We start from the raw sequence: 477,046 nt of genomic DNA, 5'->3' as shown, positions 1-477,046 counted from the left end.
TATTGAGAATTTTTGATATTAACAAAATCACAGTCCTGGTCCAAAAACCAAGACATACTATAACTGGTAGGTAGCTATTCTGATGCATAATGATGTTTTTGTGGGAAAATGTCTTCAGATATCAAAATGGAGACATCAGGAATACATCTGTTGTTACAGAAGGTTTAGGAAATTCTACTTGACTTAAAACTACCACCTGTTGGCCAATAACTGTAAGTAAAGAATGAAGGCAGAGGTTCCTGCCAGTCCTTAGACTGAAGGTAAAGTTATCACCCCATTCTTTTCTTTTTTTGGTCCTCCCTTTCTATTGTCATCAACAGTTCCATTTGACCATGATTTTGTAGCTTCCTGAACCCATTTCTTCAACAGACCTAGTCATTTCAGAAGTCTCTTCTCTGATTTTTTTCTTTTTAAAGTAGATATTTGCTTATTTATTTACCTCATACTTCTCAAAAGAAAAGAAAAAGCAGTTAAGACTCAAAAAGTTTCTTGAAATTAATTTTTCTTTCTTTTTTTCTTCTCCTTTCTTCTTGCCACTTAGACCCTATAGGAGAACTAACATAATACTAAATTTCATCAAATATCAGGCTTTTACCCTGCATCACAGACTCTAGGAATCTGTCTAAAATCTTTTTTAGGAAGGTTTCGAAGTCTGATGAAACCTATGTACCTCTTCTGCTAATTAATATTTTAGAATAATATTTTTAAAAATTTTAATTGAAAATTATGTTCAATTTCAGCTAGAAGTTAATGAAAATAAAAATTAGGTTAAATATGTTAAGTATAAAATGATTACACTTAACTATCCCTTGGTATAAGCATTTTAAAACTTTCTTCTTAGTGAAGAATGCATGAAAAATAAGAGCTAATAATAATTTCTCTGCCACTCCAGGATCTCTAAGGTAGGAGACTGTAGAATATTTCTCACTCCTCTTTTAGTTTCCTTAAAAAGAAGATCTCCTTCCTATATACATTCTGAAAGGTAGGCTTTAGGTGAAACTCTAAAAATAAAATCTCTTTGATGTCTTCTTCACCTCTATTTTAAATAATTTTATTTCTTTATTTCTCTCTCTAATTAAAGAACTGTAGAAGAAAGCATCAACTACTTCAGTATCTTTGCCGAGAAAACCCCAATTGGAGTTATAAGGAGTCAGACACAATTACAAAGACTGAAGAGCTGAAAAGGCTTATTGTGTATAGGTCCACTTAAGTCTAAATAGCCCTCTTCTGAGGAACAAGAACTTCATTAAGTTTGGAAACACTTATCACCAGATTAAGCTATAGGCTTTGATGGTTTTTTCCCCCTACATCAACTACCAAAGACCACCTAGTAATGCAGTGGAATACTCATATCAATAAAATACTAGTCCCTCAAGTATTGAAGTATCCATGTTTAAAGAGATTAAATATACTAAAAGATTGAACCGAGGTCACTATTCTAATTTTTAAAATTCAATTTAAATCATTCTACTTGCATGATGTTTTTAGCTGTGTAAGATTTGTCTTATATATAAAAAAGTGATAAATCTGGCAAAGTGCAAAATACAAAAGGGGTAGAAGGAATGAGAGAATAAGAATATAGACAGGAATAGTGAGACTAGAAATTATTATAATCACTAATACAAATGGTAATTAGGATTTATACTGCAGTTGTTGTAGTGATGATGAAGACAGGGATGTATGCAAAAGAAATGGAAGAAGAATTTTACATTACTTGGTAATTGACAATGTGGAGAGAAGGAAAAATTTTAAAATGCTAAAATTTTGAACATCAGCGAATGTCCAAATGCTGGGCCCACTGACAAAAATAGTGAAGGCTTGGTGACAAAAATGATGAGTAAGATGTTGAGAAAAAAAAAAAAAAATCAACTGAACTGTTGCATTTAAAATGCTACTAAAAAAGTCTAGGTAGAGGCAGGTGTAGTAAAGATCCCTGGGTATGTAGTTCTTAAGCATGGATGGAAGCATATGCAAAAATGGTGCATATTTGGGAGGAGTCAATGGAGAGAGAAGCTAGTATCATGGAATTAGGGAGAGGTAGAGCTAAAATGGCAGAGTAAAGTCAGGGACTTGCCCCAGCTCTCCCCAAATTCTCTTCAAATACCTTTAAATAATGACTCTAAAGACATTTTAAAGCATTAGAACCCACAAAAAGATGGAGTCAAACAATTTTCCAGCCAAAGACCCAACTTGGAAAGCCGGCAGGAAAGGTCTTGTATCTGGATGGGAGAGCAAGACAGTCTTGGTGCAGGCTGTATCGGCACAGCGCAGGCAAACCCAGAATAGGGTAGCTCTTGGGGGCTCTAAATCAGAGGTGGCAGTCTAACCCAGACTTCTCAGGTAAAAGATAACTTGGAAGTTCATTAGGAAAATATCGTCATACTAGGGTATGAGGGAAGGCCCAGAAAACCAGATGTAGGCCTGGAGAACCACTGAAACAACAGCAGTGGCAGCAACAACAGCAGGTTCTGGATGTAAGGGAGTCAAATGGCTGATTGGAAAGTGAGCTCTTTACTAGTGCTGAGGCAGGACAGTTGCTTTCCATATTCAGATATGGAACATAGTCCAGGAGGAAGAAGAAGAGCACTAATACCCTAGAACTTACAGCCAGAGTGGAATGGGGACCTTCTTCACAGTACCAATAATTCTAAATAATTCTAAAATTAGTCATGATCCAGTGAATGGATAAAGCACCAGCCTTGAATTCAGGAGGACCCAAATTCAAATCTGGTCTCAGACACTTAACACTTCCTAGCTGTGAGACCCTGGGCAAGTCACTTAACCCCAGCCTCAAAAAAAAATAATAATAAAAAAAAATTAGTCATGATCATAAAGGGATCTTTTTGTTGTTATTTTTTTTCCTTTTTTATTAAAGCTTTTTATTTTCAAAACATATACATTGATAATTTAACATTCACCCTAACAAAACCTTATATTCCAAAATTATTTTTCTTCCTTCCTCCTCCCTGCTCCCTCCCCTAGATAGCAAGTAATCCAATATATATTAAACATGTATAATTCTTCCCAATTACCATGCTGCACAAAAAAAAAAAAAAAAAAAAAAAAAAAAAATCAGATCAAAAAGGGGGGAAAAAGCAAGCAATTTTTTAAAAAGTGAAAATACTATGTTGTGATTATCTTTTCCTGTCATCTTAGCCAATCTGAGAGGTATGTAGTGGTACCTCAGGGTTCTTTTAATTTGCACTTCTTTGATCAATAATGATTTAGAGCATTTTTTCATGACTATAAATGATTTTAATTTCTTTATTTGAAAAACTGTTCATTTCTTTTGACCATTTATCAATGGGAAAATGGCTTTAATTCTAGTAAATTTGAGTTAATTTTCTAAGTATTTTAGAAATGAGGACTTTATTAGAATCTTTTGATATAATTTTTTTCCCCAAAATTTATTGCTTCATGGACCCACACTTAACACCAAGATACGATCAAAATGGGTCCATGATTTAGGCATGAAGAATGAGATTATAAATAAATTAGAGGAAAATAGGATAGTTTACCTCTCAGACTTGTGGAGGAGGAAGGAATTTGTGACCAAAGAACTAGAGATCACTATTGATTACAAAATAGAAAATTTTGATATTAACTTTAAAAGCCTTGGTACAAACAAAACTAATGCAAACAAGATTAGAAGGGAAGCAACAAACTGGGAAAACATTTTTTTACAGTTAAAGGTTCTAATAAGGCCTCATTTCCAAAATATAAAGAGAACTGACTCTAATTTGTAAGAAATCAAGCCATTCTCCAATTGATAAAGGGTCAAAGCATATGAACAATTTTCAGATGATGAAATTGAAACTATTTCTACTCATATGAAAGGGTGTTCCAAATCACTATTTGTTAGGATTCTTACAAGGTATTAAGACAGTGGAATTGATACAGACAATAATTATCTAATTTAGCATGGTTCAGTATGATTGATTGATCCTACAAGGAGCTATTATGGGCCAAAACTTGAAACAAGGTACTAAGTGGAATTAAGGAGACCTTGGTTAAATCTAGTTTAGCATTGATTTAATCCTACAACAAATAATGGTTTCCTAGTGATATAATGATTGGTGTATACTCAGTGTGGAACATATAAGGAGGAGGTCTCAGAGCCAGGAATGAAAAGCCCACTAGAAGCTCATTCGGAGGCAACTAAAAACAGAAGCTGGCAGAGGCAAAGGACGAGCGGCAGGAGCTCTCGGAACCAAGGAGAGAGATAGGCCTCTAAGAAAGCTAACCAGGCCCCAGGAAAAGAGACAAGACTTTGAAGGAAACAATAAAGGATTTGGACTTTAATACCTGGCTGCATAATACCTGTGATTATACTGAACTGAAACTAAGGCTGCCTCCAGAGCCCCCAAGAAACCTGCTCCCAGAAAATATTATATCTTAGAGAAGAGTATTACAACTATTGCTCAGAGAAATGCAAATTAAGACAACTCTTGAGATACCACTACACACCTGTCAGATTAGCTAACATGACAGGAAAAAATAATGATGAATGTTGGAGGGGATGCAGGAAAACTGGGAACACTGATGCATTGTTGGTGGAGTTGTGAAAGAATCTAACCATTCTGGAAAGCAATCTGAAATTATGCCCCCAAAGTTATCAAACTGTGCATATCCTTTGATCCAGCAGTGCTACTACTGGGCTTATATCCCAAAGAGATAATAAAGAAGAGAAAAGGACCTGTATGTGCCAAAATGTTTGTGGCAGCCCTTTTTGTGGTGGCTAGAAACTGGAAAATGAATGGATGCCCATCAATTGGAAAATGGTTGGATAAATTGTGGTATATGAATGTTATGGAATATTATTGTTCTGTAAGAAACGATCAGCAGGATGAATACAGAAAGGCTTGCAAAGTTTATTGCTTCCCCAGATATTATCTTTCAAGAAATTATCAAGGAAAACTGTTCTGTTATTCTAGAACCAGAGGATAAAACACAAATGGAAAGAATCACCAATTATCTCCTGAAAGAGATCCCAAAACAAAAACTCCCAGAAATATTAGCCAAATTTCAGAACTCCCAGATCAAGGGAAAAAAATATCGCAAGCATCCAGAAAGAAACAATTTAAGTATGATTAAACCACAAGATAACACAAGATTAAGCAGCTCCTAAATTAAAGGATCAGAGGGCTTAGAATATGATATTCAAGAGAGTAATAGAGCTAGGATTACAACCAAGAATCACCTACCTATCAAAACTGAGTTTATCCTTCAGATGAAAAGGTAGACATTCAATGAAATAGAAAACTTTCAAGCATTCATCATGAGAAGACCAAAGCTGATTAGAAAGTTTGATGAAATTTCAAATACAGGTATCAGGACAAGCTTAAGGGAGCAATCAGGAAAAGGAAACCATAAAGTCAATCTGATTATATTCTGACATGAGAGGATGATACTTGTAATTCCTATGAATTTTTTCATTATTATGGCAGTTAGGAGGAGTGTGTGTGTGTGTGTGTATGTGTGTGTGTGTGTATGCAGAGCTATGAGTTGAATATGAAGAGATAATATAAAAAAAATTAAGGGGTGAGAGAGGAATATACTAGGAGAAGGGAAAATGGAAAGACAGAATGGAGTAAATTATCTGCCATAAAAAAGGCAGGAAAAAGCTTTTACAGTAGAGGGCAAGAGGGGAATTGACTGAAAAAAGATTGGGGGGAAAAAAGGGAAAAGAATCTACATGTAAAAAAATATTATTGTCTTATAAGAAATGATGAGGATTCTCTAAAAAAAACAAACAAACAAACAAAAAAAAACAACCTGGAAAATCCTCCATGAGCTCATGCAAAATGAAATGTACTATGTACAGAGTAATAGCAATGCTGTGGGATGATGAGCTGTGAATGACTTTGCTATATTCTCAAGAATACAATGATCCAAGTCTACTCTGAAGGACTTGTGAAAAATGCTATTAGTACCCAGAAAAAGAATGGATTGTATTTGAATATAGCATAGGTTGTTTTTTTTTTTTAACTTTATTTTTCTTGAGTTTTTTTTTTTTGGGGGGGTGATAGAATCTATGTTTTCTTTTGCAACAGGACTTTCATGGAAATGTTCTGCATAATTTTACATGCACCTTTTCACATGTACTAATGAGGGGAAGGGAGAAAATTTAGAACTCAAAGTTTTAAAAACAAATGAAAAAATTGTTTTGCATTTAACTGGGGAAAAATAAAATGTTAAATTAAAAAAATAATAATAGTATATCATAGAAGTAAATGAGAAAACCAAGGAGAGAATACAGTACCAGAGAAGAGGGCTCCTAAAAGAATTTGGGGGAACAACAAAATTAAGGCCACCAGTGTTCATCAAAAGTCAGTCGTTACTCTTATTTAACCAAATTATATAAACTATATTTGACCACACTATATAAAACCAACATTTCATAAATTAGTTTTCCTATAGATTAGGTAACATCAATAATTTAATTGTAACAAAAATGAATTGTTTAATTTGTTAAGCATTTGTGTATTGTTTTAAAATCCTGAAAATATCCTTTTTCTTTTTTCTTTTTTTTTTAAATCTAGATCTGATTTAAAGGGCTCATGTCTTTCTTTTGAGATCAAAACACATAACCACCCATCATACTTGCAGATATGCATCATTATCATCAGCATTTTGTAGAAGTACAAAAAAAAAAAATAATAATGGGTGAGAGCTCCTTATTCATGGTCTCATTCTATACCACTTTCTATCCTAAGACTAGAATAATATTTGTATCTTTTTTGCCATATTTCATTTATTAACACTAACAAAAATGCTACTTTCCAAAGCTTTAAAATATACTCTTTTCTTTTTCAACTAATTAAGAGACATTTCATTATAGTTGCCAGGGAGAAAAGTTGTATATATAATATATTTGGAAGTGTTAAGTCCTAACAGGTTTATCTTAAATACACAAAAAATTATGAAGCCTATTTATAATTTTAGCAAGACTTAACAGCTGCAGGAAAGCTATAATGGGTAAGCTAAAATAATTTTAATAAACACCACAACTAAGAGAACAAGAATATCTTTATATTCTTGAACCCTTAGCCTCAAAAAGATCTTTCTTAAAAATAGCAAGGAAAATAGACTTCATGGGTGATACTAATTGCATATGAAGAACAAGTTATGATTTACTAGACTTCAAATATTTTAACACATGATTTACTTCTAATATTACATTTTATTGTTACACTACTTTAGATCTTTTAACTTGGAATGATCCTTTGAAGCCAAATAATCATTAAGTTGAAAGTCTTGAGTTAGACTATTAAAAATAGAGAACAAAAAATTTTTCAAAGTCAATGGAAAAAAGTTTTGTCTTTAGACAGAAATAATGGCTTTTTTGATTAAAAAACAAAAATAACAACAACAACCCCAACACAATGATATAACTGATCAGTCATTATACTAATGATTTGAAAAGAGATAACTGTGTGGAACTGAATAATAATTTCAGCCATGATGGAAGAGAAATATATATATATATATATATATATATATATTAGTGGTTGATCAGCAGTTAAGAGATGCATGCCATTATGTTGCATGATACATAGGCTTGACAATAGATATCATTATTGGTTATATTTCTGAAATTTTTTATTTCTATCAAGTGAATCAATAAGTATTTATTAAGTACCTGTTATGTGTCAGGAAATATGTTCTATCCACACCAACTTGGTAAAACTCTGGAGTTTATCGCTGAGTTTAGTTATCAGGTTATAATAACCCCCTGAAATACAACTTTTATATATTGACATGCATATCATAAACTCTATTTGGTATTTAAAGGACTTATACCCAACTCCATTCTACCGTTCTAAGTTTATTATAAATTATTCCCTTTCATACACTTTATGGTTTAGCCAAATTATCCTCCTTGCCAATTCTTTCATACAACGTTAAATCTCCCATTTCTGTGCTTCTGCACAGCCTCTCCTCTGTGCATCCTCATCTCCACCTCTTAAGACTCCTGGCTTCCTTCAAAGCTCATCTCAAGTGCTACCTGCTACACAAGACTACTGAAAGTGCATTGTCCTCTGAATAAATCTACTATAGGGTTTAGAGGTGGAAAGTTGAGACTATGTGAATCCAAATCTCTCAATCTTCAGATGAGGAAAAACAAGTACAGAAATGTACAGGGACCTGCCCACACATTCATGAAGTGTCAGAGGTAGAATCAGAACCCAGGTATATCTGACTCCTAGTCCAAAACCTTACTATGCCATGCCGCCAATCACTATAGACATATATTTGTTTCTCCTGAAAAAAATGGAAGCTCCTGGAAAGTAAATACTGTTTATTTTTGCCTTTATTTCTTTTTTGAACCTAGGTCTGTACTTACAACTTGACTGATCAACATATATTTTATTTAATAAAGAAATAATTAAAAAAAAATTTTGGGAGGGAAAATCAGCAAACCTAATTCCGTTTTCTTCTCTTTTTTATTATTCTGTTCCTATTTTTTTTTTTTTGGACAGGAAAAGCTTTTGCTTTGTTGACAATAGGATCTTATCTCACCAGAACTCCCTTGCCCGGGGTTTAAAAACTGGCTATTGGTGTCTAAGTTGCTATTAGAGGGATAAACCTACATTTTTCATTAGAAGGGCCTTTGTCAGAGTTTTTCAATCACTCCTAAAGCAGAGCCATAACCTGGAAGGAAGAGGATTTTTTTGGGGGGGTGGGGTGTGGGGTGGGGCTAGTTCCAAATTTTAGTTAAGAATTTAGAGAATGTGATGGCAGGCTGATTCTAAGATTTAATTCATGAAGCTTGGTGATAGTAATCTAACTGCATTAAAAAAAAAAATAATATGAGAAAAAAATGAAGCCTATGGTTCCATACCTAAGGACAAGTTTGTATTTCTTATTCTACTGATGAAAGGGAAAAAAAAAAAAAAAAAAAAAAAAAAAAAGCTTTCAAGTCCCTATTACATGATCTTGCTAAAAAATAGAAAAATATCAATCTACCTACTGATTCCAGGGGGAATTTTTGTTTTATAATTACTGAGGTCTAGCTAGGGTATTTTATCTCCAGATTTCTTTCATTGCTCCTTCTCTGGACCCCAGAGCCTCTGAATAATTACCCAAGAGTTGGTACATTCTTCTGCCACAAGAGTGAAAGTGAGGTATGAGGAGTTACCTGAAATAGAGTATTTAGGGGAAAGATAAATTAGACGGAAGGGGGTAAATAAGAAACATTTCCTCTACCCCTACAGAAGAATATACCCAAGGCACAAATGAGAAGATTAAATGCTTCCCCTATATGCTATAAAAGTCTTAGAAGAAAAAACACCTAAGTACCTATAGCTAGGATTGTCTCAAGAAAAAAGTCCTTTTCAATTCTCAATTTCTCTTAGATCTTGAGTCATTATGTCACTTTACTTAAAAATATTTGTTAAAAGGCTTACATGAGATAAATTATGTGAAAAGCATATTGTATCTAAAAAGCATAATATGTATTTCTGTCTGTGATAACAAAATTTATGTTGGGATTCCCACCAGCTAAACTCATTAGAACTGTACTACCCGAATCTTAAAATTCTATATCCTCAATATATTTTTAAATAAGATTCACCATTCTCACTTATGCCAATCTAAAACACAAGAATGGGCTGATGAAAACAAACAGCTGATCTTTTTCTGTATCTTCTTCTCTACAGCAAATATAAAATAGCCAAACTGCTTAAGTGGATATCACAGGAAGAATCGTTTGAAGAATAAAGGATCTGCACGAAAGAGAAGGTTCTATTTTTAGCATTCTAGAGGATTTAATAAAGGAAAGTAGTACTTATATAACAGGTGAAATTGTTGGCAAGCCTGGGAATTTTTTTTTTTTTTTTTTTTTTTTTAAACAAAGAGCTCCTTCTAGGAGACCATTGCCACTTTGGAGCTTTTAATGATCTATCGTATAAAGTCTATTTTTAAGAAATATCCTAACATACATCTGCAGAAATCTATCGGACTGGCTGAAATAAGTACTCTGTAGAAATCTAGGGTAGGTATTCTATTTCAAAACATGATTACTTTCAAATGAAAAAATAAAACGATTTCATAACTGGACAGGTTAACTTGTCTATGCTTTTATGTCTTTATTTAAAAATCAATCATGAAAATTCCAATTTTATGAACTTATAAAAAGTAACTAAAATAATTGAAGCATTCAAAAAATTGATATTAAATAAGCAATAGATTGCACACAAAGTAGAATATTTCTTACAGAAGTCTAAATTTCACTAATATGTAAATTGTGTAAATGTAAGCAACAAATTCAGCACCATCTCCCTTTTCTCCTTTCTCACTATCAGTTCCATTCTTCTGAATTAAAAAACAAAAAAACAAATCTAAAAGCCCAAACTAAACTACACACAAAATCAGACTTATGAAGAAACCTGGGTTTTAGAGTCATAGTCTTTTAATAATTGTCAAGTCCCTTCACCTGTCTGAGCCTCAGCTTCCTTATCAGTAGAGGCCACTTAGTTTAATTTCTTCATTTTGAAGTCTCCTTCAAATTGAAAAATAAATTATTCTAATTTTAAAATATGAAAATTCAGATTTTTTTGGAGCAGGATGTTAAAATCATGTGAGATTTAAGAATAACCACAATGTAATTCAGCATTCTAAGACTTCTTTTCTGGAAACAAACAGTAGATGGAGTTAAAATATCATAGGGCAATAAATCTAAAGCCCAAAAGGAGCTAAGGGGGCAGATAGTCCAACTACTTCATTTAAGTATGAATGTTAAACCCAAAACAATGATTTAATTTAATTTCAGTTATATTTTTAAACATCATTTCTGATGTAAAATTTCAGACCTTATGTGGTGTTTTATGCATAATTAGCAAAGACAGATCTTTAAAATGTATCTCTTTAGATTATTTTTAAGTGACTGCCATACAGAATTCCACTTTACTTTTTGCTGATATGAACTGATATCACAAGAACTAGCAAAATTGGTATTAATATTCTCTACTCAGTAGTTAAACTGAGTCAGAAGGCTTGATTTCTTCCCAAGTCAGTCTCAAAACAGAATCTTAAAGTGCCAGAACACCTGGCATTTGCATTCTAAAGATATTACACTCTATAAAGATGCAAGTTAAGAATAAATTACATTTAATGTCTTACAAGAAATGCTTTCTCCAAAGATGTAGAAATTATTCCTCAATTTAAACATTTCCCAAAGACAAACTTTTATGTTTTAGGGAAAACCCATGAAATCCTAATTAAGAGTATCTAATAATTAATGTTTCCAATCTATTAGAAATCTATGCAATCCTCAATATTTAGAAATTTGCCCAGTACATAAAACCCACATTTTAAATATATAATACATGATATAATTATTTATAGTTTCTTTTAGGAACAGTTTTATATAATTTGTGCCAATCTGTAACCACTTTCATGAGGCTATCAAATTTTTGCATAGTAAGTAGGTTTCTAGAATGAACCACATGTACTAATTCTGAAGAAACAAAAAATGAAGGTTTGGCAAAAACACGAAAATGAATAATATGAATGCATACTCAGGGAAAGTAAGAGAAAAAAGAAAAGAAAAGGCAAAGAAAGACAAGAGAAAGACAAAGACAGAGGAAGAGAAAGAATATTATTTTTGCGAAGAAAGCATTTTTTTTTCTCTTAGGTTAAATATTAAATCAAGGTAGACGAAAAATAAGCAATAGCACTGAAATTATAACCTTACAATTCTTTAGGTATCTGAGGGCTGGGTTTTTTTTGTTTTTTTTTTGTTTGTTTGTTTTTGGGGGGGCAATAGGTAATGGCTTTAGTTGGGAATGAAAAAAGTCACAAAAGGCAAAAGATATTTAGTTTTGATAAAGGATCTTTACTAAAATTCCTCTAACTTGTATTTTGTGCCCACTTCAAATCTACCCCTGAAAGCAATTTAACTGTTTATATTAAAATAAGAGCGTCAGAAAAATAAACTTTTTATTTAAAATACTATACTTATGTTTATGTAGCTAGGAATACAAACTTATCAAAAGCAAAGGATTTTGGAGCAAATGTTCAAGAGTCTTACAAAACAGCATTCAGTTACATCAATATCATTCACTGTCTTTAGCTAATTGTTATCTTTACTTTTCATTTTTGAAGTATATAAAAAGATCAATAATTATCAAGACAATTGTCAAAAGAGTTTTTGGGCTACATAATTCGAACAAGATGCCTTTAAATTACTGCTGTACTTAGATTAGAATTCTTTCTCTTTGAAAAATGACATTTGGCTATGCTAATTAAAGCAATAATACATCTAGATTTTGTTCTATTATAAGAACTTTTAAAATTACCTTTCTCCCGTAAGAAAATGACATTATAAATTCTGAGGCTAATTGTAGTGGTTTTCTAATTTCAAAAGGAAAATATATCACCCCTCCCTAACCTCTCCCCCCCACCGCAAGCTGGACTCCTATTCTGCAATGAAAGAAAAGGTAAAGTACCTCCTATATAGGTTTAAGTATATCTAGCATGCCCTATCTCCTTTTTAAAATATGCATTTGAAAAAGTCCCTTTCCAAGGAATATATTTGTTCTACTGATATAAAACAAGATCCTTCCAACACAGATATATACAGACACATATAGATCCCCACTTTCCCAAACCAATAAAACAAAAGAAAAATTCCAAGCAAGTACTATAAATATCCTTTAAATTGATGGTATGTAAACAGCAAATTATATATTTTTAAGAAACACGAATCATTTACCAAACTAGAAGGAAGATGATCTCTTTTTTATAATTCTCAATATAAGGAAATATATCTTTGCAAAAAGACTTGTCACAATAATGTTGAGATTTTTGGCATGATGATTTAATAAAACATATTCATGTTCTCGGCAAAAAATGAAGGTGTTAAGCAGATGGAATCAATTCTTCACATTTTTTGTTTTCCAATTTTTCTATAGAGAATATATCAGAGGATACATACCTTCATCATATTAGTATATACTTCACTTCATCAATGCAGAGATATTGAAGAAACCATATACCTTTACGTTAATATTTTGCATTGCTCTTCTAAAGAGCTTGCCGAACAGATCCTCAGCTGATCAGTCAGGCATGGGTAGGTACCTGCTAGAGCAGTCTGTTAAGGCACTCGGTGAAGCCTCAGAGACAATAGAAAATCAACAGCTGTATGTTGTGATGTCAGTAACACTCTAGCCAGTCACTACCCAGAAAAACTGAAATGCATCAGAAGCTATATTGAGCTCTTCATTAGCAATTCAGTAGCAAGTGATGCAAAATCCTGTGAAACTGTGAATTTGAAATGGCTGTAGGGATTTTTGATCATTATCTCCATTAAAATTCCGTTTAACACAGTTAGACACCCCCCAGTTCTCCACCACAGAATAAAAGTTGAGAAAATGCTATTTTTTGCTTAATTCCTCACAGAACAAAATGTAGGGAATTAGTTTCAAAATGTAATTCTCATTCCTATTTTTATTATTATTTAAAGTCTAAACTAAAGGTGACAGTAATTGCCATAGCTTGTAATAGGTTAAAAGAAAAAATATATATGATAGTTTAATTCCTTGGTTTTTAACTCGGTTTCACTAAAAATCAATTTTTCTTGCTCACATGGGCAAAAACATTACTTCTTTAAAACCAACAGATGGAGATAGGAGAGGGGCATACTTCTGATGACATTTCTGCCTAATGTTACAGACTTGCTGCCTGTATTAGCTCAGTGGGATATAATCAACCACACAATGAATTAAAATAATGATATTGAAGACCTATGAGCAGGGCAACTAAAGAAAACATAGCAAAATATAAGTATTTTTAAACTGAATTTTAAGAAAAATTCCCTTCCTGATTCCAGAACCTGAATTCTACCACTTACTTTGCTATTAAAGACATTATTATTATAAATAAGAACTCATATTTGCATAGTGCTTTAACTCTGTAACGCAAGCACATACTGCTATGTGGCTTTATTTCCCTTAAAGACAAAAGTATCTTTTTTTCCATCTGCTTCACAGAAATGCTGTAGGAATTCAATTAGATAACGCTTATAAGCACCTTTGAGGTGCTTTACTTGAAAGATATATATGATACTAGCCAAAATACTATCATCTCTAGAAGAATTCTTTAACTAAAAGATCAAGCCCTTTAGGGTTTGAATTCATTTGAAACGTGATTATAGCTTAGAAAAATTTAATAGTAGTATATATTAGCTTGTAGCCATCTAGCTAGCATGGCTGCACCAAGACCAAGAAATATATACACATATATGAATGTATTTATATATATGTGTGTGTACACACACTTTTTTTTTTTTTTTTTTTTTTTACTATTAAATGAAAAAAAGATTTTGGCATTATAGCTCAAAAACTTTTTAAAATCATAATTTCAAAAACAGGTGCTGGAGTGTCTTTAGTAGGCTTGTATCCCAAAGAGCTCCTAAAAAAGGGAAAAGGATCCACATGTGTAAAAATGTTTGGGCAGTCCTTTTTGTAATGGCAAGAAACTGGAAAATGAATGGATCAGTTGGAGAATGACTGAATAAATTGTGGATTACCAATGTTATGGAATATTATTGTTCTGTAAGAAATGATCAGCAGAATGATTTTAGGCCTGGAGAGACTTGCATAAACTGATGATAAGTGAAGTGAGTAGGACCAGGAGATCATTGTATACAGCAACAACTAGATTATGTGATGACCAACTCAGATGGACTTGGTTCTTTTCAACAATGAGGTGATTCAGGTCAATTCCAATAGATCTGTGAGGGAGAGAACCATCTGTGTCGAGAGAGAAAGGTCTATGGGGATTGAATATGAATCCCAATATAGTATTTTCACCTTTTTATATTGTTTGCTTGCTTTTATTCTCTCATCTCCACCCTCCCCCTTTGATCTGATTTTTCTTGTGCAGCATGATAAATGTAGAAATATGTTTAAAAGAACTGCACGTGTTTAACCTACATTGGATTGCTTGCTGTCTAGGGAAGGAGAAAGTGGAGAGGCAGGGAGAAAAATTTGGAACACAAGGTTCTACAAGGGTAAATGCTGAAAACTATGTTTACATATATTTTGCAGATAGTTGCAAAGAAAACCTAGACCATCCGTAAAAAATTTTAGATACTAGCCATTTTCATATCAAGTAAAGGATAACACATTTTGTCAATTAGCTTTTTGATGTTCGGGTCAAATAATAAGAGTAATTTAAGCTTTCATTATAACTCTCAATTTTCCAAACATGATTTCTTATTATGTCCTGAACTTATTAGGACCGACTTGAAAGGGAAAAAATTTATGACAATGAACTCTTTTACCCCAAAGGGAATTCTGTAGCTTTGAGCTATGTCCCTTACTTGTCACAGCATAAGTTCTAGATGGTCCTAAACTAGACAGGATAAAGGAAGCAGAAATATTTTTTCTTATTTGGCATCTTTTAAAAAATTATAAGCAGGCCATTTTCATGACAAACAGTAATTAAAATTTATATTACGATAGAGGTAAACAGAGGTCTTAAAAGACCAGCATTGTGAATATAGAGAGCCAACAACTAAGTCTCAATCTTTTAGTGGCACCGGCAATTCTCTTAAGACTATAAAATGACTCACCAATCTACAACTGTGGAAGTTACTTAACTAAATGAAATTACAGAATGGCAAGATAACTTGTTTATATATTTTATGCAAAGACACAATTCTTAGTTTCATTAGTTTGGGAAATTCAGAACCATAGGCATCTAAGCCATGTAATTACATTTTTTCTTAGGCTCTAGAGGAAAAGAAATAAATAAGATCAAACCTCATTAATTCAGACTAATTTTGAGAAAATAGGCACAAATACAAAGTTTGAATTATAGAAATATTTTAAAGGAAAAAGCAGTTCTGCCCATTTGAGGAGGAGTTAGCTCTAGAGAATCTTGGGAATTGCAGAAATATGAACATTGCAATTTTGGTAAGAAAAAAAAAAGACCTTAATTAGATAATAAACTGAAGTCTTTAAAAAAAAAAAATCTATCTTCAGTATTTCTAAAAAATTGTTTGCAACATTGACTGCATCAGATGGACTCCAGTAACCAAAACAAGATTTTTAAAAGTTTAAAATCAGAAAGAATGGGGCAGTGGTGCAGTGGATAGAGGACCAGCCCTGAAGTCAGAAGGACCTGAGTTCAAATCTGCTCTCAGACACTTAATACTTTCTAGCTGTGTGACCCTGGGCAAGTCACTTAACCCCAATTGCGGAGGGGGGGAGGGGATCAGAACAATAAGTTAAAAACAAGTAGTTGATCTATATCAGAAGGAATTCATTCCACCAATGAATTCAAAGATCCAGAGACCCTTTCTCTATCTTCCCCATGTGCCAAATACAAGGACAATATCTACTAGTATGACTTTAATAAATACATAATAGAAGAAATGAAATCATTCTTTTTGTACATAAATGATTGCTTCTAGAAATGTTAGAAATAAGGCTAAGTTTATTTTAGGATAAGCAAGAAAAACAAAAAACAAAACTCAATTTACTGTAAATCCTGAATTAGTGGAAGATAAATTTAATAAGGTTTTATTTTGTATGTTTTTAAAAGTTGCACATACACCTTCTAGCTAAGGCAATGTCATTTCCATGACATGCTTCTGAGTAGTGAGTCAAACTAACTAGAAGTGATATGTTAGATATTTACAACGAAACAACCTGTGATTAGCTTCACCCCCAATCAAGAGACCAGTTCTAGTTCAGCAATACTTATTTCCTCCTCTTCTTCTGTCCTTTTGGGGAGTTGTACTCTAACATGTGTGTGCTTGGTCCAAAGTAATATAAATGTTTATTGCTTATACATTGCAAGGTATCTTTGGGGTTAAATTTTTTTTCTTCTCTACTTATTTTATCTTTTTTTTTTAAAAAGGATAATTAACTCTTATGTCTTATGAAGTTTTCATTTATATCTTCTTGAAATATAGTTCTGATAAGTCACACTTTGATAAATTCCATTAGGATTCAAAAGGAATTACCAGACAATATCTTTAAAACCAAAATCACTCTGGTTATCACCAATTAGCTCTAGACCAAACCTTACTAGCTCACAGTTTGGATCTCATTGGCTCAGAGTGAATGTAAAATAGCAACTTTCTATACAGGCCAGAAATTCTGAAGTTCTTACTCTCTTAGAAGCTTTTGTGAAGGCCAACTAGGTCATTTTTTATCCCAATTCTTATCTAGTCTTTAATCACTGAACGGATATTGGCTCAGACAAATTGAGACTAGGGAAAGACCTTTTACTACAATCTGGGCCATCACCAGTTGTCCTGAATCCCTATGTATTTCGAGTAGGGCTAATGACTTTGCACAGCTGCCTCACTTAAATCCAACTCACTTGTAAGTGAAGCAGAAAGAAGAAAAATGCAAGTGGCTGGATTTGGAAATAACAAATTGGGGCCAGTCTTCACTAACTTTCATTAATAGTAACATTTATCCTAAATTAAAAGGGAGAAACTTTCATCAGTCTGGTGACTAGAATAGAAAGGTGGGAATAATGAGATCTGAATCTAATTTCTAGCTCTTGCCATTCTTGCAACCTATGGGATTGTATAGGGATGAAAATGCCTGGCTGAGTTTTGAGATGATTAGGGGGCAATATGACATAAAGGAAAGAGCACAGCCACTAGAATCAGGAAATCTGGGTTATAATTTTCAAAACTCTGATGCTAACCAGAAATAACAGCATAGACAAAGTGGAATTAGTTTCTCTTTCTGCAAATGAGTGCTTGGATTAAGACTTTTTTGAGATCATCTCTCTGTAAAATTCATTATTTTAAATATTTAAAAAATAATTTATTTTAAAAATTCAACCATCCATACATCCATCCATTTATGTCAGTTTAAATCTCAGCTAAAATTCCATCCTTTTCAAGAAGGCTTTATGGGTCCTCCTTAATCTTAGTGCTTTCCCTTTATTATTCCTAATTTATCCTTTATTATGTCTTGGTTGTACATCTTACATTGTCTCTCTAATTAGAATATAGAGTTCCTTGACAGCAGGGACTGTTTTTTCCTTTCATCGTATACTCAGTGCTTAGCACAGTACCAATAACACATAATAAGCACTTAATAAATGTTTGTTGCCGCATTTGTTAACTTGACCCACTGTTAAGAACTCTTGGTATAAAGGCACTTGGTGAGAGACTTTCCCTACTAATGTAGATCAATACACTCTCTCCAACTAATTGTCTATTTGACAAAATTTTCCTATAATAAAACTGTCTAGGTATGAGGAATGGAAATGGTTAAAAGGGCTTCTCTAGCCATGGAGTTATGCTTGGTGATTTTCAGTTTGGAAGGACAACCACTCTGAACAAATCTTCAACACCAATCAATTCATTGAGGGACTCTAGAGCCAAATTACAAGTTATAATTAAATGCTAAAGAAAATGCACATAGGACTGGGTTGTCTTTTTAGCTGAATGGTAGATCATATCTTTGAGATTCTAACTGATTTACAAGAGGACCTTCCTGGAATAAAGCCAGATTTCTTTTCTTTTCTTTCTTTCTTTTCTTTTTTCTTTTTTTTCTTTTTTGTGGGAAGGTGGGAGGAGGGAGGAAATCAATGGAATTTTCCATAGAATCTTTCAAATTTATCTTTACAATACTGTTGTTACTGTATAGATTGTTTTCCTGATTCTGCTTTCTTTTGCTGCATGAATTGATACGAGTTTACCCAGATTTCTTTGAAACTACCTCCTTTACAATTTTTTTTACAGCATAATAGCATTCCAACATATTTATCTCATAATTTGTTCAATTATTCCCTAATTGACAGGTATCCCTTCCATTTTCAATGTTTTAACATAATTAAAAGAGTTATAAATATTTTTGTATGTAACAGTCCTTTGCCAATTAGATCTTTTATGATTTGGCATAAAGAGTCATATTACCTAAAATTTTAGAAACTTCAATTGTTCTTTAACTGGACTATCTTGATTTTTGTGAGTTGTAAACATTTTCATAAGTTTTTGTGACTTAGCTTTTTCTACAACCTCACCAATGTAACATAGTCAAGGCAATATTTCAACATTATCACTTGGTATACTACTGAAAAAGAAAGACATTTTCTTCCTCATCTTATTGTTTAGTTGTATCTAACTGTAAAATGGAAATGAAGAGTGCAGTATATTTCTATTAAACCAACTGGAGTAGCATATCTTGTTACTGATTAAATACAACCCAAAGAACAAGAAAAGAGTATGTAAAATGAGAGTCTAGAATTAAAAAACACTGAGATTTGTGCTCAGTACAAAAAAAAAAAAAGTGCATGTATGTGAGAGACAGAGAGAGAGACAGGCAGAAAGAAGTAGAACTACATTCTTCTAAGGCTTTAGTTATGTTGTAAATTTTTTTCCCTCGAGGCTGGGGTTAAGTGACTTGCACAGGGTCACACAGCTAGGTAGTGTTAAGTGTCTGAGACCACATTTGAACTCGGGTCCTCCTGAATTCAGGGCTGGTGCTGCTCTCTCTACTGCGCCACCTAGCTGCCCCTATGTTGTAAAAATTAAGAAATAATATGACAGTGTCCTTAGGTCTCAGGTCTTATATAAATCAAAAACCTAAGGAAGTTCATAGAAGTTTTCTTTTATACTACGTTAATTGACCATACCATTCCCAAACCATATCATCTCTCAGAGGCCCTTAAACAAACAAACAAAAAAACCAAAACCCAAAGACTTTTGAGCTAAGTTATACTGACTACATCTAAAATTACATGCAATCATCTTCAGTTTCCCAATCCTCTATAATGACCATATGTCATTGTAGCTAATATGAATGCTGATTACCTCCTTATGTTGCTTATGTTTATATGATTGTACTCATTTTGTTCTTTTAACTCTGACTTCTTTAAAGGTAAATATAAGTTTCTATCTTTATTTGAATTATTCATTTGTTATTTCTTATTATATAATAATACTGCATGATACTTATATGCCAAAATTTATTTATCCATTCTCTAACCGGTGGGAATACACTTTGTAAGTTTTTTGGAACCACAAAAAGTGCTACAAATATTCTGTTATATATGGGATTTGTCTTTAATCTCCTTAGTGCATGAGAACAGTGAATCAAAGTAAATGAGTAATTTAATAGGGTTTTTGTTTTTGTTTTTTTTTTTGCATAATTCTAAATAGTTTCCAAAACAGCTGGATCAATTCAAAGTTTATCTAATTTTCTGAAGCTTCTTCAGAAATTGACTATTTTTGTCATCTTCGTCAATTTTAGAAGTGGTAAAACTTCAAACTTGTTTTAATTTGCATTTCCCTTAAATAATAGTGTTTTTTCTAACAGTTATCAATACTCTGCAATACTTATTTTTTGAAAGTTGTACATTCATAATCCTTGACTAGATTTATGAATGAATGAGGTCTGAATTTTTTTACATTTTTGTTTTAGAGAACAGATTTTTATCAGAGGGAATCTAATTCACTAAAGCAGATGGGTGCATTCCTGGTGAGGTGGAATGATAACCCATGCTATCAGTAGTCAATAAATATTTATTAAATGCCTACTCTGTGCTACACACATGTATTGGAAATTTAAAAAAAAAAAAAAAAAAAAGCCAAGAAATGTTCCCAAGAAGCTCATAATCTATTGTGAAAGACAGAACAAAAAAGCTATATAACCAGATTTTGTCCAAAATCAACAGAGGACCCACGTAGCTTTATGTACTCAAGCAATGTAAAAAATAATCAGAGAAAGACCTCTAGTGCGTTGGCTGAGTTGTCTATGGAGAAATCTACGGACTACGAGAAGATATAAATAGTGTATAATCAATGCTAAATGAAGAAACTATATCAGTGAGATGTCAGAGACAACTAAAGTCTATGTGTGTGTGTCTGTGTGTGCACGCAAGCACCACTAGGATACAGTCTCTTTGTTGCATCTAAGTGGCCCAGTGGGTAAGATAAAGCACTGGGTCTAGAGTCAGGAAGAACTAAATTCAAATTCATCCTTAGATATTTATTAGCAGTGTAAACTTAGGCAAGCCACAATCTTTCTCTGGCTCAATTTCCTCATCTGTAAAATGTAACATCTATCTTGTAGGATCATTGTTAGGATCAATTGAGATGATATTTGCAAAACACACTGTGCAAACCTTTAAGTGCTATATAATTTGCTAGCTATCATTATCTCCCTCTTCTGTCATAGTATGACACTATGCAAGTATGCTTAGTCCCCAATCCCTTGGACAAAAGTATTCTTGAAGTAGACCAAATTATATCATTATGGTAGAGCCAAAGTACAGTGTATCTGGCTATGGTTAATCAGACCAATTAAAGCCCAGAATGCTTTACCATAGTTTGGGCACAAAGAGTCCATCAGCAGGGGATTCTTTAAATTTGCACGTCTTACATTTCTTTTGAGCTACCTGATTGCTGCTTTGCTCATGGAGCACTGCACCTGCTTTGATGAGGGCACACTATGAGGAGCAGTCCTGTGCTGGTATTTCCCATGTCACACAGTCAATTCCAATTGCCTACCTCTCCAACAAAAGAATGCATAAAATGTTTTACATATTACCAAACACAATTGATGCACTGGTTTTACCTACTTCCCTCCCTTTGTTACAAGGGAAAGCTCACTAGTTGGGGAGAAAACAGGAGGAATATATTTATATATTTGAAAATGGATGATGTTAAAAAAAACAAAAACAAAAACCACAACAAACATCAACAAAAATTTTTAAAGGGTACCTGCTTTTTATTTCTGTTGATTTCTCCTAACTTGTGGAAGTAACTTTGTAATTTTATTTTGCTTACAAATCTTCATAGTTCAAGCTTTTGGCTTGTCTTATCAAAATCTAATGACTCCCAATATTTCTGGGAGCTAGAATAATTCTTGTTCCTCATTGCCACTGCCAGATTCTCTCCCTGTCTCCATCACTCAGTCAACACTACTCCTTTGAGGTCTATGCTATTCATATCTACCACGAAATCAAAATTCTGGTAGCTGTTGTCTACAAACTCCCAGGAGACTCTCTTTCCTTCTTCCAAGATTTTAGTATATGGTTTACAAGTTTTCCTTCTTCCTAACTCTTGCCTCCATACTAGAAGAATTAAACATACATACTGAATCTTCCTCAATCTAACACCACTCAGTTTATCAACCTAGTCACAGTCCATGACCTACTTTTCTACCCTACCTCAGCCACATAACAAAAATATACTACTCTCTATGTTCAAGGATTCCAAAATCATCTTATTCAATTATCACTTATGGGCTTTTGACCTCTCCTTCTGCCTTCCCTTAATAAATCCTACTCTTTGTCCTCATATGGTATCCAATGCCTTGATCCCAACCTTCTTCTCATAAAGTTCTCTTTTGCTGAATTCTCATCCAGATTACTCTCTGGGCACAGATGTCCCACATGGTTCTATTCTAGGCCCTGTTCTCCTTCTCTATTACTTGATATGATGATCTCTTCAGCTCCTATAGATTTAATTATAATCACTATGCTGATGATTCTCAAAATTTATCTATTTTGCCCCAGACACTTTGTTGATCTCTAATCTCACATCTCTAACCACCTTTCAGACACTTAGAACTGGATATTCAGTAAGACATCTTTAACTCAACATGTCTAAAACTGAACTCATTATCTTTGCCCCTAAATATCTCATTGTCTCCTTCATACCTTTTACACATATACTCATTCCCAATTGCTGTAAAGTGCAATGTCATTCTTCCTGTCACTCAGGCTTAAAACTCATGAGTCATGCTCATCTCCTCACTGTCTCTCACCTCACTCTCTCCAATCTGTTGCCAAGGCCTATAAAATTCACCTTTACCACATCTCAAATATTTCTCCTTATCTCTTCTGACACTGCCTAATGCAGGTCCTCACCACCTCATGCCAGACTACTGAGAGAGCCTGCTAGTGGCTCTGCCTGACTCGTCTCTCTCCACTCCAATCTTTCCTCCATTTAAGCACCAAACTGATTTTCCTAAAACAAAGGTCTGATCATGCTGTGTACTCCCCTCTTCCTCTCTTAAAAATCCAGTGATTCCTTGTCATTTCCAGGGACAAATACACAACTGTCTATTTGTCTTTCAAAGCCCTTCCTAACCTATTTCTCTTTTATAATTCTAGTTTTCTCACAACTTACTCTCCTCCACATACTCTTCAATCCAGTGACATCAGTTTCTTTTGCTATTCCAAGAATAAGACACTAGGAGGTAGAGCCAAGATGGGGGAAAAAAAGCCAGGAAATCGCCTGAGCTCTCCAGTTTTCCTCAGAAATGGTACTATATTGGACAAGACAATCCATCTCTTGGTTTTGACTTTTTATTTGGCTGTTTCCAAATATATGAAATACTCTCTTTTCAATTCTGCCTAGTGACTTCCCTAGGTTTTTCTTCAAGTCCCAACTAAGTCTATTTTTTATAGGAAGTCTTTCTCAATCTTCTTACTTTTAGTGCTTTTTCTCTCAATTATTTACTTTTTATTTTACAAATAGAATATATAATTTGTTTACATGTTGTCTCCCTCAAATTGTAAGTTCTTTGAGGGCAGGGACTGTTTTTTTCCTGTTTTTCTACTCCTAGCACTTAGCAGTGTCTGACACATCTGATTACTAATTAAGTCTGAAAGATGGTGATTTTCACATAGAACTGTTCTGGTTGCAAAATTAAGAGTCAGCATGATACCTACATAACACAAGCCAAATCAAGAGATGAAAGAGTATGGCATGAGATTTACAGATATGGATTACTTCATAGAACATGTTCAGAAGATAACTGAACAGAATATATATAACTTAAAGAAAATTTAATTGGTATCATTCCAAAGGAAAAATGGAGAACATGAGTACAGACAAAAAAAAAAAAGATTATTAAAAACAATGAGGGACATTAAGAAGGAAGCTTCACATAAAAGAAATGAAGAGTTACCAGCAATATTTCTGGTGCTAGTTTTATTAATATACTCTGGAAAAATACAACATGAGTTAATAAATTTCCTTGAAAACATAAAAAAAATTTTGTAAGGTTAAGTACTTCGAATAACAAATTTCCTTATCCAACAGGAAATATGATCTATATACATATGTATATAAAGTTATAAATATAGATATGTAAAAAAAAATTTCAACAGGTGTACCTAATTAAATTTTACATTGCTTCATTGTTTCAACACACAGTAAGTATTCACTAGATGCAGAATGTTCTGTAAGAGATATGAGGAGTGGTAGAAAGTTAGATATGTGAAGGAGTACTTGGAAAACTAATGGTCAAATAGGAATGATAAGACAGAGATAATAATAGAGCATATGAAGAAGAGAAAAATGTGATTTCATAAATTGAACTCCCTCCATCAATTTAGTCTATGGGGAATTGGGAAGGAAAAAGAAGGGAGAGCTTCAAGGGAAAATTCATGTATCAGTAGAGTATAGAGAATAGGCATAATTTCAACAAGGAGAAGGAAGACATGGGGAATAATATGAACTTAATTTATGAAGATATCCACAGAAAAAGGTAGTCCACAGTTTTGATGAAGTATGGAGGGTCAATATCAGTTGGTAGGTCAATAAAAATCTAATTCATAGTTCTCTTGTTTTAGTTTGATGCTTTCAGGTTAACTATTTTGATTAAGATCATTTCTGAAATAAAATAAAATGAAGATCTGAAGATCAAACATTCCTTTTGATATGTTTTCCAGCTTTAAGCAGACTTACCACCCACTCACATGATGAAGTTAAATTGATAAAGAGAAACATCCTATTAATGAAAGAAAATATGAAGAAAAAGTTAATTTGTAGTATTCAAAAACAATTAGTAAAGATTTTACAATGTCTTTATGAGCTACATTAACTTCTCAAGTCCCTCCCTACTCTGGATTTAAAATTCCATGATCTTTCAAACACCAGAACTATGATTTAGCTCATCAAATCACCATATTTGAGGCCCAAATTGCATTAAGAAATAAAGGTATATAAAAGTAATATAAGATAGAATTGGAAATTGACCAACTTTATTTCTATTACTGATGAAGAATGGAAATTTGAAGGTATTCCTAATACCAATATCTGATAATTACTGGCATTGATATCAAAGTATTATTTTCCATAACTGATATTGAAAAATGCAACAATTTTTATAGATGCTGCAGAAGGCTCTTCACAGTTACAATAGTATGCTTTATTCTTTTCTTATCTCTAAATGAAAGGCATTAGTGACTTTCCCACAAGGCAACCCATGTAGAACTGAGGCCTTTTGACTAATTATGACTTAGAATGGATGACACATAGTTGCCTGCTGATGTAATAATGTTCTCTTTTAACATTTCTATTGTTAAGATAGAAAGATAAAACCTACAACAATTCTTGCCCTATTGTAACTTACATTTTTCTGGGGAGATACAGTATGCAAACAAATAAGTAATCAATTAAAACAATAATTTAAAGAAGAACAGAGGAAGTAACTGGGACCCTCAAGAAAGGCTTAATGTAAAAGACTACAGATGATTTGAGTTTTGAATAAATCATGGAATTCTAAGAGATGGCAATAAAGAAGCAATACTTTTGAGGCATAGTAATACTACTATACAGTTAAAGTTTGATCAGCTTCAAGCAATCAAGTTTGCTTGAAACAGAACTACATGAAGAGAAATGATGTGACATGAGACTTAGAAAGTAGGCCAAAGAAAGATTGTGAAGGGATTAAAATACCAAAATGAGTTATATAAATTTTGGTGCTGACAGAACAGAAGTGAAGAATTCTGCTTTATAAAATTATACTGGTACATATGTCAAAGAAAAACTGGAAAAGATAGATCTTGAAGACAAAGTCCAATTTGGACAACTGTCCAGAAGAAAGATTATCAAGGCCTCAAATATGGTGATTTGATGAGCTAGATCATAGATCTGGTGTTTAAAGGATCCTGGAATTTTAAATCCAGAGCAGGAAGAAACCTGAGAAGTTAATCTGGCTCAATTTTCTCATTTTGCAGATGTGGACTTTACAATTAAGGAAGAGTAAAAAATTTACCTAAGATCATATGGGTTTGAAGAGAAGGAAGTGGTCAACAGTGTCAAACACTGGAGAGACATGGAGAAGGAGCAAGACTGAAATTATGATGGAGCTAGAATGATGCGCCAAGTCAAATAAAATCAAATTTAATAGGGATAAAGTCTCTACATAAGTTAAAAACATGACATTTACAAGTAGATGGAAAAACATAAGGTTTTGACAGATCCTTTAAAGAAATCATCTAGAGTTTTTAGAGATCCTGTAAGATTGATCAGTGTTAATAGTGTAGCATGGCAGCCATAAAAGTTAACATAACCTTAACTGCATCAAACATCAAAAGAGGCCTAATATGCAGAGCACAGGTGGTGACAGTGTCCTATAGAAACTTGGCCTAGTGAAACTACATTTTTAAATGTTCATAAAAAAGCTGGGAAGCATTCCTAGGAAGAGGATGTTCATGGTCTTTGAGATTGTGGCATAAGATAAACAACTAAAAGAAGGCTTTAACAATTTTCTTCAGGCTTAATCAACAACTTCACCAACAAACTTCACTTAGTGCATATTTCCCCACCTCATGCACATGGCTATTGGGAGAATTCAAAGCATCACACAATTCAACTGAAGGTACATTAGATTTGACATAAAAGAACTGAAGTTCAAATATTATTTTTTTTAATGCTCATGTTAATCTGGAAAAGTCAATTAGACTTCATGGAGCTTGAGCTCCTCATTTGTAAAAAGGCAACTTTGGACTAGTTAACTTTGAAATCTCTTTCAATTTTATAACTATGATCCTAAGACCTGGGGATAGTTTTCTTTGAAAAGGAATATGGCAACAGAAGCACACTACTCTCTTCAACTTTCCTTATATTTTTCTGCAGAGAACAAAACCTAAGAGTACCTGGTAGATGCTACAAAGAGAAAGATTTTATTTTGATGCAAGAAAGATATGTTTATGAATAGAGTTAACCTGATGTTGAATAGGAGCTGTCCAGGGATAGTGAATTTCTCTTAGCTAAATGTTTTCAAAGTGCAGGCTCAGAACAGAGGTTTGGGCTATATCCTTAGTGAAAATAAGAAATACGGAAGGTGAACTAGAAAAGCAGTTTTTATAACAATAGTAAGACAGCAAAGAGAAGAATCAAGTCGGTCTAGGTAAGAAAGGCCATTTCACCAGACTAGAATAGAGGAGGAAATAGTTGGAGATGATGTTAAGGGGTTGAGATGAAGAATAGCGAAGACTTCCATTTTCTTGGTAAATTATGATTATGTTATAGGGTGGGGAAGGATTTACTGTGGGAGGTTTGAGAAAAGAAGAAAAAGTTTGGAACAATCATTGGGAAGAACAGGATAGAGAATCAATAAGAAGCAAAAACATTGCTTTGCTGCAATGAAGGCCTACCTGAAATTAGATAAAAGAAACTGTAGTAGATGTACACAGCAAGGCTTTATGGCTTTCTCCAGTTCAGGTCAATAGCATATAAATAGGAACAAAGGTGACAGATGGTAGGAGTAAATCAGGGATCAGGACTGGCAAGATGTCAATAGTGATAGGACAAGAGAGCAAGGAATTTTGGAGGAGCAGATGGATGTAAGTTTGAACTGGTTCACTAAAAGGTCAAGATTAGGAAAGAAGAAAAATATAAATCAGAATAGGTATGATGATCTACTAAATTACTGAAGGGGAAAAGGGAATATTTATAAAATATATATTTAATATACTAAAAGTGTCCACCATGAAAACTTCAATTTAAAAATTGAATTGGGAATAGGAAGAAGATTCTATAAAAATCCATATAAAAGCACAGCCTGCAAAGAAAAACAACCCAAATTTATGCCATCCATGGCTGGATGATTTGGTCAGCGAAAAATTCCAACACTTCATACTGAATTTATTAATATGAGATGTAAGCCAGCTGCATGCTAAATGATATCCAAAAGCAGTAAAATATTTTACAGACTCTGCCTATCACATCTAATGGGCACATCATGATTTAATCCTATGTGTTTCCCTTTTTCTTTAATTTAGCAAATTAGAAACTTGCCTACTTATTCTTCATTATTCATTAGATATTCATTTGCACAAATTATGATGGTCTTTAAAGAATTAGGCTACATTAACTTTGAGAGGTGTCAAAAATGCTTAACCATCTATCTTATTACATTGTCTTTTAACCATAACACTACACCATACATAAGGAAATTACAAACAGATAAAATGACCATATACCTAATCAAGTGACATTGATTGTAACTCTTTTCATATCAGTAATACTGGGTGGAATATAATACTTGAATTTCATTTCCATCAATAATTTGAACCTGAAATTTCACTAAATCTGGTAAGTTGAAATACTTTATTGACTAGAGTTTCTATTTCCTTTTATTTTATCTAGACAAGGGAAATATAGGAATATGAGCAAGAGATGGCTAAAATATGTTGGCAAGTTAGTCGCATTAGAAATGGACATTTGGCCTTGGACATACCTGTTACATACATACAAACATCAGACACCATCTCTCTCTTTCTCTTTTTCAAATGTATTACCAACAACTTTTATTAAAGTCAAAATGTAGATATTTTAAAAAGCAATAATAGATTTGCAATCTCAGGACCTGAGTTTAAATCCTCTATTTAGTGCCTTGAGAGAACTCTTTCCAAGGTAAGAAATGCTGCTTGAATAAGTAGTTGCTACAGGCTCTTATTTCTACATTCTATTACCCTATTGTAATGATAATATTAATAAGCAAAACTTATATATAGCTTTTTAAAATTTGCACAGGGCTTTTCATACTTTTTCTCACTGGGATCTCAAGGGGTCTATGGCTCATATCCAAGTGTCCCTTCCCTCCCTCCCAACCAGGAGAATACTGATCCAGTGACATTGGCCATTCTGCTATTCTTTGAACAAATTGTTCCATCTCCCCCCCCTCCAGGTGTTTTCTCTGGCTGTCCCCCATCTCTTCAATGCTCTCCCTCCTCTTCTCCCATTCCTGGCATCTCTGACTTCCTTCTGATCTCAGCTAAAATGCTACCTTTGACTTCATAGGAAGCCATTAATTCTAATGCCTTTCATCTGCTAATTATTTCCAATTTATTGTGTATGTGTACACATTATACATTATATATACACAGTTTTTTTTTAAACATAATTGTTTGCATAGATGACTCATTAGAATACAAGCTCTTTGAGAATAGAGACTATTTCCTCTCTCTCTTTTTTTTTTTCATCCCTAGCACTTAGGACAGTGCCTGGCACATGGCAGGCACTTTTATATATTATTATCATTCTTTTACAAAAGAAAAAATTGATACTCATGGAATTTAAAGTTCTCATTACTAATGTCCAAGGCAAGATTCAAACCAAGATTTTGATGCTTCCAAATCCAGTATTCTTTCTATTAACAAGTGACTTTTTTCATAGTCCAGGTCTAGAATTTGATTGCTGGAGGGAACTTTCTATAAGAAAACTTGCTCCACCAATGCAGATTGGCATCTATACATCAATTTATAGTTTAGAGAGCTGCCTGGGGCAGGGAAAGAATAAATGAGTCGCTTAAGGTTAACATAAAACATTGTCAGAGGTCATACTTGAACACATGACATCCTGACTTCCATGCCAGATTTTTATCCAGATCTCTTGTCTACTAAGCCATGATGCTTCTCAGGCTGGTCCTTTGAATTATGAAACATGAAGACACTTTAAATCCCCTCTGGCAGAGAATGAACTATGTGACATACTAAATTAAAAAAAAAAAAGAAAAAAAAAGAACAAAAAAACCCAAACCTCTAGACTTCTCTTGATGCTACCTAAGATCATGTAAGCTTCTTGACTATTGCTGCAAATTACTATATTGACAATTTGTGTCATCCTCATTTTTGAAATGAGGAAATGAGGTCTAGAGAAGTCATAAGCATCAAGAGTTGTTTTTATTATTGTTCAGTTGTTATTAGTTGAGCAGATACAATCTCTACTCAAATACCTCGGTCCTGTGTCCTATTGCTACTTATACTTTAAACACAGTCAAAACTCCAATAACAGAAAAATTACTTTTTTAAACTTCTGCTCAAATCATTAAATTTCCTATTACTGAAGGAAATGTATAGATAATTGTGAGGTGAGGAAATTGGATAGGTCTGGAAGAGATATAATATTGGGAGAATGCAGTAATATAAAAGTAGTTCTGGGATCACTCAGTATACTCTAAGTGTATGTTCCACACTGAGGTGTATAATACAATTTTAGTTACTGGTGGAGGGAAATAATCCAAAATTCAATGAATGCACAGAAATTCAAGTTATGCAAAACCAATGATTTTGTAAACAAAAGCAATACCAAAGCAAGTGGTGGCTAAGGGCAAAGATAAAAGATATATAAAGCAATTTCAGAAAACACCCATGATTTAGGAACTTTAGTTGCAAAATTTGGACACATTTCCCCCTATAGAAATTTTAACATTATTTTTCTTTGCATGTAATACATTTTAAAAATTGTTTAAAATATTTCATCCCATCTATTCATATTGAATTTGGGTCTTTCCTGATATTTTTAGTACCCTACTCCCCCCACCACTCTCATATCACTGAGGGTACTGTAAATGTGTGTATACATATATAAAAATGTGTGTCTATATATATATGTTCATATATATTATACATATATTACTATATATATGCATATAGATGTGTGTATATACACAAAAGTATGTTCATAACATGGAAAAGAGAAGGGAAGTGAATAAATATTAAGAGCCTTTTATCTTGACTTGACTAGTATTTCATTTGATCCACAGAACCACCTTGGGAGAAAGAAATTACTTTTTATCTCCATTTTATACTTGAGGAAACTAAGGGAGATAAGTGACTTGTCTAGGGTCACACAGCTAGGAAATGAATGAAGCTATATTTGCACTCAGGTCTTCTTGGCTGCAGACCTGATACTTTATTCATGTGCCACTCTATTGGCTCACTGGCATGGGTAATCTTTTGTTTGTTTGTTTGTTTTAACTTATATGATTGAATTGTGAATGTTGTCCTGAACAATCAACAAGATCTATGTAACGTTTGCCCCATCCCACAAAAAAACCAACAACTTTATATAGACCTTTTCAATATCAAGCTTTCAAGATACAAGTTTTAAAAAACATGTAAAGCTAAAGGTGGCATTATACCTTGATTCTGAGATTGGGGACTTCTGGACTAGTGAAGCAAAAATAAAGTGTTCAAAAAATAGTTGTTGGTCTGATGTGCTTTCAAGTTGATCCCAGTCTGAAGGACTCTCCTCATGTTTGGTCACTAGTCCATGATGAAATAAACTAGCATTTCTAATGCAGAGGGAAAGGAGTGGAGAAAGAACATGATGGCCTACATTGTCCACATCCACATTAATATTAATATCCTCAATTCTTGTAATCTGTTGATATTAAAGTCACCATTAAATTACTATACTTCTTGTGATCAGGCCATTCTGGAGAATGAGGGGAAAAAATTGCAACAGAATTAAGAGATGAATAGGAAGATAATGCCAAAACCAGGAGGCTTTAAATCTCTTAGCAAAATATGGCAAAATTTTCTGCCAGACATAAAGATACTATTATATTCATTGGGCTTTTTTTGGTAGTCTAAAAATGAAAATGACAGGCTACCCAGCCATTGGGAACTGTTGTAGAACGTCAGGATGATAACAACAAATTAAATTTTAAAATCATTTCTCTAGATGCTCTCAGATTCCTCATCTTTGCATCCCTTTAATTCTAAGAATCTTGACAATTTAATTTAGAACTGTTCTAAAAGCATGGAAATTAAATACCCAAACTGGCAACCTAAGTTTTCAAGTATATAATAAATGTATCCTTAAAAAAAACCATAATCTTTACACAGAATGCTACAGAATGAAGGGTATGTCATTTATTTTCCCCAATTCGACCAGTTACAACTATCCAACAACAATCATTTTAATAAGATCCTTGTCTAGGAGAGTTAACTGCTTCCCAGTGACTGAAGCACTTGCAAAACATTTATTTTCATCTGAACTATTCTATTTATAGACATAAAAATGGGTTATAACACTTCTTTAAATAAAACAGTACTGAGCTAGAGAACCTGTTAAAAGTGAGTTAAGCCCACTATCTCTGTATTAGTTGAAATATGAATAATAGAATTTAAGTAATCTAGAATTTAAATGAGAAACTTTACTTAATGTTTTAAGACTACCTTATTTTTAGAAATAAAGATATCGGTTAAATATAAGATAGTTGAAGAAATATTTCATGCTGTATATACACTAAATAATCAATATAAATTATCTTACAAATCTTAGTACAACATAAAGTTTGTATTAACTATTTGATTCTTTAGAAGGATTACACTGGATGAAAGAAGTCACATACATCTTACTCATCTTCAGCCTTACTAAAGATTCTTACCCTGCATCCCATGAACCCCTTTGGAATGGATCTTAAGGAGACAGGTCTTTTAACTCAGATGGGAAAAAAAAAATTACATCTTTATTTCAATAAAATTGCTTTCCTTTGTAAATATATGTTTGGTTTTTTATGTTTAAAAACATTATTCTGAGAGTGGTTCAAAGGTATCCCCAGACTGCCAAAGGAGTCCATGACACAAGAAAAGATAAAAAAATACTTGGTCTAAAGAAAAGTTATTTGGGTGGGAGGGGGGGGGGGGAGAAGAAGGGAGGGCATTCATGAGAAAATGCTCATTTTTGAACAATTGGAAGAAAAAAGAGGAACACTATAACTTTGTAAGCTTATGGGATCAGCTTTGCGTAAATCTTTTTTTTGAAGTTTTCAAATCAAACTAAAAGCACAGCTTCAGAAATAGAAGATTAACTATAGAACTAGATGTCCAATATAAAGTGAGAAAAAGTATGTAGAGGAACTCAAGTTATCTAATTACATACCTCAACAACACGCTAACTACAAATAACAAATGTAGCTTAAATCAAAGGGCAGCCTCTCCTACTTTAAAATCACAGCCACACAGAGAAATCTACACATTTACAACATGCAATAACCATTTGCAGAGTCACCTTAGAATAACAAGACAAGGACCCATACAAGTCTCATTTCCTCTCCAGCTTAAAGCAAAATAAGTGTGTGTGGGGGAAAGTGGTAGTTAGTTTTTCCTAGAAAAAAATAGTAATAAGCCCAAGAAGATCAAATATAAGACAGACATCATGTATACCAAGATATTCATATCAACACTTCTTGTGATTGCAAAGAAATTTTTTCTCTAGATACTATAATAAATGTGATATTTATAAAAATGCTTAGAGCAGTGCCTGGTGCATATTGGCATTAAAATGCTAGCTACTGTTATCATTATATATGATTATTATAATAAAATGCTAAATTGTAGAATCTTATTAGAAAATACAATAGTCCACATTAAAGAAATATTTGGGTGAGAAGCTGGGGTGGAAGATAATTGTCATATGATCACACAGAAAGTAACAGGAGAGAATTTCTAAAAATAAAATGATAGCTTTTTTACATGTTATTTAGAGCTGCAAAATACCATCGATATTAATTGTGATATCTGAAACCAAAAACTCAGACCAGACATGGATGGATGGAAAAATATTGCTCTTTAAAAGGTCCTGCCACTGAGATGCTATCTTGAGAAAGAGAGATGATATCAGGAGCACAAAGGGCAGGTTGCTGTCCTTGGCCTAATCAATCTCAATTGCTGCTGAACCTGTCATTTATATTACCAATTAGCAATAATTGGGATTTGGATTTCAATTCATTAGGAACTGAGCCATCAGCTCACTTAACAAAGGTCTTCTAAGCTATCAGATAATTATTTCTGATCCTGACCACATTAAACTGTAGCCATTTTAAGGAACAATAATAATTCTAAGGTCAAAAGTCTGACAAGTTCTTGTCTCAATGGTTGGTTGAATATATAACTGAAATAACTGAAAGAGGAAAAAAAAAAAGGATAAAAAAGAGAGCAGGCATCAGAATAAAAAAGAAATCAAAAAAGAAAACAGGTTTTCTTTGTGGAGGTGTAAGACTGATTCCTGCATACACAGACTTGTTTGAAATGAAGTCTTGCTGAATTGCTCTCCTCTTCTTTATTTCGTATTTGTCACAAGGTTGGATAGAAGGGAAAAACACATTTATAAAATAAAATAATGTAAAAACAAGAGATATCAATTAGTTTTAAAAGCAGGAAAATAAGAAACTTATTATTACATTTACAGATAGCATGTTATAGTAAAGCAAAGGCTAGTCCTGGAGTAAGGCTGAAATTCTACACCTGGACTATAGGCAAGTTATATAACTTTTTAGTGTCTCAGGTAATTTTCTAAGATTATAAAATGGCTTTTGCATGAAAGAAGGAAAAATCACAAGTCTTGAAATAAATAAAATATTATTTATTATCATGATTTAAAAGATGGATACACAATGGAATGTTATAAATTATCCTTTTGGATTTAAAAGTGCCAGATGAAAGAATTATTTGTTTCATTCTTAAATAAAATTACTTGCAGTTATTTTATGTACTATCTATTATAAATAACCCCAAGTTTTGTGCTTACAAGTTCAAGAGAAGAGAACAAAAGCATAAAAGAAAAGTGAGGGGAAAATTGGTTCTTTGGAACCAGTCCCTTCTTTGTCTAAAAAGCCATTCTTCCTCAGAATCTAACCTTGATTTTGGAATAATAGGATTCAATATTCTTTGTAACAAAAACAATCTCCATATTCCAAATAATAAAGTCATAGAATTTTGGTAAAAGTGAGGCTCACTCAGAGAAGACCATTGACTCAATTGGTTCAATGTGCCAGAGATAATAATAGAAATGGGATTAAAACCCTCGGCTATCACCTTTTTGTTAACACAGCTTCCTTTCTTTTTCTTTTTAAAATACTCAATATTAAATAAATTCCTTCCCCATTCTTATTCCCAAAAAGTTTCCCTGAATCTATGATCTTATTGATTTAGGCAAGTAAGTATAGCTTGTAATCTAAAACATGAAGAAAAGTACATTGCTTTGGGACCTTCATTATGAAGACCAGTGTTTTTTTTAACTTTTCAAGGATAGAAAATATTTTGTAAAAATGCATATTACTTTCACAATTCCAAGTTTTTACAAATAAAATAAGTGCAGTTCTGAAAATACTCTGTTGTTTTTTCTTCTCTTGCAAGTAACTAGAAAGACAGACACAACAGGAAGAAGCTAGTTAAAATGTCATTCAGTAATTCATTTTCTAATCACAAACAAAACTATAGTTTAAGTGGAAGAAGTCCACGTTAAAATAATTGGTCAAAATGGAATATTAAAAGTGAATCAAAAAGAAAAATTTAGGATTGGAAAAGCCAAATTGAATAAACTAATTCTTAATATTTGTGTCCTTAGATTTATCACTCCTCTACTTCAAGACATCACGGTTCACGCAATTATTCCCTCAACTATATGCAACTTGAATCTCTCCTCTAATGGTTCCTTTTCAACTACCTATCAATCAATCAAGAAATACTTTTTAAACAACTACCTTGTGACAGGTACTGTGCTAGGCCCTACAAAAAAAAAATGAAATAACTTCTCTTCTCAAGGAGCAATATAATTCATCAGGGTATATTTCAAATACATTATATACATGTCAAATACATATGACAAACGCATTTATGATGGGAGGGCAGGAATAGCTAGAGATGAAGAGAAAAGGTATGAATCTTGAAGAAAATTAAGGAATCTATGAAGCCAAAGGAAGGGAATATATTCTAGATATGAACCACCAAGATAGGAAATAGAATCCATCTTAAGCATGGAATAGAAGGAAGGTTAATCTAATGTGGGAGGGGAAACCAACGTATAACGCAACTCCAAGGAGAAGTTTGAGCCAGGCTAAGAAAGGCTTTAAATGCTATTTATTGTTTATTCTATAGATAATAGTTATTATGGTTTGAATAGGGAAGGGTAACCAGACAGTCAATAAACATTTATTAAGGGTTTTCAATATGCTGTGTATGGTACTAAGGAAAACAAAAACAGAAAACAAGACAGTCCCTTGTCCTCGGGTGATTACGATCTAATGAGAGAAAGAACATGCAAACAAATATAAATAAACAAGCTATTATACAAAATAAATGGGAAATAGAAAGAAGGCACTAGACCCATTGGGAAAGGCTTCTTGTAAATAATGGGATTTTAATTGAGACTTGAAAGAAACCAGGCAAGAACAAAGGAGTTGAGGAGGGAAAGCATTCCAGTCAGGAAGGATAGCCAGAGAAAATGCCCTAAATCCAAAGGCATAGGGTTCATGTAACCAGGAGGCCAGAGCTAGTAGATTGAAAAGTATGTGGTTAGATAGGTAGGTTAAGTGAGAAGACTTGGAAAGTGTGGGTTAATGAGTATGAAGGGATTTGAACTCCAAACCTAGGATTTTATACTTGACTATGGGAGTAATAGAGAATCATTGTTATTTACTGAGGATGGGGGATAAATTTTTACTTTATGAAAATCACTTAGGTGGCTCAATAGAGGATGAACTGGCATGGGAGGAGAGTTGAAGTAGGCAGCTGTACCAGTAGGCTACTGAAATAATCCAAGTGTGAGGTGATAAAGACCCTATACCAGGATGGTATAAGTAACAGAAGGGAATAGGGGGAGTATTTGAGAGATGGGGCAAAGATGAAACTCACAGGCCTCAGTAATAGATTGGATTTGGGAGGTGAGAAATGGAGAGATGAGATAAGAATTACACATAGATTGAAAGCCTAGGGAATTAGAAAGATGCTAGTGGCAATGATAATAGAGAAGTTTGGAAGAGAGAGATGGGGAGGGGGGGAGTAATGTTCTCTGTTTTAGACATATTGGGTTTAATATCTATTAGATATCCAATTTGAGATATCTGAAAGGTAACTGGAGATATGGGACTACAAGTTAGCAGAGAAGTGAGGGTAAAAAAAATGTAAGATTTGAAAATCATCAACAGATGACAGTTAAATTCCTAGGAGCTGATGAGATCACCAAGTGAGGTGGTCTAGAAGGATAAGAGAAGGCCCAGAACAGAATCCTAAGGGATATCTATGGCCTAGATGAAGAACCTGCAAAAGAGATATTTATGAGTAGGGAGAAAACTAGCAGAGAGTGGAATCTCAAGAACCTAGAGAGTATTAAGGAGGAGAGGGAGATGAAGAATGTAAAAGGCAGAAGAGAAGCCAAGGAGAATGACTACTGAAAAAGGGCTGCTGGATTTGGAAATTAAGGTATCACTAATAATTATGAAGAACAGATTTTGTGAATTAATGAAGTTGGAAGCCAGATTGTAAGGAGTAAGACTATGAGGGAAAAGAAAGTGAAGATACCTGTTCCAGACAGCCTTCTTAAAAAGTTTAGCCACAGAAGGCAGAAGAAATATTTATCAGCAGGGTTGGAGGAAACAAGTGAGTATTCTTTGAGGAAGAAGAGATATGGACAGGTTTTTAAACTGTATGAAAGGACCTACACAGGAAAAGTGTGAAGATAAATGATAAGAGCAAAGATTTTGGAGGGAGGCAGTGTATTAGAAGAGACGGACAGAATAAGACTGCTTATGCAGGTACAGTGAAACCTGGTGTTTCTGAAGTAAAGAAGATCTAAGATAGAGAGCCTGTGGAGGTGACCTTAATGGCACTGATGATCAACTAGCAAGAGACTGAGGAGTAGCCAAATTGGTAAGAAGCAAAGCAAGAAAGAGCAGTAACATAAAAACTCAAAAAGAAGAAAATATTCAGGAGAGTCAGCAGTGTCAAATGGTTCAGAGAGGTCAAACAGGTTGAAGTCTGAGAATAGGTAAGAATTGGTAAATAAAAGTTTACTGGTATCTTTAGAAAAAAGCATCATTTTGAGTGATCAGATCAGAAATCAGAGAAAAGTGAGAGAAGAAATGAAGGCAAGGAATTTAACTAAAAAAGGGAAGAGATAATAGGATATATTAGATTGAGAGGATAAGGTCTAGTGAGGTTTTTTGTTTTTATCTGGGAGAGGCAGACATGTTTGAAGGCACCAGGGAAGTAACCAGTAGATCAGGGAAAACGGAAAATGATGAATTTTCATGGTCTTGCCAAATCTTAAAACAATTTTTAAAAGTTTTCCCTCGACTCTTCTAGCTATTTCAGCTACCATCCCATCTTGTCCATTCCAAAACAAAATTTTTTGGAAAAAACTGCTCCACACCTTTCTCAACAATACTGTAATTTAAGGCAATTCCAATAGATTTGGGATGGAAAATGTCAATCGCATTCAGATAGAGAGGACCATAGAGACTGACTATAAATCAAAGCATAGTACTTTCACATTTTTGTTTGCTCTACCGCCTTGGTCTGATTTTTTTTTTTTTGGCACAACATGACAAATATGAAAATATTTTTAAAAGGATTGCACATATTTAACCTATATCAGATTGCTTGCTATTTTAGGGAGGAGGGAAGGAGAAAAATTCACAACACAAAAGTTTTTCAAAAATGAATGTTGAAAACTATTATTACATGTATTTTGAAAAATAAAATACTAATTAAAATTGAAAAAAAAAATAGTTCACACCAGTCAGGACACATACTGTCATACTGCGAAAATACTCTTTTATGCTAAAATCTTTGCTGTACCCATAAATTTTAAGTGGCATCTTGATAGTTACCAAATAAAATTTCAACTTTATCTGCATACGAGGCCATCTATAATCACAGAATTAATAATACTTAGAGCTGAAGGGAACTTAGAGATCAACCAGTCTAATTCTCTCCTTTAAAAGATATATAAACTAAAGCCCTGAGAGGTTAGTTACTTGTTCTAGGTCACATAGCTATTTAGTAGCAAGGACAAAATTAAACTAAGGTATTCTAACTGCCAACCCAGGGCTTTGTCGGTTACATTTATTAAATTAGAAACACATCATACATATTACCTTCCAGTTTTATTTCTCATAATTTCATTTCATGTATTTGGAATTTCTAGCAAAGTGGACTGTTTGGGATATTCTGGACATGACCCACATTTTTTCTCTTCCATGACATTGTTCACAAAGTGTTCTCTCTTCTACCCTAAACCATATTCATTTCAATAGTCACTGATTTGCATTATCAAAAACAAAAAAATGGAAATAACTTTTTGTTATGGGCCAGAACTCTGAACTTGAAACAAAGGATTCTTACAAAGTACTAAGTCAGTGGAATTGATAAAGACAATAGTTATCTAATTTAGCATGGTTCAGTATGATTGATTTAATCCTACAAGCAGATGTTATGGGCCAGAACTTGAAACAAGGTACTAAATTGAAGGGTGGAGACAATGGTTAAACCTAGTTTAGCATAGATTTAATCCTACAACAAATAATGGTTTTCTAGTGATATAATGATTGGTGTATACTCAGTGTGGAGCATATAAGGAAGAAGCTCTCAGGGCCAGAAAGAGACAAGCACACTAGAAGCTCTTGGAGGCTGAGACAGATTCATTCCTCTTCCACCTTTGTTGTGGCTGGAGGTAAAGCACAAACCCTTGGAATTCGGAGAGATTCAGAGGCCAGAGAAGGAGGCAGGAGCTCAAGCTCTTGGAACCAAGATTACAGAAGGCCTCCAAGAAAGCCAGCAGAAGCCACAGGAAAAGAGACAATAAAGGATTTGGACTTTAATCCCTGGCTACTCATGTGGTGATTAATGAACTGACAAGAACACTGCCTCCAGGGATCCCAAAAAAACTTCAACAGAGAGCATTACATTTTAGAGAGATTATAAACTTTCATATCACACCATGGGGAAATGGGTGAATACATTTTATGCAATTGCAACGGAAAACGTCATACCTTTTAAAATAACTACCAATATGATAGATACAAAGAAATACTAATCTACAATAAGAGACAATAGACTGAGGGAGACACCATACTTAGGGCAATATTAATTCAATTTAAAAGGCATTTCTTAAGCACTTACTAAACAAGAAGTTCACAAAGACAAAAACAAAACACTGCCTATCCTCAAAATTCTTGCATTCTTTTGAGAGAATTAAGAAATCTTTGTTCTTTGCTTCTTCCTAAATTTTGGTTATAACAATTTTTAGGTACATCGAATTAAAAAATATAAGAAAGCTTATAACAAATAAATTTTTTCCCTTTGGGAAGAAAAAAGATATCTTAACTCACAATGTAAATGAGCTTCTGAACAAGATAACTGAGAAATGAATGACTCTAAACTCAGCTCCTCCACATTCCCTCAAAAGTGTAAGAAATGAGCAAAATAAAAGAACAATCTAATATGAGAAATTCCAGAAAATAAAAACTCACAAATAAAGGAGTAGAGTTGATCTAAAAGAAGTCCTAAATGTAAAAACATTTTGAGTTAAAGTGAGGAGCAACTATCAGAAAGAAATAATGATCTTATAGCAACTAGTGCCTGACAAATGAGAATGAAACCAAAAACATAAAAGTTCTGAGTTCAGTTTAAAAAAAAAAGAAAAAAAAAACTGAAGGAAGTTTATAAAAAGGGAAATTCCTCAAAAATCAAAAAAGACAAATGAAAAACTATGTTTTTATAACTAAAGATAAAACACTACAAGGTCAAGATTTAACAAATATCAAAGGCCAGTCAAAAGACAGCAAAACTGAAGGCATGTATGAGGTATCTACATACCAAAAAAAAAAAGTGCAGTAAGAGAATCTTACAATCAGTGGGTTCTCAGAAAAACAAAAAATAAATAAACAAACAAAATCCTGAGTACCAAATGGGGAAGGGAGGGAGGAGATGGAGGGGATAATAATATAAGAAAATTTACCTGGAAACATCAAAACTAAAGAATTTAATTCAGATTGTCAGAATTAAGAAGCCTCTTGAGAGATAAGTCCCAAATTTAGCTTATCCAAGATAGAAAGATCAAGTGAAAATTAAATAGAAAGGTCTAAAAACTGACAGGAAGAAGTTATTCAACTATCAAGAAATACCAGTTTAAATTATACAGAACTACTCAATGAAAACAAGAAATGAAATGAAGAAACTGTAATTTGGGAAAAAGCAAAGGCTGCCAGGCTACAAACAAGAATGTTATCCTCCAACACTTCCCAAATTTTTACACGCCAAAAAATGACTTTTAGTTAAATCAAGGACTTCCAATTATTCCTTCTAAGAAAACCTGAGATAAATGTTCAATGAAATAACTCCAAAAACCAGAAACATCATAAAGGCAAATAAATACGTAAAACTTGAAAAAGCCAGGTAAAGATTCAGTGTTTATATGCTTCAGGAAGATAAGTACCATATTGTCTAAGATACACCAAGAAACAAAAGAAAAACTAATATGTGATAATATCATGAACAGACAGAAGTGACCCAAAAGAAAAAAGAAGGAAAAATGAAATGATTTGGTATTTCTTAACATCAGCACCACAAGTAAAGGTCACATTTAAATTTGTAGGACGGTACATCCATACTCTTATCTGGTTCAAGCAAATATAAAAAAAAGACAAAAGTAAAGTAGAGTCAAGGAATTTAGGACTACATAAAGTGAAGTGGCAACAGTATCTGAAAACAGAGAGTTGGGTTTCAGATCCTTGCAAAAAACAAATAAAAAAATAAATAGATAAATGGCAAGATCCAGAGATCTGGGAAGATAATGTGAAAGCAAGTAAGTGATTCAAGCAAAACTTGCTTCACATGATAAGTGCTGATTTTTTTAAGAGCCGATTTTAAAATGGGATTTGATAAAGAGAAAAACAAGCTTAACAATTATAAGCTTGACTATTAAGGGGCTCTGAAAGACAGAATCTACAGGGAATTAACAATTCTAAGATTAAGAGTCATTCCCCTATAGACAAGAGGCCAAGGGATGTGAAGAAGCAGTTTTGAGGAGGAGATAAAAATCAACAACTACGTGAAAAATTCTTTAAAGTAATTATAAATCAGATAAATGCAAAATAAAATGGCTCTGAGGTAGCATCTCACAATCATCAAGCTGGTACAAATAGTAAAAGAAAAAAATCCACTAATATAGAGAGGATATGGAAAAATAGGCACACCAGTTCCTTTGTGGTAAAGCTGTGAAATGGTCCAACTGTTTCAGAAAACAAATTATGCTAAGAATGAGACTCCAAGTATTTGAATCAAAGATTTCATTACTAGGATCGTCAAAGAAACAAAATTTCACAGCAACATTTTATGACATTAATAAGCTGGAAACAAATCATGTGCCAAAAATTTTGAGAATAGTTGAAAAAATTGTGGCATATGATCATATAATGGAAATGATGGTGAAATATGAATTCAGAAAATCATAGGAAGGTTCGTATGAAGAGAGTAGAGGGACCAAAATTATCAAAATCAAAACACAGATCTCCTTGCTATTTTATCAATAATAATTTAACAATTCAATTATTTTACTTTATGGCTTTCAGAGAATGATCTTTATAGATGGGCAGGAGTTTGCAACATATTTATTGGCAAACATAAATATTATGTTAAAATGTGATAAAAAAGAAATGAGGAAAAGACCATACATAATCCAGTGCTCAGTACAATACCTAGCACATAGAAAGCCTTTAACAGATGGTTAATGACTGGATTTTATTTTTTTTTATTTTGTGTTCAATTTCATATTCTGGTTACACATATCTATTATATTATTAGCTTTCAAATAGAAAAGTAATTCCTTCTGGCAATTACCTTCTTTAGTTCACACATTTTGTTTGTACTTTTCCAATGCACTTGTGGATTATATTTTTCTATTTTTCATCTCTCCCTACTTGATTATAGGTTACATGAAGGCAAGAACTGTGCACAATGGCATACATAGTACAAGGAGCACAGAACCTGAGAGTCAGGAAGTCCTAATCTTGCCTTAGATATCTGCCAGCTCTGAAACTCTGGGCAAGTCACCGGTTTCTCATCTATAAATGTGCTCCTTCCAAAAGTATGTTGTTCCAAGAAAGAAATGAGGTAATATTTTTCAAATCTATTATTACTAAACATTCGTATATTATTCAAAACCTAGAATTGGATTTTGCTTATATTATTGCTGATTAATAAAAGGTTATTTCATGTACATAACGGACAAGTTTACATTGATCATAAATTGAAAAAAAAAAACATAAATAGGAACTTTAAGGAAGCAAGTTTCTTTCTTTTATAGGTAACATTTTGTTGTGTCATAGTATCTGTATAATAAATTTATGTAGCTCCTGCAAAGTGCATTTCCTGGAAAAGAGTGAAGCACATCTCTCATTCTGCTTTGATAGTTTATGGTCTTGTAGTTTTAACTTTAATATACTGGTACAGGCATTGGTCATTGTACTTGACCAGAATTTTGCTATCTTTCTATGTTGTTTTCACTTACGTTTGTAGTCATTAAATAAGTTGTTAGAATCTGTTTTCTTTATTTTGCATAATTTTATACAAATATTCCCACATTTTTCTAAATGAATGAAAAGAAATTCATTTAAAGGCTTACACCATGAAGCACACGATACAAATATGAAAACAAAGACTATTCCTACTTCAATATTTCCTCCATTTTAGTGGGTAAACAATACCTGTATTAAGAGTAGTGATCAGGAAGTTATTTTGGTTTAGAAAGTCACAAGCATGATGTGAGTGAAGAAACAAGAAAAAAGATTGATATGTTTTTGCTATAATTATAACACTACTAATTCAAGTATAACTACAAAGTTGGACAAAAGAGGGTATGTGGGATTAAGGCAGTTGGTGAAAATCTGATCAGAGAATATAGAATGAAGTATGAGGACTAAGAGAGGCACTCAACAATGAGACAGCCCTAGTCCCAGGAAGGTACTGCTAAATAGGTTAAGTCCCCTTTACAGTCATATACCACAATCTGAGAGCAAAGTTTTAAGGGATCATTTCAACAATGTTTTAAATAGATTGAGTAGCAGGGGCCATAACAGCCATGACTATAAATCTGAGAAGTCATAAGGTCCCTCTTGGTTGAGGCTTCTTTGATATAACCAGAAGGTCTGAAAAGTCAATTTGTAAAAAAAGGAAGAGAAGGATTGAAGAAAAATTTGGGTTAATGTATCTCCAAATGAAGAAGGAATCTGGTGTCCTTCCTTTTGGCTCTATTGATTGGATGAGATAATATGAAATGCATTACAAATATTAAAGCACTATATGTGAGTTATTAGAATTGTTTTGACAAATGCATTCCTAAAAGGCAACTTCTACATACTGATTTTTACACATTCATCAAGCAACTTTATGAACTGAATTTATAGCAATAGAAGCCATAAAATACTTTGGAACCTATCTTCCAAGATTCATCCAGGGATTATATGAATCCACCTATAAAACATTCTTTTCAGAAAGAAAAACAGGTCTAAATAATTGGACAAATATTGTTTATAGGTAAGTAAAACAAATATAATAAAAATGAAAATAGTACCCAAATTAACTGGCTTATTCAACACCGAATTCCCCCAAACTCCCCTCAAAAATGTTTAGGATAGCACATATTTAACCTATATCAGATTACTTACTGTCTTGGGGAGAGGGGAAATTCAAGGAGAGAGACAAATAAAAATTTAGAACACAAAGTTTTACAAAAAGGAATGTCAAAAACTATCTTTACATGAATTTGGGGAAAAAATACTATTGAGAAAAAAGAAAACAATGGAGAAAATGTTAATAACGCACATTAAACTTCTAAATGTGTTGTGGGGGCAAAATATTTTTATAGAGCTAGAAAAAATTCATATAGAGGAACAAAAGGTCAAGCATTTCAAGGATAATGAAAAAAAGGGGTAAAGACAAAGATCTATCAGTATCAGATCGCACATTGGACTACGAAGCATGAATCATTCAAATAATTCAAGATTGATTAAAAAAAGAGAAGTTGGAACAGATTAAGCATACAACATACAAAGGTGTTTGATAAACCCCAAAACTCCAGGTACTGAGAAAGGATTCGTTATTTGACAAAACTTAACAGGAAAATCTGGACAGCAATACAGTAAGAAATTAGATTTAGACTAATACCTTATAAAAAATACGAGGAGAAACCTCAAATGGATAGCATCACCATAAACAAATCAGAGGAACACCCACAGATTAAATAAGTGATAGAATTATACAAAATAAAATGGACAATTTTTATTATATAAAATTAAAATGTTTCACACTATAAATTTAATGTATTAAAAGTTAAAAAAAATTTTCTCTTATTAAAGGTTTAGTTTCCAAGATATACACAGAACTGAGTTAGATTTCCAAGAGAGGAGCCATTACCGAATATTCAAAAGACTTTTACAGGCAGTTTTCAATTGAAAAAAATCCAACTTATCAATAATGATATGAAAAAATGCTCCATATCAATAACTGTAATGTTCTGTTCTATCTCACTCATCAACATAAAGAAAACAAAAAAGAAAAATGGCAACTATAGAAGGTATTGTGAGAGGACAGGCATACTGATACACTGGCAGAAGAGCTGTGAAATTGTTTAGGGTCTCTTGAAAGTGATTTGGAAATATATCACCAAATTTACTAAACTCTGCATAACCTTTGAATCAGTAAGGCCACTCACTGCTAAGACATAATATATTCCAAAGAAATCAAAGATAGGGAAATGACCTGTACTTATAGGACTTACTGTCCTTGATAGCACTTTTAAATACAGTCTAAGCAAGGGGACATTATCTGCTGATGTGATATATATGTCCACACCCACTAAGTTACCAACTTTTTGCTGAATATCCATTTCTATTAAAGAGATTTGGAGGGGTAGCGAGGTGGCGCAGTGGATAGAGCACCAGCCTTGAATTCAGGAGGACCTGAGTGCAAATTTGGTCTCAAACACTTAATACTTCCTAGTTGTGTGACCCTGGGCAAGTCACTTAACCCCAGCCTCAGGGGGGGGGAGGAAGAGAGAGATTTGGAGATTAAGGTGATGTGGAAGAAATAGGAGAATGAGATCTGGTATTTCATTATGAAGTAAAGATCCATTCTCATATATACCACTTACTTATTATGTGCTCTGGTCACCAGAAATACCCATATTTCTGGATAACTTATTTCCCCAATGAATAGCATTGATTACAAGTAGGTATCAACCCTTCTGTCCCTCAAAAACTTAGTGCCTCCTCAACAGATTAAAATGTAATTGGGAAATGTTAAAACAAAAATACAATATGTGATAGATAATGCTAATTTGTGGTTTTCTAAGGCAGAATGCACCCTGCATGTAACCATTTTTATTTGAGTTTACACCAATGGTAATAAAAGTAATAAATGTATAGCTAGCAGATCAGCACAAATGGATTACCATTTATGGAAGTATAAGTGATATTTCCCCATGGACCCTAATTACTCTTGGGTAACTGCCCAGTGGTTCAAAGCTGTTACTCTACTCCCTAAGGAAAGAGAAGTCGTCATATTTTAGGTCCAACTGAGTTAGACTATTACTGTAAACTCCAATGAAGAGAAGCCAATAAAATGTTCCTATTCAGACTTCATCACCAGATTTCCACTCATGCACTGCAAACGACCTCTTCAAAACTAGATCAGGTTTTATTGAGAATAGCAACAGGAGAAGAAGCATATGTTCCTGGCATGTAAGAAGAATAGGATATCAGTTTCTTATATAATTGGGGAAGAAGAGGCATATGGTGCTGGCACATGGGGGGGGGAGGTGGTAGGAGGGAGAGGAAGAAGCATGATTTTTTTGGGCATATTTATCTGTAACATGTTCCCCCCCAAAAAAAAAGGTTTTTAAAAAATGATTTGAGTTCTCTGGTACTATTATTACTACTATTCAGTTATATTATGGATTAGACTTTGAGCACTGGCTAGGGAACCTAACCACTTAATACTTTCCATAGGAAACTAACACTAACATTTGCAGAATGCAACAAATTCATATTTAGGAACTCACTATATTCAATTTAGTAACTAACCCTTCACAGGAGTGTCTCAAGTCTATTGATATCTATTTCTGATAATTTTTTGGCAGGTGAGGGGGAGACAACTTTGCTTCCCAGGACCTGGGCAAATAATAGCCACCTCCAAGGCAAAAAACACTACTATTCTGTGCAACTTAGTCTCACTCACTTATTAGCTACATAACCCAGGGCAGGTCACTTGTCTGCACTTCATCTGTAAAATGATGGGATTAAACTCAAAGGCCTCTAAACTCTAAATCTGTGATTTTATGTTTATTAATAGGGTAAATACAGAACATATGAGAGAACCCACTTAAGATAACATGAAAAAATTTAACAAGTAGCACTTTTCAAGTTATTACAACTTTCTATTTCCCAAATATACTGTTTGTGTCTATATGTGTATAAAATTATCATGTGTAGCAAGTATAACCAACTGTAACATAAATGGAACCCCACTTAATGTTCACTATTAATTTTTTTTTTAATATGCTTACAAAGATAGTTTATCTAAATACAATTGGGAGCAAACCTGACCAAAATCGGAAAATTCTGTTGTATTTTTTAAGTGGTTAACTAGAAGCTGCATTTGTTTTACAGAAGAACATCTAAAAGTCTCTCAGTTCTCTATACATGGATAGAAATTTAATTGTATTCAATTAGAGCTAGCCTAAAACCATTGTCTTCTAGATAATAAGTAAAACATCTTAAAAAAAAAAGTTGTGATTACACCATTTCCTGATCCCATGTTTCCCCTATTTAGTATTGGCAAAAATATTAAGACACAGTTGTTTCTTAGAAGAATGTTGAAAATATTAGTATATTATAGGGAACTTGTCTTAGCAATAATATGCTCACAGAATATCAGGACTAGATCACACTATAGAGGTTACCTGTTATGACTCCCAGGTCACAGATAAGGAAGCTAAGGTCTAAAAAAAAGTGATTTGCCAAAGGTCATACAACAAATAGCAGAGTCAGGGCTTTAACCCAATTCTTGGTAGATTCCAAATATGGTATATTTACTAGCAATCACAAAAACAAATTATTGTTTACTTTATCTTTACAAAGCACACCTGCATTTTCTCTAACCTTGTTGAACTATAAATATTTAAAATGCTAAATTTTTGCAACAAATAAAGCATACAAGGAAGCAATTCACAGATTTGAAAACATGAATTAAAAAACTCTAAATGGTCAACTTTATGAAAACATCATTTGCTTTTAAAATCACAGACTTCAGTTGAACAAAGCGAGAAATTGTACTTCAAAATCAACAGATCCACTGATAGTGCAACTCCAATATTTTAAAGTACATTTAGTCATGATCAATAAAGTTGTACTGACAAGATGTAAATATAAGCAGAGTATCTTTCTATCTTCATCTTCAACAATTTCACACGTTTGCTTTCTAGTCTTTGTCAATATGAAAAAAATTGAAAGACCATAGAATTTGAAGTTAGAGGATGTGGATTCAAATTACAGTTTTGATATTTACTATCTCCATAACTGTGGAAATCATTTAACTCTTCTAGGCCTCAGTTACCTAACCTGTATAATGGAAAGATTGGCATACATGACCTAAGCACCTTCCATCTCCAAATTCTACCCTCTTAGCATGTTTGCTGTAAGTAAACTAAAAGGTACTTTAGTACCCTGAAAAGTCAATTGGGAGTCATAAATACTAGACAAATGATTGATCATACATAAAGTAAACATTTGAATTTCTCACCCTTAAATATAATTGAACAAAGATAAAAATGTAAGCCTTTTAAAAAAAAATCTAAATATTGCCAGAATGTAAAAAAAAAAGCACCAATACCTGTAAAGCAGAATTAATTCAAAGTAAACTACTCAATACTACTATATATTCGCACATACAGCAAAACCTAAATAATTCAAATTATAGAACAAGTTACTTTACATTTGTTAACTATCCAGAAGAAAGTTACCTCTAAATGACAAAAATTGCTTTATATTGTCATTCAACATGTATTATATACATATTATATACCCTTGTAATATGTAATATATATTATATACCCTTAGAATTCTATTTGAAGCCAAACTTTTTTTTATTCAATTATTAATATGAACAATTACTATATAACAATATCTTATGACCTAATGCTACAAAGTCTATTGGGTTATTTATTGCTATACCTTGGAGTCCTGGGTTATGTTTTACTTGCAGTTTTTTGAACCTGACACTCCATCTCTGCCTTTGCACTGACCAACCCTCATACATGGAATGTTCTTGCCTACCCTTCTTAATTCCTATCTTCTTTCAGGATTTAGCCGATTGTCCCTCTTCTGAAGAATGAAAATGTCAGCCTGCTGCTAGTGTCTTTTCCTTTTATTTCCTTTTATCTACTCTTTATCTTGTATATATTAATTTACATCTTTTCTCCATTAAATGTAAGCTCCTTGAGGAAACAGGTCAGTTTTGCTTGTCTTTGCATTCTCAATAAGCAAGCAGCAGGGCATCTGGTACTTAATAAATACTTGATGACTGACTGATAAAGCTGTAAAGTACCATTTCTTGCTAATGCCAATGTACCTATCTCTAGGCTCACTCTTTTCTAATGTTTTACTGATAGGTGCTTTGGAAGGTCTTGATTATTTTCCTGTGCATTTTCAAGCATTCCCTTTTCTCTTCAAAATCCCAGCACTTAATTCTTCATCCCTCTTTCTAAAACTATCTTACCTTCTATTTTTCTGAGACCATAAAAGTCTTTTGATATAAAGATTTCAATTCTCCCTGTTTGTGTGCTCATCTACAAGCTTTGTTCTTCAGTCAGGAAAAAAAAAAAAAAAAAAAAAAGGTGATCCTCCCCTTTTTGGTTAGTCAATAAACATTTATTAAATGCCTATTATATGTCAGATACTGTGTATTAAGAAGTAAAAGGCAGTCCCTGACATCAAGGTCACAAAGGGGGAAAATAATAAGCAAACAACATACATACAAAGAAGCCATATACAGGATAAAGGTAATTAATAGAAGGAAGGTCCTAGAACTAAGAAAGATTGGGAAAGGCTTCCTGTAAAGGATGGGATTTCAATTAGGACTTGAAGTTAGAATAAAGCAGCTATGAGGCAGATCATTTCAAGAATGGGAGAGATCCAAACAAAATATATGAAACTGAGATGCAGTGTCTTGTTTGAGAAAAAAGCAAGCAGCCAGTGTCACCGGACTGAAGAATATATAGCAAGGAATATAGCGTTAAGACTGAAAGCCTGGGGAAGCAGATAAGTTATGAAGGGCTTTGATTACTATCCAGAGAATTTTATATTTGATCCACGAGGATCAAATTGTTATTTACTAAGTAAATGGCATTGTTATTTACTAAGTAAAGGGGTGATATGATGAAACCTGCACTTCAGCAGCTGAACAGAGGATTGAGACCAGAAAGAATTGAGGCAGGCAGAGATATCAGGAGTCCATTTGTAAACTCTGCTATCCCCTCAAGATATCATTCTACCTTTTTTACCCTTCACTAACATTTGGAGAGAGATTAATCCATAGTCCCTGCCTTCAACATTTTCTCATGTATGCACTTCTCCATTCTTTGCAATTTGGCTTCTATCCCAATCACTGCATTGAAAGTAATCCTATCATCAAACCTCAGTTTCAGACTACCTCTTCTCTGACTTCACTGTAGCAATTGAGGTTCTCAATCTTTTTTGTGCCATGGACCTCTTGAGTAGTCCGGGGAAGCTTATGGATTGGTCAGAATAATGTCTTAAACAAATAGGATTATACAACAAAAGGAAGGTTAACAAAAACAAAAACAAAAACAAAAACAAAAACAAAAAACAAAACAAAACAAAAAAAAAAAAATCAATTTCCCCTTCCATCCTCATTTACCTATTTTCTGAAATCTATTCATGAACCTTAAAGAAATCTGCAGACCTCAAATTAAAAACTCCTATTAAGTATTATAATTCCATTAATTTTTGAAATCATACCTCAATAAATTTGTCTACTAAATTGGTTAGATAAGGTTGAAATTAACAGAGTAGATGCTTGCATTAATAAATTCTGGGATTCTTGTCACTCAAGACAAAAAAAGAATTGCTACTTAGAGTGAAATAGTTCTGCTCTTGATATGAATAAAACTTTTATTTCTGGGCCATATCACATTAGAAAACTATGGCGAAGTTAAATCAACAGAAAAAAAGTTATATATATTAAAGGATATATTAAAATCATGATGAGAAGTTCTGGAGAACTTTTGCATCACAAATATGAAGGAAAAATACTTCCCTTTAAAATACTGCCCCAGTACATTAATATTTGGCAGTTAGAATTAGTCATTTTATGACCATCATATCTAAGCGCTTTCCCATATCCTTTCCATCACATATCACATGAATCCCAAAGATGACATTCTCAAAATATAACATATCTAATATAAAATAATATGTGGGAATTTTTAATAGAAATAAAAATGCTTTCATAATGTTTTTTTACAAACAAGTATTTCCTGCATTTTATATTAAAGAATGTTTGAAATAAGTAATTTGAAACTATTTCAACATAAGATAAAGGCATTTACAATTCATTAAACAAATTTACCATTAAAAGAGCAGAGCAAAAAAGGATTCCCCCCCCCCCCCGGAAAAATTATAATGACAAAAGAATTCTTAATAAAACAAGGAAGAAATCTCATGAATTATACACAATCCCTCTACCAAGTGAAATAATACTTAGAAAGCACTTAGCACAATGTGGCTAACAAATAGTAGGTGTTTAACAAATGTTTGTATTTTTTCCCCTAGCCTCTATCTCCAAGGTGTATCAAACTAATAAAAACTGGCAAATGAGTAAACATTGGTTGAATTAATGAGGTTGCACAATTAAAAGAGCAATTAAATTGTAGTGCTGTTATTTAGCAATCATATATTGGGTTGGCTTATTATAGTTATAGACAATTGCTTTTACAAAGTCTTAGTTCTATATTGGAGCTATCCTTAGTACTATGCAATTTAAAAAAAAAAAGATTTTATAGAAGGAAAAGCTGAAAAAAATGTGTTCCATATATTTCTAAAAATTAAACATTTAAAACATAAGGCTAATACCTTTAGCCATTCATTGTTCTCAAGTTCTTACTTCACTATCTTACATTTTTTCTTTCAAATGAAATGAATAATGTATCCAAGATATACAGTAGATTTAAAATTGCCTGAGTTTAGCACGGTGAAACATATAAAACCCAAACCTCAACTTTACTTATGACTCAAAGACATTTGAATCTTGATGTCCTGTTACCTTTTTCTCAAGATGTTTATTTGCAATATAAATGAACTTTTGATCACAAGGCTGATGATTTAGATCTGGAAGAGACCTAGGGAATCATATAGTCCAAACTCTTAATTTTACAGATGAGGAAGCTGAAGCCTAAAGAAATTAAAACAATTTGGTCAAGGTTACAACATATTAAATGCAGAATTGATGTTAGAATCTGGATTCTCTTACTCCACATCTTAAGCAATTGATTCTAAAAATTCACACATGAAAATACTCTTAATTATACATTAACATTTTATAAATGGACACATGCAAAATATAGCTTATCCTGTGTTATAGGAGTATGATACATTAGAAAAAACTCTGGCTATGAAATTAAGAGGATGAATTGAAATCCATTCTCACATCTTTTCTATGGATGTGACATTAGGCAAGCCTATTAGAAAATAAGTAAATTGGAGGTCTAGAACTAATTTCAGGTTCTTTCTAGCTACAGATTTATAATTTTAGCTTGGGTGTTATTCTTGACTTCTTTCTCTTACATCCCATATTTGATGATTTTATTTTTGTGACATCTCTTGTCCCCTTCTCTCCTCTGATACTGCCACAATATGGTACAGGCCCTCATCACCTAAAGTCTAAATCAGTTTTAAATGGAAAAAACTGCATACTGGCTTAGAAAGGCACAGAATAACATTACTGTCATACTGTATTCTTATTTTGTTTTTCAGTTTTAGTGTCCTATTCCTGACCCCACTTGGGGTTTTCTTGGTAAAGGTACTGGTTTTTCAATTCCTTCTCCAACCCACTTTACAGATGAAGAAACTGAGGCAAACAGGGTTAAGTGACTTGCTTGATTTCACACAGTCAATAAGTATATGAGATCTGATTTGAATTCAGGAAAAATCTTCACTTATCTCTGGCACTCTATCTACTGCATCACTTAGCTGCCTCTTTAATCACAGACTAAAGTTTTAAATTAAAATTTTCTATTCACAAATTACCTGTTTTTATCTATCCTGACCATCCAAATTCCCCCCCACTGGTTCTTGAATTTCTTTATGTAAATTAACATAATATAAAATATTACTCTGTTTTTATCTCTCTTGTTCCTTTTCAATAAGGTTCTTAATCACTTTACTTCTTGAAAATTTCCTATGAGGGTTAACCTATCCTCTTTCATAAGGATCTCTAACCTTGCTTATTGATCCATCCTTGATTTATTCTGGACACAGATATCTCATGTCATAGGTTTGATAGGTGATGAATTTGAGGGCATCTCTATGGATATTCTTTATGTCTTAACTCAGCTACTCTATGATAATCCAATACTTTTGCTTTTCAGTTTAAAGTCCTTTAGCAAAACTAATTGATAAACACATTTTTGCCAAACCTTGTTAGGTTTATTTCATGATACCTAGATGTTATAGAAATGATCCCTTCCAGCTTACATCTTGTAATTTTACAAGATTTTACATCTTGTAATTAACTATTACTACTTCCTATGTTTATGGATTCAAGCAGAGATGTTGATGCTTCCAAGTTGGAATGGGATCAATAGCTGAAAAACTACTAATGTCAAGGGCATTAACTAAAAAAAAAAAAAAAAAAAAAAAAAAAAAAAAAAAAAAAGTGAGGGGAGCTTTGGTTCTGAGTTTTTAACTAGAACAGTTAGAACCAGAAGAAAGTAAATTTAATTTAAATGTACAACAGATGCAACAGATAAGAAGCACATAATTTCATAACAAACTTAATTTTCTATCTGGCTAATATCAGTTAAAGAAATTTCTTAAAACAATACAATCTCTACCAAAATGAAACTTATTAAAAAGTAGGAGAAAGGAAAGAGAACAAATTATGAGAGGGAAGGAAACCGATTATTAACTATGGATATATACTTTTTTAAATTTATAGAAAGTATCCCTTATTGACAAAACTCGTTAAGAGTTGTTAGAAATGACATAACCAGTTGTTACTGATATATTAAAACTCTCTGAATTATAACATCTACCCTCTCTCCCAGTTTTCTTATTTAATAACCTTTGAAAACATGCAAATAAGTGACACACTGATAGATTGCAATGAGTTGGAGAAGGAAATGGCAAACCACTCTAGTATCTGTCATGAAAATCCCAATAGGATCACAAAGAGTTGGACAAGACTGAAAAATGACTCAATAACCATGAACACTTAAGCTTTTTAAAGGGCTACTTCTTTCTTCTCCATTAGACTATTAATACTACATTATCATATGGTCTCTCCCAAGTGGTCATGTAAATTTCTTTTAAAGTTTCTTTTGGGTATTGTGTTTGTATTTCAAAATTTCTGCTTAGCATCAATGTTTTCACTAGAATTGCTTGAAAATCTCCTACAACTTTAAAGAGCCAGTCCTTCCTATGCCCCATATTAAACATTGAAGGGCAAGTTATTCTTAGTTGTAACTTTTGCTTTTTGAAATATTTTAAGATCTCAAATTTGTAGTAGAAGCTGCCACAGCTTGTATGATCCTGACCGTGGTTCCTTTGTACTTGAACATCTTTCTAGATACTTGCAACATATTGTCTTTGAAGTGGAAGCTCTGGTTTTTGGTTGTGACGTTCCTCAGATTTTTCCTTCAGGAGGTGATTAGTATATCTTTTCTGTCTTTACTTTGCCCTTAAGTTCTAAAAGATAAGGCTAATTTTCATTTAGGATTTCATGAAATAGTGTTCAGGTTTTTTGTTTTAAAGAAAAAGTATGGTTTTCAATGAATTAAATGATTTTTAAGTTATTTCTCTTTGACTTTATTTTCCAGACGCTCTTGACAATAGATTGTAAATTTTCTTTCAACCTTTCATTTTGTTTTAATGTCTCTATTACTGGTTTCTGTTCAGTCTATATTCTAGTTTTAAGGGATTTAATTAGTTGAGGTTTAGAACTTTCTCTTCAAAGATATTTCTTTTCTTTCCCTCTCCTTTAAAGAACTTTTTATTTCATTAAAAAAAAAGTTTGATTTTCTCTAGATATTCTTTTTCTCTTTAAGTCTTTACTTACAATTTTTATGGTATGGTAAACTCTCATTCTAATTTGGATTATGGGCATTACTACATCAAGGATAATTTTTTCTTTTGGATGGGTTAATCTGTCCTAGTTGGTCTTGAGATAAGTTATCTAGGTTCTTATATTCAAATCCATCTTTATACCTTAGCACCCCCATCTTTGAGATTCTAAACTCTGGATCTTCAATGCTCTTATGATATCTCAAGACAGAATGCTAGGGATATCAGAAACTCTAGTTACCTGGTCTGTCCATCTTCTTCTCAGATCTGAAAGTTTTAGTGGCTTCCAATGTCCCTAGTGTGAGTTTCTGACAACTCTTTCAGGAGGTTTTTGGGGAAAGTCCTTAATTTCTTCTGCCTTTATGCAGAGCCTCACAGGCTATATTTGTCTGGCTTGTTCCAAAACAGTGCTGAGAGATTAGTTATTTGTTGGCTTGACCCAGCCATCAAGTTACTGGAATTCACTCCTTTATTAACTTACCTTGTAACATATTTAGTTATACAATATTTTATTCCCCATCTCTCTAACTTCTCTAATGGAATATAAGTTTCTTTAGAAGGCATAGTAATGCAAGGATATTGGTTTAAAATTCTAGTTCCATACTGGGCTTATAACCCAAAGAGATATTAAAGAAGGGAAAGGGACCTGTATGTGTAAAAATGTTTGTGGCAGCCCTTTTCATAATGGCTAGAAATGGATGCCTATCAATTGGAGAATGGCTGGGTAAATTGTTGTATAGGAATGTTATGGAATATTATAGTTATGTAAGAAATGACCAGCAGGATGAATACTGAGAAGCTTGGAGAGACTTATATGAACTGATACTAAGTAAAATGAGCAGAACCAGGAGATCATTATACACTTCAACAACAATATTATATGACATTGTATTCTGATGGAAGTGGATATCTTCCATAGAGAAGAGCTAATTCAGTTCCAATTGATCAATGATGGACAGAATCAGCTACACTCAGAGAAAGAACACTGGGAAATGAATGTGGATTGCTTGCATTTTTGTTTTTCTTCCCAGCTTATTTTTATCTTTCTAAATCCAATTTTTCTTATACAACAAGAGAACTGTATAAATATGTACACATATACTGTATTTAAGATATACTTTAACATAATATTTAACATATATGAGATTACCTGCCATCTAGGGGAGGGGGTGGAGGGAAGGAAGGGAAATGTTGGAAGAGAAGTGATTGGAAGGGACAATGCTGAAAAATTACCCATGCATATGTCCTGTCAATAAAAAGCTATAAAAAAAAATAAAATAAAATTCTAGTTCCACTATTTACTACCTATGTGACCCAGTTTAAGTTATTTCAACTTTTTGGGTTTCAGCTTATTCATTTGTAAAAAGGTCTTTCTAGCTCCCTACCTTTGATCCTGTGAGAAAAGGGTCTCAGGTCTATCTTTGTATCTATGTTATTCAGGATACCATCAGACAATACATACAATAAAAGTTTCTATAATTCAGTTAAATTAAAAGAAGCAGTCCTGTTATTATGATGTATCCTCTTTTTAATGAACAAATTCAAAATGTTTTTCTATTTAAAAAAATATAATAAAAATCTATAAGTTAAAACAAAAGATAATCTATTTTTCTTTGTGCACAAGAGAATCCTTTGGTAACATGCTTATTCTTCCTTATTATTTTTTGTATGTGGATACATTTTGTTTCAACATAAGATACTTCCTAGAAAATACCCAAATAAATTCTACTTCCTTGAAGTTTTGAACTAAGCACCTAAATAGTCTCAATTGAAATAGATGTACTGGGGCAGCTAGGTGGTGAAGTGGACAGAGCACCAGCCCTGAATTCGGGAGGACTCGAGTTCAAATCTAGTCTCAGACACTTAACACTTCCTAGCTGTGTGACCCTGGGCAAGTCACTTAACCCCAGCCTCAAAAAAAAAAAAAAAAGAAAAAAGAAAAAAAAAGAAAACGAAAGAAATAGATGTACTACTTTAATTTTTACAGTCACTAATTGTTAAGAAATGTTTTAACATATCTCTTGTATTTGACTAGGTCTTAGCAGCTTCGTGTGGTCTTGTTTACTTTGTAATAGTCATTACATACATTTTTTAGGATACTTTTTTGAGTGCATCAATTTCATATGTCTGTCCTTCAGAAAATCATCCCCAGGATAATACACTATGACCAAGTGGGATTTATACCAGGAATGCAGGGCTGGTTTAATATTAGGAAAACTATTAGTATAATTGACCATATTAATAATCAAATTAATAAAAACTATATGATCATCTCAATAGATGCAGAAAAAGCTTTTGATAAAATCCAACATCCATTCCTATTAAAAACGCTTGAGAGTATAGGAATAAATGGACTATTCCTTAAAATAATAAGGAGCATATATTTAAAACCTTCAGTAAACATCATATGTAATGGTGATAAACTAGAACCTTTCCCTGTAAGATCAGGAGTGAAACAAGGTTGCCCACTATCACCATTACTATTCAATATAGTACTAGAAACTCTAGCCTCGGCAATAAGAGCTGAGAAAGAGATTCAAGAAATTAGAGTAGGAAATGAAGAAATCAAATTGTCACTTTTCGCAGATGACATGATGGTATACTTAGAGAACCCCAAAGACTCTGCTAAAAAGCTATTAGAAATAATTCAGAATTTTAGCAAAGTCGCAGGATACAAAATAAATCCACATAAATCCTCAGGATTTTTATACATTACCAACACAATCCAACAGCAAGAGATACAAAGAGAAATTTCATTCAAAATAACTGTCGATAGTATAAAATATTTGGGAATATATCTACCAAAGGAGAGTCAGGAATTATATGAGCAAAATTACAAAACACTTGCCACAAAAATAAAGTCAGATTTAAATAATTGGAAAGACATTCAATGTTCTTGGATAGGCCGAGCGAATATAATAAAGATGACAATACTCCCCAAACTAACCTATTTATTTAGTGCTATACCAATCAGACTCCCAAGAAACTATTTTAATGACCTAGAAAAAATAACAACAAAATTCATATGGAAGAATAAAAGGTCGAGAATTGCAAGGGAACTAATGAAAAAAAAGTCAGAGGAAGGTGGTCTAAGTGTACCTGATTTAAAGCTATATTATAAAGCAACAGTCACCAAAACCATTTGGTATTGGCTAAGAAATAGACTAGTTGATCAGTGGCATAGGTTAGGTTTCACAGGGCAAGATAGTGAATAAAAATAGCAATCTAATCTTTGACAAACCCAAAGATCCCAAATTTTGGGATAAGAATTCATTATTTGACAAAAACTGCTGGGAAAACTGGAAATTAGTATGGCAGAAACTAGGCATGGACCCACATTTAACACCACATACTAAGATTAGATCAAAATGGGTCCAAGATTTAGGCATAAAGAACGAAATCATAAATAAATTGGAGGAACATGGGATGGTTTACCTCTCAGACTTGTGGAGGAGGAAGGAGTTTGTGTCCAAGGGAGAACTAGAGACCATTATTGATCACAAAATAGAACATTTTGATTACACCAAATTAAAAAGTTTCTGCACAAACAAAACTAATGCAAACAAGATTAGAAGGGAAGTAACAAATTGGGAAAAATTTTTTACAGTTAAAGGTTCTGATAAAGGCCTCATCTCCAAAATATACAGAGAATTGACTTTAATTTATAAGAAATCAAGCCATTCTCCACTTGATAAATGGTCAAAGGATATGAACAGACAATTTTCAGATGATGAAATTAAAACTATTTCCACTCATATGAAAGAGTGTTCCAAATCACTATTGATCAGAGAAATGCAAATTAAGACAACTCTGAGGTATCATTACACACCTGTCAGATTGGCTAAGATGACAGGAACAAATAACGATGAATGTTGGAGGGGCTGTGGGAAAACTGGGACACTGATGCATTGTTGGTGGAGTTGTGAAAGAATCCAACCATTCTGGAGAGCAATCTGGAATTATGCCCAAAAAGTTATCAAAATGTGCATACCCTTTGACCCAGCCATACTACTACTGGGCTTATATCCCAAGGAACTACTAAAGAAGGGAAAGGGACCTGTATGTGCCAAAATGTTTGTGGCAGCCCTTTTCATAGTGGCTAGAAGCTGGAAGATGAATGGATGTCCATCAATTGGAGAATGGTTGGGTAAACTATAGTATATGAATGTTATGGAATATTATTGTTCTATAAGAAATGACCAACAGGAGAAATACAGAGAGGCTTGGAGAGACTTACATCAACTGATGCTGAGTGAAACGAGCAGAACCAGAAGATCATTATACACTTCAACAATGATACTGTACGAGGATGTATGCTGATGGAAGTGGATTTCTTCAACATAGAGAAGAGCTAATCCAATTCCAATTGATTAATGATGGACAGAACCAGTTACATCCAGAAAAGGAACACTGGGGAATGAATGTAAACTGTTATTTTTACCTTCTGAATCCAATTCTTCCTGTGCAACAAAAAATTCAGTTTTACACACATATATTGTATCTAGAATATACTGTAATATATTTAACATATATAAGACTGCTTGCCATCTGGGGGAGGGGGTTGGGGGAGGAAGGGAAAAAATCTGAATAGAAGTAAGTGCAAGGGATAATGTTGTAAAAAATTACCCATGCATATGTACTGTCAAAAAAAAATGTTATAATTATAAAATAAAATAAAAATTAAAAAAAATAAAAATAAAAAAAAAATTTCAAAAAAAAAAATTTCATATGTCTGTCCCCGTTTCATTTCCTCATAATCTTCACTTCTTGTGGTATAATAATAATGTAGTCCATAATATGGAATAGGTTATTTCTGAATGTCATCAATAATCTTGTCTTGGATAATAGTCCAATAATGGGATCTTGTGATCAAAGAATATGAACAATTTAATAATATTTCTTGCAAAATTACAAGTTGTTTTCCAGAATAGTTGAATAAATTCACAGCTTCAACATCACTCAATTAGAGCACTTGTCTTATCATAGCTTCTCCAACTCTGGATTTTTACCATCTGTTACTGTCTTTGCCAATTTGATGAATGTAAAATGACACCTTGAAGTTGTTTTAATTTTCATTTCTCAGATTAGTAATTTTCAGATGGTTGTTGATAGTTTGCATTTCCTCTTTTGAAAACTTCATGTCCTTTGAATACTCGGAGAAGAGTTCTAATAATACATTGTGTCAATTTCTTAATGATTAGACAAACTTTTTGAGGAGTTTTAATGTCAATAATTTTCCCCAATCAAAACCCTTTTTTTCTAATTGCATTGTTCAAATGTAATAACATTTTGATAATCAAGACTGTTACTCATGTCTTTAAAAAATCCCCTAGGTTTTCTTATATAAATCTGGTCATGTAAGTAAATATAATCATGATGAAATAAGGATCTTCATATATTTTAGAAAATCATCTAATTTAATTAAAAACTGATTTGGTAAATATAAAAGTATTTTCCAGATATTTAGGAAGCTTGTTCTTGCTGATCACAGCAATGTGGCTGAGTGGTTACAAAGTCAGCTTTGACCCTAGAATGATTGCTGGTTCAAATCTCATTTCTGACACATATTGGATATGTGACCCTCATAAAGTATTAGCTCTCAATCCTCTAAGCAACTCTTTAAGCCTTTAAGTTGGGGAGGGGGGGAAGGGAGAGATACAAGCTACAGATCCAAACTTAATCCTATTAATTTAAATTAATTTTAAAATATCATTTTTGAAGTTTATTTTAGCTTATACAGATTTCTAGTCAATTAATAATAAATATAATTTTATCTACATTTTTATTTTCCCAATTACCTTAGCTAAAAGATAAACTTGAAATTAAAGCAAAAACAAAAACAAAACAACACAGTGGTGTCACTTATAGTAAAGAATAAATGGTTATCACTCAATTCTAGGAAGACTGGAAGAGAAATTCAGAACTTAGTTCTAAGACTCCAAAAGCCAACCATAACAATTTTAATGAGCCTGGTATTAGCAACCTCTTATTTGCTGCAATTCATACTAAGAGCCAGCAGTAGACTTGAGGTATACCTATAGCTATAAAACTATTTAAAAAAACCAAACAACATAATGGCAGTGTTAAGGTGGAATGAAACAATATTCTGATTTTAATATACTTAATTACCTCTTTGGTCCTTTTCTACTCATTGGGATTCAATGGGGAGAAGTGGAGAAGTTTTAATTGTTCCCATTACTTTTTGTTCCCAACTTACACTCTGGCTTATAGATTACTATTAAATCCTTTTATTGCTATTCTTTATAACACAGATTTTGATATAAGGATTATCCCCTTTACATTTATATTTGAGATTTATCAACTGAGGAACCCAAAATACCATGTTACAAAACAATTTCCTTTATAACAAAATCAATGAATCCATGTTGGTGGTGTTCTTCAAAGTGTCTATGTAACAGCAGACACTTATTAGGTTCTTACTAAGTGCTAATGAGATAAGATATTAGGTTCTTACTAAGTGCTAAGTTGCTACTTGACAATTCTCTAGTTCTGCCTTTAGGGGAGTTTTACTCCAGTGAACTCCTGGGGAGGAGCTTACATGTTTAGGAGGAGCAAGTTCATTGGTTGAAGTATTTCTTCCCAGAAGCCCTTGCTTTTCCCACGCCCATTCTCTGGGAGGATAAAAGAGGGCGGCACTTGAGAGATTGAAAGTCTTGTCTGGGCCAGACCTGGGGCCACTCTCTGGAGGGAGAGAAAAGAGTCTCTACAAGAAGTCAGAATTGGCGGCAGTTAATGACAGCATATCTCCTCCCAGAGAGGAGATCAGCAGTTTCTGGAGACAACAGCACATTACAGACACTCAATAAACAGCATGACAAATATTATAGGGAGACTTTTTAATAAGTTACTTTACCATGGCAAGCTTATCTTATTCTCTACACTTCATAGAAAATCTATTTAGTAGGTTGGTATAGTAGTCCCATTGCACAAAAACAGGGAGGGGGATATTAAGTTACAGTCTAACATGTCAATTTAAACTTTGATGAATCCATAATCTCATTAATATGAGTACTTGCACCACTTGTACAGATTTCAATTTAACTATAACTCACCATTTGATGTTATTCTTGTCTATGACCTCCCAAATATCCCCAATAGAGAAATCACCTCAAATGTTAAAAGGATTTTCTTTCAGCTTTGTAATATTTTATAAACATTAACACAGTCCTTAAAACAGCTATCCTTGAACCTATAGGACTATCTTATCTATAATTATTTCTTAGATAATTTATTCTACTGAATTTGTTGTGCACATTATTTTTGTTAATATACTGCAGTGCACTTTGACCCACTCTCTACCTCCACTGTCCTTTAGATTATCCCTAATTCTGATTTTTGAAAATCACAGTGCCTTCTAGTACAAGAAGAATATTGGTATGAAAAAGCTCAGTTTGTGTGTCAGGAAATTTCTTTCCATTGTTACACTTCATAGAAAATCTATTTAGTAGGTTGGTATAGTAGTCCCATTGCACAAAAACAGGGAGGGGGATATTAAGTTACAGTCTAACATGTCAATTTAAACTTTGATGAATCCATAATCTCATTAATATGAGTACTTGCACCACTTGTACAGATTTCAATTTAACTATAACTCACCATTTGATGTTATTCTTGTCTATGACCTCCCAAATATCCCCAATAGAGAAATCACCTCAAATGTTAAAAGGATTTTCTTTCAGCTTTGTAATATTTTATAAACATTAACACAGTCCTTAAAACAGCTATCCTTGAACCTATAGGACTATCTTATCTATAATTTATTTCTTAGATGATTTATTCTACTGAATTTGTTGTGCACATTATTTTTGTTAATATACTGCAGTGCACTTTGACCCACTCTCTACCTCCACTGTCCTTTAGATTATCCCTAATTCTGATTTTTGAAAATCACAGTGCCTTCTAGTACAAGAAGAATATTGGTATGAAAAAGCTCAGTTTGTGTGTCAGGAAATTTCTTTCCATTGTTACACTTCATAGAAAATCTATTTAGTAGGTTGGTATAGTAGTCCCATTGCACAAAAACAGGGAGGGGGATATTAAGTTACAGTCTAACATGTCAATTTAAACTTTGATGAATCCATAATCTCATTAATATGAGTACTTGCACCACTTGTACAGATTTCAATTTAACTATAACTCACCATTTGATGTTATTCTTGTCTATGACCTCCCAAATATCCCCAATAGAGAAATCACCTCAAATGTTAAAAGGATTTTCTTTCAGCTTTGTAATATTTTATAAACATTAACACAGTCCTTAAAACAGCTATCCTTGAACCTATAGGACTATCTTATCTATAATTTATTTCTTAGATGATTTATTCTACTGAATTTGTTGTGCACATTATTTTTGTTAATATACTGCAGTGCACTTTGACCCACTCTCTACCTCCACTGTCCTTTAGATTATCCCTAATTCTGATTTTTGAAAATCACAGTGCCTTCTAGTACAAGAAGAATATTGGTATGAAAAAGCTCAGTTTGTGTGTCAGGAAATTTCTTTCCATTGTTACACTTCATAGAAAATCTATTTAGTAGGTTGGTATAGTAGTCCCATTGCACAAAAACAGGGAGGGGGATATTAAGTTACAGTCTAACATGTCAATTTAAACTTTGATGAATCCATAATCTCATTAATATGAGTACTTGCACCACTTGTACAGATTTCAATTTAACTATAACTCACCATTTGATGTTATTCTTGTCTATGACCTCCCAAATATCCCCAATAGAGAAATCACCTCAAATGTTAAAAGGATTTTCTTTCAGCTTTGTAATATTTTATAAACATTAACACAGTCCTTAAAACAGCTATCCTTGAACCTATAGGACTATCTTATCTATAATTTATTTCTTAGATGATTTATTCTACTGAATTTGTTGTGCACATTATTTTTGTTAATATACTGCAGTGCACTTTGACCCACTCTCTACCTCCACTGTCCTTTAGATTATCCCTAATTCTGATTTTTGAAAATCACAGTGCCTTCTAGTACAAGAAGAATATTGGTATGAAAAAGCTCAGTTTGTGTGTCAGGAAATTTCTTTCCATTGTTCAAAGTACTAGAATTTCCCAAATGCAAACTGGTTGTTCCTACCACAATTTTGGATTCACTTCACTGTTTTGTTGCCATGTCAATCCAAGATATGTATGCTGATGAACTTGAGGGGCTGCTCATAAAAATGTACCTCAAAACCAAGTATAGATTGTTAGGATCCAATTTTTTTTTTTTTTTTTTTTTGGAGTGGCAGTGCATTTCATCTGAGAGTGACTTGGTATTTATGGCAATCAGTACAATGCCATTTGATAAGAAAAATATTCAGAAGACTTTACCAACTATGATGCACTAGCTTTCTTCTGGATTCTGTCTATCCTTCCCCATAATCTAATTTCCACCTCCTGTGCTGGACCTGGGCACATCATCTTCTCCTTGATTTCAGTTTTGTTAATTAAGAATGTATAAAGAAATTGAAAACACACTGATATAGGGTATATACAAATATAAGTAACAGAAATACAATCTGCTTTAGATTGTAAATATAAGGCCTGATAGAATATAATTGACACCCAGGATCTCAATTAAAATTTTCAATTAAACAGTCCATATATCTTTTTAGGATTTTGGTCTATCATGGCCTAATATATTTAATTTTCTATTCGTAAAAATAATCCATATACTGTAATAAGTCTATTAAGGAGAATGTATTCCACTAACACATTTTTGTTGACAGAAATTTCATTATCTGAGAAATAAAATGAGGTCTGGGAAAAAATAAAAAGAAAGCTTGTCTATAATATAACTAAATGCTAATTAAAATATAAGGTATGCAAGAAAATGCTATTTTAGAATCTTAGAGAAGAGTGAAGTTTATCTAAGGAAGATAAGAATCACCTCTTCTTCAAAGGAAAATCAGCTTTTCCACTCCAGAAGTGTGAAGCCTAACAGGACTTCTTTTTCAGTTTTGTTAATTAAGAATGTATAAAGAAATTGAAAATACACTGATATAGGGTATATACAAATATAAGTAACAGAAATACAATCTGCTTTAGATTGTAAATATAAGGCCTGATAGAATATAATTGACACCCAGGATCTCAATTAAAATTTTCAAATAAACAGTCCATATATCTTTTTAGGATTTTGGTCTATCATGGCCTAATATATTTAATTTTCTATTCGTAAAAATAATCCATATACTGTAATAAGTCTATTAAGGAGAATGTATTCCACTAACACATTTTTGTTGACAGAAATTTCATTATCTGAGAAATAAAATGAGGTCTGGGAAAAAATAAAAAGAAAGCTTGTCTATAATATAACTAAATGCTAATTAAAATATAAGGTATGCAAGAAAATGCTATTTTAGAATCTTAGAGAAGAGTGAAGTTTATCTAAGGAAGATAAGAATCACCTCTTCTTCAAAGGAAAATCAGCTTTTCCACTCCAGAAGTGTGAAGCCTAACAGGACTTCTTTCTGCCTTCTACTTTTTCTTCATGGATCTCAATTAACAATTATTTTATTTTAGGGGCAACCTTATAGATGGTTATAATGATTTCAAAGGCTCTTCTATTCAACTACATAAGTTACTGATCCCTAAAATTACTTTAATACAGTCTGTAATATTATTTTGTGCTAAGTCTTTAGTTAAAAAGACAAAACATACAAATGTCTGATTAAGGTAATATACTAACTCAAATGCTGTTATACAAGAAGTCAGTTCTCAATCAACAAAGAAATGAAAATGAATGATTGTATATTCTTTGCATTCTTGAAGAGAAAAAGGGCTAGAACACTTGAGGGCACTAAAATGTCCTGTAACATCCTGTTCAACCAAAGTGAAAAAGGGAGGAAGAGTTGTAACTTAGCATGGATGAAAAAGTGTTAGGGGAGTGGAGGCGGTGGGGAGAGGGAAACAGTTGGGAAAAGGGGGTAGAAAAAGAAAAGCTTAGAGAGGACCTCACAGTTTTACTAAAAGTTGGCTCTGTCCCTTTGACATTGTAAATATAGCAAAACAGAATTGCATTAGCTCAAAAGAAAAAGGAAATGTGCATAGAGACATCTTCACTCCAAATATTCATATGACTTATTTGTGCCCAACTTGTAGTAGGGCCTTTTGAACTCATATTGGTCTGATCCCAAAATAGTGATATCATTTTGGTCCTCTTCAAGCATGAAGGATAACAACCAATTGCAACAATTCATCCCAGAAGTATTTTTGTTTACTCCAGCTACAAACATTCATTATTATAACCATTGTTAAGCTGTATGCTATGTACTATATAACATTGCATCCAATGATTCTGGAAGATTTTGAAAAACCAGATTTTGATTTAAGATATTATAATGTCTTTGCGAATGTGTCCAGAAATTTGTTGGTGCAGAGACACTTTTTCCCCCTCCTTGGGGGGAAGAAAGGGGATTTGGGTAGAAGGAGACATCTCAGCTCAGGTACCAAAATAAAACAAATGTGAATTTATCTAACAGTGAACTGGGATTCAGTAGTACAGTAAAATGGCAGAATACAATTGCTCATTTTACACACACACACACACACACACACACACACACACACACACACACACACACCCCCAAGCATAGCAGTAAGGGTAATATTACAACCATAACTGCCCTACAAATTGAAATACTTTATCTTTCATACTGGCTAAATTTAATGTACCATCACATAATTATATTTACATCTTTAAATGTTGTAGTTTCAAATTACAAATGTTCAAGGAGAATTAAGGATAAAGAAGAATAGTTTTTTTGGTAATGGATATTTATGTATAGAAGCAATGTTTAGTCAAAGCTACAGCAACAAACCATTGCAACTTGTCTAACTCAATCCTTATGAAAATGGAAAAAACCCAAGTTACAAGACATTACAGGTATTATTAAAAAAAATTTAAAAGCTCAAGTAAAAGACAAAAGTTATAAATTTAAATGTTACAGAAGGCACAGAGAGGAAACCAAATGAGAGATTTAAAAAAAAAATCAGTGTTAGAAGCTGGCAAGAAAAAAGATGGAAAATTAGTGGATGGTAAAAAATACTACTGACTTGCAAAGGGAAAGAAAGAGCCAGAACATTAAGGGATAAAATGTGAGAAGGAGGAAAGATGCTTTTGGAATGGGAGAGGAAGAAATTACTTTGCACAGAATTAAATAACTAATCACTTTGCTCAATTCTCTGAGCCAATTTTCTATTTAAATTAAAAAAAAAAAAAATTTACCAGCTATAGGTAAAATTTACCCCACAAGGAATAATCTTACAATAATCTCCTGACTTAATTACATAGGTTATTTGCAAGTATTAAAAAAATGTTAGAATTCACTGGCAATTGTTTATTTTAAAAGAGTTACCAAAGAACTTTTTTCCTTATAAAACAACTTATTTGAATTTTTAATGTCACGCTAACATAATTATTTAAATGTACCGGTGTCATTCTAAAGATGTGACATGTTGTTGTCTGCAGTTTATAATTCCTTGCACTTCTCATAGCTATTTGCAACACAGATATAAGATCTGCCTAGAAACTTCCCTTGAAAGAGTTGACTAATAGAAATTGACCTCTTTGATCCTAAAGAAGGGATCTGTATGTGCAAGAATGTTTGTGGCAGCCCTCTTTGAAGTGACCAGAAACTGGAAATTAAGTGGATGCCCATCAATTGGAGAATGGCTGATATAAATTTGTAGTATCTGAATATTATCGTTCTGTAAGAAAAGACCAGCAGGATGATTTCAGAAAGGCCTGGAGAGACTTACATGAACTGATGCTGAGTGAAATGAGCAGGACCAGGAGATCGTTGTATACTTCAACAACAATACTATATGATGATCAATTCTGATGGACGTGGCCATCTTCAACAATGAGATGAACCAAATCAGTTCCAATAGAGCAGTAATAAACTGAACCATCTACACCCAGCAAAAGAATTCTGGGAGATGACTATTAACCACTACATAGAATTCCCAATCCCTCTATTTTTGTCTGCCTGCATTTTGAATTTCCTTCACAAGCTAATTGTACACTATTTCAAAGTCCGATTCTTTTTGTACAGCAAAACAACTGTTTGGACATGTATACATATATTGTATTTAATTTCTACTTTAACATATTTAACATGTATTGGTCAACCTGCCATGGGGGGGTAGGGGAAAACTTGGAACAAAAGGTTTGGCAATTGTCAATGTTGTAAAATTATCCATGCATATATCTAGTAAATAAAAACAAGAAGGAAGGAAGGAAGGAGGGAAGGAAGGAAGGAAGGGAGGGAGAGAAGAAGGGAGGGAGGGAGGGAGGGAGGGAGGGAGGAAGGAAGGAAGGAAGGAAGGAAGGAAGGAAGGAAGGAAGGAAGGAAGGAAGGGAGGGAGGAAGGGAAAAAGGAAGGAAGGAAGGAAGGAAGGGAGGAAGGAAGGAGGGAGGGAAGGAAGGAAGGAAGGAAGGAAGGAAGGAAGGAAGGAAGGAAGGAAGGAAGGAAGGAAGGGAAGAAGGGAGGAAGGAAGGAGGGAAGGAGGGAAGGAGTGAGGGAGGAAGGAAGGAAGAAATTGACCTTTTTAAAAAGTTAACATTTCGAAAGCCTTTTAATATGTAAGTGTTCATAATATTATTATTTGGGAAAGACTATTACAACTACACTACTAAAAGACCTGAGCTCAGTATTTACCAAAAAGTAAAATTTACCAAAAAGCTTCACAAGTGCTACTAAAGGAAACACTTCCTCCTTTCCCCTCCAAAAATTATGAAAGTTTATTTCAGCACTAAGTAATCCTAAACTTTACAATCATATTAAAAAAACCTGTCTAATAAAACATTCAGCTATTTTGGGGGAGGCCATAAAAGAAACTACCACCTGCTACAGAACAGATAATGTCCAAATGAATTACTTTTGAGTACCAAAAAGGACCTCTTTAGGAGAGTTTTGTAGCCACCAAGATCCAATTGGAAGTTATCCTAATGGTACCTTTATAATAAGGCTTCAATAAAGGTTTAAAATTGATTGTTCATAATGTCTAAAAAAAAAAAAAAAAAAAAAAAAAAACATAACTTTGGTCAACTTTCTATATTTTCTTACATATTTGATGCTGAGTTGAAAAAAAAAATTACAAATGGCCTATAGGTATATTAGAACTATACCTAAAAAAATGCAGTACTCAATTTCTGCAAAGTTATTGATACTTTATGCTTTTGAAATATATTTAAATATATATTTAGATTCGCCTAAGTTACTGATTCACCTTCCAATTTTGTGTCTAACAAGAAGACTGGACTTGGATATAAAATTATTATGTAGGATGATTGCTGAAATCAACAGATACAAACTTTAACCTAAAAAAGAATTAAGAGAATATCACTGTAGTCAAGTTATCCACAACCCAATGTTTTCTATCATTGCTATTTCATCTATAGATGGCTCTTCAATCTTGATAAAATATTGCATATGCAAACAAAAAGGTTTGTACCCGTATGACCTTGACCAAGTTACCTCTTAAAATTTTATCTTTTATTGGATTGGAGAGATTATTGAATTTGAAATTAGCAAAACTTGGATCTGAGTAGTCTTAGAAACTTAACTTTGTGACATTGGGCCTCTCAAAGTCCCAGTTTTCTTAACTAAAAAATGGTGATGATAGCACCTACAATATAAGGTTGTTGTGAGGCAGTTCGACTAAATGATCTTGTCTATTGCTATATGGTGATATTATGAATATTTGGTTATCATTTTATTCTTTATTGAAATTACTTATTTCTTATGAGAATTTTAGACTGAATTAAATTTAATGAATGACTTGGTTTTAATACTATTATTATTCAGTAGTCAAAAAGAAGCAAACATCATTACACAAAGGTATTTTCTAAGATCAAATTCTAAGATCAATTTCTAAGATAAATAAATGATATCTGACGATTTCCCATGTAACTTTTCTTTTTAAAACATGACAAAATTGTGAGTCAAACTTTAACATAGTCACACTATAAGTAAAACTACTAGTCACAGTCCTGATAGTATAAACATTACATGAATGTGACTAAGTAAATCTATCTAGTGTAGGCTGATTCCAGCATATAGTTAAATTTTTTTCACAATTAAGGCAATTGGTAGCTAAAAGTATCAATAGTTTAACAATCCAAAAACCATCTACTGATATATTCCGAGTATCCCATTAGCTTTTTCTAATCTAAGCTGTTCCTACAGATAGAATTGGATGTTAAGAGCTTAGTGGTAAGTAATAGCAAAATGCTATAAATGGTTAGCACAATAGATGCTTAATAGATAATTTATTGATTGTTATTGAAAATAAACTAAAAATATAATCAAATAAAATTTTATCACATTAAAAGAAAGTAAAATTCAATTATACTACTCTCCCCTATATATGGATAACAGTATAGTTTTTAATATTAAACTTTCACTCCATCCAATATAACTTTGTGAGGTTTTAGTTTGACAATATTTCCTAATTTTATGCTTCATTTTTCAAGAAATTTTTTAAAAATGGCTATTGACCAAAAGCTCTGAACTTAGAATAAGAAGTACCTTTTCAGTATTTTAATTAGAAATTTGAAAACAAACCAATCACAAAAAGGACAAGTTGATGTATTTGTAACTCGAGTGGTTTCAGACAGAAAACCATCTTTAGGTCAAAGGTCCAGAGAGAACTTTAGAGGTAAAAAACCAACCCCAAACATCTCACTGCTAATTTTCTCAACCACTTCCTTCAAATACACCATCACCAGAAGGAGAAAAGTCTTCGCCAGCAGTATGTCACTGACAGCATCGATCAACTTGCTAGCTCTAACATAAAACCAAACAATCCTAGTGCTTTCTTAGGATACAAAGATGAACAGAAAAAATTTCATTACTAGTCCCGGTGCCATCCATAAAAAAAAGAGGTGAGTGTGCGTGTGTTTGTATGTATGGGGTAACATTCAACATTTTTTTCCCTTCAAAGTAGTGTGACAAGGGCTCATTCACCATTAGCTCTAAACGCAAAAAAAAAAAAAAAAAAAAAAAATTTTCAAAAGAAACACAAAGCGTTCCCCCGCCCCGTGAGGCCGCTACTGTTGCCGCTGCCCAGGCCCCGAGAGTCGGGGTGCACAGGCACGGGCCCCCCACTGAGAGATCGGCGTCTCTCGGGCCTGCAGTTTCTGTTCTCCTGAGTCCTAGGGGACGCAGCAGCAACAGCTACAGCAGCTGCAGCAGCCGCCGCCGCCATGGCAGGGACACGGGCACTACAAACGGAGCTCCCCCCATGCTTCCTCCACTAGGCCTATGGGGACTCGGTCTTCACATGGCCCCGGGCCGGAGGGGGAGGGGTGAAGAGGGGAGGGCTCTTTAGCCCAAGGTTCGGCGGCCGGGGGGAGGGGGGCGCGTCTTTCGAACCCCGTCGGTCGGGGGCTAGGGGCGCAGGCGGGTCCCTGAGACCTCCACCGGCTCAGCTGGGAAGGCTACCCTTTCCCCGACACACCCCCTCCCCCCCAATCGCTTGCCAGACCAAGCACCTTCTCCGTTAGAGGACCGGTTGGCGGGCGGGGGAGGGAGGCGCGGTATACCGGGGAGCTGAAGCGGGGGATGGAGGTGGCTGGGGGTGGCGGGGGTGGTGGTGGTGGAAACGTCTCTTACCCGAGTTACTGAGGAGGAGGAGGAGGAGGAGGCGGTCGGAGCGCGGCGCAGCAGGGAGACAGAGGGGTTGGGTGGGCGCGACTGGGAGTCACACGGGAGAGAATTAACCCCATCACCAGCCCCGGACACCGGCTCCAGCGGCTACCGCTGCTAAAGAAGACCCGCCCCCCCCCCCCCACGCACTAGCCCTCGTCCACCTCCTCCAAGGGAAGCTGGCCAATTGGTGGTCTGAGAGCTGAGGAAAGATATCAATCTCCACCAATCAATTCTCGGAATACGCCCCTTTCTACTCCCTCCCCCCATCCTGCTGTGCCCCTCCCGGGCCGCGGTCGAGCTAAGTGCCAACCCTACTTCAGCCTCGGAGAAAAAAAAAGGACCAATCGGCTTCAGGGATCTCCGCTTGAGAGACAAGGCCACTGGCCAATCCCTGGGTCGTTCTGGGTGATAAGGCTTTTCCTTCTCTTGTAACGAGGCCACCTTTTCCCACGAATGGGACTCTGAGGCAGGGACGGTGGTAGGGTGAGGAATCATTCCTGAGTCTGAAAAGACGACCTTGCGCTTATGTGATTATTACTGTTAGAAATCAGGAGACGCTCTTGAGTTCTAAGAGGAGTCTTATTAGGAGCACTGATCCTCCGAGCTTTCAACTTCAGGCTTCAGTAGCTAAGGGAGACGGTTCCCCCACTTCCTAAGTGGAAACTACAACTTCCAACATGATGTGCAACATTCTAAAGAACTATTCTCTCTTTATCTTCCACTGAGCATCACGGGAATTGCAGTTTCCAAGAGAGGCTTGCAACTTTGGCCAATGGGAAGGGAGAAGGCTTGGGGGCGGGAAGCCAGTAACCCTCCCCCAGCCCGCTTTTTCTCAGGAGTGGTTAGGGGCTATCGCGGTCTTTTCCTTTTTAGTCTTTCCCGTACCCTAGATCCGAGCATCTAGGAAGGAAAGCTATCTCAGGAGATATTCTTAGAAACGAGACTAGGGTTGTCCCTGCCTTTCCTTTCGCCGCGCCTCTTGACGTCACTTCCGGTAAGGGGCGTGCCCATGCTCCCAAACCCTTGGCGGGATCCTGAGCTTCAGAATTCCTCTCCGACCAGGTGAGGGTCTGATTTCAGCTTGATGGGCAGTTATCCTCAGCTGTCTCCAGGTTTGGAAGGGGATATCGGAGGCTTAGTAGGGGAAATGGGGGAGAAGTGTCTTAATGTTTTGGGGGAGAATGAAGGAAATGGGGGTGGGGGAAAAAAGCGGAATTTCTATTGCCTGTTGCGTAATGGAGAGTATGCTGGACGTGTAGTCCGGAGCATCCAAATTCAAAACAAGCCAGACACTAGTTCTGTAATTCTGGGCAAGTCACTTAATTTCTGCCTTCCTAAGTTTCCTCAGCTGTAAAATGGAGATAATAGCACCTATTTCCTCCTGCCGAAATAAAATAAGATCATATTTGTAAAGCGCTTTGCATATCCTAGACTGGTAAAGGATAATAGAATTTTTCCCCGTACTCTTCTGGCCAGTCAGACAAGCATTTATTAAATGCCACTGTAGAAAAATAATGTACTAAATGCTGGAGATTTAGAAACAAAACAACCTTCCACGCTCCACCACAAAAGCATGTTCCATTCGGTTGAGGAGCTTATGGGAGACATTCTAGTGTTTGCTAAAAGCTATAGACAAACAAGATAGATACATAATTGAAAGGTAATTTCAGAAAGAAAAACACCATTAAGGCTAGTTCATAGTCAATTTTAGGAAGGAAACAAGCATTTGTTAAGGTACTTAACATCTCATTTGATCCAACAACCTTGGAAGGTAGGCACTGTTATTCTCATTTTACAGTTGAAAAAGGTCAGTAAGGTCAGATAAGGTCAAAACAGTGATCTTGGATATTGTATAGTTAACAGTGGAAAGAAATATGTTCCTGAAGTTGGAGTACCAGAGTTTACATGCTATTTCTGTCACTTAATCCCCTGACCAAACTTGACAAGCCAGTTGCCTTTTGTGGAAAATGGAGGTGTTTGGCTTAATGAATGTTAATATTTCTTAGTTATAAATCCTTGATTCTGTAAATTCTTCCCTAAATTTTTATGTGTATAAAATTAGGTTTATATGAACTTTAGAGACATAGTTGAAGAAAAGTCACAAAAATATTGCAGTTGGAGGGTAGGATGGAAGTCATTGCCTTGGGAAGAAAAGGCCTAGTGGCGATTGGACTCATCTGTGTGACATTAGCTAAAGAAGTAGTGAGATAGCCTAGAAGAGGACTGGACTTACTGTATCTTAACTGTCTTTCAGTATTAGACATCTTTTCTGTCCTTCATCTTATGTTGTGACTAGGGAGGTAACAATGGACTCTTCTGAGACTTTGATCATGTATTTTGTCCTCGCTATTTTCTTTATTAATTTCACCTCTCTCTCTTCCCCCCCCCCCCCCACTTTGTGCTTCTTCAACCCAACCATCTCTGCCATATAACTTCTGCTGTCATACCCTGACCTATGCCTGCATTAATTTTATTTCCTTTATCAGCTGTTTCCTGGTGCTTCACATTTCAAATTTGCCCTAAGATGGTAGACTTCTAAATTGAAAGTAACTTTTTATTTCTCTAGCATTGGTTCTTCCATGTGGACTATTACACTGAGTGGTATTTTTGTAGAAACTCATGATGGTCTTTATATCAATTCATATCTATCTAATGTGATGTAAATCTGTTTAAATTTTTTCTTATTAGAAAGGGACCTGTATGTGCCAAAATGTTTGTGGCAGCCCTTTTTGTAGTGACTAGAAACTGAAAAATGAACGAATGCCCATCAATTGGAGAATGGTTGGGTAAATTATGGTATATGAATGTTATGGAATATTATTGTTCTGTAAGAAATGACCAGCAGGATGAATACAGAGAAGCTTGGAGGGACTCAACTGATGCTGAGTGAAACGAGCAGAACTAAGAGATCATTATACACTTCAACAATGATACTGTATGAGGATGTATTCTGATGGAAGTGGATATCTTCAACATAGAAAAGAGGTAATCCAATTCCAATTGATCTATGATGGACAGAATCAGCTACACCCAGAAAAGGAACACTGGGAAATGTGTGAACTGTTAAGCATTTTTTGTTTTTCTCCCGAGGGTATTTATATCTTCCGAACCCAATTCTTCCTTTGCAACAACAACAACAACAAAATTCGGTTCTGCACATATATATTGTACCTAGGATATACTATAACATATTTAATATGTATGGGAATGCCTGCCATCTAGGGAAGGGGGTGGAAGGAAGGAGAGGAAAAATTAGGAACAGAAGGGTGTACAAGGGATAATGTTGTAAAAAATTACCTATGCACATGTACTGTCAAAAAATGTTATAATTATAAAATTAATAAAAAAAATAATTTTCCTAATTAGCTCAACAAGGCAGGGACTATTGAATACTCACTGTACTAAGACACTTTGTATTAAATAAACTAGAATGAGAATTTTGGAATTGGAATTGACCTAAGATATCTAATACCTTGAGTTTATAGGTGCAATCTTACTTCTTGCTTTAAGGATCTGTCAACAAGGAAAGGAGAATATGCATATTTCTTTACTAATCCAGTGTACTTGAAATAATGACAGGCATAGGATTATGGTTTCTACATCTCAAATTAGTGTCCATAAAGCTGCATCAATTTAATAATTCTTTGAGTAACAGCTTTACAACATCCTTTTGATGGAAGTATAAATAAGATGTATTCTTTACTTATTGTTGGTGTAACTGAGATAATCGTTTGCCCACAAGTTAATAGAGATCAGCCTTGAGAGAGTACCTATTCTTAGTATTCTTTCTACCCTTATTTCCATCTTTAATTTTATAAAATATGGAATGCTATACACATGCAATATGTTCTAGAGTGTTTATCTGGAGAACAAGAGTGGAATTGCATGATTTCTACAATCCTTAAATTCTCATTTCAGTCTGGTAAGCATTAATAGTGTGTTAGGCATAGTGATACAAAAGGAAACAGTTCCTGCCTTTAAAGATCTTACATTTCTTTTAGGTATATACTTATACATTTACATGTATAAATATATAAAAATATAAGATGAAGGGGGGATATAGGTATTGACAACTAAGAAAACTAGGAAAGGCTTAAAGTAGAAAATGCCATTTCAGCTGAGATTTAAAGGAAACTAGGGATTCCAATTGGTAGATAAAGGAGTGTGTTTCAAGCATATTGGGCATGGAAATGGAAGATCTAGGATTGGGGGAGGAACAGCAAGTAAGTCAGTTTGGCTAGCCATAGAGTACATGAAGGAAAGTAAATAAGGCTGGAAAGGGAATTTGAAATCAGTTTATGGAGGACATTAAAGACCAAAGTAAAGACTTTGCATTTGATTCTAGAGATATTAAAGAATAATGAGAGTTTTTTGAAAAGAGTGGTGTGGTCAGATTTTCACTTTGAAAAAATAACTATTTAGAGGGTAGATTAAAGAAGAAAGAATTGTGATGCTGGGAGTCTAGTTTGATGGTATTTCCAGGAGGAACTCTACAGTGGGAAAAGAGAGTGGGCCTTACAGAGGGATAATCTGTATTGAGAATATTGAATTTTTAAAGGTCATGAGATTCTAGGCGCTGAGGGCAGTTCCAGGAAGAGACAACAAATATACAGCAGAATTTTCGTTCTAAATTCTAGAAGCCAGAATACAACATTGAAATGAAAATGAAATCAAGTTTGAGGTACCTATGAGATATTAAGCTGAATGTATACAAAAAGGGGGTTGGTAATGCAAGACAAGCTTGGGAGAGTAACTAGGACTGAATTTCTAGAATATGAACTAAAGTGTTTTACAGGAAATAAAGAATCATTTTAGGTACTTATTTTTCTATATTGTAGGGTGTAGGTATCCCTAGTTGACTGTTAGAAATCAACAAGTATGGCAAATATTTTCTGGATGTCCTGTGCCTGTGTGCACAAATGAGAAAATGAGACAATATATATCAAACCTAGTTCCTGTCCTCCAATATAGTCTTATTTTCAGTCAACATAGAATAAAACTCAATGAAAATTTATCAATGCAGAATAGTCAGTGACTAATACCTGCCTTAGCATTATTGTGAAGCTCAAATGAGGTAACATAAAACCTTTCAACTCTTAAAGCATTATATAAATGCTAAATAAAATTAGAACTGTTATTATACTATAGTGCAGATTATAAATCCTATAGGAATTGAGAAAAAAAAAAGTTATAGGATATAGTATGTTGGAAGTTATCTTAAAAGAGAGGAGGAAGAGGAATCCAAGGATTTGGAGAAATATGTTCAAGTGCTTGGAGAAAGGAATAATTATGGTCTATATAGGAAAAATAAAATATTAATAAGATGGGATTTTTATTAGGGAATAGTGATTAATATGGTGCGGTAGATCCATTTGAACAAAAATGGTTAACCAAAGGGACTGTAAAGTGAGTAGTATAAAAACCCATTTTTCAGTTGTCCTCATTGAGTTCAAGTCACTAGGTTTGGACAAATTTTCTTTGTACAATGAAATAATCATGGATTTGATTGCTAAACTTTTAGAAGTAATCTTTGTAACACTAAAATTCAACAAGAACCCCTGAACTTTTGTCAGGAACAGAGCTTGCCATATTTAATAAGGTGTCCTTTTTGAATAAGGTTACAAGGCTGGTAGATTGGGAGAATGCTTACCTTTCCTTCCTTTCTAACCTCCTTCTTTCCCTTTTTCCCTCCCTACCTTCTTCCTTTTCACCTTTTTTCCTTCTGTCCTTCCCTCTCTCCTTTTCCTCCCTCACTTTTTGTCTCCTTTTCTTCCTTCCCTCCTCCTAGGGCTCTCTTTGCCTCCCTTCCCTCCCTCCCTCTTTCTTTCCCTTCCTCTCTTTCTTCCTTTCTCCTTCCCTCCCTTCCTCTTTCTGTCACTTTTGTCTCTCTCGCTTTTTCTTTTTCTCTATATCTATATGCAGAGAGAGAGAGAGAGAGAGAGAAATACAGTACACCTGTATTTAGAAAATAATTTGACAGTATCATACTATGTTTTTGGAGAAATATGTATTGGGTAATAAATAATATCTAGCACATACATGAATTTGAAACTAGATGACTAGACCCAAAGAATACAGATGGTCCAAATTTAGGAGGATTAACTAACAGTTTAGGTAACAATTGTCATACCAAAAGGTCTTGAAAAGTTAGAATAAGACAAAGTAATAAGATAGTATTTAATAGGGCTAAATTTGAAGTCTTGTATTTGGATTTTATAAAGATTTCACAATTACAAATGAGGGGGTGCATAGGGTACATGCTGTCAACAGTAAGCATGAAAAAGATAGGCCATTTTTATTGAATTACAAGCTCCATACAAATCAGTTGTGCAGGGTAACAAGAAAAAACGATGAGATCTTAGACTGCTATGAAATGCAATGTCTCTATATGAATGATAATCCTGCAATATTCTGCCAAAGTTTGGCTACAATTGTATTGTTTATTTCTGAATGCCACATTTTATTTTATTTTTTTTTTATTTTTTTTTAATTTTTTATTTTATTTTATAATTATAACATTTTTTGACAGTACATATGCATGGGTAATTTTTTACAACATTATCCCTTGCACTTACTTCTATTCAGATTTTTTCCCTTCCTCCCCCAACCCCCTCCCCCAGATGGCAAGCAGTCTTATATATGTTAAATATATTACAGTATAATTTAGATACAATATATGTGTGTAGAACCGAATTTTTTGTTGCACAGGAAGAATTGGATTCAGAAGGTAAAAATAACAGTTTACATTCATTTCCCAGTGTTCCTTTTCTGGATGTAGCTGGTTCTGTCCATCATTAATCAATTGGAATTGGATTAGCTCTTCTCTATGTTGAAGAAATCCACTTCCATCAGCATACATCCTCGTACAGTATCATTGTTGAAGTGTATAATGATCTTCTGGTTCTGCTCGTTTCACTCAGCATCAGTTGATGTAAGTCTCTCCAAGCCTCTCTGTATTTCTCCTGTTGGTCATTTCTTATATAACAATAATATTCCATAACATTCATATACTATAGTTTACCCAATCATTCTCCAATTGATGGACATCCATTCATCTTCCAGCTTCTAGCCACTATGAAAAGGGCTGCCACAAACATTTTGGCACATACAGGTCCCTTTCCCTTCTTTAGTAGTTCCTTGGGATATAAGCCCAGTAGTAGTATGGCTGGGTCAAAGGGTATGCACATTTTGATAACTTTTTGGGCATAATTCCAGATTGCTCTCCAGAATGGTTGGATTCTTTCACAACTCCACCAACAATGCATCAGTGTCCCAGTTTTCCCACAGCCCCTCCAACATTCATCGTTATTTGTTCCTGTCATCTTAGCCAATCTGACAGGTGTGTAATGATACCTCAGAGTTGTCTTAATTTGCATTTCTCTGATCAATAGTGATTTGGAACACTCTTTCATATGAGTGGAAATAGTTTTAATTTCATCATCTGAAAATTGTCTGTTCATATCCTTTGACCATTTATCAAGTGGAGAATGGCTTGATTTCTTATAAATTAAAGTCAATTCTCTGTATATTTTGGAGATGAGGCCTTTATCAGAACCTTTAACTGTAAAAAATTTTTCCCAATTTGTTACTTCCCTTCTAATCTTGTTTGCATTAGTTTTGTTTGTGCAGAAACTTTTTAATTTGGTGTAATCAAAATGTTCTATTTTGTGATCAATAATGGTCTCTAGTTCTCCCTTGGACACAAACTCCTTCCTCCTCCACAAGTCTGAGAGGTAAACCATCCCATGTTCCTCCAATTTATTTATGATTTCGTTCTTTATGCCTAAATCTTGGACCCATTTTGATCTAATCTTAGTATGTGGTGTTAAATGTGGGTCCATGCCTAGTTTCTGCCATACTAATTTCCAGTTTTCCCAGCAGTTTTTGTCAAATAATGAATTCTTATCCCAAAATTTGGGATCTTTGGGTTTGTCAAAGATTAGATTGCTATTTTTATTCACTATCTTGTCCTGTGAACCTAACCTATGCCACTGATCAACTAGTCTATTTCTTAGCCAATACCAAATGGTTTTGGTGACTGTTGCTTTATAATATAGCTTTAAATCAGGTACACTTAGACCACCTTCCTCTGACTTTTTTTTCATTAGTTCCCTTGCAATTCTCGACCTTTTATTCTTCCATATGAATTTTGTTGTTATTTTTTCTAGGTCATTAAAATAGTTTCTTGGGAGTCTGATTGGTATAGCACTAAATAAATAGGTTAGTTTGGGGAGTATTGTCATCTTTATTATATTCGCTCGGCCTATCCAAGAACATTGAATGTCTTTCCAATTATTTAAATCTGACTTTATTTTTGTGGCAAGTGTTTTGTAATTTTGCTCATATAATTCCTGACTCTCCTTTGGTAGATATATTCCCAAATATTTGATACTATCAACTGTTATTTTGAATGGAATTTCTCTTTGTATCTCTTGCTGTTGGATTGTGTTGGTAATGTATAAAAATCCTGAGGATTTATGTGGATTTATTTTGTATCCTGCGACTTTGCTAAAATTCTGAATTATTTCTAATAGCTTTTTAGCAGAGTCTTTGGGATTCTCTAAGTATACCATCATGTCATCTGCGAAAAGTGACAATTTGATTTCTTCATTTCCTACTCTAATTCCTTGGATCTCTTTCTCGGCTCTTATTGCCAAGGCTAGAGTTTCTAGTACTATATTGAATAGTAATGGTGATAGTGGGCAACCTTGTTTCACTCCTGATCTTACAGGGAAAGGTTCTAGTTTATCACCATTACATATGATGTTTACTGAAGGTTTTAAATATATGCTCCTTATTATTTTAAGGAATAGTCCATTTATTCCTATACTCTCAAGCGTTTTTAGTAGGAATGGATGTTGGATTTTATCAAATGCCTTTTCTGCATCTATTGAGATGATCATATGGTTTTTATTAATTTGATTATTAATATAGTCAATTATACTAATAGTTTTCCTAATATTAAACCAGCCCTGCATTCCTGGTATAAATCCCACTTGGTCATAGTGTATTATCCTGGGGATGATTTTCTGAAGTCTATTTGCTAATATCTTATTTAAGATTTTAGCATCAATATTCATTAAGGAAATTGGTCTATAGTTTTCTTTCTCAGTTTTCGATCTACCTGGTTTAGGTATCAGTACCATGTCTGTGTCATAGAAGGAATTTGGTAGGACTCCTTCAATCCCTATTTTTTCAAATAGTTTACATAGCATTGGAGTTAGTTGTTCTTTAAATGTTTGGTAGAATTCACCTGTAAATCCATCTGGTCCTGGGGACTTTTTCTTAGGAAGTTGGTTAATAGCTTGGTCTATTTCTTTTTCTGAGATGGGACTATTTAGACTACTTACTTCTTCCTCTGTTAATCTGGGCAAGCTATATTTTTGAAGGTATTCTTCCATTTCATTTAAGTTATCGAATTTATCGGCATAAAGTTGAGCAAAGTAGCTCCTAACTATTGTTCTAATTTCCTCTTCATTAGTGGTGAGTTCACCCTTTTCATTTTCAAGACTATCAATTTGCTTTTTCTCTTTCCTTTTTTTAATCAGGTTTACTAAGGGTTTGTCTATTTTGTTGGTTTTTTCATAAAACCAACTCTTAGTTTTATTAATTAATTCAATAGTTTTTTTACTTTCAATTTTATTAATCTCACCTTTTATTTTTTGAATTTCAAGTTTTGTGTTTGTCTGGGGGTTTTTAATTTGTTCCTTTTCTAGCAATTTTAGTTGTAAACCCAATTCGTTGGCCCTCTCTTTCTCTATTTTATGGAAGTAGGCCTGTAGAGATATAAAACTTCCCCTAATTACTGCTTTGGCTGTATCCCACACATTTTGGTATGATGTCTCATTATTGTCATTTTCTTGGGTGAAGTTATTAATTATGTCTATGATTTGCTGTTTTACCCAATCATTCTTTAGTATAAGATTATTTAGTTTCCAATTATTTTTTGGTCTATTTTCCCCTGGCTTTTTATTAAATGTTATTTTGATTGCATTATGGTCTGAAAAGGATGCATTTACTATTTCTGCCTTACTGCATTTGATTTTGAGGTTTTTATGCCCTAGTATATGATCAATTTTTGTATAGGTTCCATGAACTGCTGAGAAGAAAGTATATTCCTTTCTGTCTCCTTCGCCAAAGATCTATCATATCAAACTTTTCTAGTATTCTATTTACCTCTTTGACTTCTTTCTTATTTATTTTGTGGTTTGATTTATCTAATTCTGAGAGTGCAAGGTTGAGATCTCCCGCTATTATTGTTTTGCTATCTATTTCCTCTTGCAGCTCTCTTAATTTCTCTTTTAAGAATTTAGATGCTGCACCACTTGGTGCATACATGTTTAATATTGATACTGCTTCACTATTGATGCTTCCCTTTAGCAGGATATAATGCCCTTCCTTATCTCTTTTAATTAGATCAATTTTTGTTTTTGCTTGATCTGAGATGAGGAAGGCTACTCCTGCTTTTTTGGTTTTGCCTGAAGCATAATAGATTCTGCTCCACCCTTTTACTTTTAGTTTGAATGTCTCATCCTGTTTCAGGTGTGTTTCCTGTAAACAACATATAGTAGGATTCTGACTTTTAATCCAGTCTGCTAACTGCTTCCTCTTTATGAGGCAGTTTGCCCCATTCACATTTATGGTTAGAAGGACTAATTCTATATTGCTTGCCATCCTATTAACCCCTGCTTATGCTTTTCCCTTCCCCTTAGCTTACTCCTTCCCTTTCACTTTTCAATGAAGTAGAAGAAGTTTCACCATAAATCGAATATGTCTATTGATACACGCTATGTTCATCTCCCTCCTTTCTTTCTCTCAGATATAATAGGTTACCTTTGCCTCTTCATGAGATGTAGTACCACCACTTTATACTTTTTTATGATATAATCTCCTTTCCACCTCTAGTTTCTAAGACAAATTGTACATATGTTCTTTACATATTTTTTTGACAGAAGTATAGTTCTCAAGATTTCTTTTTACCTTTTTTAGAAGTCTCTTGAGTTCTGTATTTGAAGATCAAACCTTTTATGTAGGTCTGGTTTTTTCATCAAAAATAGATGGAATTCATTTATTTCGTTAAATGTCCATCTTCTTCCCTGGAAAACGATGCTCATTCTTGCTGGGTAAGTTATTCTTGGCTGCATACCAAGTTCCTTAGCCTTTCGGAATATCATGTTCCAGCCCCTGCGTTCTTTTAATGTGGACGCTGCTAGATCCTGTGTTATCCTTATTGTGGATCCTCCATATCTGAATTGTTTTTTTCTAGCAGCTTCCAATATCTTTTCCTTTGTCTGATGGTTCTTGAACTTGGCCACTATATTTCTTGGCGTTTTGATTTTAGGGTCCCTTTCAGTAGGTGATCGATGAATTTTCTCAATGTCTATTTTACCCTCTGTTTCCAAAACGTCTGGGCAGTTGTCTTTGATAATTTCCTCGAAAATGGTGTCCAAGCTCTTTTTTTCCTCCCATTTTTCAGGGAGTCCGATTATTCTCAAATTGTCTCTCCTGGATCTGTTTTCCAGGTCTGTTGTCTTTCTGGTAAGGTACTTGACAGTCTTTTCAATTGTTTCATTTCTCTGGTTTTGCTTGACTCCCTCTTGGTTTCTCCTTGAGTCATTCATTTCTACTTGTTCCAGTCTAATTTTCAATGATGTATTTTCTTCACTCACTTTTTTTATATCTCTTTGTAATTGTCCAATTGAGTTTTTATCTTCTATGGAATTTTTTTCCATTTTATCCATTTTATTTTTTAGAGAGCTGATTTCTTTTTCCAGCTTACTAATCCTGTTTTCCTTGGAGTTGTTTACCTTTTCCAGCTCACTAATCCTGTTTTCCTTGGAGTTGTTTACCTTTTCCAGCTCACTAATCTTGTTTCTCAATGATTTGATTTCTTTATCCATTCTGTCTTTGAATGCATGGGATGACTTCTCCAGGCTCTCTTGCCAAGCTTCCCTTTCCTTTTCCCATTTCTCTTCCAGCTCTCTTGTGAGAGCCTTTTTGATTTCCTCTATGAGGTTCTTTTGTATTGAGGAGCAGCTTATATCCCTCCCAGGGGATACATCTGGGGACATTCTGTTCCTAGTCTCCTCAGCATTTGAAGTCTGCTCCCTCTCCACACAGAAGCTGTCAATGGTTAGAGCCCTTTTGAATTTTTTGTTCATTTTGTCAGAGTAGGAATCAAAGAAAACAAACTGACAAGAGAAACAATTGGTCTGTTTTGCGGGGGATAGGGCTGGATGTTATTAATGGGCTTCCTCTACAGACTGGGGGTAGGGTAGCAGAGAGCCACTAACAGAACAGCAATGACTATACTGAGTCTGCGCTCTGAGGCTCTGAGAACGCACCGAGTCAGTCCAGGTGGGGGTTGGGGGTGGCCGGGCTCTGAGAGACGCTGGCTTTCTGGGGTTTTAATCTTCACCTCCGTTGTTTACACCCTCTCCACCGCTCCTGGCTTGCTGCCAAGACGGAGCATCCACACTGGGGCAAAAAGCCCTTTCACAGAAACGCCAGAGATCACACCCCTCCCCCTCCGGTCTGAGCTGTGTGAGCTGCCTGTTTTGCTCTGGCTGTCTGCCCTCAGTCTGCGCCCAGTCTGATTGACCCTCCCCCGAACAAACACAGACCTTTTCTGGCGACTTTCAAGGATGTCTTCTCTTGGTGATAATTTGTGGATTTCTTTCTGGGTCAAGCATTAAGTCAGAGGCTTGTCATGAAGTAAGTTCTGAGAGAAAACGAGGAGCTGAAGCAGCTGTCTGCCTCCACGCCGCCATCTTGTGAATGCCACATTTTAGATAAAGTGGTATAACAAGCCCATATATATATATATATATCTAGAGTAAGAGTCCTTAAACTTTTAAAATCCCTTTGGCATCTCAGAGAGCCTTAGACCCCTTCTCAGAATAATATTTTTGTGACATGAATAATTGAATGAAATGCTGAATTTCATTCAGAAGTTACTGAAAATAAAGATGTAATTTTTTTTTCCCATGTGAGTTCATTGAAACCCTGAAATCTAATCTATTCTGATCTAGAATAAGTAGAGTTGGTAGAGAACTATATACTCTACCATACAAGAACCATTTAAAGAACATAAATATTTAGCCTAGAGAAGAGAAGACTTTGGGAAGTTGTGGTTGCAGCTCTGAAGGGTTGTCATATGGAGGAGGTGTTAAGAGTTATTCACATTTGGCCCTAAAAGTAAAATTAATTTTTATATGAGGAATAACTTCCTATTTATTACTGTCCCAAAGTGGAATTTGCCTTAGGAAGAATCAAATTTCATCATTACGAGCAGTAATCTTTAAGTTGAAGAGGGATGATCATTTATTAGGCATTTTATAGAGATTCTTCTTGATATCCATTATTCCGGTAGTGTTTTGAAGCTGGATTTTAGAGTCCATTCAATGGGCAGTGATTCTCAGAGTTCTTGGAGTGTCATTGAGTTTCTCTTTTAACAAGAAGTTTTTATTTAACAGTAATATAGAAGCTGGAGTTTAAGGGAAATACTAATTAGAGGATGATCTCAAATTATTCTATGTAAGAATTCATAATAGTTTAGATTAGGGTGGGTAGTACTTGAAATTTGACAGGGAAGAAACTGAAAGGGAAGAGTTGAATGGAGAGTTAAAATGTTTGAAACGTAGTGGTATAAGTTAATAGCCCTATAATCTTGAGCAAATTTCCCATTCTGGGCCTCAGTTTCCTAATTGGCAGAATAGTTGTATAATGATAGTTCAGCTGTTTGACTCCTAGAATTAATTTGAGGGAAACGATTTTTAAACTAATTTACTATAGAAATATGAGTAATTTTTATTCTAGCTATTTAGAAACAATACGGATATGCAAAATTGAACTGGCTACTTTATGAGACATTTTAATGAAGGTAATGAGTTGGATCATTCATACCATATGTATAAATTTATTTTTGTTATTTTCAGTCTTGTCTGATTCCTCATGATCTCATTTGGGATTTTCTTGGCAGACATACTAGAGTGGTTTGCTATATTCTCCAACTCATTTTATGAATGAGGAAACTGAGACAAACAGGGTTAAGTGAATTGCCAACAACTAGTGTCTGAGACAGTATGTGAACTCTGTTCTTCCTGACTCTAGGGTCAGCACTCCACCTTTTGTGGCATCTAACTGTCCCTCAATTTCTTTAGTATAATTTTGTTAAATGAAGTTAACCAAAAAACTTTCTCTGCATTTAGTAATTGATAAGTGACTTTGTATTTTTAAAAAGTGTGTGTGTGTGTGTGTGTGTGTTCTTTTTTCTTTAATTACCTTGAGGGCAAGGACCTTGCCTCATTTTAACTAGTACAGCTTATTGAATATAGCAGATGCTCAATAAATGTTAATTGATTATTGATATTTCTTGCAGGCAACAGTCCAATCCCTTCTTATGTAATTTTTATATCATACTGAATTTATTGTTATTATCAGAAAACTTGCAACACTGTGTTTTGTTCTTTAATAAGAAATTTAAAAAACCACTTGATTAACCAACTTTCTTCCAGAAAAAGAATTTAAGAAATATAAATGTGTCAATAATTAAGGCATTTGAAACAAAGCAAAGAATATCTTGCTTTTTAGTACTTTCCTAAATATTGGTTAAATATTTTCCTAAATACCTATAAATTGTAGATATATCAATTTTAGTGTGTATCATGTAGAATCAATTTTGTTCCGCACCATGTAAATATCAAGAGCTTACAAATAAATCATGAGTGATGCCAACTCTATTAGGAATGATAGATTTTTAGAGCTATGTCTTGTGATAAAAATTACTCTGAGGAAGCTGGGGATACCAGAAGTCAACAAAAAAGGAGCTATATCAGTTGCCACTGGAATGCTTTCAGTGTCAAGTTTCAGTTGGGTCTGTCAGGTTCCCCACCTGCAACAATCTCAGCAGTGAAAACAGTGGCTATTAAGTATCAAATAGTTTGGCTAGAATAAAAGATTGAATTACTGTAAGCTAATGGGAAGTTTGTTTTTGGTGATTATGAATTTCTCTATATGTAATCCAGATTTTTTATTTTCTGTGCCAGGTCTGCATCTTGACTCTGTATAGCTTTTAGTAGTAACTCAACTCCTTGAGGAATTTTCTCCATTGATATGTCTGTATAAATCCTGAAAATTCTCTGAATTGGTGCTTCTGGGACCATGCCACTTTAGTGTTTTTAAAATGTTTTTTAAGCTGAAAGTAAATATTTAATATAACTTAACCTTAAAGTATATGTTAGATATCATATTGATGAATGAGTGTCATATCTTTAGCCCTGCAATTTGAACCATTACATGCCTTGTTTTTTCAGATGGATAAAAGTATTTGGAAAATAAATAGCTATAGCTCAAAACTGTGATTATGAATTAGTATGTTCAAGAACTGATCTCTGACCTTTTTTTGGTTATTCCTTGTCATGCCATTTTAGAATATTGAACTGGGTATTGAAAGACTTGGACTCTAATTTTGTTTTTGTTAACAACCTAACAGTCTGCCTTATTCAGATCACTCAGGTTGTTTGAGTTTCACCCTCTTTATCTGTGAATCACCTAGTTTGGGCTATCTTCTCTAGAACTTCTACTTCTGTGAAATTCTATAAGTTGCTTATATCCTTTATTAATGTTGATAATTAATCATTTGCAAGATGGTAGAATGCATGCTAACAAAATGAAAATTTAAAGGATTTTCTGATCATTATTCTTACTGAGAAAAGTATTTGAATGATTGTTGATTTTAAGTATCTTTCATTTTTCTTTGCTCAAAATTTAAACATTCAAAAATTTAGAAACTATACAGTTTATTTAATAAGTAAAAAAAAACAAAACCAAGCCACAGCTCATTCTAGAACATTTTAATGATCCAGATGGATATAAAAGAAATAAATATTCCAGAAGTGAGTACTTGGCAAATTTTTAATAATTGTTCCATTTTACCTGGTTAGAATGCTGTCAATAGAGTGTGATTTACACTAAAAGTTTATGCTCTAATATTAGAAATGCAGGTTTGCTTTCCCCCTCTATTCCCAAATTATTTATGCCTACTCCTTGACACTGTTTTTTTTATTCTGAAAGCAAAATGACTTTTTATTCTTTTCTTAATAGCAAATACTCATTGACATCGGAGATGAGGTTTTATACTTCACTTATTATTTACTTTCCAGTTAATATCCAACTAGTTGCTAAGGAAAAAAATGTGAATTTTAGAAATAAATATAACACAAAAAGGCATTTTTATATAGTGGAAGAACACTTGGAAATCAAAACTAACACTAGTTGTGTGACTTTGTAAAAGTTACTTGCTCTGTCATTTTCCTTAGCTATAAAATTCAGATAATAAAAGGTTATTCTCATAAGGTTCTTGTAGACATAATCTATTAAATATTGTGAAAAGTGATGTTTTCTGCTCAACTGATCTGTCTATAAGATATGACAAGATAATGAATCTTAAGTACTGATTTTTATAAATCAGAAGGTGGTACCAAGCAGAAGGTTCAAAATGAATATATAAATCCAAATATTTTATGCTCATTTCACCTTTCTGCATTTTAGGAATCCTTTGCTAGAAAATGCTATCTGTGCCTCCACCTCTTTGCTTCCTTTATGGTAGAAGAAAGTGGAGCGTTTGTTTAATAAAATTAACTTTAATTTAGTTTTATACTGTACCTTATATCATAATCTTCCCTGTGAAATAGCCATATGTGATCTCTAAAGTACACCAAAATCATTTAACAAGAAAAGAGGAGGGCAAGTAGGTGGTATAGAGGGCCACAGATAGTGGGGAAACTCTGGGTAAGATATAAAACCCTTCAGCCCAGAGGGAATCTGATGACAATGTCTGGTTTGGGTCCCCATCTCCCTTTGGTGCTCTCGCCCTTCCTGAGAAGTCAAGGAGGGCATCACCACCTGTGTTCTACTTGCAGCAAGGGATACTTACTGTAAAGAGAGGCATTTACATATCAATAGCAGGGTGCTTATAGTTATCACTTGCTCTGTGTGATGTGATGATGTAATGCTACTATAGTTAGCACTTGTCTGTGTTGGCACATACTTAGGGTGCTGTAATGATGTAATCATACCAAGGTATTTAAGGACTGAGAGGACTTGAAATAAGGACACTCCATCTTTGACTATCCTTGTGAGTTTCCAGCTTCCTTCATTACTCCACTAAGACCAAGGCTAGTCCTGGGATCCTCCAGAGAGCTAGTCTGGACGGTATATTGTTAGGATTCTTACAAGGTACTTATACACTTAGTTCACAGCTCTAAAGGAGTTCAAACCTTTAAAAGAGTTTACACCTTTAAAGGAGTTCGCTCATTGGTTCACACATTAGATTCACACCTTTAAGAGAGCACACTTTTAAGGAGCTCCCACAAGCCCAGGGAGTTACAAGCCCATTCTCTGGGAGGATATAAGGAGCCAGGATTCAGTGGGAAGAGGGAGAGAGTCTGGATTGAGTCAAGGAGAAGACTTCCCTGGAAAACTTCAGGAGACTTTGGAAGAGAGGACTTTGGAAGATTCACAACTAGAACTGACTTCTGGGAAACTCACAATTCCACACTCTTGGAGGTGGAGTCTGATTCATTCCCATTTCAACCTTCTCTCTGGCTGGAGGCTTTAGATTCAAAGGGAGCTAGAGGCTGGAGCTGGAAGAGACAAAGGACTAGCAGCAAGAGCTCTCAGGAACTGAAGAGAGAGAGAGGCCTCTAAGAAAGGTAGCCGAGCCCCAAGTGAAGGAGACAAGGATTGAAGGAGAAAATAAAGGATCTGGAGATAAGATTTAGAAAGAGACAGTAAAGGACTTTAACTCCTGGCTGTATTTTGGGATTACTGAACTGAAAGGAAGGCTGCCTCTAGAAGCTCCCCAAGAATCCTGCTCCCAGAGAACGATCATAACTTAGAGAAACAGAACATCACTGTATATTTTGGCACCCCAGTTTGGGGCCTCTAGAAAGTACACTATATTATAGGGCCCAAATGTGGGACAGGTCTGAAGTAGGCCTTCAGCAGCCACTGGCAGGTGACTTCCATATCCCAACATGTAGCACAGTGGCTAGAGCACCAGCCCTGAAGTCAGGGATGACTTCAGTTCAAATCTGGTCTCAAATATTTAACATGTCCTAATTGTGTGACCCTGGACAAGTCATTTAACCCCAATAGCATTAGCAAAAAAAAAAAAAGAAAAGAAAAGGGAAGGAAATTCAGAATGGAAGCCAGCAGATACAAATCAGTGCTCTAGCTAAGTTTTATTTGGTGCTACCCAAGAGCAAGAGAAAAGCGTCAAATTTATATTTTGAGGGTAAAATACTTAATGAAATCCTCACAGTCTTCTCAGTTTATCAGAAAATAAAATGTGTACCTAGTTTTTAAAGTTCAGTCCATACCAAAAAAAGAGGAAAAAAACCAAACCAATTAGAATTAATCTGTATTCTTTTCAATATCAATTCAAATTGGTAAGAATTATAATTTTTTTCATAATTATACATACTAGCTTTTAGCATTATGATTAAACACCCTGAAAGTAAAATTCTGTTCTTGAACCTGAAAAGCAATAGTAGGAATCAACTGCTGAACTCTTTGAAAAATAGTACTAGTAGAAGAAGCAGACCTCTTATAATTAATTTTATTCTTATTCTGAACTAAAACACCCCCCCAAAAGGGGCATATAGATATAGATATAGATATAGATATAGATATCTTATATGTAGTCAGACAGAAAAAAGAATTCCACGTGAAATTGCAGATCTTTAGCATGTACAGAATTTTTTAAAAGTTTATAAAAGTTCAACCTGTACCATTAAAAGCTATTCTAACTGTGCGTTCTGTTCTCCCCATTTAAAAAAAAAAATTGCCTCAATGATAATTTTTTTTCTTACTTTTCATTATCTATACCTGCCCTCTTGGCCTCCTTTCTTTCCAACCCTGACATTGGAAAGAAGAAAGAAAAACATAGCTCTTAGGAAAAATAAATTGCAGTCAAGCAAAACCAATTCCCACATGTTCGAAAATGTGTTTTGTCCTGCATTTTGAGTGCGTTATCAGAAGATAGGTAGAATGCTTCACTAGTTAGTAATCATTTATTAAATGCCTTCTATGTTTCAGATATGCAGTGCTTAAGTCTTTCAAAGTTTGCCTTTACTATGTTTTCATTATCAGATTGTTCTCTTGGGTTCTTTTCACTTCACATACATTGTTCATACAAGGTCACAGCTATTTGATAGAGTTCTAGAAATGCTATCTATATCAATTATACAGTGTAGATTAAAATTAGTTTCTGAACTAACTGATCATTAAGGTTTTCAGGCATGTTGACTTTTTTCTTATCACTGCCATTGGATCCATCTGAAGCTGCATTTCATAGGATTTGCTCAACATCATTTTGAGTCTTTCACTAGCTGCCTGTATCCACAGCTCTCTTATCAAGTGAAACTTTTTTTTTTAAATTTTTATAATTATAACATTTTCTTTGACAGTACATATGCATAGGTAATTTTTTTTTTTTTTTTTTTTACAACATTATCCCTTGTACTCCCTTCTGTTCCGAGTTTTTCCCTTCCTTCCCTCCACCCCCTCCCCTAGATGGCAGGCATTTCCATACATAATAAATATCTTATAGTATATCCTAGGTACAATATATATGTGCAGAACCGAATTTTGTTGTTGTTGTTGCAAAGGAAGGATTGTATTCGCAAGGTAAAAATAATCTGGGAAGAGAAACAAAACAAAACAAACAAACAAACAAAAAAAACCAAACCAATGCTCTCAGTTTACACTCATTTCCCAGTGTTCTTTTTCTGGGTGTAGCTGATTCTGTCTATCATTGATCAATTGGAATTGGATTAGCTCTTCTCAATGTTGAAGATATCCACTTCCATCAGAGTACATCCTCATACAGTATCATTGTTGAAGTGTATAATGATCCCCTAGTTCTACTTGTTATCAAGTGAAACTTTTGACAGCAATTTCTTAAGCATCTTTACATAGTATTGATAATTCTTTTGATGTCAGACATAGTTTTTGAAAGTTTTTTTTTCTTATAAGCCTGAAATTTTCTTTGGATAAATTCTGTTGTCTTGCTAATATTCTTGTAAACTTTCAAGAATTTCAGTTCACTATATTCATTTCTATGTCATCTAAGCATCAATACAAAGCACAATTCTTTTTCCTTTCTATCAATAGTAAAAAATTATTAAATGTATTTTCAAGAGAGGTCACTATTGTTTTGCTTAATTATTTTATTTGTTACAAGAGACCACCTCATGAATAGGGGTAATCTGTATAAATTTGTAACTCTGTAGATATATATTGTATATTATATCTATTTTTCTATATATTGCCTAGTAATACATTTTTAGATTGCTCAGAAGTTTTATCATTATGTAAAGAAGAAAATTGATTTTAATGACACTTTGTTTTGAAACTAAGATTTTTAGATTAATTTATATGTCAGAGTACATAAAGTAATACATGTTTTATCCTATTAACTCTATGATAGAAATATTCAGACATAATGTTAATGGTCATAGTACAAAGCACAACAGAATCAAATTAACAAATACTTTAACATATTTCATATGATGCATTGAACATTTTAATATAGTTATAGGGAATATATATAGTTTATTGCAGATAATTTGGGGCTAGATGATCTAAAAGTGATTTTGTTGCCTTTTTCTTCTCTCATTTAGTAACTAAAATTTATCAGGAAATCAAATGAGGAATGCTATGCTAATTAGAGCTGATGTTAATTTATTTGATTAAAAATTAATTTCATTATTTTAAAATAAATCTCTGTAATTCTGAAGTAATTTAATGAATATAATCAGACATTAGTGTCTTCTACAGCATAATTCTTTAAATACATATTTGTCCCAATTTAAGAAAATCAGATTCAAGAGCATTTAACCTTACAAAACACATAAATTAAGGTGTTAGAGAATTACATTTTGCTTTTTACAAGGATTTCACCTTGTAAACCAGCTCATATGATACATATATATACATATATTGAATAATTCAATTTACATAGTTTACATGTACCTTTTCTGGAATAAGTAATGTGATGAAGATTTTTACAATTTGGCTTGTTGTTGCACAGCAGCATATCTTTTCTTCTCAAACTATTCAAACAATCTCCTCATGCATCCTTCTCTGTTTAAGACTTTGTTTTGTACTTTCTTGAGAAGATAGAGCACAAATTCTCTTTTCAGTCCCATACCTTTAAAAACTCCCAGCATACCCACTCTCTTCTTTGTTTCTCTCTCTGAAGAAGAGGCAAACCTTTTCCCTCCTGAAACCTTTCATCCCAGAATTTAGAGATCTAGGAAAAGGTCCCACATACATACATATATATATAAAACCTTGGTCATAACCTTGATTTTACCACACACATACCACAAATATATCACCTGTCCGTTCAAGAATTTTGTAGTCTTCTTATCTAATCCTTATCTAACCATAATCTGGTGACTTTTTACCACTCCCTCTGCCTTCCCCTATCAAACTCTGTTTGAATATACTGTAACTTCCAATGTTCAGTTCTATACCAAATTCTCTTCCCTGCACTAGCCACTCTTCTCTTTTCCCCATCTTAGACCTCTTGGTAAGCCAATTTAACTTTATACTATCTTCCTCTTTTGAATTCCTAGTTTCCTTATCATTTCATTGATTAGGCCCTTCCAAACCCCAGCTTTTCTAACTGGATCCACTATAAATTGATGTTGCACAACTTCGACTGAGTCTTTACTGTGGCTAAGCATTTCTTGTGCCTTATCAATTGGCTGTCATATTTTACACAGTAGTTTTGTTAGAACTTCTCATCCCTCTTTAAACTTTCTATAGCTTTCCTCCTCACCTCTCTCTCAGCTGAGATCTGTACACATTAAGGCCATTCACCAAGAGCTTCCTCTTCGCCCCTGGTTCTCGTCTTCTATTACTCAGATGCCTTCTGCCCCTTTCTCTTCCATCATCCCTGACTCACATGATGTGATGACCTTACTCCTTATTAATGCTAACCCTCCTCTACTTGTTTAAGTGACTTCTCTATCTCATCTCCTCCTATAGATTGTCTCCTTTCTCATTCCCACTTTCTCATTTTTCAGTCTTAGCCTATCTACTGGCTTCTTCTTTACTGTCTACAGATATGCTTATATTATCCTTTCTCCTCAAAAAAAAAACCACCTCATTTAATCCTTTATCCTTGCTAACTTTCATCTTGTGTCTCTTCTTTCCCTTGTACCTGCACTTCTCAAAAGATCTTCTGTTTTCTCTCCTTTCCCTTAATTATTTATAATCTGATTTCTACTTTATCTTTCCAAAACTGCACGTTCCAAAGTTGCCAAATCCTTTGACCTTTTCTTAGTCCTCTTTCGCTTTGACTTCTCTGTGACCTTGAACCTGTTGATCACCCTCTCTCCTGGTTTTTCTCCTACCTGCCTGACCTCATTCATCTTTGCTGGATCTTCATCCAGATCATGCCCTCTACCTGCAAATATCACTTTGGGTTCTTTCCTAAGTCCTCTTTTCTCTTATCAATTTTTCTTATCAATTCCCTTGGAATTAATTGCTATCTCTTTTCTAATTATTTTAAATCTATCTTTCCTGCACCATCCTTTCTGCTGACCTCATCTCCTGCTGCTTTTCTGACATCTTAAACAGGATGTATAATAGACATTACTTAAAGTCATCATGTCTAAAATGGAACTAAAATTTCCCCTTAAACCCTGCCCCACTTTCCATTCTCTGTTACTATAGAGGGCACCCCCTAGTTCTCGGTTCCCTTGGCTCAAAGCCATGGGGTTGTCCTTAACCCCTCACTCCCATATGCCTTCTGTTGCCAACATTTGTTTATGTGTTACCTACCCCATTGGATTGTGGCTTCTTCAGAACAGGGATTGTCCTTTGACTCATTTTATATTCCTTTCACTTAGCAGAATGCCAGGTACATAATTGATGCTGAAACCATTCTCTCCAGTTACCAGTAATCTCTTAATTGCTAAATTCAGTGTCCTGGTCTCAGATCTTATAGACCAAGTTTTTTATCTTTTGACAGTTTATCATCCTCCTTAATATTTTCCATCCTAAATTTTTGTGATATTGCTCTCTTCTGGTTATTTTCTTTCCTGTCCACCTGCTTAAAATTATCTGTGTATTATCACCTATGTTGTGCTTTTTAGGGCCTCTTTTTACTTTCTATATTATCTCACTTGGTGGCCTCACTGACACTTACTGGTTTAATTATCCCTAAGCAGAGTATACCCATATTTGTCTTTCTTCTTATCTCCTGTTCCCTTTGGACGTCTCAAACTGAATGCATCCAAAACTGAACTTTGCCTACACCTTTTTCTTTTCTGAATTTATTATTTTGTATCAAGGATACTACTGTCTTTCTAGTCAGCCAGATATAAAACCTTGGAATCATCTTGTACTTCATACTCTTCCTTCTCTATTCCCCTGTTGAATTATTATGCCAATTCATGCTAGTTCTACCTCACACTTTCTCACAAGTTCCATGGTTTTCTTATGTCTTACCTGGACAATAATAGCCCCTGATTTTTCTCCCTGATTCTAATCTTCTGCCTTTGTAATTCATCCTCTATCTAGTTGCTAAATTAATGTACCTGAAATACTCGATGCCTCCCTGTTTCATTAGAATAAAATAAAAATTCCTATTCTGGTTTGCTTAAGCCTTTCACAATCTAGATATAGCTTAATTTTAAAAATTGTTTTAACTGTGAGGTTTTAATGTGGATCACAGTATGGTATTTTCACTCTTTTTGTTGTTTGCTTGCATTTTCTTTTCCTTTTTGATCTGATTTTTCTTGTGCAGCATGATAATTATGGAAACATATATAGAAGAATTTTATATATTGGATTACTTGCCATGTAGGGGAGGGGGGCAGATGAAAGGGAGGGAGAAAAAAATTGGAACACAAGAATTTTACAAGAGTAAATGTTGAAAATTATGCATCTGTTTTGAAATAAAAAGATTTAATAATAAAAAAAGAAAAAATGTTTTATTAATGTTCTTTTAAAAAAATGTCACCATCACTTCCCAGTGGCTTATCGTCTCCAATAAAATCCTTCCTTGAAACAAATATAATTATCAGAACATTGACCATATCTAAATTTATACATTTTATTCTATATTGTTAGTCCATTATCTGTTTCCTTTTAGGTATGAGACATGCATGGGACTCATTAATACCTCTGAAGTCATTGGTCACTGCATTAACAGAATTCTGAAGTCTTTCAGTATAGTTTTCCTGAAGTAATTGCATTATTCTTGTTGTATTTATTTTGCTCTTCATTAGTTCATATTATTCTTCCTATATTTCTCTGAATTCTTCAAATTTGTCATTTCTAATACCGTAATACCAGTACAAATTAATTCATTTAGTTCAATTGTCTCCCATTTGATGAACTTCCTCCTTTCTTTCAGTGATTTTCTATTTGAAAAAAAAATTGTTGCTAGAAATCTTTTTATATATATAATTTTTCCATCTTTCTTTGACCTCTGAGTATATGCCTTGTACAATAGCTGCTCAAAGGATATTGTTACTTACAGTTCTGTCCTTTTTTCATAATTATGTAATCTGTTCATTTGAAGAATATCTTTTTTATAGGAGATAATCCACTGCATGCTGTAATAAGGCATTTTGTAACAGGTTTTAGTGATTTTAAAAAAAATTAGACATTTATATTTTTGAAGATTTTAAGGAGATAAACCCTAGAAGTGATTTTTCATGACAGTATTTTATGCTGTAATATGCTTAATTCTTATTGCAATTTAAAATTTTATTTTTAGGCAACATGGACAACATATCTAGTACTCAAGGATCTCTTATACCTAGAAATTCTTTGAAGAGTGAATGTGAAGATGAACTGCTGTTTTTACCTGAAAAATTAAGAGCAAGACTACTTCCTTTCCAGAAGGATGGCATCACCTTTGCATTGAAAAGAGATGGCAGGTAAAAAATGTTCAGCCTTATTAGCTTTAAAATGTAAATTTACATTGCTCTGAGTTATTCAGGTGAATTATTTTACAAATAATTTCTGGGAATTTATACCAATGGCCATTTAGACTAATAAAAAAATCCTTTCTGCAAATTTCTAAAAAATGTTCCTTCAGCTTGTGCATAAAGACTTCCTGTTAGGGAAAATATATTTCCCCCCTTTGGCAATCCAGTCTACTTTTAAGTTGTTCCACTTTCTTTCTTAAATCAAATCTAGATCTATTTTTCTGCCACCTCCACCAATTTGTCCTTATTTTGCTCTCTAGGGCTAATCAAGTCAAACCTAATTATTGGTCTTTCTAATTTCCTTCAAAGTAAACATCCTTAGTCCCTTTAAATAGTCTTTGGCACATCCCACCATTCTTGTCATCCACAGCTTCACAGAAACATAAAATTTGAGATTTGGACAAAATGCCAGTGGTCATCTAGTTTGATTGCTCTTAAAAAGAATCTGTTATACCAAATCCAAAAAGTGGCCTATTCAGGGAGAGGGAAGCATTCCATCTTCAAGTAAGTCTGTTTCACTTTTGGCTACTTGCAATTATTGATAGATTTTTTTCCTGATACCAAGTTAAAACTTATTAATTTGAAACTTCTACTCATTGTTCCTTCCTGGTTCTCCCCTTTGGGGCCAAAAAGAAGAAGAATCCTTCCATTAGATCATCCTTGAGGATAATTAGTGGTTCTCCCTGTGCCCAGTTTTTTTATTCTTTTGCAAAGGAAGCATGCTCAATTCCTAAAATGATCCTCATGACATAGAATAAGGCCTTTCAACATTCTGGTTGCTTTCCTCTCTCTATTGCTCAGTATTTTTAAACCTAGTAGCCCACAAATGAACACAGTTAAATGAGACTTGATTAGGACAGGGTACAATGTTCCAGTTCTTAGAAGCTGTGATTCTCTTAACATAGTCCAAGATCACATTAGCTTTTTTGGCTGTCACATAAGTTGACTCATTGAGCATGTAATCCATCAAAATTCCCAGATCTTTTTCAGAACAACTACTATCTAACAGTGCCTTCCCCATTTGTACTTGTATTTGTACTCACTTTTAAGAAGTTATATTTATACTTATTGAATTTCATTTTATTAAATTCAGCGTAATGTTCCAATCTATTAGGATCTTTTTGGATCCTGATTCTATCTTTTATTGTGTTAGGCATTCTCCTTGATTATCTATACACAAGTGTCTTCCACACACTTGTTTGTCATGCCATCCATGCTTTTAGTCAAGTCATTGATAAAAATGTAAAGCAGCACAGGGCTAAGAACAGATCTCTGGATATTTCATGGATACCTTCTATCACATTAACATAGAACCATTAAGCTTTTTGAGTTTAGTTATCTACATAGTTTTGAATCCGTTTAATTGTATTACTACCTAATCCATATCACTTCATCTTCACAAAAATAGTATAAGGTAATTTATCAAAGAACAATTTGAAATCTAGATAACTCCAATATTTTCATCTACTGTTATCATCCTATCAAAAAGTGGGGGGGGTTAGTCTGGCAGGACCAGGTTTTTTACTGTAGCCATGCTGGCTCTTTATCACCCCCTTGTGGTGGCACTCTGCCTCATTTGTGTTCATTCTAAAACACTGCTGCAAAAACCACTTTCCCAGCTGTGTTCTGACCCAAGGAAACTAACATCTGTTTTATTCTAGATTCTTATCCTTTCATTACCATATAGGATGGTATTTGGCTATTATGGCACAATGTTGCTCCACATACAACTTAAGAGTGAGCTAAAATTTCCTTTTTGTTTTTATTCCCTGTCCTTGATGTAATCATGAAGTTGATATATATATATATATATATATATATATTTTTTTTTAACAAAAGGGCAAATTTTTATTTTTATCCCTAATAAAACGAATCGTTTTTATACTCAACAGACTGCTTTCAGATTTTTTTTTCACATCCTGTTATCCAAGGTGTTGGCTATTTCTTCAATATTTTATCCTGCAAAACTGACAAACGTGGCTTATTTTATTAATAACTTCATCCCAGCCACTGGAAAAAAGGTTGGACATTATTGAACTTAGGATAGATTCTTGTGGGACCCACTGTGGATAACCTTCAGATTGTCAGTAACCTTTTATTGACTCATCTTGGGCTTTGGTGGTTCATTCCTGATCAAAACCTTAACTCTCCATTTTGTCTATAGGATAGCACGAGTCATTCTGTTAAATGTTTATTGAAATCCTGTCATAGTTTATCTGAAATACCCTATGTTTCTTCCAATCTAGTATTATGTCAAAAAATACAATCTAGCATGAAGATGTTGAAGAAGCCATACTGATTCTTTTTGTGATCACTTCACTGATTTCAAATATTCCTTTAATAGAATTTACTATTATGCCGGGAGTAGAAGGATAACTTGTCAAACGTTGGATTGTAGACTTGAACACTTTTTTTGAAAGTCAAGACAGCAGGGGCACCCCTCGGAATTATGAACCATCCCATATGGTCTCTTCTTTCCCTGTCTTTTACTTTATGACTCCTTACTTCATAATATTTGTAGCTTTACACTATCATTTCTTTTAGTATAAGAAACAGATTGCTTCTGAGATGGTCTACCTTCCCCTATTATACCTAGAATACTAGCGATTTTGTAATCCTACATGCCCACTGGTACTTCTTCCTATTTTCTTCTGTGCTGCATTCTCTACTGTAGCCTTATGTCACTGGTTAAAATTCCTCCTGTCTCTCTTTACTTCCACTTCCTTCTCCTTGATAAATGGGAGATAGATAAAAATATATGTCTCCATCATTCCTACAAAGTCTTTTACTTTGTACTATATGGTTATTAGTCACCAGAAGAAACACAAACATAGCCCTCTCTTTGAAGATCACTACAAAATTATTCTTAGAGTACTTCCTTCAAGGAAGATAGGTCTTTCTTCTTTTTCATAACTCACAATGGTTATTTAGGCTTCGGAGTAGAACTGATTTATCTAGAGTTTTTATGGTGATGAGAATGTATGATTTCCTTAGGTGCTATAACTAATACTTGTCGTTCTCCTGTGATTTTGTGATGCCAACAGAAGTAAATCTTCAAGCAGAAATTAAATTATCCAATTAATTTTATCCACCTTACCACTCAATTCTAGGTATCTCTTGTATATCTCTGGCTTCTGGGCTCTCTGTTCCCACTGGGAGGCTAGAGGAAGAATTTCCGTGAGGCTTAATTAATTTAGGAAACACCAGGATACAAGGTGTAATCCAGTTATCTGATTAGTTTTATCCCTATCATATCACATTGTTGTTGTTTTTAGATATTTCCTTCTAGTTATCTGGCATTTATGAGGTTTATTGGTTCCCCTTTAAAAGTTGCCCTTTATTATATAATTTTATAATTTCTTAGAAGATATAAGAAAGCCAGGGAAGGAACCTAAGAAGTAGAAGTGAAGAGGGGGAGCATTATTAGTGATATTCATTTTCAAATATATCCAGGTTTACAATTTTCTCTACTATTTAGGTATATGTATTATGATAAAAATCACTTAAGAGGTCATTTATATGACTGCTGTGTTTTGATGGATCTTGAACTTTTGGAAAGAAATGCGTGTGTGTGTGTGTGTGTGTGTGTGTGTGTGTGTGTGTGTGTGTGTACATATATTTATTTATATACATATATTCCATGAAAAAACTGATAACATTTGTCTTAATTGGCCTAAATGCTTAATGCTTCTATTCAAGAATTTGTTAAACTGAAAAGAATGAAGTACTTGTTGAAGTTAGGTTACAGTAGCCTTTTCAGTTCTTAGGTTTTGTGAAATTCTTGAGATTCCATATATGTATTCCATCAGGAATGGGTTCAATAGACAACAGTACAAATATACTATGAAGGGTATAGCATCCTTCAAAATCTATAAAGAAATAAGAGGAAAGGGATAGGTGGAAGGAGAAGAAAAAGTGAGGGAAGAAGACAAGGAAGGGACCCCTGGGTGGGGAGATGTTAAATAATAGCAAGCCAAGTTATGGAGCAGAAAGAGTGAGCAAGGATAGGAAAGGCGCGCGCACGCGCGGGCGTGCATGTGTGTGTGTGTGTTTACATATGTGTATGATATAAATATTTCTTAACTGGAGCATTTTGGGAGTGATGGGGGGGATGAAAGGGAGATGTGTGTGTAGGCTATACATATGAATATATAAATATATCCTTTTAACTGTAGCTTACTTGGGGGGCTGTGGAGGAATAGAAGGGGAAAAAGAATAAAGTACATAAATTGTACAGTACAGACAAAAGAAAAGTTTACAAGAAAGTAAAGAAAAGGACACTTGTGAATGTAATTTCCTTTACTGATATTATATACTTTTTAAATTTGGTATTTGTTGTTATATATTTTGAATACTCTCTGATGTTCTACTGGACACATAATGTTCCCTTTTTGTTTCATTTTGTTTTGTATTGCTTTTCTGTTTTTCTTTTTTCTTATTCTATTTCTTCAAATAAAATAAATTTGGGAAAAAAATAAATATATGACAATTCACTTCAGGAAAAATCCTGTCTTCACTGTAGAATTCCTTGACTGAAGGAAACTAAATGAATTTCTCAAAACAATGATTCACTTTGGTAGAATGTTGTGAAAGTTCACACTATAATAAACTTTATGGAAATGGTCTGTCATAGTACTTTTTGTTGTGCAAGAATACATGTGTTTTATGATTATTATTTTTTAATAATTGAAAAATGAAATATATTTTTAAAAAAGAGGTAGCAATAAAAAAAACTATAGATGAGATTGTCTTTTATGTTTGGTATGTGGGATACGTACCTTTTTTTTTTTTTAATTAAAGCTTTTTTATTTACAAAATATATGCATGGGTAATTTTTCAACATTGACCCTTGCAAAACTTTCTGTTCCAAATTTTTCCCTCCTTTTTCTTACCCCCTCTCCTAGATGTCAGGTAGTCTAATACATGTTAAATATGTTAAAATAACATGTTGAATACAGTTAAATTGTTGCACAAGAAAAATCATATCTAGAAAGAAAAAAAAAAACCTGAGAAAGAAAACAAAATGAAAGCAAACACATGATTATTTTTTGAAGCCACATTTTTAGATTCTTAAACTTATCACAATGAGCTCCCCTAAGTTAGAGCACTAGGTGATAGTGAATAAAACATTGGCTTTTGGAGTCTTGGATTCAATCAGGGCCCCGGCACTATCTATAAATCACTTAGCCTCTATTTCCTTATCTGTAAAATGGGGATAATAATAGCACCTTTTAAGTATTTTTGAAAATCAAATGATATAATAATTGTAAGGAGTGTAGCATAACAACTAACATATAGTAATAACTATATAAATGCTATAATAATTATTGTTATTCCCTCACATAACCAAATGTAGACATAAATATTGTCCTGTAAAGATATAAAGAGTCTCTTGTCTACCTCTGCATAGAAGAGAGAGAAGTCATTTTCTTACCCCTACTCCTTGGACTAGTTTATTAATTGTAATTATATGGCATTTAGTTTTGATTTATTTTTATTCTTTCTATTTATGTTGGTGTTATTGTTTTCCTAGTTCTTTTAATTTCATTCTGCATACTGGTCTTGTTCCTTTTGTCAAAAGCCAATCACAATGTCATAAGACTTATGTGAAAACCAGATGTATTATAAGAGAAATGAACATGCATGTGGAACACAAAGTGTTCACAGCCCTTACAGAAGTTTGTATATTTAAAGCAATGCAACAGAAGGAGGTAGAGAAAACAGGAAGGGACATAATGTGAGAGAGGAAAAGTGCAATAATTGCATGTGAAGGGGAGGAACAAGGTCCTGGCAAACGCTGCTTCTTTTTTCTTGGAGAAGTGCTAGACTTTGAATATGGAAGAGTATTTGCTTATCTGCAGAGGTCCCCAGCTGCCCAACACAGACTGGCTCCTGTTTTGCCTCCCAGAGACACACAGGGAGTCCAGCCTGGGGTACAACAACAAATCAACTCAGGGGGAACTCAGGGAGAAGTTTCATCTTTGACACATTCATGTCTTCCTACATGCTCTGAGTCCAATGTTTCTGAAAAATATAGCAACTCAAAATGATAATTTCAAGGGACTCCTTAACGGACCATAACACTTTGATTTCTTTATTTTTATAGCATAGTAATATTTCTTTATCTTATTTCATATGTCCCAGTTTGTTTGGCTGTTCACTATTTAATAGGGACATGCTTTATTTCTAGTTCTTTGCTACAATACAAAATGCTGCTGTCAGCATGTTGGTATATATGTAGTCTTCTATCTTTTCCTTCTTTGGGGAATTTGTCTAGCATTTGTCTAGAATTTGTCTGGTTCAAAGGGGCAGGACATTTATTCAGTTAGCAAGAATTTATTAAACTTCTATTATGTGCCAGGCATTATGCTAAGTGGTAGGGATACAAAAAGAGGCAAAAGTCAGTTTTTGCCCTCAAGAACTTATAATCTTATAACAGGCAAACACATAATTTACCAATAAGATATAAGTAGGAAATAATCAAAAGGGAGAAAGGCATAAGAATTAAGAGGAATTAAGAAGGACTTGTAGATGGGATTTTATTTGGGACTTGAAGGAAATCAGAGAAGACTATGTAAGAGATGAGAAGGGAGAGCATTCCTGGTATGGAGTACAGCCAGACAAAATACATGGAGCCATCAGAACATACAATGGTCCAATGTTACTGATCAAAGAGTTTGTGGCAAGGGGTTGCAGGGGTAAAGTGTAAGAAGGCTTGAAAGCAAGTTAGGATTGAAAGCTATGAAAGGTCTTGTACATTTGAGTTATTTTCTTAGCAAAATTCCATATTGCTTTCCATAGTCTTGGACCATTTCACAATTCAACTGAAAATATATGAATATCAGAGGTAGAACTCAGAAAGACCTGAGTTCATATCTTATCAGGTACTAGCCGTATTACTCTGGGCAAGTCACTTAAATTTTGCTTCTGTAAAGTAGTGATAATAATAACTCAAGTGGCTCAGAGAGAGTGTAAATAGCAGATTGTTTTTGTTTTGGCCAGAAACTTTGAGAGTCTTCCCCTTTCAGATTGATTTTTTTTTGACTAGGTAAAAGAGTTCATTCTTTGCCTTATGTCTTCATACCTAGTCTTATTCAGTGAATGGGTACATCCTCAGACAAACTAAGAGAAGGCCTTAGGTTAAAAAGGCCAATATCTCCCACTGCATCTGGCCAAGTCTAGTCATCCTGATCTTATATCTGGCCATTGGATCCAGATGGTTGTGGAGGGTAGGGGAAGACTAGTGAATTTGCATAGCCCTCTCTCATTTAAAATTCATTGTACTTGGAAATCATCACATCACCTTCCCAAAGTTATGGTCCTCTTGGAGAAGGAAAGGCAGACAACAAGAAAAGTGAAAATAATAGCACCTACCTTGCAGAGTAAGATCAAATGAGAAAGTAATTGCTAAACACTTAGCACAGTACCTGGCACATAGTGGTTGCTATATAAATTTAAATGTGTTAATTTTCTTGCCTTTTTTCAACTTTGACTATGTTTTTGCCCTATCTTAATTAATCCATATGGAAATATGTAAAAATGAATTTACATGTATAACCTGTAAGGGCCCTTTAAATGGGTGGGCACAGTGCAAATGGAGATTTGAGTGGCCCAGAAGTATTCTCTGTGGATATAGCACTGTGCTGTGGGTGGGATCCTGGCCATATTGAGATAGCTTAATAATGGGTGACGGCTCTCTCGCTGGTTGGCTGTGTGTGTGACCTCGCAGGCCCTTTATAAGCCCACTGCAGACAGCAGTCGCTCTCTTTAACTTGGCTCCCTAGCCTGGGATAGCCGAGCCAAGCTGATGGATAGCCGAGAGGTAGGATGTTAACACTGAGGTGGGAAGTCAACAAGGTAAAAGATCACAATTCTAGTTAACAATTAAATATCAGTGAGGTAGGTTGTCACAATTCTAGTTACATTCTAGACCAATTCTAGTTTCTCACAATTCTCTATTGTACTTTTCACAATTTTAGAGTAATTCTAGCTTATCACAATTCTCTATTGTACTTTTCACAATTCTAGAGCAATTCTAGTTTCACAGATAAAGGTGCACATAAGCAAATTCATGTCCAGAAACATTGTCTCAGTAACAATGGCAGGTGGGTGTATTGGATTTTCACCCACTAATTTAAAAGCATAGTCCTTAAATAGAAAGCATAGGGCAAAGCCTCTCCCCAGGCCACCATATGGCAAGTAGCCATGGGAGAAGCAAGCAGGCCCATTGTCTATTTACAGTCTTTATATTGCATATCACCCAAGACAATCCATTTCAGCTGCAACTCTGGAGCTATGTCTGCTGTCTCTGATGTCATAGTGAGGGGGGACATTGCTTTCATCAGCGTCTGGAGAGCTGCTCACATCTGGCTGCTCCCTCTGGGCTGTTGTCTGGTCCTTTTCTTGGATCTCCAGTTCACAAATGTCTCTGGTGGGGAACAACTCTTCTGCTGTTGGATCTGCATCTAGAATGAAAGGAATATACCCGGGGCTCCAAACCCTGGCCCAACTTGGGCCTTTCCAAATGCCATCCAGGCCTTTCCACATCCCAGTGGAAGGAAAGTTCTTGTCAAAAAGATGAACAAAAGTCAGACAAAAGTCAGTCTGTCAATTAGCTGCACTTTCTGTGTATGCCTAAAGTGCATTGCTAAGGTAAAATGAAAAGAATTTAAAAATATAAAACCAAAAATAAAAATATAAAATCAAAATACTTTAAAGATGTAAAATAAAATCAAAAGTGTTTAAAAATGTAAAATCAAAACTTAAAAATTGTAAGCAGTCACATATATGTATTGCCACATCTTGTGCATATCCCAAAATTCCCTTTTCTTGTTTAGAAGAGAAGATCTTGGGGGATATAGTCTGTGCAGTAATGATTTTACTAGTAGGATTATAAGAAATGCCAATGGAATGGGCAAAGTCAAATTCAATGTAAAAACACTTAAAGGCAAAATATTTATAAGCCAATCCATAGGCTGTCTTAAATGCATGTGAAATTTCTATAATGGAAAAATGGTTGATCACATATCTAGCTGCTTCTCCAGATTGGAATGAAGCCATAATGTCCATTGGTCTTAAAACATAAATTTCAAACCATAAGGGTTTTGTCCTATAAGGAGGATAGGAGAATGAAAGAAAGATAAGCTGTGTAGCCTTCTGCCATGCTCTTAGCTTCCTCTTTAGTTATCACAATTTGCAAATATAAGACTCTAACAGCCTGATTATAAATGATTTGAAGGTCCACTCTGAAAATGGACATGTAGGGTATAATATTTATCTGAGCACTTTCTCACTGGCTCTCAAAGTTCTTAAAAGAGCTGATACCTTTTCAGTGGTCTGCCACTCATACAGTTAATGAAAAAAAGAACACTCGGCTATATTCCTGAATTCTTTTGCCTAAAATCAAAGTTTGAGTTTCTGATACCGAATTGTACTTCAGGAGTGTGAATCAATAAATCTGATATTACTTTTCCTCCTGGGTCAAAGATCACATACTATCTATTTATTCTAGTGATTAAAACAGCAATTTTCCAAACCATTCTAAACATAAACACTGTTTTATAAGTACTTGTAGGGGGTTGGGAAATCAAGCCCACCTATGGAAGTAGAAAATCCACGAGGTAAGAAAAGAGGAGTTCCAACTCTCCAAAGACGATCGTAAAGGTTTTATAAGTATAAAATTCCACTCTAACTACAAGGTCTTATCCTTGTAAGGTTTCTTAGAAATTAACTAAACTGTATTTAAAAAATTTTTCTGAATATTATAGTCAATACACCACAATTCCTTTTTGCCTTGGGCCATAAAGCCTACTCCTGTCTTTTGAAATGAAAACACAGGAGTTTTGAATGGATTAATGAGCAGTGCTGGTGATATTATCATCCTTCCTTTTCCTCCTTCTCCTTCTTCCTTGGCCCACAAAGGTGGGGCTGAGAGAAGTGGGTCAGGAATTGGAAAATTCCCCAAAGGCTGATTTGAAATCTAACCCAAGCTTTGCACATAAAAAGAACTAAACCTCTTCTCAATGGAAGAGTAATCAATAAATTCCTTAGGACAATAATGTACAAAGTAAACCAAAACGCTAATAAGAATTTCTCCAACTGAAGTCCATGTGGTTCTTTTATTTCCCCCCTTAGCTTCAGCCACTGGTTTGAACTCTTCCTGTTCTAACTGTAGTAACCTAGCTTTTTCTTCTTTCTCTATCTCAACCTGTAATTTAACCTGCAATTCCAGTAACTCTTTTTTAATTCTTTGTCATTCTATTTTTAACTCAACTTCTAGTTGTCACATTTTATACTCTATACTGTCATACAAATACATTAGCTCTAGGTTGCTCCCTGTCCGAGCTGTATTTAATGGGATAGCCTTCTAGGAGCTTGATTATAAGCTTCTTGCTGTTCTTCAGTGGTGATCTTTGTTATGAGATCTTCCATCTAGCTCTTTAACCTATTTATATAAGCATTATATTCAGCTGTATCATTGAGCCTGATCCCGGAGTTACCTGGATTTATATTGCCTTTCAGCCTTCCCTCCTAGGCAGCGTTTCTACCGGATCTTTCAAAATCTTAATTCTGAATATTAAATATTTTCAAAACCTGATAATTTCTGATGCGTCCACATTCAGGCGCCATTTGTAACATGCCCTCCTGGCAGTTAATATTACCAGTCTGTCCAAGGCCCAACAGAGTACTTTTGACCACTGACCTTTGCAGTGTCAACTCTACCCGGCTTGCCTCCTCTGAGGTCTTCAAAGGTCTCTGGTCAGGATTTCTTGAATCTATAGTTTAATAACCAGTAGCACACTCAAGAACAGCCACGTGTAAACTTAAAAGCCTTTATTATACCTACTCACATAATACCCTGACTTAATGCCTAACTTGTTAGCTCCCTAGTGAACACCTGGTCTGAAGACCCACATGTTCACTACCAAACTCCTTACCTCTTGGCTATCCATCAGCTTGGGTCAGCTACCCCAGGCTAGGGAGCCAGGTTAAAGAGAGCGACTGCTGTTTTCAGTGGGCTTATAAAGGGCCTGTGAGGTCACACACACAGCCAACCAGCGAGAGAGCCGTCACCCATTACAAAGCTACCTCAATATGGCCAGGATCCCACCCACAGGACAGTCCTATATCCACAGAGAATACTTCTGGGCCACTCAAATCTCCATTTGCACTGTGCCTGCCCATTTAAAGGGCCCTTACAATAACCAAAAGATGTTTTTATATGTAATTAGGAAAAATAAAAATACCAATAATAATTTACAAAAAACTACCAAAAACAACAAAAATAGCATGGTCTTATTCCTAGCCAGACATCTAGAAGGATTCAAAATATATAATAATAAATTTCCATTTCAAGAAAGCATATATATTAATAGATCACATTATATTCATGACTGTCCTTTGCTTTCTTATAGATTATTCTTTTTTCTCTTCTGTGTACTTTTTATCTCATTCTTTCCCTTCCTTTCATATCATGCCTACCCCATTCCCTCAAAATTTATTTATTTATTGTTGTTATTATATTTTATATTACAATTTACTTTTAAAAGTCTTTACTTTTCATATATTTGTTCTGAATCTCTAGTTGGTCCTTGAAGGACTATTTAATTTTTGTATTTCTGTTCTCAGACTATTATGCATAGTTTGTGTGTGTGTGTGTGTGTGTGTGTGTGTGTGTGTGTGTATTATTATTTATAAACTTGGCGATAATAGGAATATTATCGTGTTTTCCTCTTTGAGGTGACAATTGTTAGATTTTTTTTTTTTTCTATTTCTGCTTTCCCTTCATGTTCTGTCAGTCCAGGACAGTTTTTTTGGATGATTTCTTGCATTATTGTGTCAACATTTTTTTTTTTTTTTGGTCATAGTTTCAGGTAGTCCAATTATTTTATATTTTCCTTTCTTTGTTGTTTTTCTTATAAGATATTTCATATTCTGTTCTGTTTTTTTCATTCTTTATATTTATTGTTTCTTGATCTCTTATAGGTTCATTGTTTTCTTTTTTATTTAATTTTTTAAAATAGCTTTTTATTTTTCTAAATACATGCTAAGATAGTTTTCAACATTCACTTTTGTAAAACCTTGTATTCCAAATTTTTTTTCTCCCTCCCCACCCCTTTTCCTTCTCCTAGACAGTAAGCAATCCATTATAGACTAAAATGTGCAATTCTTCTAACATTTCCATGTTCATCTTCTTTGTGCAAGAAAAAAATCAGATCAGAAGGAGGGAAAAAAACACCTGAGAAAAAGAAAAACAAACACACCACCACCAAAAAAAAAAAGGTGAAAATAGTATGCTTTGATCAACATTTAGTCTCTATAGTCTTCTCTCTAGATGTGGATGGATCTTTCCATTATAAGTCTTAGACCAATTCTAGTTTTCAAAGAATTATTTTCTTTAAGCCTCTGTATCTCCTTTTTTGGTTAGTTAACTCTTTTTCATAATCTGTTTTTTTCTCTTTTTAAAAGATTTTTCTCAGTCTTTTTAATTTGAAGTCTTTTTTTGAGATGTATAAATTCTTTCTGGGCAGGTAGCCATTTAATATTACAAGTTGGGGTAGAATAAGCTTTTTTTTTTTTTTTTTTAACTTCACTATCCTTTGAAGGTGAACTCTAATCTTCCCTATTCCCATAGTAAGTTTCTATAGGTTCAGTTCTTTGGGTAGGTAGGTGGTGCCTTTGGCTTTACTTCAGTTCTTCCTTGTGATCTAGAACCCCACACCAAAAACTCCACCTACCTGCCATATCTCCCAGCTAGCAGCCCCTCCGGCTTCTGAATTTCAAACCCCTTATTTCCACCATGCAGGAGGTGAAAGTTTTTGTAGTTTGGACTGAATTCCCCCCACCCCCCAACTCCACAAGCCCCAGGGCTCCCCACTTGCTCTTTCTGTAGTGCTGGTATATACTTCACAGGGTTTGGGTGTTTTGTTTTGGTTTTTTTTAGGTCTTTACCAGTTTTCACAAGAACAGGAAGAACAGCTGTTCTGCCCCAGTTTTATTTGTTTTTCACCAGTCTATATTCATCTTAAGATTCAGTTTTTTCTGTTTATGGGGGAAATCTGGAGAACTTGAAATTTTCTGACCTACTCCACACTATCTTCCCAGATTGCTCCCCACATTTATGTCATTTATATATCTTCTATAATTAATTTCCTGAAATCATGTTTAAATGCCCTTTGTTTCCAAATTTTCTTTTCAGATTGATTTCACTTTATTGTCCCTCCTATACTATGTTCCAGCTAGACTAGCTTTCTTCCTGCTCATCTTTCTTTCTCTCTCTGGAGGTCTTTTCAGACTGTCCTCAGTATAAGAGGATACCACCCCTGCCTTCTGTGTTTCTTAGGATTTCTTGCTTCTTTCAAGATGTAACTTAAGGTCCAACTCTGTGAAGCTTTTCTTACACATCGTAGTAATGATAAGAATAATAATATTAGTTATCTATATAACCTTGCTATATGCCAGATACTGTGCTAATTGTTTTTGAATTATTATCATATTTGATCTTTATCCTAACCTTAGGAAATAGGTGTTATTCCCATGTTACAGATAAAGAAACTGAGGCATTCAGGTTAAGAGACCTGTCCAGGGACACACAGCTAATAAATGTCTGAAGCAGGATTCCTTCTCTGGGCCAGACACTCTACTTTGATGCCTAGTAAGTTCTTAATAAGTGCTAGTTGAATGAGTGAATCAGCTGACTCATTCAAAAATGTTTTAAAGATATCACTTTTAAAATAGAATGATGTGCGTGGGTTTTTTGCTCTTAAATAAGTATAGAGGAAAGTGCATGGCTCTAATAATTCTGTATGACTAAATATTTAGTTTGGAATTTAAGTTGTACATGTCAAGAAAAAAATTTTAAATGATAATATGTATTCACGAAAAACCAGCCTCGTGCCATTTTATAATGTATAAGATTTTCATCTGGATGTTTTAAGATTACATTGTGTGTTTTTTCCCATAAGTAGTGGGTTTGACAAATTTTAGGCTATGGATTTCTATCCTTCTCAATATTTCTTTAGTTTACCTAATATAGTTAGGACACAGTAGTCAAATATCATTTCTAAACTGTAATTTAACTCAGAAAAGCAGGGCTACAGACCACTCAAAGGAGCAAAATACCACACAGGGTAAGATCTCCCATTTTTAGTTCTTGTAGTATTATGACAACATTTCAGCTTGAAATAATTTCAAAAAATCTTTTGATCTTACAGAATGGTCACAGAAAAAGATAGTACTTTTCCTCATATCAGAAGAATTTAATGTTAAATTCTAAAAAACAAGAATTATTTTTTAATAAATGTTCTTGGAAAATGATTGTATGAACTAGATTTTTTTTCATAGACTACTTGAATACTTATATTTTTCTTTTGATTCTATTATGTACTTAATTTTAATTTTCTTAACGTATTCAGCCATTCTCCAACTGATGAGCATCCACTCAGTTTCCAGTTTCTTGCCACTACACAAAGGATTGTTACCAACATTTTTGCACATGTGGGTCCCTTTCCTTCCGTTAGGATCTCGTTGGGATATAGGCCCAATAGAAACAATGCTGGGTCAAAGGGTATGCACAATTTGATAACTTTTTGAACATAATTCCAAATTGCTCTCCAGAATAGCTGAATGCATTCACAGTTCCACCAACCATGTATTAGTGTCCCAGTTTTTCCTCATCCCCTTCATCTTTTCTCCTTGTCTTTTCCTGTCATCTTAGCCAATCTGAGAGGTGTAGGCACTTCTTTCTGCTTCAGTTTTATGTTGTCTTCCTTTGAGGGCAGGGGCTATACCAAGTTTTTAGTTTAGTACCTGACTCATAGAAGGTGCTTAATAGAGGTTTATTGATCTTTCATAATGGTCTTCTAATTTATACTTAATTTTAATGTAATTCTTAAACACATAAATCTAAAATGATTGAAATTTAGATTTCAGTCATATTTAGATATATAAATGGTTTCCTTTAAGCAAGGAGAATATTGCTTTTTATAGGGAACTAACCTGTGACTCAGACTAAACCTATAATCCCTCATGGGTAGGAATTTTAAATCTTTGCAGTGCCTTATAAAATATAATTCACTTACGGTTCAAATTGTTATTCAGTGATGGAACATCATATACTGATAGATTCATGGATATATATATATATATATATATATATATATATATATATATATATATATATATATAAAGGTCATTTTTGTTAGCTTATATTTGTTGATATCTTTTGTTTTTATATTATCTTCATTTCCAGATTTCTTCATCTCCTCCCTTTTTCAATAACCCATATCTTATAACAAAGATTAAAGAAAAAAGAAACAAAAGTAGTTTAGCAAAATCAGCTAACACATTGATGATATCTTACAATATGTCTAATATTTCACACTTATTACCTACTTAGATGAAAAATGGAGGTACATTTTCCCAACTTTTTCTGGGGTCAAGTTGAGTAAATATAATTATACACCTTTAGGGAGCCAAGATGGCAGAAAGTAGATATGTCTTTTGTCTGAGCTTCTCCTGACTTCCCTCAGATCAACACCAGGTCAAGCCTCTGAATATTTAGAGTGTATTAAATTTCCAGCAGAAAATATTTTGGAAGAATGCTAGGAAAGGTCTGTCTCACTTGGGCAGGGAGGGGTTGCAGTCCAGTACAGGGGGACCTAGGGTGCTGGAGGAATCTAGTGGGAGGCTCTTAGGCAAAATACGGCATTATCCAAGAAACCATTGGATCAGCAGACTAGCTGTGAGACCTCCAGCACATCTATAGAAGGCAAATAAACCTTTATAACAAACTGAGACTTGACTTCGCCCACTCAGCACAAGAAGGAATTCAGTAGCACCGGTCCCAGGGCAGCATGAAGCCACTGCTATCTGTAGAGAAAGCTTGGTACAATTTCCCTTTTTCCTTAAGAGCAGACCTCAACCTTTTAAAATGAGCAAAAAAGCAAAAAGAACTGTTAGTATAGGCAGCTTTTTTTGAAGACAGAGAAGAACTGATCTCAAACCCTGAGGACACTAAAGGCACATCTCCAGATTAAGCCTCAAAGAGTGATAAAAGTTTTTCTCCATCTCTTTTGGAAGAATTCAAAAAGGACCATAAAAGAGAGATAGACCCAAGGAAATACTAAAGAAGGGAAAGGGACCCGTATGTGCCAAAATGTTTGTGGCAGCCCTTTTTGTAGTGACTAGAAACTGGAAAATGAATGGATGTCCATCAGTTGGCGAATGGTTGGGTAATATTATGGTATATAAATGTTATGGAATATTATTGTTCTGTAAGAAATGACCAACAGGAGGAATACCGAGAGGCTTGGAGAGACTTAAATCAACTGATGCTGAGTGAAACGAGCAGAACTAGGGGATAATTATACACTTCAACAATGATACTGTATGAGGATATATTCTGATGGAAGTGGATGTCTTCAACATAGAGAAGAGCTAATCCAATTCCAATTGATCAATGATGGACAGAATCAGCTACATCCAGAAAAGGAACACTGGGAAATAAGTGTAAACTGGGAGCATTTTTTTTTTCTTCCCAGATTATTTTTACCTTCCGAATACAATTCTTCCTTTGCAACAACAACAACAACAACAAAATTCGGTTCTGCACATATATATTGTACCTAGGATATACTATAAGATATTTAATATGTATGGGAATGCCTGCTATCTAGGGGAGGGGGTGGAGGGAAGTAGGGGAAAAATTCGGGACAGAAGGGAGTACAAGGGATAATGTTGTAAGAAAAAAAAAATTACCTATGCATATGTACTGTCAAAAAAAATGTTAGAATTATAAAATTAATAATAAAAAAAGAGAGAGATAGAAGAAAAATGGGGAAAGGAAATGAGAGCTCTGAAAAAGGAAACAGAAATTGAAGAAAAATAGCTACTAAAAAATAATTTTGATGAACTAGAAAAAAGAAAATAACTCCTTGAAAAACAGAAATTGTAAAATGGGGGGGAAATTCAATAATCAAAGCAACTTATTTAAAAGTTCAGTTGGTCAAATGCAAAAGGAAATGAAAAAGTTAAAGAAAATAATTCAATAAAAATTAGAATTGAACAAATGATTAAGAAACATGAAGAACCAGTCAAACAAAACTCCAAGGAATATTATAACTAAATTCCAGAATTATCAGATCAAGAGGAAAATACTGAAAGCAGTCAGAAACAATTCAAATGTCAAGGAGCTACAGTCAAGATTACCCCAGGATCTAACAGCTTCCATTTTGAAGGATTGAAGAGCCTAGAATATGATATTCTGGAGGGCTCTAGGAACTTGGATTGTATCCAAGAGTCAACTATCCATCAAAATTACACATTATCCTTTTTATTATTATTATTATAGCTTAAACATATGCATGGGTAGATTTTCAACACTGACTATGAAAACCCTTTTAATGTTAAGATAAAGGTCTTATATCTTAGACCTTAGGCTATACTTATTTCCCCTTAATATTTGATGAGATAAAGGTCTTTATCCATTTTAAACATCATTAGAATATCTGGAGCCTCTCAAGTACCTCCCATTATGTCATCTAGGTGCCTCCCCCCATTAGGTCAGCCTCATGCAGGGTACCTCCCCCATTATGTCATTGTTCTTGTTACCCTATAAAGATTCTTGTGTATCTGACATTGAGGCTGGATTCTTTGAGATAGGCTGGATAGCCCTGGGACCAAGCATGGATCCATTGGTCCCAGTAAATCTCTCCATTCAATAAATTCTGTATTGAATACTCTCTAATCTCTATCTTGCTCAGTTTCTCTGGCATTACACCCCCATCACCTCCCCTAGACGGCAGGTAGTCCAATACATATTAAATATGATTAAGCATTATCTTTCAGGAAAAAAAGATGGTCATTCTGTAAAATAGGAGATTTTCATCTTTTTTTTGGTGAAAAGACCAGAGCTGAACAGAAAAGTTGATCTTCAAATACAGAACTTAAGAGAAGCATAAAAAGGTAAAAAGGGAAGGAAAAACAAACAAACAAACCATTTTTAAAATATTAAAATGTTTATATCTCTATATGGGAAGTTGTTGGTGTCCAGCTCTAGTAAATACCAAGAGCCTAGGTATCCAAGACCCGGTGGAAGATTTGCTTTGTAGTCTTCATTTATTAATTTGAGTGTCAGGCTTAATATGTCTTTTAGGCTAGTATAAAACTTTACTAGTTAGCTTCAGTTGACATCATTATCTCTTCTGGGATAATGCACCTTCTATACTTTGACATTTCAGTATCTACCCTAACTAATCATTTATACCAAGATATTTATCAAGGCAGAGTTGTAGATAGCCCAATTGTGATGGTCATCAATATCAACAGAATTGTAAATAGTTGTGATATTTTATCAATCCTGAGATACTTGTTGAAACAGAGTAGTAAACTGCAGAAATTATCATACTAATGTATTTACTTTAGGTATGTCCTTAATTCATTGTTAAGAAGTAAATAATATACTTAAAACTTCTTGTTTCTATTGCATGCATTCTCCACCAAAATTATTCTGATTTTTACCCAATATGTCTTTACAATTATTAGGAAAATAATAAGCCACATGGGCATGGACCTACTGACCCTTTATATCTGTTAGAGATGGTTAGCTGGTATGGTCATGGACCCTTCTGACCTTCTACAGGAAGATGATAGGTTTAACTCCTGAGAACTGTATTTTTGTTAGGGTATGCTTAGAGGTATAGATATAATTTGACTTTACTCTAATGATATGAAAAAGAAACGAGATAGAAAAAGAATTGTAGTGGAAGAAGAGGGAAGGAAAGATAAAAAAGGGAGTAAATTACATCATGTGAAGAGATTAAAAAGACCTATTACAGTTGAGGGAAAGAAGGGAGGGGGATGAGCATTATGTGAACCTTAATCTCATCGGATTTGGCTCAGTGAGAGAATATCAGATATATTTGGTTTAATATAGAAACTTGTTTCATCCTGTAGGGATGTAGGAGAAAGGGGAAAGGAAAGGGGAAGGTTATGGAAGGGAGAATAGAAGTAGAAGGGGATAAGAAAAGGGTGGGAGGGCAGATTGAGGGAGGGAGTGGTCAGAAGCAAAATTCTGGGGTGGGAGGAAGTTTAAAAAAAGAGAGAAGTGTAATTTGGAGAAAATAAGATGGTGGGAAGAGAATTAGCAATTTAACTGTGAGCATGAATGGATTGAATTCTCCCGTAAAACAGAAGTGGATAGCAGACTGGAAACATATTTAAAGCAGGTTGATACATACAGAGTAAAGATAAAAAGGTTGGAGCAGAATCTATTATGCTTTAGCTGAAATAAAAATAAGCAGGAGTAGCCAACCTGATTTCAGATCAAGCAAAACCAAAAATAGATCTAATTAAAAGAGATAAGGAAAGAAACTACATCTTGCTAATGGGTACCATAGATAACAAGTAATATCGAGACTAAACATACATGCACCAGGTGGAGTAGCATCTTAGTTCCCTAGAGGAGAAGTTAAAAGAGCTGCAAGAAGAAATAGACAATAAAACTATACTAGAGGGGGATCTCAATCTTCCTCTATCAGAACAAGATATATCGAACCATAAAATAAACAAGAAAGAAGTTAGGGAGGTAAATAGAATTTTAGAAAAGTTAGGTATGATAGATCTTTAAAGGAAACTGAATGGGGATAGAATGAAATATATTTTTTTTCTCAGCAATACATAGAACCTACACAAAAATTGACTATGTATTAAGGCACTAAAAAAACCTCAAACCAAATGCAAAAAGGCAGAAATAATAAATGCAACTTTTTCAGATCATGATGCAATAAAAATTACATCTAATATAAGACCAGGGAAAAATAGACCAAAAATTAATTGGAAACTAAATAACTTGATCCTAAGGAACAAATGGGTGAAGAAACAAATCATAGAATCGATAATTTCATCCAAGAGAATGACAATAATGAGACATCATATCAAAATTTATAAGATGTAGCCAAAGCAGTTCTTAGGGGAAATTTTACATCTCTAGATGTTTATTTGAATAAAATAGAGAAAGAACAGATAAATGTATTGGACATGCAACTAAAAAAGCTAAAAAAAGAACAAATTAAAAACCCCCAATTAAAAACTAAATTTGAAATTCTGAAAATAAAAGAGGCAATTAATAAAATTGAAAGTTAGAAAACTATTGAACTAATTGACAAAACTAAGAGTTGGTTTTATGAAAAAACCAGCAAGTAAATCTTTAGTTAATTTGATTAGAAAAAGTAAAGGAAATCAAATTGCTTGTATCAAAAATGGAAAGGGTGAACTTTTCACCAGTGAAGAGGAACTTAGAGTAATACTTAGGAGTTATTTTGCTCAACTCTGTGCCAATAAATTTGATAGTCTAAGTGAAATGAATGCTTGCAACTTTACATTTTATGTTATTCTTTTCATTTATATTGCTTTAATTGTGTGTGTGTGTGTGTGTGTGTGTGTGTGTGTGTGTGTGTGTCTATCACAGTTGTCCAGAGTGCTAGACCTGGAGTCAGGAAGATCTGAGTTCAAATCTGGTTTAGACACTTACTATCTGTCTGACCCTGGGCAGGCCAGTGAACCCTATTTACCTCAGTTTCCTCATCTGTAAAATGAGCTAGAGAAATGGCAAATCATTCCCCAAATGGGATGACAGACAAAACTGAAATGACTAAGACAACAATGCATCTTTTTGTTGGGTGGGCTATTACCTTGAACATTTTACCATCAGCCTACAGACTACATTTTTCCTATTCCTATTTTCTTTTTCCTTGGCAAAGTAACTTTGTGAAAGTAGAGAGCTTTTTGAGATCTTTCTCATTCTGTAACTTTATGATAGAGAGCTGTGAACTTAAAGCTACTTTATAATGATTTTTTAAAAAATGTGTTTCTCTTAATGTATCTCAGTTCTTCTCTGATGCTTATAGTAATAATAGTAATATATATATATGTGTTATACATATATTCCATATGTATATTCCATATGTATTGTATATGTGTATTATATATATGTAATACATATAGTATATGTAGTATAGCATATAGTAATATTACTAGTTTAAAAAAAACTGGCATTTGTTTAGTGCTTTAAAGTTTTCAGAACACTATAATTATGTTCTCTTCTGCTCATAAAAACTTTGTAAATTAGGTGATTTTTTTTTTTCCCTTATCCACATTTTATACATGCGAACTGAGGATCAGAGAGGTTAATTGACTATATCCTATGTTTACATATCTTTGACACAGTTTCAGATATGGGATCTGAGCCCTGATCCCTTCTCACTCAGACAGCTGTGCTGTTTTTTCATTACACTGCTGTGATTCTTGTAGTTGAGTAGAGGCATTTGGAGGTTCTTTCAAGTTAAGACAATAGAACACAAGTTATATCGTGTCCAAGTAAAATGCTTCCAGTGTGTATGTTTAAATAAGTTTTCTGTATATTTAGTACTTAGTACAGTTTGAAGAAGCTTATCACAATGATAAATCTTACAGTTATAGTTAGTTAGCATTTTAAGATGCCTACTATGTGCCAGACACTCCTAAGTTTCGGGAATGTAAAGAAAAGTAAAAAACCATTTACTATTGTCAAGGAACTTACAGAGTAATGATGAGAAAACATCCAAATTATGTATCCATCCATCCATACATATGTGTTTTGTATATGTATATGACTAAATAAGAGATAACCAACTGAAGGAAGATACTAACACTAAGGTAGAGCAGGAAATGCTTCTTGTACTAAATGAAATTTTAGAGGAAACTTGAGGAATTCAGGAAGATGAAGAGGCTGTAATGTTGGAGGTCAGTTAGGGAAAATGCCTGGAGCCAGGAGCAAGAAGACTGAATTGTCTTTGGGAAATTGCAAAACTTCTTCAAAATTCTCCTAAATCCATTTTTTAAAAATACCAATATTCTAGCAGTATTCATGACAGCAAGACATGGAACACTAGTTTCCAAAAAAAATGAAAATCATTATCTTGAAATGGACAATGTTCATTTTTACATGATGGGGGTGAACTGACTGCAAAGTATAACAAAATAAGAAACTATCATAATTAAAGAATCTATCAACTACTTATTGACCAAGTCACACTGAATGTCTTATTAACATTTCTGTCATCATGTTCAAAAGAGAGCTCTTTATCTTTTCCCCAAAACCTTTTATTAACTTTACTGAGTTTTTTGGTTTTTTGAGGGTCTCATTATATAGATTCCCAGTCTTAGAATTGTCTTTGATTTCTCATTTTCCTTGTTATCATGTCATAATTTCTATCTGTACAATATCTCTCAAAATCCAACCCTTTATCTATAATCACATGACCATCCCTTCTTCATTAGGTCTTTCATGGTCTACTTTGAGAGTCTCCTAGGGGCAGCTAGGTGACACAGTGGATAGAGCATCAGCCCTGAATTTAGGAGGACCCGAATTCAAATCTGGTCTCAGACACTTAACACTTCCTAACTGTGTGACCCTGGGCAAGTCACTTAACCCCAGCCTCAGGGGAAAAAAAAAGAGAGTCTCCTAATTGGTCATACCATTGCACATCTTTCCCCATTCTAATTTGTTCTCTAAATGGTTGCCTTCTTGGAATTTATGGCAGAGCCAATTCTATTTCAGTAAGAAAATTTGATCATCTGATCTGGAGGAGCTAAGCTGTACATGGAATGACAACAATACAAGGAGAAAAAAACCAACAAAAATATAAAAATGAATATTATGTTGTCCAATCTGCATCAGAAGTTACCAGAATATACTCCCCTTTCTTCTTTGCACGTCAGAGACTACGGGTATACAGTATAAAATAGAGGGTTTGATTTTTATGTTGAATTATTTAATTAAATCTTCCCTTCTCTCCCATCCTTTCTTCCTTTTATAGCATCTGGGTAAGGGAAAAAGAAGAGATAATACTGGAAAACAAAGTTGGTAGAAAAACAAATTGTCTGATAATTTCAGAAATAATATTACTGTAAGTGGCGTTACAGGGGGAAAAAAAACCTTTGTATAAAACATTGTTTTATTAGGTGCTAGTAATATTTAATACTTTAGAGAATTCCTTAGTTTTATGTTAATAGAGTATGACTGAACAGAGAATTTCTCTTATAGTCCTTTAGAAATGAAATGTTTGATATACTGTGGGGCAATATGAATTGTTCTTACTTCTTGTACTCTGACCCAGGAAATTCTGAGAATAAAACTAACATCAGAAAGCAAATTGATATAACCCAGTTGTTACATTACCACTTAATTGATCATTTTTTCAGTTAACAAAATTTGGTTATATTGTAGCAAAAGTTCGTGGGTTGTTTTTTTTTTTTTTTTTAAACAAAGAGGTATTAAAATATAAAGATTAAATTTTAACAATTTTAAATGCTGAAGTAAAATTTTGGCAAGATTAATTGGGTGGTAATTTGTTACTGAAATAGCAGTTATTCAGGTTGTTTGTGCATTTTATAAAATGTATAAATGTACCAAATTCACATGTTCTTTAAATAACTCATGGTAAGATGTTATATCTAAAGTGTTGGCTTGTGAGTAGGAGGAAAATTATATGTTGCAGTATTATATAAAACTGACTCACATGAGTGGGTGAAAATCCCAAGAATACCAGGACACCCACACTAGAAGAGACAATATGTGCTGTTTCTCTATACAGTATGTTTTAGCAAGCTGCTTAATGGAACTATGTTCATTAAAGAAAACCCTGTAATTCCTTTCATACTTTTGGTGCTTATCTTCTTATCATTCAGTGAAGCCTTCCTTATGTCTTTCATTTATCCTTCCTTCTTACCTGTTTTTCCTATCTGTAGAGTATTTTTGAAAATTTATTTAAAAATTTTTTTCAAATTATGTAGTGTTTATAAATACAAATAGAATCTTATTACTATTATACTTTTATATATTATTAGTTATAACAAAATACACAGATTTGTGATACTTTATAGATTAAAATGCATTTTATATACATTTTATCTCTATAATAATACTCTGAGGTAGGTAATATAAAAAAGTCTTATGATTTCTGTTATTGATTTAGGATATCTTTGGGATATAAGTGCAATAGAAACACTGCTGTATCAAAGGGTATGCACAGTTTGATAACTTTTTGAGCATAGTTCCAAATTGCTCTCCAGAATGCCTGAATCTGTTCACAGTTCCACCAATGAGATAACTACCTTTTCCCATTTTTTCCGTTTAACTTCTCATGTTTAATCTTGATTATCAACTTCTGTGTGCTCCATGATTTTTGTTGTATACCAAGATTTTTCTCTCAGCCCTCTTGTTTTTTCTTGCTACATTTTTAGCTTTATATTCTTACTGACTTTCCTGGTTTTTGTTATCTCCTATAGAGATCACTTTAAACTTTTTGTTTCTAACTGCTTTTTATATATTCTAGGCTAGCTCTTCGTAGTATCTAATATTCAATGCGTTTGAAATCATCTTTACTCTTAAAATCTGACCTTCCTAACTTTTTTATTTATGTTTTTGTCATGAGTCATAGACTCAAAACCTCATAGATATTTCTGGACATCATTTTCTCCCAGTCATTTTTATTAGAATGATTTTAACAGAATGAGCATTGATTTGGAGAAGGGAGAAATGAAATACTCAATAAATAGATAAGAAGGTAATACAGTCTGAACAAAGATGGTAACTGAGTAGAGGAGAAATGTGGATTTAAAAGATATTGTGACAAAGGATTGGATCTGAGAAATGACAAAAATGGTGATTTCTGAGCTTGTACTAGAAAAATAGTGATACTTTGAATAGAAATAATTTGATTCAACCTAACATTTATTAAGCACCTACTTTGTGCAAAGAACTGTGTACATTTACTAAGGATCTTAAGACAAAAATGAAACAATCTCTGGCCTTATGGAATTTACATTCTCATGGGAAATTGGGATGGAAATTGGGATACTTGAGAGGAAAAATGAGTGTGTAATGCTGGTGAAAATTTTTAATGGCGAAAATTAGCATCAAATTGGAAAGTTATGACTGAACCCCAGTAAAGAATTACTACTTGGAATTGAGAGCCATCTACACACATGTGATCATTGAAACCACTAGATATAGATAAAAATCAATAAAGTCTATCTTGTTCAACTCTCATATTATTTCAGGATTTTACTTTTCTAGTCATCTACAGGGTTGTTTTTTTTTTTTTTTCCATGCATAGTTCTTGTCTCATTATTCTCTTTAACCTTCTTTAGCTCTTTGTTATGTGCTGAGTAATAGCCAGCCTCTTCATACTCTGATTCCAGCCTACTTTTCAAGCTTTATTCACTCTTTTTATACATTCCATACTTCATACACTCTTTTCCAGCCATATTGAATATTTATTCATTATATTTTGTCCTGTCCTCCTCTGTTTTTATACATCTCCCATCTCTATCCTACAAGATACTTGTAAAGTGTTTAGCACTATGCCTGACATACAGTAGATATTTAATATATGCTTGTTCCCTCTTCCTCTGCTTGTGTTTTAACTTTGAAAATACCTCCCATTTGTACACATACATGTATGCACACATTTTTTGGCATTTTGTCTTTCTCGTTTGAATGTGAGTCTCCTCGAGGGCAGGGACCATGTTTTTGTCCTTTTTTGTATTTCCATCATTAATATAGTGCTTGGTATATATATGCTTAATAAATGTTTATTGACTAACTAGAACGGACTCTCCCTTCCCTTATATGTTTGTTGAACTACTTCCTTTTACTTTTTTTTTTTAAGACTTCCTTTCATTCATTTATTTTAGATTCCCTTTATTTCATGATTAAATTCAGATGCCACTTACTCTTTTCCCTAACATCTAACCTTTCCATAATTTGTACCCTACCTGGAACTTATCTTATTGTGAGAAAATAATAAAGTTATGTTTCCATAATAGAGGAAAACTGTAAGTTTCAGACTGGAAGTATTCCAGAGGAGGGAAGCAAGGGAGCTCCTGAAATCAGTTGAAACTAGGTAAAACTGGACAAAATTGGTAAAGTAATTCTAAAAAAACTAATTCTAAAAAACTAATTCTAAAAAACTGGTAAAAGTAATTCTAACTGCTGTAAAATGGCTCTTCCCCACAGATTGATGGGGATTTTTTTCAACTACAAAAGGAGTAAAATCTCCTGTTTCATTTTCAAATGTCCATCTCATAGGGGCAGCACTAACTTCTGCTGCTATTGATCCTCCTACACCAGATATATAGCTGTCTGCCTTAGTCTTTGGCCAATGACTGGGCCAGTTGGCACTTCTAATAATTGTGCTATCTGCACCAATGTCTACCAATCTTTCTAATGGTATGCCATTATACATAAATAGTGAGCATATGTTGGTCAACTGAAACTGCTGCAGTCCAGAATATTCCGAGTTCTGATGCTTGGACTCAGAATCTGGGTGACTATCACCAGGTTGCTTATTGGGGGTATGTAACAGTAAACCTGATGCTAGTACTTCTCCTGGTTGATAAGTCACACATTGTCTATCTGCATTAGTGACTAGGATATTATCTACACATTCCCCAGTTTCCCACATCAGTGTATGGATGAATGCTGTTTTGTAAGTACTCTCTGGAGGTGAAATGGTCAAGCCTGCTGTGCCTGGAGGCAAGGGATCCATAGGCCAGACAGGAACAGATTTCACTTTTCCAGGGATTATCTCAGTAGTCCATACTGCAAACAACTCTATTTTCCCTAATTGAAAGCCCCTTTTCCCTTCTCATTGCTTCTTGGCTGATAGATCATGTCTTAATATTGAATTTCTAAAGACTCTCTGGGTGTAACCTCAGCTGCCATTGTGCCCCACCTGGGCCCTGGAACTGGGCCCCACCTCTCATTTCCCTGGGGCAATCTACATTCTGAGTGGACACCTAGGTTGCATATTGGACATAGGGTTTTAGGTCTTCTCTTACCCTATCTTCTCACTCTATCTCTGTACCTTCATTGTGCTTTCAGATGACCCATTTTTCCACACTGAAAGTATTGACAAGTTTCTCTGAAGTCCCTTGCGAAGACAGATCCTATCTTCCCGTGTTCATCATAGTCTGGGTATAATAAGCATTTGTGCCCACTGTGGCACAACGTCTTATGATCCTCTCTACAGGAGCATCTTCCCATACAATTCTTCTGCAAACCTCATTAGCATTTTCCTTAACCAGTTCTCTTATAATTCTTGTTGCTGCATTTTCTCCAATAGTTCTTGTGACAGCTGTCTGCAGACGTCCCATAAAATCAGCAAAAGGTTCGTTGGGACCTTGTTCTTTTTTCGTGAAAGCTTCTCCTCAATCTTTTCCTGGGAGGGTACCCCACACTTTTATAGTAGCAGCAGCAGCAATTTGCTCATATGCTGCTATGGGATAAATAATCTCCAGATCATAGAGAAAGGATGATTTAAAGTTACAATCAGCACTACCCCAAAACAAGAGTGGTAGAAGGGGAAATGAGTTATTGAAGTCTTACATGAGAGCCATGAAAATTTGATTTTCATTGTAGATCATAGCCAAAAAAGTAATATTTGGTGTTGAAAACTTCATTCCTTTCTGTATACTGTAAGGAAGTTGAAATGGCACCAAAAACAATGTAGTTAGAACTAACAGTTGGATCAGATTTGGGAATTGTTAAGAAGTTCATTTACAAACTGCCTGAAAAGGAAAAAAATAGCAAAATCTTAGATAATAATTAAGAATATTGAAAAGATATCAATAGCTACTAATTTTGACTGTTTTACCCTTTAGCAGAAAATTCTGATACTAGAAATCTTTTTTTAAAAATATTAGATATGAAATTTTATATACATACAATTTAACACATGCAGCAATTTGCAAATATTAAACTCAGAACTCCCTTTTCCTCTATTTTACTTATCCGTCATTAACAAGCACTAATATTTCAATATACAAAAAAAGAATGAAAATAAAATTTTATGTGAAATTGTGAAAAAAAAAAGTAAAAATGAATTTCAGAACAGGTCATAGAAATGCTACTACTTTGTTAATAATACAACAACTCCAAATTTTATTAGTTCTTCAGTATACATCAATCCCAGAAGGATTAGACATTGACAAGTCAGTTTGGGAAGTACTCAAAAAGAATATGTACATGTTAATTATATGTGTTAATTATAGATGGCTACTCGGAGATCCTCTCAAAATGAAGGTAGAAAAGTTTTATTATAATCTCAGGCAAATCGGGCAGTGCTTACCTCTGGGAAGTCCTGAAGGAGAAGGCCGATTTCACAGAAAGAGAGCTCAGCTGAAACATATTAAATTCTGTTCCCTTTTTTACCCTTTTATCCTTATTTTGAATGTGTATATTTCAAATGTGTTTCTTGTAAAACAACATATTGTAGTATACTGTTTTTTAATCCATTTTGCCATTTGCTTCTTTGTTATGGGCAAGTTCCTCTTATTCACATTCACAGTTATTGATTACCAGCAGTAAATTTCTCTCCATCCTATTTTCACCCCTGTTTATAATTTTTCTTTCTGTTTCTTTTTTTTATAGCTTTTTATTACAAGATATATGCATAGGTAATTTTTCAACATTGACAATTGCAAAACCTTTTGTTCCAACTTTTCCCCTCCTTCCCCCAGATGGCAGGTTGAGCAATACATGTTAAATATATTAAAATATAAGTTAAATACAATATATGTATACATGTCCAAACAGTTATTTTGCTGTACAAAAAGAATCGGACTTTGAAATAGTGTACAATTAGCCTATGAAGGAAATCAAAAATGCAAGCGGACAAAAATAGAGGGATTGTGAATTCTGTGTAGTGGTTCATAGTCATCTCCCAGAGTTCTTTCCCTGGGTATAACTGGTTCAGTTCCTTACTGCTCTATTGGAACTGATTTGGTTCATCTCATTGTTGAAGAGAGCCACGTCCCTCAGAGCTGATCATCATATAGCATCATATAATATTGTTGTTGAAGTATATAATGATCTTTTGGTCCTGCTCATTTCACTTAGAATCAGTTCATGTAAGTTAGACCTTTCTCAAATCATCCTGCTGGTCATTTCTTACAGAACAATAATATTCCATAATATTCATATACCACAATTTATTCAGCCATTCTCCAATTGATGGGCATCCACTTAGTTTCCAATTTCTGGCCACTACAAAAAGGGCTACCACAAACATTCTTGCACATTTAGATCCCTTTCCCTTCTTTTGGGATATAAGCCTAGTAATAACACTGATGGATCAAAGGATATGCACAGTTTGATAACTTTTTGAGCATAGTTCCAAATTGCTCTCCAGAATGGCTGGATATATTCACAATTCCACTAACAATGTATCAGTGTCCCAGTTTTTCGGCATCCCCTCCAACATTCTGCATTATCTTTCCCTGTCATTCTAGCCAATCTGACAGGTCTGTAGTGGTATCTCAGAGTTGTCTTTTCTTGTTTGTTTGTTTTTTGTTTTTTATTAATTTTTATAATTATAACATTTTCTTTGACGGTACATATGCATAGGTTTTTTGGTTTTTTTTACAACATTATCCCTTGTACTCCCTTCTGTTCCGAGTTTTTCCCCTCCTTCCCTCCACCCCCTGCCCTAGATGGCAGGCATCCATACATATTAAATATCTTATAGTGTATCCTAGGTACAATATATATGTGCAGAACCGAATTTTGTTGTTGTTGTTGTTGCAAAGGAAGGATTGTATTCGCAAGGTAAAAATAATCTGGGAAGAGAAACAAAACAAAACAAAAAAAACCAATGCTCACAGTTTAAACTCATTTCCCAGGGTTCCTTCTCTGGGTGTAGCTGATTCTGTCCATCATTGACCAATTGGAATTGGATTTGTTCTTCTCTATGTTGAAGATATCCACTTCCATCAGAATACAACCTCATATAGTATCATTGTTGAAGTGCATAATGATCTCCTAGTTCTGCTCATTTCACTCAGCATCAGTTGATATAAGTCTCTCCAAGCCTCTCTGTATTCCTCCTTTTGGTCATTTCTTACAGAACAATAATATTTCATAACATTCATATGCCATAATTTACCCAACCATTCTCCAATTGATGGGCATCTGTTCATTTTCCAGTTTCTAGCCACTATGAAAAGGGCTGCCACAAACATTTTGGCACATACAGGTCCCTTTCCCTTCTTTAGTATTTCCTTGGGATATAAGCCCAGTAGTAGTACAGCTGGGTCAAAGGGTATGCACATTTTGATAACTTTTTGGGCATAATTCCAGATTGCTCTCCAGAATGGTTGGATTCTTTCACAACTCTACCAACAATGCATCAGTGTCCCAGTTTTCCCACATCCCCTCCAACATTCATCATTATTTGTTCCTGTCATCTTAGCCAATCTGACAGGTGTGTAATGATATCTCAGAGTTGTCTTAATTTGCATTTCTCTGATCAATAGTGATTTGGAAAACTCTTTCATATGAGTGGAAATAGTTTTAATTTCATCATCTGAAAATTGTCTATTCATATCTTTGACCATTCATCAATTGGAGAATGGCTTGATTTCTTATAAATTAAAGATAAATCTCTGTATATTTTGGAGATGTGGCCTTTATCAGAACCTTTAACTGTAAAAATGTTTTCCCAATTTGTTACTTCCCTTCTAATCTCGTTTGCATTAGTTTTGTTTGTGCAGAAACTTTTTAATTTGGTGTAATCAAAATTTTCTATTTTGTGATCAATAATGGTCTCTAGTTCTCCCTTGGACACAAACTCCTTCCTCTTCCACAAGTCTGAGAGGTAAACCATCCCATGTTCCTCCAATTTATTTATGATTTCGTTCTTTATGCCTAAATCTTGGACCCATTTTGATCTTATCTTAGTATGTGGTGTTAAATGTGGGTCCATGCCTAGTTTCTGCCATTTTAATTTCCAGTTTTCCCAGCAGTTTTTGTCAAATAATGAATTCTTATCCCAAAATTTGGGATCTTTGGGTTTGTCAAACACTAGATTGCTATTTTTATTCACTATCTTGCCCTGTGAACCTAACCTATGCCACTGATCAACTAGTCTATTTCTTAGCCAATACCAAATGGTTTTGGTGACTGCTGCTTTATAATATAGTTCCAGATCAGATACAGCTAGACCACCTTCATTTAATTTTTTTTTCATTACTTCCCTTGAAATTCTCGACCTTTTGTTGTTCCATATGAATTCTGTTGTTATTTTTTCTAATTCATTAAAATAGTTTCTTGGGAGTCTGATTGGTATAGCACTAAATAAATAGATTAGGGAGTATTGTCATCTTGATTATATTCGCTCAGTCTATCCAAGAGCACTGAATGTCTTTCCAATTATTTAAATCTGACTTTATTTTTGTGGCAAGTGTTTCCTAATTTTGCTCATATAATTCCTGACTTTCCTTTGGTAGATATATTCCCAAATATTTTATACTATCGACTGTTATTTTGAATGGAATTCCTCTTTGTATCTCTTGCTATTGGATTGTGTTGGTAATGTATAAAAATGCTGAGGATGTATGTGGATTTATTTTGTATCCTGCAACTTTGCTAAAGTTCTGAATTATTTCTAATAGCTTTTTAGCAGAGTCTTTGGGGTTCTCTAAGTATACCATCATGTCATCTGCAAAGAGTGATAATTTGATTTCCTCATGTCCTACTCTAATTCCTTGAATCTCTTTCTGGGCTCTTATTGCCGAGGCTAGAGTTTCTAGTACTATATTGTATAGTAATGGTGATAGTGGGCAACAGAGTTGTCTTAATTTGCATTTCTCTGATTAATAATGACTTGTAGCATCTTTTCATATGGCTAGAAATAGTTTCAATTTCTTCATCTGAGAATTGTCTTTTCATATCCTTTGATCATTTATTAATTGGAGAATGGCTTGATTTCTTATATATTAGAGTTAATTCTCTATATATTTTGGAAATGAGACTTTTATCAGAACCTTTGACTATAAAAATGTTTTCCCAGTTTATTGCTTCCCTTCTAATCTTGTCTGTATTAGTTTTGTTTGTACAAAACCTTTTCAATTTGATATAATCAAATTTTTCCATTTTGTGATCAATAATGATCTCTAGTTCTTCTTTAGTCATAAATTCCTTCCTCTTCCACAGGTCTGAGAAATAAACTATCCTATGTTCTTCTAATTTATTTATAATCTCATTCTTTATGCCTAGGTCATGAACCCATTTTGATCTTCTGTTGGTGAATGGTGTTAAGTGTGGGTCAATGCCTAGTTTCTGCTTCTGTATATACTTTTGTTCTCCTTCCACTAGGTTCAGCCTTAGTCATATTTTATTTCTGACCAATTCTACCCTCAAGCTGCTCTCCCCTCTATGACCTCCTCCCTTCTCTTATCCTTTCCAGCTTCACTTTTTTTCTTTACCATTTCTACTCATACTACTTTATTTTTTTAAATTTTTGTAATTATAAATTTTTTGACAGTATATATGCATGAGTAATTTTTTTTTATAATATTATCCCTTGTATTCGTTTTTCCAGATTTTCCCCTCCCTCCCTCTACTCCCTCCCCTAGATGACAGGCAATCCCATACATTTTACATGTGTTACAGTATAACCTAGATACAATATATGTGTGTAAATCCAATTTTCTTGTTGCACGTTAAGTATTAGATTCCAAAGGTGTAAGTAACCTGGGCATAAAGACAGTAGTGCTAACAATTTACATTCACTTCCCAGTGTTCCTTCTCTGGGTGTAATTGTTTCTGTCCATCATTGATCAACTGGAAGTGAGTTGGATCTTCTTTCTCATTACTTTATAGAATAAGATAAATTTCTATATCCAACTGAAATGAATACGTTATTCCCTCTGAGCCAAAACTTATGAGATGAATCTTAACAATGGTCATTCCCCTTCCTTTTTTTTTCTCTATTGAAATAGGTCTTTAGTGCCTCTTCATCTGATGTGATTATCCCATTTTGCCTCCCTTTTCTTCTTTTACTACTACAATCCTTTTTCCACCCCAATGTCATTTTCTGTAAAAAGAATCAATTCATATCTACAAATTCTGTTTATGTATGTCCTCTCTAAGTGCCCTAATAAAAGATAACAGATTTCAAGAATTGTAAGTATCATTTTCCCCATCTAGTAATGTAAACAATTTACCCTTTAAATAATGTCAGTGTTTTCTTTTCCTTTCCTATTTACCTTTCTGTGATTTTCTTGAGTCCTATTTGTAAATCAGATTTTCTATTTAGTTTTTTTTTTCATATAGAAATTGAAAGTTCCCTTCTTCATTGAAGATCCATTTCCTCCCCTCAAAAAATGATGCTCAGAAAAGATGAAACAAAATGAAGCTGAGTATTTGCCACTTGCTCCAGTGAAGAAATCTTTTATATTGGGTTTGGGGGTTTGGGTTTTTTTTTGGGGGGGGTGAGGTAATAAGGATTAAGTGACTTATTTTATATCTGCTACAATTCCAGTGTATGCTTTTTTTCAGAAAGCCTTACTCTAAAATTAAAAAAAAAAAAAAAATTAAAGTTCAGCCAAAATAGAAAAAAAGTTTCACACATACTGCATTTTATACCTATAATTCCTCTTCTGTAAATAGGTGGGAGAAATGCCTTTTTATGTGTCTATATTAAGATTATTTTGTTTTAATTTCATAGCATTTAGTTTTCATTATGCATATATAGTAAATTTTTAATTATGATTGTGAAACATTTTTGTGTAATGATTAAAGAGCTCACCTCAAAACTAGGAGCACCTGAATTCAAATCTCACCTGACATAAGTAGGCTGTGTTACCTTTAAATTCTTTTGCTTTTACCAACTTCTTTTAGAGAAGCTTTTTTTTTTTTTAGAGTTTAGAGTAATATACAGACCTGCTCATAGAAGGAATTTCTTCATTTGTGTGTTCTGTATACTAAATAAATAAAAAATCCAGTCCTTATTTTTACTTTATTCTTTGAAGTAAAACCTCAGAGATATTTTAATTTGTATGTTTTGCATTTTGGAGTATTCATTCGATGTGTTTGCTAGTTGTTTACAATACTTCTTTGTAGAAATTATTTATGATTTGGCATATTTCTATATGCCAGCTTGGGTATCACATTGTAATCAGATACACTTGATACAAAGATTTACTTTTCCTAATCAGCCACTTCCCTTTAACTAGATTGCATTAATTTTGTTCATGAAATATATTTTCAATTTCATGTAACTGAAAATAACCTACTCTATATTTTATTCTATCTTGTTTGTTTAAAAATATGCCTTTTCCATAGCTGTCACAAGTTATCTGACCTGGTTCTCTTCTAAATTTTGTAATAGTGTATTTTTTTATATTCAAATTATGCATTCATTTTGAGCTTTCTTTGCTATTTGGTATAAAATGTTGGCTTGAACCTAATTTATACCAAGATTGATTTCTGGTTTTTCCAGAAATTCTATCTGCTAAGAATTTCTTCTAGGTGATTTTTGTTTTCTGAGTACTCAAACAATATGTTATTGAATTCAATTGTTCATAATTCTTTCTTGTTGAGTTTGTATTATTTTTGTACTAAGTAATAAATAGTTTTTAATTAATTTTTTAATCATGAAAAAAACACTTTCTTTTCCTCTGGTCATCCCCTTAAAGAAATACCAAAAATAAAAACTTCCAGGTAATCACACATGACTTTGCAGCTACTGCATTAAAGGAGTGAGAGGCTTGGAACACCTCCCTCCAATTGAAAATGAAAGGGGAGGGGGAAATAAAAAAAAGTTCTTGTTACAAAAACATATAGTCAAGTAAAGCAAATGCATACTTTGGCTGTATCCAGAAAGGGCTTGGTTACTGATTTTTTTCAAAGTTGCTTGTCTTTAATGAATTTTATTATTTTTCTCCTGATTCAGTTTATTTTATCCTGCATCAATTAGTTCATCAAGTCTTCCTGGGTTTCTCAGAAACTATTTTCTATATCCCAGTAGTGTACCATAAAATTTTATACTATAACTTGTTTAGCTATTGTTCAGTTTATGAGTAACTCCTCAGATTCCTGATCATTGCCTCCTCAATAAGAGTTTTACATATTTTTGAACATCTTTGGTTAGAATTTGTTTTGTTTAGGACTAATTACTATTTTTAAGATCTACTCCCTCCAGGAGATTGTTATACACATCAACAACTAGACTATATGATGATCAATTCTGATGGATGTGGCTCTCTTCAACATTGAGATGATTCAAACTAATTCCAGTTCAGTGATGAAGAGAGCCATTTACACCCAGAGTGAGGCCTGTGGGAACTAAGTGTGGACCACAGCATAGCATTCTCACTCTTTCTGTTGTTTGCTTGCATTTTGTTTTCTTTCTCACTTTTTTTTTCTTGATCTGATGTGATATGATCTTCCTTTATAACTTTTAGATTTAATTCTCCTTTAATGATAGTCTGACTCAGAATGCCATTCATGTTCATCTTATATATATTTCTCTGTAATGATCAAAGAAGTTTGAACATTGTGCATCATGATTCAAAATGATATAACATCTCTTCATGTTCAATCTATGAATGTCAGAACAAGAAAGTATCCTCTAAATTCATTATTAGCGAATATTTCTGTGTTCCTTGATAAATATGAATTATATAAAAGTGTACTGAATACTGATTATGGGAAAGGTTTCTCTATAAATGTAAATTAATAAATTTTAAAAATTTAGAGTGTTTTGAACCAAGTCATGCAAAATGTTTTCTAGAAAAAAATTGATACTCCTATTTTATTTTATACAATTTATTAGTCTTCAGAATAAAATTAGGAAGCATATATTAAATTTGTACATCAAAAATATGGCTGCTAAAATACTGAAATATAAATGTCATATTGTAAAGGATGATTAATGTAATGAACTCAAAGGTTTTTTAAAACAATTTACTGAAATAAAGAGCTTCTTTCTTTTATTCTAGTCAAGCTACTTAAATTACAACTGAAGTAATTAACAATGAACATGAAACAAAGAACATTAATCATTTCTTGTAATTTCAGTAAAAATTGAAGAGCTTGTATAATTCCAATAGATTTGTATAGCAATTGCCAAAATAAAGGAGGATTAGCAATATGAAATGAAGTTTTGAATTAGTATACATATATATTTAATTATCAGAATTAGTTCCTATAACTGATTCCTTTTCATCTTCCATAAATTGATTTTTCAAACAAGCATCATCATTATTATTATGGATATGTTAAATATGTCCCCATAGCAAATGTTTGTAAATTGATTCACTTTTATATTTACTTACATTATTATACTGCAGTTCCTATTAATTTCATTAGTTAAGCTAGGACTTGTTTCCAATAATAAAAATTGCCCACAAAATATTAGACAATTCATTCTTGGAGACAAAAAAACAGGAAAAATCATTTTTTGATTGATCACATGTAGAACCAGTTGCTTTTGTCCTGTAACTGCTTAAGTCATAATTCTTTATTTCTGAACTTTGTTCAGAAATTCATCTGGTTTGTAATGGGTTAAGTGGAAAAATCCATTTCTCGTGTAATAACCAATTTCTTCTTGCCTCACTGAATTTAGCAGCCTTTGGGGGTGGGGGGGTAGGTGAGAACAAAAAGGAGTAGGGTCTTATATCTTTACACCGCTAAGCTATCCTTCAAAGATACTTGGTTTCCTATCCAAAAATCTCTGCCGTTTTTGGATTTGGTCCAATGGTCCTGAGGATACAAAGACAAAAATGAAACCTTTCCTTCCCCCAAGGAGCTTACCTTCCATGGAGGAAGACATCATATACACAAATCAGTGCAGTACTGCTTTTAAGCTTTGCTCTAATTTCTTGTAGTCCTGTGGGATATCAGACATGACTATATGACTTCCCTATTAAATCATCTGTAGTACTTTTCTTTACCTTCTGGGACAAAATCTTTTATTATCCTTGTCAACCTACCTCCAAAGTTGTCTTTCCATTACTATATTACTATATTCCATTACTATACCTCACCCTCCTCCTCAGACTCTGAAATCTAATCAAGCTTGTCTTCTCTGTTGCTTACATAAAATCCTCCATCTCCTATCCCTGTGTTTGCACTGGCTGGTCCACATTCCTCCAGTATATTTCCTTCTTATCTATAACTCCTAAGTTCTGTCCTTCCTTTAAGAGAAAGGTGAATCGCCATTCCATTCTTCTGTATCAAAATTTTCCTTATTATTCCAATGGCTAATTAGTGCCTTCCCTTCCATGGTACATTTTAATTATTTAGTATACATACATACATACATACATACATACATATATATATACTAGTACTTTAATGTAAAGCACTTTGCAAAACTTAAAATGTTATATAAATATCAGTTTTTACTGTTCTAATAACTAAACAAATGAATAAATTCCTAACCTATAATGTGTGTTAAAAGGAATTTTAACAGTGTTAGTGTAGCATTTGAAACAGGAATTATATTAGCAAGTAAGGAAATAGGGACCATATGTGGAAAAATAAAGGAATATTTATTTCCTTAGGTATAGATTATAATATTCCTTTATTTCATTAGTAAATTTCCTAATATGCTTATAGGAAAGGATATATTTTCCAAATGAAGAATAATTTGTTTAGATGACCATGTGTAATCCAATTATTATTTTCTGTTCTTTCTGTACCACTTTGATTTATTTTATTCTTTCTCCTCAGGATACATATAGTAGGTAGTGAATTCTTGGCTTTACTGGCCTCTCTTTTTCTTTTTCTTTGTATTCCCCCTGTTTAGCACAGTATTTGACACATAATAAATACTTAACAAATGCGTTTTAATTGATTGATTGATTAGTATCACCCAACTACATGCCTTTTTTTGTAAAGTTAATAACAATAGTGCACCTAAAATCTGTTTCATTGGTGGGAGAATTTTTGCCAATATAGATTATATCCATTGAGTTCTCTGAGCGTGGAAGGTTAAGTAACTTACCCATAGTTGTGGCAATACTACTTTATTCTACCAAAGATAAAAAAAGAAAGGAATAAAATACCCATCTTCTTGACTCTGAGCCCAGTGCTTTTTACTTTCCTTTTGCTGCCTCAAAATTTGTTGGTACTAAAAATATAAAGGCTTTGAGCTTTATAAGAGCAGTTAAAAATACACACATAGAATAATCTTCTAGGGTAGGCCATATTAGTTAGTACTATTCACATTTTACATGGAAGGGAACTAAAGGTGAGGGGGATTTAATTAAAGATTTAATTATATAATCAGAATTATAAAATACTGAAGTCAGACTGACCTCTTTTACCTTTTGGACCAGTGCTCTTTCCATTATATCACATACCCTGTATTATTTATGGATAAATATAACTCAGTGAGAAGGAATAGAAAAGAAAATCTAAGAAAAGTTACTGCTTTAGTACTGATGATTTATCATATTTAGGAATATATAAATCTTACATATTTGTGGTATTTATATATCCTTTAATGTTCATTGAAGAACCAACCTTGAACTCTTTAACGTTAAAAATTACTAGTCACTTATATAGCTTTTGAAGGCTTCCCATACTTTGTGGATAGATTATTGATGCCATTCTTTTGAAAAGTTCTGTGTGAAGCATCAAGTATGACTTATCATTACTCTAGCATAGCTATATGCATTTGGCAGTTGGAGAATCAAAATTTCTCCATGTTCTCATACATATAATTTTAGCATCTTCTGCATTTCATTTAATTGGTCAAACTGTTTTCTGAAACTATCCTAATTTGAAAAATTCCGAAAAATTATAATTTTAAAGTATAATAAATTCTAAAAATTGAAAATAATAATTTGTTTTATTTTTATTTTTTCCAGGTGTATGGTTGCTGATGAAGTAAGTGTGGTTTCTTTGTTTTGTTTCAGAGTTTTATGTCAATAATTGCAAATTTTATTTAAGAACTAATTTAAAAATTTATTTAAGAACTAATGAATTATAATGTATATTTTTTAGACTGTTTCATAGAATATTATTGTACAATATGATTGAAATTGGAGTTGTAAGAGAAAATTTTGATACTATCATTTCCCCTCTTGAGAAATTACATATGGCAACCTATATATGGTCTCATATCAGAACCCAGGTACAAATCTTAGCTCTCCTATTTGCTATTTGTGTGACCCTAGACCTTGGTTTCTTTGTCTCTAAAATCAAGAAGTTGTGCTAGATAAAATCTAAAGTGTTTTACAGCTTTCCAAATCAAGCAGGGCTTTATTTGTGAAATTGTTTGTGAAATTGTTTCTTTTTTAATATTTTGATAGTTGTACTTTAACATAATTGATTTTCTCTGGAATCCATTAATTTCATTGTATAAATTTAAAAACATTGTTCTAAAAAAGGATCCACATAGGCGGTCCTAGAATGCAGAAGGGGTTCATTATACAAAAGAAGGATTAAGAATCTTTCTTACATTGAATCTGTTTCTTCTATTTTGCTCCAAAATTATGTTACCTAATCTTTTGTAGTCCATCAACATTTTTGTATAGTGTCACAGTATTTCAAAGCCAAAAGTAAAGAAATATTTAATTTTAAAAAGATACGTAATTTTAAAAGAAGACTAGAATAAATTACATGAAAAGAAGTCTTTCCTATATATTAACGTATTTCTTAGAAGTTGAACTCTGAACTTTACTTGAAAGGTCATTCTAAATTGTTTCTTATATCTAATATATAATGAACTGCCATAAAAAATGTCACCTTTTTTTTTTTTTTTACCATAGCCACTCTATCTGATGATGTAGATATTTTTACAATCCATAAACAGCTTTCTAAATTGATATGACACCTCTTTTTAAATGGATTTTGAAAGTAAAAATGGAATTTGCAGAGCTTATTATGAGAAGTTATTATCCTTTTTTACATGTCTCATAGAAGTGTAAATTCGTTATTTTCTAATTCTAGAATGGATTCTAAATTTTACTGAGAAACCTGATTGATGCTTTTGATTATTCCATCAAGAACAATAGTGATACTTCGCGCTTAAATATTTCAAAATACATTGGAAATAAAGACTAGAAACTGTTTATGAATATGTAGAACCTGTGTCACAAATAGATTTATTATCATAGATTCATCTATATGTCTCAATATTTGTTTGCTTGTTTTTTCTCAACTGTTACTATGTCTTCAGGATCTCTGCTATTTAATAATGATTAGATGCATTTTACAAACTAAATAAATAAATATGTCAACAAGGATGTAAGGGTCTATTATGTGCCAGTCATGGTGCCAGTCTTTGGAGATACAGAGAATGGCTTAAAATGGTCCTTATTCTCAAGAAACTCAATCAAATAGGGGGGAAAAAAACCTTATAAACAAGATACATTCAGATAAGATTGGAGAAGATCAGCAAAGGCATGGTATTGGTTTTAATAGAAGTTTGGAAAAGGTGGCACAATGGCTACAGTGCTGTAGCTGAAGTCAGGAATAACCGAGTTAAAATCTGGCTTCATATAGTTTCTAGCTGTGTGGCCTCTGGCAAGTCATTTAACTTCTTCCAGCCTAAGTTTCCTCATCTATAAAAAGTACCTACTTGTCAAGGTTATTGTGAGTATAAAATTAGATGATATTCGTAAAGACCCTCCCAAATCTTAAAATTATACATAAATGCTATTGTTATGATGTTATCTATGATTATAATATCATTCAAAGGCTTTTAGTTTTTCATTCATGTTATGGTTTTTTTAATCTTTCTGCAGTATCAATTGGTGTTGAAAATCTTGCTAGTTACCCTTTCTCCTCCAGGGTTTTTCATGACATTACTTTTTACTGATTTCTTATTCTAACTGCCTAGTCCTCAATGTTCTTTCCTGATTATTTTCCTTGCTTCAACTCCTTTGCATGCATGTACTCCAAGGCTTCTTCTTAGCACTCTTCTTTCTCTAATTGGTTACACAACCACAAACTCTCTCTTTCTCTGTCTGTTCTCCATTTCATCCAATCCCACATCCCAGACATTACAGGATTACATGTAAGTATCTCAAATTCAGCTTGTCCAAAACAGATCTCCTTATCTTCCTCTTTTTACCTATTGCCACCTCCAATGCTAATTGTTCATATTTGATTGATGGGTTCAAATAATAACTTTTTTTTTTTTTGTCATTTAAATCTATAAGTCTCTTCCCACTGCAGCCCATCAAAGTGATCAAATTCAGCTATCAAAGTTGTCTTCCAAAAGCATAGATCTGACCATATTCGTATTCGTAAACTCCACTGCTTCCCTATCACTTCAAGATCAAATATAAAATCTTCTCTTTGGCATTTAAAGCCTTTTTATAACTCTCTCTTCCACATATTAACAGTCTTTTTACACCTTACTTACTCCTATGTATTCTCTTTAGTTCAGTGTCACTGGTTTCCTTTCTATTCCTCTCACAAGACGTTCTTTTTTCTTGATTCAGTATTTCACTGGCTGACCCCCATACATGATTGTTCTTTCTCCTTATCACCACCTTCTCAATTCCCGAGCTTCATTTTAAATCCCAGCTCAAATCTTACCTATTAGAAGCCTTTGTTTTTATTGTCATTTCTGATTCTTTGTGAGCCCATTTGGGGTTTTCTTGGCAAAGATACTGTTTGTACAAAGATAAAGTTTGCCATTTTCTTCTTCAATTTATTTTACAGATGAGGAACTGAGGCTGAGAGGGTAAAGTGATTTGCCCAAGGTCATAGAACTAGGAAGTTTGAGGCCAAATTTAAATCAGGAAGATGAATGTCATTATTCCAGGCCCCATACTCTATTAAGTCTGCCAGCTAGCTGTCAAGACATAACTGAAGGGAAAGTATAGAAATGAAATGACTGCATGGTAGTTATATGGAACCTCTTTTGTCCTTTGTTTTCTTTCTAAAAATTAAGGTCTTTGCCCTTTCTGGTATACAGTTTATCCTTTTATTTTAGTCATTTTATTCAGCCTTTATATATATCATTGTAAAAGTTACAAATCTTACCTCACTTTATACTCACAATAATACTGGGAAATACATGCTGTTATTATGACCCCTATTTTGCAGATGAGGAAGCAGAGATAGAGAGGCTATGTAATTTGCCAGGGTCATACAACTAAGTACTATCTGAAATTAGCTTGAAATTCAATTCTTTCTTATTCTAGGTTCCCTGCTTAAACTGCTGTGCTAACTAGCTGTTTCATTTTCCTTAAATCACAGCCGGAAAAAACAGCTTATATATTTGAAACTCATTTTCCAAAAAATTACAAAAGAAGGATATGTTTTGATATAATGAATTTGTGACTCATTAAACTGCTAAGAGGATTACTAAAGTATTTCTACAGCTATCTTATTGAACCTGTTTTAGACAGTTTGAATACTTTGAAAATTCTGCAATTCAGGTTGTCTACTTTAATCTTTTTTATTAGCTTTTAGAACCAAAGTTTCTCTTTTACCAGTATTGCCCCACCTTTTTCCAGCATTATCTTTTAGTAATTCATTCGTTCTTGCTAAGCTTGTAACCCACCTACTGTACTATATATAAGACATTCAATACTTTTAAATTTCCATTATAGGATTAGTTTTGATTAACTTAATTCTTCTGATTGTCTAATGAAATTGAAAGACAGTTCTGGTTTCAGGTATAGTATTGTACTTCAAACAACCAGACCTGAACTCTTATTATAAAATTAATTCTAGCAATCCTAGTTTGAATAATTTTAATTGCTTCCATTCTATTTTTCTCTTAGATATGCATAATTAAGTGTTGTTTTACAGGCAACACTGTGAATGTAAAAAAGCTATTGTGAATTTATATTTCTTATATATAATAAATTCAAATGCTCCAATCAATACTTAACCATGGTGGGCAGCTAAGTGGCGCAGTGGATAGAGCACCAGCCCTGAATTCAGGAGGACCAGAGTTCAAACCTGGTCTCAGACACTTAACACTTCCTAGCTGTGTGACCCTGGGCAAGTCACTTAACCCCAGCAGGGGGGGATACTTAACCACGTCATTCTTCCTTTTCCATTTTTTATAACAATTCTTATCAAATGATGCTTTGCTTAATTTACTCATCTATTCTTCTAGTCTTTAAGTAATTGAGGAAAAATCATTACTAAATATTTTGCCTGTTTCTTAGTGATTGGGATTAAAAAACTTTAAATTTTTATTTTAGGAATTTTTATATTGAATTAATATCATTAAATTTATTGGTAAGATTTTATCATGAGATTATAGATTTAGAACTTGAAGATTCTTTAAAGGCCAGAGTCTAGTCTGTTCATTTTTCAGATGAGGTAAAAGTTTTTATTCAGGGTCACAGAGTAAGAAATGCTTGAGGCAAGGTTTGGACCCAAATCATCTTGGCTCCAAACCTTTTCCAAAAATTAAACAAACTTTATTCTGAACTAAAAAGATTCTGTGTACTAGATCATTTTAGTAATCTATATTCAGCATTTTATAGCAAAATCATATAATTACCCTTGTTTTAAAATATTTATATACTTTTCTTTAATATACTCTCTGTTACCACTACTTTGAGATTCCTCTTCTCTGGCCTCCCTAGTTTCCTTAAGAAAATTCCATTCTTCAAATCTCTATTGACTTCAAGTTAAATCCAGTTTATTTCTATAATTTTATTCTCTTGAAAGTAGTGACTTGATGTTTATGATGGCATCCTCCATTGCCTGCCCTTGTTCCCATCTTCAGATCTTTAAAGTCTATGTTCATCATTGAATTCTCTTCAGATCAAAAAGTCTTCTAAGAAAGCTTCTTTTTCTTACTCATAATAATTCTTTTTCATAATTGACATTTATTTAAAGCTTTAAAGTTTACAAATATTTTTTACGTAGTTTAACATGTATTAAGGTCTAGGGATATAAAAACAGGTAAAAACATGGATCCCTGCCCTTAAAAAATTAACATTCTCATGAAATAGACAACATGTAAATAATTCCATAGCACTTACAGAGAGGAGGACCAAGAAAGGCACAAAATGTAATTCAAACTGATTCTTTCCCCAAAAGACTCTAAAAAGCCATTAGTCAGAAGTAAGGATATAAAATATTTCCAACATGAGACTGACCAACACAAATATGAAGATGTAGTGTGAGAAGCAATATTGCTGGATTTCAGAGTGTGTGGAGGGAAATAAGTTATAGAAAAACTGGAAAAGTAAGTATTGGCCAAGTTGTGAAGGGCCTTAAATTCCAAACAGGGTTTTATATTTGTTTCTGATGGTAATAATGAGCCATTGGAGTAAATTGAGTAGGTGGTGATATAGTTGAATTTATGCTTTTGAAATATTGCTTTGGCAGCTGAATGGATGATAGATTGGAGTGAGGAAAGGCTTGATGCAGAGAGACCAATCAGAATGCTGGTGAGATAGTCCAGGCATGAATTGTAGGATATATATTAGAGTTGTAGGTTGGTGAGTGGAAGAAGGGAGAGAGGGAGGGAGGGAAGGGGAGAGAGAGAGACAGAGAGAGAGAGAGAAGCAGAGACAGAGATCTTGTTAAGGTAGAAACTACAAGACTTGACAACAGACTAGGTATATGGGGAAGGGACTATGAGTATTAATGCAGAGTCAAGGATGACTGGTTAATTTGTTCATAAGATTATGAACATGGTATACTGGAAAGATAAGAAAGTTGGAAAGGGGAAAGGTTGAATTTTAGTTTAGACATACTTAATAGAGATACTTATAGGACATCTGATTCAAAATATCTAAAAAATAGTTGGTGATGAGAGACTTGAACAGGATATGAAGATCTAGGAATCACTTATTTAAAAGTAATAGTTGAATCAATGGAAGTTTATGATATCATTAAGGGAGATAGAAGAAAAGGAAGTGAGAATGACATGAAAAAAGGTCCAGCAAAGGAGACTAAGGAGTTCTCAGACATAAAGAGAAAACCAAAAGAGAAAATTGTTGCAGAAAACTAGAGAGGAGTATCCAGGAATAGAGAATATTTAACAGTGTCAGAAGCTGCAAAGAGGCCATGAATAATGAAGTTTTAATAGACCTTTAGATATGAAATTAAGAATTTATTATTAACTTCTGAGGATTTTTAATAGTATTTTTTCCTAATTACATGGAAAGACAAATTTTAACATTCATTTAAAATTTTTAGTTCTAAATTTTCTCCTTCCCTCATTTCCCTCTCCCCCAAGAGAATAAACAGTTTGATTTAGGTTATATATTTGCAATTATATAAAACATTTCCATATTAGTCATGTTGTAAAAGAAGAAACAACAAAAGAAAAACACAAAGTGAAAATCTTATGCTTCAATCTGCATTCTGACTCCCATCAATTCCTTCTCTGGATGTGAATAGCATTTTTCATCCTGAGATCTTTGCAATTAACTTAGATCATTGTATTTCTGGGAATAGCTAATTCATTCATAGTTGATCATTGTACAATGTTACTGTTACTGTGTTCTGGTTCTGGTCACTTCACTTTGCAGTTCATATAAGTCTTTCCAGGTTTTTCAGAAATCTGCCTTCTCATCACTTCTTATACCCATTACATGCTTATACCACAATTTGTTCAGCCATTCCTCAATTGATAGGCAACCCCCCAATTTATCATTGGTAACTTTGGAGAGAGTAGTTTCAGTTAAGTGATGAAGTTGAAAGCCAGATTGCTTACCACTTAATAGTATTTTATTTTTCTATTTACAAGTAAAAATAGTTTTCAACATTCATTTTTATAAGATTTTTAAATTCCAAATTTTTCCCCTCCTTTTTTTTCCTCCCCTTCCCCAAGACAGTAAGCACTCTGATACTGATTATACATGTACAGTCATTTAAATATATTTCCATATTAGTTTTGTTTTGAAAGGAAAGTTAAAAAAAAAAAAAAAAAAAAAACAAGAAAAAAATGAAAATAATATGCTTTGATTAGCATTCAGTCCCCATAATTCTCTCTTGGGATGCAAGTAGCATTTTCTATTCCAGGTCTATCGGAATTGTCTTGGTCACTGTATTGCTGTGAAGAACCAAGTCTATCATAATGAATGATCACATGATATCGCAGTTACTGTTTACAATGTTGTCCTAGTTGGGCTCAATTCATGCAGTATCAATTCATGAAATATTTCCATGCTTTTCTGAAATCAGCCTGCTTATCATTTCTTATAGAATAGTGTTACTCCAGTACATTCATATACCACAACTTATTCAGCCATTCCCCAATTGATGGCCATCACCTCAATTTTCAATTCTTTGCCACCACAAAAAGAACTACTATAAACATTTTATTATCTTTTTTTTGTCATCTTGGCCAAACTGATAGATGTGAGCTTTTACTTCAGAGTGTTTTAATTTATATTTCTGTAATCAATGGAAATTTAGAGCGTTTTTTTTCATATAACTATAGTTGGGATTAATTTCTTTATTTGAAAATTGTCTGTTTATATCCCTTGACCACTTATCAATTGGGGAATGATGTATTCTCATAAATTTGACTCAGTGCTCATTATATTTTGGAAATGAGGTCTTTATCAGAAACATTAGCTATAAAAATATAAAACAGTGGCTCATTTTCCCAGCTTTCTGCTTCTCTTTTAACCTTGGCTGCATTGATTTTGTTTGTGCAAAACCTTTTTAATTTAATGTAATCAAAATTATCCATTTTGCCATTTCATAATGTTTTCTATTTCTTGTTTACTCATAAATTTCTCCCTCTTCCAAAGATCTGACAGATAAACTATCCTTTGTTTTCCTAAATTGCTTATGGTATCACCTTTTATGTCGCCTATGCCTAGTTACTGCCATATTGTTTCCTAGTTTTCCTCAGAAATTTTTGTCAGAGAGTTTTTATCCAGAAGCTCTGTTGCCTCTGGTTTAATCAAACAGTACATTCCTGTAGTCGTTGTCTGTTGTATCTTGTGTACCTAACCTATTCCATTGTATTTTCCTAAAATTGCTGTATTCTCTTTGCTAATATTTTATTTAAAATTTTTGCATCATTAGGGAAATTGGTCTACAGTTTTCTTTTCTTTTGGCTCTTCTTGATTTAGATATCAGCACCATATCTGTGGTCATAAAAGGAATTTTGCAGAGCTCCCTCTTCATCTATTTTTTCCCCAAATACTGTTACAATTCACTTGTAAATCCATCTGACCCTGGAGTTTTTTTTAAGGGAGTTTGTTGACGGTTTGTTCAGGTTTTTTTCCTAAAACACAGTTAGTTATTTTATTTCCTCTTTCTGTTTATTTGGGCAGTTTATATTTTTGTAAATAACTTAACTATTTCAGTTAGATTGTGAAGTTTATTGGCATACAGTTGAACAAAATAGCTCCTAATAAATGCTTTAATTTCTTCTTCTTTGTTGTTAAATTCACCTTTTTCATTTTTCATCTTAGTAATTTTGTTTTCTTCTTTTCTTTTTTCTAATCAAATTAACCAAATATTTATCTGGGTTATTTTTTTTTGTTTTGTTTTGTTTTTCCCATAAAATGAACAAAATTAGTTTTGTTTTACTAGTTCAATAGTTTTTTTATTTTCAATTTTATTAATCTCTTTGATTTTCAGAATTTCTGATTAGGTATTTAATTGGTGGTGTTCATTTGTTCTTTTTTAACTTTTTTTTAGTTGCAGGCCTAATTCATTGTTCTTTTCTTGTTCTATATTATTCATATAAGTATTTAGAGGTATAAAATTTCACCTAAGAACTGCTTTGGCTGAATATCATAAATTTTGATATGTTGTCTCATTACTGTTATTCTCTTGGATAAAATTATTGATTGTTTCTGTGTTTTGTTGTTTGACCTACTCATTCTTTAAGATTAGATTATTTATTTTCCAATTAATTTGTAGAATGTTTTTTCTTAGCTTTTTATTACCTCTAATTTTTATTGCCTTCATGATTTGAAAAGGATGCATTTAATATTTCTCCCTTTCTACATTTGATTGAGGTGTTTTTTTTGCCCTAATAGATGGTCATTTGTTTGAGTAAGTACCATGTACTACTGAAATAAGGTACATTTCTTACTATTCCCATTCAGTTTTCTCCAGAGGTCTATCATATTTAACTTTTTAAAAATTCTATTCACCTATTTCTTATTTTGTAGTTATATTTATCTAATTCTGTGACAAGGATGTTGACTTCCCTCACTAGTATACTTTTGCTATTTCTTCCTGTATCTCACTTAAATTCTTCTCTGAGAATTTGGTTGCTACACTTAGTAGTTAGAACTAAGTGCTACTTAGTAACACACATGTTAAATATTGATATTACTTCATTATCTGTGATACCCTTTAGGATTGCAGAGGTTTTAAAAGTAAATGAGGAGAGAAAATGAAGGCACCAAAATATAGATAACTTTCTCAAGGAGTCAATGTTAGAAAGGAAGAAGAGATATAATAGGTTAAGTAGAAGAGTGATTGGATCAAATGAGAAGTTTTTAATGTATTGGGGAGGCATGAATATATTTGTAGGCAGCAGAAAAAATATCAGTAAATTGAGAAAGATTGGAGACTAATGAGAATGGTGATGTTAGTATAGGAAGTCTTATGGGAGTATGGGATTAGGGGTGCTTATTGAGTAATTTGACTTGCCAAGGAAACTACCCTTCCATGGGACAAAAGAGTAATAGAGGAAATGGGAGGGAAAAATCTTGTATGATATAAAGAAGGGTGAAGAGGTAGCACTGAGTAAATGGCCTCAAAATTTTTTCATGTATTATATGTTAAGAGCTATTATTATCCCCTTTTTATAGAAAGATAAAAGCCTCATGGTGGCAAAGGGAGTTTTTGTTACTTGTTCAGAATCACATGGAGTTAGAGGTGGGATCCTAATACAAGTCTTACTGATTCTGTTGTAACAATGTCTCCTATGCCAAGCCATTGATCTTTGTCCTCAGAATTTCATTCTTAAGCGTTTTCTATCCATCCCATGTAGACTGAATTACCTCATTTAATTTTAGTTTGAGTCATTATATTTTCTGTCTATGAACCCTTAAAAATCTGATAATCTAAAATCCAGATTACATGTCAGTTTATTCTTACTTGTTGTGTCCTGCTTTCTAGAGCCCCCAAGTTGGGATGATAAAACATGCCATGTTTTCTAGAAGGCCCATGCTGGGGTGATTAAAATCTTGTGTCCTGCTTTCTAGAACCCCCAAGTTGGGGTTACAAAGTGTAGCATGCTTTCTAGAGCCCCCATGTAATATTCTTTTGTTGGGATTTCCTTGGGGTTTCTGGAGCAGCTTTAGTTTGTGTTTAGTAATCACCCCAAATGCAGCCAGGTATTAAAGTCCAAAATTTTTATTGTTTCCTTCAAAGTCTTGTCTCCTTCACTTAGGGCTCAGCTAGTTTTCCTGGAGGTCTATCTCTCTCCTTGGTTCCAAGAACTTCTCCCGCCTGCCTTCTCTGGCAATCTCCTTGATTGAATCATGGTTGAGGCTTCTAGCTTATATATGCTCTCTTAAAGGTGTGAATCTTTTAGAATTATAGTAAGTACTAAGTACATTAATGAACTAGAGAACTGTTAAGCACCATGCTAAACAATCCTTGTCTCTATCAATTCCACTGACTTAGCACCTTACATAACATCTCCCGCTTTCTTTTGTTTTTAGAATATAGGTGGTTATGATCTCCCTTTCTCAAGGAGGTGAGAATCCCAAAAAAGAGGTGATCATACCTTCCCTGACTGTTCAAAAAAGGGGTGAAAACACCATAAAAGGAGGCGATCACACCCTCCCTGACATCTCAGGGAGGGAGATGAAAACACCAAAGGAAATGAGAAATTAAATCAGATTATTGGGTTTCTGAAGGGTTTCACTCTTAAACAGGTATACTTAAATCCATCAATATAGGAGATATTATATATAATTACATAAGCGCATAGTAACATAACAGGCTACTAGTGATATGACAAATAACATGAATCAACATGAGGAATTATACATGTCCATAAGTCCTAGAAATAGTCCAAAAGGAATCTATTGTCCATTAGTTCATGTGCCAGGAATCCAATAATTCTAGCAAGTTTTGAATTCCTACAATAATCTCATTCTGTGTTAGGGAATCCAGTGATTCCTGAAGATTTTGTTCTTAGGTTTTCTCCTTTTTTTCAAGGTTTTTCTCTTTTTCTGTCTCTCTCTCCAGGTGTTCGTTGTCACCCATCTGTTTCCTTCTCCATCTGTAGGAATACAAGCAAACCCTTTCTCCTAAGCAGTTAATCTATCTAATTCCTTTCTATTTACCATTTTCTAGATTTCTCTTCATTACCTGGCAATTATATTGGAGCTGCTTACACTGGACACTGCCCTTCTATTGGGTTAAAAAAGCCTGTATTCTTCCCAATTGTAATCCCTTTCTGCTATTTGATTGCTTTTTTGGCTGATAGATCATGTAATCCCTTTCTGCCATGTTATTGCTTTTTGGCTGATAGATTACATCAGAGTCCTGACTTTCTAAAGATTCTCTGGGTGTAAAGTCAACTGCCATCATGCCCCACCTATCTTTTGTATGATATTTCTTCTCATTTCCTTGGGTCAATCTACATTCTGAGGCCCAGTGGAAGCCCTTGTGGCATTTTGGACATAAGGTTTTAGGTCTTCTCTCATCCTGTCTTCTCAGTCTATCTCTATACCTACATTAAGCTTACAGATGTCTTATTTTTCCACACTGAAAACATCGACAAGTCTTTCTAGAAGTCCCTTGCCAAGAGGGACTCTGTCTTCCCATGTTCATCATATTCTGAGCATAATAAGCATTTGTGCCCACTGTGGCATAGCATCTTATGATCTCCTCTAAAGGAGCATCTTTCTGTAGTCCCCATATAATTTTTCTGCAAACATCATTGGCATTTTCCTTAGCCATGTCTGATCATTATTTCTGTAGCTGCATTTTCTCCAGTGGTTCTTATGACAGCTGTTTGCAAACGTCCCATAAAATCCGCAAAGGGTTCATTGGGACCTTGCTCTATTTCTGGGAAGGCTTCCCCTCAATCTTTCCCTGGAAGGGTACCCCAAGCTTTTATAGCAACAGTAGCAATTTGTTCATACGCTCCTATGGGGTAATTAATCTGTCCTGAATTCTCTATACTGACCTTTATCTGCTAGTTGGTCAAAAGTGATTTGTATATTAACTCTAGTTTGCTTATTGCATTGGACTTGAATCCTACATAATTCATGCTACTCAGAAAGCCACAACAAGTTTTATCCAGGTTCTAAATATGTCCTTGTTATGGATTTCTAATCACTGGGGGTTAAAATTTCATAAGCCAAATTATCTAGTAACATCTTAAATTAAGACAATGGAGCCCCATAAAGAGTGCAACCCTTTTTCAAATACTTAATTTTTTCCAGATCAAAAGGAGTATATCTTCTCCTTTATTGACCTGAAGAGTCAAGTTCTTCAATTACAGGGTATGTATTTATTAAATCAGATATATCCTATCCTTCATTTTTTGCCTTAACCAATGCTTTTTGTAATCTTCTCATAGGCTGTTTCATAGGTGGTGCTGATTGTGTTACTGCCTCTCCCCCTCCTCCTCCCTCTACCCATGAAGGGTTAATTGAGGGAATTACTGGTCAGGGCATGGGAAATCTTCCTGCTGTGAAGTGCCACATTCAGAATTGTACTTAACTCCATTCTTATCTGATTCCTCATCCTTTTTACCTAGTTTATTTGGAACCTCCCCCTCCTGCTCTTTCTTCTTTTTTCTTATTCTTCCACTTATATAATTTCTTAAAGCCAGTTGTATTAAATTTTATGTATAAAGTATATCTTTGGGAATTGAGTCAGGTCCATTTTCATTGTAGAATTGACATAGTTGCTCTCCTACTAATTTCCACTCCTCTAGATCCAATTATTTTTCCGTAGAGAACCAAGGAGATGTGTACTGTACACTTTCTAAAAGTTCAGTGATCTGCTTCCTAATTATAATCAAACCTTGGTTTTTCATAAGTCTGACAATGTTCTCTACACATGTTCCTTGAATTGGAAAAGGCTGTTTTTTAAACATCTGTCCCATTTTAGCTGAAATACTACTTTAGCTCTTTAACAAAGTTTCCATGTCTATTTTGTACTCACCCTAATTTCTTTTCTTTTTTTTTTTAAATTAATTTTATAATTATAACATTTTTTGACAGTGCATATGTATAGGTAATTTTTTACAAAATTATACCTTGTACTCCTTTCTTTTCCGAATTTTTCCCCTCCTTGCCTCCACCCCCTCACCTAGATGGCAGGCATTCCCATACATATTAAATATGTTATAGTATATCCCAGGTACAATATATATGTGCAGAACCGAATTTTGTTGTTGCAAAGGAAGAATTGGATTCAGAAGGTAAAAATAACCTGGGGAGAAAAACAAAAAATGCTAACAGTTTACACTCATTTCCCAGTGTTCCTTCTCTGGGTGTAGCTGATTCTGTCCATCATTGACCAATTGGAATTGGATTTGCTCTTCTCTATGTTGAAGATATCCACTTCCATCAGAATACAGCCTCATATAGTATCATTGTTGAAGTGCATAATGATCTCCTAGTTCTGCTCATTTCACTCAGCATCAGTTGATATAAGTCTCTCCAAGCCTCTCTGTATTCCTCCTGTTGGTCATTTCTTACAGAACAATAATATTCCATAACATTCATATACCATAATTTACCCAACCATTCTCCAATTGATAGGCATCTGTTCATTTTCCAGTTTCTAGCCACTACAAAAAGGGCTGCCACAAACATTTTGGCACATACAAGTTCCTTTCCCTTCTTTAGTATTTCCTTGGGATATAAGCCCAGTAGTAGTCTGCTGGATCAAAGGGTATGCACATTTTGATAACTTTTTGGGCATAATTCCAGATTGCTCTCCAGAATGGTTGGATTCTTTCACAACTCTACCAACAATGTATCAGTGTCCCAGTTTTCCCACATCCCCTCCAACATTCATTATTTGTTCTTGTCATCTTAGCCAATCTGACAGGTGTATAGTGGTATCTCAGAGTTGTCTTAATTTGCATTTCTCTGATCAATAGTGATTTGGAACACTCTTTCATATGAGTGGAAGTAGTTTTAATTTCATCATCTGAAAATTGTTCATATCTTTGACCATTCATCAATTGGAGAATGGCTTGATTTCTTATAAATTAAAGTCAATTCTCTGTATATTTTGGAGATGAGGCCTTTATCAGAACCTTTAACTGTAAAAATGTTTTCCCAATTTGTTACTTCCCTTCTAATCTCGTTTGCATTAGTTTTGTTTGTGCAGAAACTTTTTAATTTGGTGTAATCAAAATTTTCTATTTTGTGATCAATAATGGTCTCTAGTTTTCCCTTGGACATAAACTCCTTCCTCCTCCACAAGTCCGAGAGGTAAACCATCCCATGTTCCTCCAATTTATTTATGATTTCGTTCTTTATGCCTAAATCTTGGACCCATTTTGATCTTATCTTAGTATGTGGTGTTAAATGTGGGTCCATGCCTAGTTTCTACCATTTTAATTTCCAGTTTTCCCAGCAGTTTTTGTCAAATAATGAATTCTTATCCCAAAATTTGGGATCTTTGGGTTTGTCAAACACTAGATTGCTATTTTTATTCACTATCTTGCCCTGTGAACCTAACCTATGCCACTGATCAACTAGTCTATTTCTTAGCCAATACCAAATAGTTTTGGTGACTGCTGCTTTATAATATAGTTCTAGATCAGATACAGCTAAGCCACCTTCATTTGATGTTTTTTTCATTACTTCCCTTGAAATTCTCGACCTTTTGTTCTTCCATATGAATTGTTATTTTTTCTAGGTCATTAAGATAGTTTCTTGGGTATAGTTTCATTGGTATAGTACTAAATAAATAGATTAGTTTAGGGAGTATTGTCATCTTGATTATATTCGCTCAGTCTATCCAAGAGCACTTAATGTCTTTCCAATTATTTAAATCCGACTTTGTTTTTGTGGTGTTTTGTATTTGCTCATATAATTCCTGACTTTCCTTTGGTAGATATATTCCCAAATATTTTATACTATCGACCGTTATTTTGAATGGAATTTCTCTTTGTATCTCTTGCTGTTGGATTGTGTTGGTAATGTATAAAAATGCTGAGGATGTATGTGGATTTATTTTGTATCCTGCAACTTTGCTAAAGTTCTGAATTATTTCTAATAGCTTTTTAGCAGAGTCTTTGGGGTTCTCTAAGTATACCATCATATCATCTGCAAAGAGTGCTCAACTAATTTCTGGGTCAAGGAGACTTTTCCACTGAAATCAGGATCATGTCTGCCCCAGGTTGGGCACCAAAATGTAATACTCTCTTGTTGGAGTTTCCTTGGGGTCTCTGAAGTCAGCCTTAGTTTCAATTCAGTAATCACCCCAAATGCAGCCAGGTATTAAAGTCCAAATCTTTTATTGTCTCCTTCAAAGTCTTGTCTCCTTTACTTGGAGCTCAGCTAGTTTTTTTGGAGGCATATCTCTCTCCTTGGTCTCAAGAGCTTCTGCACCCGCCTGTCTTCTCTGGCAATCTCCTTGATTGAATCATGGTTGAGGCTTCTAGCTTATATATGCTCTCTTAAAGGTGTGAATCTTTTAGAATTATAGTAAGTACTAAGTACATTAATGAACTAGAGAACTGTTAAGCACCATGCTAAACAACCCTGTCTCTATCAATTCCACTGACTTAGCACCTTGTTTCAAATTCTGACCCATAACACCCCCATGCCAGGGAGATTAAAATATAACATCTTAGAGAAGGAGTGTTGATGCAGGACTCCTAAGAATGGTGGAAATATGGAGTCTGTTTATTCCTAGTTCTTTCCCCTTTTTATACCTTCATATCTTTATGTAACCAAAACGATATTGGGAATGCATTAAGTATATACTGCACAACAACTTGCGATTATTGTATATAAATTGTCATCACTCTTTGCCACCTGGTATCACTCTGCTTTAATCACAACACAGGTTGTCACTGCCCCCCTGACTTCTCAGGAAGGCGGAGAGCCCTTAGGGGAGATGGGGAACTGAAGCAGACATTGTTAGCAGTTCCCTCTGAGTTCCTCACCCAGAGTTCCCCCAGTATCTGTGGTCTTCTACACTTAGTTTTCTTCTTCTCCATCATAATTTCCACAAAGGAGTCCTCCTTTCCCTTTAGTTTCTTATTTCTATCCCTGTGAGAAATAGAATTTTCACTTCTTGATTTGTCTGCCTTGTGCCTTATAGCATTCAGGGTATTGTCTCAAGAAAATGACAATATTACTGTCCTTTTTCCGCTTTGAGAAGAATAGTGTTCATATCAAAGGAGGTGATACTCCCAAGGTAAGTATTTGTTAGGAACAAATCTAATGTGCCCTAATCATCTCTGGGTACTGTTTCTTAAAGAGATTATTGGCCATTTGGACCACATTCAGAATAAGGTGATTAAGATGTTCAAGGGCCTAAGCTTGCCATATGATGAAAGGAGATTTCTTTTTTTTTTTTTAATAGCTTTTTATTTACAAGATATACACATGGGTAATTTTTCAGCATTGACAGTTGCAAAACATTTTGTTTCAATTTTTCTCCTCCTTCCCACCCTTCCCCCAGATGGCAGGTAGACTAATACATATTAAATATATTAAAGTATATGTTAAATACAATATATGTATACATGTCCATGCAGTTATTTTGCAGCACAGAAAGAATTGGACTTTGAAATAGTGAACAATTAACCTGTGAAGGAAATCAAAAATGCAGGTGGACAAAAATGGATTGGGAATCCTATGTAGTGGTTCACACTCATTTCGTGAGTTCTTTCGCTGGGTATAGCTGGTTCAATTCATTACTGTTCTATTGGAGCTGATTTGTTTCATTTCATTGTTGAGGAGGGCCAAGTCCGTCAGAATTGATCATCATATAGTGGCGTTGTTGAAGTATATATAATGATCAACTCACTCAACATCAGTTAGTTCATGTAAGTCTCTCCAGGACTTTCTGAAATCATCCTGCTGGTCAGAATGAAGATTCCTAAGTAATATTTCTAAGTAAAAAACAAAATAGCTTAGCCACAGCCTACAAAATAAGTACAAGTTTGGCTTATACTTTTTCCACTGGAAAAGTCAATAATCATTATATAAATGCAAATTAAAGTAACTTTCAGCTTCAACCCTTTACTATCAGATTGGCAAATTTAATACAAAGTAAAAATAACAAATGTTGGAATCAGTCTAAGGAAAATGAGCACATTAATACATTTTTGATGGGGCTATTAATTGGTGCATCATTCTAGAAATCAATTCAATACTATGTTTAGGAAGTTATTAAACTGTGCGTGTTTGCTATGTCCTATTACTAGGTATATAACCTGATTTTTTTTTTTTTGCTTCAGCAATTAGGGTTAAGTGACTTGCCCAGGGTCACAGCTAGTAAGTGTTAAATGTCTGAGGCCATATTTGAACTCAGGTCCTCTTGTCTTCAGGGCTGGTGCTCTATTCACTGTACCACCTAGCTGCCCTTATTTTCTTTTCTTTTCTTTTTTTTTTTTTTTAAAGAAGAAAAGGCCCTATATGCATGAAAATATTTCTTGCCATTCTTTTTGTAGTGACAAAAGATAAAAAATTCCATATCATGTGTCCCACCCCAAATCTAGAAATATGTCTGACAGAAGAATTATCTTGATAGGATAAATTAAATTTATTCTACTGATAGTAATCATCATACTAACCTATCCTTTAGGTAAAGGGAGTGACCATTATTTGTGAAATTACTGAAGAAATTATTAAATGTGAAGTTAATAGAGTATTATTGTGTTATAAGAAATGATAAAGATGCTGTCAGAAGAAACTGGGAAGGCATGTATAAACCAATGCGCATAGTAAGGCTACAAGAATTACAGCAGTGTTATAATAATGAAAAATTTTGAAAGATTTAAGAATGCTGATAAGTATAATGATCAGCTACTGTTCTGGAGGACAGATGATGAAAAATGGTACCTATCTCCTGAAAGAGAAAAATGTTAAATGAGATGCTCATTTTGGGATACAGTCAATATAAGTATTGATTTTGCTTGCATATTTGTTAGAAAGCTTTATTTTTATTTACTTTTTCTCCTTGGAAGAAGGAGAAAGGAGAAAAAATGCTTTTTAGTTTAATTTTTTTTTGAATCATAGATTTTTATTAAGTAGAAGTGAGAAAGATGGGTTATAGAAGTATTTGACTAAAAATTATAATTGGATTTCTTTTTTGTATATTCCATTGCTTGGGTATTTTTTTTTATTAATAGTTTTTATTGACCAGATATATGCATGGGTAATTTTACAACATTGACAATTGCCAAATCTTTTGTTCTAATTTTTCCCCTCTTCCCCCTCCCCAGATGGCAGGTTCACCAATACATGTTAAATATGTTGAAGTATAAATTAAATACAATATATGTATACACATCCAAACAGTTGTTTTGCTGTACAAAAAGAATCAGACTTTGAAATAGTGTACAATTAGCCTGTGAAGAAAATCCAAAATGCAGGCGGACAAAAATAGAGGGATTGGGAATTCTATGTAGTGGTTCATAGTCATCTCCCAGAAGAGTTCTTTTGCTGAGCGTAGCTGGTTTAGTTTATTACTGCTCTATTGGATTAGTTTAATTTTTTAAAAAATGAATCCCAAACTAGGTTTTGCTGCCTTCTTTTTGTCATTCAGTCAACTAGCACAAATTGCTTTCAGACATTGTGCATGATAATGGGAATACTGGGACTGAGAACTTTCTATTTTCATTAATTATCATTTTCCTTACGTCTGTCTGACTTTTCTGAACTGACTTATTGTTTCATCAGCATTTGTAGCTCCCTGATTTTATTGAAGTTTTTTAAAAAAGCTTTTCAAATATATAAACTTGAGTTGTACTGAATTTTCCATCCTTTGATTCCTCACATTGTTCCTGTCATTGTGTCTTCACAAAAGCACAAAACCTCAAAGCTTGGACTTGAATGGTGGTCAGACTCACAGAACTCAGTTTGCTACTGAATCTACAACTTTAAAAGCATTAATCACTAAATTATGAAGATTGTTGCCTATTACAACACATATAATGTAGTGTAGAGTACAGCTTTTACTGACCATTTTAATAGACTGAATATATATTGTGACTATAAAATATTGAGGCTGAATTTTAAATAAATATGCTAGAATCTATGCATCCAAAGCAGTTATCATTTTGGTATGGTGCAATCGTCTACAATATTTTTTGAAATCCTCTTTTGAAATTGCCTGAAAAGCCAGTTTACTACCCACAAAGAGAATGTCAGACATTTCATTATAGGATACGTCTTCTTGGACCATTATCCCATGTACTTTCTCATTTATTCCTTCTCCCTGTTGCTTTGAGACAAACAGCACAAGAACTCCCAGAGTGAGCTGTTTTTGCTACCCAAAAATATAGAAATGTGGGGAGGAGGGATTGGAAGTTAGGGGAGTTTGAGATGCAAAAGGATCTCATCCTAGCCTGAAGCTGGAAACTTCTAAAAAGCTTTACTTTCAGACAGATGGATTGAAGATTATTTGTGTACTGCCAGTCTGCCAACAATAAAATCGAGTCAGTTGGCCAAGTGCAGCAAATTGCTGTAAGTCAAATAAATGTAAGTTGAAGACTATCTGTACTTTTAAATATTTAATATTTCTTCAAGTTTTAAACTTTTCTTTCATAATTTTGACTCTTTCCACTAATTTTTCTCCTCCAAATCATCCCCTTGGGCAATTTCTTTGAGGACTGGTTGTTCCAATCGTTTATTTAATTTCATTGTCCTAGTGATTTCACTGCAAGATATCTCTCTTCTGTGACTCCTTTTTCATGAATGAAATTTTTAAAATTGATTTTTAAAGTATTATTAAATCCTTATTATATGTAAAATGCTAGAAACAGAAAAGTGAGAAAGTCCCTGTTCTAGAGAAGATTATATAATAAAGAAAAATAACATGTCTGGGGACTAGGAAGGAGCTTTGGGGTTTGGGAAGTCACACTGATAATGAGCAGATTGATAGGGGGGTTAATTGGCACACCTTTTCCCTTAGTTTATGGTATTACTGGTTTAGTTGAAATTCCAAATCTGTTAAGTGTTAGGAAGAAGGAGTAGTAGGGTGGTAACAGGGAAAGCGGCAAGTTCCATTGATCCAAAATTTGAAAGGAAAAAGAAAGATAAGAAAATATTGGCACAGTGTGGGGCCCCCCAGAAAGTATTTATAGTGAGTGGAGCACCATAGGGATTCTTTTGTTATAGGTTGGGGTGTACAAGTGTTCAGGGAAGAGGAGTCTCTGGTGTGAGGGTGGGGAGCTCTTTTCAAGACTGTTATCTACTTTTGATGTCTACTTGATTCACCCACTTCTCATCTGGAGCTAGAGGCACTACTTGTGTCCCAGCAGTCACACCCTGGTAAATTGTTGAAACAGTCAAACTGGGCAGAGAGTCACTGTAGGTCTCACACCCCATCCGTGAGTTAGGAGATTATTTACTTCAAGCAGGTGGAGACTAAGTGTGATAGAAGAGAGGGATGAGAACGATTTGTTCCAGTGTTGTGTGAGATGACTGAAGGAAGTAGTATGGAATATTGAGCTTGATTAGATAGAGAGATTCTGAGGTCAAACACTGATCTTAGCCAGCCCAGTCATCTTCACTTTTGTCCAGTCCCTGGAGTCCAGTAACTCTGGAAGAGAAAATGAGGCCAAAGGCACTGTGCAACTATTCCTCCCTTAAGCCCTCTTTATTTGCAACTCAAAAGAATCTTCATGGGGCAGCTAGGTGGCGCAGTGGATAGAGCACCAGCTTTGAATGAATTCAGGAGGACCAGAGTTCAAATCTGGTCTCAGACACTTAACACTCCCTAGCTATATAACCCTGGGCAAGTCACTTAACCCCAGCCTGGGGGGAGGGGGGGAAAGAATCTTTATATTAGTTTTGCTAGTTTTACCTACCTCAAAGACCTGTGGTGATGGACAAGTAATGAAGCAGCTGCTGGGGTACACTGGAAGCTGTAGTCACATCTTGCCCAGGGTTTCAGGTCTTCCATTGGATTGAAGAATTCAGCAACCTCAAGATAATGACAAATGTTAGAAGGAATATGGGAAAACTGGGGCACTAATACATTGTTGATGAAGTGATTCAGCCATTCAGCAATTTGGAACTATGCCCAAAGGGCTATCAAACTGTGAATGCCTTTGACCCAGCAGTTTTTCTACTGGGCTTATATCCCAAAGAGATTTTTTTAAAATGTTAAACATGGTAGAAATATATATTAAATCCAATATCTGCATACATATTTATACAATTATCTTGTTGCATAAGAAAAATCAAATCAAACCAGAAAAAGAAATGAGAAAAAATAAAATATAAGCTAACAACAAAAAGAGCAAAAATACTATGTTGTGATTCATACTCAGATCCCACAAGCCTCTCTCTGGGTGTAGATGGTTCTCTTTATCACAAGATCATTGGAATAGGCCTGAATCACCTTACTGTTGAAAGAGCCACATCCATCAGAATTGATCATCGTATCATCTTGCTGTTGCTGTAGGTACAATGATCTCTTGGTTCTACTCATTTCCCTTAACATCAGTTCATGTAAGTCCCTCCAGCCCTCTCTGAAATCATCCTGCTCATTGTTCCTTATAGAACATTAATATTCATCAACATGATTCAGGCATTCCTCAACTGATGGGCATCCATTTAGTTTCTAGGTTCTTGCCTCTACAAAAAGGGCTGCTACAAACATTTTTGCACATGTCCTTTTCTCTCCTTTATGATCTCTTTGGGATACAGGCCCAGTATGGATACTGCTGCACTAAAGGGTATGCACATTTTGATAGCCCTTTTGGCATAGTTCCAAATTGCTCTCCAGAATTGTTGGATCAGTTCACAACTCCACCAACAATGTATTAGTGTCCTAGTTTTCCTATATTCCCTCCAACATTTATCATTGTCTTTTTCTGTCATTTTAGTTAATTTGAATAGTGTATAGTGGTATCTCAGTTATCTTAATTTGCATTCCTTTGATCAGTAGTGATTTAGAGTACTTTTTCATATGACTAGAAATGGTTTTAATTTCTTCATCTGAAAATTTTCTGTTCATATCCTTTGACCATTTATCATTTGGAATTCAGTTTGTATTCGTGTAAATTTGAGTAAATTATATATATATTAGAAATGAGGCCTTTTTCAGAACTCTTGGATATAAAATATTTTTTCTGTTTATTGCTTCCCGTCTAATCTTGTCTACATTGATTTTGTTTGTACAAAAACTTGTTAATTTGATGTAATCAAAATTATACAATTTGCATTTCATCCTTCTCTACACATCTGAGAAATAAATTATTCCTTTGTTCTTCTGATTTACTTAATAGTGTCATTCTTTATGTTTAAATCATGAAATCATTTCCATTTTATCTTGGTATAGGGTGTTAGGTGTTGGTCAGTGCCTATTTTCTGCCATATTGTTTTCCAATTTTCCTAGCAATTTTTGTCAAATAGTGAGGTTTTATCCCAAAAGCTGGGGTTTGGGGGTTTGTCAAACACTAGATTACTATAGTCATTGACTGTTGTGTCTTGTGAACCTAATCTGTTCCTTTGATTAACTAAATTTCTTAATTAGTACCAAATGGTTTTGATTACCCCTGCTTTATAACACAGTTTTAGATCTAGTATTGGCTAAGCCACTTTCATTTGCATTTTTTTTTTTCATTAGTTCCATTGAAATTATTGACCTTTTGTTCTTTCAGATGAACTTTGTTATTATTTTTTCTAGCTCTGTAATTTCTTAGCAGTTTAATTTTTTTTATGCACTAAATAAGTAGATTAATTTATATAGAATTGTCATTTTTATTACATTAGCTTGGCCTGAGGTAGGCTATTTTCAAGTTATTTTCAACAGATTGTCAACAATCAAGGCAGAAGCCATTGGCAGTTTACCTCAAGTAAATTAATTAGTCTCTCTCTAGCTGAACTTCCAGGTGAAGAAGAGGTTTTGAATGTCATTAGGCCCTCTTATGTGGCAAAGTGCCCAATGCTGATTCTATTCCAGCTGAGCTTTGCAAGGCAGGATGTTCACTGCTCGTACAAAAGGTGACTAAAGTATTCCAGGTTATATGGCAAGAAGAGATTGTCTTTTGAGAATTCATAAGAATGCTACCATTGTCCATCTGCATAAAGGAAAAGGGAAAAGGGACAATCTAAGGGTGGCTCTAGGGAGCTCTCTCTCTTAATCATTGCTGGCAAGATTCTTGCCAGACTTCTTGTCTCACCTGAAAAGTGGTCGTCTTCCTGAGATCCAGGATGGCTTCAGAAAGGCCTGAGAAATGTTTGATACATTGTTTGCTGTCCAACAACTCCAGGATACCTACCAGGAGCAGAATAGAAGTCAGTACACAACATTTGTTGGTCTGACCAAGGCCTTTGATACTGTCAATCATGAGACCTTGTGGAAGATCATGGCAAAATATGGATGCCTGGAGTTGCCATCTGTATTGTACAACAGTGCCACGTTGGCATGATTGCCAATTCCACTACAGCATGCTTGCACAACTTCTGCATAATGAACAGTGCTATTGTACTTTCTTGATCATCAGTATAGTGAAACAGAGTGGTGTGCTTGCTCCTATGTTTTTTACCATATTTTCTGCAATGCTTTCAGGTGCTTTCATTAAGGTTAAAAATGGCATTTTCATCATATGATATGATCTTTCTATTCTTTAATTTAACATTATTAATTCCTTTTATTGGCCTGCAATCTTTTTTATGATTTACTGTTATGAAGTTTAAGAATTATTTTGTCTCAAAAAAAAAGAATTATTTTTTCTCAAAAAGAATTGGGTATTTGAAATAGTTAAATTATCTTTTGCCATTTTTAAAAAAATACTGCAGAGTTATCCAAACTTTCAGATTTTACTATTGGAAAAATAAATTTTAACAAAAAACAAATTTTGAACCAATTTTTTAAAAATTCATACTTAATCTAGATTTCTATATTATATGTTATTAATTATGTATATTTCCTTAACTCAGGCCTGGAAGGAAGAATGTACTATATGCTACCTAGGTAAGAGGATAAAGCTTATTAGGAAAGGTTCCCTCATTTTTTAATGCTCACTTTCATCTCTGAAATTAATTTTTTATGTATTTTAATTTTACCTCTGTACATATTTATTTCTAATGTAATGTAAACTCGTAGAGGTTAGGGATAATTTGTCTTTTTTCCCACTCTTATGCTTAACACAGTACCAAGCACATAGGAATTATTTTTGTTTAATTGAATTGAATCACTGTGAGATGATATTTGAGGTTTGCTTTGAAGGAAGCTTGGAATTCTAAGGTTCTCAGTCTTGGAGAAAAGGAATGCATCCCAGGCACAGAAGACAGCATAGAATTTGGAGGAAGATGGTCAGTGTACAGAGAGTGATATTTAATGAGATTTTAAAAATAGAAGGGACCCAAGTAACTTTAAAGGCTAAGTTGAAAACTTTTCTTTTTACTCTAGAGACAATGGGAGCCCATCGAAGGTTTTTGAGACTTCTTAATAGAAATAGTAAATTTTAGAGGATAGAAACTCTGGGGAATATATAATGTAATCAATCCATTTCAGTGATGTCGATTTTGAGTTACCTTGGAAATATTGAATGAGGTCCATTCTGTGCCACTTTGAATGTGGGCTATTTCTCTGAGTTCTAGGAATTTAAAAAATAAGAATCTTGATCAGTTTTTATTTTCCATTTCAGTTCTGACATTTGGCAGCAAAGACGTTCCAAATGAGTGATTCTATTATAAATAAACATCTATACTGTGGAGAAATAAGAAAACCTATACATGAGACATAAATATCTACATGAGATTTATTAAAGCACATTCTTTGCAGCCAGTTTGAGGAGATGCTTCTGTTATGCAAATCCATATTCAAATTGAAGGGTTTGGAGAGAGATGTATGGTCGCTCTTCCAGAATGAGACATTTATTGGTAGCTATTCTTCTAAAATATATCTAAAGATATATTTCCAGTTTTTTTCCTTTAATAGAGGAAAATAATCTCATCTCTGATATGTGTCATTCCTTTACTACATTCCAATGATTCTGTTGCTTTTAGAAACAAATATAAACTATTCATTTTGGCTTTTAAAACCTGGCACAATCACACTTTAGTCTAGCTTCACAGCCTTATTATGCTTACACTTTTACTAGCCCTCTATAAACCAACCGACCTAGCATCTTTGCTCTTCTTCATATATGACAATCCAGCTTTTTGCCTTTCTAACTTTGAACCACATTTTGTAGTACAATAAGAGGTATCATGCAAAGTTACATTAGTCTAGGAGCATGAAACCTGGGTTCTTGGCTTAGTTTTGCCACTAGTTGATTCTATAACATTGAGCAAATTATACAATTTACCTGGCCTCAGTTTCCTAGTTTTTAAAATAGAGAGATAGACAAGAGTTGCTGAGATCCTTTTCATTTTTAACATTTTGTTTTTATGCGATTAATCTTTGCTATTAATTATCCTTAAATACCCTTTGTTATAAGATAGGTAGAAAGGTAGCATAGGAAAAATATTTGTTCATTTTTTAATTCTGTCAAATACATTCTTGTCAGATTCTATTCCTTATTTTCATTTTAATTGGTTAATGTGCATTTATTAAGCAGTTACTATATGATAGTCTGTCTAGTCTTATAGAAATGGTCACTGAAATTGACTGACATATCATATAATTAAGTATCTCTGTTTTATGTTCTACATTAATTTTATAAATATCCTTTTTTCATATTTTGAAGATTTATGCTCCATAGCTAATTCTTCTGTCTCGTAGTATTTCAGTGTTTTTATTAGGATGTACATGTGATAGCAAGTCCATTTAGATAGCTCTCCTTTAGACATGTTAGGAATAGTCATTAATTTTACTGTTGAATTCAAAAAGTATTTATTGAACAATAGACAGCATATCATAGGGTTCTTGGAGATAGGTTCTTTGAACCTTTTTTTTTAAGCTCTTCTCTAGATTACTGGTAACCATTCACATGTAAATCACCTACCTCTGTCACTATCTCTGACACCTATTAACCTTGTGAGACTTCTTTTCAAATACTGTGTCTCTCACTTTCTACCTGTTCAATCTTAGGCAAGTTCCTTAATTTCTGAGCCTGTTTTTTCATTTTTAAAAAAGGCCTATAATCACCTATAAGATATCGAGTTAATATGAGAAACAAATGAAATAGTGCTTATGTGCTTTTTAAAAAAAAATTAAACCACTACATAAATGTCACAGCATTATTAAATAGTATACTCACTCAAATTTAAAACATAATTCATTGCCTACATACTACTGTTATACTTCTAGCTAATGTGAATTTTTATTCACGAAAACCATATTTGAAAAAATACTTAGATAACAATGATAATCTTTATAGAGGAAATTGTACTTTTTTGGGGTCAAAAATTTGTACAGGTTTCCAAACTTAAGAAGTGATTAAAAGCAATCTTTAATAGCTCATGTGCCCTTTATATTTTGTAAAATATTTTACATATATATTGTTTTGATCCTCACAATAACCTTGTGAAGTAGTTGCTATTGTAATCCTATTTTATAGATGAGAAAACTGAGTAACTTGATCAGGAGTACACAATAGTAAATAAGACATAATTTGATCTCATCTCTTCTGAGCTGTCTTGAAGTTGTTTGTTTACCAAATAAATTATTTTTATTTAATTCCGTTCATAAGAAGCATTATGGCTATAGAATTTTACAATTCTGTTATATAAAAATAACAATATTTTCTAATATCATGATTATAATTTAAACTAAATAAATGTCTATTTGAAAAGATACTGTTTTCTTTTTAAAATACTTTGAACAGCCTAATATGATTTCAAGTGAATAATTATCTCAAAATTGTGCTGTTTTATCCAATTTTTTTTTGTATTATATATGTGTTTTTTTCCTGTCTCCCTTTTTTTTTAAGTGATTTTGTACTTTTTTTTTTTTCTTCAGATGGGTCTAGGAAAAACAATTCAAGCAATTGCCATAGCTTATTTTTACAAACACGAATGGCCTCTTTTAATAGTTGTTCCTTCATCTCTGAGATACCCTTGGACAGAGGAGATTGAAAAGTGGATTCCAGAACTAGGACCACATGAGATCATTATTATTCAGAATAAAATTGATGTTGGGTAAGAATACTTTAAATATTTTTCAATGTGTAGAAGATATATAGTTTTTTAAAAGTTTATATTTATATATATATATATATATATATATATATATATATATATATAGCATTCCTTGTTGTCTGGGGAGAAGAATAGGGAGAAGGGAGGAAGAAAAATTTGGAACATAAGGTTTTACAAGAGTGAATGTTAAAAACTATTTTTACATATATTTTGAAAATAAAAAGCTATTCAATCTAGTGTTTGACAAACCCAAAGATCCCAACTTTTGGGATAAGAATTCATTATTTGACAAAAACTGCTGGGCAAACTGGAAATTAGTATGGCAGAAACTAGGCATGGACCCACATTTAACACCACATACTAAGATAAGATCAAAATGGGTCCATTATTTAGGCATAAAGAACGAGATCATAATCTCTCAGACTTGTGGAGGAGGAAGGAATTTGTGACCAAAGGAGATCATTATTGATCACAAAATAGAAAATTTTGATTACATCAAATTAAAAAGCTTTTGTACAAACAAAACTAATGCAAACAAGATTAGAAGGGAAGTAACAAATTGGGAAAACATTTTTACAGTTAAAGGTTCTGATAAAGGCCTCATCTCCAAAATATACAGAGAATTGACTCTAATTTATAAGAAATCAAGCCATTCTCCAATTGATAAATGGTCAAAGGATATGTGAACAGACAATTTTCAGATGATGAAATTGAAACTATTTCCACTCATATGAAAGTGTTCCAAATCACTATTGATCAGAGAAATGCAAATTAAGACAACTCTGAGATACCACTACACACCTGTCAGATTGGCTAAGATGACAGGAACAAATAATGATGAGTGTTGGAGGGGATGTGGGAAAACTGGGACACTGATGCATTGTTGGTGGAGTTGTGAAAGAATCCAACCATTCTGGAAAGCAATCTGGAATTATGCCCAAAAAGTTATCAAACTATGCATACCCTTTGATCCAGCAGTGCTACTACTGGGCTTATATCCCAAAGAAATACTAAAGAAGGGAAAGGGACCTGTATGTGCCAAAATGTTTGTGGCAGCCCTTTTTGTAGTTGCTAGAAACTAGAAAATGAACAGATGCCCATCAATTGGAGAATGGTTGGGTAAATTATGGCATATGAATGTTATGGAATATTATTGTTCTGTAAGAAATGACCAACAGGATGAATACAGAGAGGCTTGGAGAGACTTACATCAACTGATGCTGAGTGAAATGAGCAGAACTAGGAGATAATTATACACTTCAACAATGATACTGTATGAGGATGTATTCTGATGGAAGTGGATATCTTCAACAAAGAGAAGATCTAATTCAGTTCCAATTGATCAATGATGGACAGAATCAGCTACATCCAGAAAAGGAACACTGGGAAATGAGTGTAAACTGTTAGCATTTTTTGTTTTTCTCCCCAGGTTATTTTTACCTTCTGAATCCAATTCTTCCTTTGCAACAACAACAACAACAACAATAAAATTCGGTTCTGCACATATATATTGTACCTAGGATATACTATAATGTATTTAATATGTATGGGAATGCCTGCCATCTAGGGGAGGGGGTGGAGGGAAGGAGGGGAAAAATTCGAAAAAGAAAGGAGTACAAGGGATAATGATGTAAAAAATTACCAATGCATATGTACTGTCAAAAAATGTTATAATTATAAAATTAATTAAAAAAAGAAAAGAAAAGGCTATTATTGTTTTTTTTTTTTTAAATTATAAAATATCTGAGTAACATAAAATTAATTTGATGCTTTTCTATTACGTTTCTAATCAGCTTGGACATTTGTCTTATGTGGTAATATAAGCAAAGAGAAATTAAGTTACTTGTTCTATATGAATGAGAGTTTTATTTAGGAACTTTTGATGAACAGTATAGTTAATTTAATTATTTTGTAATGCTTACAAATATTTCTAGAATTTTGATGGTTATTTTATTTAATTTCATAGCAAAACTTTATAATTTTCTTTTTCATCTTCTTATATTAAGGTTGTGAATAATCTGGCTTAATACCCTTGCAAATGAATACATTTCCAGGGCTTGTATGGAAGTTTACGCCATTCCCATACTTATGTACTTACTTGGAGAATATTTAAAAAGAGATAATAACTAAAGAGGTATAGAAATATAGAAAGCTACTTGAAATTTAACAATGATTATATACATTTCATTATTAAACCAGATTTTTAAAGTTATCTACAAAACAGAAGGAGTATGGGGAAAATTTGAGATTTAAAAACGAATTTAGTACACTGCTGTTTTCTGTATAATTAGTTACTAATTTTTAAAAATTGGTTTTAAGAATTGAAAGAGTATAGAATTCATAAAGATCTAGAGAACTTTGATTATTTCTAACAAATATAAATTATTTTCTTTTTTCTTTTTTTAATTGGGTCAATTTTTTTTTTTTTTTTTTTTAAAGGCTGGGGTTAAGTGACTTGCCCAGGGTCACACAGCTAGGAAGTGTTAAGTGTCTGAGACCAGATTTGAACTTGGGTCCTCCTGACTTCAAGGCTGGTGCTCTATCCACTGCGCCACCTAGCTGCCCCGGGTCAATTTTTTTTAATTTTTTATTTTTTTTTATAATATTATCCCTTGTATTCATTTTTCCAAATTATCCCCTCCCTTCCTCCACTCCCTCCCCTAGATGACAGGCAATCCCATACATTTTATATGTGTTACAGTATAACCTAGATACAATATATGTGTGTAAATCCAATTTTCTTGTTGCATGTTAAGTATTGGATTTCGAAGGTATAAGTAACCTGGGTAGATAGACAGTAGTGCTAACAATTTACATTCACTTCCCAGTGTTCCTTCTCTGGGTGTAGTTGTTTCTGTCCATCATTGATCAACTGGAAGTGAGTTGGATCTTCTTTATGTTGAAGATATCCACTTCCATCAGAATATATCTTCATACAGCATTGAAGTGTACAGCGATCTTCTGGTTCTATTCATTTCACTCAGCATCAGTTGATGTAAGTCTCTCCAAGCCTCTCTGTATTCCTCCTGCTGGTCATTTCTTACAGAGCAATAATATTCCATAACCTTCATATATCATAATTTACCCAACCATTCTCCAATTGATGGGCATCCTTTCAACTTCCAGTTTCTAGCTACAACAAAAAGAGCTGCCACAAACATTTTGGCACCTACAGGTCCCTTTCCCTTCTTTAGTGTTTCTTTGGGATTTAAGCCCAGTAGTAGCATTGCTGGGTCAAAGGGTATGCACAGTTTGATAACTTTTTGGGCATAGTTCCAAATTGCTCTCCAGAATGGCTGGATTCTTTCACAACTCCACCAACAATGTATCAGTGTCCCAGTTTTCCCACATCCCCTCCAACATTCATCATTATTTGTTCCTGTCATCTTAGCTAATCTGACAGGTGTGTAGTGGTATCTCAGAGTTGTCTTAATTTGCATTTCTCTGATCAGTAGTGATTTGGAACATTCTTTCATATGAGTGGAAATAGTTTCAATTTCATCATCTGAGAATTGTCTGTTCATATCCCTTGACCATTAAATATAAATTATTTTCATTGTTAAACACATCTCAATGTCTTTCTTCTTAGTCATATTTTGGTCATATAATGATGTGATTATGCATGATTATGTACTATAATGCTTAAAGAAAAGATAATTTTACTTAATTCACATGTAAAAATTACCTGATTTTATTTCACAAATAAATTATTTTTTTGTTTTGATTGACATGTAAATTACCTTCATCTAGACTTGTCCTCATCATATTTGAAGTCACTATTTAAAATTTCTTCTGTATTTTGTTTCCTAAGTAGAAAGAGACAATCACAAATCCTCTTACTATAGCCAGTCAGAACTCAAAAATTCTGAATACCTTATTGCCATTGACAATATGTTCTACTTTGACTATTAGAAAACAGAGTACTAAATAATATTGTGTATTATTAGTTTTCACTGTTATTCATAAAGAAAAAATGCTAATGTAATATCCATCAGTTAGCCATCATCTATGCAGTTAGTTTTTTTCTGTTTTCTTAATAGAAAAAAAATGAAATAGAAGTGAATTTTTATTGTCATTATTAGCTAATAAGTTCATTTTATGCATATGATTAAATGAATAGATTAAAATATTTCTCGGAAATAATTTTTATATCATAAGAATTTCACTCATTGAATGTCCTTGCTTTTCAGACTATATTAAACTATCAGAACTTCCCATTTTAAACTCTTTTTTCTTAGGCTAAGGATACATAAAATCTTTGTAACCTTTTATTTTTTTAGAAAAAGTCTTATAACTTTTTATTTTATTATCTTTTTTTTTCTCTTCCTTCCAACAATGGTTATATTTTCCATGATAAATTGGTAACTGACTTAAAAAAATAAAAAACTTATTTTCTTACCTAGGAGAATATCGACCAGCAAAGTGACAGTTCTAGGTTACGGTCTGCTAACCACAGATGCAAAGCTTCTAATAGACACTCTATACAAACAGAACTTTAAAGTTGTTATAATAGATGAATCACACTACATGAAGTCCAGAACTGCATCCCGAAGCAAGATTTTGTTGCCAGTAGTACAAAATTCTAGAAGAGCCATTCTTCTTACAGGGACTCCAGCTTTGGGAAGACCTGAAGAGGTATTAAAAGTAGTCTTCTGTGTGTGTGTGGGGGGAATGTATGTTGGTGGGTGTGAAGGGTGGTGGTTCAGGAAAGTTAATTAAATCAATGATCTATTATTTCTATAACATCTGTTTTTAAATTAGATACCTTAGACACCTAGAGAGAATTCCCTATTTCTTTTGCTCAAGAACCTAATACTTATTAAAAAGTATCTTACAGTGAACATTCTTGAACAGGTTTGACATATAGGCCTACACAATTGGTAAAAAAAAAAACAGTTATTATATCTACTTTCCTTAAAGCATTGTATCTAGTCACTGAGGATACAACAATAACAAAAGTTTTTTATTTGTTTATTTTTTTAAATAGTATTTGTCTTCAAGAAGCATACATTTTACAGATAGGTTAAGGTAAAGGAAGGTACTGGGATTGGGCAGGAGGAAAATGGGTTTTATGTACATAGATAATATGCAGAATAATTTATGAAGGAGAAATTACCAATAAACTAGCAGATTACCACAAGGAAGAGGTGGTATTTTATTTTAAATATGAAGCACATTAAAAATTTTAAGGAGAAGAAAGTGCATTCTAGACACTATATAGCATATGTAAAGGGAGAGGTGTAGAGTGCTGAGTTTGAGAAGTAATAAGTATTCTACTTTACCTGGAACATGAGTGAAAAAAGACACTAAAAATTTGGAGCCATTTTATGAAGCACTCTAAGTACTAGATTAGAGGAGTTTTTTAATATAAAAGTAATAGTGAGCTACTAAAATTTTTTGAGCAGGAAAGTGACATGGTAATGCCCTACTTGTGTTTTAGGAAGATTATCATGGCAGCTGTATAGAAATATTTTATAGATTTAACATTATGGAAGCAGGGAGCTTAATAATACTCTAATATGGTTGATTAGAATCAAGCTGGGTGACTAAAACAATGGTTATATTATCAACAGATGTATAAAAAAAACAACTTAGAGGAATACAGGAGCTTTGGAATTTTTCTTATTGCATACTCTCACTGGATTTTCATGACTGCTCCCTTGGTTCTCTTCTCTGACTGACTCTTCCTTGTTAGTCTCCTTTGCTTGGTTTCATTCCTATCATACCCCAAAACCAAAGTTTTGTATTAGGCCCACTTCTCTTTTTTTCTATATATATTTTTCACTTGGTTATCTCATCTCTTCCCATGAATTCAGTTATCATCTTTGTGCTGATGATTCCAAGATATATATCTAGCCCTAGTATCTCAGAATAGCACATGTAACACACACACACACACACACACACACACACACATGCTTGTGTCTTTGTGTGTATAAACATCCTGTCTGCACATCTTATCTAATCTTCCAAAACACTTACACACACTGTCTGTCTCTCTGCCCCTTAATCACCAATTGTCTGTTAGAAATTTCAAACTTGCTATCTCTTAGATACCTTGAATTCAGTATGTCTTAAACAGAATTCATAGTCCACTCTGCTTCCTTTCCCTTTATTTCCCTCCCCCCCCCAAAAAAAATTATGATATCTGAATTTTACTTGACTTATGAACTTTGTCATTTTGCCATTCATCCAGGATCACAATTTCAATATTGTCCTGGACTCCGCATTGTTGCTCAATCTACATAGGTAATTATGACCAAACTTTGACCAATTTTTTTCCTACTTCAACTTCTTTCCATTCATGTGGTTGCCTCTAGTTCAGATTCCCTTATCAAGTCTTTTCACTCTCATCCATTTATCCTGACAGTATATCTGCCAATAACTCCCCTTCAATCCTACCTTCCCTCCCAACTCTAATAGCTCCCTCTTACCTCTATCTAAAGGTCTTCACAAACTGACCTCTTTTTCCCTTTCAGTCTTCTTATATAGAACTTCCATGCATTCTATAGATTTCTGTGATGTTCTTCAGACACAGTGTTTGATCCTCTCTGGCTCCATGCCTTTGCAGTAGATGTCCCCCATGTCTGGAATACTTTTCCTCCAGAGTTTACTGCTTACAATCCCTGACTTCCATAAAAACTTAGATCAAGGGCAGCTAGGTGGTGCAATGGATAGAGCACCAACCCTGAAGTTAGGAGGACTTGTTATGGGCCAGAACTTGAAACAAGGTGCTAAGTCAGTGGAATTGATAGACAGTGCTTGTTTAGCATGGTGCTTAACAGTTCTCTAGTTTAGTACATGTACTTAGTACTTACCTATAGTACAAAAGTACTACTATAGATTCACACCTTTGATAAGAGGACATATAAGCCTGGACAAATTCAGCCAGAATCAGAACTAGGGAAGACAGAGAAGTGGTGGCAGGCTCTCCTCCTTCACTTCTCCACTGAAACCAAGATCCAGAAGGCCTCCAGAAAACTAGCTGAGCCCCAAGTGAAGGAGATAAGACTTTGAAAGAGACAATAAAAGATTTGGATGTTAACCCCTGGCTACTGTGGTGATTACTTAACTGAAACAAAGGCTGCCTCCAGAAACCCCAAGAAAACCTCAACAAAGAACATTATATTTTAGAGAGAATATTACAAGGACCTGAGTTCAAATCTGTCCTCAAGCACTTAACATTTCCTAGCTGTGTGTGATCCTGGGCGAATCACTTAAACCCCCCCCCCAAAAAAAAAAAAAGAAGAAGAAAAGACTTAGATTAAGCTCCTCCCCCCCACCCCCCCACTTAGTACTGGTCTGTTTGTTGAATACATCCTTCCCCTCTAAAGCTCCATTTCATCCACTTACTTGGTTGGTTGGTTGGTTGGTTGGTTGTTGTCCTTTTTCAAAGCAGACCAAAATGACGTCACTATATTAGACTCAAGTTAGTGTGTTTGACTGTGTGCTGATCAGACCAATATGAGCTTGGAATGCTCTCCCATAGGTTGGACACAGATAGTTCCTGTAAACATTTGGGAGTGGCTTCTCTAACTTTGTACATCTCATGTTCCTTCTGCGCTGATTCAAGCACTTTCTCTTATGAAAATACATCATGTTGGGCAGTCCTGTGCCAGTATCTCCCATATCATACAGTCATTTTCCAAGTTCTTAAGAGAGACCTTAAGAGTGTCTTTATCACTTTTTCGGACCACGTTGTGTCTTGTGTGAATTCTCAATAAAAATTTTCTTTGGCAAGCATATATTTCAATCAATGAGGGCAACATATGCTCTCTTCACTAGAATTGGAATGCTTAGCAGTTTAATTCTAGAAATGATCTCTGTGTTTGGTATGTTATCCTGGCAGGTGATTTTTCAGAATTTTCCTAAGACGATTCAAAGGGGAGTGATTCAGTTTCCTGGCATGGCACTGGTGTACTGTTCATGTTTCACAGGCATACAACAGTGAGGTCAGCACAATGGTTCTGTAGACCTTTGGTTTGGTAGTCAGTCTAATAGCACTCTTCTCCCACATCTTCCTTTGGAGCCTTCCAAACACTGAGCTAGCCCTCCCAAAGCATGGGTTATCAATATGTACAATCCTGGAAAGTATATTGTCAAGGTAAGTGAATTTACGCACAGCATTCAAAACTTCTCCATTTGCTGTAACTGATGGCCCCATATATGAATGATATGCTAGCTGATGATATATGTGTGAATTTTTGGTGTTAGTTGTGAGGCCAAAATTAGCACAAGCAGCAAAGAATTGAACCATATTTTGTTGTATCTCACCTTTGCAAGCTGCATTGATTGCACAATCATCTGCAAATAAAACATCATGTACCAACACTCTCTCCACTTTAGTTTTTGCTTTGTAGCCTTTTAATATGTTTCCTGTATGTAACAATTCATATACATGTTAGCTTTTCCGTTAAAATGTAAATTCTTTGAAGACTAGAACTTTTTTTCTCCTTTTTCTTTGTTTCTCCAGTGCTTTTCACGGTTCTTAGAACACAGCAAGTCATTAAATATACTTGTTGATTGATTTAAAGAGTAAAGATAATGAGTTCTGTTTTGTTCATGTTGAATTTGAGATACTAATAGTTGTTGATAGATCATTGGAGTCTAGGGAGAGTAGGATTTCATAGATTTGGGAATCTTCTACATAGAGCATTTGTGAATGAATCAGTAACCAAGCATATATTAACGACATTATATACCATATATAGATATATTGCTAAGCTCCATTCTAATGAAAATAGCATGCAAAATATTTGGACATAAGTATATATTTTGTATTGTATCATAAAACAAACTATTAAAAGAAAGTACTACAATTGTTGCTCATCCTATAAATACTTGGAGATTTCTTTATAGTAACATTCTATTTTGCTAAAAGCTTCATTCCAATATAGATCAGCCAAACAATGAGTATAAACTAAGATTTTCCCAAGAATATGATGCTATAGAGCACTATTTACATGTCTGGAATACCTAAGGATATCTATTGAGAATTCACTATAAATGGAATTTTCTATAGTTCTAGTTGTAGGAATAAAACTTTTTGATGTTTTTATAAGAACTTCTTAGTGCTAAAAACACTTTTAATTTTTACTGGAGTATTCTTCACACTTCATGAAACTAAAATTTAAAAGCATAAATCTAGTTATTTTAGTTTCCATTTCTCATATATTAGGATAAATTGTTCTGTGAAAGAAAGTGAATTAGCTCAGTGATTCAAAAAATCATCTAATTCTGAAGTAAGATAGTAATGTCATAGAATATAAATATGAATTATATATCAGGATTACATAGATCAAAGATTGTTTCAGACATCAGTCACTGTGAAAACAGTGCTGTTATTGCTATATAGGGTACCTGGGACCAGAAGCTATGTATATCTGAAATGGGAGTCAATGGAAAGGTAAGAACTTTGGAACATAATTGAGCTTGGGATGATAGTGGATGACAAGAAAAGGGACAGACTGAAAGCTTTCAGACTCCTAAGGTCTTTTACAAAAGGGTTGCTGTGGAAAAGATGTTATTTTCTTTAATCTGCTGCTTATTGTTGAAATTTCTGTAGCTCCCTGAAAGGTCATTGGTAGAGATCTATGGGTACTTTCCCCTTCTTCTACAGATAACATATGTCTAAAGAGTGTCTTCAAGGAATAGATGAGCCTCTGGCTCAAGTTAGTTATTATCAGCAAAGTCAGGAATAATGTCTTCCTTAACTTTTCTCCTTTTACCAACAATCTACACCCTGGGATCTATAGCAGCTCTTTCAAAACTTAAAATTGACTCTATTTATGAACAGAAAAAAAGACTTTATTGATAGAATTGATCCCAAACTAAAGTTTCACATATCTTACCTTTTGATTCTGGATTCAGTTAGGGCCTAAGCGCGAAGTACCTATCCACCAGGGCCCAAAGTAACACCTATGCCTTAAATACTAGATCTTTTAACTCTCGGATCAGGCCCTTAGATCCTTCACCTATCTATGCTTATGTTTTAAAAATAAAATAAAAATCTTTAATTAAAAAAAAAAAGGAGAAGGAAGAAGAACAAGAAGAAACAGAAACAGACACCATCCTAGGATCAATAATTCCAGACCTCTCGTCTGCCACCCTTTTTCTTTGGCATTCTCTTTGCCAAGATATTTCTCTCTGTCTGGATTGTGGGAGAAATGAATGAGAGAGAGAGAGAAACATGAATACATATGTAGGACATACACAGAACAAATATAGGGCAATTTCAGGAAAATGCTTTAAGAGCTAAGGAATATTAAGAACAGCCTCCTTTAAAGGAGTTAGCACCAGGATTGGGTCTTGAAGGAAGCTAGGTAAGGATACTGAGATGTAGAGATGCAAAGGGAATACGTATTGGGCATGGGAAACAATCTGTGCAAACGTATGGTTGCTAGAGATGGAATGTTGTGTGAGAAAAATATCAAGAAAACTAGTTTGACTGGACCATAGAGCACAAGAAAGAGAGAAATGTGTAAAGTTTGGAAAAGGAGGCTAGAAGCAAAATATAAAAGGTTTTCGGTATCAAAGGAGTTTATATTTGATGTTAGAAATAATAGGGAGTCAGGAGTTTACTGAGGGGAGTGACGTAGAAAAACTGCATTTTAGGAAAATCACTTTCGTAGCTATGTGGAGGATCTGAGATAAGCTATTGCAATAACCGAAGTAAGAGGTGATGAGACCTAGATTCAGGGTAGGAGCTCCAAGAGCTTCGAGTAGAAAAAAAGGAGATTAAAAACAAGGAATTATAAAGTCAAAACAAATAGATGAGACAATTGACTAAATAGCTAAAATTAGGTTGAGATGTGAGTTGCTGATAGAATTAAATGGTTTCTCTGGCCAACTGAAAGCACTATAGTGTCCTCAACAGAAATGGAAACATTAGAAAGATGGATATGTTTGAGGAAAAAGAAATTGAGTTTGGTTTTGGTCATCACAATCCAGACAGAGAGAAATATCTTGGCAAAGTGAATGCCAAAGAAAAAGGGTGGCAGAAGAGAGGTCTGGAATTATTGATCCTAGGATGGTTTCTGTTTCTGTTTCTTCTTGTTCTTCTTCCATCTTCTAAACCCCACCCTTTGCCTAATGCATGTAAGTTCCATTGAAAGTATCCCGTGTAATAAATGGTTGTTGATAGGCTGCTATTAAAATGCCATTTTGAGTTGATGAAGAAAAAAAAAAACTTTTGCGTTTGATAATATTTTAAAATACTATAACTTGCTTAAAATAATTTAGATTAAATTAAAAATATATGCATTATAATAGTATTTTTTTGTTATTTTTAGCTTTTCATGCAGATTGAGGCACTCTTCCCAAAACAATTTGGAACATGGACTGAATATGCAAAAAGATACTGTAATGCTCATATCAGGTATGTATTCCTAAACATTCTTCTATATACACACACCTCTCCCTCTCTCACATAATGTATTTTTACATTGTGTATACCTATATATCATATGTACAAACACATACTCAGCTACTCTAGATTTATAGAGTTATACAGTTATAAAGCTGCTCTAGGATCATAAATTGAGCATATTCATCAATGACTTTCCCATTGTTATTGAATGATGCAGTAAATTACAGTTTCATCAAACTCATATATAAGGTGATGAATATGAGTTAGATCTAGGATTTTAACTCTGAGAGATCTTAAAAGTTTAGATTAGTATTTCCTAAAGCAAATGGAATAAGTCAAAATAAGTTAAGTCTGGTTCCCCTTAAAGTATAACAATAAACTTAATGACTTTCACAATCCAAAAATATTGATAGTTCTCAAGGAAAACAGAGTTTTCTTGACATCCCAAAAGAATAAAACAAATAAAGAGTGGTAATAGTTATTGTATTCCAGCTTTGGCCTTTTAACTAAAGTAAAGTTGATTAGAAAAATAATGGTAGAGTCCCTTGTTCTATTGCTGAGTTTATCAAGAGATTATAGTTCTATAATTTCAGTTTAGGTAGTTATGGATTGACTCAGATTAAATTATTCTCTCTGGATGCTGACATGGATTTTGTTTAGTGAAATCAGCTTGCAATGATAAATTCAACTTAGTTTTGAGTTGTCCAGTATAACAAACTTAAAAACACATCCACATACATGCCACACACAGAGAGAGAAAATTAAATAGTGAGGGTTATTTAGTGTGTTATTTTAGTGCTACATAATTCCAAAACTCTTTGAAGTGCAAAAATCAACAATGAGCCCATAAAATCAGTTGATTTATCAGTGTACATTTGGCATCATTCTAGGCGTTGTTGGGAAGCTTACAGTTACTGTTGTGTTGATTATAATAACAAATAATATGCTAGATGTTGATGAGTAGGGTAAAGTTTTCAGTTTTTCTTATATCATTTTGGTGATGGTCAAAATTTTATCCTTTTGGGATATTGTAGTTCAGTGTAATGATATTATCACTGTAGCAATTCTTAAACGTTTTGGTTTCAGGATTCATTTTGTTTTGTGAGAGTACCAATGTTTGCCATGTTAGAGATTCAACTGATAAAATTTTAAAACATGTATTCATTTTAAATTGATGATAATAAGCCAATCATGTTAACATGAATAATTTTTATGAGAATATCTAAATCTTCCAAAACAAAAAAAAAATTAAGAATGGCATTTTCACATTTTTTTCTCATTCTTTTAATGTCTAGCTTAATAAAAGACAGGTAAATCTTATTTGCTTTTGCAGTCAATCATTTTGTGCTTTGAAGCATATGAAGAAATATTGCCTCACAGATGCATAGTTTGAAAAATGAGTATTTATATAGGCAAATAATGTCTTAGCTTTATTATAAAAATAATTTTGCCTTCTAAGACCCTCTAGGGAATCACAACTCACATTTTAAGAATCACTGGTCTTCCACATGTACAAAAATATGTTTGTAACAGTCCTTTTTGTAGTGGCAAAAAACTGGAAACTGAGTGGATAGCCATCAGTTGGGGAATGGCTAAATAAGTTATGATATATGAATGGCATGGAATATTATTGTTCTATAAGAAATGGTTCGCAGGAGGGTTTCAGAAAGAGTGGAGAGACTTACATGAATTAATGGTATGTGAAGTGAATAGAACCAAAAGAGTATTGTACACAGCAATAACAAGGTTACTATATGATGCTCAATTGTGATGGACATACTCTTTTCAACAATGAGGTGATTTTGGCCATTTCCAATAGACTTGTTATAGGGAGCTATCTGTGCCTAGAGAGAGAGGACTGTGGGGACTGAATGTAGATCACAGCATAATATTTTCACCTTTGTTATTGTTATTATTGTTGTTGTTTGCTTGGTTTTTTCCCCTCTCATTTTTTTTTTCTGTTTTTGATCTGATTTTTCTTGTGCAGCATGAAAAATGTGGAAATATGTTTAGAAGAATTACACATTTAACCTATTTTGGATTGTTTGTTGTCTAGAGAAGGGGGGAGGCAGAGACAGAGAAAAATATGGAACACAAGGTTTTTCAAGGGTAAATTTTGAAAACTATCTTTGCATGTGTTTTGAAAAGTAAAAAGCTATTTTTTTAAAAAATCGCTGGTCTACAAAGACTCTCAAGTTTATTTTCCACTTTCTAATTGATAGCTCCGAGCCCTTCATTTTATAAACATCATGATTCTTCTTAAATTATAATTCATATGCCACTTTTCTTCCCACTTTCACATTAAAGATATGACTTTTTTTCTATCATTTATCTCCATTGTCTTTGCTCTTTGCTACTTGGAAGAATTTAGTGTCATCTCATAATTTGCACATTCCCTCCTCCAGATCATTTATTAACCTTCCAATGATTTCTGAGGAGTTGAGCATTAAATTTCTCCTTTCACAAAAGTATCATTTATCCCTATCATTTGTTTCCTATGTGTAACACAGTTATATATCCATGACAGGGAAGCCTCCTCCTCAGTCTCATTGTGACTGAATCATTATTTTAATTTTTGATATGGAATCCTGTGAAGAGGGTTTGAGAAAGGTTAAGTAAGTCTCTTAATTTTCTCCTTATTTATCCCTCAAAGAATTCTATTAAGTTAGCTAAACAAATTCTACCTTATTCCCTTCAGCAAGCCTTTGAAGAGGTTATACTTTGGATTATATTCTACTTGGCCGATTGGGGGAAAGTAATCAATTGTAATATACACAGAAAGGCAAGGAGAAAGCCCCAGTCTTTTTAAAAATTTTAAAAGGTAAGGTCCAAGTTTACTCTAGTCCAAGGTGGTTTAGTTCATTGTGTCTTAATCTTAATATTCAATTAAAACTATTCTTTCCAAAGTTACCAATTATCTTTTAATTGATAAACCAATGCCTTTTTCTCAATGCTCATCATTTTCATGCTCATATCTGTTTATTATTATTGATCATCCTCTTTTCCTGTATGTTCTTTCTAGATTTTTATGGTATTTTTCACTCCTGATCATTATATTAATAGCTGATAACATAGTATACTTATCTTATTGTTCTACTAACTATGGGTGGCTTCCTCCTTCTCTCTTTTTATAGCATTTCACTTAGTGATTTTAGATCCCTTGGGCTCAATTTTCCTTCTGCAGTTGATTCTCAAATATATCTTAACTTCTTTTCTCATTCTTCTACTTCTCTTTCCCCTCAGTCTCACATCATTAACTGCCTATTAAACATACCGAATTGGAGATACTTAGATATATATATTGTCTCTCTAATAGCATGTCAGTCCCTTGAGTGCAAAGACTTCCTTTTTTTTTTTTTTTTTTTTTACTCTGGATGTTCAGTACCAAACACAGGACTTAGCAAATAATAGATTCTTTTTTTTTTTTTTTTTTTTGTACTAAGGCAGTTGGGGTTAAGTGACTTGCCCAGGGTCATACAGCTAGGAAGTATTAAGTTTCTGAGGCCAGATTTGAACTCAAGTCCTCCTGACTTTAGGGTTGGTGCTCTAGCCACTGCATCACCTAACTGCCCCCACATAATAGATTCCAAATAAATGTTTATTGATTGATTGATTGCTCCAGACTTTTTATCTTCACCTTGGCTAAGAACAATGGTCTCCTCATAAAAAGTAATTAATGGAGCATCAGCGTGAATTTTCACCCTAATTCTTTGGTTATGTTTCTTTTGTATACTACACTTAGCTGAACTGAGCTGAAAAAATTTTTCCTAAAGCCAGAAGACACTGGCACGCATGCAGTGACTACTTGCTTTGAGCAAGCCACATAATAATTCATGCTCTCCCTGTCCACAAAGGAAGCCATCGAATAAAATGTGGGCATATGAGAAGCAAAGTGAACTAACAAACCTTATTTTTAAAAATTCTTAAACTGAAGGGCAGGGACCTGTGTATTAAGGATTTGTAAAGGTACAAATGAAAAAAAGATCACTAGATCACTACCAGCTTTATAGAGGATGGAGGGATCATGTAGGTCTCTATGGAAAAGCTAGTATTTAAGCTGGGTCTTTTTTTTTTTTTTTCCCTTCTCAATAATATTTTTTTTAAATTTTATGTATAGATAGTTTTCAGCATTCATTTTTGCAAGATTTTGAATTCCAAATTTTCTTTTCTGCCTCCATTCTTTATCTCTCTTCACCCAAGATAGCAAGCAATTTGATGTTACATATGTACAATTATTTAAAATACATTTCTTTATTAGTCATGTTGTGAAAGAAAAATCTAAACAAAAGGGGAAAACCACGAGGAAGAAAAACCAAACAAATAGGAAAAAATAGTATGCTTTGATCCTCATTTAATCTCCATGGTTTTCTCTGTGGATATAGATAGCATTTTCCATGCCAAGTCTATTAGAATTGTCTTGGATCGCTATATTGCTAAGAAGAGCTAAGTCTGTCATAATTGATCAACACTTCTTGTAGTTAATGTATAGAATATTAAGGTGGATGATTTTTTTATTATTAATTTTATAATTATATATTTTGACAGTATGTATGCATGAGTAATTTTTTTATAACATTATCCCTTGTATTCATTTTTCCAGAGTTTCCTCTCCCTCCCTCCCTCTACTCCCTCCCCTAGACGACAGGCAATCTCATACATTTTACATGTGTTACAGTAAAACCTAGATATAATATATGTGTGTAAATCCAATTTTCTTGTTGCACGTTAAGTATTGGATTCCGAAGGTTTAAGTAACCTGGGTAGATAGACAGTAGTGCTAATATTTTACATTCCTTCTCTGGGTGCAGCTGTCTCTGTCCATCATTGATCAGCTGGAAGTGAGTTGGATCTTCTTTATGTTGAAGATATCCACTTACATCAGAATCCGTCCTCATACAGTATTGTTGTTGAAGTGTATAGTGATCTTCTGGTTCTGCTCATTTCACTCAGCATCAGTTCATGCAAATCTCTCCAAGCCTTTCTGAACTCATCCTGCTGGTCATTTCTTACAGAGCAATAATATTCCATAACCTTCATATACCATAATTTACCCAACCATTCTCCAATTGAGGACATCCATTCATCTTCCAGTTTCTAGCCACTATGAAAAGAGCTGCCACAAACATTTTGGCATATACAGGTCCCTTTCCCCTCTTTAGTATTTCTTTGGGATATAAGCCCAGTAGTAGCACTGCTGGATCAAAGGTTATGCACAGTTTGATAACTTTTTGGGCATAGTTCCAGATTGCTCTCCAAAATGGCCAGATTCTTTCACAACTCCACCAACAATGTATTAGTGTCCCAGTTTCCCCACAGCCCCTCCAACATTCATCATTATTTGTTCCTGTCATCTTAGCCAATCTGACAGGTGTGTAGTGATATCTCAGAGTGGTCTTAATTTGCATTTCTCTGATCAGTAGTGATTTGGAAAGGGTGGATGATTTTAATGCTATAGAAAGAAAAAGAACATTTAAGGTCTAAGTAAAAGCAGCATAATGAGAAAATGGAGCAGTGATTCAGAAGGTAGAGAAGAATCTAGTTTAGCTAGTATTAAAAGAAGGCATGTGAAATACATCTGGAAAGTTCACTTAGATCCAACTTACAGAGAGACTTGGTTTAACAGAAGAAAATATTTTTCTCAGTTTTTGAGCAATGGAGTAAAATCATTAGAATTGTAGAATATAGTAAGTAGCTTTGTGTTTAAGGGATCAAAGCAGAGTTTGAAAGCCATGGTAGCAGTTCAGGCTTTATTTAGGATCAGGACAGTGACAGGGAAAGGGATAAGGACTTATATGAGAGCTAATTCAGAAGGAGAATTGACAACTCTTGTTTCCTTATAATTAGCAAGATACAAATATTTGACATAGCATTGAGAAGGATGAGATTCTTGTAACTAGATTACATTGAGAGATAGTTGTGAAGAAATTTTAGCCCTTCATTGTGAAAATAATTTTACCTTAAATCAGTTCTTTAATACATACTTCCTTCACTTTTTTCAGGTATTTTGGTAAAAGAGCTCAGTGGGACTGCAGAGGTGCATCAAATTTAAATGAACTTCATCAGCTATTAAGTAATATAATGATAAGAAGATTAAAAACTGAAGTTTTAACACAACTACCCCCTAAAATTAGACAACGTATTCCATTTGATCTTCCATCTGTAGCAGCTAAGGTGAGGATTCCTTACTTGTTTAAAAATAATTTCCAAAGTTATTTCTAAAAATAATAATTATTGCAAAACATGCATTTTAAAAAATATTTGCTGATATAAAAAGTTGCTTACCTGAAAGACTTGGAATTACTTAGGGCATGATTTCCCAAACTAAATTGTATAGTAGAATCCTGCTATTCAAAGTGAATAGATGGCTCCATGAGAATGTTTCAATATTGTAACTGTCATTGAAATACTAAATTATTAAACATGAAGTTGTGTGTTCTAAAAACATTTCATATTGAATTTTTTCATATGTAAATCTGTGCTGAAATCTATCATTTTACTCTAAAATATTCATCTCCAAACTTTATTCTGATGGCATTCTATGCTCTCTGGACTAATGTTCCTGAATTTTGTCACACTCAGAAATGTTTCAAGGCCATATGAGTTTAAAGAATACTAACTTAAGGAATATTAGCTGTTTTTGTGTCTTTTGGAACATGAAGACTAAAAAAAAAAAAAACATAATTACAGCTTTTAACATGTGGGAAATCATTGTATGATCATTGTCATCATTCTGATGACAGAATGAAATAACTAACAATCTAGCGAGAAATATTTACCTTTAACATTAAGGAAAGATTTATTTTCTCAAAGCATTTATGAAATACTGAAATTAATTATTTGTGGTGGTTGTGGAGTCTTCTCTGGAGATTTTTGAGGACAGGGTGGCCCACTATCTACTTGTATAATTTGGGTATAGTTCTATCCCAGAAATCTGCTTTTAGCTCTGTTATCACCCTATGAAATGTGCTAATCATCACACTAGAAAACCAAAAATAAATTACACTGGAACCTCATATGCACTTACATCTGAAGAATTTAGTTTTCATATCGTTAAATCTGCTTATATCTGTGCTTACATAAGAGGCTTTTTGACAGGAACTGCATCATCTTCCAATCCCAATAGATTTATGCCAAACATTTTTCCAACATTCTTTCTAAAATAAGAATGAAGTGACTTTATATTCAGTTATTCCAACTCTGTTAAAAAAAAAAAATACAACTGATGAAAGTCAATATCTGAATCTACTGCATTTTTAAAAAAAATTAGGTAACATTCCCCAAGTCTTTATGCCTGTTTAAATAAAACTGTCTTGTTGTAAAAGTAACTCATTACCATATATTTTTTTCTATGCCCTTCTTCCTTATATAATTAGATTTTTTTCTTCTTGCTTTGCAAATTGTTTCTCCTTAAGAGAAAGCTCTTTTTGTTTGATTTATGATGCTAGCAAAGTGCTTTATTTTCACCCACAGCTTGTCATTGGTTTCTATAATTGGTAGGAACATGTGACTGACCTACCTCTGCATTGACGTTTTTGTATGAGCAGGCTGGTATCTTTGGGAATTTTCTCTTCTCTGCATACCTTTCTGTAGCAGAAAAAAGTAGGACATGATTCACAGTTACATTAATTGTTCTGCCCTTTATGCTGTATTTCTAAACATTGTTCTTTCTTCCCACATAGGAATTGAATACTAGCTTTGAAGAGTGGGAGAAATTAATAAGGGCTCCACATTCAGGTTCCACTGAGACTGGTAACCACTTTTTTCAAGCCATGGGGTTGATGACCCGTATGTTTAAACAAACAGCTATTGCTAAGGTATTATTTAAATTTCTGTGTAATTCTATTTTCTTCTCAATAAAGATTTTTTAAATGATTTTATTAATTTAACATCTTATTTTTAAGACTGCCCCCCACATCATTCTTCTGGTTCACTTCACCCCTATGTATTAGGTTTTCTTATCCATTCATGCTGAACCTTACACAAGCCCTATTATCTTCCATTCTGGTGTTTTTATTTTATCTTTATTTATTTATTTAAAAGTAGCCATTTTTTCTCTTCAGTGTCATATAGAGATATATTTCTTTATGTGTGAATGTATACCTTCTCACTTTTTTAATTGTAAATCTACAGGTTGTGATTATAAAATAAAGTCATAGGCCTGTAGTTACCTTAGATTAGAGATCAGCTGGTCCAGCCCTATAGTGGAAAACCACAAATGAATAGTGTCTTTGTTGCATCTTATTTTTATTTATTTTGTTAAGCATTTCCTAATTACATGTTAACATGGTTTGAGGTTCACTTAGTTGTTTTGATGGCCTTGAGTTTGACATCTCTGTCCTTCCTTCTTTCACAAATGAGAAAAGTGAGATTGAAAGTTGTAAAGTAATTTGTGCAGCATTACAGTACTGAGTCAAGCTGGCAATTGAGTCCAAGTTTTCTGACTCATATTTCATGGCACTGCACATGGCTGCTTTCTACATTAGCACATTGGGATTTTTTTTTCCTTTTCATACTAGAATTTATAAATTTAAATAAATCACAGAATGTCACAGAAATCCAGTGATAGAAAAGGTATAAGATATCATTTTAGCTTGTATAACTTTCACCTAAGTATTAATTCCTCTGATAAAAATCCCAAGGAGGACATTATCCAACTTGTAATGACTCTACTTCATATGGGAAGCCCATTTAATTTTTAGTTAACTAGTTGGCAATATCTTCTTTGGTTTTGAGGTGAATTTTGTCTTCCTTGTAATTACATTCATTTATTCTAATTTTTCTCCACCTTAACTATGCAGAATGTCTAATTTTTCTTCTATGTGACAATCTTTGAAGTAGCTGAAAACAGCTGTTATGTACCCTCCAAGGTAAAAAGTTCTGATACCTTTGATTATTCTGTATATAAATTATGATTTCAAGTTCTATATATTATATTGGTCTTCCCTTCAGAATCTTCCCTAACTTTTTAGTCTCTCTTTATTATGGTAGAATATTTAAAATGGCATATACTATGACAGATATGCATTTATCATTACAGATCACAATGGAATTATAACTCACCATGTTCAGAACTCTGTTTCTTTTAATTCAATCCAAGATCACATAGACTTCCAGCTCAGAGTCAAGAAGATCTGATTCTAACCTGACTCATATTCTAATCTTGCCTCTGACTATTTACAAAGACTAAAACTCTCAATACTCCAGACAACTCTCAGAGACTAAGTTGCAGAACTGTTTTTTAATCTGCATTAGTCAAAGGAGTAATCCTCACTTGGGTTTCCCTATGCAAATAAAAATCCCAGATCTCTATACCAATGTGAAAGATCATATATGCTCTTTTGGCTACTCAATTTTGCTTTCAAATAATACTCAATTAAAACCTCTGAATCTTTTTTCTTTATTAGCTACTTCTAAATCATTTAAGAAGGATCAGAGTTATCCACATTCCCTTTCCTCACCCCATTCCTTTTGTTCTTCCATAGTTTATTTACATAAATCATACTCATTATGTGAAAAAGCCATCCTCTAGGTCCTTATATTTCAAAAGTACCAACTAGCAGAGCCCTCAAATTCTCTATCTGTTATTTCTTACTCATGTGAGATGCTCAACCAACTTTCTTTTTCCATCATATATTTTTTTGTGATACCTCTGAAATCACTTATTTGAGTGAAGGATATCAATATATTGCAGTTTTCTTGTGCTTAACTGTGGGTCTCTTCATTGACCATCAGCTAAAACTTAAATTGTTAGAGATGATCATGATAAAACATTTGCAACGAAAGAACATCACTAAGAGAATATTTGCATTGAAAATATGGGTCTTTCCCTCTGGAAAAAGTTTAAGAACATTAAAAACATAACATTGAATTGAATTGAATCTTGTCTGCTCTTTTTTTTTTTTCCCCAAATCTAGAGCAAGCTTATCATTCATTTACCTGTGCCCTTTTCATATTTTGTAGTGATTGACTAACTCATTGAACTATCCTTACAGAGGTGCTTGTTATAGTTAGAGCAATGGGCATTTCTATCCATATGGTTTTGTTCATATTGACTGATCTCTTGAGTAACCAGAAGAACTCTCTCATTTGGACTTTGCTCAAGAAGAGATCTATAGCAATGAGAAAACTGACAAGTATACATCTCCCTATTCTGTATTTCTTTTGTTATAAATAAATAAACCTGTCATTGAATAGGCTTATTTTTGGAATGTGATCTTAACATACACACATACATGGTATATGTATTTATATGTGTGTATGTCTGTCATTTATCTATCTGCCATTCGTCTATCTGTCTGTCAATCTATAGGGTATAATCTATGAAGTTTCTAGTTGGGAAAGCATCTTTAAGACTGAATTTTGCTTTACCGAGTCAAATATTTCCTTGAGATTAAAAAATGATAGCTATAGCAATACTTTATATTTTCTGAATTTTTCACTTGAGTTGTCAAAATGTAAAGAATATAATTTATTGTAGAAAATCATTTAAATGAATATATGGAGGTGAATAAAGGCATGAATGAATGAAAAAGTATTTATTAAGAGTTAACTTTGTGCAAGGTACTGTGCTAAACACTAGGGATACAAATTAGAGTCCTAAGATCATATTCCATTGAGAGAGCCAATACATACAGAAAGTGTTAGCTATGAGTTAGATGGAAAGGTCCTGTAGTCCATAGGGTACAGCAACAAAAAAGATGGTAATACATCTTCTAAAATGTCATTTCCACTGATAAAATTCCAACAGTTTCTAATGTTGAATCCTTTGACAATGGTAAGAAGTATGATAGCAAGAACTTTCTTTTCTGTAACTTCATTAGTTGTGGTTCTAGAGATTTTGAAAATCGTTTAAATAAAGATAAGAAAGTACTGGTATTCTCTCTGTCAGTTTTTTTGATAGTATTAATGTCATCCTTTTTTTTGTTTTGTTTTGCTTTTTTATGCTTTCTCAAATTTTGTAAAAACACTCTTCAGTACTTCCTGAGTTATGTTACCTCCACCATGGCATTTTTGGTTGGTTATTAGCTTGGTCTACCCTTCTTCTCAATTTTATCTTCCTAAATGCCACTTCTACTTTTCATATATTACTTTAGGGACTAAGATGTTAGATTCCCTCTGACTCTCTTGATGAAAATACATTCTTATAATGACATTGATATGTTATTCTACCTATGATTGTATATCTTCCTCACACACATTTTTTAAATAATACTTTGTGATGAAAAGGCTTATTTGACTCACAAACTAGACTCATAAATTTGTTTTCAATTCTGTTTTTTTTTTAGCCATTTTCTTAGGCAATATTCCTTTTAATTATTTGCCATCTTCCATTGTAAGATTTGGAAACAAGTCAGTAGTCTGAACCATCTTTGCCCCCAGTTTCCTTTTCTTTCTCTGTAACAAAGAATTCAAGTGTTGGCTGACTGAGGTAGTTTAGAGGCTCCTTTAGATTTTTTTTTTTTTTTGGTAATTTGGATAACTTTCTTAGGAAATGGTAATCATTTCTGTCAGTATCTGTTTCTTTATTAATTTTTTACAAACATTTGATTTTGTCTCAACACATGCTGTTATTAGTAAAGGAAATTTGTAGAATAGAAAATCTTCACTGATACTGATTGGCACCTGTAACTTGGAGTCTCAGAGATTTGCCTGAGAGCTTATAGGTTCAGTAATTTGGCCAGTATCACATAGATAGTATTTGTCATTCAAGACTTGAGCTCTTCAAATATGACTCTCTCTCCATTGTATTATGCTGCCTCTTTTTAGTGTTAATTAATAGCTTGTCACAATGGACTTATTTTTAATTGCATACTATTATCTTCTTATTAATTCTTCTAATTTAGTGGTGTTTTATATTTTTGCTCAAATAAGTTGTTGTATATGTATAAATAGTTGATTAAAAATGACTTTCATATCAGTAACTGTTGGGGATTTCAGGCTTTTGATAAGACAAGGCTCGGGTGAAGTAAAAGAGTTTACTAAATTAAAAGTAAAAAGTAGAAGTTTATTTTAAATCATCAAGAGATCTCAGGGGAGCAGAACTCTCCGATGGAATGAGTTCTGTCCCTTCTGCCCAGCTACCCATTCTTCCCACCCTCATATATATGATTTGAGACAATACAGAGCTTTTGGGTTTGAATAGGCTTCAATAAGGCTATAAAAAGTTTGTTAATGATAGTTCAAATTATATAGAGCTTAAGTGGTGGTACTTAACGTGAATTCAGTTCTATTGAAAGTTAAGTAGGGGTACTTAGCTTTAGTTCAGCTCTATAGAAAACTTGGGTAGTGTCAGCTGAACTCTATAGAAAGGTAAATTAGTGGTACTTAACAGAGGTGGGGTCAGGCTTCTAGGTCATGATAAGGTGGAAAGTGATTCTTTAGGGTCTCCGACCAAAAAGTACCAAGAATACAAGCTCTCCTTGTGCTAATTATCGATACTCATTAAAAAAGCATTTCATCTGGTATTACAAGGTGTTACTTTTACTGCTTTCTTCCATAATGTATTCTGTACATACATATATATCTATATCTATATCTATATCTATATATATATCTATCTATATATCTATCTATATATCTATCTATATATATATATATATATATAGTAATAAAAGGTTATTTAACAAACTCAACAACAGATATAATTTTCTGAACATAATCTGTTAATATCAAGTAAGGCATAAAACAAAGATTTGTGTTCACTAGATAGATAGTATTACTATCAAAGAGGATGGCAACAAAAGATCCCAAAATGAAAGAGGAATTTCCCATAAATGATGAGGCCATCTAGACATATTTTGAAGATTTGAGGCAACAAGGTGGCACAGTGGATAAAATAGTGGACCCGGAGTCAAGAAGAGCCAAATTCAAATCTGGCTTTAGACATTTCCTAGCCATGGGATTTTAGATAAGGCACATTCAGTTAACAGTCTTTTTCCTGAATCATAAACCTCTTTTAATATGACATGGTAGAGACATGACTACGTGGTCCTAATCTATTTTTGGCCACTGCACCCAGATGGCTCTGGACAAGAAAGTGAGGCATGTGACCTTGCCTAGCCCTCCCTCACTTAAGTCCAATCCACTTGCATGTCATGGCATCCTTCATATTTGCCCCACCCACCTCAATGTGAAGAGACTTGGAAAAAAACTTCCTGCCAAAGGATTTATGGGAGGACCCAAGCAAGAGTTTACCAAGATAAAAGGTGGATGAGTTGTGATCAGTGACTACATGAATGAGCTCAAGGTATTGAAATATCTGTAATGTAATTTGCACATACTCATTTTAATTCTTTTTGTCACTTTCCTTTTTTTTTTAAACCTAGTTTCAACCCTGTCATTCTGATTAATCATTATAATGGAGATAACAATTAGCTAAGTATTATAAGGTAGTTATTGTTTCAAGTATTTTACTTCTGAAAATGTTACTCCCAAGTTTGCTTTTAAAAGTTTTTTCTACCAATTTTTTTTAATTTCTTTTAAAAATCACATTATTCTTCATGTATTTTATAGGATCTCTTGCTGTGAACTTTGTTATTTCTCTAAACCAAAACTGTTCCAATCTTTGGCCTTTTTTCTGAAAATTATTCAGGCCTATTTATTTTCAAAACACCATTCAGTTTTATCACTTCTCTTCCTAAATGAAAAATGCAATTCCTGGAACTGAACCTAGTACTCTAGATCCAGTCTACTTTCACTTACATATCACTATATCTTTGTGTTGAGATTATTAGTTTTAGAAAATGAGTTTCCAAAAAGTTAGAACAAGTTACCCTTGTGCACAAAGCTTAACAGCAAGAAATCATTTAATACATTTTATTTGATGAATAAATAGCTCTTCACAAGAATCATAAAATCTCATGGTAGATCTTTTGGAAGGTTCTTTATTTTACATTCCTTTTTTTCAACTTTTAAACATTCTTTTGTTTAAGGCATAGATGAAAATAGTACAAAAATTATATTCAGATATTTAAAATTTGCTCATTCTATAAAGCAAAATAACATTTCCCTAATTTAATTTAGTTGTGGTCTTAGGTAAAACTGAAATTACAAGTATGGCCTACAGTTCACTGTCATGTTTTGTATTTGATTTTCAATCTTGAGTGACTCATTCTGATTCAAGTTCTTGATTTCTCCTTTATTTATTATTTATTTGTTTGTTGGCTGAGGCAATTTGGGTTAAGTGACTTGTCCAGGGTTACACAGCTAGGAAGTGTTTTGCCAGTTTAGCTTTTTGGTTTCGTAAATTAATTTATGAAGGACCTGCAGGGGTTCCCACAACTCTCTGCTCCGTGCCAAAAATGATCACAATTGCATGTGGTGAGATGAAATGACATGCATTTCTATACCTTATAATTTTTAGGTAAATTGTCATCATTGTGGATAGGTGTTTTTATATAAACATCTTTATGTACAAATAGATTTTATAAATATACATGGCTGGATTTTCTTTGTAACAATTTTTATGAGATTAATTATATGATTTTTACATTTAGGCAGGAGCAGTAAAGGACTATATTAAAATGATGCTTCAGAATGATTCACTTAAATTTCTAGTTTTTGCTCATCATTTAAGCATGCTCCAAGCTTGTACAGAAGCAGCTATAGAAAGCAAGGTATGTTTAGTTTTCATATAAACTGTTTTTTACATTCTTCCAATGCATATTGTTTATGAATAATAGTTTTCAAAAGATCCTTGATCACTAGAATTTAGTCTCTTTTAATTATATTATTTTTATATTGCTTGTTGACAAATTCATTCTCTTTTAATTCAATTCATCTAACATTTATTAAATAACTATGTGCAGGGTTGTATGTTAAATAAAAAGAATATTACCATCTCAATCCTTCAGGAGCTTTTATAGTCTAGTAAGGGGAAGACCTTATCATACTGATAAGTATAACGCAATTAATTGTGATGTTTACAAAGAAAAGGTCCAAAAGAGGTTCTCAGAAATTTGTCACCGGGCTAAGCATATTACAGTAAATTGTTTAACTACAACCATTCCTCAAATTGCCTACCAAGTTGTAGAGGGGTTATGATATATGTTGTAGAAAGTATTAGCCACACCAGTGGACTTGTTCTTTGAAATATAAGGTGTAGGTGTTGGGATTCCAGGATTACAGTTAGACTCTCCCCATACAGAACCACCAAATTGGGTTACCCACAATTGTTGGGGTTTGGGGACTGATACCCCAAAAGTATATTGGGGTTGTAGACTGGTGTCATGGGTTGTCTTAAAAGAATTTGTAGGTTTAGATCCTTCCAAATCAAGGAGTAAAGATTTTATTATGCTGCTAAAAATAGACTAAATCCTTAAGGATTTTTAGCAAGGAAGGTTTTAGTAATTAATAAGGGTGAATGAGATGAGGTGAGATCTTTCAAGACAGTTGTGAAAATCGAGTAAGGCTTCATCTACTTCAGAGTTCGAGTAGGCCTGAAGGACTCTGAAGGGCATTGCCTTCCTCTCCTATGACATCTCCCTATTTCATCCAAATATGGGCAACTATGTACTTATTGGTCAAGTTCAATTTCATGGGTACATCTCGCGTTTAGAATGTAAGACTCTCAGCCAATGAGGATGAGGGTCAGTGGTGGGAGGGGCGTTTTGCGTTAGGGATTAAAGGTGCTGTCCTGCCCACAGGAGGCGCTTCCTCTCTTCGATAGTCTACTCGAAGAGTGGGACGCCCTTCTCGCGAGAATGTACAATAAACTTTGCTTTTCTCTAGAGCTCTCTCCAGCTTTTTTTATTAAATGGTGACCCTTCACCATTTCCGTACCACACAGTTTGGGGGCTCGTCCGGGATCCTTTACTCGGTGAGTAAGTGAACTCCTGGGTGCTAGTGGGATGGCGCCCTGCCTTGATTTAGGCAGCCCGCCAGCTTCCAGGGGCTTCTCCTTGCTCCCTGACGTAGAGTGGACCCGAAGTGGAGAAACTCAGAGAAAAGCAACGGAAACTCCGCGGTGAAAATCCCAACCGGTTGGTGGAGGACAGATCAGTCAAGTAATTTGCTGCGCAGCAACCCAGTGGAGGTAAGCGTCCTGTGAAGCCCCTTGAGTCTAGTTATAGGTTCTGGAGGGGGCTGTAGACGGTAGACAGGAAGAGAGCTAGGCCTTCCTGGGTGACTGGGTTAACTGGTGACAGTTAGCGTGTTTGGGCGTTTAGGAGTCTGTTAAACTCCTTCCAAATTCAATGGGTGTGGCCTAGTCCCAGCCAGCCCTCGCGGAGAGAAATTGGAAAAATATCAGAAAATACCGGTAGATATTCCCTTGGGAGATAAATTAAGTAATTGGAACAAACTGCCAAAATATGAGGAAAAATAAAAAGCAAGAAAAAAAGCGGATAAGGTATTGTTGTTTTGTTGCAGACTGGTGGTGCCAAAAGGATTAAATGGTACCTGAAAGGAAGGACCTGAGAGGATTTAATTCCATTAGCTCTTCCAGGGGCCTTCGGGCGGGGAGGAGAAATAAGTCTTTTGAAGCAGGGGTCGTTTCAGCTGACCAGAAATAGCTGTTAGTAGATCCCATTTGGGATCAGAAACCCTGTACATGGGGAAGTATGTGGGATTGGGCCAGTGAAGATGGTGGCTTCCTTCCTCTTCCTCCCACGTGTCCTGACTGCAGCAGGGCCACGTGGGCCAGGGGAAAGAAACTGCTATTTAGTGAAGTTCATTGTTTTAAATATGATAGCAAAGTAGTTTTATATTATTGGGAATTAAAGCTGTGATTGGGATTTTAAGTTAAAACATAGGTTTTTAAAACAATGCTGGTAGCTTACTTAGGGGAGGTTGTGGTTGTATCTCCCTACTTCGATGGTATGTTTGCTAGAGGTAATTGGGTAATTTGTAACTGAGCTATGCCTTAAGTGTTTGTCAGCTCTGTTGGGCATGTATTAAGTTTTATGAAATTTGGGTCAGTTACATGCAAACATTGAAGTGTAAAGTTTAAAAATATATACATATATATTTACTTAAAGGCGGGACAGGAAAGATTGATTTGTAAAAGTAATTAATAGTTTAAATGGAGCTATGATATATTGGGTCGGGAAGCATGGTGGTGTGGGGGAAGGGTGACCACGTGGAGAGGTCCCCCCCATTAAGTATAGTGGGGTTTTTTGTTTTTAATAACTGCACCTCCTTGCTGATTTAGATATTAATTATTTCTACTGTTTAAAGGAAAAGCCTACATTTATATGGTGTTGATAACTGAATGTTTTATTTTTATTTTTCAAGTCTAACTGTTCTAAGGAGTTGGAACTGAAGTTTTCTGAAAACAAGTTATTCAATATTTATTTACATGCGTGATAGTCTCCTTGTTTAAAGATTATTTTAATCTGATCTGATAATTTGATAGGGTTATTTGCAAAAATTTTAATCCTGCTTCCTTTTTGTCCCCTGGAGAACAGAACTATTGCTGTATAAAACTGTATGACTATTGCTATTTTGGGAAATTTACTAGTCTGTTGTGTATAATATGATAATTTCTGTAAACAGGGGGGGGAAGGGAAACTGAGATTTCAACTGGTCAGAAAATTGGGAAAAACTGATGTCTTATTTCAGTTCAGGCCTAATTGGAAACTACTTACTCTTTGCTTACCTCATCATTTTGGTTCCCTGATGAAGGACCTCGAAAATAGACATAATTTGGGTACTGAATGGAACTCTGGAAAAGGTAAAAGATTTTTTTTTTCTTTTTTTTGCACCGGACATCCAGGCTGCTTCTGGCCTGGATCGTTGTTAGAGCTCTATGCTCGGCACAATTCTTTTAAGAATTGCTGCGATTGACAAAAGGTCTCCTTTTGTCTCGCTCTCTTGTCTCTACAGATAAGGGAGAGGCTGCAAAAAGTAGAAAAAGCTCTTTACCTGTCCACTAGCTAGACACACCTGATTTTAGCAGATGCGGGGTTTGGAGAAGGCTGCAGAGACAAAAGGCCTTTACAGGGGACTCTAGCTGAAAATTTGCTAGACTATGATTGGCTAGCTTATGTTTTAACTTTGAATTATTGTCTTGACTCAGTCCTGCCTCAGTTTCCCTGCCTCTTAGTTCTGCAAACCTCCCCCCCCCTCTTTATCAGAATACTTGATAAGACCTTATGTTTCAGAATAGCAGAATGTCTCTCCCATTACAAGTTAATGGGAATCTCTTATCAAAACTTCTTGAATTCTCTTGTGTGTCATTAGACATTCTGTATATGATTGTATTTGCATTGGATGTTTTTTTAAAAACAAACTGATTTGTATGAATAATGTTCACTTATGAAAGATCTACTTGGATATAAACTCATTGGGACAAATTCCTTATTGTTATCAACACAAGGTTATGATAAATATTTGTTTAGAATTTATGTATGGTTCTTCTAGGATGGTAAATGGGAAAAGAAATGGGTTTGTTAGAACTTCCACTGTTACCAAGGGCAGTCTACCTGCCCATTGGTCTGCTCAAACTTGTGAATTGCTGTGAATTGTATGCTTTAAATCAAGCGTTAAAATTATTGCGTGACCAAGATGGGAATATATATACTGATTCTAAATATGCCTGGGGTGTGGTGCATGTATTTGGGAGGATTTGGGAGGAAAGAGGATATGTAAACAGTAAAGGTAAAGAACTGGTTCATCATACACTAGTCAGAGAGATACTAGAAAATATTCTGACTCCTAGGAATATAGCAGTAATACATGTAAAGGGACATCAGATGGGAAATTCTTTTGAGGTAAGGGGAAATAGATTAGCAGACCCGGGAGGCCAAGGGAGCCGGAGATCAGGAAATCTCTCATATAATGGCTTTGATACCTGTACTTCCCCCTAGTCTACCCTCTCCTAGTTTTACTCAGGAGGAAAAAGAGAAAGCCTCAACTCTTGGAGCAGTTGAGAACTCTTGGAAGGATGATGGCTCTTACCTGACGGCAGAGAGTTACTGACCAAAGCAAGTATGAGGCAAGTCCTTCAGCAATTGCACCAGGGCAGTCATTGGGATGTCCAAAACCTGTGTGATGCTATACTGACAAGGTATGTTTCCCCCGGCCTATATACTATGGCTTGACAACTGGTGGACGGTTGTCTTGTTTGTCGAAGGACTAACAGGGCTGCCCAACGCCAGCTTCCAAAAGGGGGACGACCTCCTGGAATCAGACCATTCCAAAGCATCCAGGTGGACTTTACTGAGCTGCCACCAGTGGGTCGAGTTCTTGCTGGTCATAGTGGACCATCTGACCTCATGGGTGGAGGCATTCCCGTCAGGCCGAGCAACTGCCTCGACAGTAAGTAAGGTCTTATTAGAACAAATTATTCCTAGGTACGGAATGGTGGAGAGGATAGACTCGGGTCAGGGAACACATTTTTCTGCCCAGCTATTGCAGAGTCTGATTAGGGCCTTAGAAATCACTTGGGATCTCCATACCCCTTGGCATCCTCCCTCTTCTGGGAACGTAGAAAGGATGAACCAAGAAATAAAACGGCAGCTGACTAAGTTATCTTTAGAGACCCAACTACCTTGGACGAAATGACTTCCTCTCACTCTGGTTAGAATCAGGACCAAGCCACGTAGAGATATTGGGCTTTCACCTTATGAATTATTGTATGGTCATGCTTTCCAGGCTTATCCTAAGGGAGACTGGGACCCTATTTTAGAAACTAAGGATTTGTTTGTTAAGAGATATGTTAAATCATTGCTGGAACATTTGCAAGGACTTCAACAAAAAGGGCTAATAGCTCAGACTCCTCCTCTAGGTTTCCCTGTTCATAGAATTCAGGTTGGTGATTGGGTGCTGATCCGTTCCTGGAAGGACGAGAAGCTGACTCCATGCTGGGACGGACTCTACCAAGTGATACTGACTTCAGATACTGCGATTCGCACCCAGGAACGAGGCTGGACACACCACACCAGGACAAAAGGACCTGTGGCGCCACCTTTATCAGAGTGGACAGTTGAAGACAGGGAAGACCTCCAATTACATAAGAGGAGAGGACCTCCACTGAATGGGAATTGTAACTGTATGACTTTTCTTACTTTGGGTCTCTTTGCCTGTTTGTGATTTGATATATTTTCCTTTGGGAAGTTCACCTTAACTTCACGGTGTAATAATAGTTGAACATTATGAGGCTCTCCCTAAGCTTTGGGTTTATCTATTTCCTTATGACCTTCTAGAGATGAGAACCAATTTCTCCTACTCATGCAGAATATAGGGAGGACATTTAACTTATCAAATTGTTGGATCTGTGGTGGATCCCAACAGTTGAACCAATGGCCATGGGTACCTGTCCCCCTAAGCCCAGCCTGGATCCTTAGCAACAGATCCCAAATTCATAATGGGACCGGTTTCTGGAATTTAGAAGAGAAACATCAGTGGTCATTGACCAAAGATAGGAAAGGGAAATACTGCTTAAATCAGACAGGACGAGGTTTGAAGCTGGGAATTAGTGTATGTGAGTGGACCTATTCGAGAACAGACCTGAGGCCAAAGACAATTGACTGTACAAAAATGTCTAAATATTGGCGGGATACGGGGAGGGATCCTCAATTGAAGTGTGGGAAGGACTAGAAAGACTGTACCTTGGATGTTCTCCCAGAAATAGGAGAGCAGGGATATTGCTATCAACAAGTCACTACTGCTGAGTGTGATGAAGTAGAATGGGATGTATTGAGATGTATAAAAGAGAATAAGAGGAAAGGGAACATATACATTGGGTACAGTTACCAATGGGGTTGGTATAATGTCACCCCAGGGACACCCGGGCAACATGGGACTCTGTTTTCCACATTTTGGAGTACCTCTAATCTAACAGGCCAGTGGCCAGTTGCCAATTGTAGTTGGAGAAAAGAGCAAGGTTTATGAAAATGCCAGTATGACCCCTTTGTGGGGGAGGCCCCCTAGGGACGAGAGACCAACAATATTACCCTTTTACAAGGAATAGCTCAGACATATTTCCAAGGGAACTACCTGCTCTAAAGGGTCATTATTGGATCTGTGGTTTAACTGCCTATACTCATCTGCCTCTTAATTGGACAGGGAATTGTTATATTGGACTAATAAGGCCAAAAGTTTTCTTTCTTCCCGAACAGGCAAACCAATATTTAGGGATTCAGTTGTATGATAATTTGGGAAGGGAGAAACGGAGTTTAGATACCTCCATCACTTGGACTGGAGATGCAAATGGTTGGGGTGAGGCCTGGCCTCCAGAAAGAATAGTCAAAGAGTATGGGCCAGCGACCTGGGCTCAAGATGGAAGTTGGGGATATAGAACTCCAATATACATGTTGAACAGGATAATTAGGCTTCAGGCAGTTGTAGAGATTATCACCAATCAGACAGCTGAGGCACTACATCTTTTGGCTGATGAAGCTACTCAAACCAGAGAGGCTATTTTACAACATAGACTTGTGCTGGATTACTTGTTGGCTGAGGAAGGGAGAGTTTGTGCTAAACTAAATTTATCCACATGTTGTATAAAGATTGGTAACAATGGTAATCTAGTGAAGGAAATCACTAAGAACATTAGGAAACTTGCTCATGTTCCTGTACAGACTTGGACCTCACTGTTCAATACTTCTAGATGGTCCTGGTTTGGGAAGCTGGTGGAAGCAGCTCCTTTGGTTTGGCCTTATAGCCCTTAGTGGTGTTATATTACTCTCTATCTGCATTCCTTGTTTGATCAGATTAATAACCAGAATTGTCCAAAACTCATCATCTGGAATGATCAGGTTGGAAGAGAAAGCTGAAGGGTCTGTTAAATAGATGCTGTTAAAAGGGTAAGGGTGGAGCCGGTGGCCCAAGGCCAACAGAAACCAGAAGGAATTGAGGAATTCATAGGGAATGTGAAATTATGTTACAAAAATTTGAAGAGATCTCAGTGTACAAAATAAGAGGAGGGACTGAATGAGATGAGGTGAGATCTTTCAAGACAGTTGTGAAAATCGAGTAAGGCTTCATCTACTTCAGAGTTCGAGTAGGCCTGAAGGACTCTGAAGGGCATTGCCTTCCTCTCCTATGACATCTCCCTATTTCATCCAAATATGGGCAACTATGTACTTATTGGTCAAGTTCAATTTCATGGGTACATCTCGCGTTTAGAATGTAAGACTCTCAGCCAATGAGGATGAGGGTCAGTGGTGGGAGGGGGCGTTTTGCGTTAGGGATTAAAGGTGCTGTCCTGCCCACAGGAGGCGCTTCCTCTCTTCGATAGTCTACTCGAAGAGTGGGACGCCCTTCTCGCGAGAATGTACAATAAACTTTGCTTTTCTCTAGAGCTCTCTCCAGCTTTTTTTATTAAATGGTGACCCTTCACCATTTCCGTACCACACAAGGGGGAAGACAAGTTCTCTAAAGATAACCAGGAGGAAGATTCCATGAGGTGGAATTGATTGCTATGCTAAATGGTATTTAAAGGATTTGGCACCCTAAAAAAATTTAGTCAAAAAATTACAGTAGAGTAGGTCTTCGATAGGGGAAATATAACCTTGGGAATTTCATATTATAACTTGGCTTTCTGACTGGATATGTTAATAGGTGAGTTATAGAGATTTTGTTATTCAGCTAAGAATTCTATCTGAAACTTCTGCCTGGAGGGGGGTTTTAATTAAGTCTACTTAAAGAACAAAAGGTTCACTAATCAGTATATAAATAAATCAGAATAAAAAGGTTCTCTAGTAATCCTATTCCTGCTCTTCCCTGCTTTCAAGTACTGTCTGTCCACACCCAACTAGCTATTCCTTGATAAGGACCACTGGAAGGGACTATAGCTAAAGTATAGAACTATATGTATAAAGGCAGATTAACTATAGAGGAAGGGATAGGAGAGATAGAGTCTCACACACACTTACACATACACAATATCTGTGGGGAGAAGTCCAGAAATCTAGAAGTAGACCTGAGAGAGGTATGAGAATGCTTGATGAAGTCTAGAATGAAATTAGGTTTAATTGAGGTGTAGTGGCAGATTTGGGGTACAGGGAGTCAGAGCTCTTCTGCAACCCCTTTGGATTGGGCACAAGGATACAGAGTTAAACGAGGTCTAGTGGTGGTGCAAGAGTCCCCTGTAAAGGAATTTATAGACCCGAAAACCTAGGTTAATAAAGAAGATTTATTATGGGGTTTAGAAGTAAAGTTAAAGTCTAATTAGTAAAAGGTGAAGGTAGAGATCTTAGCAGCATAATAAAACCTTTGCACTTTGCTTTGGAAGATATTTAAACTTACAAATTCTTTTGAAATAACTTGCAACACCTGCCTTCAACCCCAAGATATCTTTGGGGTCCAATACCCTCAACGTCAACATTTTAGTTGCTAAACCTCAATATGTTGGTGACCTCATATGGAGACAGTCTGTATTTCCTCTATTTCAAGGTAAACCCCCCCTTTTTTTTTCCTTTGTTGTTTTTTTTTTTTTTCCTCCTACATATAGAACTTGCCCTTACTTTACTATTTTTCTTGTAAATCTTAGATTCGTTACATTAGAATAGATGGAAGTGTTCCTTCTTCAGAAAGAGTATATCTGGTCAATCAGTTTCAGAAGGATCCTGATACTCGGGTGGCTATCCTAAGCATTCAGGCTGCTGGCCAGGTAAGACAAAATGTGAAAGTACTAGAACTTTTAACAGTGGAGAATAACTAACTGCAACTCTTTAGCTGCAAACAATAACGTTAAATCCTTGAAAGAAGATTGGACTTAAGGTCATACTTGAATTCTGCCACCATCTACCAGTTTTGTAATTTTTTTTTGCAAGTCACTTAACCTTTCTCACCTTTAATTCTCTCATTTGTAAAATGGAAATGATACCTATATACACTATCTGAAACACAGAGGTTTAGTGAAGACAAGTAAAATGATGGATATCTGAGCAAATTGAAAGTTTTTTTTTAATTATTATTATTATAGCTTTTTATTTACAAAATATATGCGTGGGTAATTTTTCAACATTGACCTTGCAAAATCTTTTGTTCCCACTTTTCTCTTCCTTCCACCTCCTCCCCTAAATGGCAGGTAGTCCAATACATGTTAAAAATGTTAAAGTATATGTTAAATACAATATATGTATACATATATATATGCAGTTATCTTGCTGCACAAATCAGATCTAGAAAGAAGGTAAAAAAAAAAAGCTGAGAAGGAAAACAAAAATGCAAACAAACAATAATAGAAAGAGTGGAAATGCTATGTTGTGGTCCACACTTATTTCTCATAGTTCTCTCTCTGGGTGTAGCTGATTCTCCTCATCACTGAACAATTGGAACTAATTTGGTTCATCTCATTGTTGAAGAGAGCCATTTGAGTCAATCATCTTATATATAGTATTGTTATTGAAGTATATAATGATCTCCTGGTTCTGTGGTTCTGCTCATTTTACTGAGCATCAGTTCATGTAGGTCTCTCCAAGCCTCTCCATATTCATTCTGCTGGTCATTTCTTACAGAACAATAGTATTCCATAACATTCATATACCACAATTTATTCAGTCATTCTCCAATTGATGGGCATCCATTCAGTTTCCAGTTTCTGGCCACTATAAAAAGGGCTGCCACAAACATTTTTGCACATATGGGTCCCTTTCCCTTCTTTATGATCTCTTTGGGATATAAGCCCAGTAGTAACACTGCTAGATCAAAGGGTATACAGTTTAATAACTTTTTGAGCATAGTTCCACACTGCTCACCAGAATTATTAGATCTATTTACAACTGCACCAACAATGTATCAGTGTCCCAGTTTTCCCACAGCCCCTCCAACATTCATCATTATCTTTTCCTGTCATCTTAGCCAATCTTAGAGGTTTATAGTGTTATCTCAGAGTTGTCTTAGCAAATTGAAAGTCTTAAAGACTATAAATTTCAGCAGTTGCTAATATTCATTTTGTATTTTTTTAAAGGTCAACACTATCATAAAAACAAGATTATTATAAATAGCTATGGGAAAAGTCATTGTACATCTTTTGGTTTGGGGTTAGCAATTAGTAAATTATGAAAGTTTAAAGATGTGTAGGGTCATACATGCGTATATATGTGTATGTGACGTTGCTCGTCTCTTTACAGTTATGAAATGGTTATATTTCCAGTTAAAGAGCAAAACAGCAAAACTCTCTAATAGTAGGGCAAACCCTGTACTAGTGTTGCAAGTGAAATTCAAGAAATGTGGATAGTTTTCTCCAAGATACTATTTTATTCACAAGGTGCAAATGCTAAAAATAAAAGGCTCAGTGATTTGCCTCATTTTCCAACCAAAAACCTCAAGCAAAAGAAAAAGCTCTCTTTTTTTAGGTTTTAGTCAATACAGAACAAAGAATAGAACAAGGTAGGTGACATCATGGGGTTGATAGAAACATGTTTGATTTCATAGTTGAGGCATGGGAAACAGTAGCATTGGCTTGAAGTTGAGAATGAGCAACAATTCTCTTCCTTAATTCTTGTGACTAAGAAGTTTTCATTTCTTGAGTCCACCTACAAGCTTGTTGTCCAGTCTTCTTTGAATAACAAACCAGACATCTTTAAAGGATAGTTTGGTAGTGTTAAGACATTTCCATTTATGGAAAATTGCATCCCCCTGGGTCAGCAAAATTCTTTAGAGCAAGAATAGAACAGTGGTTATCAAGTATTTCTAAACTTAATCCATTATAAGCCAGCTAAATTCTGAACTAACTTCAGAGAGAGGGAACTATGACTTAAGCTGTTAGAGGACAAAAATCAATTAATTGTAAATAGGATCAATGAAAAATGATACAAAATCAATTTAATCTTTTCAGTAGAAAAGGTGCCTTTTTCCTTTATGACTCCCTTTGAGTCTTCATACTGCAAAAAAAGAAACACCAAGTATTGTAATAACAAGATTGATTATGGATGTTTACAAAAAATAATATTAAATCTATCAAATATGTTCTTTTAAAAAAATAATAATAAAAATAAAAACTTTTTTTAAGATCTGCCATGTTTCCCTCCCAAATAAAATCTCATTCTTAATTCTGGGTCTTTCCCCTCTATCAGGAGGTGGATAGCTTGTTTCATCATTAGTCCTTGGAAATTCTAGAAGGTCATTATACTGATCAGAATTCTTAAGTTTTTCAAAGTTGTTTGCCTTTTCAGTATTATTGTCAATTTGTAATTTGTTCTCCTGGACTTGTTCACTTTCGTCTGCATCAGGTCATAACCAGTCTCTCCAGGTTTCTCTGAGATCATCTTCTTCATAATTTCTTATAGTACAATATTTAAGTAACATTTATGTACCATGATTTGTTTAGCCATTCCTCAGTTGAACACTCTTTTAGATTCCAATTCTTGATGATTTCCAAAAGAGCTTTAAATATTTTTGTACATAATCAGTTAAAAGTTTATTTTGCTTCTCTTAATCTACCTCTAATTCCCCCTTCTCCATTGTTTACTATCTTTTTCATTTGCCTGTTAAGTGAAATTTATTTCTTTACCTATCTGTATGTCTCTATAAATTCTTCCCATTTCAGCTTCAAATAAGGTTTAATTGCCAGCCACTTCTTGCCCTCCTTCCTCCTTATACCTGTAGTTGTTTACTAGCATATTCTGATTATGTGAGATTATTTGCCATGACTTTCCTTTTCCTTCCCTATCTAATATATCATTCTTTTACTCTGTTCTTTTTTAAGACTATCAAAATTAACAAAATTACTAGGAGATAGTCCTAATCTTAGGACTTCTTGATCTTCTGTCTCTATACCTATGCTGGTTAATGGTATAGGCTGATCATAATTCTCATCACACTTGCTGTCTAATTCTGACCCTAGAAGAGTCCCAGGCTGGCTAGTAGCATTACTTATAATCTCTCTTATACCTTGCCCTGTCCCAGAGGTTGCAGAAAGATTAGGTTCACAGTTTTGCTCAGTTTCTGTATAACCAGACCGATAGTCCAATGTCCCCATGGGCTTACCTCTTGAGATCTTTGCTTCTCAGGACTTATTGTTAGGCCAAGTGTAACATCTGACCTAACATCTCCAGGCTTTCCATGACTCAATCTCCAGAGTTTGGAAACTAGACATTTCTGACTAGAACTGAAAAGGAAAAACAAAATAGACCAAAACTCCAAGGCCATTTTTCAGAGCTCTTTTGTCTAGTATGAGGGGAAGGAAGTCATTTTCTCCTACTTAACTGCATGACAACCTCACTGTGCTTAAATAAGACCCTCATCTCTGGATAGTACTTGCAAGAGAACTAACTGTGCTTTAGTCAGGTAGATTTAAAGATGGTTCTAGCCATGCAACAAATGGAAAAGAGACTGCCCCCAGCCACATGATAGGCTAAGATAGAATAACATCCCTCACATAGAAGTCTGCCCCATAAATAATCTGAGCATGCAGTAAAGCCCCATTATATTTATAAAAAAAAGAAATTTATAGATGGGAGGCAGCAGGTAGAAGGTAGAAAACTACCTTCAAAAAAATAGGAAAATCTAGATTCAATTCTCCCTTCTGATCCCCCTTGGCTGTATTGAGCCTGGGCATATTTAACTTCTCAGTTCTTAAGAATTACAGAGAAGCTGCCAATTTTCATTGGTGTAAGTTCCGGGCTAGCTCCCTGGAGGCCTCAGAATTAGCCAGAGTCAAGATAAGCAAAAGTCCTTGGTCTTTGGGGGGAAGAGTGAAGGGGATGGACAAAACTGCCACAAGCTCTCCACCAACTTCCCTTCTCCCTAGTCCTCTTCCAAAGGGACTTTGGCTTGTCTCACTCTACCTACTAATCAACAAAAAATCCAGCTAGCAAGGAATAGTGAGAAGGGCCATTTTTCCAAGCATATACTAATAGAGTTATTGTCCAATAGGTAATTAGCCTTAAGTGCTTGGTTGTCTGATTCCAGTGCACCTATTCAGAGTTTCACCCCTTTACACATTGGTATAGGTAATTTCTCATCATGAATTTCTCATATCAGTGAAATCAAAGATCTGGAATGGATAGGTAGATAGGTAGATAAATAGATATGTATACATTATTTTTATACATACACACACGACATATTTATGTGTAATGTCATTAAAAATCTTAAGAAATTTTAGCCTATTTTATTAGATAATTGTGTGCAATTTACTTTTCATGTTCTAATCACTTTTCCATTTGCCCAGAACAAGAAATAATTATACATTTTGACAGGCCAAATAAATTTGCAGCACCAAATTGAGAGGGATTGCTTCTGTGATGGATTACGGAATCAAAACCTGAACAGATTTAGACTCGAACTATGAGTCAAATCTAACAAAATTAAATTTAATGAAGACAAATCAGAAATCTTACATTTGGGTTAAAAAGGAAAACAAAATCTAGTTTTATATGTATAAGAGTAATAGCTAGATAAATCTGTGAGTTTTCTTGGAATCAAAATTCAAAATGGGTTAACAGTGAGATATAGCAGCCAAAAAAGAAGCCAGGCTACATTGACAGGGTTTGTGCCTCAGAATATGGGGATCAGAGTCCTTCAGAATTCTAGCATTGGCAGTCCCTGTTTCATTCAGAAGACCATTATTTTAGGAAGATCATTGACAAGTTGAAAACTATCTAAAGAAATCAGGGTAGTTCATGGCTTTGTTCTCATACCAAACAAAGAATGCTTAAGAACATAGGGAGGATTTGAAGAACTTTTATGTGGCAGAGGGTTTGAACTGGCTGGTCTTGTTCCCAGAGGAATTAAGAGTATGGAAATTATAGAGAAGTTATCCAAAAGTAGAATCAGCTGCTTTAGAAGGTAATGAGTTATTCCTCACTGGAGGTATTCAAACATAAAGGGATCCTTAGTAAAGTACCTGTAAGATTTGGTGACGTCTCTGAAAGCTTTTTATTGATTTTGTATATCCTGTGCAATGTTTAAAATTGATTTTGTATATTCCATATGATGCTTAAACTGAAAGTCAAAATTTTATTCTATAAACCTTTCATTCAAACAATATAATTTAAATTTTTGTGCTTTTTTTGGGGATACTGAGCAATGTTGATTTCCTTCCAGATGTTTTTTGCCATTTCTGTATAGTATGCTTGTATCTTAGCTATAATACTATCACCATTTCTTTTGCTTCTATTGCGTAGGGTTTAACTTTTACTGCAGCAACTCATGTCATATTTGCTGAGTTATATTGGGATCCAGGACACATAAAGCAAGCAGAAGACCGTGCTCACCGAATTGGACAGAGTAGTTCTGTAAATATCCACTATCTTATTGCAAATGGAACACTTGATTCTCTGATGTGGGGGATGTTAAACCGCAAGGTAAATCAACTAAGTTAAAATTTATTTTGTTACCTAAGTTGTGACAAACAACTTACTTTGGTATAAATACAATTTTTTCTTCATGAATATGAGACTTTTAAAAATTGTAACTAGGTGTGGAGTTAAAAAAAAATGTTCTCTAGAGATATAACACACTCTGAATTCCTGGGACTTATTACCATACGGTTGCCTGTAGTAGGTTGCTGTACCCCATCCTCCATTGAGATTCTTGCAATACCACAGCAGAGGCTTTTAAGCTCCTTTCTTAGTTACTCCCTTTCTTTAGACACAGTTCTTGTTTCTTTGTCCTCTACCTCTCATTTGGGATAAAGATCAGCATGTACACTAGTAGCTTCATGCCTTTTTCTTGAATTGCAGGGAGGGAATCATCCCAATTGAACTAGCCTAATTAATGCTCCTTCTCCTAATCCATCTAGCACACATTTGCGAATCCCTTCATATCTAAAAGTTAGGAGTCAGCATGGCCTGGACCTATGGATCTGTATTTGGAACCAGTATTACCTAGTTTTACATCATATCTCCTACACTTGCTGGATAATGAAGAACAAGCCACTGAATATTTCTGAACTTGATTATAGATTTTAATTTATAGATGGAAAGGGATTTGCATTTGTGGAGAGTTTTTTTGATCAACAAAATCAGAGGTCCTTGATATTGACATATATAGGGTATCAGTCAACAAACATTTACTAAACATTTAATATGTACCATGCAGCAGGCACTGGCCCTAGAGTTTTAAAGACCAGGTTCAAATGTGCCCCAGATCCTCACTAGCTACACTCTCACTAATAATAATATCTACTTTTTTCAGAGTTGTTGTGAGGATCAGGTGAGATCATAATTGTAAAGTGCTTAGCACTGTACATGGCATAAAATAGGTACTATGTAAATATTTATTCCTTTCTTTTCCTGACAAAGAATGGCAAAAATATGATCCCTGCTCTCAGAAAGTTCACAGACAATACAGAGATAACATATGGACAACTCTGTACCAAATAATATACGTGTAGCATACATAGAAATTATAAGTAGATAAGCATATACATGATAATTTAAGAAAGAAATAAAATAATAACTTTAGAGGATTTAGATTTTTTTTTTTTTTTTTTTAGTAAAGGGATATGTGATCAAATCTATGTTTTAGGAATAACAATTTGGGAATTATGGAGGATAGATTGAAAAGAGAGAAAATATAAATATATAAATCAGTTAAGAAGTTCTTGAAGTAATCCAAGCAAGACAACATGAGAGATAGCAGTTTTGGAAGTAGAGAAAAGGGAATAGGGGTGGCAGATGTTAGGTACGTAAGACTAATGATTGGTTTGGGGTATTGAAGAAGAGAAAATAACTCTGATTAACTAGAAATTTTAGCCTCAATAAAAATAGAAAAATTTGGAAGAGGAACAGGTTTTAGGAGAAATGTAATCAGTTCCTTATTTGATATATCCAAGGGAGTGTGCTATATAAGCCAAAGGAAGAGAAAGTATCCAGAATGAAAAAGCTTGGTCAACAGTGTAAAAAGCTGCATAAAGGTTAAGTGGAATGACTGGAGAAAAAGGTATTAGATTTAATAATAGAATTCTTTAGTAACCTTAAAGAAATTATGGCAATTTTTCAAATATATAGATCTCCAGTGGAATCTTCATCAGATGATCTTAGCTTAGACATAACAAGACCTCTTAGGCTGGAAAAGCTTTAAGTAGAGATCTGTACATATTTATTGGCCAGAGTTCAGTCTAATTAAGTAGAAGAAGCTCTTCTATAGAGTGCAAGCAAATCATGTTATAGAGATTTTTTTCACCCAATGTAAGAAAGCCTATTGAGAGCTAAACATGTTCAGAGCAGCATTCTTGGGAAGTGTCCCAACTGTTGAAGTTATAGATTGTTGAAGATAAGAGTGCAAACACTCAAAAACATTCCAAATAGATTATTTAGACCTCAAACAAAATAGTAGGAGAATTTAAAAAAAAAAATTTAAATTTATTTTATAAAAAAAACAGAATAATAAAAAAAAGAAAAACTAGAAAAGAAATAATAAAACAAAAGACTATTGTCATGTGCCCAGCAGAACATCAAGGAGGATTCAAAATATATAACAACAAATTACCAGTAAAAGAATATATATATATTAGAAGTCATTATATTCATGAAGGTCCATCTTTTCTTTACTTCATTGTAAATTGTTTTGTTCTCTTGCTGCATATCTTCTTTACTTTATTCTTTTTTTTTAACCCTTTCACCCCCCCCCATCCCCATGCAAACTATAATTAAGAGAAGATATATTTATGTATACATATGTAGATGTAGACATATACCTACATACACACACATATCTTTCTTATCCCTGCTGACTTTTGCTTTAATTCTGCTCCTTAACTTGTCTTGCTATTACTTAACCTTACCCCACCCATGGATCCCTTCCTTATCTGCTTCCCTCCCCACCCATCCTTTTCCTTTTATTTCTTTATAGATTTTGGAGGGTGTTATACCCTTCTTGTAGAGTTGCCTATTTAACCCATTCTCAATGTAAGTAGGTTCTCATAACTATGAGCTCCACTTCCCCCCCCCCAATACCTTTATGTCTATTCTTCTTCTGTACCTCATTTGTCCAACATAAGTACTATTTTTACCTTAACTTTGCCCCAATCTTTCTTTTGAGCTACCCTACTTTTGATGTAAATTTTAAACATGGTATACATTTCTCATATATTTAAAAAAAACAACACAAAAACATAAACAATTTGTCCATGTTGAATTCCTCGGAAAGTCCTGAAAATGTGCAAGTTCATTGAATGTCCATTTTTTTTCATTCAGTATAGTAAATTGCTATGGTTGGGTTCTTTCTTCTTTTCCGGTTCATATTTTTTTAATAAGAGATGTATTAGTGTAAATCCCTTTAATCCTGGAATGGGGGATGTGTCTCTAGCTTCCCTTTAGCTTTCTCTGACCAGGAATCTCAAACCAAGAGCTCCATTCTCTAGCAAGTGCCTGCAGCCAGCAGAATCTCTGTCCGCCTGCCTCTGTACTCAGTGGGTGTTCTTCTCACCCAGGACCTTCAGCAACACAGCTGTGCCTGGCATTCCTAATCAGCCGAGGTTTACTCATCCTTCCATCATTCAGATCCCTGACTCCTCGAATTGTCCAAGAGGGGAAAGGTCCTGTGGTTCATGCTGAGGCTTCAGCCAAACCTAGATAGTCCCAGGGCTCCCCACTTGAAGTTTCCATAAACTAGCCCAGAGGGGTTTGCACTTCACATAGAGATTAGCCAGGGACTTTCTTTAGATCTTGGGTTATACCATTAGGACTCTTGTTCTACCCCAAGTCTTCTTGATTTTTCGCTACTGTATGTTCACCCTAAGTCGCAAATTTATTCTATATGTGGGGGAAATATGGAAAGCTAGAAATTTACCAACCTATTCTAAAATCTTCCCAGAATCCTCCTCCAAATTTTTCTATTCTTAAGAAATTTATTTAAAAAAAAAACTTGTTCTCTGAGACCTTTTATTTATCAACTATAGATAACAGTGAGTAGGTATTTTGATTATTTTGAAAAATATTGCAGATCATGTTATTAACATTAAAACAAAGAAATCTTTCATGGTTTATAGTGTCTGATTAAGTATAAAATTTCATTAACTTCAGAGCTAAAATTAGATGTGAAACTGAAAAACTCATCTGTTTTTCAATCCTACAGGCCATTGTTACTGGTAGCACATTAAATGGTAGAAAAGAGAAACTAGAGGCGGAAGAAGGTGACAAAGAAAAATGGGATTTCCTGAAATTTGCCGAAGTTTGGACTCCTAATGAAAATTTTGAAGAAATCAAAAATGAAGTTCTATTTACCCATGTAAGATTACCTGAATATTTTAAAAAACTCTTCCTGCTAGGGGCAGCTAGGTGGCACAGTGGATAGAGCACCAGATCTGAAGTCAGAAGGACCTGAGTTCAAATATGAACTCAGGCACTTAAGACTTCCTAGCTGTGTGACCCTGGGCAAGCTTACTTAACTCCGACATTTTGCCTCAGCCAAAAAACAAAAAACAAAAAAAAAACCTCTTCCCTCCCATCTTTATTGAAATCATAGCTACTTGCAATAATTTTCAAAATGAGGCAGCACTTTCTACTATCTATATTAATAAAGAAATTTAATCAACTTTGAGATTTCATTTGAGATTTTCTTGGCAAAAATACTGAAGTAGTTTTTCATTTCCAGCTCATATAAGGAAACTAAGGCAAACAGGACTGAGTGATTTGTCCAGGGTCACACAGTAAGTGTTTGAGGCCAGAGTTGAACTAAGAAAGATAAGTATTCCTGGCTCCAAGCCCAGTTCTCTATCCATTGTGACACCTAGTTGTTGAAGAAGCCTCAAATAGTTAATAAAAAGAAGCAAATAATGCCAAAAATGTATGGTAGAAGTTGTATGGAAGAAGCTCACCAACTTTCCAAGAAAGACACTTCTCAAATACCACTGTTATTTACTTAAATCATTTTTTCCAAACTGTGTTCCATGAAACCCTATGTTCTATTGGCAGCAACTCAAGGTTCTGTGATAAAATTTAAACCTACCAGCTACTTTCTTGCTAAAATATTAAAAAACAAAATAATTTCTACATTATTAATTTTTCATTATAGAAATGGTTTTAATTTCCTTCAATTGTCTTCAAAATTTCCCCACTCCTGTTTTATTTTAGGAATTTTTGGTACGCTAGTCTTCCACTCCCCACTCTACCTCAGTTAGCACTCTGACCCTAAATTATCACTCTCAATTCTAGTAATATATTTCAAACTGAGGTCACTAAAACTATGTAGAATCTGACTCTTGTTTCCAGATTTTATTTAGTAGGAAGCATACTCATTAGATATAATTATTCTAGGTTCAAAAATGTGGTAGTCAAGGAAATGGAATAGGAAATAACTCTGAGTCCCACTTGGTCATTCCACCAAGTAAATTGTAAGAAAATAATCACAGAAAATCAAGATATCGTAGGATAAGGCAGCTGTTTGGGCAAGAATGGAAATTGTAAACAAGGAATGGATCATCAGTTTCTATGTTCAGAAAATCGTTATTTAGATAATCATCAAAGACAGTGGATTCTAATATAAAATATCAAAAGTTAATTATAAACAATAAGGGTGTACCCAAACTGAATTGCCAGTTCAGTTTAAGTAATTAAAAGAATCAATGCATTTTGTTTGGTGTTACAGAATTTTACATCCTAAATTAATTACCTAATTCTAGGTGTGTACTCCTCTACACAGCTTCCCAAAGATATTTCTAAATTGAATTGTTAAATTTAACCATGTATTTTAGAGTTTTCAGCTGTATTTTTTTTTTGATTCACACTATGCCTTTTTAAATTGATATTTCTTTTTCTTTGTTCTGAAGTTTTTTTGTATTATTTCTTAATTATCATGTTTTTTTGACTTGTTTTCATCTAGATGTATAATTCTTCGGTTGTCTCTACACATTCTGCTGCAAGATCAGTTTGTTTTGCTTGAACTGAAATCATGTTTTCTTTTTAAAGTTATTGTTTTTTGCTTTTCTTTTTTTCAAGATTGTCCTTCACTTCTCTGTAAGTGAATTCCAATCAGTTGTCCTCTCCTTTGTTTCTTATTTGAAACATGCAAGATAGATCCAAGCTTTTCTATTCTACACAATTATTTCTGCTGTATAGGCCATTCATTACACTTTCATCATTCTTATTTCTCTTTCTCTCTTCTTCTTCTTCTTCTTCTTTTTTTTTTTTTTTTTTTGCCTTTTTTTGCCTTTTTTTGCGGAGGTTAAGTGACTTGCTCAGGATCACACAGCTAGGAAGTATTAAGTGTCTGAGGCCAGATTTGAACGCAGGTCCTGCTGATTTAAGGGCTGGTGCTCTATCCACTGTACCAACTAGCTGCCCTTTCTTATTTCTCTTTTAATTCATTCTGAAACAGCTTATTGTAATTCTTTGTTTTCCTCAAATTCCACAGGGACTTATATTTCGTCCAGTATTGAGCAATTTTCTTTTTTCTGTAGTATTTGTTCATTAACATCTTTACTAGATCTGGAGGCCATATTACTTTCTGCTGTTAACAGTTTCCCTGTTAATTTATATGCTTATGCTCAAGTCTTTGAGTTTTCTTCCTTCTGAAATTGTAATGTTCTGGTTAGCTTTCTGGAGGTCTTCCGACCAACCTTCTTTTCAGCAGAGTAATCACCAAGAGAATAGCCAGGATAAGATCCAAAAGTCTTTATTGGCTCCTTTACAGTCTGTCTCCTTGCCTGGGGCTCAGCTAGCTTTCTGGAAGTCCTTCAGATGGGCTTTGGTTTCAATGGGGGAAGCAGGAGGATAGGCCAGCCAGCTCCAGCCTCCAGTCCTCTGTCTTCTCCCTGTCTGTCTCTGGTTGAGTTTGTCTCAGTTTATATGCTCTATTACAATTACATCATTATAGTATACTGAGTATAAACCAATCATTATATCAGTAGGGAACCATTATTTATTGTAAGATTAAGTCAGTATGCTGAACTAGAGAATACACATGCTAAACTACATAACAATTGTCTTATAAATTCCACTGAGTTAACACCTCATAGGACTAAATCAATCATACTGAGCCTTAAGTATATTTCTTCAAAGTTCCTAACCTTTACATCTCCAGCTTTCTTTTGTTTTAGAACATAGGTGGTCCCGCCCTCCCTGACTTTTCAGGGAGGTGAGAGCCCCAAAAAGGAGGTGATCACATCCTCCCTGACTTCTCAGGAGGGAATATGAAAACACCAAAGCGAAATGGGGGGTCAAACCAGATTAGCGGGTTTCTGGAGGGTCTCACTTGAAACAGGAATACATAAATCCATGAAGATGGGAGGTATTACACAAGCACATAATAATATAACACCGGCTAGTAGTGATATAACAAACAACATGAATCAACATGAGAAATTATACATATCCATAAGTCCTAGAAATAATCCAAAACCAATCTATTGTCCATTACTTCATGTGTCAGGGAATCCAATGATTCCTGTATATTTTGAAGTCCTCTATCAATCTTATCATGTCTCAAGGAATCCAATGATTTCTGCTGGTTTTGAAGTTCTGTAACAGTCCTATTATCAACCATGCTCTTTCAGTGTGAGATGTTTCTTAGGTCTTCTCCTTTGTTTTGAGGTTTTTTTCTCTTTTTCTGTCTCTCTCCGATGGACAAGGCAAATACGGCTCGTTGGCACCCATCTGATTCCTTCTCCATCTGTAGAGATACAAGCAGTGTCCTCCCCTTCCCCCCCCCAAGCAGTTAACCTATCTGGTCCCTTCCATTCACCACTTTCTGGATCTCTCCACATCACCTGATGATTATCTAAAGATAGTGGAGCTGCTCACATTGGACACTGCCCTTCCAGTGGGTTATAAAACCTGTCTGTCAGAGCCAGTGCATCTTTATCAAAAATTAAAAAATTAATGGTATAAAGAGCTAAATTTAGAAGTTCTCTAGGGTTACCTGTGGCTCCCCCATTCTTTTGTTTTTGAAGGAGCATCTTAATGTCTCTGTTTCTCCTCTCTACTATTGCCTGTCCTTGAGGATGAAAAGGTATGCCAGTGGTGTGTAAAATCTGATACTGTGCACAAATATGTACAAAATATTTAGAAATATATACAGATCCATTATCTGTTTTTACTGCTTGTGGCATGCCCATGATTGCAAAAGCTTGTATAAGGAATTCAGTGACCACTCAGGCTGTCTCTTTTGCTGCTGGTATTGCAAAAATAAAGCCTGAAAAGGTGTCTACTACAACATGGATAAAAGACAGATGGCCAAAAGATTTATGAGTTGTATCCATTTGCCATATTTCTTGGGTCTCAAACCACAAGGGTTTTTTCCTGGAAGGAGGGTAGGAGCGTGGAAAAGAAGGCAAGTTGTACAGGCTTTTACTATGCTCCTAGCTTACTCTTTTGTTATCCCAAATTGTAAACATAAAGCTTGAGCGACCTGATGATATTTAGAATAAGATTCTTGGTCTGCCAGAAATAAAGGAGTATTGGCTAACATAATTAGAAGGTTATCTGCCTTTAAATTTCCATAAAAAATAGGGCTTGTAAGTTTACTCTGCTAGTAGACATGCAAGATATAACTCTTACCTAGATGCTTTCTCACTTGATCTTGAAGTTCCTTAAAAAGCTGACATACATTAGAAGCTACAAATTTTACTTGGGCTGTGGCGATTCTTTGTATCACACCTACTGAATAGGCTGAATCAGATATGTTAACATCTCCTGGTTAATAAGTAAGAGCTAGAATGATTGCATACAATTCATTCTGCTGAGTGGACTGAAAAGGAGATCTGACTACTCTCTTTATAATTAAGTCATGAGAATTTATAGCACAAATGTTATGTTTAAATGCATCTGTAAAGATAGTTGGACCTTTAAGAGGAACTTTAAAAACCTTTTCTTCAAAAATCCATTGCCAATTATGTAATAGCTGGATTATCTTTAATGGAGACCCGGTGTAAAATTTGGAGCCATGGCCAATAAAATTTGCTACTCTGGGATGGTTTCATAGCATACATTAATTTGTGCTTTGGTATAAAAGGTGTATATCTTATTAGGTCTTATCCCAGATAATTGTACTACTCACTTAATGACCTTTAATAAAATTCTAGCGACAAGCACTGAGTAAGGAGTAAGGCTTTGTTCTGGTTGTGCTGGGAGGTTCACCCACTCTATCATACTGTCTCCTTCATGAAGCACTACTGTACTGTGGGTACTTCTTTTGTAGCAAAAACTTATATTTCCAAGGGTTTTTTGACTCTTTAAAACCACATTGGATAAAGCCAGTTCAACTTCTCTGAAAGCCTCTTGAACTTTTTTGTAAGCTAGCATGGTGAGTTTAAAGCAATCATATAAAGGTTGGAATTGATTGGTAGTTAAGCCTAACACTCCGCATCCATTGAATATATCCTATTCATTTTTGAAAGTCATTTAAAGTATTCAACTTCTCTGTTCTTAAAGAAAGTTTTTGTACTGTAAGCACCTTAGGATATACTTCATAACCTAAATATTGAAAAGGAGCATGTATTTGAATTTTTTTCTGGAGCTATATGCAATTTGTACTTCCTTAGTGTTTCTATGATCTTTTGTAGACATGCTTCCAACATTTGCTCCTCAGGTGCACACCCCAAAATGTTATCCATGTAATGTAATAACATTACTTTTGGAAATGCTTTTTTACAGGAGTAAGAGCAGCAGCAACATACATTTGACACATAATAAGGTTATTTTTCATTCCCTGTGGCAAGACTGTCCATTCATATCTTTTATAAGGCTCATGTAAGTTAACACTGGGCACTGAAAAGGCAAATCTTTTCATATCCTCCTTATCTAGAGGGATAGAATAGAAACAGTCCTTAATGTCTATGACCCAAAGAGGCCATTCTCTAGGCAAAAGTGTAGGAGATGGAAATCCAGGCTAAAGAGTTCCTATAATTTCCATCTGTTCATTTACTCTTCTTAAATCAGTCAACATCCTCCATTTTCTACATTTTCTTTTTTACAACAAATACAGGACAATTCCAAGGACTTAGAGAAGATTGTAAGTGCCCTTGGTCAAGTTGCTCTTGCACTATATCTACTAAGGTCTGAATTTTATCACTTGTTAAGGGTCACTGTTCTATCCACACTGGTATATCAGTTTTCCATGGAATGGGAACAGTTGAGAGTATAGGCAGGCTTTCAATATCAGCCCTACCTAAAAAGCTGAAGTACTCAATTGTAATCCTACCTGCTGTAAAATGTCTCTTTCCCACAGATTGATGGGGATTTTTTTCAACTATAAAAAGAGTAAAAACTCCCATTTCACCTTCAAAAGTCCATCTCAAAGGGGTAGCACTAACTTCAGCTGCTATTGATCCTCCTACACCAGACATATAGGTGTCTGCCTCAATCTTTGGACAGTGACTGGGCCAGTTGGCACCTCTAATGACTGTACGATCTGTACCAGTATCTACCAATCCTTCTAATGGCGTGCCATTTATATAGCTAGTGAGCATAGGTCGGTTAGCTGCTACAGCTGCTGTCTAGAAAATTCCTGGATTCTGCTACTTGGAATCAGAATCTGGGCAACTATCACCAGATTGCTTATTAGGGGTCTATAACAGTAAATCTGGTGCTACTACTTCTCCTGGTTGATAAGTCACACATTGTCTACCTATTTTAGTGACTGGGATATTAGCTACATATTCTCCAGTTTCCACATCAGTCAGTGTATGTATCGACACTGTTTTTATAAGCACTCTCAGAAGGTGAAATGGTTAAGCCTACTGTGCCTGAAAGGAAAGGATCCATGGACCAGACAAGGACAGATTTCACCTCTACAGGGGATATCTCAGAAGTCCCAGATGACTACAACTCTTATTTTCCCTAATTGCAATCCCTTTTTCCCATCTGATTTTGTTGACTGTTCATGTCTTCCATCAGATTGCTATTTGGCTAATTGATCATGTCTTAATATTGAACTTATAAAGACTCTCTGAGTGTAATCTTGGCTGCCATCATGCCCCACCTGTTTTTTGCCTCAGGCCCTGGAGTTAGGCCCCCTCCTCCTGCTTCCCTGAGTCAATCTACATTCTGATGCCCAATGGAAGCCCCTGTTGCATTTTGGATATAGGATTTTGCATCTTGTTCTTTCACCCTGTCTTCTCACTCTATCTCTGTGCCAACATTGAGCTTTCAGATGCCCTACTTTACAAGATTGAAAGTATCGTCGAGTCTCTCTGGAAGTCCCTTGCCACGAGGGAACCCTTTTTCACATGTTCTGCATCATAGCCTGGGTATAAAAGGCATTTGTGCCCACTATGGCACAGTATCTTATGATTTCCAAAGGAGCATCTACATAATGATGCTTGTATATTTCTTCTATAAAGTTCATTATCATTTTCTCTAGCAAGTTGTTTTATCATTATTGTGGTTGCTTTATTTTCATCAGTAGTTCATATGACAGCTGTCTGCAGACGTCCCACAAAATCAGTAAAGGGTTCTTTTGGACCTTGTTCTATTTTTGTGAAGGCTTCTCTTCTATTTTGTTTTTCTGGGAGGTTACCCCATGTTTTTATAGCAGCAGTAGCAATTTGCTCATATGCTCTCAAAGGATAATTAATCTTTGCTAAAGCATCTGCATGCTGACCTATAACTGCTAGTTGATTAATGGTGATTTGTATATTAACTCCAGTTTGCCTATTTCATTGGTCTTGTATTTGGCATAGTTCACTGTACTGCACAAGCCACAACAAGTTTTGTCTAAGTTCTAAACATCTCTTTGCTAAAGATTTCCAATCACTGGGGGTTAAAATTTCATAAGCCAAATTCTCTAATACCATCTAATATAAGACGATGTAGCCCCATAAAGAGTGCAACCCTTTTTCAGATCTTTGATAATTTCTAGATCAAAAGGAGTATATTTTCTCCTTTCTTGACTTGAAGAGTCAAACTCTTAAATAACAAGATATGGTTCTATTTTTAAATCAGATCTATCTTGTCCTTTTTTAGCTTTAACAGGTGCCTTTTGTAATCTTGTCATAGGGTGTGGACAAAGCTCCTGCTTGGATGGTGCTGATGGTGTCACTGCCTCTTCCCCTTCTCCTTCTCACCTCCACCCATAAAGAGTTAATTGAAGGGGGTAGGTCAGGGGATGGGGAACGCCCTAATGGCTCCTGCCTTGAAGTACCACATTCCTTAATTTCATCAGCATTGTGTTAATTCCTTTCTTGTCTAATTCTTTATGCTTTTCAACTGTTTTATCAGTATCCTCTTCCTCCTGCTCTTTCTTCTTTTTCCTTATTCTAAAACTTATGTTTCTTTAGGAATTGAATCAGGGCCATTATCATTGTAATATTCAATTAGTTGCTCTCCAACTAATTTCCACTTGTCTGGCTCTAATTCTTCTTCCCTAGAGAACCAAGGGGATGTGTACTCTAATATTTCTAAAAGTCCAATGGTCTTCTAAGTTACAATCAAATCTACACACATCCCTTGGGGTGGGGAAGGCTGTTTTCTAATCATTTGCCTCATTTCAGTTTATATGCTCTATTATAATTACATCATTACAGCATACTGAGTATAAACCAATCATATCACTAGGGAACCATTATTTGTTGTAAGACTAAATCAATCATACTGAACTAGAGAACTCACATGTAAACTAGATAACCATTGTCTTATCAATTCCACTTTGTTGTAGGATTAAATCATACTGTCTCCAAAGTTCCTGCCGTGTACATGAAATCTTTCATAATTTCTGTCTCCTTTCACCCATATTTTTTTCTATTCATATTCTGACTCCCTCTACTCCTGAAAGATCTCAAAACATTTCAGCCTTCTTCCATTTTGAGTAATTCACAGTTCCCCGGTCTAAGTCTCTGCACTAGTTAGCTTTGGGGAAGACATGAATAGCCCCAGCTGAATGCTGAGGCTTTTCCCTTAGGTTAGAGAAGTATTACAAAGCTTCCCCACTTAAACTATATCCTGTCCCATCAGAGCACTTCTGTGTGTTGCTACTGCAGCTGGCATTGATTTCTGTAGTTTGGAGTTTGGATATCTGTGGTTTGGGGAGCAAGGGGTCAGGAATTGAGTTGTGTGGTTGAGCAGACACTTGTCTGTCCCATTCTCTCAGTTCTTCCAGTGTCATGCAGAGATCTTTTTTATAATAGAATGCTGCAGCAGTGTTGGCCACTGAGGCCACCAGCAAACTTTAGCATTCTGGAGCCTAGATCTCTAAGGTATTGGAAGAAGCTTTCTCTTTATATAGGGGCTTGGGTGTTGGTTTTATTTAGTTACAAGGCCATAAGTTGGGCCAGTTGATATAACCTTGCTACAGACAGCCCAGCAAATTAGCTCAAGACACACAGTAGTTTGTACTTTTTTGGTTTTGTTTTTTAAATCTTTTTGAGTTCCTAGTGTCGTAGGCCAGATAGAAAGTTGAATTTGCTTTATATTTGGCATTTAATTTCTGGTTTGGAGTTCTTTGAGAGGTCATAGATGTAAGAAAAAATGTCTAGTCCTCCTTTTTTTTTATTGTTCAAGTGATTAGATATTGAACAATTCATCTAACAAAATAGAGGTTGATTGCATCATTCAGGTTATCTAATATAATGAGCCAATTAATGAATTCATAAGTAAAATCCAAAATACTATTATTGCATTCAGTAGCTTCTCAGTAAAATTTTCAAATTGTTAAACCTTTTGAAATGTTATGTTTGATAAATTTACTAGGTAATCTTGCTCTTTGTACTGAATCTTGATTATGATGATTCATATTATTGTGGGAAAGAATGCAAAATATTTTGTATTTATTGCCTGCTAGGTCATCTTTAAATATAATAGAAAATAAATCAATTTTGTTAATGGATTATACTATTACCATATTTTCTTCTTCCAAAGAAAATTAGCTTTCTATTATGGGAAAAATTGACTATTTCTATGAATGCAACAGATTGTCAGAGATTTGTCTACATAGCACCAAACATTGGAATTGACTAAAAACTACATTTAGTTACCTTCTTTTGAGGGGAAATCATAACTACTCTCATGAATAAAATAATTGAAAATATTCTTCCATGTGCATCTTTAAAAAATATTTTAGAAGTTTTTGGATATATTTCTGAAAAACATTTTAATTACAAGGAAAGGGCTTGTTAAATATTAAAAGAACTAAATAAACATGAACTATTAAAGATTTTACTTTTTATTTGACTAGATATTTCACAATCACTCATTTTTAATAATATATTTTTTAATAAATTAAAATTCATTCTATTAGAAGCATAATATTGTTGTATCAAGATTTTAATGGCTTTTCATCAGAGTTGTCATTTGAAAGGAATCTGTCATATACTTAGATCAGTCCCTTTTGTTAGTGTATTTTTGTTTAGGCACAATCATAGTAATCTGTCAAATGCTTGTCTTGCATTTTTTGGTTTCACTTGATTTCCTTTTGCTCTCCAGCAACTTTAATACCTTCTGTTTATTTCACCATTGCCAAGAGAATCATCTCAAAAGAATAAGAGTTTTCTGTAGTGTAAAAAAGAGCTAAAAGATTAGGTCCCTGAACCTTATTGAAAAAATACACCATCTTAAGCATTTTACAGTTTTTATTTCCAGCATTTTAAACAAAAAGCAATATTGAATAGATGAAAAGCAAAGTAATAATTTAGTTGCCAACTGTATAAATGAAAGGAGAAAAATGCAGTTCTCTTTCTCACGTTCAGTCTGCCACATGGACACGTTCTCTTAACCATATCATTGTTGCCAAAGAACCTCATGCTGAAAATTAATATTTTGCCACATTTGGATAACACTTTAAAATTTAAAATAATCTTCATTTGATTTTTTTGCTTAACAGTTTAAAAAGTCATTTAAAATAGCCATTTCTAAGAAATCACAAGACTTTATTAACTAGAATATTATATTCATACCATTTGGCATCCTAGAAAGCTATTTCTAGGTACAAAGAATATTGCTAGAGATAACACATTTTTAGTTTAATCTTGCCTTTAACAACTAAAAATATATTGGCATATAAGGTTTATTTGATTGACTTATATTTCCCCTTTCCATACTCCTTATATATGTGCCAAATGGATTATAAAAAAGGTTATATTTTTTAATTCAGATTTCAGTTGACTCTACCTTGTGCTAAGAATTGTGCTTGGTACTGAGTATTTAAAAAGATGAAAAAAAAAAACTTCGTTTCTTCTCAAGTTTACAGGCAATTGGAGATAAATATAATAATGAAGATATAAGTATTATAATGGTAGAATAGGATAAGAGCAAAATAAATATTTTAAAATGTTACAAAATACTTGAAGAGTATAAATTTAACTTTCAGATATGCCACACAGAAATAGTGTTATGATGTAAGAGGTGTCTAAGGTAAATCTTGAAGGAAGAAAAGAATGAGGGAGAAGTATTCTCTAAGCTATGTGGAGGCATGAATGATTGGGATGGGTGAAATAATCTTATTCAAGGAGTGTGTTTAAAAAAAAAAAAAAAAACAACCTTTGGAAATGTCGATTGGAGCCAGATTATAAATGGCTTTAATTCCTAGGCTAATAAATTTGTATTATATTTGATATAATAAGGAGGCACTGATAGCTTTTAGATATAAGAGGGAGAAGATGAAGAGAGGGGAAAAAGAGAGATTTTTTTCTCTAAGTGAGACTGTTTTGACTGTCATGTCAAGTGATAATTGGAAAGGGTAAAGACTAAAGGAGGTTGTTCAATTTGGAAGCTGTGACATCAGCCCAGGCCAAAATTCATAAGAGACTGAACCAAGCATGGTTGCCTTCTAAATGAAGAGAAGGAAACAGATAAACCGAGATTGAAAGAGTAATAGGACATACAGGTAGACCCTTAGAAATGTAAGGTTGAAGCATAGTGTGGAGATGGTGAACAGATGAATAGACTTGAGGACTATTTCTTTATAATTAAAGACATTGGAGTGAATGAGATAATTAAAGTTAAAAAATAAAGAAAAGAAAGTGAAGCTATTTCAAAATCCAATTCTTTTTGTGCAGCAAAATAACTGTATGGGCATGTATACATATCTTGTATTTAACATTTACTTTAACATATATAACATGTATTGGTCAACCTGCCATCTGGGGGAGGGGAAAAACAGTAACAAAAGGTTTTGCAGTTGTCAATGTTGAAAAATTACCTATGCATATATCTTGTAAATAAAAAGCTATAATTAAAAGAAAGGGAAGAATAAAGAATCTAGGATAAAATCTGGAAGTTCACCCACAGTAAGAAACTAAGGAACCATATACCAACAAAGAAAATTAAGAAGGGGCAGACAAGTAGTAAGCACTAAAACCAGGAGAAAGCAGCATCTTAGAAATTAAAGGAGGAGGGAATGTGGGTAAAAGTGGGCAGAGAAGAGGTTAGCAGTGTCAGTTACTGCAGAAGTATCAATTGGAGAGTTGAAGACTTGATAAAAAACCCACTGCTCCTTAGAGATCTTGAAGAAAAGAGGTTCATTAGAGCAGCACATTGGAAAGCAAGATGTTAAAGTGTTAAGGAACAGTAACAGTAAGAGAGTATAAGATACTGTTCCTAGAAGTATAGCAATGAAGGGAAGAGGGGAAATGATAGTGGCAAGGGAAGGATTTTTTTTTTTTTTTTTTTTTTTTTGGTAAGATAAAAGAGAACTGAGCATTTAATATGCAGTAGGGAAGAGAGAGGGAAAATGTTAGGTGGAGGGCTTATGGAACAGAGTTGGGAAAAGGAGTGATCAGTAGCACTTATTTTCAGAGAGGAGGAAGGATACAAGGAGAAAAGTTAGCTTTCACAAAAAGAAGAATCATTGTATCTAGGATTGGAAAAAAAATAAGGCATATATAGAAGTTTCAAGCTACATAGAAGTTGAGGAATCTGCCCAAAGTATTAGGATGTTTTGTTTTTGTTTTTACTTTCTTTGTATTTTTGTTGTTAAAAGGTTCATTCAGCTAATCATTTTAGTATTTTTACCTTCAATGTTGCATTCCTAGACCTATTTTACATCTGGCTGAATTTGTTTTTGTACTCTGTGTTTGAGCTGTTTTATCTCTCCTTTAAAAAAATTTAATAGTATTTTATTTTTCTAAATACATGCAAAAATGGTTTTTTATATTCACTTTTACAAAACCTTGTATTCTGGATCTTTCTCCCAAAAATCACTGCTTTTAAATTAAATCCATCTTTCAGGAAACTGTAACCAAATAATCTTTATTGAACATTTGTTTTTAAACCTTTTTTTTTTTTTTTTTTTTTTTTTTGCTGAGGCAATTAGGTTTAAGTGACTTGCCCAGGGTCATAGAGCTAGGAAGGTCACATTTGAATTCAGATCCTCCTGATTTCAGGGCTGGTGCTCTATCCGTTGCACCACTTAGCTGCCCCTGCATTTTTCTTTTTTTAATTGATAAATTGTAACAAATAAGCCAACCCAAAGCCTCTATTGAACTTTTCTTTGTAATAGAGAAAAATAGCAAAGCAAAACTGACCTACAAAATTACCACAGGTTATAGCATATTCAAGATTAATACTACTACTCATACTAGTTGCTATATAGCAATTCATGGCTGTCAGTTCTTTTATATGCAAATTAACATTTGATCCTTAGAACAGTTTTGTGAAGTAGACATTATTATCCCCATTTTATATCTAAGAACACCGGATCAGAGATTTTAAGTGATTTACCAAGGTTACAAAATTAGTTATCCGAGGGTAGGAATAAAACCCATATATTCCTAATTCCAAGTCTTGTGCTCTGTCCATTACACCAGAGGTGTCAAACTGCCTTCCCATGGGCTACATCCTGCAGCATCCTATCTCACTCCTCAAAGGAGCAGTTCCATAACTTTTTTTCTCTTCAGTCTTTCCTTATATCCCCCTCGTTCTATTCTTTTTGCTGAAGACGCAGACTCATACTCTAGTGAGAAAATGACACTATTCAGTGTTAAAGTCTTCTTTTATCCCCTTGATATCATTGCTCATTATTTATCCTTTACTACAATCTCCAAAAAATTGGCACTTCTTCGAAAGCCAGTCTCTATACTCAACACCTTGTTCCCTCCTTCATTTTTCATTAGATTGTCTCCACTGTTATCCTCCTATGTCTTTAATTTTAAAAAAAATTATTTAATAGTTTTTATTTACCAGATATATGCATGGGTAATTTTACAACATTGACCAATTGCCAAACCTTTTGTTCTAATTTTTCCCCTCCTTGACCCACCCCAGATGGCAAGTTGACCAATACATGTTAAACGTGTTAAAGTACAAATTAAATGCAATATATGTATACATGTCCAAACAGTTGTTTTGCTGTACAAAAAGAATCAGACTTTGAAATAGTGTACAATTAGCCTGTGAAGGAAATTAAAAAATTCAGGTGGACAAAAATAGAGGAATTGGGAATTCTATATAGTGGTTCATAGTCATCTCCCAGAGTTCTTTTGCTGGGTGTAGATGGTTCAGTTCATTACTGCTCTATTGGAACTGATTTGGTTCATCTCTTTGTTGAAAATGGCCACATCCATCAGAATTGATCATCATATAGTATTGTTATTGAAGTATACAATGATCTCCTGGTTCTACTCAGCATCAGTTCATGTAAGTCTCTCCAGGCCTTTCTGAAATAATCCTGTTGGTCATTTCTTACAGAACAATAATATTCCATAATATTCATATACTATAATTTATTCAGCCATTCTCCAATTGATGGACATCCACTTAGTTTCCAGTTTCTGGCCACTACAAAGAGGGCTGCCACAAACATTCTTGCACATACAGGTCCCTTACCCTTCTTTAAGATCTCTTTGGGGTATAAGAGCTGGGTCAAAGGGTATGCACAGCCTAATAACTTTTTGAGCATAGTTCCAAATTGTTCTCCTGAATGGCTAGATGTATTTACAGTTCTACCAACAATGTTTCAGTGTTCCTATTTTCCCACATCCCCTCCAACATTGTGCATGATTTTTCCCTGTTATTCTAGCCAATCTGACAGGTGTATAGTAGTATCTCAGAGTTGTCTTAATTTGCATTTCTCTGATTAATAATGACTTGGAGCATCTTTTCATATGGCTAGAAAGAGTTTCAATTTCTTCATCTGAGAATTGTCTGTTCATATCCTTTGACCATTTATCAATTGGAGAATGGCTTAATTTCTTATAAATTAGAGTTAATTCTCTATATATTTTGGAAATGAGGCCTTTATTGGAACCTTTGACTGTAAAAATGTCTTCCCAGTTTATTGTTTCCCTTCTAATCTTATCTTCATTAGTTTTGTTTGTACAAAAACTTTTCAATTTGATATAATCAAAGTTTTCTACTTTGTGATCAATAATGATCTCTAGTTGTTCTTTGGACATAAATTCATTCCTCTTCCACAGGTCTGAGAGGTAAACTATCCTATGTTCCTCTAATTTATTTATAATCTCATTCTTTATGCCTAAGTCATGAACCCATTTTGACCAGACCTTGGTGTACAGTGTTAAGTGTGGGTCAGTGCCTAGCTTCTGCCATATCAATTTCTAATTTTCCCAGCAATTTTTGTCAAACACTGAGTTCTTATCCCAAAAGCTGGGGTCCTTGGGTTTGTCAAACACTAGATTATTAAAGTTATTGATTATTTTGTCCTATGGACCTAACCTATTCCACTGATCAACTAGTCTATTTCTTAGCCAATACCAAATGGTTTTGGTAACTGCTGCTATATAATGTAATATTAGATCTGGTACAAAAAGGCCACCTTCATTTGATTTTTTTTTTTTTCATTAATTTAAGTCTTAATCTCTCCCTGTCTATGAGTTCTTTCTCTTCTGTCTGTAAATATGCTCGTCTCCTGAATCCCTAAAAATTCCTTCACTAGTCCCTACCATTCCTGCTCAACACATAATTCATGCTTAATAAATGCTTACTGCTTTTGGCCTGCTAGCTGTCATCCTATATTTCTCTTTCATTTCTCAGCCAAACTCCTTGAAAAAAGTCACTTATCAACATCTTCACTTTCACTTCTTTCATTATCTTCTTAACTCTCTGTAATTTGACTTACAACCACTTTCATCAGCTGAATCTACTCATTTCTATGTTACTAAAGATCCCAATTGTCAAATCTTTTAAAAATCTTTTATAATTTTTTTAAAAATTTGCACTTAAGTACAAAATTTTAAAAAGAGAAAAAAAAACCATGTATAAAGGAAACGATAAAAAAAGAATTCAATAAAAAAATAATAAATTCCATGTCAAGAAAGTCTATATACTAAATATTACACATTATTTTCAGAGCTTTTCTTTGTTTCTTAGTTTTCTTTTGTTCTCTGCTGTACACTTTTTACTTTTTTCCCCTCCTCCCCTAAAAAAAACATGGATTGGTCTTTAATGTTGACCTTATACTTCTCCTGGATATCATATGTCAAATTTTCTCTTAAGTTCTGGGGGTTTTGTCACAGAAACCTGAAACTCTATTTGTTAAATGTTCCTTTTATTTTCACTCAGGATTATACTTAACTTTGTTGGGTAAGTTACCCTTCCTTGTAAGCCCAGCTCTTTTGCTCCTTGGAATATAGTGTTTCAAGATCTAGAATTTTTCAACTTGGTAGCTGCTAGGTCTTATATAATCCTTATTGTACTTCCATGATATTTAATTTTTTTTCTTTTTGCTTCCAATTTATATACTTAACTGTGATATTCCTATAAGTTTTCCTCCTGGTGATCTTTCAGTTGGTGATCAAAATCTACTTTGCGTCCTTGTTCTAGAACTTCAGGCCAATTTTTCTTGATAATTTCTTGTGATATTGTATATGATTTTTTAAATTGTAATTTTCAGGTAGTTCAACTATTCTTATATTATTACTCTTCATTCTGTTCTCCAGATAAGTTGTTTTTCCGAGATGTTTCATTTTCTCTTCTTTTTTCATTCTTTTATTTTGTTTTATGATTTTATTATATTTTTATTTTAGAATGTCATTAGCTTACCCAGTTCTAGTTTTCAAGGAATTTTTTTCTTCCATAAGTTTTGAATTCTCATTTTCCATTTTCTTTTCATGTTTTTCTTGAATTTCTCTTATTTTATTTTCTAATTTTTTTCTCTGACTTTCTTATTTGATTTTTGAAGTCTTTTTTTAAGTTCTTCTAAAAACTTTTTGTGCTTGGGACCACTTGATATTTCTCAGTGAAAAAAGAGTGACTTTTTTTAGCTCCATTAACTTCTTCTGAATATGATCCCAGATCTTCTCTAGCCCCATAGTAATTACTTATTCTTGAGTTTTTTCTCCTTTGCTTACTTATTTTTGTTCATTTATTTACTTACTCATTTTTATTTATTAGCAGCTATTACTGTAACCAAATTATATAGATATAAGGTTCAAAACTTAGGTACATCTTACTATTATTTGGGTCTATACTATATACATATAATATATATAGTTCCCTGGCCCAAATTTGGGCTTTCCTGTCCACTCCTAAGCCACAGGTAGCACCCCCATCCAAACTGTTCCACAAATGATCTTGCTCCTTATGATCCCTCTAGTAGCTTCAAACTATACCTGTCCTCCCTTCCCAGAAACCTTTAAAATTAGGGATTCTGCTCTCCTGCAAGTGCCCAGAATCAACAGGAACCCTGCCCCTCAGTCCTGCACTCACTAGGTAGAAGTAGCTAAAAAACCTTAGAGGCCATCATATCCAGTTTTCTTAATTTACAAGTGAGAAAGCTGATCTACTTGTGATTACATAGCTATTAAGTATCTAAAACAGTATTTGAATTCAACTTTTGTAATTGTAAATCTTTTATTTTAAATCTCCAAGCCAGAAATATCCTTAACCTCAAATAAAGTTAAGAACTTTTCTTCTATCTTGATTTTGATAGAGAATCATAGATTTATAGAGTTGAAGGTCATCAAGCCCAATTCCTGCATATTATATTTGAGAAAATTGAAGTAGAGGTGTTAAGTGACTACCTAGGGTCATATAACTAGTTATTGTCTTCCAGTAGGATTTGAACTCCACATCTAGTACTTTGTTTACACCCCCTTGCTGCCTTCTGAGAGAGAGACAAAGAGGGAAAGTTCAAGCACACTAGCTCAAGAAGATGATTGTATTGTGAAAACTCCCCATGATGCTTTCAAATCCCCTTTGGGATCTCATTCCTGGACTTCCTAGTGGTCTATAACATAATCCTTTTGATTGCATTGCTTCTGCTTCTCTTTCCATTGATCTTTTCCTAAGAGCTTCCTCTTGTAGCTGCTAGATGACTTCCTAGGAATAGATCTTCTTAATATAAAGTATGAATGCATAATCCTTTTTTGCCAATTTTGTTCCATTTGTGTAGGGATCACCCTGCTATAGCCAGATTCTAATCACTAATCCCATAGTACCAAATATCAGTAATGCCTATACAGCTGCATCTTCTTTGTTCTAAGTATGTTTGTTACTTATATCTTAAATGTTTGTGTGTAAACCTAGAGTAAAAGGCTTTATTGCTGTTTATCTTCTTGAATATTGTCTTCTCTGAATTGTCCTTCCTAGTAGTAGCAGCTTGTGATTAAGTGACTTGGTAAAAAATGTGGGGAGTTTTTCCTTCTCCCTTCATTTTTGGTTTAAAGTGCTCTTGATCTAGCAGGGAAATAAGATAAAAACATTTGTATTTATTTCCCTTATGTATAAATGTCTAGAAATGACTGATGTTACTTTATTTTTTCGTTTAGTTGACAGCCTGAGTTGTTGCTATAGGATTATTTTTTCATATTAGCATCTTTAAGAATCTTAGATAATATGCTTGGATTCAAACTGATTTACTGGCCCATTGTGTCATGCAAGTACTGTTTGTCTTGTCATCCCTAGCTATCACAATTGATATAGTAGACTTCATTTCTTCTACTTACTTCATGAATTTTTTTTTTTTCAAAATGAAGAAATTACATCTGCACTCTGGATATCTAATGTTAAACTAATGTAAACTTGGAGTAAAAGCTAATTTTATTTGGAATAAATGCTAAATAAGTACATCCTATGCAGATTAATTTGTAGTATCATTGTTTGCCTTAATTTTAAAAGTATTATAATTTCAGGACAAAGCTGGGAAGGGGGATCTTTAATTAGAGATGTTTCAGTCTTTCTCTTCATAACAATAAGGCTAATAATACTATCCTTCCTTCTATCAAAACACTATTTCCTATTTTGTCTTGACCTATGACTTCATTACTGTCAGGAACAGTATGGAATATGTCTACTGCTACTAATCAGGAGTTTACCTGTAATTCATACATAGATCATTTCTAAAGACACCAAGAAAATAAATGACCTGCTCATGGTCACAGAAAAAATTTGTATAAGAAAAGACAAAAAATTTGAGATATTCTTACCATGCCCACTATTGATATGTAATGGGAATTTTTCTAAAGTCAGATATTTTGTTCCAATAGATAGCAAAATCCTGGCTTTTTTTAGTCTTTTGATCTCACATATGTGAAATCACTTCTTGAAATATTTTCCTACATATTTTCCCATCAGTTGTAACACATGATTGTTAAGATTTCTTTGACAATCAGTGTATTTGGCGCTAAGTCCACTTAGAAGTGAACTAAGATTACCAAGAGCCCATCTTCCAAAAGTCTGACCTATGATGAAGATCAAGTTACTGATGCCTTCCAGCTTCTGGCCATCTCTTTCAGGATATTATCTCTTAAGACTGACTCTCTGCCACATTATTCATCATTGTCCATCATCATATGAATTTGGAGGCAGGCAGTACAGTGAAGAAGTCCTGGATCTGTAGGATCTCATTTCAGATTGTGGCTGTGCAATTTACTAGCTGAGTCAACATGAGCAAGTCACTTAAATTCACTGGTCCACAACTCCTTCTGAGACCCCTTCTAGCTCTTAATCTAGAACCCCATAAATTATTGACATTGCTGCTAACTGATCTTTGCCTCCTCTTCCTATTATGTAATACCATTTTTATTAAATTCTTTTAGTTTCTGCACATCCAAACTTTCATCTTTTTTTTTTTTTATTAAAGCTTTTTATTTACAAAACATATACATGGGTCATTTTTCCAACATTGATCCTTGCAAAACCTTTTGTTCCAAATTTTCCCCTCCTCCCCCTTGCTTCCTCCCCCTTGCTCCCTCCCCAAGCTGGCAGGTAGTTCAATACATGTTAAATATGTTAAAATACATGTTAAATCATATACACACACACACACATATATATACATATTTATACAGTCATCTTGCTGCATGAGAAAAATCAGATCAAGAAGGAAGAAAAAGAACTGAGAAAGAAAACAAAATGCAAGCAAATAACAACAGAGAGAGTGAGAATGCTATGTTGTGTTCTACACTTTGTTCCCATGCTTCTCTCTCTGGGTGTAGATGGCTCTCCTCATCACTGACCAAATGGAACTGGTTTGAATCATCTCATTGTTGAAGAGAGCCACATCTGTCAGAATTGATAGTCACATAGTCTTCTTGTTGTCATGTATAAGGATCTCCTGGTTCTGCTCATTTTACTTAGCATCAGTTCATGTAGGTCTCTCCAAGCCTCTCTGAAGTCATCCTGTTCTTACAGAACAATAGTATTCCATAGCATTTGTATACTATAATTTATTCAGCCATTCTCTAATTGATGGGCATCCACTCAGTTTCCAGTTTCTTGCCAATACAAAGACGGCTGACAAACATTTTTGCAGGATATTTTTTTCTGGAATTTCTCTTTTGTATCTCTTGCTATTGGATTTTGTTAGTGATGTATAACAATGCTTATGATTTATGTGGATTTATTTTGTATCTTACAACTTTGCTGAAGTTGTGGGTTGCTTCTAACAGTTTTTTAGTTGATTCTTTAGAGTTCTTTAAGTATACTATCATGTCATCTGCAAAGAGGGATAATTTGGTTTCCTCATTACCTGCTCTAATTCCTTTAATCTCTTTTTCTTCTCTTATTGCCAAAGCTAGCATTTCTAATACAATATTGAATAATAATGGTGATAGTGGGCAACCTTGTTTCATCCCTGATTTTATTGGGATTGGTTCCAGTTTATCCCCATTATATATGATGCTTTTAAATGGTTTTAAATGGTTTTAAAACCATATAATGGTTTTAAATAGATGCTGCTGACTGTTTTAAGGAGAAGTCCATTTATTCCTATACTCTCTAGTGTTTCAATAGGAATGGGTGTTGGATTTTATCAAATGCTTTTTCTGCATCTATTGCAAACTTTCATCTATCTTACTCTACTTTAAATTTCCTCTGTTCAAGCCTCAATTTCCTATCACACATGTCTTACATGGCAGTAGGGGTCCAAAATATCCCAAGTATTCTGATGGCACAGTAGACTGCAGGTAAAATTCCCATGCTGGAAAGATATAAGCATCAGTATCTGATTACTGTCGATCACTGCTTTCCTTTACTCTAAATTGCCCTCCAGCATATAAAGCAGAATGTCTCAGGTGGAAACTTCCTAAATTAGATGTTGTTTAAATAGGAAAGGAAGTTCTTCTAAAAATGAATTGATAGCTTACTGAGACTGTCTGAAAATGCTTGCATTTTTTTTTAAGGCAGTAAGAATCCTATAGTGAAAAAGTACTTTGTTGTTATTTTAATAAATCCTGAGCAAGCATTTGGTAGAGAGTAAGAGAATTTTTTAAAACTTTAAACTTCATCCAAAAAAAAAAATCTTCCTTAGTGTGGAACAGGGTAAGAGAATCTCATACTCAGCTTATGTGACAATGGCCTTTTTTTTTTTTTTCCTTAGCAGAGATTCCATTTATCATTTTACCAGGAATAGAAATTTTAACTCCAACCTGCTTTGTTAGCTCCTCTAGAAGATATTATGAAATATGTATGTAATAAAATCTCATTAATTTGGAATAATTGGAAGGAAGACCATTCTGAGGTTGCTGAAAATCTGAATTTAGAATATGTTTTAAGGAATGTGACTTTTAGAATTCTTTGAAATCAAGGAAATAAGTATTAATTAAACAACTATTGTATTGTGCTAAATTCTGGGATATATAGAAAGGGAAAAACAAAGGTTTTATTGCATCTATATTTTGTGATATCTTCCTGAAGAGGTAAAAGACCAGATTGGAATTAAAGTTTTTATTCCTGGTTAAAATGACAAATGGATTCCTTTAAAAAAAAAAATCCACTATTATATAAACTGAGTTGGAGATTCTTTTACCCAATACCATCTTTAGGAAGTAGGGTTTTTTGTTTTGTTTTGTTTTGTTTTGTTTTTTGACTACTCTTGAAGAACCCATGTTGTCATGGAGGACACATCAGGCAAATAGCTATATGACAAATAAGATACATATAGGATGAATAAAGACATTAACCTTAAGGGCAGTGAAAAAAGTTTCTTTCAGAAGGTAGAATTTTAGCTGGCATTCAAAGGATCTGTTTCTTTTTAAACAGTAGGCATAAGGAGAAAGAAAGGAGAGAATTTTTTAAATGGAGACAAATGAAAAAGCACAAAGTTAGAATGAGAATTTCTTATACAAGAAATAGCATGCACGATTAGATCTGAGAGTATATATGACTGTGGAAGGGAGTCAAGTATAATAATACTTGAAAGATACAGAAGATTATATTTGACAAGGGCTTTAAAATTCAAACAGGATTTTATTTGTGATCTAGGAGGTGATAGCCACAAGAATTTGTAGAGGAGGAACATGGTCAGATCTGCTCCTTTTGATTGTTGAGTAAAGGATAGAGTACAGAGAGAAATGTATAGAAAATAAGTCTGGAAAGACTAAATAATTTTACATAAAGAAAGACTTCAGAAGTGATTAAGAATAGTTCTTTTAAGAAAATTAAACTTTCATCTTTTAATCTTATAGTCAAGTTGCTTAGTAAATACTTTTCCACAGACCAAGTAATAAATAAACAATATGTATGTAAGCTATTGTCACTGACCATCAGTCCATTTTTGTATAGCCAGAGAGCTAAGTCTAGTTTTTACATCTTTAAATACAGTAACTGTATAAAAATAGGCATTGAATCAGATTTGGCCCTGCAGAGTAGTTTAATGATCCCTGCTAAAAACAATCAAAATTATAAAATCACAATTCAGAATTATTACGGTCAAAATTCGTAAGGTAATAATAAGAAAGCATTTTAAATTTTGCAAACACAAATGAAAATTTTCATTTGATCTTCACAACAACCCTATGAATTAGGTGCTGTTATTTTACATAAGAGTAAACTGAGGGGGGCAGCTAGGTGGTACAGTGGATAGAGCACCAACCTTGAAGTTAGGAGGACCTGAATTCAAATGTGCCTTCAGACATTTAACACTTTCTAGCTGTGTGACCCTGGGCAAGTCACTTAATCCCAATTGCCTCAGTAAAAAAAAGAGAGAGAGAGAATAAACTGAGAGTGACTTGCTTAGTCTCTGAGGCAAGATTCAAATTCATGTCTTTCTGAACCCAGTATTCTCTACCAGCCAGTTGCTTTGCCATTTATGATGTCCTTGTGTTACCCTACTATCCTATATCACAAACCCAAGGCAACATAAAAAAGGGAAGAGAGGCTGAATGAAGTTTCACTAATAAACTTAATGAATCTCATGACAATCAATGAAACAATTGCTGTAAATGTACACATTTAAATGAACTCTCCCATCATCAAACAAGAGTTATTTCTTAATCATCATCATCATAATAATAATCATCTGGTTTTATGATTAAAACCAGAAAGGATTCATCTTGAGAAAAATATGGTATATAAATATTTTCTGGCGCAGTGTTTTATTAATCAAATATCTTTACTCGAACCCTTGTAATTATATTGAAGTTTTTAAATTGATCAAAACTAACCATAGAGTTTCATCCCAATTTATAATCTGTAATGATACAATAAATAACAATCTTCACTGTGAACAGGAATAAATTTGTGGTCTTACTGATATAAAGTATTCACTCCAGGCAATCTTTGCCAGCCCACTTCTTTTGACCCTATTCCTTGTCCTTCTTTAAGTTAATTTTATTTGATCCTTCTACCATGCTGGGAGGACTGCTTTTCCTGACATCACTGGGATACCAGTGGAGCATGTGATTTGTCCATTTCCTTTCCAGTGGAGCATGTGATTTGTCCATTTCCTTTCCCCTCACTCTTGCTAGTTAACTTCTTTTCCATTTATACATTTCTTTGCTAATATTCTTTATACCAGTTCTGCAACATGATTTTCCCTGCCACATGTTATACCATGCTCATGCCATTTGGGTGAGGATCAACAAGATTAGTGTTCTATGACTCATACAGTACATCACTGGAATAATATAGACATTCAAATAATAGACTTTTATTTCAGGGAGAAATGAGTTTACTACTAGAAATTTGCTGTTTCCAAAAGCAATACAATCTGCTTGCTTAATCATGTCACTTAAATAAAGTCAATGGCAAATTGGCCTATAAAAATACTTAATGTAGTTGAATTAGAAATAGCTGATAATAGATGAATGAGGAGATTTTCAAGTAGTTTGATCCTTTCTCTATATATCTCTTAAGATATACATTATCTTTGATTATTTATTGTCTTTTCAGAACCAAACTAATTTAGCCTATTTACTACTTCTTTCCTTTTCTCTTTTCACCTAGAAATGTGTGTTTTATAGCTTTTTCTAGTATTTGTTATTTAATTAAAGATCCTATGTTTGAACTACATCTTGTATCTCTCTTTTAGCATTTTTTCTTTTGCTAAGACTCAGCTGAAATTATCTTTCACAACTTCAGTTCCCTTAATTATACTCTGTTATTTTATATTTTCACATAAATTTTGAAACTTTTCAGCGTATTTAAAATGTATTTGAATAGCATATGAAAAAGAGCTATACAAGGTAAAGGTTCTGTATTAGTTTGGGAGAGCTCATGGTAATATATGTCATAATTTTACCAGTATAGCAACATCACAAAGACAGACTAAGTTGATTATGGAAATTTTCTTCAAATGCTCTGCATTAAGAGGTAACATGGCATAATGGATAAAAAGCTAAGCTTAAGATCAGGCAGACCTGGATTCAGGTCCTGCCCCTGATCTAGACTGGCTGTGTCTTAGACAAATCTCTTACCTCAGTAAAATTCAAACAGAAAAGGGGACCGATAAACCTTACAGAACAATTCCTGCTACATATTGAATGGAAAATCGTATCTTAACATTATCTGTGTTCTATTGTCTTTTTTAAAATTAAATTTGTTATATGATCTCAATTACATTTTATCAGTATTAGTGTAATGTCAGAGAAACTGAAGCAAGATAGAGATTAGAGAGCTTTTAATATTTTATTTATTGGAGAGCTTAATTGATTAACTGGATCGGACTCTCATCTCAAGAGTATCCAGCAGTGAATATGAGACTACAAGGCTTTTTTAAATAGGACTCTAGTGAGAAGAAAAACGAAGGCAGAAGGCAAAGAGTGGGAATTTTCAGAGATGGACCATCAATCCATTTGTGACAGGTTGGGGGGTACGACCATAAATTCTTACAAACTGGGAGGAAGGAGGTATCCAGCTTAGAGCCAGGAAATCTGCCCCCCCCCTTATCTTGAGTTTATATATTGAATGTATATGTTAATGTATCTCTAAGTACTTGAAATATTATCAAGAAGAAAGATTAAATTTGTTCTGCTTGGTTGCAAAAGGTCAAACTGGGAACTGTGAGCAGAAGTTGCCCAGAGACAGTTTTCAGCTTAATGTAAAGAAAAACTTAGGATAATAATAACAATAGTAATGAAAATGTGATATTTATATTACCATTTTAAAATTTGTGGTCTTTTACATGTTATCTCATCACCCATACCCGGAATTCGGTGCTATTGTTATTCCTATTAAAGAGTGGCGGATGGACCTTCTTTGGAGGTAGTGAGTTTTCTCCACCTGGAGGTCTTGCTTTGGTGGTTTGTTAACCTTGTTAATGGAATCTTTAGAGAGAAACTTGGTCTGGTATAGTTGGATTAGATGCTCTCTAGGGTCTTTTCCTGATTCTTTGATTCTGTAATGGCTCTTTCAATACAACTTAAGTTTACACAACTTTACCTAAATATTATTTCAATAAATTAGCCATCATTGGTGAGGCAGTATGGCATAATAGGAAGAATATTAGAATTGTTGCTAAGCCCAGTTATATTATCTTGGTGATGTCATTTGGGGTTTCTCATTTTTTAAAATAAAGATGTGAATGATCTGCATTGAAGTCTTTTTCAGCCCCAAGTGTATGACCTTTTGAATGTCTCTTAATTAATTGTGCTAATGAGTATTCATCACCTTCCAAATGTGAAGTTCATTCTTATATTTTGGAAAGGGAAAGAATGGTGAATGAGACTTGCAACTCTAGCTATTTGTAGAATAAGGCTTTTGGTTTTTGCAAAGAAGAAAGAAAGTAAATTTTCCTACTCCTGAATTGCTTTTACATTTATAAAAACAAATCATCTTCAGGTAAAACACATACTTATATGATTCCCACTATTCTTTGGGCACAGTTTAAACATGAAAGCATTTTTCCTTGATTCCATTATTCACTTGAGTTGATGGAGGTAGACAATTCCTGAACATTTATTAAGACTTTTCTCTGACAAAAACCCAACAGAGATCATTTCTAAGCAAGATATTTTAAAGTTTCATAACATAGATGTTCTTAAGGTGTTCTGATGTGTTAGAAAAGATACAAAAATGTTTATAATTGCCTTTCACCAGAAATCATAAAATTAATTGAATTCAAAGGATAAAGGTTTAAATTTGCTAATTAGAAAAAATGTATTTATTAAACCCTTTCATTTAATCAAAGATTGTTACAATCCTGAACTATCTATCTGCTTTTCCTAGTTTGAAAAAGAAAAACAGCATGATATTCGAGCCTTCTTTTTGCCAAAACATAATAAGAAAAGGCATACAATGGCATCATGTGATGAATCACACTTACTACAGCAAAGAGATACTGAGAAGGCCTTGGATTGTAGAAATATAGCTTCGAGGGATGCCATTGATTGTGGATGTGATTTTCAACCTGCAGCTAAGAGGTGGAAATCAGTGACTACTCAGAACAATTCCAGTCAAAAAGAGAAAAGACCATCTTGTTCTAGTCCATCAAACAATGAATTTATAAAAGAAACAATTCAGAAGACCAAGTCTAATTCAATCAACATATCCCTTCCTAGAAAAACTTGGCAGTGTGGTCTCTGCACCTTTGTTAATAGTTCATTATTGTCTTATTGTGAAATGTGTGAGACCCCTCAAGGCAGTGCTGGTAAGTAGAGGTGGGGGGAGGGTTGTGATTGCTCCTAACTAGAACAGAGACCCTATTGCTTTTAGAGAATAGCTTATCAAAGCTTAGTAAGACTGCTCATTAACTTGATCCTGGAATATTAGAAAGACCTTCAGGTAGTGAAGACCCTATGAATTTATCCTCTTTGGGAATGAGAAAAGCTCCCATTTTTGTCAAGAATGTATGTCTCCAAGTGTCTGTGACATGGCATTAATTTGGCACAAATGGACATCTCTGATTAATGTCAGCAGGATGTGAATTCAATGGGCAGGAATAGAAAGAAGCTCTGTTTCCATGGCAGCAAATATGCCTTATAGTCAGAGACCTGCTGTTTTCTTCTCTGGTAGATGTTATGATTTTAAAAGGAAATTATAGATTTTTATGTTCTAAATAACTAAATAATTCTCTGGGATTTTTTTGCTTCCTAAAATGGCAAGGTATAGTGTTTTTTGTGAGATAAATAATAAAAAATTTCCCTGTGTTTCATTTCTTTAAAGAATCTAACTGGATTCTCTGTTTTAGTAATTTATTATATTTTTAAAAGCAGAAGTGATTTTAAAGCAGAAATAAAGATGTCCTAAAATGCTGACTGTGTATTTTTATACTAGGATCAATCATTTTCTCCTGTGTAGTTTGGGGAATGGCTACACGATTGTCTTATGAAGAATGCCATTGATGTTCCTTTTGTTTCTTAATTTCAAAGCATATTTTTATGATTGTGGAAACTGCCAGTTGACAACATTGGAAAATGAAATACAGATTATATTTATGAGTTCTAATAATCATACAGCTGATTTATCTAGCACTCTGCGGCCTCAGAGCTCTTGTCATTAACCAATGAGTCAGCTACTTGGGCTGTGCTAGTCTTGAGTTGCTCTCTGTCCTTCCCTCCAGGGTCTCTTAGTTCTGATCCAAAACTAAATGCAATCTGTAGCGAAGGCTTTACTCTTTCAGTTCTTGGTGTTCCTGCCAAAATTGACAAAGTCTGCCATCTGGGTAGTTGTATTTGTAATGTGGACACCTGTTGTCTGCAAACTAAATTGGAACCACAAGCTCTTTTCACAGACCATCCTTATAGCAATTAGCATGATTTCATTCAACTCCCAACTGTTATAAACATAAAAATAAAGTACTCTTTGCCTATAAAATAATTTTTGAGCACATGAAGCATATAAGATAAATGACTCAGCAACAATTTGGAATTTAATATTAGTTAATAGTTTTTTTTTTTTTTCTTCTGTGCCTTCCAAAGTCAATACTGAAATTGCCTCTTGAATGATAAGGTCATAGGCAGATTGACTCACTTATATTTGAACAACATTTTAATGACTTTTCACTAACTTTATCAGCATAATTGAAGATAGGGAAAAAGAATATTCTTATTAATAGTGATCATGTCATTATATAAAAATTAAGATAATTATTTTAATGAAGGTTAAGTTACTGTTTAGTCAAGTGATTCCCACTGCCTGCTGGTTTTTTGACACCCCAGGATATCTCCAATTAACTCAAGGGGTATCATAGAAAAAATAATTTCAAAAACAAAATTAATATCAATTTACTTTTATTTAAAAAAAAATACATGCCATATGGCACATTTGGAAGGGGACAGCTGTTAGCAAATCAAACAGTAGAAAGGTGTCACGATTTTTAAAAGGTTGGGAATCACTTGTTCAGTGTATTATAAGTAATTTGGCATAATTTGCATTCAGTTCTAACGGTTAAGTCGTTATTGCTTAAACTTCCATCTGTACCAAGGTCTTTCTGAAGTTACAAATAAGTGAAGTTATAAATATGTTTTTTCACTTTCAAGAAACTTAATAACTTTTATTTAGTTTTAATTTTTTAGAAGCAGTGATGCTTAACACAGCAAAAGCATTATATTGAGTAGGTTTAAATCTCTTCCTAGATATTGAACAGTTGTGTGATCTTGAACATGCCACATCATTCTCTGAGCCTCAGTTTTTTTCTTCTGTGAAATGAATATGTTGTTTTGTATTATCTACTTAGGATATTGTAAGAAATAAATGAGATAAAATATGTAACTTGTGGTGAATATTGCAAACATATTACATAAATGGAAACTGGTTTTTGTTATTGGTAGTACTAGGGACTGTTTAGCTTAGGAAATGGAAAACTTCATGGAGCATGCATCAAAACAGCCTTCCATTTTTAAAAGCCCTCTTCTGTGAAAGAAATTAGATTTATTTAGGTTAAGTCTAAGCGACTTTATAAAAACTTTACAACACTGAAAGGCTGTCCAGCAGTGGAATAGACCATTGTGTGATATTATTAGTTTCCTATTTGAGAAAATTTAGATTACCACCCATCAACCATATTAAAGAAGAGATTTTTATAGTGGGTAGGATTTTGAACTTGATCACTTTGAGGCTTTTTTTCTGAAGATGCTGTGATTCTATGACTTAGAATAAAATCAGTAACAGATTATTTTCCTACCTTTTGAATATCCCATTCCAGCACAATGACTGATATATAGTATTTAATCAGTGCTTATTGATGGATTTTTAATTGATTTCTCATTATTTTTTTAATTATAGTAAATCTAAGCAAGCAACAAATAGATGATCTCATCTGTACCCAAGTTGGAAAAGGAAATCAAGTCAATGAGTCCCCAAAAAGCAGCATCTTGCAAGTTGAAACCAGTTCTTCTTGTATGCAGCAAGTCGTTGAACAATCAACAACAGAACAATTTGTGGAAAGCCAGGAAGACAAAGCTAAAAATGAAAATGAAGGTGAAGGAGGTGAACTAAAATCCCAAAAAGGTAAATGTTTCCATTCCTGTTTTGGTCTGTATGAAAACAAAGGTGAGCACTGTAGCACCCTTGGAAATGTGGCATCCTCTGGGCAGAGAATCTGGTTTTAAACCTCAGCTCTGCTGTGTCTATGTGTCCTTGGACAGGCCTGATTTTCCTCATCTTTACAATTAGATGGCCCGTTGGTCTTCTCCAAAGTTACTAGCAATTAAATGTTTTCTTTCTTTTAATGCATTTTATCAGTTGAATCTTTTCCACTTCCAGAACAGATTTGAGGAGGTACACCAAAATATATCATTAGAGTAGCTATTATTACATACAGCCTCTTCTAATTTTTTAAGCCAACTTTTTGTAACTTTGAATTTAAAAGAACAAGAGATATATGAGAGTCTACACTTTGAAGTTTTAAGACCTTTAAGAAGTTTCAAATCCCACCTCAGACAAATGTTAGCTTGTGACCAAAGATGTCAGCTTATCAGAGTCTCATTTTTCTCATCTCTAAAATGGAGTTAATAATGCCTGCCTTATAGGGAGGGCTATTTTGAGGAAAGAGCTATATCTCTTTAAGGGCTATACAAGTGGTTATTATTATTATAGCATCTGATTAATGGCATTTAATCCTTCTGATGAGGTCTGGGGTAGCTACCTGGACCTTGGCCTAAATGCGCAATTACTATAGATAATCTGGAAGCTCAGCTACTCCCTGAGGCAAACAGGGAGGAGCCACGAAATCTTCGGGCCTTAAATGGGCCTATTGTTCCTTGTCTGAAATTTCATTTTGACAAGATCTTTATATGATGCTGCCTCTCTCCCCTCCCCCCAGTTACTGTATCTAATTAGAAAGCCAAGATATGATGCCAATACCCTCCTTCCTTAACCCCCCCCCCCTTTATATTTCTCCAATAAAAGTACCAGTGTGTACCTCACTAACTTGTTAAACTTCTTTTTAGGGTTAGCTAGGGTAATCCTTCCATTTCTTTGTTATGGCTAACTCCTTTTAGGGGTTAGTCAGTTTTCTAAGTATCATGTTAAGGCTAATGCCAATTAGACCCTAACTCCTCTTAGGCTTAGCCTGCCAGTTAATAGCATAATCTCTTCCATGCCTTAATGGCATTTTCCTCCTAATGATTCTTCCTCCTTAATGGCCTCTTAGACCTCTTGTTAATTGCTAAAACTCCTTTTCCTTGCTTAAAAAAAAAAAATCCTTATGGATTTAGTCCACTGTTAGTTAATAAAATTGTTGCCCCTTGATTTGGAGATGGTCTAAGCCTACAAATTCTTTCCAAACCCTTGTGACACCAGCCTGCAACTTCAATATGCTTTTGTGGTCCAGTATCCCATACCCCATAATTTGGTGAGTAACCTGGTCATTTCCACATAAAATGAATCTAATAAATTATTAAAAGATCCACAGCCAATTACTTTCCCAACTCTACCCCAATCCAATCTATTCTGACAATCGGAGTTTTCTTATTGATTTTTAGTATATTTGTTTGGACAATTGGTAGGTATTACATATTATTATATATGGCATATTTTTATAGTTGACTATTCCAACTGTTCTCTCTAAAGATATAAAACAAATGACAGTATATCTCAAGGAATTGCAGGGAAGACTAAAATATTTTAAGTTTATTCTTTTTTTTGGATGATTACTAATGTCTATACTTAAACGTATATATAAATATATATACATACATATGCATCTAAACAAATATATCTATCTTGTGGTTAGCTAGCAATAAACAATCAAATGTCAATGTTAAATCTGGGCCAGCTGGCAAGGATGAGCAACATTATGAGAATCACTGTTTTTAAAATATGTTGCTATATGTAATATATGGTACTTTGATAAGTTTTGCAAAATGTTATTCTCGATAGAATTAACTAAAATTATTAAAATGAGTTGATAATGTATTGCCTGCATGTGGCTTGAATTGTTTCTGCAGTAGTAATGTAATGTAATGTCCATTTAAAGTTAGTTACTATGGAATTGAATTGAGTTGAAATGAGGGCAGATCCCACTTCCAAAATTTTGTGTTCTTTTAAAATGACAAGTATTCTCCTTTCTAGAATCAAAGCTAATAGTTTTTAGCTATTATTTCTTTTCTTTTTTTTATGTTTGTTGTTTTATTTATACAATATAACATAACAACATAAAATGATAAAGCATAACATAGATAACTAATATCACTTAAGAGAAAAGTTTAGATTAATTATATAAATAAATCAAACCTATTATATGAAAATATCTCCCCATAGCTTCAGAACCTAACTGTACTCTTTTTTTTTTTTAATTAATTTTATAATTATAACTTTTTTTTTTGACTGTACATATGCATAGGTAATTTTTTTTACAACATTATCCCTTGTACTCCCTTCTATTCCGAATTTTTCCCCTCCTTCCTAGATGGCAGGCATTCCCATATATATTAAATATCTTATAGTATATCCTAGGTACAATATATATGTGCAGAACCAAATTTTGTTGTTGTTGTTGCAAAGGAAGAATTGGATTCGAAAGGTAAAAATAATCTGGGGAGAAAAACAAAAAGAAATGCTAACAGTTTACACTCATTTCCCAGTGTTCCTTTTCTTGGTGTAGCTGATTCTGTCCATCATTGATCAATTGGAATTGGATTATTTAGCTATTATTTTTTCTTTCCTTCTACTTTATCTTGCCCCCTAAAGTTTTTCTTAAACAATGAACTTGAGGACATTTATTCCAACCCAATACACCCACCCCATATTCCTTCCGAATTCCTTTCATCCTCTAGATCCCAGTCTCATTGGTAACAAACTCATTCTGGACCCTTTGTATTTAGATTCATTCCTTGAAGAAAAATCTAGTTTTTCTTGTATTTAGATTCATTCCTTGAAGAAAAATCTAGTTTTTTTTTTTTCATGTTACTCTCTAAATCTCACACACACACACACACACTGTAATTTCTGTCTCTGCATTATGATCATTATATTTCAAGTCATACATGCTCTTAACTTTGGAGTCATACTTCATTCTACCCTCATCCTACAGTCTAATAGATCAATAAATTCTTAATGGCAGCTCTTTTATTTATCCATATGTTCTTGTCCACTCGTTCATAATCACTCCAGTTCATGTTTTCATTTCTTTTCCCGTTGTACTCCTTTAACCTGGACTCTATTTGTAATGCCGGGGAAACTGAGGCAAGATAGAGATTAGAGAGTTTTTAAAATATTTTATTAATTGGAGAGTTTAATTGACTGGACAGGACTCTCGTCTCAAAGTATCCAGTAATGCATGGGGAAACAATGAACACTTTTATAGCTCTTCAGACAAAGGAGAGGAAAAAGCGGGAAAATCTCAGGATGGGGGGAAGTTATAAACTTTTACTAAAAGCCAGAGTCAGGATGTTTGAATAACAGAAGTCAAGATGTCAGTGAAGTATCTGTGATAGTCTTATCTTTTGGAATATTTTAGAGGGGCAGTGTCCTAAATTCTTGGGGGCAGAAGGAGCTAGGAGTCAGGAAGTCTGATCTGCTCCTCATCTCCCATTGACAATTTATAACCTTAGAGCCAATGGTCCTCAGTCTTAAGGAATCAGGGGGGTTTTATGACTTAGGGGACTGAGGCAGAACAGTTCAGGAAACTGAGATAGAACAATTCAGGGAAACTCAGTCCGGACAATGAGGGAAACTAGTGCAGGGAAACTGAGGTAGAACAGCTCAAGGAGACTGTGGCACAACATATTATGCCTCCTGGATAGATTCCTTCTTCCCTTTTGTCCTGCCTTTTTCAGTTTCCTTCTGTATATTGCCCTTCCTCATTAAAGATAGGGATCTTCCTTGAATGCAGGGATCCTCTTTATTTTTTATTTTTTGTATTTGTGCCCTCAGTAGTTAGCACAGTGCTTATTATGTAATAGGCACTTTTATTGACTTTCCTTCCTTCTCATTTGTTCTATTAGATATTAAGATATTCCTTTTGCTTCTAGTCTTTCTTCTCTCTAATCCATCTTCCAAAATGTTCTCACATAACTCTAATTTTTTTCTTCCATTTTAAAAAAATTGTCTTTTTTTCTTTATTTTAAAACTTAAAAAAAATTAGGAAAAAGAGAAAAAAATTTTGTGCATTTACATAGAACATATAAGCTTCAAAATATGTAACAATAAATTTCCATTTCAAGAAAGCATATATAATAATGAAAACTCACTATATTCAGAACTGTCCATCTTGCTTCTTTGTAGGTTTTCTTTTGCTCTTGACTGCACTTTTTTACTTAATTTTTTTTTCCCCCTTCCTTCTCCCCCACCTTCCCTAAGCAGGCTACAGTTAAGCATGGATATATTTATGTTTACATACTCTTTCCCCCAACATTTTCTTCTCTTTATCCTTTTTCTAATAATCTACCCATCTTATCCCACTTCTGTTATCTTGCACATCCTTCCATACCCCATCATATCCCGTTTCCTCCCTTTTAAATTTCTTTATAGATTTTGGAGCATACTATACTTTACTTGAGGGTGTGTGGGTGCTCCCTCTTTAACCCATTCCCAATGTGAGCAGGATTTCAGAACTGTCAGTTCTCCTTCCCACCTCCATCTAGTTCCTCTGAATTGGTTCTTGCTTTTGCATTCACATAACAAAATTACTGTTTTTACCTTTTCCTACATGCTTTTCTTTTTATAATCACATCATATTCAGCTCTGTTCTGGTGGTTCTTTTGGACTACCCAATTACATATGGTTTACATTTCCACAAATAAAAGATAATCAGTTTGTCCTGATTGAGTCCCTTGAAATTAGCCTTTGATGCTGGCTCTTATATGTTAAATTTTCTATTGATTTCAGGTTTGTTTGCAAAAAATCCTAAAACTCTTGACAGTACATTTAATGTCTTTTTTTTCCTAATCAATATCATTTTAAAATTTTGCTTGATAATATTTTTGACTACAACCTCAGTATTTTTTTTTGATTGTTGATGTATATTCCAAGATTTGCAGTCTTCTATTGTAATCAGTGATGTCTTGTGTGACTAATTTTAGCTCCAGCATATTTAAATTGTTGTTGTTGTTGTTATTGCTTTTAAAATTGTAAAACTTGTAAATTTTTCTCTTTGATCTGGAGATTTTGAAATGTAGCAGTGATGTTTTTATGTTTTCCTTGTAGGATCTCTTTCAGGTGGTGATTGGTGGATTTTTTTCCATTTCTACTTCTCCCTCTTGTAATATCATTTTAGGACAATTATCTTTGATTATTTCTTATGCCACTATTGCTAGGTCCTTTTTTGATCATGACTTTCAGGTAGTTCAGTTATTTTTATGTTTTCTCTTCTTGATCTTTTTTTCATATCTGTTGTTTTTCTTGACATGTCTCACTTTCTCTTCTATTTTTTCACTATGTTTTGTTTTATTATTTCTTGATCTTTTATAACTTCACTGGCTTCCTTTTGCCCAATTCTAATTTTCAAAGAGTCATTTTCTTTTTTAAGACTCTAGATCTCCTTTTCTAGTTTGGTTGACTTTCTTTTCATGATGTTCTTGTTTTTCTTGGATTACATTTAGTTATTTGGTTATTTATTCATTCATTCATTGATTGAGGTGTTCCATTCTTCACTCATTTGATTTTTAAAGTCTTTTCTGAGTAACCATTTTCTTTTTAATCATTTGCCTTTTTAGGCAGGTAACCATTTAAAATTACTCTTTGGAGTAGGAGAAGCTTTTTTTTTTTTTTTTTTTTTTACTTTGGTATCCTTCTCTGAAGACAAATCCCAGTCCCAGTCTTCCCTATACACATAATAACTTTCCGTGATTTCTTTCCCCTTTGCCTGATTATTTAAAAAAAAAAAAAAATTCTTATGTGGGTTGGGGATGAGGGTGGCTTCAGGTTTTCTGTAAGTTCTCCTTTTTAATCTAGAACTCCAAACCAAGAATCCATTCTATAAGTGCCTTCAGCCAGCAGCTTCCCTGCCCTACTGTTTCTGCATTTATTTAAGGTGTGCTGGTTCCTTCTCACCCAGGACCACATCTCAGCAGCATAGCTGCTGAGTCTACATTCCTTATCTGCAAAGGTTCCCTCAGGCTTCCTGGTCTCAGACTCCACTCCCCACCCTTTCCAGGGAAATGAAAGTTCTTGTGGTTCAGGCTGTAGCTATCTCCAAATACAGCTTAGCCTTAGGTCTTCTTGCTGTTTCTGGGGCGTTAGCCTCGAGGTGTTTACTTTTTACACCAAGCAAATCTCTATCCTGTCTTTCTTGGGGACTTCTCTGGTTGTCCTAGGAACGTCCCTGTTCTACCCCAAGTCTTATTTATTTTTTTTGTTTTTTGTTATTGTTGTTGTTTTTGTTTGTTTGTTTGTTTGTTTTTATGAGGCAGTTGGGGCTGACTTGCCCAGGGTCATACAGCTAGGAAGTGTTAAATATCTGAGACCAGACTTGACTTCCCGGCTAGGGTCATCTAGCTGCCCCTCTTATTTGGTTTTTACCAGTCTATATTTGCTCTGTGACATTATTTTGTTGAGAAAGAAATCTGGAAAGCTTGGAACTTTATGACCTACTCCAAATCTTCCAGAATCCTTCCTCCACATAACTCTTCATCAGTCACTGTTATGATCATGTCCATCAGATTCAGAGTCTTCTCCCATCCATCCTTTCTCTGTTGAAATACTTCCATTTAGGGCTAAATTCAAGATTTGGAAGGGATCTTGAAGATCATCTAATTCCACCTGCTCCTCATTTTACAAACGAGGAAACTGAATCCAGAAGGTTCAAATGACAAATTATACAAATAGCAAATGACAGAGATGGAATTCAAACTCATCTCATATCTACAAATTCAATCATCTTTCCACTGTACCATACTTTAAGAGCAGGAAGGAACTGTCATTTTAATTTTTCCTTTCCCAGTTTCTAGTGGTACTTTGCATGTGGCAAATACTTATTGCATGTTAATTGAATTGAATTCAGCAGATCTTGTTTAGCTCTGTTAACTTTAATGGCTATTTAATAGGCAGCATGTCCTTGACAGAAGAATACTATTGTGTGTATTGTTAGACTTGTGTGCATGGACATAATGAAGGTACATATTATTGTAGGCTAAAGGTTGTATATGGTAAGACATTTTATTTTTACATTATATTTTTACTGAATGAAATATTCCCCATTCCAAAGCAAGCATGAATAAAATTAGGTTAAATGTAGCATGTGACATTTCAGTCTCCTAAAAATTCATTTCTCCTATTTTGTTGAATACTGTTTATATTTTTTGTACTTGTTTAAAAAAAAAAAAAAAAAGATGGGGGAAGATTCCAGTAAGTTGTTTGGGTAGATTAGCAAATTTCAAGTTCTCCAGGTTTCCTTCATAAACAGAACAAATTTGTGCCCCAGGGTGAATACAGACTAATGAAAAACAAAGAAAACTAGGACACAACAGTTCTCCTGGGACAATCCAAGACCACCTGAAGAAAGGCAGGAATTAAATAGTGTGAAGTGCTAACACTTATAGGCTAGATCCCCAGAAATACTGTGGGGAACTCTGGGGCTAACAGGGTTTAGCTGGAGCTTCCCAAAAAGCACCTCCTGGATTTCATGTAGACAGATCTATCTGGGAAGACTGAGGGAACTTGTTCTGATAAGGAACATCAAGCCCAGCTGAGAGATGGTCCTAGGTGAGAAGGAATAAGCACGTTCACTGAGTGCAGAGCCAGTAAGGCAGGGACTCTGCTGGTTGTGGGCACTTGCAGGAGGGTGGAGTTTCTGGTTTGAGGTTCCAGGTCAGAGGGGAGAGCTGAAGTGAAACTAGAGGTACCATCCCTCCATCCCACAATTAGAGGTGCTTACAGTAATCCTTTTCATTTAAAAAATAAAATAATTTTTTTTTCAAAATTTAAAAAATAAACAGGCAAAGAAGAAAGAACTCAACCATAGAAACTTACTATGGGAATGGAGAAGATGGAGTTCATTTTCAGAGGACAGTGAAGTTAAAAAAAAAAAAAAGCCTTTCTACCTCAAGAACTTAAAAAGACTTTAAAAATCAAATGAGAGAGTAAGGGAAAACTTTTTTTTAAAAATCCAAGAAAAGCAAGATTATAAAAAAAAAGTTTACCAACTAAAAAAGGAAATAGTCTTAACAAAGACAATAATTTCTTGAAAATTAGAAGAAAAATAGAAGCCATTAAAGCTATAAGAGACCAAGAAATAACAAAAAAATAAAGAATGAGAAAATAGAAAAGGATGTAAAACATCTTATTAAAAAAAAAACCAAAAAATCTGGAGAACAGATCAAGAAGAGAAAATATAAGAATAATTGGCTTACTTAAAAGCTGTGAACAACAAAAAGAACTTTATTTATTTAAATGGTTACCTGCCTAAAAAGACAAATGATTTTTTTAAAAAAATGGTTATTCAGAAAAGACTTTAAAAACCAAATGAGTGAAGAACAGAACACCTAAATCAATCAATCAATCAATAATGCAAGGAAATTATCTTAAAGTGATAGAACATGAGGGGAAAGTAGAAATAGAAAAAAAAAATCCATCAATCACCACAGCAAAGATATCCTTTTTTTTTTTTTTTTTTTTTTAAATAACTTTTTATTGACAGAACATATGCTTGGGTAATTTTTTACAACATTATCCCTTGCACTTACTTCTGTTCTGACTTTTCCGTTCCCTCCCTTCACCCCCTCCCCTAGATGGCAAGCAGTCTTATACATGTTAATTATGTTATTGTATATCCTAGATATGTGTACAGAACCAAACAGTTCTCTTGTTGAACAGGAAGAATTGGATTTAGAAGGTAAAAATAACCTGGGAAGAAAAACAAAAAATGCAGTTTACACTCATTTCCCAGTGTTCCTTTCCTGGGTGTGGCTGATTCTGTCTATCTTGATCAATTGGAACTGAATTAGATCTTCTCTTTGTTGAAGATATCCACTTCCATCAGAATACATCTTCATACAGGATCATTTTTGAAGTGTATAATGATCTCTTGGTTCTGCTTATTTCACTTAGTATCAGTTCATGTAAGTCTCTCCAAGCCTCTCTGTATTCATCCTGCTGGTCATTTCTTATAGAACAATAATATTCCATAACATTCATATACCACAATTTACCCAGCCATTCTCCAATTGATGAGCATCCATTTATTTTCCAGTTTCTAGTCACTACAAAAAGGGCTGCCACAAACATTTTGGCACATACAGGTCCCTCTCCCTTCTTTAAGATTTCTTTGGGATATAAGCCCAGTAGTAACACTGCTGGATCAAAGGGTATGCACAGTTTGGTAGCTTTTTGGGCATAATTCCAGATTGCTCTCCAGAATGGTTGAATTCGTTCACAACTCCACCAGCAATGTATCAATGTCCCAGTTTTCCTGCATCCCCTCTAACATTCATCAGTATTTTTTCCTGTCATCTTAGCCAATCTGACAGGTGTGTAGTGTTATCTCAGAGTTGTCTTAATTTGCATTTCTCTGATCAATAGGAAAGATATCCTTTGTGGAAAACACATAGGAATATTATTGCTAAATTTCAAAACTCCCAGATCAAAGAGAAAATTTTGCAAGAAACAAGAAGAACAATTCATATATGCTGGAACTACAATTAGAATTTGTACAGGACCTATCAACAATCACAATAAAGGACCACAGATTCTGGAATTACATAAATATATATATATATATATATATACTGGCAATCAAAAGAATCAGGCCTGCAGCCAAAAATATCATATCCAGCAGTAATTATCCATAATATTGAAAAAAAATGAACATTCCATGAACTTTCAGATTTTCAGGACATTGTCTCAAGCAAACCCAAACTTAATAGAAAATTTCACATATAAGAACTAATGTTAAAGATTAATTTCAAGGAATGTAGCATAAACAAATTGTTTTTTACATAGAAATGTATACCATATGTAAGATTGACATTAGTAATTGGGTAGCACAAAAGAAAGATTGAGGCAGAGTTGAATACGATCTGATTCTAAAAAGCAAAAATGTCTAGGAAAAGTTAAAAATAGTAATTATGTCATACAAATTAGACGCAGAAGAAGAATAGATACAGGCATTAGTGGGATGAGGACAGCTTGTAGTTTTGAAAATGTACTCAAATCAAGAATAGGTTAAACAGGCAACACTACATATATATCATGAAGGGTTTAGCAGCCCACAAAATCTATAAAGAAATGAGGGGACAGAATATTATAAAGTGGGGTCTAGAAACATGTATAGATTTATGGCAGTAGGACAAGGTGGGGAGATTAATGGGAAAGGTATAAAGAGGGAAAGAAAGGGTAGCATAGGATAAGGTAGAGTACAGCATGATATTTAGCTTAACTGGAATGAGATAAGCTGTGTAAATTAATGGGAGTGGGATGAAGAGGGAAAGAAAAGGTGAAGGGAGAAAATAAAGGAGAGATCCATGGGTAAGGGGAAGTTAAGTAATAGCAAGGCAAATTAAGGAATAAAATTAAAGTAAAAGAATTAGCAGGGATAGGAAATAAGATATATAGATATAAAAGGATATAAAAAGGATCATGAGTTAGAATCAGGAAAATTAGAAAACATTTGGGCTAATAATCATTAATCTTAGACAAAGTCAGATTTAAAGATTTGATTAAGAGACTCTACATTATATGTCAGCCATATTTATGTTGTTTTAGATGTGTGTTTATATATGGTAAATGCATGGTATATTTGTATGTGTGTGTTTATATATGTATACATATATATGTATGCGTATTTCTAGATATATGTATATGTGTGGTCTGTGGGTGGATATGAATATGTGTATGTGTATATATATGTATGTATATGTATATGAATAAATAAATATATCTGTGTTTAAACTTGCTTGGGAGAGGTGGGGAGGATGAAAGGGGGGGGGAAATAATGTAAAATGTGTCTCATAACAAAAGAATAACCTATAAGAAAGCAAAAAAAAATGGACACTCATGAATATAATTTCTTGAAATGTAAATTTATTGGGGCAGCTAGGGGGTACAGTGAATAGAGCATCAGCTCTGAAGTTAAGAGGACCTGAGTTCAAATGTGATCTCAGACACTTAACACTTCCTAGCTCTGGGACCCTAGGCAAGTCACTTGATCCCACTTGCTTCAGCAAAAAAAAAAAGAAAAAAGAAAGAAAGAAAAGAAATTTAAATTTATTGTTATACATTTTTGAATCTTTCCTGATGTCTTGCTGACACATGACAATGTTTTGTTTTGTTTTTTATTTTTATTTTCTTTCTTTTTCTATTATTTTGTATTTAATTCAATAAATAATTTTTAAAAATCTTTTTATTTCAAAACATGTAATAAATTTTTTTTAAAAAAACAAAGAAAAAAGAGAAAGAATGAACAAAACATGACATCAGAAAAATAATAATAATACTATTGTGTATCTGGTATCTGTTTTTGTTTTGTTTTGTTTTTTCCCCCAGGTTAAAAACAAATGAAACCAAAGTTCTAAATCTTCTAACACAATTGAGCAATACCTTGGATCTGGAGAATAAGATTCATGTGGGAATGGATATCAAATCATTTCAGTTTGTTACTCATTATACTTAGGGGTGATAATAGGCATCTTTGTTTGACCCATGATCTTATTGAGAAGGCTTATCCTCATTGCAAATAGTGCTTATTGACATGTTCAGATAGATATTACTTTTAAGGAAAATCCTATTTATTCCTGTGCTCTTTTATGTTTTTAATAGGAACAGGTGGTGTATTTTCTCAAAAGCTTTTTCTACATCTATTGAGATAATCCTGATTTTTGTTGTTTTATTATTGACATAGTCAATTATATTGATAGTTTCCCTAATATTGAACCAGTTCTGTGTTCCTGGTATAAATCCCACACAGTCATAGTGTATGACCCTTGTGATATATTGTCTCCTTGCTAATATTTTATTTAAAATTTTTGCAACTATGTTCATTAGGGAAATGGTCAATAGTTGTCTTTCTCTGTAATAAGCTCTTCCTGGTTTAGGTAACAGTACCATATTTGTGTCATAAAAGGAATTTGTTTGAACTCCTTCCTTGCCTATTTTCCCAGAAGTTATTTGTTCTTTAAATGTTTGGTAGAATTCACTTGTGAATCCTTCTGGCCTTGGTGATTTTTCTTGGGGAGTTCATTGATGGCTTGTTTTGCTGTTTTAATTTCCTCTTCATTGGTGTTGAATTTTCATTACTGATATTGGTAATTTGATTTTATTAATCCCATTTGATTTTTTTTTTTTTTTCTGAGGCAATTGGGATTAAGTGACTTGCCCAGGGTCACACAACTAGGAAGTATTAAGTGTCTGAGGTCAAATTTGAATTCAGGTCCTCCTGACTTCAAGGCTGATGCACTATCCACTTCACCACCTAGCTGCCTCAATCTCATTTGATTTTTTAAAATTTCTACTTTGGTGTTTAATCGAAATTAAAAATTTTTCTTTTTCTGTTTTGTTTTTTTTTTTTTTGTTTGTTTTGTTTTGTTTTGTCTAGTTTCATTGATTTGTTCCTTTCTGTTTTATTGATGTAAGCATTTGGAGATACAAATTTTTTCTTTAACTATTGCTTTGGCTGCATCCCACAAATTTTGTTATGTTGTCTCATTGTTGTCATTCTCTTTAATGAAATTGTTTCTATGATTTGTTATTTGACCCACTCATTCTTAAGATTTAGATTATTTGATTTCTAGTTAATTTCACTCTATCTTTCCATGGCCTTTATTAATGTAATTTCTGCTAAAATGTTGCTATTTCTACTTTTTTTACATTTGAGTGTGAGGTTTTTAATGGTTTAATTAAGGTCAGTTTTATGTGTAGCTGTCATATTCCACTGAGAAAAAGATGTATTCTTTTCTGTCCCCATTTAGATTCTCTAGAGGTCTATTTTATCTAACTTTTTCTAAGATTTGTTCTCTTTTCTAACATCTTTTTTGTTCATTTAGTGATTGGATAGCTATCTAGTTCTGAGGGAGGAATGTTGAAGTCTCCCACTAGTATAGTTTTTTTGTCTTTCCTCTTTTAATTTATTTAATTTCCTTTAAAAATTTGAGTGCTGAAATGTTCTTAGAAAAACGCCAGAAGTCCTACAAGAACTCATGTAAAGTGAAATATACCATGTACAAAATAATAACACTGTTGTAGGATGATCAGCTGTGAATGACTTTACTATTATCAGCAATATAGTTACCCAACTTCTCGGAAAGACTTAAGATGAAAAATGTGCAATCTACCCAGAGAGGAACTGATAATGTCTGAAAAGAGATTGAAACATAATTTTTTTAAAACTTTATTTTTCTTGAGGGTTTTTGCGAGGTGGATTTTCTTTCTTTCACAACATGACTTTTATGGAAATGTCATGTATTACTTCACATGGACCTTCTCAATGGGATTAAGGGTGAGGAGGGAGGAAGAGAGAATATGGAACTCAAAAGTTTTAAAAACAAGTTAAAATTTTTGTTTCATATACATATGAAAATTAAAATATTTTAAAATATGAGTGCTATTTCATTTGATGCATATATGTTTAGTTTTTACATTACTTCATTGTCTATGATACCTTTCAGCCCTATGTAATTTCTTGGTTGTAATCTAAGCTCTTTTGCCTTCCATAATGTTATATTCCAAGCCTTCTACTTCTTTAATCTTGAAGCTGCTAACTCCTGTAATCCTGATTGTGGCTCATTAATATTTGAATTCTTTTTTTCTGGATGTTTGCAGTATCTTCTCCTTGACCTGAAAATTTTTGAGCATAATATTCCTGGGTATTTTCATTTTGGGAACTCTTTCAAGAGGTAGTGGGTGGATTCTTTTAGTAACTGCTCTACTCTCTGGTTCTAGAATATCAGGGCAGTTTTCCTTATTAATTTCTTAAAAATGCTTTCTGGATTTTGTTTTTGATTATGACTTTCAGATAGTATATTAATTCTTAAATTCTCTCTGCTCAGTCCATTTGCAGGACAGTTTAACCAATAAGAAATTTCAGTTTTCTATTTTTTCATTTTTTTGGTTTTCTTTGATTTTTGATGTCTCATGGAATTATAAGCTCCAACTTGCCCAATTCTAATTTTTAAGGAATTATTTTCTTCAGTTAGTTCAGGTTAGTTTTTCATTTGGCCAATTCTACTTTTTAGAAAGTTGTTTTTTTCAGTGAATTCTTATACATCTTTTTCCATTTTTTTAGTGCTTCCTTTACTAATTTTTTTATTAATTTTATAATTACAACATTTTTTGACAGTACATATATATAGGCAATTTTTTACAACATTATCCGAATTTTCCCCCTCCTTCCCTCCACCCCCTCCCCTAGATGGCAGACATTCCCATACATATTAAATATGTTATAGTATATCCTAGGTACAATATATATGTGCAGAACCGAATTTTGTTGTTGTTGTTGTTGTTGTTGTTGTTGTTGTTGCAAGGGAAGAATTGGATTCAGAAGGTAAAAATAACCTGGGGAGAAAAACAAAAAATGCTAACAGTTTACACTCATTTCCCAGTGTTCCTTCTCTGGGTGTAGCTGATTCTGTCCATCAATTGGAACTAAATTAGCTCTTCTCTATGTTGAAGATATCCACTTCCATTAGAATACATCCTCATTTGGTATTGTTGTTGAAGTGTATAATGATCTCCTAGTTCTGCTCATTGCACTCAGCAACTAAATTGTTAACTTTTTTTTTTTTTTTAATGATTCTATTATATAACCCTTGTTTCTGTTCCAGTTTTTCTTCTATCCCTCTTACTTGATTTTTAAAATCCCTTTTTACCTTTTATAGAAGTTCTATTTGGGCCTAAGACTAATTTATTTTTCTCTGAGGCTTTGCATAATAAACTGTTGTCCTTTTCTGAGTTTGGGTTTTGTTCTTCCTTGTCACCATAGTAACTTTATGTGGTCAGGTTTTTTTGCTTTGGATTTGGGTTTTTAATATTTTGGGAGTTTTTGCTCATTTTCCAGCCAATTTTTGACTTTTAAGTTGAGTTCTACTCCTTGGGTATAGGAGTCACTGTCCCAAGTTTCTTGCACCACAAGCTAGGGGCTTGCCTCTTGACCTCTAGCCCCAGATGCTGGAGACTTAACAATTACCTACTAGATGCTGGCATACTATGCCAGGTCCTTAGGGTATATATTACAAGGGTTCTTCCCTGTGTTGCTCAAACATCATCGGTACTAGACTATGCTCCCTTTTTATTCAAGTGAGATAGATCTTTCCTTCAATTCCTAAGTTGTCTTAGGCTGGATAATTGTTTTACGCCATCTTTTTGTGCATTCTGTTGCTCCAGAATTTTATTTAAGCCATTGAAATTGTTTAGAAGGAAATTTGGGAGAGCATAGACGAGTTCTTGCCTTTTCTTTACTTCTGAAGACTTTCAATATCAGTATTTATTTAAGACTTAACTCACTAACTGCTGGAAGCAAATTCTTTCTTGTCCTCAGTATGCATCTTTTCCTGGCTGTAATTTAAGCCATGGAATTGTGGACCTTGTAGCCCAGATATGTCATCTAATCCAGACTCTTCATTTTACAGATTAGAAATCTAGGGCCCAGAAAGTTTTTAAGTGAATTACCAAGTTAGCTAATTACCAGGTAATTATGTAACAGAACTTAGACTTTAATCTAGGTTATCAGTCTTCACACTTCTCTATCATGCCACATTTTACTCCTCTTAGAAAATTTTTTAAATACCATTTACTTTTTCTTTATAGAACAGATGGAGAATTCAGACCCTTTACCTGTATATGATGCCCTAATGTTCTGTGCAAGTAAGAATACAGAAAGAATTCATCTCTACACTAAGGTAAGTTTTGCTGGAACATTTAGCATATTTTTTAGTCTTTTTTTTTTTTTCCCACATTTTAGTAAGTATGCCTGATAAACTTTCTAGAATACCATTAGTAAATCTGTCTTTATTTGATCCTTCAAAAATAGAGGATTTGAAATTTAAAATGCCTTTTAAATTCCATGACCATCCTTTAAGAATAAGCACTGCTGTTTTTGCTATCCTGTTTGCACAAATAAAGAATCTGAGGTTCAGAGCAATTACGTTAATCTTCCATTAGGATTCAAGTACCCCCTTGACTTCAATTCTAGCCCTCTTTCAACTAAATCTTGTTGCTTTAGATCTCTTCTATTCCCATTCTTACTCAAATTCTTGATATGAGTGCTTCCGATTTGGTTTGAGATCTCAGATTATCAAATAATTATAAATATAATACCTTCCTAACAAATTAGGTTGCTTTAATTTTTATTAGCCACATATTGGAATTGAGAATTTTTTTTAAATTAAAAATCTATAATAGGTCATTGTAACTGACTTGAAATTTAAATGTAGATTGTTTTGTTTTGTTTTGATTTGATATCTATAGCTCTACAAACTTAGAAAATTTTGACTAGCACTTTGCAAAATCATAGCAAAAGACAGTGCAAACAGATAAAGAATTGTCTCTAGAAGACCTGAATTCCAGTCATTCTTCTAAAAATTAAGCTATGTGACTGGGCAAATTAATTAACCTACTTAATTTACTAGGAAAATTCTTTAAATCCAGGGAGTTTCCTATGTAATTGAAATCACACATCTATTCCCTTTCTTTATGATCTTAATAATATTTTATCTGGCATCATAAGTACTTTTTAAAAAATTCAATTTTTTTAATATCACCTTTGATTGCTAATATATCCTTCCCCTACCAATATTCTTATAAGAAAGAATATTAAAGGGGGTAAAAAGTTCAGCAGAACTAATCAACATATTAGTCAGATATTATATGTAGTATTGGCACTGATTGTTTGCTATTTATACAAAGAAAGAAAGAAAATGTTTTGTCATATGTCATTTTACATCTAATATTATTGGGTTTCATTTTTTGTTGTTATTATTGTTTCCATTATTATAGTTACCATCTATTTTGGTCTTTATATGTTTCTCTGTATCATATTTATCATTTCTTACATTGCAATAATATTTCATAAAATTCACATATTACAACTTTTGTTTAGCTTTCCCATTGGGTTTCTTCTTGGTTCTCAGTTCTTTGTTACTACAAAAAGTATTGCCACAAATATTTTGGTATATAAGAAACATTTTTATCATTAGACTTCCTTAGGGTGTGAATATCCAACAAAGCCCTTTCATGTGTATGATCTCATTTGATCCTAATGGCATTCTGTGAGGTAATAAATACAGATATTATTTTTTTTTTTAAAGAAATGAGTTAAGTAACGTGCCAAAGGTCAGCCTGTCCTGTGCCTGAGCTGCCAAGCTAGTACTTGATCCTAATTGGACACAAACGTCAAGTCCTCTGACTCCAAATCTGGTTTCCAGTTAACTCTTCTTTATCAATAATGCTTATCGCATAGAAATCTGCATATGAAAGTTTCAAGATTCCATTCACATTTAAATAAAAAAAAAGAGAGAGAGAAAATATTCTTCTGCTGTTGAAATCCTTTGTTCTGACACATTTTCCCTAGATAGGTCAAAGAAGCTTGGGAATTGGTCTAGTAAACACCTCACTCTACCTTAGAGAAGGCACACAGAAAAATGGAGTAACTTGACCTGAGTTAGACAGTTAATATGTGTCAGGATAAATTTGAACTCGGGTCTTTCTGACTTTCAAAATCAGCTCTCTGATACAGTGCCCTGAAGCTTTTCTTGTCAAAGAGGAGAGAATAATATTCTACATGGGCTACCAGAGTAGCATTGGTGTGGATTTAGCTGGTACAAGCAGTATTCAATATGGCCTTTGCTCAGGAAACACTCCTTCCTTATGGTCTCTCCTTCCTGAAGCCCTTTCCAAAAAACAAAACAAAACAAAAAACACCTTGTATTAGATTATTCTTTAGGTGGCTGTTGGCAATATTATGCTACATTGTAATACCAAATCACAACAAAGTGTTGCTTAATACCTAGGGACAAAAACTGACTAATATTTTTCTCTCAATCTATCATCAGGATGGTGAACAAATGAATTGTAATTTTATTCCTTTGGATGTAAAATTAGACCTCTGGGAAGATTTGCCAGCTTGTTTTCAAGTGAAACAAAACCGTTTACTGGTAAGAATAATGGTCCTAAGCAGTCACCTAAATACACTTTTTTTGTTTAATCACTTTAATGATCCTTTTGAGTGTAATAAATGTAGAGCAATTTGTGACACTCTTACAAATTCTAATTATTGGCTGCATTTTCATCAGTTCAGGCACATTATTAATTACCACTGATGCTAATAATAAACACAAAATCTGCTTCTTTGGCAAATGATAGCACCTATGGTTACTGTTTTTGTGGAAAGAATCGTCTTCACATCGTTTTATTTCTCATTTACAGGATTAGCAACTGTGGTGTTTGTCTCTTATAAAATCACATTTTATCCTAAAGGTTAGACTCTAACAGTGATACATTGTGAAAGTGGAAGAAATTTCATGTTGGGTTACTCTCAATTAATTGTATGGCTCATCTAAGTACAACTTCAGGCCAAGTATAGCCCAAAAGGCCTTTTTCTTGCAAAGAGAGGTTAGCTTGTATTGGTAACTGATCCCAGCATGCTGGATAATGCTTTATAAGTTATAAAGTATCAAGCATAATGACAATGTGTATGGGGACAATATATTTTTTTATTCTTTGAATGAAAATGGCATATTGCCCTTTGAAATACATAGTTGACAGAAGCTACATATCTGCCTTAAAAGAGAGAACATAGTTGTGATATCTTTTTTCTCTTTGATGGTTTCTATCCCTACCTCTCAAATTTTTAGCAAATAGCCAATGTTGTCCAGGCAGTTGTTGACTAAAATATGGGTGGTGCCCCCAACACTATTTCCCCCTTATCTGTTTTGAGGGATTTTCTATTTTAAGAATAATTCAGTTGAAGTGCAACAAAGATGTTCAATTCTAACTCAGTGGTAAATATACTTCATTAAATATTAGCTCTACCATCATTTCAGCATCTGCTTTGACCATTTCTGACCTGACCATTGCAAAGCATGTGTTCAGATTGTCAGATCAGACTTGGGCTAGTGTCCTGTATGGGGGAGCTGGTGATAGGACTGTAAATTTAGAACTGGAAGACCCATAAGGGTCATATAACCCCATTTCCTTATTTTGCAGAAAAGAAAACCAAGGTCCTGTGAACTGAAGTGACTATCACTATTGATTTCCAGGCTTGTTGAGGGTTCTGTGGCATCCCCAAAAATTTACCTTTAGAAAACTCTTATGATAAATGAGACTTTGGGGTCACAGAACTGGCTATGGAATATTTCCTCAAATATACTTAATTGAATAAATCTGTCAAAAGTGCAAAGTCCTGTTTTGAAGATTACATTAAAATATTGTTTTTTCAGATGTCACATGGCCAAATTACTCAAAAAGCATTACTGCTTGATATTTTTTGTATTTGATCATCATCAGCTCTTTTCAATATCTCATTCTCTGACAGATTTTGAAGTTTGTACGAGAGTGGAATAGTCTCACAGCCATGAAGCAAAGAATTATCAGGAGAAGTGGCCATATCTTTTGTAGCCCTATTCTGGCTTTGGATGAGATAACAAAGCAGCAGACTAAACAAAATAGTATCAAAAGGTGTGAATTTTCTCCATTCTCTCTCTCTTTTTGTGATCATTCCCCTAGGAGTAACCAGGAATATAATAGAAACTTGTATATTAACAGCTTATTTTTGTTGTTCATTCGTGTCTACTTCTTCATGAACCCATTGGGATTTTCTTGGCAGAGATACTGGAGCAGTTTGCCATTTTCTTCTCAATCTCATTTTATAGATTAGGAAATTGAGGCAAATAATTAAGAAACTTTTTCAGGGTTACACAACTAGTAAATGTCTGAGTCCAGATTTGAACCCCAGAAGAAGAGTCTTTTTGACTCCAGGCTCAGCATTCTATTCACTATACCCAATAACTTGTTTTATAATTATATAATTGGTTATTTTATAAATTTTCTCAGAAACAGTAGAAGAGAGCAGCCTTCCTGTTTCTTGATTACAGGGAGATCCATTCAAGCAATACTACCCATGTCCAAAGGTTGATGATAATCACAATTCACATTTCTATAGTGTTTCCTCCCAAAAAGTCCTGTGAATTAGAGACTATATATATCACTCTACCCGTTTTACAGTTGAGAAAACAATTTAATGAAGGTTAAGTTATTTATCCATGGCAACACAGTTAATAAGCATCAGAATTAGAATCTGAACTTAAATGCTCCCTGACACCACATGCTACACTATTATCTCTGTCACTGAGAAGATTAAATAATCTACACAAAGAGCTTTGAGTTCCTTAAAACACCATGTAAATGTCAGCTATGGATATCACTTTACCGGTTTATTCTCCTTTATGCCCCAAATATCTTAGTAGAGTGGATTAAAGAATAAAATAGAGAGCAATAGAAGGATTTCTTTGCCTTAGTGAAGGCCTGTTTTAAAGCAGATAACATAGACTGGTAGTGGACCCCTTTAGCACACATTTATGATTTTTAGCACTGTTGAGCCACATGTGAGTAGTGCAGTGATGGATGTTACAGAGGTGGGGTTTGTACAGCCTCTTTGCCAAAGGCTGTCTTATAGCTATCTTGTCTACAAGGCACATGTTAAAAAAGGAGGAATCACTGACTTAGTATCCTACTTTTGAAATATTGATTCCTTTATAAATATTAAATTTGTTATATATCAATACATTTAAGTTCTATGATTTTTTTTTTGTTTAGATTACAAGTAATTTTTAATTTATAACGTTAAACTGTTGCCCAAAGGGTTATTTGACTGGCTCATAGTCTCATCACTAGGAAATGTTAGGAGAAATTCTAACTCAGATCATCCTGAGTCTGTATCTAATATATGTCCTCTAATCATGGGGCCTTAGTCAATAGACTCTTTAAGAATTTAGATTCAGTGTTTCTTTCTCAAGTATTTTCCTAAAACCTTGTTTTCTATTTGGTATTTATTTTGATTGCTTGCTTGTTCTTCCCTTTGCCCTATATCATTTTTGAAAGCTTAAATCTTTTCCTGTTGCAGTGGATAGAGCACCAGCCCTGAATTCAGGAGGACCCAAGTTCAAATCTGGTCTCAGACACTTAATACTTCCTAGCTGTGTGACCCTGGGCAAATCACTTACCCCCAGCCTCAGAAAAAAGAAAAAGAAAAAAAAAAAAACTTTTCCTGTGCTGTATTTTCTAAATTTTTTCCACTGCCACATGGTTCAAACATATAGCTTCTATGAAAACTTTCAGATTCTCCAATTTGATCTAATTTTTATGATTTTTTGGATATTTATTCATGGAACTCACAGAAAAAAATTTTTTAAAATTACTTTGGTCCCCAAACCTCACAATGGATTCTTTAATAACTTTTTAAGTCAGTGCACTTGGTTTTCAAGCTTTACAAATGTTGAATAAAACCTGAAGCAAAGCTTAATAATATATTTATCCTTCTTAAAGTTAGGAAGTCTTCCTGTTACCAATAAGAGATATTTTGAATTTATCTGTATGGCAAAATATGGTAGAGAAGTGTCACTGTAGGAGACAAAATAGCTGAATGGTGGAGGGGATTAAGATGAATTTAGAGAACCCTAGAGAAACCCATCATGATTGATTTTGGTGAGATTTCCACCAACTTATTGGACTCAAAATATGATAGCAGTCCAGATTACATAAAAATGTGTACGTTTAGACTAATTTTCAGAAAGGAAAAAAATTGGAGATGTAAACTGCGCAGAGAAACTAGGGCATGCTAATTAAAAGGAATTAATTGGGTAATTGCATTCCACCTACTTAAATTCCCCTGTTGCTTTAGTTGAGAATAACATTCTTCTTCATTTCCAGTCTCTAAACTGTTGTGTGGTATCAAAAGTGCTGGGTAATAAGTTTCCGAATTCTACTTCAAAGGTGCTTGCATTTTAATGTAAGGTATAGTAAGCCCTGTATGTGCTGGTAATTATGGAAATGACCTTCATGTTTTCAGAAGACAGGATTCAAATCAGTAAACTAAAAAATGAACAAAATAATATATTAGAATAGATTGATATCCTCCTTACATCCAATTACATAAATTTGACCTTTTAAAAAGGAAGGTCAGGAAGGAGGTCAGTGAAATGAAATTAGATTTATACACAACACAGGAAATTGAACACCCAAGAGTGGTGGCTATTCTTGTGTCCTCAATAAAGTTAAGTGGTACTACTGATACCCCTACTCTCTTTGTTTTTCTAAATGAACATTTGGCAAATAGGTATAACTGGTATTTAGATATCTTAGTTGCAAAATCATGCAAAGGACAGTTTTTTATGAAAAGTAGTATGTGTGTGTGTACATATGTATGTATAAATCACTGATGTTGAAAAGATGATATGAAAGGAAAAAGTATATATTTGTTTTAAATTGTGATATTTTCAAAGAGAAAAAAAATTAACTTTCTGTTGTTCTAGATACATAACTAAAGAAGATGTGGCAGCAACTACTGTGAATAAAGTACAGAATGATGGGGGTAGTATCCGTGTGATCACAAAGAAATCCAGATTTTCCTCTAAAAACCAAACGTCTTCTGATATAGAAACATGGGAAACTACTATAAAGTAGGTTTTTAATGCTAATAAAATACATCGTCATTCTCATCATCATACTTTGCCATTTATGTGGAATTTTTAAAAATAATTTTATAGATATTAGTTCATTTGAGCCTTATATACTATATGAAGAGTTGAGGTAGATATTATTATCCTCTATTCAATAAGGTAATCAGAAAATATATTTTTTCTTTTATTCTAATATACTGAGCAGATGGGTAAATGTGTGCAGTTTCTAACTTGAGTACAATCAATTCTGAGTCATTTACAAATAGACTGATGGTCATTGACACATCTTGCTTTTCAATTTTATTAACATTGCCACCTACTTTACTTAATTATTGCTTTATTCTATGAAGTGGATCTTTGCTTCTTTTAAGAACTGAAAGAGAAAGTTTTTTAAACCCTCCCCCAAAAAAAGAAAAGAAAAGAAACAAAATTCTGTTTTTGGAAGGTGAAAACCAGAAAATATAGTTTGTAAATTTCTTTTCATTCCCTACATTTATTATTTATACATATTGATATGCAAAAGTTTTACTTAACCATTTCACAAATTGTTGAATATTTAGGGGAGGATTTCAGTTCATTGAAATTATGTATAATTTTGAGGTTCAAGGCTTTATCTTTTCTCTTACTATGTCTATTATCAGAGAATCCTCCAAAAACATTCCTCCTGTTTAAAGTTTTACCAGCACTGTATGAGTGTACATTCTCCAAAATCTATGCGGTTCTTTTTTTTTTTTTTTTTTTTTTTTAATTTGATAAGTCTGGAGTGTAAACCAGAAAATTTTAAATTTGAGAGTTTGGCTTTAATGTTGTCTAGTGCTGTGTATCATTCTGAGAGTCTTTTTTTCTATGGAAAAGGAAAATAGGGGCCAGAAGCAGGAATTAGAAGTTTTGTCTTAATCATTTTCATTATTTGGTCTGAAATGTTTTAGTTCCCAGAATACCCAAAACACTTAATATTCAAACATAAATAGAAACAACTTCTAAAGCTAAAAAAGAAATTATAAACAGTATTTTATATTACTTTATCTTTATTAGTATAGATAATAAAAGAATGTGGTTATATATTGTACTGCTGGATGACTAGCACAGTGGTACATTATAAGTAATTAATAAATGCTAATTCCCTATGTCCAAGAACTTTGAATTTTACGTAAGTATATTCATTCAGATATTCCTGTACTATATTATGGAATACTAATTAGAGTTATAATACGTTAAGATATCTGGGATTTCATAAATGCCAGTAAAATAATAATAGTAACAACAATAACATAGAACAAATATAACAATAATAACAATGTTATTGTTAACATTTACACAGTTCCTACTATGTTTCAAGCACTATGCTAAATTCATTTTACAATTATCAACTCATTTGAACCTTTCCTCTGGTTGTTCATTCATTCACCCATAATGTATTTATTTAGTACCTACAGTGTGCAAGGTACTGACAAATGCTAGGGATACAAAGGAAAAGATATAGCTTTAGAGAGGGAATGTGCGGTATATATACATACTAATTAATGCAAGATAGATGCAAAATAAATACAAAATAATATTAAGAGATGGCACTAACAACAAGTGGAATTAGGAAAGTAATTTTATAGAAGAAGGCATAACCGGTCTTTGAAGGTATTGTTAAAGGTTCTAAGGGAGAGAGAGAGATGAAGGAGAAAAGAGTATCCCATGCACAGCCTGTGGAAAGTCATGAAGCTAGGAGACAGGATGTTCAGTACTGTTATCAGCAAATAATTGGACTGGAATGTTGTGTGAGAAAGAAGTATATAAGTCTACAGAGAAAGACCATAGCCAACTGGAGAACTTTGCAGGCCAATCAGAAGTGTTCTTATTTCATCCTAAAGGCAGTAGGGGATCATTGAAGTTTCTTGGGCAGAGGAATAATATAAGTCAGAACAGTACAAATTCCACTCCTTTTACAACTTATTAGACTATTACTTTGGCCCCTACAAAATGCATCACCTAAGTCACCTTCTTGATGAGCCTGTTCAGATTTCTGCGGGCTCTACTTTGAATAGCAGCAAAGTCCAATCTTTACAGGTTGTTAGGGTTTGCTTGGGTCACACAAGGTTCAATTATTTCTGCAACATAAGAAGCCAGCCAAGTAGCACTCTGTAGGGAAAATGAGAATTCTAACTGTATATGATTTGTTCATTTGAAAGAGAATTCTAAAAGTTTCTCTAACTTCTTCATTCTAGTCCAGTTCAAGATGATCTCATCACACAACTTTCTACATCTAAAGGATTTTTGCAGGCTATGGATATTAAAGGAAATCCACTTTGTCTCCACTGTCAACAGCCTACTTGCAAGTCTGACCAACAACACAACATGAGCGCTTGGGATTCACGGTTTTGTTCTCAGAAATGTCAGGAAGAATTTTGGATTCGATCAAATAACAGCTATCTACGTGCTAAAGTATTTGAAATTGAGCATGGTGTGTGTCAGCTCTGTAATCTGAATGCTCAGGAACTCTTTCTTTCTCTCAGAGATGCTCCTAAAAATCAACGGAAAAATCTTCTGCAAACCACTTGGATCTCAAAACTCTCCATAGAACAGGTAAAACATCAAAATAGAATACTCCTGTGGTATGTGGGAATGAGGATGGCGGTAGGAGTGGGAAAGCAGCATAGTTCTCATTGACAACATTTTAAAACATTTTGAAAAGAGTAAGAAAACCTATGAAAGTTCAAAGTACAAAGTATTATATTGAAAGCATGGCTGGGTTTCCATTCTATTATAAAATGAAATAAAACCAAAACATTTATGATACTAAAGAGGCATGTTTTTGAAACATTATCATCTTAGTTCAACTAGATTTCTGTCCAGGTTTCTAAGGCTAATAATAACTAATATGAAATTTCAGTGCACAACAAAAAGTTTATTGTGTGTGCCTCTATGTATGGCTAGATAGTGAATATCTTTTCATGAATCACCCATTGGTAGTAAACTTTTTTTCAGGTTTAAAAAAATACATTTTTACTTACCTAATATTGAGTTTTGATTGGATTAATTAATAAGCATTTTTTAACAGGTAGATTAAAAAGGGACATATCCGATTCTGCTGGAATTTTTTGTTCTAATTTTTGGCCTCTGAAAGGGTCTCTAAAAGATATGACTTAATTGAGGAGGGTCATGTAGGAGTGGAGTACTGTCCCTGAGTGCCAATCTCTACCTTTCTCTCTAGCCTTAATTTGGCCTAGAGCCTTCCAGGATATACCAAAGAAAAATAGCAATCAGAAAGTGCAAAAATTATGTCAAAAAATATTTTATGGCCAACAAAATACAGGCTAAAAGCTTCTGACTAAATAATACCACTAGTCAAAGTTTCTAAGGAAAAATGGATTTCAGAGACATCTGGATGCCACAGTGGATAGAGCATTGAATCTGGAGTCAAGAAGACCTAAGTTCAAATCCAGCTTCTAACCCTAAGCAAGTCATTGAACATCTGTCTGCCTTAGTTTACTCATTTCTAACATGGTGATAACAATAGCACTTACTTGCCAGGATTGTTGTGACAATAAAAGAAGACCTTTGTAAAATGTTTTGCTCACTTCAAAGTGCTAAGAGTGCTGGCCATTATCATTTAATATTTTAATTAGAGGAAACCATAGATGATATTCTTATCAAATTTTAGAAGACACAAAACCTGGGGTGATAACTAAAACATTAGATGAAGGATAAGGGGCAAAAAAAAAAATTCTCAACACTCCAGGATTATGGCTAAATATAATAATATTTTAAAAGGAATAAATGTGAAGTCTTATAGTTGGACTCAAGAATATCAACTTGTACAGAGAAGTAGAAGATAGGGAAACTATAGCTTGGGAATAAGTTTATGCAGTCTTGGTGTAGATAAGAAGTGTGAGATGACAGCCAAAAAAATCAAATACTGTATTATGATAGATTGCTCCTCCTGCTCCAGAACACCCAGATCCCACTTCCAGCCTTCCTCTCAGTGCCATCTTTTGCTCTCCTGGCCTCTTCCTTCCTACCATTCCCATTCCCACTGTGGTTATGGGTGATTGCAGAAAGGATAAAGAAGCTCCATGAGTAATATTCCAGCACAAAGTAGGAGGGGGCAAGAAAGACCCTTCAAAGGATACATTAGAAAATAGGAGGAAATGCCCCTGGAGCTAGATAGAGCATCTTTTGTTATCTGTGGACTTCTGTGTATACTCCTTATCAACGATGCTTTGGAAGGGATCTCTGCTTTAAATAGGGTTGGACTAAAGGTAGAGTCATCCCTTCCAGCTTTGAGGCTCAAAGAATAGTAACTTTATGGCTGGTATGTGTCCCAGTGGGAACATGTCAGCAAGGAGAGGGAACATCTTGAGATTAGAAGGGTCTGTTGAATTGGATACTACTTGCAGCAAAGAAATGTGAATTAGTTATCACAAGTTGAAGCCCAGACAGATTTCAAAAAAGCCATTTTGCTGAGAACCATGATCCTGTCCTTTGTATTTGCTTCTGAGAGTGCTAACATGTATATACAGGAGATTGACCCATATGAGAGAGAGGGAGAGAGAAAGAGGGAGAGTGTGTGTGTGTGTATGTGTGTGTGCACGCGCATGTGGTGACTTCCGATAGAATTTGAAAATGTTAGTATAGCAAATAATAGAAGATTATAATACTACAGCTAAATAAATCTTATTGATTAAACTTATTGATTACTGGGCTCCTTAGGGCCAAACAATTATTGATCAGGCTATTGTCCAATTCAGCACCTGTATTGTAATTGCTTTTGAGTCCTTTAGAGCTATCCAAAAGAATTTCATGGCTACCAAAATGGTAAACTTTGCTAATTTTAATTTTTTCCTGGCTAAAGAAGAAGAAAATAAAAACTACCTTTAATAGTCATTTTAGTTATATTTAAACATCACCACTGCTGTGCTCTGATTTAGATTTGAAACCCCAGGCAAGATGTTAATATTGCATACTATTTTGATGTAGGTCATTGTTGGTTAAATATAAAGAGTGTGTGTGTGTGTGTGTGTGTGTGTGTGTGTGTGTGTATATATATATATATATATATATATATATATATATACATATATATATATATATATATATATATGGGATGGCCTAAATGGAGATTGTTTTAAATGTTAAACTCAGTATATTTCAAAAAAGGATACTAAAGAGATTTGTATTAAAAATGAAGTTCTATTCTATATCACTTTGTAAGTCAACCTTCCTTGGTTTTCCAGTGAACTTATCTTACAGATTTCTAGAATTGAGGCTAGTTTTACTTCTATTGAAAACTATTAATATTTAAACTGTCATTGATAAAACAGCAAAGGCATTTAGGTTAGCAATTAAAAACTGCTTGGGTCAGTTATATGCAAAAGCACTTAATTTCCAATCTGTTTCTTTCTTTTCTAAGAATTTTGCTTTAATAAGTATGTAAACTAACTTAAAGGTGCACTTGTAAGTGATTTTTCCAATCTGTCGGGAGTATGATGCTTTATACTTGCTTGTAAATTCTATCAAAATGAGTTAGGTGAAAAAAAAAATCCTCCTTTCAACAACAGATTTCTTTTTGCCTACAAGGAATAAACTAAATTGCTAACCCTGAGGTTTTTCCTCTGTACAATAAAAGCTATAAAAAGCCACAGTAATGTATTTTCCCTAGGATTTTGCTGTATAAACATGATTGCACAATGCCAAGCCAACAATTACTCTAGTGTGTGGTGTATAGCTAAAAAGTGCTGATGTGTTATGTTTTTATTGCAGTTAAATGAGATGATGATAAACCCTGTAGAAGGGCACTTCTGGCAGGTGGATCATATCCGACCAGTCTACAGTGGAGGAGGGCAGTGCTCTCTGGAAAACCTTCAGACTCTCTGTACAGTTTGTCATAAAGAGGTCAGTTCGAGTTTACACATGCCTTTACTTTTCTACCCTGGGAAGTCAAAGTACTATTTGGAATATGTTTTTCAAATTTATGAGGAAGAATCTGTATTCAAGTTGACTGGTCTGATCTAGATGAGAAATGATACTGCTTGACTCCATTCTTCATCTAATACAGTAAGCTGTACCTGCTGGACTTTTAAGAGCTGGTGCTCATTCTCAGGGACAGATGCAGGAAAGTTAGATTTCAGATAGGTTTTCTGGTCCAGATCCTTTATTTGAAAGGTGAAGAAACTGAAACTCAGAGAGATGGAATAATAATCCAGGCAGAGAGGCATCACCACTTCCTTAGTCCAATGCTCTGGGTACCAACATGTTCTTGTCCTCTCCATGAGAGAAGCACATCTCTTTTCAAACTACTTTTTCTTATTTTCCTCTTACAATGATGTCTGCTACTAGTCTTCTTAATTCTTTCTAATCAAGATAGAGATGCGCTCTCAATAGAATCAGATTACTCACAACCAGATAACATCATGGTTCAGCCTCAGTTGTGCACTGAGAGATCTCTAAAGGCATCCGCTCTCTCATAAATACAAGCTCTTCGAGAAGTAGGACAAATGGAAGAGGAAAAGGAAGAATCTGGCAGCAAATGTAGCAGGGCTAATCTCTCCTGAATGTGTGATTTCATACAGATCTTAGACTTGATTAGAGCCACCATATTAGCAAGTCTTAAGTGATTTCTAAGAAAACTCCTACTAAGTTGAGAAAGCTGGCAGTTCCAAAAAAGAGCATAATTTTATATATGTGTACTTCTCTAAACTTAAGAGTTGTTACATTAGCTTGGGATGTTGGGGTGGGAGGAATTACAAGGCTATTATATTAGCTTGGGATGTTGGGGTGGGAGGAATTACAAGGCTATTGTGAACATCTATAGACAGCATTTGTTGGACCTAAGCCCTACTAGATTGACCAAGAACAATATTAGGTGTCATTATTACCTATGGAAAAATGTAAGTGTCTACAAATTTGGCAGTCCTGGAAAAATCATGACCTAAAGTTAGAAATAATTGAATGTGATATCTGCTTATATCTGAGACCATGAAAAAACTTGGGAATCTTGTCATTTTCATTACTTTTTAAAGTTTTTTTAAGGACTGATATATTTTACTGACTAGTATGAATCAAATTAAACTGATGGTTTTTAGAGGCAGTTAGACTGTAAAGTTAAAAGAAAAAAAGAAATGATGTGGTTTATCCATTAGTACAGATTTCTTTTTTTTTTTTTTTTCCTGAGGCTGGGGTTAAGTGACTTGCCCAGGGTCACACAGCCAGGAAGTATTAAGTGTCTGAGATTAGATTTGAACTCGTGTCCTCCTGAATTCAGGGCTAGTGCTCTATCTACTGCGCCACCTAGCTGCCCCCAGTACAGATTTCAGAGGCAAGTATGGTTCAAAAAATAGTAATAGCTTATACTACATAACATATTATGATTTATAATAGTATTTCATATGCATTAACTCATTTACTACTTTCAACAACTCTTTGAGATCATTTATGTTGCATATATTTTTATTTAGTTGTATTCTCCATTAAAACATAAGTTCCTTGTGAGCATGGATTATTTTATTCTTTATTACTTGCACTCCCAGCATCTAACCCAGTGCCTGGAACACAAGTGCCTAAAAATTCCTTGATGGATTGCTTGAATTTCTGTGGCATTCTCTTCCCTCAGCTATAATGTTGGACTTAGATGACTGCAAAGTAATTAAATACAAGGTTTTGGAGAGAATACACTAGCAATGTGTAGGATCAGGAAAGACTTCCTGAAGAAAATGGTACTATATGAGAGAAAACATTTCAAGAATGATGGTTGTAGAATGCCATAATGAGGAACAGAGAGAAACCTTGTTAAGCTGGATTGCAGAAACAGAGAAATATGTCCAGTGATCCCAAAAAGATAGGTTGGAGTCAGGTTGTGAAGGGCTTGAAAAATCTGAACAGAGCAATTAATATTTTATCTGAGAGGTTAAGAGGAAGCCACTAGAATTGGTTGAGTAGGAGAATCAGCTTATCACATGGTAAGCTTTGCTAAGGGCAAATGTAGAATAAACTATAGTGCTGAGAGACTTGAGGCAGGGAAACCATTTAGGAGACTATTTCAACACCCTAGGTAAGATCCGAGGATCTGAACTAAGCTGGTATCTGTGTGAATAGAAACAAGAGGTTGGATATGAGAATTAGAAGATAACAGCTAAAGATAGAACTGGTATAATTTGGCAACGGATAGGTTCTAGAAGTTAAGAAAGAGTGAGGAGTCTATGATTTCAGGATTACAAAAACCTCATAGACTGAAAGAATGTTGGTGCCTTTGACAGAAATAGGAACAGGTTGGAGTGGGGTGGGATAGGAAAGAAGAATATTATATATTTACGCATATGTGTGTGTGTGTGTACTTGTTTTTTGACTTTCAGAAAACAGCTAAACAAGCCAAAGAAAGAAGCCAAGCAAAAAGGAAATCTTCAGCTTCAAAGCATGGATCTGATATCACCAGATTTTTCATAAAGAAGGAAAATGCAAACTTATAAATGCATCAAATATAAAGGAATGGGAAGTTGTAGACAGTTTTTTCAGTTTTCATATTTATTCCTTTTAAAACTTGGAAAAGATCAATCAAGAATTTTCAAGATTTTCTCTGCTGGCATGAACTGTTTCAGTATTACAGAGGGTTCACAGCAATTGTGTCAAGGCATACTCAGCTGGAGGTATTTTGCCGTAAGGCCCTGAGACTTATGGCAGAGATGGCATTACCACAGAGTACTAAATTCCCATGATCTTGGTTTCATTCAGAATTGCATCCATTTTCAGTAAGTTTAACCCTACCTTTTTCTATTAGATCTTAATTACAGTATCACACAAGATTTTGTTTTAAAAAAAAAAAACAACAAACCTGCTTTGTTATTTTTGAACTGGTGCTAGGATTAGTGTTGGCCTTGGAGTGTCTGGCTATCCAATAGGTTGCAGTCCAAAATTTTTTTGTTGCTAATATCATGCTTATTCAAAAATGCTCAGTCAGTTATTAAAATTATGCTGAGTATGCAAGAAGAGACCCATATTTCTAAAATGTCTCCAAGCTTGGTTTTTTACATTGCGCATTTTGCAGTTTGTTTATCTTGACTTATGAACAATAAGTTGTTTTTTTGTTTTGTTTTGTTTTTTTAATTTTTGAAATTTTTGCAATTACTTTGAAATTAAGCTAATGTAAAATACTATATTTATGGACAGGTTGGTATTTCTAGGCAAAGGTACTAATAAAGTTATTTCAGAATTGACTTTCCATTTAAAAAGGAACACTATTTTAAGATTTCATTTGATTGGTTTCTGAAATGTTTAAAGCAAAATTATCATCATTGAAATAATCTTCAGTGTCAGATAGGTAAGCTTTTCATCATGTTTAATTAATTTAAAGTGAGATTAAACCAGAAGCATGACAAGAATCATCAGGTCCAACTTAGAAGCTGGAACTAGCTAAAGAATAAATTAAAAGAATACCTTTAAAAAAAAAAAATACCTTAAAAGACTTCACTTAAGAGTAGGGACCTATTGAAAAACTATAAATCTATTTGGATACATACCAAACTAGCATATAGATTTCCCAGTTCTAATTGTCTTTGCACATTGTAAAATGGATGCCCTTGATAGAAAGGTGGCACAGGATAATGTTTCTTTTGAGAATTGTGTCATGTAATACTCATTTACTAGTTTAGTTTACTGTTATTTTGTAAAGTAGGTTGTGTTACTTTGGGACTCCTCTCTTTTCTGTATGAGTTGTTGGCAGACTTCTCTCTCTGGAGTTGGCTCACTTGAAGGTTGATGTAGGATTTGGCATAGTTGGTAATTCAGAAAAATAAGAGACCATCATCAGAGCCCAGCATGCTTTATTTCCTGTATCATAGCAAGGTTGCAAGTTAGAATTTGATAGCTATAGATCCCACCTGCTCTCTGGCTCTAAACTAAAACATTAATCATAAGAGTATAGAAATATGAATTTAAGAAGTAGAACAGATTGAGATGCAGTGAGCCAAGAACATCTCCCTTCATGCCAAGTTTTTAAAATGTTGACCATTCAAAAAGTTTAAAAAGTCAAATGACTTTAGCAAGTATCTACCATGCAAAATATTTAGAAGCCCATATCTTGAATGATGAGTCATATCTTTTTCCAGGATGATGTATTTAGCCTTTCTGAAGCATAAAATTAAGGTTAAGGTTTTTGAGGCAGAGATCTGATATCAAAGACTTCAGACTAAAGATCTCTGCAGGTGAATTTTTAAAAAATTGTTCTTTCTCGTGTATTTATGTTGTTCAGTTTCAATCGTGTTCAAAAGTATTCTTTCTCAAGGGCATTTGCAAAATGGAGCTATCAATTAAAGAGATAAAAATGGAGGCCTGGACCAAAATATAGGGAAGGTTGCCAACCCAAACATTGTAGGCCTCCAACAACAGTAATCCAAAGTGAGTCCTCAGAGAAGAAAAGTTGCTACAATATACGAAATCCTTAGTAAATGAAAACTAATGACTAAGAAAAATGGTTTCTCAAATCTTAAAGACATAGGAAAGTTTTACAATCCAGGCTGTCCTCCCCAAACCAAAATAATGAATTGGAAATTTTCATCCTGAGAATGAATCAAAGATTGGCCATATTGAAACCAAGAACTATAATTATGTTGTTAGATGGAAGCCTTCCTTTGCATAGAATCTTGGTTCTAGAACTCTTAAATATTTTCATTATTTCAAAATGAGGTTTATATCACAGGATTTCAGTTAGGCCCAGATGAGAAAAACAAATGCCAGGTATCAGTGTATCTTTTCTGCATTAAGTCGGTTCATTTTATATTTAGGAACACAGATCTCTAGGCAGACTTTGGTAACAAATGAAGATGCCAAGGCAGACATTCATTTTGAAATTAAAAAACAACAACAAAAAAAAAACCTGACTTAGCAATCATTGGAATTAAATACATATTACTCAGGTCTTTCTGTTAATAACAGTTAACTTTTACCACTTCCTTCTCATCCCTTAAAGGTGCATGGCACAGATTTTTCCTTTTGTTTCATGTTAAAAAATTGAATTTGCTCAAATCTTTGCTTGTCATCTGCTCTCACATTATTACCATTTTTAAAATAATTTCTTATACATATGTATAGTGTAAAATCTTATAAATTGAATATTAAAAATCATTGTTCTTAAGCAATTCTAAATAAAAGTTAACATTCCTACTCACTAATAGAATATAAAATTCCTGGTAGCAGACATCTGAATCTATGGAAATAATCTCATTTTCTTTTGCATGTTATCAACCTGTCTCTCATTCAATATCCTGTTCTTTTGGACAAGAAATTGGTAACTGCACAGATCTATTTAAATATCCAACTGCCATAAAATACCTTTCACCTTATCAGTTTTTTAAGTTTCTTTAAATTGTTGAGAATATTTTTTCCCCATTATTTGTGTTCTTATTTACTACCAATCAGTTTTATCGTCTATGGCAAAGCATTCTGGGTTCAGATTACCCTCCTGTATTACACTGTTCTTCTCATTCTCTGAAGTCATTGAATATATCTGTGATGGATTTTTTTGGTTGTGTATGGTGATTATGTTCCTGTTACTTCCAATATGATGAGAATTAATTTCTAAAAGTTTATAAAGGTAACAAATTATTTTGCATTTGCACTCAGCAGTATATTTGGTTTCTCTGCAACCACATTTCATCATGACTTTCAAAAACCCCAAATGCCACATTTCTTTTTTTTTTCTTTTTCTTTTTCTTTTTTGCTGAGGCAATTGGGGTCAAGTAACCTGCCCAGGATCACCCAACTAGGAAGTGTTAAGTGTCTGAAGCCGCATCTGAACAGTATCCACATTTCAAAAGAACTAGGAGTCCATTTGAGCACACTCAATTAAGGATCTTTTTAAGTAGGGAAAAAAATTAAAATCATCTGCTTTTTTTGTTTGTCTTTTTGATTCATCCTACTGAATAATGTCTCTCAGGATTGGAAGGAACCAGAGATGTGACTTGGTCTAATCTTTTATTCAGAATAAGAATCTCTTCTTCAACATCCCCAATAAGTATTCTCTAGGCTCTGCTTGAACACTTTTAGCTATAAGAACTCACTTTCTTATTTTGATCATGTTTTCCAAAATCCATTATATTCACTTTTAGATCCCACTAGTACACAGTAGACAGCTAAGTATATAGATCTAACATCAAGAAGACTCATCTTCTATGTTCAAATTTGTCCTCAGACACCTAGTAGCTATGTGACTAAATGAGTCACTTGACTCTGCCTCAGTTTTCCTCATCAATAAAATGAGCTGGAGAAGGAGATGGCAAACCACTTCAGTATCTTTGCCCAGAAAACCCAAATGGGGTCCCAAAGAGAAGGACATGAAACTGAACAATGACTGGGCACAGAACTTGTAGCTAATGCATTTCCACGTCATATCTCAGCTATAGTCTTAGACCTTCCTCAGTACCTAAGGCCCCTCACTCTGGATCATTTCTCTATCATGCTGATGTCCTTCTCAGGTATTCTAGGGACCTTCTCATGGTACCATCATTTGGGCAGTGGCCCAGGCATCTAGGCCTGCCTCTCTGCATTCTCTACTTGACTGTGTTTCTGAGTATTTCCTCCTCCATCTGCTGCTTTCCCCATTAGAACGTAAGCTCTCTGAGGATAGGGAATGTCTTTCTTTTTGCTTGTATTTATATCCCTGGTGCTTAGTGTAGCACTGGCACATAGTGTTTAATAAATGGGAATTCCTAATGATAGTGTTCAATTTTTCTTCTCTGTTGTCTCTTGACATTGTATAGACTTACTTTTATTGGTGTCTTTGATAATATAATGATCTCTTCTACAAAATATTAGCAGCCCTACTGATACATTGTTGGTGGAATTGTGAATACACCCAGCCATTTTGGAGAGCAATATGGAACTATACTCAAAAAGTTATCAAACTGTGCATACCCTTTGATCCAGCAGTGTTTCTACTGGGCTTATATCCCAAAGACATTTTAAAGAAGGGAAAGGAATGTTTGTGGCAGCCCTCTTTGTAGTGGCCAGAAACTGGAAACTGAATGGATGCTCATCAGTTGGAGAATGGCTGAATAAATTGTGGTATATGAATGTTATAGAATATTATTGTTTTGTAAGAAATGACCAACAGGATGATTTCAGAAAGGCCTGGAGAGACTTACATGAACTGATGCTGAGTGAAATGAGTAGGACCAGGAGATCATTATATACTTCAACAACAATACTATGTGATGATCAATTCTGATGGACATGGCCCTCTTCAGCAGTGAGATCAACCAAATCAGTTCCAATAGAGCAGTAATAAACTGAACCAGCTACACCCAGCAAAAGAACTCTGGGAGATAACTATGAACTACTACATAGAATTCCTAATCCCTCTATTTTTGTCCGCCTGCATCCTTCATAGGCTAATTGTACACGATTTCAAAGTCCGATTCTTTTTGTACAGCAAAACAACTGTTTGGACATGTATACATATATTGTATTTAATTTATACTTTAACATATTTAACATGTATTGGTCAACCTGCCATCTTGGGGGGGGCAGAGAAGGAGGGGAAAAATTGGAACAAAAGGTTTGGCAATTGTCAGTGTTATAAAATTACCCATGCATATATCTGGTAAATAAAAACTATTTTAAAAAATATGACAGAAAAAAAGGTATTAGCAGTCCTGAAATAGACCAGTATTAAATATACTGGTGAAGCATAATTTTCATCCTTCTAAGACACACAATCTGCTATGGTAGCAGGAGTCATCTGATATGAAAAAACCTTTTGTGTTTCCATGTTTAGTCTGTACTTTAGGGAAGAATACATTCTTATCCTACAACAATCACTCAGACATCTCTGGCAAGAATTTTAGAGTCAGAGATTTCTTTGGAAATGGATTTGGTGAGGATTAAAAGAGAAAAACATGTTTTGTTAAATTCAGTCCAGCTAAGTAGGGAAAAAAATTCAGTAATTTGTGACTGCAAAAAATAACTTCCCTGATAAGTGAAAATTGGTGTCATTTTCTTAACTTTTTACTCTCTAAATGCTATTTGCATAGTGTTCATTGTCCTTAAAAATGACTATAGCAGCTTGCATTGTTTATTACTGGTACTAATTGCTGACATTGAGCACTTAGATGTTTGCAGGATGCTTCAGATACATTTTGACATTTGATCTTGAGACAGATTTTTTTTTTTTCTGGATCAGTCTGGTCATTTGCATGTTATAAGCAAGTCCTTGTGAAGAAACTGGTCTCCCTCAATGCAGATAGGTGCCAAGGAGAGGAGGAAATTGGAACTGGGAGCAGGAACACAGGTATATAATGTTCCAGGATGAGGAGGCCCCAGGCACAGTGGTTGCAGGTGAGACTGAAGATGAGGCATGATGTAGACATGCTTTAGCTTCCAATGCTGCACCAAATATTGGACTATCTTAAAACCATAAAGTCTAGTGGATACTTTGAGAGGTTCAGGGGCTTGCCCAGGTTCATATCACCAGTCTATATCCAAGGCGGGACTTGAATCCAAGGATTCTGGATTTCATGGGCAACTTGCTTTCTTTTTAATTGGATTTTCATTTAAAACTCTCATTCCTATATCACAAGGGAAAAAAAAGCAGTTCAGCAAAACTAGCCAATCCATTTTTAAAAATTTGATGTCTATAGTGTTCCACCCCGAAAGCACACCCCCCTTCAACAAAGAGGGAGAAAATTACTTCTTTCTAACTTTGGGACCAAGCTTAAGTCATTATATTTGCTGTTTTCTTTATTTTTTGCCATACTGTTTAATCATTGCCCATCTGGTGAATATCTCATTTATTCTCAGTTCTTTATTTTTATCTTTCACCCATTTGGGGTAAATGAGACTGCCTTTTATCCAGTTTCTTACCAGGTAGGTAATTATAGGTATTATGTCCCTTTTTACAGAGAGTGAAGGTCAGATGGGTCATCTTGCTAATAAGTGACAGGTATCGGATTGAAAACCAGGGGTCTGTTCTGGATCCCAAGTGTAAGGCAGGACTGCAGTTGCAAAAACATTTAGAAATTGGCTGAAATAATTTTAAAGTCTCTTACATACTTAGAGCACCTGGCTCCTAGACTTTGAGTGTGTGGCCAAACGATCAGGGCAAAAACCTCAAAAGCAAACAGGATAATTAGAGGCTGAAGCTGAAGACCTTTCTCCAGGGCCAGTCCCAGCAGGATCGTCATAGTCTGTTGGTAAGGAGCCTGCTGTTTCCATTGAGAGTAATGGGCCTGACAAGAACTTAGGCCCCATTTTGCAGCCACTGATGAAGTCCTGTTTCATTGATGGGAATTCCTGGTGTGATGGTAGAAGTACAAAGAGAAGCTATTTTTATAGCTGATTGAGAAAGTTCCAGTGTTGTTGTTATTGGAGTGGACAGCTTAAGCTGTCTATTCTGTTATTAGAAATTATAGAAAAATGTCCTCAGCATTCATTTTGTTTTACTTGATTCTTGAGTATCTACTATATGTGTGCATCTGTTTAAAGAATCTTTATAAAGATGTTTTCTCAAAGAATGACTGGGTGAAACAGCAAATTATAGAAACAATTAATAAATTTCACCCAAGATAATGACAATGATGAGACATCATACCAAAATCTGTGGGATGCAGCTAAAGCGGTAATAAGGGGAAATTTTATATCTTTAGAGGATTATTTGAACAAAATAGAGAAAGAGAAGATTAACAAATTGGGCCTGCAACTTAAAAAGCTAGAAAAAGACCAAATTAAAAACCCTCAACCAAAAATCAAACTTGAAATACAAAAATTAAAAGGAGAAATCAATAATATTGAAAGTAAAAAAACTATTGAATTAATAAATAAAACCAAGAGTTGGTTTTATGAAAAAGCCAATAAAATAGATAAATCTTTGGCAAATCTGATCAGAAAAAGGAAAGAGGAAAATCAAATTGTTAGTCTTACAAATGAAAAGAGAGATCTTTCCACCAATGAAGAGGAAATTAGAGAAATAATAAGGAGTTACTTTGCCCAACTTTATGCCAATAAATTTGATAACTTAAGTGAAATGGATGACTTCCTCCAAAAATATAGGCTTCCTAGATTAACAGAGGAGGAGATAAATTGCTTAAATAGTCCCATTTCAGAAAAAGAAATAGAACAAACTATTAATCAACTCCCCAGGAAAAAATCCCCTGGACCAGATGGATTTACATGTGAATTCTACCAAACATTTAAAGAACAATTAGCCCCAATGTTATATAAAGTATTTGAAAAAATAGGGGATGAAGGAGTCCTACCAAACTCCTTTTATGACACAGACATGGTACTGATATCTAAACCAGGTAGATCGAAAACTGAGGAAGAAAATTATAGACCAATTTCCTTAATGAATATTGATGCTAAAATCTTAAATAAGATATTAGCAAAAAGACTTCAGACAATCATCCCCAGGATAATACACTATAATCAAGTAGCATTTATGCCAGGAATGCAGGGCTGATTTAATATTAGGAAAACTATTAGTATAACTGACCATATTAATAACCAAATTAATAAAAACCATATGATCATCTCAATAGATGCAGAAAAAGCATTTGACAAAATCCAACATCCATTCCTACTAAAAACTCTTGAGAGTATAGGAATAAATGGATTATTCCTTAGAATAATCAGGAGCATATATTTACGACCTTCAGTAAGCAAAATATGCAATAGAAATAAACTGCAACCTTTCCCAGTAAGATCAGGAGTGAAACAAGGTTGCCCACTATCACCATTACTATTCAATATAGTACTAGAAACGCTAGCCTCGGCAATAAGAGCCGAGAAAGAGATTCAAGGAATTAGAGTAGGAAATGAGGAAATCAAACTATCACTCTTTGCAGATGACATGATGGTATACTTAGAGAACCCCAAAGACTCTGCTAAAAAGCTATTAGAAATAATTCAGAATTTTAGCAAAGTTGCAGGATACAAATAAATCCACATAAATCCTCAGCATTTTTATATATCACCAACAAAATGCAACAGCAAGAGTTACAAAGAGAAATTCCATTCCAAACAAATGTTGAGAGTATAAAGTATTGGGGAATCCATCTACCAAAGAATAGTCACGAATTATATGAGAAAAATTACAAAACACTTGCCACAAAAATAAAGCCAGATTTAAATAATTGGAAAGACATTCAGTGCTCTTGGATAGACTGAGTGAATATAATCAAGATGACAGTACTCCCCAAACTAATCTATTTATTTAGTGCTATACTAATCAGACTCCCAAGAAACTATTTTAATGACCTAGAAAAAATAACAACAAAATTCATATGGAAGAATAAAAGGTTGAGCATTGCAAGGGAATTAATGAAAAAAAAGTCAGATGAAGGTGGTCTAAGTGTACCTGATCTAAAGCTTTATTATATAGCAGCAGTCACCAAAAACATTTGGTATTGGCTAAGAAATAGACCAGTCGATCAGTGGAACAGATTAGGTACAAAGGACAAAAAAGGGTACATCTATAGCAATCTAATCTTTGACAAACCCAAAGATACCAACATTAGGGATAAAAATTCATTATTTTTTCCAAACTGTTGGGAAAACTGGAAATTAGTATGGCAGAAATTAGATATGGATCCACACTTAACACCATATACCAAGATAAGATCAAAATGGGTCCATGATTTAGGCATAAAGAATGAGATCAAAAATAGATTAGAGGAACAGAGAATAGTCTACCTCTCAGACCTGTGGAGGAGGAAGGAATTTATGACCAGAGGAGAACTAGAGATCATTATTAATCACAAAATAGAAGATTTTGATTACATCAAACTAAAAAGTTTCTGTACAAACAATACTAATGCAAACAAGATTAGAAGGGAAGTAACAAATTGGGAAAATATTTTTAAAGTTAAAGGTTCTGATAAAGGTCTCATTTCCAAAATATATAGAGAACTGACTCTAATTTATAAGAAATCAAACCATTCTCCAATTGATAAATGGTCAAAGGATATGAACAGACAATTCTCAGAGGAAGAAATTGAAACTATATCCACTCACATGAAAGAGTGTTCCAAATCACTATTGATCAGAGAAATGCAAATTAAGACAACTCTGAGATACCACTACACACCTGTCAGATTGGCTAAGATGACAGGAACAAATAATGATGAATGTTGGAGGGGATGTGGGAAAACTGGGACACTAATACTTTGTTGGTGGAGTTGTGAAAGAATCCAGCCTTTCTGGAGAGCAATCTGAAATTATGCCCAAAAAGTTATCAAACTGTGCATACCCTTTGACCCAGCATTGCTGCTATTGGGCTTATATCCCAAAGAAATACTAGAGTGGAAAGGGACCTGTATGTGCCAAAATGTTTGTAGCAGCCCCTTTTCGTAGTGGCTAGAAACTGGAAGATGAATGGATGTCCATCAATTGGAGAATGGTTGGGTAAATTATGATATATGAAGGTTATGGAATATTATTGCTCTGTAAGAAATGACCAGCAGGAGGAATACAGAGAGGCTTGGAGAGACTTACATCAACTGATGCCTAGTGAAATGAATAGAACCAGAAGATCGCTGTACACCTCAGTGCTGTATGAAGATGTATTCTGATGGAAGTGGATATCTTCAACATAAAGAAGATCCAACTCACTTCTAGTTGATCAATGATGGACAGAAACAACTACACCCAGAGAAGGAACACTGGGAAATGAGTGTAAATTGTTAGCACTACTGTCTATCTACCCAGGTTACTTATACCTTCGGAATCCAATACTTAATGTACAACAAGAAAATGGTATTTACACACATATATTATATCTAGGTTATACTGTAACACATGTAAAATATATGGGATTGCCTGTCATCAAGGGGAGGGATTAGAGGGAAAGAGAGGATAATTTGGAAAAATGAATACAAGGGATAATGTTATAAAAAAAAAATTACTCATGCATATATACTGTCAAAAAATTATAAATAAAATAAAATTTTAAAAAAGATGTTTTCTCCCTTAAGAACTTTATGGTCTATACTTTTCACACAAAGTCAAATTTAAACAATTGGAAAAATATTAAGTACTATTGGATAAGCTGAGCAAATATAATAAAGATGACAATACTACCTAATCTATTTATTTAGTGCTATACCAATCAGACTCCCAGTAAAATAGTTTCCTGACCTAGAAAAAAATAGCAACAAAACTCATCTGGAAGAACAAAAGATCAAGAATTTCAAGGGAACTAATGAAAAAAAAAATCAAATGAAAGTGGCCTAGCTGTACCTGATTTAAAACTATATTATAAAGCAGCGGTCACCAAAACCATTTGGTATTGGCTAAGAAATAGATTAGTTGATGAGTGGAATAGGTTAAGTTCACAGGACAAAATAGTCAATAACTATAGCAATCTAGTGTTTGACAAACCCAAAGATCCCAACTTTTGGGATAAGAATTCACTATTAGACAAAAACTGCTAGGAAAACTGGAAATTAGTATGGCAGAAACTAGGCATGGACCCACACTTCACACCATACACCAAAATAAGATCAAAATGGTTTCATGATTTAGGCATAAAGAACGAGATTATAAATAAATTAGAGGAACATAGGATAGTTTTCCCCTCAGACTTGTGGAGGAGGAAGAATTAGAGATCATTATTGATCACACAATAGAAAATTTTTATTTTATCCAATTAAAAAGCTTTTGTACAAACAAAACTAATGCAAACAAGATTAGAAGGGAAGCAATAACTGCAAAAACATTTTTACAGTTAAAGGTTCTGACAAAGGCCTCATTTCCAAAATATATAGAGAATTGACTCTATAAGAAATTAAGCCATTCTCCACTTGATAAATGGTCAAAGGATATGAATAGGCAGTTTTCAAATAATGAAAATGAAACTACTTCCACTCATATGAAAGTCTGTTCCAAATCACTACTGATCAGAGAAATGCAAATTAAGACAACTCTGAGATACCACTACACTCCTGTCAGATTGGCTAGGATGACAGGAAAAGAGAGTGACAAATGTTGGAGGAAATGCAGGAAAACTGGGATACTGATGCATTGTTGGTGGAGTTGTGAATGGATCCAGCCACTGGAGAGCAATTTGAAATTATGCTCAAAAAGTTATCAAACTGATCCAGCAGTGTTTGTACTGGGCTTCTCTCCCAAAGAGATTTTAAAGAAGGGAAAGGGACCTGTATTGCAAGAATGTTTGTGGCAGCCCTCTTTGTGGTGGCCAGAAACTGGAAACTAAGTGGATGCCCATCAATTGGAGAATGGCTGAATAAATTGTAGTATATGAATATTATGGAATATTATTTATCGTTCTGTAAGAAATGACCAACAGGATGATTTCAGAAAGGACTGAAGAGAATTACATGAACTGATGCTGAGTGAAATGATCAGGATCAGGAGATCATTATACATTTCAACAACAAAACTATATGAGGATGTATGATGATGAAAGTGGATATCTTTGGTAATGAGAGGATCCAATTTAGTTCCAATTGATCAGTGATAGACACAATCAGCTACACCCAGAGAAGGAACACTAGGAAATGAATGTGGACTACTTGTATTTTTGTTTTTCTTCTCATGTTATTTTTACCTTCTGAGTCCACTTTTTCTTGTGCAACAAGAGAACTGTATAGATCTGCACACATATATTGTATCTAAGATATACTACAATATATTTAACATGTATAAGACTGCTTGCCATCTAGGGGAGGGGGTGGAGGGAGGGAAGGGAAAAGTTGGAACAGAAGTGAGTGCAAGGGACAATGTTGCGAAAATTACCCATGCATATGTTCTGTCAATAAAAAGCTATAAGAAATTTATGATCTATTAATAAGCTCCTAACCCATCTCTTGGCCTCCGGGCCATTGTTTCCAATCCCTCCCTTACTTCCCAAGTAATCCTCCTCATGTACCAAGTCCTTGCCTAAGCCAAGCACAATTGGACCTCTAAGTAACCTATTTTAATTGGGAATACTCTAGTTGATCACACTGCCCAAAAGGATCTTCCCATAAAAGGATGCTGACAGGATCCACAAATTTACACATTAATCATTCTAGTAAGAGCCTTTGAAAATGAAGATTATATTACTTGAATAAGAGTACAATATCAGCTGTTTATATCTTAGCCTGAGTTAATTTATCATGTTCATTGGCAGAAAAACACAAACAAGCCAGCAGTCTGAGGAAGAGGCTTAAGGACAAATTGTGGTATGTTATGGAGCCACCTGCCAGTGGCTGTATGGATCTCTTCATGTGAGAAGACAATGATGATACCAGGAGACTGAGAGGCAGTTGCTGTTCTCTGACCTCTCTGAGTGAGAGGCCGTGCATTGTCTGACCTCTCTTCTCTTCTCTCTGCCTCCAGTTTATGTCATTTCCCAGTCCTCAACACCTGGGTCAGCAAAGGCTGCCTTGCAACTCCTTCAGATGTTATGATTCACAACTGTGGAGCACTCTTGGAGAATTGACCTGCCCCTTCACTTAGGCATGGTCCTTAAGAGTGGTAGGTTTTCTTGGGTGGGAAAGGAGAGAGAAGAAAGCTGTTTTATTACATTTCTCACCCATCCTTCCTGGAAGGACAGAGTCACAGAGATGGGATGGAGGCAGGCTAGAAGCTACCTCCTCCCCCCAGTTTCATATTTAGTACTATCACTAATAAAGCCACAAGACTGAGAGAACAGAGTACTTTTTACCTTATCAACGAGAAAAAAATTGTTTTCTATCCTGGAAATTTATAAAGAAGCTTCAGTATATTTCTCCTGTTACATCTATACATATTCATTTGACAGAAGTTGTTGCTAGGCAAAAAAAAAAATCCACATCTCTGGTTAAGCAGCTGTCTTTAAAGCTTGTTCCAGGCAAAAATTGTGGAAAATGGAAGTTGATCGGTATTTCTTCTTGCTAATTGCTTCATTCAAAATCACCTTTCTCTCTGCTATCTCTCTTCTGGCTTTTGAGCATAATGCTTTTTATTACCATGAGTTTAACAGAAGCTGCCAGACACCTAAACCAGTAAGAGGCTCACCCCTGAGGGGAAACTAAAAGGAAAGCGTTTGTTAACAGCAGCGTGGAGGAAAAAAGGAGCCAATCATCATTTCAGCTATTTCTCAGCAAGTATGGTACATACTCTTCATTGTGTTGGAGTGGTGTGCAGTCTGTGCTGCCCCATTTATCTGCAGGTTGCAACCAATAAAGCAAGGAGATCACTCATGAAGGAGTAAATAGGAGACAGCCTACATCCTAACTGCTGCCACGAGTTTATTGTTATTTTCATTATAAGTGATCATCTTGCCTCTAGGACAGTAAATTGTGCTGGGAATAGACTATGAACCAAGATATCAAAAATGGTTCCCTCTCTGAGAACAAAGGATTTGGGCTGCCTCAAGATGTCAGCACTCTCAAGGTGTCCAACCAAAAGCTGGATGACCACTCGTGAGATATTTTGGAGTGGGTATTTCTTCTGTATGAAGGTTGGACTAAATAGCGGCCTAGAACATTTCCACTCTAAAGTTTTGTAACTCTGATTTTATTGTTCCACCAGGAAAAACTATAAATGTGGAAAATTATATTATGCCCTACCAAAAGGGTTTTTATTTTGTATGCTTATTTTTAGTGTGAGACCTAAGATTCTATTTGTAATTTTCTCTTGTCATTTTATTAAAGGAATTTACAAAATTTTTGACAGTGTGTGGAAGACTCCAATGAAAATTCATTGCTAGTCGTTACTATTCCATTAAAAGAAGAATGAAAAAGGTATTATTACTTCTGTGCTGGAATTAAGAATTGGAACCCACTACCCCATGGCTGAGTCAGGTTGCAATGTTGCTTCAGAATTTGAGCTCTCTACTTGTTTTCTTTTTAGAGTTGTTTTTCACAGCAGCATGATAAAAATAATCTAAAACAGAATGAATCATAAGTGTTGCCTACCCTTCTGATTGCAGCAGATTCCATGAACTCAGTGGGTCAGTTCCCTTCTTACTTTAAGGGTCAAAAACCCTTTGAGTTCCATATTGAAACTATTGAGGTCATCTGAGTAGAATAATTCTTGTGTCTCCGCCGAAGACACCCCAAAATATGGACCTCAATAAGAGGCCAGGGCATGTTACTAACTGGCTTCCAGAGAGTCTAAAAGAAAAAGAATTGAAAGTTCTTAGTAGGTTGAGGAAAATTCTGCAGTCTACTTAAGATCATTTATAGCCTATCCTAAAGCTTTTGTTTTTCTTGCTGTTTAAAAACCCATTTTGATATATTCACTTGGACCTCCAAAGCTCCATGTACCATCTTAAATCCTTCATTGTCAAAGAAATATTTTCTCTTTTCAAGAGTGTCTACTGACTTCTACAAAAATTAATAAGCTCTTTTTTCATTAAGGAGGTTTACTGATTAATTCCTTTACTCTGCTGCTCTATGATAGCTTTTAAGGCAGCTTTACATGGAAATTTTAAAAAGTCATTATCATCATATAATATTTTAAGCATATCCATGCTGTGCTGTAGAGATGACATTGAACCAGATGGCAAGGAAAACTGGTCCAGGCCCTATTCTTTTGAATGTTGGCAGGGTTAAATGGATGATAGTACGTGGACCAACAGAAATAAGCCTTCACATAAGTATGTGGTAGAATGAAATGAGTATGCTAATAATAATAGCTGACATTCACATAATTAATGTTGTTAAATGCTTTACATCCATTATCTCAATCGATTCCCTTAATATAGGTAATGTAGGTATCCAGTTTTACCTTTAAGGACATTGTGGCTCAAAGAAAAAGTGTAAATGGCTTGCCCAGGATGACAAAGCTAAGTTGGAAGGGAGACCAGGATTTGAATTTAGTTTTTCCCCCAATGCAAGTCCCATACTGCTAAGATAAAGGAGACAAAGGCTGCCTCATCTCACTTCTCTCAGGCTTAAAGAAGTCTCAATTTCTTGTCCCCTTCCCTACTGCCTGCCTGCCAGCCAGCTCTCTAACCAAAACAGAGCAAGGAAGAGGCTATGCTGTATGGGCTGAAGGAGAGTCATTCTCCATCACCCTGTGCATCCAATGGTTTGCCAGATCTTGTTAATTCCCAACATCTTGTAGATAGCCAACCCTATCTCCACTTCTTGCCCTCCCTCCCCAGTTCCTCTTTTTCTGGCTCCACTTTCCTTCCAGTTACCTTGGAATGATTTTTTCCCTTTGCTTTCTTCCTCTCCTCATCCCACACATCCAATCATTTGCCAACTCCTATAGACTCTCATTTCTTCTCCACTTCCCCTGCAGCTGCTCTGATTGGGGCAGACCCTGCCAGAGCGAACTCAGTGTTTGGGAGGCTACAGAGGAAAGTGGGGGAGAGGAGAGCTATGGGACCGGCTCCCAAACCGAAGATCTGCAGAGCTGAGCTTACCTGCCAGGGCCTTGAGCGCTCAGCCAGGAGCGGATCATCTTGAGAAGATTCCCCCCCCCCCCCCCCCCAGCAGGACAAGGTGTCAGCCACGAGGTCCTTTCTTGAGTAGAACTAGGGAGCATTTAAGCCTATTGCAAGGTTAGCACAGCCCGAATACCCAAAACCCTTTGGCCTAAAGGAATGTTTCACAGAGAGTTCCCTCACCAGCAGACACTCCCACAGTGCTCAAAAAAAGACACAAGGATGCTCTCAAGGCCTCTGAAAAACTGTGGGGTCCATTGTGAGACATGGGGGACACTAGCACAGGACTGCCTGACATGGCTGCCCACCCCCCCATCAAAGGAGCTAAATTCTGGGAGCAAATGGGATTGCCAGAACTCAAAAGTCACTCGAAACACACATAGACGCCTTTGCCCTCTAGAGGCCCATGTGGACTGTTTAATGCCCGACTTGTAGAAGATGGGCCCCAGTCTTCACAGTGCCATTTTGGTTCTTTTCAGGATGGAGGACCATCACCAGCAAGCCTCCAGTAACAGCCTCCTCGTCCATCTCATTGTCTCCAGTCCATCCTCTCACCAATCTCTCTTTCATGTTGCTATCCAATATTTTTTCCATGGTCCGTACCAATTATGCATTTCATCTCAAATTCTCAGAGTTCAGTGTCCAGATATATCTACTTACCTAAAAGTATAGACAAAGTAAAGCCTCTTCAGAACTGGCTGATGTTTTGAGGCCACAGAAGTTACCACATTTCTACTCCAATGACATTTCCATGTGGAGATGAGGGGGACCATGTATTCTTACTATACTGCGGTTAAGCAAACCTTTTGTCCACTGTTAAATAAGCTGTGTATGTGTCATTTCGTTTCATTCTAATGTCAGACCTAGAGGCTTCCACCAGAAGCAGGATGATGACTTGTGGAGAATATTTCCAAGGGGATTTCTACTTCTAAGGTCCCTTCCAAATCTGAGATTCTAAGAGTCCATCATTCTGTGGCTGCAGAAGAACAAGAGGCTCAAAAATGCATTATGTGCTTCCAGATCTGTGGCCATACCTATTATCTTAACCTGTCGCTATTTCAACTAGATTATCAATTATTTCAAACTTGGGGAACAGTTGCTTTTAATTCTGATGCAGGTCAGGATTGAATTGAACTCCCTGTTGAATTGAACTATTTTCATGATTCTTTTAAGGTATAGTTATGAGGATCTATCTTAGGAAGTTTTCCTTGAATTCCATGTAAAGAGAGAATCATTAAGCTATGGTATTAAACTTGTTTAATGTGTTTACCATGTATTGAATATGTTTAATACCATGTATTGGGAATGTGTTCCCAGGAGCTTACCTATTTTAATACATCTTTTCCAAAAAGCCAGTAAACAAAAAGCTCAGGGGTGTCAAGTATTTAAGTACCTGCTCTGTGCTAGGAATTATTCTAAACAAATTCTGGGAATACAGAGAAAGGTAAAGATTATGGTCCATTTTCTCAAGGTGTTCACATAATAATGGGGGACACTGCAAACAATTATGTACAAATAAACTATACGCAGAACCAATTGGAGACGATCAACAGAAGACTTTTTGTAGAAGGTGAAATTTTGTCTGGGATTTAAAGGAAACCAGGGAAGGCAAGAAATGAGGAGGAAGAGAATTCTAAGTATGAGAGACAACCAGAAAATGCAGAGTCAAGAGATGTGTTGTGCAAGGAACAAGGAGGCCAGTGTGTCTGGATCACAAAGTACATGGAAGGGGGGAGAAGCATTAAGAAAAATGGAAAGATAGTAAGAATCCAGGTCATGAAAGGCTTTAAAAGCCAACCAGGTATTTGTATTCGATCATGGAAATGATGGGAAACCATTGAGGTTTATCAGATGGGAGCATGCTTTCGGAAGCCCAGTTTTACAGTTGATTGAAGAAGGAACTGGAGTAGGAGAGACTTCAGTCCAGGAGTGAGGCACTGAAGGAGACACGTAAAGGAGATGTTACTAAAGTAGAATCTGAAAACAAATTGGATAGGGGGACCCAAGGAGAAAGAGGAAGGAATTGAAGATGACCTCTAGGCTGTGAGTCTGGATGCTTAGAAGGTGGTGGGACGCTGGACAATTTTAGGGAAGTTAGGAAGAAAGGAGAACTTGGGTCAAGGGGGAAAAGTTAAGTTTTACTTGTTTAACTCAGTTAAGAGTTTACCTTCTGTTGTAGGTTTGAGAGGGAAAGTGAATACCAAATATATACAATTAATAATAGGGGAGAAAAGGCAAATGAACTGATCCTTTAAAGAAAAGCAGAAGTGAGGATAGAGGGACTAAACCTATTAGAATGTGAATTCCTTGTGAGGAAGGACTGTTTGGCTTTTTTATTTGTATTTCCAGTGCTCACTGTGCCTGATATACAATGAGTACTTAATAAACACTATTTCAATCATTCAGTCACTTTAGAATGACTTCTTGGGGCTTAAAAAGAGGCTATTTTCCCTAGAATTGTCCTCCACAAATTATTGGTTTCCTGTAATAAGACTTAGGTCAAGCACCACTTATTGGAGAAGTCTTTTCTTGGTCCTTCATCACTACCCCCCAGGCTACTAGTGCTTTGTCCTCCAAGATTACCTTGTATTTTATGAATTATATGTACATGTTGTCTCTAACATCAGAATGTAAGATCCCTGAAGGCAAAAACTGTTTTGTCTTTTCAAGACTTAGCATAGTGCCTAATTAGGCACTTTATACAGAAAGTATAAAGTGCCTAATAAATGCTCAATAAATATTGAGTATCTCAAGACATTGTTCATTCATTTCAGTTGTGCCCAATTCTGTGTCCCCATTTGGGGTGTTTTTGGCAAAGATCCTAGAGTGGTATTCCATGCTTTCTCCAAACCACTTTTCAGATTAGAAACTGAGGCAAAGGGGGTTGAATGACTTGCCCAGGGTCACATAGCTACCACAAGTCTGAGGTTTGATGTAAAGTCTTCCTGATTCCCAGGGCTCTAACCCCTGCCCTTCTCAAAGCATTAGGGCAAAGGAAAATTAAAAGGAAAATTTGGATTCTGCTTGTAAGATTTCAGAACATTCTCTGAAAACTCTAGCCTATTCATCATCCCTGTGTGAGAGGTCAGGAAAGCATTTATCCCAATCCCAATCATCTCCATTTCCTTGGGTAGACAGGGAAGCTTTATCCATAGATGTTCAATATTAACCATAGAAGAGAAAACTTGGCCCTTTCCCTACTATCTTTTTTTCCCCTATGACATTATTATTTCAGTCCCAGAATAGTTCAGAACATTTGGGAAATTCACACTCTAAAAATATTTCTTTTCTTCTTCCAGGCAAGATAATGCAAAAGAATGACAGTGTGTTACTAAGAATGTGGTTCCCTTGTTATATAACCTGGACAAAAATAAAGAGTGTACTTGGCCAAAAATAGGGCCAAAAAAAGACAAATGTGAATAATGAAAAGTAATATTGACCCCTCATTATTTACCTAAACTTTTACTTGGCTAAAGAACTTTATAAAAAAATCAAATCAGTGTCATATCATTTATTATATAGATCTAATTAGCTCCCTATGTCACTTTTCTGGTAAAGGCTTAAACTAAGAAAACCACAACAGTGGGGCGACCAGGGAAGCCATGTCATAAGAAGCTACCTCCTCTTTTTAAAAAATAAACTGGAAAGCATTTTATTGTAGGTGGGAGCAGGATAGCTGGATGGATTTTAGGATTCCAGTTTTGTTGGGCACATCTGAAGCCTCTGAGTTGGGAACGAGGCCGATGTAGGTCTTGTTCTCTGCATCAGGCTGGGTCTGTGTGTTGACCTCGGCTACATCGACGGTCATGGGGGCTTCTTTACCATTTGCTTGGTCTGTTGCTTATAGGCCTGGACACCAAAATGAAGATGAGGATGTTGACTTCAATGTTCCTAGAAAACTTATGGTCAAGCTTGTTTCTTCCGGGCACTTTTTCAAGAGCATTTGGGGCCTTCAAAGTCTTAGTGCCTTGAGTCCTTTGAAGGTGGGGAATAACATAGTCAAATAGAATATATTATCAGATTGGCCATGTCTGTCTGCTCCCTGAATCAGGAAGCCAGTAGCAGGTTTCATTAGCTGGCTTCTGGAATCACAGATGATCATTGAATTGATCAGAGTTTAAAGCCAGTTGTTTTTGCAATGTCATCATCATATAGATTGCATTCCCATGGCTTGATCACTACAAGGAGCAGCATATGGGACCTCTGGGCGGAGGCCTGGTTGTGGTACCATAGGCCCACAACCAGGGAACTCAGAATTCAGTCTTGTGACTTGATGCTGCTTAAGGAGCACACATGACCGTCCCACTTGGGTAAAAAAAATTAAAGTAACCTGCTGAGCAATAGGCCCTCAAATACTCTGGAATCATCATGGTCCAAGATTTTGCTGAGACCTCCAGAGCCTCAGGCCCAGTGGGAGCACTGAGATAGCTATTGGCAGCTCCAGGATCTGGTATCAGGGCTTGAGGGCGTGGGAAATCCCTTTCTTCACTGAGGGCCATCTCTAGCTATCCACCATAAGTCATTTCTTCTGTTAATACCAGGCCAAAAAAATTTGAAGTAATGCAAAGGAAGAAGAAAGACATTGTAAGGGATTCATCATTGCTTTCTTTTTTTCCTGTTTGATACTACTTAAAATACAGTCATCAGAAAGTAGCTCAAAGACTCAAGGTATCCTAGGTTAACTGACCTGAATCTGGGTAAACAGGAGAGGAAGAAACAAGGAAAGGGGAACAAAGTCACTTATTATTTTGGCCAAATAGGTCTCCAATCATTTCATGGATGCTTTCCCAACTTTTTAGTTCTCAATCTAGCTTGATTCTTAAACTGTTTTGTAAACAATATAAATAACCTTTGAAAATAGAGTTGTAGCTCTCTGTGCTGTTTCCTTCATGTGCCTGAGAAGGTTGGATTGAATGTTTTAAAGACCTCTTCCAATCCTTCTAGTCCTAAATCCTGTGTATTGGAGCACGAGGAATTTGGAAAACAATCCAGCTTACTGTGTCATCTTGAACACATACTGAACCTTTCTGTGTCTGTTTCCACATCAGCACAATGAGGGGGGTTGGACCAAATGACCTCTAAGACTTGTTCCAGCTCTAAACTTATTTATTCATCTAATGGAGAATCTATTATGAGAAAGGCATACTATAAGTTTCTCAAGCATTGGCCCCCACTTTGTACATTGTGTACTAGATTCTCAGGTGCCTTGCTCAGCAACATTTGTTGTAAAAATTCATGGTAGTGTTTTCATATTTAATTAAGATGCTATTCAAATTTGACATAGTGTTATGATATAATAAACTTTGATTTTCCTATCACACATCATAGATGAACCATTTTATAAGTTTCAATTTGTGGCCTACAGGAATTTATGAATGGCTTAGTGGCTACCATTTCTATCTGTGTTTGCCACCCCTCATATAGTTTCACAGTTTCAGATACAAACCTTTTTTAAAATTCTTCTTTGTAAATGGAAATACTCATGTTGTTGATGTCTTTATCATTTTTTTTAAAAGAGCAAACATCCCACACACTACTTACCCATGGTTCAAGGGGAACAAAAGTAGCCTTTGCTGTTTTATTTGTGTTTGTCTAATCAAGACTAAGACATGAGTTAGCTATTGGAAGACTGCCTCTCATTCTCCTTTTGGATCTATCAAAGAATAACTAAAAAGGAAAAAAGGTTTCTAGCCTTGGATTTCCCTCGTTTATTATCTAGGATCCTTGAGTTGGAAGCCATTTCACACATCAGAATCTTTCCCAAAATGGTACAATTCTTAGAATATAATAAGTGTATTCTTATGACTCAAGTTTCTTTTATCTGAATAATCTCTCAAGGGCTTGAGTACTAAGTTCTCTGTTCCCCATGACTGAACAAGAAGGCAAGGATTATTATATTATACCATGGCTGAATTGAGAGATGATTTGAGGTTGCACATTGTGAATCATTGAGGCTGTTCTCAAGGAAATGCATTAGCAGAGTAGGCTGCAGCTTCTCTGATGACTTTTTTGACAAACCAGAGATGGCTTTTTCTGGGTTTGGGAATATTATGTCCCCTCCTCCCCCAGATTTCCACTCCGAAGGCCTCTCTTCCAGATTCTGTCATTGGGTAAGTGCTTTCTAGCTACCTCCAAATCATTTCTGCAGTTTAAATGGAGATAAGAGAAAAACAGAAAGGGGGACTTGAACTGGCCAGCCTTCCTAAAGACTTTATTTATGTATTCCTCTGCCCTTAACCAAGTTAAGTAATCCAATATAGGACTTGGGGTGTTTTTTAAAAAATGTTTTTGCCTTCTCAATAGTCTTCTCCTCCAACCCATTTGTGACTCTTCCCTTACAGTACATTACCTTGTGAATCTTGTAAAATCATCCCTGACAGCTAGTTGGCAATAGAAGAGCAGATATTTATTACCCTTAGGCTTGATCATTACTTGTTCACAGCAAGAACTTTACCAGCAATTTGGCATGACTTCTGTGCAATCTCAATAAACACAGCTGCACTCACTGATGAGAAGGGGGGGAAAAACTATGGAAAGTCAAGTTAATACAGAATGTAGGACTGATCTTGAAAAAATGATTTTTACCAATTTTAAGATTCTGATTAAATGGACAGTGTCCTAGAATCAGCTAACTGGCACAGTGGATGAAGTGCTAGATCTGAGTCAAGAAGACCTGAGTTCAAATTTTGCCTCAGACACTTGCTGTATGATGCTGGGTAAGTCACTTGATCTGTCTCAGTTTCCATAACTATAAGACGGGAGACAATAAGTATTTACTTCTCAGTTGTGAAGATAAAATGAAATATTTGTAAAGCTCTTTAAAACCTATAGAAATGCTGATTTTTACCTTACCTTCGTTGCGCACCATCACAGGATGGTGCTATTGGTCTGGACAATGGGAGGAGAGGTGAAACACTGGGTAACAGAGTTATCGCTGAAAGGCAATCCTAGTAATTACGGCAGCATCCTAACTTAAAGATGAGGACCTAGAGAAGTTCACACGGAGGTATTCTGACGCCAAATCCGGCACTCTTCCTCCTATGTTAGATTGCTTCAAGTTTATCAGAGACTGTCTCATCCAACCATATCATTTTATTCTCCTATAGATTTTGGTTTTGGGGAACCAGTCATTAAAAACCAATCAGTATTTGGGTGAATACTGGCACAGGTTAGATTTTTAAAATTGCTTTTAATAACATCTCATCAGCGAACCAATAAGTACACTTCTTATTTCTCTTGTATTATACCTTCCCCTTATTCCCATGGCCAAGTATAGTACATGGTTCAAGTCCAGTAGCTACCATTAAAAAATACTTAATGGCTTGTTAAAAGCAATCTCATTTGAATGCTTTCTTTTTTCTTTCTTATAAATGCCTTTTAAAGCAGGTACTTTAATAGGAGTTATTCCTTTAAAATCACCATCTTATTATAGGATATTCTAGGATAGCTCAATAAAAACCTACAGGATTAAAAAACTTGATCTCTGGGTCAAGTTTCTGTGCAAAAAAATTTCTTCCTGAATTGACAGAGGGGCAAGGATATGCTCAAGAGCTAAGAAAAGGGAAGAACATTCTATGTTAAATTGGCATTTGAGTATTCCTTCCAATCTATTTAAATGAGAACTTATTATATACTGTAGGCAGGATGTTGTGCTAGTTGCTGGGGACACTAGGATAAAATGAAAAAGGCAAATTTCATAAAACTGTTCCCTGCTTTCAGTTCTCTCCACCCTCCCCTTGTGCCCTTTGTGGACGCTGGCTGGGTCAGAGAGGGATGGGAGGCAGGCCTGGCTTGTCTCTAAACCTGATTGGTTTAGAGAGTCCACGAGTACCTGGTAAAGCAGGGACCAGGTGCCTGAGAAAGAGCCAAATTTTTTGGCAAATGAGGGAGGCTAATGTAAAGAAAGATAAATTTGAGTATTTCAGGATTCAGCCAAAATTACACTTTCAAGCTGACACCAAGACGAGAGCTGGAGAAATTCTGGCAGTTATGTAAGCTAATGTAAGAGATGCTGAGATCTTCCAACTCAAAGAGTTAAAAAATCAGATTTCAGACCCATTCCTGAAACCCTTTGTCCGAGAGAGACGCAACTTAAGAACGTAAGGCACCAAGGCTCTTGTCTTCTTGCTGACAACAGAATGCAAAGGTACTTGGGCTTGGGCTTGGGGGGTACTAGAGGTTTTCTTCACATTTTAACCCACCTCTTCTTTACATACCCTGCAGCGCTGCTGTTGGATATTTTGATACTATCAGTAGCATCAGTATTAAGTATTTTTCCTTTCAAATTCCCAATTTGCTTCCATTTTCTTCTTTCCTTGCATCCTTAGTAATTGTCTCTGGGAACATGTATACATGAATCACGGACATAAATACTGAGCTTTAAAAAAAAAAAAAAATGCTAATTCAAAAAAATTTTGTGCTGGTATAAGTCAAAAAGATTTATACAGGAACAGATTTAATGACCATTCCCAATATTTAATGATTTCAACATGCTTTGCAACAATTAAATCTCTCTTTAGGCTTGGGGCCTAAATGAAACTGAGGCAGAATAGGATTAAATGAAATTCCTATCAAAAAGGGAAAAAGTTACGCCTTTGTAGAGCATACTCCCAAATTCTGCTAAGCTTCTTCACTTCTAAGTCCAGTTTCCATTTTGTACATTTTTGCTTTATCCCTCAGTCTTCATCAGAAGGAGCACAATTAGTTACATTAGGTACATGTTCAATGACAAAGAATTAGGCCCATTTAGTAACTGATTTGCACAGCCTTGCCATATCTGTTGAGATTGAATTCAAGAAAGTTTATCAAGAAATTATTATTTGTGACGTATCATAGCAAACACTGTTACAAAGATGAAATAAAACATTATTTTACCTTCAGCCAGTTAATCTTAAAAAAAAATCTAGTGTAAGAGAAATGTAAAGGAAAATATACAGGTTGTAAGGATATGGAACAGTTCAGATAGAGTGATATCAGATTTGAGATCACTTAAACTAGGAGAGGACAGGAGGAGGGATGGGGAAAAGCTTGATAGAGAAATAGCACTTTTTTAGGCTTAAAATATGGGCTACCTCTGTGACTTTGGACAATTCACTTAAAACTCCCTGGGCCTCAGTTCTCTTATCTGTAAAATGAAGCAACTGGTTTGGATGGCTTCTGAGGTGCTTTCTAGCTCTATAATCTATCAAGGATTTCAACAGGCAGAAATTGTGTCTGTATGTTGAGTTGAAAGAAAGGAGAGTAGTGAGGATGATTTACAAAGGCATTGAGGCTGAAAAGGAAAATCAGGGAATGGTTTTTAAGGAAAAAATACCATGTAAAGGGTTTTAAAATACTAGTGATCATTTTATCTATCCCCTACTTTGAAACAAGTTAGCATTTTGCCCATCCTCCAGTGATGCATATTTTCTGATTTTTAAAGAACTTAAAAGAAAGGTAATTTCACAAGTTCCCTTAATTATTTCATCATCTGTCTTCACTGTTCAACATGAATTTATGTTCATTAAGTTTCTCTTTATTTTGGGATTTTTGTCAGATGCCACTGGGGAAAAAAAAAAAAATTCAACTCTATTTTTTTTTCACCCAGTTCTTCAGTTCATCTTTTACATCTTCTCTAACTTTTTATTTTTCCTATGGTAGTTGAAAATCCTATGTAATGCTCCAGTATGGCAAAGGAAAAAAGGTAGAATGCGGTGAGGGAAAGCACCAGTCTAATCAGAAGATGGAATGTTAAAGACGAGTTCTCTTATTTAGAAACTGAGAAAACTTAAGGCTTTTAATTCCTGAACCTTGATGACAGAGATTTATTAGTGCACAGGAATATTATGAGAAAAAAGGCTCAGTAAATTTGAGTGCTACATAAAGGGGAGTTATTGTTTAAGCATGGGGTGGTGTTGGGATATTATTAGTAGTTCTTGGAAGACAAAGAAGCTTCCTACACAATCCCATCCTCCTCAATGGGTCATATAGAAGATGAAAAGCTAGCATTCCTTATAATCCACTATGTCAAATTTAAATTTTTGTAAATTTTGTAAATTAAATAGGTTAAAAAATTTAAAAGGTTAAAGAGTTAGCAGCCCTCTAAAATTTATATGAACTGATGCAAGGTGAAGTGGGAAGAAGAGGGAGATCCTTATACATGGAAATAATGTAGTAATGATGAAGAAGACTGTTGAAAGACTTGGTTACTCTGATCAATATTGTGATCCAAGAAAATTCCAAAGGACTCTTCATGAAAAAAGGCTACCCACCTCCAGAGAGAGGTGATGAACTTACATGAAAACTGAAGTATGATTTTTTTTCTCCTTTATTTTTCTTGCATTTGGGGGAAATATGGAGAATATGGAAATGTTTGTTTTACATGATTTCACAATGTATATTTTGCTTGCCTTCCCAAAGTTTGGAGGAAAGGGAAGAAATATGGAACTCAATATAAAGAAAAAAAAATGTTTAAAATAAATAATAATTTTAAAAACCAACAGCATCCCTATCTGAAGCCTTTACCTCATATTATCTTTTGAGAGAAAACTGACCAAACTCAGGAAAAGGGTCTACAATCTGGATTTACTTATTTTATAGGACCCTTTACTGAAATAAAAACTGAATGAGAAATGTACTAAAAGTAATCAAGAACCTTCACACACCCAGTAAAGGAGATGGCCAAAAGTAGATTAGACTTTGCAAAATGTCAGTGCTCAATATCTGACTTGTTTTAAAATGAAAAGCAAAAAATTAAAAAAAAAAAATACAATTCTATTAATCTGAGCTTCTATTCTCAAAGATTTATTGGCAAGGTTCTTATTTTTGCTACACAGGATTATATCATAATTTGGATACTTTGGAATTAGTGGACCACAAACTGACTGAAGATACATGCAGCATAATAGATTCACACAAAAAAAGGTTGGAGGATCACCTATCCCATACACTTTCACTTCACCCTAACAGACATCCCAAAATATTGCTTTAAAATAATTTTATTTATGACATAAACATATACATTCAAATTTTATTGACTGCATGATCCTTTCCATATTCTAGGTTGCATTCACAGCATGTGTTCCATCCTTGCTCCATTAAACATACGGCCAAGGCAGCACAAGAAAACAAGGGCACACTGTACAGCAAGGGGCAGTGAGGACACATCTAGTAGGCATTTTACACAGAGTTTTGGCCTGGATCACATTTTTATTACATTAGTACAGTATCAAAAAATTAAAGGATATCTTTAAAGCTATTTGCAATGAAGTTGTTTAATATATAGTTACTATAAAGAATCCATTTAGGGAAAAATCCTATGGAAAAATAGATTAACTACATGAAATGCCGGAATTTTAAAAAGACACAAAAACCCCAACAAAAAGCACATCAAGAGTTAACTAGTGTAATTAAGATTTCCACTGAGTGATTGTATGAACAAGAGATTAAGTAGTTTTAAAATATCCATGAAGATTTTGTGGAATGAAGACACAACCGAAATATCCAGAAATCTGAGTAAATTCCCTATTTTTTATACTTGATAGTAATAAATACAATTATTTAATGTTTATATTTATGGTGAGTGTGGGACAATTGGCTTATTCTTGTAAGAACTGTCATGAAAAGGAACAGAATGTGTACTATCATCCTTTCGAGATTGAGCTCCTGTACAGTGCCCGTCTACCTCATTTCTTTAAATAAACTAGATCAGGGCTGTCTCTTTGGGCAGAAATCTCTCAATCCATTTAAGCACTCAAAATGCTTGGCTGCCTCTCGACATCTTCTCTTCCCACCAGGATACATCATAACCACAGCGTGATGCAGGTGACTCTTTCAGATGCTGGTTTAATTCCCTGAAAGGTGATTCTTGATCATTTAACAGAATAGTGTCCTCCCCACGCCGTCTGTCACTTGCTGGGACAATCTCCCTTCCTCTCGAAGAAGAAGAGTTTAGCATTACCTCTGAAGACATCGATAATGCTTTTAAAAAAACTCATCAGAAGAATGAGGTGTCAGCTGAAAAGGCCCCCGCAAGTCTGAAATCCTCCTTGGTGAGAACACTGTACATGCGCTGGGGAAGGGCTTTGGAGTAGGGCGCAGGCCGTGGAACAGTGGTACGCAAAATGAGCTCCCGGCCCGCAGGGGCTGGGAAGTCTGACCCTGAATTCTGCCTCCGTTCTTCAGAAGAGCTGGTCCTTTTCAGTTCCTCCTCCACTGGCGCCATGCTTGCAGCCTTAAATAGAATCAGATGTGAAATTCAGAAGGGAATCAAAGGCTGAACTCTCAATTTTTTTAAAGGGCAGATGATTAAACATGATAGTAGACACTGAAATGTTTCACATTACTCACTGATGCATTCAGCTATGCTATGGTTACTGACTAGCACAACACAGAAGCTTGAAATATGACAATAGCCTAAGAGTATAAATAAATAGGAGGAAAATAGGGAGATTCTGTAAAGAGAGGGGTAAATTCAGCTCTCCAAAGGAGGGAGAGTCATGAAACAGCGTCTCCCTTGGTTTCTTTATAGCTAGCCACTCCAACAGCACTTTTCCCATGAACTCCTGAAGGCTGTTACCCCGGACTCCTCAATAACATGAGTGATGCAGAGAATTCCCTGAGGAGACTACTGAACACAGAAATTTAATCCTGTCCCTTCAAAGCTCAGATCTCTTCTTTCTGAGGTCCAAACTCATCGGGGAGAATGTGGTTGGTTCATAGGGGCCTCTCACGTGGTCAATTTTATCAAGTGATATTGCTGCCACATGATGGCAGTCAATGAAGTAAAACCCTATAAAAGTTCCACATATCAAAGGGACGTGCTTCTTTCATGGACTACACATTTAGCCATGTTCTTCTAGATTGAACTCACTTTCCTGTACTTTTCAATAATTCATGAGGAAAACAATTTTGGAAAAAGAGATTAAAAAATCACCCTATGATAGAAGGATACCTAGAACCAAATATTTGAGCCTTCCAAAGGAGTGACTGGCTGTGTGACTTTGGCAAACATCACAATTTCCCAGTGCCCCGTCCCCAAAACTCTATTAAGACCCTAAGTTATATAACATTTGCCAATCTGTACTGGAAGGGAGAGTTTCCTCGCACCAATGACATCACAGGTCCGGACCCAGAGAGAAAGAGAAGTGATTAGTCTTAACGACCTACATGAAGCTCGAGGGATGAAAGGAGGAGTATGAGGGACAAAGGCTATTTGTTACCTCATCAGAAGATTCAGTCAGCTTGAGAAAGGGTGAGAAAAGAAACAGTGATGAAAGAGAAACAAGCAAGATGGTTTATAAGGGGATAAACGACAGATTTCACGACTGTTTCAAAGGCAGCATGCACTGTATTCAGGAATATGTTTCTGTCAAAAGAATATTGGGACAAACAAGAATATAGCACAAACACATACAGTTTATACAAGGGTGTCAAATAGAGTGAAAAATATGCTATTTTATGTTTACTCCATACATCAGACAGTCTGACTAAGGTAGGGAAAGTTAGGAATTAATGTTGGCTAATTAGGAATTGAGACAAAAAAATCTAGTTTTTGCACACTGTATAGGCATAGGTGAGAAAGAAGTATTTGTGCCTCAGAAAACATACTTAACTCTTGAATTTTTAAAGCTACATTAATTTAATATTAAAGAACTTTAGCAATACTCAAGAAGATTGATATTAGAATTCATTTTCAAAATATATGGGTGTATATATACCAGAATTATTGTTCTCAATATAGAACAATTGTGATGAACTTTATTTAAAATTTACTGTTTTTAGGAAAAGGGTAAAATATACATGAACACTGCTGTGTGGATAAGACAGATTAATGAAGTTGTGATAGCCTTCCTGAAACCTGGTCACTTCTAACTGCAATTTTAAAAAACTCAGATGTTAACATTCTAAATTCAATTTTAAAGTAACACAAATTATTTATCAATTATTAAAAGAAAAAGTTTTATGAGTAAGGTTGAGTACCATTTTGCCTTAGTTTTTTCCCTAAAAACTTGAAAATGTACCAACGAGATCACTTATATTTCTGACTCATAATTCTCTGAGCCTTCGCTACTCTTCACTACTTCACTTCTCTTAACATCATGCAATACATAGCAATTTCCACAAAGAAATATAATCCATAGGATTTTTAAAAAATGCCTAAGAATGCAAATGATATTCTTCAAAGCAGCAAGAAGATATACTGCAAAATCTTCAGAGGAAAAAACGACATTGGCCATAACTAGGGAAAATGATCATATCCATCTGTCCAGTATGCTGGGAAAAGTCTAACTATGGGTAAAAATGAAGTGCTTGACTATGTGCCAACAAATAAATAATAAATTAAATTGAAACTTCTATTATTATTTTTTCTTTTCTTTGCTGAGGCAATTGGGGATTTGCCCAGGGTCATACAGCTAGAAAGTTTATGTGTCAGACCAGATTTGAACTTAGGTCCTCCTGATTTTAGGGCTGCTACTCTATCTACTGCACCACCTAGCTGCCCTATTATTTTCTACAACACTAATTTACAAGGATATTTGAAATCCTCAATTTCTGTTCTAAGATTTTGAAATTTAGGGAATTCACCCCTGATTAATCACATTTTTCAACATTTGCTAAATTCATTCTAAGTAACAAATTATGGATGATCTTGGCTATTTTAAAATCAAAATATGGTATTAAATAGAAGGCAAAGAATCTAAAAATTATTTTTCTATAATGTAAAGACATTAAGTTTCCTTCCAATTTGACTCTGAGAAAAGTCAAAGTTGGGTCATTTACTATCAGGATCATCTCTAGTAAGGTGACATGAACTTAGCACATTTTTAAACCTGTGTTTTTTCTAAGTATCGCTAAGATTCAAAAGACTGGCCCTGAAATAATATTACCCCTGGGAAGATGGCAGCTGTTTAAAATACAAAAATATCTTTTCTGTCAAGTGCTCAGGAGAGAGGGAGAGAGAAAACCTGTGTCAAGCACCATTATCATCAATTCAATATTAACATATTCAAAGCTCCATAGTTTTAAGAGTATCAAGGTGTGCTGTCTAATGTTTAATGCTACAGTTTTGAAATTTGGCTTCCTTCAGGTTACTTGTTTTGGGGGGAGAAGGACTCAGATCTGTGATTTCATTGGTGTAGAGAACCCTCAACGAGTAAATTCCCTCTACCAATGCAGACTGGTGACTCCCATGCATCTTAAAATCTTGCAGATTTGTGTGGAGAGCTAAGTAAAGTGACTTGCCTGAGGTCCTTTTCAAGAAGCAGATGATTAATTAAGTTTAATATTAAAGCTTATTATTATTAGGGTTTAATAGTTGTAGGAAAAACTATGTTCTGGTCTGGAAGAACAAACACCTGGCTGGCATTATTTAATAACTAAGGAACTAAATTGAATGTTAGTTTCTGCCAGTAATAATGAATCGCATGCCCTTTTTTATCTATGATGATCTACCAAGTACTAAACATGTTCATTTTACAAAATAGGCCAATACATTAGGCAACTGGACTAAATTTTTATATGTGAAAATTAATGGTCCAGAGCAAACATTTAGGTGAGGACTTTTAACAGCAATGTCAGCATTCTTCTCATGTCCTGCGTATGCGCACACCCACACACTCACACATACAAAAAACTATACATACACACAGACTCACAAAGCTACTCTACACTCAATTACCGCTAAAGAACAAATTCAGAAACAGGTAAATTGCTGGATAACCGGCATCATTCAGAAGGCAGAAATGTTTTTTCCATAAATGATTATAAGGTTTGAAAAGGCCTACGGCACAGTAAATAAACAATCTTGCATACCCTCTGAGCATTCACAAACAGCTTATGAATGATACTCCCAGCATGTCCTCTTCCTGCACCAATGACTGACACTTCAGGCTGCTCCAAGAGGCAACTCACAAACCTGCATGAAACAAACCATGAAAGCATGGAAGGCAAATAGCTCAGTTCATAGTTGTGTAGATCCTCCTAGATTAATTTTCTTGACAAGAAGACCTCAAAAGGATCCTTGCAAAATATACAAAAACTAGAGTGGAAATCCTGTTACCAGTAGAAACTGGCATTTTAAATTGAAAATTAAAATCAATGTTTATGATCTTACTGCTTGTTTGATAATTTATAAAATGTGAAAGAAACCCTAGTTTTATTCAAGTTCAAGGAAAAATATTCAACATATTCTTTCAAAATAATAACTTGAGAAATTACTAAAGTATGAGTTCAGTTTTTAAGATGATAAAGTTTTATTTAGAAAAGAAAAGCTTCATCTCTCCAGTTCTCATGCTTTTTCTCTGAAGGAGTTTTGTGGGGTTTTTTTACATTTCTTGTTGGACAAAGTCTCAATTGTAAATTGCACCATTATGTGCATGTGTCACTGTGCTCCCAAAAATATATCACAGATAATGTATGGTAGAAATAATGAAGAGTCAGAGGCACAGAATCACCAGACACGCACCATCTGCTCACTAATTCACATACTGCTGCTTGGAGATGAATTATTTGATAGGAACCTACTCTTTTTACTGACAAGAAAGGTATCAAGGGCAAGGTGGTTTGCTAAATTTCATTCAACAAAATCTTAAGATAAACTCAAGCTAGGAACAGATGTAAAGCTCTATCAAATGCTCAAAATCACAGAATTTGAGGTTGAGGTAACTTTCAAACAGGGCTAGCCGGTTCAACATCTATGCCCAAGAGAAATCCCCATAAAATCTCTGTATTCACAAGAGTTCCTAGTTCTTGGCTAGAATAGTCTACTAATATTGTCATATTTTCAAATAATCTTTCATAGACTCATAGAATAGTAAAGATAGAAAGGACCCTAGAATCTAATCCAAATTCCTTCATTATACAGATACATGCTCAGAGACACAGAGTGATTGACCCAAAGACACAAAGCTTGTTAGCAGCTGAGCTAGAAACAGAAACCTGCCATCTTCTCAAACATTTTCACTACATGACTCCATTCACTGGAGAGTTCACAGAAATGTTATTTTCACCATCAGCACTTGTATGTAACACAGAGAGCCCACACACTTCTTACCTTTCTAGATCTTCCCTTTCCTCCTCTTGTTCACATTTCTCGGTTCCAAACTTGGCTTTCAACGAACGTGCTCTTGCAATAGTAGCCTCCACATTAGTAATCTGATGGATGATTTCCTATACATTTGAAAGAAGAAATCCACATACAAGAACAAAACAAGAAGCAAAACCTTTTTATTTTAAATTACTATATTATGAACTGATCCAATCATACTGGAGAGCAACCTGAAACTATGCCCAAGGGCATACTTTTTGATCCAGCAATTCCACTACTAGTCTGTATTCCAAAGAGATTTTTTTAAAGAGTGAGGGAGGGGAGAAGGACCTATTTGTACAAAAATATTTACAGCAGATGGTTTTTTTTGGCAGTAAGGATTTGGAAATTGAAGGTATGCCCATCAATTTTTAAAGAATGGATTAACAAGTTGTGGAATAAGAATGTAATGGAATATTACTGTGTAATAAGAAATGGCAAGCAGGCAGATTTCAGAAAAACCTGTAAAGACTTACATGAGCTGAAAAAGTGAAGTGAGTAGAACCAGGAGAACACTGTACACAGTAACAGCAATACTGTATGAATGATTTTACTATTTTCAACAATACAGTGATCCAAGACAATTCCAAAGGACTCATGATGAAAATTGCTATCCACATCCAGAAAAAGAACCAATGGTACCTAAATGAAGTTCAAGTATTTTTCTTTCTTTTTTTTTTTTTGGTGTTTTTTTTTTTTCTTTTGGTCTGTTTCTTTTTTCACAAAATGACTAACATGAAAATAGGTTCTATATGACTGCACATATATAATCTATATCAAATTGCTTACTCAGGGAGGGAGGACATGAGGGAAGGAGAAAATTTGGAACTCAAAATTAAAAAAAAAATGAATGTTTCAATTTGTCTTTATGTGTAATTGGAAAAAAATACTATTAACAATTACTAGAAAGCAAGAAAGACATTTGGAAAGGATATGTGACTATATGAAGAACTTACCTCTAATTTCTTGTCTTCTGGATTAGGGAATCGTAAAACTTTACTGGAATGGGATATTATCTGTTTTATGATTTTCTTAACTGAAGAAATGTTTTCCAGAGTTTCTGTCATTAAAAACATCACACCCATTATTTATTAAATAAGTTAAAATATATATCTTAATTTTGAAAAATGCACAAATAATCAATCAAACTTACCTTCCTCCTTTACTTTGAGTACAGCTGCATGAATCACACAAGGTAAGAGATGCCTTGCAAGATCTGCAGGTTTCTGGATTGCCAAGTAGTGCAGTACCTGGAGAGAATATGCAAAGTGAATATTGCTATGTTTGCAGGGTACAGGCATACTTGCCGCAGCTTTTCCCTATTTGTGTTCATGGTATGCAAAACAATAAATTCCTTAATAAAAGAATATAAAAAACTCATTTCTCAATATTCCAAAAAAGTTATATGATCCCCATGGAAAAAAGCTCAAAACAAACAAATTTTAAAACCTGTCATTCTTTTTTTCTTTTTCTTTTCTGTCTTTCTTTCTTTCTTTTTTTTTTTTTATTAAATTATGAAATGAGAAGTAGCTATTTCCAACACTAGAATAAAGCCATAAAGATAAATGAAAAGCCAAACCTTGGCTTAATGGCATGCATATTTCATATCAAATGTATCCCTTATCATTTGATTAGTCTGTAATTAATTTTTATACTTAACATTTCAAAGGCTAAAATAAAGAGAGAAAAACTCACTTTATATCCTTAAAAGAGCTACTTTGGTGGTGTGAGAGTGAGGGAAATTGGTTGGAATTTGACACTTTGCTTCAAGTGTTCTCAAATTCTCATGACAGTATATCAAGCTGGCACTCAAATACTGCAAAAATCATCTTAATATTCTGAAAAAATAGATTTTATCATCAATTACCTTTTCTGCCTCCCGAGTGTCATCAAATAGTCTTCTCTGCCTTCGAGCTGGAACTGGCTTAGCTGTTTCCCAGGCCTCCACCCACATATTGCTAGGAATCTTCATTCGGGCACTCAACTCTCCTTTGAGGATCACATTGCCTTTTTCATCAACCACTTCCTCTTCAACATAATCCCGGGGTGAATACCACCTCACAAAATCCTCCAAGAAGCAACCAGGATTGGCTGCCTAAAATGAAACACAGCCCCCCAAAAATATATTTTTAAAAAATCTACACAATCAAAATTTAAAACCAAGTCACTGATAACTGATTTTGCAAAAAATTCATTATTTATGCCATTTCAATATATGAGGTAAATTGGATTATTATTTTTTTTTTTTACCTAGAATAAAGTCAGGTGCTAAAACTCAAGTTCTATTTGCGCTATCCTAGTATTACAAAAAAAAAAAAAAAAGGAAAGGAAAAGGAAAGGAAAAGGAAAGGAAAGGAAAGGAAAAGGAAAAGGAAAAGGAAAAAAAAGGAAAAGGAAAAGGAAAAGGAAAAGGAAAGGAAAGGAAAGGAAGAAAGAAAGAAAGGAAGGAAGGAAAAGAGGGAGAAATAAGGAAGGAAGAAAGGAAGAGAGGGAGGAAAGGAGGAAGAAAAAAGGGAATTTTTTTATTTGACAAGTTCAGAACTTGAACTTAACATAAACTGAAAATAATTAAGAATCTATGTTAGATAAACTCAATTTAAAATTATAATTTGCCACTGATTAGGAAAAAAAAATTAAATACATTAAATTAAATAAATTCTGAAACACAGACAATCACAGAATAATACAAAGCAGGAATTTTTCCCTTTATAATAAGCCAATATTGGTAGTACAATAAATTTTGGCTTTCAAAATTATTTTATCCTGCCATCAAAGCCTGACACTTTATATACCCAATCCCCATTCACATAAATTGTTCTGGGAGTGAAATAAAATCAGGCTCTAATTCCTCAAGTTAAGGAAACCAAATTGACTATTGAAAAGCTTATTCCATGGGATAAAGAATTAATAATTAGATATATTAGAAATCTTAAAATAAGTCCAGTTTTGAGCCTGAAGATGAAGAGAGGACATGTCATTTTAAAAATAAAATAAAACTACAAATTTATTGACAACAAAGTGCGATATTAAAGCATCAAGGCATTTTTTGATAAAATTTATATCAATATATTAAAACTTGAGAATTAAGCTGCAAATTTCAACTTTTTTGTTATTTTTCTCACGTTACCATTCTCTGTTTCATTCTTCCTGTTTGGAAATGCCACACTGAAATGCTTATAATAGCAAACAGCTTTGCACTCAAGGCATTAGTAGAAAAGTTCCAAGAAGGTGAAAACCAAAACCAAAAATAAAATACAATCATTGTAAAAGTGGTCTGCTATTAGACGAATCCAAAATGGCTCTTTTTCCCCATGTTCATTTGCAATTGTCTCAAAGGTCCTTTGTTTAGTTTTCTCTTCAGCTTAAGGACTCCTCTTGTGAGGCTATGGAAACTATGGGAGCATGTTACCTGCATATGGATCCTGGGAGCCAACAAAAAGGGGCTTCTAGGGGATGTAGTTAGAGCCATAGCAACAATAAAACTCTATTGCAGATAAATTAAGATGATGAATGGTATACAGTTGTCCAGGATCATTCCTAATAGGTGTCTGTATGTTATAATATATACAGCACTGTTTGGAATTAGGAATTCTGGGCTTCAGTTATGGCTCTGGTACTTTCTGCCTACGCGGCCACAAACAAACCCTTTTACCTCTCTGGGCCTCCATTTCTTTCATCTATGAAATGGCTCAGATTTGTCTCCTCCAACAATAACATTATCTGTCCTAGCCTTTAACTCAGTTCACCAAAGTGCCTCTTTTATTCCTTAAGTATACTGTATTTTTAAAAGTACAGTAATTTTAAATGTTTAATTAAAATTTGTAAATTAAATTTTAAATCTGCAAATTAAACTTGTATTATTTTTAAAATTTAGTAAAATATTTAAAAAATTCAGATATGTAGTTTGAAATGGCATTTTTATATATTTAATTTGAACAGAACTATAGAGTTTGTTTGGAAGTAGTATACTTTTTTTTTCTGCACAAAAGAAAGGAGGAAATTGCCAGATTCACATATTAAAATGTTTTCATTCTTAACTTTCAAATTATTTGAAGCGTAGTATATTCTTTTGTAATACTTATGGAACAGATCTGAATGTGTCCTTTGAGGAGGTGGGGTAGAGTTACAAATAAAATCAAAGTTCCCCAGAAAAATAACACAACTATTCAAGCTTTTGGGTTACTTCGAAGGGGCTGACTTTTACAGCTTCATCCAGGAAATGCTGAAAATAGTCCACAGAATGCTACTCATGGGGTGTACCTTAAAAGACTCCATATCTGAGAGCAAACAGGCGCTCTGCATGCGGGCCCGGAGGTGAGCACCTTCTGCAGATGTCCCCAATTTAGCCAGGACCTCAGACTGCTCTTCTAGTAGATCTTCTGTCATAGGGGCTGGTTCCTGGGAAGTACAAAAGGGCAGAATTGCAAACAGCTTCCCTCTACAAAGCACTCCCTTTGGAAGAGGACCATAAAAATAGAATAAAGACAATTATTTTACCTCTAGCAAGATTCAATTTCTAATAGAAGTAAAAGAGATGAAAGCTTTTTTAAACTGTCTTCAAAAACAACAAACTAAACATAAGGGTAAATGTAATTTTAACTCTCCAAATAAGATCTGGAGGTCTACTCTAAGGATATCTGCATTTAAAAGGTAGGAAAAGTCATGTCCAGAGGCAAACATTTTGCTGCCTGTTAAGATGAAAAAGCTAAAATAAAATGTTATTGGGCATGACTAATCTAGATTAGACTAATGCAAATAATTCCTAATACGATCAACTAAAAGATAAATGTTTTAAAAAAGTGAAATAAATACATACATATATCTGCATAAAAGTAAATGGTTCTTCCCCCAACTAAAAGCCCCCAAATAAGTAGGATCTGATGTCAAAAGATGAGTCTGTTTCAGTTCAAAAATATTATAATTAATGTTCCCAAGAGAAAGTTTTTGTTTTCTTTTAAGGTGAGAAAAAAATTAAGTGCTTCCTAAGCACAAACAAAAAAGCAGCTAAAGCAATTTTTGATGGGAAAAAAGAACAACGCCATAGTCGTTAAGAAGGTTACCTGACAACAGAATATTTCTACATTGTTCAGAGACATTTAGGAAGACTCATTGAGAGTCAATTCGTTTAAGTCCTGGACCTGAAAGATGCAAGATGCACAAATCTAAAGAATTACCACAATCTATCTACTCTGTCTTTTAGGCACAAAAATGTTGAAATTTCTATTATGGGATGATCAAGAAACACTTATTAAGGGCTAAGTCTGTGCACTAAACTAAGTAATGCGTATATAGAGACAAAATTGAAAACAGTTCCTTCTCTCAAAATGCTTAAACATATATATGAATATACATAAATAATATACAAAAAAAGAAAAGATTGTTTTGGGAAGAATCCTAGCAGCTGAGGGGATCAGGAAAAATTTTATGAAAAGATAGTACTTGCAAAGCAGAAGGATACCAGGGACTAGTAAATGGGGAGATGGAAGCAGATGTCTGAAACTAGGTATTAGGAAAAAGAGGTGATGAGGAAGTAGATTTCTGCTGGGAGAAACAATCAGTGCAAAGTTATAGAAATGAGATAGTAAAGTATCATACAGCAAAGAAACCAATATGGCTTGAATATTCAATGTGACAGTTTACAATCAAGGGGAAGAAGACTGGAAAGGAGGGAATAACATAATAAGCATAAGCCACGGTTTACAAATTTCTGGCAGGAAATAAAAATTTTAAAAATGACAACAATATTATCTTCAATCAATCCAAATAAAATTTGTTTGACTTGCTGTCACCTATAAATGTCTCATTTCTCACACAACTTCCATGTTCATTAAATGTAAAAATACCTTATCTGATCACGGTTTGTTGTTATTCTTTTTGCTTATTCCTTTGCCAGCTTCCTCAAATCATGTTCTCTGACTTCACCATAACTTCCCATTCCTCTCCCCCCTTAGTTCCTTCCCACATCATCTCCTTTCTTTCTCCCTTCTCCATTTTAACTCCTTGATGAATCAGTTTAAGTTACTCTTCTCTTAAGTCGCTTGACCCCTTACTCTTGCCCTGACCTTGCCCTGGCAAGCCCTTTCCTTGGATTTCTCCTACAATCTCCTTACTTTACAGTCACATGCTGAATTAATGTCACCAGGTCAACTACAAATTTATGTTATAAAACCTTAACCAGGCCTTTACCACCAACCTAACTGATTCACTATTCCACTCACTACCCATGTTTTTCTCTACACTTTTTTCTTTCCTTAAACGTCTCAAGGCTCTTCTGACCCCCTAGTCTCTCAACTGAGAAACTTGTCTCATATTTTTCTTTAAAAAAAAAAAAAAAAAAAAAAAAAAAAAAAAAAAAAGCCATTTGCAGAAAGCCCTCTCATCTTCCTACTCTCGGATCACTTGGAGGCTTTCTATATATCTCTTTTCCTTCACTGCCATTACAGAGACAAACTCTTGACATGCTCAAGTGATGCCATTTCATGTCATCTTTTATAGCTGATTGGATCCTCTATGATCTCTGTTCTCTCATTAATCTTTAATCTCTTCCTTACAAAAACCTTCACTTGATCCATCTGCCCCATATCTCTACTCCCTTTGGTGACTAACCTCCTTGAGAATTCTAGTCTACAATCAGTACCTTTTGTTTTTTCTTTACCTCATATTCTTAACTAGGGCTTCGGAGATCATTAGTTATCTGTCTCCAAAGTACCAATGACCTCTCAATGGGCAAATCCATTGTCCATCTTTCTTCCTTGATTACTTTGAGCTCTCCTATGGCCTAACCCCAATTCTCATTTTTCCTGGAGGCTTTGGATGCAGGAGCTTTGACTTTGTTACCTTCTTCTGAGTATATTTTGATCCTCCTTGTCACCATAGTAACTTTCAGTGTTTTTTCTGTTGTCTGCTCATTTCTCCAACTATTACTCTGCTTCTAATTCTTTGTTAAAGGAGGGTTCTGTTTCCAGGGAGGAAGGGGGCCCTGTCCCAGGCTGCAGGGGTTTGTGCCACAGTACTCAGAGATCCTTCTGGACACTCAACTACAAGCTCTCTCTTCTGCCCTGGAGCTGTGAGCAGGGTCCATTCCCAACTGGAGCTCTGGGGCTGAGGCTCCTCTGACCTCAACCGGGGCTACATGTTGTACTCCTACTCTGTTCCCACAGACTTCCCTGCTGACCATCCAGCTCCTCTTTTGCTGTCCCCAGGCTGAGAGGTCTGGAAGCCACCAAGACTGCTGCTGATTCAGAAGTCGGCCCAGGCCAGGCCAGGACTGTCTGCTGGACTCCTCCCTGCTACCACAGACCTTTTCTGCGGAGCTTCCAAGCCACCTTTGGCTGGAATATGTTCTGCTCCATCTTTTTGGGTGTTCTGATGCTCTAAAATTTGCCTAGAGTCATTATTTAAAAGAATTTGGAGTAGTCTAGGGGAGACCGCAGCAAATTTCTGCCTTTCTCCCTCCACCTTGGCTCCGGCCCACCCACTGGCCTGTTCTCAGTTGTCATCCTTCTATATCTCCTAATCAGCCTCTTTTCCTTGGCACTTTCTTTTTTTCTGGGATTTCAGCAGCTCTACCCTGATTCTCCTCCTGTCAGACCACTTCTTAGTTTCCTTTAATAGAGTTTCATCCATGTCATTTGTTCCTGCGAATCATGGATGTCCCCAGGGGCCTGTTCTGGATGCCCTTCTCCATCTGTACTACTTCACTTGTAATCTCATCAGCTCCCAGAATTCAATCATCATCTCCCCCCTTACTTCTGTAGCCCAAATCTCTGTCCTCACTGTTAAGCCCTTATCCCCAACAGCCTTCTAGACATCCTGAACCAGATGTGCCCAAAAGCAAACTCTTTCTCTCTCCCCTTTCCCTCAAACTTTCCCTTCTTCTTCATATTCCTATTACTATGGAAGGCACCACCAAATCTTCCCAGACACCAAGGCTCACAATCCAGCACCAGCCCTACTCATCACTCTCATTCACCACCTCCAGTTCTACCTTTGTAACACCTCTCAAATACGCTTCCTTCTCTCCTCTGACACTGATTCCTCTCTGGGACAGGCCCAATCTGTGTCTCCCTATGTCAAGTCTCTCTCTACACCAGTCCATAATCTTCAGCTGCCAAGATGATCTTCCTAAAATGCAGGTTACCCTCCTATTCAATAAATTCTAGTAGCTTCCTAACCTCCAGGATCAAATTTAAAAACCCTTCATTTTCAAATAAGTTAAAAAGCATTTTGCAGACTTTAATGTGGGTTAATACTAGTTACTGTTATCAATATTGTTTGGTATTCCAAGGTCTTCACACCTAGACCCCTCTTGCCTTTCCAGTCTCCTTACACCTTATTCCACATCCCATCTCCCTCTACTCTGTGCCTCCTTGGCTATTCTTTGCACAAGCCCTTTCTTGATTGACTCCGTGCATTTTCAATGGAAGTTTCCACCTAGAATTCTTTCCCTCTTCATCTCTGACTCCCAGTTTCTCTCTTTTTTCAAATCCCCACTAAAATCCCACCTTCTGCAAGAAGCCTTTCCCAATTCACCATTAGCATTTTTCTCTTGTAATGACCTCCAATTTGTTCTGTATATATCTTGTTTGTACATAATTTTTGTTAGACTATAAACTCCATGAAAGCAGGGACTTTTTTTTTTTTTTTTTTTTTGTCCTTTCTTTGTATTTCCAGTGCTGTGCACAGTGCCTGATACATAGGTATGTGCTTAACAAATACTTATTGACTTTACTAAACTTCTTGTCTCTACAAACCCTGACCCCACACTGGCATCTGAAAACCCTGTATTGCACTATTTCCACATATATGTTAGCATTTTTACACTAAAAAATTTCACATTGGGCCTTAGCTAAAAATCAGGATTAAATATAAAACTTGACACCCAGTTTTGTGCCAAGATGACAAAAGAGCTATGAAATCTGCCCTGTTGTTTCTCTGACTGAGGTTAAATGAGTCTCACTCAATTTTTCAGCCTGATCACTCAAGGGTCTCAATGATAGTCATGGCACAGTCAAATACTTGGGAATCACCAAATGCAACTGACTTTTTATTGTTTACTGCGGAATAACAGAGATGAGGAATTCAAAGAAGCTTAAGAAATATATATGAAATAATGCAGACTAAAATAAGCAGAATCAAAACATATGTAAGAAGACAAGAACAATGTAAATAAGATCAAGATATAAGTAAAGGAAAAAAAAAATAACAAAAATCCTTGAAAAAAAGATAACAAAATCTCCCTCCCTCCCCTCATGGCACAGAGGTGAAAAGTACTAGTATGTAATATTGTATGTGCTATCAGAAAGGATTTCTATACTGGATGTGGGTCCTTTAAATTTGTTCTGAATAAAGGTTCAAATGGAAAGGAGTGCGTGGCAAATATAAAGAGAGCAGATAGAAGGTAATTTAAAAGAGGAAGACACTAGCATTTGGAGGAAAAGGCCTTCTGTAGAAGGCAAGATTTGAGCTTACTCTTTAAGGAAACTTGAGGCAACAAAGAAAGTGGAAAAGAAATATTATATTGAACCTGAGATATTGAATCTGATATATTGAACCTGAAATATCCACAAGCGATGTATGGTGATGTATAGTTATTAGCTCAGGAAATCATCAAAATATTTACAGTACTACTTAATATGACTGTAGTTGTAAAGAATTGTATAGATGTATATGAACTGTTGTTTGGCTCAGAGTTATTTTTAACTCTTTAAAGTTATTTTAAAAATTCTTATTAAGTGAGAAAGGACATCTTAGCAACCACAATCTCAAGACTTTCATTATCCAACTACCTAGTTCTTTATATTTTCACATCTTTATTCCAAGCTCTATCTCACAGCCTCCACATAAGTTTCTTCTGCTCCAAAAAAGAAACAAAAATCATTTTTGTTAAAGATTCACATCATTTCTCTTACTTAAATTATGAAATGGCTTATAATTATATTCTGAATTAGGCTGAAACTTTGATCATAGATTGGAAGGCCTCTCAACAATTTCCAGAATTTCTTTTCCCTTTCCATCACCTTTTACTTGATACCTTAGTTTAGCAATATATTAGGAATTTTCTCTTTTGTTCCTAATATGGATTGGCCCTTTAAGACAAATGTTTTAAATTTTCTTTTTTTGAGTTTATACATATTACTCAAAAATATATATATATTTTTAAACATGTATAGGTGTTTTAAGTGCTTGGACACAGAGAGTCATCGCTTCCTACTATATGCCATGAAACCAAGCAAAAAATAAAGTAAAAAAATGACTGATCCATTGCCTACCTGTGTTACTGGAATGTAGAGAGGTTCACCTGTGTGTAGCAATGTAAGTTTTCCATGTTGATGTAGGCGTCCTTCTGGCTTTAAACATGACAATTCTTTGGCCCCTCCTTTCTTTCCACTCTCTTGTCCATTTCCCTTCAGTTCCTCTGTATCACTTAAGCATTCAAAATATTCTTCTTCACTGTCACTCCAGGAATCCCAAGACTTTCCTACTTCTCCCTTTTCCTTATCTGTCTCTTTTAGATGATCTTGCCCAGAATCTCCTGCTTTCCCAAAATCTCCTGCAGAAGTACTAGAAGCAAAATCAGAAAGTGTGGACTTTCTTCCTTCATCACGTGCTCTCTTCCTTTCAATACAACAATTTAACATCTAGGGAAAATGGAAACATTTATATTTTGTTTAAAAATATATACCTGTATAGCTTTCAATCTCCAAAACATTTTCTCTCTATCCTGTTCATATATTCTGAACAATGTCAAGACAGACAGGGGACATAAAGCAATAAATCATACAATGACATCTTTTTGTTTTTGTTTTTGTGAGGCAATTGCCCAGGGTCAAACAGCTAGGAAGTATGAAGTGTCTGAGGTCACATTTGAACTCAGATCCACCTGACTCCAGGGCCAGTACTCTATCCACTGTGCCATTTAACTGCCCCTATAGTATTTTTTACAGAATATGTTTTTATTTAAGTTACCAATTAACACACTGGTTAGAAAATAATTACCTGAAGCTTTTGATGAAGCAAACAACATCTGAGATCTGGGACTCCATTAGCTAATCTAAAGAAAGAGCAAAAAAAAAATAACATAATTTATAATTTTATTACTGAATTATAAATTTTCCATGGTATCACACATTTTTAGTCATATTTGGGGAAAAAATTCCTAGAAACAATTTTAAGTGATAAAAAAACTACATGAGATAGTGAAGGCTGAAACCTCAAAAAGAGTTACATTTTCAACTCTTGCTACATCCCTATCTCCACACCATTTAAGCAAACACAAGGCTTCAATATTCCCTGGCAAACTAGAAAATCCCAAAGTTTGGGATCTTAAGTGAAATTCCTTAACTCAATCATGTGACATGTGAAGATATAAAATAAGTTTGGAAAAATGAGAGCCATGAAATGTCAGGCAAAAAAGACTTTATATATTATCTTTGAAGCAATAAAGAAACTACCAACAATTCATAAATGATATGATTTGACATGTGTGTTAAGAAATATTATTTAAACAACTGTGTAATTATTGGGGTAGAATTATTGGACAAGAACACTTGTTGGTGATTATAGAAATCAATTAGGAAGCTATTTTCATAGTCTAGGGAAATGTGATGAAAATGTAAAATCAGATGATAGCCACGGGTTTCAAAAAGAGAACAGAAATAAGAGATTTGGAATTGGAAACAAATAGAAATCAGGTTAGGGTCAGGAGAGAGGCAGGAAAGAGGAAGTGAGGAGAAGAAAAAAATAATGACATTTAACACAAACAGGCAAGTCCAAAGGGAAAGTCTGAGTTTGGAGTAAGATAATCAGTTTTTCTGGATAACATTAAATTGAAATGCCAGTCAGTGACACACCCAGTATCATGTAAGGAACTGACAATAAAGTATTGAAATTTAGCAAAAAATCAGGCTTAGATATATAGACTTAGGAACAGAAGCATTTACCCTGGAATCAGAAAGTTGTTTTCCCATCTGAAGCGCATTTCAAGGACAAATTCTTGCCAGAGATGTGCCACGCCTTTCACTCCTCCATGGTAGAAATTGATCATACAAAGGCACAAAGCCAGTTTGTAGGTCAAACTGTCAGAAGGTGCAGATTTGAACTGATTGTAAAGATTCTAAATGTAAAAATGAAAAGAAAAATATTTAAAAAGCATATATAAAATATGCTAACCATGAACTAATACAGAATAATCCAGTTTATTTATACTTGACATATAGATATATACTTTAGTTTGTATAGATATATATCTGATATAGCCTTAAGAGAGGTAAAGGATAGGTATGAAAAAGTGGATGTTTCATTTCTCATTTCATTAAGAAGTTTTTTACTTATTTTCTAGTGTCTAAGAATAAAGATAATTGTGCTGAAACATTTATTTTAGAAACTCTAAAACATGAAAAAATTGAGCATTGAACAAAAATTAGATATTATTTTTTCATGGATTGTAGAATTCTTTCCACCTATAAAATATGTCCACATCAATTCTATGTAATAAAGGACTTTTTATTTCACCGAAAGCATGAATTTTTTTTTTTCATGGAATGGTATAAGACAATTTTAAAATATAAAAATTCATTAAAAAAAATTTAGGATAGAGAGAGGCTCTCCTGCCATTTTCATTCATCTTTTTTTTTTTTTTTTCCCCCCCCTGAGGCTGGGGTTAAGTAACTTGCCCAGGGTCACACAGCTAGAAAGTGTTAAGTGTCTGAGACCAGATTTGAACTCAGGTCCTCCTGAATTCAAGGCTGGTGCTCTATCTGTGCCACCTAGTTGCCCCTCTCCTGGCATTTTCACTGGATAATATCATAGTTTTACCACTAGAAGGAACTCTAGAGACCAATGGCTCCCCTCTCTTTTACCATTTCATTCTATAGATGAGGAAATTTAGGTACATAGAAGTTAAATGGCTTTTCCCAGAATTTCATAGTCAGTATATCTAGAAATCTAAGTTGCAAAAACGCTTTACATTTTACTTTTAACAATGAATACCCAAATTAACTTACATATTCTTCATTATCTGAAGAAGGATTATTGTTGCCTGTTGAAGTAAATCCATCTAATGGTTTGTCACAAGCAGCATCAGGGAATAGGAACTTAAAGAGAGGAAGAAAATCTGCTTTTAGATTCAATTTTTTTGGTACTTCATTCTCCATTCTTTCAACTTTTTACTCATATAGGCTGACTTCTGTTATTTAACTTTTCCTGACTTGAGTGTTAAAAAGTTAGAGGGTTTCTATTACATTAGAAGTTTGTCTTCTATACCTACTCTTATAGAAGTGATCCTTGCAAACATGTGAAGCAAAATCTCGGTTTTCCTGATTTCAGGTCCAGTATTCTACAACCTAGCTGCCTTGAATATATAAATGATATCTATTTCTTGAATGGCATACAAAATGCTTGAAAATCAGATGCTTTTTGAGAAGGATGTCCCCTTGTTTGTTAGATGAACAGAAAATGAACCTGAAAACTTTCTATCTTATAAGAAACTATTATTTTAAAAGAACTTTAACTGTGATTGGATGAACTGACGAGATCCTTTCAATGTCTATACTAAAGAACAAAGCTAAGCATTAAATATACATGACAGATGAGCTGGACTTTAGTTGTTCAAATATGAAGACTGAACTACATTATACTGTGAAAGTTTCATTATCCTCTCTCAGAAAAAAAAGGGCTAAGGAGACACCAGGAGCAATGACAATGAATAGTTTTCCCTAAAAGCCACTGAAGCTTTTAGGTCCTACTAGTCTATTGTTGGACTAAAGTTCTCAGAAGATCATCCTCAATTGTAAAATGCAAGTTTTACAGAGTACAATAATATAAACACTATATAAGTACCATAAAATACTACATAAGTACCACACAAAGAGTGTACATGTTATATAATATATATGCATTTACATGTTAGCATGATAATAAAAAAATTTATCACATACTTACCAAGAGAATAGCATTGAGGACATCATTATTCAGTGGTGACTCTTCAACACCCCTGTGCTTTCTAATCTTCTTCTTTGCACTGTGTACCATATTTGTAACTGATAACTTATGAATTGGAACTGGTGCTGGTTCTGTCAGCTTTGATAATGCATGAGTTATATCAACAGTTTCTAATAAAAAAAAACCACACAGAAAATGAACACAAATTATAATATGTTCCAGAGTAGGGAGAAAGGATAAATAAAGTATGTAGTAATAAAAAGTAGTTTAGTCATTCTTCAAAAATTAAAAAACTCAATTACCAACTGCTTAAGTTTTCTATGCAAGCATGTGGGACAAAGATCTCACCAAAATTTCTTTGCAGTGGAGGATTCTGGAAAAATGGCGGAGTAGGTTGGTAAATAGAATAAATTTGTACTTCAGAGTGAACATAAACTGTTAAAAAATCAAGATGATTTGGGGCAGAATAGGGGTGGGTTCTCCCAATACAACCCAAGATTTGAAGAAAGGCCAGCCCAGGATGAACCCATGTGAAGTATAACATCTCCCTCTAGCTCCTCAGAAACACCTAGTGGGGACCCCTGAGGCTAGCTGGGTATGACAGGAGCCTCAGCAGGGACCACAGGAACTTTCACCTCCAGATTGTTTGTGCAGTTGGGGTCTTGAGTCCAAGAAGTCTGAGAGAACCTTAGCTTATTGGGAATGCCAGGCCCAGCTATGCTGCTGAGAATCCTGGGTGAAAAGGAACCAGCACATCCATTGAGTGCAGAGGCAGGCAGGCAGGGATTCTGCTGGCTGTGGGCACTTGCTGGAGAGTGGAATTTAAATTAAATTATTATTAAAAATAAAAAATATTATTGCTTTGCAAAAAAAAAAAAAAGAAAAGAAAGAAAGAATATTAGAATTGGGCAAGAGGAAAGCAGTGAAGCTACAAGAGATCAAGAAGTAACAATGTAGTATAAAAAATGAAAAAAAAAATGTGAAACATCTTATAAGAAAAGTAAGAGATCTGGAGATCAGATCAAGAAGAGAAAATATAAGAATAATCAGATTGCCTAAAAGTTGTGACCAAAAAAAAAGGACCCTGACACAATAATGCAAGAAATAATCCAAGAAAATTATCTTAGAGTGATAGTACATGAGGGGAAAGTAGAAACAGAAAAAATCCACAGATCACTACATTAACATGATCCTTTGTGGAAAACATATAAGATGGCTCAAAAGAAAATTTGGGGCAGAGTTAAAATAAAAATTGTAATTATGTCCTACAAATGAAGTGCAGAGGGAAAACATTAGAGAGAGGAGAAGGATTTGTAGTTCTGAAAATCTACTCACATCAAGAATGGGTTGTTATACAATAGGTAATACAACATATATACTATGAAGGATATAGCACCCTCCAAAATCTATAAAGAAAGATTTGATTATATAAAATTAAATTTTATATACATTATATAAATAAAATTTATTATTATTTATATAAAATTTAAAAAAATTTTAAATACACAAAAAATTACTTTGTCTTAAGAGGAATCCCAATGAATCATAAATTCATAACTTTCATTTTAAAAATATCCTAAACTTTTTTACATGAAGACATCATTAAATATTCTCATACCTCAAAACAAGCTCCTTGACATTAATGCACCACGTTAAGAGAGAAAATTTTGAGCCATAGAATATTAAAACTTTGAGTAAATTTGGAGTTCATCTAATTCAACACCTTTCTGAATGAAGCAAGAATTCTCTTTAAAATAACCTTGATCTCTTGTCATCCTACTTTACTTAAATACCCATAGGTATGGAGAATTCAAAACATTTTGAGATAACCCATGCTAATTTTGAAGAGTTCTATTTTTTCAGGAATTTCTTTATATTAAATTTTAATCTCTCTCCCTAGAACTTCCCTAAATAATCCTAGTTCTGTCCTCGAAGACCAAGCAGGACAACTGTAATTCTTTCACAATACAATTTTTCAAATATTTGCAGACCAGACTTTTTTCTTCTTTAGACTTAATTCTTTCAATTAATCATTGCATGACACAATTACAATTATTCTTACTTTCCTAATTACCCTCTTTTGGAATGCTCTTTTTATTAATGTCTTATCAAAAACACAACGTCTAGAACAGAATACAAGACTTCTACAATCTCTCTCAGTTCATGATAATATACTATGATTAGTATCCAAAATGACATTAATTACCTTTTTTTAGTAATAGCTTTTTATTTTCAAAATACATGTGAAGATGATTTTCAACATTCACTCTTGTAAAACTTTGTGTTCCAAATTTTGTATTAGCTTTTTTGGCTGCCATATCATAGATACTAATTTTTCAGTCCAATATTTTCACATGAACCATATAGTCATGTCTCCTACAGCCTAAATTTGTGTAGTGGATTTTGTGAACTTAAGTTCAGAATTTTACATTTATTCCTATAAATTTCCTCTTATTAAATGTGGCTCATTGTTTTAGCTATTCAAGAACTTTTTAGAACCCAATTCTGTCATTCAGTGCATTAACTGGCCTTCCCCTGCTTTTGCAGCACATGTTTGGTAAAACTCTTGAATAGTGATCAGAGCTCTCTAACTCTGCAGGAGACACATTCCCAATTCAAATCAATGCACATTTATTAAGCACTTACAATGTAAATGACATTGTGTCAGAAGCTGGGAGCAAGAAAGACAAAATTAATAATCGTTAACTTCAAGGAAAAGCAGAAACATGTACACAAATTAGAGACTGAGAGCCATTTGAAGAGAGGATACATGAGGTGAGATCATTAAGAAAGGAAGTGTATAAAGCAAAGAGGCCCAGTCAGAACCTTAAAGATCACTCATATAGAGGAAACAGGAGATGAATGATTAACCAGCAAAGGAGAATGGTCAGAAAAATACAACTACCCAAACTCAGCAATATTGTAGAAATACAAGTAAGCTAATGATAGTTGATAGTTTCAAAAGCTCTAGAGGTTAAGGAGGAAAACAGAGAAGGTTTTATAGCTCAGATTACTGCTAATCTTTTTCCCCTGCTGTGGCAATTGGGGTTAAATAACTTGCTCAGGGTCACACAGCTAGGAAGTATTAAGTGTCTGAGGCCAAATTTGAATTCAGCTCCTCCTGACTTCCGGGCTGGTGCTCTATCCACTGCACCACTTAGCTGCCCCAAGATTACTGTTAACCTCGAAAAACACAATTTCAATATTGTGGGAGGGTCAAGTTCAAATACCGTAACTTATTCAGCCATCCCCAGTTAAAAAGGAGAATGTCGGATACTCAAATTGATTCATTAATTTACCTCTTTGGAATTGAACTAAATCTGAATCACTCCACTATAATACTATTCAATCTCTTTTATTAACTTGTTTATAAGACCAGTGTGGAAGGTATTAAAAATGGCTTTGCTAGAGTTCAGGTATTTTATATGTAGATATCATTTTATTTATCTTTTAGTATAATAGTCCTGTCAAAACAGATAGCTTTCATTCCACTACAAGTTACTTTTCTAAATATATTAAAAAATATATCAGATCAAAAAATTCTAAATTATCAAAATTTCTTAAAGAAAAAGAACAGAAGTTTGAATTTCACTAATTTAAAATTAGTTACCTCTTCCTTCTTCTTCAAATGTGGACCTTCCAAGAATTTCATCTGTTGATTCCTTTCTCCGGCAAATTTTAAAGAATTCAGTAACAAAATCTCCTAAGAAGAAAAAATTGACTCATTTTAGAAAATTAACAAAAAACAAATTATCAATTATAGTGCTCAAAAATGCCAATATGTGCACTGGAAAACAAAGGTAACAGATAATACTTTTCTTCCCTGCTATAATCACCCTGGATCCCTCCCCGAGATACCCATCAAAACAAAGGAGCTTCCCCAATATACCAAGAGATGGACTTTAGGATTGCTCCATACAAACTGGACACAGAATTACATGACTTCATCACTGCACTGTTCCCATCTCCAGTAACTGTAAATAATATAACAAATCTCATTTCTCCTTTTTTTCTCTCATTAATATGGATGCTATCTAAAAACCTTTACTGGAAGTGCAGTGGAGCCAAGATAGCAAAGATTAGGCAGGGACTCACTTGAACTCTCTCACAAACTCTTCCAAAGCCTTTAAATAATGACCTAAAATAAATATTGAAATGTCAGAATCCACAAAAAGATGGGATGAAACAATTTTCCAGCCCAAGACAACTTAAAAGTTTGGCAGGAAAGCTCTATCTCATTGGAGTGAGCACAGTCCAAGTGCAGGTCCCAACAAGCCAGAAGCAGCCTTGGGAATAAATGATCAATCAGCCATAGTGGCTGCTTCTGAGCTCTCACCTCACAGATAGGAAGGGGGCCAAACAACTGCTCACAAGGATACAAAGGATCTCTTGGCTGGTGCTGTGTAGAGGGCGGGAACTCTGGAAAAGTATACTTGAAACAAGGATATTTACACAGGGTGTTTACTCAGTGTGATTGATGAGATTATGGTTCTCTAGTTCACACATACTTAAGATTTGCTGTAATGATGTAATCATACTGAGGTATTTAATGGCTAAGAGGACTGGAAATGAGACATTCCATCTTTGACCATCCTTTGGATGGCTCTCTTGCCTACTTCACTCCTCCACTAAGAACAAGGCTGGTTCCCAGATCCTCCAGAGAGCTAATCTGGACTTTACATTTTAGTGTCCAAAGTGGGGTCTCCCAGAAGGACATTACAATGCTGGAGGCAGGGCTCTCTTGCTTCACCTATAATTAGAGCCCAGTTGCATTCCTAGGTGGCAGTCCTGGGGCAAGGAGCACTAGCAAATCAGAGCTGATCGGTACACAGTAGAGCAGGGACTCTCATAACAATTCCAAGACAGAAAAGAAAACTTGTAGTCATAAACCAGAGCGCAGAAGAGGAGTAAACACAGCTCTCCTTAGATACTATCACCTTGGAAAAACTGAAAACTTACAGGTCTCTAGAAGCATCTCTCTAAACAGCTGCATAAAACCCCTAAAGTGACATTGTTCCCTGAAGAAACAGTGTATCCTACACTCTGGAAGCAGAGGCCTACTTTATCAAAGAGTTATCAAAAGATAAAAAAAAGGCCTACTTTATCAAAGAGTAAAGAAGTAGTCTGGAAAAATGAGCAAACAACAGAATAAAAATTTCAATCACAGATCAAAATACATACTCATAAGAAGACAGCAACATCAAAATTCCTACATCCAAAGCCTCTAAGAAAAATATGGACAAGCTCAAAATGGACTTAAAAATCAATTAAGAGAGAAAGAAGAAAAATTAGGAAGAGAAATGAGAGTGATGCAAGAAAAATCATAAGGAAAAAGTCAATAGCTTGATAAAAGGAGGCACAAAAATACTGGAAAAAAAAAAAAACTCCTTAAAAAAAAAAGAACAAATCTAACAAAAAGGGGAATGCCTTGAAAATCAGAATTGGCCAAATGGAAAAGGAGGTATAAAACATCATTGAAGAAAATAATTCCTTAAAAATTAGAATTAAGCACACAGCAACTAATGAGAAATCAAGAAACAACACAACAAAAGCAAAAGGGTGAAAAAAAAAAAAAACACCCAGAAGACAATGTGAAATATTAGAAAAACAAATGACTTGGAAAACAGATCCAGGAGAGATGATTTTAAAATTACTGGTTAATCTGAAAGCCATAATCATTAAAAAAAAAGTCTTCGTGAAATTATCAAGGAAAAATGCCTAGATATTGTAGAACTTGAGAGTAAATCAGGAATTAAAAGAATCCATCAATCACCTCCAGAAAGAGAACATAAAACGAAAACTCCCAGGAATATTATTGCCAAATTCCAGAGCTCCAAGGTCAAGGAGAAAATACTGAGAGCAACCAGAAAGAAACAATTCAATTATTGTGGAGCCACAGTTAGCATAATACAAGATAAAGCAGCATCAATATTAAAGGATTGGAGAGTTTAGAAAAGATATTATGGAGAGCAAAGGAGCTAGGATTATAACCAAGAACCACCTATCCAGCAAAAATGAATATAATCCTTCAGAGGAAAAATGGACATTCAATGAAAAAGAGGGTTTTCAAGTATTTCTGATAAAAAAGATCAAAGCTGAATAGAAAAATCTTTCTTCCAAATAGAAGACTCAAGAAAAGCATAAAAAGGTAAACAAGAAAAGGAAATCATAAAGGACTTAACGTTAAACTGTTTATACTCCAACATGCGAAGATGATTTTCTCATTATTTGGGTAATGCTACCCAATATACTGGTATATTGGGGAGAAAAAGAGAGAAGAGGAGGAAGAGAGGGAGAAAGACAGAGACAGACAGAAAGACAGAGAGACACAGAGAAATAGCAAGAGAGAGAGAGAAACAGACACAGAGAAAGAAAAACAGAGTGATAGAGAGATAAACAGGGAGAGACAGAGAAACAAAGACAGAAATAGAGAAACAGAGTGTGTATACTTAGAGAGAGAGGGCACAGATTTGAGTTGAATATGATGGGATAGTATTTTAAAAATAAAAAGGTTGAGAAAGAAATGCACTGGGAGAAAGGGAAAGGAAGAGGTACAAGGGGGCAAATTATCTCACATAAAAAAGATAAGAAAGCACTACTACAGCAGAGGGAAAGAAGAGGGGAGGTGGAGGGGAATGTTTGAACCTTATTCTCATGGGAATTGGCTCAAAGAGGGAAGATAACATATACACTCAAAATCTATCTCACCCTAAAAGAAAAACAGGAGGAGAAGAGAATAAGAGAAATAATTGGGGAGAGGCACTCATAGAAAGAAGGATGGATTGGGGAAGGCAAAAAACATTTTTGAGAAGGGACAGAGTGAAAGGAGAGAGAGAACAGAACAGAGGGGGAAATAGGATGGTGGGAAACAGTCATCACAACTATGAAAAAAATTTTGAAGCAAATTTCTCTGATAAAGCCTTATCTTTCAAATATATAGAGAACTGACTCAAATTTATAAAAATAAGAGCCTGACAACTGACAAATGATGATTTTAAAAAATATATATGGTTAGTTTTTCGATAAAGTAATCAAAGCTATCTATAGTCATATGAAAAATGTTCTAAATCACTAGTGATTGAAGAAATGCAAAAGGAATGAAAAGGACAAAGGGGTTGGGGTAAAATTGAGACACTAATGCACCACTGATAGATTTGTAACTGATTCAACTATTATTGTCAAGAGCAATTTGCCCCAATGTTTATAACAGTTCTTTTCTAGTAGCAAAGAATTGGAAATTGAGGGGTTATCCAATAATTGGGGAATGACCCAACAATTTGTGGTATATGATTGTGATAGAATATTATTGTGATGTAAGAAATGATAAGCTAGATTCTGTCAGAAAAATCTGGAGAGACTTAATGAAAGTGATGCAAAGTAAAATGAGTAGAACCAGGAGCAATATTATAAGATGACCAACTATGGCTAACTTAACTATTCTAATCAATATACTGATCCAAGATAACTCTGAAGGGCTTATCATGAAAAATACTATCCAATATCACAGAAAGAACTGATGGAATATGAATACAAATCAAAGAACTTTTTTTTAACTTCATTTTTTGGGGGGTTTTTTGTCTACGTTTTCTTTTATAGCTCTAATAGGGAAGTATGTTTTGCATTATTATGCTTATGTATATATGTACATATATAAACTAAATCAAATTGCTTCTCTTCTCGTTGAGGAATGAGGGAAGGGTAGGAGAAAATTTGGAACACAATTTTTTAAATGAATGTTGACAATTGTTTTTACATGTAATTGGGGGAAAATAAAATACTGAATTTCAAAAAAAGAAAAACCTTTATTGCCAAATGAAAGAAATGAAACAAGTAACATACATTGGTATATACATATGTGTGTGTGTTTATTTATTTATAGCTATTTATCTATTTTACCAAATAAATGTTTTTCAGGACTACTAATTGCAATAACTGGCAACATTCTGAAATTAACCAGGTGAACAAGTAACTTGTCCTTTAATTCCTAAGAACATTACTGTTATAAAGGAGATATTTAGAACTACAGAGTAAAAAGGGCTACTTATTTTTCAGGAATTTTTGTAATTATGCAAATTTAATTTTATAAAATTTGCTGGATATCTGTATTTTCACTGAGTACAAATGTAACTGGAACATCATGATCTCTGGCCACAAGAAATTTGCAATCTAATAATACACATATATAAACATAAATATACATACACAAACACAAACAAAACTTAGAGATTACACAAAACTTTATTACAACTAAAAAAAGTGAGAAAGCAAATAAGAAAATGTGGAGAATCAGATCTAGAACTTAAAGGATGGATAAGAGTAATAGCTAGATTCATAAAGAATATTATTTTCAAAACACCCAATAAAAGCATTTTTTGTTTATAAAACACACGTAACACTATGGTGTAGAAAGATAACGGAACATTACTATTCTGTATAAAATTATGATACTTGAGAAATTCAGAACCACCAAAATAAAACTGAAGACTGAGTAATAGTGTAAAAAGGGTAATGCCAATTCTTCCTTTCAGGAAAGAGGCACAAGATTATAGGTGTTGACTATTTCAAAGTCTGATTCTTTTTGTACAGCAAAACAACTGTTTGGACGTGTATACATATATTGTATTTAATTTATACTCTAACATATTTAACATGTATTGGTCAACCTGCCATCTGGGGGCAAGGGAAGTGGGGGAAAAATTAGAACAAAAGGCTTGGCAACTGTCAATGTTGTAAAATTATCCATGCATATATCTGGTAAATAAAAACTATTAAAATATTTTAAAAAAAGATTATAGGTGTTTTATTTAAAAGTTGTTTTATTTAACTATTTCTTTGTTACAAAGCTGGGCCTACTTGGATGGTACCTGAAAATAACAAGACATAAAAACATCGGGCAACAATAAAGCTTTTTTTTAAGGCAACGAGAGAAAATTAGGGATATCTCAAAGTCAATCAGTCAAAAAACATTTATTAACCACTTACTATATACCAGGCACTCTGCTAAACACCAAGGATACAAAGAGAGGAAAAAGACAATGTCCTGGTCCTCTAGAGTTCACAATTTAATGGGGGAGACATCAACAAATATATGCAAACCACACAAAAGATAAACAGGAAATAACCAACAGAAAGAATGTACTAGAATTAAGAATTAGAAAAGGCTTCCCTGTAGGAGGTGGGACTATAACTGAGACATGCATGAAACCAAAAAAGCCAGAGAAAGAGCAATCCTGGCAAAAAAGGAGAGACAGTGCAAATTTCCCAAGACATGAGATAGAATCTCTTATTCAGGGAATAGCAAGGAGGTCAGTATTACTGGATCAAATAATACATGGGGGAGCTAGAGCTGGTGAGTGGGAGGGGAGCTTAATAGGAGGGATAAGGAAAAATAAAACTGGAAATGAATGACAAGTGGAATTAAGTTAGGAAGGGCTTTGGAAAGCAAACAATTTTATATTTGATCATGGAGAAGACAGGAAACCACTGAAATTTCCTGAATAGGAGGATGACACATGGCCCAAGCTGTATTTTAAGAATGAGCAGTCAGCACTGTAAAGGGGTCTAGAAGGCTATGTCATGCATAAGAAGTTAGAAGTCTCAGTAACATCCAGAACATGGAAAGAATAAGAAAGGAAAAGATTTATGGTGAAAACAAGTTTATTGCCTATAACAAAAAGAAAACAGCATTTATATGGGTCAGCTGGATCACATAGTGGATAGAGCACTGGGGTCAGAATCAGGAAAACTCATCTTCATGAATTCTATTCTGGCCTCACACACAAGCTGTGTGATTTAGGACAAGTCACTTAACCTTGTTTGCCTCAGTTTCTTCATCTGTAAAATGAGTAGGAAAAGAAAATGGCAGACCATTCCACTGTCTTCCAAGAAAATCCCAAATGGAGTCACAAAGAACATGACTAACAACAATAAAATATTTATGTAACACTTTAAAGCAGTGGTCCTTGAACTTTAAATAGAGGGCCAGTTCACTGTCCCTCAAACTGTTGGAGGGTTGGACTATAGTAAAAACAAAACCTCACACTCTGTCTCCGCCCCTCAGCCTATTTGCCATAACCCATTGGGCCACATAAACATCCTCAGCGGGCTGCATTTGGCCAGCGGGCTGTAGTTTGAGAACCCCTGCCTTAAAAATTGCAGAAGATGTCATATTATTTTATTTTATTCTCAGAATAATCCTAGCAAATAAATATTGTCATTATTCCTCTTAACAAAACTGTATTCCTGGTTTGAGTCCTTGTAAAGGACAATTACTCTCACAGATGTAAAGGCATATTATGGTATAAACCTACAGTATAAATGTCATAAAACTATAGTTTACAAATCTCCACTAGAGATTTAATAGTTGGTCACTGGACATCTAATAACATGGCACAGTGAGAATGGTTGTCACAAAACAACTGTGTCCATAATCTTGCCATGTACTTTCCCACAAATACAAACACTGAGGCACACATCAGAGAACACATGTGGCCAAGGTAGCTTGTATTTCTGGTCCTATACAGATTACTTTTTTTCTTACAGTCTTCCTATTGTTCCCTCCTGGGCACTGGATCTCTGTTGGAAAGCTTGTCAACTAGGAACATTAAGACAAGTCTTCCTTGAGTCTTTTTCTCTTCACGGCTCCTAACTGCCAGGCCTACTTTCCTTCTTAATCTTTGGTCAGTTCTCTTCTCTATTGCCAGTAGGTTCTGTTTTTGAAACTGATTCTTACATTGAATGTCACTGCTCTATATCCATTTCTCTCTAGAGAATGTGTGACTCAGATGCCTGCCTTGAACTACTTTACTCTCCAAACTGCTTCCTGGTGTGTATGCGACATATCATGCTGAGGGAATGCTTCTGTTGTTGGATGCCCTAGCAATTACAAGAACTGCTCGCCTTCCTCCAAGAGATGAAGAGCGATTCCTTTTCAGGAGCTGAATTCTTCCCCAGCTGCTGCCTCCTGCCTGAAGGGCTGCAAAGCGAGCAACCTAGTTTTTGAGGACAATGAGCAAGTAACCATCTTTAGTAAGCAAATGGAAGTTATCCATTCCAGTTCAATCAAGAAACTTTTGCACATGTCTTTGCATTTAGCTGAACAGATCATTATCTGCCATTGATTTTCCTTCATTGGAAAGAAATGGGAAATCAGCTCACCTGCCAATACACATGTGCATGCGCACACACACACACACACAAACACAAAATTAACTATCCCCACCAAAACTGGTTTGTATATGGAATTTACCCTTTAATTGTGATTAGTATCAAGTTTGGCAAATTTTTGAGAAATTACATGTTTTCCTAAAATCTCAAAGAAAAGCAGCAGCTCTTTTCAAAGCTTATCAATTCTTCTTTGTACCTCCTCTGAGGTTAAAAAAAATGTTAAGAATTGAGAGGCATTCCCACAAATCCTCCTTTCAACTAAATTTGTACTTTGTCTCTTGAGTTTCACTTGCAGATATTAGTACTGTTGTGACAGAAAGTAGTTCTAGAAAAAGTAAGGATGCTCTACATATGTGTATGTGTGTGTATATGTGTACTGCCTATGTCTAAAATGCAATGAGCATAAAAGTATTTACTTTTTAAAGGTATGCCTTATGTGCATATTTTTTTCTTTTACAAAGGACTCAGTTTAAAAGGTCTGCCTATATTTAGAGGCAATGTATATTTGTACCAAGATAATATATACAGATATCACCTAGTTTAAAAAGATTTTAGTACTAAAAAATATACACATATACACATAAGTTTGTGAGCATAATTTGCATTTCAAAAGATTTATCACAGAATTCCTTCAAGTAATTTTGAATGATTTAATACATAAAAATGTTGCTTATACCCTAGCTACCTAGGGTATAAATACTTAACATATAATTAGGTACTTATATTAGGTATAGTTTATATATATATATATATATATATATATATATATATTTATGTATATTTATATACAGGTATACTATACTTAATATATTAGTATAGTACCTAACATATATTACATAGATATTCAATGTGTTTTTAAAAAAAATATATTGTGGAATACCTGGTATATTTAGCAGTGATTAAAAAATTCAAATTTCAATTAACTATGTAAACAAGTATGAGGACTTAGAACAAAGGGATATTACTATAATATCAGAGTATTAGAAGTAATCAGATAAAAGAAGATACAATAGAAGATTCCTTCAAGGAAAAACTCAAATTGTTAACCAACTCATTCAAAGTAATTAAACAAGAGCTGCATTGATAGAAAAATCATAAGGTCAAATAAAAGAATAGCTTTGGTCTTGAAAATAACAGGAGAAAATTGAAGGAAAGTTTTAAAAGACTAGGAAAAAAACCCCAAAATAACCAACAGAAAATCTCAAAAAAATATACTGACATAATCAATAACAGGCCCTCAGTGGACAACCGAATTGTACATGAGGCAGAACAGATGAAATTATAACTCAAAAATATTTTAATTATGCAAATTATTGAAAAACACATAGATCCAAGTGACAAGATCTAGAGAAAAGATCAAAACATAGCAAAATCAAGATTGCTGACATAACAGAAAATTTAAGGAAAAATACAAAAGAATTTGAGCATCATATTCTAAAAAATAAAAGAAAAATTTTCCAGAACTGGCAAAAACAAGTGACATGAAGCTAAAACAGAAAGAATAAGAGGAACATGAAACATTTTACCTGTCAGACATACAGACAAGGGAAGAGTTTTAACCAAATGAGAAGGGGATTTAAATGGGTAGTTTTGGTTACATTAAATTAAAAAGGCTGTGCACAAACGACATGTGGCCAAGGTAGCCAAGGTTAGAAGGAAAGCAGGAAACTGTAAAAAAAAAAAAATTTTAAGCAAATTTCTCTTATAAAAAATCTCATTTTTCAAATATATAAAAAGAACAGAATCAAATTTCTTAGGAATCATCCTCCAATTTATAAATGGCCAAGGCAGTTTTCTGAAGAAATCAAAACCAACTTCAATCACCTGGGGAAAACATGCTCTAAATCATATTGCAAATTAAAACAAATCTGAGTTACAATCTCTCACCAATCAGATGGACTTATATAACAGAAAAGAAAAATGATAAATGTAGGGGATATGGAAAAATGGGAAAAATAATGCAATGGATTATAAACTGTTCCAACCATCCTGGAGAGCAAGTTGGGACTATGTCTAAAGAGCTGCAAAATTGTGTATACCTTTGTCCCAGGAATACCAATGCTAGGTCTGTATCCCAAAGAGATAAATGAAAAGGATCAATGAAAAGGACCCATAGCTGAATAAGCTATAGTATATGATTAATGTGAAATACTATTTTGCTTTAAGAAATGACAACCAGATTGCTTTAAAAAAAAAAACAAAACCTGAAAAGGTTATATAAACTGATGCAAAGTAAAATGAATAGAGCCAAGAGAACACTGTACAAAGTAATAGCAATACTGTACTATAATCAACTGTGAATGACTTAGCTGTTCTCAATAATGCAGTGATCCAAAACAATTCTGAAGGATTTATGATGAAAAATGCTATTATCTACCTCCAGAGAAAGAATGATTGTTCTGCATGCAGTTCAAAACATGCTTCTTTTTCTATAAACTTTCTATAATTGGGGGGTTAGGGGAAGTGGCTTTATTTTTTTTTTCAACATGATGAATACGGAAATGTTTTATATGGTAATTACCTGCCATCTTGGAGAGTGGAAGGACAGAAAGGAAGAGACAATTTGGAACTAAAAATTTTTTAAAAAATTAAAAATTGTTTTGACATGTAATCTAAAAGGTTGAAAAATGTACTAATATCTGCCAAGTTAACTTAGAAATTTAATAACATTACAATAAAATATACCAATGAATTAGTCATAAATTCATATGGAAAAACAGATACACAAGGATATCACAACAAAAATAGCAACAAATTATAAAATGCAATGTTGATGGGGCTTAAGTAAATAGACATTCTGTTACAATACCAGTAGAACTGTGACTGGTATAATCAATTTGGAGAAAACATGACTATATATAAAATCAAAGTGAGTTATATCCTTTTGTCCCAGACATTCCGCTTCTAGGACTTCTTCCAAAATATCAAGAAAGAAACAAAGAGGAGAGGGAGAGAGAGAGGGAGACGAAGAAGGAGAGGGAGAGGGAGAGGGAGAAGGAGAAGGAGAGGGAGAAGGAGAAGCAGAAGGGGAGAGGGAGAAGGAGAAGCAGAAGGGGAGAGGGAGAAGCAGAAGGAGAGAGGGAGAGGGGGAGAGAGAGGGAGGGAGAGCAGAGGAAAAAAAGAAAGAAAGGCCTATCTGTATGAAAATACAGAAACCTGTACAAAAATGCATAATTTCTGTATTTGTAATAAAACCTTGGAAATAACTTCTATGTCTAATGACATGTTGGTACATTAATGTAATGAAATATTATAGAACTTTGAAAAGAAAAAATATGAAGCATATAAGGAAATGTGGGGGAAAGTACGTAATAGAATCAAAGCTGAATTGGGCCAGAAATTTATAACCACCATAAAGAAAAAAGGAAAAAACAAAGCAGCAGAACTTTAGACACAAAAGCATTTTCTGCTTTATTTTGTTATTTTTAATAAATTTGGTTATCCTTTGTTGAATGTTAAGGGCACATGTACAATTTTCTTCTTTAATTTGTGCTTATTTATTTATATTATTGTGTTTTTAAAGTGCTTATTAAAATTACTATTTTTAAAAAAAAATGGCTAGAGTTTGATTTGTTCAAAAAATGAATTTAAGATGATTCCAAGGTTCTAGGTTTAGAAGATGGGAGAAGATTAATGGAAAATATCAAGAAAGAAAGCAAAATTTCTTACCTAGCAAACATTGAGGATTATCAGCTTTTCGAACCCTCACAGACCAATGAGGAGCTTGAATAGGATCCAGATCCCTAAAAACACACAAATATGCTAATTATGATCATCTTAGGAATTCTAAAAACATATCAAAATTCAGTTCAGTGACATATTAAGTAGAAAAATACACATGCCAATAATTTTCTTAATTTCATTAGTAATCTAGCATATAAAATATATGCTATTTAGCTAAGAAAAAGGAGGGGGGGGAATATGGCACACAACCATGCTTAAGCTTAAAGGCTAAAAAAACTGTATTAAAAAAGTATGGTGCAATCATGGTAATGATGATGATTTTCTGACTTAGAAGTCAGAAAAATCTTAATTCAAATCTCATTTTTAACCTTAACTAATCATAGGAAATCAATTAATCTTTTTGAACTTCAAGGACTGTTTTAGATGGTTGGAATCTATATCAACCTAGAATTCCCAAAAAGATAAAATCATAGTTCTTTTTATGTCATGATGTAAGAAAAAAAGCAATATATTAAAATCAGAATAGCTACCATATAATTCTATGTATTTAGATAATTTTGGGGTAATTCACGTTACATCATATTTTAAAGTTTATAAAAGCATTTTTATCCTAACAACCCTCTGAGATGAATTATTATATAGTTAAGGAAACTGAAGTTCCTTGAGGTGAAGTGAATTCTTAGTCCCATAACTAGTAAGTAGCAGAGCCAGGATACGAATTTAGATCTTTAGAATTAAAATCCAAAAATAACTACTTTTTGTATTACCATTGTATCTTATGATGACTCACCATCTTTAAGGATGACCAAAAAAGCAAAGCGAGACAACCAGATCTATCCACTAACATTCTGCATGTCATATCTTTATATTGCTATCAAAAAGGCAATGCAAAAATGTGCAAAAGAATTCTACCTCTTGCAAAAACCACCAAAGTCATTGAAACAAACTGTCTTTCTCTTTAAGCACATCCTTCCCAGAAAAATCCTTCCCACAATTTTCAACTAGTTTTCTACATCATTGGACTAGATATTACATTTGTTTTATCATAGAATTCCATATATGTCTTGATACTATTCCAAAACATTCTAATAATTACTGTCACTTCATGGTTTCTTGTGCAACCCAGATTTCTTTTTAGGCAATTTCCCCCTGCTACCAAAACAAATTCAATTTCCATAAATAATTGATTTTTTTACATTTAATAGCTTCATGACATACCTAGTCTGGAATTTTCCTCATAGAATGAGGGTCACTCTCTGGACTAGCATTCGCCCTAATGATCCAAGGGTTCTCAAACTACAGCCTGCAGGCCAGATGTGGTTGTTGAGGACGTTTATAAGGCCCACCAGGTTATGGCAAATGGGTTGAGGGGCAGAGACAGTGTGAGTTTTTGTTTTTACTATAGTCCGACCCTCCAACAGTCTGAGGGACAGTGAACTGGCCCCCTATTTAAAAAGTTTGAGGACCACTGCGCCTAATCTCTTCCCATAGTGGTGATCTGGATTTCCTGAGAAGGACCACTAACATGTGGTTAGACTCAAACTCTCTTAAGGTTACAGAAATAAGCTTGCTATGAGAGAATATAATACTCTACTCACGTCTAAGATCTTAGCCTCTTGAATCCCCAAACACGCAATACTATTTACACAAAACTAGCCACTTATAATGATGACACTATTAAATCTTAAATACAATTCTTTATTTAAAAAATAAGGCAAAGTCAATCATAATGCAGAATAGTCAATATAGATAGAAGAAATAGGAATAATCAATATATCACAGTCAACAAATATCTTCCCATAAATCTTCCAAAATTTCTATTTCGAAATAATCTGCTTTATTTGCTGGAATTCACTCTTTAGTTATTTTTCTGAAACACTGTTTGAATAGCAGTAATTATTGGGTCTGTCCAATTCATTATTTCTGTGTTTTCACTTTAACAGGGTCACCTGCTTTTCAGATTATATATTTCTAGTATTTTATCTCTTATTCTACAGTCACTACTGACAATATTTTGAAGCCTTATGCTTACCACATGCTTCTATATCACCTTTGATTTTGATTCTTCTTCAGGGATCATCATACTTTGTGATTTATAATCATAAAGTATCAGAAGGAAAACAGATTTTTTTTTTTTTAAAGAGGCATTGAAACAGTTTGTTTCAATGACTTTGGTGGTTCTTGCAAGAGGTAGAATACTTTTCTTTTGCACATTTTTGCATTGCCTTTTTGATAACAATATAAAGATATGACATGTAGAATGTTACTGGATAGACCTGGGGAATTTGGCATTGCTAAAGCATTTTTAAACTTCTCAAATGCATTCCAGTCTGTCCCTCTGCTTCTATGCTTTTCTGGGCCCAGTGTTATTATTCATCTTCAATACCTGTTCAAAATATTTGTATTTTGTACTAGTTTATTGGGCTGCCCATCCAACTGCCTCTTATAAGCCAAGTATGGCTTCATTCACTTGGTTTTTTGTCGATGGACTACTAAGCTAATTTTTTATGAATGATTACATATCTCATTCAGGTTACATATCACACAGAAGGACATACAGTACTTTGAGTTTTGATCCCATCAGCACAATATAATTCATAATGAGAAGTATCTGAGAATCTTTTTTCAATTGGACTCTGAATAGGGCATAAGAAGTTAGCATCTAAATAGTGAAAAAGGAAAACACTGTCTGCAAGTATGTTTTACTGGATAATGACAATCAAAGGATCCTTGAACAATATTATCTCTGGTTGCACTGATTTGACCAATTTTAAAATAAAAAGAAATATAGAAAAAATGAACTCGTAAAAATATATGGCAATTAACTTTAATATTACAGTATTTAGGATTAATTCATTAATATGAACACACTTACGAGTAAACATCATTATCCACAATGATTCCTTCAGTGAGGTGAGGCCATGTAGTTGCTAAATGGAGTTCACTAAAATAAATTTAAAAGGTCAATAAATAGGAGTTATATAAGATTTCAGATTTATCACTGTGTGAGCTACTACATGTTTATAGCTATTAAATTTGTTCTTTTTGGGTTCAACTTTTGGTCTAAATTCTCAAATATCTATCCTATTCTTTATTATCTCAGGGATCACTTCCTAATCTCTGGATGGTTATCTGTAACATCTTGAGAAAAGTAGATAAAAGAAGCTTAGAAAAATCATCTTACCTATACCATTTTTGCTTCTCATAAAGTATCTATATTTCCTTTCCTCACTGTTTTCCTCTTCTTTCCCTTTAATTATTACTTCTTTATTGTCTTGTTATTTCTTAACCTCATCACTGTTACATTTAAAACAAAACAACTTTTTCAGAAATAGTTCCTTTCATTATTACTAAAATAATATTGGTCACTCTCCATATCATTAAAAAACATATGCCTCTTTGGTTAAGTGACTGCTAGATCTTTCTTTTCTAAGGTCATATCCAAAAGTATGAACCATTTAAAAGAATTCAAATCTGTCTGTATGCCTGTATGGCTAGAATAAAACATAATCGCTGAATTATTACAGAAATCTCTTAAATATTAAATAATAACTTCTCAATAATCACAAAAAAAATCCAATGTAACCAGAATCTTAGATGACTATTCCCAGGATATTATTCAGTCCAGTAGGTGGCAGTGTCACCCAGAGAGAATCTATTGACATTGATTAAACATCTTGATTTGGAGCTACAATTTAAATGGTTAGGACATATTTTTACCTAATTGGATCTTCACAGGCACCAAATGGTAACTTCCCAAATTCTAAGCCTCCAACTTCTCCTCCAACAATGGCATCTATATCTGATTTTAACAAAAAAAAAAAAAAAAAATCCATAATATGGGATTTAGTTAAATATAGAGAGATAGGAAACCTAGGCTATTTAAATTAAGTCTTTAAAAGACAAATGTTCTATTTCTACAATATAAAATTATTTACATGTACACGATAACCTAAAATCGTACTCTCTAGCCTGCAAGTACTTTAGGCTTCACTACTATAAAATAATCCAAATAATCTATTTGATTAGATGCTAAATGCTTTACAATATTATCTCATTTGATCCTCATAACAACTTGGGTGGTAGGTACTAGCTATAATTATGCTCACTTTTCAAAGGAGAAAAGTGAGACAAAGTTTATGTTGTCCAGGGTAATCTAGCTAGTAAATGTCTAAAGCTGGTTTGAACTTACATGTTCCTGCTTTTACAAAGCACTTTATTCATATTATTTCATTCTAGAATGTTTTATAAAGAATCAGACCAAAATCAACATTCTTTAGTAATGAAAATAACACGAACATTTTCTGATTGAGAGTACAATATGATCTCAGACACTTAATACAACATTTATTAGATGTGTGACTTAATCCTTAAACTGGGGCAAGTCACTTAACCCCAACTGCCTGACAAAGAAACAAAATTAAAAAAACAAAACAAAACTACACCAGAGTATAATATAACTGAAAGTACAAATAAAATTTTTTTCCCACTGTAAAGATAACTGCTAATTCTGCATATTGATTTAAAGTCTAAAGTTACTATTTCGGTGAGTCAACTGTAAGACATGTAACAAATATTCCATACATTAAAAGAACCTAATCCTTTTGAATATATTTATCAAAATAATTTACTTCTTTTTAGAAGTAATGTGTAATTTGTAATTATATGAAATGCAATGGAAATTCCTAAAATCAAAGCTTATTGTTTAGTTTTGATACATTCTGATTTGGTAAAAATCATCTTTGACAATCATCCACTGTCATGGAAGGAATAATGAAATGAATAACTAAAATTAAGAAGTCCTCTAATTCAGTTAATTTCTGCAGTTTAATTGATTGCTTGGTTCATAAGAATTTATTAAAAGCCAATTTATTCAATTTTCATTATTTTTTACATTATTTTATATTAAATTAATATTTACATTAACAACTGGAACAATAATTAACAATTATCACAAAATGTAGACTTTTTAATAGAGATACAAAAATCTAAAAGGCACATTGTACATTAATTAAAAACAGCAAACTAAATATAGCTTTAGAAAAGTTTTCCTTGATTTAAAAATTCTTTCTAAAGAAAACATGTTTTGTAGTTTGTCTGGCCAGCTATTTTGATGGGAACTAATATTCAACTTAATTAGGCCCTCACTAAAATAAATAAATTATTTTATTCTTCCTTCATTATTTTTTTTTTATCTCATTCCCCACAAAAGCATTTGCAAGCCTCTTATCCTTAATCCTCCACCACCTGTATCACTTCCCTTTCTTTTTTAGCAGAATAGCTCATCTCTTACTTTACTGTAACATTTGAGACCATTCAATGTGCTTTTTTTTTTTTTTTTTTTTTTTGGCTGAGGCAATTGGGGTTAAATAACTTGCTCAGGGTCACACAACTAGGAAGTGTTAAGTGTCTGAAGTCAAATTTGAACTCAGGTCCTCCTGACTTCAGGGCTGATGCTCTATCCACTGTATCACTTAGCTGCCCCTGAGTTCTTTATTCTTTTAAAAATTTTATTAATGTTTTATTTTTAATTTACATATACCTATAGATTACTCCTACTTCTTGAGAGGTTTCTTATCACAAAGCATAACAGTTAAGTAAAACTAAAAATACAATGATCTGATAACAGCTATTTTTCTTTTAAATTTGAATCCATTTTTTGCAAATCTATGAATTAAGATCTGTCTCAGAGAAATTCACTGAAAATATTTTTTTCAATAGAGACTTTATTAGATTTGTTTGCACAAAATTTTTAAATTTTATATAATCATAATATCCCATCTTCCTTGATATTTTCTATTCCTTGTTTGGTTATAAATTTTTATCTTGTCCTTTGAGTATATCTCTGACAGGTAAGTTTTTTTTTCCCCATAATTTGTTTATGATTTAATCTTTCATATAGATATGTGTGCATTTCATGTGTGCATTTGGAATTTGTTAGTCTGAAATATGAGACACTATATAAGTGAAGATTCAGGGTGAGATTGTAGTCAAGGCATGGTTAAATTAGATTAATTTATGTTAATAATAATACTACGTTAATAATGTCCAATTTTCCCAGCAGTTTTTTTTTTTTTTCAAATACTAGTTTCCTTGTGTTTAGCTTGAGGACGAATTCATCTAGAATTCTTGGAAGATATGAAAAATTTAAAATTGGGAAAACAATGAAAGTGATATTAGGAAAGAATTAGAAAGGAAATAGCTTACAATGTGTATTATAAAACCTTTGCCCAAGCAATATATTCCCTGAAAATTAGATTGGACTAAATGCAAACCAGTAACTCCATGAGAAAAGATATATTAAAATGCAGTCAAAAGACTGTAAAAAAAAATATATATATATATAAGATATATAGTGAAAACAAATAAGTGGAAGATAGATCAAGAAAAAAATCACTGGGCTATCTGAAAAGTCAGAAACAACCCCCCCCAAAAAAGCCTAAAAACTATTTCAAAAAAATCACAAAAGAAAACTGCCATAGGCCTTAGAAGCTGAGAACAGAAAAAAATTACTGGCCAATGTAAAATAAAAACTCCCAGAAAAATTAAAAGTCAAAATCTAAAATTTCCAGGTCAAAGGGAAAAAAAAAATACTTCCAAGCAGCCAAAAAGAATTCAAACATCAAGGAAACACAACCAGAATCATAAGATTCAGCAGCCATCTCTATAAGACCAAAAAAAAAAAAAAAAAAATTTAGACCTACACCCCCCCCCCCAAAAAAACTTGCCAGAGCAAAACTAAATATAATCCTACAATAGAAAAGTTACATTTAATGAAATAAAGATTTCCAAGACTTCTTGAGAAAAGAACAAAAACAAAAAACAGTGCTGTCTATACAGACAAGAAGGTAGAAAGAACAGCTGATTCACTTTCATCTGAATTGGTCAAAGAAAGAATGTTCATATGCATCTTTTTTAGTACATATATATGTATAGATATGTGAATATACACACAAAGAACTGCACAGAAATCCATTTCATTCAATAGTGATATAGGAGGAAGAAAAGGAAAGGAGTACAGATTAAGGAAAGGATTAGCATAAGCAAAACAAAATTTAACTTGAATATGTACAAATATCTATAATGGCAAAAAACAGGAATCTGACAAGTATATACATCAATTGAGGGATGGCTAAACAAATTATGGTATATAAATGTGATGGAACACAATTGTGCTATAAGGAATTATGAAGAGGATAATTTCAGAAAACTATGGGGAGACTTGTATGAACTGGTTGAAAGTGAAACGAACATTAGTAGAATAATTTATATAATGATAACAATACTGTGAAGACAAATAATTTTGATGTCTTAAGATTTCTGTTCAATTGTTAATAATAAAAAAAATTATTAATTTTTTAATTATTTATTTATTATGTGCTAGATACTGCACAAAGCACTGGAGATACAAAGAGATATCCCCCCCACAAAAAATAAAAATAAAAACAATACATGGTCTCAAGCAGCTTACAATAGAACTGGGGAAGATAACATACAATAAGAAGTTGAGAAGTAAAGGAAAGAGAGTGTGAGGAGATGGATAAAGAGAAGTATCCAGGGTGGGAAAAGGATGGGAAAGGACAAATAAGGCCAAAAGTAACTGTAATTACTAGGGAAATGGGGAGACTAGGTCTCTTCTTTAAATGAAGGCCCTAGAGCCCAAGGCTCTGCTCTCTAGGTGAGAGGATCTAATCAGAGGGGCAGAGGTTACTAAGGAAATCAGAGGATCAAAGCTGATTCAAACTTGGCATACAGATCAACAACAATTCTAAAGGATTACTGGCAAAATGTGCTGCTCACTTCTAGATAGATGAAAGACTTTAGAGGGTATGTGTGTGGTCTGCATATATGTGTGTATATACAGACACAACTTTATTAGACATAGCCAATACAGAAATTTATTTTGCTTAATTACACAATTTTTAATAGGAGTTTTGTTTTTCATTTATTTTTAGTTGGGAAAGGGGAGGTAGGAAGAAATAGTAGATTTTTGCAAATTGAAAAAAATTTAATTAAAATAAAATAAACCAACAGCCACAGCCTTATATTTAGTGGAAATAAATTAGGCCTTTTCAATAAGATTGGGGTAAAGCACAGACAGTACTAGAAATGCTAGCTAACATTCTGAGACAAGAAAAATAAGTAGATAATAAAGACAAAGAGGTAACAAAACAATCACTTCTTGTAGATGATATGATGGTTTATTTAGAGAACCCTAATGAGTCAAAAAACTTATTGGAAAAACCCCCCCGACTAATCAGAAAAGTTATATAATATAAAATCTGAATGTATAAAATAGCATATGAAGTCATATATCATTAGCGATTGTGTATAATACTAACATAACTCAGAAGGAAGAAACAGAAAAAGAAGTTACTGAGAAATTCCATTTCAAATAACTACAGAATATATAAGATTTGAAGCTACTTGCTAAGACACACACAGGAATTATATAAATGCAATCATAAAATCCTGTTTATACAAATGCAGATCTAATTAATTGGGAAAATAGCAACTGCTTATGAGGAGTCTATGTCAATATAGTAAAAGGAACAATACTATCTAAATTAATAATTTATTCAGTGCCATACCAATCAAACTATCAATGTATTACTTTATAGAGCCAGGGGAAAAATAATAGAATTCGCCTGGAAGAATAAAAAGTCAAGAATCTCAAAGGAAATAGTGAAAAAATTTATTCTTCTTGATTTCTTTATGGCAGTGGATACTGTTGATAACCTTCTCCTTCTGGATACTTTCTCCTTCCTCAATTTGAGGACACTGCTCTATTCTGGCTCTCCTCCTGCCTTTCATTATGCTCTCTTCAGGACCACAAGAACTCCTTTAAATATCACCTCTATGCAAAAACGACCCTCTAACCCTAGTCTCTCTCTTGATTTGCTGATATACAACACCACTTGCTTATTAGACATTTCAAATTACTGTATCTGTCTTGTAACACATAAATCAACATGTCTAAAACAGAATTAATTTTTGTTCAAAATTCACTCCTCTTCTGAATTTCCCTATTTATATCAAATGCAACATCATCCTTTAGGCACCAAACTTCTTATCCTTCTTTCTCCTCTATATTCACATATCCACAAACCCAACTCTGGCCTCAAAAACTTTACCTACTGCAATAATCTACTAATGGGGTTGCTTGTTCTTTCCCCTCTCAAATCCATCCTCCACACATCAGTCCAAATGATTTTTATAAGTCTGATTATGCCACCCCCCAAAATAATAAACTCTAGTGGTTCCATACTGCCTCTAAGATCAAATATAAACTCCTCTGGTATTTTAGATCCTTCACAACCTGACTATAAATTGCTTTTACAGCCTTATTAGGGATTACTTTCTTGCAACTACAATCTAGCCAGACTGAGCTTCTTACTGTTCCTCACACATGACATTCCTTTTTAGAGCGTCTGCACAGTTATTCTCAATGGATACCCATTGTGATTTTACTTCTATCTTTTAAAATCTTTACTTTTATAGGGTAGCTGAAGGACTATAAAACTGCAGGCCACAAAAAACTTTCAAAGACTACCTACTATAGTTATATGTATACAATTTCCTTATCATCAATAAGTATGTATGTACCTGTTTTCTTTTTTAGAATATAATATTAATCATTTATTGCTTGCCAGTTTATAGTGGAAGAGTGATTTCTATAAAAAATTAGGTTCCAAAGACAAATTGTCAAATGTAAGGCAAATATAGCACCCCAATTTAAGAACAACAGAGTTTTTAAAAAATGTTCAATAGCACTTTTCCAAATACATGTAAAGATAGTTTTCAACATTCATTTCTGTAAAACTTTTGTGTTACTTCCTCCCTCCTTAAGACAACAAATAATCCAAACAGAGCTTTTCAAGTAAAAAAGGATGAAAGTGATCAAGAACACAATGAAATCAGATATATTATATAAAAGATTAAAAAGTATAACATATAACCAATTCTTGTAAAATTCTGACAGAATGAAAATATTTTAATATTAATCTTTTCACTAAGATAATTGAAACATAATCAAAGAAAAAAGTTATATTTTCTTACCAGGTGGCTGTTGAGGCCAAAAGTATTGTAACCAGTCCTGAAGAACATAAGTAAATCGAATAGCTATGCTAACTGGCGGCAATGGTGTTAAAGGACATCCCTGGAAAATTAATGCAAAAATAGGCATCGTGTGAATACTAACTTTTTTTTTATGTAACATCATATAAATAGTGATTGTGAAATAAATCACCTATTCCTATGAAGTTGACTTCTTATACCCATATGTAATATTGTATGTTTATTCCTATTAAATTTTCATTTTATTACATTTAGTCCATTGTATAATCTATTGAGATCTCTTTCTATGATGGCTCTATTTCCAGGTATATTAGTGGTACCTCCAAGCTTTTCTTGTTATCTTCAAGTCTTACAGAGCTGGCAATTATGTCTTCAAGGCACTGATGAAAATTTCATCATACTGTTCAATAACAGTAAAGGATAAATAAAGCACAGATTGTGGGGCCCAGGGAGCACTCCACTAGAACACTTCTTCCAAAGTCACAAGAAATCAGTAAGGACTCCTCTATGTACACAGGCATTCAAAAGTTTTAGAATCCATCTAACTACCACCATCTAGCTTATATTGCCATCAGTTTGCTAAAATCTAGGCAAACTATTTACAGTGACATCATATTCTGTCAGATTAGTCTTCTCCAGTCTTGTAGTGAAGAGCCTATTCTCCACAATCTTTCAAATGTCACTGATATATAATATAACACTGGGCCCAATAAAATAATAATCCTTTTCTTGACTAAATTACTTACTCTGTCTACTTTCCCTGTTCTTAAATTTCCTTGATGGATGACTAATCAAGATCCAATCATGAGAATATTTAAAAGAAAAATATTACAATACCTAATAATAATAACAAAATAATCTCCAACAGTAGCAGGGATCCTTTCCCCCCCACAGGAAAAAAAATTAATTTTATTCATCATAAAATTGAATTTTCAGATTGGAACAAGCAAGTAACAACACATACATACATTTTAATGTCAAAAGCTGTGTAGTGAACAAAGCAAGACTTCAAGCCAAGAAGATTTAGGTTCAAGTCCTACCTCCTATACCTAGTTGTATAACCCTGGGCAAGCCATTTAAACCCTATGCTTAAGGTCACTCTCTAAGTTGCAAAGCAGTTGATCTGCTTTGGTAGCAGGAATTTCTTCATCTGGGAGTTCTCTGCAGTAATGAAAAAAAAAAATCACACATCTAATCCTAATCCCTGACCTTTTATATTTTAAAGGTCTTCTCCTCAAAAATAACATTATGAGGTAATTAATATTAGTCTAATTTTTATAGGTCAGAAAAACTAAAAATCAAGAGAGGTTATCTAAGGTCACAAGTAAAGTAGTAAAGAGCATAGATGGGATATGAACATAGGTCTTTCTCATTCTAAGTCCACTATAGCAAAATGATCTCTCATATCACATGTTAACTCCTTATTTAGTATGATAGGCTGCTCTGTTTAACATATAAAATATCCAGAAAGGGGGGAGGGGGGAAGACAAGAAGAGCAAACAAAAACAGAATGCTCTCCAGAATGGCTGGATTCTTTCACAACTCCACCAACAATGTATCAGTGTCCCAGTTTTCCCACATCTCCTCCAATATTCATCATTATTTGTTCCTGTCATTTTAGCCAATCTGACAGGTGTGTAGTGGTATCTCAGAGTTGTCTTAATTTGCATTTCTCTGATCAGTAGTGATTTGGAACACTCTTTCATATGAGTGGAAATAGTTTCAATTTCATCATCTGAGAATTGTCTGTTCATATCCCTTGACCATTTATCAATTGGAGAATGGTTTGGTTTCCTATAAATCAGGGTCAGTTCTCTATATATTTTGGAAATGAGACCTTTGTCAGAACCTTTCCTTTTAAAAATATTTTCCCAATTTGTTACTTCCCTTCTAATCTTGTTTGCATTAGTATTGTTTGTACAGAAACTTTTTAGTTTGATGTAATCAAAATCTTCTATTTTGTGATCAATAATGATCTCTAGTTCTCCTCTGGTCATAAATTCCTTCCTCCTCCACAGGTCTGAGAGGTAGACTATTCTCTGTTCCTCTAATCTATTTATGATCTCATTCTTTATGCCTAAATCATGGACCCATTTTGATCTTATCTTGGTATATGGTGTTAAGTGTGGGTCCATATCTAATTTCTGCCATACTAATTTCCAGTTTTCCCAACAGTTTCTTGCGAATAATGAATTTTTGTCCCTAATGTTGGTATCTTGGGGTTTGTCAAAGATTAGATTGCTATAGATGTACCCTTTTTTGTCCTTTGTATCTAATCTGTTCCACTGATCTACCATTCTATTTCTTAGCCAGTACCAAATGGTTTTGGTGACTGCTGCTCTATAATATAGCTTTAGATCAGGTACACTTAGACCACCTTCCTCTGACTTTTTTTTCATTAGTTCCCTTGCAATTCTCGACCTTTTATTCTTCCATATGAATTTTGTTATTTTTTCTAGGTCATTAAAATAGTTTCTTGGGAGTCTGATTGGTATAGAACTAAATAATAGTTTGGGGAGTATTGTCATCTTTATTATATTCGCTCGGCCTATCCAAGAGCATTGAATGTCTTTCCAATTATTTAAATCTGACTTTATTTTTGTGGCAAGTGTTTTGTAATTTTTCCTCATATAATTCCTGACTATTCTTTGGTAGATGGATTCCCAAATACTTTATACTCTCAACATTTGTTTGGAATGGAATTTCTCTTTGTATCTCTTGCTGTTGCATTTTGTTGGTGATATATAAGAATGCTGAGGATTTATGTGGATTTATTTTGTATCCTGCCACTTTGCTAAAATTCTGAATTATTTCTAATAGCTTTTTAGCAGAGTCTTTGGGGTTCTCTAAGTATACCATCATGTCATCTGCAAAAAGTGATAGTTTAATTTCCTCATTTCCTACTCTAATTCCTTGAATCTCTTTCTCGGCTCTTATTGCCGAGGCTAGCATTTCTAGTACTATATTGAATAGTAATGGTGATAGTGGGCAACCTTGTTTCACTCCTGATCTTACTGGGAAAGGTTGCAGTTTATTTCTATTGCATATTATGCTTACTAAAGGTCTTAAATATATGCTCCTGATTATTCTAAGGAATAATCCATTTATTCCTATACTCTCAAGAGTTTTTAGTAGGAATGGATGTTGGATTTTGTCAAATGCTTTTCCTGCATCTATTGAGATGATCATATGGTTTTTATTAATTTGATTATTAATATGGTCAATTATACTAATAGTTTTCCTAATATTAAACCAGCCCTGCATTCCTGGTATGAATCCTACTTGATCATAGTGTATTATCCTGGGGATGATTTTTGCTAATATCTTATTTAAGATTTTAGCATCAATATTCATTAAGGAAATTGGTCTATAATTTTCTTTCTCAGTTTTCGATCTACCTGGTTTAGGTATCAGTACCATGTCTGTGTCATAAAAGGAGTTTGGTAGGACTCCTTCATTCCCTATTTTTTCAAATAGTTTATATAGCATTGGGGCTAATTGTTCTTTAAATGTTTGGTAGAATTCACATGTAAATCCATCTGGTCCAGGGGATTTTTTCCTGAGGAGTTGATTAATAGCTTGTTCTATTTCTTTTTCTGAAATGGGACTATTTAAGCAATTTATTTCCTCCTCTGTTAATCTAGGAAGCCTATATTTTTGGAGGAAGTCATCCATTTCACTTAAGTTATCAAATTTATTGGCATAAAGTTGGGCAAAGTAACTCCTTATTATTTCTCTAATTTCCTCTTCATTGGTGGAAAGATCCCCCTTTTCATTTGTAAGACTAACAATTTGATTTTCCTCTTTCTTTTTTCTGATCAGATTTACCAAAGGTTTATCTATTTTATTGGCTTTTTCATAAAACCAACTCTTGGTTTTATTTATTAATTCAATAGTTTTTTTTACTTTCAATATTATTGATTTCTCCTTTTAATTTTTGTATTTCAAGTTTGATTTTTGGTTGAGGGTTTTTAATTTGGTCTTTTTCTAGCCTTTTAAGTTGCAAGCCCAATTCGTTAATCTTCTCTTTCTCTATTTTCTTCAAATAAGCCTCTAAAGATATAAAATTTCCCCTTATTACTGCTTTAGCTGCATCCCACAGATTTTGGTATGATGTCTCATCATTGTCATTATCTTGGGTGAAATTATTAATTGTTTCTATAATTTGCTCTTTCACCCAGTCATTCTTTAAGATGAGATTATTCAGTTTCCAATTACTTTTTGGTTTATTTATCCCTAACTTTTTACTGAATGTAGCTTTTATTGCATTGTGGTCTGAGAAGAAGGCATTTATTATTTCTGCCTTCCTACATTTAATTTTGAGATCTTTATGTCCTAATATATGGTCTATTTTTGTATAGGATCCATGAACTGCTGAGAAGAAAGTATATTCCTTTCTATTGCCATTCAGTTTTCTCCAAAGGTCTATCATATCTAGTTTTTCTAATGTTCTATTTACTTTTTAAATTTCTTTCTTGTTTGTTTTGTGGTTTGATTTGTCTAAATCTGAGAGTGCAAGGTTGAAATCTCCCACTATTATAGTTTTACTGTCTATTTCTTCTTGCAACTCTCTTAACTTTTCCTTTAGAAAGTTAGATGCTATACCACTTGGTGCATATATGTTTAATATCGATATGGCTTCATTATTTATGCTACCTTTCAGCAGGATATAGTTTCCTTCCTTATCTCTTTTAATTAGATCAACTTCTGCTTTTGCTTGATCTGAGATAAGGATAGCTACCCCTGCTTTTTTGGCTTTACCTGAAGCATAATAGATTCTGCTCCAACCTTTTACCTTTACTCTATATGTATCTTTCTGCTTTAAGTGTGTTTCCTGTAAACAACATATTGTAGGGTTCTGATTTTTGATCCAGTCTGCTATTCGTCTCCGTTTGATGGGAGCGTTCATCCCATTCACATTTACAGTTAAAATTACTAATTCTGTATTTCCTGCCATCATATTATCCCAAGATTATGCTTTTTCCCTGGACCCCTGAACCCCTTCTCCAATATTTAATTTATAGACCCCCCCTTGTGACGCACAGCCCTCCCTTTTTTTTTTTTTAGTATCACTCCCCCCTCCCTCCATGTCCCTTCCCTTATTCTCCTTTTCCTTTTCCCTTTTCCTCTCCTCCCTTTTAATGAGGTGAGAGAGAATTCTCTGAAAAACAAATATGACAATTATTTACTCTTTAAGCCTCTTCTGATGAGAGTAAGATTTACACAATGATTCTCCCCCTCTCTAAATTCACTCAGATATGGTGTATTTTCTATGCCTCTTCCTGGGATGTAGTTTCCCTCTTTTTATCACACCCTCCCCTTTTTGTGATACTACCCCCTTCCCTTTACTACACCCCCTCCTTTTTTTTTTCCTTTTATATCAGTAAATTCAAATTATCCATGCGTACTTTCTATATACCCACAACAGAGATATAGTTCTCAAGGGTTCTGTGTACCTTTTTCTGTTTCTCTTCAGTCTTGTGGATGTAGATCAAATTTTTTGTTTAAGTCTGGTTTTTTTCTTAGAAACATATGGAATTCCTCTATTTCATTGAATGACCATCTTCTTCCATGGAAAAAGATGCTAAACTTAGCTGGGTAGTTTATTCTTGGTTGCAATCCTTGATCTTTTGCCTTTCGGAATATCAGGTTCCAGGCCCTTCTATCTTTTAATGTGGAGGCAGCCAGATCTTGTGTGACCCTTATTGTGGCACCTTGGTATTTAAATTGTTGTTTTCTAGCTGCTTGCAGGATTTTCTCCTTTGTGTGGTGATTCTGCAGCTTAGCCACAATATTCCGTGGTGTTCTTTTTTTAGGGTCTATTTCAGAAGGAGTTTGATGAATTCTTTCAACATCTACTTTCCCCTCTGTTTCTATTATCTCTGGACAGTTCTCTTTGATAATTTCCTGTAAAATAGAATCTAGGCTCTTTTTTTAGTCACAGTTTTCGGGAAGTCCAATGATCCGCAGATTATCTCTCCTAGATCTATTTTCCAGGTCTATAGATTTTCCCAGTAAGTATTTGACGTTCTCCAACTTCTCATTTTTTTTGTTTTGTTTGACTGATTCTTGGGTTCTCTGTGAATCATTCATTTCTATTTGTTCCATCCTGACTTTTAAGGAGTTATTTTCTTCTTTCACAGTTTTTAGTTCTTTTTGTAAATGCCCAATTTCGTTTTTAAATGAATTATTTTGCTCTATTGAATTTTTTTCCATTTCCCTATTTTTTTTTTTTTTTTGAGAATTATTTTCTTTTTCCAATTCAGAAATCCTATTTTCTTGGGACTTTTTTATCTTCTCCAATTCAGAAATCCTATTTTCCTGTGATTTTTTTACCTTTTCTAATTCACTAATTTTGTTTCCCTGCATCTCCTGTGAATTCTTTATTTTTTCCAACTCCAATTTCAGAACGTTGTTATTCTCTATCATAGCTTCCCTTTCCTTTCCCCATTTTTCTTCAAACTCTCTTAACTTTTTAATAGTCTCTTCATGGAGAGTTATGTGATGGGGGGCAGGAATCGTTCCCCTTTAGGTTGTTATCTGCTGACTCTCTGCTGTTAACTTCCTCGGGGTTGGACACCCGTTCTTTCTCTGTGTAGAAGGAATCTATGGTTTTTTTGGGCTTCTTGCTCATACTTAAAAAATCTTTTGGGGTCTGTCCCTGGGGTAGGAAATTATTTATTTATTTCTTTACCAGCTTCCTCCCAGACTGGATGGATGCAGCGGCCCCTGCGCCTGAGCTAAGAGAGAGCTCTGGGAGAGAATTCCCCACCCCCTCCCTGGAAGTGCCTCAGAGGTGATCAGGACTGCTGTGCCCTGAGGGCGCTGTGTTTTAGCGGCTTCCCTGAGGTTGAGACTGAACAGTAAAGGCGACTCAAAGCCTAGCCTATGCATCCTGGTGGGGCGTAGATGTCTGCAGCAGGTGATCTGAAAAGCCCCTGCGCTCAAACTGGGAAGTAAGTGTCTGCCAGAAACCGCGGTCCCTAGTTCAAAGGTTCTGCTTCTCTGGGACTTCCGTTCCACAGCCTCCAGCCAGCCGAGCCAGGCACTATGAGTTACCGCCCCTCCCACTCTTCAATCTCTTAACTACCCCGAGGTAAAATCCTGGGTTGCCTATGTCGGCCAAACCCCCAGTGCCGAGATCTGATAAGTCACTCCTGGGATCCGGGAAGAGCCAATCTGGTTTTAAATTTTAGAGTGGCTTAGATTTCTCTTCTGAACTGCTGTTTTATAAGCAGAGAAGAGCTAACAGCCTGTGCCAGATTCTTTTATGTCAGTGGATTCTGTGATCCCAGAGCTCTCCCCAGCGGCGCAGTGTGCCACTACCCCACCGTCTGCGCTGGCCTCTCTTCTTCCTCCCCTGGGAGCTGACCTTTCCCACTGAAACTCCAGATCCTCTTCAGCTGATAAGTCCTGCTTCCAGTCCTTGTGGATTCTATCAGTCCAACGCTATTTCTGAGGCTGATTAAATCTAGTTGGTTGTGAGGGAAGAAAGGAGCTTACACAGTGGCGTGTATCTTCTCTGCCATCTTGGCTCCGCCCCCACAGCCCTACTTTTAACAAAGAGTTAAGCAGAGTAATAGGCTAGGAAAATGAGCAGGCAACAGAAACAATTTCTGACCACTGAAAGTTATTATGGTGACAAGGAAAATCAAAACACACACTCAGAAGAAGGTAACAAAGTCAAAGAAGAAGGTAACAAAGTCAAAGCTCTTTCATCCAAAATCTCTAACAAAAATGAGAATTTGGCTCAGGCCATGGGAGAGTTCAAAAGGAATTTTGAAAATCATGTAAGAGAGATGGAGAAAAAATTAAGAAACGAATTGATTGGTCCAAAAGGAAATATAAAAAGCTATTGAGAAGAATGCCTTAAAAAAAAAAAAAACAAACAAAATTTGCCAATTGGGAAAAGAGGCACAAAAGCTCAGTGAGAAAAATAATTCCTTAAAAAAATTAGAATTGTACAAATGGAAGTTAATGATTTTATAAGAAATCAAGATCAAATAAAGCAAAATAGAAGAAGAAGAAGAAGAAGAAGAAGAAGAAGAAAGAAGAAGAAGAAAGAAGAAGAAGAAAGAAGAAGAAGAGAAAAAAAATGTGAACCTATCTCATTAGAAAAACAACTGACCTGAAAATAAATGCAGGAAGGACAGTTTAAAAAGTATTGTTCTGACTGAAAGTAACAATAAAAAAAAGAGCCTGGACATCATCTTTCAAGAAAAACGGTCTTGATAGAACCAGAAGGTAAAATAAAAATTGAAAGAATCCACCGATCATCTCCTGAAAGAGATTTCAAGATGAATACTCCCAGGAATATTATAGCCAAATTCTGGAACTCCCAGGCCAAGGAAAAAATATTGCAATCACACAGAAAAAAAAACAAAAACAAACGATTCAAGTGTATATAATGGAGCCACAATCAGGATATACAAGATTTAGCAGCTTTTATCTTAAAGGATCAGAAAGCTTGGAATATTATAACTCAGAAAGGAATGGAGTGAGGATTATAAACAAGAATCATTTATCCAGAAAAATTGAGTATAATTCTTCAGAGAAAAAGGTGGACATTCAATAAAACGGAAAATTTTCAAGCATCATGATAAAAAGACCAGAGCTGAATGGAAAATTTGTTTTTCAAATACAAGACTCAGGAGAAACATAAAGAAGTAATGAGAAAAATGATATCATAAGGGATTTCATAAGGTTTTTATGTTTACATTCCTACATGGGAGGATGATCCTTGTAATTAAAAAACTTTCTCATTATTATGGCAGTTAGGAGTAAGAGGGCAGAGGTTTGAGTTGAATATAAAGGGATAATATATTTTTTAAATGATGAAATTAAGGGATCAGAGGGGAATATACTGGGAGAAATGGAAAGGGAGAAGTAAAATGGTATAAATTAGCTGCCATTTAAGAAAACAGGCAAGAAAACAATTTTACAATGGAGAAGAGGGTGAGTGAGCTAACCTTACTCTATATCTGAACTAGCTCAAAGAGGGAATAAGATTCATTCAATATGAGTATAAAAATCTATCTTATACTGAAGGAAAATAGGATAAGATATAGGAAGGGGGAAGGTGATAAAAGAGAAGGCATACTGGGAGAAGAATTGGTCAGTAGCCTAGCACTTTCCAGGACTGAGAGAGAGAGAGAGAGAGAGAGAGAGAGAATAAAGGGGGGAAATAGTTAGCAATAATAATTATAAAAATAATTTTGAAGCAAGTTTCTCTAATAAGGCCTCGTTTCTCAAACATAGACAAAATTGAGTTAAATTCATAAAAAAAAAAAAAAAAAAAAAAGAGCCATGCCCCAACTGATAAATACTCAAAAGATATGATCTCTGCCCAAAAGTCTACAAATTCATGCATATACTTTGATCTAACACCACCACTATTAGGCATGAATACCAAAAGAGAATTTTTTTTTTTTTTTTTTTATTAAGGAAAAGGACTAATGTGTACAAAAAATAATTATAGCAACTCTCTTCTCAGGGCAAAAAAAAAAAAAAATGGAAATTGAGGAGCTGTCCATTGGGGAATGGCTAAATAAATTGTGGCACGTATTTGTGATGGAATATTATTGTTCTCTAAGAAACAGAGCAGGATGCTCTCAGGAAAAAACCCTGTAAAGTCCTCCATGAACACAAGCAAAGTGAAATGTACTGTATACAAAGTCATAGCAATGTTCTGGGATAAACCAAATATAAATGACTTTGTTATTCTCAGTAGTACAATAATCCACAAGTGCTCTGAAGGACTTATGAAAAGTCCTATCCATTCCCAGCGAAGGAACTGATTGTGCTTGAATATAGATTGAAGTATACTCTTCCTTCCTCCCCTCCCCTCCCCTCCCCTCTCCTCCCCTCTCCTCTCCTCTCCTCTTTTCTCCTCTCCTCTCCTCTCTCTCATTTTCTTTTAACTTTATTTTTCTTGAGGGTTTCTTTTTATTAGAGCGGGAAATCTGTTTTCTTTCACAACATGACTTATGAAAACATTTTGTATAACTATATGCGGTTTCTTAACAGGAGTTGGGGTGGGGATAAGGGAGAGAAACTGGAATTCAAAAATTTTAAAAACAAATGTCAAAAATTGTTTTAAATGTAACTGGGGAAAATACTAAATAAAATTTTAAAAACCCAACTATCTTAACATATATTTGGAAATATAAAATACTAGTGGCGGGGAGAAGTCACATAGCCAGAATATGTCGCAAACAGGAATAGAATTCAACTCTTCCTGGCTACAAAGCCAACATACAGTCTATTATGCCAAGCAATCTCTCAAGGCTTTTTAATATTCCCAGAAATGATTCATTTTGTTATGTGTGGTGGTTCATGCTTATAATTCCTCCTGTAATCTATATCATTAGGGAGTCTGAGGCTGGCGAATATATTGAAGTGAGTAATTCTGAGCTGATGTAAAGAGAAACTCCACTATATTCTATTAGGAATTCCTATAAAATACAGGGCCTCATTTAACAGCAATATTTTGTGTAGTTCTAGGTCTAATAACAAAATTGCCTAAATGAGCTATTCTATAAAAATTAATTGTCCATTAAGAAACTTTAACATTACAACAATTCAAATCAATGTAATTGGACATAGCATTCAATAAAACACTATAAATTAAATAATATGCATCACCAGAATCTAAAGCAAAGGTTACCTCCAAAGTGGGCTTCCAAAACTAAGTCTTAAATCCCCTATTCCTTGGTATCTCAACAAGTCTACCATTCTATGGTCCCATCTTCTTCTTTCTCTTAGAGTGTCTAGAAGCAACCTTCTTGAACTCTGATCCATTCTTTCAAAGCAGTTTGGGCCAGTCCAGCATATTATATTCTTTACAAAGTGACAAAAGTACCTTTATCATACTAGTCTTATGGCCTTTGTGTTTATAATGGTTTGGGTCAGAAAGAATAATCTGGAAATGCCTTTAAGCCATTACTCTTGTGTTTAGGGGGGAAAAAAAAGAAACTATACTTTTTTTGGAAAGAAAATCAATATGAATTACAAAGGAGGTTAAAAAAAAAGACATCAAGAAGGTCAGTAGCATAGCATAAATCCATCTAGAAATCATTCGGATTGGCTACTAAAAAATAATTGGTAATTAGCATTTCTCTTCATACTGGAATCTTTTTTAAAAGGATAGTAAAATATTTGATTTCCCAAGCACAATGCACATAATTAAACAAAAATATTATCAAATGTTTTAAAAACAATTATTTGTTTTATGGGATTGACTGTCATCGGGGGGAGGGAGTGGAGAGAGGGGGGGATAATTTGGAAAAATGAATACAAGGGATAATATTATAAAAAAAAAATTACTCATGCATATATACTGTGGGAAAAAAAATTCTAAATTAAAAAAAAAAAAAAAAAAAAAAAGCTCGGCCTTTTCATAAGAAGAAATTCTTGCAACTGGCATCTCTGAAGAGATAAGGCCAGTATATAGGAGCAGTACTTAGAGATCCTAAGGCCAACATAATAATATAACAACAGAGTTAGTGTTTTGAGACTACTTATAAGGAAATACTATATGATCAGTCCAGAAGAATGATGTATCTGGCAGAAATGTTAATCTAGTAGGAAAAAGATCCAATGAGCTCAGTGGAGCAATAAGCAGTTATATTGAGAGCAACACAATGACATCATTTAAAGATATCTAAAGGTATTTGTCTCTGTTTGTATGTGTATGTTTTTTTTTCATTAGGGTTTCCTTATCCCTAATATATCTTAATATATATCATATATAATAATATTCATATGAATTAGCCTATAGATATGCCTACATATGATCCTTATATGTACTTATTTTTATCCCTAGTGAAAAAACACACACATACAAACACAGACAAATATCTTTCTATATCAACAGAGTAAGAGAGAGAAAGAGAATTTATAGATGACTAGACCCCAGGTTTATGAAGGAAATGTTCTACTGAAACTCATATTATGTTATTTCACTAAATGCCTTTGTTTTGAAATAATTGTATTTTCAGGATGGCTAAAATAAAAGGAAGACATTGATCAGGGTTTCTGTGGTATTATTTTCAGTGCTTAAGGAGTCATATAGTGCACTGAATTGAAGATGTGGATTCTGGGGTTTTAGAGTTATTTAACTATATCAACCAAAATAAAGGTATAATCAATTGATCAACCAAAAAAAAAACAAAAAAAAAAAAAAACCAATTATTTGTAACACAAGGAATTTTTAAAAAATATCTTAGTAGTAAATTGAATTATATACTTTTATCAGAATTCCCAAGCACAATCTCCACTTACTATTTTTGATTTGAAGATATCCAACAGTCCCGATAAGTGAGTGTACTGATTTGGTACTTTGCGAAGATGAACCATTTCAAAGTCAGTTCTAACTCCAGGACCCTGACATTCTCCCACATACATTCTTCGCCATCTGTGATGTATTTGCACAAAGAGTGGCACCTGACTAAAGAAAATTTTGAGGTGGTTAGTTAATATGTTACAAGATTCTTTAATTATTTAGTATTTTAAGGCCCAAGACATAGTTTTTTCCTATTCTACATCAAGATGGTTTTCTCCTTTCAGTGAAGTAGAAATTAATTAATCAATCTAGCATTTATTAAGGGCCTATCATAAGAAAAGGCACAGTAATGGTATTTCTCCTCTTACAAGTCATAATGAAAACCTTAAAAAAAAAAATCTTACAGATGAAGGTTTTTAGAAAGGTTAGCTACCTACCAGCCTGTATTTCCTAATGCAATGGAAACAGAACTCAGAAGAAGATTGCATTTGGATTCACTGAGAACAGCATCATTATTTGCAGCTGGGGCAATTACTACAAATTCACGTAGTCCATACCTAAAAGAGAAATTTGAAGAAAAAATTCCATCAATAGAAAATTTCAGAACACAAAAAGTTCTTGATTTTAACCAAATAAATTTAAGAAGATCTATAGATATTTCACTAAAAAAATGTAAAAATGGTTATGTAAGGGTCAATGTTGGAAAAATTACCCATGCATATACTTTGTAAATCAAAAAATTTAATTAAAAAAAATTTAAAAAGAATTAGTATATGCCAGAAAAGGATAAAAGGGACAAATTCAGAATAAGCTGGAAGGACTTGTATGAACTGATACAAAAAGGAATAAAATGAGAACATTTCAGTGAGAACTAGAATATTTTATGAGTATAACATTGTAAAGGAAAATAATTTTGAAAGATTTAAGGACCCCTGGTAAATGAAATTAAAAACTACAGAATGATGATTTATCATGCTCCCTGCCTATTAATAAGATGATGAAATAAGTGAAGACTGAGACATATCTTCTGATGGGGCCTGTTAGGATTACTAAGTGAGAACCGAGGTTGTCTGGACAGTGACAAGGTGAGAATTCAGGTTTTCTGGACAATTACAAGGTGAGAACTCAGGTTGACTTGATAGAGGGGGCAAGCTCATTGGCTGGGGTGGTTCTTCCCAGAAGCCCTTGCATTATCCCACGCCCATTATCTGGGAGAATAAAAGAGAGGACTCTCAGAGAAAGAAGAAGACTCTCTGCTTTACATCAGGCCTGACGGGGCTCTCTGCAGGAAGGGAAGTCACTTCTAAGGACAAGAGTTAACAGCAACTGCCTGGAGACAACGGTTTATTACAGGAAGAAGAATCTGTCTGAGAGAGTTGAGTAGACACAGCAGATCTCTTCCCAGAGAGTGATCCGGCAGCTTCTGGAGACGACAGCTCACTACATTTGGCGCCCAACGTGGGGCAAGGACTTTTGCTTATCCTGACAAGAGGAGCTAGACCAGACTTTTGCAATTTGGCGCCCGAACAGGGACAGACACGGTCCTGATTCCAGTGGAAAAGCTTCCGATCTAGATCTCAGTCTCTCTGACCCAGAACCGTGAGTAACGAGGAAACTTTGTTAAAGATTAAGTGAGCGTGCTAATAGATAAATAAGGAACTTAACTTGTTAAGGGCTAAACCAGGAATCTCTTATAGCTGAAATGGGGCAGATGTTAGCTATATTCAATCCCTGGACCTCAGCCGACTCAACCTCAGCCCCAGACGCAACCTCAGCTCCATTCAGGAGTGGTACTATAGAGAGTATAATCAAGATAATTGAGGAGCAGAGTTTACTTGTAACCTGGGTACAGATTGCTAAACTCTTGGCTGCATTAAGACGTACATCCCCTTGGTTCTTAGAGGAAGAAAAGATAGATGTAGATAAATGGAAGCTAGTGGGATATGAAATGAAAGAATTTCAAGCAAAAAATGGGCCTCGTTCAATTTCTGCAGAAGTATTTTATATCTACAACATAGTTCAATTAGCCTTAAACTATCAAGCAAGTTGTAGGAGAAGGAAAAGTTTTAAAAATGAACAGAGGAGGAAGTGTGAGGAAAAAAGGAAAGATCAAGATCTTGCCCTAGAGCAGGAGGATTTAAATGAGGAATTATGGTATGATTCTCTTGAAGAAGCTTCAACCCTGCCTAGAGAACAGATTATTGACAGGCCCACATCAACCCCACCTTCAGAGATGGAGGAAGAAAGAGGGGAAGAGGCAGAAACACAAACAGAATTGCCTGTGAAGCAGCCTAAGCCTATGACAAGATTAGAAAAAGCATTGGTTAAAGCTAAGAGAGAAGGACAGGATATAAGTGATTTTATACATGCATATCCTGTGATTGAAAATACTGACTCTGTAGGTAAAAAAAGGAGAAGATATGCACCTTTAGATTTGAATAAAATTAAGGATTTGAAAAAAGGTTGTACCCTTTATGGGGCTACATCAGCTTATGTCAAAATGTTACTAGATGGTTTGTCTTATGAAGTCCTAACCCCGAATGATTGGAAATCCATAGCAAGGACATGTCTGGAACCTGGAGAAAATTTATTATGGCTTGCGGAATTTCATGAATTATGTAAAATTCAAGTCAGATGCAATTTGGAAATAGGAGTTAACACACAATTCACTTTTGAGCACTTAGCTGGTGAAGGTCAGTATGGAGAGAATTCGGAACAGATTAATTATACCATGACAATATATGAACAAATTGCTAAGGCTGCGATAAAAGCTTGGGGTGTCCTTCCTGGACAGAAAGATCGTGGAGAGGCTTTCACTAAAATACAGCAAGGTCCCAATGAACCTTTTGCAGATTTTGTGGGACGTTTGCAAACTGCTGTCAAAAGAACTATTGGAGAAAATTCAGCTACAGAAATAATGACCAGACATCTGGCTAAGGAAAATGCCAATGAGATTTGCAAAAGAATTATATGGGGATTAGACAAAGATGCTCCTTTAGAGGAGATCATAAGACGCTGTGCTACAGTGGGAACAAATGCTTTTTACACCGGGACAATGATGAATGTGGAAAGACAGGGTCCCTCCTGGCAAGGGACTTCTAGAGAAACTCGGCGATGTTTTCAATGTGGAAAAATTGGACATCTAAGAGCTCAGTGTAGATATGGAGATACAGTGAGAAGACAGGGTGAGAGAAGACCTAAAACTCCATGTCCAAAATGTCACAAGGGCCTCCACTGGGCCTCCGAATGTAGATTGACACAGGGAAATGACAGGTGGGGCCCAGCTTCAGCCCCCCAAGTGGGGCATGATGGCAGCCGAGGTTACATCCAGAGAATTTTAAGACACGATCAATCAGCCAAAAGGCAATCAGATGGAAGAAAGGGATTGAAATTAGGAAAAATAGAGTTGTGTGCAGTAGAGACTACCGAGATACTCCCTGGAGAAGTGAAATCTGTTCCTGTTGAGCCTATGGATCCTTTGCCTCCAGGCACAGTAGGCTTGACCATTTCACCTTCTGAGAGTGCCTACAAAACAGTGTCCATCCATACACTGATGTGGGAGACTGGAGAACGTGTATCTAATATCCCAGTCACTAACACAGGCAGACAACGTGTGATTTATCAACCAGGAGAAGTAGTAGCATCAGGCTTATTGTTACGGACCCCTAATAAGCAACCTAGTGATAGTCGCCTAGATTTTGACTCCAATGAACAAAATCCAGGAATATATTGGACAGCAGCTGTGACAGCTGACCGACCTATGCTTACTATTTATATAAACGGAATACCATTTGAAGGATTGGTAGACACGGGTGCAGATCGTACAGTTATTAGAGGTGCCAATTGGCCCGGTCACTGGCCAAAGATTAAAGCAGACACCTATATGTCTGGGGTGGGAGGATCAATAGCAGCAGAAGTTAGTGCTAGGCCTTTGAGATGGGTATTTGAAGGAGAAACAGGAGCTTTTACTCCTTTTGTGGTTGAAAAAATCCCCATCAATCTGTGGGGAAGAGACATTTTACAGCAGATAGGATTACAAATAAGCACTTCGGCTTTTTAGGCAGGGCTGCTGTTGAAGGCCTACCTGCACTTTCACCAGTTCCTATTCAGTGGAAGACTGATTCACCAGTGTGGGTAGAACAGTGGCCCTTAAGAAGTGATAAAATTCAGGCCTTATTAGACATAGTGCAAGAACAACTTGACCAAGGACACTTGCGGCCTTCTCTAAGTCCTTGGAATTCCCCAGTATTTGTGGTGAAAAAGAAATCTGGAAAATGGAGGATGATAACTGATCTAAGAAGAGTAAATGAACAGATGGAAACTATGGGAACTCTTCAACCTGAGTTCTCACCTTGTAATTGTCCAGAAAACCTGAATTCTCACCTTGTCACTGTCCAGACAACCTCGGTTCTCACTTAGTAATTCCAGCTCCAATAGCGTATATTAAAGTTGCCAAGAGAATGGCCTCTATGGGTTATAGACATTAAGGATTGTTTCTATTCTATTCCTCTAGATAAGGAGGATATGAAAAGATTTGCTTTTTCAGTGCCTAGTGTTAATTTGGCTGAGCCTTATAAAAGATATGAATGGACAGTTTTGCCACAGGGAATGAAAAACAGCCCTACTATGTGCCAAATGTATGTTGCAGCTGCTCTTGCTCCAGTAAGAAAAGCCTTTCCAAAAGTAATATTGTTACATTATATGGATGATATTTTGGGATGTGCACCTGAGGAACAAATGTTAGAGGCATGTCTACAAAGGACCATGGAAACATTAAAGTACTACAAACTGCATATAGCTACAGAAAAAATTCAAAGACATGCTCCTTTTCAATATTTAGGATATGAAGTATATCCTAAGGTGCTTACAGTACAAAAACTCTCCTTAAGAACAGAGAAGCTAAACACCTTAAATGACTTCCAGAAATTGATAGGAGATATCCAATGGATGCGTCCCGTGCTAGGCTTGACTACCTGTCAATTGCAACCATTATATGACATTTTAAGGGGAGACAGTGCTTTAAATTCACCACGCCAGCTTACAAAAGAAGCACAAAAGGCTTTGAGAGAAGTTGAACTGGCTTTATCCAATGTGGTTGAAAGAGTCACTCAAAAACCCTTGGAAATATCAGTTTTTGCTACAAAAGAGGCACCCACAGCAGTCCTTCATCAAGGAGACAGAGTGATTGAGTGGGTGAATCTCCCAGCACAACCAGAACAAAGCCTTACACCTTACCCAGTGCTTGTGGCTAGGATTTTATTAAAGGCTATTAAGAGAGTAACACAATTATCTGGGATAAGTCCTGAAAAAATATACACATTCTATACTAACGCACAGATTAATGTATGCTGTGAGAACATCCCAGAATGGCAAATTTTATTGGCCACCGCTCCAAATTTTGCACATGGATCTCCATTAAAGATTACCCGGCTACTACATAATTGGTGATGGATTTTTGAAGAAAAGGTTTCTAAGGTTCCTCTTAAAGGACCAACAATCTTTACAGATGCCTCCAAAGAAAATATTTGTGCCATATACTCTCATGATTTAACCATAAAGAGAGTAATCAGGACTCCTTTTCAATCCACTCAACAGAATGAATTATTTGCTATCATGCTAGCTCTCACTTATTACCCAGGAGACGTAAATATAATTACTGATTCAGCCTATTCAGTAGGTGTAGTACAAAGAATTGCCACAGCCCAAATAAAATTTGCAGCCTCCAATATTTATCAGCTCTTTAAGGAACTTCAAGAGCAAGTGAGAAAACATCCAGGCAAGATTTATATCTTGCATGTCCACTCACATAGTGGACTTCCAGGTCCCATTTTTGATGGAAATTCAAAGGCAGATAGCCTTCTAACCATGTTAGCCAGTAGTCCTTTATTTCAGGAAGCACAAGAATCTCATTCTAAATATCATCAGGCTGCTCGAGCTTTACGTTTACAATTTGGAATCACAAGAGAGGAAGCTAGGAGCATAGTAAAAAGCTGTACAGCTTGTCTTCCTTTCCATGCTCCTACACTCCCTCCAGGGAAGAATCCTCGTGGTTTGAGACCCAATGAAATCTGGCAAATGGATGTGACCCATTATAAATCTTTTGGTCGTCTATCTTTTATTCATGTCGTGGTAGACACCTTTTCAGGATTCACATTTGCAATGCCAGCAGCAAAAGAGACAGCCCGAGTGGTCACTGAATTCCTTATACAAGCTTTTGCAATTATGGGTGTGCCACAAGCAATAAAAACAGACAATGGACCTGCATATACGTCCAAACATTTTACACACTTTTGTGCACAGTATAAGATTTTACATACCACGGGCATACCCTTTAATCCTCAAGGGCAGGCAATAGTAGAGAGAAGAAACAGAGATATTAAGACACTCCTCCAAAAACAAAAGAAAGGGGGAGCCACAGGTAGCCCTAGGGAACTTCTAAATTTAGTTCTCTATACCATTAATTTTCTAATTTTTGACAAAGATGCGCTGGCTCCAGCAGACAGGTTTTATAACCCACCAGAAGGGCAGTGTCCAGTGAGAGCATCTCCACTGTCCTTAGATAATCGCCAGGTGATGTGGAGAGATCCAGAAAGTGGTGAATGGAAGGGACCAGATAGGTTAACTGCCTGGGGGAGAGGGTTTGCTTGTATTTCTTCAGCAGGAGAAGGAATCAGATGGGTGCCAACAAGTCATATTCGCCTTATCCATCAGAGAGAGACAGAAAAAGAGAAAGACCTCAAAATAAAGGAGAAGATCTAAGAAACATCTGACACTGAAAGAGCATGGATAATAAGAAGACTGTTAAAGAACTTTAAAACCAGCAGGAATCATTGGACTTCCTCACACAAGATGAGACTAATGGACAATGGACTTATGGACATTTATAAATTTTCAATTTATGATTATGTTATATACTTCTAGCATGTGTTATGTTATTATGTTACTATATGCTTATGTAATTTATGTAATTATCTGTAATACTTCCCATATTGATGGATTTATGTTTCAAGGTCATGACTGTCCTATGTTCTAAATCAAAAGAAAGGGGGAGATGTTAGGATTACTAAGTGAGAACCGAGGTTGTCTGGACAGTGACAAGGTGAGAATTCAGGTTTTCTGGACAATTACAAGGTGAGAACTCAGGTTGACTTGATAGAGGGGGCAAGCTCATTGGCTGGGGTGGTTCTTCCCAGAAGCCCTTGCATTATCCCACGCCCATTATCTGGGAGAATAAAAGAGAGGACTCTCAGAGAAAGAAGAAGACTCTCTGCTTTACATCAGGCCTGACGGGGCTCTCTGCAGGAAGGGAAGTCACTTCTAAGGACAAGAGTTAACAGCAACTGCCTGGAGACAACGGTTTATTACAGGAAGAAGAATCTGTCTGAGAGAGTTGAGTAGACACAGCAGATCTCTTCCCAGAGAGTGATCCGGCAGCTTCTGGAGACGACAGCTCACTACAGGGGCCAATATACAGATTTGGTTGCTTAACTATACTTATTTGTTTCGTTGGGTTTTTTGTTTTTTTGTTTGTTTTTAAAGACAGGGCTTATTATTTTTCGGGAGAAAAGAAAGTTAATGGAGGTTGGGGAAGAGTGTTATTGATGCAAAGGGAAAAAAGATCAAAAGAACATCAACATCAAGAAATGTTGAAAAATACTCAAAAAAGATAAGAAATAAGTTCAGATATAAAGAAGCAAGTAGTATTGATAATCATGTTAAATATAATACTTTAATAGACACTTTAAAAAACACAAACTATATGTAACAGAAAAAGGTTCATATGCAACTTTTCATTGTTTATATGTAAACATTCACATTTGTTGATATTTTGCCAAATTCTTAAATAAAAACAATAATTTAAAAATTCAATTTTGGGGGGAAATAAAATCAATCTAAAATAAAACTAATACTATTTTATGGTATCAAAATATTAAACAATTATTTTCTACTGTACAACTACTGACTTTATAATACTCTGAGGTGGTGATAAAAAATAAACTTGCAAAATGACCTTTCTCCCCAATGCTTTCTTTTTTATTTCCTTTTAGTTACTTAACCAAACCTGTAATTAAACTAAAGTTTAATGTTCATATGAAATTCAATTTTTCAAAAAAATTGAGTTATGCTGTAAAATTTTAGTCAGATGTTCTGTTTACAATTTTTGAGTGAGTTCTTGATAGCATGAAAATATATTTTATGAAATGTATTATAAAATGTATTGTACAAACAATTTTAGTTTTTTATTAATCTTTAATAACCTTGACTTTGGTAAGTTTTTTAAATCTCCAAATGTCATAGTAGTGTGAGAGAAATATAATGGGACATTCCATTGCATATTTATTTATATGTCAGTATTTAAAAGCTGATATTTAAAAATCTGATAAAAGCAGATATTAAAAGCTGATAAATTGAAGTTTTAAAAATATTTTTAAGTGAAATATAAGTACTGCTTATTATAAGTACAAAACAGGCTTAGTACAGTGTTCTGGGGTATATTAAAGAGACACCAAAAGAAAGACAATGATTCTCTGGAACTTAGAATTAGGAAAACAACATATATACAACTTTTTACTCTTTAGAAAGCCCCTCAATTCAAGCCTCATTAAAACTAATGATTCAATCTAAACCCAATTCTAAAATACTTAGTTATCTGGGTTTTCTAATGTAAGAAAAATAAAGCAAAAACCCTCAAAAGTGAGAAGGGAGCACATTGAAAGGGGTATATTATAATTGCCTTCCATAATATCAGCCTGATAGAAAAAAGAGGCCAAAATAACTTTTACGAAGTAAACTACAAGAATTAAAACAATAAAATTACAGTAATTTAAGTTATCTAGAATAGGCTCAAACAAATCTACAAAGAAGGCATCAGTATGTTTAGAGCCCATGTCTCAAACTCTTTTTTGAATTTAGTAGAACCAGATTAAAATGTTAGTAGGAAATATTTAACAAAATAAATATAATACAGTATAGATAATTTAACTTTGTGGTTTTCTATTATCAATATGGACCCACAGGACCTTCTACTAGAGTTTGATACTCCTATATTATAACATACTACAACAATTGATGTTTCTAATAACTGAATAATAAAGTCTTTTGCAGATATCTTCATAGTCTAGAGATTCTCAAAAGAAAAGAATGCAGCTTTTGCCATTTTCTTGCTTCCCTCCTTCAGGAAGGGTTTTGTCCTTTTCCCCTCTCATATCATGCCTGTTCTTTTCTATTCTTTTTGTTGTACTGCCATAAATATGAAAATTTGTGTAAACTCCTCAGTTCCACATATATGTTTATTTCTCTCAGAATAAATTTGGTGACACTGTGATTGCTTGTTGATGCTGCCAAATAATACCCCTTTTCCCCAATCAATAAACTCCAATGGTCTTAATTACCTCTAAGTCGGTTTTGCAATGCAAGTTTTTCCTCCCTTTCCAATTTTACACTACTTTGCTTTTTGATGCAGCTACATTGACTTACTTGCTCCATACACACAAGACTTCATCTGTTTTGAAGTGGCTATTCTCTATATCTGGAATTCTCTCCTTTATTTCTGCCTCCTAAATTCTCTGACTACAAGATTCTGTACCACTCCCACTCCCTCTTATTGCTGTTACCCTCTCCTCTCAGATTCTCCTTTGAGATTACCTTCCATTTAAAAATTGTATTTACATAGTTATTAGCATATAGTCTCTCCCATTAGAATATGAACTCCTAGAGAGAAGAAAGGGTGTTTTTGTGTCTTGTTTTCTCAGAGTTTGGTATAATGCCTAGCACATAGTAATCAATAAATAAATGCTTAATCAATATTTTCACAATGAATCATATTAAAAAAGCTTCTTTCACAGTCATACCAAATAGAGATTGTCAAATATTCTGTTAGTTATCTCTGAAATATAATCATAATTATGTATTGCTCTGAATCATATACTTCAAAATACTAAAAGTCAATTGAATAAAATGTACACATACCATCTTACCAGACAATGAGCTCTAGGAGGAAAGTCATTGTTCATGCATAGCAAATCCTGCATAGATTGTGGAATAGCATCTGTGAGAACATGTAATTTTTAAAAAGTCAGTATCTTTTCATTGCAAGGGAAAAACCTACTAAACAATTAGAGAAAGTTCATTGTTTATGGAATTTTATATCTGTTTAAAATTATATCATTTTAAAATATTCTGAGAAAACCCAAACTCCTCAAGAGTAAAGGTATTCATTTTTTCTTTGTATTTCTAGAATCTGGCACATAGTAGGTATTTAACTGCTGAATGTCAGACAAAACTATGTAACACAAAAAAGGCATACTCTCCTTAAATCTATATATTTCAGTCCATTGTTTCTCAAACTTTTTGGTCTGAGGATTCCTTATAGTCTTAAAAATTACTAAGAACCCTAAATGGCTTTTGTTTTCCTGGGTTACATATAACAATATCATATTAGAAATTTGAAATTATAATTTATTAAAATATTCATTCAATTATTTTAAAATAGCAAAAATAAACCCATTATGTGCTAACATAACATTCAAAAATGAAAAATGAAGTTATAAAAAGTTTGAAACTATATGAAAAAATGAAAAATAACTATTTTCCAAAACAAAAGTAGCATTGTTTTACATATTTTTGCATATCGTTTAAGGTATAACTTAATAGAAGACAGCTAGATTCCTATAAATGCTTCTGCATTCAATTTTGTTGCAATGGATAAAGAAAATCTAGCCTCACATAAGTATATAGTTGGAAAAGGGAGGAATATTTTAATTAACAAACTATGCTTTGGTATTACTATAAAAATAGTTTTGATCTCAAAGATCACTTGAAAGAACCTCAGGGCTCTATAGGGGTCCATGAATCACCCTTGAGAAGTTTTGCTCTAGCCTACTGCCTCCCTGCCTAAATCTCAACAAACAATGGTTCAATGTCATTTCTTCTGGAATACTATTCTGTTGAACTTTGGTTCTCTGAAAATTAAAAATTCTGCTTCAAGATTCATCCACATTTTGAAGTTTTTCCAAATTATTTTTTTTCTGATTCTGGTCATTTAAATACTAATAAACAATTGTCTATCTTTCCACTTTTCCTTACGCATCCCTTTTTTAAATTTAGTTCAGTTTTACCTTTCATGTTAAACTGTTAGAATAAAGGAATTTAGAAATACTAATACTAAGAATAACTAATAATATTAATAATAACACTACTTGTATCTGGGAGTTACTGATTTGCTTGCAACCCCCAACAAAAATTGCCTCTAAAACTGGCAACTGAGGATATATTACTGAGGCTGTAAAGCAAGTTCATGTAAAAACCATTTTACAAATATTCTCTCTGTCCTCCGGTTTTATGCTATTCTACTGTCATAAACATTTCTGCTATCAAATAATCTTTTTGTACTCTTATCTCAGTCAGAAAACACTTTCTTAAAGCAGTACATTATGCCCAACACATTTCCTTGTAATGTCTTCTATCAAAAAGAGTTCTGAAAATTATATCTCATTCCATAAAGTATTTCTGCATTCATACAAGAAAATAGATAGCCTCACTTCCCTGCAATCTGGACAAAGAAGTCCATTCTTTGATTTCTAACCAATTACCTATTTTTATTTGCCTATAGCTCTCAGCTGGTATAAGTTACTATACTTTACTATAAGTTTAGTCACACCTCTTAATAAAATATTATTAGTTTGATTTTGATAGATACACATATCATATATACATAAAGATATATAGGAATATACAGGTACATAGCTACATATACAGATATATGTATACATACATAAACACACACATAGACATATAATTGATCCAAGGATTATTCATTTTAGGTTACAAATCTGAGAAGCCAATAATCATCTGTATAATTCTTCTTAAACTATACCTTCAACATTTAGCAAATGTTTTTGATGCTGCTGAGATAAGGAACATGTTAAAATATGGAGCATCAGGGAAGAAGGCAAGAAGAAGGTATAAGGTGACAAGATAATTCATTTCAGTACAAAAACAGGATGGAAATGTCCAAACCCTATAATTAGTTTTCCCAATTTTGAATCAAGATCATTGATGATTACAAGATTCTTATTTTTTAATAAGCTGCTTATCCAAATTATAAGGAAATATAACTACCTAGTTCTCTGGGAACTCAAAAGAAAACTTCTCGTTTAAAAATTTTATTATGAAAAGCATAGATTTCAAAAATGGCAAAGTTATGAAAAACTTCTAAGAAATGATTTCATTAAAAATACTTCAAAAGTTTTTAATGAAATAAGCTAAGTTTTTTTTTTCTCTCCATAATTTCCTTAAATGGGAAGGGTAAAAATATATAGTAAAGCATATCTACCTTCTAATACTTCTTCTTTTCCTTCTTTATCACTGGATTCTTGCACAAGAAAATGATGAGTGATAGAAAATTTGAAGTCAGCAAAGGAAATTTCATCTGACTTTTCTTCCCATATTCCACTAGTAAATATGCCCTGCATTTAAAAATAAAATTATTCAAATTTTTTCATAATTATTTCCATTTTGTATATATTAATCATTGAATTTTCCCCCTGCTCCCACCCCAAAAATATAGAGCTTCAAACTATAAGCATAATTAAATTTGAAGAAAAGTGGGAAAATATTCAAATTTAAAATAAAAATAAAGAATGACTGTATGTACCAAAAAAAAACCCAAAACAAAGACTTTTTGTTCCATATTCATCAATTGTGTTTTTAGTTTTTAAAATTGTTATTCAAATAAATTCTTTTTTACATCATATTCATTTCTAAATATATCTCCCCTTCCCACTGAGCCACCCTCATAACAAAGAATATTTTTTAAATTAAAAAAAAAAGTTTTATGCACATGAATAGAGACTGGAAATACATAAAGTATTCCATATCCACAGTTCTCCACTTCTGCAAAGAGGGAAGGTATATTTCTCAAGCATTTTCCAGGTTTAAGCTTCTTACACATTAGAATGATAGTATCAGTTTCAGATTGGCTTTGTTATTGTTAATTTTGTTTCCATTCCACTGTTGTACTAAGATAATGGTTTTACAAAAATTTGGTTTATACTAGGTTTCAAATATATGTATGTCATAAAAAAATGAGTTCAATTTCTAAATAAAATTTTTCATATCAAGAGAAGTCCTCACCACTTTATAATACATATTAAAAGATTATACACAAATAGCAGAACCTCTATCAGAATGATTACATCTATAATCTACTTACGTACTTTTTAAAATCTTATCAGATACACATTGCTTTCAGTTCATTCTATATTCCAAAATGGAACTAAAAGCATTTTCCAAATCTAATTCTGTGCTTCAGGCCTCCATGCTTTAATAGAAGCCTTATATCATTCCTAGAACCTATTCTCTCTCCTTATTACACCTAATAAAATTCTCTTCCTTTCAGGTTCAGTTAAAGTACCATTTATCCATAAAGTCTTCCTTGAGTTTCCAAACTGAAAATGATCTTTACCTCCTCAAATTTCCCTACTTTGGCAAGTCTCTCCTTTTTCCTAATCACATTTATTTTTTGTGTACATAGTATATCTCTCAACTTTCTGTTTAATTATAAATTTCTATTTAGTAAGACTGACACATTTCCATCTTATTATTTGCACTGAGCTCCCCAAAACTACAAATGACTATTGTGCAATTTTTTTCCCCCTGAGGCTGGAGTTAAGTGACTTGCCCAGGGTCACACAGCTAGGAAGTGTTAAGTGACTGAGACCAAATTTGAACTCTGGTCCTCCTGAATTCAAGGCTGGTGCTCTATCCACTGCACCACCTAGCTGCCCTACTGTGCAAAATTTCATAGCAATTTAAAAAATATGCATCTTAGTGATTCAAGTACCTTAACAGCTTAGTGACTATAGCTATAGCCCAAGGAAATTGTTTTTAAGTAAAAGACAGACCTATTGGTATAAAAATTACAAAAATTCATAGCAACTTTATAACAGCAAAAATCATGAATGATTGGAGAATGGCAGAACGATAATGTAGCATCTTGATCATCTAACCCCTTTTTTCTACTTACAAAACCAACTCAATTTCTTCACCTCTCAACTACAATACAGTAATAACCACCTAACTGGTCTTCCTGACTCAAGTCCCTTACCACTCCAGTACTTCCTAATTCCTGTTTGTCAAAGTGATTTTCCTTAAGTATATAACCATGTCACTTCTCTGCTCAGTAAACTCCAGAGACTTGCACTTAAGATAAAATTTTTGTGGATTCACAACCTGGCCTCTCCTAACTTCAGCCACATTATGTCACTCCCTTTTTCATGCCTTGCAATCTAGCCAAATTAGCATTCTCTTTGGTCTTTTCATGACATTCCTTCTACTATCTCCTTGCCTTTGCCCTGGCCAAGCCAAAACTGAAATGTACTATATCCATATCCTTTTCTAACAAAATTCTTCTCTTTCTTCAAAACACAGGTTAAGCAGAATCTCCTACAGGAGTCTTTTCTGATCTTTCCCCTCAAATACCAGTAACCTCCTTTCCAAACTGCTTTTTATTTAACTGCTTTATATTTATTCTGTATGTAATTATTTATGCAGTAGTTGTCTTCATTAGAATAAGCTCTTCAAAAGTAGGGATTCTTTCTTTCTATTTGTATTCCCTGTGCCTAATACATAGTGGGTGATTAATAAATACTTTCTGTGGGAAAATTGGGACACTAATGTGGAGTTGTGAAATGATCCAACTATTCTGGAGAGCAATTTGGAACTAAGCCCAAAAAACTATACAACCGTGCATACCCTTTAATCCAGCAGTGTCATTATTAGGTCTGTATCCCCCAAGGAAATCATAAAGAAGGGAAAAGGACCCACATGTGCAAAAATGCTTGTAGCAGCTCTTTTTGTGGTGGCAAAGAACTGGAAAATTAGTAGATGCCATCAATTGGGGAATGGCTGAATTGTTGTGGTATATGAAAGCAATGGAATATTATTGTTTTGTAAAAAATGAGCAAGCTGATATTAGAAAGACCTGCAAAGATTTATATGAACTGATGCTGAGTATAACAAGCAAAATCAGGAACACATTGTATATAGTTAACAGCAAGAATGTGCAATGATCATCTATGAAAGACTTAGTTCTTCTCAGTGGTTCAGTGATCCAAGGTAATCCCAATAGACTTTGGATTGAAAACACCATCTGCATCCTGAAAGAGAACTATGGAGATCATAGATCATAAATCAACACATGCTATGTTCACTTTTCTTTTTAATACTTTTTTCCCTCTCCTGTGGTTTTCCCCTTTTAATCTGATTTTATCTCCCAACAAGATTCATAAGAAATGTGTCTTGACTAAGATTGGCTAAGATGACAGGAAAAGATAATGACGAATGTTGGAGGGGATGTGGGAAAACTGGGACACTGATACATTGTTGGTGGAATTATGAACAAATCCAACCATTCCGGAAAGTAATTTGCAACTATGCTCAAAAAGTTATCAAACTGTGCATTCAGCAATGTTATTACTGGGCTTATATCCCAAAAAGATATTAAAGAAGGTAAAGGGACCCATATGTGCAAAAATGTTTGTGACAGCTCTTTTTATAGAGGCTGGAAACTGGAAATTGAATGGATGCCCATTAATTGGAGAATGGCTGAATAAATTGTGGTATATGAATGCTATGGAATATTATTGTTCTGTAAGAAATGACCAGCAGGATGATTTCAGAGAGGCCGGAGAGACTTACATGAACTGATGCTAAGTGAAATGAGCAGAACGAGGAGATCATTATACATGGCAACAACAAGACTACACAAAAAGTTTCTTCTTTATTTGATCTCTTTGGGGTATATATCTAGCAGAGATTTACACCAAAGTTTGTGTACTATTCAGTAACATTTTGTGTATAGTTACAAACTGCTTCTTCAGAATGGTTATACTTATTCAAAATTCCAATACTACACCCATGTGTATTTTCCATAGCCCTTCGAGAACTTATCTTCCTTTTTTGTCATTTTTGCCAAACTAATGGCTGTGAGCTAGAATTTCCTAAATACTTTTATTTGTTTCTCTATTTGTGATTTGAAGTATTTTTTTCATATAGCTATCATCTGGATTTCTATCTTTGATTTCATATTCTTAGTCCACTGATCAATTGAGGAATGGCTTTTTTATCATATATTTCAGTCAGTTTCTTAAATAATCTTGGAAATGGGACCTTTACCTGAGAAAATTTGTTATAAATTTTCCCCACAGCTATTTCCCTTTCAATTTTGTCTTTATTAGGTTTGCTTATACAAAACCTTTTAACTCCAATTACAATTATTCATTTGATCTATGCTCATCTATCAATCCCTTGTTTATTATGAACTTTTCTTCTATCCAAAAATCTAATAGGTAACTTTCCCCTTGTTTCTTTAATTTATGATGTGGCTTTTTATGTACCCTTTTGAAGTTAAGTGATGATGTTATTGGTTTAAATCTAAGTATTTCTGTCTAATTTTTTCCAGCAGTTTTTGTCAAAAAGTCAGTCATTATCCTTCTACTTGGGTCTTTGTGTTTAGTTAATATTAGGGTATATATCTGATTCTAATAATGTGTTTTACTGCATCAATCTATTTTTAATCAGTATCAATTCTTTGATTAATTATTGCTTTATAGTATAGTTTGATGCAATGACTATATGCCTGGATAGAATTTGGGAGGTATGATCCATAGAGATCATAAAGAGTTGGATATGACAAGTGGGACAGTTGGCACTACTAGGCTCCCTTCCATCCCCAATTTCATTATTTCCCTTGATATAAATGTTATTACTTTTTTTAATTCTATAAAGTAATTACTTGGTAATTTGGTATGACTTTGACTAAACAAATTTTAAAAATAATATTGTCATTTTATTCTATAGGATCATCCTACTCATAAGCAATTAATATTTTTTCATGTATTTATGCTTTTCTATAAGTGGTTGTTTGTACCTGTATTTATGTAGTTCTTGTATTCACCTTGGAAGGTAGACTCCCAAGTATTTTACATATATCCTGTAATAATTTAAAGTCAATTTTATTTTATCTCTTCCTGCTAGTTTTCATTGGTACTTTATAGAAATACTGATGATTTGTGTGGATTTCCATTATATCATGCAAGCCTGAGGAAGTTATTATTTCATTTTGGTTGACCATTTCATATTCTTTAAGTACTCCATCTTATGTATCAAAAGCAGTATTTTTGTTATCATTTTTACTTATGGCTATTTCCTCATTTTCTTTTCATCTTATTGTATAGTCAGCATTTCTTGTATTATATCAAACAGAAGAAGTGATAAGGGACATCCTTATTGCACTTGTGAATTTACTGGAAAGGATTCTAGCTTATCATCATTAAAAATAAAACAGCAGCTTTTGGTTATTTACACACACACACACACACACCCCCAAAGGCATTGTATCTGAATATTCAAAACACTAGCCTCCTTGCTATTTCTCATAAAAAATAAAGTATTATATCTCTTAACTCCAGGTATTTTCACTAGTAGTCCCTCATGCCTGGAATGTTTTCCCTCCTCTCTGTCTCTTGGTTTTCCTGCCTTGCTTCAAGTTCCAGCTAATATGCCTTCTTCTCCAGGAAGATTCCCCTTAGTGCTACTGCCTTCCCTGTTAATTATTTCCAATTTAAACTGTATGCATCTTGTTTATACAAAGTTGTTTGCCAGTTGTTTTCCCCACTAGATTATGAGATCCTTGGGGCACCTAGGTGGCGCAGTGGATAGAGCACTAGCCTTGAATTCAGGAGTACCCGGGTTAAATCTGGTCTCAGACACTTGACACTTCCTAGCTAGGTTTTTTTTTTAAAGAAAAAAAAAAGAAGTAAAATAGACAAACTATTAATTTGATTAAAAAGAAGAAAATTAAATTTTATCAGTATCAAAAATGAAAACAGAAAATTCCCAGCAAATGAAGGAGAAATAAAGAATATTACTGGAACTATTTTGTCCAATTATACTTCAACAAAATCAAAAACTTTAATGAAATAAATGTATATTTACCAAAAAAATATAAAACACAAACTAACGGAAAATTGAATTTAAACAACCCAATTTCAGAAAAATAAACTGAACAATAAATCAACAAACAAAACAACCCTCTCCTCATGTATTCACCAGTTAAAGAACATTCAAAGAATTCATCCTAACAGTATATAAATTATTTGGAAAAATGGCAAACGAAGACATCCTACCAAATTCCTTCTATCACACAGGTATGGTCTTTATTCATAAAGCAAAGAGAGATGCAAAATTTAAAATATTAGCTAAAGAGGTTAAAACAACATATCACATTATAAATAAATTAGAGGAACATAGGATAGTTTACCTCTCAGACCTGTGGAAGAGGAAGGAATTTATGACCAATGAAGAACTAGAGATAATTACTGATCACAAAATAGAAAATTTTGATTATATCAAATTGAAGTTTTTTAATACAAACAAAACTAATGCAGATAAGATTAGAAGGGAAGCAATAAACTGGGGAAACATTTTTACAGTCAAAAGTTCTGATAAAGGCCTCATTTCCAAATTGACTCTAATTTATAAGAAATCAAGCCATTTTCCAACTGATAAATGGTCAAAGGATACGAACAGACAATTCTCAGACAAAGAAATTGAAACTATTTCTAGCCATATAAAAAGATGTGCCAAGTCATTATTAATCAGAGAAATGCAAATTAAGAGAACTCTGAGATACCACTACACACATGTCAGATTGGCTAAGATGACAGGAACAAATAATGATGAATGTTGGAGGGGATGTGGGAAAACAGGGACACTGATACATTGTTGGTGGAATTGTGAATACATCCAGCCATTCTGGAGAATGATTTGGAACTATGCTCAAAAAGTTATCAAACTGTGCATACCTTTTGATCCAGCAGTGTTACTACTGGGTTTATGTCCCAAAGAGATCTTTAAAAAGGGAAAGGGACCTGTATGTGCAAGAATGTTTATGGCAGCCCTCTCTGTAGTGGCCAGAAACTGGAAACTGAGTGGATGTCCATCAACTGGAGAATGGCTGAATTGTTGTATATGAATATTATGGAATATTATTGTTCTGTAAGAAAAGACCAATAGGATGATTTCAGAAAGGCCTGGAGAGACTTACATAAATTGCTACTGAGTAAAATGAGCAGGACCAGGAGATCATTATATACTTCAACAATACTGTATGATGATCAATTCTCTGATGGACGAGGCCCTCTCCAACAATGAGATGAACCAAATCAGTTCCAATAGAGCAGTAATGAACTAAACCAGTTACACCCAGTGAAAGAATTCTGGGAGATGACTATGAACCACTACATAGACTTCTCAATCCCTCTATTTTTGTCCTCCTGCATTTTGGATTTCCTTCACCAGCTAATTGTACACTATTTCAAAGTTCTATTCTTTTTGTACAGCAAAATAACTGTTTGGACATGTATATATATATATATTGTATTTAATTTATACTTTAACATATGTAACATATATTGGTCAACCTGCCATCTCGGGGAGGAGGGATGGGAGGAAGGAGGGGGAAAATTGGAACAAAAGGCTTGACAATTGTCAATGCTGTAAAATTACCCATGCATAAAAAAAAACAAAACAAAACAAAACAAAAAACAACAACAAAACAACATATCACAAAGATCATATATTATGATCAGGATGCATTTATACTAGGAATGCAGATTAATTTAATATAGGAAAATCATGAACTTAGCCAGTCATATGAATAACAAGATAAGCAAAAACAAGTTAGCATATCAATAGAGGATATCAATTTTGACAATAAAAGACCCAATTCTATAAAAAACGCCAACAGTCTCAGCAATTAGAGCTGGGATTCTTGCAGTTCTATGTAGATTTCATAGAAGGATAAAATAGGGGGAATACAAGGATATCACTATTAAATCTATACCTCAAAAAGATCAAAGGAAAAGGCAAAAAACCTATACTTACAAAAAATATAGCAACTCCATTTTTTGCATGATAAAAATCTGAAAATTAAGGGGACCAGGCCAGAATCAGCTCCAGCCACTTGTGACTGTGAAGGGTGAGGGCTTCAACCAAGAGTTCAGTCAACTCTGGCAGGAAGGAGAGGTGCTTTTGGTTATTCTATGATAGAGGTGAATTTCTAGATAGATTAACTGTTCTTTTGTAAGAAATGGACTGCTTATGTTATAACAATATTATAACTTCAGATTTTTAAAACCTAGTCCAAACATTGTCATTAACATTGGAAAAATGTATCCCAAGTTGGAAAATAGTAATATCACCACCACAATCCCTAAAGCTCCACCCCCCAAAAAAACCTCTCAAATGACTTGAAAGCTGGGATAGTGGCCATCTTGTAAAATACAAACCATTAATAAGAGACTGACCTGAATATAAAATTCAGTACAAAATTCTTGCCAAATAAAATATGAAAAATAAAGGCCAAAAATGGAACACAAATCATAAGAAAATAAGGTACTACTACCTCCCAATATTTTTAATGAAATTAAAATTCTAAAAATCACAAAATACTGATTTTGAAACTCACCTAACCAAGCAAAATTTGTCACTTTTAGAGTGCATTTTAGAAAAAGAAAATTACCTTAATTAAGTCTCTCCCAATATGTTTTCAAGAAATTATATATAAATGATCTATCTTTGGAGAATATCTTAGAAAATTATCCAAAACCTGTATGATTGAAAAGGAAGACTAATCTTGTAGGGAGAATTAGATAGTCCACTGAAAAATGACAAAATTATATGAAGGCTTCTAGCATATTACTTAGAAAAACTGATAGATTTATGGAAAGGCAAGAATCTATTCATTCATTTATTATTTCAAAAATAGTCAACTTAATCAGCACCAAGTATATATGTTGGGCATTGTACTATTGGGAAAATAAAAGACAAAAAAAAAAAAAAAAAAAAAAAAAAAACTCCACCAAAATTCAATTGGTAAGAACAAGTACAGATGAAACTAAAAGGAATGGCAAAGTACAATCTTCATAGGTGAAAGATTTGAATAAAGAAAGACTGATCCATAATCATATGATGGAATCCACTTTTTTTTTTAAGTGCTTAATTTAAGATTTACTAAAAAACCTAACCTACCTAAGGTATTAGGCCAAACTAATCCTCAAAGTAAGCTAGTTCTTTAAGGGTTAAATAGTGTCACATGGCAACTTAATTAATGTCACAGACATTAATTACTTTGGGCATCAGCATCAGATCAACAATTCCCAAACTAAATAACATTTTAGAAAACTACAATACTAGTCTCCACTACCAACTCTTTAGCTCTCCACAGTGGCTCTCAGAAAGCCTGCACTCAAATCTTAACTTGGTCAATTACTAACTTGTAGATTTAAACAAAATTACTTTATCTATGTGAGTTTCTTCATAGGTAAAATGATAGGGTTAGTTTGGATCATGTTAATGCACAGGGCCCCAAAACATGGAATAAAGTTTGAGAGTAAGAACAACAAAAGGGAAAGTGTCAACCTACAAAGCACCATATAAAAGAAAATCTATTTTAAGTTGACAACTAAAATATCTACAGAAACATTAAGCAGTTTTTATTTTGTTTAAGTTCAATGATATTTTCTTAAAAAAAAAAAAAAATTAGCAGCATTGCTACTGGGTTTGTATCCCAAAGAGATCTTAAAGAAGGGAAAGGGACCTGTATGTGCAAGAATGTTTGTGGCAGCCCTCTTTGAGGTGGCCAGAAACTGGAAACTAAGTGGATGCCCATCAATTGGAGATTGGCTGAATAAATTGTGGTTTATGAATATTATGGAATATTATTGTTCTGTAAGAAATGACCAGCAGAATGATTTCAGAAAGGCCTGGAGAGACTTATATGAACTGATGCTGAGTGAAATGAGCAGCACCAGGAGATCATTATATACTTCAACAACAATACTGTATGATGATCAATTCTGATGGATGTGGCCATCCTCAATAATGAGATGAACCAAATCAGTTCCAATAGAGCAGTAATGAACTGAACCAGCTACACGAAAGAACTCTGGGAGATGGCTATGAACCACTACATAGAATTTCCAATCCCTCTAATTTTGTCTGCCTGCATTTTGGATTTCCTTCACAGGCTAAATGTACACTATTTCAAAGTCCGATTCTTTTTGTTCAGCAAAACAACTGTTTGGTCATGTATACATATATTGTATTTAATATATACTCTAATATATTTTAAAATGTATTGGTTGACCTGCCATCTGGGGGTGGGGAAGGAGGGGAAAAATTGGAACAAATGGTTTGGCAATTGTCAATGTTGTAAAATTACCCATGCAAATATCTGGTAAATAAAAACTATTGAAAAAATAGATAGATAAAATTATTTACCTCAAAAAAAAAAAAAAATTAACTTTTAAATACGATGTTAAAGAAGGGCTTTAGATTACACATGTTATTTCTTTAAATTATGTTTTGCTATACAAAAAGAATTTTATAACTGTTTGTAATATGCAACATTTATTGTGGTCATAAAACTTCTAATAATAACGGTAAAAGTGATAAAAGCTAATATTTACAAAACACTATATTGCCAAGCACAGTGCTATTTAGTGCTTAAATTATCTCATTTAACATCACAGCAATATGCTATTATCATCATCTCCATTTTACAGATAAGGAAACTGGGGTAAAGAAGTATTATAATGACTTGTCTGGTGTCACATAGCTAACAAATGAGGTGCAATCTGAACCAAGTTCTTTCTGATTCCAGGTCCATTGTGCTGCCAAGTTGCCACAAATCCATTACAAAGTAACAAATATGCTGAAATTTTTGATATTAACTTGCTAAAGCTTTAGTGGCTATTTAAATATAAAATAAATAAAAATGACAATAGGCTCACATTGCTTCCTCAATTTGAACAATCAAGGTACTCTTAAAAAAAGTTTAACTTAATCATGCTATCCCTTTGATTTTTATTCTTTCTACTTCAGCTTAATCATTTAGTTTTTCTATCTTACAACTCTCTACTTAATACATTAGTCTCATCAAATGAGCCACAAACTATCACCTAATACCTTTGCAGATTATAGCTATAAGAGTAAACATTTATTTGGTAATAATACTAATTATGACCCTGATTCTTTATTTGCCACTTATTTTTACATTTCCTCAAAGCAAAGTAAATCTATAATTCAAAGTTGTTTTTGTCATTATTTCCTTTAGATTATAAATTCTAGGAAAAACATCAACAATGCACATAAGGGGTATGAAAAATATGTACTCACTTTAATATTTTAAAATTCATGCTACATTCTATTATTTTCTCCATATAAATTTTTTTCAATGGGATTTAAAAGGCAGAAAAACAAAAACAAAAAAAAGCATGAATCTCCTTTACATGCTTCAAATTTAACAGCTCATAAAAATTACCTATCTTAAAGAAATATATTAATAAGAATATGTAGGAAATATATATTAATCTCTAAGTGTTTATCTACCCTAATTTCATTAAACTGTAGTTTAAATTTTCTTTAAATTCATCCTCAATAGGGACAAAAACCTGTTGTTCCACCATCTCTCTCAAGCTCTAGAATCTGAGTTTTATTTATTAGCCTCTCTCTATGTTCCTTCCTTTTTGATTCATCAGTGAACTTTATGACTCTTTTCTGATACCCAAATCTTCCATTACCTTCTCAAACTATGAAACCCAGAACTAGTCTTTGTATCATAAACATTTAAATTGGTATTTCTTAAAACTTTTTGTATCATGGATCCTTTTGACAGTCTGGTAATAATCAGTTTAATAACCATATGTTTTAATGGTTTAATAAACCATTGGTTTAATCAATGGTTTAATAAAAAAAAATTCATAACTGAAGGAAAGGCTAAATTTCAGCTATAAGTCAGTGAAAATGGACTAAATCCCCCCCTTGCCATGCTTCTAGATTCCATGAAATCTACCCATAGTCCCCAAAGACCCTAGATTAAAATTTTTTTTATCTAAACAGTACTGAGTATAAAGAGACTAAAAATATCCTTACTTTTCTTGGATTTTGCTTAAATATGAATGGTGAGTACAATTCACACTCTGTTCATTTGTACTTTTGTTGGTACATATTTAAAACTTCATAAATGTGTTTAACTAGTTAAAATTTGACATTAAATTTGTATTTCAGAGTTTTAAGGAAAATTTTCAATTTATTCCAGAATTATGCATTATGGCATGCCACTTATACTACCAACTAAATCTTACTTCCAAAGGATCAATTATTTAAATTTTCTTACTAAGCATTTGTTTTCTGATCTAATTCATATAAGATCAGAGAGCATTTGAAGCTTTCAAAGAGCTTTACATTTTAAAGCAACAGAGGCCTGAAATGAAGCACCGAAACACCTCATAACCAAAACATGTTCATTAATTTCTTACATTTAAGATATTTGCCCAAGGAATTAAGCAACCAAAGTAGTTTAATTTACGAACAAAAGGAATCTGAAGTTCAAACAGCAAAATTCTCATGAAGATACAAAGCAATTTTATTAGAAGTTTAAATAATCTTTATGTTAATTTTTCTTAAGAATAAACACTATACTAAAAAGATACTAGTTAAGGTCAGAGAAGCTGTCATATTTAAATTCGACTTATTGTTATAAGAATTTTATAGCCTATTTTGGTTCTAGCAAAAAAATGTTATTGATCTGCTGAAAACCTAGCTTTGCTTACACAGTATTATTTTCTTCTCTCTTTAAAAAAAAATTTTTTTTTCACAGTATTATCTTCTTAACTGAGGTGTGGATTGTTAAATACTTTTTAAAATTTTTATTTTATTTTCAGTTCTAAATTTTCTCTCTCTCTTCACCATCTCTATGGTTAATTCTAACATTCATATAATCACATGTAAGACAGTAAAGTCAAGGGTGGCAGTGGTAGTGATGATGATGGTAGTAGTAGTAGCAATAGCAGCTGGAATGTATAGAACTTAAGATTTGCAAGGGACTTTACATATTTTATTTCAATTGATTCTCACAATTCTGTGAGTTGTGTGCTAATGTTATCTGGATTTTACAAAAGAGGAAAATGAAGCTTAGAAAGTAAGATTACTTGTCTAGGGTCACAAAGCTAGAAAAGTCTGAAGAGAATCAAAAAACTCAGTCCCAAAATCCAGTAGAGAAAGCAGATGAACAAAGAGTCTTTACTATTTTTCTCCATACTAAGAGTTAAGGAAGAAAAAAAAAAATCACCCACAAATTATTGCATTCTATATAAAACTTTATTTTTTAAATGTTTCACAAGCACTCAACATGTACTTTTTGGCTAGAGAGTTAAATATGCCTGTCATCAATTTCCATTAAATACAGTTTAAAGCAGATTACATATAACTTTAAATAACTTAGAATTTAAAGATACAAAGGATTATTGCAGCAAATGACAATTTAGAAAGGTTCTTTTTTTTTTTTTAAATACAGCAAATAGCAAATCTGACCTTTTCAAGTGGCTTTCCCAATGAGTTTCCAATTAGTTTCCAGTCATTCAAGACTTCTTCAACTTTTGAAATAAACCTAGGAGGGGGAAAAAAAATACTTTCCAAACATGTCAATGCAGAACACTTTATCAACTTTAAAAAGAGAAAGAATTCTTAAATTAGGATACCATTTAGTTACCCAGGGGTGGGGGAGGGGTATGTGTGGGGGAGACTAATCCTCTTCCAGATTAAAGATTGAGGAAAATAGGGCATAAAAATGTTGAACAAACTTCCCTAAACCACTAATTGTTAGACCCTTGGTTATCTAGTACATTGATTGCTATATGCTTACCTAGAATAAACTTCCCTTCTCATAGAAATAATAGAAATTTGTTTTTTCAGGAATCAATGACGAATTTATTAAGATCAATTTACTGAGACTCCCTTATCATCTGTCAGTTCATAATCAAACAGTTATTACTGTGTGTGAATGCAAAAAGTCAGGTGCCAAATGCTATATTTCTACTGAAACAATGTTCTAGAATCTATTTTCCTCTCACTATTCATATAGACACTAAGACCTTATCACTTCTAGTCTGGATTATTGCATGCAATAGTTTCATGTTTCTTTTCCTCAAATCCCCCTATTCCAATAGTAAATGCACATAGCTGCCAAAGTGATTTTCCTTAAGTACAAGTCATTCTATTTCACTCCTCTATTCAAGTTCTAAAAATTCCTAATTGCCTCTGCGATAAAATATAAACTCCCAGTTTGGCTTCAAAAGTTTTTTTTTTTAGTCTGGCCCTATCTTTCCACACTGAAGTTCTAGCAAAGAGGCTCTCTCAGTTCCTCACAAAGCTAACTTCAATTTAAATTGTATGTCTTGGATTTAAACACTTAACTACCTAACAAACTCAATTATCTATGAAATAACCAGATCTCCAATAGATAGAATTCATTTCTGACTAGTAATAAGAACAGTATCAGTTATATCAGCAAATGAACATTGCTCTCAACACCCAAAGATCAGTGGTGGTAAATAAATTTACTTTACAAAACTAGAGCTAAATGATGATTATGAAGAATAAAATTAGGAAAAAATAAATGCTTTCATCAATGAATTGAAAAAAATTAAAATCTAAAACATAATGGTTTTTAATTGAACATGTATGATGTAATTCAATGAAATATTAGAATCTATTGTCAAGAAGAACACAGGAGAACTGAAGAAAAATATAATTTAAGACATCAAATTTTCTACTTCAGTGGCCCTGCATGTGTATGTATACACATACATATGAGTACATTTCTATGTAAATCTGTAATGAATGACAACCTCTAGATTATAGTTTAGAGATTGTCATTCAAATACTGATTTATATTATAGTTTGTCACCTGAATGTAGTTGTTTCCTTGCGAAAAGATTATTGGACATGATTAATATAAGCTCATGATTCAAGTGACTGACAAAATGTGAATTTACTTCTTTCAAAAAAAATAACAAGCACACAAAGCAAAAATAATGAAAAAAATCAGAATTAATGTTATGGAAATCAACATAATTAAAAATTTTCAAAATGGCATTTGTACTAATTCTAACACTAATTTCTGAAAAATATAAAGTATAAAATTGAAAAGGGAATGATATCTTAAAAGAAAAATGGAAAATGATTTCCTCAGTTCTTTCTCAGAAAAGTATGCTATTTAACCTTTAAAAAATATACACTCAACAATCAATCAAGAAGAATTAAGTGCCCACATTGTTTAAGACACTTAATAAATTCTGGGGCATATATATGCCCTACAAGTTTTAAGAAGAAAATAGTCACTCAAAACTTAATCTCAAGCACTGAAAAAAACTTCCCTTCTTAATGAATATATATTTCCAAAATATTTTAAAACTTCAATTTTATGCTGTTTCACTATGAAAATCAAAAGCAAATTTCTTATTCATCACCTAAAAGCTTTTATGTCAGGGTTAGTTTTTTCTACATAAGTACCAAAATAGTCTAATAAATCACCAAAGATAAATTTATAGTGCAATTGCTTGGGGAAAATGTTTTGATATTTTAAAAATAAGTGATTTCCATTTCTAAATCTTTATTACGGCATGAATATTCTATCACTTTAAGTTCAATTTAAAATATTCCTTCCTTTAGCTCTACCAAAAGCTGCCTTTCCGACTATCACATTTTTCTCAGTGGCACTACCATGCAAGTCATAAAACCTTGGCTTCATCTGAATCCTTATACTTTCAGTTTCTACGTCCAATATGTAAACAAATCTTTGACTCGATTCATAAAAATTTTAAGAATTTGCTTTTTTGTCTAACACATTGGACTATTAAATATAAAGACATAGATAAAAGCCCCAACACTCAAGAAATTTATATTCTATTCGTGGGAAATATATTTCCCTAGTCCATTTATCCTGTTGCCAGTCTGGTACAGTTCCTGATTAGGACAACAACCTTGTGCAGCTGATGCCCCTGACTTTACAATTCCTTTACTCCAAGGTAAACTTATCACTGCAAAAGATCTCGATACATCTTTTTCATGCTCTCAAGGCACAGATGGAAAATTTACAAAGACATTATGTCTATATTATTTACATAGTTTAAAAACCCTTCTATAACCTGGCCAATTACCACTTCTCTACAGTAAGATAGCATCTGTTCTGTAAGGAGGTTGTCCTTAAATCTACCTTCCATCTCTTCTCCCTATCCAAATCTCATCCATTATTCAAGTCTCATCTTCATTTTTTTCTAATCATATGCATTTTTTGCATTTCTACAGAATACCCAACAATTTAAAGTTACTATACCTGTTTTCCTTCTTTAAAGGTCTACATCACAATGAAGACCCAAAGGACAAAAATGCTTCTGTAGATTCTACTCAAGCTAGACAGGCAAGAATTGGTAGATTGAGGGACAAAATAATGACACTTAAAAGTTTTCCTGTTAGCTGAGGTTTCACCTGGCTAAATTCAGAAACTTTATCATTAGTTTGTTCAAAAGGTAATGAATTTTTCAGCCACATCAATTCTCAAGGACTCTTATTTGCTGAATTGTAGATGGGTTAAAAAGTGAAATAGCTGTAGTTTAATTTCTCCAAAACACATTACAAGCTCACTATTCCAGACCTTAGTTTTGTATTCTTTTTCCCTCTACATTATTTATTGTGCATTATGTACCCTATAAGAATTCAATATAAGGAGTGCTGTCTTTCTAATTTCATTCTGAAGGCATCTTATATACAACTACTACAATTTGATTCAAGACAAATGCCGGCTCATCTATAATTTTTATCTTCTCTCCTAACCAACAAGTCTTGAAATGTGGCATCAGTATAAAAACTGAAAGCATGATAGGTAAATAAACTTTTTTGTTTTACATTTTATAACAGGGAGAAGAGAAATTCCCTAACCTGAACCAAAGCTATATAGAAAATCAACCTTACAAATATTTCACTAACACAGAAGGAGATTCCCCACAGCTGTTACTGGTGTTTGACACCAGTGAAGCAAAAGGAGCAGCAGCAGCAAGGACAAAGTTGTTTTATTCACAGCTGCAAAAAGTTGAAATCAAAGGAAAGCATTCAGCAAGCAAGACTGCAAATTTTTTTTTAAAAAGTCATTCTAAATCCCCTGCAAGGGAAAAGAAAAAAAAGTCCATCTCCTCCTGTGACCAGCACACCAAAAGGAAATAAGGACAGTAACAATTATTTAAGACTGTGAAGACACTTTCTTCACAAACACTGTGAGGAAGGTATGAGAATTAACAGCCTCCTTTTACAGAGAAGGAAACACAAGTGCTCGGGTTACAGAGGCTGGATTTAGACTAAGCATCCAGCACTCTTAGTACACCCCTGTGAGAGATAACATGGGATCATAATTTCGAATAAAGTGAGTTTTGAATGAAAAAGAAAATAGTGACAGAGCAAATTATGAAACTGCTGGAGTTAAAATGAGTTGTAGAGGTAGGCAAGAAGGATCACTCTGGCATGACAGATTTAGGGCTAGAAGGAAACTCAAACGTCTCGTTAAAATGCCTTGTTTTTGCAGGTAAAATGACGGGAAAGTAAAGTGACATGCCCCAGGTCACGCAAGTAACAAGTGGCAGCGCAAGAAGTGCCAACAGGAAGTTTAGCATCGCTCTTCCCCGAAAGCAGCCGGCAGGGGAGAGGGTCGGGGGGGGGGGGGGAGGGAGGGGTGTGTGTGAAGGGGGCGGGGGTCCGGAGGGTGTGTGTGTGAAGGGGGCGGGGGTGCGGAGGGTGTGAGGGAGGGGAGGGGGTCCGGAAGAGGGAGGAGCAGCCCGGAAAGGGGCGGGGGGCGCGTGTGGTACAGAGGAGCTGGGTTAGGAGAGAAGGAAGGTTGTGAAGGAGGGGAGGAGGAGGGATAGGGAAACGGCCAGAAAGAAGAAGGGGGTGAGCAGGGTGGGGAACAGCCTTCGGGGGGGGAGGGAGTTTGGGGATGAGGGAAGGGGGGGATGGGGGCAGGGGTGGAGGGAGGGCAGGAGAGGGCTGGCCTGGGGGGGGCCGGTAAGTTCCGGGCCAGATGGGAACACTCAGGGCCTGGATCCATGCGAGGCCTGGCCCTATCGGGAGAAGGCAGCGGGGCCGGGCCTCCCGCGGCCGCCGGTGCGGCGTGTGTGTGTGTGTGGGGTGAAGACGGGGAGTAGAGGCGGAAGGCTGAGGGACCACCGGAGGAAGCACCTCACTCACCTTTCCCACTCGGAGGCGGTGGTGAAGTCCGTGATCTCAAAAACCTCGGACTCGGGCTGCGGGAAGAAAAGGACAGAAAAAGGTTGAGTCCGGGGGAGTTGACACAACTTGGGGGAACTCGAGGAGGGAGAGAACCGAGGCAGGGGAGGGGAGAGGCCTCACCTCACTGTCAGCCGCCATCTTGGGGAAGCTGTCGGGGAGAGACCAGGCGCTAGGGCTGCTGGGAAGGAGGCGGGGCGAGGGTGCCGGAGGTGGGCGGGGAGGAAAGAGAATGGGGTCGCCTTTTTTTTCCCTCTGCAAATTAAGTTTGGAAAAGAGATCGGATTTGGCCGGATCGACGAGTTTAAAGTGAAAAGCGTTCCTCTGGACTGGCGACCCAGAGAGGCTTAGTTAGGGCTTTCTTAAAGGCTGTCCTCGATCATTATGTTTGGAGGTATTCGAGATTTCAAGGCCTCCCAGTCCGGTGCCCGTGGTTTCCTGATCTGGGTTAGAGGAAGAAACGTCCCTTGGAGATTTACTGGGAAGGGGGGGAGAAGAAGAATAGATGAAGGGGGAAGCCGGATAAAGCATGACAAAAAGGAGTTAGCCTACGTGCTTGACATAAAGCAAGTGCTTCTTAATACGTGCCTTTTAACGCTTGCTTAACGAGGACCCTGGTTCGAGGCCGGATCTCGTGCAGGAGGAAGCAGGAGAGTTAGCGCCGCTTACTGCGGGTGACGGGCGCGTCCCGGCCTCTCCGGCTTCCTCGTTTTGCCCCTTGAGAGGGTGGACAGAGAGCGTTTATTACCTGTGAAGTTTACTTTACTTGAAAAGAATGTATTTGATAGAAGCTTAGGATTGTGTCAGGCTTGTGGAACGTACAGATAATAAATCTAGGGCTTGAACACTCCCGATGTGCTGCAAATGTTTCAGGACACGCTTTAAAAATAGCATTTTGTTTTTCCAAATACAGGTAGAGATAGTTTCCAACAATCACCAATGCAAATCCTTGTGTTCAAAAGTTTCCTCCCTCTCCTTCCTCCTCAGAACAGGTTAAAAGTGTGCAATTCTTCTAAACGTGCTTCCATATTCTACTTGGTGCACAAAAAAAATAAGGTCAAAGGGGAAAAAACAAAAAGAAAATAAGAAAAGCAAACAAAAAAGGTGAAAAGACTATGCTTTGATCCCCGTTCAGTCTCGATAATTCTCTCTTTGGAAGCAGATGGCACTTTCTGTCACAGTCTATTGGAATTGCCTTGCATTACCTCATTGTTGAAAAGAGCCTAGTCAGGACACATTTTTAAGTTTGTTGTATTATTAGCATCACTTTCTTAAGTCCAGACAATAAAACTAACCAGGCTCTGGTTTGTAATAGTCCAGGAAATTTCTAACCTCTTTGGAATTGCCCATTTGTTCTGGAAACTGCTAGAAGCTACATAGAAGGATTTAGCTTACAATTATTCAACCCATCTACGTCATCCTGTTTAAAAAAAAAAAAAGTTGGTCAAACCAGTTACCTGATGTCATTTAGAGTAAACTAAATGAGGAGGGATACTCTGAAACTCTCACTCTCTTGGCCTTGGGTGGAAAGCTTGGGAAACTCCCCCAGAGAAGCTCTCCGCTGAGAGACCTGCCCCAGATCGAGGGGTTTCATTCTGTTATCTGGGCGGGACTAGTTGAGTCCAGGACCACTCCTCCTTAGCCTGAGCTGGAGATCCAGATTTCTAACCATCTATTGAGTTGGAGATTAGTCCAGGGACACTCCTTCAATTCTAAGATTCTCTATTCTGATTCCAGCTCAAACTGCTCCCAGCCCCCCCTCCCCCCAAGAACTACCCTTATAACAAACTTCCTTCAGCTCAGTCCCTTGCAGAAAACCTAATCGTGCTAAGGCATAGCTGCCACCCTCTGCCACCATTCTCTTTTCAGCATTACTCCCTCTTTATCTCTCTCACTTATTTCCCAAACAGGACTTTATTCACCTCTCTGTCAGGAATTCTCTGCTAGAAACTTTCTCTGCTAGCTCTTCACTTCTCTCAGGAAGTAGCGACTCCCTCACCACTAAGGAAGTCAGCCTGCAGAAGCTGACTTCTCAGCTCTAATAATAAACTTCTTATGCCAGTTTAACTTTTCGGGTTAGTAAATTCATTTACGAAGGACCTGCACCACTAGGTTCCAGGTACTGTGCTGGGCTCTGATTTCCTCTCTCCCTGGAGAACTATGCTATAAGGGAAAAGCTTGGCAAGCTCCCTCCCTTTCCCAAGGTCGTACATATTTCCCAAGCTCAGTATGAGTTAAGAATGTGATAGCCAAGAACTAATACAATTCTATTGTGCTAATAGCAGCATGGTATTCAGATCAAGGGAAGTTTTAACCTACTATACTTTTCTTCATAAAATGTGCTCTCCAAAGAATTAAATGTAGAAATATCCAAAGGGTAATGGAGAGATGCACTATGGGTATAAGTAACTTGCAACATATTAGTTGTTCATGAAGAGCAGTGAAAAAGATACTGCCAATGAAATGCATAACCAGAAAAGTGGGTGGGTTGATCATATAGCGAAAATAAAACAATATTGACAGCCTCTTTGCTCTATTGGTATCCATACAATGTCAAGAGATCTATAGAAAGACCAGCGATAGGTTTTATAGACCTTACAAATGCAGTATTTATAGGAGGATATGAACAGATGAGAAGGCACAAATAGACTTCAGTCTAGTTTACTGGAGGGAATAGCAAATAGTTGCCATTTATTAAGAATCTACTATGTACCAAGCATTGTGCTAAGTGCTGGGGATACAAAGAATTATAAAAGACAATCTCTGATCTCAAGAAGTTCACAGTCCAATGTAGAAGACAACAGGCAAATAACTGTATAAAACTAAGATGTATACAAAGTAAACTGGAGCTAACCAACAGAGGAAAGCCATTAGAATTAAGAGGGATTGGGAAAGGCTTCCTATAGAAAGTGGGATTTTAGAAATCACAGATTCAATTCAATTTAATGTTTATTAAGCAATTACTATAAAGGTCCATGTTACATGAAGATTGGTTGAAGGATCTTGAAATGATTGGTCTGCATAAGAAGTTATTCAGAGATAAGACTATTTTCAAAGACTTGAAGGGCTATCTGGTGGAAGTAGAATTATTTCCATCTCTGGGGTCAGAACCAGGAATAATAGGAGCAAATTGCAAAGAGGCCTTTTTAGACTGATGTAGGAAAAAATTATTACAATTAGAACTCTAACAGTGGAATGGATTTCTTCAAGAGGTAGTAGATTTTTTTCCCTTAAAGAGAGGTCTTTTAGCAGAAGCTGGATGATGATTCTTCTTTTGTTCTTTTCCCTGAGTCAATTGAGGTTAAGTGACTTGCCCAGGGTCACACAGCTAGGAAGTGTTAAGTGTCTGAGACCAAATTTAAACTCAGGTCCTCCTGACTTCAGGGCTGGCGTTTTATCCACTGTGCCGCCTAGCTGCCCTAATGATGACTTTTTCTAAAGGATGTCATTGTGAAAATTCCCCAAATGGATTGGACTGGATGAGCCTGGAGGCTCCACTCTACAAGGAGCTCTGCTAGACAAAAACAAAACTATATCTGTTTCAAAACTGTTTCAGATGTGTCAGACCACATCCAAAATATTCTGTTCTAGGTACTCTTATCTTAGAAAGGATATTGTCAAGTTAGAGTACATACAGTAGAGAGAAATGAAGAAGGCCAGATAGGAAGCTAGAAGGGTGTATGTGTGGGGGGGAGGATTGGGAAATTGCAAAAAAAAAAAAAAAAAAAAAAAAAAAAAAAAGCATCTTTTGAAAGAACTGAAGAGGTTTACCCTAGAAAAGATAAGATGGATGATCATATTGTATTCAAATATTTTAAGAGTTATATCTAGACTTCTTTTACTTGAGACCAGAGCACAGAGCCTGCAGAATAGACTTAAACTGCAGAAAGGTAGATTTAAACTAGATATATGATGTTAACAAAGATGGCAAAAAAGACAAGGGCTACATCAGCTGACTCTGACTCTGATTTCCTTATTTCCAATCATGCAGCCTATGATTTAGAGGGTAGAGAGGTTAGATGAACCTATTCCAATTTTGAGATTCTATCATTCTATGATTATAACAGAATGAATAGCATAAAAATATGTTGTTTTGCTTTTAGGAGTATGACCTTATTTCCTTCAAATCTCAGTCACATAGCACTGTCCTTATTTTCAACTAAGAGAATGAAAGCTTGTCTATTCAGGAACCCTCATGTCTGTAACCCAGGAATACGTTATGAATGTATATAATGATAAGAAAAAAAGTGTTGGTAATGGCAATCATAGACCAGCACAAAAAAATGAAAATAGATTAACAAGAAGAAACCAAAGATCATTTCATAACCAGCTGCTCATAACCAATTAGATCAACCACTAATATAAAGATAAAAATATCAAATGGAAAGGATAAAGATGAATGGATGAATGAAAAAAGCATTTATTAAGTGATTATTATGTGTTAAGCACTATGCTAAGTGCTGAGGATACATTGAAAAAAATTTAAATGTTGCCTACTTTCAAGGAAATCTCACTGTAATAGAGGGAGTTAACTCAAATAAGAGAATTAAGCTTTAGAGCAATGGCTAAGCCCAGCAATCCTTAAAGTATACCAGAAAGTCAGATGACAGTGGCCAGTGGTCTGGAAGGCACACTGACTGGGAAAATGCCAAAACCCAGAAAACTTTAGAACTCAGTGGCAGACAATGTGCAATTTTGTTTTGCTTTGCTATACATATTTTTAAAAATAGTTTTTATTTACTAGATATATGCATGGGTAATTTTACAGCATTGGCAATTGCCAAAACTTTTGTTCTAATTTTTCCCCTCCTTCCCCTCCCAGATGGCAGGTTGACCAATACGTGTTAAATATGTTAGAGTATAAATTAAATACAATATATGTATACATGTCCAAACAGTTGTTTTGCTGTACAAAAAGAATCAGACTTTGAAATAGTGTACAATTAGCCTGTGAAGGAAATCCAAAATGCAGGTAGACAAAAATAGAGGGATTGGGAATTCTGTGTAGTGGTTCATAGTCATCTCCCAGAGTTCATTCTCTGGGTGCAGCTGGTTCAGTTCATTACTGCTCTATTGGAACTGATTTGGTTCATCTCATTGTTGAAAATGGACACATCCATAGAATTGAATGTCATCATACAGTATTGTTGTTGAAGTATACAATGATCTCCTGGTCCTACTCATTTCACTCAGCATCAGTTCATGTAAATCTCTCCAGGCCTTTCTGAAATCATCTTGTTAGTCATTTCTTACAGAACAATAATATTTCATAATATTCATATACCACAATTTATTCAGCCATTCTCCAATTGATGGGCATCCACTTAGTTTCCAGTTTTTGGCCACTACAAAAGAGGGCTTGGCTATACATATTTGTTGCAAGGATTTTGTTTTTTCTTTTTCTGCTGAAGGTAGATAGGAGGGATAGACTAGGCAACTTAGGGACCCATTTCCTCTGTCTCCACCTCTTCCCAAAAGAGAACAGAAGGAAGACCAAAAGGAATCACAGATGATATGTATTGAATTTATTATATTTTTAAAAAGAAAAGCAAGTTTTATATATTTGAGATACAATTTCATGTAGAATCCTCTCTATTTACAATATATGTGAAGTTTCTCATGTTATTTGGTGTTTGTTAAATTCAGAATAAAAATTAGATTTAAAAAAAAAAAGAACACTTAGCAGGGAAGATCATGAGACTAGATGGTTCTCCATCTCACTGAAAGGCTTATAATAATTAGTGCAGCTCATCCAAGTAGTATGAACACCCATATCACTTTTTCTACCCAACTGTCCAAACAGAATCTAAATGGCCAGTTTAGGGAAAGGACAAAAAAATGGCAAGCAGCCCCATTTGTACCCAGTCATTAGCCTGGGTATTATTAGCCCAGTCATTTCAGCTTTTCTTATCTTCATCAAATCTATATGAGACTAGATATCCTTGATGTAAACACAAGAAGAAGATATATAATCTTAAAAAGATAATTTCCTATAACAGATTATATCTTTGTTAAAAGCATATAGTACATAGAATCTTATATCTAATGTGTGCTGAAGACAAGAAGCATAGGATGTGGTAGAATAAAATCAAAAGCTCTGCATTAAGGGATATCTCCTGTGAAAAAATTAAAATCATACAAAATTCTGTATTTTATGCTACCATCGAGAAAACTTTGTACAGCAATCTATTGAATATTAATATCAATAAAAACATAAAATTAAGAAATATTTTTTTCCTTTAAGGTATTTGTCAATGTCAATGGAGACAACATAATATACTGAAGATAATACTATATTTGATTCAGAAAACCTGAGTTTGAAAACTGATTCTGTTACTATTTGTCTTATCTTGGAGAGGTCAATTAATCTTTTTGTTCTTCAGTTTCTTCATCTGTAAGATGAGCATTTTGGACAGATCGATAATATTCTTCCCAGCTCTAAATCAAAGGTTCTTTTCAAAATGCAAAAAAAAAGAGGTCCATATCCATGTTCTGGTTCTCCAAATATTCTCAAGTGCTTATGTCATTGTACAAGTTATACACACAAAGTGCTATAGGGTCTTCTTAGTGAGATCCACATGTACTCAAAATGGAATAGTCTAGCCATCTACATTGGAAAAATAAATTGAACAAAGAATGCATATTGCCAACAATATGATATCAATTTGTATAGGTATCCACTGAATTAGTCTATCTGCATATACAAATAACTGTTTTACATATTTCTGATTTCACTCTCCCCAAATGAAACTTTTCACAATCTTTCCTCAGGTCTCTAGAGGCACCTTTGAGAGGATACTTATCAGCTACAGCCCCCAAAATAACTTTTCTCCCTGTTAACTGAGAGTGATTAGCTCCCAGATTTATTTAATTAAAATTGATTAGTTTTTACAAAGGGATATTTATTGCAAAAATATATCAAGAACAGAAGTATGGACATTTTCCCTAATAGGTAGGGACACACTGTCCCTGATACCATCTTAATCATTGGGAAGATGATCTCAGACAATGAAATTTTCAATATAGGATTGATTCCACTAAGTCCAAATGTAACGTAACTGGTGGAAGAATCTGACTCAGCTGCCAGTCTATTCATCATTCCATACTGTCTAGCTTCTGGCAAATCCTGGATATCTGGTATTTTACTTTCCTGATCTTTCAAAGCCACAAGGTTGTATTCATCTCTAATCTCTTTGACTTTAAAAAAAAAAAAAAAAAAAAAAAAAAAAAAAAGGAAAGAATAGACACAACACAGAAGCAATAGCAAAATCATGCACTAATGAGCCGCATTAAGAGCTGAGAACTTAGTTCTTGATGAAATGAGTTATATCCTGACTAGTACCTTTTGAAGTGTCCCATTGGATGCCTATCATTTGGGGAATGGCTAAATAAATTGTGATATATGAATATAATGGAATAGTATTGTGCTATAAGAAATGATGAAGAGGGACATTTCAAAGAAGCCTATGAAAACTTATATGACTTGATGCAGAGTGAATTGAGCAGATCAAGGACAATTTACACAATACCAACATCATAAAGACAAATACTTTTGGAAGATTTAAGAACTCTGCTCAACCCAATGACCAATCACAATTCCAAAGAACACATGATGAAACATGCTATCCACCTCTTGAAAGAAATGATTATAGAATAAGACATTGTTTTGATATGACCAATGTGGATATTAGTTTTGTTTGACTAAACATATTTGTTTTTTATGTTTTTTATTAAAACTTTTTATTTTCAAAACATATGAATGGATAATTTTTCAACACTGACCCTTACAAAACCTTGCGTTCCAAATTTTCCCCTTCTTCACCCCACTTCCTCCCCTAGATGGCAAGTAATCCAATATATGTTTAAACATGTTAAAATATATTTTAAATCTAATATATATACATATATACACATATTTACTCAATAATCTTGCTACACGAGAAAAATCAGATCAAAAAGGGAAAAAATAAGAAAACAAAATGCGAGCAAATTAACAACAAAAAGAGTGAAAATGCTATGTAGTAATTCACACTCAATTCCCACAGTCCTCTCTCTGGATGTAGATGCCTCTCTTCATCATAAGATCATTGGAAATGGCCTCAATCATCTCATTGTTGATAAGAGACACTTCCATCAGAATTAATCATCATATGGTCTTTTTGTTGCCATGTATAATGATTTCCTGGTTCTGCTCATTTCACTTAGCATCAGTTCATGTAAGTGTTAAAAATAACACTCTTGACACTGAAAATCAGATATCAAGGAAAATTTATTAAAGAAGAATCTTAAGGAATCATCTTAACGTTTCTGGCCAGAAGTGGGCCCCACTCTTTATACTTGCTCATGTGACATAGTTCCTCCCTTTAAAGAAGGGATTGGTTCGTTTTATCCAGGTTATAGTCTTTCTGATATGCTCACTACATGTTTCCTCTTAATATGTATAAAACATTACCCCCCCCCCTTCATACATCCCATGTTCCAAAACTTATCCTCTGGGGTGTGTTGTTTAATATTCAATTAGCCTTTTCATCGGGTGCAGTAGTGATTTGGTTAAGTCAGGTCACTGACCCCAACTAGTTTGGGCTGGATGGGCTATTATCTTAAGTTTGTGGCTTTCTCAAAACCACAAGACACTTTCTAATTGGTGGAATCCACCTGTGCCTTCATAGCCCCCAGTTCCTTGGTTGCTCAAGAAATAGATCACTTAATTGTTCTGTGAATCCTAATCTTCCTTAACCTCTCACATTCTGAAAATCTTTTGGTCAGTGGTACCAGATATGTCAATCCCATATTACCTCAAAGCTTGCAACACTGTGGAAACCCAACTTTTCAGCATTTTTCACTTAAGTCTCTCCAGGCCTCTCTAAAACCATCCTGCTGATTGTTTCTTATAGAACAATAATATTCCATAATTTCATATATTAAAACTTGTTCAGCCATTCCCTAGTTGATGGGCATCCATTCAGTTTCCGGTTTCTTGCCACTACAAAGAGGGCTGCCACAAACATTTTTGTGCACGTGGGTCCCTTTCCTACCTTTAAGATCTCTTTGGGATATAAGCCCAGTAGTAACATTGCTGGATCAAAGGGTATGTACAATTTGCTCTCCAGAACAGCTGGATCCATTCACAATTCCACCAATAATTAAACATATTTGTTTTAAAGGGTTTCTTTTCTTTTCTCTTCTTCTTCTTCTTCTTCTTCTTCTTCTTCTTCTTCTTCTTCTTCTTCTTCTTCTTCTTCTTCTTCTTCTTCTTCTTCTTCTTCTTCTTCTTCTTTTTTTGTTTTTTTTGTTTTTTGTTTTTTGTTTTTTTTTTTGTTCTGCAAGGGGAAGGAACAGAAATAGGAGGGGGAAATAAATTTTTGTTAATTAAAAAAATACTAATTTATAAAAACTGAACTGACCTCAATTTCACTATACAATCATATCGTTAGCTGAAGGAATTGTAGAATATCTGTGCATGCTCCAAATTGGAAAGGACACTTCTATTTAATAGATGTCATCATTCTTTCCCAGAAGCAGGTTCTCCAGACGCTTTCATATGATGATTCCTGAAGAAAGTAAGATTGGTGACTTTGCTCAGCCCACCTACTCTTAAATCCAATTCACTTGCATATCATGGCATCACCTTCTTGATGTCATAGTCCTCTCTGAGAACTTAAGATCAAACAACAATAACAACACCTCTCTCTATTAGAATATTGATTTCTTAGGCAAGTGCTATGGGTGATAATGGGATGCTGTCAGTGGAATTTAATAGGAGGAAGAATGAGGGAATCCCATTGCTTTCAATGATTAGAGAGCACTGGATTTGGACTCATGACCTGGATTCATATTGGGGGGGAGGGGGCAAGTAATATGGTTTCTCAGAAACTATCTGCTAAAGTGGGTAAAACCTTAGGCCTCAGTTTCAATTTCCTAGAAATCATACAACCTTGAAGAAATGAAACTTTTTGTATAGTTACATAGTTATCTCATTTCTAGTCAGTCCATTATCATCCCACCCGCCATATAAGGGAAAAGTAACTGCAAGAGCCAATCAAGACTAAAAGCTTTGCATAAGGGGGGTTCTTTGGGACTAGTTGGGTAACCTTTGCTTATTTAACCAAGTTCTATAAATTGGCCTCCTGGAACTGGACTTCCCAGAAGAGGACTGCCTGCTTCTTGTGAGACTCTAATAAAAGACTTTCTACCTTCACTTTGAGAGGTCTCCAAGTAGTCATTTTGAGTTAGGGTCTTTATATCCCACACAATATCTTTGATATTTCAATTCAACAATATAATTTTTAAAATATTTTTATGTTCTTAGTGTGATTAAAATACAATGTTGGAGACACATAAAAAAGTGAAACAGTTGCTCTCCATGAAGATCTTATCTTTTGGAACTCAAAAGTACAAACTGCTCTCTCTCATCAAAACCAGTTTTATCCTAAGAAATTATGACTGCAAACTATGAAATACCATGATTTCTAGAAAAATAAAAATTTGCAGATGATTCAGACCTGAGGAAGGACACCTGGTGGGTATAAGTAGATGGCATTGGTGATTTATTAAATAAGAGGTAGTTGAAAAGAAAAGGAGATACCCTGGTCATGTAATAAAAATGAGAATTAGCAATTCACCAGAATGCTATTCTGACATCCAGAATATATTAAAAGAATCAGAGGAGTTCTCCAGCACATGATCCATGAAGGATTTATGAAAATAAAAATAATTATAGCAATAACTAGCATTTATATTGCACTTCAAAGTTTGCAAAGCACTTTATAAATAGTATCTTATTTTTATCCTCACAACAATCCTGGGAGATAAGTACTATTATAATCCACAATTTATAGAAGAGAGGCATAGAAGAGTTAAGTGACTTGCTCAAGATCAAACAATTACTGTTTGAAGTTGAATTTAAACTCAGGACTTCCTGTTTCCAAGTCCCAAACTCCAAATCACCACTTAGCTTCATGTTTAAGAAAGACTTGGAAAGGTTGCAACATAGAGTTGTTGAAAGAGAATATGCACCAGTAAGAGCAAAGGCTTATGGACTAGGCTAATGTTTGAAACTGTGATTTCATTGTATAGGGAACTCCTCTATGAGGAAATCTCTGCAGATGAAAGTTAGCATTTTCTGGGCCAGCCATATCAGAGATAGGTCAGGAACACATTTCTCCCTAATTCCAAAACTGTGTTTCCATTTACAACATCAGGTTACCTCCCAGAAATACCCAAATTCAAATGTTGCCTCCTGTAATCAATAGTCATATGGCCATGGACAAATACCTTCCCCTCTCTGTGGCAAAGGCGGGATTTGGACCTATGTTTTCTTGGCTCCAATGCTACCTGTCTCTTCTATTCCATTACATAGGCTCTCACCTGATCCACTGAAGTATCTAAATAAGAAATACTATTTTCTTTGCTTTTCTTCCTAGGTTATTTTTACCTTCTAAATCCAATTCTTCCTGTGCAACAAGAGAACTGTTCAGTTCTGCACACATATATTGTATCTAGGATATACTATAACATAATTAACATGTATAAGACTGCCTACCATCTAAGGGAGGGGATGGAGGGACAGAAGGGAAAAGTCGGAACAGAAGTGAGTGCAAGCAATGATGTTATAAAAAAAAATTATGCAGGCATATGTTCTGTCAATAAATAGTTATAATAAAAAAAAAAGAAATAGTTTTCATTTAATTTTTAGATCAACTTAAATGAGAAATAAATACCTTTAAATTACTCTATAAATACAAGGTGTTATTATCATTTCCTATTCTGCTTATTGTGGAAAACTTTAGTAACTGACAACACTTAAAACCAAATAATCAAGGAGACTTTGAGGTGTGAAGTTGTTTCAGACTTTAACAAGTTGCTAGGTAAAGCTCTCTTGCAAGTATATTTTGGGCTTCTTATCTCCTCCCTAGAGGAAATTTTAAGTAAGTTATTTGTTGCAGCAAATATGAAGCTAGGATGTTAATGATGTAAAGGACCCATGGGAGAAACATTTTCATTAGATTTGCACTTTCCTTGGCTTGCCTCAAAGCAGGAATTTTTCTTTCTTCCCCTATGGCCTCTAGTGTCCTACTTTACTAAATGTCCAAAGGCATGAACTTTTCAATACCAATGAGCTTCCTCTCTAACAGAATTTTTAGTTATTTCAAGGTGTTTAAAAAAATGGCTAAGAAGACTATTTCTACTCACAGGCAATTTAAGTGATTAAAAGGCTGGAGAAACTACCTCCTTGTTAGACCCTAGAGGAATGGATGATTTAACAGTTTAATTAGGTCTTATAGAAAGAGCAAACATTATTTGTGAAGAGAGCAGTTAAACCAACATCATTTGCCTTGGCTTCCTGTGCATTAGGATCTCTCTATAGCTGTTAATAAGAGATAGTTGCAATAGTAGTTCACCTTCTGGGTATAGAGTATTTATAAGGTAGTGATGTGGGTTAAGATTCCTTACTGATTCCCAACCCCCATGAATTCCAATGGGAGATATCTGGGCTCTCCCAGCCCCCATGGGATCTGAACTAACTTGGACTGTCCCAGCCCCCATTCTAATGATCTGCTCAGGTTTCCCAACCCCCACTCCAAGCACAAACAGCTCCTTATCTAAAAACCCATTGAATTCTATTCAAATTCTAACCCTGGCTGAAATCCAGCCAGGAGCCAACCTGGAACTTCACCCATGAGCCCCTTCAAGATTACCAAAAGCCCCCCATTATAAAAGGGGGAAACTGGAGCTTACTCTTTCCAGGAGTCCCAAATTTGGCATCCTTACGCCGGTCATGTCAAGGGTTTTTTGCCTACCCGGTGCTAGCCCTAGCCCTGATGTCTTTCTACCTTTCAAACTTACTTTCAAACCCATAATAAACCTCTTTTATCAATCTAGGTTTTTGGGACTGTAAATTCCTTTTACAGGGGACTCTGCGCCACCACTAGAACTCATTTAACTCTGTATCTTTGCACCAAATCCAAAGAGGTTGCAGGGGAGTTCCATTTGACTTCCTATACCCCAAACCTGCCACTAGACCTCAATTAAACCTAATTTCATTTAGATACTCCTTACCTAATTCTCATCAGTAGCCTTTCTTATTTAATCACAAATAAGTTATGAGTAACACATTTCATGTAAAATTTGAGTTTTATGCCTGGTAAGCTCCTGCTGAAAAATGCATTTTTCCAAACTAAGCAATTTCAAGTTTTTTAGCCTACAGTTTTGTTCCGTAGTTTTAATCCAGTAAGTGTACTCATTTTGACATTCTGTCAAAAATATGCTGTTTCAGGGCAAGATTGCAATTAATTTCTGTTAACTTTGTTATTCAATTGCTTTTTAAGACTGTGATAATATTTCACCTTTTTAAATTAAAACTACATCTTTGTTCTTAAAGCATCTTAAATAAAGTCAGATTTGTAGAGACCAAGTCTGTAATAATTGATGCATATCACTTCAGTTTAATTGCATTTGATGGAGAGAAAAATGTTTCTGGATAAACGAATGCTCCAGATAATGAGATCTTATTGACCACAAGCTCTTCAAGACCCTTTAGAGAATGACTTAAATTCTAGTCTTTGGCCAGAATATCTCCAAAAGACTGAAGATACTTTTTAGGTCAAAGATCTTAGGCTAGTCCTGTATGGATTTGAAACCCCAGAATGAGTGTGGAGGTTAATTCAACTTCCTGAGTAATCTGGACTTACTTATAAGAACATAATATCTTTGATATAAAATAGACCTCGTCTTTATCAAATCCAACTCCTTAATTTTATAGTTGAGGAAACAAGCCCACAGAACTAAGTGGCTTTCGTGTGTTTTGAAAAAATATTTTGATTGAAACTCAAGTCTCAATCTATTGCTATGTGCTCTAACCAATGGTTCTTAAGCTTTTTGGTCTGAGAATCCTTTTGCACTCTTAAAAACTATTAAAGACTCCAAAGAACTTTTGTTTTTATAGGCTATCTATTGACATTTATTATATTAGAAATTAAAATGTCTAAATATTATTATGAAAATAGCTTTCACCTCAACTATCCACTCCTGCCAAAAACCAAAAAGGCTTTTAAGAACTCTTAGGAATCCCCAGACTATACTTTAAGAATCACTGCTCTGTGCCATGCTACTTCTAATTCTGAGCTTGATCTAATACAGATGTTTGTCCCTGAAGCTGGGAGGTGACAAGAACCTGAACAAGAGTAATGACTATGTAAGTGGAGGGGGAGATAGATGAGAGGTATTTTTGAGGTAGAAATGACAAGATCTGGCAATGGATTGGATTTGTAAGAAGAATGAAAATGACCAGTTGAAGATGATATTGAAGTTATCCAAGGGCACATAGTGATACCCTTAATAGTAATAAGGAAGTTGGAAAGAGGGGTGGGTTGGGGGACAAAGATAATGAATTCTGTTTTCTATATATAAAAGCAGATCAGGGAGATAACTGTATAACTTAGATGAAAATTTATCAAAGGAGAAGGAAAGAAAAATCAAACAGGAAGAGGATCAAGAAAGAAAAGTATCTCAAATATCTAGAGAGAAGAGGATTTCTAGGAAGTGACTGATAGTGTCAAGGGCCACAAAAACCTATATAATAAATACAAAACTTTGTTTTCAAAGTTGCTAAGCATTTCTTTGCTTCCTTGTTGGTTTTCTTTGTTCTCTGCTATAAGCTTTTTACTTTATTTTTTTCTCCCATCCTCTCTCCCTTCCCCTAAGAAGGCTACAATTAAATATGGAAAAACACACACACACATACTCTCTCTCATAGACACATCCATTTGATAGACTGTACTATGCTTATTTCCACCTGTCATCTGTTCCTCTGAAGATGGATGGCATCTTCTTTCATAAGTCCAAGTCTTTCCATGTTTTTCTAAATCAGCTCATCATTTCCTATAGCAACATTTCAACCCACCCAACCCACTACTTCTCTGATATTTTATAAAAGTTTTCTCCCCACATTCCTTCTATTCTTTCCTACATCTTTTGTTTATACAAGAAATTTTAAAATAATTGAAATTATCCATTTTATACTTCAACAATGCTTTCTCATTATAATGTAACTTATTGTATTATTTTATGATATATAGTCTGATACTGATGAATATACTTTTGTTATATCTTTTCCCTGTGATTTTCTTGAAATTCCTGACCTTTCATTTTTCCAAATGAACTTTGTTATTATTTTTTTCAAACTCAATAAGCCAATTTTATAATCATTTTATTGGATCAACGAATAAACAGGTTAGGTTAAATTGTCATTTAAAAATTATATTGGTTTTATCTACCCATGAACAATAAAAATTACTTCAATTATTTAGATCTGAGCTTATTTGTATAAAAATATTTTATGTTTATGGTCATACAGTTTCTGTGTATGTTTTGGTAGGTATTTCATACTATGTAAATATTTTAAATATTGAATAATATTATTGACATATAATGTAGCTTCTCCATTTTTCAATTTTGATTAAATCTATTTTAACTTTAACTTTGTCTGAGATCATGATTACTTCCCCTGCTTTTTTTTTAACATAATAAATTTTACTGCTGCCCTTTATCTTTGTGTATATCTCTCATTTTTATAATATTTCCTGAAAGCAATATATTGTTCTCCTTTGGATAATATTATAAGGTTTGCCCATGATATTTCAGGCCTTTTACTCCACCATCACTTTTTTTTTTTTTTTTTTTTTGACATCTGTTGTCTGGAGTGTTTGAAAATCAAATAATTTGTTCAGGTTTGGTTTCCATTTCAGGAATGTTTTAAATGCCTCTTTTTTATTTATTGAATGTCTGTATTTCTTTCATTAATGGTTACACTTAGGTTTGCTTGGTATGTCAGTCTGGATTTCATCTTGACCTATTTTTCTCTTGAGAATATATTATTCTATTTTCTCCTGCTATTTCTTATGTGTTATTTAAATTTCCTTTTCTTTATATTTGCAGCATAGTTGATTGTTTTGTATTTTTTTCCTGAAGGACATTTCTATATTACCACATTCTGGGTAGTTTTCTTGTGTAATTTCTACCATTATGGTCTTTTAGGTTTTTTGACTAGTCATGTTCTTTTGGGATACTCATAATTCTTAAGTTGTCTCTGCAACTTGTTTTCAAGATCAGTATGTTTTGCTTGTATTTAACACATTTTCTTTCAACATTATTGTTTTTTCTTTTCTTCTTCTAGGTTGCCCATCAATTCTTGGTATTTGTATTCCTAACAGTTATTTTCTCTTTGGTTTCTCTGGTGAGATCTGCTGCTATGGATTCAAATTTTTATGTTATTACAGTTATTTCTGTTATGCAGATCATTAATTCTGCTTTCACAATTCTTATTTCTCGTTTACACTATTCAGAAAATTTGGTGGTTCCATGCTTTTCTTGGAATCCACAGGATCCTCTGCCTCATCAGGGAGTGATTCCTTTTTTTCTTTTTCTTGCAATATTCATAAATGTTTACTTTTTTTGCATTTCAAATAATTTGGGAGCTATTATTGCGAATATTATATATCTATTGGTTTATCTATTTATATTAAAATTACATATATATATATGGATATATATATTCTTCAATTGATTTTTAATAATTTCATTCTTTTTTCTTATATTTCCTTATAGCTTACCTTTCTGACTCCTTTCTCTTTGATAAAAATTTCCCTAGGATCTGGACCTCAAAGCTACCTCAATGTCCTCTCACACTGGGCTGTTCACAGGGAAGGCCTCATTTCACTTCTCCCCCAATGTTCTCTAGTACCTTTAATACTATCCTCCACCAATTGTGTTCCCCAGATGTTAGGCATTTTCTGTACACCAGTTGCATTTAACCATTTGACAGATTAGCTTTAACAAAGGAACATTTACTTTATTAAATTTTTGTTGGTCATGATAATAACTTATTTTAAAATTATTTTTATTTTCTCCAGTTACATGTAAAGACATTTTTGGTTATACATACACATTCATTTTTTACATATTTCCATATGTATCATGTTGGGAGAAGAAAAAGTCGAACAAAAGGGAAAATCCATGAGAAAAAAAAAAAAAAAGATAATAGTATGTACTGATCTACATTCAGGGTCCATAGTTCTCTCTCTGGATATAAGTGACATTTTGCAGCCAAAGTTTATTGTTATTGTCTTGGATCACTGAACCACTAAGAAGAACTAAGTCTGTCATAGATGATCATGACAGATGTTGCTGTGTACAATGTTTTCCTGGTTCTACTTGCTTCACTCAGCATCAATTCATGTAAATTTTTTCAAGCCTTTCTAAAATTATCTTGTTCATCATTTTTTATAGAATTATAATATTTAATTACCTTCATATACTGCAACTTATTCAGCCATTCCCCAGTTGACAGACATCTACTCATTTTGCAATTCTTTGCTACCACAAAAGAGCTGCTACAAAAATTTTTGCACATGTGCATCTGTAGAGGCTGAAACTACAAAAAGGTGTGCTTGAATCAGACAACAGAGCACTTAAGGCTAATTACCTGTTGGATGTGAGACAATGACTCTATTAGCATATGTTTAGATGAATGGCTCTTCTCACCATAGATGCTTGCAGAATGTTTGGTGTTAAGATCTTGGACCAGGATTGGAGGGCAAAGAGAGAGAGGCCAGAGATACTTTATGCAGGACCGGATGAGGAGGAGAGAGGCTGATAATTATGGATTCCAGATCCATCTTTGCCGAGCCTTGTGGCAGCTTGCCGGTCTCCTTCACTTCTCCCCCTAAAGACCAAGGACTTTGATTTATCCTGACTCTGACTGACCCCGAGCCCCTCCAGGAAGCTAGTCTGTACTTTACATGGATCCTTGTAAAAACAAATATACTAACACCTCCCCTTACAACCAACATGTAGTGGCATTTCTTTCCTATACCACCTTAGTTTCTGAAGAGGTAGATTAAGTTCACAGTTTGGTTGAGTTATATAGAAAATCCTTCTCAGTTCCAAATCCAAAGCCCCCATGGGCTCAAGTATCAAGTACACTAATTTCTAAGGGCATTCCTCCTGGGTTGGCAGGAGGACATATAGCTTGGAATTTTACCTGTCACTGATCTGGATTTTGAGATTCTACTCCCAGCTCCTATCCTGAAAAGGTCAAATATAACAGAACAATATTTCTAGGCTGTTTCTTTTTAAAAAATTTATTGATACTTTGTTTTTTTTATTATAACTATTTTTATTTATTTATATTTATTTCTAAAATAGTTTTTTTATTTTTCCAAAAACATGCAAAGATATTTTTCAACATTCACCTTTGCAACCTTGTGTTCCAAAATTTTTTCCCTTTCTCTTCTTCCCTAGACAGCAAACAATCTGATATAGGCAATTCTTCTAAACTATATTTCCATATTCATCATGCTGTACAAGAAAAAACAGATCAAAAGAGGGGAAAACATGAGAAAGAGAAAAAAACCCCAGTAAATAAACAACAATCACAACAACAAATATGAAAATACTGTGCTTTGATTCACTATCAGTCTCCATAGTTCTTTTAATGGATGTGGATAATTCTTTCCATCAATTCCAAAGGGGAAAAAACCTAACTCTATTGGAATTGCCTTGAATCACCTCACTGTTGAAAAGTCTACCACAGTTGATCATCACCCAATCTTGCTATTGCTGTGTACAATGATCTGCTCATTTCACTCAGCATCAGTTCATGTAACTCTCTCCAGGCCTCTCTGAAATCATTCTGCTGATCGTTTCTTACAGAACAATAATATTCCATAACATTCATATACCACAACTTATTCAGCTATTAGTAAGTATCTAAAGCCAGATTTGAATTCAGATTCTCTTCACTTCAGTTCCACTGTACCACCAAGCTGTCTCTACTATGTGCCAGAGATACAAAAACCTTGCAGGCAAGGTATGTGCAAGATAAATTGAAGACAAACATCAAAGAGAAATCACTGGTGTTAAGGAGGACTGAGAAGATCTCTTGCAGAAACTAAAACTTGAAGGGAGGAGGAAGAGATAGAGAGACATGGAGGAGCACCAGTCAAAGTGCCCAGAGTAGGGAGATAGTTGTCTTGTGTGAAGGAAGCATGGGGTGGCCAAGTGTCACTGTATTGTAGAATACTTGGAAGTAAGGAAGGTATTAAGAAAACTGTAAATACAGGAAGTGATCAGGTTGTGAAGAGCTTTAAAAACCAAGCAGAGAGTTTTGTATTGGTTCCTAGAGGCAACAGGAAACCTCAGAGTTTTCTGAGTAGATGACATGGTCAGCATGAGTTCTGAGATTATTTTGATAAATGATTGCAGGATGGACTGTAGTGGGGAGGTCCTTAGGCAAGGGAAACCAACCAGCAGACTATTGCAAAAATCCAGGTGTGAAGTGATAAAAGTCTGCAGCAGCATGATGATGGAATCAGAGGAGAGAAGGAGGGGCTTCTTGGAGAAAGCATTAAGAGTAGGCACAGATTTGCTTTGGGGGGTGAAAAAAGAGAGAAATCGAGGGCAATCCCTAGATTGTGATGCTGAATAAATGGGAGGGTAATATTGCCCTGAAGAATCAGAGGAAAATTGGTGAGAGGTAAAGACATTAGAAGGAAAGATGAGTTCAATTTTAGATATGGTGAATTTAAGATGTTTATTGAATATCCACTTTGTGAGGTCAAGAGGCATTTGGAAATATGACACTAGAAGTCAGCAGTGAAGATAATAGATTTATTGAGAATTAGAGTCTAGGCTAAACTTCTTTTTACTGATGAGGAAACTAATTCCAGAGAATTTTATCCAAGGTCACATGGCTTGTAAGCAGCAGAGCTGCTTACAATTTGGGGGAATCTTCCCCTAAATCCAGTGTACTTTCCATCATATCACATTGTTTTCTGCCCTCATTGACTTCCTTCAGACTGGGACAGATAGTTTCTTCTTTCAAACTTGATTTAAATCTTAGTCTCATAGGCTCTGCCAAACTCTAGCTATTCAAATTCAGCTGGTGGATAGAGTCGACTCACAGCCATTTACTTAGCTTTCCATCATTTCTGCTGTTATACTCTCTCCTGGGTGTTCAACTATCCCTCCTCTGGGAAGCAAGTGGTTATAATACATCATCTTTGCAGGGCTTCAGCTATTCTCTGGGGAAGAAGGTCTGTGAATTTGCTTTAACCGATATTTTGATAACTGTATATCAGTATAATTGCCTTTCTTATGAATTCTGTATTTTCTATTTCATTCATTTAAAAATATTACTCTGAGAAGGATGTTCATAAGCTTCACCAGATTGTCAAAGGGTGATATAAAGCAATCAAGAACTTCTGTTCTAGGGCTATTTGTGCAATTGCAAATGATCCAGTTTTACAACTACCTGGCATGAGGTAGCTCTTCACTGACCCATTATTTTGTGTTTTTCATGGGCACTAAGATTTCATACCCTTATTTTGTCCCCTAATTGGATAGGAGATCCAATTGAATCTCCTTAGAACACAATCAAGTGTCATATCATTTCTTTTTTCTTCCTGAACTATTCCAAGCAAAGAGCCTGACAGTTTCTTTGAACTACTGTTCTCCATCATAGTTTCTAAATTTCTACTCTAAAAAATAGCCAGATTACTAACTGTTCTCCATTCTCATCCTACTATCCTCCATCTCTGTGTATTTATATAAGTTGTTCTTTGTGCTTGGATCCCATTCCTTCTACATTTCTGGGTGGTGAAATCATTTTCTTCTTTCAAATTCAAACTAATTGCCAGATACTTTATGAAGAAGTCTCTGATCACTATGATTCCCCAGCTAAAAATGGTCTCTCTTAAATTTTTCAAAGAATTTTGGATATCTTCTTTGTACTCAACATATTTTACCTTATACCAACCTTCATTGTATGCATGTCTGAACCTTGCTTCTAACTCCACCAACAGATTGTAACTTTCTTGGGGGACAAGTATTCTTTTTTTTTTCTTTTCTTTTTTATCCTCATTACTTCGTGTTGATTAATAAATGTTTATTGAATAAACATATTATAGTTCAACTGGAAAACATCATTTCTGAGATGGACAAAATCCAAAAAAATGGAGGTAAGGAGATAGAAAGAGAGAGGAGAGAGAGTGTGTGTGTGTGTGTGAGAGAGAGAGAGAGAGAGAGAGAGAGAGAGAGAGAGAGAGAGAGAGAGAGAGAGAGAGAGAGAGAGAGGAAGGGAGAGAAGGAGGGAAGGAGAGAAAGAGGAGAGAGAGTAAGAGAGAGAGGAGAAAGGAAGGAAGAAAGGTAAAGAAGGAGGGACGGAGGGGGAAAGGAAAGGGTTGAAGGGAGAGAGAGAGGGAGGGAGGGAAGGAGAGAGAGATTATGCCTTCTGTGTATTCGAGATGAAGTGCAGATATAAGGGTAGTGAAATATATGGAGAATTACTCTTTAAAAACAAATGCTACCATGTGTGACCCTAGGCAAGTCACTTAATCCCAATTGCCTTAGCAAAAAAAAAATCATATATATATTAAAAGTTTGAAGACAATACTTTTTGTAACCATAGTATGGCAGCTTTATAGCCATACATGGCCATCAGAGGGAGATAGCAATCAATGCCTTCCTTTCTCATTTCCTTCATGGTCTTTCCAGTACATTCTTTTTCATTGTATTTTAGAACTATAGACAATTTCAGTTGAAAGAGATCCTATAGGTAATATAGTCCAAGCATGCTACTTTATAGAATATTTCTTAAAAGATGAAGGGGCTTGCAGCTACAGTTCATAGCAAATTTCCTGATTCCTAGTCTTGTGTTCTTTCTCTTATATTCCAGATTTTTTTTTTTTATTTTTTATTTTTAGAGGCTGGGGTTAAGTGACTTGCCCAGGTCACAGCTAGGAAGTGTTAAGTGTCTGAGATCAAATTTGAACTCGGGTCCTTCTGAATTCAAAGCTGGTGCTCTATCCACTGCGCCACCTAGCTGCCCCTATATTCCAGATTTTGAAAGGTTATTATCCTATAGTATAATTAACTCGGCAACAATTGCCTATAGAATTCCAGCATGCATCATTAAAAGAATGGTTTCTGAGTTCTTTTAGTGGGTCATCAGATCATGAAGTTATCATTGGTTCCTAAAGGTTTAGGCCATTATTTAGAAAGAGTAATTTAGGGGAAAGTTGGAAAAGCACATCTCCAGATTAGACCACAGAATCCCAAAATCTGAAGTGGAAAGAAGCCTCAGAAGCCAATCAGTTGAAATCAAATTGGAAAAAAGAATACCCTTCACCAAATGCCCAATAAGTTGCTATTCAATCTCTGTTTAAAAACTTCTAATGATGAGATCCTATAACCTTTGAAGGCAACCTCTATTTAAAAAAAAAAATCTCTATTTGTTAGAAAATTTCCTCCTCTTACCTAAGCATTATAGTTAAAGTTAAATGCAAAGAGAAGCCCCACCATCTTATATTCAGAGCTGGGCCCATCAGCAACCAGCAGGGACAACAGGACTAGTGGAGCAAGGCTGAACAGGCATCATGTGAGACGAAAATGAAGCAGCCTTCCGTGGAGATGCTGCATTTGGCAGAGGGAAGACACATGGTGGAAGCTACCTGCTGCCAGGTAGGACAGCCGCAACTGTGCAGTGTCCGAGGTCCAAATTGTCTTTCCAGATGGGTTCCCTCTGCGTGTGCTCTCCATGTGTGTTTCCTACTTTTTTCCCTTCTTCCCCAGATGGTGTTTGTATGTGTGGGAGAGCATGCTTCAGCTTCATTAGGGAAATGTTTTATTGTGACTTCTCTTACTATGCTTTTTCATTAAACGTCTTTGCTTTAAAGTGAGAGAGCCTTCTGCCTGAGTCATAAACATACAAGTGAAGGCTCATGAGATGTGTTTCTGAGTGGCGGTACATATCTCCTTTGAATCTGTGGTAACCTTGTTGAGGAAGCCCATTCTGAATGGAAGGAAAGTTCTTCAAGTATAATTGTCTTCATTAACATTTCAGTTCAGGTACCATCTACTCCATGAAGCCATTTTTTATTCTACTCTTTGCTTCTGCTTTCTTCCTTCTTGATTTTATTGTGTTCATTTTGTAACAACCCTGTACCCTAGCCCCTAAAAGAGTACAACTTACCTGGGGGAAGACATTGTTATATTTTTGTCTTTGTGTTCCCAGCATCTCACATAATGCTTTGCATGTAATGATGTGCAATTAATATTTATGGTTTAAGTTTTAAGTGAACATTCTTTTTTGCTTCATTAAATGAGGAAGAGGTGGTCTTTCTTATTAAGATCAAGCTTTCTACTTGTGTTCTAGATCTATTGTCCCCGATGTGTCTTCTCCAGGTAGCTATCAGTTTGAGCATTCCCTCTATCGTCTTTATTATCTTTCTACCTATTCTCATTCCTTATACTCACATCCTGGTCTCCTATTCTTAAAAAAACAAACAAACCTTAGTTTTCCCTCAATTAGAGATCTTCAGCTTTTTATAGCTAAATAGCTGAAAAAAGTAATACAGTCTAGTTGCTTCTACTTTCTCACCTCTATTTACTTCTCAATTCCTTGCAATCAGGGTTCTAAATCTACCACATTGCTGAAATTTAGATGATTCCATTTTGAAAAGGTTTTTTTTTGGAAAAAAGTTTGAGATACCTATGAAAAATACAGGAATAAGGAATGTTAAGGAGCCCACAATGGCAGCATAAATTTCTTCATAAAAATAAGAGGTAAGTGCTCTATTTCTAGATAAATGGCTGAGAAAGAGAGTATTTGAAATAGTCACAGTGTGGTAATCCATCAGCATGCTATCAATTATATGCCTCAAAGTAATCAAAGAAAGTGGGGGGAAGATTCATATGTAGAAAAAAATTTATTAGCTTCATTCTTGCTATACCATTGAACTGGAAACTTAATGGCTATAGATCAGTTGGGGAATGGCTAAACAAATTATGGTCTATAAATGTGATGGAATATTATTGTACCATAAAAAAATGACAAAAAAGGGACAGAGTCTGAGAAACTTGCAGAGATTTGTATGAATAGATGCAGAATTAAGTGAGGAGAACCAAGAGAACAATTTATACAATTACTACATGTAAAGAAAAGTAATTGTTAAAGTCTTTAAAAATGAGCAAAGGAATGTCTTACATTGACTTCAAAGGACCAATGAAGTCTGCTACTCACCTCTTGGCAGAAAAATAATGTACCAACAATTCAGCATGAGAAACCTATTTTTGGACATGCCTAAGCATGATTTGTTTTTCTTGACAAGATTTATTTGTCATAAGGAAGGTTTAAGAAAATTTAAGGGGAGTTAAAGGAGAAAGAAGGAAGTTAGGAATAATAATGTAAAAAAAAATAAAGAAAAGAGGGTCATTGAGACATTTTAAAAAATGAACAGAAGAAATTTTAAAGGATGACTCAAACAGGAGAGCTTTGAAACTGAGTTGAGTATATTTTATACTTTTAAAAACATCCAAGTTGTACATATTAGAGATCTATGATTTACTAATTTATGTAATCTTTTTTCTGTTCTTTGTATATAGAAATATTCTTGTTTGTTGAGTTCAAAATAACAGAAGAAAAGTATTTAAAACAAAATCTATTAGGGAAGAATAAAAGGATTTTTATATAGCAGGGAATGCCTGTTTCAGATTAGATAACATGAATCTGTAGCAGACATTTATCATAGTTACATGACTTTTTCCAGTAATGTTCAATAGTACAGAAGTAGCATTGGAGAAGGCAGATGGTGGGGCTAACTCACAACTGAAGTTTGGCATGAGTGCTGATTAGAAAAGTTGTTAAGGGATTGAAGAGTCTATACCAGTGGTATAGACTGATATAATTGAACCCAACTATAGGGAAGGGAGAAAAGGGAAACCAAGGTAAAGATGATCAATAGAGAAGAACAGAAAAGGGTAGTGGTCCTGGAGAAAGGAATGAGACATTTCATCTTCAAAATATAGATGTGGAGTAGTTAATAGGAGTTAGTGAATTAAAAAATGATTAACTAAGATATGTAAAAAATGTTAATTGATGAATTAGTATCACTTGAAAGGGAAATTTCTAGAGGTTTCCTATGGTTTTGCTCTAGATTCTGGCATGTTCAATTTTTTTAAATTAAAATCTGCTTTTTCCACACAATTACATGTCAAGACAATTTTTAGCATTCATTTTTACAAGATTTTGAGCTCCAAATTCTTCTCTCTTCCTTTCTCTCCTTCCGTCTTCTTAAAATGATAGGCAGTTTGATATAGGTTATGCATGTGCTATCATTTTACAGTAGTGAAAGAACAAATAGATCAAAAGAAAAAAAAACTACAGGAAAGAATAAAGTGAGGGGGGAAATAAGCTTCAATTTGCATTCAGAATCCATCAGTTCTTTTTTTGACTATGGATAACATTTTCCTTTATGAGTCCTTTGTATTTGTCTTGTATCATTATGTTGCTTAAAAAAAAAAAAAAACCTAAGTCATTTATAGTTGATCATCATACAGTGTTGTTGATACCACATACAGTATTTTCCTGGTTCTGCTCATTTATCTTTGCTTCAATTCATACAAATATTTCCAGGTTTTTCTGAAATGGGCCTATTAATCATTTCTTGTTCCACAATAATATTCCATTATATTTATATATGAAAACCACAACTGAATGAAAAATTTGATCTATGAAATAGAAGATTAGAAAGGGGAAAAGAAAACATAAGGGATTCAATGGAGCCACACATCCTTAACTGAAAAAGTGATATTTGTAATTCTTAAATTGTATTGCTAACAGCTAGAAGGAATATACATAGATAGAGGATATATATAGATAGATATAGATATATAGATATAGATAGATATTAGATATAGATGTAGATATAGATAGATATCTAATATCTATCTATATAGCTATATATAGCTATATCTATATGTTTAAGGTAAATTTGAGGGAATGACAGAAAAAATAAAAGATGAAAAAGAGGAGTATATTGGATACAAAAGGAAGGAAGAGATAAAATGAGGTAAATCATTTCACATGAAGAGACACAAAAGACCTATTTCAGTGGAGAGAAAGATTGGAGGATGGGCAATAGGCATCACTTAAACCTTATTCTCATCAGTAGTGTTTGAAAAAGGGAATAATATATATATATATATATATATATATATATATATATATATATATATATATATATATATATATAATTAGTTGAATACAGAAATATCCTCTCAATCAGGAAAGTAGAAAGGGAAGAGATTAAGTAAAAATGGGTTATGAAGGGAACTAACTGAAGAGAGGGCAGACAGGAGGAGATTTTGGACATTCGCAAAATTCTGTCTAGAAGAGAAAGGGTGAAAAAAGAGAGAAGACAAACAGAAAGGAAAAAGGATGAATAAGAAACTGAATGTGAATAAAATGAAATCTCCCATAAAAAAGAAATGGTTAGCAGAATGGATCAAGAACCAGAATCCTACAATATGTTGTTTATAAGAAACACACTTAAAGAAGAATAAAGATAAGGGACTGAAGCAGAATTTATTATGCTTTTAATGAAGTAAAAAACAACAACCAGGGATAGCAATCTTAATCTCAGACAAAGCAAAAGCAAAACTAGATTTAACTAAAAGAAATAAAGAGTTCTCATAGTCTTTGGTGAAAAAAATCCCTAAGCCTGTTCCCTCTAAGATTATCACTATAAAACTGTATACCCTTTTGATCTGTGATCCCTTTTGGAGTTTCAGATCTTGTTTCTTATCCCATTCTGCCATTCCTGCTAGGCATCTTGTTATGTTTTGATTTTTCCAATTTTAGCTCTAAGAAGACTAATCAGATCAATATTACCATTTCTTCTTAGTAGTGCATGTCAATTGGCTATGACTCCACTCAACATTTTTGTGGTTTTCTAGAATAAACTCCCTTCTCTGGCCACCACTCACCTATTTATATGACTTTCTCCTTCTAAAATATAAGTTCCCTGAGGAAAGAAACTGTCATTTATGTATTTGTATACCCAGTTCTCAGCACAGTGTCTGGAATGTGGTAAATACAGAAAAATGATTTTCTATTCATTCATTCATCCATCCATTCATTTGGAAAGGACATTTAAAGCAGAATATGTAGGAAAAAAGAAGATGCAAAGATAAAGAAAAACAATTAGTTTAAGTAAAAATCCTTTCTTTTTAATGTCTCTACAGTAGTTGACATTGTGAACTATCTTCTTGGCATTATTGTTTTTGTGCATGTGTCCTTGAAAGAATGTAAGCTTTTTTAGGGTAGAGAATCTTTTTCTATTAATTTTGGTTTTTTATCTTCTGGGTCCAGCACAGTTTCTTTCATTAAATAAGAGCCTAAAACATGCTTATTGTTTGAACCTCAAATATTATTCTTCCCTCTCTGACTGTGCCTCTTTTAGTTTCACTTTTTCCTTCACTGAAGGAAACTACATTTTCTAAATGTAGGCATTTCCCAAAGATCTGTTCTTAGTCTACTTCTTCTTCTTCTTTTTTTTTTTTTTAACACTCTCTTTTGGTGATCAACTATCACTTCTTCTTTTTTTTAAAATTTATTATAGCTTTTTATTTACAAGTTATATGCATGGGTAATTTTACAGCATCAACAATTGCCAAATCTTTTGTTCCAATTTTTCCCCTCCTTACTATACATGTTAAATATGTTAAATCAACTATTACTTCGGTGAAAATGTGTATCTCTAAATTTGACCTTTCCTACAATCTGAAAACATACATCTCGCTCAATACATCTTTTTAGAACCTTAAACTCAACACTTACAAAATCAAATAATTCCCTTTACTTCAAAACCTATTACTCCTAGTTTTCACATTTCTGCTACCATAATTCTTCTGGCCATAAACATCATGATCTTTAGATCTCCTTTTCTATCTTCTTTCACCAAATTCTATCAATTTTATCTCTACTTTATCTTTTGCATCCCTCATAATACTAATTCCTCTTTGGAGTTATCACAGAATAACAGATTTATAAAAGGGAGGAATTTTAGAAGTTATTTAGAATAACTTCCCTCATTTTGCAGATGGGAAAACTGGTCTCAAAAGGCCCAAAGATGTTCAAGGGTAGATAGTTAATTCAGTTGTGGAAAAGTAGTGGCAGAATTAGGTTTTGAACCCTGGTTCTTTGATTCCAAACAAAAGTAAACAAAAAAATCAGAATTTCTTAGTTGGAAGGCACCTCCAAAGTCATCTACTTCAATGCATAGCTAAAAATTGATTCACCTCATAATATACTTGCATAGTCATCATCCAGCCTTCCTATAAAAAGACTGAGGTGAATTCTACTGCCTCTAAAAACAACCTATTCCACTTTTGTATCTCCAGACCTTAGTGGCACATAATAAGAGTTTAATAATGTTTTTTCACTCATTTTTCTTTCATTATCTTTACTCTTTATACTGCCTTAGCTTAACTGATTGTTTATTATGCTGAACATGCTGCAGAGGAAAAGTACTGGGGAGAATTAAAAGAGCAAAAAAAAGTAGAGTTCTTAAGGTCATAGGCTTTGGTGAAAAAAATCCCTGAGCCTTTCCAAGATGAAATAATAGTGACAAATCATCAATTACAAAATGTCATGGAACATTTTGTTTTATATCCTGAAAATGTTTTTCTAAATCATCATTTGAAATCCTACTGACCTGAGTAATTCACAGCAGACCAAAACACTTAGTAATTTGGATTTTTTCCTGTGAGATGTAACAAGCTTTCCTGAGCAAAGTTTTTGTTTTTTGTTTTTAATTTTAAATCTCTTACTTGAGTTTGCTGTTTACTGGTGCTATTTCAAGCATGGCCCTGGTTATACAAACTCAAATCTAAGTGAAGTCAGCAATCACATTGTAATTATCACCTGAATTAAATTTTGAAAAGGTGCTTACATGTCAGGGTCTGTATTTCAAAGGTGTATTTCCTGGAGAAAAACATCAAAGTAAAAATAAAGTAATAATTGTTATTATAACAATTACCTATCCAGAAACAGGTTTTGTTGAGTGGCTTTGGGAATAATTATTTTGAACAGGAAGAAGGATTATGTTTCAATTTAAAAACCTTATTTGGATTTTAGACTGAAGATGTCATATGTCCCTTAAAATGCTTCATCCTTTTCTAGTCATTTAAGTAGGAAATTTTGAAATGGCTACCAGTTGCTAAGAAGCCTTGCCTATTTTCCTTCCTGGATTAGTCTGTCTGGCTTTCAATTCTCCAAGCTAAATGCACAGTGGCTGGTTACCTAGGTGACATTCCGTAAACTAACCAGTCTCATTGTAGCTTAAGTGAAGGGTTTTATGTATGAGGAGCCTACTTTAGTTTAAAAAAAAAACTACTTTAAATTATGCGACCTTGAAGAAGATTAAAAAATAACATCCAAGTCAAAGGCATTTTTTTCAAGGATCACCTGCTAAAGTGTGGATGGACCACTATTCAGTCAATCAGTGCAACAAAGAAGTAAGATGATGACAGGCTACCTTTGATTTGGTGTCTCTCCAACTGTATGTAAACTCTGTTGCTCAAACAAGCCATAGGTAAGACATATTTTTTAGTATTTTGTCCAGTTTCAGAGAATGAGCTACAGCAACTTACTGATTTCAAAGTGATGCTTATCACTGAGGTGAAAACATCAGCTTATGCTTTGGATTTAGCTGTGTCTATTTTATGTTCAACTAATACCTTAAAAGCAAGGACTATTTTGCTTTTTTTGTAGCCCTTGCCCTTATTTAGCACAATAATAGTAGTCATTTAGCACATTTAAGAATTTTTTTTTTCATTTCACTCATTTATGATAAGTTTTCTCTTGACTTTTAAATATAGTGTGACAGTTCATTACAACCTTCCATAAAAACATCCTCCAAACTCTAGGATTAATTGTTAACCAGTAAGGAGATTATGATGTAATGATATAATAAATAACATATAAATAGATATACATTTGCACATAATTTTTTATTTTTCTGGTGACAAGCTATTGGTGATAAGAATATATCATAATCTCACTTCTCATAAACCTTTAAAATTAAACCCATTCTCATGGCTGTACAATTAATAAGTACTTCCTTTATTTATAGATATATTGTGAATATTAAAAAATGGAAACCCCATTACATTAATATGGATTTCAGACTTTTATCAAATGAAGGTTTTTATCAAGTACTCAAAGAAAACATTCTTCCCTTCCTCAAACAAAAGATCTTGTTTTACAAATGCTGGATTCAACAAGTAAGCACACTAAGCATATACTTAAAACACTTTCATTAAAGAATAGACTTTAGTAGATATGGACAAACTTAAAATCACCCATGGAATGAGAAGGGACTGTTTAAAATCTTTGAGTAATCCAGATTCTAAAAGGAAAACTGAGCATATGCTCTCTTATGAAGCAACTTAGAGAGAAAATCTAGGTAAAAGTTCCAGAAGCAACTTTACTGTCATTTTGTTTTAACTGAAAGAGAAATTACATATAGACACACTGCTACCTTTTAGCTTACCTTCTTTTTGCTGCTCTAGTCATTCTTGAATGGCTAAATCACAGATTACATGGGAGGGAACAGGCGCATAAAAATATTCTCCCCTATAATAAGTATTTGGTTTGGGTAGCTTTAAGAGTAAATGTTTTGAACAAAATTGAAGGATTATGGTTCAATTTAAAAATCTAATTTTGATTTTAGGCTGAAGATGCCATATGCCACTTAAAAAACTTCCTGTGAATGTCACATTGTAAAGAACTAAATCACCACAAATCCTTGATGTGTCTGAGTCATCTCATCTATGGGCAAGAGAGAGACAAATGAAATGTAGCTCTTGGGAAAAAACAATTATTTCAAAAGTTCTTTATCCTGTTTCATTCTTAAATGGATAATATAAATGTCAGGTGTCTTATTTATACCTCTTCTTGGAATATTTGAATGTCAGCTTTTTTTGAAAGGACAAGAAGAGTCACCAAAGGCCTTAATTATCTTTTGTTTCAGAAAGTAATTTCCTCTTTTCAATACTAGCATTTCCAAAAACAAGTGCATAAATTCAAGATACAAAGCAATTGCCAGAATATGATGACAAGGATATACATTAGATGGGAAAATTCCCCAGGGCCAGAATCAAGTCTCATTTATTCCCTCAATCCCCACTGCAGATTCATGCACTCACTGGGTGCTCAGTAAATGTTAATGATTATGATGATTATGATTAAGTGACAGCAATCAACCAAATTTCTGCTTCTTTTCGAAGCAGAAGAAAGCAGTCTGACATACTTCATAAATGTTCCCATTCTGGATTGCATTACATTAGAAGTGTTTAATTTAGTTCATCTAAAACATTGCATTACTTTGAATATAAGTAGGAGAAAACTTGAAGGGAATGATTGATATTTTAAAATATATTTATTTAGAAATTCAAGAAATACAAAATCTATAGAGTTACAGATCATTCTTTGTTGTAATGAAAGAAAAAGGTAAAAGGGAACAGAAAATGGTCCTGACAATCAATTGATTGGAAAGCAAATTGAATTGTAAGTATTATTGGGGATAATACTCTATTAAGCTTGATTACATTTCTTTGGCAGACAGAGTAGAAACTTGTTTTTTGTGTCAGTTCTGTTACTTACAATGTTTGTTTCACCTTCTACATAATGAAAATAATACAATGATGGCTCTCCCTCAATTTCTATTACTAATACCATTATTCTGCCACTCACCTGGGCTGAAGATGTTGGAGTTATCTTTAGCTCTCCTTCCTAATGTATTCAGTCACAAATATTATTGATTTTTTTAAACATATTTTTCATTTCAATACCTTTTCCCTTTTCTTTTGACCATCTTTTTGTCTGAGTCCAAATTACCTCAAACTTAGGCAACTCAAATATTACTTAACCATATTTCTAGTCTCTAATGTCTTTCTCCTGTGAAGCATTCTATAAATTGCTTCCAGGTTAATGTAGTTCATCCCCAAATACCTATTTCTCTAGAACTAATGGAGTCTGAATATAGATTGAAGCATATTATTTTCATTGTGTGTGTGTGTGTGTGTGTGTGTGTGTGTGTGTGTGTGTGTTTATATTTTCCTTTTGGTCTGTTTCTTCTTTCATAGCATGACTAGTATGACAATATGTTATGTATAATTGCACATATACATATCAAATTGCTTATCACTTTAGGGAGGGGGGAGAAAAATTTGGAGTTCAAACAAATTTTTTAAATTAATGTTAAAAATTGTCTTCATGCATAAATTGGAAAAAATAAAATACTATATTTAATTTATACTTTATATTTATATTTATATTTATATTTAACATGTATTGGGCAACCTGCCATCTGGGGGGGAAGGAGGGGAAAAATTAGGTTTGGCAATTGTCAATGTTGTAAAATTACCCATGCATATATCTGGTACATAAAAACTATTGATTAAAAAATACTATTTAAAAAAAAAAACATCTATTTCCTCCATGTAAAAGACTCCAATGGCGCTCTCTTTGTTTTCACAATAAAAACTAGATTCTCCATCCTGTTATACAGGAGTTTCCTCAATCTGGTCCTTTTACTTGTCATCTAGCCTATTTTATGCCACTCTAAACTATTCTCCCCTACCTTCAAAAATGCTTTGCTTGTGATATTTTTCTTTCTTTGCCCTTGGGAGCCAATCAGTCCAAACTCTATTCATCAAGATTCTGTTCAAGTTCTACTTCTTTCATGACACTTTACACAAGTTCTCCAACTTATATCGACTTCCCTTGTATGTGAACTCCCTTAGTATTTATTGCTTCTCTAAATCATTATATCACTTAATCATATACTACCTTTCACTGCTACTTAACTGTTTCATGTGTGCATGAAATCTTCCCAAATGGATTTATAAGCTTTTAGGAAGCAAGAATTGTCTCTCATTTCTTCTGTATCCTTTTTACCATCTAGATCTTCACTGTGTACCCAGATGGTGCTCAAAGAAGCCTCATTGAACAATTGTGTGAGTGAATGAGTTAAATACATTTCATTTAAACATTTTGACCAAAATGTATGGCTTTTTTTTTTTTTTTTTAGAAAAGCAAATGTCTAGAGAAATGGGTCATTTTTAAATTAGAGGAACTACTTTGTAGGGGAGGAATTGATAATTTAGGGTGAAAAGATTGTGAGTTAATTTGAAAAAATTTTTTCAGTTAATGAATATCTATTTTTTCTCCTCTCATTCTGTTCCCTTCCAGTGGAACAAAAAAAAATGAAAAAGAAAATTTTCATAACAAATATTCATGATCAAATGAAGCGAATTCTCTTTTTGCCATGATCAAAACTGTTTATTTTATTCTTTATTTTAGTTCATTCCCTTTCTGTTAGGAGGTGGTTGTTAGGAGGTGGTTTTAGCCTTCATGTTTGGTCCTACACAATTGTGATTTGTCATTGAGCTGGTCAGAATTCTCAAATCTTTCAAAGTTCTGTTTGTTTATTTTTGTATAATGATAAGGTTGTGTTGTAATTCTCCTGATTCCACTCACTTCACTCTGAATCAGCTCACAAAAGTCTTTTTCAGTTTGCTCTGCAATTGTTCAGTTTTATAGTTTTTGACATCGTGTTCCATTACATTCATATATTGTAGTTTTGATAGCAATTTCTCCATAGGTGGGTGCCCCCTTAGTTTCTAGTGGTTTGCTTCCATGAAAAGAGCTACTATAAATTTGTGCATATGGATCCTCATAAATGGCAAATTCATAAATATAATTTCTAATAAATAGATCTTTAAACAGAAAGGGAACATGACATAGAGGACAGAGAGTCAGCTGTGGAGTGACAAAACCACAGGTTCAAGTCCTAACTCTGACACTTACAAGTGTGACATTGGGCAAGTCTCTTAATTTCTTACTTCCCTAGTCAGTGCTCTAGAGCTAAGCCTTGTGGTATGGTTGCCAAAATAAGATATAGGGATTTTCTCACATGGCTCTTCTCATACCAATGAACTCAAGGTTGGGGAAACAAGGTTTTCAAAAGTGAAAGTAGAAGCAGAAAATGATGCAATCTTTGCTTATATGTTATTGTGATTACCTATATTGTGATATACTTAAGTCTTTTTCTTCTGATAATTTATGACACTAGAAAGATGAATAAAAATAAACTGATTCATGATTTCCTGGAGGGTGTTTCAAGAGGTGACGTGGAACTCATCAGCAGCCATATTTCTAAAGTTCATTCCATTCTTGGAAACTTAGACTTTCAGCACCCCACAACTGGGAATACTGCTCTCATTACTGCAGCAGAAAGAAATTTAATAGAGGTAAAAAATTGAAATTTTCATATTTTTGTTACATATATAGGAAGAAGAATCTTTTATTAGTGTGAATGGGATAATCATGAGAATTCTGTTCAGCTCCCTTAGAGAAGGTGGGCTCAATGCTTGGAAGAGGCAGAGGGGAAGAAGCTTAGCACAGCTGATCACTGGAGTGTCCCTTGTTATTCCTATGACCTACAAAATTCAAGGAGTGAGATGTTTTAATTTTTAATCTTCTGGGATGGACACGCAGGATCATCTAGGGGTGGGGAAAGTGGGGTGGGAATACTTAAAAATGTCTTGGTTGGTACTATTCTCAAAAATCAGTTGTATCATCAGTCACCAATATAAAAGATATTTCCTTCATCTTAGCATCCTTAAAATACTATAATTAAAGATACATTTCTCATATTCCATAGAGAGGTTAAACATACTTTATCCATCTACTATGAATGAATATGTAAGACACTTCCCTCAGAATAGGTTTTGGTGGGAATGAATAGAAAAAAAAATTTAAGCATACTGAGGCTCTGAGATAAAGAGATAAAAAATAGGAGGTGAGTGGGTGATCTGAAAAAAGAAAAGTTCAAAATGGTGATTTCATTTGGGGTTTTCTTGGTAAAGATATTGGAGTAGTTTGCTATTTCCTTTCTCCACTTTTTCTTTTACAGATGAGGAAACTAAGGCCAGCTGGGTTAAGTGACTTGCCCAACTAGTAAGTTTGTGAGGCTAGATTTAAACTTAGAAAGATGAATCTTCCTGATTTCAAGTTTTGTACTCTATCCACTACACCACTTAGCTATTCTGTGAAAGAAGGAGAGGAATTGAGGAGAGTCAATTGAACAAAAGGACTAAGAAAGAGAAATTTAACTTATTCAACAATTTTACTTAGGAGTGGTTTCATACCCATCATCCTGTGATCCTAAAATCTGATCATTTCATTTTATTTAATATTGTAAGTTAAATACAAACAAATTTTGTAAGTTCATTTATTCTTTATGTTTGACTTCTCAAAAGACAAAACCTCAAAAAGGTTTCTCTTTGTTATTAATATCAAACACTGCTATAACCATTAAATCCTCAAAATATAAAGAGGACTCCTTAAATGAATCACATATTGTGTTCTTTTGACCATTTAAAAAAGTTGGTATTAGTTATTGCCAATGTATCACTAACCTTTCTTGGTTTGTATAAAATGCATTTTCCCCCTTTTCTTCAGTCTTCTGTATGTTACTTAATATGTTGTTGAAAATCAACAAATATTAGATGATAATTGTATTTTTAAAATTGTTGCAGGTTATTGAATTTCTTTTGGAAAAAGGAGCAGATGTAACACTCTGCAACTACTATAATCAGACAGCTGTCCACGTAGCTAACAATGCTGTCCAAAGACAACTTCTCCTGGCCATCAATGGAACTCGTGCTCCTTATTTGCGTTTGCTACAAACTTCCTGGCAAGGTGACCTACAGGAACTTCAGCACTTGCTGGTTAGTCAGAGTGAAATTTGCTTGTATATATTTCTTTTGTGGATAACTGCAATTCCTCTTTTTAAATGAGACGAAGTAACTCCAAATATATAGCATGAGAAAAATATCAAAAATAAAAAATAGAAAATAAACCAGGATAGTGGAATGAAATAAGGGAATAGAGTAATAGAAAAGCACAGAAGATCATTTCGATTTTCCCTTGCTGGTTGCTAGAAGATGTCATGCAAGACACATGGAAAGTGCCTGCTCTGAGGAAGAACTCTAGGGACTGACATCAACTTGCTCAAAGGTGTTCCCTTGTCATAATTGCCATTTGTATAATTGCTTTTTAGATCCCTTTGGACTAAATGCAATTATCTTCTTTATCCTAGAAGAGAGGCAGAACGCAGGTGCCTAAAACAATATTTATTTTTGATTGAAGAAGGTGTGGACAAATATTTGTATGGCCATTTTCATGGGCCTTCACTAAAGTGCTACTTCAGTGTTTCATTATGCAAAAAGATTACTCTGGATTTTTGAAATGTATATCAGCAGAATACAAGCTCTAATAGGCCACTAAAATGAGAGGCTTTGAGTATTGGCCTTTTGATAGACCATATAAGTCTTTTATAAGGTGCAACCTACATAAGTTATTTGATAAAAACCGTATGTGAAAGTAGGTAGACTTTAAAATACTATTTGATATATGAGATGGCTTTTGAAAAAATATTATATTTTCCTCCAGTTGCATTTAAAAATAGTTTTTAACATATATTTTTTAATTTTTGAGTTCCATATTCTCTTCTTTTCTCCCTCTCCATCTACCATAGTTGAGAAGACAAGCAATTTGATAGAGGTTATACAAGTGTGTGATAATGCAAAACATCCTCATAATATAGTAATAATGTAAAACATTTCCATAATAGTTGTGTTGCAAAAGAAAGTATAGGCCCATCCAATAACAATAAAAGAAACGCAAGAAAAATAAAATTTTAAAAAGTGTGCTTCAGTTTATATTAAGGCCCTCAGTTCTTTCTCTGGGTATGAATAGCATTTTTCATTCTAAATCCATCAGAGTTGTCTTGGATTATTGTTTTGCTGAGAATGGCTAAATCATTCACAGCTGATCATTTTACAATACAGCTGATACTTTGTACATAGTACATTCCATTTTGCATCAGCTCAGGGAAAATATCCCAGGTTTTTCTGAGTATCCTGCTCATTTTTTTTTATAGTACAATAGTATTTCATCATAATGACATAACTTGTTCAGCCATTTCCCAATTGATGGGAACCCATGGAATGGTTTTCTGGAAGGAAGAGAGGAAGACATAGGGGGGAAAATATGCTGATGTTAAAAAAAAAACATCAATAAAAATGTATTTGAAAAAAGTATCTATTTTGTTAAAGATGGCCCTGTACAAGACTTTAGGAATACAAAGACAAAAACAAGGGCATTGCATTCAAAGAAATTATATTCTCTTCACAAGCATAATAGACAATAAAAGACAAATACATACATACATATATGTGTGTATATGGAATATATCTGCATATATAGCTAATAAATACACACATATGCACACAAATTAATACAGACTTCAAAATGCAATTACTACCAGGTGATTTTTGTTCTAGTGGTATTTGTTGTGAACATTTGTTGTTTTGTAAATCTAGGATGCTTTATCAGACAGTTTTCATCAATGAAGAATATCTAAATCATCTAGTATAGAGCCCAATTTCTGTACTCATAGTAGGAGATAATTAACTATCAGATAAATGTTGAATGAATCTTCTACAGAACAAATCTGTTTTCAACTCTTATATTGCTTCAAACTAATAATATCAAACAATTATATAAGGTAGCTTTTTCTCAAAGGATGAAAAAAGATAACTAATTCCCCTAGCACTTGTCTGAGATAATATAATTTTTATTCTCCCCCCCCCCATGGGGAAGCCAAGGCAGAAATGTTTCATCTGCATCTTCACTATTACAATAAAGTGGAGATCTGGGAACCATTCAGTAATTTTAGTCAACATAGATATGCAAGCAAGATAACTTGGTCCCTAAGTGAATTTCTAGTTCAGAATTAGCCAGATTGTCTTTCACTTTGATCCAGACAAATAATTAACATGTTTCCATTTGAATTTGTACTTGAATGGACTCATTGCTAAGTACAGATTGGGTGCTACATGTTATATTGTTGAAGCCCTAATATCTAGCCTTTTCAATCTCAAAAATTAGTAATGGTTCTAGAAAGTGTCTACTTCTAAAAGTGCAGAATTAACAATAAAGCATTTTAGTATTTAATTGATAATAATAATATATCACAGGGAAAGTTCTTTAATGTAAAGTACAATTCTTTTTTTTTCCCCTGAGGCTGGGGTTAAATGACTTGCCCAGGGTCACACAGCTAGGAAGTGTTAAGTGTCTGAGATCAGATTTAAACTTGGGTCCTCCTGAATTCAGGGCTAGTGCTCTATCCACTGTGCCACATAGCTGCCCCTAAACTACAATTCTTTAAAAGGAAATGTTCCTCATTCTGTTCTATCTAGACTTGACCCCATGGTCTGCAGTTATAGGAATTCACTACTACTGATAATCTCATCCTACTCACATTACCCTAAACTTTTATCATTGCTGACCTGTTAATCCTCAAAACCTGTTGGCATCCAACATGTTTCATCTGTTCCTATTCCCTAGCTGTTGAGCACCAATTCAATTGGATCTTTGGCAATATTTTGACAATTTTTTTGTCTCTATTCATTTATTACCTACATCATTTCTCAGAGTAACTTTTGTTTTACAGAACGTTTCCTCTCTCTTCAAGCTCCTAATTGCAACCTTCCAATCCCATCCCCAAACCCATCCTTGACTGTATTACAATATCCTAGAATTTGAGAGTTAGAAGAGCCTTGAGCACACAGATTCATTCCATGCACAGCTTGGTTCAGCTTCATTGCTTCTTGTCCTAGACCACCCCTTTCAATATCTTGACTGTTGGCTGTGTGATCTAAGAATGAATCAAAGGAGATGATGGAACTAAGTGATGGGTGATGAGATTCCTAAAGGGGAGCTTGAAGAATAGCCAAGATAAATTTTGCTATATCTGCAGTTACAAAAATGATAACAAAAAAGTTTCTGCCCTTAGAAACTTGAATTATCCTGATGGGTTACCAGAGCCTGCAACATCAGATAAGACATTATTTCCTTTAAAACATGAAGAATGGAAGACAGATGTTAAGAGAAAAATATATTGAAGTCAATAAAAAAAAAAATAGAATCTATCCAAGAAAGCAGTCAGCATATGAATGAACAAGGAGGGAGAATAAGAATGATGGGGAAAAAATTGAAAGCTTTTTCTTTTCTTAAGGCATCAGAAAAATCCCTGGATATAAATTTCCCAAATCAACATGGATTGACTCCTCTGATGCTGGCAGTGAGAGATGTTGACCTCTTTGAAAACCTTGATATATTAACAGAGTACAGGCCCATTGAACTTCTTTCAGAACTTCTCAAGCATAATGCGTGAGTATGAGTGTTACTAACTAAATGCTAAAGAAGCTAAAGAATGATTAATTACTAAAATGATTTGGAAATTTAGGAGCATTGAATTGTTTAGATTAAATAAAGAAAACCATTTCTTCATGTCAATGTGGGATTATAGATTAAGAGGTAGAGAGAACTTTCAATTTTGTCTAGTCTTTCCATTTTATGGATGAGGAAACTGAAATTAGCAATAATTGAGTTACTTGCTTAAAATCACACAGGTAGTAAGTGAGAGAGATAGGATTTGAAACTAGGCTCTGATTTCCTATCCAATGGGATTTCAGGGACAGAGAGACGGTACAATGAATGGATTTGTGAAGAAGATCCTAGTTCAAATCTAGCTTCAGATACATATTGTCTGTGTGTTACTGGGCAAGTCACTTAATCACTTTGTGCCTCAGTTTCCACAGCTGTAAAGCTGGGGATGATAAAAATAGCATCAATCTCCCAGGTAAATAAATAAATGTTTACTTATAATGTTTATTTACTGACTACCTTCTAAGGTGGTTGTGAGGATAAAATGAGACAATGTTTATAAAGCATTTGCAAACTTTCAAGCACTCTATAAAGCTATTGCTTATTATTATTATTATTATTATTATTTATTATTACCATGTTCCTTCTCCAGCATGCAAGTTATTACATATCTCTGAGGTTTAGCTATGAAATTCCTATCACTTTTCATTATTATTGTGGGATACAAATGATTTGCAATTTTTGCAACTTTCAGCTTAAGGGATGTTGTTGAATTGTCCAAACTTTAATTTCCTTACATTTAAGAATTAAAATATGTTTTAGGAGGATTACTGCATAAAACTAAAGAATAATAGGATATTGCAATTATAAAACTTTGAGAATCACCAGAATATTAAATAACCTCTCTTAAGTCCATTCAACAAGCAAATTTTCAGCACCCATCATGTATCAGGCACACCTCTGGATTCTGGGGATACTAAGACAAAAATGAAAGGTTTTTTTTTTCTTTATCCTGGGTTTCCTGTCCTCAGACAATTGGAAACACAGATTTCTTTTTGAAATTAAGCTAATTTATTTCTAACTCCTGTTGTCTCAAAGCAAAACAATATAAATTTCCTACTCTAAAATTTGAGACCCTCCACAATCAAGTCTATTTAATATAATTCATCTTTTTCGATGAAATAACAGATCCAGAATTCATCCCTTCTTCCCATCTTTCAGTTGTTTACATTCAGGCCCAGCTGGGTTATTAGCTGGTTCTTTCATGTGACTTTCCATCTCCCACTTCTGCTCATCCATACAGTGCCCAGTGCCTAAAATGCCCCCCAATTTCTGCTTCTTCTATTCTGATCTTCTTTTCAAGACCCAGTTCAGTTTCTACTTTCTACTTGAAGGTTTCTCAGATCTTCCCCATTTGTTAGCTTTCTCTCTCTAATCAATTTAACTTTTATTTTCCTCTCTCTGTGCTGTGTTCCCCAGTTGGATGCAAGCTCCTTGTAGCCAGGGATATTACTTTTAGAACCTACTATAGTAGCTTAATGGATGTACATTAAGTAATCTGTCTGACTCTATGCCACAAATGGAGGGATGGAGTCATCAGCTTCAATGTCCATCCCTCCCTTCATTTCTGCCTTGTGAAGTCTCTCCCTCCTTTCAAGGTAGAACTCGGGTACCACCTCTTGCAGTTAACCTTCCCTGATCCCCCCAGCTTCATGGATCCCTCTTCCTTCAAGTTGAACCCAACTTGTTAAGACCTCTTTCTTTTACTACTATTTATATAGGGCTTATTATGTGCCAGGCACTGTGCTAAGCACTTTACAAATATTATTTCATTCAATCCTCACAACAACACTGGAAGAAAGATGCTATTGCTATTCTTATTTTATAGATGAGGAAAGTAAGGTAAAGGGAGGTTAAATGACTAGCCCCCAGAGCTGGGAAGTGTATGAGGCTGGATTTGAACCCAGACCTCCCTGCTTCCAAGCTTAGTGCTCAATCCATTGGGCCACCAAGCTACACTAATCTATATTAGAGTTGTTTGTATACACATCTGCTCTCTCCTCCTTGAGGGCAAAGGACTCTCCTTCTTTGGATTCCCTTTCTCCCTGCTCAGTGTCAAACACAGGGCCTCGTATGTAGTATGCACTTTAAAAATGTTTGAAAAACATTTGAAAAAAAGGTTTGTTGAATTGAATAACTGAATGATTAGTTGACTGTTCTGAGGGCTCATTTGGAATGTCAGTAGTTTTACAGCTAACAAGAATACTATCCAATTTTTCTAGACAGCTGAACAACAATTTAAAAAATCAATTCATAGTTTGAGAGAATAAAGTGGCAGTATAAGTATCACTACTCCCATTTTACAATTATACATCTGAATATATAAGGTAGAATTGTATTTAAGTCTTCTGAAGTTTAAACCTGGCCAGGGTGATGGGGTAATTGAGGTCCAGTGACTTGTCCAGGGTCCCACAGCCAGGAAGTGTTAAGTGTCTGAGGCTAGATTTGAACTCAGGTCCTCCTGACTCCAGGGCTGGTGCTGTAGCCATTATGCAATCCAGCTGCACCCCTCCCCTCCTTTTAAAGAATGTTTTTAAATAGTTCTAGTGTGCAGAATACCTGAGGAAAAGAGGGTGATAGAAGGTTAGCTAAGTAGAATAGACCCAGGCTGGGGAATGCTCTGCATATTAGGAGAAGAAATTTGAGCTGTATCTGATAAGAACTGAGAAATTTTTTTTCTCAAGCAAGGGAATGATGAAATCAAATTGTAAACTAGAAAAATAAATCTGGCAATAATGAGTCAGACTGATAGGAGGAAATAGAGAATTGCGGTAAGGAGAATGGAAAGGCGGCTACTAATTCCAGAGGAGACTACTGAGGACTTGAAAGAGAAATGGTAGGAGGAGATAGATAAGTATTACAGAGATATAATTAATAGTTCTCAGTAATTGAATAGATGTATGCTGTAGAAAGAAGGCAATAGTGATTTAGATGTCTTTATCAGAAAGAGGGAAGTCTGGAAAAGGAATGATTTTCTTTGCTTTTTTTTTTTTAACTAAAGCTTTTTATTTTTCAAAACATGCATGTACAATTCTTAGACATTAGCCCTTGCAAAACCCTGTGTTCCAATTCCCCCCCTTATTTTATGCTCTCCCCTAGATGGCAAGTTATCCAATATATGTTAAACATTTTAGAAATATGTTAAATCCAAAATATGCATACATATTTATACAATTATGCTGCACAAGAAAAATCAAATCAAAACAATAAAAAAAGAGAGAAGCAAAATAAAATGCAAGCAAACAACAACAAAAAGAGTGAAAATGTTATGTTGTGAACCATATTCAGTTCCCACAGTTCTTTCTCTGGGTGTAGATGGCTCTCTTCATCACTGAACATTTGGAACTGGTTTGAATCATATCATTGTTGAAGAGAGCCACGTTCATCAGAACTGATTGTTGTATAATCTTGTTGCTGTGTACAATGATCTCCTGGTCTTGCTCATCTCACTCAGCATCAATTCATGTTAAGTCTCTCCAGACCTCTCTGAATTCATCCTGCTGGTCGTTTCTTACAGAACAATAATACTCCATAACATTCATATACCACAATTTACCCAACCATTCTCCAATTGATGGGCATCCACTCAGTTTCCAGTGTCTGGCCACTACAAAGAGGACTGCCACAAACATTTTTGCACATGTGGTCCCTTTCCCAAAAGGAATGATTTTCAAAGGAAATATAATTCAAAACTATTAGTACCCTGAAAAATATATTTTGAAATGCTTGATTATTTTTGGCAATTTGAAATTGTCCTGTAAAAAATAACTCTGGAATAACTTTCTTTCATTAGAATTAACTGAATAATCTTTGGGGGTTTTCTCTCTCTAGAGATCCCAAGCTCTGTGATGTCAATGGAAAATCAGCAATGCATTATGTATCACAAATAAAAAGTTCAAAGAAGCAGCAATTACTAGACATACTGATGAATTCTTTACCCAGACCAGGTAAGCATTCTCTTTTATGTTAATTTAAAAAAAGAAATCTGTTTAAAATTTTTATGAACTTTTGTCACATATCCAATGAACATCGAATTATACCAATTAGTACATCGAATAATACCAATGGATTTTTATTGAATATCTGCTATATGCCAGGTGTTGTGAGCTGTGATAAATACAGAAAAACACAGATATGGTCCTTATTTTCAAGGGCAATAACATTGGAGAGACAATAAATAAATAATATGAAGAACGGCATTTACAGCTTTTGGAGCACAGTTTGCCCCCACTTTGGAAACTGGTGTATCTGTTCTTTATCATTTCTTTACCTCTGAATCCCTTGACTAGTGAAGTTCAGACATTGAAAGCTTATTTTGCCCGTACTCTGACCTCTAGCCTTGAATAGAATCTGATATCTTGGTCAGTTTTGCAAGGAGGAAGAGATTTTCTTTATGATCTAGGCAAAAGCAAAAGCAGCTGCAACAAAGCCAAAGTAGAGCACCAAGGTTCTGTGTTCTCCCAGCAGTGATAGACAAGACTTGAATGCCACAGGGCAGTCCGTAATTGCTGAGCAAACTGTATAGTACTATTCTGACTTAAAAAGAAGGGAAGCTCTCTGCAGGTTAGTCATTGAGAAGACTTCATCAATGACCAGGAACATGAGTTAGGCCTTTGAGGATGGGCAGGGAGGAAGGAGGAGGCCATTTACATGTTGGGGAATGATAGGAAGAGAAGCAGTGTGGTGAGACAGCCCTGAAAGCAGGCGTCAAGAATCTTGTGTCCAAGCTGTAGTTTTCTTGGATGCTTTGTTTTGTGACTTAAGCTTCCCTGTTACCATAAACTCATTATGGTTGGATTCTTTCCCCCCCTCCCCCCATTCTTTCCTTGACTTTGGGCTTCACATTGAGACCGAGTTCTGTGTCCTTCTGAGGGGAAAGTCTGTCGTCCTGAATTCTTTTTTGACTGATTTCACAGCTTAACAACACCTAGCTTTCTGTGCTCCCAAAGTGATGCAATCCAGGGCAAAATCTACTCATTGCCTTCTTGTTTTCAGCTCTGTAAGTTTTTGACTGAGTTTTGGGTCTGGGTCTTTTTGATTTATTCCTCCATGATTTTGTGATAGAGATAATATTTAACTCCTAGAAGGAATTTGGTGGAGTTCCTTCTCATTTTTAAAAAACTGTTTATGTAGCATAAGGATTATTTTGTTTTTATGCATTTTTTTTCAAATTCAATTGTAAATCTGGTACAGATGTTTCCCTCCTTGCTCACTCCCTTCTCTCTCCCCATCTTTATGAAAGTGTAAAATAATTGGACAAACCACACTGGACTAGCAGTATCTGAGAAGATGAGTCTCTCTCTTTGTTTTGCCCCAACTTCTTAGATCCTTCAGCAACATCTCCTTACATTTAGGTTCCTCTGACCCACATTTCCAAGTTCCTATGATAACCTTCCTCTTGCTGAAGTGCTTTGTGTAGATTACTGATACCAAACATTTTGAAGTTCTTTTAGAGATCTTATTCTCTGCACACCATGGATGGTGGGAGTTGGGAGGTTAACAGTTTAATGCTGGAGAAACTGAGCAAAATAAAGATTAGAGAACAATTCAATAATTTATTTAAAATGGAGAGATTTACTGGGACCAAATGGATCCATGGTTTGGTCCCAGGGCTGAATGAGACTATAGTGTCAAAGAATCAAACCAGGAATGTCAGACACAAGATTCTTTTATAGGATAACAAGAACAATGACATAATGGGGGAGGTACCTGGATGGGGATGGCATAATGGAGACAGGCACCTAGGATGACATAATGGAGGGAGGTACTGGAGAGGCTCCTGATATTCTAATGATGTCTAAAATGGATAAAGACCTTTATTCCATAAAACATTAAGAGGGAATGACTATAGCTTAAGGTCTAAGATATAAGACCTTTATCCTAACATTAAGAGGGAATGGTTATAACCTGAGGCAGAATAGGGCAATTAGGGAAACTGGGTTAGGATATTAAAAGGGAACTGTGGCATAACAACAGGAATGGGTTTTTATGTAAAAGTCTATGTTTTTACCTTGGGCTTGATGGAGTGAAGGTGAAGATTGCTTAAATTGATAATTTTTATTATTCCCTTTGCTTGCATAAAGTTTTGCTGTGAGATTTCTGTATGAAGAGGATTTTATTTTATATTTTTAAACAAGCCACTGCAACAGAGAGGGAAAAAAAATTATCTATATTCAGAGCAAAATAAAAGTCCAGCAAGAGGAAGAACTACCCCCATCAGACTAATTATTTTAGAAAAAGAACACCCTTGATAGTCTGACTGTTTTTTATATCTTCAATTCAATAAACATTTTTAAAGTGTCTACTGAGTGCCAGGTACTCAGTAAGTAGAAAAAGCTGGGAAGTGCAAATACTGCCCTCTATAAAGAAAAGCTTTGAGAAGAATTTAGTGTTCTACCTTTCTGTTCTCTAATCATATGGGAGATTCCATTAGCTAAATTATCTGTGACCTCTCATAGGGAGCAGAATGGTCTCCTTTAAATTTCTGCATCCTAGAGCAAAGCCCTATTTGCCTTTTCTTAGTTCCAGCTCTGTTTTCCATCCCTTAAGATGTAGCTTATGTCTTTTTTCTTTCATACCTCCCATAATTTCCCTAGCCCATTCTGATCTTGCTATTTTTTGAACTCCTGATGAGGGGAGCCTGATACTGAAGGGGGGACCCCAAAACTCTCTCTGAAACTCCTTCAAGGAGAAAGTTTCCTTGGATTCTGGCCTCTGTAAAAGACCCTGCCAGAGGGAAACAGGATTACCAGCTTCATTCTGTTATCCTGAGAGAGGATACCACTCCCATTGCTAACACTCACTACTGATTAAGCTCCCTATTGAGGTGAAGATCAGCCCAGAGACATTCATTCAATTCCAAGATTTTCTATTCTGATATCAGCTCAAACTGCACCCAGCCCCCCTCAAGATCTGCTAGCCTAGGCTTCTATTATAAAATGATATATAATAACAGAGAGCTCTCTGGCATAAGCTGCAACCCTCTGCCCGCTGAAATGATATTCTCTTTCAGTGTTATCATCTCTTTATCTCTTTCTCACCTATTTCCCTAACAAGACTTTATACCTCTCAGTTGGGATTTGTCTGCTAGAAATTCTCTCTCTGCCAGCACTCCTCCACTAGAAACTTTATACTTCTCTGTTAGGACCTTGCCACCAAGGAATTCAGTCTTTCTATTCATGCATAGCAAAGACTGACTTCCCAATGCCAATAATAAGCTTCTTTTTTATCAGACTAGCTTTTTGGGTTCACAAATTCCTTAACTAAGGACCTCTGCCCTGCAAAAAGAGGATTCCCACAACTCTCTACCTTGTGACGAATCCAAGGGGATTCTAGAGGAGCCAAACTTCTTCATTTGGTTCCCTGAATCCTGAAACTGTCACTCACCACCTCATTTAGCTCCCTGACCACTAGGAACCCTAACCTCATCATTTGGTTCCCTAACTGAGAACCTGGAAATCTAGATCTCATCACTCCTATAACTATATGCTATAGTTAATAGCATATTATTTTATACTTAATTACGCTTTCTTTTGAACTATCATCTAATTATTTGAAGTTTATTTATCCTGTCTCTCTAACTGATTGTAAGTTACTTGCTGGGAGAAAATCATATATTTCACTCCAGCTGTGTTTCTTTCCTCAAAGAGCTTCATATAGAACTGGAGTCATAGCTTGATGTGCAAGAACTAATTTTTTTAGGTGACAAAGTAAATAGAGAGCTGAACTTGGATTTAGGGAGAGCGGGGTTTGAGGGAAACTTGCCCCTGTTTTAATGAATCCTGGCATGAGGATGCTACAGATCCTTCAAGCTCCTAGATTTGTCGATCACCCTTGAAGAAGGACTATGGGAAAATGGTGTTGATTTAACTGTAAGATGTGCCTTCTCCTATAAGGCTACTAGAGACATTGAAAAAATTTTAAATAAAACATTAAAAATAAATAAAATTTTAAAATGTTAATTTTTTTGTTTTTTTTGTTTTTTGGCAGAACAACATCCTGAATCCTTGCTTGACATTTGTTACTATGCAGATCCTTCTGAATCTGAAATGCTGATGACTGCCAAAAGCCAAAACATCATCTTGCAAAGCATTAGCAGCAGCGAGGTAGGGAGTTGAACCAAAAAAACCCATAATTGAGCTAATTTAAATTGTATATGGAAAAGCACATTGGAGATTGGATCCCAAAGCTGAATACATAAGGAAAGGCTCCTAACAATTCAGCAGAGGAGAAACTAATCTGAGCTACAATTAAAACACTTGGAAAGAAATCAAAGCTTTTGGGGTTCAGTTCCAGATCATTAATTATTGTTTGTTTTAATAAGTCAAATCTCTCTGCCTAAAAATTCATATAGTCCATTTTCCAAGTGAGGATGTTGAATCAAATGAAATGTTAAAGAATAATAATGTAGTGTCCTGGTGTGCTATTAAGAAAAGAGTACAATAAACATTCTCAAATTGTTAGTCATAAAATTCAATCTGGCCATTATTGGAGTATCAGCTTTCAGTTCCTTCCCCTTCATTCCCTACCCAAAACTTCAGGCATCAGTGGCTCTCTGGTATTTATCTTCTCCCAAACACATCTCCTATAATTTCTTTCCTTACTGGGCTGCCTAATTGGAACAGGTCAGCTGGGTCCTGGGAGGGCAGCTACTCCCAGACTGTTGTTCTTCCTTCATGCTGGAAGAAGACATAACATCAGGAGGATGTTTTCTTGACTTGCAAGTGAATTGAATTGTAGTAAGGCAGAGCAGGTGCGAAGTCTTTAGTTTCACTCTCTCCTCCTGGATCTTTGAAGCCCAGTGACAAGGCAGACTGGTGATGGACTCAGGATATAGTGAGAAACCCTAGCCTTTTGGATCTAAGATTTTCTCTAGGTCTTAGTTCGCTGAGGCAACACCCAGTGAGTGATTAAAGATGGCCCAGTTTATCTTCACAAAAAAATGAGTCTGGATGGGAAAAACTCTCAGAGTTTCTGCCATTTATGATTTCTTGAAATATAGTTGTGGTAAACTAGGTTAGACAAACCCCAATGGGATTCAAATGAAACTACTCTAGGCGTTTTTAAATCCAAATCACTGTCTCTCATTGATTGGCCAACAACAGGTTTCTGCCCAAATCTCAGAGCTCATTTTGAGGGCTGTCTGAGTATAAATAGCAATTGTTTTTGTTCTGGCCCAGTCCGGACCTTTGATGCTGGGCTCCCGAAGTAGTAGGAAATCTTGGCCTTTTTAAGCTAGAGTCTTTCCCAGGCCTCACTTCGTCTGTGCCCAGTGATTAAAGGCTAGGTACAAACTGAAGTAAAAGATGACCTAGTTTGCCTTCACAAAAGAATCCTTCTAGAAGGGGAACACCCCCAGAGTTTTTGGCCTGGATTTGACTAAAATAAAAAAAATTACAGCTCAGTCTTTAAACATTTTAACACAACTTTTAAAAGATTATATTCACAAAGCATTTAAAAGCTTTTTAAGTAGCTTGTGTGAGTCTTATTCCTATAAATTAGATTACTTTATCAGATTTTCCTTTGTAAATACTAAAAATTTATTTCAAAGTAGTAGTTTTTGGTCTCATTTTTGGGCACAAGATTTCATAGTAGACAGTAAAATATGAATGGTTTCATTTTTTCAGTATCGCTCTAAGGGGAAATGAAAGTCATGCATGGGTATCAAATGATCAAATAAAAACACATTTACTTTTCCAAAAGGTTCATCTGACAAAAAGCTGACCTGGTAAGGTCACAAAATTTGCATCTAAAAGGAAACCTTTGATCCCATGACAATCCTTTTAAATGCTTAGAACCTCAAATTGAGGTCTAAATCATTAAAAAATTTAGGATAAAATTTTTACCATTAAATTACCATAATCCAGTGAAAATGTAGATTTACTAAGGTTAAATGAATTACTGATTAAGGCCATGGGTTAAGAGTTTGCCAGATAATGGTAGACTTTTTAAAGCATAGTGAAAGGACAAGGTAGCTGTTTGAGGGTATATGGAACAGAAGAAATTAGAATCAAGAGACTGAGGTCCTAGCTGCAGTCTATTCACTAACATTTTGACCTTGATCAAGGTCAAGGATATTGTGAGGATCAAATTAAAAAATGGATATAAAATGTTTTAAAAATAAACATATAATATTATTACAACTAAACCCTTATAATTAAAAGACTAGGATTTTTAAAATTTCAGGATACATTGAATGCTATTTCTCTATATTTTATGACATAATTAAATCCATAAATTTCATTTTAGAATCAGAGAAGTTGGGAATTTCTGATATAGATATAGGGGTTTTCTAGTCTTACTCATACTTGTATAAGTATGAAAAACCTACAACATCCTCCATAACCTTTGCTTAATGACTATTTCTAGAGATGGCTTATTTTTCTTTTGCATAGCTGTGTTTGTTAGGAAGTTTTTCCTTTTAGTAGCCCTAAATTTATCTTTTTTTTTTTTTTTTTTGGTCGGATATTAAATTATACTTAAATCTGTAATTGGGAAATTGTCTACAGCTAATAACCTTTCTCTAACCAAGGTGTTTGATACTATCAGTTGTATAGGCATATAGAAAATGACATCAAAATTTGCCCAGAGTTTGGCAGTATTACATGTTGATTTAACAATGGCATGCTTGCTGGATTCTAGATAATGGACCATGTTCTCATGTTAAATTTATCTTTTTTTTTCATTGTGGGTATTCTCCCTCTGTTAAAGCAGATTTCAATCTCTTAGTTGATGGTCTTGCTTTGGCCAAAGGTATTCATCACCTGGAGATGAACCTCCTGTTGATGAGCCTCTTGGAATTTAATTGGGTTGATCTTTAGATGAAAGACAAATTTTTCATTCCTGAACTCTTGCGCTTGAAGCTTTTCCTGTTTTCCATAATTGAATTTAAAACAAAGAAAGGAAACATTCATAAATTCTGCTCATAGGAATTACTAGATGAAACATCAAAACCTTGGGAAAGGGGTGGGGTGGAGGAAGTTTACAATTTGAAGAGACTCTTTGGCAGAAAATACCATCTGGACTTAAGGGCAGTGACTTTTATGAGGCTTCTCCCTTTAAGGCTAGCACAAATTAGAAAAGCATCTTGACTCTGGAAACTTTTATGGAATCACTTTAATTATTACATAGAACAATTGTGATTCTAAGAGTGTAGAGGAATTAAGATAGTACTAATGTCACTAATAGCAATCTTTCAAAGGAGTTTTACTAATGGGAAAAATATCATTAAGAAAATATTCCTTCTTTAGAAGAGCCCAGAGTACTTTCTTTATACAATGCTTCTCTCATTAGTCTTGTTTTTCAAGACACTCATTAGTCTTATTTTTCATTTCATGTGAGAGACAGTGTTGCACCAATCTCAGAGCCTAAGACCTGGATTCAAGTTGGGCTCTGACACAAAGTGCCCCTGAACTTAACTCATGGTGTTCCAGGCATCTATTTAAGATTCTAAATTACAGAGAAGATGCTGATGTGCTTTGATGGAAGGAGTTTGATATATTGATGAAACCACAATTTCAGTTCTAATCTTCTAATAGGGGCCACTAAACAGTATGTAAAGATCCCAACTTATTGGATATTAACTTAGAAAACCACATGGTAATATTACCTGTTTCATTATTGTGTTTTTACTTATTTTATTAAATATTTCCCAGTTAAATTTTAATCTGTTCCCACATTGAGAATGTTGTTTGATACCTCTGTGTAAGAGATTAAATCTGAATTCCCAAGAAATTATGTGATATTTTTTTTTGTCAGATATTAAGTTATACTTAAAACTGTCATTGGGGAACTGTTGACAGCTAATAACCTTTCTCTAACCAAGGTCTTTGATACTATCAGTTGTATAGGCATATAGAAAATGATATCAAAATTTGCCCAGAGTTTGTCAGTATTACATGTTGATTTAACAATGGCATGCTTGCCTGGATTCTGGATAATGGACCATGTTCTCATGCTTTCCTAGTCACCAGTGAGTGGAATGAAAAAAGGCTTCATGATTGCTCCCATGCTTTTTAGCATGAGGTTTTCAGCCATGTTGTCAAATGTCTTCAATGAGGTTGAAAATAGAATCAAAATAAGTTACTGTACTGATGGCAAAATCTACAATTTGATAAGGCTACAAGCCAAGACTAAAGTGGAGGGAATGCTGGTGAATGGTTTTTTGTTTGCTGATGATTGTGTACTTAATTCAGACTCTCAGGATGAAGTGCAACAAAGTATGGATCAATCCTCTGCTGCTTTTGCTAATTTTGACTTAATTCACAAGAAATTTAGTCAGCACCATACCATCAATATATGGAACCACCAATTACAGCAAATGCAGAAGTTTTGAAAGCTATGGATAAGTTCACTTATTTTGGCAATATACTTTGAAGGGAGTTCACACCAATAATGTTTTTGACTAAGGCATTGCCAGAGCTAGCCAGAGCTAGCTTAGTGCTTGGGAGGCTCAAAAAGAAAGTGTGGGAGAGAAGAGGTATTAGACTGATCACCAAACGGAAGGCCAACAGAGCCACTGTACTGACTTCACTGTTGTGTGCCTATGGAACCAGAATAGCCTACCAGTACCATGCCAGGAAACTGAATGACTCCCATTTGAATTGTCTTGGGAAGATCCTGAAGATCACCTAGCTGGACAAAGTACCAGACACTGGGGTCCTTTCTCAAACTAAACTGCCAAGCATTCCAACTTTACTATAGAGTGCAGCTCTGTTGGACTAGCCATATTGTTTGAATGCCAAAGTGTACTTGCCAAAAAAGACTATTTTATGGAGCATTCACACAGGGCAAGCGCTCACAAAGGAGTCAGAAAAGGGGATACAAGGACACTCTCAAGGCCTCTTTTAGGAACTTTAAAACTGATTATGAGACATGAGGGACACTGATACAGGACTGCCAGAGAAGGGATGTGCTCTATGAGCAAAGCATAATTGAAGTAGCTCAAAAGAAAAGAGAAGTGAATAGATTTGAAGAATTCACCCCAAATGTTCACATAGACTGTTTGTGCTCAACCTTTGGAAGAGCATCCCAAGTTCATCTGATCAACCACAGCACTTACCTCTTAACAGTGATGTCAATGGATGCCAGTCATAGGTCTGAAGCTACCAGGACAAATAAACATATTATTTCTTTTCTTTTTTTTTTTTTTTTTTTTTTTTTTTTTTTTCCTGAGGCTGGGGTTAAATGACTTGCCAGGGTCACACAGCCAGGAAGTGTTAAGTGTCTGAGATCAGATTTGAACTCAGGTCCTCCTGAATTCAGGGCTGGTGCTCTATCCACTGCGCCACCTAGCTGCCCCCCATATTATTTCTATAATATAAATATAAATATAACCATCTAGGGAAGGGGAAATGGGGAGGGAGGGAGAAAAAAAAGGGTGACTGTTGAAAACTATCTTTGCATGTATTTAGAAAAATAAAAAGCTATTATTAAAAAAGAAATATAACTGTGAGTTCAGAAGATGAGGAGAGAGGAGGGAAATTGCTAACTAAAAATTTTTTTTTACTTTTACCACATAAAAGAATTTATAGATTTTTCTCTGGACTGAACTTTCAAATTTGAGTAGATAATATGATTCAATGATACAATAGGGATCAATTAATTCATTCTCATTCATGGCAGTTAATCAGCCACATATGTAGCAGAAATGAAATAGAAAATACTAATTGCTATATGCCTGGATGATTTTAACAATTATCTTAATTCTTGCTTATGTGATTGTACCACAGCTAGTAGTTAACTATTTGCTCCAGGATAGTTGGACCCTTGACCCCTATTGTATCATTGAATCATATTATCTACTCAAATTTGAAAGTTCAGTCCAGAGAAAAATCTATAAATTCTTTTATGTGGTAAAAGTAAAAAAAAAAAAAAAAAAAAAAAAAAAAAAGAATGTAAGTAAAGCTTTTTCCCCTTTCTTAAAAACAAATTTTCAGGAGTCTGACCATGATGAAGATTTTAGTCATTCTACATGGAGCAGTGAAGATGAAAGCCTACATGAAGATGTACAGGATTATGGAAATAAGACAAAAGGTACACTGTTTAGGGGATCATAGCTATAGAGGGACAACCGGATGGTAAAGTTTATCTAACCCCTTCATTTTCTGGCTGAATTTGTCTGAGGTCAGTATTTGAAGGTAGACTCAATGTCTAGCACTTTCAATTAATCATATTATATTTGATCCATACTCACATTCATGGAAAATCAGTGTATCTTTTTCCTGCTTCTCTTCCCACAAATGAGATCTTTCCTTTTATCCTTCCCTTAATTTAACTTATGTCTATTCAGGCAATAATTCTTTGTTCTGTTTCTCTTATGTCCCATCACAAATGGTAGCTTTTTTTTTTTTTTTTCAATTCTAATCCTTCAAAGTATTCTTGTGATTTTTTCCTAATAGAATGAAAATTGTTATCTTATTCATTTATCTTTTTGATTATTTTGTCCCTGGTCATTTTCAAATGTACTGTGTTCACTCTAATACTCAAAACATTTAGTGCAATTCACAACTATATGGGGCAGCTAGGTGGCACAGTGGATAGAGCACCAGCCTTGAATTCAGGAGGACCTGAGTTCAAATCTGATCTCAGACACTTAACACGTCCTAGCTGTGTGACCCTGGGCAAGTCACTTAACCCCAGCCTCAAGGGGAAAAAAAAAATTTCACAACTATGACTTTTTTTTTTTTTTTAACCATCACTTCATCTATTAAATATCTTGAATGCTATTTATTCTGGGTACTTCAGATTCTTCTCAGAACATCTTTCTTCTGCTCTGTTACTTCAGACAAGTTTCCTCCACTAATGTCCCCCAAAGCACACATGTATAGCTTGTCTTTTTAAGAAGTACATAATAATTTTAATGTTACTTTAAAGTTGTCCTACTTATCGGTTTCCTTCAGAACTTCTATGCATTAAAAAAATTTCTTGGCGATTCTTTTTTCCTTATTTTTTTTCTCTTTGACAACACTACTGGTAGTTCTTTCCTCACCAAATAAGAAAAAAAAATGATCCTTTTAACAAATAAGGATAGTCAAGTAAAGCAAATTCATATATTTGCTATGTTCAAAAATGTGTGTTTCAGAGGATGAACATTTCAAATTGGGTGTCCAAGAGACATCTCAAATTCAACAAACTAAAATAAAATGAGTGATCTTTCTCTCAAAATCAAAAGTGATTTTTCTCCACTTCACACTTTCTTATTTCTGTCAGAAGTAACACCACCTTTCCAGTTTCCCAGATTTGTAACCTCTGCATTATTTTGAACTCCTCACTCCCTTCTTTCCACATATCTATTCAGTTGCCAATTGATGCATTTTCTATTTATATTTATATTTTTTCTCTATAATTTCCTCCAATTTAACTATTTTATTTTTATATTTATTCTATTCTATTTTATTTTATATTTAACTTATTATTTTATATTTATTCTGCTTATATTTATTCTATGTATACTGACATGTACTTGCTGTTTCCTTTCTTTCTTTCTTTCTTTTTTTCTTTCTTTCTTTCTTTCTTTCTTTCTTTCTTTCTTTCTTTCTTTCTTTCTTTCTTTCTTTCTTTCTTTCTTTCTTTCTTTCTTTCTTTCTTTCTTTCTTTCTTTCTTTCTTTTTTTTTTTTGCTGTTTCCTTTCATAGAATATAAACTTTTTGAGAGAGGGTTTAAGATCTCTCTCAGTTTAGAGGGTACCCACTGTGACAAAATTATAGATACTTGAAGTACAATATTTAGTGAATTCATTTTAATTTATGTTATTTTATTAATAGATTTAATAGTTAATGTAAACTCTTGGAAAGGCAAAAAACTTGATTATATCCACAGTAATGCTATTATTAGATAACGCTTTCTTTTGTGTTGTGAAATGTTAGAAATATTGGAATAACAATGAGAAAGGTAAAACTAGGTAAGCCTTTTTTATGACACCATCTTATCACAACCTGTTATAACTGTTTTACTTTTAAAAAGTAATAATACCTCCCTTCACTATTTGACTCCAAAGAAAAAAATTCCTTTTGGAAATGGCCTATTGACTTTTTAAAAATACTTTGTTCTTGCAAGTGTTCAGATAAAATGAGTATGGTACACACCAATAGTTCTGAGGAGGCTGAGGATGGTGGATCTCTTGAGTTTTTAAATTTGAATTGTAGTGGGGCTAAAACCTAATGGGCATCAACACCAATATGGCAAATCAAGAAAGAATGCATGTGGAGTTGATTAAGTGACAGATTTAGAAACAAATCTGAAGACTGAGGCACAAATCAAAATTAAAAAAAATAATTTTCAGATACTGAAGAAGCTCTCCATAAATAGTAGGATTTTTTAGAAAACTGAAAATAGTTTAACATCTTCACAATATGGAAATTCCCTTTATTTTCTATTCTAGTACCAATTCTGAAGATGATCCTTCAAGACATCTAGAATGTATAACATAACCAGAATTTTCCTTTAAACCAACTGTATATTGTTTCAGAGTGCTTGTTTAATGACAATACTATTTTGATATATGAAGACTAATTTGTATAATCAAGATTATAATATTTTCCTATGTTTTCCTCCCATTGCTATTATGTGTTTCTGTAGGTGATGAAATTATTATTACTTTTCAAAGAGAAGACAACAGTCCCGAACAAATGAGCAAAGTTGACAGTGATTTTGAAGTGCACAAGTAAGGAATATTTTTTGGAGTGTTACATGGAATTTGCTAGTCACCTTGCTGTAATGATAGTTTCATTCATGTCAAGTTGAATTTCTAGTTGTCCTATATATGATATTAAATTCAGTATTTCCATGGTATTAATTCCAAATCTTCCCTCACTTTAAGCTGATACCCTCCCCACCCTTCTCAGCAGATGATCTCTTTTCCTTTACTATTCATAAAGCTTGTTCTCTACCATCCTCTATTCCTTTCCTTTTATTTCAAACATAATGGAAGCCTTGTCCTTTCAAAACACTTTTTGTTATTGTTTAGTTGTTTTTCAGGTGTATCTGACTCTTCATGACCCATTTTGGGTTTTCTTGGCAAACACTGGAGTGGTTGGCCATTTCCTTCTCCAGTTCATTTTATAGATGAGGAAACTGAGGCAAACAGGTTTTAGTGACTTGCCTATAATCAAACAGGCAGATCAGTGTTTGAGGTCAGATTTAACTCGGGTCCTCCTGACTCCAGGCCCCATGCTCTATCCACTGAGCCTTCTGCCCCATTTTAAAACATGTAACCAATTCATTTGTGCTCTTGATCTCATCTCTTTTTGTATTCTCTCATCTCTCCCTATCCTCAGGCTATAATTCTATGTCCTTTTTCCCCTTTAACAACCTTTATGACCATACTTCTGGAAGTCATAATCTATACTTCTCACCTCTACTTTCTCACTATCCAGGCTCTCATTAATACCCTACAATCTGACTTCCTACTGGTCATCTCAAACTGCTCATTCTAGGGTCCCTGATGACTTCTTGGTTATCAAATCAAAATGTTCACATTTCTCTCTGGCACCAACCCGGCCTCAACAGTATTCAATACTGTTAAGTAGTTCTCCCTTGGTACTGCTTTGTCCTGGTTCCTTTCCTACTTCTCTGATCTACCCTTTTGAGTCTTCTTCATTGTTGCTCTTTCTACTCCCATTTTTCTTGGTGGTACCATACCCTCCTAGTTATCCAGAATCAAACACCTCAGAATTGTTCTTCATCCTTTCCTTACACTGATCTTGGTCCTTTTCTCTGTCCTATGCTACCCTTACATCCCATCATTAGCCAAAACCGATTGATTTTACCTCTATAACTTGAAATTCAGGACCCACTAAATGTTACTCCAATTTACTTTTCCAATATCATTTCATTGTGATTCCTTTATCATATTTTACATGCCATTAAAATTTGACTCTTTGTTATTTCCTGGACTTGTGCTCCTCTTCTCTATCCTTATGTCTTTCTGCACTTAATCCCCCACTTTTCAAAGGATTCCATGCTTATTTATACTAGTTGACATTTTCTTTACTTATGCCAATTGATGTTTTCCTTATTCTTTTACAAATTTCTTATGTATTTATTTTAAACATTCTTTTCTTTTTTAAATTTTAAGTTCCAAATTCTCTCCTTCCCATATACCTGCACTTGCATCCACTAAAAAGGCAAGCAATATGGTATCCACTATACATGAGAAATCATGCAAAAACATATTTCCATATTAGCCATATTTCCCCCCAAAGCAAGAAAAACAAAGTGAGAAGATTATATTTCAATTTGCACTTGGAGTTCATCAGTTCTCTCTCTTGTGGTGAAGCAAATTTTTCATTGTGGGTCCTTTGGAATTTTCTTGGATCATTATATTGATCAGAGTAGCAAAATCCTTCACAGTAGGTCATTGTTACAATATTGCTGTTAATGTGTACATTGATTTTCTGGTTCTTCTCACTTCATATTACTTCAGTTCATATAGGTCTTGCCATGTTTTTCTGAAACACTCTCCTCATTCATCATTTTTCACAGCATAATGAAACTTCATCATAGTCATATGTTAGTTTGCTTAGCCATTCTTCAATTGATAAGCATCTCCTCAATTTCCAATTCTTTGCTACTACAAGAAGAGCTGCTATAATTAGTTTGGACATATAAATCCTTTTCCTTTGACATCTTGGAGGCATAGTTTTATATCCCTTTGGACCTAGTTCCAAATTGTTCTCCAAAATATTGGGCTATTTCATAACTCCACCAAGAATTCATTACTGTACCTATTTTTCCCCCTCTCCTTTCCAGCATTTGTCCCATATAATCAATAGTGATCTAGAACATTTTTATGGCCATAGATAACTTTGATTTCTTCTTAAAACTGCCCATTTATATCCTTTGACCATTAATCAATTGGAGAATGACTTTTATTATTTTTAAATATTAAGGCCTTTATCAAAAACTTCATGTAAAATTTTTTGATATTATGTCATTGTCCAAGGTCCCTTTTATAAAAATGTATTTTTCTTGATTATTCCTTTTAATTAGATCTATTTTTGCTTTCTGAGATCTGATGTTAATCTGAGATCAAGCTATCGATGCCTTTTTTAGTTTAGTTGAAGCATGTTAGATTTTTTTCCAGGTATTTATTTTAACTCTATGTATCTCTTTCTGTTTCAAGTGTGTCTCTTGTAAATAACATTTTTGAATTCTGGTTTCTCATCCATTTTGGTTTCCACTTTCATTTCACAAATGGGCACATCCTATTCACATTCACATTTATGATTACTATATTTTTTTACTACATCCCATTTTCTTCTCTCTCTCTCTCTCCTGTCCTTACTTATAAGTCTATTGTTGCTTCCCTTATTCTGTTCTCCCAATTAGCACTTCCTTTCCTTTTTCTTATCCCTTTCCTCTCTTATTTTTCTGTTGGGTAAGTTCTATTTCTATACATAACTGAGCGTGTGTGTGTGTACATCTACTCCCCCAATTTTATACATATATATATAACCAATTCTGATGACAGTGAGGTTGAAACATTGCCTGTCATACCATTCCCATTTCCCTGTTCCCTATAAAAATTCTCCTTGCACATGTCTTTTATGTGAGAAAACTTCCCTATTCAATTCTACTTTTCCCTTACCTTTTTTTCAGTGTATCCCCTTCTCCCCCCCCCCCTCCCCGCTTTCACTCAAACATAATCGACTCATTCCTATACTCTCTTTCTATGTAGGAAGTTAATAAGAGTTTTAACAATCCTATTAATGTTTAAATTCTTAGGAGTTGTTTGTATTATTTTTCCATGTAGGATTTTAAAAGTTTAATTTTATTGAGACACATGGTTATTCTTTTACATTTTTCCCCCTAGGCAATTGGAGTTAAGTGACTTGCTCAGAGTCACACAGCTAATACATTTACTTTTCTATGCTTCTCTTGAGTCTTGTGTTTGAATGGCAAATTGTCTATTCAGCTCTGGTCTTTTCATCAGGAATGCTTGCAAATCATCTATTTCATTAAACATCCATGTTTTTCCCTGAAAGATTTGCTAGATAGGCTAGTCTTGTTTATAATCCTAGCTACTTAACTTCTGGAATATTACATTCCAAGTCCTCTGATCCTTTAACATAGAGGCTGATAAATTTTGTTTTATTCTGCCTGGGACTCCACAAAATTTGAATTGTTTCTTTCTGGTTGCTTGCAATATTTTCTTGTTGACTTGGGAGTTCTGGAATTTGACTACAATATTCCTGGAAGTTTTCATTTTGGGATCACTTTCAGGAGGAGTTTGGTGGATTCTTTCAATTTCTATTTTGCCCTCTGATACTGATGCACTTTTCCTTAACAATTTCTTGAAATATGATGTCTAAGTTTTTACTTTGTTCATGGCTTTGGGTAGTTCAATCATTCTTAAATTATCTCTTTTAAAAGTTATTTTCCAGATCAGTTGTTTTTCCAGTAAGATACTTCACATATCTTCTATTTTAAAAATTCTTATGACTTTATTTTATTGTTTCTTGATGTCTCATGAAGTCATTAGTTTCCATTTGCCCAATTCTAATTTTTAAGTAATTTTCTTCAGTGAGAGTGTGTGTCTTCTTTTTTTATTTGTCCAATTCTGTTTTTTAAGGAGTTATTTTCTTCAGTGAATTTTTATACCTCTTTTTTTCATTTGGCCTATTCTGCTTAATTCTTCTCTTTGGTGAATTTCTGTTACTCTTTTTACCATTAGGCTAATTGTTTTTCTTGAAGTATTATTTGTGCCTTAAAAAACAAAAACAAAAACAAAACACCAAGCAGTTAACTATCTTTTCATAATTTTCTTATATCATCCTTATTTTCTTTCCCATTTTTTTTTCTATACCACTCTTATCACTTTCTTTAATTCTTCCAGGAATTCTTTTTGGACTTGGATCCACATTGTTGTCTTCTTCTGGGTTTATGTCTTGGTCTTCCTGCCACCATATCAGCTTTTTATGGCATTCTTTTGTTGTTATTGTTGTTGTTTACTCAAATTTTCTGGCTTATTTCTTGACTTTGACTTTTATTTTAAAGTTGGGCTCTGATCACATGGCTTGGGGAGGCACTGATCCAAGCTTCAGACTTTTTGATGCTGCTGTTTTCACAGCCAGTTCTGGAGTCTGCACATGTTGCTTCCAATGCAGTGTGATCCTGGGAAAGATGAGCTCTCTGCTCTTTTGTTCTGTACTTTGATCCTTACTCAGGAGGGGATCCTGGTTTCCTGCGGCTACAAGCATCAGCAAAAAAAACTCCCTTGTGACAAACCCCCAGAACTTTCTCCATGCTGGAACTACAACCCAGAAATGCACGTGGCCAATACAGTTGTAAGTCAGTGACAGCTGTACCTAATGTCAGCAGAAGGATCCCTGTCATCTCTTTTTGACCAGTTGTACAACCTGCTTAGTGGGCTAAGGAATCCTGCAGCTGCTCCTGTGACCATAGCCATCGCTTATGTGGATTCTGAACGAGCCTCTCTCCTGGTGTCACAAACATATCCTGCAGGCCTCCCAAATGCTCTTAAGCTAGAAAAATGTCTTACCTTGAATTTTTGCTGGGTGTAGCTCCAAAATTCAATTTGAAGCAATGAGAGTTCATCTGGGTTTCCTCTAATTTGCTATCTTGGCTGACTTTAAATCTTGAAGACTATGTTAAACTTCATCTTTTTCTTGAAGTCTTTTATGATCCTCTCAAGTAAGAGTGATCTTCCCTCCCCCCCCCCCGAATCTTGCATTGTAGTTATTTCCCTATTATATATATATATATACACACACACACACACACACATATATATCTATATCTATATTTATTTATTTATTTATTTATTATAACTGGAGACAATTCCATTTTCAACTTCAGAGGTAGCTAGCAGCCAGTGGGCAGAACTCAGACCTGGAGTAAGGAAGACAAGGTTGGCTCTAGCTTTAGACACTTTCTAGTTGTGTGACTTTGGGCATTCCTTAATTTCTATTAAGCCTCAGTTTCCTTAGCTGTAAAAGGACAAAAATGCACCAACTTCTACAGATTGCTCTTAGAATTAAATGAGATAATGTTTCTAAAAGGGTTTATCATGGTGTCTGGCACATAGTAGGTGCTATATAAATGCTTATTCCTTTCTTCTCCTTCCCCTTTACATTTCAGGTATTTAGTACTTTGCAGTGTACACAGCAGGCACTGGATAAATGTTAGTAGAATTGAATTGAGTCTACTTTTTAGCAAAGGGAGGCTTTGGAACACATCATTGTTCACTTCCAGGCCAGTCCAACCCAGACATCTTTCCCATCTTGCCAATTACCTGGCCTTTATGATAGATTTCTGAGTTTAAAAAATGTATTACAGAAGACTGGGAAGTTGGAGAGATAAGTTCTGAATGAGGTTTTGTTTTTCCTCTTAGTCAGACAACATCTGTGCACAAAAAGTGGGCAAGTGAACGCTCTCTTTCTCTTCCAAATGAAACTGAGATGGTGGAATTTAAAATCAGGCAACAGACTCTGTTACCTTTCCTTCTCAAGAAAGAGGAAAGCTTGAAAGAGCTTCCTGGTGCTGACCTGGATTTTCTGGTGCCGAGACATTGCTCAGAACCTAATGTTTCCCGGTCTATGATGGGTAAGAACACCTTCCGGGTCACGAAGGAGAGTTTGCGACCCACTAAATCGGATGGTAAGTTACTTTCTGTGAATAATAGGCTACTTAAGTCTAAGCCTAGATATTTTTACAAATATCATGCCATGGAGTCTTCCGAACAACCTTTTAAAATATTTCAAATAAATCTAGCATGAGGGGTAGCTAGGCCCTGCTTAGCCAAGGCCACAGGGCCTGTCAACCTGTGCTGATGTCTCTACTTTATTTTCCATTTTCCATTCCTCTGGGAGTAGTCTGATTTCTCAATGGAGAAACAATATCCTCAATTTTCATATTCGAAACAGGAAATTATTTCTAAAAGAATTGCTAGTTTTAGAAATATTCTAAAGATTATTCCTAGCAAAGGGAAAGTTTAAATAAATAATTGTATGTCAGGTATGAGACAGAAAAGGGAATGCTAAGCAATAAAGAAATCATCAATGATTAAAACAGGATATAGTATTTATCATTACTATTAAAATCAGTTAGAAGGCTAATATTCAAGCTTTGCTGAGGTCTAAGCAGGTTTTTTGCAAAGTTGTTAATTAGCTGGTTCACATTTCATTTCCACTGAGCACAGAGTTAATTAAACACAAAACAGATTTTTCCTTCTGGGGGCTTCCATTTCTGAAGCCAGTGTTTTTGGCAGCACTGATCCAATCCTATTACCGTTGTTGCAACCATTCTGGAAGACGCTGTACTTATTACCAGCACTTACAAGCCTTCCAGAGCACTGCCATGGTCAAAGGGCCTATATTTGGAAGGAAGGAAGCACAAAAGGAAAGGCAACAGCCAAGGTCCTCTGATAGAAGGCCAGATAATTGAGTCCATTGTTCTAGTGATGAGTGAAGACCTGCTTTGTCATTTTGATGGGGTAGGGAAGGACTTTTCCTTTCTTCATCCCATAATTGGAGACTTATCTTGTCCTCAAAGTGCTTCCAACCTGCCAGCTGGAAGCAGTCTCTTCTGTTTGCTGTGACACCCAGCATTATCAGCTTTTCTGAACCAGTAACTAATGGAGGGATTCAACCCAATGAGGAGAAATGCTTAAATAGAAGCAGATAGAGAATATCTGCACATTTTCCATAGGGTGGGGATGGAGGTAGAAATATATATACTATATATGACAATTTTATCTTCCTTAAATTATGATTTATTTATTTATTTTTAATCATTATTATAGCATGGGTAATTTTTCAACACTGACCCCTGCAAAACCAAATTTTCCCCTCCTTTCACCTCCTTCCCTAGATGGCAGGTATTCCAATACATGTTAAAATATATGTTAAATCCACATTGTAAATTTTTTAATGGACCTGTGAGTTCATCAATGTGAGTATTCTCTAATAATTCAAATTATGGTTATCCATCCCTGTTCATCTTATGTGACTTTTGCCAATGCCTTCCAAAAGTTTTATCCTAACAGGGCAGAAGCGACTGATTGAGAAAGAACAAGGAAGCTGGCTAAGACCTCCTTTGCACCTTCTTTTGTTTTCTCGATATTATGAGGATACCGGTGGAGGACATGGACTGTCAGTTGGTTATCCTTCACTCTTGTCCTGTGATTGATCAGCCCACTTCTTTTCTGATCTTACCGATTTTTAAGTATGCTATTCACTGTTTCATAACAGCACATGAAACTCTGAATAGTCTGCTGAAAAATCTCAAATTAGATCCCGAAATTAGCATTTAGTTTATAATGCTCTGGTCATATGAAATAATATAGCTCATTGAAAATATAAAACCATGTACCATCTAGATGTAATAAAAGAGCCAGGTGCTTTTTTATGCCAAAAGTACATATAGTCCTAATACAGAGTGTAGTTATAGTATTCCATGTATCATAGCCTTAGGCAGTTTTTGAAATCCACAGTATTTATATTTAGCTAATATAGTAAAATCCACATTTTATAGACAGGCACATGATGTTAGGACCCACAATCTTGTTAGGTACAGAGGCATTGTGGAAAGCTATATTGGGAAATGAAAGTGACATAAAACTAAAAAATATCAATAATTTTTTTTTCTAAAAAAAGACTTCCAGCAGCTTAAGCACTCTGCCAGCCACATGAGACTCTTTCTTGACAGAGCCAAGAAAGGGTAATATAAAAGCAGACACACAGGGAAAACCAACAGATAACCAGCCTCCCAGGAGCTACTTTGCTCTTTGACAAAAAGGTCTCCTTTGTTCTTCCTCCTTCCAAATAAATCAACTCTGCCATACAAGGACCAATTTCAGAAATACCAGTCCAGGAACTTTGGCTGTCTTTGCTAAGTCAGAAGGAAGCTTGGCAGACCACACCCATGACCTGACTAGTGTTTTCTGTGACAATGAGGAGAAGGAAACACAAATAAAAAGAATTGGTTGAGATATATAGTTAACTTGACATTTTTTTAACCTGAGTTTCTTCATTTCATATAAACTCTCCCAGTTCTAAGTTGCTGCATGGCAAGTGGTTTTCCACTTTGTCTCAGTCCTTTCAAGAATGGGCACTCGAGAAACATGGCTACAAACCCAGTCTGACTTGACCCTTTTTCTCCTCCCACCTTAGGACCCTGCACCCTCAGACCCACAGACCCTGCCCTTCCTTTGCCTGGAGATTTGTGTAATCACTTACATATATTGACTCTGACTATATTTGCCTCAGTTTCTTCACCTGTAAAATGAACTGGAGAAGGAACTGGCAAACCATTTCAGTATCTTTGTCAAGAAAACTCCAGATGAGTTCATGAAGAGCTGGACACAATTGAAAGACTGAGTAACAACAAACAGAGGCCCAAATAGGTTACGTGGTTTGCAGAAAACAAAATATATGGCAGAGTCAGTATTTGAATCCAATCTTCTGACACTAAATCCTTTTGTGATAGGAAATAGTCTTGGGGCTTTGATGGTTGATGGGTGGTTGGAGAACATAGCTTGGTATTAACTATAATATGGAAGGAGGATCAGCAATTACAATGGGAATATGGATACTGCGTCTTTGAGGAGGTTTGGGGAATGAATCTGTGTTTTCTGATGGTATATTTGCATAAGATTAGAAAGTGAGAGAATCACTATTATTTTAAATGTGGCACTTGGGAGTTTGGTTGTAAGTTTGGTAGGTGGAGTGAGAGCAAAGGAAATGAGAAGAGGGATTGTGTATGAGGTAGGGGAAATTGGGTTGGTAGTGTTAGAAACTGGTCATTGGTGCCCACTCTCACAAAGCATATACCAATGTAGAGTAATCTATGGTAAAAACAGTTAAGATCTGTCCAGGCCTGGGATATCTGAATTATAGATTTCTGAGTCCCTTCTTGTTCTTGTTTCTAGCTCCTAAGAGAGTACCTAGTGACCTAGAACATAAAGCATAATAACAATGCAGATGGTTCATGGAGAAATCCCAGATCTCTATCTTTTATCTGGGACTACCTGTTGAACTGTCCTCTATCTCATGGAAAACAGTGTACCTTGTTGAATAATGTGGAAAGGTTCTTTTAGGAATTCCAAAGACCTTTAACACCTACCTTGATCTAATATTGCCAACTTTTAAATTTTAAAGGAGAGAAAGCATAAGAGTAGATAGATTGCCAGTTTTCTTTTGCATCCCAAATCAGCCTTAGAGAACATCTTAAGATATTTGGCCATGTCTATATGTAATGAATAGCCTAAGTGGAGGTAGCCACCCATCTCCCAATGTGTTTACTTTGAATCCTGCTTTTGATTTCAGAGTTTGTATCTAATTTATGGCCTTTCTGCAGGGCTGTCCATCAATAATTAAGTCAATTTTGGGAGGTAATTTTTAGAGTTGGAGGGGTGACTCTTGAATTCAAACTTTCAAATTACCAGATATGTATGTCACATCTATGACAACAAAATGATTAATGAGTATCCACATTAGTCTTTCTTTACCTGTTACCTAAACAGGAAATCAAACTTATGTAAGACTGGAAGGAAGGAAATATTACAATGTATTCAGACTCAATAAAATCCTTTTACTATTTTTCCTATTAGTCTTGGGCATTATTGGCTGGTATTGCATAATTTGGACATTGAATAGAACTCATTGGGCACTCGAGAAACATGGCTGGAATTTCTGGAAGCATTGCTGAAAACAATTGTTTGCTATGTTCATGTTAATCCACTCCCAAAGCTCAAACCATAGCTTTTTCTTCAGTACTAGCAAGTTCTCCAGCACCCCAGAAATGATAATGAGACAAGAGCAAGAATGTCAGTACTGGTTCAGAAGTTTGATAAAAGAATTAAAGGAAGAAGTTTTTAAAATTTGAGCTCTCAGAGAACAAAGAAAAAGAATGAATGAAAAAAAAATCTGTTAAGCACTAGTACTATATGCCAAATATAAAAGGAAAGACAATCCTTGACCTGAATAAAGGAAGACAGCACATAAAGGTCAAGAAAGGGTGTGTTGATCTGGGAAATCAGAGATGGTGAGTGAAACAATAGGAAGCTGATCAATATGTCCTTTCTAGAGGCAATGTTAGTATTGATTTGAAGATGGTATTATGAAAAAGGAGTATAAAGAGGTTGGGAAGGGGAGGGAGTATAGATCTAGCAGCTGAGTGGCAGGGCTGAAAATAAAGGAGCATAGGTTCTAGGTTAGGGGTTGGATCTGAGAGGCTAACTCCTCCAGGGTATAGACACTGGAAAGTGGTTCAATAGTGGCAGAGAAAACCAGAGATTTGTAAAATCCACAGTATTCTAATGGAGATAAGCTCTAAATTTAATAGGCACCAAATTCCATAGCCAAGAACCAGGATTTTCACAAATCCAGAAAAGACAGTGTAAATCTCATAAAACTATTTGTCTGCCAAAGTAAAGAAATGAGAGATCTGGAATATATTTTGAAAAAAGCATAGAAAATAACTTTGTACCCTAAAATAATATAACATGTATTCTTTACCTTAGCCATCAATGAAAAAGATTACTTTTCAGTTAAAAAAAAAAGAAATTTTAATCATTTTTTTGAAGAGACCATAACTGAATGTTATTTGTTATACATATTCGTCAATTTATTAATTATGCATAGTTGTCAGTAAGATACTTAAGATAGTAAATAAGTTCATATAATAAGCAAAGACCTAATGTAGAAATCAATGTTTATATTAGGCAAAAAGAAAATAAAGCTGTTTTTAAAAAAGATAACTCTTACCTGAAGGTCATTGGGAGAAAATATTTAAGAACAGGAAAGAAAAGGAGATAAACTAAAAGTACTTAAGTGGAGAGAATAAAGGAAAGAGCTTCGAAGACTTGAAGTCATATTTCTGGCACTGTGGGATTCCACAAAGGATAAAGATGGAAAGAATAAGGGTAACCTAGACCTACTCTCTTATCCTGACTGGATACAGTACTAAGGTGGTTACTAAATTATAGACATATTAGCTTATATGAGAATCATTGAGAAAACCAAGAGTATGTCTAGATAAATCATATCTTAAAATCTTCTGCAAACAGGATTAATTGAATGAATATTTCTTGGAATGGGGTGCTAGAGATGATCATGAAATGAAAACTTGGGCTATTGGAGAGAAACGGGGAAAGGCTGATTCATATTCTAATCATGAGAGAGACAGACAGACAGACATATAAAGATAGAGACAGAGACACAGATACAGAAATAGACAGTCAGAGACAGATAGACAAAGACAGAGATGGACAATGAATAAAAGAAAACTCAAAAAATCTGGGTTTAAGGCTGAACACTAGAGTATGGGAAATATTTGTGAAAGGAGAGTGGTATTATTGCAAGTAAACTGCAGGTAGTGCTGGTTAAAAAAGTAATTTAATAGAATTTGATAGAGGAAAGTACAAGCTTAATAATTATTATTGTGATTGTTGATGGACTGAATATCCACAAAACAAAAGAAAGTGGCAGAATGTGTTATAGAACTCAATTCTTTGCTGTATGCAAGAAACATAAATAAAACATAAAGACATACAGAATTAAAATGAGTGGTTGGAATAAAATTTATTATGCTTCAGGCAAATCCAAAAAAGCAGAAGTGCCATCATGATTTTAGATAAGGCACCAGTAAAAATAGATATTGTCAAGAGATACAAACAGGAAAACTACATTATACTTAAAGCAACCAACCACAAATAATGAAATAATTCTAACATATATTTTTAAAACATACTTTATTGATGTCTTTTATTTTAACATTATAGTTATTTCTAGGGTAGGGAGAGTGAAATCATTCCTCCATCCCAGATTGAACCTTTCTTTCTATTAAATAAAATAATTAAGCAAAAGCATCTGATACAATGACTGCATCTGAATATATATATATATATATATACATATATATGTATAAAATATAGTCACTTGACTGTCAGAAATAATATAAGTATTAAATATAAATACATATATAGATAAATAAATAAATATATAGATAGATATATAAATATATAGATACAGATATTGGATAGTCCCTAAATCATTTAATACCTAAGTACTTAAAAGAAAATTTAGCAAAATATAAAAAAGTCTAAATAGTAAAAACAATAATTATAAATGATTTTTAATAGTTTTTATTTACCAGATATATGCATAGGTAATTTTACAGCATTGACAATTGCCAAGCTTTTTGTTCTAATTTTCCCCCTCCTTTCCCCCCCCCAAGATGGCAGGTTGACCAATACATGTTCAATATGTTAAAGTATAAATTAAATACAATATATGTATACATGTCCAAACAGTTGTTTTGCTGAACAAAAAGAATCGGACTTTGAAATAATGTACAATTAGCCTGTGAAGAAAACCCAAAATGCAAGCGGACAAAAATAGAGGGACTGGGAATTCTATGTGGTGGTTCATAGTCATCTCCCAGAGTTCTTTCACTGGGTGTAGCTGGCTCAGTTCATTACTGCTCTATTGGAACTGATTTGGTTCATCTTGTTGTTGAAGAGAGCCACATCCATCAGAATTGATCATCATATAGTACTGTTGTTGAAGTATATAATGATCTCCTGGTCCTGCTCATTTCACTCAGCATCAGTTCATGTAAGTCTCTCCAGGCCTTTCTGAAATCATCCTGTTGGTCATTTCTTACAGAACAATAATATTCCATAATATTCATAAACCACAATTTATTCAGCCATTCTCCAATTGATGGGCATCCACTCAGTTTCCAGTTTCTGGCCACTACAAAGATGGCTGCCACAAACATTCTTGCATATACAGGTCTTTCCCTTCTTTAAAATCTCTTAATTGTAAATGATTTAAATGTCCCTCATTCACAATGTAATAAATGTTGCCAAAAGATATTAAGATATTTAGTTCTAAACAGAATACTGGAAAAGCTAGTTGTGGTAAACCTATATGATCTAAATACAAAAAAGGAAATAAATACAGGCTAATTTTTCAAACTTTCTTTGTCTGAATTTATGTTGGATTATGTATTTCAATTTGTGCAATACTCCTGAAGAACTTTTTTGAAAAGTTCATAGATTTATTATTTCAGTTAGAGCAGGAGGTGGTGGTCTGTCTTAATGATTTCCTCATTTACTCCGGTAACCAAATATGCATAATTTGTCTGGGATCTGGGCTGTCCTCCAATAGTTATGTTAGTGTTAGGTTCTTACTAGGTGCTAAGTCAGTATTTAACAATTCTCTAGCTCAGGGTTCACACCTTTAGTTCATACCTTTAAAAGGAGTTTATACCTTTAGACTTCTGGGAAAGAGTTTACACCTTTAAAGGAGTTTACACCTTTAAAAGGAGCTTGCTCATTGGTCAGTAAGGAGTTCCCATAAGCCCCTGGAGTACCTATAAGCCCATTCTCTGGGAGGATAAAAGGAGGAGGCAGTCTGGGAGGAAGCAGTCTGGGGAAGGTCAAGGAGAAGACTTCCCACACTCTCGGAGGCAGAGTCTGATTCCCACACTCTAGGAGACTCAGAGTCTGATTCATTCTCACGTCTACCTTGGCTCTGGCTAGAGGCTCCAGAAGCCTCCCCAGAAACCTGCTCCCAGAGAAAAGGATTTACAGAAAAGGATTATAATTGAGAGACGACAGAACATTACATTTTGTCGCCCAATGCTGAGAACCCACTACCCTGGGCTTAAGAGTCCCATGCTCTACGGACTGAGCCCTGCATTTGCTCATTCTGGGCCCCGCATTTGATGTGCGAGTTCTAACTTCTCCGGGGCAGCCACAAGAGAAAGCTTTTTGCTTCTGCTTTGCATTCAGAAGTTTGCTGTCCATCAGGTCAATGCGACAGTGATCGAGCTTGGCCAAGAGCCCTGTGAGGCCTTGCTATCAGAGCGAAGATCGGCCAGCTGGACTCTGTTCCTTTCTCCGGCCTTCAGGCTTGACAGGCCTGCCATTCCAAGAAGATGGGCCGAAGAAAATCAAAGAGAAAGCCTCCTCCAAAGAAGAAAATGACTGGCACATTGGAAACCCAGTTCACATGTCCTTTCTGCAACCACGAGAAGTCTTGTGATGTAAAGATGGATCGAGCACGAAACACTGGTGTTATATCCTGCACAGTGTGCTTGGAAGAATTTCAGACACCCATTACATTTCTGTCAGAACCCGTGGATGTATACAGCGACTTTATAGATGCCTGTGAAGCAGCCAATCAGTAATGGCTTTGAGGACCTGGCCTGCTTGCTGCCAAGGGTGGGCATCCCCTTGGTCCTGAGTAGCTGGAAGACTTTCCTGAGATCACAAAGGAAGTGACTCCCAAATTTCAATTGTCCCTTCTCTATCCTGGGGCCCATTCCCTTCTTCCACCCCCATTCCTTCTCTCCAGAACAGTGGAAGAAAAATGGCTCCCTCTGTAGTTCTAGTCTGAGCCAGGCCTATACCAATTCCTGAAGTTCTTGGACTGGCATCTCTCTGCATTTGTTTGTAGGTGGGAGGGGCGGTGGTGGAAGGCACCAACCAAGCTAGGCAGCTGCCATGGGTCTCTGAAGGCTCGAGGGAGAGTCTTCTGTCCCCCAGCCCTCTTGAGACTAGACTTGGCCCCTTCTCCCAGGGAAGGTGCAGATACTGTGGCCTTACATCAGTCAGATGTGGCTGAGTTGTCTCAGATATTAGTACTATTTGCCAAGTTGGAAAAGTGTCAATATGTCAGAGATGGAAATTCTTGGGTACATAATAGATGCTGGGGAGCATACATAGATTTATGTGCAGTAATGATGGCATTGCATTAGGAGACTCTTACATTCCTTAAAATCCTGAAATAGAGCCTCAATTTTATGGGAAAATATAGCTTAGAGTTTGGGAGCAAGAAAAGCCCATCACAAGGACTAGTGGAATATAGTTAGATGGGTAATCCCAGCTGGCAGATCATGAGTTTCACCATTTCATTGGAAGGAAGAAGTCATCTGCTTCTTTTCCAGAGTCCAGACTAGAGTATTCTTTCCACTACCTCTCCTTTTCAAGCCTGCTTTACTTGCAGGGCTGATGACTCCTTACTGAAATTCATCTCCAGTTTGTAAAATCCTTTAAAATTTGATATTAAAATACTAAAAGTCTTAGACCCTGGTATGCTGGTAAATGTTTTAATGACTGAATTTGGGGGTGGGGGAATGTATGCATAACAGACTTTTAAGTTTATTTTTCATTATTAACATTTTCTTCATTACTTTCTTAAGTCTGACATTCAATAAAACAATAAATTATTCATTTGTGGCATTTGTCAATTTCTGAGCTGTTTCTGCTCACACTGAAAATTTAACAAGTTACTCTTGTAAGCTGCTTTGAGTTATCTCCAGAAGCCAGATTCAGATGTGAATCAGGTACAAAGGAAAGATGAGACACAGGGATTGACCTGAGGGTACCCTTAGAGCCCCGTTGTGGCACTATACCATGAGTTCTGACTTTGGAGCCAGGGGACTGTGTTTATATCCTGAGTGCCACTTAGAACCTCTACAACTCTGAATAAGACAATTATTTCTTTGGGCCACAATTTTCTCATTTGTTGAATGAGGGCCTTGGAATACAATCTTTTCCAGCTTCTAATCTATGATTCAATGCAATACTTCCATGATGTAAGTATCATAGTTAAACTTTCATGTCCCTTCTCAATAAACCTTGGCCAGAAACATTCTCCTTCCTATCAATACCCTACCCAATTTGATTGCAACTTCACTATTAGGAATACTCAATATGTTCTTAATTTTTTTTATTTTTAAGGTTTTACCACACATGCTGTCAGACTTAGTAGCCAAAGAACTGAGGTAAGATGTTATTTTAGAATAATTGAAATAAAAACAAAAATAGAAGTTAAGGAATTTTTTCTAGCCATTTCCAGTTTTTATTTCCAGGAGATACTTCGAAGCTTCTAAGAAGATACTGGGTGGTATTTGCTGTTAATCCTTTTCATTTTCTGGTTTCAATTTTTCAAGTCTCTTCCATATAATGTAATAAATTGCAGCCACAGATTTGCTTCATTACTTGGTTCTTAGAATTTGAAGAATTCTTATTTTAGCAGCGGTATATGAAACCAGATTTTTAAACTTCTTGCTGGTACTATTTAAAGTGGTTTTAAAGGGCTGCTTTAACTCTTCCAAGTCTATCATCAGTTACAATCTTACAGTCAACATATGAAATATTAGTTTAGAATAGGGATAAGAATAGGAATGACCTGCTATTTCATTACAAAAGAGTTTATAATGAAATATAATACGAGTGAACTTTAGTTGGCCAATAAAAATGTATCAAGTGCAAACTATGTGCTAAGCACTATATCAAGTGCTAGTCTCACAAACAAAGCTAAAAAAATCCCTGCTCTCAAGGAACTTACAGTCTAATGGAAGAGATAAAAAGCAAAAAGATACACACACACACATAAAACAAATTGTAAAGGAAAGGCACTAACATTAAAGAGGAAGTCTCCTTGAGGAAGGATTTTAACTAGAACTTGTTGGAAGCCAGGGAGAATTTCAGATATGGGGAAAAGCCAGAGAAAATGCTAGAGTTGAGCAACGGGCTGTCTTGTGTGAGGAACTTTAAGGAGCATAGAGTATATGGAAGGTGTAAGAAAGGTAAGAGGGTATGATGGGCTTTAAACAACCTACTGGTTTGCATTTGATCTTGGAGGTGATAGGGAATGGAAGGTGACACGGTCAAGAAGCTCCCTCTGGCAGTTGTGTGGGGTAGACTTGAGGGAGGGCAGGCTATTCAGGAAGTGGGGAGCTGAGGCAGACCAGCCTTGGGGTACAGACTGTGCTGGAGAAGAGGTCTAGAGTGGAGATGGGACAAAGGGAAAGATGACAGGATTTACCTCCTGGATGGAGGAGGTGGGGTGAGAGAGAATAAGGATGCTTGGTTGTCAGCCTGGCTAACAAGGAGGAGGAGAGTCCCTTCTACAGCAATTCAAAGTTTGGAAGAGAAGGTGATCCGAAGAGCAGGATGAGCTCAGTTTTGGACTGTAGGCCATTCGGTACAAGATTCCTGCAGGCCATTTAGACTAGAGGGCAGGAGAGAGATGAGGACATTACAAATAGATTTGAGAATCATCTAAAAAGAGATGATAATTAAATTTCTGGGAGGTGATGACATCAAGTTAGCTAAGAGAAAGGAAGAAGAGAAAAGCACTCAAAATACAGCCCAGTGTTAGCTGATAGTAATAGTTAATAGCGTTTAACAGATTATTAGCAACTTTAGAAAGAGAATTTCCTTTGAAAGATGAAGTTAGAAGCCAGACTGGAGAGAGTTAAGAAGAAAATGAAAGTGGAGACATTGTAGATTGTCCTCTCAAGTTTAGTCATGTAAGGAAAGATGGAGATAGCATGATAGTTAGCAGAAGTGAATGGATAAAGTGAGAAGTGGTAGGCTTTTTTGGCATTGTTTTATTTTTTGTTTTTGTTTTTTAGTATTTGGGGAATGCAGGCATAGGTATTAGGTGATCTGTCAATAGATTGGGAGAGTTTGAATATTGGTAGTAAAGTAGGGAGGCAATTTGTTAGAAAAGATGGGATGGAGTGAGATTATTCCCTAATGGGAAACTCCCTTTACCAAAGCAGGTCATCACCTCTTTTATACTTTAGTCTTAGATGCCTAGAATAGAGGTGTCAAAATTGGCCCATTGAAGACAAAAAGCCTAAAAAACTCTAGATTGCAGCAAGAAACTGATTATATTATATACATACATATATATATAGATATATACATATATCTATATATATATGTATATAAAAAATTGAGAAAGGTTTAATAAAAATACAGGATAATATAATGTTAATTTGTGGTAGTTTAAGTCAATATAGGCTTACAGGAAGTTTCTATTTCAATTGGACACCATTGGCCCAGAGCATCAAGGAGTTTAGTGACTTCCAAGATCACACAGTTAGCAGCTCTATCTACCTGCCTTTGAGCTGGAAGAGCTCTTGGAAAGTTGATCTGTGCTAGCAGGAAAGAATTCAGGCACGGAGGAAATGTGGCTTAATACCTCATTTATCTACTATCTCTTTGAGATGGAGGAATATTTTAATTTAGAAGTAAGAAAATATACCCTCCAAAAGATTATGTAACTTCTCCCCCCTAACTCTTGTGTTCATGTTGCAATTCCCCCTTTCTCCTCATATGCAGGTACATGCAGTGATTATTAGAAAGAAGTTTTAAATAACAAAGCCCCAAATTAGCTGCCTTTTCCCATGTGTACCTGTAAAAATGCTGGCACAATTAACTGGAATCTGCACACTGCCAGAGAATGCAAAGACATGAATAAACTTTTAAAAATCTTTTAGAGACTGTTTTTCAAACTATATATTATAGGCCACACACTTAGATTTCTTTCATTAGGTTATACTGACCTCTGGAGGCAAAGAACAAAAGGTAGATCATTTTGAAATTTGATGAAGGACAAGGGTCTATTTATTTTACATCACTTCTGGTGACTAGTTTTCAGATACCAAGTAGGTAATATTTCTAAGACACTCTCATCTAGCTGTGAGTCACCTGAATAAGCATTCATCAGCAGCATTCTAAGTTTGTTGGAAGTCTGATGATGATCAGTGTTACAACATAAAAATAAAGCAATTTTGAATTAATAAAGAGAATTTCAAAAGATTTGGACTATATTATGAAAATTCAGATAGAAGGAATTTTTAAAATTTTAGCTAATTTTAATTTTAAAAAGTCTTATGTAGCAGGGAATTCATTGTTCAAATTTATAAAGCTATGACTCAAGATAAGCTTGGAATTTTAAAAATAAAACTAAATCAATTGATTTTTCCTTTTTATTTTCAAAAATACTTTACTACTGTTGGAAATGGGATTCCAGTTATAAAAACTGGGATCTATTGTAGATTCTTGTATTTTGGCCATTGTCCCACCATTCTAGAAAGTGGTGTAGACCAAAGAACATTCTGATTGGTGTTAACTTAGGACCATAGAATATATAATTATTACTATTTAACATTCTAATATTCATGAGAATTTTCACTCTTTTCTTCTAGTTTCCCTTATCACAACTATCATTCTTGTCTACTGGATCAAGTCAACTTGTTCTTCTAGAAAATAACAAGCTTCTTAAAAAGACAGAAAGACATTTTACAAGCACCCCAAGTCCTATGCCTGGTCTCATAGAACCCACCAGTCGGTTTAATGGTTTTCAGTCACCCAATAAGTTGCAACAAACCCAGTCTAAAGTATTTGTGAACCATAGTATCAGAACATTTGATGGTTACAATTCCATTTGGTCTAGGAATATGTGCTCTTTTCAGAAGGATCATTGGCATTCATTAGGTGAGGACTTGAGAGAACATGTGGAAAGGGAAGGAAATCTCAAACATAGGAAAGTTGAAGATGGTACCCAACTTGAAGATTCTCACTTTGAAAAAGATAAGTTGTGGGTGTCCCTTGAGAATGAAGATGTTTTTAAAGAAGACAACATCTCCAAAGACAAAGAGCTTGAGCCCCATGATAGTGGAATAAAACATATTGAAGAGAAAAATACTCAAAGCACAACATCAAGAAATCAGCATAGTTTAAGGAGTAGGAATCATGAACAAGAACAAGGAATGACACATGCCATTCAAACTAGCCAAGAAGTTAACCCTTCAGTAACGACACAAGACCAGAATGAAGGTTCTAGAAATGAGTTTCCCACTCTGAAGAATGCATCAGGACATACAAATGAGACAAGTGAGCAAAATCATATTTCAGAACTTGTTTTTACAACTATTCCCATTGTTATTACTCCTGGCCCTTTAGCAAAACTATCCAAAAGCCACATGAGCAGGGACACATCCACAAAAATAGCAGCATCAGAAACAACAGGAACAGAAATGAGTGAAATGGTCCCTCTGGTCTGCATTACTTTTCCTGGAAATGAATGTCCCAGGGAATCATCCATAGCCAAACAGGATCTCTCAAAGAGAAAGAGTATTCTTCATAGCAATAGCAACACCTTCCATAGATTTGCTCACCAAGAAAATGACAAACGTAGGATGAAGACCTATAGGAAGAAATTGGATTCAAAGACAAAGATGAATAGCAAGACACCTCAGAGTCCTACAATTTCTATTGAAGGTTCCATCAAACCTACCGTTCAGAAAGCAAGTATGAAAAGGCAAGTGTTTCCCACTTTAAGGCTTGATGAGTCCAGGCCCAGGCAATCAACCAAGCTTCAGAGGAGAGGACCACACACAGGGGAGAAAACATTAAACTTCCATGCTTTGAAACCCCAAAGGCAAGAATTACCCTGTATCTGCAAAAATTCTGAACCAAAAAAACCTACTGCTCCTGCTTCTGTTCCCCCAGAAAAATCAAACTTTAATTTTTTGGACCTGAAATATAGTGATATGTTCAAGGAAATCAATTCGACTGACAAAGGACCAGGAATTTATGAAATGTTTGGGACTCCTGTATATTGTTATGTTAGAGAAGCTGGGCGTCAGGAAAACAAATTCTACAGGGAAACAAATTCTGCTCCACCTGGAAGATGTCTTTCAAACAAGTGTTGTTCCATAAATGAAAGAAATGGCAATGGCAGAGTAAGGATTTCCCAGAAAAAGGGACATATAAAACCCCCAAAGACTTCTCTTGGCATTAAACAAAAGCACAAAAATTTAACTTCAAAAGAAAAAATTCCCAAGTCTACAACAGGTATCATAGAAAATATGGAAAATGATGATATACTTTCAGAACCTGATTGGCATATGAAATCTTCAGGAAATACTTCTCCCTCTTGTAAAGATGGAGCTCAACCCCTTAATTCCATTCAGTCTCCAGAGGACTTTGCTGCACACCAAAACCAGAATGAACCCACTTCTACCTCAGATTTGTCCAGTATGGAAAAAGCTTCTGTAGAACAATCCATAAATCATGAAGATCATTCCCCCAGTCAAATACTTGCCACAAGCCTCAGAGATCTACATGAACTTGAAGAGAAACATCAGACCAAATCTGTAGCTTCAGTGAATATCTGGCTAAGGCCAAATCAGGAGAATGCCATTGAGTCTGGATTACAAAAAAGACTTGATATGGAGACTCTTGAAAATCTAAAAGTCAGTCAGACTCTTTCTGAAACCCCAAGATCTGAAAGAGTTTCCAATAATCTTCAAACACCGACTGCTTTCTCTTTCTCTGAGAGATCAAAAAGTATACCTTCTCAGGTGCCTCTAAACCAAAACTGGACATATTCAATGGAAGATAATACTTTAGCAAATAAGTCAGTTACATATCAGAATTCTGAAAAATCTTTAAGTGTTACAAGCTCAGTTTCTATGGACTCTCTGGAATCTGAAAATAATGAACAAGTGACAGATGAATTACTGGGTTGTCTAGCTGCAGAACTATTAGCTCTTGAGGAAAAAGACAATAAATCCTGGCAAATGGTGACAAATGACACAAATTCTGAAGCACAAAATCCAACCATCACTGGAAGAGTAAATGCCTTCCAAAACCTTGACAAAGAGACACCAAGATTCAAAATGCAGGTATATCATTGCATGAAAGTGTCATTGTAAATAGCTTACAATTTCATTTGATGGTATATCTAATTGTTTAAACATTAATATTTTTGATCAGCAAATATTTATCAAGTATTTATTATATGTAGCTAATAGATTTTCTTTGAAATGTAAGTATAGTCCCTACACATAAATAGTTAAAAAAAGAAATTTAATGAAAATATGAATAACAGTACAAGAGATAAACAACTAGAGTCAGATCTTGATTAATGAGTATCTCCTAAAATGCATTCACATTTGCACTATTCAGAGTTTTAACTATGCAGTGTAATTTTGAGACCATTTCAGGGAATTCTTATTAATTCTCCCTAATTGGGCCCTAGTTTTGCTAGTTCAAGCAGTACAAGAGGTGCTATAAGATGCCAGGTGATTAATTGTCAAATGAATGATTACTGAATAAGTATTTTAGGAATTCAGATGACATAGTAATGAAGAAAAATATTAATATTAATATTACTCTCAATGATTTAGGCTCAAGTTTTCCAGAAACAATTTTAATGGATTCTACATTGATCTATATCCAAGGTATTTCTGATTTGTAAAGACATATCCAAATTGTTATAGTCCCCAGTCTTCCAACATGACTCTACCTCAAGTTTTGAGGTGATATTTAAAGAAATCTTGACTCCCTCAGAATAACCTGGATTCATTCCCTTTCTCCACTACTTATCCTTATGAGTTTTTCCTGTAATCAACAACTTTAATCTTGAACTTCAGAAGAGAAGCACAACTTTAGGGTAGTCTTCTGTGTGTGGAGGCCTGATCTAACTTTAGATTTAAGTTGGGTTTCCAATTCTGATCCATTTTAAATAAAGTCCCTTGTATTTGTTCTTCCCACCTCCCTGAAAAGTAAATCTGGAAAGAATTTTAGGCTAGAGAAATAACTTAATGTTTGTGGAGAAAGTGAAAAGTAGGCTTTTAAGAAGATGAATCCATGATGAAGATTACTGTGTTTTGAATAGCCTGGTAAGAAGAAATTTGAGTTGAGTTTTAAAGGATGAATAGTAGTTAAATGGTGGGAAAAGATACAGGTACATTTCATAGAGTTAAATTATCTTAGAGATTATTTAGCCCAATCCCCTCAATTTTGCAGGTGACATTGAAGCCCAGATAGGTTAAGTGAGGTGCCTGATATAACATAGCAAATGAATTGCAGAGTTTAGACAAAATCCAATTCTTCAGATTCTCAAGCCAATGTTCTTTCATAATAATAGCTAACATTTTTATACTGCTGCTTTGTACAGGCACTGAGCTAAGCATTTTATAATCATTATCTCATTTGATCCTCACAACAACCTTAGAAGGCAGGTACAACTATTATTCCCATTTTTCAGATGAGGGAACTAAGACAACCAGTAGTTAAGTGACTTGCCCAGAGTCATATAGCTTATACATGTCTGAGGCCAAATTTGAAATCACATCTTCCTTACTTCATGGCCAGCACTTTATTTATTTCACCACCTAGCTGCCTTTTCTTTCCATTGTATTATTATAAAAGAATAGGTTAAAAATGAGGATGATGGGGCAGCTAGAAGGTATAGTGGTTCTCCTGCAGTCAGGAGAACCGAGTTCAAATGTGACCTTAGACACTTATTAGCTGTCTGATCCTAGGTAAGTCATTTAACTCTAATTGCCTTTCCCCCATTTAAAGAAATAATGATGATGATGAAGGAAATAAAGATGTACATGGCAAAGCAATTTATAAATACTCTAACCTAATAATCCTAGGAGGTAGAAGCTATTACTATTCTATTTACCGAAGAGGAAACTAAGTCAGAAAGAAATTCAGTGACTTTCCCAGAGTAAAAGGGTTAAGTGCTTCAGGCTGGATTTGAAGCCAGTTTTTCCTAATTCTAAGTCTAGTTTCCTATGCTATCTAGCTGCCTCATTAGAGATCATGAGACATTATTTTAAAAAACAAACAAAACAAAACCCAACTTTTTTTTTTTTTTTAAAGAAGTTGATGTGCTTCCATAAAACAAAAGTGGATGGCAAACTGGATTAAAAGTCCAATATATTATTTGCAAGAAGTTGATGTATGCCAGACGCCTGAGATTAGCATTTATATGCTCTTTAATCACCTTATTATTATTATTATTAGCAACTATTACATTAAACCTAAATCTCCAGAGAAGAAAATATTATTACATGATTTTGAAGTAGAAAGAATCCAAATGTTTTTGAATTGGTTTTCTAACTTTTATCCTTTATTTTGTAAAAACCTGCATGAAAATCTGAATTTATGAGTTAAACATGCTAAGTGTTGTGAGGTCCTGAGCTCCTGAATTCTGAGCTGCGGTTGGACTAAAACTGATCCGACATTTACATTGTCTGGTACCAATATAGGCATTGGGAGGAGGTAACTCTATGCTGCTGCCTAAGGGAAATGAACCATCTTACATCAGAAATGGAGGTCAAAGCTTTTTGCTGAGCAGCAATGGGGTCAGACTATGAATCGAGGCTATTCTAGCTTAGTAAGATAGGGAGATCCAGTCTCAAACATACAAAGACTCAACCAAGTAAAATAATTGAATAATCATATGTGCTATATTCACTACCTGGTTCTTTTAAGTCAAATTTTACCTGATGAACGTAAACATTTTATCCAAATCATCTACTTCATGAGGTTGAGGAGAAAAGAATTTTTAAAGCCAATTTGTTAAGAACCATTGCCAATTAGAGGTCAATCCTAAATGAAGATTAAACCATCTCTCTTAAAATAATCATGTGAAAATTTCAACTTAAATATCATATCCATTGTGCATAGTAATGCATCTCCATGAATGAAATAAGGAGGCAAGTATTGAAACAAAATATCCGCATTTCGATGTTCCATTTATTTGAGGGTCTAACAACAGATGGACAAAAGCAAAAGGAAACAAAGCAAAAACAATAGCAGCAACAACAAAAACCCCTTCTAGCTTTAAAATTCTGTATAGGGACTAGCCCAGTGTCACATAATTTATTAGCTTAAATGTCAAGAAACTTTCTTTTCTCCTTAAAAACCATTTCAGAACAATTTCTCACATATGGTGAGAGAGGATGAGTGCCCCAGAGCCCTAGCTTTAGGAAGATTTCCCCAGACTTTTGCTGCCAATGGCTAATCAATGATTAAATTAGGTGAAGAGTGGAGAGCTTGGAAAGTAAGTAACAAACTGGACTCAGTTTTCTGAGTCCAAATCTAACAACACACTTTCTCCTTTAACATGCTCTAGAGAAACTTAAAAACAAAACATATACAAAATATGGATCATCAGTTTTGAGATATAAAGGTCCTTAAAGGTTAAAGGGAGTTAAAGGACCTTTATTCTTACATTACTGGTTTTTCAGTTGAAGAAACTGAGGCATAGAGTGGTTAAATGATTTGGTCAATTTCAGCTAACACGTGGCAGAAATGGGATTTGAATCCAGATCTTCTGATGCCAATTTTAGCGCCTTTTCTGCTTTACCACACTTTCTCTAGGAGGGGAAAGTAGATTGTGAGCCTGTCTTCTAGAGACTACATCAGATAAATCACTAGGACTGTAAAATACAGATAAGATGCCAGTCTGCATCAATGGAAGGAATTTGCTCAACAGTAATTTTTCATTCTGATAAAATCACAGATCTGGACTGAAATTATAATACCAACAATAAAAGTCTTCATTTATGTTTAGTGCATTTGGAGAATATGTGTGTGGTACTGGGAAAGTCTATAAGGAATGTGGAATCTCCAGACCATGAAGATTTGATACTTTGAGACCCAGGACAGATATAGGGAGCTGAACACTATTATACAATGGAACATAGTGCTGTAGACCTGAAAAGATTCTTGGAGATAAATTCTAGACATTCTTAACCTGGGGTCCATTAATTTATTTTTTTAAATATCCTGATAATTATATTTTAATATTAGGTTTCCTTATAATCTTAAATATTTTACTTTGAGAAGGGATCAAAAGGTTTACATTAGGAACTCCAGCCAGAATGCCTAATGCAAAAAAAGTTAAGGATCAATCACTTCCTTCTCTGAGTATGGATTTTTCATCACAAGTTCTTCAGAGTAGTCATGGATCATTGTACTGTCATTGCAAAGTCATTTATAGCTGGTCATTCCAGAATATTGCTTTTACTTTGTATACAGTACATTCATTTTACTTGAGTACATGGAAAGCTTTCCATTATTTTTCTAAGAGCATTCTGCTTATCATTTCCCATAGAACAATAATATTCCATCATTAGAAACATATATCACAATTTATTCAGCCATTCTCCAGTTGACGGACAGCCACTCTATTTCCTTTTTTTTTTTTTTTTTTTTTTGGTCCTGAGAAGAAAACAGCTATATTTTTTGTACACATCTTTTCCTTTTTTTTTTTTTTTTTTTAATTATTTTTTTTTAAATCTCCTTTGGTATTCATGCCTAGTAGTGGTATTGTTAGGTCAAAGGATATGCATGAATTTGTAGATCTTTGGGCATAGATCATATCTTTTGATCTTTTATCAACCGGAGCATGGAAGAACCAGTTCTTAAGAAGCACAGACTCCTCATTTGATAGATAAAACCAAGGTTCGTAGAAGCTTGTCCCACATTTAGACATACATAATTTCCATGGTTTGTAGAGGCTCCTTTTGCTTGCAATGGCTGCAGATTTGTCTGTTGAATTAAATTCCATCTGAATGGGAATACCAATAACACTAAAAATACCTTTAAAATGAAAGTCTTCCATAGTGTATAATTTGCTTTCATACATGTTATTTCAACCTAATGAAATAGATGGTAGAGTGAGAAATAGTATTCCTATGCTCTAGACAAGAATGCAAAACATACTAGAAGTGAAGTGATTTTTGCCTACTATAATAAAGGACTTGAACCCAGCTTTTCTGATCTCTGCTCTTTCTACCTCATTGTCTTGTCTTTTGTGTGTGAAACACAGACAACGGGCCCCTTAATAAAGTGACCTCAAAATAAATATAGTTAATAATCAGAGGCATGTTCTCAGAAACCTGGCCTGGCCACTGTCTATATAGCCAGGATTATAGTAAAGCACCAGGGATTTTAAATAAGTCTGTCATAGTGAACATTCTTGCAGCAAAAGTTAGGAAGCACCTTTTTCTTCTTTAGTACTAGATGCATATAATAATGGTTTTCTTATTCTTTTACTTTACTTTTCCAGAAGTACAGTAATAATTTCTGGCTCTCTGACGATGAAAAGCGTTTCTTCAGTTTGAATGAAAAGCCATTTTCTGAAAACAATTTAAAGCATGAAGAACCTATTCTGTGGACCAAAGGTGAAATCCTTGGGAAGGGCGCATATGGCACGGTACGTTCCAATTAACACAAGAAAATGTCAGACTCTTGGAGCCCAGCAAAGTGAAAATTTCAGCAAGTATTAATATAACCTTTGTAAAATATGGAACAAATAATCATCTCGCCTCCTCATAGTGATAACCACAATCAGGACAGCGTGATAGTTGTTCTGTGGAAGAAAGTAGGAAGGGAGCAGCTGCTGTCAACAACCCTATCAATGATACCAGCTTAATAATTCTGAGGAAATCTAGAAGCAACTTATAAAATCAAAAATAATGTAGGTATATGCTGGCCCTTTTACTTTGACTACTGAGGCAACTTATAAAATAAAAAAATATATAGGTATATACTGACCCTTTCATTCTTGACAACTGAGTTAAAAGTAAGGCATACAAGAGAATTGGGTAATATGCAATTGTGGCAGCGCAATGCAGCTCAGTGGTTTTCTTTCTGTGTGTCTAAAACCCTTCTCTGGAAAATCTTATTCTTTTGACTCTCTGAAAAAATCTTGTTCACTAGGCTGTGGTATAAGCTGTGCTAAAATTATATTACTGTGGTCCCCCTGAACCCTTTACCTCTAGTTAGCATAGTGAGTTGGTAAGTAGCTTGTAACTATAAGTAACAATAGTAGGAAGTAAAATTGCACAGGGGAGCCTAGAAGTCACTTATAGACTGTTTTAAAAGTTAAGGAAGCATAACTGTTGCTTGTAAACTGCTTCATAAATTAGGGGAGCTTAGGAGCCTCTGGAAACTATATTATATAGTAACTAAGGTCACATCCTGAGACTGTGCTAAATCAAGGGAAGCCAGCTAGTCTTTACTAAAAGGCCCCTCAGTCCAGTTAACTGCCCATGGTCTATAATCCTTAGAAAAGTTCCATATATGCTTTAATAACACCAGCAAAAAAAGGAAATAATCCTAAAATGCTAATAATTTTGTGATGAGGTAGATGAATTAATGAACTAACCCTAAAATGAGAGTTAGTCTTATCACCAAAGCGCTATAAAAATCCGATCCCAGGGGCAGCTAGGTGGTGCAGTAGATAGAGCACCAGCCTTGAATTCAGAAGGACCCGAGTTCAAATCTGGTCTCAGACACTTAACCCTTCCTGGCTGTGTGACCCTGGGCAAGTCACTTAACCCCAGCCTCAGGGGGAAAAAAAAAAATCCGATCCCAAATTTCTGTTCCTTTCCCCAGCACTCCTCCACTTATTATGGGTCCATGCTACCTGGGTACACCCAACTCTGACCCACAGTTTCACAAGTGACTCTTGCTCTTCCCATCTCCATTGTTTTTCCTACACTGCCTGCCTCTCTCTAACACCCCATCCTCCATCTTTCCATATCTCTACCTTATTTTTTGTTTTTAACATCCCTAGTAACTAATAGTGCCTTATAGGAAATACTTTGTAAGTGTTTATTGAATTGAATTGACTACATCAAAGAACAATCATATTCTCTGTCACAAAATTGACACAGTTTTATTCTTGACTTTATCTTTGGGAGTTTCTATTTTTCTCTTCTGCATACCTGAGCCAGGATAGATTCAGGGAGGGGGCACTCAAATCACTCTAACGTGAACTGCTTGAATTAATATTTGCTTCTTTGGAGAGCAAAAAGGGAAATAAGCATGGAAAACATTTCCGTCATTGGATACTTCTGGTTCTTAACTGGATCTTTTCCTATTCTTGTTAACAACACTAGAGATACGAGTGATTAAGTCTCAATAAGCTGAATAACAGATATATAGTAAAAAAAAAAAAAAAAAAAAAGATACTGCCTATATGTAAATTTATAGTATTTAATAATAGTTTATATTCTGTATAAATTCAGAGTTTCATGAAGTCTTAAGGGTCTCTGCCATCAACTTATTGAATTAGCAGAAATTGATGAGAGGCTTATTATGCAGCTTTTCCAAATTCTCTTAGCAGCTTCTTAATCCCTAAATAAGATTCCGTAAATCTTAGAAAGCTTTGGGGCAATAGTTTTCATAAGAACTATTTAAAAGAGGCAACATTTTTTCAACATTTTTCCTTCCCAACCCAGTCCCAGTTCCAATTTATCAGAATAATTTAAGTTGCATTTCCTCAAAGACTTGGAATGCAAGTTAAATTTGGATTGAGGGGGAAAGGAAGATAGGACTGATAGATCACTTCAATGCCTGTTACTTGTAAGTACTTAATAAATGCTTATTGACTAAAAAATGCCCAACTATTGAGTGATGCTTAATGTTTGATATTGGCTTACCTCTAGGTATACTGTGGTCTTACAAGTCAGGGCCAACTCATAGCTGTCAAACAAGTAGCTTTGGATACCTCTGATCAAGTAGCTAATGAGAGAGAATATCAAAAACTGCAAGAAGAAGTGGACTTGCTTAAAGTACTGAAACATGTCAACATTGTGGCTTACTTGGGAACATGCTTGGAAAAGAACCTTGTAAGTATTTTCATGGAGTTTGTTCCTGGTGGCTCCATTTCTAGTATTATAAGCCGTTTTGGACCCCTGCCTGAGATAGTGATCTCCAAATACACCAAACAAATTCTCCAAGGTGTAGCCTATTTGCATGAGAACTGTGTGGTACACAGAGATATCAAAGGGAATAATGTTATGCTCATGCCCACTGGAATAATAAAACTGATTGACTTTGGATGTGCCAGGCGTTTGGCCTATGTGAGCTTGACAGGCACTCATAGTGAAATGCTTAAGTCTATGCATGGAACACCATATTGGATGGCACCTGAAGTCATCAATGAATCTGGATATGGAAGGAAGTCAGACATCTGGAGTATTGGCTGCACTGTATTTGAGATGGCCACCGGGAAACCACCTTTGGCTTCTATGGACAGAATGGCAGCAATGTTTTACATTGGCACTCATAGAGGGCTAATGCCTTCTTTACCAGACCATTTTTCAGAAAATGCAGCAGACTTTGTACGCGTTTGTTTAACCAGGTAAGAAGCTTGGGGAATGGCAGAGGTTAAAGCCCAAAAAATATGGAGGCCTTTTTTTACTTGCTTGTGAATATCAAAAGAACTTTCCCCCAAAATTTTATATTTTTTTTCTTTCTTTTCTTTTTTTTTCCCCTGAGGCAAATGGGGTTAAGTGACTTGCCCAGGGTCACACAGCTAAGAAGTGTTAAGTGTCTGAGACCAAATTTGAACTCAGATCCTCCTGACTTCAGGGCTGGTGCTCTATCCACTGTACTACCTAGCTGCCCCTCCCCCCAAATTAAATTTTTTTTTTTTTATAAAACGGAGAGGGGAAAAACAGTTCAGCAAAAACTAACTTATACATACTACTTATGAAATGATTCATTTAATTTCTGTGTCTCAGTTTCATCAACTGTAAACTGAAAGGGTTGCATTACTTGGTCTTTGAGTTCTCTTTTAGGGTTGGAGATAGGATTCTATAATTCTGAGATAATTTGTAATGTTTCATATCCATAGTCCCTCACCTTTGCAAAGAGGAGAAAGATGTACCTTTTCTCAGCTCTTCTGAGGATCTAAAGTTACTTGATCATGCTAATTATACAACATTCATTTTTTTAAAAAATTCCTTACATTTATATAGTTGTAGGCATTTATTGTTTTATTTTCTTAGCAATTACTTTCTTCTGCAATAGTTGGCATTTACTTTTCACTTGGATCTTTATTTGTGGGAGTAAATTTAGGATTCCAATCCCAAACCCTCCTTTACAGATGAGGAAACAGTTGTACATAAAAGTTAAATGACTTTTATAAGGTCACATGACAAGTAAGTGGCAGACCTTTGACCAATAACAAAGTTTTGCCATTCCAAAGCAAGCCTTTTTTTTTTTTTTTTTTTTTCCTCTACTACACACTCATGGCTCTTTAAAACTATTTTTGGGCTACTAGGTAGTTCAGTGGATAGAGTACCTGCTCTGGAGTCAAATATGACTTCAGCTGTGTGACCCAAGGCAAGTCACTTAAACTCCAATTGCCTTCCTAATCCCTCTTCTCAAAACCAACAACTCTCCTTCTCTTAGGAAATCAAGAAGAGAGTCATTATATAGACAAACAGAAAAAGGATAGAAAAGTTAAGACTGGTAAGTGACTTTAGTCTAATTCTTTCATTTTATAAATGAGGGAAACAAAGACATAGGACACAACAGCTAAAATAAGTTGAATAAGAGAAGTTTTAGGGAGAAATGTGATCATTTTCTAACAATATTTGAAAGACTTTCATGTGGAAGAGATTATTACTCTCTTTTTCTTCAGAGAGTAGAACAAGGATCAGTGGATAAAAGTTTCAGGGAAGGAGATTTTGGGTTGAGAACAAGAACTTCCTAGGAAACTGAGATGTTCAGAAATAAAATGAGTACTTTTGAAATCAGGAAACTGTGAGTAGGGGACAGAGGTCCTCCTTGGAGAGGAAGAGGAGGAGTTCAGCTTTCTTTACTATGGAAAATTATCTGGTAGACTTGAGAGATTTCATATTGGAGCTGAAGTGAAAGATTGGGGCTAGAGAGAAATATTCTTAATCATAGAAGTGGTTGCGGAAACAATGCAAACAGATGAGTTCTCCAAAGAAGAGACTTAAATCAGAAGGGACTGTCTAATGTTGGGAGCAGGAGGAAGAAAAGCCAATTGAATGAATGAAAAAGGATTTATGAAATACTTAACGTTTTACTATGTGCCAGGCCTTACACTAACTAACTCTTCGGGATGCAAATTCAATAAGCAAGACAGTCCTTCCATTCAGAGTTTATATTCCAGTAGATGAAAACTACACATAAAGTTAAGCCTTATTAAGAAATCCCCTGACATCATGACGAGCATTCAAAATTCATTCTAATCAAAGTTATAATTAAGTCAGTATGATCATTGGGTTTCAGCCTACCAGAAGTATTCAGTGTGGATTAGAATAATGGTTACACTTCAGGAGATTCATTATTTGCAATAATGGAACCTAGCTACATAGGAGAGTAGTAGCTCAGAAGGGTTATTTTGGTGAGGGAAGTCACTAAGGTGCTGAGTATAATAATAAGGACAATAGGCAAGTTCTTTCTGGGAATGATAGATTTGATTAGATCATTATTCCCAGAATTAGAGCTGGAAGGATGGGATGGGGAGAAGGCTGGAGTACAACAGCACTTGTAAGAAGATGGCTTGAGAGCAGTGTATAACTGGGTGAATCTAAATATAGTGTACTCTCACTCATCTAAAGCCTGAGACCCTAGAACAAGAACTGAAGTGCTTAGGGAAATAGAGACTGGAGAACAGGAGGCTTGCATGAAGAAGAGACAGAGGAAAGGTCAAAATGGGAGAAGAGGATAAAAAGAATACAATGTTAAGATGAGGGAAGAGAGAGACTCCAAAATGAATAATTAAGTCAGTATGATCATTGGGTTTCTAAGGAATAGTCTAAGGAATGACAAAGGATTAGTCAATAGCCTCTAATATTTCCAAGGATGAGGACTGATCAAAAGCTTGGTATAGGGAGGTCATTGATGCCCTTCTAAGGAATAGTTTCAACCAGATTGTAGAGAATTAAGGAGTTAATAAATAGCAAAGAAACAGAGATAAAACGTTTAGAACCAACAACGATACTGTATGAGGATGTATTCTGATGGAAGTGGATATCTTTGACAAAGAGAAGATCTAATTCAGTTCTAATTGATCAAGATGGACAGAATCAGCCATACCCAAAAAAGGAACACTGGGAAATGAGTGTAAACTGTTTGCACTTTTGTTTTTCTTCCTAGGTTATTTTTAGCTTCTAAATCCAATTCTTCCTGTGCAACAACAGAACTGATTCTGCACACATATACTATATAGGATATAATATATATATATATATATATGTATATATATATATATATATATATATATATATATATATATATATATATATATATACTATCTAGGATATACTATAACATAATTAGCATGTATAAGACTGCCTGCCATCTAGGGGAGGGGGTGGAGGGAGAGAAGGGAAAAGTCAGAACAGAAGTGAGTGCAAGCAATAATGTTGTAAAAAATTTCCCAAGCATATGTACTGTCAATAAAAAGTTATAATAAAAAAAACAAAAAACCAAAAAACTGTTTAGACCACTTCTCAAAAGTTTGACAGTAAAAGGATCTAATAGAATTATCATTAAATAATTGCTTTCTAGGTATCTTTCTAGCCCTGGCTTTGGGCTCAGACTATCTGGATTTTTGTCTGATTTGGTATTATAATTAATTTTGTGATCTTGGGGAAGCCACTGAGCTTCATTGGTTTAATTTCCTCACTCTAAAATAAGAGAATAAACTGCAAGACTTCTGAGATCTCTTGACATCTATAAAATTACATCTGTAGTAATTGCCTCATTACTGTGAAGAAAGTGGCTTGAAAGCCATCAAGTGCTATGTGAATGTCAGGTTGTTCTAGTTGTCTTGAGGAAGAGGAAGGAGGAGAAGAGGCTTAATCTTGTGCTTTTATAGATATAAATTCTTTATTTTACACTTTGTGCTTTGTCATTTTCAAAGGGGTCATTTTTGTAAGAGACTTCATTTCCAAAACAACCAAATATTACTCAGAAACTACTTTTCTAAGCTTTTGCTTTTTCTAACAGGGACCAGCATGATCGGCCATCTGCTCTGCAGCTCCTGGAGCACACTTTCCTTCAGAGGAGTCACTGAGAGGATGTCTCCTCACAGAGGAGACACTCCACAGAAGTTTATATCAACAGATATCTAGGTGTTTCAAAACTACATGGATCATGGATTTTCTTGTTGGAAATCCAATCTAATCCAAACTTTAATCCAAAACCTTTGGTTGCATTAACTGAAAATGTTATCATCATAGAAGAGCATTCTCCCATTTATTCAGGGCTTCATGGATATTTGAAGGCATACCACCTCAAGAGCCAATTAATTTTTCAGTGTGAGCATTTGCATCTCAGAAATCTTCAAATGCTATAAATCAGGACTGATTTATTATTTTATTGCATTTCTAGGTTTAAAATGATTGTGAAAATGTTAATAATGTAGTTTAAACTTAAAAGTGTCTCATTTGGGGGGGGCGAATTGGTTGTTAGACATTTACCAATACACCCCTAATTCCATGTATATATGCAAATACATATTGTTTTTGAAACCCATTCTAGTATTTCCAATGTGCTTGTGGTTTGGAAGATCTGAAATCTGGTCCCAATCCCTTGTGGTATAATTTAAACTCATTTTGTTCCTATTCTATCAGTTTTCTTATAAAAATCCTAATATGGGGGCACCTAGGTGGCACTGTGATAACACTGGCCCCAGAGTCAGGATTCCCTGATGTTTTCTTTACCTGGGCCTGGGCCTGGGCCTGGGCCCCGGGCCCTATCTATTGCACTATCTAACTGCTCCAGCCTCAGACACTTACAAGCTGGGCTAGTCATTTAACCTTTAAAAACAAAACAAAAGTAAAAATCCTAATAGAAACTATGAAATTTTTATTTACATGTGGTGTAGAGGAGAAAAAAACCAACAAGCCTACCTCTTTATTTTGTACTTGGAAAGGGAAATAATAGATATTCATTAGGGAGTGAAGTAGAGAAGTGTTAAATGCAAGTAAATCTAGAGTGCTGTTTTTAGCTGCAGCCCCTGTTCTTTCCTCCCAGTTTGACCCCGTGGGTCTCAGTGACTCTGGCAGAAGCCTGGCATGGCAGAATGAAAGGGTTTCTTGTTCAGCAGAGTACTGGTTCTTGAAGGTCTTGTATTATCTGATTGGAGCGATCTGTAGCTTACTTACCTCTATAAATTATTTGTCATATCACTTGGACTCTCCACATACATATTGTAGGGGAGGCAGGCAACCCAGAGATCAGGGCTGGGCAGTGAAATGGGAGGAATTGTTGGGTGTGGGCACTAAGCTGGGTAATGAGAAGGCAGAGGCAGATAGAGAAAAAGGCTAGGGAATTGAAATGACACATCACTGAATGGGAATATTTTACTTTAATAAGATATCTAATAGAAGGGTCTTAATTAAGCATGCTTTCATATGACATATAGATCTGTGAACTATAAACTTGCCTCAGAGGTCTAGTGATACATCACACACTAACCAACCTGGGTGAGGAGTATTTTTTTTTTAATTAAATTTTTTTTTTTTTAACTAGAAGAAATCTCACAACAATTAGTGTGGAGACTCCCTGGAGTCAAGGAGACCTGAATTCCAATCCTGCTGATGACACTTACTAGGGACAGGTCATTGGTTTGAGGCAACTACAAACCTGACAATAGGGAGAGGAAGGAACTAAGTAAACATTAAGATACTATGCACCAGAGTATCCCATTCAATAAACTGCATCATTCCCCCTATGGATTAATTTAGCTAAATTCAGAGGCATTTATCACTACAAATTTGATTGTCAGAGGATGAGTTTTTCTTGGCCACAGAAACTCATGAAGATCTTTTACTAAGATAAACAGTCATGATGAAAATGATTTATATAGAACTTGGAAAGGTTTGGAACCACTTTGTATGAGTCTCATAATCTTGTGAGGTAGGTACCAATATTTTTGCAATTTTATATATTAGGAGATGGAGGCAGAAATGGATTTAGTGACTCGCTAAAGGTCATATGGCTAAATGCATACTTATGGCAGGTGTGTATAACTTAAATTTCAACACCAGCACTTTATCCATTATGCCATTTTTTTTTTACAGATTGTGAGCTATGCATTTGTGTGTGTATGTGTCTCCTGTCCAGAATGTTCCATTGATTTATCTCTTCATTTTTCAGCCAACATGAGCTAGTTTTGATGACTGCTACTTTATGATAGTTTGAGATCTGGAAATACTGTTCTCTTTTTTTGTCTTTTTATTGTATCCCTTGATAATACAGATTTTTTATTTTTCCAAATGAATTTTTGTTATTATATGTTCTATAAAGTATTAGTTTGATAATTTAATTGGCACACCAAAATTATGAGTTAATTTTGGTGGTATTATCATTTTTATTATATTAGCACAGCTCAATCATGAGCATTGAATAATGTACTCTAAGTACTTAAGTTGTTTTTTATTTAAGAAACATTTTATAATTGCATCTACAAAAGTATTTTTGAAGCTTTGGTAAAATTGATCCCTAAGCATTTTATGCATTTTGTAGTTATCTGGAAAAGAATTATCCTTTATTAATGTATCTTTGGTTTTGTTATTATACAGAAGAGTTGTTGATTTTTGAAGGTTTACAATGTAGCCTGTGACTTTGCTCACTTTGTTTCAATTAGTATCTCTGCTGATTCCCTGGGATTTTTTAAGTAAATCATTATGCTATGTAGGAATAGTTTTATGTCTTCTTTACTTATCTTTATACCTTTAATTTCTTTCTTTTGTCTTATTGCAATTGCTGGCATTTGCAAAAATATATCAAAATAATAGAAGGGTCAGAGGGCTTTCTTGATTTATACCCATTTATTTATTAGATTAAGTTCTTTCCAAAGTAACTGCTTCTTGCTCTGGATTCTTGTAGTTCAGGAAATTTCAGGATGAACACCACTTGTATATAAAGATAGCTTTACCAAATGTTATTGCTACTCTTACTAGCAACGATAATCTTACTGTGTGGCCATGAGCTGGATAGCATATATGAGTGAGTTGAGGTCTGTGTGGATTTTAGTCACAGGCCCTGAACCCTTTAACCTTATATAAAAAAAAGAACCAGTTTACTAATGAGTGACTGCCCTATTATTTATAGGACCAATTAAGTGAGAAAATGCCCCAAGTTACCTAATGAAGAGGAAAGAATTTGGAGCAGGGGAGTAGGAATAGTAGAGAGTAAGATTAATCTTAATTCTTATGGTACCATTCCAGCAAGAGGCTGGAAGGGTTAATGCCTAATTTTGGGGCATTAACTCTGGATTTATTAGTCTTGGCATACTTATATCCTGAGGGACTGAAGCCATAATAATCAAACTGGCTTCCATTAGTCAACTGTCCCAGTCTCTTTTCTCAGTTCCAGAGACAGTAAAGCTCAACAGTAGGCTAATTTCTGACCTAATTTCCATGTTAGCATCATCTTTTAAAAGCTCTAAGTTTATTTGAGTTCTATCCTTTGGGCCGCTCTGGAATTTCCTGCTGTGTTGCATAGTTGCTAGAGTATCTGTAGAATTCTTTTTCACTTGAAGCAAGCTTCTTTCCAAGTATGATACTTATTGATTACATCATAGTCAGATCTGTTTTTCTGTTTTCACAATAGCTTAGAGAGTTAATGAAGAGGCATAATGGATACAGTGATGGAATTGAAGTCAACTAGATCTGAGTTCAAAATCCAGCCTCAGATAACTGCTAGTAATTGACCTGGGGTATATCAATTAGCCTCTCTTTGCCTCATTTCCTTCAACTATAAAATGGGCACCTTGATCCCACCCCTCTGGTTGTGAGGCTCAAAAGAGATGTTTGTAAAGCACTTAGCACAGTGGAGGCACACAGTAGAGACTTAATACATCCTTCCCACCTTCCTTCATTCCTTCCCACTTCCTCTTTCTTTTGCAACAACTTTTCCTTTTATAGAGCTAGGGTGGGTGGGGAGAGCTTCAAACTGATTGATGTGGGAGGACCATACTGGGGCCATCCAAGCTATACTTTGAAACATAAGCTTGATAAGATCTGTATAGCATATAGTCTTGACTAATTTTGTTGATTAAGATTTAATTACTATGTTTTTGATACCATAGATATCATTTCTACGTTTCTTTCTTTGGAGATCATTAAGTTGGTGAGATGGGGTATATAGAAAACATTTTACTATTCCACCTTGTTAATCATATAACCCACTAAGTACCAGTACTCCAACATTTCTATGAAGCTGTGATTACATCCGATGTGAGTATTCCAACAATGCAGATCACAATCTTTGAAATGGAACTGAGATGCTTTTGTATGTTCTCCCATACATTCACCAGAGGACTCTAACCACCTTGTGGGAACAATCTTTAAGTTCCAAAGGGGCATGTGGAGAGTTCCTCTTTGATCTGAACTCTGAGCAAGATCTCCCCATGAGGTCACCATCTTACAAAAGAGAACAATGGTGCTCAGAGAAGATAAAGAACTTGCCTGTGATCATACACTTAATAAGTCTTAACAGTATTAGAAGTCAGGACTACACATACTCTTCTTGGCTTTCAGATTTCCACATTTCACTATCTCATCTTGGAATTTCTCTTATAGAGTAGGCCTTCTTACTGGGTGGCTTAATCTAGTTGGCTTGTTTCCAAATTTCTAAGGTACCTTTACCTTCCACCTCTTTTAGCTTTCTAGAAGCATTCCTTGAGGCAGAGACTGTCTTTTTGTTTATATTTATATCTCCAGCACTTAGCACAGTCCCTAACACATAATAGGTGCATAATAAATACTGCTTTCATTCTTTATACCACATTGGAGAATGCTCTAGGACCAAGGAAAGCAAATGTCATTCCTATTCTTCCCATCCTACTTCATCTCCCTCCCAAAAAAGGAAAAAATACATTTCCAAACTATAAGTGATTTTGACTGATGCCTAATCTAATTATGCTTCCCTAATTCGGTAGAAATCATTCCTCACTTATTGAGCTTGATTAGTCTCATTTCCTTTTTTTGACAAGATTACTAGACTGGTAGATTAGGGGAAAATAATGTAGACATTTGACCCAGTCTTGTAAGATTCTTGGGTGCAAACCAGAAATATATAAGTGTAGTTGGAATCAACTACAAATGAATGTCAATCTGGATGGAAATCATTATTGAAAGACACGATGTTCAGAAATGGACATACCTTGATCAAAACACAGGGGCAAAGTAGAAGTCTGGATTAACTCACTTCTTGACTCCAAATTTTGTTTCACATCAACACTTGCT

At 34.5% G+C, this 477,046-nt stretch overlaps 4 protein-coding genes and 1 long non-coding RNA gene across 13 annotated transcripts; 3 read left to right on the top strand and 2 right to left on the bottom strand.

The window, feature by feature from the left end:
• The first annotated feature begins 72,283 nt into the window (after positions 1-72,283).
• Positions 72,284-273,087, top strand: ZRANB3 (zinc finger RANBP2-type containing 3). Of its 6 annotated transcripts, none has more exons than XM_074301899.1 (21): positions 72,286-72,896; positions 96,640-96,802; positions 135,557-135,575; positions 162,630-162,808; positions 167,212-167,443; positions 174,100-174,185; positions 180,176-180,347; positions 181,856-181,990; positions 188,672-188,791; positions 197,611-197,730; positions 203,195-203,374; positions 207,090-207,242; positions 233,726-234,146; positions 236,723-236,947; positions 252,617-252,708; positions 254,860-254,961; positions 256,341-256,483; positions 259,336-259,482; positions 261,699-262,056; positions 265,234-265,365; positions 267,822-273,087. In XM_074301899.1, the coding sequence occupies exons 2-21, from the start codon at positions 96,645-96,647 to the stop codon at positions 267,933-267,935; spliced, it is 3,288 nt and encodes a 1,095-aa protein (XP_074158000.1). In that variant the 5' UTR covers positions 72,286-72,896; positions 96,640-96,644; the 3' UTR covers positions 267,936-273,087. The 6 variants fall into 6 exon arrangements, with proteins under 6 accessions (XP_074158003.1, XP_074158002.1, XP_074158004.1 ...); XM_074301898.1 differs by having other exon boundaries at positions 72,286-72,946; XM_074301902.1 differs by lacking the exons at positions 162,630-162,808; positions 167,212-167,443 and having other exon boundaries at positions 72,284-72,946.
• On the bottom strand, positions 158,717-167,306 carry LOC141561823 (uncharacterized). Its single transcript, XR_012488168.1, has 5 exons — positions 167,208-167,306; positions 166,549-166,614; positions 160,259-160,320; positions 158,902-158,996; positions 158,717-158,799 (listed from the first exon to the last, which is right to left on the bottom strand). It is a non-coding gene; the product is annotated as an uncharacterized LOC141561823 (long non-coding RNA).
• A 21,705-nt stretch (positions 273,088-294,792) lies between the features above and the next one.
• On the bottom strand, positions 294,793-382,416 carry RAB3GAP1 (RAB3 GTPase activating protein catalytic subunit 1). Its single transcript, XM_074301897.1, has 24 exons — positions 382,351-382,416; positions 382,189-382,244; positions 377,488-377,563; positions 364,385-364,517; positions 362,020-362,098; positions 352,488-352,607; positions 352,050-352,215; positions 339,750-339,849; positions 333,411-333,492; positions 332,566-332,634; positions 329,676-329,749; positions 318,451-318,543; positions 314,841-315,010; positions 313,904-313,993; positions 312,842-313,014; positions 311,898-311,952; positions 311,171-311,539; positions 305,160-305,297; positions 302,767-302,994; positions 302,053-302,149; positions 301,856-301,959; positions 300,867-300,982; positions 299,627-299,729; positions 294,793-296,045 (listed from the first exon to the last, which is right to left on the bottom strand). The coding sequence occupies exons 1-24, from the start codon at positions 382,366-382,368 to the stop codon at positions 295,809-295,811; spliced, it is 2,946 nt and encodes a 981-aa protein (XP_074157998.1). The 5' UTR covers positions 382,369-382,416; the 3' UTR covers positions 294,793-295,808.
• A 28,978-nt stretch (positions 382,417-411,394) lies between these two features.
• Positions 411,395-474,166, top strand: MAP3K19 (mitogen-activated protein kinase kinase kinase 19). Of its 4 annotated transcripts, XM_074301885.1 has the most exons (16): positions 411,395-411,659; positions 415,035-415,086; positions 416,205-416,382; positions 417,673-417,864; positions 421,218-421,372; positions 425,261-425,376; positions 429,419-429,534; positions 435,367-435,463; positions 438,008-438,092; positions 443,784-444,049; positions 454,146-454,189; positions 457,412-459,895; positions 465,085-465,231; positions 467,471-468,168; positions 469,224-469,283; positions 471,798-474,166. In XM_074301885.1, the coding sequence occupies exons 3-15, from the start codon at positions 416,209-416,211 to the stop codon at positions 469,267-469,269; spliced, it is 4,620 nt and encodes a 1,539-aa protein (XP_074157986.1). In that variant the 5' UTR covers positions 411,395-411,659; positions 415,035-415,086; positions 416,205-416,208; the 3' UTR covers positions 469,270-469,283; positions 471,798-474,166. The 4 variants fall into 4 exon arrangements, with proteins under 4 accessions (XP_074157986.1, XP_074157984.1, XP_074157985.1 ...); XM_074301883.1 differs by lacking the exon at positions 469,224-469,283 and having other exon boundaries at positions 471,798-474,165; XM_074301884.1 differs by lacking the exons at positions 411,395-411,659; positions 469,224-469,283 and adding an exon at positions 412,936-413,635 and having other exon boundaries at positions 471,798-474,165.
• LOC141561819 (transcription elongation factor 1 homolog) lies at positions 452,221-452,671 on the top strand. The gene has a single exon (XM_074301896.1). It carries the CDS (start codon positions 452,339-452,341, stop codon positions 452,588-452,590), a length of 252 nt encoding a protein of 83 aa, XP_074157997.1. The 5' UTR covers positions 452,221-452,338; the 3' UTR covers positions 452,591-452,671.
• Positions 474,167-477,046: the final 2,880 nt, after the last annotated feature.

Source organism: Sminthopsis crassicaudata, chromosome 3 (assembly GCF_048593235.1).
Source record: "Sminthopsis crassicaudata isolate SCR6 chromosome 3, ASM4859323v1, whole genome shotgun sequence".
NCBI lineage: Eukaryota > Metazoa > Chordata > Mammalia > Dasyuromorphia > Dasyuridae > Sminthopsis > Sminthopsis crassicaudata.
The sequence above is the reverse complement of the archived record's forward strand: the minus strand, read 5'-3'. Positions and strand labels throughout refer to the sequence as shown.

What these genes read in the sequence shown, in the direction of transcription:
- ZRANB3 (XM_074301898.1), top strand. Translation starts at nt 72,919, where the DNA reads ATGGGCAGTTATCCTCAGCTGTCTCCAG. An exon ending in AAACAAAATAGTATCAAAAG is followed by an intron (nt 256,484 to 259,335) that starts GTGTGAATTTTC and finishes CTGTTGTTCTAG; the next exon opens with ATACATAACTAAAGAAGATG. An exon ending in CAAAACTCTCCATAGAACAG is followed by an intron (nt 262,057 to 265,233) that starts GTAAAACATCAA and finishes TTTTTATTGCAG; the next exon opens with TTAAATGAGATGATGATAAA.
- RAB3GAP1 (XM_074301897.1), bottom strand. An exon ending in ACCGCCTCCGAGTGGGAAAG is followed by an intron (nt 377,564 to 382,188) that starts GTGAGTGAGGTG and finishes TCCCCCTCCTAG; the next exon opens with GTTTATTTCAAAAGTTGAAG. An exon ending in TAATCCTCAATGTTTGCTAG is followed by an intron (nt 318,544 to 329,675) that starts GTAAGAAATTTT and finishes TTTTCTTCTTAG; the next exon opens with GAGATTTTGTTACTGAATTC.
- MAP3K19 (XM_074301883.1), top strand. Translation starts at nt 416,209, where the DNA reads ATGAATAAAAATAAACTGATTCATGATTTCCTGGAGGGTGTTTCAAGA. An exon ending in CAGAAAGAAATTTAATAGAG is followed by an intron (nt 416,383 to 417,672) that starts GTAAAAAATTGA and finishes AAATTGTTGCAG; the next exon opens with GTTATTGAATTTCTTTTGGA. An exon ending in GAATTCTTTACCCAGACCAG is followed by an intron (nt 425,377 to 429,418) that starts GTAAGCATTCTC and finishes GTTTTTTGGCAG; the next exon opens with AACAACATCCTGAATCCTTG.
- LOC141561819 (XM_074301896.1), top strand. Translation starts at nt 452,339, where the DNA reads ATGGGCCGAAGAAAATCAAAGAGAAAGCCTCCTCCAAAGAAGAAAATG.